Genomic DNA, 489140 nt, shown 5'->3' with positions numbered 1-489140 from the left:
AATGGGTACAGAATTCTGAAAATTACCAAATACTGACAAAATAAATCAAAGAAGCCTTCAAATCGAAGAAGTTTTCAGTAAATAATGAGACATACCATGTGCAAAAGTTGGAAGACAACATAGTAAAAGTGCCAACTCCCCAAATTGATCTATAGATTTACTGCAATTCCTATTATTCAAAATCCCTGAAAAGCTTTTTTTTTGGTAGACATAAACGAACTTATTCTAAAATTAACATGGGAACACACAAGCCCTACAATAGGTAAAACAAAACTGAAAAATAATATAGCTACAAAAATCATTCTACCCGATATTAAGTCCTATTGTGTAGATACAGTAATCAAGACAGTATGGTGTTGGCAGAGAGACAGATACATAAATATATGGAACAGAACAGAGAAACCTGAAATGCCCATAAATAGTCCCCATAAATAGTCCCAACTGATTTTTGACAAAGGTTAAAAAGCAAAGCAATGGAGAAAGGACAGCCTTTTAAACAACAACAACAAAAACCCTGAACCTTGACCTAAACCCCACACTTTATATAAAATATAATTAAAAATGTATCATAGACTTAAATGAAAAATAAAACTTTTAGAAAAAACATAGGAGAAAGTCTTCAAAAGCTAGAGCAAGACAGAGTTCTTTGGCTTGTCATCAAAAGCACAACCCATAAAAGGAAAAATTGGTAAATTGGGCCTCATCAAAATTAGCTTTTTTTGTTGTTCTGTGAAAATCCAAGAGAAGAGGCTAAAAAGACAAGCTACAGAGGAAGTACTTGCAAACCACATATCCTACAAAAGACTAGTATATAGGATATACATAAATTGTTCTTCACACCTCAAGAGTAAAATACAAACAATCCAATTCAAAAATAGGCAAAAGACATAAAGAGACAATACACCAAAGAGGGTATATACAGTGGCAAATAAGCTCTTGAAAAGGTGTCAACATCATTAGCCATTCTGTAATGCAAAGTAAAACCACAAAGAAATGTCACTATATTCTTATCAGAAAGGCTAAAATATGAAACAATGATAACATCAAATGCTGGCAATGATGCAGAGAAACTAGGCCACTCATATATTGCTGCTAAGAATGTACATGGTACAGCCACTCTGAAAAACAGTTTGACAGTTTCTTATGAAACTAAACATGTGACCCAGCATTTGTACTCATATTTATACCAAAAAAATGAAACCATATGTTCACACACACACAAAAAAAACTGTAAACATACATTCATAGAGCTTTATTTGTAATGGCCAACACTGGAATCATCCCAAACATCTTTCGGTTTGTTGAGTGGTTAAACAAACTGTCCTACAAACATATCGTGGACTATTACTTGGCAATAAAAAAGAACAACCTATTGATATGTGTACCAACTTGTATGGATCTCCAGGGAATTATGCTGGGTGGAAAAACCAATGCTAAAGAGTTACATACTGTAAAATTCCATTTACATACTATTTTTTAAAAGACAAAATTTGAAATGGAAGGTGATTATAAAACAGCAACACAAGAGATTCTTATGGTATTGGAACTATTTATTATATTAGCTGTGGTTGCCATAACAAAATACCAAATATGGGGTGTTTTAAACAATAGACATTTATTTCTCACAGTTCCAGGAGACTGGACAGTCCAAGATTAAGATTCCAGCAGATTTGTTTCCTGGTGAAGGCTCTCTTCCTGGGTTGCAGACAGCTGCCTTCTCATTGTACCTTTACATGGCCCCATGGGCATCAACTCCCTATATTTCTTGAAAAGTGCATGCACAAGTGCCAAGTGTGATCTCAGAGGCCCTCAACGCTTTAGTGTTCAGGCCAGTCACGTCTGGGCCAAGAAGAAAGAGGCTAAACATTGTCAGGTTGCATCTGTGGGAAGCTAGCCAAAGCCAAAATAAAACTGGAGCAAGAGTATATTGACTGCATTTGAGGGTGTACAAGAGAAGTCTAATACACCCACACATGTATGGATTCTTGATTTTAACAAAGGTGATTAATTCTGTTTATCTATTTTTAAATCCTTGGGTCAATACCATACTCTCTTATTATATTTTTAGAATATTTCCTGACATCTGATAGAGTATGTCCTACCATTTTATTTTTATCAAAATTGTCTTGGCTCTTCGCATTTCTACATAAATTTTAGAGTCAGCTTCTGCAGTTCCATAAAAAAACAAATAAAACCCTGCTGAAATTACTTGGATGCAATGATCAGTTTGGGAAGAATTGCCATCTTTATAATATTTAACCTTCCAACCTATAAACATGATATAGCCCTCTGTTTATTTTGGTCTCCCTTAACTCCTTTATAATTTTCTGTGCAAAGACTCTGCATGTATTTTGTTAGACTTATTCTCAAATATTCCATGCTTATTGATAGCAATGTAAATAATGTAAGTTTAAAATTTTCCTTTTCTAATTGTTTTCTGCTGAGATATAGGAATACACTTGATTTTTGTATATTGGCCTGATATCTAGCCATTTTTTAAACTCAGAGTTTATCTGTAGATTGTTGGATTTCTTACGTATACTATCATGCATTTGTGAATATGAGTTTTATTTTTCAATACCTATTTCTTTTGCTTTCCTTATTGCACTTGCTAGGACCTTTGGTACAATGTTAAATATAAGTAGTGAGAGTGGGCATCCTTGCCCTGTTCCTGATCTCAGGAGAGGAACATTTGATATTTCATCATTCAGTATATTAGCTTTGGCTTTTTTTTTAATAGATGGCATTCATCAGCTGGAGGAAGTTTCCTTCTCTTCCAAATTTAATCGGTTTGTTCAACTAATAAATAGGTGTTCAATTTTGCCAAATACTTTTCCACATTCATTGACTTGATAACGTGTTCCTTTTTTTCTATTAATATATAGCATAACATTGATTGATTTTCAATGATCAAAACAATTCTGTGCCCTGTAGTAAACTCCACTTATTCATGTGCATTATCCTTTTGAATTACCACTGAATTCAATTAGATAATATTTAGTTAAGTATTTTTGTTCATAAGAATACTGGTCTTTTCATATATATTTTCACGTTCTCGTACCAGTGTTATACTGGCCTTATAAAAAGAATGTGTTGGTTGTGTGCAGTGGCTGTCGCCTGTAATCTCAGCACTTTGGCAGGCCGAGGTGGGCATATCACGAGGTCAAGAGATGGAGACCATCCTGGCCAACATGGTGAAACCCCGTCTCTACTAAAAATACAAAAATTAGCTGGGCAAGGTGCCACGTGCCTGTAATTCCAGCTACTCAGGAGGCTGAGGCAGAAGAATTGCTTGAACTGGGAAGGTGGAGGTTGCAGTGAGCCAAGATCGCATCACTGCACTCCAGCCTGGTGACAGAGCAAGACTCTATCAAATAAATAAATAAACAAATAAATAAATAAAGTAAAACATGTTCCTTCATCTTCTATTTTCCGTAAGAATTTATGTAAAACTGGTATCATTTCTTCATCAAATGTGTGATGAACTAATCAGTGAAACCACCTGGACTTGAAGTTTTCTTTATAGGGATGTTTTTGATAAATTAATGTCTGTGATAGATATAAAGCTATTCAAATTTTTTATTTAGTTTTGTGTTTGGTAAGTTGCATTTTTCAGTGAATTTATCCATTTTTATTTAAATTGTCAGATCCATTGGCATAATATTCTGTATTATCTTTTTGATATATGTAGGATCTGCAGTGATGGCCCTTCTGTTATTACTGATATTGCTAGTTTCTGCTATCTCCCTTTTTTCTTTAGGCATTCTTACCAATTTTACTAGTAGGTTTTTAAAAAAATAAATTTTTACTTTATTATTTTTCTCTTTACTATTTCATTAATTTGGATCTTATTTTTATTATATCCTTCCTCCCACTCACTTTGGATTATTTCCTCCTTTTACTGTTTTCCTAAAGCAAAGGCTGTAATCATTGATTCTGAAACTTTCAGCTTCTCTTAAAATAGGCATTCAAAGCTGCAAATTTCCCTCTAACTAATGCTTTAGTTGCATACTATAGATTTTGGTGCTACATATTCATGATCATTCATTTCCAAATACTTATTTGCCTTATTTTTATTTTTCTCATAAGTTATTTAAAAGTGTATTATATTGTTTAATTTCCAAATATTTAAAGATTTTCTGAATTGTATTGTTATTGACCCTCATTCCATTGTGGTCAGAAAACATACTTTGTAAAATTGCAATTCTTTGGGATTATTTACGGAGACTTGTTTTCTGGTCCTGCATATGGCCTAACTTGTTAATTCTTCAATGTATACTTATAAAAATAATATATTTTGCAGTTTGGAGCTGTAATCTCCTCTAAATCTCATTTAAGTCAAGGTGGTTGATAAAAATCACTCAAGTCTTCTATATCTTTATTGTCTTTTTTTCTTGGTGTGGATGTTTTATCAATGACTTAGAGAGGAGTGCTAAATTCTTCAATTATGTTTATGAATTTTCTTTCTTTAGTTCCATCAGTTTTTGATGAATGTGTTTTTAAGCTGTTTTTAGGTATGAACACTTTCAGAATTGTCATACTTTCCTTACATATTGGTCCTTGTACATTAATGAAATCTCCCTATCTTTGAAAATTATTGTCTTGAAGACTACTTTGTCTGATATCAATATGTATATATGTACTATAGCTTTTATTATGGTTAGTTTCTGATATGGTTTTGCTGTGTCTGCACCCAAATCTCATCTTGAATTGTAGTTCCCACAACTCCCATGTGTTGCGGAAGGGACCTGGTGGGAGGTAATTGAATCATGGGGGCAGTTACCTCCATGCTGTTCTCATGATAATGAGTTATCATGAGATCTGATGGTTTTATAAGGGTTTTTCCCCCCTTTGTACTTCTCCTTGCTGCCACCATGTGAAGAGGACGTATTTACTTCCCCTTCTGCCATGACTGTAAGTTTCCTGAGGCCTCCTCAGCCTTGTGGAACTGTGAGTCAATTAAATATCTTTCTTTTATGAATTACCCAGTCCCAGGTATGTCTTTATTAGCAGAGTGAGAATGGACTAATACAGTTTCCATGGCATGTTATTTACTATCCTTTTTTAAAATTCAATTTGTGTCTTTGTATTTAAAGTGATTCTCTTGTAGACTACATGTAGTTGGATATTGCTTTTTCATCTAATTTGATAATCTCTGCCTTTTCACTGGAATGTTCAATTTACATCTAATTACTGATGTGGTTTAATTTTCATTTTTGAAAAATGTTTCTCTCATTCAAGATTGGTCCATATTTTTTGGGTGCTATTATTTCAAGTTCGGTATCAGTTTTATTCACCTTAAAAATAATGTATTTCATTTTCTAAAATGTTAGTTTTTTGAGGCAAATATAAGCTGATATCCAAGCCTGATAGAGTCACTAAAAAAAGGATTATTGTCTTTGAGGCCTGATACATTTTTTTTTTTTTTGAGACGGAGTCTCGCTCTGTCGCCCAGGCTGGAGTGCAGTGGCGCAGTCTCGGCTCACTGCAAGCTCCGCCTCCCAGGTTCACGCCATTCTCCTGCCTCAGCCTCTCCGAGTAGCTGGGACTACAGGCGCCCACCACCACGCCCGGCTAATTTTTTGTATTTTTAGTAGAGACGGGGTTTCACTGTGGTCTCGATCTCCTGACCTCGTGATCCGCCCGCCTCGGCCTCCCAAAGTGCTGGGATTACAAGCGTGAGCCACCGCGCCCGGAGGCCTGATACATTTTTGTACACTATAACTGTCTCAACCTTTTCCTAAATACAGAAACTGGTATGTTTTTGTTTTCTCCAACAAACTAGAGTGAGTTTTATCCAACAATATTTTTTCCTAGGAAATTATTCATTAATATTTTCAAATTTATTTGTGCCAAATAGAGCAGATGCATGATTTTAACAGATAGATACATTTACATCTGTGCCTTCTCTCCTTCAACCACCCCCTCCTAGTGTCTTATAATTAGGTTAGCTTCTCAGCCCTTCAGCTGCCTTTTCCACAATTCATAGATGCCATTAGGGACTCATGTTTGTGGGGTTTTTTTTCCCCTTCTAAATCCTAGCCTCTTCATTTTTCACTTTCTTGGAAATTCCTCAATGCATAAGCACAAATCTTTAATTTGTCCAGATTTTCTAGTCCTCAGTAAGAGCCTTGGTTTGAATTACACAGTCTACCATTACTGGATACAGAACCCAATCTGTCTTTTTAGGATTACAAAAAAAGAGGGAGTGAGAATCTTCACAGAAATTTTGAGTGTAAAAAACATATTCACTCTCTTCAGTGGATATTTCAAACATTTTGTAAATCAATAGTACTCTGTCTAACCTATAGGAGCCCCTTTATAAAATGGTTATTTATATAGTGAAATTTTCTAGATTTGTTTTGGGGTTAATTTCTATTGCTCCTTTCCACCACCCCTCCTATGAAAGTGAGATTGAGCATGGTTGATATGAATGTAATGCTGATTAAATTAATAGCAATTCGTATCTTTAACACAAGAGGAAGGTCTAGACTGGGGACACATGTCTGTAAATCATCATCATGGAGCTGTCAGTGGAAGAGCTCACTAGGTTGTGTATTGATGGTGGAAATGAGATTTCAGATGTCAAAAGGATAAAAAAAGATACGTGGACAGAAAGCCTGCGTAGCAGTTTGGCTTACTCTTTGAGTATAGACTCTGCTTTTACCTCCCAGGTAATTTTGACCATGGGACAGGAGTCAGAGGATCTAGTCATTTCAACATATACACATACTTATTACACAAGAATATAGAACTACATATACAGGTGCCTGTGTGTGTGTATATATATATATGTATAGTATATACACACACATATATGTATAGTATAAACACACACATATATATATACACATATACTTACATACACACATACACATATATGTTGTGATCAGCATGTCTGTTACAGGACTCCAGAACCCAATTGGATCATTTAGATTCTCACATATTCTTTCAAGCAATGGTTGTGAATGTGTGTGGGAGTATACTAGTGGAGGATGGGGTGAGGAGGATGTAATAATAACCAAACATAGGCACTAAGGAGGCTGGGAGTTGGGGAAGAGGCAAAGTTAGCATCTGAACCTCAGGAAGCACAGGGTCTGGAAAATGATTCTGAATACAAGGCTCTCAGCAGCAAGTGTTAACCCATGAGTATGCACAGGTAATTTGTTGGTATAAATAAAGTTTTACCACTTTTGAAATAATTCTCTTTCAGAGTAAAAAAAGTTCCATTTATTCCCTTGTTTTCCTACAATTCTTAGCAGTGTTCTCTTAATACAAATATAGGAAATGAATTAATCACTGCTCTAATAGAGGGAGCCTTCTTGAATCTATATTCAATTGGACAAGTCATTAAATACATATGGCTATGTACAAAACAAAGTTTAAACATTAAAATGCTTCCCCCACCATCTCCACTATTTTATAATTGTTTTTTTTCAAACCTCTTCTCTTCTACCATAAGCCAATAAATTATAGCTCTGGAGGCTCTGGAAAACTTATCTTGGCTTTCTTTCCAATGATGTCCTTATGCTGGATTGTATATTTATACACTGTTTTAAAATTTTTGTTGAAGAGTTAAAAAATCCTAATAAATACTTATGTGGGCTTCTATAATATTATTAAGTCATGTCAACATCTAGCACAGTTAAGTATATTTTGCAAGAAGGTAACAAATGTAAAAATCACCAGTGACACTGAACTTTATATTTAATAATTACATTAAGAATGTTTTGGTAGATTTTACACACACATTTTTAAAATCATGAACAAAGTCATTAATTCTGAATTCAAATAACAGTCAAAAATATTTTAATTTAAATTAAGGCACTACATACACATTTCTTTAAAGCACAATTCATGTTATTTTATTTACATACTGTTTTAAGAATTGACAATAAATACATATTTTCCATCTCCTCCTTGTCGTTCATTTATAACTTTATGTGTTAACAAGGAAGTAAAACCCTCCAAATAAAAGGAATTAAATGCAATCATCCATAAAGCTTATCAGATACGTGCACAAGAAGGAGACACCCAAGAACAATGTAAAAACACTTTAATCCTTTAATGTTCCAAGAATTTATCTATAAATTCTTATGCCAAACCTAATGGAATAATACAAAACCTATACACAAACATTGAAATATGGTTTATTCTATTGCTATTTACCAGAAGAATTGCATATAAATAACAGCAGCAGAACTGTCCCTATATTATACATGAATGTACTTATTCTGAATTCACTGACTGAATTAAAAACACTTACTCAAAACCTTTCCTATTACCTTGGGGTATTGTTTTCATAAACAAGTAAATGTTTCCTGGAGCCAAATACTTTCTACCACCCAGAAAATAGAGCAGCATATTAGTTATTTAACAAAATACACACCAAAACCTTAATGTAAAAGGCTAGTTTTACTGTAAGATTTTTCTCAGGGTACTAAAGGAGTCAATGGCTTTAACAGTGATAATTTTTTCTTAAAGATACAAATGAATTAACACATAGTTCAATATAATATATATGTTGTATTAAATAAATACTATTCTTCTTGTCCCATCAACATATACTTTTAAAATTTTTGCTTAATTTACAATTCAAGTTAACATTTTGAGAATGTAAGGAAAGACAAATAGGTAAATGTCTGGTTGAAAGGGTTAAGATACTGACAGGACATCCCTTCCTGTTCCATCCTATATAAAATCCACTCATGAGTTGGATGCCAAGTATAGATTTCTGAAACTCATAACCACCAATCACACTAACGCAATCATTAAAACTCACACCATTGCAAGGACCAAGTATAAAATATTCTGCTACTATTTTAGATACTTCAAAAACATCCACTACTTTAAATGAAAAGCTTTAAATGTGTCAATGCTATTCGTTTTTTAATGGAAATTGAAGTAGAACTTTTCTATTATTCTGTTTAGATCAACTATTAACCTTTAGGATAACTGTTTTATGTGAAAAAAATTGGAAATTTTTTTAAAGCAAAATTAGTACTATTGGTTTTTATTTCATTTATTTTACTGTTCTTAATACAGTCAACTTATGACCAACAGCGTGGATTATTTATACAGGGTTTGAAAATGCCTCTCAACAACCACAAATACAATAGGAAGCAAATACCAGGCTCAAGAAATTAGCAGTGACTCAATAGGATGCATTGTATGTTTGATGACTGGCACCACTGTTGTTCTTTACCATCACAGATAGTCAATATTTAACTGGGCTGCATATTTATTATACTTTTATATTTATAAAACAGTTACCAAGTTTATTTTATGTTGTCAAAACTTTAAAGATCATACTATTAACTGCTTGTCTCACGTACTGATGAGCCCAATTTTTCCCCTACTAAATATAATCTAGTCTGTCACAACCTAGTTTCTTCATATTAATTTTGATTACTAGAAGGTACCAGCTAGAAAAGGCAGAATGACAGCTATAAACCCTTGGCTCTGAACAAACACGTTAAATAGAGGGATTATTTCTGTGATGCAAATACTGGAGAAAAAACTGGAGGTAGCACTAAGGCTATTCTGCCACTTAATATATGAATGGTGTGAAAGACCAAAAGATACTAAATTTTGTTTAAAATTTCTTAACTATTCTATAGCCTAAAAAGTAAGGCATAAAGTCCCAAAGATAAATACAAAAATCTCCATTCCTCATTCTGTCCCAGTCAAATTGAGATTTGTATTTGGGTCATAAATTTTTCTGCAGCATTTGGATACCTCAGGTTACAACAAACATGAGTGAGTTAAACGATAAAAGTTAATGAAATTAAGTTATGATTTTAACTTGTGAGTTAGGAGAAAGTAAACAAATATGAAGTGCAAAAATAACCTTTCCTGAGATCTGTGTGCTTCAGGAATGTGGAAGCCTGGCCACAGTCCATCTCTGACCTCCTTATATAGTAAGTCACATAATGTCCACACAACCACACACAAACACACTTGCACAGGCACACACAAACAATAAGTAACTTACATAAAGGCATTAAGCATAGATAGAGAGAAAAGCACTTGTCTCTCTTTTCTTCTGAATTTTTTAACAATAATCTTTAAGACTAACAGCTTAAGACGTAATGGTGACAACTCAGGCTTTTATCAAATGGTCTTTGTTTTTTTTTCAAATAGGTTTCCTTAAAATATTTCTTCATTTGCTATATCTTTTCTGTCTGCTCCAATTTTATTTACCATCACGGAGCATTTCCTACCTCAAGAGGGTACTTGAGATACAAACTAATTAAAGGTAAATATAAAAATATAGGAAGCTTTTCCTCCCTAATATACAAAATTCACAAATTGCATAAAGATTTCTGTTGTTTTCTTTACAAATATATAAATTTATTAGAAAAACATGCCTACTAAATTTTGGTATATTTTCATTTAAAGATGTATCACATCTTCATTGCAAAATACAAGCAGAGGAAGTATTTTTCTCAAAAGCCATTTTTAGTATTTCTAGTTAGGACTGATGTTACCTAATGATTTCCTAACAGAAGATGTTACCTAATGATTTACTAACAATTTTACTATGGTCAGGGTTATCTTATTAGCAAATGCACCAAAACAAAACACAAGGAAAACAAAATAATAATTTTAACATGCTTAGTTTAAGTTCTTTGTCTTTCAAAGTATTCTTTTTCATAGTTACACTATTCTTTGGATGTATTCTTAGTTTTGTGATTAATCAAAGACACTTTGTATAAGCCCTAGCGCATGTCACCCAATTAAAGGATCATCATCATCTTCTTGTAGCTGAAGTCGAGAAAATGGACGAGGTGCAGAAAGTCTATTCTGCATGATTATTATGAGGCATGTTAGCATGGTTAACACCAAGAGTGAACCGATAACAATTGCGATGGCTTCTGGGAGATTAATGCACCACTGGTCAACTAACAAGCACTTAGTATGGCCAAAGGTCCCATTATTGGGATGTGGTTTTAATCCCAGGATGTGGCACATCATTGGATAAATATCCACAATGTTAATTGTGCTATGCTTGTAGCCTCTGTGAAATGCAGGTCCATGGGCAGCTAGAAATGGATGCATACTAGGCAAAGAATTATCATAACCATGGTCACCTACTGAAAAAGAACAAAACAACATCAGTAAATAAGATCAGACTTTTTAGGACAAAATAACTTGCTTCTAGTATATAAATATTCAATTCTTTCAGAAAGGGATTAGAAATAAAAATTTCTATTTCTTAAACTCAGCTATGTTCCCTATTTCCCTCTCTCTGTCTCTCACACATACACACACACAAACAGACACACATGCCCCTTTTCCCAACTGGTCATACCCTCAGACTTTACCACCACTTCTCAACCTGATGTACTTTTCAGCCCTAGTACAGATTACTTCACCTGTCAATCTCAGCACTGTTTGCAAAAGCTCACTGCAAACACTACCAGTTATAAAGACAGTGGTCAGGCTGAGGGTTCTGTGTAACTGGGAAGAGCAGAAGTGAGTAAAGCCAACAAATGGAGAAAAAGAAAATCTGCAGCCTAACCTATCTCAATTGTTACAGGAGGGATCTTGCATTGAATGTGTTGTCTAATCTGGTGACTCTATCCCAGTAAAAGTTAGACTTAAAGAAAAGCATGTTGATAGTCCCTAATACAACTCCAATAATAAATTCCCAATTTTTAGCTTTATTTTAACAAATGTTGCCATTTAACATACACCAGTTGTATTTAATAAGCTCCCACTTTCATATTAAGCACAGGTGACTGGGTGATGAGTATATTGATATTTGTTATATTATTCTTTGGTGGTATGTTTGAAATATTTCATCATAAAAATAACCAATATGACAAAAAGCAGAATATATAGATAGTAAGATTTCAATAATATTAAAACACACACACACACACACACACACACACACACACACACACACACACACACATATATATAAGAAAAAAGACTGGATGGGGGGAAATGCCCCCAATTAACATTGGCCTATAAATCTGTACTGAGGGATTATGGATAGTTTTTGCTCTCTTTCCTATGCTTTTCTATACTTTCAGTTTTCAACAACGAATATGCAACATAACATTGATGTAAATATACAAACTTCATTGATCCTGAGTCTGTCCTATGCTTGCCTGATACTTCTAAATTGCTATATATCAGGGAACTGTAAACTACAGCCCATAGCGAAGGTTAGCCCTCCATCCTTTTTGTAAACAGAGTTTCACTGAAGCACACCGCTTCAATTTGTTTACAGGTTGTCTATGGCTGCTTTCACACAATAAAGGTAGAGTTGAGTAGCTGAGACAGAGACCAGCTGGCCCACAAAGCCAAAACTATTTTCTATCTGGCCCTTTACTAAAAAAGTTTGCTGACCCCTACTATAGATCACAAAATTAGACTTAAAAAAAGGCATTTGAATTGAATATGAAATATGGATAAATAAGCTTCAGTTTGAGGCAAGACCTGTAACTCTCCCCTATACATTTTCTCCCCTATGCATTTTTTAGGAGAGATTTTGATGTATCTATTTTGTTCACTTGGTGGATTTTTTTTTTGGTTTGGTGACTTTCCGGTTCTTGCCCAGTGTTCTAAATAGCTGTAGCATTCAGGTAAATGATGTTGTCACTGAGGAAGACTTAGGGTTACTCAGACGAATTTTTTTTTAACACACACAAGAACAAGGATTAGCTAAACTCTCCCCTTTTACTGTTTCTTTACTTCTCTCTTTTATTTTGTATAAATCAAGAGAATGAATCTTGAAAATTACTGACAGTAATTGCAGTTTTGGAAAGAAAGTAGGACTATGCCTTCACTCTTAAATTTACTTTCTAATTTAAAGGTGAAATTGTGATTACCGTAAATTGCTATTAAATGAAGACCTGGGAATTATCTGGTTGAAAATTGAACTAATTATTCTGTGTGAACTTCTTTAAATCGAAGTACCCTCTTAACACAACAGTATCACAAGGTATGATTTATTCCTAGGATACAATAGAAATATCTCAACTAAATACTTACATTTTTGTGATGATTCATTTAGCACAATTGCCCAGCCTTCATCGGCAACCAAAATAATGGGCTGAATTCGATCATTATGTTGGTAATAAAATCTGTTAGGAATGTCTTCTTTGAGATAAACATTCATATGAGGGCTACAGTTTTTCAGTTTGTTATAAACCTCTGTTCTATCTGAGAAAAAAAGGAAACAAGTATGATTGATAAGGAAAAAATATGTCTAACTAGAATAACTGGAAGCAAATTATAGATAATGTCATCTATTAAATCACTTCTTAAAAAAACAGAGCAATAATAATGTGACGGTGTTGGGGACTGATACACACAAACACACATCTTTCTCAAACATTAACAAATCTGTTTCACTTCGTGGATTACTGTGGTGGACTTTTATAGAAAGGGGACATTTTTCAGGTGTATCTTCCTAAGTAAACATAAACTAATTACATGTTACTACTAACTACTACTTCTATGATCAGTAGAAGAAAGTATCTCACACTATCACCACTAAATATCACACACTAAAATCTAAGACATTTAAGGATAAAAATTTCCTTTTTCTAGTGCAAATAATTAGATATATCAAAAGCAAAGAAATACTTTGAAACTAAACCATAAGCCGACTGCTCTCAACTTGTAAATAAGAGGAAAAAAACATAATCCCACTGAGTACATGGTTCTAAACTACAAAAAGCTATAGCTTCATTCTTTTATACAATCCACCCCCCTCAATCAATTGCCCCATTCAAATAATAGTATCCCTCAGCTGAATGTTTACTTACTTATTTTGGGAAGTATTGCAGCAACTGGGCTCAAATCTATAAGAGTGTAGTATGAATGGTCGATGCAGAAATCCAAGTTTATCAGTCTGTCCTGAGAACACTGGGTCATCCCATGATCACTTGTAATGATCACATTAAGATTTTCCCACAGCCCTAACATCTTGAGTTTTTGGACTAAGTCACCGATAAGATCATCTATTTTTTTCAACACTCTGCTCATGTTTTCTTTATCTTCAGGTCCATATTTGTGGCCACTTGCATCTGGTTCTTCCCAATAGAGTGCTGCAAAGGTGACTGGTGGGTTCGAATTGTTTAGCCATATAGTAATATTATTTAGTCTTTCCTCAAATGACACTGAGGAGTTGTAATTCATAAAATAGGAAGAGATGGTATTGTGAATGGGCACATCAGTACCAGGCCACATAGCAGCAGCACTTGATCTGTTTTCCTGAAGCTGATTGGTCACCCAAATAGGTACTGCCTCATTCCACCAAAAAGGATCCTTGTCATTAGAGTCAGAAAAATGTTTCTTTGTGACGGCATCATACATGGAATTAGCCACAATGCCATGGCTTTCTTCATACAAGCCTGTCACAATACTGTAGTGGTTTGGAAATGTTTTTGTGATAAAAACATTTTTAACATGCTCTACCAAGACACCTTCTTTGATAAAATTCTGGAGATGAGGAAATTCATAGTTCTTCAGATAATCAGCTCTGAATCCATCAAAGGATACTAGTAGTAACTTAGGTGGCAAACTAGAGGAAGAGTCACTTCTACAACCAGTTATAAGTCCAGAAAACAAAAGTATTACTAATAACTTCATAATGAACACGTTGAAGGACAGTGATCAGGGTTCCTAAAATGTAAAAATACAATTCATAAGTAGTAATGCTATTTCATTTGGGTTAAGTTTTAGAATTTTAGCCCACAGGAGAAGAGAACCAACATTTATATGCCAGCTTTACCTATATTAACTTAAATAATACCATTTATTTAAAAATAACTAAAAGCTAAAATTGGAAAAAATAAAAATTGTCTTGTCCAATTTCCTATTTATATACATGCCCTACTCTCTTTCATATGGGCCATTTTTATACTCCACATCAATACTCCTTCTAGGCTGTCAGCTCATTTGCCGCATTAGAAATTCTTCTAAAGGCTTAATAAAAATAGATGCAGACACTAAAATGATTCTTTTGTATAACATAAAGTTAATGCCAAGCTTTCAGAGGCTCCAGAGGTGATGATTATTTTTCCAGTTTAATAAATTGTACTTTATAGTTTCTTTAACCCACAGAAATAATTGGTGGAAATTCTACCATATTGGCTTATTGCCAGTTCTTGTTGAAAATATTGCTATAAAAAAGGAGGAATAAGAAATAAATGCTATTGAGAAAAAAGCCCCCATCAGTCTGTATGTGCCCCAATAGTCACATGAAGTTGATTAACAAACATACAAAGCCTACAGGGACATGGATGCTCCAGTAACTTATGAAGAAATCCAATAGCTATTGAAATGAGTTTTATTACCACATCCCTCTTAAACTTCCTTTTTGCTATCAACAACTATTTTCACTAATACCCTAGGCTTAAAGCTATCTCTGATTTTTTGTTCTTTTTTAAAAATCATTTCACTGATGACAAAAACAGCTTTTCCCTAGTAAATTCCCTAGTAAATCTCCCTGCCTTCGGTCTCTATCTTCTTTGGTCTCTAAGAAGATAGGACATGTGATTTAGGTTAAATGATTCACTTTAGATGGACAGGATGCCTCTTCCATTGTAACAGGAGGGCAGGAGCAAAGGTAGGGGAGCTGACAGATTTGAGGGCTGGAGGTGAAGAGGGTTGCCGGAGGTAGGGTCAATTATTGAGAGGGAGTAGAATGGTAAAAGGTTCATAGGTTTGAGGAACAGAAAGAATGTCTGAAATAGTTAATGTGGAGGATGGGAGAAAGTGTGAGTAAACAGTAGAACTGGAGTCAATGTTGACAGCTGTCATGAATTTTCATAGTGACACACTTGACTGGTTTTCTCTAGCAACTCAGTAAACCTGGCACAGGCATGAACAAAACAGGCAGCTGATCCTACCTAGATTTGAAATTCTGACAGAAACTGAAGGAAGACAAAGGAAGTTGAAGATGCTAACTAAAGAGCAGCTGAAATTTGGGCTGCAGCATCTAAGCTGAAACTGACAGATGTAAGTGAGAAGTAGAGAAGTTTTTCAACTAGAGGTTCTGGTGAAGTCAAAGAACTAATTAAGATTAGTTAAGAGTAACTTTTAGTGAAAGTTACAAAGATCTGGGATTGCAGTTAGAATGCAACAAGTGAATGCATTATTTCAGATTAAGAAGACCCTGAACATGGTAATGGGTATGCATGTTGAGGTCCCAGGTATGAAGAGCAGCAAGTTAACTAATATGATTATGAAGTTCAGGAGTCATTTATTGTGTATTCTCTCAAGTAGACTGGAAATACTTTCTCTCTTTCTTTCAAACATGCCACCTGGAGGATCTGCGTACTTGTGGTCAAATACTTACTGACAGAGGCTGTGATCCTCTTAAAAAGTGACTTAAAATTAGGAAGACCAAAGGCACAGAATCTGATTTATGAGGATCTTGGGGTCTAGAAAATCTCTACTATTTTAATCTGAGACAGGTTGCCTTCTGAATGTGGTGCATGGAACATTTGCTCCTGGTGCTCCCTAATAACCAAAAATAATGTAGAGTAACAAAACCACCTCTCCAAAGGACAGAGTAACAAACCTAATGAGTGGCAGAGGAGGCATATGGATATTTCCACAGACACAGCCCTAGTCATAGCACAGCAATTTCAGTTATCAAGAATCTAGACAATGGTACTTTCCCTTTCATTCAATATTTTATGCCCCCAACACAGTGTTTATGTATGACTTAACTCCTCCTTCAGAGAGTTTTAACTGAGTTCAATCAGATGACAATATCATGTGGGTTGCTACAATTTTAGAACTTGTGTCAAGGGCATGCAGGTCTCCATGAAAGCTTGGATTGAGTAGATTCCCTGGTTTCTCTCTGGGTATAGTTCCCCATATTCAAATATTTCTTTCCAATAACAGAGTAGACTTTTAAATCAGCAAATAGGTGGCACAGTATCTTCTCACAGGGAAAACATCCTCATAAATTTACTTTTTGAAAAACACTATTTACTGCTCTGGCTCTTTCCCTGTGTAACTATTTTATATTCCCAACCAGTCCTATCCCACTGCACAGCTGTTCTGCTGCCAAATCCAATCTGATATGTGTCAGATGGAATGCATTCTCTATACCTCCAAATCTTTTCCCCCTTCCTTAGTTCCCAACCCTTTAAAACAGCTTCACCATTCTCTCAGTCACAAAGATATCTCCTGAGTATATGATCAGTTGCCAGTCTAGTCAATTCTATCTTCGTATCATCTAATACAGCACATCAGACATAAGAATCACTGAAGGGAGCTTGTTAAAAGTGCAGCTGTCAAGTCACTATAACTAGGGAGATTCTAATTCAGTCAGCCCATAGTAGAGGCCAGAAACCTGCATTTAAAACAAGCATTTTTAACAGCTACCCACTCATCCATCCCTACTACTGCTATATTTTTTTAGTCCTCGATACCTCTTGTCCAGAGCACTTTTGTCTCTTAATTCACCTTTCTTCTCAACCACCTTCCACTTTCTTACCTCACATCTGCCGCCTACTCAGTCTCTCTGGGCACAGCTCTGTTCATGTTCCCTTAATTTAAAATATAATCAAAGGTCCCCCTGCCTATACACAAAGCCCAAATGCCTCAGTCTCACATTCAAGCCCCTCCAATATCCAGGTCCAACTTGCATGCAAATTACTGTGAAATAAATACAGAAATAACTGCCAACTTGAATTTCCATTCACCATACTTCACTATCACGGTCTTTCTGAAATGTATTACAACAACATGTAAAGTATAATCATCATTCATCTTGGTGGCCTATAATAGCTCTTCAGTGTTAGTTTGCATTTCCAGAATATCCTAAAATTAGTTCCTACATATGAAGGTTGGCTCAGCAGACACCTGGGTCATTTTGTAAAAAATCATTCAACAAATATCTACTATCACTAATTCCATAACACAAAAGTATATGTATGTGCCATGTATTAGGGGACAAAGAACTTACACTTTTCAAATAAATAATAATCAAAACAGGAGCATAAATAACCACAATAATAAATCAGGCTGTCATCTGGAAAAATAAAGACAGGGTTTATACTTTAATCAATTTTGTTCTACAACACCAAATAACAGAATAGACTTAAATCAGCAAATAGGTGGCACAGTATCTTCTCACGGGGAAAAATACTCATAAGTTTATGAGTACATATTTGTAACAGTGTGTTTGAGATTCATACACCATAATGTATTATTTTTAAAGCTAAGCTGTTAGAGAAATTACTACAAATGGAATATCATAGTATGTCTAAAAATTTTCCAGTAGATTTACCTCTAAGAGTAGAGGGGTGCCAAGACAATTCAACAAATGGTAGAGGGACAACTGGATATCCACATGCAAAAGAAATTGGAGCCCTGCCTCATACCATACACAAAAATTCATTCAAAGTAGATCACAGACCTAGATTAAGAGCTAAAACTGTAAAGCTCTTAAAAGAAAATGTAGGAGTAAATGTAGGAGTAAATTTTTGTAACCCTGGGTTCAACAGAGCCTTCTTAGATACCACACCAAGAGCACAAGTGACCAAAAAAGAGAAATAAACTGGACTTCAAAATTAAAAAGTCTTGTGCTTCAAAGAATACCATCAAGAAAGTGAAAAGACAACCCAGAGAATGGAAGAAAATATTTGCAAATCATATATCTGAAGAGATTTGTATCTAGACTATATAAAGAATTGCTACAACTCAATAATAAAAAGTCAGATAATCCAGTTAAAAAATGAGCATGAGCTGAAAAAGATATTTCTCCAAAGAAGACACAGATGACAAATTAGCACATGAAAAGATGCTCAACAGCATTAGTCATCAGAGAAATGCAATCAAACTCACAGTAAGATACCACTTCACACCCAGAAGGATGAGTAAATAAAATAGATAACAAGTGTCGATAGAGAAATTGAAACATTTATAAACTGCTACTGGAAATGTGAAATGGTACAGCCACTTTGGAAAATATTCTGGCAGTCTTCAAAGGGTTAAACATAGGGCTACCATATAACCCAGCAATTCTACTATTAGGTATGTGCCCAAGAGAAATGAAAACATATGTCCACACAAAAACTTGTACACAAATGATCACAGCAGCATTATTTGTAAGAATCAAGTGGAAACATCTCAATGTGCACTAACTTATGAATGGATAAAATGTAATATATCCATATAATAAAATATTATTTGACACAAAAAGGAAGGAAGTGCTGACACATTTTATAACCTGGATAAATATGCTAAATGTAAGAATTCAGTCACAAAAAATCACTTATTGTATGATTCCACTTAGATAAAATGTCTAGAACAGGCAAATCTATACAGACTAAAAGTAACTATAGTAACTATCTAGGGCTAGGGGTTGGGGGAGAAATGGGTAGTAAATGCCAGTAGGTATAAGTTTATTTTTGGGGTTATGAAAATGTTTTCAAATTGATTGTGATGAAAGTTGCACAGCTCCATAAAGCTGTACTCTTTAAATGAGTGAATTGAATGGTGTGTGATTTATATCTCAATAAAATATTATTTTTTTAAAAAAGAGCAGAGGGAAGTGAAATTGTAACTTAAATGTCCTGCCACAAAACAGGAAACATTTTTGATCTCATTTTACCTCAAAAACAGTGAATTTTATACTCCATAATACAGACTTGAGTGTTTTAATGTGAAAGTTTTTTACCACTTCCCATGTGCAAAACAGACCAAAAACCTGTGTCCGTCCTCTCCCACAAAACACAAATCAAAATGCTTCTTCCTCAAATCTTGAGTTAAAAGGACGCTCCAGGAACACACGCTGTTAATCCTGTGGCTCAGTAATCCCTCAGCACACTGCTGGGATCCAAGCGTCCCAGTCCTTGTCCTCAGGATTAGTAGTACAGACAAAGTGGAAAGACTATAGACTGAAGTCAGAAGGGTCCCAGAACCTGAGCTCACAATTAGTAGACGGGTGATCTTGGGTAGATCCAACTTTTCTTGGCTTCTGTTTCCTTGTGTGTAAAATGGGGATGTGTAAAGGTTACAGAACAGGCCCTCAAAATTAGTTTCCCTTTATCATTCTAGTTACAAAGCTGTTGGGAAAAAAAAACAAGACTGTACTATGATAGGCAGAATATTATTGTGAAACTATAAAATACATTAGGAATAATTTAGTCTCATCTCCTTGCATATGATGACCTTGCATATGACTTTGCATATGATGAAGTTAAAGTCCAGTGATTAGCCAGGCTCAGAAAGCAATCAGTTGCTTTACTGTGTTTAATTTCATGTCCTCAATAAGTTTACAAGTCCAGTAATAGCAAGTTAACAAGTCTGGTAATAATCTCCAAACTATTAACAGAACTCTTCCTGACAGAACACCTTTTATTAGCAGTGCTGGATCCATGTCTACCACATTCTGTCTCATTCTAATAGGGAGTGTTAAGCTACAGACAAACCAACAATGAGAAGTTCTCAAGCAGTTTCCAAGGAATGAAAATAAAGTTTGCAGGGAATGAAACTGTTATATTACAAAATATTGAGAGAAATTCTGTAATTTTTCACACCAAAAAGATGTCAAAGAAGAAAAAAAGCAGACCTCTCTGGACTGCAACCAAATAACCCCACAACAACTGGAAGTATGAGTTAGTCTTCAGGCGACAAACTACCTTCTAACTTCTCTGGGAAGACGTTCTTCCCTGGATGCAATGCAGGGAACTCTCACTGGCATTCTTAGCCCATGTGAAGCCAAGAGTGTATAAACCGTTACAGGATATGGTGAAAGATATTTGTCACTATTAGCATGCCATCTGCTCTGTAATACAAGGAAACTCTCAATACACCTTTAAAAACTTTTATGTCTATAAATAAGGCAGTTAGCTTTAGATTATTATCAGTTGCCTTCTTATAGTCTAAGGAAAAAAATATACTCCCTAAAAAAATCCTTGGTCTTAAAAATTGTAGGATTCTAAATTATTCTCCAATTTTGTAAAATACACAGAAATTTCTGGCATACACAAAGTTTTCTAGCATCTTCAAAACACACTTATCTTACTTTCTACATAGTAAAATACCTCCCTCCATTACTCCTTGTCGTTTCAGCAAAATTTCTTCCAAATTATATCCTGTAACTAATTTAAGTGGAGGTGGGGGGAAGATGCACAAGTGCAGCAGGCCTCTTAATTTCCTTAAAATAGATTGAAACAATCTCTGAGGGGAAAAAAGAAGAAATAAAAGATCAAAATACTGAAACCAGCAGTTGATATTTCACAGTAGTTGGCAAATCTTCCTTCAGACTTGGGTCCACCAGATTGCCTGATTAAGCAAAGCCCTTCTGGAGTCAGATCTGGTGTAAACCTGAATCTGCCTGTCCCTAGTTGTACAATCTTGGTTGGACGCGTCCCTTCACTTCTCTGAGCCTGACTTTCGTCATCTGTAAAATGGGAATGCTATGATCTCATAGGGTGGTTGTGATAAGAAAAGGAAGCATTGTTTTTAAGTTCTTACGTGCTTTTAATCCAGCCCTTTAAAAAGGCACTTAAATGTACCTTTTATTGTTTGGTTGGCTTGTTTGCTAGGAAATTAGTTCTTAAATATCATTATCTATAATTAACATAAACTCTAATCTAATATTCAGACAGACGGATGTCGATGCCATGGGTGGTTCTCCTTTAAAACCAAAAGCCTGGCGACCCCGCCCCAGCTCCCCTCATTTTTACCCCAGACCCACCTTAGGTTCCTCCACTACCGTTCAGCTGACTTCCCTCCCTTCACACTTAACACCACAGGTTTCCTTCCCCAGCACCTGCTAAATTTTCTTTCCTCTTCCCTTCCTGGCCTCCGCCTCGGCCCGCCACCTCCTTGGCTCTTTGAGTCCCTTCGTGGACGTCCCCGCCGCACCCCAGGGGATGTGTGTGTAGTGGGGGAGAGTGGGTTAGAGGGTCTGGTCTCACCATCTCTATTTTCAAAGCCCCTAGTGGACTGGGGAGGGGGTGACATTGCCCCCAAGAACGCCAAGCGCGCGAGGCGCGTACTCACCAGCCGCCGTCGCTTCTTTCCAACGCGCGGAACTCGGCGCTCGCGGCACCTAGTACTGGTGGGAAGTTGCGGGGAAGGGGGACCTGGAGGAAGAGGGGCGAGGCCGAGCCCTTCCTGAGGCGCCTGCGCAGTGGCGGGCGCCGCGCCGCGGGGAACAGCCCCAACCTCCCTATCTGCGCCGCTCCGGGCGCTCCGAGTGTGCGCAGCTGCCGGAGCGTCTAAGGCGCCAGCTCGGGGCTGGCTGGGACCGGGCAGCAGAGTCTGAAACACGTCCTTGGATTGGATGCTAGAGCCAGGGTTGAATGTAACTTTCTTTCCGATTGGTTAGACAGGTGTTGGGCGGGGTCGAATTGGACCTAAGAGTAGAGGTTCATTCCACTCTCCCACTATGCCCTTTTCTTATCATCCTAGATCTGGATGCCCTTCAGGGAACTTAAAAACCAGCGAGTCCCGGAAAGGCCTCTGGCAATTGCCAAGCGGATGGCCTTCTGCCACTTAGTTATGTGCACCTGGCAGCTTAGGTGGCCGCGGAGAAAGCAACTTTGGCTGCACCAAGGTCCGGCACAAGTCTAGAGAAGCTTCAGCCAGTTCCAGTGAGTTGGGATAAATGAAACGTGGATATACCATAGAAGTCTGTCCGTCTTACTGGATAAGCGAGCACCTTTACCGGGGAAGTTGGGTAATAGTTTACAAGTAAGGTTAAAAGCAGCACAGTGCCTGCGGCAGGGAACCAGTAATGAGTTACAGCTGAGAAATGGGTGCTTACTTTGACAGACGCGTATGTGGGATTGTGCTCCTGCTTTTAATTGGAAGGTTATTCAATAGAATAATATAACTAAAGTTTCCAACATAAAGAGCAGTTACCAAACAGAAGTAGAATTATTCGCTAACAGTTGGGTTGTCCAGGCACACTTGGCAGTGAGAGGATAGCATTTTTTTCCCTTTTTCTCTGTAGTGCCAAACAGAACTTGGTATAGAAGTACTTACTAAATCACTATTGAATTTAATAGAACATTTAAAAGTGCACCAGATTCATTGTCCCGCATGTTAAAATGCAGGCTCCAGGAGGTATTTTCTTTCTTGTTCACTACTGTATCTCCAGCTCAAATAAAAAGTACAAATTGAAAGGGGCCGGGTGGAGACCAAACTACACTGGTCGCAATCAAGAGATCTTTATTGGAGGTATTGAGCAGCACCACGCAAGGAGAAGGAAGAGAAGAGAGAGAGGGCTGCTGGTGTGCTGGGTTTTATATCCCTTGGGCCTACGTGGATTGGGCTAGGGGCGGGCCCAAGGGAAGGCGGGAGATGCTTCTTTCTGATTGGCCCTCCTTTGGCGGGTTCAGACAGTGCCCGGTCAAGGAGGGGAGAAGAACCCGCAACCGGACTCATCTTAAGGTATGGCACCATTTTAAGGTACCCCATGTTACCTAACATTCTTCCCTTTTTGTTTTCTTAAATGGGGGAAAATGGGCGTCGTGGTTCATCTGGCTGCTTCCTGCTGAGTGGGGGCGCTGTGGGGAGGGGGCATAGGGAGAACTGTCAGGGTTGTGCATGGGGTAATGTTCCTTGTAGGTATAGATCCTCCAGTGCTGTGAGCCAGTTGAGGGGCAGGGATGGGTTGGCGATGAGCCAGCTGTCGGCACGGAGATCGTTGAGAAATTTGTGGAATCGGTTGGTGGTTGTCATGACTGGCTTGGGTTAGCAGGTTGTGAGCCTGTCTGTGGAATCTGTCCCGTCCTCGCTGGTGGCTAAAAGTTGGTTCTGAGGAGAAGCTGGTTAAATGTTTGGTTAGATATGGAAGAGAAACTTAATGAGGCAGGGGAGTAGTGCGCAGAAAGCGAGGATACCCATTAGGGGGCCTAAAAAGGGAAGGAGCCAAGCTAAGAGGGGGGTTTTGAGGGTTTCCCAAAGGGAGGGAGTAGTGCTAGCGTTCATTAGTTTACGTTTTATCTGATATAGGTTTTAATGCTAGTTTCGATTACTTGGGACTCATTAATGTAATAACAACAGTTCTCCTGTAAGAAGGTGCAAGTACTGCCTTTCTCAGCTGTGAGTAGGTCGATGGCGCAGTGGTTTTGAAGGGTGACACCAGCTAGAGATGTGATTTGTCGTTGGAGGGTGGCTAGAGACTGAGCCATTTCCTCAATGGCCATCTGCATCTGGGTTTGGAAATCTGAAAATTGGGAGATGCTGTATCCTAAAGAGGTGGCGCCTAGTCCTGTACCTATGAGAGAGGTTGTTAGAGAGATTCGTTGGGGGGTGGCAGCTGGTGTTGTCTGAGGTTGGCAAGGAGGGGGACATGGGATGTTTGCGAAGAAACAATCGGAAGTAGGGACCTGAGAGGTGTTTAATAGTAGTAATCCTTGATTGAGGAACAGAAGCCAGGAAGCCTGTATAGAGGTTGTGTCGGCCTGTGGGTGTAGCTGGGATTGTAGTTCAGTCTCTCCTTGAGAAATATGTGTGTTAATTTCGGCTAGAACCTGTTGGGAGTCAGTTTTTAGGGTACGGGTGATGGTTATAGTTTGTGCTGGATAAGCACTTGGGTATATTCCCCCTGTGGCTGCCTGGCCCCAGATTGCCTTGGCTGGGTCGGTGATGTGAATTGCTCGAGATGAGGCATTGTTTTGGTGACATAATATATGAATGGGGTCTGTCTATTTTTTTTTGGTGATTTAATTCATAACACAGCTGGTCCAGGGACACCCATAGTTTTGGGGCCCTTCAGTTTTACAGGCGCTGCGGGATTGTTGGTATAGAAAGCAAATGGCAAAGTGGAACATGTGGAAATAAGGGTAGTTTAGGGAGGGGAAGGTTTACTGAGGATGCGTTGATGGAGCATCGGGTGTACATTGGTGTGTGACCTCTGGTTAGAGTTGTAGGTTTCTTTGAGGGTGAACAGGTAGTAGGGTTGTGAAGGGGGCCTGTTGGTGGAGGAGGGTCCGTAGAAGAAGATGTAAGAGGCGGAGAGCCAGAAGAGCGGGCTCGGAGCAGGCATGAGGGCAGCAGCTTATGCCTCAGGAATAGTAGAAGGGAGGGTGTTTTAGAAATGCGAACTTTGAGAGGGTTGTGAGGTACGGGTGAGCCTGGCTTTAGAGGGGTTTGTGGGTTCGTGTTTAAGGAGAGACAGGCAGGAGGGTGGCAGGATTGAGGGGTGCACATGTTTGGAAAGTTACAGCGGAATCATGCAGGAAGGAAACTAGGAGAGACAGTACGTGGCAAAGGGGAAGGGTTTGTAGACTTTTGTAGGTCAGCAGTTCCTTGAGTTGATGGGGGGAGGTAATGACAACAGCTGCCCCAAATGTTAATTTCTTTGACTCTTGAAGTAGTAGGTAGGCTGCATCCAGGGCCCGAAGGCAGGGGGCCCACCCTCGCATGGTGGGGTCTAGTCGGCCAGCAGGGATGCAGAGCCTCCCATGGTGAGAGAGGAAGGGGTATATGTATATGGCAGCTGGCTGAACAGGGCGTCCCCTATTAGCCGATGGCTGTGTTGCGAGTCAGAACCTTCGAGCCGGTTGTCACTGAAACAAAAGAACTGATGAGCCTCTGTAAGGCCGAGAGCCGTGGGTTACCTAGTACCAGGATTTTTGAGCAATAGAAGGGAGGAAACCCAGGCCGGATGAGTGAGGAGGGAAAGGAGAAAACTCAGTTCCCTGTGGGCCGAGTTCGCTCTCAGAATTGTTTGGATAGGTATGCAACTGCCGCAAATGTGGGTCCGTGCACCCAAGGACTCCAAGAGCCAAGCCATTTTGCTCATGTACATATAGAATGAAAGGTTGTTGTAAGTCTGGAAGATGTAGGGCTGGGGCTTTGAGTAGTGCCTGTTGGAGTAACAGGAAGGGCCGCTTGACTGTGGCCTCTACAGGCTCGGATGGGGTACCTCGGGAGAGATCATATGGGGGCTTTGCTAATAAAGAGTAGTTGGGGATCCAAGTTCTAAAGTAGCCTGCCTAGATAGGTGACTTGAGTGAGGGAGAGCTGGACCTTTTGGGGGGATACTTGGTAGCCTTGGTCAGGAAGGAAGTTGAGAAGAGAGGTGGTGTCAGTTTGTGAGACAGTTAGAGAGGGACTGCATAGGAGGAGGTCATTAACGTATTGTAGGAGGGTGGACTGGGGAAAGTGTAATTTTTGTAGGTCTGAGGACCAAAGATATGAGGGCTATCTCTGAACCTTTGGGGAAGCACTGTCCACATGAGCTGTTGTGACTGTTTAGTGTCTGGGTCAGTCCAAGTGAAGGCGAACAGGTCTTGTGACTGAGGGGAGAGGGGAATGGTGAAAAAGGCATCTTTAAGATCTATGACTGAGAAATTTGTGGCACTAGGAGGAATAGAGGATAAGAGCTGAGGTCTTGGACGAGGCAGAACGTACCATTGGGTTTTTTAGGGGTGTTAAATGGAGAATGGGTTGACCTGAGGAACCCTTTTCTTAAGAGGTCTAAAATAATTGATTGTAATCCTTTCAGGCTGGAGACGGGGAGAGGATATTGGGGTTGGCTGGGGAAGTGGTGTGGGTTTTTAAGGAATATTTGTACGGGAGGACAGAATGCTAATGAGGGGGTGGTGGTGTCTCACACTGTGGGGTTGACGCTGGCTGGGAGCGAAGGCAGAGTAGGAGCAGGAGTTTGATCTATGGAACTTGCCACCAAGGCAATGAGTGAGGTGGATTGCGGGAGAGTGATTGGGTTGAAGGTGATGGAGGTTTTAAATTTAGAGAGAATGTCTCTTCTTAACAAAGGGAGTGGGCATTGTGGCATGACTAGGAATCGATGGGAAAAGATGTGGCTGGAGAAAGTGCAGGAGAGGGGAGGAGTGGCTCTTGGACATATGGTTTGGCCTCCGACCCCGACTATGGGGGATCCAAAGAGGGAAGTGGCGCCCCAAAATTCCCCTAAAACCAAGAAAGTAGCTCTGGTGTCTAGGAGAAAGGTGATGGGACATCCATCCACTGTTAAAGAGACCCTGGGCTCCTGTGTGGTGATGATTTGTGTTGGGAAGGAAGTCCCAAGGCCCCGTCAGTCTTGAATGGCCAATCCTAGAAGATCGGGAGTTGGGATGGTGGCCGGCCCGGCCCCCCTTCGGGAGCCGGGGCAGTCTACGCCCCAATGGCCAGATTGGTGGCATTTAGGACATGGCCAGTTGGGGGGCCTGGGATTTGGGCACTCTCGGACCCAGTGCCCTTCCTTTCCGTATTTGAAATAGGGCCCTGGGGGCTGACGTTGGGATGGATGGGCAGACGACAACTTATGGCCGTGTGATCGAGGGGAGGCTTGAAGGGCTTATGCCAGTAACTGGTACTTTTGCCTCTTTGCCTTCTCATCTTGATTGTGATACACCTTAAATGCCGTCGCTAAGATCTCGGTTTGAGGGGTGAGGGGGTCTTTGTACAGTTTTTTAAGTTTACCTTTGATATCAGGAAAACTCTGAGCGACAAAATGGGACATGAGGAGTTGCCTACCGTCTGGGGTTTTGGGATCTATGTTGGTGTATTGTTGGAGTGTCTGTGTAAGGCGGTCTAGAAAAGCAGACAGGTTTTCATTTTTACCGTGTATGACTTCATGAAGTTTTTCAAAGTTAACTGCCTTTTGAGCTGCCCTCTGTAGACCGGCTATGATGCAAGTAGGGAAGTGGTCTCAGGCTGATACTCTATTTTGGGTGTTATAATCCCAACTGGGCTCATGCTCAGGTACTGCCTGCGCTCCTAGCAGTAGGGCTGGGGTTGTTTGATGAACCTCATCTGCATAAGTTCGAGCTTGTTCCTAGACTCAGCTACACTCCTCGGGGAGGAGGGTGTTAGAGAGAATCATATAGATGTCATGGAAGGTAATGCTATAAGCTTGGATGAGGTATTGGAATTCTTTGATATATAAAGCAGAATTGGAAGTGTAGGAGCCTAGGCGTTTTTCTATTTGTGATAAGTCAGCCATAGAAAAGGGGACATGGACTTGGACAATACCTTCAGCTCCTGCCACCTCTCTAAGGGGGGCAAGGAGGCGGGGTGTGACTTTGAGCGAGTGGTGGGGGGGCCGAAGGCCGGGGCTGACGGGATAGGCAGTTGAGGGTGTTGGGGGGGGGGCAGTGGGAGGCTGGGTGACTTCCGGTTGGGTGGTGGCCGGAGGGTGCGGCGGAGGGTGGTAGTATGGGGGGGGTTCGTCGGCTGGGTCGAAGTCAGGGGCAGAGGGAGAGGTTGGCAGTTTAAGAGCGGCAAGGAGCTGCTGCGGTTTGCAAGGGAGACAAAGGTTAGGTCTATCCCGTAGGAGAAAGAAGCCATGGATATATGGGATCTCTACCCATTTTCCTGTTCGCTCGCAATAATTGTAGAGATCCTGGAGAATGTTAGGATCGAGAGACCCATAAGTGGGCCATTTGCTTTTGTTGTCTAGGGGATATGTGGGCCAGTTTTGCTATTTGGGGTCTACCGTGGCCTTAGGGGCTTGAGGCGAGGCGCTTTGTGGGGTCTCTTGCCTGCCTAGAGAGGTAGACCCCAGAGGGGAAGACTTACCGAGACGAGGCCGGTGTTGGGTGAACAGCTTGGTGAACAGGAGAATGAGCGAAGACTGGCCGGGGTCTGGACTGGGCCCGAAAGGGATCGGGGTCCCACCGAGGGGGATGGGGAGTCCTGATCTGAGTCACGGCACCAATGAAAGGGGCCGGGCAGAGACCAAACTACACCGGTCGCAGTCAAGAGATCTTTATTGGAGGTATCGAGCGGCACCACGCAAGGAGAAGGAAGAGAAGAGAGAGAGGGCTGCTGGTGTGCTGGGTTTTATATCCCTTGGGCCTATGTGGATTGGGCTAGGGGTGGGCCCAAGGGAAGGCGGGAGATGCTTCTTTCTGATTGGCCCTCCTTTGGTGGGTTCAGACAGTGCCTGGTCAAGGAGGGGAGAAGAACCCGGAACCGGCCCCATCTTAAGGTACAGCACCATTTTAAGTTACCCCATGTTACCTAACACAAATAAATTAAGAATATTAATCACATGTGATGTCCTCAAGTGTTAAGTATTTAATAGCTGTAAATCCAGTACCTGGATTAGTAAACTGCAGTACTGGACCTTAGATAACAAATTCTGAAGTTGGTCCCCTTGGTCTGAACTTTACAGTATAGCTATTACCAACAATCTGGAAGCAGCCATGGAGATGATTTGGCAATAGATGTATTCTGTTGATTATTAGTTTGTGCCTTGATAAATTAATTCCACTTTTAAGTCTCAGGTTGGCCTGTGCATTGGTGAATATGGGCATCTTAGATCCATGGGCTTTCAGAGCTGGAGGGGATGGTAGTGGGTATGCAGCGGAATCCCTAGAACCTGCAGACCCTAGAACCTGGTTTGAATACTCACTCTGTCACTCACCAGCAGAGCAATCATGGGCCAGTGTCTCAACCTATTTGAGCTTTCATTTCCTCATCTGCAAAATGGGTCTTGTTACAATACCAACCTGCTACTATCAAATGAATGAACTAAAGCGAGTAGAGTATTCAGCACAGTATCTGACACATGTTGTTTTGGAGATTATTATCATTATGACCAAAAAAGTACCCCAATTTGAACAGTAGTCAGGGTAAGGCCAAATTTTGGGGGAATTTAGGTAATGTCCAATGACATACAATTTAAGTTTAGCAGAACTTAAATTTTGTGGCATTTGGGGTTATTGTGCATATCCTTGTCCTGTTTGTTCATTCGGTAGGTGCATATGTATGCTTAAAGGGTGGATAAAACTGAATGCCATCTAGGTCAGATGTTTGGTGAAGATAGCAACTGGATGGGCATCAGGAGAGGACTTTCTTTATCCACTGCTACTGCCTGTGTGGCTGGGTTAAATTAGGGAGTCTCATGCCACCTGGGCTCTTGCTCTGTAAGATAAAGTGGTCAGGAACAGAGGGACAAAATGACACATAAGGCTCTAAACTTTTGTTATCCTCTATATATTTACCATTTCAACCACAACCAAAATCCTGTTATAGTAAGGATATTTATCATCTTGTGGAACATGAAGTCCAGAGGTAAGGCAGACTTCAGGACTGGTTGAGTTAGCAACTCAACGATTTCATAATGTACTCAGTTCTTTGCAGCTTTACACTTGGCTTTTAACAGAGTTGACTTCTGGTTCCTTTAGTGGTAAATATAACTACCAGCAGCAACAGGAAACATGTAATTCATTTTTCACTTCCACTAGGTGATAGAAATGACGTCTAGATTTCTTCTGTCTCTTAGAAGTCTTCAGCAACTGTCTCCTTCAATCACTTTGGACAGAATTGTGTCACATATCCAAATCTAAGCCAGGAAAGGATATGGTTACCTGTAGACCAATGCAGTCCACATCTTAAACTGAGGTCTCGCCCAAACTTTACTTTTTTTCTCAGTGGAAATGAGGTGGAATGGGTGCTGGGAAGTTGGCCACAAAGTTCACTATAGTTTCATTGTAGAAATTTAATGATAATAAAAGAAAACATAATAGTAAAATAAATTTCTTATTTACAATGTGGTTTTTAGGCATAAGTGTTGTTTTATTTAGGTAGGCAAAATAATATTCATTTTTAATGTTCTTTCAGCTCAGCTTTTGCAAAGGGAATTTTATATAAATTTTGGAAATATAGAGAGCCTTTAAACCCATTTTATGTTAGAGATTGAAATGAACTAGAGGCAATAGTCTAAACTTATTATTTACAAATGAATATACCCCACAGAGAAATGACTGAGCAAACATACAGTTAGATAGAAGAAATATATTCTAATGTTTGATAGCAGAGTAGGGTGACTATAGTTAAATGTATTTTATATTTCAAAATAGCTAGAAGACAGGACTTGAAATGTTCCCATCACATAGAAATGATAAATACTCGAGATAGTGGATACCCTAAATACCCTGACTTGATTGTTAAACGTTCAATGCATGTAACAAAATATCACATCTGCCCTATAAATGTATAGAAATATTATTTATCAATACACAAAAAGTAAGTACAACTAGAGTATTTGCCTCCATGGGGCAATGTCAGATTTGGAAGCAGCATGTCAAAGGCAGTTTCTTTTTCTCCCATGAACTACGCTCAAGACTGAACATTTATTCATTAACACAAAATATTTTAAAAATCTTATCCTGTTTTCAAAATTAAAGACATAGCTCTCTATCCAATTATTTCTCTTTTATACTCCTAATTGTGATATATAACTCATTGCTTGCCAGGAGTAGGTCAGAAGTTAGAAGTTACAGGAAAAAGGTTTCAGAGCAAAAGCCACACCCTGCCCAAAGAAAAACAATTCCCGTCCACTGCTCAGTTCTAATTAAACAACAACACAACCAAAACTAAATAATTGAATTTCAAGGAGAGTATTTAAGGTTCACTTTTTAATATAAATTAGATGTTAAAGTAAATAATACAGATTTTATCTTAAATGTAACAGTAGAAAAGGACCTTATGAATCATTGCATTTTAGTGATTTTGAAAGTTCATTTGGTGAAAACTTTTCACCTAATCCATTTTTAGTAAGATTATATTGGAATAATCTCAATCAAGTTAAGATTGTAAAATATTTTTAAGTGCTCCTTTAAAAAATGATTCTGTATTAACCACCACGAACTATTGTGTTAGACTTTTATTCTAAAGGAATTTTTTCAAATATTTAATAAAGCTGTGAAAGAATCAGTATAAATTCTTTTGAGGCTTTCCTATGTGGAGAGCAATGTGCTAATTTTTCAAAAGATACAAAAATAAGATTCATTCCCTGCCCTCAAGGTGCCTCTAATCTAGGAAAGTGAATGGAGAGGACATTACTCTGTTGCTTTTGCCTGCCCAGCATTCATTCCTCCTCCTTCTGGCGATTCCTCCAGGAGACCAACGTGCCTTCATTCTTTGACTATGGGAGTCAGATTGGGCTGACCGTAATTCCCCTCATCTGCAGGGCAGACTCCTAAGGTGCCAGCTATCTTGGTTTGTCCCGAATGGAAGAGGTTCCTGGGACATGGGATTTTTAATCCTAAGATCATAAAAGCAAAGAGCAAATTGGGGTGAGTTGGTCACCCTAACCCTGACTCAAGGTTGGCCTTTTGGAGCCAATTTTACTCCATTAACCACATGAATTAGTTCAGTGATGGGGAAATGCCTCAGGCCAGGCCATAAAGACTCAATTCTGAAACTTTTGTTGAAACAATTGGGAAAGAGTCCCTGTTTCAGCAACAATTGCTAAATAGGTAGAGTATAAGCTTACCTATTTGGCAATTTTTGATACTCTACCTATTTAGCAATCATTGAAGCTGCTGCTGGCCATCATTGTCACTGTAAAGGGAAAGTCTACCTGAGAATGAAGGCAACACAGAAGAAAGCAGAGCCAAGAGCTGGAGTCCAACATGTGATGACATTGAGCACGTGGGTCCAAGTTTCCCTGAAGCTCCATCCTTGGACTTTTCACTTTACATGACTCAGTAAATTAACTTTTTCCTTAAACTACTTCTTTTTAACTTTTTAAAAAAAAATATATATATATTTTAATTATACTTTAAGTTCTAAGGTACATGTGCACAACGTGCAGGTTTGTTACATATGTATACATGTGCCATGTTGGTGTGCTGCACCCATTAACTCATCATTTATATTGCATATATCTCCTAATGCTATCCCTCCCCTCTCCTCCCACCCCACAATAGGCCCTGGTGTGTGATGTTCCCCTTCTTGTGTCCAAGTGTTCTCATTGTTCAATTCCCACCTATGAGTGAGAACCTGCTGTGTTTGGTTTTTTGTCCTTGCGATAGTTTGCTGAGAATGATGGTTTCCAGCTTCATCCATATCCCTACAAAGGACATGAACTCATTATTTTTTATGGCTGCATAGTATTCCATGATGTATATGTGCCACATTTTCTTAATCCAGTCTATCATTGTTAGACATTTGGCTTGGTTCCAATTCTTTGCTATTGTGGGTAGTGCTGCAATAAACATACGTGTGCATGTGTCTTTATAGCAGCATGATTTATATTCCTTTGGGTATATACCCGGTAATGGGATTGCTGGGTCAAATGGTATTTCTAGTTCTAGATCCCTGAGGAATCGCCACACTGTCTTCTACAATGGTTGAACTAGTTTACTGTCCCACCAACAGTGTAAAAGTGTTTCTATTCCTCCACATCCTCTCCAGCACCTGTTGTTTCCTGACTTTTTAATGATCGCAATTCTGACTGGTGTGAGATGGTATCTCATTGTGGTTTTGATTTGCATTTATCTGATGGCCAGTGATGATGAGCATTTTTTCATGTGTCGTTGGCTGCATAAATGTCTTCTTTTGAGAAGTATCTGTTCATATCCCTTGCCAATTTTTTGATGGGGTTGTTTGCTTTTTTTCTTGTAAATTTGTTTAACTTCTTTCTACATTCTGGATGTTAGCCCTTTGTCAGATGAGTAGATTGCAAAAATTTTCTCCCATTCTGTAGGTTGCCTGTTCACTCTGATGGTAGTTTCTTTTGCTGTGCAGAAGCTCTTTAGTTTAATTAGATCCCATTTGTCAATTTTGGCTTTTGTTGCCATTGCTTTTTGTGTTTTAGACATGAAGTCCTTGCCCATGCCTATGTCCTGAATGGTATTGCCTAGGTTTTCTTCTAGGGTTTTTATGGTTTTAGGTCTAACATGTAAGTCTTTAATCCATCTTGAATTAATTTTTGTGTAAGGTGTAAGAAAGGGATCCAGTTTCAGCTTTCTACATATGGCTAGCCAGTTTTCCCAGCACCATTTGTTAAATAGGGAATCCTTTCCCCATTTCTTGTTTTTGTCAGGTTTGTCAATGATCAGATAGTTTTAGATGTGTGGTATTATTTCTGAGGGCTCTGTTCTGTTCCATTGGTCTATATCTCTGTTTTGGTACCAGCGCCATGCTGTTTTGGTTACTGTAGCCTTGTAGTATAGTTTGAAGTCAGGTAGCGTGATGCCTCCAGCTTTGTTCTTTTGGCTTAGGATTGACTTGGCAATGTGGGCTCTTTTTTGGTTCCATATGAACTTTAAAGTAGTTTTTTCCAATTCTGTAAAGAAAGTCATTGGTAGCTTGATGGGGATGGCATTGAATCTATAAATTACCTTGAGCAGTATGGCCATTTTCACAATATTGATTCTTCCTATCCATGAGCATGGAGTGTTCTTCCATTTGTTTGTGTCCTCTTTTATTTCGTTGAGCAGTGGTTTGTAGTTCTCCTTGAAGAGGTCCTTCACATCCCTTGTAAGTTGGATTCCTAGGTATTTTATTCTCTTTGAAGCAATTGTGAATGGGAGTTTAATCATGATTTGGCTGTCTGTTTGTCTATTATTGGTGTATAGGAATGCTTGTGATTTTTGCACATTGATTTTGTATCCCGAGACTGCTGAAGTTGCTTCTCAGCTTAAGGAGATTTTGGGCTGAGATGATGGGGTTTTCTAGATATACAATCATGTCATCTGCAAACAGGGACAATTTGACTTCCTCTTTTCCTCATTGAATACCCTTTATTTCTTTCTCCTGCCTGATTGCCCTGGCCAGAACTTCCAACACTATGTTGAATAGGAGTGGTAAGAGAGGTCATCCCTGTCTTGTGCCAGTTTTCAAAGGGAATGCTTCCAGTTTTTGCCCTTTCAGTATGATATTGGCTGTGGGTTTGTCATAAATAGCTCTTCTTATTTTTAGATACATGCCATCAATACCTAATTTATTGAGAGTTTTTAGCATGAAGGGCTGTTGAATTTTGTCAAAGGCCTTTTCTGCATCTATTGAGATAATCATGTGGTTTTTGTGTTTGGTTCTGTTAATATGCTGGATTACGTTTATTGATTTGTGTATGTTGAACCAGCCTTGCATCACAGGGATGAAGCCCACTTGATCATGGTGGATAAGCTTTTTGATGTGCTGCTGGATTCGGTTTGCCAGTATTTTATTGAGGATTTTTGCATTGAAGTTCATCAGGGATATTGGTCTAAAATTCTCTTTTTTTCCTGTGTGTCTTCCAGGCTTTGGTATCAGCATGATGCTGGCCTCATAAAATGAGTTAGGGAGGATTCCCTCTTATTCTATTGATTGGAATAGTTTCAGAAGGAATGGTACCAGCTCCTCCTTATACCTCTGGCAGAATTTGGCTGTGAATCCATCTGGTCCTGGACCTTTTTTTGGTTGGCAGGCTATCAGTTATTGCCTCAATTTCAGAGCCTGTTATTGGCCTATTCACAGATTCAACTTATTCCTGGTTTAGTCTTGGGAGGGTGTATGTGTTGAGGAACTTATCCATTTCTTCTAGATTTTCTAGTTTATTTGCATAGAGGTGTTTATAGTATTCTCTGATGGTAGCTTGTATTTCTATGGGATCGGTGGTGATATCCTCTTTATCATTTTTTATTGCACCTATTTGATTCTTCTCTCTTTTCTTCTTTATAAGTCTTGCTAGCAGTCTATCAATTTTGTTGATCTTTTCAGAAAACCAGCTCCTGGATTCGTTGATTTTTTGAAGGGTTTTTTTGTCTCTATCTCCTTCAGTTCTGCTCTGATCTTAGTTATTTCTTTCCTTCTGCTAGCTTTTGAATGTGTTTGCTCTTTCTTCTCTAGTTCTTTTAATTTTGATGTTAGGGTGTCAGTTTTATATCTTTCCTGTTTTCTCTTGTGAGTATTTAGTCCTATAAATTTCCCTCTACACACTGCTTTAAATGTGTCCCAGAGATCCTTTGTGTTGTGTCTTTGTTCTCGTTGGTTTCAAAGAACATCTTTACTTCTGCCTTCATTTCGTTATGTACCCAGTAGTCATTCAGGAGCAGGTTGTGCAGTTTCCATGTAGTTGAGTGGTTTTGAGTGAGTTTCTTAATCCTGAGTTCTAGTTTGATTGCACTGTGGTCTGAGAGACAGTTTGTTATAATTGCTGTTCTTTTACATTTGCTGAGGAGTGCTTTACTTCCAACTATATGGTCAGTTTTGGAATAGGTGCGGTGTGGTGCTGAGAAGAATGTATATTCTGTTGATTTGGGGTGGAGAGTTCTGTAGATGTCTCTTAGGTCCGCTTGATGCAGAGCTGAATTCAATTCCTGGATATCCTTGTTAACTTTGTCTCATTGATCTGTCTAATGTTGACAGTGGAGTGTTAAAATCTCACATTATTATTGTGTGGGAGTCTAAGTCTCTTTGTAGGTCTCTAAGGACTTGCTTTATGAATCTGGGTGCTCCTGTATTGGGTGCATATATATTTAAGATAGTTAGCTCTTGTTGTTGAATCGATCCCTTTACCATTATGTAACGGCCTTCTTTGTCTCTTTTGATCTTTGTTGGTTTAAAGTCTGTTTTATCAGAGACTAGGATTGAAACCCCTGCCTTTTTTTGTTTTCTGTTTGCTTGGTAGATCTTCCTCCATCCCTTTGAGCCTATGTGTATCTCTGCCCATGAGATGGGTTTCCTGAATACAGCACACTGATGGGTCTTGACTCTTTATCCAATTTGCTGTCTGTGTCTTTTAATTGGAGCATTTAGCCCATTTGCATTTAAGGTTAATATTGTTATGTGTGAATTTGATCCTGTCATTATGATGTTAGTTGGTTATTTTGCTCATTAGTTGATGCAGTTTCTTCCTAGCATCGATGAGCTTTACAATTTGGCATGTTTTTGCAGTGGCTGGTACCAGTTGTTCCTTTCCATGTTTAGTGCTTCCTTCAGGAGCTCTTTTAGGGCAGGCCTGGTGGTGACAAAATCTCTCAGCATTTGCTTGTCTTTAAAGTATTTTATTTCTCCTTCATTTATGAAGCTTAGTTTGGCTGGATATGAAATTCTGGGTTGAAAATTCTTTTCTGGAAGAATGTTGAATATTGGCCCTCACTCTCTTCTGGCTTGTAGAGTTTCTGCGGAGAGATCAGCTGTTATTCTGATGGGCTTCCATTGGTGGGTAACCTGACCTTTCTCTCTGGCTGCCCTTAACATTTTTTCCTTCATTTCAGCTTTGGTGAATCTGACAATGATGTGTCTTGGAGTTGCTCTTCTCGAGGAGTATCTTTGTGGCATTCTCTGTATTTCCTGAATTTGAATGTTGGCCTCCCTTGCTAGGTTGGGGAAGTTCTCCTGGATAATATCCTGCAGAGTGTTTTCCAACTTGGTTCCGTTCTCCCTGTCACTTTCAGGTAACCAATCAGACATAGATTTGGTCTTTTCACGTAGTCCCAAATTTCTTGGAGGCTTTGTTCATTTCTTTTTATTCTTTTTTCTCTAAACTTCTCTTCATGCTTCATTTCATTTGTTTGATCTTCAATCACTGATACCCTTTCTTCCAGTTGGTCAAATCGGCTACTGAAGCTTGTGCATTCGTCACATAGTTCTCATGCCATGGTTTTCAGCTCCGTCAGGTCCTTTAAGGACTTGTCCGCATTGGTTATTCTAGTTAGCTATTCGTCTAATCTTTTTTCAATGTTTTTAACTTCTTTGCGATGGGTTCATACTTCCTCCTTTAGCTCAGAGAAGTTTGATTGTCTGAAGCCGCCTTCTCTCAACTCGTCAAAGTCATTCTCCATCCAGCTTTGTTCCATTGCTGGTGAGGAGCTGCATTTCTTTGGAGGAGGAGAGGCGCTCTGATTTTTAGAATTTTCAGTTTTTCTGTTCTGTTTTTTCCCTATCTTTGTGGTTTTATCTACCTTTGGTCTTTGATGATGGTGACGTACAGATGGGGTTTTGGTGTGGATGCCTTTTCTGTCTGTTAGTTTTCCTTTTAACAGTCAGGACCCTCAGCTGCATGTCTGTTGGGGTTTGCTGGAGGTCCACTCCAGACCCTGTTTGCCTGGGTATAAGCAGCGGAGGCTGCAGAACAGCAAATATTGCTGTCTGATCGTTCCTCTGGCGGTTTCGTCTCGGAGGGCTACCCAGCCGTGTGAGGTGTCAATCTGCCCCTACTTGTGGGTGCCTCCCAGATAGGCCACTCAGGGGTCAGGGACTCACTTGAGGAGGCAGTCTCCCTGTTCTCAGATCTCAAACTCCATGCTGGGAGAACCACTACTCTCTTCAAAGCTGTCAGACAGGGACATTTAAGTCTGCAGAGGTTTCTGCTGCCTTTTGTTTGGCTATGCCCTGCCTGCAGAGGTGGAGTCTACAGAGGCAGGCAGGCCTCCTTGAGCTGTGGTGGGCTCCACCCAGTTCGAGCTTCCTGGCTGCTTTGTTTACCTACTCAAGCCTCAGCAATGGTGGGTGCCCTTCCCCCAGCCTTGCTGCCACCTTGCAGTTCCATCTCAGACTGCTGTGCTAGCAATGAGCGAGGCTCCATGGGCGTAGGACCCTCTGAGCCAGGCACGGGATATAATCTCCTGGTGTGCTATTTGCTAAGACCATTGGAAAAGTGCAGTATTAGGGTGGGAGTGGCCTGATTTTCCAGGTGCCATCTGTCACAGCTTTGCTTGACTATGAAAGGGAATTCCCTGACCCCTTGCACTTCCCCGGTGAGGTGATGCCTCACCCTGCTTTGGCTCATGCTCAGTGCGCTGCACCCACTGTCCTGCTCCCACTGTTCGACAAGCCCCAGTGAGATGAACTCAGTACCTTGGTTGGAAATGCAGAAATCACCTGTCTTCTGTGTCGCTCATGCTGGGAGCTGTAGACTGGAGCTGTTCCTATTTGGCCATGTTGGAACTGCCAACCAGTCTGCTTAAACTACTTTTAATTGGGTTTCTACTACTTGTATCTAAATAAGGGCTAAGAAGAGGGACCATGTGTTTACACTATACTATCAGGTGAGGTAATTGCTATAAAAGAGTCCCAAAAGGAGAAGAGGTTAAATCAGGCAGAGGTTAAATTCAGCTGCAAGAAGTCAGGAAATGGATTCAGGATGAGCTGGTGTTGATTAATTCTTGCAGATTAGCATGGTGTAAGTAGTTTCCTATGACTGCTCTACCACAAACTTAGTGGCTTGACCCACACAAATTTCTTACTTCCAGTTCTGGAGGTCAGAAGTTGAGAATGGGTCAACAGGGCTACATTCCTTCGGTATTTCTTGAAGAGAATTCATTTCCTTGACTTTTCCAGCCTCTAGAGGCCACCTATATTCCTTGACTTGTGGCCTCATACTCTTATCTGCAAAGCATCTTCTAATCTCTCCCTCTCTGATTCTGACTCTCCTGCCTCCTTTTTCCCTGATAAGGATTCCACATCGTGATTACACATTGGGCCTACCTAGATGATGCAAGATAATATCTCCCCTTCTCAAGACCCTTACTTAATCATGCCTGCTAGGTCCCCTTTATCACATAAGGTAACTTGTACATTCTGGGTATTAGGATGTAGACATCTTTGGGTGACTATTAATGTCTGGCTGAGGGAATAGCATTGGCAAAGGCACCAAGATAAGAGAAGTATGTTAGTTCTTGAAAATAATTTAATTTTCCTGGAAAATATTTGAGAGATCATTGGGATTGAGGCTGGAAAGTTTGGTTAAAATCATGTTGTCTTGTAGACAGGGAAGGAATCATACTTCATTTAGTACTTAATGAGGTGCAAAGCACTATACTTTTTGTATTATAGAAATAGGGATGAGTATAACATTATCTCTACCCTCAAAAAGTTTACAATGTAGTAGGGAGAAAGACGTCTATATGTAAAGTGCCCAGGATAGTCCTAGTTTATGCCTGTTGTGCCTGGTAAATATTCATTGTGCCCCCTTTCACCTTCAAAATATCTTGGTCTGGATGATGAAATATGTCATCACCCTACCTAAATGGCATCATCATCAATATTTATTGAATATTACCATGTAGGAGCCCTGTGTTAGACCCTGGGAGAAAGCAAAAGATAGAGGCAACTTTTCTGGGCTCAAGGTGTTTACCATTTAGTTTCAGAGTTCAAAGATGTTTATAACATGATAAGATAACAAATAATATTTGGTCAACAAAGCAGCAGCATAAATGCTAAGCAAGAGAAACAGAAAATAGGTGCTACAGACAGCAAGAGCTGCAAGAAGATGAGAGACATCCCTGCAGCCTGGGTGAGCTGGGCAGGCTGTGGCTAGTGAGATGCACAGTTGGCACTGGAGCTTCAAATATAGGCAGGCTTGTGGAAATAGAGACGCACAGGAGGCACCCAGGCAAGGGCATAGACCACTTGTGATGTGTCAGTAGAGATGGAGAAAATTGTCACTGTCTTGTGTTTCAGTATTTCACTGAATCCAAGATACACCCTTTGTTAAGAAATCCTATCATTTTATATACCACTAAGAAAAATTGTTGCTAATCAGCTTTAAGAAACATTCTGATTTCAGAGACATTAAAATGTGAAAAAAAATCTATTTTAGAATCAGTGAAATAAGATAATATTTCTTCTCAAATTTAAAGATTCTTGCTAAAGTGGCTCACCTCTGGACTTAATTTCTTTCAATTTTTTAAAATTGTTATTTGTTGTTTCTAATCATTGGTCATCCTATAGCTTTCCCCCAAGGATATTTATATCTCAAACTATGGTACTACAAAAATGTACGTAGAATTTAATAAACATTCTTCCTAATAGTGTGATTAAAAGAATTCTTTTTATTCACAAACCCTCCCTTGGATCCTACTTGAAATCTCCAGAACTAGTATAGCCCATTTCAGATATTAAAAGAGCTATACATTTTAATTGGGTTGAGTCCAGATAGAGTAATATATTAGTTAACCAACACATTTGCATGTATTAGTTTACTGTTTCCCAAACCTGCTGAATTACAGAATCACTTGTGGCTTTTGTTAAAAATGTCCCAAGCCCCTCCTTTGAAGATTTGGCTCTAGTAAATCTTATGTGGTGTCTGAGGACTTCTATTTCTCACAAGCACTGGTGTCTCATGATCACGCATGTTTGGGAAGTATCAGATTAGGTAGTAAGTGGTAACCTGGTATCCTGGTGTGTTACGTGGTGGAGTGCAGCTGACAGGACACCATGGGGACACTTGCATGAAGGGGAGAAGCTATTGCGTGAAACATGGGGCTCTGTGCACTAGGTAGAGAAGAGCCTCAGATTGGCCAGGGACAATTTGAGGTCACTAAATGCTTAAGTAAGGAAAGGAAGTCTGGAATAATAATTGAACTTTGAATGTGTTGAGTGCTTTGCAGCCTACAAAATGCTTTTACATTAGAGTCTTACTTGGTTTTCACAACTGGTCTGTAAATACGCAGTGCTGAGTACTTGCTTTAAAGCTTCTCATTCATTCGACAGTAACCCCAAGAGATATGTACTTAACAGGGTCCTTTTTGCAGATGAGGAAATGAAAGCTCAAATAGCTCGAGACATTGGCCCATGATTGTGCTGCTGGTGAGTGTCAGAGTGAATACTCAAATTCAGGTCTGGCAGGTTCTAGGAATTGTGCTATGTAACCTTTACCATCCCCCCAGCTTTGACAGCCCATGTTCACCAATGCACAGGCCAGCCTTGAGGCTTGAAACTGGAATTAACCTATCAAGGCACAAACTAAAAATCAGAAAAAACAGAATACATCTAGCCTCAAATTATCTCCACAGCTGCTCCCAGACTCTGTGGTCTTGCTAATGGTTATACCCTAAAGTCTTGATAATGATTCTACATCTCTTGGTAATGGCTATACCAATGGGGTCAGGGCCCCACTCTCACGTGTTCTAACAATATAGGTAATTTATAGAAGAGGATAAAAAATAGCATGAGTTTTTATAATTATATCCAAAATTTCCAGGTAATTTTACATTTGATTTGAACTTCCTTGAACTTTTTAAAGGCAGCTTCCATCCCTGAAGATACGGGTTCCCTCTTTTACGTCATGGGAAACACTGGCTGGGCCCTGCCCTATTTCTGACCTGGCATGATGCCATCTGATTTACTTAACCTAAGGCACCTGGGTGTAACTGGGTTTGTTAGACACATGTAAATATCTTTCCTGCAGATTACAGAAACCCAGGCATTATAGTCTCTTTTGACATTCATTAAAAATAAGGGTCTACCTGTTTCAGTGACATAATTTTTCAGAGATAAACAGAGGCTGCTTCTGTTGAAGTCACCTTTCATAGAAGGCATACAAAATTGGTTAACAGTACTGTAATTGTGTTAGTGCTTTCCGAAGGTAAAAACATCCAAACAAAATGGAAAGTTTTAATTAGTGTAACTCTTTATAGTAAAACCCAAAAGCTGAAAAAAGGGAAAAAATTATTATTATGAAATTATAGGACCAGAGGAAGCACAGTTTGGAGCAGCTTATCTATGTTGCCTTCTCACACCTAGGATGTGTCCTAACAGATTCTGCAGACCCAGAAACAGATTAGGGAGCAAGAAATTTGGTAAATTAAAATATTTGGTAAGATGGGAAAGTCAGAGTCTGTGCTCAGCCACAAGGTGTGGCCTCAGTGAAAAAGGAGGTGGATTTCTGACCCCTTTTCTAGGAGCTAGTAGAGTACTGGCTTCTCACTGTTTCTGTTTAGATGATAGTGGTGTCATTACTGACTGCCCATAAATAACCTCTAGGCCCAATTCCTCAAATTACTCTTAGCATCATGGTTTCCAACTGTCCTCCTAAGCTCTCAACCAGAGGTCCAGAATCTCTCCAGGGTCACCTACTGTGGTCCAGTCTCCAGGGATTCAATGGAGTTGCTAAGCTACTACTCAAATCCCCTGTCTTCTCTCTTTTCTCTCCACATAACTCATCGTCAGTGTTCAGATATCCTGGTGTCAATGAGCTGTCTTGCTATCATCCCTGGATTTTTGCTCTGGTCACCCACTGGTTTATAGAATCCCCTAGCCACCCATAACCTCCATATCACTCTCCCAAGTCCCCCATACACTCAGCCACCTCTTTCAGCTGCTTCTGTAGCCCTTAGACACATGCAGGACCTCTCAGACATTTACACAAGTTGTCCACCTCTGTTAGTTTGCTAGGACTGCCATAACAAAGTACCAGAGACTGGGAGGCTTTAAACAACAGCAATTTATTTTCTCATAATTCTGAAGGGTTGAAGAACTGTTAGAATAGGCAGATTGATGCAAGCAGGCAGGAGGACCCCTTGAAAAAAGGGAGGTCTGAAAATCTCACATGCCAGAGACCACCTGAAACATGCATGCTAGACAGGATCAGAGAGGAGGGCAAGTACCTGTACAGGAAGGAACTCCCGTTAAGATGCCCAGTAGGAGCATGCTCTGCAGTTAACCTGACAGAATGTAGCTACATACATACTGATAAGGAGGAAAGAGGGCAAAAGAGAAAGACCTAAGAGATACACAGGTGCAATAAGTATAGGTTTGACTGCTATCCCATCTTCTGGGGGTGACGGTAACAAGCAGCGCTGCCAATAGGTAAAATTTGCGGACGACACCGGGCTGCACATGCACATCAACTGACAGTAAAGGAGAATCCCACAACCCTGGTGTGGGAACTAGGTGGGGGAAAGGCAGGGACTTAAGTCAATAGCGGACAAACTAGACAAAGAAAAAAGGTAGAGACTTAAAGCAGAGGTGGGAACTTCAAGAAAGGGTTCCACATAATAAAAACTGCAATGTAGAGCTCTTGGGGCTGCTGGCCTACTCACTCTTTCAGGAGCCCATTCTGCCTCATCTTTCAGAGTGTACTGTCTCTTTAAATAAACTCTCTCCTCTCCATTTCCCTTCAATAAAGCTCTCTGCTATCTTTGAACTGTTTCTTGGCTGAAATCTTTCTCCCAAAATGACTAAAGACTGAAGATTTCCCCACTTTCTGGTAACAGAACAATATCAAGGTATCAGCAGAGTGGGTTTCCTCTGAGGGACACTCTCCTTGGCTTATGGATGGCCATCTTCTCTCCATCTTCATGTGGTTTACCCCACTGTGCATGTTTATGTCCTCATCTCTTTTGATAAGGACATTGGTCAGATTGGGGCCAACTTCTGTGGCCTCGTTTTAAATTAATTACCTCTTTAAAGGCCCTATCTCCAAATGCAGTCATATTCTGAGGTACTAGGGGTGAGGACTTCGATATATGAATTTTAAGGGGGCAGGAACACACAATTCAGCCCATACCATCTAATTAAAGAAGTGTCTGGTCCCCTTGCCAGCATGACTCACCTGTTCACAGATTTGACCGACCTGCTGGTAAGTGTTCCACACCTGCTGGCCGGTGTCATATAACTGCTCACATCGCTTACCTGCCTACTGACAGAACCTGCCTACTTGCTGGGCTGTAAGAAACCCCTGAATTCCTAATAGCCACAGCCTGATTCCTGACATCACCTCTTTGCAAAGCTGCCCCACAACTTGTGTCTTACCTCCTCCAGCAAGGCCTCAGGCCACCCCCCTTCTTCCCAAACCCTACTCTACTCACCTAGCTGTTTGCTTCCCTTCCCACTTCTTACTCTCTAGTCTTCACTCAGCAGCCAGGTGGAGCTTTTGAATTGGAAAGCCATTTCCTGTGGCTCACTTGCTCAGACACTACAAATGTTCTCTCATATTCAGAATTAATCCACGCTCCTTACTGTGGCTGATGGTGCCTCACAGCATCTGACCCCTGAGTAGTTGCATATTTCCCAGACCTCAGTTCCCTCCAACTCACAATCTCATATACATCATCCTTGACAACCTGGCCTGGCCTGCTACTTATTCTTTTTTGTTTTTTGAGACAGATTCTTGCTCTGTCGCCCAGGCTGGAATGCAGTGGCGTCATCTCAGCCCATTGCAACCTCCACCTCCTGGGTTCAAGTGATTCTCCTGCCTAGCCTCCTGAGTAGCTGGGCTTACAGGTGCCTGCCACCACGCTCGGCTAATTTTTATATTTTAAGTAGAGATGGGGTTTCACCATGTTGGCCAGGCTGGTCTCAAACTCCTGACCTCAGGTGATCTGCCCACCTTGGTCTCCCAAAGTTCTGGAATTACAGGCGTCAGCCACTGCGCCCAGCCTGCTTGTTCTTATTTCTTCTTCTCAGAGACCTTGATAAGCTCATTTATGCTTCAGAACCTTTGCTGCATCCCCACTGCCTAAATCACCCTCCACACAAAGCTTTGAATGTCTCATCCCCATACTCATTAAATCTCTGCAAGAGAAACTGTTTATTAATAAGTGTATACAATTGCTAATAACCCACAAAAGGCAGATTAATTGGAGAAAAGGCATACAAGTTTATTAACATGCATATGGGGAGCAAACAACATTGTGATTATCCCCCCCAACCCAAAGGCATTCAGAAGCCGATACACCATCTTGAGGATGCAGAAAGAATGGGGGCTTGGATTGTGGCAAGACAGATTATGGTGGTAAAACAGGTTATGAAAGGGGGAAAAGATGAGGGTAGCTAGCAAAGGTGGTCTTGTTATATGGTAAGACTCACAGGTGAAAGCTGTTAGAGAAAATAGTTGGTGAATGTTTCTTTTAGACCCTTTAAGATAATCAGACTCTCAGGTAATGTTTTCTAGGTCCAGACAGGGGAAGGCCTCAGAGAAAAGCTAGCCTGCATCTATGCAGATTACCTACTGATACAAATGCCATCCACCAAAGACGGCTTTGCAGGCTTACTTCTGTATGTTGGCTGTCTGACCAGCCATCTCAAAATACATCAAATAAGTATATTTTAGGATGAAATATTTTAGGGGGATTTCCTTCAGTCCTTATGTATTCGTTTGTTTTCACACTGCTGATAAAGACATACTTGAGACTGGTTAATTTATACTTGTGACTGGTTAATTTATAAAGAAAAAGAGGTTTTATTGACCCACAATTCCACATGGCTGGGGAGGCCTCACAATCATGGTGGAAGGCGAAAGGTTATATCTTACATAGCGGCAGACAAGAGAGAACTTGTACAGGGAAACTTCTCTTTATAAAACCATCAGATCTCATGAGACTTATTCATTATCAGGAGAACAGCACAGGAAAGACCTGCCCCCATGATTCAATTACTTCCCACCAGGTCCCTCTCACGACACATGGGAATTGTGGGAGCTACAGTTGAAGATGAGAATTGGGTGGGGACACAGCCAAACCATATCACCTTACTTTGAAACTTTAAAATGTTTTGTATATAGTTGATAACTTTGGAGAGATTCGGGTTAAAGGTTGTTAGAGAGGAAAAGGAAGGGAAAAGAAAACAAATGGTGATAAGCAAAAAAGACTAAATTTAAACATATCCCATATCTTCTTGAATCAACCTCTTTCTTAGACCTGAGAATAGATCAGGTCAATTAAATAGCTGTGTCCCATTTCAGGAGGTGGCATTGCAGATGGGCTAGGCCTCTATATATGGCAAACATCTTTAGTAAGAGGTATTTCTAAGGAAATAGAAGAAAAACAAAAGTGAATGTCTGAAGCAGTCTACACACTAGTTTTTCTAGAGACTCTAAAGCATCTTCAGATGGCAGGGGCTATCTGACAGATTTTTTTCTGGATTTCTAGTTTGAATTAGGTGTTCAAGTGAGCTTTCTGAGTAGCCCATACATCATCAGGCATGAAGGCTGTTTATCTATAAGTTGCTGTGGTGATTTCTTCTAGAGTTTAATTCAAGTTGTCTGTTTCCAAAAAAAAAAGAAAGGACAGGTTTGATTTCTAGTGATTCCAAGTGAGAGAAATAGAAGAAAAATGTGAAAACATTAGTTTGGAGACTTGTAATGAGGAAAGAATTAAGAGCTCAGCCCAAATTGTAGGAAATTGTAAAAACTAAAAAACTACCAACAAGGCTACAATCGAATAACAAGTGTACTGTAATTTTCTTCTCAAACATAATTTTTTCTCTCCCCAGTTCCCCATTTCTACCAAGCATAAAGAATAGTAGGACCAATTTATTTGCGAAATAAGTTTTAGTTTTATTGTATTTGGCTTGCTTATTTGCATAAGATGCAGCAAGCACAGTGATTGACTATGTAGGTTTTTAAGTTGGCTTTGCTGGAGAAAATCATGAAGAATCTAAGATTAGACTTTTAAAAGCCTTGAGGCTAGGAAACCAAGCCAAGAGTTTGCCAACAGACTGTGCTTGTAATATCCACATGAATTGGGTAAATTCTTTTATTCTTGAGGTCCCACAAGATCTTGAAGTTCCTGGTCCTATCAGAAAGTGACATTCTTTACCTACCTACCTACCTCTTATAAGGTCAAAGAAACCTTATAAGAGAACCATGTAGACAAGGTACCATATCAGTCTTTCCAATCTCAAAGCAGTCTGGTCATATCTGAAAATATGCCCTTCAGTAAAAACCTTGGAAAAATAACCGGTGTCTCAAATCACATTCTGTTACAAAAGAAAACAGATTCTTATTGAAATTATGCAAGTAACTATGTTGCCATAAATTAAAAATACTCACAAATAGTTTCTTGTTGGGGTGTTCAGACCTGGTGTTGACCAGGTCGTGGGGGTGACAAAGTCTGGTGGAGTCAAAGGATTGAGAAAAAGACAGTTTGAGAGAGAAGGGTAGGACACCGGGGGGCCATCGCGATCACGGAGGCTGCGAAGGCCCTGACCTCTGGGAGCCCATGCTGTTTATTGGTAATCCAACAAAGAAACAGGTGGTGAGAATGTGGAGGACAAAAGGTCAGGCATATGATCTACAGCTGTGATGGTTTAGCATTTATATGGAACATGTTCTGCTACTTGAGGTAATGGAGAGCAGGTTCTTTTAACTCAAGATACAATCGATCCTGGGAGAGCAAGGAGCAAAGAGCAAGGTGCCAGCAAGTCTAGACCCATTCCAGAGCCACTAAGCCCTGGATTCTATCCAAGCCATGAGGGATTTTATGCCCTGGGCTTAGATTATGGTAGGTGAGGGTAGCCTTCCACCCTTTAGCACAGAATTTGGTGTTCCAAAGTCCACAAGGAGTTTTAGACCCTGGACCCCGGACATGTTCCAAGACTTTTACATTACATCAGACATGCAAGCCCTGCCTCAGCTTCTCCCAACGCTCAGCTTTTCCCGACAGTTTCCAAATTCTGGAGAAATCAGGTAAAGAGTAAGATAAACCTTTCAACTTTGCTCACAAAAGTATACCTTACCCTATTGTTGTAAGCTACAAATAGCTCAAAAGAAAAAGTTTTCTTGACTCTGGAAAACAAAACATAAAAAGAATCAGCAATGTTTCAAACAAACTCATAAAAAATATTTCAGTTCTCTATTCATTCCCATGTAATTCATGCTTTCTTTGATTGATGTTGAGTTAGCAATCCTTATGAACACATCAGCTTTTTATTTTTTATTTTTATTTTTTTAGTAGAGACTGTTTCACCATTTTGGCCAGGATGGTCCCGATCTCTTGACCTCATGATGCACCCGCCTCAGCCTCCCAAAGTGCTGGGATTACAGGCGTAAGCCACTGCACCCGGCGGAACACATCAGCTTTTTAATTAGAGTGCTGGAAGTTTTTAATCTAGTCCAATGTTATGGAGTAGATCCAACTTTGATCTCCAAAGTTACCAGAAACCTGTATTCAAGAGTGTTAAATACTGGTCAGGATGCTTTCCAAAAATTTCCTTGAAGAAGAAGGAAATTTGGGACTATAGCCAATTATAAACCATTCTTTGAGAAAAATCAAAGTAAAATAATAATTGTCTATGGGTGACAAAATACTTAGAAATAGCTATAAAGACACAATTAATAAGAAAAGTTGGTTATTCCAGTGGCATACAACAATTTAATGTAATAATCATAATTATTCTGATGACATATCCTAAGACATAAGAATTTAAGGAATCTGTACAACCTTGGGACACATTAATAACATATTTATACAAGCTAAATACCATTTCTTATTTGACAATGCTTGCCATATCACTTTAACATACTACATTAGCCTAATAAGTCTCTCTTGGACTTTCAGGATCCCTAATATACAAAAAGTTAATTTTAGGCCAAAGATCAAACTTGGAATTTGAAATATGATTTTGGAAACTGCTCAAAATGGGAACACAAGTCACTGAAAAAAAAATTCATTCAATTAGCCAAAGTGATAATTCAAAACTTTCAAAAGGCAAAATCATATAGGGTGACAGGAGACTCAGCTTTTCAAACAATTAAAAGACCTGATAGGCAAGGTGTGGTGGCTCATGCCTGTAATCTCAGCACTTTTGGAGGTCGAGGCCAGTGGATCACCTTAGTCAGGAGTTCAAGACGAGCCTGGCCAACATGGTGAAGCCCTGTCTCTACTAAAAATACAAAAAAATCAGCCGAGCATGGTGGTGGGCACCTGTAATCCCAGCTACTTGGGAGGCTGAGGCAGGAGAATCACTTGAACCCAGGAGGTGGAGGTTGCAGTGAGCCAAGACCGCACCATTGCACTCCAGCCTGGGCAACAAGAATGAAACTCCGTCTCCCTCTGTCTCTCTCTCTCTCTCTCTCTCTCACACACACACAGACCTGATAAAAAGGCAAACAAAATCTGTCTCTCTCTTCCCTTTTTTTTTTTTGCAGTTTACATAAAATGTAAACAAAAAATATTTTACTCTTATGAATATTACACAAAAATCATGTTCTAAAAGAAAGTCAAATTCCACTTTTGCATCAGTGTATTATTAATGCTAACAATAATTTTAATAAAACCTTATAAGCAGATTCATGCAATCTCAATCGGCTTTGACCACACACAATAATATTTCCATAAACCCTTTTTAACATCTTATAATTTTCCCCATTTTCTTTGTTTCCAACTTTCTGTATCCATTGAGTTTTTTTTTTTTTTTTTTTTTTTTTTGATGGAGTTTCACTCTTGTTGCCCAGGCTGGAGTGCAATGGCGCGATCTCTGTTCACTGCAACCCCAGCCTCCTGGGTTCAAGCAATTCTCCTGTCTCAGCCTCCCAAGTGGCTAGGATTACAGGCATGCACCACCACGCTTGGCTAATTTTGTATTTTTAGTAGAGACAGGGTTTCGCCATGTTGGCCACACAGGTCTTGAACTCCCGACCTCAGGTGATCCGCCCACCTCGACCTCCCAAAGTGCTGGCATTACAGGCGTGAGCCACTGGACCCAGCCCCATTCAGTTTTATCTATTTATTATTTTTATTCCTTCAATTTAAGACAACTTTTAAAATCCTCTAAACTAACCAAAATTACTTATCCTTTAACAAAACCCACATTTTCCTGCCTTCTTATATAATCTTTTTTAAACCAAAAATACTTCCTAGTTTTCTTACATACTTTGTATACAAAACTGTTTATTTTATTAATATATGTAGCAATTTTAATTACACATATTAATTACAATGTTAGCTTTTATTTTGATAACCCTTATTTTGTGAAAACCCTAGGAAATAAGCAATTTTAATTATGTACCAGATGCAGATCCCAGGACAAGGGCCAGGGATGTGAAGACTATGCCTGGAGGATCCAACTCCTCCTAGCAAGGCCAGAAGGCACAACTGAGCCAGGAAGAAAGGGATTAGACCCTGTTCCCAGGCTTCACCATGGTCACTTGCCTAGACCTCAAAATCTAAAGGCTGAAATCCAAAAACATAAACTCACAGATTAAAAATGTCATAGAAGCAACAGTTTTATCACTTTAAAACATCTATTAGAGACAGTATACACCTGTCTGACCAATAGAACCAGGCAAAAAAAAAAGTCTAAATTAAATTCTGAAGACATTTATATTTTACCAATAACTTTTAAAATCACTTTATTTATGAAAGATTACTAAAATCGTGTAAATTTGATAAACTTTTGGGCTAGTTATGATCACTCATTTATTTATAAATTAAGTTGGGACAATATATAAACATAGATGTGTACCCATGTATACATAAAAATACAAACATAAGAAAAGACTTTATAGCTTTGACTTTAAAATTTTAGCCGTGAGACCAATGAAACTCACTAGTTTAAAAGGCAGTTGGATTCAAACTGTACCTTTGTAAATGCAAAAGGATAAAGTTTATCTTTCTCACATAGGTAAAGCCCTCACTGAGTTTTAGATTAAACATGGTAGCAAATTTATATCTCAAAGCACAGAGAAAGAGGATTTAGCTTTTTCAAGGAGTTTGGGTGTGTTAGAGGAAGTTTAAAAATAAATGCCAAGGTAACATAAAATCATAGGATTTCATAAGGAAACATGCAGATGGGCCTAGAGGAAATTTAGAAACCTTTTCAAAATAACCAGCTAAACACCAGAAAGTCATATTTTGGAGACCAATCTATATGAATAGGTGGCTTTTAAATTTTGTCTTCATTCTTCAACTGGACCAGTGACCTCAGGGCAAAGCTCATTAACAAATTGGGCCCCAAAAAAGCATTGCAGGTTTTATGGGGGACCTAATATTTAAATATGTGAAAAGCAGGCACAGCTGGAAAGTATAATATCTAGATCTTTAAAAATCTAGGATTCTGGCCTGGCGTGGTGACTCATGCCTATAATCCCAGCACTTTGGGAGGCTGAGGCAGGTGGATCACAAGGTCAAGATATTGAGACCATCCTGGCCAACATGGTGAAACCCTATCTCTACTAAAAATACAAAAATTAGCTGGGCATGGTGGCACGCTCCTGTAGTCCCAGCTATTCAGGAAGCTGAGGTAGGAGCCTCAATCGCTTGAACCTGGGAGGCAGAGGTTGCAGTGAGCTGAAATCACACCACTGCACTCCAGCCTGGTGACAGAGCGAGACTCTGTTCCACTTTTCCATTGAATTCCAGGTGCCAAAAAATAGGCACACATCTTGAGATGAGGGCTAGGCAAACAGTTCTTGTTAAAAAGACATTGCCCCTAAGCTGGTGGGCAACCCAGAATCATTCGACCCACTTTGACAAGCTCATCCCCCATGGGAGTCTCATCCCTCTGTGGTGAGCACTCTCATAGACTCCAAGTGTTCAAACTGCACCTTTCTCATCTAAACACAAAGAAATACATAGCCCCCTGTAGTGATAACCATTTATTGCAATCACTGTCAGAACCTCCCAAACTGTAGTTCTCGCCAGTGACCCACCAGCCATTGCACACATAGAGGTCAAGTTCTCTCTTAGAGTACAAAGTGATTCTTAGCATCCCCAAGGCCAAAGAGATCAGGCAACAGAATGTAAAAGAGAGCAGAGCTTTAGACCTGAGAGAACCTGCCTGGGACTCTTGAAACTCCACAGGGAAAACAGAAGACTTCAAAAGGGGGTGAGTGGCACCTTTTTCTGAGTTTCTTAAGGGGCCTGAGTCACTACCACTCCCTTCTAGATCTTTTCATGTGGTATCAAAGACAGTAAAGAGAAAGACAGCATAGGGAGGAGAAGTAAATAGAATAATTCTTGAGAAAGGAAAAGAACAGAGGAACCAAGCACATATTTAAAAGAGGTTTCAGTTGACTGAAAAAAATTCCCCCAAGCAGGCCTTAAAAAGCAGGAAGGCCTTTTTAGAAAAGTATATGTGTATATATAGCTTGAATATTGGCTTTTAATGAAGCTGACTTCTGACCATGGAGATCTTTTCAAAAAATCCTTTTAAATCTCTAACAGATTTTAACCAGGACAAACAACTGATATTTCTGGCTTTTAACTTTAAAAAAATATATATTCTCCCACCTCATAAGATCCAGAACCACCTCAAAGACAGCTCAAAAAAGGAGTTTTATTAGCCACAAATGTGTTACAACCCACATCTGTCCGGCTGCATTCTCTTAAGGTCTCAGCGTCTCAGCTAACCATTTTCACACAAATGCCCAAAAGCCCCATATGCCCCACTCAAAAGCTGCCCATGAAAGAGAAAAGGACCGATAAATGCCTACTCCCAAAAGCCAAAAGTCACACAAACTTCAAACCAAAAGAGATTGATTCCCTGACCAGCAATCAAACCAAGGCTGTAGGAATGAAGGCATGGAATTTTAGCTGTCACACTACAAGCTGGACTAGACTTCACTGTGAATCCTTCAGAGGGTCTAAAGCAGGCAGTTTTAATGTACAAAGGCTTTTAACTTTGTTTCGGGTCAGATTTTTGCTCCTTAGTCAAGAAAATTTCTAAGGCTAACCATAATACTATTATGTTTCTTTCAATTTGGTCTTCCTACAGGTACAAAGTCAATTATTTAGAATAAGGGATCTCCAAATTTCCTTTTCTTTTTTTAAACGTAGGAGTCTTTGCCTCTTTATGGAAAGCTCAGGGTGTATTATAATTTGCCAGGCTTAGAACAAAGTGGTGTTTCCTAGAGAAGGCATAGAAGAAGCAATCCCCCAAGTCCCCCTCCCCCAAAATTCATTACCAGGGATAGTCTCAGGTAGCAAAACACTCTTGTTGCCATAGACTAACAATCAACAAGGTTGAGACAACAAAAGTCCCATGGTGATGGGACTTGTTAAGACAAACTTGCCTGAGAACTTGACACGTTCAGAACAGAAACTGTGCTGGCCTCAAGTTCCCAGCCATTTTTAGAATGGTCACCTGTCATGACTTGAAGATCATGCCCCCCAGATGGTGGAGACAAAAAGAATGTGCTCTCACTTCATCACAAGTCAAGCTCTCATGGACATAAAACAAGACGAGAGGAAACCTTATCCAGTACCCATCTTCCTGACAGAATAACACAGAAAAACAAAGGCATAGGAAAATATTATTTCTGGAAGAAAATGGATTAAATATGAATATGCATACCAAAAAGTACACCAGAGTTGTACTTGACTACACCAAGAGAAACAAAGGCATAGGAAAAGATGATTTCTGGAAGAAAAGGGATTCAACATGAGTACACAGAGTTGTACTTGACTACACCAAGAGAAACAAAGGCATAGGAAAAGATGATATCTGGAAGAAAAGGGATTCAATATGAGTACACAGAGTTGTACTTGACTACACCAAGACTAGTCACACAAATCCTTTTCTCCTATTAATCAAAACCTTGCAGGTGAAGAAGAAACAGCGCTTTTTACCATTTGCTCCACCAGAGAGAGAGAGACAGAGGCTGGGAGCCTGATGGGTAAGAATCTCTTACCCTTCTGCTGGCTTGTCAGGTCCAGGGTTCCCTTAGCTGCAGCTTCCAGAAGAGTGGAGCTTTGGAATCCTGCTCACAGCAACAAAACAGTAGGAGCCAAAGGAAAACCTCCCGTTTGCCCTCTGAAGTTTTGCTGAAAAAATCAACTCAGATGAATTGGAGAAAAGGCTTACAAATTTGTTAATGTGCACAATAAGGAAAACCATAGAGTGACTACCCCACCCTCCAATGGAGTTAAGAAACATATGCCATCCTGAGGTTGCACAAAGAATGGCAGCTTGAATCATGGCAAAACAGATTATGGTGGCAAAATGCATTATGGAAGGGCAAGGAGAGGAGGCCTGGCTAGCAAAGGTGGTCTTGTTATATAAATAAAACTTCACAGATATCAGTCCTCAGAAAGAATAGATAGTAAGACTCTCATTAATCTTTCTTAGACAAGGAAATGCCTCAGAAAAACCTAGCTGCATCAGTGCAGATTGTCTACAGATGTAAATACCCCTACGAAAGACAGCTTTGCAGGGTTACTTCTGTTTGCAGGGTCTCTGAACAGCCACCCCACCTCGAAGTATGTCAAAGAAGTGGGGTGAAATATTTTTATTTCCTTCAGTCGCTATTTATCTTATTTTTCAAAAGCCTACATGAAAGGTTATATATAATTTTAAGAAGCCCATTTGTTTGCTTGAAGATCTTAATTATGAGTTTTGCTGCAACTAGTTACAGGACTATAGGCAAATTAGTTAATCTCTTCAAGTCTGTATTATTTTCCTTGTAAAATGGAAACACTGCTGTTTGCTATCCTCAAAAAAAAAAAAAGCTGAGTGAAACTCATGTGTGATATGATCAAATGAGATAATACTTTGAGAAAGAATTAATCAAAGAAGAAATTTTTAAACTAATCTGGATATCCCATGCTGTATTTGAATATGTGTTTCTCTACAAGGGAGAGATGGAGAGCAATATTACTGATTCTTCACAAGGCATTCTTCACTGATGTTTGTCCCAGTCTTGTGTTTCTTTCTTCTCTGATTTTTACTTTTAGTTTATGTCACCTAATCCTTTCTGGAATCAGGGGATGTTACATATAAATACATTTTAAAACAGCACTCACCCTTTGTATACTTGAGTCATGCTTTAAAAAAACAATTTAGAAATGCAACTGCCCTATGAGCTCTGTGATGTGTATTTTATTAACCCTTTCTTCCATATCTATAATTTGAAGATGGCTGGAGTCAGCTGGCAAATACAGAAGCAGGAAACATTACACTGAAGCTCAGAAAATAATATCCCCAAATGAAGGCATCAGAAATAAAAGTTCTTCTCTGACCTTCTTTCTCTGAAGGAGAGTCATAAAAACCAGAATCCCTTTTCCCCAAAGCCAGCCATAAAATCTTAGAATATTACTCTAACTTTCCCTTTGCCTTTCTGTATAAAAATTGGACATAAAGAAATTTTCTGACCTCCCTTATTTGGCTGTAGGTCATAAGACCTCCATTCCATAGAGGGTCCTGTGCCACACCCAGAAGGAAGGAACGCTGCTCAGAGAGGCCAAGAGGAGTCTAGACAGACAGGCCTTGCTGGGTTTCCCAACTCCATCTATTAGCATTAGATCATACCCTTATTGCCCAATCGTATTTCTGCATTGCTGCTCGTACTTTGTTGAACCTAAGCAAAAATTGGACAATTTTCTGTGTATTTTTGGGTCTTCATTCAGAAGATTCCTGTGTGTACATGTTAAATAATTTTTTTTTTTTTTTTTTTTTTTGAGACGGAGTCTCGCTCTGTCGCCCAGGCTGGAGTGCAGTGGTGCAATCTCGGCGCACTGCAAGCTCCGCCTCCCGGGTTCACGCTATTCTCCTGCCTCAGCCTCTCCAAGTAGCTGGGACTACAGGCGCCCGCCACCACGCCCGGCTAATTTTTTTGTATTTTTAGTAGAGACGGGGTTTCACCGTGGTCTCGATCTCCTGACCTCGTGATCCGCCCGCCTTGGCCTCCCAAAGTGCTGGGATTACAAGCATGAGCCACCGCGCCCGGCCCATGTTAAATAATTTTTTATGATTTTTCTCCAATTATTCTGCCTTGTGCGAAGTGATTTTTCCATGAAACTTCAGGGGCTCAAGGGCCCTGGCCCCTACAATTAATATAACCTAGGACATAAATTTACCCTTCTATTACCTCACTCCTCATACCACTCCCACCCCCAACACACACACTTTTTCTTTTTTTTTTTTTCTCAATATTCTAGAATGTACCTGGAATGAGCCTAAAATATTTTTTCCCCCAGGAATGGTGTAATGTATGGAGTGGTTATTTCTAGGGGTATTTAGTTTACTAATGATTAAAGAAAAAGTCAAAAAGGACTTTGGAGATTATCAAATTTAAACCTGCATTTTACATTATTAAATAAACTTCGTAGATCATTGGTTTAGATTGAGCCCCTGCACTAGGTTCAACAGACCAAACCAAAATGCAGTCACTCCTGCTGAAGTTCCATGTTACCAAGCCAAAACTAAGTTCTTTACCTGACCTTCTGAGAAATCAGGTGAGTCAGAGATAATAGCCAAATCTCCACACAAGCCAGTTTTAGCTGGCATGATAAGGAAGTCCCCTCTGTTTTAACCTTTACAAGGAAAGGAGCTTGGAAATAACCAACTTGCTTTTTGTTTTTTGATTCTGCTTTTCTCAGCCCTTTTCTGTCTACAAAACCAACCTCCTTTGCTCAGTTCATCTGAACACATTCCACTTTGTAGAATGAGATGTTGCCCAATTCTAGAATCACAAATAAAAGCCAATTAAGGTCTTTAAATTTATTGTAATTTTGTCTTTGAACAACATATATGAAGTTTTAATTACCTGCTTAGTTATAGGTAGCAAATTTGAAACACTCATTCCTTTCCCAAGGACATGATGAAGTGATCAGATTATTTTATACCCCTTTGAACAACTTTCTGAGGCATGTTTGTATAGGCTTCTTGGTTACTTTAGAAACATTCTAAGCAGCAGAGCAGTCTTACAACCTGAGTATTTTCTATCTTCGCAGATTCACGTTTGGATTTGTTGACTTAGTGGGTTGGCACAGGGTACATGCAGACCCCAGGTCAATTGAGTACTGAGATTTTTCTCTTCTATAAGATGTATTTCAACCCCCTGAAGTTTCCACGGGGAATTCTTTATTCCATGGTGGATGAGGCAAAACAGGTCGTATGTCCTGTCCCATAACTGTCCTGCCACCATCACCTGATTGTCAGCCATAACCTGTTTTTGGTCATGCTCTGAGCCCCCATTCTTTCTGTAACCTCCAGGTGGTGTATAAGCTGCTGCACCCCATTGAGGGGTTAGTGGTAATCGCTCTGTGGTTCTCTCTGTGTGCACACGAATAAATTTGTATGCCTTTTCTCCAATTAATCCTGCCTTTTGTGAGTTGATTTTTCAGCGAACCTTCAGAGGACAAAGTGGAGGTTTTCCCTTGGCCCCTATAATTCTTTCATATTGCCTTAATTTCTTACATTATGGCTGTATTTATGTATTTCTTATATAATTTAAAATAAAAGGTATATGATTAACATTAGAATACAATGATGTTCATGAATGGCACCCATCCACTTGAGCCCTAATAAATTGCTGCCCCTGTGGTCTTAGCACTAAGACCAAGGAGTGGCATTTCGGCTGGGAGGGTGTTTGCAAATCTGTAGCTAGTGTAACTCCTGCAGCTTGTGCCAATGCAGACAGCGTCATCAGCCATCCACTGACCACATCAAGGTGCAAGCAGCCCCAGGGCAAAGTCAGGGAGCTGCTTCATGACAAAGGGCAAATTCTATGACTTTTCCAATTCTCAGTTTTTTCATCTTTAAAATGGGAATAAAGGCAATGATAGCAGTCCCAGCTCACTCATAGAGTTTTAGTTTGTTTGTTTTATTTTCCTGGCAATATCCTGCTTGATGTTTCCATGCATTGCAGCTCTGACCTAGTGACTGAAGACTGAAACAAGGTAAAAGGTCAAAGGCAGATGACGAATGGCTGGAGCCAAACTGGGATGAGTTAACTAACTGATGCATATCATTGTGACCTACTTCTGCCTGGCATCTTTGCAGAACTAAAAATGGGACCTAAATAGCATTGTTTCCAGGAGAAGAAAACTGGTTGGCAATTTGTCAAAATAGTAGAAGCGAGGTCTCAGCCCCGTTTTTTTTTTTTTTTTATGGTCTTATGAATTTTAAATAACCTCAGGAAGGCATTGGAAGTTTTCCTTGGGATAGAAATCTCTCCCTGTGTCCTTTTCAAAGCCTCCATGGACAAAGTGCTATCAAAATGATCGTTATTCTGCCAGTCATGTTAATGAAGAAGTGTGCATTTTAATAATTTTTCATTCCTTTTCCCCACAGATATAGACACAGGGAATGCCAGCTCAAAGGCCAATGTATCCACACACCCACCCTTAATGAAATAGGTGGGCAAGAGTATACATTTTGCAATTTAAAAAACTATTTTACTACAGAACTAGCTTCCTATTTTTTCTGGATTTAAAGACACACATGGTCTTAGCATATGTACATACATATATAAAGTGAGTAAGGCAATCTAGAAATGTACACAAAAGAAAGTAAAATTCTTCCCCAAACTCACCACCAGGAGATACTGCAAATGACAGTTTTGTGCATGTCCATTTCTGAAAAGTATGTTTTCCTTTACCTATGTTTAAATTTTTTTCCAGTACAAATACATCAGGGAAGCCAATGGCTGTCTATTGTTTCACTTGCTCATTGTACGCTAATAATAGACAAAAATACTTTTTTCTCCCTTTCAGAAAGTCCTGCTTTCAAGGGAGGTTGGTTCTCTGTTACCACAGTTGGGGGCTACATTGATAGAATTATTCCACAGCATTCCTGAAAACTCGGTCTGGTAATTTTTCTGCCGTTTTCACTTCCTGCAGGTCAGACATCCTAAAGACCAACAAGAGTTTTGACATTTAGGCTCAACCCCTATTCTGGGGGAGTGCCTGTACACTTAGAATTCAGTGGGATAACCTCTCTACCTTCTTCCCTCAGTTTTGTGTGTTGATTGTTACTGGCCTGACTTTTTAGCCATCTTCTGTCCCTTTCTCTAATAAGATAAAACTTGGTGTGGAAACTGCCCAGTAAGTTTGGTGGTTTCTAACCATCTGTGAAGTGCCTTCTGTGCTCCCTTCTACCCCCACCCCGGCAGCCAGTGCTGGTTCCCCACACCTAGTCACTAGGCTCTGGAAGCTTCTCAGGGCCAGCCAGTTCTGTGCTGGCACCAAGCCAGTCTCAGCAAACAAAGAACAATCAGCATGTTGTTCTCAATCCAGTTCACACTTTAAAACCCTCTGGGCCAGGCACAACCTCCCTCCACTGCCCTCAGACTCTTTGACTTTCTGATTGACTGGGTGCTGACACCTGGGCTGGGGAGCAAAGCAGGAAGGAGAGAAGGCAGAAAGCAATAGTTATGCTTCCGTTGGAGAAGCACCTTCCACTCCCTGTCCAGGCTGGTGAAGATCTTCCAGGATATTAATCTTTGCAAAGGCTATGTTTCCTCCCCACCTCCCATAGGTAGAATAAGTGGAAGAAACGCCAACACAATACTGATTGTTTTTTCTTTATTCGATTTCTCTAAGGCTACTTTTGAAATATCAAATGTAAAGCTTTTTCTAAAAACATACTTTGTTGTCTGCCCTAAGCACATGCTTAGCCTGCCTATAATGTAAACCAGCTATGGTGGCCAGACATACACACATCAGAATTTGGGAAACTGGTAGCATTTTAATTTACTAGTAGCATTTTCAATTCAATTTCAATAACATTCAATAATAATTAATAATTTCTGCCAGTGAAATCTTACCACTGGAAATCCAAAACTGACGTTTGTTCTATTTAAATGTAAATGTATTGACCCATCACATTTTGGTAAGTATTTCTAAGAGGTGGAAGAAAAAGATACCTACAAAACTTAAGAAACTTTGCCCTCAGTAGCATATTTTTTAAAGTAAAACTTTATTTTCCTTGCAGTCCCTTTGAAGATGTTTTAACTTTTAGAACTCGAAGACCTAGTTACGTGACAATTATTAAAATCACCAGGAGAGGATTTTTAATGTACCAATGCCCAGGCCTCCCTCCTGCCCACTCCTCCATGCTGAGTTGCCATAGGGTGGCTGTCATTGCTATTGCTTTAAAATCTTCCCAGGTGATTCTAATATGAAGCCAGCTTTGAGACCCAGTAAGAAGAAGACAGGTGTACACCCCATCAGATGGTCCAGCAGAAATTAATGCAGTGACTAACTAGTCAGTGGTTTCTGTCTGTCTTCCATTAACAAAAATGGTTACCATTTCAGATTAACTCAGCAAAAATTTATGAATTAAATTATAACAGAAGGTACTAGAGATGTCAATATAGAGAATTGTAGATATGTCTAGTAAATTATGTCCATGTATGTTAAATCTTAACTATCAAGACATTTCATTAGGGTGCTGTGAATCATGTATGGCCTGGAATGGTGAAATTCAAGTCTTGGAGTATCTCTTTCATACTCTTAGCTACTCGAGTTGCCACTGGCAACCTTAGACCATGTTGATCTGTGTCCTTCAGGAGGCTTAAGCCTCTGTAAGTAACTGATGGTCCAGCATAGCCAGTATTTCCAGCCCTTTGCCACAATTGCTCTCAGTGTGTCTGAGCACAGCTTTTTCCCTGCTCAGGGGTTGAGCAGCAGAGATCTGCCACTGCCTCTCCAAATGTACATCAATGGCATCTATCCCAAGCTGGGGTCAGGGCTATAGATACAGGCAATAGTATCTCCTCACTGTTGTTGTTTTTTTTTTCTTTTAGACATTTTATTATGAAAAATTTCCAGCATACAGAAAAGTTGAAGAACACCCACATGCCCACTATTCAGATTCTACAATAAACATTTGCTATATTTGTTTTACCTACATATCTAGTCATCCATCCATCCACTCATATTATTTTTTAATGCACATCTTATTTTTTAATGCACTGTCAACTACAGACATCAGTACTGTTCACCTCCAAACATTTCAGCAACATATCGTTAATGATAGTCAAAAATTTGTTTAGCGTTCCTTTTGTTTTAAATAAAATTTATAAAGAATGAAATGTGTAATTCTTAAGTGTACTATTCTTTGAGTTTTCACAAATGCATAGACCTATGTAACCTAAAGTCCTATCAAGATATAGAATATCCCATCCCCCTAGGAAGTTCCCTCGTGGCCCTTCCAAATAATCTCTGCCTACTCTGGTTTTCAAGCAACCACTGTTTTGCCTTTTAAAAAACTATAGATTTGTTTTGCCTTCTATAGCTTCATATAAAAGAAATAAAATCATGTAGTAAGTACTCTCTTGAGTCTGGTTGTTTCATTCAACATGATGCTTATGAGATTCACCCATGTTGTTGTTGTTGTTGTGTATCAGTAATTCACACACTTTCATTAGAAGTCTTTGGTCCAACATTAATCAAGAAAGCCTCAAGGCAGGACCAGAAGCAGCTTGCAGCCAGCTAGGCCACAGGAGTATGCTCTGTTGGATCTCTCATATGTTGGAGGCCGGCAGCCATGTCATAAGGACACCAAGCAGCTACATGGAGAAGACTATGTGGCAAAAGTCTCAGGCCTTCTGCAAACAGCCATATGAGCAAGCCCTTTGGAAGATGAGTCTGTAATCCCAGTCAAACCGTCGGATGACTGCAGTCCTATCCTACATGACTGCAACAGCAAGAGAACCTGAGCCAGTGTTCCATGTTATAGAAGTAGTAGCCAGCATTGCATGGTGTGGATATACCACAACTTATTTATCCATTTGCTAGTCAATAGACTCCTGGGATATTCTCAGTTTGTGGCATGATATGGTTTGGATCTGTTCCCTGGCCTGGATCTCATGTCAAATTGTAATCCCCAGTGTTGGAGGTGAGGGCTGGTGGGAGGTGATTGAATCATAGGGGCAGATTTCCCACTTGGTGCTGTTCCATTGAGAGTGAGTGAGTTCTCATGGGATCTGGTCACTTAAAAGTGTGTGGCACTTCCCCCTTCTCTCTTTCTCTTGGTCCTGTTCCTGCCATGTAAGATGACTGTTCAGGCTTTGCCTTCTGCCATGAGTAAAAGCTCCCTGAGGCCTCCCCAGAAGTAGATGCCACCATGCTTCCTGTATATATTGTAGAGCAGTGAGTCAATTAAACCTTTTTCCTTTATAAGTTACCCAATGTCAGGTATTGTATTTCTTTATAATAGTACAAGAATAGACTAATACAGAAAAATGGTACCAGGGGTTGGGATAAAGATATCTGAAAATATGGAAGGAGCTTTGGAACTGAGTCGGAGGAATGTAGAAGGCTCAGAAGAAGACAGGAAGATGGGGGAAGTTTGGGACTTCCTAGAGTATTGTTAAATTGTTGTGACTAAAATGCTGATAGTAATATGTGATATGGACAATGAAGTCCAGGCTGCAGCAGTCTCAGATAGAGATGGAAAACTTATTAGGAACTGGAACAAATGTCATTTTTGTTATGCATTAGCAAAGAGGTTGGCTGCATTGTTCCCCTATCCTAGGGATCTGTGAAACTTTGAACTTGCGAATGATGATTTAGGGTATCTGGCAGAAGAAACTTGTTAGCAGCAAAATGTTCAAGATATGACCTGGCTGCTTCTAACAACTTATGTTCATATACATGAGCAAAGAAATGACCTGAAATTGGAACTTATTTTTAAAAGGGAAGCAGAGCATAAAAGTTGGAAAATTTATAGCCTGGCTATATAGTAAAAAGGAAAAACCCATTTTCAGGGGAAGAATTCAAGCAGGCTGCAGAAATTTGCATAAGAGGAGCCAAGTGCTAATATCCAAGGCAATGGAGGAAAGGCTTTGAAGGCATTTCAGAGACCTTTATGGCAGCCCCCTCCCATCCTATGCCCTGGAGGCGTAGGAGGGAAGAATGGTTTCCTGGGACAGGCCCAGGGCCCCACTGCCCTGTGCAGCCTTGGGATACTGCTCCCTGTATCCTGGCTTCTCCTGCTCCAGCCGTGGCTTAAAGGGGCCTGGGTACTGCTCAGGCTGCTGCTTCAGAGGGTGTAAGCCATAAGACTGGTGGCATCCACGTGGTGTTAAGTCTGTGGGTGCACAGAGTGCAAAAGTTGAGGCTCTACTACCTAGATTTCAAAGGATTATGGAAAAGTGTGAATGTCCAGGTAGAAGCCTGCTGCAGGGATAGAGCCCTCAGGGAGAACCTCTATTAGGGCAATGCAGAGGGAAAATGTGGGGTTGTAGCCCCCACTCAGAGTCCTCACTGGGGTACTTCCTAGTGGAGCTATGAGAGGATGGCCACTGTCCTCCAAACCCCAGAATGGTAGAGCCACCAACAGCTTGCACCATGTACCTGGAAAAGCCACAGGCACTCAATGACAGCCCATCAGAGCAGCTGTGGGAGCTGAACCCTTTAAAGCCACAAAGGTGGAGCTTCCTAAGGCTTTGGGGGCCCACCCCTTTCACCAGTGTTCCCTGGATGTGAGAAATGAAGTCAAAGAAGATTATTTTGGAGCTTTAAGATTTAATGACTTCCATGCTGGTTTTCAGACTTGCTTGGGGGCCTGTAGCCCCCCTTTTTTGGCCAATTTCTTCTTTTGGAACAGGAGTATTTACCCAATGCCTATACCCCCATTGTATCTTGCAAGTAACTAACTTGTTTTTTATTTTACAGGCTCATAGGTGGAAGGGACTAGCCTTGTCTCAGATGAGACTTTGGACATTGGGCTTTTGAGTTAGTGCTGGAATGAGTTAAAACTTTGGGCAATTGTTAGGAAGGCATGATTGTATTTTGAAATATTACAAGGATATGAGATTTCGAAGGAGCCAGGAACTGAATTATATGGTTTGGATCTGTGTCCCTGCCAAAATCTCATGTCTAATTGTAATCCCCAGTGTTGGTGATGGGGCCTGGTGGAAGATGATTGGCTCATGGGGCCAGATTTCCCATTTAGTGCTGTTCTGGTGATAGTTAGTGAGTTCTCATAAGGTCTGGTCATTTAAAAATGTCTGGCAGCTCTGCTACTCTCTCTTTTGGTACTTTTCCTGCCATGTAAGACGCCTGCTCCTGCTTTGCCTTCTGGCATGAGTAAAAGCTTCCTGAGGCCTCCCCAGAAGCAGATGCTGCTATGCTTCCCATACAGCCTGCAGAACTGTGAGCCAATTATACCTCTTTTCTTTCTAAATTACCTGGTGTCAGATATTTCTTTACAGCAGTGTGAGAACAGACTAATACAGGGGGTTTATGTGAACATTCTTGTACAAATCTTTTTGTGAACATGTGTTTTCATCTTTCTTTGATAAATATCTAGGAGAAGAACTGCTAGATCATGGGGTAAGTATATGTTAATTTTACAAAAAAACAAAATCTGATAGATCTTTTCTCCAAGTAGTCATATTGTCTTACATTCCTACCAACAGTTTATGAGAATTCAGGCACTCAGACATCCTCATCAATATCTGATGTTGTCATTCTTTAATTTTAGCCATATTAGTGGGTGTGTAGTGGGATCTCATTGTAGTTTTAATTCATATTTTGCTTTTGCTGTGTTACATGTGAGTTAACACCTACCATGTGCAAAATGTTATGCAAAATGTACCAGGACTTTCCTAGTCAGACTGTGGTCCGTGAATCAGTCATATTAGTATCCTCTGGGAGCTGGATATGCCGAGAAATGCAGAGTTCCCACCCCATCCCAGACCTGCTGAATCAAAAATCTGCATTTCAACAAGAACCCCAGATGATTCTTATGAATATTTAAAGTAAGAAATTCTGTATTGGAAATATAAAGGTAAATAAGATGTGGTTATTGACCTGAAAAAATGGGGCAAGATAGAAAAGGTGGTAAGCAGGGACCAGATATAAGTGGAGCAAAGTTATTATAATAAATATGATGCCTGACCCAACAGACATGAAAACAAAATCTGAAAGGAGATGGAGAGAACAGATGGGGCGTCATGGGGAAGACATCTCTTATGTGGGTCATGAGCAGTAGATGGGGAGGAAAAAGGAAGAAAGATATGTATTCTTAGCTGTACTGTGAAAAGCTTAGTCTGATAAAACGCAAGAATTGGATTGGGGAGGGGTAAAAGAGAAAGATAAGTTTTTGGATTAGAGTAACAATTCAAATAAGAGAAATTGAAAGTAAAGTGACTGCAAGATCCCTAATCTTGTACACTGTACACTGTAGACAGATATGTTCATTTATTCAAGGAGGCTTCTTAGTTTTTGGTTGGGACTTCAGGATATGGAAGTAATAGGGCAGAAACAGTGTGCTACGATTATTAACAATGACAGAGTAGATTTTCCTTATCAATAATAAAGAAACTGAGAACAACAAGATATAGTCAAGACACCAAAGGTGCAACAAATACTAGTAGGGAAATTGATTACAAATATAATTTCACGTGTATATATACAGATATGTATACACACACACACACAAAAGGGAACAATTCTGATTTTGGTGTGGATTATCTGGAATTTAGAGATATGCCACTACTTATTTTCTGTTTAGTTTGAATGTTAAGGATGATAGGAGGTAAGACTTGAGTTAAAGTTTTATGGATACTTTATTACTTAGGTAGAATCAGGGCAGGAATAAAACACATTTAGTTTAGTCTGTAGATTGACTCTAGAAAAATAAACATTAAAAAGAAAAAAATAATAATCATGAAGAAGACTTGAGAAGACCTGCAAAACACTTTTGTAATTGGCATTGTTTAAAAGTGCTTATCTTGTTCTTGTTTGTCTAGCAAGTCTCAGAAGACACCATTAGAATTTAATAATCATTTCCTCCAGGAAACTGAGTTATTATATTGTGAAAACGTGGGTTTTGGATTCAAATACTCTTGGATTCAGGTCTGGCTTCTCTGCTTATTGTCTGCCTGATCTTGGACAAATCTATTTACCCGAAACTCAATTTCCTCAGGCGTACAATAGAAAAATGAATTGCCTTATTGAGTAGTCATGAAGATTGAATGTTCTTCACAAGCTCCTAAGAGTTGTTATCACCTCACACCGGCTAGAATGGCTATCATCAAAAAGAGGAAAGATAACAAGTGTTGGTGAGGATGAGGAGAAAAGGGGACGCTTGCCCACCGTTGGTGGGAATGTCAGTTAGTACAGCCATATTGAGAACAGTATGGAGGTTCCTAAAAATATTAAAAATAGAACTACCATAAGGTCCAGTAATTCCTCTACTGGCTATATATCTAAAGGATATAAAATCACTATGTCAAAAACATATCTGCATTCTCATGCTTATTGCAGCATTATTCACAATACCTAAGATATGGAATTAGCCTGTGTCCAACAACAGATGAATGGATAAAGAAAATGTGACATATATACACAATGGAATTATATCTGGCCTTTTTTGGTATGAACATGGCTTACTGCAGCCTCGACCTCCTGGGCTCAAGCAATCCTCCCTCCTCAGCCTCCCAAGTAGCTGGGACCATAGGCATGCACTGCCATGTCCAGTTAATTTTTATTTTTTAATCTTTGCAGAGATGGGGTCTTGCCCTGTTGCCCAGGATGGTCTTCAACTGAGCTCAGGTAATCCTCCTGCCTTAGACTCCCAAAGTTTTGGGATCACAGGCATGAGCCACCATGCCAAGCCCTGTTTAGCCTTTAAAAAGAAGGAAATCCTGTCATTTGCAACCACATGGATGAAACTGGAGGACATTATGTTAAGTGAAATAAGCCAGGCACAGAAAAACAAATACTACCACATGATCTCACTTATATGTGGAGTGTAAAACAGTGAAACTCATAGAAACTGAGAGTAACATGGTGGTGGCCAGAGCTTGGTGGTTTAGGGGATTGGGGAGATGTTGGTCAAAGATACAAAATTTCAGTTAGACAGGAGGGATAAGTTCAAGAGACATATTGTGCCCGTCTAGTACTACAATACATGTGTTAAAATACCTTAGACAAATTAAATTCAGTAGAGCTTAATTGCTCAAAGAAGATGTGTGAATCAGGCAGCATTCCCAACCAGAATAGGTTCAGAGAAACTTCGTGCTGCCATGTGGTTGGAGAGGATTTACGGACAGAAAAAGGAAAGTGACCTCCAGAAAATGGAAGTGAGGTATCTAAACAGCTAGATTGATAACAACTTGTTGTTTGCCTTATTTGATCTCAGTTTGAAGAGTTGCCCGTCTTTGGCCAAAACTTGGTGATTGTTACAAGAGTCGGTTACAGTCTGTTTACACACCACATTAGGTTGCATTTCACTATGTACAGAGAAACCTTTAGGCTGAACCTAAAACACGTAGAAGGCAGCTTTAGGTTAAACTTAATTTAATGTATTGTGTATTTGAAAATTGCTAAAAGAATAGATTTTAAGTGTTCTCATTGCACAGGCACAAAATAAGTATGTGAGTTAATACGTATGTTAAGTGGCTTGATTTGACCATTCCACAATGTATACACATATTAAGGCATCATGTTATGCATCATAAATATATACAATTTTTACTTGTCAATCTAAACATTTTTTAAAAATTAAATGTGGGTTGTTAAATGAACTGTAAAAAAATAAGTAAAAGGCGAATTGAGCTCCCAACTAAAGTAACACATAGATCAAGTATTTTTAACATAAGTTTGGAATTTGAGGCATTTTATCTTCAAAGCAAAATAATTGGGAAATGGGGGAAAAAAAAAAACCATCAAGTTGACGAATCTATGAACTAGCTCTGACCTAGACCTAAAGAAACTCAGCTCTGAAGGCGGTGCTGGGGTCGGAGCCGAAAGCAGGCAACAGTGCCACCTGGTGGATTATACATGCAGAAAAACATTGAGAGTTTTCAAATCCTGAAGGTGATTTCACACTTGATCCCTTCTTGGATATTTCAAGTTTTTACCTTTGATATAAAACGTGTTCATTTTTATTGTATTATCTGCCATCAGCTTCAATTATAGACATCTGGTATTTTTCTAACTCTACAGACCTACTTTTTAATGGAGCATATATTTTATTTTTTGTTGTCGTTTTTAAGTAATGGAAGCAAATTTTAGTGCTAGAAGTTCAGTGTCAGCTGTTAGGGGACATGCACCCTAATCTTAATATTACGAAAAGCAGAAAGCAGCCTGGCTTACTGCATTCCTGTGCAAATCACGAAAAATACTGTCTGTTAACGTCTTTCGAAGGTGGCAATTACTGCAAAATGTAATCACCAAGATTTAGAGTAACTATCAGCATTGTTAAAAGAAAATACTTCCCAAAATGTATAATAGTAAATGGAATACAAAGCAGAACTAAGTTCCCTTAATATGCTCACATGTTGAAATTACTCATGTTACCTGTACATTATTTTTTCCCCTCCAGAATCTTCATTGTGAACTCATAAGAAAGTTGATGTGGCTTAGTTGTGGGAGAAGGGGAGGAAACAGTCACTCAACACACCTGTGTAATCTGCCAGACTTCAAGCTTTTACATATTGTATTTCATTTACTCTTTCTACCCACAGGAAAGAAAAGGATTTGTGTCACCCGATAGAATATTCTACCCCTCCCACATGGGCATGCGAGGTGTGAGTGTCTAGGCAGGGAAAATGGAGTGAATCACAGTGATAGTTAACATTTCTGAGAGTTCATGGACCCTCCTGAAATCATCTGGCCACAAACATTTTTGCATAGGGTTCTAGAATGTTCCTCAACCTCCTGAAGCATGTTACCTCCATTTTTACAAATAAGAAAATGAAGACTGGGAAAATTTACATGATTGTGCCCAAGGTCACCTGCATAAGCAAGTGATAGAGGCAGCATTTACACTGAGATCTCTTTGACACCAAAGTTTTTCTTACTCCATGTTGCATTTTGCTAAAACAATATGCAGTTCATTCTCCCTTCATCTTCATGACTTCTGTTAAACAATAAATAGTTCACTAAAACCTTCACGACTGCTTTTTCCAGTGCCATAATTCTGTAATTTGTCTTCTTTGTCCCCTACTTCTATCCACTCCCTACCCAAATGTAAACCAACACCAAAATAGAATTTAAATATGCATATACCAATTGAGTATAATATCTATTAATAGGGAAATTTAAAGGAAAATCAGACAAAATCTTAAGGCACCATGCAAAACATTAAGTGAACCCTTCCCTGCTGCAAGCATTAATTACCCTTTGTGCTTTGTAGAGTCACCATATCACAGCCTGGGAAGTGCATAGAGACAAGAATGAGAGAAGATGTTCCTATTTATTACCTGATTTGTTGGGACAATCACTTGTTCAAACAAAATCCTCTGCCTTTTAAAAAGTCATTTGGCTCAACAATAAAGAAAGATATCTTTGAATCTTCTAAATCAACAAATGAGATTAGCTAGTATTTGAGTATTTACCATTTGAAAATATTTGCTGGTCTTGTATAAATGCTTAAATTTAATGTATACACATTATATAATGTTTTCTTTCTTTTTAAAAAAAGAATGTGAAGATGTACGTGATTTCAATTTTGAAAATATAGATACTTATGGATAGAAAAGGAGTTAGAGAATGTTAACATAATTATCTTTGGGTAGTGGAAATGCAGACTATTTTTCTTATCTTTCTCTATAGTAAACATAAACTATCTTCATAATCAGAAAGAAATCTTCTTGATATAAAATACATACATCTTTGACACTACACAGGAATCCAAGAAATTCAAAATGACAGCTGTGTATATATTTCAAGCTAAGTGTGTGTTTTTTGTGCAGTACTATAAAACTGAAGTATGAAGGGACAGATAATTTGAGGCATGTGTCCCCATACCAGTGAAATTATAGGAGTCAAGTGGTATTTCCAAAGCCTGCAGCACTTTATCTTTCCTGGATGGTTCAGAGTAACAATTTTTATAATATATACTATATTGAAAAGTGTATATTATACAGAATGTCACACACACACACACACACACACACACAAAGAGAGAGAGAGCAAGAGAGAGACTACGCTGATAGAGATTGCTTTGGTTTTATAATATAGGACCAAACTTCCCAGATGTCTTTGGAGAAGAAAATCCCCAAATGATAAAATCCCAAAACCCTTCAAATCACAAAATTAAACTGTCAAAGGTAGAGAAACTTAATTAAAAAGAACCTGGGGTGAGAAAGCTCAATGGACTCAAATTGGCCAAAACAGAAAGCACGTTTCCTTTAGGCAGAATGATAGTGATGACAAATATGCAGCCCATTTATTCTTCATTAGTTATTTAGTACACTTAGCATTAACACCAGTTCCTTCAAAACTCATCAAAATGTAGCATTGTCTTTATCTGCAATACCCTGACTCAGAGGATGCCCAATCTCTCTTTCCCTCTTTGAAGTTGGCTATCTGGGCTCCTCAGTATTTGGGTATCAGGTATCAGCAGGCTCATCTGCTTTGAGTTGTTTCTCTTCTATACAGGAGGTTCTAGAGAAGTGATAGAGAGCTACTAAAGTGGTCAGAGAAGGAGGATTTGGTCATGATGGAGTCAGCAGAGAGGGGATGAAAAGGGAGGAAACTAGACCCACCCTGAATAAGGAAGGACAGGGGCCAGGTGAAGGTCATTCCTGAGAGTCACCTGCTGGGGTTGGGTCCCAGCCTAAGTAAGATGACAGTGCCAGGGCAAAGCAGTAGGGGCAGGGAGAGGATGAAGCAGGGGAAGCCCTGCCTCAAAGCTTGAGGGCATTTAGTTCATCCTATCATATTGTTTTGGTGTAATGGTGGTGTTTGGGTCCTCAATTTCTTTATTAAGTTTATTTAAATAAACTTATCAAGCAAGAGCATTTCAGTGAAGAAGATTCCATCTGTCTCAGTTTTGCAATATTTAATGTCCCCTTTTGTGTTTTCCTTCCTCATCTCCTTTAAGTAATAAAACAACATAGATGACTTTTACCCAAGCTCCTCTAGGACCTCTTCCAGATTGTGTAATCTAAAATAGACAGCACTGAGGTGAGCCAACCAATGTAATAATGAGGCAAAATATGGATAACTATGTTCAATTTGAGGAGCAAGAAAGTATGGTGAAATTTGGGGGTCATATGCAAGTAAGCATTTATGAAGAGATGTCTATGGTGAATTAGAATGGCAGAGTCAGCATTGTGAAGAATAAAATTCAGAAGATTGTTAGATGGGATAAGAGAGGGACCTAATTTGAAATATCTGTTTGATCTTGGGCCCTAAGCTTAGACAACCTCAGCCCTGGGCCTCACTGGGTCATTGTGGTGAGGACTTGACAACATGCTGTATCCATATGCACATGCTGTATACTATTCTTTGTAATAATGCAGAATGAAACAGAATCCAGTGTTAGATTATGAGCTACACACTTTATTAGTAGTAAAAGCATGAGTTGCATTGTCGAAAGCGGTAGTGTCACCCCCAAAGGGGTGAAAATTGGTTCTTGAGAAGCAAAAAGAAAAAGAAGTTACTCTTTTAATGTACAAAACGCAGATGTATATACAATATGCAAACAGATATGTAGTATATCTGCAGCATTTTTATTTCATAGAGAAAATATCTGAAAAGGCTCCTTTGGGAGCAGGGAAGGGACAGTGTGTGATCATGAAAAAAAGATTGGAAAATACTGAGTTAAGGAAGAGATTTAGTAGCAGAAAGATCACTGAGCTGGAGATTCAAAAACCACAGCTAAAGTCAGCTCCGCCATTAAGTTTTTGTGTAAACTTGGACCATTCACTTCCACTTTCTAGGTTTAAATTTTTTTCAAATGTAAAATAAAATGTTTGAATGATCTCTTAGGTTTTCACCAGCTTTAAAACTAGGAGGAAGATTTGAACTGGGATCCATTCAGTTAAAAACACCTGATTATAGAACCTATCAAAATGTGTAAGGTATTTGGACCCATTGAATGTCACTTTTCAATAAGATAAACGTCCAGTGTCAATAGCCTTTGAAGTCTCTAACCTCTTTTTCCTTACCCAGTCTTTAAGCTAGAATTCTAGAAATGCTGCTGTAATTCCCAGTAGAAGATTCCTGGATACAATATTGAAGTCTAAGAGTACAATGAAGTTTTGCCAAGAAGATGCCCATCAAATGTTCTGAAGCTTGTCAACTAGAGTTGCATTGCTTCACAGTTTTCACATGATTTCCAGACATTAACATCCCTTTACAACCTAGCTGAGTTGTCACTTCAAGGAGAAAGACGTATGTGGTGTGGTGAAGGGAAGCAGGAATTAGCAGGATAGAGTACCAGATATAAAAAAAAAAAAAAATGGGGGGCTGGGCACACATATTCACAGCATCTGTGGATGGCATAGACTGAACAGCCTTGTGCATACAATTTTTTATTGCTTATCCAGACCTGGGATTATTGCACTAAGAAAACCTTAAATAGTTTTTCCTTGGTTTTATTTTTCTCTTCTGGGCCCTCCAACTATGTGTAAAAGCCCCTTTGAAGACAGAGAATGTGTCTTCTAACGCTTTTGTTGTGCTCAATTCAGCATCCTGTATATGATAGGATTTTAGTGAATGTTTGTTGATGGTGATGATCATGCAGATTTAAGAGGGAAAAATAAAAATTAAAGCCATAAGTCTTTGAGTCCCTAATTTTGGGTGGTCTATACTGATGCGTCTATAGGCCAGAGCATTTATCTTCTTTTCCTTCTGCTGTTTAGTCACCTAGTGGTGTTTCCAGATAAGAAATGTAAATGGAATTCATTACCTAACCAGGGCATGTAATTCATTTATCATAGGGTATCAATAGGCAAATAATTGCTCTATGTGATAAATTCAGCAGTAAATAGATGACAGGCCATGGTGAAGAATTGTAGCTCTCCACTGAATTGCAGGGGTTCTTGAATGTTGTCAACATTTGGAGGCAGTTGGAGGAGGGAGCTCTATTGATGAAAAATGGCTACATATTCAAAATTTCAGTGTATACCGGGAAGATAATTCAATTCAATCTCTGGCTTACCCAAAGAATCTTGGAGTTACTGCTGATGAGGAAATCCCCAGGGTCTAATAAAAATATCTTTAGGAGTGGAGGAGTTAACTGAGTGTGTAAGCTTTATCTTCTGTCCAATGGACTTGTGGTTTGCTTATTAAAGTCTCCAGTAAATGATTGTTAGAGACCTGTCATTGATAGCAGTTGCTAGTTGCTGCCTTTTAAGAGCCCGTTGATTCCTCGGCAAGGTGGTGCAGCATCCTCTGTCCCTTCATTCATTTCAGATCTACTCAGGTCTGCCTGTAAAAGGATCTCTTGGATCAATAAGCATGAATGACGAAGACTACAGCACCATCTATGACACAATCCAAAATGAGAGGACATATGAGGTTCCAGACCAGCCAGAAGAAAATGAAAGTCCCCATTACGATGATGTCCATGAGTACTTAAGGCCAGAAAATGATTTATATGCTACTCAGCTGAATACCTATGAGTATGATTTTGTGTCAGTCTATACCATTAAAGGTGAAGAGACCAGCTTGGTCTCTGCCCAGTCAGAAGACAGAGGCTACCTCCTGCCTGATGAGATATACACTGAGCTCCAGGAGGCTCATCCAGGTGAGCCCCAGGAGGACAGGGGCATCTCAATAGAAGGGTTATATTCACCAACCCAGGACCAGCAACTCTGCCCAGAGGAGCTCCAGGAGAATGGGAGTGTGATGAAGGAAGACCTGCCTTCTCCTTCAAGCTTCACCATTCGGCACAGTAAGACCTTCTCTACCAACAAGTATTCCTCCACCTGCTATTCTGATGCTGAAGGTTTGGAAAAAAAGGAAGGAGCTCACATAAACCCTGAGATTTACCTCTTTGTGAAGGTAAGGTCTGCCTCTGACAGGCACACCCTGTGCATGCAGATATTGTGACTGGTGTTTTATTTTGCTCTGAATGACCAGGGAAAGATTCATAATGCCATGGTCCTTGGATCTCAATACATATTCAAGAGTCAGAGGGACTAAATCAGTCATTAGCGTGTACTCAGCTCTTGTCAAAATTAGAGGAATTGAAAGGTGCATTTAAAGCATGTGTTTAATCACTGACTTTTACATACCATGGGCAAAGCATTTTTCAAAAGGGTTCACATGAGTGAGCCAAAATTGCTGCCCAAATCCTTGCCGTTGTGACTGACATTAAGTACATTTTTCTGTCTGGTTAAATTCCCTTTGTCAACATGTTTAAAAGTGAAACCAAAGCTTGTGAAAGAAAGACCTTGTGCTTCTAAGATCACAGATTTGTCAGATAGGCGGTCAATAAAGGCTATCTGTCACTAGCTTGCCCCTTTGGCACCAATATAACTAAAAATCTGATGAAGTCAAATGATTTCAGTAGTAGTAAAACACTAACTACCAGTGTTAATGTTTAATGCTTATAATATCTAAACAGAACCTTGGTGATCTTTGTATTAGACAATAAAGTAATAAAGTTATGGTTATAAATACTATCAAAATGTAAAGTGTTTCAGACCTAAACAAATAATCTTTATTAATCAAGATGGCAGGCCCTTTTTCCCCAACATCTCCCCCACAATATTCATATTTATGTGATTTTTAGAAATGTTTTCACATTTATTAGTATAAATATATTAGTAAATGCTGCTCTTTCTTTCGAATAAAAATGATTATAAACCTACAAAAACCATAGTCCATACTAATTTCTCTCTTCCCCAGTTCCCAGTAACATTTCTGATGAAACACACTTTACTAATTTTGCCCTTTGTTGTCTTCTAATTTGTTCTTTTATCTAATTGTTTTATGTGTAAATCATGGATCACTTATGCTACTACAAGGTATTTTTAAAAATAATCTAGTATAGTGCTTGGTTCACACATACATAACAGACACACATTGCTTTGTACTCTGCTGAGCATTTGGGGGGAAAGGGCTGTGCAAGACAAGGCCCTTGCTCTTAAGTAATGAATAATATGGTGACAGAGACAGACTTGCACTCAATGTATTCTAATACAATATAGTAAGAGATGAAACAGAGGAGTGAGTGGAGTGTGTGGGTGTTCAGAGAAGGAGTGCTGAGATGTGTACTGAGTTTGGAGCAGCTCCATGGAGGAGGTGATGTTAGAACAGGTGCATTCACGCAGTTTTCTGACCTCCATATCCACATCATCACTGTCACACTGTGCAAACAAACTTTTTTTTTTTTTTTTTTTGAGATGGAGTCTCACTCTGTCACTCAGGCTGGAGTGCAATGGCATGATCTCAGCTCACTGCAACTTCCACCTCCCAGGTTCAAATGATTCTCCTGCTTCAGCCTCCCAAGTAGCTGGGATTACAGGCGTGTGCCACCTGGTCTGGCTAATTTTTGAATTTTCAGTAGAGATGGGTTTTCACCATGTTGGCCAGGCTGGTCTCGAACTCCTAACCTCAAGTGATCCACCCGCCTCAACCTCCCAAAGTGCTGGGATTACAGATGTGAGCCATGGCTCCTGGCCACAGACTTTTTTAAAGTGAGGACTAGATGTATTTTTTTTTTCTCATAGCAGAAGCATCCATGCAACCTGTGACAGGAAAAGTGGGTCATCACCATGATCATCATCATTGTCATCATCATCATGGACCCATCTGACATTATTTCTAAATTTGGCTAAGTGTTTGTCTCACTAGAAATTAGCCTATGGCTGGTATTGAGCAAAAACAGAAGTAGTAGGAAAAAGAAGTGTTGGTACTTCCTGGCAGTACTAGCAACAGGGAAAGTTGATTGACTATAACATGTAATTCCTACATTACTTAAAATGTCCTAAAGCAAATATTAGATTTAACTCTTTAAGTTTACATTCTTTTTAGCATAACTGTGTGAACCGAAAGGCCATAGAGTGTCCCACTGACCTCGGCTTCTATGCATAAACTCCATTTTAAGGATATTCAGTAATAAAAAGAGCGGCAGTTACAATCCCTGCTTCCCGGCTCCACACTCGGCCCTATCTTCACTGCAGTTCCTTATTCAATGTTGAATGGAAGTAGAGTATATAAAATCGAGTAAAACAGGGCCTTCTCTGCTTGAGTGAAACTGTAGGGTATGAGTGTGACCTCTCAGGCCTTTTCCTCTTCCCTGCTCTGTGGAAGGGATGTTGGTCCCTCGCACTGGAGGGAGCGTTGTGGCTCACCGTCTTCCTAGCAGGGCTTATGGCTTTTCATTTCTGGTGTTCTTCTCCTGGGCTGTTTTAGTGTGGACCACTGGGCTGCATTTCTACTTGTATGCATTTGTGTATGTTTCCACCTGTTCTAGACATGTTGGTGAGAATGTCATGCAGGTTTGTAAGTATATGTTTAACCAACATTTTATTGAGGCTTAATCATTTCAGAGTGTTGACCAACTATTTAATTAAGTAACATATGTTATTCATTTATTCATTCAACAGATCTTGTGCCAGGTGCTGGGTTTACACCAATAAAGAAAAAAAAGTCTCGTCTCCCATGCACTTTTTTTTTTTTTTTTTTTTTTTGAGACGGAGTTTCACTCTGCCACCCAGGCTGGAGTGCAGCTCACTGCAACCTCTGCCTCCCGAGTAGCTTAGATTACAGGCGTGCACCACCATGCCCAGGTAATTTTTGTATTTTTAGTAGAGACGGGTTTTCACTATGTTGTTCAGGATGGTCTCGATCTCTTAACTTCAGTGATCCACCCGCCTCAGCCTCCCAAAGTGCTGGGATTACAGGCATGAGCCCCACCGCGCCCAGCCATGTCTCCCAGGCACTTTCCATGGTAGTGGGAGAGACAACTGACAAACAAATAAATATAAAATAGGGCTAATGGTGAAAGTGCTGTAAAACAGGATATGGGTGTATTAATTTCTTATTTCTGCTCTAACAAATTACCTAAAACTTAGTGGATTAAAACAATACAAATATTCTCTTACAGTTCTGGGGGTCAGAAGTCTGAAATGAGTCTTATGGGGCTAAACTCAAGGTGTCAGCAGAGCTGTGTTCCTTCTGGAGGCTCTGGGGAGAATTTCTTTCTTTCTCTTTTCCATCTTCTAGAAGCAGATCTCATTCCTCGCTCATGGCCCACATCACGTCACCTCTTCTCTCCCAGTTTCCATCACCCCATTGCCTTCTTCCGACTCCTCTTGCATTTCTCATGTAAGGAACTTTGCGATTATATTAGACCTACACGGATAATCCAGGATAATCTCCTCATTTTAAAATTCTTAGTTGAATCACATTTGCAAGTCCGTTTGTCACATAAAGTAATCTGCAGCTTCTGGGAATTCGGAGATGGCCATATCTGGCGGATGGGGTGTGACTGTGAGTAGGCACGAGGTGGTAGTGTGGCTGCAGTGGGTGAGCCAGGGAGGCAAGGTGGGAGGAGATGAGGCTGGAGAGGTGCAGAGGCACAGACCATGATCACAGCAGCCCTTAGGGGCCACTGGGGGAACCTCGCTCACTCAGTGATAGGGGGATGCATTGGGCGATTTTGGAAGGAACAGTATGGCCACCTTTTTATAACAGGCTGTAGCTGGGAAGGGTAGACACAGTAACAGGGAAAAACAGTGAGAGGCAACTGACAAACTTTAGGCAAGAGACGAGGGTGCATTACTGTGACAGCAGTGGAGCATTGGGATTGTTTTGAAGGGAAAGCCCAAGCATTTTGCTGAAGAATTTGATGTGGGTGAAAAGAAAAATAAAGAGCCATGGTTGACTCTAGAGATTTTAGTGAGCTATGGACCCCTTCTCAGAAAATGTGTGATTGAGAAAGCTGATATTCGCTAATGTGTCTGTCTGTATGTATGTATGTATGTTAAAGAGAGAGGAAGGGTGGTGAGAGAGATGGAGAGAGAGAAAAGCATTCTAGTATTTTGTTTAATGCCAATGAAGAAAGTATTCTGATAATGGTTATTGCAAAAGAAAATGGTACAAATAAACACCATTTGTCCTATACATAATTTATGTCATTTATCATGGAAGCAGAATACATCTTAGAGCAGGTTTTTGTTTTTGTTTTTGTCTTGAGACGGGGTCTCACTCTGTTGCCCAAGCTGGAGGGCAATGGTGCTAACACAGCTCACTGCAGCCTCAATCTCCTGGGCTCAAGCCATTCTCCCGCCTCAGCCTCTAGAATAGCTGGGACCACAGGCATGCACCACCATACCAAGCTAATTAAATTTTTTGTTTGTTTGTAGAGACAGGGTCTTGCCGTGTTGCCAGGGCTGTTCTTAAACTCCTGGGCTCAAGTGATTCTCCCACCTCAGCCTGCCAAAATGCTGGAATTACAAGCAGAAGCCACTGTGCCCAGCCCCTAGAGCAGGTTTTGAAGTCTGGTTGCATGGATTTGAAACCTAGTTTAGCAGATTAATTTCTGTTAAATTATTGAGCTTTTCTCAGCCTCAATTTCCTCATTGATAAAATGGACATTATGATACCTTCCTCACAGGGTTATTATAAAGATTAAATAAGATAATGCTTATAAGTTGCTTAGTATAGTATCTGACATATGGTAAATGTCAATATATAGGAGCCTAAATTATTACTTATTGTGATAAATTGGAACCATTCAGGAAATAACGTTTTATTTTAAGCATAGTACTTTGCAGCAAGCATTCAGTAAATATCCTACTGGGTTTTTCAAACACGAGCAATACAATATTGTGGAAAGAGCAGTAGTCAGGGAATTCTAACACAACTTTGTCAATACTTTTGTATAAAATGTCCCTGGACCCAAGTTTCTTCATCCTTGAAAGGCAATCTTTCCTAGCCCTTACAGTCGTAGATTCCAAGGTGTATGGCCCCAGCTCCTGGTCAGTGTGTACATGTGTATATGGCACCACCTATTATCCACTCTAAGATACTGCTCAACACTGACTATGGTTTCTAGATTTGGCTGTGGTTTGAAAAGTTGACATAAGAACAACACTCCTGTCTACACTCAGCTCATGTGAAGCCTGTCCTTTGGAAAGTGTCTGCAGCTTCAGAGCCTATCTCTGATAGAACACTTATAGGGCCCTCATGCGGGGATGTACAGGTTGTGCACTGAACAAGTTTAGGGGGCACTATTCACAGAAAATGTAAATGTCCTGTTGAATTCAGGCAACAGAACAACTCTGGTTAATATTTTTTAGACTCATAGCCTGTAATTATTCTAAAGGAATTATTCACTATAATTTGGCTCAGCATAGTAAAGTGCTCCAGAATTGTCATAATTACTACTATTGCCATAGCAGAGGCGCCTGATGTGGTTATAGGGGTCATGGTATTCAAAATGGGGCATTCAACATAATCCATGTGGTATGAGAATACTATAATTAGAATGAAAAATAATAAGCAACATTTCTATTGAACTTTTATCTAACCATCTTAAATGTTAATATTTTATGTATTTTACAATGAGCACAGTGTACTCTTACAGTAGTCTATATATATATATATATGATTTGCAAGTGAGTAAATGTACATATATTGTGGGTAAATGTTTTATATTGATAGGGATATGCAATTTTGAAAAACATTACTGATTTGTAGGCTTTCCTTCCTTTTCTGCTATGATCTGTGGGCTGGACCTCTTTCCTTGGCCAAGAGCTGATGAGAACAGATCCCCTTACTTCCTAGGTTCTTCCTGGATGTTTTCATAAGCAACACATTTAGTCCATTTGCCTTGGAGGCAAACAAAGCTTTATCATTGCAGGTGAGAAACTTATAAAATCCCCTTGAGGAAATGAGATAAAAGAAGCTGGATCGGGATGTTGAGATGTGGCTCAAAGGACGTCCCAGGCAGTGGGCTCAGCAGAATCAAAGTCAGCCAACACTCACATGTGTATGGTGAGGTCCATTTGGTTGAGTGGGTCAGAAGGCCCACATAGGTGAAGAGCAGATGGCGAAATTGAATAACTAAGAGTGCTGCCTTTCACTGCAAACTAAGGGGTTTGAATCTTATCCTGAGAGCAACCAAGAGTAATAGAATGTTCTGAGGAGGATACCATGAGCAAAACAATGTTTAGGATAGCAAGCAAATTAAAAAGAATTTCCACCTACCAGCTAGAACAGAACCAAACAGACATCATGCTTTGTTTCAAAGATTAGTTCAAGTATTTAGATATAAATACATCATGTGTCATTAACACAGTATCTTTTCAACTGATCATCTGGATGTGTCCAAATATTTAAATCTGTGGCTTCATATAAACCAATTTTGGTGGAAAAAGCTAGCTGGTGTGATGGTGATTTATATATTATCTATCTGTGTATCCAGTTACTTTATATTTTGTGAGGGTAAGGGGGAGATATATGGATTCAGCACAAGGTTTTGATTGTTATTTTAGTATAGTTTCCAGTTTAAAAAGTGTGTTTGCATGGGGTGAGATAGCCTGGCTGGACTTCGAGTGCTGGGAACACAATCAAGGCCCAGTTTTATTCCAAATTATTTTCTAGGTGCCCATATGAACTGGTTTGCTTTGTGAATCAATGCCATTAATCAAAGAGTTGCAGAATCTTAGCACTGTGCCAAGAATGTGAAAAGTCAGAGGAGTGAACCAACCTTCCTAAGGCTGCCTGCAAATCACTGGCAAGCTAGCACATTGGGCTGTCCATCCAGGGGATTTTTCTTTATATCAGCATTCCTAGCTTGGGAATATGTTCATATGTTCATGAATATGCTTCATAAGGTTGAGGAACATTCTAGAACCCTATGCAAAAATATTTGTGCCAGATGATTTCAGGAGGGTCCATGAACTCTGAGAAATGTTAACTATCACTGTGATGCATTCCACTTTCCCTGCCTGGGTACTCACACTTTGTGTGCCCATGTGGGAGGGGTAGAATATGCTATGGGGTAACACAAATCCTTTTCTTTCCTGTGGAGTCATCCACTTGCTCTAAGCCTTTTAGCACCTTGAGGAACCATGGGAAGAAACCTTCATTAAAGAATAATAAAGAAGCATCACCAAATAATCATGTGAGAGTTATGTTAACTCTGAAAATGAAAGTGATGTGATACGCTGAAATACATATCCCCAAATTAGGGCCCATATTTTTTTCTAAAGAAAGTTTTGCAATTTTTCCCCCAAGAGAGCACAAACTCAATGTCAATGCATCCACTACTAATCCCATCATCCTGGACAACATCACCAACTGTACAAATTAAAACTTATGAATAACTTCAATTTCTGTTTCTCCTTTACTTTCAATAGTGCAATCGATTTCACCTCTGAAAATATTCTCTTCATCTTGGCCACTACTGATCAGTGTCATCTTGACTACAGCTGTTTAACTGGTCAATCTGCCTCTACAGTCATCCATCTCCCAAGGACCCCCCCACCTAGCCACAAGAATGATCCACATGTGTTTCTTTTTTTTTTCTCTTCTTTTAAGTTCAGGGGTACATTAGCAGATTTGTTATATAGGTAAATTTGTGTTATGGGGATTTGCTGTACAGATTATTTCATCCCTCAGGTATTAAGCCTAGTCCCATTAGTTATTTTCCCTGATCCTCTCCCTTCTCCCACCCTCTACCCTCCAATAGGCCCCAGTGTGTGTTGTTCCCCTCTATTTGTCTGTGTGTTCTCATCATTTAGCTCCCACTTATGAGTGAGAACATGCGGTGTTTGGTTTTCTGTTCCTGCATTAGTTTGCTAAGGATAATCGCCTCCAGCTCTACCCATGTTCCTGCAAAGAACATGATCTCATTCTTTTATGGTTGCATAGTATTCCTTGGTATATATGTACCACATTTTCTTTATCCAGTCTACCACTGTTACGCATTCAGGTTGATTCCATGTCTTTGCTATTGTGAATAGTGCTGCAAAGAACATACGCATCCATGTGTCTTTATGATAGAACAATTTATATTCCTTTGGGTATATACCCAGTAATGAGATTGCTGGGTAGTAGGGTAGTTCTGTTTTTAGGTCTCTGAGAAATCGCCACACTGCTTTCCGCAATGGTTGAACTAACTTACACTCCGATCAACAGTGTATAAGTGATCATTATTCTCTGCAACTTTGCCAGCACCTGTTATTTTTTGGCCTTTTAGTAATAGCCATTCTGACTGGTATGAGATAGTATTTCATTATGATTTCGACTTGTATTTCTCTAATAATTAGTGATAAGCTTTTTTTCATATGGTTGTTGGCCCCAGGTATGTCTTCTTTTGAAAAGTGTCTGTTCATGTCCTTTGCCCACTTTTTAATGGGATTGTTTTTTTAATTTGTTAAATTTATAAGAAAAAAATTAAGTTCCTTTTAGATGCTGGATATTAGATATTTGTCAGATACATAGTTTGCAAAATTTTTCTCCTGTTCTGTAGGTTTACACTGTTGATAGTTTCTTATGCTGTTCAGAAGCTCTTTAGTTTAATTAGATCCCATTTCTCAATTTTTGCTTTTGTTTCAACTGATTTTGGCATCTTTGTCATGAAATCTTTGCCTGTTTCTATGCCCAGAATGGTATTGCTTAGATTGTCTTCCAAGGTTTTTATAGTTCTGGGCTTTACATTTAAATCTTTAATCTATCTTGAGTTGATTTTTGTATATGAAATAAAGAAGGGGTCCAGTTTCAATCTTCTGCGTATGGCTAGACAGTTATCCCAGCACAATTTATTGAATAGGGAGTCATTTCCCCATTGCTTGTTTTTGTCAGCTTTGTCGAAGATCTGATGGTTATAGGTGTGCAGCCGTATTTTGGGGCTGTCTATTCTGTTCCATTGGTCAATGTGTCTGTTTTTGTACCAATACCATGCTATTTGGGTTACTGTAGCCTTGTGTATAGTTTGAAGTTGGGTAGCATGATGCCTCCAGCTTTGTTCTTTTTGCTTAGGGTTGCCTTGGCTATTTGGGTTCTTTTTTGGCTCCATATGAATTTTTAAATAGTTCTTTTTTTTTAGTTCTGTGTAGAATGTCATTGGTAGTTTGATAGGAATAGCACTGAATCTATAAATTGCTTTGGGAAGTATGGCCATTTTAATGATATTGATTCTCCCTGTACACAAGCATGGAATGTTTTTCCATTTGTTTGCGTCCTTTCTGATTTCTTTGAGTAGTGTTTTATAATTCTCATTGTAGAGATTTTTCATCTCTCAGGTTAGCTGTATTCCTAGGTGTTTTATTCTTTTGTGGCAATCATAAATGGGATTGCATTCCTGATTTGGCTCTCAGCTTGATTGTTGTCGGGGTATAGGAATACTAGTGATTTTTGTACATTGATTTTATATTCTGAAACTTCACTGAAGTTGCTTACTAGCTTAAGGAGCTTTCGGGCCAAGACTATGGGGTTTTCTAGATATAAAATCATGTAATCTGCAAACAGGGATAGTTTGACTTCCTCTATACCTATTTGGATGTCTTTTATTTCTTTCTCTTACCTGATTGTTCTGGCCAGAACTTCCAAAACTATGTTGAATAGGAGTGGTGACAGGGGGCTTTCTTGTCTTGTGCTGGTTTTCAAAAGTTATAGTTCCAGTTTTTGTTCATTCAGTATTGTGTTGGATCTTGGCTTGCCACAGATGGCTCTTATTATTTTGAGGCATGTTCCTTTGATACCTAGTTTATTGAGAGTTTTTAACACGAAGGGATGTTGAATTTTATCAGAAAGCCTTTTCTGCATCTATCGAGATAATAATTTTTTTTGTCTTTAGTTCTGTGTATGTGATGAGTCACATTTATTGATTTGCATATGTTGAACCAACCTTGCGTCCCAGGGATAAATCCTACTTGATCATGGTGGATAAGCTTTTTGATGTGCTGCTGAATTCAGTTTGCCAGCATTTTGTTAAAGATTTTTGCATTGATGTTCATCACAGATATCGGCCTGAAGTTTTCTTTTTTTGTTGTATCTCTGCCAGGTTTTGCTATTAGGATGATGTTGGCCTCATAGAATGAGTTAGGGAGGAGTCCCTCCTCTTCAATTTTTTGGAATAGTTTGAGTAGGAATGCTACCAGCTCTTCTTTGTACATCTGGTAGGATTCAGCTGTGAATCTGTCTGGTCATGGGCTTTTTTTTCTTTTTTTTTTTTTTTTGGCAGGCTATTTATTACCGATTCAATTTTGGAACTCATTATTGGTCTGTTCAGGGATTCGGTTTCTTCCTGGTTCAGTCTTGCGAGGGTGTATATGTCCAGGAATTTATCAATTTTCTTCTAGATATTCTCATTTGTGTGCATAGAGGTGTTCATCATATTCTCTGATAGTTATTTGTATTCCTGTGGAGTCAGTGATAATATCCCTTTTGTTGTTTCTAATTGTGTTTATTTGGATCTTCTCTCTTTCACATGTGCTTCTTTAGAGCACATCAGACCATGTCATTCCTTTGCTTCTAGTTATGCAGTAGCTTCCTATTGCTCCAGGAAAAAAGCTAGGATGGAGGGAATGCATAAAAGTTTTTCATGATACTCAGGCTTTTAGCTAAGACTACATTTCTTGCCACTCCTCATTCACCCTGTGTCTTAAAAACGTTCACTAGCCTGTACTTCCCTGCACACTTCATGGTTCTGGGCCTTTGCTCAAGCTGCCCTCTTTCAATGCTTTCCCTTCCTGTCCTTTCAAATGCAGCCTAGAAGTCACCTCTTCAGGAGGGCTTTCCTCGTCCCTCCCAAAAAGGCTGGGCTGTGTCAGCTCTGCGCTCCTTCATTGTTCTTACCTTAATGTATTAGTTTGCCAGGACTTCTGCAATTAAGTATCCCAAACTGGGTGGCTTAAACAATAGAACTTTACTTTCTCACAATACTGGAGGCTAGAAGAGCAAGATCAAGTTGTTGGCAGAGTTGGTTTCTTCTGAGTCATCTCTCCATGGCTCGTAGATCACCATCTTCTCTCTATGTCTTCACATAGTCTTCCCCCGTGCATGTCTGTGTCCTAATCTTCTGTTCTTATAAGAACACCAGTCATTTTGGATTAGGGCTCACCCTAATGACTTCATTTTAACTTAATCACCTCTTTAAAGACCCTATCTCCAAATGCAGCCACATTCTGAGGGTTTAGGATTTTAACACACAAACTTGGGGAGTGTGTGTACAATTCAGTCCATAACATTTAATGCTATGATTACTTGTTTATGTCTTTTTATCTCCCTAGCTGTGAACTCCTGAAGGAAGATCTGCCTCCATTCTCATATACTTGGTCCACTGCATACTTAAAATGATGGTTGAATGAAGGAAGGAGGGAGGAAATAAGTTACCCCCATGAATCTCCAGGGTAATGAGGGAGGAGGAAGCCTTGGGCCAGTGACTGGCAGCAGTAGTAAGAGTGGTAGTCCAAGCCCTCTGTATCAGCTTTGTAGGATTCCTGTAACAAATTACTGCAAACATGGTGGTTTAAAACAACAGAAACTTATTCTCTTACAGTTATTGAGGCCAAGAGTCTAAAGATAGGGTATTGTCAGGGCCACACTCCCTCCGAAGGCTCTAGGGGAGAGTTCTTTCTTGTACTTTTTAGCTTCTGTTGGCTTCTGGCAATCTTTGGCTTGTGGTTGCATCATGCCAATCTCTGCCTCCTTCATCACATGGCCTTCTCCCTGGTGTTCCTGTATCTGTTTCCCCTTATCTTCTCTGATAAACACTTGGGATTGGATATAGGGCCACCTTAACTCAGGATGATTTCATCTCAAGATCCTCAGCTTAAATTATATCTACGAATACGCTTTTTCCAAATAAGGTCACATTTTCAGGTTCCAAGTGGACATAACTTTTTTAAGGCCACGCTTCAACCCACTACCCTTCTGAAGGAAGAATGAGTTGGATTGAATGGGAACCCCCAGACATGGGCAGCCAGTTCCAGAATCCATATATCCCCCTTGATGCAAGGGGCTCTGTAAGAATTTAGTGGACTGTTTAGATCTTCATCTCTTTAGTTCTCAGGCACTCATTAGAATGCCTGGCACATTCCTAGCATCATTCTGAAGTTGGACAGAAAGCCAGTACTCTGAGTGCTTGTTTGATCTTTTGAGCTCTAAAGGGACATTGGAGTCAGAGGACTTGAGGATTTGCACAGCAATTGGGGTTAGACACTGCAAGGAGCAGCCTGTGGAAGCCATGTGGCTAGAGCTAATTTAATGCATCCTTGTTCCTGGGCCTGCCTTTGTATTTCTGCATTAATATGATTTACTGAACACTGTTTTGTCAACAGACAGAAGCCAAACTAGACGTGGTGATCAGGAGAAAAGGTGCAGTGTCAACCCTGCGGCAGAGAATATCAGCTGGCCAGGATGTGGCTTCCAATCAGAATATCAAGAGAGAGATAGTGTTAGACTAGTCAGTGGGGGTCGTTTTTTGAACTCCCATTTTTTAAAGGGCAATTTACCAGACTATCAGCTCCTTGAGGAAGGAATCTTGTTTCTTATCTCTGTAGCTCCATGTCCTGTGGGGCACTGAGCTTCTTGTAGTGGGGGCTCGGTAAATATTGGTCAAAGTGAACTAAACAGTTACCCCGAGACCCTCAGCTAGCCTTCATTCACCCAGTGGAGGAAAGACCATCCCTTGGAACGAAATTGCAAATTGGATACACAATTCCCCTGCTGTAAACCTTCCCTATTGCCAACATGATCAAGTTCATCTTTGAGCATCCCATTACAAAGCCTTTGCATGTTCTGCCCCTAACAACCTAATGGCTTCTCTAATTCCATCTCCCACCATGCTCTGCCTCACTCACTGTGTCCCAGGAGTACTGAGCTCTCCACAAATAGGATGCTGTTCTATTCCATCCAGCTTTGCCCATGCTGATACCTCGGCCTACAACACCTTCTCCTCTCCTTCATCTGGTCAAATCCTCATCTTTCTGGACTCATATTCCCTGGGAAGCTGATCTGAACCTTCAGATCATTCTAAGTATTCTCCCTCAGTGCCTGCCTTCATTTTAGCACCTCTTACCTCATTTTACAATTATCTGGTTAAGTGTGTATCTCTCCCAGTCTGTTACAAGACTGAAAGCTCCACAAGGAAAGCACTTTCCAGCTACATCTTATTTACCCATGTACCCCCGACAGTTAGCACAAAGTCTGGTCCATAGTCAGGGCTCATAAATATGTGTTGATTTAAACCAAATTGGTTATGGGTGGGGATAGTTCAGTTTGCTTTTGGAAGGAAAGCTTCTTGGTGTGTTCTGGGAAATTTGGTCAGTATTCAAGCAAAGATCCTTGAGTACCTGAAGCTATTGATATTTGACTTTAGGATAGAGTGGGGTGGATGGCAAGTCCTGGTGACAAACCAGCTAGTCAGGGAGAAAACAGAGAAGGAAAATTCACACTCTTAGGCATCCTGTGATATTGTAAATGGGAAAAAGGGGAAATAGTGAGTGAAAAATAGAGGTGCTCCCACATAGAAACAGGATTTTGACTCAAGTCCTGTTGAGCAGCAGCAGGTTTTGGAACCCAGCTGACATTGCCCCCCCACCCGCCCCCCTTTGAATAGGTTGATTATTTGCCTGGTTCTAAGTTTGAAAAGTACAAAAGATAGAGTTGCTCCCCAACCATACTCCTTCAGACACCTCATTTCCATTTTCAGAGGCAGTCCCTTCTACGCATTTCATTAATATGCCCCTTGAGACATTTTATGTGCATTCCAGCAAATATGTGTACAAGTTCATATATTTGGAATTCTCTCCTTTTTTTCATTTTATTTGACACAAATGCATTATACCATATGCCCTAGTACGTACCTTGTTTTATGGGGCCAACTGTATTGGGATATAATTTACATACATTAAAAGTCTGCAATTTTAAATGTGCATTTGAGGGAGTTTTGACAAATGTATACAGTCATCTAACCACCACCATAATCATGATGTGGCACATTCCCATCACCTCAAAAGGCTCTGTCTTACCTCCTTTGCTGTGAGTCCCCTCCCAGACACCTCCTGCCTCCTAGAAGGATCTTTCTATTACGATAGTTTTCTCTTTTAAAACATATTGTATAAATAGACTTAAACTCTGTGTAATCTTTTGTGTGTGGTTTCTTTCATAATGCTTTTGAACTCATCCATGTTGGTACGTAAATCAGCAGTTGGTCCCTTTTTATTACTGAGTTGTATTCCATTGTGTGAATATATTGTGCTACAATATTTTATGCATTCAGCAGTTGAGGGCACTTGGGTTCTTTTTCAGTTTTTACCTATTAATAATGAGGCTGCTATAAACATTTATGTATAAGCTTTTGTGTTGATTATGTTTTGTATTTCATTTGGGTCAATATTTAGAAGTGGAATTATTTAGATATATGGTTAGTGAATGTTTAACCTTTTTTTAAAAAAAAAAACCTTGCAAATTGTTTTCAAAGTGGCTGTCAAAATTTGTATAAGATTTCTAGCTACTGCCTTTCCAGCATTCATTATTGCCAGTTTTTTAAGTTTGAAGCATACTGATAAATATATCATGGTATTTCACTAAATTGTAGCTTTAATTTTTATTTTTCTAGTGACTAATTAGGCTGAGCATCTTTTCATGTCCTTATTAGTCATCCTTCTGTCTTCTTCGGTGAAGCACCTATTCAAATATTTTGCTTATTAGCATTTGATCTTATTATTAAATTTTAAAATCTCTTTATATAGTCAAGAAAATTTCTTTATACATGTTTTGCAAATAGTTTATAAGTATGGCCTGCCTTTTCATTTTCATGACAGTGTCTTTTGAAGAGCAGATGTTTTTTGTTTTGGTGAAGCACATTTATCAATTGTTTAATGCTATGGTTTGTGTTTTTTGTGTGCTATCTAGGAAATGTTTGTCTAACCCAAGGTCACAAAGATTTTTGTTTTCTTACAGAACTTTTATAGCTCTGGTTCTATCATACACTTCAAGTTTATTTTGTATATGGTACAACATACGGATTTATTTTCTTCCATTTCCTCCCTCCCTTCTTCCCTCTCTTCCTTCCCTTTAATGTCAAATACATCAATTAATTTTTAAATGTTAAACCAATCTTGCATTTCTGGGCTAAACTCCACTTAGTAAAGATTTATTATTATTTTATAGACTTCTAAATTTGACTTGCTACAATTTTGTTGTTGAATTTACCACAATGTTGTTGATATGTTGTTGATATGTAGAATGTTGTAGATATGTTTCTAGATTTGATTTGCTACAATTTTGTTAAATATTTTTGCATATTCATGAGAAATATTCGGTGTAGTTTTTAGTTTATTTGTCTGGATTTAATATTAGAATAATGCTCACCTAGAATGAGTTGGGAATGTGTTTCCTCTCCTATTTTCTGAAAGTGTTTTTGTGGAAGTGATACTATTTCTTCCTTAATAGTTTGGTAGAATTTACTAGTAAAACTATCTTTACTAGAGATTTATTGGTGGGAAGGTTTTTCCCCTTGCAAATTCAGTGAATTTAATAGATATAGGGATATTCAGGTTATTGCTTTCTTTGTCACTGAGTTTGATAATTTGTTTCCTTCAAATTATTTGCTGTTCAAATTGTTGAATTTATTGTCAATTCTCTCTTCATATTTTCTTCTACCTTCTTAAACATATGATGTATGTTTATATAGCAGTTTTAATGTCCTTATATACTAATTTTGATGATTTTAACCACATATGGGTTTATATTTATTGATCGATATTTTTCACGCTTGGTTATGAGTTGCATTTTCTTAGTTATTTGCATACACTAGTAATATATTTTGGCTGCCAGACATACTGAATTTTCTGTTGTTGTATACTGGATTTTGCTGTATTCCTTTAAAAAGTGTCAGGCCTCATTCTGGGATGTAGTTAAGTGACGTAGAATGAATTTAATACTTTCGAGGCGTCCTTTAAGCTTTGTAGGAGTGAGTCCAGAAACGCCCTAGTCTACAGCTCATGTGGCTTCGTTACCGAAGCAGTGGCCTGCCGAAGACTCTGCCCAATGTCCTGTGTACTAGGAGGTCTTTCCACTCTTCCTACTGGGAACACAAATTATTAACAGCCCTGTGTAAGATCCTGGGATTGTTTCTTTTGTGCATCTCTAGTTCTTTTCCCATACTTGATAGTTTTCTCACATGCACATGTAGATCAGGACTTAGTCAAAGATTTAAGGGGACCCCTCTGCAGATCTCAAGAGTGCTCTCTAAGCTCTCTCTCTGTGTTAGGAAATGCATCTCCTCTGGTATTTAGATCTGTAAATCTTATTTGCCTTGACCTTCGAAAACTCCAAACCCCATTGTCTGCTCAACTCAGAGATTGCTAGGCTGTGTTTCAGTCCTGTTTATCCTGTTCCTAATGTCTGAAAACCATCATTTCATATACTTTGTCTGCTGGTACCGTTGTATTTGTTAAGGGTAAATCTGGTTTCTTTTACTCTGTCAGGCCAGAAGTGGAGGTTGTCCCAATTGACTCTAAGATCTCCATTTATCTTGAGTTGCTTCTCTGTTCTTCTGGAATATTGCCCTTTTGGGTTCAAGAATGAGTTGGAGTTTGGCATGTAGTGATAAAGTTCAACTGGACTAAAATCCAATGATAATAATCATTAAAGTGACATTGTGAGATGACAGCTATAGCAACATATTTTGGCCTTCTGACAAAAAACTCCTTTCTGACCCTTGTTTCCATTCTCTTTAAAGATATACTGTCTTTTTCAAAGTCTTTATCTTCCACTTTAAGATAAAGATGCAAAATAAAGCCTTTGCAAAAGGCAGCATACCATTTTTCAGCAATGAGAAAACAGGGAAACAGATGTCTCAGCCAGTCGTTCACTGAAACAGCCTTAGTGCAATGTCACTTCATCTTTTAACCTCTTACCATTCAAGCCTCTGATGATTCTATGAATTTCTTTAGAAAACTCTAGAAAAAATGGAATTTATTGTTGCCAAAATGAAGTCCCATTCTCCAGCTACCTTCCATACTCAGCCCCAAGTGTTGAGAATCTATTTGTGCGTGAATTGTGATGCGTACCTAGGAAAATGCGCTGATCAGCAGCTCTGCTCCTAGGTGGGTAACACTCCCTCAGAAGTATGAGACTCTCCCTGTGCGTGAAGCATGTGTTTCAGGCATGGAACCAAGTGATTTGTGCAATCTTGTGAGGACAAAGGTTAGAAAACTGAGCTTGAAGGCATGTCCCACTTTTATGCTTTATAAGCAGTGCCCTTCTGCCTGCCTTCACGAGCCTGGGGGTCAGCAGAAGGGCACCGCCTGGCAGAGGCCGTCAGCCTCCATGCACAAGGTACCGTGGACAACAGTAACATGGCAACAGCTTAAATAAATAAGACAGTACATTGTTTAAGAAACAATTAATGTTCTGAGGTTTCAGGGATAACAACCATAAAGTAAACATGCAAGTTGGTAAGAAATAACTGGCATGAATGCCTTTTGTTAAAAGTTGAACCACAAGTGCATTTTTTTACACTCTACTGAAGTATTTTTGTTATATTCTTCTGTGGCGGCAAGAAAGGAAAGAATATGGTAAGTAATCTTTTATATTTACAATAGCAGCTCTCTGTAAACTGGCTTGGTTCTTCTAGAACTGCACTATTCAAAATGGTAGCCATTAGCACATGTGGCTCTTCAAATTTAAATGAATTACAATGAAATAAAATTAGAAATGCAGCTCCTCAGTCACACCAGCCATATCTCACACCAGCTCTACAGCTACAAGTGGCTAATGGCCACTGTGTTGGAAAAGGCAGCTTCTGTCATCACAGAACATTCTGTAGGACAGTGCTATTGCAGGGAGATCTAGGTTCAGATCTGGCTTGAAGACCAATCAGTTCTGTGGTCACAGGCTCTTCCCTGGGTCTTTATTCTTGTCTGAATATAAAAGGTGGAGTGATGGGATTTAGTGAGACAGATGAGTTTTCATGTCCACAAAATAAAGAAACCACCGGAGAAAGGTATTCACACTGATAAAGAACATCTGTGATACAAGTTAGTATGAATCTGTTGGTTTGAAATGATAACTGTTTGGCAAAGCAAACAGCCCTTATAAATCTCCATAAAGCTGTCAAAATCTAATGGCCACATCCAGGCCCATTAAGAGTCTCTCTTTGACCAAGAGGAACCATCAAAGCTGCAGAAACTTTGTGGATTGAGGATGTTGCCCCTCCAGTCTCTAAGGCCAAATGCAGCATTAAGCCTGGAACCAAGACACAGATGTCAGGACCCTACACTTGACCACCCTTCTCAGTCAAAACAACTTGTCGGCTGGGCGTGTTGGCTCACACCTGTATTCCCAGCACTTTGGCAGGCCAAGGTGGGCAGATCACAAGGTCAGGAAATCGAGACCATCCTGGCCAACATGGTGAAACCCAGTCTCTACTAAAACACACAAAAACATCAGCCAGGCGTGGTGGCACATGCCTGTAGTCCCAGCTACTTGGGAGGCTGAGGCAGGGGAATTGCTTGAACCTGGGAGGCGGAGGTTGCAGTCAGCTGAGATTGCGCTACTGCACTCCAGCCTGGTGACAGAGCAAGACTCTGTCTATACAAAAAAAAAAAAAAAAAAAAAAAAAAAAACTATAAAGATGATGGCTAAGCAATTCTCTTGTGAGTGTGGTGAGTTCTTATTCCATAATAAAAATTTTATAGCTGCAAGAATGAGCCTCTCATCTATTGCCTATTCCTTCCTATGTCTCTCTTTAATATGTCAAATCAACAGGTTGATAAATCTTTATAGAACCAGCACTCTGTACCTAATACCTAATGTGCAGATACTGCAAGAGATAGGAAAGCAGTCCAAGATGGGAGTTCGTTCTTTCTGTGGGGCTGTGACCAGTTGGTTCAGGAAGAAGGATGCGAAATATGAAGGACTTAGGAATTAATGCTAGAGTTCTGGAGGAATCAGGTTCTAGAGCATATAATGCTCAATACTGGATAACCACTGAAGGCACACAGAGACGGAACAGGACTGGATTTTTCAAGGAAGACTTCATGAAGGAAGCAGGCTTTAAACTCTGAAAAAAAATGCAGGCACCAGGGTGGCAGGTAGGATCAGGGAAGAGATTCCAGGCCTCAGCAATTACATTGTCCTACCCAATCCCGTGCTGCTTTGAGAGGAGGTTTAACATAGTGGATCAAAGCGTAGACTCTCAAGCAAGAGCATGTGGGTTCAAATTCTGGTTTTGTCATTTATTAAGTCTGTGATCTTAGGCAATCTACTTAACCTTTCACTAGATTGCTGTGAGCATTAAATGAGTTTATATATGTAAAATTCTAGGCACAAAATAAGCACCATACAACTATTAGCACCCCCACTCCCGCCCCACCCTCTTTTTTCACAGAGCTTGTTTTTACTGGTATTTACGTTGAGAATCTCTTAAAAGTAACCTCAATAATTTTACAGGTAATTTCCATAATTGTCAGTTTGATTTCTTTAATTAAAAAAATTTTTAATAAGTAAATACAACGTATTTAGGGCAAACCAACTTGCATAATCATCCTGATGGATGCCTCAGCTCTTCTTACCAAAATACTCACGTCAGCAAGGCCCTGGACAGGAGCTACTTCATCATCATATTTGAGACTCAAAGAGACTGACTGTGCCTCCTAAATTATACCACATAAACTATTTGGTTTAGAAAGATGTCTCTGTAGTGTCAGTGTTCTCCTCTTGTTTTTTTAAATTTTTTTTATTTTTAATTTTTGCTGGGAAAACAACATATCCATATGCAGAAGAATGAAACTAGACCCCTATCTCTCACCATATACAAAAATCAAATCAAAATGAATTAAAGACTTAAATCTAAGACCTCAAACTATGAAACTACTACAAGAAAACATTGAGGAAAATCTCTAGGATGTTGGTCTGACCAAACATTTATTGAGCAATATCCCACAAGCTCAGGCAATCCTATTCTTATGTGAGAGGGGTGATTATTACGTTTCCACTTCCTCACTCCCTCTGGGAGGCAGACTGGCAGCATGGGAAGGGCAGGCAGCTTAGAGTACAAATTGGCCTTAGTCTCAGTGGCTACTTGCAATCTGGGCAAACCTAGTCAGTGTCTTAACCTTATGGAGCCTCCTTTTCCTCATTTAAAATATGGGACATTAATGCCCACTTCACAGGCTTATTTGGAACACTGAAACAGAATTTTCTGACACAATACCTGGCATGCGTCCTGGCATGTGGAGGGAGCTCCCTTGAATGTCCCAACAGTTGAATTTACTATCACTCTTTTTGAGAAGCAGCCATATCACTGCCACTCAATTCTTTAGGCTATTTGTACATGAAAGAGGCAAGATTTCCTGCAGTCCAAACTGGCTCTGCCTACAGCAACAATACCAGGCTTCCCAAATAAATTTAAATACAAAATTAAAGCAAAATAATAGGAATACCATGAATACATATCTGTTGCAAACCCTAACACATACACTCAAATTCCTAATTTGTGTACAACCATACACAATGTGGCCTTGGTCTTGACAGTGCTAAGACAGGCTACACACTTGTGTGATTATCTCTCCAGAAGGATAGAGGCAAGTGGATTATTCTCCACAACAGTGTTTGCATTGGTAAGCGGACTTAGAGGCAGACAAGAGAATCCACTCTAGTAAGCTTAAGCAGAGAGGGATTTATTACAGATTTGAGAAGCTCACAGGATTTCTAGTTAGGGGTAGACACCAACTAAACTTAAGTACTGCATATCCAGGTCGAGCCTGGAGAAACACTCAACCACACTCTGGGATTGTTCTAGAGAAAACCCCACAGCTTCCTGCTGTTGGCATCTGTGATACTAGGGACTGTGCACTAGAACTTCCAACACAGGTGCAACCTGCAGAACCAAATGCCTCTGCCATGGTGTTTTCCTGTAAGATCTTACATCCCACACATGGAGCTGCTGCTGAGTGTGGCTCCTTCTCCCAACCTGTTGTCACACATTATACATTCTTTTTTGTGGAATCTGGAACACATAGACTCTAGCTGCAAGGGAATCTGGGATTTTTTTCTTCCACTGTTGAGCCTTTATAGTATAAGAAGCCATACCAGGTAGGTTTGGAAAGATTGTAGTGAGTCCCTCTGCAGTATCTGTCAGAGAACACAAGTTCACCTCCACTATGAAAGGCTTCTCTGGTCTCCAGTAACCCAGATTCAGCAGGTCACTCCAGATGGTGCCCTTGCAATTTGCACATATTCCAGACATTGTCTCCATTACATTGAATCAGCTATTTGTTCGCACAAAGGTTTTCTTTGTTAAACTGAATCATGGAGGAGTGGGAAAGGCACAAGCTTTAGAAGTACAATTGAATTCAAATCTCAAATTTGCCGTTTACTAACTCTTTAACCTTGGAGGAAATTCCTTAATATCTCTGATTATTAACATCTCTATTTATAGAATGTGGTAAGATACCTACCACAGACACTTGTCATGAAGAGTGAAGTGCTTAACTGAATCACTGATGCATTACATGTGTTCAGGAGATGGAAAATTCCCTCTAAATTTTCTTATCATTAGGAGCAAAAATAATTTTAATTTCAACTTTGTATCTCTCTGGGTAGTTAAAATTCATGTCTGCTATGTGCCAGATATTCTGCTAGGTATTGAAATTATAAAAATGAACAAGAGTCTTGCAAGTGTTCTTAATATAGGTGGGAAGAGACATATCCAGACACACACACGCACACACACACACACAATGGTTATACAAAGTGATAACGTGTGGAGAAGGAGTGACTGATCTTTCAGGGGCAGGGAGAAAGCCCAGAAAGATTTCACAACTCAACGTGTGAGTTGGGTTGTAAAGGTCATGCAGGAATTTAGGTGGAACAGGGGAGGGGGAAGCTGACCAAGCAGTAGCAGTAATGTGAGGGTATTTGAGATCAACAAGTAGTTCATAAAATAGAGTCAGTAGAGAAGGGAGTTGGAAAGATATGGGCACACCTGGCTGTCATGAGCTGGAACAAGCTGCTCTACACACCACTAATTGTGTAGGTTGCACCACATATGAGGGCACCTGGCTAGTTTGTAAGGGTGGGGATGGTTCTGGTATCCAGCCAAGTCAACCCAAGAAGACAGTTGCCTGCAAGGCTGTCTCTTGAAATCAAATTGGCACCCTGCTGTGAAAGGTTTTGTGTGCCAAATTAAGGAGTCTGAAATTTACCTTGTAGGTAATGGGGAGTCATCAAAAGTTAAGCAGAATAGACTTAAGTACACTTGTCCGTGAAAGCAACTCTGGTTCAATGAGGAGGATAGAAGCAAGCTGTATTAGTCTGTTTTCATGCTGTTGATAAACACAAACCTGAGACTGAGAAGAAAAAGAGGTTTAGTTGGACTTATAGTTCCACATGGCTGGGGAGGACTCAGAGTCATGGCAGGAAGCAAAAGGCACTTCTTAAATGGCAGTGGCAAGAGAAAATGAGGCAGAAGAAAAAGTAGAAACTCCTGATAAACCCATCAGATTTTGTGAGACTTATTCACTATCATGAGAATAGCACGGGAAAGACCAGTCCTCATGATTGAATTACCTCCCCCTGAATCCCTCCCACAACATGTGGGAATTCTAGGAGATACAATTCAAGTTGAGATTTGTGTGGGGACACAGCCAAACCATATCACAGGCAGACCAATTAGCAGGTTCAGATGAATAGAATGAAACATCATACCACTGGGGAGAGATGATAAGAGTCTGAATCAACATGAGTAGCAGTGAGAAAATGCAATGAGGATCATTTTGAAAACCATATAGAAGGTAGAACTTCTGAGACATGCATGGTACCCAGCTGGATGTGGAAGACTATGTGGATTGTGACAGTAGAAATTAGGGAGGAGGAGGTTGGTCTTTTTAGGGGGTGAGGAAGGTTTTCAACATTTTATTGTTCCCTTGAATTATATAAACTGATTTGTTCAGTAGGCAGGAAGGCATATGAGTACGAAATTTAAAAGAGAAACAAGATCAGATATAGAGAACTCATTGACTTGTAGAGATAATAGCTGTAGTCACTGATGTAAACAGGGTTACCCCAAAAGAGGTAGAGTCCCCCAATAAGGCTTTCATGTACATTGTGCATAGTGGTATGCCAGTAAATGATTAACATTTGTCTCTGTGGTGTGGGGGGACTCCTATCTTTAGCATTTACTGATTTCTGTAGTATAAGTACTCCCACCATAGCTGATTTCAAGCTACCAATATGGCATCACTGAACAGGGAGTCGGAAAGAGAAAGGCACAGCTGGCTGTCATGAGCTGGCACGAGCTGCTCAACACACCACTAATTGTGTAGTTTGTACCACATATGAGGGTACCTGGCTAGTTTGTCGGGGGTGCAGTGGTGGAGATGGTTCTGGCATCCAGCCAAGTCAACCCAAGAAGCCAGTTGCCTGCAGGGCTGCCTCTGCAAGTAGGGAAAATTTATTCTACATTATTTGTCCAGAAAGAGAACTTTTTCCCAATTCTGAACCCAGAATTCAGGAGGGCTAAGTATGAAGCCCTGGGGAACACCAACATTTAAGCAACAGGGAAAGAAGACCCCCCAAAACAAAACCATACAAAAGGGGTGGGCAGACAGGGCTCACATCTAAGCACTATCCCTTTCTAGTTTGACGATCTTAGTCAAATTACTTTCCTTCTCTGTGCCTCAGTTTTTACTATTTTTTATATTGAGGTAAAAATATACATATCATAAAATTTAACATCTGCACCATTTTTAAGTGTACAGTTCAGTGGCATCAAATGTACTCAGATTGTCGTGCTACAATCACTACCATACACCCAGAGAACTCTTGTTTCGCACAACTCAAAGGCTGTACCTATTAAACAGTCACTCCCCATTCACCTCTTCCCATAGCCCCAGCCAATAACCATTCTACTTTCTGTCTCTGTGTTTGGCTACTCTAGGTACCTCATACAAAGGGCATCACACAGTAAGTTTCACCGTGTTTTAAATGAGAAGACAACACCTTCCTTGTAAAAGTTGTAATCCTCAGATGGACTGTGAGGATTCCAGCCGAACATCTCACATCTCACACATGCCTAGCACAGACAGGCACTCAGTAAATGACAGCCACCAGCTCCCATGTGTGAGAGATGCTGTGCAAGATGCTTATGGGAGACACGAGGGGGAATAAGACACTGTTCTTGCCTTCACAGGTCTTCAGCTCAGAAAGATTTTGTATTTACAAGTAACTATTATTAAATCAAAAGTGAAATTTTTCTAAAGAAAAGTACTGATGGCCTGGTTCGGTGGCTCACGCCTGTAATCCCAGCACTTTGGGAGGCAGAGGCGGGCAGTTCACCTGAGGCCAGGAGTTCGACACCAGCCTGGCCAACATGGCAAAACCCTGTCTCTACTAAAAGTACAAAAATTAGCCAGGCTTGGTGGTTCACGCCTGTTTTCCCAGCACTTTGGGAGGCTGAGGCGGGCAGATCACCTGAGGCCTGGAATTCCAAACCAGACTGGCCAACGTGGTGAAACACCGCCTCTACTAAAAATAGAAAAATTAGCCAGGCATGTTGGTGGGCACCTGTAATTCCAGCTACTCACGAAGCTGAGGTGGGAGAATTGCTTGAACCTGGAAGGCAGAGGTTGCAGTGAGCTGAGATGGCGCCAACGCACTCCAGCCTGGGTGACAAGAGCGAGACTCCGTCAAAAAAAAAAAAAAGGAAGGAAGGAAGAAAAAGAAAGAAAGAAAGAAAGAAAGAAAGAAAAAGAAAGAAAGAAAGAAAGAACGAAAGAGAGAAAGAAAGAAAAGTACTGACAATGTTCTTTGGGAATTTAGAAGATGAGGAGATTATCAATGGCTAAGAAAATCAGACTAAAGTTTACAGAAAAGGAAACATTTCTCTGAAGGGTTTGGCCCAAATGGTAATAGCAAAAAAGGACCCTTTGTGAAGACAGACTGCATATGCCAAGACATTGCACTGGTCATCTCAGGCTGCCATGACAAAGCCACACAGACTGCATGGCTGAAGCAACAGAAACTAATTTTTCACAGTTCTGGCTAAAAGTTCACCATCAATGTGCCAGCATGATCAGTTTCTGGTGAGGACTTTGCTCCTGGCTTGCAGACAGCCACCTTCTTGCTGTATCTCCACATGGAAATGAAAGAAAAAGCTCCCTGGTTTCCTTCTTAAAAGGATAGTAAACCTATTGGATCAGGTCCCCACCCTATGGCCTCATTCAGCCTTAATTACTTCCTTAGAGGCCCCAACTCCAAATATAGCCACAATGGTGGTTAGGGATTCAACATATGAATTAGGTGTCAGGGGTGTGGGGGAGACACAAATAGTCTATAAAAGGCATGGAGGTGGGAAATCACCACTCGTTTATAGGGACCATTCAATAATATTATTTGGATGATGCATAAGGGGGTTGAAAGTGGAGGAGCTGGAGAAATAAAATTATACCCAGGGATTAGCTTGGATCACAGGAGGCCTTTGAGTAGCAGCTAAGACTTTTAGAGTGTGTTTGGTCTGTGGCAGGGAGAATCTGAGGGTTTTAAACAGGGACGTTGCAAGGTCAGAAGTGTGCTTTGGGAAGATGGTTTTGGCAGTGCTGGGTTTTATAGCCAGTCTTGTTCTTATTGCCTTGGAGCAGAGAAGGAAGGGCAAGTGCTGGCAGATTAGATACATGCCAGAATCTCCCAACCAGATCTTTTAGGTTGCTTCCCTGAATGCCAGTCAGTCCCTTGTTTGACTGGCTGTGAAGGAACACAAGCTTGTGGGGTACTCTTGTGAAAAATCATTTTGAGGCCAAACATCCCCCAGCCTACCCCCACCAGGAGCTTCCCAAGTATCAATTCCAAAGCAAAACAGGCTTCTTTATCTCAGTCAAAGATTTTGAATAGGAACTGACCAAATGAATGATCCACTGGCCAAAATAACTTTGGACAGTTTCTTGCTGCCTGCTGAGCACACAGCAAAGCTACCTGATCTTGCATTTTATGATATGGTATCTAGTTCTCAGAGGTTGTAAATGGTCAAATCTCAATTAGAGGGCTCTCCAGGGCAACACTGCAGAGTGGAATGCCTCTCCCCAGGGTAAAGTTCTCGTCAACCTCCTTAGGCAATTGGTCCCAGCGGCCACTGCGACAACAACTAAAAATAGCCATAGTATAAAACCCCAGCTCCCAGGAAAGCTGAGAGAAAATAGTTTGCTAAGAAGTACAGACTGTGATAAAGCATTGCCTGGTGTTTTCCAGCACATCATGGGATGTGATGAGTTCCCAGAAATCGTTAATACCGACCTCAATGATTAAAGTACATTTACTGGGTGGGAGGGAAGGCCACTTTCTAAATTATAAACAATTTCAGAGATCATCTAGCAGCACTGTTCAGTATAGGCTTGAGCAATATGAGGTTGTGCACATCACTCTTCCACCTACATACTTTCATCCTTTTATTCATTTAGCAAGTGTTAACTGGGCATGGCTCAATTCCTCACTCCATTCTGCTCAAACACCCTCCTCACCATCTAATATAGCACCTCTGAATTTCTGTTTCCTTATTCTCCTGTTTTCTTTATATTACTGGCATTGTGCTTTATTTGTTAGTTGTCCATCTGCCCTACCAGCCTGTCACCCAGCTCCAGGGGCAGGACTTTTTGTCTGTTTGTGGTCTGGCACGGAATGATGTTACTGAATGGATATGTGTATCAGGCCCTGCCCTCCAGTGTCTCTCCTCTTTCTGTCTCTCTCTGCAACTTTTATTAGTTGGATGTTGACCCTTCTGTATTTGGCCTCTGTCTCTCATATTTTTGTTTGCTTTTTTGCTCAGTGATCTCAGAGGCTTTCCTTATTTCCAGCTCTTCTATTAAATTTTTCATTTTTAGCAGTTATGTTCTTAATTTTTAATAACTCTGATCTTATTCTCTGATTGTTCCTTTTCCAAAGTTTCCTATACTACATCATAAGGGCTGAGTGGCAGTGGAGGCCAAGTCAATCATCCTTTCTTTGGGGTGATCAGAGAATGGATCTCCAGATGCCAGAAGGAGAAAGTCTTTCCTCTGGCACCTCCACACCGAGACTGGAAGCACAAGCTCTCCCCACACCCTCAAATGGCTGCCTGTTGAGGGAACTTTCCATGTAGAAGCCAGAGGTAAAAGGCTCCCAGTGCTCTGCACAGAGCTGGGATGTGGGAGTTGGCTGCTGTCTGGCAAAGTTGTTCTAGGATAGAATTTCACTGATTCCCTCCAATGGAGCCCCATATCATACCTCCCACCCACTGTGGGATGGGCCAACTCCAAGGTGACAGCTTCTCTAGGGTCCTGGAAAGAACAGGGCCCCCACCTCCTCTGTACCTACCTTAGAGTTTATTCTGAGCTATAATATTTTCTGTCCTCTATTATCTCTCAACATTTTCCTACCTACCTTCTCTCTTCCAGAAGTTTGTCAACATCCCTTGTCATTGGTGACCCTGTCTTATTTTCTTAACTGTTGTGAGATTGTTCCTTTTCCTACTTCTCTACTCTTATGTCAGCAGGATCTCAGGAGAATCTGCAGACAGTAATATTTCAATCATTGCGCATGAGCAAAGGGTTCTAAATATAGCTTGGGAGCCGGTGAATGTGAAGTGTGTAAATAGGGCTCTTTACTGCAAGGCTTTTCAGCACTTTAATTCGCAAACAAGAATAGGTGTTGCAAATCTCAAAGACGGGGTGTGGCATGAAGCATTTCTCAATTATTTGACCACAAGAATTTCTTTTTTTTTTTTTTTTCAGGGAAATCTTATCATTTTGTGTTCCAAGAAATATACTATGGAAAATACTAGGCTAATTTATCAGTGTCATGCTAGCCCTGGGACTGCAAAACAGTAGACATTAACAATGTTTGCTGAATGCAGGTGCAAAAGGAGTCTGAGTCAATGGGTCCTAAATACCATTCCCACCCAAGTAACAGATTTACTTTGTGGAGGTGATGGTTTAACTCAGATAGTCAGTGCAGTGGAAAGAACACCCAGGCTGAATTCAGACTAACATAATAGCTGGGTAACATTAGGCAAATTGAATTATTTAAGCCCCAATTTCCATATCTGTGATACGGGAATAATATCTGCTTTTTTTATTTTATAAAGTACTTTTGAGCATCAAAAGATAAAATATATGAGACGGTATTTTATAAAATGTAAAGCACTAAACAAATACAAGGAATTATTATTATTGTGAAACTCAGTTGCCATGTCACAGCAGTTAGAACATGAAAGGGAGAAGACATTTGAGCATTCTCTAACCATATCATATGGCTGGTTGCCCACTCATCCTAAACTTAGAGATGGCCCCAACTGCAGAATCACAGGGAAAAACACAGAAAAAAAAAAGGAGAGAAACCCTAACCCTCTTATGGATTGCACGTAGAGCTAAATCAAGACTTTATCCTTACTTTGCAAGTGAAGACTTGAGCTAGAAAAACAAGAGACTCAGCGATCTTTATCTGGAAAGGACCTTAGATGTCATTTGAACCAACTTGCTTGTTTTAGATGCATAGAAACTGGCCCAGAGAGGTTAAGTAATTTGCCCCCCATCACACTGAGATAATTGTGCTAGCAAGCAGGTCTCCAAGTTCCTGGCCAACATAACTCAACTCAACAAATGTTTATGGAGAGTGGCGTACCACTGCCCCAAGGGCCAGGGCGTACACAACTGGGAGCCTCAATTTCTATCCTGAAGGAGCTTACAAGTGCAAGAGAGGAAAGGGTGACAGCAAACACTAGAGGAGGGCTGAAAATTTAAGACTGGGTTGTTCAGTTATGTTCTAAGTGTTCAGAGATGGGGGCCACTGTTGATGACTAAGGCAGACAGAAAAATCTTTTTGTTGTTGGTATTCTCCATTTTCAGAAATTTTGATTCACACATGGTGGCTCATGCCCATAGTCCCAGCTAGTCTGGAGGCTGAGGCAGGAGGATTTCTTGAGGCTAGAAGTTTGAGAAATTCTGTCCTTTCACCTCAAAGATTCCTTAGGGAGGAATGCGCACACACACACACACACACACACATACACACACACTTTATACCTCAAATACAAGTTGAAGAACCTGCCATAAATCTCAAGGGTAGTTTCTTGACCTTAAAATCTCTAAGAAAAAAAGGGGACCAGTAGAGTCCATTCTACCTGAAAAGTATTTGCTACCACCTAAGCCGTCTCAAAAGTGTCTCAGAGCCCATGATTCTTTTGTGGCAAAGAAGACAAAACACCCATTTCCCTGGCAACAACTTTTATTTAGTATTCAAATAACATCCCTATGTTTGGAAGGCCAGTGCATCTTTTAATGTTTTAATTTCTAAAGTTTATAGAGCAGCAAATTGGTTTGGCATCTGTTAGTAACTCTGCCCTAAGATGGGATGATTCAAACTTGGCAACTAGCAGGCACTGTCTCCCATTAGTAGGAGTAATAATGAAATGATGTGGTTGAACATCTCAGGATGCCAAGTTTACTTTGTGCTTGGACAAATGGTATATTGTGTTGGTTTTCATTTCTTAAAAGACCCTTATAAAAGCCTCCCCTTTTTATTTATGTTAGAAAATTCAGTTTAACCAAATAAGCAGAACCAGAGTGCAGGGCATCAACAGCGTCAGAGACTGGGTGTACTACGTGCAGGAATCTGTCCACAGCTGCAGGTACAGTTACTTTCAACTGAACAGATTAACTTTGGTTGCTCTGCATAGGGATGTGGTCCAGGCACTTACTGGGACACAGAGAAACATGGAGAAGGATCAATGGACAAGTGAATAAACAGCCCAGTGATATTCATTGGGCTTTAAAATGGTTTGCTGCTGAGGATATATATGGGCAATTAGTGTGATGGGACCTCCCAAGGCCAGAGCTTATTTCTGAACATATATCCCACAGAGCACACATTCCTTGAGATACTCCACACAAAACAAATGGCTAAAGAAACTTGAGAAACATCCCCTACTTCTCCTCTTGCAGATTCACAGTACACATTAGCTTATAGAAGGAGCAGAGACATCAGTCAAAAAAAACCTTGAATCTTGTTTAACTCAGCATTTCCCATTTTGGAAATAGTTAACTATAACTTACCAAACATTGGAATTGCTATATCTTGAGCTTTCTGCCTGAGGCTATTTACATGGCCTGTCAAAAGCTGATGACACAGAAGTGAAAATTTTAGTCTATATGACATATCTGTTTTTGCCCCGAGTTAATTTACCCAACCCAATGTTTTGTTGCTTGTTTATGTTAGTTCTGCCTATTCCCACAGCCAGGTTGACTGCTCTTGCCTGGATCTGAAGGCAATATTGAAATGGAGACTCATACCTGGGTCTGTTGGTCTCCAAAGCCTGTATTTTTAACTATGTGATACTCTGCTTAATACTGAGGGCATTTAAATTCCCCCTTGAAGATAATTCAAAGGTTGGGTACTTTCATTGTCTCCTATATCAGTCAACTATTCCTATCTGCTAGAAATGAAAAAAGAAAAGAGAGGAAGGGGAGAAGGGAGATAGGGAGACGGATTAATTTCTTGTAGAAGCATGGGTAAAACTTAATCACAGGGATATTTTTGAGCATTTGTAACTGTATCACAAGTTCTTGTTGTTTTCACAACTTCCTGGGAGATGTTATGCTTGGAGGTAGGTTAAAAATATTATTTAAAGGATGAAATCTATTCATCTTCCCAGGATAGGGAAAGAATCCCAAAGATGATTATGAAAGAGATAGTCTAGGATTACTCCCTAAACGTTTTCCTGTGGAGCAGCCCCTAAACTGCTCTTCTCAACCTTCATTTGCAAAGCAAAACAGCATTAGTGTAATCAGTCCCCTATCTTTCCCAAATCTGCCTTACCCTAGGAGTTGCAGGGGATATTCAAACAGGAGGCCTGGAGAAAGTGCTTTTGAACAGCAAGCTCCTTTGTTTTCCTCCTTTGCCTCTGACCACTCTGGTTTTTAAATTCTCAAATTTGAATTCTCAAATTAGATTTTGTCTGACCTTTAGCATTGCTTGGCAACTATGAGGAGTCCATTTTCCCTACTGTGGCCACGGTCTGAACCATGCATTCTGATGCTAAGCCACAGCATGTGCCTGACTGACATGACACTGCAGGCTCTTGGTCCCCATTCTTCCCCCAGGAGACAAGTGGCACCTGATGGTATTGCCAACTTCTCATTGCTTAACCTATATTGAATTGTGTCCATTGCCAGCCTCAACTCCCTCCCAGGCAAGGAGGAAGGCCAGGGCTCTGATCAGGGCTGAGGTTTCAGGAGCTGGACTAGTAACGGAGCTGGGGTTGATCAGGAGGTGGGAGGTGGGGTGACTGCTGGGTGGAGCAAAGCATGCATGCAGCAGCCAAGGTGAGTTTTGAGAAAAGGAGGCCATTTACCACTGTCAAAGAGACTGGGAAGAAAGATGCCTATTGTGTGTGAGGCCAAAGAGCAAGCAGAGAGAGTGTTTGAAATGGGGAGGATGGAAAAGAGTCAAGCCTGAAAATCTTCCCATGCTAACACTGGGTTAGGAGCAGAGGCAGCCCTAGAATTTGTGAACCTGAAGCTTATGCTTTCAAGGAGCCCTCCTTCAGAAACAAAAATGAAATTCCAACTATAAAATATAATATGGGGCCAGGAACAGTGGCTCATGCCTGTAATCCCAGCACTTTGGGAGGCCAAGGTGGGTGGATTACTTGAGGTCAGGAGTTTGAGACCAACTTGGCCAACATGGCAAAACCCTGTGTCTAGTAAAAATACAAAAATTAGCTGGGCGTGGTGGCATGCACCTGTAATCCCAGCTACTCAGGAGGCTGAGGCATGAGAATCACTTGAACCGGGGAGGTAGAGGTTGCAGTGAGCCAAGATTGCATCACTGCACTCCAGCCTAGGGGACAGAGTGAGACTTTGTCTAAAAAAAAAAAAAAAAAAAAGGTAGATATGGAAGTGAATATTTATTTAGAATATGAAAAGGAATGAAAACAAATTTGCAAACTTTTAGAAAACTATTATATACCACAGATATCAAAAAATCCCAAAAAGTAACTTAATATTTTATTATGTGGATAACATATATCTACAATACTGTTTTTTCTCTAATTTTTTGAAACATACACTTTGAATGCCTCTTCATTTGCCAATGATTTTGTAATATCCTGATTTGTGGGAGAGAAGACAGATAACACAATTCTTCCACTAGGATGATCAATCAACATTGATTTTTGGTACTAATAGTTGGGATGTAAAACTGCAACTGTTTATAGAAGTACTACAGGTTTGTATGCAAATACATAAAAGTCTACTTTGGGTACTTCCCACTGAAAAATATATGGTGCATTTGTTATTGTATATGTTGCATTATTGTGTATATTCCTGACAAGAGAGAATTTCTGTTTCAACTAGGCGTCGGTGAAAACTAGATCCTCTGTTTACAATTTTACATATCTGATAACTGGGAGAACTTCCCACAGACTAGCTTCTAGCTCTATATATTTCAAATCTCAATCTTCATATCCTGCATATTTCTGGTGCTGATGCCATAGGATACATTTATATTGTGACATGACCATCTTTGGGTGATGACCTGGGTGAAGTCAGCACAATGGGCGTCAAGAGTATTACTGAAGGCCAGTTCTTCACCATGATGGTTAACAATAATGTAACTATTACCAGAAATAACTTAGGACCACACAAATATATCTCACTAAACCCAAACTAAATATATGCCTAATTTAACTTCCCACTTAGTGAAGTACCTAAGATGCTCATGGCAACTCTAATACCATCTGAGGCTAGCGGAAGTATAACAGGGGGAAAGTTGTAATGAAAAGAGGCATTGGTCTTAACCAGTTACAGCTCAAATATCTTATGCTTGCAAATTTTGCAAAAACAAATCATCATGTGAACACTACGGTAGGTCCCTTTCTGGGCGTGGGAAGGGAACAGTGCTAGTGAGGGGTCTTGGATTTTGAGTTTTATGATTGTGACAGTAAATCATCTTTGGGTTAGGTCAGAGTATTCCAAGCTTCTTCCTATACTAACCAGATAAATGGACACAGATTTTTTCCACCATCACGATTATTAAATTGTCAAATCAGTGATGGTTGAGCCATTTCGGGCACCACACTTCCTCCAGGCATGCAGTGAGGGCTGGCCATCTCTGCTGTCCTCTGTGCGTGTCTGTTAGGAACAAACACCTCCTGTGTAGTTAGACTTTGCTGACACAGGCTTCTATTTAAGGAGATGACTGTTATTAATAGAGTGCTAAAACTACTCTAAACAGAAATGGACACGGTTTCAAGTGGGCTTTATCAAAATCATCATGGTATACACCCATCTGAAAGTAAAAAACAAGTTTCACATGAGTGATGGGGTCTCTTAAGTGACCACACTGAACTGACCATACAGGCTTCTCTACGTAAAATGTCTAATCTCAGAAAAGGCAGTACCAGGTGGTCTGACGTTAAAGAGACTTTTGACCATTTCCCACTCTCTTTGCACTGTTAGTCAACAATCACTGGTTGGTTTTGGGAAATGGTATTGACACTTCATTTCGTTTCTTTCATTTCCATTGAGGTGGAATTGATGAGCTTGTTTTGCTGTTGATTTTACTGTGACTAGGAAGGTCTTTAAGTGAGGCAGATAAAATGGCAGCAGAGGCTATCAGAGGAGGAGAAAGGAACCTTAGAGATTGTCCTCATTAGATAGTGGAGGGAACTAAAGCCCTAAGAGGAAAAGTTACACATCAGTTAAAAGAAGTGTTACGCAGGGGTAAGTGAGGCAAGATTCATCCCTGGAATCGAGTCCACTTTGTTTCTGTACTTTCAATCCAAACTAATGTTTCATCAAAGTCCTAGTGGAGAAGATGGTTTGGGTAACTATGGAGTAATTCTGGCACCCTCTCCTCAGCCCCAGCTCCCCAATCCCATGCCCCAAAGTGATTGCACCCGCCTTTACACAGGTAAGGCGATTGTCAAAACTTGTATTTGAAAAATAATAATACCAAATGATTATGTTCATTGTGCATTCCTTAGCCAGTGCTTCCAATGGCTGGAACATGTTCAAAATTGCATGAATACTATTTCATAGAAGAGAATAAGATGTGGAAGATAGCTGTATTTCGGTAAATACCAATTAGTAATATGGCATAATTTGAATTTTATAAGATATAAAAAATAAAAAATATTTATAATTTGTAATAACTTACTAAATTTAAAAAATAGATATAGTTGTTTAAAGATAAAATTATCTTGAATTTGAATAATGATTAAATAAGTTCCTCTCTGGCTTACTGCTTTCTTATTCACGTGTCTTGTTTGATCAAACAGGGAGCCATAGATACACAGACACTAAGTAAACTTTCAGGAACAACCCCAAAATTGCGAGTTTTGACAGGTAGACCATCTTGTTACCTAGAAGGACAATGGTTTCTTGGCAACCAGCATCATGGAGAATGGGCCAGTGACTCTCTGCCCTCACTCTGTGACTGTTTCATGAAGTCATATACACTCTGAGTCAATCCAGGGTGAGTCATATTCCCCTGGGCAGGCAGTTCCCACATTGCAAGAGGAAGGAAGGAAAGGAAGCAAGAAAAATAATAATAACTCGGTGGTTATTGTGCTAAATAAAGTATATTTCAATATGTTGTACCAGGTGGTAATATTATAGAAGCCAATCTTTTCTGAAAATGCAAGATGCAGTATGTTGGATCAAGTGATTTAAAAAACAATGTAATTGTTTTCAAATTTGATTATCTTCTGACCTCTTGGAACTGCCTATTAAAAAGAGGAAGCTAATTCCTCTGGCAAACTTTGTGGAAACTTGACACAGAGTCTTAGGGTGGTATTAAAAATGCAACAGGGCATTTTACTCTCAGAGGAGATCATGTGTGGAGTGGGGCTGCGGCCCACTCACTGCTCCAGGTCAGCAAGCTAAGAATGATTTATTTATGGCAAGCATGCTAGATGCCAGCCGGTTCTGGAGGAGCTGAGTGTGCAAGAATGAAGTCCTCAAACACAGGAGATGAATCTCCCTTAACCTCTGATGACTTATGAGAGAGTTGTGAATTTGATTCTCATTGTCAGGTGATTGATCAAGATACATTTTGAATTTGAGCTACTGTTCTTTCACTTTCTTTGTCTTCAATAGGATATAGTTTAGATTGTAACTTTCATTAATTGTGTTATAATCCTACAAGTAGCTGAATATGCATTCTTTTACATCTTCAGTCACTCTATGGCCCCCAAATCATATAGAAAAATAGATGACTGTTTAGTTAGAGAATTAAGTTCCCAGAAGCATTTTCATGCGGGCTCACCCCAAGAAACCTACATTCCTGCCACTGACAAGCAGGTCTGCTCTCCAGATGTGAAACAAAAGATCACCAAATCTCCATTTCCATTTTACCTTTGCCCTGAAGGTTTGTAACAATACTGAAAGCAAAGAACTCAAATCCACAGTGCAAAATTTCCAAATTTATGAAAATTTCTGGACAGGCCTGGTCTTAAACCAAGTGATGATACAGGTAAAATCTCTTTCCAAAGCCACCATTTCCCTCCACTACTTCCTGTTTTTCCCTTCCTTGTTCTCCCCTCTTTGGGCATTGCTCCTGGAAAAGAGCCCGCCAAGTGCAGTCATTCCAGGGAATAAATATGATTTGAGGTGGTTATTTTTATCAAGGTATTTTCCTTTTTTATTAGTCAAAAAGCCTCAACTGGAGCAAGGAACCCTTTGTAAAACTTCAAGCCACAACAGATGGCATCTTCCAAGGAAAGAACCTTTGAAGCATTCACAGGTGACTACCACAGAGACCCTCATGGGTGACTACTGTGCTAATGGCTGCTTTTGAACTTGGGCAGCTCCGCAGGTAGATACCAGACACTATTTTGCTCCCAGCATTGTAGTTGTTCCTTTTCTCCCACAAGCATATGGAAGCAGGCAATGCATCTTATCCAACTTCGCCTACCCCACAACACACAGCAGAGGACATTGCACACAGCAGGCTGACTGGCATCCGATGAATCTGTGAACCGAAGGGTGGGCTGTCCCTCCTTTTAAGAATGCAATGATAAACTCTGCTGCCCTCTGCAAGTTAGATACAGAGAGCTCCTTGCCATACGTCAGTGTAGTGCACCACTTCCCTCCTCATTTTTCACACTGGTGAATGGAGACATAGCACAGTGCGTGAGCTGCCCTCAGGAAGTAAATGAAGCACAAGTGAAGGGATATTCCTTTCTTCCCATCTCCACAGTTCAGATTTTGTGTGTGTGTGTTGCCTGAACTGTACTCCGAAGTGGCTCCTAAACTTAGCTTCTTCTAACTGCTACAATTACCCTCTGACTTTGAAACAACTTTCTCCACCTCAATATAAAAAGTGAACCTAGTACATTAGGAGTTTGCCTTATTTGATTTGGCATCACAAAAGTTCCAAAATAAGTTGAACTGTTATACTTCCACCACCTCCAGCCTTTCTCTGTCTCACCACCAGCCCTATCATTTTTCCTATACTTTGCAGGTATTTGAGAACATGGTGGATGAGCAAATGAAGACATTAACCTGGTTTCACAATCTAGTTCCCTTCTGTGTAATTATAGGCCAGCTTCTTAAAACTTCTAATCCTCACTTTTCTCATCTACAAAATAAGAAAAGGTAGTACATGCTTTATAAGGCTATAGCAAAGAGTAAATGAACCAATGTATACAAAGTACCTAGCACAGTACATGGTACACAGAGTGTGCTCAATAACTGTACACCATTATCAGCACCGTTAATAGTCTCATCATCACTGTTGCATCTAGTAACTGCAACCAACTCTGTTGGTGCTAATGACGCAAAGTCATTAGGAGTGATTTATGGGTGGGCTATGTAGAGTCAGAAGGTAAAAATCCCTGCAAATTATACACTTCTGAAATATATCTCTGTTTTTCAGTCAGCAACCTTGCTCCTTGGAAACAAAATCACGTAAGCAAGAGAGAATGTGCACCCAGAAGCAAGTGTCTTGGCCCTCCCACTTGGTGGACGTTGTGTTTTACCTGTTGAGGGAGGCATGTAGTAGAGCACAGAAGGTCTGGGTGTCTGAGGTCTGGACTCTAGCTTTGTCTCTTGCCAATGGTTAGCAGGGTGACCCTGACTAAGTGCCCCATCTCTCTGAGGTTCTGCATCCTCACCTGGCAAACAGGAACCGAGACTCGATACTCCATGTCGTCTTGGGCTCGGGTACACGTAGTCCATGTTTTGTTTAAACACATAGTCTGTGTTTTGTTGCTGATGTGTCTACTTCCCTCGTTTTTTGTTCTTTTCATTGTCTCATTGAGAGGGCAAGGCAAGGATGAAAACAAACAGGAAAACAGCACCCTCTAGGGTTTTTCAGAGGCATGACTGTACTGAGGATGTGTGACGTGCTGGAGTATGAAGGACGCCTGGCTAAACACCCTGAGTGGCCTGGGTGCCTCCCAAGGCCTTCCTGCCCCGCCTCCTAGGTGGGCCATTCAGTGTTGTTTCTATCTTGAAGAGAATTTAAATAAATTTATTTTGAAAAAAGAAAAAACTACCCAAAACAAAAACAATAAAACCTACAGAACTTGGGGAAATTATTGAAAAAAAAAATTAAGTTCAACTTCATAAGCCATTTTCTATTTCAAAGATAAGTTTGTTATTGAATGCAGAAATACAGCCTTTTTAATGCTTTCACTGAAATAGTTAAGAAACTGTTCAGAATATTTAAGCAAGGCAAACTAGCATTTTATTAGTTCAATATTTTAATTTTAAAAAAGAGTGGTTTTGGAAGTCCATTTTAGTTTGGTTTTGGGTTTATTATTCTCCTTCCTGACATGAGACAAAAATCAATAAAAGAGAACATTATTCTCTCCTAGAAAACAGAGTCACAGCAAGTCAAAAATCACGTGGTCTAATATTCCCATTATATAAATAATGAAACTGGTAGTCCAGTGCCTTTGTCTCTAATTGAGAGCTTCTAGTGCTTTTTGGTGGAGTAGACATAATAGTGATGGCAGGGAGAAGACTCAGTACAAAACATTATAAACATTAACTTTATTATTAACAAATAATAATAAACATTAACTCTGTGTCAGGCACTCTGCCATATCTTACCTAGAGCCCCTCATTTAATCTTTGCAACCACCCAACAAGTTAGTTGCTATTGTTACTCCCATTTTACAGTTGATGAAATGTAAGCACAGAGAAGTTAGGTAACTGCTCTAAAATTCAAAACTTATCAATACTAGGGGCTTTAGGTATACAACCACAAACCTAACTCACATTCAGATGAGCAGACATGTAATTAAATTGATACCACTGGGCTTTTTCTGACCTCTAATTTTTTGGTTTTGAAACAACAACCAAAAAAACCCTGTTTTCTTTTGAAACTTCTTCCTAAGCATTGTGAGGATAAAGTGAGGAACGAAGAACTGGGATGAGCAATAAAAGGTAGGCTGTAAACAGACTCTAAGGAAAGGAGTGGGGAGGTGGCCTGTCTCAATATTAGTTAGTTAGGAGCCAGTTATTTGGACTGAGGTATAGTTTGCAATTCAACCACGACCCTGCATGAGTTAATGAGACCATTAATTATTTACAAAAGCATAATGATAGTAATGGTGTTGGTTTTTCTTGCATGCAATGCAAGGTATAGCAGTTAAACTTATTTTGGAAATATAAAGAAAAAGCTTAATTAATATGAAACCTTTATTAAACTCTATGCTCCTGCAATTATATTTTCTTCTGTTATTTGGTAAAAGCACACAAATGCACACTCTCTGAACACATAGCTTTGTGTATTCTAACACAGTTTTTCATATGCATATTTCCTCATATTTCACTTTCAATAGCTACATAATATTATTCCACCATCTTGATGTATCAACATTTCCTTAGTTATTTCCCTATTGCTGAGGCTTTTATATTGTTCCCAGTTATAAATAACACTGCTATACTATTTACAGACCATTTTTAATTTGGGGGATATTTTTTATGTATGTTCCCAAGAGCTTAACTTCTGTGTCAAAGTGTGCAACATATCATATCTTTTGGTAGATTGTTTTCTAGAAAGACTAACAAATCGCAAGACCAATAACATTGCATTTGTAGTATTCCATTTTTCTGATTTATCCATTACAACTGCCACAACTGCTATTTATAATTTCAGCTTTTTAAAAAAAACCCACAGTACTATCACCATTGCCCCCAGCACCACAACCACTACCATCACCATCTCCTTCATCAACACAAGAAACACCAACACCATTACTATCATCAGCTACCATCAACATCAACATCACTACCAACAACATCGTCATCCACCGCCACCATCATCACCTTCACGAACACCACCACCACCCCACCATCAGCATCATCACCTTTATCAATGCAACCTCTACCACATCACCATCATCATTTACCACCATCACCATCATCAAGCCCACTCCCACTACTTTCACCAGCACCACTACTTTCACCACCACCACTATTACTATGTTCCGCTACCATTACCACCACCTGTACTACTATCTATACCACCACCAAGCCTCATCCACCATCATCCCCATCACCTCCACCAATGCCATCACCATGATCAGCCATTATCACCATTATTAACACTACGAGCAACAAATCAAATACTACCAATAGTGTTGCGTTCAACAACACCACCAATAAACAACATTGTCGTCACATGCTACCGTCACCATCATTTTCACCACCACCATTACCAGCACTAGTACCATCATCATTATCTTCCACCACCACTATTGCTGCCTACCATTAACGGAAACATTCGATATGTGCCAGATACTGTACTGAATGGTTTACTTACATTAATCATTTTATCCTCACACTAATCCTTTAAGTATAATAAGTGCATGCTACTGATTAGAAAATGGATGCTAAGAGGTTGGGACCCTGAATCAAAGACACAGCTAAAAGGTGGCAAGGCAGGATCCATATCTACATCTATCTGATTCCAAACCTCATTGTCTGAATTGCCAGGGTTTACAGTTACTTAACTGATATGCTGGGTTGTTTTAAAGGTTTTTTTGTTTACATCTCTTTAGTTGCTATTGAGACTGAACATTTTTCCATGTGCTGATTTATTGTCTTCATTTCCTTATGTGTATGCCCTCCATTTATTTCCTATGATCTCATTTTGAAGAAAAGCTGAATATTGACCTTAAATAATTAGATGAATTCTCTGTTCATTTCTTAAAAGTAGAGCTTCCTCTTTAACATTTATAACATACACTTTTTTAACTTCCTTACAATCCCTTTTGTTTTTTATTCCAACATATCTGTTTTATTACTAATTATATCTTAGCAAATCAGAAATGTTTTTTCTTCTTTAATTGAAAATAATATGCTTATTTTATTCTGGTTTTCTTTTTATGTTTATTTTATGCTTGTGTTTATTTTGCTTTGACCAAAATTTATTATAATATATAATATGAGGAATGAATCCAATGCTGTCTCTGCACCATGACCTGATTGTCCTCTATATTAAATAGTGATCACTTCTTGCCTTTGTATATCTGGTTTTTTTAATGTAGTAAGTTCTTACTATGATCAAAATTTACTTTGGAAATATCTATTGTCTCCCCCCATCTTTTTCCTGCTTTTAACTGAATATCATGATGTTTTGGTAATTGTCACATATTTTAAAATCCAGAAGGTAAATACCAATCCCTTTAGAAAAAATAAATTTAGTATATTTTGCCTCTTGTTATTCTGGAAGAATCTTAAAATCAGTGTTTCAGATTTTATAGAATATATTATGGAGGTTTTAATTATTATTGTAAGAACAGAGAGTTTTGTTTTCTTCAGAATATTTGGCTTTCTATGCATGAACGACTTATAATTCTTCATTTATACATAGTATTCTTTTATTCCAATAAGACTATATCCTTTTAAAATAAGTTTCTTATTGTGAGCTAAATTCTTATGTACGCATTTATTGATATTCTTATCTCCATAGTACATAGCTATTACATCATCATAAGTTATTCATCACCTTAGTATCAGGATACAAGTAATTTTAGTGAATTTATCTTTTCCCAACTCATCTGCTTTTGCTATAACTACAACATCTAGGAAGATAAATAGTTCAGATGCTGTAGCAATTTTCTCTGTTACGTGAAAACAATATCTAAATTAGTATAAACTAGGAAATCTTCTGAAAGCCATAATGTTTTGGAAAGGCATGTCCCCAGATGAACCAATCTGGGAAAGAGAGTGCTAGAGAGAATCTCCAGACACGTGCGTTTTCATTAATGTAGATTAAGTCTGGCTGAGCCCGCTAGAACTGACTGAATTTTTCTAAAACTGTGACATGAAGTGGGGTTTTTATGCCAGTAAACTTCCCTTTCTTTAAGGTCTCTCCTTTTCTTTTTCACTCTGATTTCCATTGTTCAAGGCTCTTACATGTTGACTTTAGCAGAGTAACAGTGAAGAATGGTGTAAGCTGGAAAATCATCCAAGAAGGAGGGCCTCTGGGAAGTTAACCTAATATAGGCCTTGGTTTTCCCCGTTCTCCCAAGGACAGAGCACAACTAATGGGATCGTGGGGCATGAGGACCCACCTGGGTGGGAAGCATCTCTCTGAAAGGCAGGGCCATTCAGTCTGAAGCCTAGATTTTGTAGTTAGAGTTCAACATCCATTCATTTATACAACAAATATTATTGAGCCATGCAGTCTACTAACTGACTGGACAAAACATCTATCTGTGCTTCATTTGTTTTTCATCTATGAAAGTAAAGGGAGGAAAAAATGAAGGCATAGGATCAAGTGAGCTCCTGGGTCCCTTCTACTTGAGAATTAGTATATCTAATACTGAAGAATAGCCACCAGAGGGACTGGGCCAATGAGCTCTACCAGATAATAAACCAGTATTGGTGAGTCCTGTGAATACAAAAAGTCCCACTGAGGCCAATCCCAGGCTCTATCTGAAGGCCCAGGTCTCATCCTCTTTCCCTGAGGCTCATTGTCACTTGCCTAATCTTCTCAATATAATTGTATTATCTTCCACCCTCACAGCAAAATGTCTTTTGGTGAATCCCTACCTGTAACCAAATACGAATCCTTCCTGTCATTCTCTAGTTATTCAGCCCCCTTGTACCTTCAGTTAGCCAGCAATTACCACTTCCCTGGTGCACACCCAAGATAGGTAAGGAATGAATGTCATCCTTGGGCAAATCATTTAACTCTCCAATTCATGGTTTCCTTATCAATGAATAGTGCTACTGATACTTAATTGGAATTATTGTCTTCAGCATTAAATGACACCTGATTCAAAATAGGGTGCCCAACACATCAAAAAATTTTACCCATATTATCTTACTTCATACCCAAATAATTCTGTAAGATAATTAGGACAGGTGATATTGCCATCATCTTGGGGCAAAAGGAAATCAGGAAGTTTAAGTGACATGTATCAAGTTTCAAGGTAACTTGTTTCAGCAAACCAAGGAAGCTCTCTGACATTGGTGCCATTCTTTAGGTGGTCCATTCACTTATTTATTTATTCATTCCTTTGTTCTTCCATTAATTTATTACTGAGCACAGCCTATTGGCCCCGTCTCTCAGCCCTTTCCACCCAACAATACAACTGAAGCAATCTGCTCCTTCAAGCTGACTGAGCATGCCATTCAGTGGATAAATTGTGACAAAAGATTGTAATTTTGATTTTGGAACCACATCAAGGTTTGGACGCACATATACAAAATAACTCTTTAGCATGTTGTAAGTAAAGGGGGAAAAATGAATAATCATTCACCGGCCAGAATGACGGTGATGTCCTTCTTATGATGTCCTTCTTATGATGAAGGTCCTTGGATATGCATGATGGAAGCAAAAGAAATGACACATGGCATCTGTATGAAAAATATGAACACCTTTGGTTGAATATGGGTTGTTAAACTAAGGATGAAAAAAATGGGGGAAGGTATTTTTTTTCTTGCTTGTTCTTCTGGAAGAATCTCAAAATTAGTGTTTCAACTTTTATAAACTATACTATGGAGACTTTAATTATCTTATTTTAAATTTTTAAGTAAGGAGATAGAGAATTTGGAGGGCAGCGATTCTTTTTTTTTTTTTTCTTTAAGATGGAGTCTCGCTCTGTCGCCCAGGCTGGAGTGCAGTGGCGTGATCTCGGCTCACTGCAAGCTCCGCCTTCCGGGTTCGCTCCATTCTCCTGCCTCAGACTCCCGAGTAGCTGGGACTACAGGCACCCACCACCATGCTCAGCTAATTTTTTTGTATTTTTAGTAGAGACGGGGTTTCACCATGTTAGCCAGGATGGTCACGATCTCCTGACCTCGTGATCCGCCCACCTCGGCCTCCCAAAGTGCTGGGATTACAGGCGAGAGCCACCGCGCCCGGCTGGGCAGTGTTTCTTAAGAACAAGACTTCCCTTATTATTTTCGAAACAAACTATCACAATTCTCATACTACAAAACATGTAAAGTATGGAAACTACGAACCCTTAGGAATCTACCAGCAAAACATTTGATATTATAAAATGCCACTGAATTCACTCAATAGCTATTCATTATTCCACAAGTACTGAGCACATTTCCAGCACTATGTATACACACTGTGAAGAAATATAAAGAATGTAAGGTGTGGTCCTATTCTCAAAGACATTGCAGTCTAGGTGGGGAGACAAGACAAGAATGAAAGGAAAACTAATAATAAAACACAATTTGAGATTAAGGAAAAAGGGTAAAATAAATAAACTGCCAAATAATAAATAGTTGTCAAATGAAACAATAGGAGCGATCCTGAGTTTGAAAAATCATTAAGAGAAGGCCTCCTAGCAAGGTGGGATTTGAGCATTTGAGCCCAAGTAAGGTGCAGGGGAGGCTCTTTGGGTGGGGAGGAGTCATTAAAAACCAACTCTGGGCTGGGCATGCTTGCTCACGCCTGTAATCCCAGCACTTTGGGAGGCCAAGGCCGGCAGAGCACAAGGTGAAGAGATTGAGACCATCCTGGCCAACATGGTGAAACCCCATCTCTACTAAAAATACAAAAAAATTAGCTGGGTGTGGTGGCACGCACCTGTAGTCCCAGCTACTCAGGAGGCTGAGGCAGGAGAATCACTTGAACCCAAGAGGCAGAGGTTGCAGTGAGCCGAGATCGCACCACTGCACTCCAGCCTGGTGACAGAGCAAGAATCCATCTAAAAAAAAAAAAGAAAAGAAAAAAGAAAACACCAACTCTGGCTGCAACACAGCCCTGGGTCTGCTCAGTGTCCCTGTCAAACTATTGTCCTTTAGAGTAAGTTGAGCAATTGTACAAATCATTAATTACTCAGCCCAAATGACCAAAGTGAGAGCCCAGAGGAGATGCAGACTGTGGGCAGGTTTGATGTGAGTCTCTATTAGATTTTCAGACACTATTCTGCAAGATTGAATATCCAGAGGCAAACAAACCAAAACAATAGTAGAGATGGAGGCAGTGATAGGGAAGTTCAGGCAGAGTTATGTGTTTAAAAGGCATTGAGGCATCAGACAATAGCCAGGTAGTCATTAAACAATACATTTGTTTAAACAATACACCCTGAAACAAATGACTCACCTTGTTATTTAGTCAAAAAGCTATTCACTGAAAGAAAAATAGTTTCTGCTCTCTTAGCTTCTTTTTTCTTCCTCTAATATTATTCAGTGGTTGGAAATTTCTGCTATCTTCTAAGAAAGACAATATAAAATAGTGGCTATACAGAGGCAGGAAGCCTGAGTTCCTGGCCTGGTTTTGCCATTGATACTTTGAAACTTGAGACATGTCACTTAAACTTCCCGATGTCCTTTTTCCCCAAGATGATGGCAATATCACCTATCCTAGTTATCTTACTGAATTATTTGGATATGAAGTAAGATAATATGGGTAAAACTTTTTAATGTGTCAGGCACTTATTTTGAATCAGGTGCCATTTAATGCTGAGGACAATAATTCCAATTAAGTATTAGTAGCTCTATTTATAGATAAGGAAACTATGATTTGGAGAAGTGACTTGCCCAAGGCCATGCAGCTATTACAACCCAATTTCTCTGAACCTTAGTAGTCACCCTTCTCTTTAATGCCCAAATGACATAGTTTGAGTCCGTGCCCTACATGCCTGCTCCAGCCTCTGTCAGCTGGAGGTTCCTTTTGCTATAAGAAGTTTTGAGATATGGAGTTGAAAGAGCACAGTGCTTGAGCTGGGATGTTGCCAGTCTGTGTCAAGCTTACACGGAACTGTCCAATGAAGCTAAGGCAGAAAGAGATGGGCTGAGGGGATTTGACAGAATGCTCAAAGCTTAAGCTGCCAGTGACTATGAGTAAGGCAGAGCTTAGGTCAGCAGTTTGACTCTTTCCACCTTAATGTTGGGAGGCTTCATGAAGGGCATTAAGTCTTGTGTCCATTGATGCAGTGACTTTGCGCTGCGTTAATGGGGGATAAACGACTGAGTCTATATTCTGCTTTATTCATCCTGGGACTTAATTTTATCAGAGAGAAAAAATAACAATGATTCCGTTTATGAGGTGACAAAAGAGCAAGGTAAAAAAGAATTAATTTCAATGTACTGGAGTGAACTTCAATGCAATTTTTTTAAAGAAGCATAAAATCACTTAGCTAAAATATCAGCCTTTGGGAGAGGTTTCTCCCATCCTCCACAAGTCCTGGCCTTCTGTAGTTGCAGCCAATGAGCAAAACCAAGTGTGAGGAATTTTGAGATAAAAAATTTATATTGCAAGGGTGTCTTAGAATAACGTTTATCTTTTATACGCAGGAGTGCATTGCAAACTTTTGCAAAGTGCATCTAATTGAAGAAATTATGAATAATTACAGAGAAATACAAAAATTGTTTCTTCTAGTGAGTTTCTGCAAACTCAACATATATTCAGTGGAGCCATCATTATTGGTTATGCTGGAACTCTTTCACTGAATGAAAACTTCTGGGCAGATTTTCTCCAAAGATGTATTGAAACTACAAAGGTTGAATAATATAATTACATAGGAAAAGGTGAGAATGTGATCCCACAATGTAGACCCCATAGGGATATAATGGGGGAATTCAAGCTTGAACTTCAGCTCCTCCAGCATAAAATGCTTTGTCCCAACTAAGGGCCATCATACATGCTGTTCCCGTCTCTCTTCCCTTCAGTCTTCAGATGAACAGCTCCTTTTCATCTTTCAGGTCTGGGCTTAAATGTCATCACTTCAGAGAGGCCTTCCCAGTGGACCTCTGGTTGGGAGGCTTCCTCACCCCCTTCACTGTGATTCTCTACCCAGATTTCTTTGTTAGCTTTGATCATAATTTAATATTGTACATCTATTTGTTTGCTTATGTGTTTGTTCTGTCTCCCACAATGGATTGCAAGACCCATCAGGCACAGGATGTTCACAACTGTTTTATTCCCTAAGGTATATTCAATGTCTCTCAGAGCACCTGAGATATAAATAGGTGGTCAGTAGATAAATTCGTGTGAAAATGATAATTATGGCAATTGCCATCTCATTTGTGAGGCAGTTGGTGCTATCTCATCTTCTGGTTATCTCATCTTCTGGTTATTCAAACTTAGACAAGGAGCATCTTTTCTCAATACTGTTAGCTTTATTTCAATTGTATTTTCCTAAAAGCAAATTGTGTCTACTTAGCTGGAAATAGGGTGAGGGGTGGGAGCACCCCACATGCATTTTGAGCACTATGATCTCCTTGTGAGCAAGGCCGGGTCTTACTCATAAATTTATCCCCAGCATTGAGTACAACATCTGGTACAGAACAGCTGCCCAGGAAGTGTTTGTTGAATTTAATGAAATTGAGATATTTGAAGAACTTTCTGCCTTCTCCTTGGAAGAAGGAAATTGAAGCAATTAAAATAATGCTCTCTGATTTTCTGTCAACCAAGTTTTATGGGGGTAGGAGTAATCTTCCTTGCAGATCATAAAAGATTGCACAGTTGAGTAAAGTATACGACAAAAACAGAATCAAAGCTACCTCCCTGAATATAGATTAAAGAGAAGTACTTATTATAGTGCTATAGAAATGAATTTTCTCTGTGTCTGCCTCACTATGACCAGAAAATGTTTTATTCTAGTTCTTTGAGATTCTAAATTGGAGAGCGATGCATATACAAGGATGTATATGGAAAGAGAAAAAAGCTTAAATACAGACATGTTCCTAGAATTCTACAGGGGGACTTGGCTTCCCCCACCTTTAGGATAGATTCTTCTTAAAAAAAATAATAATAATTCAGGCTAGACCAATGCTGTTCATCTCCAAAAAAGCACTTGTAATTTTCTCAATAGTATTTTATGTCTTTCAGGAAATAATTTCTTATGTTGCTCAAAGAGCTCATGCCATGCCAGGAAGAAACAGTGAAATAAAGATGAAGGCTATATCAGTCCGTTCTCATACTGCTATAAAGAGATACCTGAGACTGGGTAATTTATAAAGAAAAGAAGTTCAATTGACTCACCATTCCACATGTCTGGGAGGCCTCAGGAAACTTACAATCATGGCAGAAGGCAGAGGGAAAGCAAAGCATGTCTTACTTGGTGGGAGGAGTGAGAGAGAACAAAGGGGGAAGTGCCACAGACTTTTAAACCATCGGATCTCATGGGAACTCACTATCATGAGAACAGCAAAGGGGAAATCCGTCCTCATGATCCAATCACCTCCCACCAGGTCTCTCCCCTGACACGTGGTGATTACAATTCGACATGAGATTTGGGTGGGGACACAGGGCCAAACCATGTTAAAGGCCATCCAGCATTCCATTCTTTACCTGGGAGCATTTCTTTTTTTGAATGATTCAGCAGCTGATCTTCAGCCTTCATTTCCAGGCTGGGCCTTTACCATTTTTATTTCTTTGGTTTACTATTCACTTAAACACATTGGTAATAAAATCATACTAGCTAGTGCTTTTTTATTGAGGTCATTATAAGCAGATACTTGGGACTCTAACAACCTGGGATTCAAATCCCCAGCTCTAGCGCTTTCTAGCTCACTCACTAATTTGTATATATCAGCTCCTTCATCTGCAAAATGAGGTAACAATAGTAGCTCCCGCATACTGAGGTCTGCAGTGAGGGATTAAGTGAGATGTTGCCTCTGAAATTCTTTGCTCAGTGACTCCCTTATACACATTTGGGGAAAAATAACTCTTTTGTTCTTTGTTTATGGGTCAGTCACTGTGTTGGGTGCATTATACATATTTATAAATAATATTAATCAAACTACACAAATTTCAGGGAAAGTATATTTATCTTTGTCTTACAGATAAAGGAACTGAAGCTCCGAGAGATTGAAAACCAGATTAGAGGGCTAGAAAGTCTTGAATTCAGAATTTCTGGATCTCAGTCTAGTGCTCTTTTTATTATACTATAAGACATTCTCTTTTGAAAAAAATCAATTAATGGAGACATTGTTTATTATTTTTTAACTTTTATTCTGTACCATGTATGATCACCTTAAAGCTACACATATAGCCTTTCTCTGGAATTCTGTCAATTCCTGAACATATTTTTACTTTTGTATCTTAGCTTAGGAGACTTGTGTTTTTATGAGGATTTGGAACTTTAATACTTTTTATTCACCTCAGGATTGGCCTCACTCTTAAAGTGCATCACTGTGTTGATGCCTCATGTCCACCTTCTAATAGTCATGAGGTCTTTTTTTCTATCATATAGACCACCTCTTGCCTACAGCCCTCTATACAGATTCTAACTGATTTAAGTATAAATAAATATCCAGTTGCAAACATTAGAAAACTCAATTCAAGATTGTCTGAGCCAAAAAAGAATTTTACTAACCATTAGGATAGGAAAATCTAGTGGTATCAAGTTTCAGGCACTAAGACATCCAAGTCAGAACTTGGGCTTCCTCTCTATATATCTTGGCTCTTGTTTTCTCTCTGTTGGCTTTACTCTCAGACAGGTTCTGTCTTAGTGGTGGTAGGATAGTTCAAAGAGCTCTAGGATCATACCCTAGTCTGTTTATAAGTCCAGCAGAAGTAAAAATGGTCTTCTAAATTTCTGAGAAAAAGTCCTAGAATTGAATCTCACTGGATCCCCGTTGATCATGTGCCCATTTTGAACCAATCACTGTGTCTAGAGATTGCAGTGCTCTGACTGGCCAACATGAGTCACCTGACCATCCTTAAGGCTTTACTTCAACCTGAGGTACTGTGAATGGAGGAAGGTAGATCCCCAAGGAAACTGGGTAACTCAAGGCAAATGGAATCTAGTTGTCTAAGATTATAACAACTGTTTATTTGTATTTTCAGAACTTTAATTTGTGTGATCATGGGTGTTTGCTCAATTCCCTCAAAATATTCCACATTCTACTCCCACCAATGTAACTGCTGGCTTCCTATTCCCCATGACCCTCACCTTGCTTTTCCCCCAACCCTTGCTCTCGTTAATGCTATTCCCTTTTTTGAGTTATTAAAGACCATTACTGGTCAATTAGCAAGATGGGCTGTTCACCAAAAGCAAATCAGATGTGTAGGTCAGAGTAATACTAGGTGACAGTTGTGGGTGGATTTTTTTTTTTTGGAATTTTGTTACATGTGTTTATCTTAGACTCTGTCCAAGGTTTTTAAAAAGTATTTGTGTAATAGTTGTATTTTTAAGGTGATCTTGCCAGAGCTAAAGTAGAAGCTTGGCCATTAAGTGAGGACAATCACCAGAGCAGTAAATCCTGCCAAAAATGCATGGTGATGCAACAGAAGATGACCTCAGATCACTTTTCTCCTGCCCTTTGGCTCCCATAACTTCCATTTCCTAGGGCTGGGTATTTTTTAATTTTTGTGTGCCATCTCTTGGGCCCTATGTTTCCTTTTTCATTTCATCCGTGGATGTGTCTTAGTTTAAGCAGAGTAAAGGAGAACTCCAGAATCCCTAACCCTAGCCATTTCTTATCCAAGACTAGTCATTTACTTATCCCACCAATTCAGTAAGCAATTTCTAAATATCTAGTAGCATCCCAACCTCCTCCAACCACATCCTGTGGTTAATAATATGGGCTTTAGCAATGGAGGGAGTCCCAGCTCTGTTGTTCATAACTATCCACATGACCTTGGATACATTACTTACCCTTTTTAAGTTTTTGCTTCTTTATTTGTGAAATGGGATGAGTAACACTACCTCATAGGGTTATTATAGAAATGAAGTGAGCTAATAAGGACTTCAGAGCTCCCAACACATGGTGAGCTCTAAGCAAACGTTAACTATTATTATTATGATGTAACTCTTTCATATGTTTCAGTTCAAATTAGAATCTTTATAAAAACTCCACACTGTAATGTCCATTTCACTGGTGGAAGGTCAAAATCCCAGATGAAGGAGACTGCAAATGGAAGTGCTGGTAATTCATTCATTGATTGATTCCATCAACAATTATTTTTTGAGCATGTGCACTATATAGGGCATATTAGCCTGTTTGTAAGTATATAGCAAGAGACCATTATATCCTGTGGGTCTTGCAAAAGAAACACAAAATTGGATTCCTGTCCTTAAGAAGCTTCCGCTCCAGTTGAAAAGCCGTAACTTAATCCCAGAAGGAATAATACAGGAACTAAGACTGCTCATCATCAGAAGGTGTTATGCACACTGTATGTTCTCAGGGGGTTCTAAAATGAGTATGAGCAGTGTCTGGCACATAGTAGACACCCCCAAAACACTGGTTGAAGGAATGAGTAATGAGTGAATCAGTGGGATGAGTGATGGTTGTTGACAAGGACTCTTGACTTCAGTCCAGCTCACTCCCAGGCCTCTGCCTTTGCTAAGTACCAATAGACAGACTGCAGTGAGAGCCAAGATCATTGATCATGTTAGCCATACCCAAGGACACCTTAGGTTATAAAGAAATAGAACTAGCAACTCACCTCAATCCCCCTCATAGCCCAATCTGTGACCTCATGAAGGTGTGATCCCTCTAGGACTCACCTCCCTTCGTCTACACCCACTTGGTCCTCCCACAAAGATATAATGTCTTTCTGAAGCTGTCATCAAAATCTTCCTGCTTAAACCTCAAGTCCTTGAGATTGTCTGGGAGATCTCCTGCAGAGAATATAAGTTGTTTAATTCCCGTGGAAATAGCTGCTACTCTGGGTATAGTGAGTGGGCTCAACTGAATACTCCTAGGTAAACAAAAGCTGGAACTTGTGACTAATAATGTGATTGCACTCCAGTAGTGGGTAGGGCAAGCATTTTCTGAAAAATCTCCCCATAAGCATCATCATTATTTTACAGTACATGTCATTTCATAACACACACACAAACACATGGTCTAAATATGTTTATTTTGTTTTGTTTGTTATTTCAATGAAAGTTTGTTTTATTTTATTGATCAGCTTAATAGCTTAATTAGAAGCACTGCATCTCATAAAATAGAAATCTCTTTTACATTTCTGAAATTAATGGTAAGATGAGGTCTGATGTTACAGATTTGAAGCAAAGACTGTGTGGGAAGTGGGTATGGCAATAGAACCTGATGGCTTTACCTTTTTGGAAATTATTTAAGCATTTTGATCATTTTTTAAATTTGCATACAGAAAATGTGTAGTTCTGTATATTTTAACACATACAGAAATGTGTGTAACCAATGACACAAACAGGATGCAAAGTAGTTCTATCAGCTGAAAGCTGCCCCTTTGTAATCAAACCCTCCTCTATCCCAGTCCCTGGCAGCCACTGATCTTCTCTCCATCCCTGTAATATTTTTATTTTCCAGAATGACATGTAAATGAAACCATACAGTAAGTAACCTTTTGAGACTGCTTTTCTTTTTCACTTAGTATGGGGCATTTGAGATTTACCTGTGTTGTGCACCAATTAATAGTTCATTCATTTTTATCGCTAAGTGATATACCGTTGCATAAATGTTATCACTTTTTTTTGTTCATTTACCCATTGAGGAACATTTGGGGATGCTTCCAGTTTGGGGCAATTATGAATAATACTTTTGTAAAAACAATTTATGTACCAAGGTTTTATGCAAACATAAGTTTTCATTTCTCTTGGATAATACCCAGAAGATGGTCCATATAGTAAGTGTACGTATGACTTTATATGAAAATGCCAAACTGCTGTCCAGAATGACTGCACAATTTTGCATTCCTACCATCAATGTATGAGAGTTCCAGTTGCTCTGCATTCTTGCTCACACATGGGGTTATCATGAATGCACATTTTAACCATTCTAATAGGTATATTGTGGTATCTCTTAATTTGCCTTGCCCTACTGAAGAATGTTGAGCATATTTTCATGTGTTTGCCATTGTTAAGTCTTCTAGGGTAAAGTGTCTGCTCAGATATTTTGCCTATTTTTTTAGCTGGGGTTTTTTTTTTTTTTTTTTTTGAGTTGTAAAAATTCTTTACAAATCCTGGATACAAGTCCTTTGCTTCCTCCTCTTCTCATTACTGGAAGAGATTGTATGGAATTGGTGTTATTCTTTCTAAAATGTTTAGTAAAATTCATTAATGAAGGTATCTGGGGCTGTAGTTTTCTTTTCTTGGAGGGCTTTCAACTATGAATTTAATATGTTTAATAAATATAGGACTATTCAGGTTATCTACTTCTCATTGAGTGAATTTTATTGGTCTGTGTCTTTTATCCATTTTATCTAAATGGTCTAATTTATGTTCAGAGAGTTGCTTGTAGTACTCCCTTATCCTTTTGTATCTGTGAAGTTCATAGTTGATATCCCATCTTTCATATCTAACATTGATAATGTATCTTCTCTCTCTAGTTTTTTGGTAAATCTAGTGAGAAATTTATCAACTTTATTGATCTTTTATAAAAACTAGCCTCTAGTATTATTGATTTTCTCTATTTTTTTATTTTTCTTCAATTTCATTAATTTCTGTTTTTATATTTATTATTTTATTATTTTTGCTTGCTTTGGTTTTAGCTGGCTATTCTTTTTTCTAGTTTCATAAGGTGGAAGCTTAGATTATAGATTTAAGAACTTTATTATTTTCTAAAATAAGTGTTTTATGTATAAATTTTCTACTAAGTACTGCTTTAGCTGCATCCCACAAATTTTGATATGTTGTATGTTCATTTGAATTCAATTCAAAATATTTTTTAATAATCCTTGAGACTTCCTTGTTGATCAATGAATTTCTTAAAGTGTGTTGCTTAATTTCCAAATAACTGGAAGTGTTTTGGATATCTTTCTGGATATTAATCTAATTGATTCCATTATGGTCAGAGAACATACTTTGTATAATTTCATTATCTTAAATGTAATGAAGTTTGTTCTGTGACCCAGAATGTGATCTGTTTTGGTGAATGTTCCATATATACCTGAAAATAGTGTATATTATGTTGTTGTTTGGGTGGGATATTCCATAAATGTTTACAAGGTCAAGGTTATTGATAGTGTTGTTTAGGTCTTCTATATTCTATATTCTTATGGCTTTTTTGTCTACTTGTGCTATAAATTACTAAGAGAGGAGAATTGAAGTCTCTAACTATAATTCTGTATTTCTCTTTCTCCTTTCAGTTCTACCAGCTATTGTTTCATCAATATTGAAGCTCTGTTATTAAGTATATACGCATTTAAGGTTGTTACATTTTCTTGGTGAGCTGGCTCTTTTATTATTATTATTATGTAATGTCTCTATTCCTGATAATTTCCTTTTTCTGAAGTCTATTTTGTCTAATAGACTTACATTAATATATGTTTATATATTATTAATAATTATATTAATTTAGAGGCTAGCTTTCTTTTGATTACTGTTTGCATGGCAGGGGCTTTCCCATCCTTTTACTTTTAATTTATCAATAACATTGTGTTTGAAGTGAATTCTGTAACAGCATATAGTTGGGTCTTCTTGTTGCTTTGTTATCCAATCCAACAGTCTTCAGCTTTTAATTTATGTGTTTCGACCATTTATATTTAGCTTAAATATTAATATGGTTATATTTAGGTGTACCATTTTATTATCAGTTTTCTATTCTCTTCCTCTTTTCTGCCTTTTAGATCATTTGAATATTTCTTGTCATTCCGTTTTAGCTTATCTGTTGGCGTTTTTGCTATATTTTTGTTTTATAACTCATATAGCTCTTTCTTTAGGGATTACAATACACATACCTAGGTTTTCTCAGGCTACTTAGAGTTTACTATATCAAGTAAAGTATAGAAACCTTACAACTGTATAAATTCCTTGCCCTTTACCCTTTATGCTGCAGTGGTCATATTATTGAATCTAAATATATTAAAAATGCTATCAGATATGTTATAGTTTTCACTTTCAACAGTCATACAAAAATATGAATGTTACACAGATTTGTGTGTCACCCTTTCAATGGGGCCATGCCAATCTTCTTTGTGTGGTTTCCATTTTAGAATATGTGCTGCCAAGTGAGCACTAAATATGTTTTTAAAGTACTTTCCTGGTAAAAATTTATTCAAAACTTGCACCACATTTGTGAAACTATGGGCTGGAATTAGACATATAGTGTTTTTCTCCAGACAAAGCTAGAATTGTCTCTAACCAATTATTCTTTAACATTAAAGGGTACAAAATAAAGTCCTTTTATCTTGAGCTAAGGCATAATATGAAATTGAAAATGGAAAATATGCACAGAAATAGTTTATGACCAAAAAGAATTTTTTTTCCAGCATTAAGCTTTATAATATCAAAACTATAAGTTATCTGCAGGGATGTCCAAATGGGAGATAATTCCTGTATAATGTTATTGAAAGGGATCTGTCCAATTTTACAATAGCAGTAGATATTTGGAGAAGATAAAATGAAAGTTAACTCTGATAGGTTTGGGATTAAGGAAAGAGAAGTCATACCACACATTGTTTAGATCATAGCCAAGGAAATGATCGGAAATACGTGTGACACATTTTTCATTAAAACAAAAAAACAAAAAACCAAAACCCTCAAAGACATTTTATGCATATAATTTTATTTGCTACTGTCACATTGCCATTAAGAATATTGCCTACACTTCAATGCAGGGATGTTTTGAGTCTGTGCATCATGAAGCGAAGGCACCATTTTCCCTCTGCAACCTTGGTCCTTCCCTAAAGTATGTAGTCATTGGCTCAGAATGTACAACTGTGAAGGTGACTGTTTCTCTAAAGGCTTTGGTGGTGAAAGCCTGAAGCCAGGCAGGAGGAAAGCAATTAAACATCACCTTGATTAAGTTATAATGTACCAAGAGGGTTGCACATTGGGCTTGGTGACTGCTTTCTTCAGGAAGGAGGAATTTGCACCAAAAGTCTGTGGGGAAACAGCCTGCCATAAAGGGTAGTGAGGACATCTTTCCCTTTTCTTTGCCTATCAGATGCCTGACCTTTCAGGAAGTTTCAGCTAAAGTGCCTTTTGCTCCATGAAGCCTATTCCTCTCCTCACCCCAACCACGGTGAATACTATCTTTACGTGACACCTTGTATAGCTCCTTCATCTTCCCAATTCATGTGGCAGCCTTAGTTTTCCTTTCATATAACTATTATTCTGAAAGGGATTTTGATCTCTGTTAAGACCGTTAAAACTATGCCTTTGTTTCCTCAAAGTGACTTCCATAGTGTGCACTAAGAAAAGCAGTTTGTAGAGCAGTTGAGAGGACAGGCTCAAGTCTGTCTGGGTTTAAATCCTGACCTCACCATTTCCTAGCTGAATGACTAGGGATAAGTTACTTAAATACCTCATGTCTCAGTTTCCCCACTTGTAAAATTGGGATCATTATACATTTGTAAATATTATACAAGTTCAGACATGTAAAGTGCTCAACATTTTTGCCTAGCACATAAGTATTATGTATTTTTTATTAGGCGATGAATTTTTTAATAAAGCTATGAAACAAATACATGTTTTTAGTAAGGAAAGACAGAGCACAAACAGGATTAATTAAAGAGAAGGCAAAGAAGACAAAGAGAATTCCACCAGACTCTGGTGCAAAAGATTCAATAATTATTTTTTAAAGAAATGAAGGGTGGGAATGTCTGTTGGTATAACCACTTTAGAAAACCTATGGCAGTGTTTACACAAGGAGAGCATTCTTATACACTACAACTCAGCAAGTCCACTCCTAAGTATATATCCAAGAGAAAAGTGTCTGTGAATCCAACCAAAAGATGTTTGACAGAGAGAATATTCGCGACAGAGTAGTCATGATAGTCAACTGCACAAATGTCCATCGACGGAAGAATGAATAAAAAAGTGTGTCTGTGAAAATGGATGATACACAACTACACATAGCACAATGGATGAATCTCACAAACATAGTAATGAACGAAAGAAGCCAGACACCAACATTCCAGGCAAAGATCCTATGCTGTTACAAGCCAGAATAATGGTTACCCTGGGACAGGGAAGAAGGGAGAAAAGATGTAGAGAGTAGAGAGCAGGAGCTTCTAGGGCTGTCGCTAACATTTTATTCTTCATCTGGCGCTGCTTACATGGGTGAGTTGGATTGTGAAAATTCATTGAGGCATACACCTAAGATATGTGCATCTTTTCTGTGTTTGCATCCTACTTCACCAAAACAACCAGAAGAGAACAAGAATGAAGCAAGATCAGAAAATAAAGAAGAAATAGAAAGAGAATGAAAGAAGGGAGAAGAAAAACAAACCCAGAAGGCTGAAGGGCATGGATCTTTCCCTAAGCCGCACCTGACCGGGTTGACTCACCCCTCTGCCCCAGGCGCCACCCTTGCCCTGCCCCTCCCCAGCACCCTACTCTCCTTTTGCTCAGCCCAAGGATGGCAAATGCCCCTTTTGGTGGGGGTTCTGAGCATCGCTAAGACAGGAAGGGCTTTCCAAGTGGGTAACGCTGGTAGTGGAGTAACTCGGAGGAGCTGACGCTTTATTAAAGAAACAGAAGACTTGAGAGCCATCTCCTCTCTCTCTTCCCCTTCCCTTTTCCCCTTCCTCTTCCCCTTCCCCTTCTCCTCGACTCTTTCTCCCTCCCCCTTATTATCCGCCCTCAGGACATCCTCTTGGCCTTGGTGGCTTTGCCGGGGCCAGCTCTGTCTCCGCCTCCTGCCCTGCGGGGTCTTGGGGCGGGGGGCCGTGGCCCGGCCCAGGCCCGAGCTCCCGGGGTGTCCCCGCCGCGTCCCCGCCCGGCTGACCCCGCCCTGCAGCCGCCGGCTATTTTGGGCGCGTTGGCGGCGGCGGGATCGCTGACAGTCGCGGATCCTGTGACACCTCCGGGCAGCCCGGCACTTGTTGCTCCCAGGACCTGTTGTCATCCCCTTCACCCGGCTTTCCCCGTGGCCCCCGCCTTCTCCCGGCTTCGCTCCTTTTCATGTGAGCACCTGGGACACTGATTTCTCAGACCCCGCTGCTCGGGCGGTAGAATAGATGGTTTTGTGAAAAATTAAACACCGCCCTGAAGAGGAGCCCCCGCTGGGCAGCGGCAAGAGCGCAGAGTGCTGGCCCGGGCGCTGCAGAGGTGGCGCCTCCCCGGCCCGGGACGGTAGCCCCGGGCACCAACGGCATGACAGACTCGGCGACAGCTAACGGGGACGACAGGGACCCCGAGATCGAGCTCTTCGTGAAGGTAGGTCGGGCTCCAGGCTGCCGCCGCACCTGCCGCGCCTCCCGCCGGACTCACGCACCAGGGCTTGGGGTGCGCTGGACTCCGGACCCTCTCAGGAGGGTGGCGCGGAGCCCTGCGCTCCCCCGTGGCCTTTCCGCGGGCCCAGCGCTCCGCTGCGAGGCTCCTGGGCGGAATGGAGGAAGGCAGGTTCCGGCAGGTGGCCGTCTTCTCGGAGAGTTGATCCGCAGTTTGTCAACCCCCGCCCCCGCCTCTGCTGTCACCGCTGCGAGTCCGAGGCCAGAGCCCTGCCCGGGCGCGATTCGGGCTGGTCCTGAAAGACGTCTCCAGGTGTCCGGATGCGGCAGAAACCTGGCTGGACCCCTGAACCTTTCCTCTAAAACAGGAGGAGGGGGAGGGATGGGAGAGAAACGTTATTGACACAATGATCTTTGGCAAAGCGAAAATGACAGTTCTTAAAATTCTCTTTCTCTCTTTCGCTCAGAGATCCTACAATAAAAGCCAAGGAGACAAAAGTGTTTTCTTGCTTGGTGACTTGCAAAGCAGAGAACAAGCACTCCATTCTCCGACGTTATTATTTTTGTCATAATCATGATTTTTCAAGGCAGTATCAAGGAAATGTTAGGCGTTTGGTAGTAGGGAGAGCCTCCCGTTCAACCTGATACAGACAGGGATGAAGGAGCACAGTGCAAATTAAATGAAGTCACCTTGCTCCCTGGATAGAAACTGCCTAATGTCAGAGCTGCTGTACTTTATTTGCAACCTGTAGGAGGAAGGATGGAGGCGAGGCTGCGGCGGCGTTTCCCGGTCCACCGGTGTAAGGAGAAAGAAACATTTGATCAGCCCTTGGTGCCGACGCTGCAGAACTAGGGAAACCTGAGGCTGCGGGAGAATAGCCTCCAGGGCTGAGCAGAAACAGTCGCCAGGACTTGGGGGAGGGGAAGTCGGGGACTGCCTGGGCGCCCAGACCTTTCACAAAGGGGGAAAACTCTCCCAGTGCAAAGTTTCCCTAGAAATAAGCAGATCGCTGAGAAGGGAAGAGTCACTGGTGCCTGTCAGGGGCCTCCTGGCAGAATTTAAAAGGCATAAATATTCCCTGGAATTGGGAAAATGTTATTTTGCCCAAAAGATCCTTCTCTACAAGCTAATTAAATAGATGTTTGCAAAAAGTATGAGATCTACATAAACCTTGATAACAATCCGTGATCTTTGGTACTTTGACTCTTAAAATGTGACTTACTTTACACTTGGTACTTGATCTGTCTCCGTTGTCCCAGCCTACCACAAAGGTTTGTTAAATTTCTTCTGCTGGGTTTTACATTCTTTGTGTTTATTTTCCAAACTTACACCTGATATTTGGTGACACTTGCTTTCTTCAGCCTGTTCTCTTCCCACTGTGGCACCTGTGCGCTCCTTTGGTTTCTGGCACTCCCCCCACCCCCACCCCAGGTAGGATTTCCAGGTCCTTTGGCAGACCCAGGTAATAAAGGAGGTCATTTCTCATTTGATGCTGGGTAGTGTTGGACCTTAGGGCAGCAAGGGGGTGTTCTGAACCCCAGCAGCCAGGCCTGGGGCCTACGGGTGAATAGGGAGAGCTTTAACAAAGCGATGAGTCTTGCCGCTCTCCTTGAAGAAAGCAATTCTAGGACTTACTCAGATTCCCTGAGAGTAGGTAGTTTCAAGGTGTCAAGTTCCTGAAAGATATTTGAAACACAAATTGGTTCTTTAGAACCAAAGGAGCCCTTTGCCCCACTCCTAGGTGCGGAGACTGATTCTACCTGCATCTTTGGAATTTTCTTGTTGGCAGTGTTGGAGAGTCTCTCCATTTATATAAAAACCTTACTGCACAATTTGCAGCATTCCCCAAAGAATTCTAAAATGACTGTGTTGTCATTTGTTTTTTCCCTAAAGGAAATCAATGAGAGCCAGGCAGGCCTTCATGGCTAGCTCAATACCCAGATTGATGGGGAGATCAAAACATCAAAACATCAGGTATGAAAGTTATTTTGACCCCTCCCTCAACCCCATCTTTTTGAGCTTCAGGTTAGCAGTTCTCATTTACAAGTAAATGGGACAAGTAAAGGCTAGAAATATTGTGAAATAAAGATGCTGGCCAGGCCTTACTTGAACTGTGTCATTTGAGGGAAGCGATGTCTTTGTTGACAGAATCACGCTTTTCCAAAGTTTGGAGTTTCTCTGAGGTACATGCTTCCCCATAAAAAGAAAGGCCTTCTTGTTGATGGTGTCAGGTAACTGAAGCTTTTTCTGCAGAGCAGGGAGAGTTGGTTTCTATGAAGACTTCCAAGAAGGATGGGTCCCACCCAGTTATAGTCATGACTTGGTCATTTTCAACACCCCCTTGGATGGACCTCCCAACCTCTTGTTTCCACTGGGTGTACCACTCTAAATCACAGTCATCCAGTGAGTTTCACAAGGACATGTAATTTTAATTGTCTCCCATGTCAATTGATAGTCATTATCTGTTACTACTACTGCTGATAATGAAAATGATAAGAAGACGGAAAGATTGCAGCATATTAGGACATAAGTATGTTCAAATACCTTATCTCATTTGATCCTCAGCAACTTTATAAGGCTTGACTCACTCATGTGAAAGATAAAGAAAACAAATAAACTGGATTCACAAGGACCTTATGAGACTCGCTGTCAGAGCACTTGATGAGCTGCAGTTTGCTCTTCTTGTAACAGCCCAGGGAACTAAGAATGATGATTCCTCCTGTTTTGTTGAACAATACATGTGCTCACAGAAAGTAGGTAAAATGCCCAAAGGTAGATAGCAGATAGCATTCAGATCCAGTCCTCAAATCCAGCAGTTTAGACTTTGAATTTGTTGCTCTTTTCCAAACACCTATATGTCAGGCCTGGTACCTTATTTTGCCAAGTTAGGCTTTCAAGTGCCATCATGATGACATTTATTTATGGTATTAATCCATTCTAATGTGTTCATAGAATGCTTCCAAGGAGACTAACCCATTTCTGCTATGCACTCCAAGTCTTTCCCTTTCGGGGAACATTCTAACAGTGACTTTTAAGAGATTATTTCCCCACATTTTTAGTTTCTACAATAAGAAATGTTAGATCACGTCAAGTCTGATTCTAATGTCCCATAATACCTGTGGATGGGGCAGGGATTTGGAGACACAGTACCTGAGTTCAAGTCTTGCCTCTGCCTCTAATTAGCTAAATGATCCTGAACAAATTATTTAACTTTCAGGATCCTCACTGGCCCCCTCTTAAAACAAGAGCATGGTTATAAATAAGGAGACCATATAATTTATTGTCCAAACCTAGACACTTTTGAGAGTGAAAGGGGATGATATCAATAATTAGGCTGGAACCACAGGTATAACCCAGGATAGTTTGGGAGCAAATCAGGACATGTGGTCACTCTGGTTATGAAAATACTGTCATTGTAGATTTGCTGTGAGGATTCCATGGGAGAATATAGGTGAAAACACTTTGTAAATTGAAAATTCCTGTAAACACATTGACTTGGATGTTATGAGTCCCATGGCAGACTGAACCTTTCTGGACCTGCACGTCCCTGATTTGCCTTGGGGAACAAAGGCCTGGCTCCTTCCTCACTTGCAGGGATATTTTGAGAGTAAATGAGATCATATGTAGCTTGGACTTTGATCATAAGAGGAGGACAACAAGCTAGAGATAATGGCAGTGAGTGTGGTTTATTGAAAGAAATAGAGCAAGGAAGTGAAAGCAAAACAGAAAGCAATGTGAAAAGACAAACACAGGATGTGCTGTGTAGGTTAGATCAAGGCATTCCACCCATTTGCATTGCTTCCTCCACTCCCAGTCTCACCCCTGGACCCCAGAAGTGACTAATGATACAGACAAACTCGCCACAAATGTCTCTTGAGCCAGGAACTGAGGTTTCAACAGAAACCAGTGGTTCTCAGCCTTCACTACCTATTCAAACCATTGAGAGAGATTTTAAAACTTCTGATGGCAGTTTGCTCCCCAAGCCGATTACATCAGTGTGTCTGTGGGTGGGACCCTGAAACAATATTTTCATATCCACTCTCAGGTGACTCCAGTGTGCAGCCCTGGTGGAGAGCCACTGAGTCATAATCAGAGGCAGGGCCAATAGCAGGCAGCTTCTGCCACCGCTGACATAGGTGGCCTTGCTAATGCCAATTAAATGTCCAGAACTTCTAACAGCCTCAGGGCATCATTGTCAGAAGTGTTGTTGATGGAAAGCTTGCATCCAATCGGTGCCCAGTTAACAGATGCTGACGAACTATTAAGCCCTATCCACAGGACTCCAGAACAATCGTGTATAGGTTTGGTCTAGTCAAAGAATCATCAGTTCAGCATGGGGGAAGTAAAACAGAGTTCTGCTAATTGTCTGATGGAAACGACTAGTCTTTCATTTATTGAGTGGCCCAAAAGTTTCTGAGTGGTGCAGGGTGCATTGCAAGTTGTGGTGACTCGTGGTGTGGTCATCTGACTTCCAGAACAGATAGGATCAGATCTCGTGGTGTCGCCTCTATGTCCCTGCACTACTGTGACTGCCTGGTCACCTTGGGCAGCTTGCCTAAGCATGAGCTCACTAGGTTTTTAAAGTTCCCTTCATCATGTTAAGCTACTGTGTTTTTCTTTCCCACTATCTTCAGGTTTTGATGTGTAGTCAATAATGCAATACACAAATTTGCCTGCCCTGCTATGGCAGTGAGTGCTTCTTCTCCTGGTAACACATCCCTGGAGAGCTAGCGTCAAGGGTTGTATGATGCATATTTGAAGTGCCATGGCAGGGTGGTGGGAGTGAGGACTGGGTCAGCAGAGGCTGACGTCCACTGCCAGTGGTGTCAGCTCCTGCATCCCTGATGACTTGTGTCGTCTCTTTGGGCATTTATTGGCCCCCTCCATGCAAGACAAATCATCGGTCAATTTAGACAGTCAGTTAGGTCAAAAACTTCTCATTCTTGGTTCCCTTTGAGTTGTCAGCTGCTGGGCCCATGTTAGTGGTGGCAAGAGATGTGGTGGACGAGTGAAACTTTGGTGTCAGGCTGTGGTTCACCAGTGTGTTGGCCAGGATGGGCTGCTTGACCTCTCTGGACCACAGATTATTATTTTTTTTAAAACCAGTGCAGTGCTAATAGCAGCAACACATCTTTCACAGAGTTGGTGTGAGAATTTCAAGCTAAGTATGGATCTGGCCCATTTTTAAGACTTTCTCTGTAGGCTCCATGTAGCACAATAAGTAAAAGTAAAGCCCTTGGGCCTCCCTCCCTTGATGTGTACAAGAAGTCAGAGGCTCAGTCCTACCAGCTGAATCTCACATCTCAGAACCAAGATACTTCTTGAAAGAAAATGTAAGTTTCCAAAGCAGGTTGTCATTCAGGGAACTGGAAGAGAAATGTTCCCGATTGTTGGAGCTGACCCCTGAGAACACAAGCAGTGTGTCTCATTGCTGCAGACCAATGGCAGCTGAAGTACGGTGCAACCACCACTGGATCTGACTGCCTCCGACTGGACTGCTGCTCCACAAGCTGGAGCCCACTAGAGCCCATGTCTGGAGTAATGTGTTTGACCTGACTGCGGGGTAACTGCAGATCCCTGACCCATTGGGTTCTTCAAACTCAAGGGAAGTTGATTCCTCCTGTCAGTTGCTCCCTCATCCAAGAAAGCTCCTACATAACTGCTTCCCCAAGGCTCCTGGTAGCCAGGTCAGGGTACAGGATCCTCTTTATTTTCAAGAGGATCCCTGGTTCTCTTTGCAGATTTTCCTGCACCCTCCTCAACAACCTTCCAGCTATGCATAGCCATAGGTGCTCTCATCAAAAATACTCACACATGCACACATATTATATATCAGGATTATGGGGAAAATGTCGTAGGCTCTCACTCTCTGGTATCTATTAAAAAACTATTACCCAGAACACATCCTGAGTTGTATCTGTTGTCAAGACTGGAGGAACTAGAGATAGTAAAGATGCAAAGTGGTTAAGCATGAGTTTCCTAAGATGTAGGTCTGTAAATGACTCTCTCTACCCAGGGTGTCTTAAATCTAACACTGCTTGTGTTCTGAGGGGTCAGCTCTCACAGTCAGGGACATTTCTCTTCCAGTTCCCTAAATGACAGCCTGCTTTGGAAACGTGTCTTTTCTTTCAAGAAGTATCTCAGTTCTGAGATGTGAAATTCTTTAAGGACAAATAAGATAAATAGCCTACTGCCTGAACTGAAATGAATTCTTCCCTGTAAAAAGAAATGGAGCTGTTAACTTCTAGAAGTTCTTTCTAGCTCTGTTGGCGTGGGAAGAGTCAAAGACTCTTGCCAGCAGCACTGGAGGTAAACCATGGGTAGGCTGGTGGTTCTCAGCCTTTGGGGCATGAAAGAGTCACTGCACTTGCCTTCTTCACTTGTACCTGCCCAGGTCTTGTCTATAGAGATTCAGATTTAGGAGGGTGGGGTGAGGCCCAGGCATCTGTATGCTTAAAAACCTACCCACTGGTGATTCTGAGGCTCATCAAAGACTGAGAACCACTGGTGCAAACCATGGGTAAATAGGGCTGAACTACTCAGTGGAGCATCAAAAGGACAAAATATGGTCCAGTTGCTACTTGAAACAAGCATTTCACAGGATGGAGGAGGCCGAGGCAATATGCTGGTTCACATGAATCACTCCAGATTGACCTCAAATAAACCAGAAAAGAGAGGAAAGGAATGCTTTTGACCTTTCTTTTGTAATTTTTCTTTTCTACCTTTGTATATTTTTTATTATGTAGGAGTGACACATAATTTTAAATGGCAATGCATGAAGGAGATAGTAAGATAAAGAATGTAGGGAGTTAGGGGATAAAAGATAATCAATCAATCAATATATGAAAATGCTTACAGACCACCTACTCTGTGCCAGGCTCTGTGAAAGCTGAAGGGGGCTGGGGGAGATCAGAGAAGAAGAAGGGCTCCAGTAGCTTGTGAGAGTGCCACTGAGGAGTGCAATGCAAACAAGCATCAGTGGCACATGAGTGACAGGAATGAAATGAGTCATGTATATGATGGGACCAGTGTGGCCCAAATGGTGTCTTCAGGCACAGTTTTGGGTAGGGTAGGACCTGAGTTGTGTCTTGAAGAATGATCAGGATTCAGAGGTGGCCAAAAGTGAGCAACCATATCAGGTCCAGCAGAGGTGTGGAGATGGGGATGCTCAGGGCTTATGGGTACACGGGGTTGTCTGAAGCAAGTGGTATATGGAAGGAGCAATTGGAAATAGGACAGCAAAAAAGCCAACAACAGTGGCAGGAGGGGGCCTTGAATGGGAGGTAAGTGGTATCTGCTCCCTTGTAAATGGTGGGAAGTAACTGGAAGTGTCTACACAAAATAGGAGATTGACTTGGGTTATGTTTAGAAAGATTCATAGCTGGACTTCGTGTTTTAGTGGGAAGATGAATGAACTCAAAGTATGATGGATACCCTAAAATTCCTGACTTGATCACTGCACAATCTATGCATGTAACAAAATTGCTCATGTACCCCATAAATTTGTGCAAATGAAAATGGGGGAAAAAAAGAAAAAGAAAAAAAAAAACAGAAAAAAAAAAAGAAAGAAAGAAGACCTGGATTCCAGGTCTGCCACACACTGGTTGCGTGTCTTGCTTTAAGGGTAAGTTTTATTTTTTTCTATAAAATGTGATCAACATTCATAAAACCATAGAATTTATTATTTGGAAAAGCTTCCAGAAGTCATCCAGTCTGACCTTCTCTGATGAGATAACTTCCCAATCTAACACTTTGGGATATACACTATGTGGGTTTAAGAAAGAGTAGTGAGATAAAATGTGAGCTGCTGCTGTTTTTGCCATTGCTATTATGGCTGCATTCACTGTGCCCATGTTGGAATAAGGAGAGCCCTGAGGCAGAAGTCAGTGAGGAGACTATTCCAGTGGTCCCATCATGAGGCCAGGTGAGTCCAAACAAGGGCCGAAAGACAGAGTGTGTTGTGGAATAGAGAAGTGAATACAAAATTAAGTGCATGCCTTGGAAGAAGCGTGTGCAAATACTGTATATTAGGGGCACCAACACCGAAGACTCAGCAGTTTCCTGGTACATTCACCCCTGGAAAGGTTAGTGTCTACATCTAGAATGGTGATATCTTTGATGGGTTTGACCATTACTGTCTAAGATATTGTAAATTGAAGAGTACAGACAAACTAATTGAGCTTTAAGTTTCCTTTTAACTCTGAAAGCCTATGTATCCTGTGAGGAAGGGAGTTGTTGTTCATTAAAATCATTTGAATTTGGAATGGTGTAATGTGAAGTGCTGGCAGGCCAGTCCCGTGCAGATGTTCCTTAGAATGCTGGAGAATCAGAGCTGAGGATCACAGGGGGTCAGGGCTAGGGATGTTTATCTGAACTTCTGCTAGAGCTACAGTTGACGGAGGAGGTTCCCCAGAGGAGGGAGCATGGAGAAGAAGTACCGAAATAAGGACTTGCTTTAAGAAATGTCTTTTGGGGCTGGGCGTGGTGGCTCATGACTGTAATCTCAGCACTTTGGGAGGCCGAGGTGGGGGGATCACGTTAGGAGATCGAGACCATCCTGGCCAACTTGGTGAAACACCATCTCTACTAAAATACAAAAAAATTAGCCGGGTGTGGTGGCACGCACCTATAGCCCCAGCTACTTAGGAGACTAAGGTAGGGGAATCGCTTGAACCCAGGAGGTGGAGGTTACAGAGAGCCGAGTTTGCACCACTGCACTCCAGCCTGGTGACAGAGTGAGACTGTCTCAAAAAAAAAAAAAAAGAAAGAAAAAGAAAAAAAGAAATGTCATTTTAGAGGGAGGAATGAGGCACTCGAGGAGTTAGCCAAGGTGATCAAGCAATAAGAGGTAGGAAATAAATGCAATGTCCTAGGCAAAGGAAATCATGTGAACAATGGCTCAGATGCAAGACAAGCCCGGATGTGTCCCAGAAAACTCAGAGCTCTGCTTGGCTGTGCTGAAGAGGGTGTGAATGGATATTAGGAAGGCAGATAAGAATATAAGTTAGGGGCCAGGCACGGTGGCTCACATCTGTAATCCCAGCACTTTGGGAGCCCGGGTTGGGCAGATCATAAGGTCAAGAGTTCGAGACCAGCCTGGCCAATATGGTGAAACCCCATCTCTACTAAAGATACAAAAAATTAGCTGGGCGTGGTGGCACATGCCTGTAATCCCAGCTACTCAGGAGGCTGAGGCAGGAGAATCACTTGAATCAGGGAGGCGGAGGCTGCAGTGGGCCAAGACTGCGCCATTGCAGTCCAGGCTGGGCAACAGGGCAAGACTCCATCTAAATATATACATATGTGTATATATATATATATATATATATATATATATATATATATATATAAAAGTTAGGGCTCTGTCCTAATCTGTTTGAGCTGCTATGACAAAATGCCATGAACTAGGTAGCTTATAAACAACACAAATACAAAAAATACAAAATCAATGTGCAAAAATCACAAGCATTCCTACACACCATTAACAGACAAACAGAGAGCCAAATCATGAGTGAACTCCCATTCACAATTGCTTCAAAGAGAATAAAATACCTAGGAATCCAACTTACAAGGGACGTGGAGGACCTCTTCAAGGAGAACTACAAACCACTGCTCAATGAAATAAAAGAGGATACAAACAAATGGAAGAACATTCCATGCTCATGGGTAGGAAGAATCAATATCGTGAAAATGGCCATACTCCCCTAGGTAATTTATAGATTCAATGCCATCCCCATCAAGCTACCAAAGACTTTATTCACAGAATTGGAAAAAACTACTTTAAAGTTCATATGGAACCAAAAAAGAGCCCACATCGCCAAGTCAATCCCAAGCCAAAAGAACAAAGCTGGAGGCATCAGGCTACCTGACTTCAAACTGTACTACAAGGCTACAGTAATGAAAACAGCATGGTACTGGTACCAAAACAGACATAGATCAATGGAAAAGAACAGAGCCCTCAGAAATAATGCCACATATCTACAACTATCTGATCTTTGACAAACCTGACAAAAACAAGCAATGGGATAAGGATTCCCTATTTAATAAATGGTGCTGGGAAAACTGGCTAGCCATATGTAGAAAGCTGAAACTGGATCCCTTCCTTACACCTTATACAAAAATTAATTCAAGATGGATTAAAGACTTAAATGTTAGACCTAAAACAATAAAAACCCTAGAAGAAAACCTAGGCAATACCATTCAGGACATAGGCATGGGGAAGGACTTCATGTCTAAAACACCAAAAGCAATGGCAACAAAAGCCAAAATTGACAAATGGGATCTAATTAAACTAAAGAGCTTCTGCACAGCAAAAGAAACTACCATCAGAGTGAACAGGCAACCTACAAAATGGGAGAAAATTTTTGCAACCTACTCATCTGACAAAGGGCTAATATTCAGAATCTACAATGAACTCAAACAAATTTACAAGAAAAAAACAAACAGCCCCATCAAAAAGTGGGTGAAGGACATGGACAGACACTTCTCAAAAGAAGACATTTATGCAGCCAAAAAACACATGAAAAAATGCTCATCATCACTGGCCATCAGAGAAATGCAAATCAAAACCACAATGAGATACCATCTCACACCAGTTAGAATGGCCATCATTAAAAAGTCAGGAAACAACAGGTGCTGGAGAGGTTGTGGAGAAATAGGAACACTTTTATACTTTTGGTGGGACTGTAAACTAGTTCAACCATTGTGGAAGTCAGTGTGGTGATTCCTCAGGGATCTAGAACTAGAAATACCATTTGACCCAGCCATCCCATTACTGGGTATATATCCAAAGGACTATAAATCATGCTGCCATAAAGACACATGCACATGTATGTTTATTGCGGCACTATTCACAATAGCAAAGACTTGGAACCAACCCAAATGTCCAACAACGATAGACTGGATTAAGAAAATGTGGCACATATACGCCATGGAATACTATGCAGCCATAAAAAATGATGAGTTCATGTCCTTTGTAGGGACATGGATGAAACTGGAAACCATCATTCTCAGTAAACTATCGCAGGGACAAAAAACCAACCACCGCATGTTCTCACTCATAGGTGGGAATTGAACAATGAGAACACATGGACACAGGAAGGGGAACATCACACTCCGGGGACTGTTGTGGGCTGGGGGGAGCGGAGAGGGACAGCATTAGGAGATATACCTAATGCTAAATGACGAGTTAATGGGTGCAGCACACCAACATGGCACATGGATACATATGTAACAAACCTGCGCATTGTGCACATGTACCTTAAAACTTAAAGTATAATAATAATAATAAAAAAAAGAAGTTTGGTGCCAGTTACCCCATATCCTATATCAACCTCTATGGACCTTGGGGTGATGGTTTATTTTCCACTTTTGTTTAACATTATTCTATGGTAAGGGGGAAAAGAAACAAGTGTCCAACTGGAGAAATAAAACAAAAGGGGAAGGAGGAGAGGATGTGCAGTGAATGGAGTCCAACTGGGAACCCATTACCTAGACTAGAGACTAAGTAAACACCTTGTCCCAGTTACTCTCTTAAACATCCAATTTGGGAGATTGTCATGGCAACAGATAGAGGTTTCTTGATCCAGCCCAAGGCTCCTCTCCTGTCAATGTCCACTTCTGCTTCCTAATGCTGCCAGTGTGCATGGGCCCCATCGACACCGAGGGTGAAGATGAGGGGCCGTCTCACCTGCCTTTTATTCATCTGCACATTTGCTCTCTGTGGCATTTTATAGTCATAGCATAAAATCTACAGACAGCACTGTCTTTAGAATTTGCCCGTGAAACCAAAGGAGCCATATGTCCGTGGCCTTTTGTCACAAATGCCTCAGGTTTTACTTGTGGAATTGAAGGTTCTGGGCAAGGCTTCCCCACAGGCTCTGGGAGAGGGGAAATGTGTGGGGAAAGTTATGTGGCCTTTCCTCATTTAGGTACTTTGTGAATATAACAGGGATCTGATCTGTGTGGCTGGATTATTATTATGAAGTCAAATAAGATAAGAAACATGAACCCCTTTTGCAAACAACAGTCTTCACTGTTCAGATGTCAGTCACTGCCTTGGTCGGTATAGGCCAACTGCTGAAACAACAACCTACCAACTTTTTCACACAGTAGCTCAATGCAGTGTTTGGTGAGTGGTCTTCCCCACTTGGACTCCCTCCACCCTGTTGTTCTGCCACCCTGCGGGACTGCCAACTCCTCTGCTGGGCTCTCTACAGCCAGCCAGCACAGGGAAGATTGAAGTTGGAGGACAGCATGGTAGGTTTGCATGGTCGAATCACTTCCACCCACTTTCCATAGTCCAGAGCTCAATCCTGTGGCTGTTCCTCTGTGCAAGGGAAGCTGGGAAGTGTCATCTAACTGTGTTCCAAGGACAGAGAGGAAACAGGTTCGGAGCTAGTCTCTACCATAGAAACTAAGTTATGTATTCTTGTTTCCTACTACCAACTGGCATCCCACCTGCAGCCTCTCTCACCTCCTGTCCACCATGCTTAATACTGTCCACTTAATCTTCCTAAAGAAGAATCTTCTCCTTTATGACATCTATTCCCCATCTGCTAGATCAACTTCAACTGCTTCCACCTGATATTGAAGCTATTCTTGCATTCCTTTTCCCAGCGTTATTTCCCATATTCTGTTAAAATGTTTCCTTGTGTGTACATACAGTTTTCTGAAGCATTTTTGGGTCTCTTATCCTTCGAGGAAGGAAGATAGTTAATCCTCTCACATACCAGGTGATTTGTCAGGGGCTGCATGATAGATTCCTCTATATAAACTTGAAACTTGGAGATCTGGACTGCAGACCTGACCACTCTCCACCAGAACAGGGTTTCCCAGGCTTGCACAGGCATAAGAACCACTTGGGGCATTTTCCAGACTCCAGCCCAAATGTGTGAATCAGAGTCTTCAGGGAAGGAGGTCCCAGATACCTGTAATTTAAGAAGTGCTGCAGGTGATTCTTGTGCCCAGTCTGGTTAAGGGAACACTGCCCTTAACCTAACCAGGCCCCATGGGAGTATCCAAAACCCACAGGGGTGAGTCTAACAGTGGAAATTTAAAGCCCTACCCTAAATGTAGGAGAGATTTGGTAGGCGAGTGGTCTTCTACTGCTCTCAGGTCACCCCAAGGTATATAACATCTCAGTCATTTTATATAGTGACCTTTAGCCTTAGGATCTGCTCCATGGCCCATGGAATTGTAAAAACAGTTGCCGCCTTGTTTATTGTTTTGTTGTTGGTGGTGTTGTTGTTTTTGCAAAGATATTTATCCCCATCCTCAAAGTATAAGGTTCTTGAAGAGGAAAATGTTGGGAAAGAGATAGCGGGGAGGGAAGAGGGAAAAGGGTAGGTGAGACAGGGGATCACTGAAGTGGCTTATGATACAGAAAAATCAGTCTTCATACCCGTCCTCTTTGGTCCCATGAGTGGTGTCTTTGCATTTTCAAAATCAGAGAATCAGTTTAGAAATTGAATAATAGCAACAGTGGCTAACTGCTATTCTCAACACCTTAGTTACGCTGATTCCTTGAATTCCATGGAGTAGGTCTTGGTACTATTCCCAATTTACAGATGAGAAAACTGAAGGTCAGACTGAGTCCCATCTGGATAAATGCACAGAGCTAGGACATTGTAGAGCCTGGCTTCAAACTTTGTCCCCTGGCATCAGAATCTGTGCTCTCTCCTGCTTCATTTTACCCAGCCCCTTGTAGCTTAATGAGGAGAAATTGCTGCGCTAAATCAGAAGGTATTTTTCCAATGGCAAGCAAGAATGAGATGACCAAGGTTTTGCCTTTCCTTAATTCTCCATAGGTGGCAATGAATAGCCCAAGTTCAAGGTCAGATCCCAACACTTAGGCAAGAAAGCAGGGCAATTACCAGATTGGGTGAGTTAGAGCAGCCTAAAGACGCACCTGTTCTCAAGTCTCCTACCCACTTCTCTGCCATAGTGACATGAACTCCCATTCTTTGATCAATCCCTTTGGCTTAAGGAATGTTTCTTAGAGGTCCTTTTTAAAATATACATATGCTACTTGTAATGGGCTACCTATGGATGCAGTAGCCCCAGCTGACACATTAGCTGGGATTACTTTATCAGGTCAGTAGGCAGAGGGAAGAGGACCAGAAGGAAGTGGGTAAGAGAGACCAGGAGTATTGTATGCCACTGGGAACAAAAAGTGTACCTGTTGTGCATTGTGGGAGTGGCCACCAAGAGCAGATTTTGTCCCCTGGCCAGTTTGCCCAAGATGTGACATTGGCCCAAGTGCCTCAGTCAGGATTCTAGAGTAAGCTTTGAAAATCATCTTTGCAAGGATGAAGCCACTGACTCGGGAGAAATCTTACATCTATTCCAGTCAGCTCTGCTTCCATTTCTAAGACCTAGACTCATTTACAGATATGTATGGCAGAGTCCCCCCCCCCACACACAAAAATTACAGACTATTCGCTAGGCACTATAAAGGTGAGATATAACAATAAATCTAAAGAAATTTACAATATTGTCCATGGAATTCGGTGGATTCCATCGAGTCCTCGCAGAATTCTAGCAGCTTCATTCCTCCTTAAGGCCCAGACAAGTTAGGCTGTTATAATGCCACATAGAAGACTGAAAGCAGAGGTGAGAATAAAGCTGCTGCTGAGTTGAGTTTACTCCCTGGCAGAATGGGGGAGGAGGGGTCCAGCCTCACTGCTAGGACTTTCTGAGTCATTCTGAGACACTTGGCATGGTCAAGGGTAGCAGGATCAGGGAAGGCATTATAATAAAAATAATTTGTACAGCATCTCTCTCCTATGCACCAGACATTGTGGTGACACCGTTTAATCCAGTATCCCTACTCCTTTAGGTATATTGTGATTGTTTTACATGCAAAATCTGGCTTCAGAAAGGTTAGGTGTTTTGCTCAAGGTCCCATGGAAAGTGGCAGAGTTGGGGTTTCTGACTAACTCCAAAACCCTTTAATGTGTGTTCATAATTAAAGACAATAAAAAATGAAGTCAAGATACTTGAAATGCACTTTTCCACGTGGCAGCTATTTACTGAAGCCTACCAGGTGCCAGGCCCTGGGTCTTGTGGGGGAAGCCAGCTGGGCCCTGGCAGAACTTGCAGCGTGGGGGTCTGGGAGAGTGGCAGCCACTGGGCATTTGGAAGGACTGTAGCCTGAAGGCAAGAATAAGGCTATGAGAGCTCCAAGCCAAGAGACCTGGTATCAGGAAGGCACTGAGCAGAGTTTTGCAGGACAGGCGAGGAAGAAGTTGGGGTTCAGTTCAAGTGTGCAACATGAGGGGAGAGGCCCAGCTAAGCTCAGGCAGAGAAGGGGGAGAAAGCCATCCACCTCTTCCCCTCTCTCCCCTGTAGACCTGTTGCCAGGGCAGATTCCAGAGCAGGTGATGGGGGACACCAGGCTCTCCCCAGGACCTTCTCTTGGTACCCACCTCCCCCAGGAGAGTAAGGACACTGCTGGAGAAAAATCATGGACTATCTCTTCTGGTTCCTTTCCCAGTTTAGGTCACCCTAAAGGATGATAAGAGGCTTATCTAGACCTAACACTCCTCAGAAAGCATTTTCCATCTGTGTGCCAAGAGTTGCTCTTACTAGGGCGAGGCACCTTTCATTCCAGAGTGGGAGAAAAATGCCTCTCAAAGGGAATGCCTTGTTGGTGAACACTGTAGAGTGAAGGAATACCCAGACTTCATTTCAAAGAGTGGTCATCAGATGCACCTAGTTGACAAGAGGTTTGTAACGTGGGGGATGGTCAATGAAGAGCTGGAAAAAGAGGCTCTGTGATATAGTTTGGCTCTGCGTCCCCACCCAAATCTCACCTTGAATTGTAATAATCCCCATGTGTCAAGGGAGAGACCTGATGGGAGGTAATTGAATCTTGGGGGTTGTTTCCCCCATGCTGTTCTCCTGATAGTGAGTGAGTCTATGAGTCTGATGGTTTTATAAGCGTCTGGCATTTCCCCTGCTGGCACTCATTCTCTCTCCTGCTGCCCTGTGAAGAGATGCCTTCTACCATGATTGTAAGTTTCCTGAGGTCTCCCCAGCCATGGGGAACCGTGAGTCAATTAAACCTCTTTTCTTTATAAATTATCCAGTCTTGGGTATTTCTTCATATCAATATGAAAACAAACCAATACACCAGGGATGAAAGACAAAGACCATCCATGTCATGGCTCTGCTCCTTCGGTTTGGTGCTGACTTCCATCAGCTGGGTTCAAATGAACAGGTGGTAACAACTGAAAACGGTGACCCTGAAGTCACAAATCAGATGGATCCTCCCCTCATGGTGGGTGTCTCCTTCAAAGGAGCATGTGCACCATCATCTTATATTACACAGACATACACAGTATGTGTGTGTATTATGTATATACAGTTAACCTCCAAACAACGTGGGGGTTAGGGACACCGACCCCTCCATACAAGTTGAAAATCCATGGTAACTTTTGACTTCCTAAAATCTTAACTACTAATAGCCTACTACTGATGGGAAGCCTTACTGATAACATAACAGTCAACACACATTTTGTAGGCTATATGCATTATATATGGTATTATTACAATACAGTAAGGAGATAACAGAAAATGTTATTTAAAAAACCATAAGGAAGAGAAAATAGATTTACTATTCATTAGGTGGAAGTGGGTCATCATAAGTCTTCATCCTCCTCATCTTCACATTGAGTAGGCCGAGGAGGAAGAGGAGGAGGAAGAGGAGGGGTTGGCCTTATTCTTTCGGGGGTGACAGAGGTGGAAGATCCACTTATACTTATCCATGTATAAGTGGATCTGTGCAGTTCAAACTTGCGTTTTGCAAGGGTCAACTGTATACACACACAATATACAGGGTACACATATAAATTTTATGTGTATATATAATATGTATACATATACTTTTCTCCTAAGATTTGAGGGTCAAAACTGAAATACCCACATCCACATAGTATTTGGCACATACCATATACCCAGCAAATGATATTCCTGTGTAAATCCATACCCATCTTTGCATTTATTTTCACCAATTGTCAAGTAGTAGAGCATTACAGTGGCGTTCAGGAAACTTGATTTTTGGTTCTGCTTTCTGCCATTCTGTTATTTTCAACTGGCAGCTTGGGTTTCTTCATCTCTAAAATAAAAGGATTGGATAAAATGATACCCGAGGTCCCTTTCAGCTCTAAAAGTTGATTCTTTGATTCTCCTGTGTACCTCACTGTGTGAGGTCCCATGGGAGGTTCCAAAAGTACTCTGCTCTCAGGGAGCTTACAATATACTTGGTGAAGGGCCTTGGAGCTCCCATAGCCTAGGTTGAGGTCAGCAAACGTACTCTGTAAAGAGTCACAGGGTGAATGTCTTAGACCTTAAAGGCTATACAGTCTCTGTTGCAGCTACCCAACTATGCCATTGTAGTATAAAAGCAGCTGTAGACAATATGTAAACAAATGGACATACCTGTGTTCTCGTAACACCTCATCTTCAAAAACAGGTGTGAGCTGACCACTGACCTAGGTACCCCACCAAGAAGGAATTGAATGAATGTGGCATGATGCCTGGAGCTGTGGGCTTGGCCTTTGCTGTAAATGGTGATGAGGTTGGAGGAGCTGCCTTCAGTGAGAGTGGCCATATTCACTTGTCACCGTCCATTCCATGAAGCGCTGAGATCTGGCCACCTCAGGGTTGAGTTGCAAAATGAAGCATTCTGAATTACTTGGAGAACATTCTGATGTGAATCCCGGTTATTAATATTCCTATCCTGCATGTGTTGAAATATTCTCAGGGGCTGAAGCTTAGGACTTTGTTGCCAGGTCCATAGAAAGATTTTTGTGGTTGCAGACTCAAGTCCTCGGGTGGGAGACCTGGATGTAGACAGAACTCATTCCCTAATTCTACCACTACACCTTCTCTCACTTCCTCTGCACTTGGGGTGCTATTCTGACAAATCATTCCCTTGATATTTACTGCTTAGCCTCCTGGCTCCTGCCAAGCCATGTGCTGCTGACACATGCTGCTCCTCTGAGCAGCGTCCTAACATCTGTGTGCTGGGACATAGCCACCTGCCTATGGGAAGGTAGCTAGGAAGTTCCCACTTCCCTAGTGGAAACTCACAGCAGGTCTTTCCAGGATGTCACCGTGTGAAAAATATAATGATTAGGTCATTTCCAAACCAATTTTGCACACCAGGTGAGTTAGCCAAGCCATTCAAACAGGAAAGCCATTCTGTGAAGCCCCAGACAACCGCTCCCAAGGACAGATTACCTGAGAAAGGAGAATACTGTCTTATGAGGTCACGCATTCCTAATGGTAAACACTCGAGGCGGTTTCTGCTCTTGACTTCCCTACACCCTTGATCAAGCCACTTGGCCTCTCTGGGGAATTTTTCAACCATGAAACAGATGGAACCACATTCCTGGGCCTGCTGGGTCCTGGCCTTAATTCAGATTGTATAAACTCATGGAATCTACTTATAGTCTCTGGCTTTGGTTAACTTACTTTGGTTAACTTTCACATTAGCCAATTTCATTGTGTGTGTGTGCATGCCTAATTTCCTCATGTTCCAGGCCTTTTTCCATAGTCTCAAATGCCATGATCTGGCAGGAAATTGGTTCTTTCTTTTGCCAGCACGTAATAATAAAGGGCACTTTTGCCCACTATTCATATGTTTGTATTTTGGGAGTATTTTTAACTGATTTTGTTATTGACGTATGTAGTAGATGTTCGTCCTACTTCATTGCTACCCAGTGCCATTTGAACACACTTCTTAGGCCCAGCATCTTCAAGGCAGAAGCCAAGAACTGGCTTTCTAACCCCATTTCTCTTTTGCTTCATTTAGCTAGAGTGAGTTCTGCAGTTTGCACCAAAAAGCCCAGATCATTATTTCTTTTATTTCTTTTTTTTTTTTAGTTCTGGGGTACATGTGCAGGGTGTGCAGGTTTGTTACATAGGTAAACATGTGCCATGGTGGTTTGCTGCACCTGTCAACCCATCACCTGGATGTGAAGCCCAGCATGCATTAGCTACTTTTCCTAATGCTCTCCTTCCCCTCACCCTAGCCCTCAACAGGCCCCAGTGTGTGTGTGTTGTTCCCCTTCCTTTGTCCATGTGTTCTGATTGTTCAGCTCCCACTCATACGTGAGAACATATGGTGTTCGGTTTTCTGTTTCTGTGTTAGTTTGCTGAGGATAATGGCTTTGAGCTTCCATGTCCCTGCAAAGGACATGATCTCATTCCTTTTTATGGCTGCATAGTATTCCACAGTGTGTATGTACCACATTTTCTTTATCCAGTCTCAGATTATTATTTCTTTAGAAAAAAAAAATAAATGGAATTTTCTTTTGACTCTTATATATCCTATGATATTAATTATAATACCTAATTTGAGTGCTTCTAAATGTCTCATTAGGATATTTAGCACCAAAGATTTATTTTACAACTTCAGTAAATTATTTGGTATGCTTTTAATAGAGAAAACAGAAATGTCAATCCGGTATTGTAGGTAGGGCTTGTATGAACACAGAATTATCTGAGTTGCTGGGCCAGCCTTGGGAGGCCTGCGTAAAGCAGATCAAACTGTGAGTTCTTTCTCCTCCCTCTCCATCCCCTCTTCTGTTACCAAAGTGAAGGTTTCTCACTGAGTGAAATCAAGTTATAAAAATTTCTGAAAACCTCCTTCAAGGGAAAAGAATAATAGTAATAACAGCTAACATTGACTAAATGCTTACTATGTGTGCTCTAATAGCTTTATGTGAATTTATTATTTAATCCCCACAACTTTATGTATTAAATACTATTATTAGGATTGTATAGATGAGGAAACTGAGGCACTAATTGTTAAGTGGCTTATTCAAGGCCACACAGCTTATACATGTTCCTAACCTGTCATCCCTCCTAAGGAGTGGCCAAAGGGGCCTGATTGGTGTCTGGAGTGAAGGAACAGTGTTCCCTGGCCACCTTGAGGTTTTTTTTTAAAAAAATTCCTTTCTTTAATTCTTTCTTCCCATCCCTTTTCCTGGATACTGTAATAGGCTTGGATATTGAGAATATACTAACAGTACCTGTTCACTATACATTTCCCAAGTTTATATGAAAATTTAAAAAGGAAAAGAGCTGTTATTTATAAATATATTAGTTCCCTTTAATTATTTTCTGGTGAGAGAGTGAATGGGTGAGGGCAAGAGCAGACATAATTGTAACCAACTGTCAAGGATAGGAAGTGTCAAGGAAGCTTCAGCAGTGGTTGGAGGGAGGTCAAAGGTGTAGGCACTGGGCACTCTCTGTAGGTCCGTGGGCACTGTACACAGTTGACTTCCTTTACTTGCCCAGATTTATCTGCTTCTTTCACCACTCATGATACATAGTGTTGGGTAATACATGCCCAATTTTTTATTTTAATTTTTATTTTTATTTTTTACTTTAAGTCCCGGGATACATGTGCAGAATGTGCAGGTTTGTTCCATAGGTATACATGTGCCATGGTGGTTTGCTGCAACTACTGACCCGTCCTCTGAATTCCCTCCCCTCACCCCTCACCCCCCAACATGCCCTGGTGTGCATTGTTCCCTTCCCTGTGTCCATGTGTTTTCATTGTTTAACTCCCACTTATGAGTGAGAGCATGCGGTGTTTCGTTTTCTGTTCCTGTGTTAGTTTGCTGAGGACAATGGCTTCCAGCTTCATCCATGTCCCTGCAAAAGACATGATCTCATTCATTTTTATGACTGCATAGTATTCCATGGTGTATATGTACCACATTTTCTTTATCCAGTCTATCATCAATGGGCAAATAAATGCCCAATTTAATACTCATGTCATTCACTACCTGAGTAACAACATGTAAGACAGTTAACTGTTATCCTTACCCTCAGCCTGTTGAATTCCCATCTGGTCAGCCTTCACTGAAGATGTAGTCTTGGTGGGGATATCTGCTGACCATGAGCCCTGCCTTTAGTCAACCACGTGGAGAAATGATTCAACTTATTTATGTCAATCTCAAGAAAAAAGCTGAGGGCTGATTTTAAGATTTTAAGTGGAGAAGCCATCTTTGGCTTAACACGTCAAAGAACTTTCTTAAAATAAAGCTTCCCCAAGAGAGCAATGGGGTATCTTGAGAAAGGTGGTGAGCTTCCCATGAACAGATGTATTTTAACAGAGGCTGAATGATTTCCGCAGGGCTTGCTATAGAAAGAATTCATGTATTTGGGCCCAACACATAGTACTAGGCACATAGTAAGTTTACATTAACCAATAGCAACTGTTAGCAAATCTGTTCCCATTCTAGTGGCCCATGTTTTTACCTTCTCCTTAGTTTACAGTTTTATTTAAAAAGGAAAGGTGAAAGTGATCAGTACCTCTGTTATGTGAAAGTTTGTCAGGGTTAGAAATGTGATTGAATGATGCTGTGTTTTTGTAGTGCTACAGTTACTCAGAGTAGCAAGAGAGGGGTTTTCTCTCCCATGTCCTGTGGTTGATGTAAATCATACAGATTTGAGGTCCTCAGATATTTATCTGGTTTATGTTGTAACAAAATTGGTTTGAAGATATTTGAAAGCAGATGCATTGATCTTTACTTCCACATTCCCTGCAAATCTTTGTATAAAGCTAAGAATTTCGAGGTGCAAATGAGATTTTCAGAGCTTGATTGATTGTTGAATAAAGTTTTGCCTACCATAGTGATCACATTTATAAAATATTAAACATGCTAATGGTTCCCTTTTGTCCAAAATGTATTTTGCTCAGTTACTTTAAAATAGATATGAGAACTTCATAGTTTGCAATGGCAATGTAGACATTAAAATGTCAGAAGTTTTCCTTTTATGAACAATTAGATGTTTTCTGCTCATATGGCCTTATAAAATCTCCCCATCTCTGAAGATTTGGAAACCAGGTCATGCCCAGTGAGCTTCAGGACCAACTGGAGTTTTCCAGTTTTCTAATTGCTAGCATCTGTTTCCTACAAGAATCACTGGACCAGAATTGCTCTCTTGGTTATTGATGGGAAACGTCTCCTCAAATATCTCAAAATGCTTTTTTCAGACCTCTGCCCAGTTAGCTTGTGTGTGTGTGTCTGTGTGTGTTTGCACACACAGGCACACATATGCACACACGCACAGATGCACATATAGACCAAGTATTCTCATATTCTCAAGGCAGGGGGGTAATTATCACCCCAAAGGGAATAAAATTGGTTAATATGGGGTAAAAAGTTATACTCTTTTTATATATAAGGCATAAATATATACATATAGCCCTTAAATAGATATACAGTGTATCTGTGGTATTAAGTCTATATAAGGGTGATTAGGGAAAACATGTTGACAAAGGTTCCTTGAGGGAGGTGATAATGAAAATAGGGTTGGGAAACACTGATACAGACTTGTAGCAGTTATACTGATGTGTAAATACACAGGTATTTCTGCATTCACACACAGGCCACCCATGCATATGATGCATATGTATCTGTAAGGCATAAACACACGCTATGTAGGTTTACCCAGGGAATTGAATTCGTAGTGGGGCAGGACTGAATTCTGTGGTCTTTCTAAAATTCTCTTCAATAAAGAATCTCTCCATGAAGGATTTGTTTTCATTTTCAGGATCCCCATTAAATTTTTTTTTTTTTTTTTAATAAACTGTCATTCTCATTTTGACTTGCAGGCACTTCAATTAACATCACACAGCTTTCAAACACAGAGAGAACACATTCACTGTCATTCTCTGGAAAGGCTGCCTGTTAGAAATGAGCTGGGTCAACAATTCATTTCACTAGACATCTGCTGAGCATCTCCTATGTGTGGGGCATCACAGTGTATCCCACAGGATGTGCATGAATGGAGGATGAGGACCCCAAGGCAGAGTCAGATTTAGAGGTGGACTTTACAGGTGTGAGCACCTGATACCATTGAAGATGGTAGGTTTGAATGGCCTGAGAGTGGGGAAGGGGCTTGCCTCACAGCCTCTGGAACTCTTGATACAACTTTCTCTTCCATCACTGCCCTTTATCAACCTTATTCTGATGCCCATCCTTCCTCTTGTTAATTATTTTTGCTATGATCATAAGTTGTTTCGATTTCGAGTGCCCCTAAAGCCTTTTAGGAAGTAGATGGTATGCACAAATCCACAACATAACAATTAAAGTCTAATTTTTAAAAAATCTTGTTAAAGATTCACACAGTTTCAACCAATAGCTGTGTTTGACAAGGCTGTCCAGTATCAGTGTTGAGCCCCTCACATTCTGTCTCATTAACCTCTCTTTCTACTATAGCAACCCTCTGCTCACACATACCCGCTCCCAGACGTGTCTGAGGAAGCTTTCTTTTCCTTCTCTCATCCCTACATTCATCAGTTCTGTAGATGAGACATGAGGAAACCCCATCTTCCTCCAATACGAGCCTGTTTCTAGGAAATGATTTCCAGAAATAGTGGTATATTAGTTTGCTATTGCTGTGTAACAACTTACCACAAATTTAGCAGTTTAAAACAAATACCTTTCTTATCTCACAATTTCTACGGGTCAGGAATCTGACAATGGCTTAGCTGGGTCCTCTGCTCCATATCTCACAGGCTACAGTCAAGGTGTCAGCTAGGACTGCATCCTTGTCTGTAGTTCTGAGTCTTCCTCCAAGCTCTGGTGGGTGTTGGTAGAATTCAGTTTCTTGCAGTTTTAGGATTGAGGCCCTCAGCCCCTAGAGGCTGCCTATGGTACAGTGCCAACTGGCCCTTTTCACAGGAAATTCACATGATAGTAGCTTGCTTTTTTAGGACTAGCAAGTATCTTTTTCTAGCAGCTTTCACCCAGTAAGGCCACCCAGGATAGCCTCTCTTTTGCTTACTTCAAAAGCAACTGATTTAGGCCTTGATTACATCTGCAGAAAATCTTTACTATATTCTGTTGGCTAGAAACAAGCCATAGATCCCATTCACACTCGAAGGGATTATATACAAGGCATGAATGCCAGAAGGCAAGGGGATCTGGGGGTCACTTTAGGGTCTGTCTGCTGCAGGTGGCTTGAGCTAATGTTCCTCCAGAATAATAACAGTAGTCAGATGCTTCATCTTATCCTCATGTGGACAGCTTGAGGAGAGACTTGACATGGGTCTATTTCACATGAAAGGAATCTGAGTTTCAGAGATCCAGTCCCTTTTCCAAGATCACAGAGCTGGTAGGAGAAGAACCCGGTCTTAAATCCAGGTTTGTCTGACATCACACCAATCAAACAACAACCTGTGTGCCACTTAAGGGAGCTGACAGTCTGAAATACTCCAAGGTTATCATTATATTGCAAACTCAAGTTTTATTTTGACCTTTCTGGATGCTCACCAACTTTGTTTAATCTTCCTAAATTTAGATTAAGAGCACATTTCTGATCTTGGACTTGGCATCAGTATATTTTGTAAGGCAGGATGAACACCCTTACTATGTAACAGGGGTCTTCAGAAGAAACTGCAGTGTGAATGTTATTATTTAAATTTTTACTGTGAGGAAACTCACCTGCAGGCAGGCTCAGAGAGCTTGTGTGATGCTACACATTTATGGTTGATGGGAGTGAGATGTGAAACCCACCATCCTTCTATCACACTTGGGCACTTGTTGGCCAAATCAAGTGGTTTCCTAAAACAAAAAGGAAAAAAAGAGTAGAAGTCGAGATGGAGGATTCTTTGTTTCGTTCAGGCAGTTATATTTTTAGCTGCCCCTGACTCACTGACCTATTGCTGGAATGGAAACTAGTGACTTAAACATGAATGGAAACCACTTTAAAAAGTAATAGGGCACTGGTGCTGCCTACAGTGAAACAAAGGGTGAGGCATTCAGATGAGTGCAAAAAGTCTACCTTGTTTTGTTTGATCTTAACAATACCTTTTGTTTGTAAAACACACAGTAGCCTAGAAAGAATACTTGAATAATTATATAATTTGATTGTCCTAACAACTCTGTTCACATGACCCAACTTTCCAGATGAGGAGAAGAGTTTCAGGGAGAAACTCCATGTCCTCCCCAAGGTTGCCTGGTTCAGAGGAAAAGCAGGGTCTTGTGCATAGGGATTCAGTTCCAAGCTCCTATTCTACACTTCCCTGTCAAGAACAAAGATGCATATATGGATGGAGATGTCGTTGGAGAGAGTGCATGGATGTGAGATGAATCCCATCATAGATACACAGAAACACCCAGGAGTTAGACCCAGAGTTTAGTCATCAATGTCCTGATGGTGAAGTTCCTCAAATTGCTAGCTGAGGGCTGGTGTTTTCACTATTGCCTCACATTCTAAAGGGCAGATATTATTTTCCCTGCCACTCTGTCCATTGGGGAATTTTGGTATCTTTAATGGGATGCCTACCTTGCCCCAGCTAATTTCTGGTAAATTTTGATATTCCCTATTTACAGAACAGAACCACTGCAGAGATTGCTATAAAGAGCAAGGTGGGCCTTTCTCATTTGACCATTCAAATTAAACCATATTACCTGACTTACATGCTTATTAACGTCATGAGTACGATGTTGTAAGGGCAGCACTGGAGATACTGGTCAAACAGTAATATCACCAGAGAAAAGTGGTGAATCTAGAAAACTACTTCCATTGATCTACATTTCAATTTGGGGATTTTTCTTAATGTTTTTACCACAATTTCAAAGCAATTCTGACTTTTCCTAGCCAAAATGATATCACCTTTTTTACAGAGATAATATCAGGAATTAGAATATTTATAGAGCTCTACAGCTTCCACAGGATGCTGAGGCTAATTGTCAGAGAAGCTGGAGAAGGGTGTCTCAGGTCTTAGTGATGACAATCAGGAAAGGAGACAATGTTCTCCTAAAACACCACCTGGAAAGCATCGGTGGGGGTGGGGAGAGTACTCAATGTCAGAGTCAATCCTGTTGTGTGTCTCTTCCTCCTCCCAACATTTTGACAAGAGTGAAACAAGATTCAAATGGATGTCAAATGCAGCCTAGAAAGGCAGACGGAATCCCACACATCAGCACTTCCAGGCTGCAGAGCAGTTCTAGCCATGGGGGCAGGAGAGTCATGCTGCTGCCTGGGAAGGGGAGAGCCTTGGATCCTGGGTACTGACCCTCTGTATGCAGAACCCAAGCCTCATAGACTGAGACTGGCCTTTAGCTTTCTCCCCAGGTCATTCCGCCTCTGCCAGTGGCTGCAGCTGCACTGAGCCTGCCAGAGATCAGAGTCTGGCGGGAACCCCGTTTGTCTTGACCTGGAAAGGATCTGCCCTCCTGTGCTCACACTTTTAGCTGGGCCAGCACCACAAAGCGCAAGGGAGGAACTTGAGAAGTCAGCAGCAGCCTTTGTTCTCAAAATGCTTATGGTGTGATTTCATACTCTTTCTAATTTTAATCTAAACTTAACCTTTGAAGGCAATTCAATAGAACCCTGCTAAAACAAGGATAATCGTTAAGCGTGGCATGAATCTCCTCAGGTTTTTTAATGGCAAGAAGCCACAGGGATTCATGCTTTGGAGAGGGGGCTGTATCAGATGATTCCTAAAGCCCCTTGTGATGGTTAATTCATGTCAACTTGATTAGGCCATGGGAGGCCCAGATGGTTGATCAAACATTATCCTGAGTGTATCTGTGAGCTTAACATTTGAATTAGTGGACTGAGAAAAAATAGATTGCCCTCCCTAACGCGGCTGAGACTTAATCAATTGAAAACCTGACTTGGCAGAGTCATGGGGGCAGAACAGCCACCCCAGCAGGCTAAGAAGAATAGGACATCAAACTAAAAAGGACTATTCTCAGGCCTTAAGATCTAATAAAATTTGCCTTGCTAGGTTTTGGACTTGCTTGGGACCCATGACCCCTCTCTTCTTTCCGATTTCTCCTTTTTGTAATGTTTATCCTATGCCTATCCCAACATTACATTTTGGAAGCATGTAATGTGTCTTACTTCACAGGTTCACAGCTGGGAAGGAATTTTGCCTCAGGATGAGTCACACCTCAGGCCTCACCCTTACCTGATGTAGATGATATTTAGATGGGACTTTGGACTTCAGACTTTAGAATTGACACTGGAATGAGTTAAGACTTTAAGGGCTGTTGGGGTGGAATAAATGCATATTGCATGTCAGAAGGACATGAACTTTGGGGGGCCAGGGACAGAATGCTGTTGACTAAATTGTGCTCACCAATTCATATGTTGAAATCCTAATCCTCAATGTGACTGTACCTGGAGATAGTGCTTTTAGGAAATAATTAAGGTTAAATGAAGTCATAAGAGTGTAGCCCTAATCCAATAGGATTGGGGGATTTATAAGAAGAGGAAGAGAGACATTCTCTCTCTCTCTGTCTCTCTCTCCCTCTCCCTCTGTCTACCAAGTGAGGACAGAGCCGGAAGTCAGCCATCTGCACACCAGGAAGAAGGCCCCCACAGCAATCAAATTAGCCGGCATCTTGATCTTGGATTTCCCAGCTTCCAGAACTGTGAAAAAGAATTCTTTTGTTGTTATTTAAGCCACCCAATCTATAGGATTTTGTTATGGCAGCCTGAACAGGCTAAGACTTTAGTGTTGTGATTATAACAACAACACAAAAATCTATCTTATAGTTCTCTCACAGGTCAACCCTGACTGTCAGCTAACAAATCAATAAACATTTTCTGGATTTCATCTGTCTATAAGGCACTGTAGAGAATGTAGACGTGTGTACAACATGTTTCTTTCTCCAATGGAGACCACAGTTTAGCAGAAGAGATAGAGCTTGGATGTGCACACCAACTGGAATCTAACTTTAAAGGGCAGCAGAAGAGAGTGCTGAATGTTGAGTTCAGAGGGAGGGGCCATAACTTCTGGCAGGACAATTATCAGGAAAGGTTTTGTAGAGTGAGAAGTGATGTTAGTAAGTGTCTCTAGGAAGCAAACATTTTGCAGAGCTTCCCACATACCAACTAAGTTAATGGGGTCAAATGCTTGGGTTAAGTCCACAGTGCCACTCATGTTGCTATTCTCAGCATCTTCCAGTGGCTGCCAGTGAAAGAATATCAGGTCTCCAGTTCCATGGGCAACACAAGAGGCACACTGACTTTCAAGTGAGACACATTGCCACTGATACATGTGAGTAGTTCATGGAAAATGACTCAGGTTAATGCTATCCTGGAATTGTGTACAAACAATATGACCCCAGGGTCTTCTGTCCCTGCACCAGACTCCTATATGTTGGGCAAGGTCACATTTACTGCCTCTTTATAATCAAAGCAATTAAGTGACCCCACAAGTGGTTTAGCTACTAGCTGCTGTACTTGTGGAATGCAGTGGAGATTGTATCCTTACCAGGTTCTCCACCCAGTGAATGAGCACAGAGGAAATCTCAGCTCTGAGAACCAAAAAGGACTTCATAACTTCACTGAGCCCAGTTGTTTTCAAATGTTTCCTGGTGGCAAGGAATTCTTTGTTATGTCAACTAAATCATGTGTGGAGCCTCACTATAGAAAAAAAAAAAAAGATTAAAGAAGGCCTTCTCTGGCTTATCCTGGCTGTGTCCTTCTTGCCCCCAAAGTGGCCCTTAAGGCACCTGCACAAAAAGCTAGAGCAAACAATTCTACCCTTTCCATTTGCAGACATCACTACCTTCTTAGGCTACAATGTCCTTTCATCAGAATGAATGCATGGCAGGATTTTTACCTGCCTGAGGTCACACAGCTAATCATTGGCCAAGCTGGGAGTAGAAGCTGGGTTTCCTGACTCCTAACCTAGTGCTCCTCACCATCTGGGTAGCTTTATTCAATGGTACCAAGGATTCTGACCACCCTGCATTCCTGTTACACCAAAGAATCCAGTGATGCTGGGGAAATCAATGATGGTGTGTCAGGATCTCAGGGCATGAGCAGGGTTAAAGGCACTGTGTTAGTCTGTTCTCACGCTGCTAATAAAGCCATACCCAAGACTGAGTAATTTATAAAGGAAAGAGGTTTAATTGACTCACAGTTCCACATGGCTAGGGAGGCCTCACAATCATGGTGGAAGGTGAATGAGGAGCAAGGTCATGTCTTACATGGTGGCAGGAAAGACAGAGCTTGTGTAGGGGAACTCCCCTCTATAAAACTATCAGATCTCCTGAGACTTACTCACTAGCATGGGAAAGACCTACCCCCATGATTCAATTACCTCCCACTGGGTCCCTCCCATGACATGTGGGAATTATGAGAGCTACAATTCAAGATGAGATTTGGGTGGGTACACAGCCAAACCACATTAGGCACCAACAAGAGATAATTGAGGCCTATACATGGGAGAACAACTACAAGGACCCTTTACTTAGATCTGATCCTTTACCCAAAAGGAGTCACTGGAAGGAGGATGACCTTTGGAAAAGGGATGCAGCCAACACAGAGTGGCCTGGTAGGGATGGGGCCAGGGCAATAAATACCCAACTTCATGTGCATTAGGACTTCTGATCCTAATGCAACCAGAGGGCAGGGAGCCCCTTGATGCCATTCCCACTGTCAGCCTCCAGGTCCCAAGCAGAGTGGTGAGGCTAGAGAGAAGGTCTGGAGGGACACACAGGCATTTCCAACCCAGCTGCTAAGAAAGGAGTCACTTCACTGTTGCACTGCGTCGAGCTTATTGAAACACAGTGTTTTGGGGATGAGCCTGCTTTTTACAGAAAGGTACCTATGGGAAGAAATTAACAAGGAGGCCAAATACACATACTTCCTGCTCTGCTGTACTAAATGGCACAGCAACTTTTAGATTCTCCCCTGAAAATTAGAATATGTGAGATTAAACCCTGAAGGTAGAATGAATTGCTTCATGATCTGCTCCCTGTTATCTCTCTGGGCCCATCTCTTACCACTCCCTACCTCACTGCCCAAGTGACAACCACACTGAACAACAGCTCAGGGCTCCCAGAGGGGCCAGGCTCTTTCTTCTCTCCCACAGGTTTCCTTCTCTATGTAGATGTTCCTTACCCCCTTTGCCAGGGCTTAGCTTCTAGAGGCCTTTCCAGGCCCTCCCTCCAGCATGACCAAGCTAATTTCAGTGTCTCTCTTGGGTGTTCCATGTCTCCCATGCACTTTTTCACTGCTCAGATCCCATTGCCTTATAAGAGTATAAGAGTGTGCCAAATGTTCTGTGTCTTCCCCGTGAGGCAGCTATGAGGTCAAGGATGGCAGTTACCGACCTTGTTTCCCTGGTATTAAGACAGTGCCAGGCATAGAGCTGCTCCATGAATGTCTTTGGAGGGAAAGAAAGATTTCTTGAGCCCCAGTAGTCTCATCTTTAAAAAGAAAGAAAACATTATGGAAACCTCAATGAATTCTTCATGAGTGATTTTGAACTGATGGCTGTAAACAAAGCTGCTCACTGAATGGCTTATGTTTTTCCTTTAAAGTCCACCATCAGAATTCCATTTTGTGGGTAACTAGCCCCAGCAAAGGCAAGAAGACCATGAAAGCCTTGCTCTGCAGTGAGCCAGAGGAGAGCATCCTGGTGACCTGTCATTTCCAAACGTCTGTATGTTGTTTCACAGTTTATGAAGCACACGTATTACATTACCTAGAACCTCAAAACAAAACTGTGAGGGTGGGGCACTTAGTACAAGTGTCATTCTCATTTTACTGGTAGAGAAATGCTGAAGCTCCCAAAGTCAACTGTCTTGTCTCAAAGCCACACAGCCAGGTAGAAGTCAATGTCAAGCTGGGCTCCGGAGCACCGTCAAGTGTCCTTTCCACCCCAGCATGGTGAGTCCAGGGATAGCACAGGTGACAGCACTGGCATTGCAGACCTGAAGACAGCAGACTCCCAGGCCAGGAGGCCTGGAAAGTACTCAAGAATTAATTCTACACATCCCTCTCATCTTGAGCACAAGGAACCAATGCACTGATGGCTCCTCTAATGTTTTATTTGCCTTTTAATCCCAAGTACTTTTTTAAATCTCTAGGGGAAAACCAATTCAATTTTTGTACTGGTTTTCTCTTTCCTTTACTATGTTCCACTAAGTGCTTTCCCACACTCTCTTTGAGTCTTTTCTTGAAGGGCCTAGGTTCTATTCATCTCTGTGATGATGTTTTCATTCAAAAAATAGTTTTTCTGAGGCCCTACTATGTGCTGGACATTGTTCTTAGTGCTGGGACTACAGCAGTGAACAAAAGAGATACGGTTCCTGACTTAAGGAGTCTTGTGTTCTAGTGGATGAAACAGAGAAGATATAAAGAAATAAGTCAAGTAATTTCAGGTGATAAAAAGTGCTATTAAGGAAATAACTGGAGGACTAATTTAAATGGGAGAAGGGTATAAAAGACTTATCTGAGAAAGGCATTATATTTAAGGCCCTAAGGCAGGTTCTTAGCCCTTACCAGGTAAGGAAATATTTGGTGATTGAATGGATGTATGCATACATTTAAATGAATGAATGAATGAACGAAGGGTTGTCTATATTCTCTGTTTACACAGGCATTCCCCCAACCTACCTTGTCCTACCTGTTGCCTACATGCCAGCCAGTCCATACCTGACTCTTCTATCTGTCTCCTCAGAGGTCCCAAGCGTCTGTAACTCCTAAGGCCATGATGTGCAGGAGTAGGGTAGCCAGAGCGGAGCTATAAGGAATGCCACAATCGCTCTTCCAGCTGATTGTTACAAAACTATTCTCAATGGTGTGTCATGTGCCAAGCACTCCTCTTCCTGTCCTGAGGGCTGTAGATTGACATCACTTAACCCAAACCCAACCCCCACTAGGTAGTAAAGGGACACTACTCATTTGATGACACTTTGGTGGCTCTGTGCATGACAGCACACACCCTGTCCTAGAATATATGCATTTTTATGGCTTTGTAGTAAGAATGCTATCAAAGTCCTCCCTGGCATTCCTCTCACCCCCACCCCCGTGCTGCTGCATGATCTTTAGATCGGGTGAGGTCAGGCAGTGAAAAAGTCCCTGGGTAGAGGTCTGAGGATTTAACAGATTTGTTGAGCATTATGGTCTCTCACTGAATGTATGTTACAAGGAAGCCCAGCTCCTTTATTTTATTGGCATTTCATTTTCTTCCATTTCTCAGAACTTGCGGCCTTTTCCCTGTGCGGCTCATAAAAGTAGGCAACAAGCCTTAGTAATTCACCTTATGCTTGAATCGTTTCTCACCTTTTACCAAGGTTTATTCCATTTCTGGATTTATCATTATTCTTTTCAGCTCTTACGAACTCCAAATTCATGTCATTTAGACTGATTCCCAGACAAGAGATAAAAGTGTCAGTCAGTACTAAGAGCGAATCATTGACTTCTTAAATGTCCCTTATTAAAACCACTCATCTATGCAGCCACGCAGTCTGAGAAAAACAGAGTTGACCCAAGTCTTTATCTCCATGTGTAAAATGTCTCATGAGTTGCAGAGTCACATACCATATAATAACGTTTCAGCCAACGACGGACCCCACAGAAGACGGTGGTCCCATAAAATTATAATACTGCATTTTTATTATGCTTTTTCTATATTTAGATACACAAACACTTACCCTTGTGTTACAGTTGCCTACAGTGTTCAGTATAGCAACATGCTGGACAGGTTTATAGCCTAGGAGCAATGGACTACACTATATAACCTAGGCGTGTAGTAGGCTGTAACTATCTAGGTTTGTGTAAGTACACTATATGATGTTTGTTCAATGACAAAATCACCTAATGATCCCTTTCTCAGAATGCATGCCTATTATTAAGCTATTCATAACTGTATAAAAAAATTTATAATATCATGAACTCATCCACTGAAAGGACTGGAAATGCCTTAGAGATGAACGAGCTTGATTCATGAGGAAACTGAGTCCCAAGCAGGAGCAGCAAGGACATGCCCCCAGTGACCCAAACTGATAAGATGGAGTCAGGACAAGAATCACAGCCCCTGCATGGTTAGGTGTCCAGGGTTTGTTCACCTTTCCAAACTACAGGTTGCATAGCTACCTCTTCTTACACAGAAACCCTCCCCTAAAGCTGAGCTCCCTCACATTTCCCGTTTCTCATATTGTCTTTGCCATCTTCCAGCATTCCAAGATCAAAACCTCAGTGCCATCCTTGACTGTCCCTTGTATTTCTTTCTTTTTTTCTTTTTTTTTGAGATGAAGTCTCCCTCTATCACCCAGGCTGGAGTACAATGGTGCAATCTCGGCTCACTGCAACCTCTGCCTCCCAGGTTCAAGAGATTCTCCTGCCTCAGCCTCCCGAGTAGCTGGGCTTACAGGCACCTGCCATCGTGCCAGGGTAATTTTTTGTATTTTGGTAGAGACGGGGTTTCATCATGTTGGCCATGCTGATCTTGAACTCCTGACCTCAGGTGATCCACCCTCCTCGGCCTCCCAAAATGCTGGGATTATTGGCATGAGCCACCACACCTGGCCTGTCCCCTGTATTTCGTCAGACATAGAGTCTTCCTCCAGAGTGGTTCCATTGGTAGATGCCCAGCAAAACTGAACAGCAATATGAAAGTGCAAGGTTTTCCTCCCACCTAGTCCTGGCCCCCACAGAGGTGGTAACTAAGGGAGTCCACATTGCATCTCATTGAGTATCAACTGCTTACAGAAAAGGAATGTAATATCCATTATGGTCTTTGATAAATATATAAATCAGACTTGCCCACTGCTTAAACTCCCTGGTTGCAAAGCACAAGCCTTGAGAAACTACATTACTTTTTCAGGTATATTTAGAAGCTAGTTGTTTAATTTTCTTGGAACTTACATATCGCTTACTTCTGGCTCCTTATTTAGTTTGTAAAAAGTTCAGGATGTTTCAAAATTTCAGAAATTATATACTATAAGTAGATACTACTCATCTAATAAGTAAACGTGTATAAAATGAAATAGCAATAAGACAGAAAATGAGGCTAGGTGCGGTGGCTCGTGCCTGTAATTCCCACACTTTGGGAGGCTGAGGTGGGCGGATTGCTTGAGCTCAGGATTTCAAGACCAGCCTGGGAAACATGGAAAAACCACATCTCTACAAGAAATACAAAAATTAGCCAGGCCTGGTGGTAAATACTTGAAGTTCTAGCTACTCAGGAGGCTGAGGTGGAAAGATCGCTTGAGCCCTGGAGGTTGAGGCTGCAGTGAGCTGAGATCACACCACTGCACTCCAGCCTGGGCTACAGAGAGAGATTTTGTCTCAAAACAAAACAAAACAGAAAATGAAAATAAGCACTAAATGAACCTGTAATAAAGGTCAATGCATGCTTCAAATAATGATCTTTGAGCTTCTAAGAAGGCAAGGAAGGAGAAAAGACACAATGAGTTATAGAATTCTCTTTTTGAGAGGGGAAGAAGAAAATTTCTTGGAGAAGATAAAATTCCCTGTCATTGAATTACTTTGAAAAATATTTTTTTCTATTTATAAAAGTAATTAGATAACTTCTGATAACGTTTTGGTTTCTTTCTAGTTTTTTTTTTTAATTATTGGAATCATACAACCGATACATTTTGCAGCATGCTGTATTCACAACATTTTATCATTAGCATTTTCCCTTAACATTAAGTATATTTTTCTTTGTGGCAATAGATTCTAAAGCCATCTCTCTCCTTTTTCAACTTTTATTTTTGTTTTGGGGGTACATGTGCTGGTTTGTTATATGGGTAAATTCCACGTCGCTGAGGTTTGGTGTATAAATGATCACCATCACCCAGGTAGTGAGCATAGTACCCAATAGGTAGTTTTCCAGTGCTCACCCCACTCCCACTCTACCCCCTCTAGTAGTCCCTAGTGTCTATTGTTCCCATCTTTATGGCCATGTGTATTCAATGTTTAGCTCCCACTTATAAGTAAGAACATGCAGTATTTGGTTTTATGTTCCTGCCTTTATTTGCTACCTGAAACAGCATGGTACCGGCGTAAAAACAGACACATAGACCAATGAAACAGGATAAAGAATCCAGAAATAAAGCCCCATGCCTAAGGCCAGATCTTCAGCAAGGTTGACAATAACAAGTAATGGAGAAAGGACTCCCTATTCAATAAATGGTGCTGGGATAACAGGCTGGCCATATGCAGAAGATTGAAACTCAACCCCTACCTTTCACCACATACAAAAATTAACTCAAGATGGATTAAAGACTTAACTGTTAGACCTAAAACTATAAAATTCCTAGAAGAAAACCTGGGAAATACCATTCTAGACATCAACCTTGGCAAAAAAAAAAAAAGTGACTAAGTCTCCAAAAGCAATTGCAACAGAAATAAAAAATTGATAAGTGGAACCTAGTTAAACTAAAAGAACCTCTGCACAGCAAAAGAAACTATCAACAGAGAGAGTAAACAGACAACCTACAGAATGGGAGAAAATATTTGCATACTACGATGCATCTCACAAAGGTCTAATGCCTAAAATCTATAAGGCCGTTTCTCATGTAGTGGTTTATAAGTAGTGTGTGGGGATCACTCAAAAATATAATGAACAATGCCATCAACATTTTTTAAATAGAAAATGCACTAGAAATTTTGGGTGATTGTTTCATCTAGTGACTGTAAAAACTGAGGCCAGGGCATTAAAATGTGATTCAAGGAGAATGATTTTTCACAGGTGCTAATCTTATGCAGTAGGAATATCTAATCTTGTCAGCCCAATGTGATTCAGGACAAGGCGGAAGGCCGGAAAAGTGGGTGGAGCCCACGTAGCCTTAGTGGACCTTCCCTAAATGTCACTTCCCAGAGACAGGCTCTTAATTCAAAGCTGCTTTAAGGTTTTGAGTTACCAGGGAATCTATTCAGCTAGTTCAGTCTTTAAGATATTGAACAATGCCTTTGTGAATGAGGAAAGAATGTGACGTGCTTGGAGGGTCTCTTGTCTATTCAAGGAGTTACTTTGGACTGGAGAAAGGAGAGGAAATGCCCCTTCTCCTGAACTTTGAAGATTGGTCTTCAGTCAGCACATATAATACATGTGTCCTGGGTCCTCATGGCACTGTGAGATATAAAGAGAAGATTCTTTTTTTTTTTTGCGTGTGTTTTCTTTTCTATTTTTTATTTTTTTATTTTTTATTATTATGCTTTAGGTTTTAGGGTACATGTGCACAATGTGCAGGTTTGTTACATATGTATCCATGTGCCATGTTGTTTTGCTGCACCCATTAACTCGTCATTTAGCATTAGGTATATCTCCTAATGCTGTCCCTCCCCCCTCCCCCCACCCCACAACAGTCCCCAGAGTGTGATGTTCCCCTTCCTGTGTCCATGAGTTCTCATTGTTCAATTCCCGCCTACGAGTGAGAACATGTGGTGTTTGATTTTTTGTCCTTGCGATAGTTTACTGAGAATGATGGTTTCCAGTTTCATCCATGTCCCTACAAAGGACATGAACTCATCATTTTTTATGGCTGCATAGTATTCCATGGTGTATATGTGCCACATTTTCTTAATCCAGTCTATCGTTGTTGGACATTTGGGTTGGTTCCAAGTCTTTGCTATTGTGAATAGTGCCGCAAATAAACATACGTATGCATGTGTCTTTATAGCAGCATGTTTATAGTCCTTTGGGTATATACCCAGTAATGGGATGGCTGGGTCAAATGGTATTTCTAGTTCTAGATCCCTGAGGAATCGCCACACTGACTTCCACAATGGTTGAACTAGTTTACAGTCCCATCAACAGTGTAAAAGTGTTCCTATTTCTCCACATCCTCTCCAGCACCTGTTGTTTCCTGACTTTTTAATGATGGCCATTCTAACTTGTGTGAGATGGTATCTCACTGTGGTTTTGATTTGCATTTCTCTGATGGCCAGTGATGATGAGCATTTTTTCATGTGTTTTTTGGCTGCATAAATGTCTTCTTTTGAGAAGTGTCTGTTCATGTCCTTCGCCCACTTTTTGATGGGGTTGTTTGTTTTTTTCTTGTAAATTTGTTTGAGTTCATTGTAGATTCTGGATATTAGCCCTTTGTCAGATGAGTAGGTTGCAAAAATTTTCTCCCATTGTGTAGGTTGCCTGTTCACTCTGATGGTAGTTTCTTTTGCTGTGCAGAAGCTCTTTAGTTTAATTAGATCCCATTTGTCAATTTTGGCTTTTGTTGCCATTGCTTTTGGTGTTTGAGACATGAAGTCCTTGCCCACGCCTATGTCCTGAATGGTATTGCCTAGCTTTTCTTGTAGGATTTTAATGGTTTTAGGTCTAACATGTAAGTCTTTAATCCATCTTGAATTAATTTTTGTATAAGGTATAAGGAAGGGATCCAGTTTCAGCTTTCTACATATGGCTAGCCAGTTTTCCCAGCACCATTTATTAAATAGGGAATCCTTTCCCCATTTCTTGTTTTTGTCAGGTTTGAGAAGATTCTTATTCTAACATTTTGAATAAGGAAAACAAAGCTCAGAGGAGGTAAATGACTTGTCCAAGCTTATATCCCAGTGAATAATGGAACCAAGGCTCCATTTAGTGTTGTGTAACCTGGTCCGTGGCTGTTGTGTATCCCACCCTGTTGTGCATTTTTTTCAAACTCTGGCTGTTGAGCTCCTTTGGAAGGCTGATCCACAGCTCTCTCATAATTATTTCCTGTTTTTTTTGTGTGTATGCTTTTTTGTTTTTTTTTTAGTTGGAGTTTCACTCTTGTTGCCCAGACTGGAGTGCAATGGTGCATTCTCGGCTCACTGCAACTTCTGCCTCCTGGGTTCAAGCCATTCTCCTACCTCAGCCTCCCAAGTAGCTGGGATTACAGGCATGTGCCACCATGCCCGGCTAATGTCTGTATTTTTAGTAGAGATGGGATTTCACTATGTGGGTCAGCTGGACTCCTGACTTCAGGTGATCCACCCGCCTCAGCCTCCCAAAGTACTGGGATTACAGGCATGAGCCACTGCGCCCAGCCTCATAATTATTTTTAATCCCAACTTCTAGTACAGATGTTCTCCAAGTGTGGACCCGACACCAGAAGCCTCAGCATCACTTAGAAAAGTATTAGAAATGCAAATTCTTGGGCCCCACCCTGGACATACTGTGTTTTAACAAGGCTTTCAAATGGTTCTGATGCATGCTAACATTGGAGAACCACTGTTCTAGAAGTTCTTAATAAATATTGTTGAATACTTCCTAGAATCCCCATAGACCTTCACTAAAATATTTAAAATATTTAAGAATTCCCACATGTATTTTTATTGGAAAGCTTACGATTCCTGCTCAGGAATCACTCACTGTTAGCCATCCCTAGTCAAAGAGAAGAGTATTTTATCACACAGTGATGAGGAAGCCCAACATTATGTTCTCGGATGTGGAAAGCACTGAGGGGAAAAAAGTCACCATGTTCAGAGGCAATACGATACATGGGTCAGACCAGATATAAGATCATAATGTGGTGCTGTTTATTAAGCACTTATTTTGCGCCACAAGCTATCCCTAAATGCTTTACATGGACAATAAATTCACACCACAACTTTTTAAGTACCACACCATATTTCTATACTGATGAGCAAACTGAAGCCAGGAAACTTTCTCGAGATTACAACCCTAGTAAGTGACAAAGCCTAGTCAGACCCAAAGCCCAGGAGCTTCCCTGCTATTGTCTTTTGTCTTCTTGCTCAGTTGCTTCCAGAGAGAAGCCCCACCACTGCAGCAAGCCACAGGGAAAGACGCTGAGTGGAAACCCACTGGGCATCCCTTGAACCTAGAACAGCACCCCACGCATTGTTGATGTTTAGTATTTGTCAAGTGAATGAATGAAATGAACTATACACAACATAATTCTAACAGGAGTAGTCTGAAGAGGCTTTCCAGGGAAGGTGGGGTCTGAGTTAGTATTTGAAATTAGAGAGAGATAATGCTGTCCAAAAGAGAGAAATGACATGAACAAAAGTGCAGACATAGCCAACCTGAGCCTAGTCAGAGGAGGTGGGCAAACCGTTTGCCTACAGGGGAGGGAAGGCAGGGGAAGAGGTCTTGAATAGGGAGAATTTATAACCCTGGAAAAAGAAAGGGTCCCTGAGAGGCAGCTCAAGGAGTTTGAATTTTATCCTATTATTAGTGCAAAGTCATTGGAGGGTTCAAGTATGGGCTCAAAAGGGCCAAAGAAATAATTTAGGATATTTTATCATATCTATTTTTTATTTTTAATTTACAAATGATGGAGGGAAGTTAGCTGGGCTCCAGATCTGGGGGGTTTGTTGAAATAGCAACTAGAAGATCATCTTTCAAAAAAAGTCACATACCATTTTGATTCATTACAATTTGAATGTAGCAAGAATAATTACAATATGTTTGTCATTAAAGTTTGCACTGGAATTTGATAAAAAATGGTTTATGGTTCACTATAAACACCTGTAATGGAGTCATAGGAAAAAGCATGCAAAATCCAAAAGGCCACAAAGTCAAAAATAAAGAATGAAAAAGTTACTATAATCCTTGTTATTCAAGGGTGAAATAAAAATAATCACCCAATCTGTTTATTTAAAATAAATATTTGTAAAAGAACAGAGATTATAACAAACTGTCTCTCAGACCACAGTGCAATCAAACTAGAACTCAGGATTAAGAAACTCAGTCAAAACCGCTCAACTACATGGAAACTGAACAACCTGCTCCTGAATGACTATTGGGTACATAATGAAATGAAGGCAGAAATAAAGATGTTCTTTGAAACCAACGAGAACAAAGACACAACATACCAGAATCTCTGGGACACGTTCAAAGCGGTGTGTAGAGGGAAATTTATAGCACTAAATGCCCACAAGAGAAAGCAGGAAAGATCCAAAATGGACACCCTAACATCACAATTAAAAGAACTAGAAAAGCAAGAGCAAACACATTCAAAAGCTAGCAGAAGGCTAGAAATAACTAAAATCAGAGCAGAAGTGAAGGAAATAGAGACACAAAAAACCCTTCAAAAAATTAATGAATCCAGGAGCTGGTTTTTTGAAAAGATCAACAAAATTGATGGACCGCTAGCAAGACTAATAAAGAAGAAAAGAGAGAAGAATCAAATAGAGGCAATAAAAAACGAAAAAGGGGATATCACCACCGATCCCACAGAAATACAATCTACCATCAGAGAATACTACAAACACCTCTATGCAAATAAACTAGAAAATCTAGAAGAAATGGATAAATTCCTCGACAAATACACCCTCCCAAGACTAAACCAGGAAGAAGTTGAATCTCTGAATAGACCAATAACAGGTTCTGAAATTGTGGCAATAATCAATAGCTTACCAACCAAAAAGAGTCCAGGACCTGATGGATTCACAGCTGAATTCTACCAGAGGTACAAGGAGGAACTGGTACCATTCCTTCTGAAACTATTCCAATCGATAGAAAAAGAGGGAATCCTCCCTAACACATTTTATGAAGCCAGCATCGTCCTGATACCAAAACCTGGCAGAGACATAACCAAAAAAGAGAATTTCAGACCAATATCCTTGATGAACATTGATGCAAAAATCCTCAATAAAATACTGGCAAACCGAATCCAGCAGCACATCAAAAAGCTTATCCACCATGATCAAGTGGGCTTCATCCCTGGGATGCAAGGCTGGTTCAACATACGCAAATCAATAAATGTAATCCAGCATATAAACAGAACCAAAGACAAAAACCACATGATTATCTCAATAGATGCAGAAAAAGCCTTTGACAAAATTCAACAACCCTTCATGCTAAAAACTCTCAATAAATTAGGTATTGATGGGACGTATCTCAAAATAATAAGAGCTATCTACAACAAACCCACAGCCAATATCATACTGAATGGGCAAAAACTGGAAGCATTCCCTCTGAAAACTGGCACAAGACAGGGATGCCCTCTCTCACCGCTCCTATTCAACATAGTGCTGGAAGTTCTGGCCAGAGCAATCAGGCAGGAGAAGGAAATAAAGGGTATTCAATTAGGAAAAGAGGAAGTCAAATTGTCCCTGTTTGCAGATGACATGATTGTATATCTAGAAAATCCCATTGTCTCAGCCCAAAATCTCCTTAAGCTGATTAGCAACTTCAGCAAAGTCTCAGGATACAAAATTAATGTACAAAAATCACAAGCATTCTTGTACACCAATAACAGACAAACAGAGAGCCAAATCATGAGTGAACTCCCATTCACAATTGCTTCAAAGAGAATAAAATACCTAGGAATCCAACTTACAAGGGATGTGAAGGACCTCTTCAAGGAGAACTACAAACCACTGCTCAATGAAATAAAAGAGGATACAAACAAATGGAAGAACATTCCATGCTCATGGGTTGGAAGAATCAATATCGTGAAAATGGCCATACTGCCCAAGGTAATTTATAGATTCAATGCCATCCCCATCAAGCTACCAATGACTTTCTTCACAGAATTGGAAAAAACTACTTTAAAGTTCATATGGAACCAAAAAAGAGCCCGCATCGCCAAGTCAATCCTAAGCCAAAAGAACAAAGCTGGAGGCATCACGCTACCTGACTTTAAACTATACTACAAGGCTACAGTAACCAAAACAGCATGGTACTGGTACCACAACAGAGACATAGATCAATGGAACAGAACAGAGCCCTCAGAAATGATGCCGCATAGCTACAACTATCTGATCTTTGACAAACCTGACAAAAACAAGAAATGGGGAAAGGATTCCCTATTTAATAAATGGTGCTGGGAAAACTGGCTAGCCATATGTAGAAAGCTGCAACTGGATCCCTTCCTTACACCTTATACAAAAATTAATTCAAGATGGATTAAAGACTTATATGTTAGACCTAAAACCATTAAAATCCTACAAGAAAACCTAGGCAATACCATTCAGGACATAGGCGTGGGCAAGGACTTCATGTCTAAAACACCAAAAGCAATGGCAACAAAAGCCAAAATCGACAAATGGGATCTCATTAAACTAAAGAGCTTCTGCACAGCAAAAGAAACTATCATCAGAGTGAACAGGCAACCTACACAATGGGAGAAAATTTTTGCAACCTACTCATCTGACAAAGGGCTAATATCCAGAATCTACAATGAACTCAAACAAATTTACAAGAAAAAAACAAACAACCCCATCAAAAAGTGGGCAGAGGATATGAACAGACACTTCTCAAAAGAAGACATTTATGCAGCCAAAAAACACATGAAGAAATGCTCCTCATCACTGGCCATCAGAGAAATGCAAATCAAAATCACAGTGAGATACCATCTCACACCAGTTAGAATGGCCATCATTAAAAAATCAGGAAACAACAGGTGCTGGAGAGGATGTGGAGAAATAGGAACACTTTTACACTGTTGGTGGGACTGTAAACTAGTTCAACCATTGTGGAAGTCAGTGTGGCGATTCCTCAGGGATCTAGAACTAGAAATACCATTTGACCCAGCCATCCCATTACTGGGTATATACCCAAAGGACTATAAATCATGCTGCTATAAAGACACATGCACACGTATGTTTATTGCGGCACTATTCACAATAACAAAGAGTTGGAACCAACCCAAATGTCCAACAACGATAGACTGGATTAAGAAAATGTGGCACATATACACCATGGAATACTATGCAGCCATAAAAAATGATGAGTTCGTGTCCTTTGTAGGGACATGGATGAAACTGGAAAACATCATTCTCAGTAAACTATCGCAAGGACAAAAAACCAAACACCGCATGTTCTCACTCATAGGTGGGAATTGAACAATGAGAACTCATGGACACAGGAAGGGGAACATCACGCTCCGGGGACTGTTGTGGGGTGGGGGGAGGGGGGAGGGACAGCATTAGGAGATACACCTAATGCTAAATGACGAGTTAATGGGTGCAGGAAATCAACATGGCACATGGATACATATGTAACAAACCTGCACATTGTGCACATGTACCCTAAAACCCTAAAGTATAAAAAAAAAAAAAAATTCTTAGATCTGGCACCCCACAACAACAACAAAAAAAAAAAAAAAAAAAAAAATCGTCAGTCATCTTGCTTAGGGTAAGTAATAATTTATGCCAAGGGAGTTGGAAGGAATGCTGATTTCATTTATTTTATCTCCTTGGAGGGAAGGTGGACTGATAAAACCCTGTGAAAGATGGTAAATTTTTAAACTTATTCGTAAGGCTAAATTAAAACAGCAGACACATTGATGATTTGTGAATATTCTTTAATCTCTCTATGTCCTCCTTTTTGGGGGAAAAAAGTTTCACATAAATACAACACCACCTCCCAATTCTCCCTCCTTTGTAATGGTTGAATTTTTTTCTAATGTTTTTTGAAGCCAGCATCTTCTCCATTTTTTTCATTAATGAATAAATAATATATGTATAGCAGATATTTGAAATTTAGATATAGTTAAGTTGAGTAAGTGCTGGTTCACCCACATATTTTCCTTCTAAAAAATAATACTGCAGCTCCACTTAGGAGAAATGAGCCCTCTCTATGTAGTTAATCATTTGTGTAAGTGCAAGGTGGGCTGGGAGATAGGATGCACATGCTTCAGGAGTCTGGAAATACTAAAAGAAAGTGCAGGCTGAGCATCATTAATTTGCATTGAGGACACAGGGTAAGCAGGATGGGCCTACGTGAAGGCATTAAAATTAACTTAGCCTTACCTTTAGAAGAGGTATGTTGAGATCATTTTTGCAATGTTAGAAATACAGTCAGTCCTCACTTAACATCATCAATAGATTATTGGAAACTGCAACTTTCAGCAATATGGTGTAATAAAACAAATTTTACGCTAGGTTAATTGAAATAAACAAAAATTAAGTTTCTATAACATATTTCTGGTCAAAAAACATCACCAAACTTTTAAATAAAGACCAAAACACTTGTAATATTAAGCATCGAAGTAAATGTGAGCTATACATACATTTAAGAAAGAAAAATAAAAACAATTAAGATCATTATTTGCCCAATTATTCCAGTTCATGGCCAAGAGTAGCAGACAGGGCCCAAGGCAGGAATCATCCTTGGAGAGGAAACCATTCCAGTGCAGTGTACACATACATACAAACACACACACACACACACACACACACACACACACTCAGGCTGAAACAATGTAGTCACACCAGTGAACCTAACGTACACAGCTTTGGGTTGTGGGAGCAAACTGGAGTAGTCAGGAAAAACCCACATGGATTTCGGAGGGTGTGCAGACTCCACACAGACAGTGGCCCCTGCCAACAATCAATTTTCTTTTCTCATTTATGTTATAACAAAGCAACATTGAATGAAATTATGTTATTTGATGACCTGCTATATAAAAATATCAATTGTGCAACAGTATCTTCTTTTTTTAAAAAAGAAAAGAGCTAAAATAAAATATTTAAATTAAGATTTAAAAATAAATAAAAAAATAAAATAAATATTTATTACAAATATTTATTATAAATCATCTATATAGTTTAAACACAACTTTTTTGCAAAAGACAGAGCCCTGAAAGGAAATAATTTATTCTTTCGATATGTGGGCAGATCTGTATGAACTACATTGCTCATTTAGCAATGAAAAGTCAACCAAACATGGGAAGACAATATGCACATTGCATACATACAGCACACATGTGATATCCAGCCCTAAAAAGAATCAGCAATTTCCCTTTTGTTGTTGTTAGTGTTATTTTCTGACAAGCTGCCTTTTGTCTACTCTAGTTAATGTTAGGAAACCTCATAGGTCTATGCCATTATAATGTCCATCACCCATTTGAACATTTAGACAGAGTCTGGAGTGATTATTAATACTGAGAATCACTACATTTGATCCAGTGAAAGACAAAACTGTCGTACGATGAACCAAAAGTACTAAGAATGGGTTATTTGACATTTTTAACTGCTTTGAATTGAATAAACTCTGTCTGTGCATGGACGTTGTATGAATGAGTTTGCCATTAAAAGTAATGGCAAAAACAGCAATTACGTTTGCACCAACCTTTATTAAATGTAAGCTTCTGTGTTTAACTATGCCTTCAAATTCTTTTCTGAAAGTAGAAATGCGTGTACATAGAGTGACCAACTCATCCCAGTTTTCCAGGGACCTTTCCAGTTTTAAATCCTGAAAGTCCTGGAATCCCCCCACTCCTAGGCAAGCTGGGATGTCTACTCACCCTACACATTTAACAAAGAAATAAACAAGCAGACAAAAAACAAATCTACCAAGGAAATAAAAATGAAAGGACACTTTTCCGATGTCCCACGCAGTAGTAAACACTGCTTCCCAAGACATGAAAAACATATTGTTGAGTCTCCTATTTACCATTTATTCCATTCTGCCCTATATATAATATAATTATTATATTAACCTTCATCATCTCTGCATAGGTGACTGGAAGCTGTAATCACTTCCACTGGTCAGAGCCCTTCTATGCACATGGCCTCATTTGACCCTTGCTTTCACTCTGAGTGATAGGCAGAGAAGGTGTCAGAGGCCCAGAGATGAGCAGCCCCCACTTCTTAGGGGAGCATCAGGACAGAAACCCAGGATTTCTGATTCCCAGCCTGGTGGTTTTTTTCCACCACTGATCATTTACATTCTCTTTATGACATTCAGGCCCTGGTCCTTTACCTATATAACATAGAGAAATAGGCTATTTATAATTTACAACATAAATTAAGCCAAAGACTTTTGAGCACTTTTTAATTATATTGTATACCTTTCAAGTGAGAGTGATGAATGGTACTGTACCCTTATTTCATAGTAAGAGAAATGAAGGCTCCAGCTAACTTGGCTCAGGTTGTACAGCAGTTGCAACTTAGAGATTGACAGGTAGCATATTGTCTTGTTCTTTGTAATCTGATATACTTGGATTTAAAGCACATTTCAAGATTTTTTTTTAAGATTAGCAACATAACTATATACATATATATTTAAAAGAAATGTCCATATTGATAGAGACCTAGACAGAAATAAGCACTTGCCTGCCCCAGTGAGAATCTGAGGGCACCACTGGTTCCTGGCAAACTGGACTGGTGATGCCATCTATACGTGTGTTGGACAGTCCCTGTTGGCCAAAGTTAAAATATGCATTTTAACTTTGACAGAAATACTCTTGTTTCAGTTACATATCGAATGACAGGAGCCACATGGGCATCACTTTAGGATCTGGTTACTCCTTGGCACCTAAGTTACTTTCTATTTCATTAAAAGTCTTTCTTTCATCTTTATTTGCCATTCTCCTGTATCTGCTACATGGCAGGCTAGTGGGCTTGAATTTGCTGAGGTCTCCAGTCCCCAGGTCAGGCCGACCCCTGTGTGTTCCTCACCAAAGCTACATCCTGCTCACTCTCCAGTTCTAAATCAGAGCCTTTGGAGGCACAAGTAAAGGGACCTAAGGGCACATCAGATGGGTTTTCCCCTTCATATATTCTTTCTTTTTTTGTCACCTCCCTTTTAGCTTACTTTATTTGTTTTAAAAATACAAGATGACTGTGACAACTCAAACCTTAAAGAAATATATAGGTCTACAATCCTTTATCTGTAATCTTGAAATTTAAAAAGCCCTGAAAACTGTAAGTTCTTTCATTAAGTTTGTGGAAATTCACTTGGAGGCAAAACTGCCTTGAACTTTAGAGATGATTTGTAGTCTGTCTTTGCCCCGCTTGGTGCTGCAGAGATGTGATTATAATAGACTTGATTACAGCAGTGTGGTGTCCCAGAGCCTGCAGGGGGTGGGGATAGGGTTACATATATATCCACACATGTTACCTTTCTACATTCCAAAATATCTTGAATTTTGAAACGTATCTGTTCCCAAGGGTTTCAAATATTTCTTTGCTCGAAACCACTTAAAGAAAATATGAAGACTCTCCTTTCACACACCCCTTGAATGCACCCACCTGAAGAAACTGATGTTATCAGTATCAGGTCCCACCCTCAACTCCTCTCTATGGCATGCCCTCTCTCTCTCTCTCTCTCTCTCTCTCTCTTTCTCTCTCTCTCTCTCTCTCTATATATATATATATATATACACACACACAGTAGTAAACACTGCTTCCCAAGACATGAAAAACATATTGTTGAGTCTCCTATTTACGATTTATTCCATTCTGCCCTATATATAAATATAATTGTTATTTATTAACTTTCATCTTTCCATAGGTGCCTGGAAGCTATAATCACTTCCACTGGTCAGAGCCCTTCTATGCACATGGTCTCATTTGACCCTTGCTGTCACTCTGAGTGATAGGCAGAGAAGGTGTCAGAGGCCCAGAGATGAGCAGCCCCCACATCTCAGGGGAGCATCAGGACAGAAACCCAGGATTTCTGATTCCCAGCCTGGTGGTTTTATATATAAAACTATATATATATATATATATATATCCTCTCTCACACACACACAATATGAACACGTACAAGATTTTGTTTTTAAATACAAAAAGGGATCACACTGTTCATATTACTTTGTCACTTGCCTTTTTCTCCTACTGTGACACTCCCTCTAGAATAATACATAAGAATCAAACTCATGCTTTTAAATAGCTGTATACTATTCTATCATATGGTTATATCACATTGTAATCAACTATTCTGCTTTTTTTCTTTCTTTTTTTTGAGATGGAGTCTTGCTCTGTCGCCAGGCTGGAGTGCAGTGGTGCCACGTTGGCTCACTGCAACCTCTGCCTCCTGGGTTCAAGTGATTCTCCTGCCTCAGCCTCCCAAGTAGCTGGGACTACAGGCATGTGCCACCACCCCCAGCTAATTTTTGTATTTTTAGTAGAGATGTGGTTTAACCATGTTGGCCAGGATGGTCTCGAACTCTTGACCTCAATATCCGCCTGCCTCTGCCTCCCAAAGCGCTGGGATTACAGGCTTGTGCCACTGTGCCCAGCCACCTATTTTGCTATTGATGAACATGTTTTCATAGTATTTTGCTTTTGAGGATCAAATATTAGTGATTATATTGTAAAAGGAATATATATCTACAGAGTTTAATTCATTTTATATATATTGGCATGTTGGTTGGCAAAAACAAACAAAAACACTCACAAAACACATTTCTCTCTATTATACAAATAGAAACCCTGAGACAAAGGGTGTTTATTCTAAAAAATGAAAAGAAAGAGTTAGCTGCAAGTGAGTTATTTTTCCTGCAACAGGCAGGCTTTCTATGAACTAGAGGTTGCACACAGGCAGACTGCTCAGCCATGGACATCAGGAGCTCTCAGGATAGCACCTTTAGAGAGCCCAGCTTACTAACCCAGCCATGTCATATTTCCATAACTTAACCCCTGGAGGGAGGGTCCGACATCTGACTGGTCCCACAGGCAAAGAGGCAGGTAACTTCAGGGGGTGCAGGATAGGGCCTGTTCGAGATGAACATGCTCAGTGACTCTAGGTTTGGTTGGCTTCTAACAGACAAGCCAAGTCATGGAATTTCAATAAATAATTTAACCTCAGCTCCAGTTTCAGCTTCAGTGTTCACTTTCAGCACCTGGCTGCCATTGTTATTTGCAAGCAGGCTCCTCCTCTGCACGAGGTATGGAAATTTGGCTGAGATTCACTGACTTTTTTAGAACCCAGTAGGGCCAGATTACTATGAACAAGAGTGGAGTTTTGTTTTTGTTTTTGTTTTTGTTTTTCCTAGCCAGGAATTATGTGAAATCTGGATGTGCAAAGATGCACTTTTTAAATGAAAAAGAAAAGCTGGCTATCACTGACCCAATGCATCGGTTATAAAGGTCTTCCAATTGTTGCTGTATGAGGCCTTTATCTTGCAAAGGTTCTGAAGACCAGCCTTCTCAAACACTAAGAGGCATAAATCACTTAGAGGTCTTATTGAAAATGCCGGTTCTGATTCAGTAAGTATGGGGCTGGCCTGAGAATCTGCATTTCTAATGAGCTCCTAGAGGATGCTGATGTTGCTGGTCTGTGGCCCTACTTTGAGCAGCAAAGCTGTAGACAATCCAGAATTTCCTCCTAACAAGAAAACTATTCCTTTTAGGGCCTTTTCTTGGAGTTCCAGGGGAGAGATAAAAAGCTCTTAATGAGACTTGATTGAGAGATAAACTTACAAGGGGACCCTGGAGCTGTAGGACATTGTGTTCTAGCTGGAATTTCAATCCACTAATGAAGAAGACTGGATACGGCAGTGGTAGGTTCCATTATTTTACGTCATCCTTTCAGAGCACCTTTGATGCTCACAGACAACTCATGAAGTAGGTGGGCAGCTGTTATTATTCCCAATTACAGACATGGAGACAGCTTCGAGGCCAATTCAAGCTATCTTTGCTTTTTAAATTATTTTCTGGTTGAAAAGATAGAGAGAAGACACATCTTGCTGAAAGCTAATCACATAATTGCAAGCGCTATACAGTAAAAGTCCTTGATACCTGTACTCTACTTATGTTAAATTTGTTTCTAAGCCTTGTTTCTGTTCTGCCCTTTGGTATGTCTCTAAGGCACTCATCTTTTCATGCAGGCTACATTTTGAACAACTAGAGTAAATGTGTCTGGCCCTGAACTGTATCATAGGACTGAGAAGAGAAAAGTAAAACAGGATCTGTTTTACAACTTAGTAGAATAAATTCATGTTACAGAAAGGTCCATAAGAGCTAACTAGGAGGACATGGGGGAAAATTACGCTTCTCATTTTAGCTTTGTTCTTATCTTTTAATTCTTCAGCAGGCCTCTTCTCTGTGTAGAAGAGTCAGCAGAATTGCATCTAAGGTTGACTTTATAAATAAAACATGTCATCACCAAATAATGCTTACATTCTGTCCTACTAATCCTAGTTGAGACCTCAGAATTTTCTATATTATGTTTCCAGCAGCCTCCTTCAATAATTGGGAGATGAAGCACAAGTTGCAATGCTTCTTTGCCGTTCCTGAGGCTTCATCAAAAAACAATTTGAAGGGGCTGATCCTAAACATTAGATAGGATCTAGAAGACTATCTGTCATTAATGCTTGAAGTTCATCACGTAACATCATCTGTTCTAAACATAGTCCAACAACAGCAGGCTTCCTTCCTTAGGTGGGTCTTGTACGTAAAGGAAAGGTTGGGACTTTGGCTCACCCTGGCTTAAGGTGGTAGAAATAGTTTGGTGGGGGTTGGGGTGGAGATGAGATGACCATTGTAAAATTTTTTAAAAAACATGTACAACAACCCTGTTTGGCACCTTCAAACTAAATAAGATACAAGTGATATGCTTTGTTGATTGTCAACGATTACATATACCTCTACTCTAGACCTATGGATGGAACAATCTCTGCTAGAACTGGAAATGCATTTTCACATATTCTATATACCAGATGGCTGATTTGAGGAATCCACTCTGTGGATAGTAGTATTAGAATGTGGTACCCAAAATATAGTTCTTTTTGTGCTTGTGAATTTGAATGCCCCAAGAGCATCATAGCAAATTCCAAGACTTACAGAAAGGATCCAGTAGAGGAAAAGAACAATTTCTGCACCTCATTTATTTTGGAGTCCACCAATGGGGCAGTTTTGTATTTTTATAATGGCCACTTTCAGTTTTTTCTCCTAGACATAAAGTGGAGAATTTACATTAGAGCTTTTCATAAGCAGGGATCACCTCTGGCTCCTTTGTGCCCAACGAACAAGTGAGCATAAAGAGAATCAGAGAATTTAGATGTAGGCATTATCTAGTTGCCCCTTCATTTCATAGGTAAGGGTGAAGAATGCCAGACCGAGACAGTGACTTGCTCAAGGGCACATTCATCTTGCAGAACAACTGGGACCAGTATGCAGGTCGTCTGACTTCCACCAGTCAAGCAGAAAAGCAGGGTGGGCAATCTGTCTCTTGTAAATGCAAAGGAACTTGTGAAAGAAAATATGGTAGGGCTTGGAAAAATTCCCTTTTTGAAAATAACCACTGACTCCTTCATCTCAGGTTGTGGCTTCCTGGGTGAGGGCCTGGACTATTGTGTGTGTGTGGTATAATTACTGGGTAGGTTTATTTTTTTATGGGAGTACAATAAAGAGAACATTTCCTGCCTTACTCTGCCATTTGAAAAAGATTTTCATTTCCCCTTTTGGCCTGGGTATTACAAAAGACAGACTCCTTTCCAATTACAGCTCGGTCTGAGCTTGAACATATAACTCAGCCAGCAGCAAGTTCAAATTGATTTTTTTTCAAGGCTGAGAAAACGAAATTGGGTCTTCTTGACACAAAAACTGACTTGGTTTTGTCTGTAACTGTGAGGCTGTTTTCAAAGCTCCCTTCTAAAGCAGAAGATATAATCATCCAGGACTAACCACAGTCTTCACTGTAAGTTCTATAGGCGCTCAAAAGAAATTAGTTGGGTGGGCCCATATGACAGGGGCACTTGGCTGGGAGAAACATTTCCCTGTTGCACAGTGGCAGAGAAGGACTTTCTCCAGACCTGTGACCTTTAATGTGCTGGCTGGGAGTGAGGAGAAGGAGGAAGGAGGAATGGGCCCAGAGGGCAGAGTGACCTTGAAGATGGCAGATGCACTGAGTGCTTTCTGCCAGGCACTGTGCCCCCATTTTACTTGTGTTATCTCCCCTAATCCTCCCAATCACCGTAGGCGAGAGAAGAAGGAACACAGTGAGGAGAGACAGCTACACAGCTTCCCTTCTATCCTTCCCCTGGGAGTTCAGGAGCTGCAGTAGGAGTGTGGGTGGCTTTCTGTCTTTACCCTAAGTGACTCCTCCATGATTTAAAAAAAAAAACAAAAAACCTTGATGTGAATCCATACCCTTCAATAACCAGGCAGGATTTTTCTTCCTCTGTCTTTAGCAGTTTACTCTTTTAAGGGAATGAAATGAAAGATAAGCAAGGCTTAGCAGGAATATCTCTCGAAGATGACTTTCCAAAGGATTCAGTTCTGTTTCTCCTATCTTCCCTGATTATGTCTAAATTACATACATTCATGATTTTGACTGAGATTTCAGCCATCTCCATTCAATAGCAAAGTCCATCCCTACCGATCATCTATGTGACCTTGGAAAAGTCATCTGAAGTCTTTGGACCTCAGCTGCCCTAGTCTGAAAGAGTTGGATAGAGCAGGAGGGGGTGGGGGTGGGGACATGGGGTGGGGACAGCCTTCCAAAAAGGGTGCTTCTTCAACTGCTTTTTAAGGTAAGGTGCTGAGAATACTATGAAAAGATGCTACAGTGAAGTTGTGAGAAGGCAGAGCCCAGAAGCAGCGAGCAAAGGTGGTCACAGGTGGCTCTTCCTTTGTGGCCTGATTTTCCTTGCAATCGATGGTGCTGGCCCCTCCCCTGCAGACCCAGCTGCCTGTTTTCAGAATAGAATGCTAGTCCACAAGCTCTTTCATCCTCTCAGCAAACGTTTATCCAGCCCGTGCTGTGAGCCACACATGGTGCTGGGAGAGAGGACTTCAGTAGCTTGTGGAGTCTCTATTCAGCCATTGGAATTTTTAGGTGCAAATAAAAGATTTAGTTATTTTCACCTTCTCCTAGCCACATTTTAGGAACAGAGTGTCTTTCAAGACCATCTTTTCTAATTTATCTACTTTAAAAATAACAAGATTAAGGCGCAGAGAGGGAAATTTACTTGCCCCAGATCACACAACTCTTTGTGCCAAAACTAGGTCTGGAACGCAGGACTCTTAATCTTCTGCTCTTTATTACATTGCCCCGAATTGCTTAAAGGGCTACCCAGGGAATTCAGTTCACCAGGGAACATCTTGCTTCTCCAAACAGTCTTGCTAACAAAGATCTTACTGCATAAGTATAGGAAGATGTCACTATTACAAATTCATAGCACTCATATTAATGGCAAAGCTAAAACATTCCTATAGTCACCCGCCTCCAATTAATTAAAAAGGAATGTGTTGTTGTTTTTGAAGTCTTGCCCTTCCAACCACCCTTGAAGTAATTTTAAATAGAGAATTTTAAATGGAAATTAAAGGAGTTTTGTGATAAGAGTGCCTGCCCTTTGGTCTGGGGCACGCATTGTGTGAGCTAGTTTTTCAGAACTGCAGAAGTAACAAGTTGGCAGGATCTCACATAGGAGATAATAGATAAAAACCTACATGTCTGGTTTCAGGACCCCCAGGAAGCTATTGTTGCCCTTCTTCCTTCTTTCCCAGTTATTTAATCACTTTCTGACAGACACCTGTAACTCTACTATTGAAGCTTCATCTCATTGCTTACATCCGGGCCATGATAAATAAAAGTACCCCAGGAGGAATAAGTGCTTAGCAGTTATCAACAATTCATACTTAAATGTGAATGCTTTCAGAGTTGGCATTGAGAGATACAAGTGGGGAGAGGCATGCTGGCCAAGGGTGGCTGAGGGGTTTAGAGATGCATGATGGTGGAGACAGCAGATCGGGAAGACACAGAGACCCCCAGAAGATGAGCATTTGACTGCCTTATGGCTTTGCCTGTGGCTAGGCTGGGGTCCTCAGAATGGAGGAAGAAAGGGAACTAGAGAAATTCTGCGTGGGTTTTCCTAATAGAGCATGAACAAGATCTGCTTGGAATTCCCTGCTCACCCGCTGATATGGTTTGAATGTGTGTCCCTGCCAAATTTCATGTTGAAATGTGATTCCCAATATTGGAGGCAGGGCCTGGTGGGAGGTGTTTGGGTCATGGGGTTGGTTCGCTCCTGACTTTGTGCCCTCCCCATGGTAATGAGTGAGTTCTCGCTCTGATAGTTCACAGGAGAGCTGTGTTTTAAAGGATCCTGGTTCCTCTCTCTCTCTCTCTCTCTTGCTCCTGCTTTTGCCATGGAAAGTGCCTGCTCCCATTTTGCTTTCCACTATGATCATAAGCTTCCTGAGGCCCTAATCAGAAGCTGAACAAATGCTGGCATGACACTTGTACAGCCTGCAGGACCATCAGCCAATTAAACCCCTTTTCAATATAAATTACCCAGTCTCAGGTATTTCTTTACAGAACGCAAAAACAGCCTAATACCCTTGCATTGTGCAATCCAGCCTCCAGGCATGTGCTTATGCCATCATTTCCGCCTGGATGGCCTTACCTACCACTTTGTATGAATAAACTCTCTTACCTTTGAGGCTCATATTAGGCATTGTTGCTGCCCCAAATCCTTCCCTGAACCCTTAGGTGGGCTCCTTCCTGTCCCCACTCCACCCGTTCTCTACCACTACTGCACTTCAGTGATAACCTGGCCATCATGTCTTTACCTTTTGCTGCCTCTGTTGTGTGATAGCTTCTCAAGAGAGGGACCATGTCTCTTTCATCACCACATCACTACATTCCCAGTCTCTGGAACCAAGTTGGCCCTTGGTGAAGATGCATATCTGGCTGTGTGGATCCACCCTGCCCAAGTGGCCAAGTGCCTGCATATGGTTGAGAGTGGAGATAAAGCTTGCTGGTACTCCACACAGCCAAGAAAGCCCAAAACAGGACCTTTTGAGGACCCTGCATTTTTTAAGAAGCCATGTTTTTCACCATGGCTGACTAGAGGAAGGTGGCTGGAGAGAACAAATGTGGTTGGATACATATGGCCTGTGGTTGACCACATAAGAACTTGAGCCCAGTGACTAGGGTTTCTGTACCCAGTTACAGCACACTCTGTCACCCTCAGGGAAGACCTACCTGGCAGAACTTAAGAGTTCTGTGTGGAGACACAACCATAAAAATACCAGTTGGCACGTGAAGTTCTTGGCATTGTTTATGGCTGCATTGACTTGAGGTTCTCCAGATGTCTTGATCCAAAATGGGCTCTCCATGCCCTGAACAACTCAAAATGGTGCACTTCTTTCAGGGCCTGTGCAGAGATGGAAGGTGAAGAAGAACAGCATAGAAATGGGGTGGGAAGTAGGAGTGGAGCCAGGATGTGAAGGAGTTTCCAGTTTAGATAAGGAAAAAGGAAACAAAACGAGGAGGGAGAAACGATGTCCTAAGTGCTACTCTAGGTGCTTGGTCCAGCCCGTCACACATGTCCTGAGCCCAGAGACTCTGATTCCGTATGTCTGCAATGGGGTCAGGGAGCTCATTTGTTTCTTTGTTTAACAAGCTCCTTTGGTGATTCTATTGGACATCTCCCACTGTGGGCACCACTAGGTCAGAAGTTGTCAGTCCTGACTGAACATTAGAATCACCTCGAGAACTTTGAGGGAAAAGAATTCTGATGTCTGAGCCCTACCCCCAGACTAATTAAATCAGAATATCTGAGAGTGGGGCCTGGGCATTCCAGTTTTTAAAATGCTTAGTGGAGTGGATTTTCAAGCTCTAAAAACATACTTTGTTGACATATTATAAACTAGTAATTTTGCAAAAATTTTTTCATAAGTTCTCAGATGTACATGACCCTAATTAATAAACCTCAGGACTCAGATTTCATTTTAGTGTCATAAGCTTTTAATTTGTTATATTTGAGTTTGGGATTCATGAGTGATTATTGAAGCCAACAGACAGCTAGGATGACAGATTTTGGGATGTCTCTAAAGTCTTTCCAGCCCAGCTTATCCTATTAAGAGTCTATATTCAAAACTCAACATTCAGACAACCAGAACAGAAGGGCAGATGAGTAATAATTGAGGAATCTCAGCTATCTCAGGATCTCAAACACCAACCTTTGTAGGAGTAGCAGAGCTCAATGTCAAGATATCCTTGTTTGGTATGAGGATTATAGGAATTGCAGGCTTATTCTTTAAATGTAGGGGGAATGGATTCATGATCAAGAGCTGCCATTAATTTCCATAGCATCTTGGATGACAAATAAGAAAAATGTCAAGAGAGGAATGCAAAGCTTTTGACAGTGGCCTCATTCAGTGGAAAACATATCTCCTGTATTAGGATGGGGATTCTCCAAGGGAGGCTTAAGTGAGGAGACCTCTTCTTCAAATTAAACCAATGTGGAAAGGAGTTCTGTTTATTTGAGGCTATAGATTTGTATTGCTCTTTGGTTTCCTGTGTTTTGGTACATTTCTGAGGTGGAAGAATTCCAGATTTCAACTTTCCTGATCCAAGCATTGAGGGCCATAATCAGGTCTAAAGAATGGGATGACAGTACCTTAAAAAGCTGTGAAAATGTTTCCGGATGTTGAGAGAACACAAAGGCTTCCAATAAACTTCAGTAGAAAACTTCCAGGAATCTGTCCCAGACCTGATCCCTCGGCTTCAACCATCTATATTCCTTGGGTTCCAGCCCTTCTCATCTTTGACTCTTGAACTACTTGAAAAAGGTGTTTGGTTGGAGGGTGTTGCTTTTCACAGAAATTCAGTGGTCTTATAGAGAACAGACATGCATGTATCTATCATTGTACCAACAGTTAACCAAACATGAGTCACTTTTCCCTCTCTCCCTTCATAGTAAATGCATGACTGACTTAGTTTAGGAACACTCTCCTCTGGCCAATGAACAATAGCTGTAGTGCTTCCTGTATTTGCTTTCTTTGTTGAATTTATTGCTTTATACACAAAACCCTGAACACTAGGTACTGTTGAACTTTTGTGCCATCAAAGAGAGGTCTATTGACTCTTCACCAAGGCATAACATTTCATAAATAGGGTGTTTAACAAGCTCTTCCTAAATGTTTGTCTTCTGTGGCCATAAAGACAGTAGCTGTAAATGTATATAAAGTATACTATATGTTTTATACATATCGTCATCCAATTATATAACTCTGCTACCAATTTGAAGATAAGGGGCCTGAGACTAAGTGTGTATGTGAGTTGCCTGCCGAGTAACAAACAAGCCCAAAACTTAGTGGTTTTAAACAATGACAAGATTTATTTTGCTCAAAAACCTGCATTGGCCCAGAGCTTGGTTATAATGGCTAATTTTACTTCACTAGATGTCATTTGGGGCAATTCAAAAGCTGGGGGCTGGAATAATCTGAAATCTCATTCATTCTCTTGTCTGGTTGTTGAGGCAATCTGTCATCTGAAAACTTAGCTGAGACTATTAGCTGGAACACTACAGAGAACCTCTTCATGTGCTCTGGGCTTCCTCACAACATGGTGACTAGGTTCCAGGGGCAAGCATCCCAAAACAGACAGACAGAGAGAGACAGGCAGAAGCTGTATCACCCTCTATTACCTAATCTCAGAAGTCACACATTGTGTCACTTCTGCCATATTCCATTCATCCAGACAACCACAAAAGCCTGCTCTATTTTAAGAAGAAGGGAAATGTGAACTCCACCTCTAGCTGGGGCTGTGGAAAGGTTATGAAGGACATACGGGATTGGAAATAGTACTGCAGACATTTTTTCTGCTGGTTGGTGTCAGGGGAGGAATTTGAACCCAGGTCTGCATGAGTCTATACAATGCCCTTAACACTGTACCACAGTATTCTGTGAAGTTGAGGACTGAAATCTGCCTCTACTGCAATGGAATTTAGCTGTTAAATATTACACCTGGGCTAGTGAGCAGAAACAGCCAAACTTGGAGGCAGAGAGTGTGGACTTTGGGCTCTCCCAAGGCACGGTGCAGGTTTATAATATTAACATATGAGAGCCATTCTGCCTTCCCAAGATTGGTGGGATCACTTGGAAGACATACTAAGGCCATCAAACTTACATTTCTTGAGTACTTACAGGTTTCTGACAGTAGACAAATAAAACAAATCACTGAGTCACATTCATGCTAATGGAGCATAGCAACTAGATTACTGGAAGGTCAGATCATTTACTTTTGAAAAATAGTAATAACAAGGCATATTGTCTGACTTCTAAGAAAACCTCAAGTATCTAGTAACTGGCAAGATATTTAATTGAAATGAGGCAAATCTTAGAATAACATATGACACTGCAGTGTGATAGGCTAGGAGGTGGAACCAACAAGGTAGACTTGAGCCAAGCAAGCCCTACAGCCTTTCAACATTTTCCCTTGTTTTCTTTCCTTCTCTGACTCTTTTTTTTTTTTTTTTAAGCTTAGGGTAAGTAGCATGTTTATAGGCCTAGAAGCCAGAGTTATTGCTGACTTGGGAAGGACAATCATGTTCTCAAGAGAAGAAAAGTTCTCCAAAGAGCACCAAGCATGGAGGGGAAGAGTGGTGAGCTGAGAGGGCAAATGCCAGAAAGAGGAGGATGTCAGCAAGAAGAATAAGGGGTCCACAGGCAGGGCCAGTGCATAATGTGCAGTGCCTACTGCCAAATGAAAATGAGGGACCTTAGCTCCAAAATTATTAAGAATTTCAGGATAGCAACAGCAGAGCATTAAACCAAGTGTGGGGCCCCATGCAACTGCACAGACTGCCTGCCTGTGAAGCTGGCTCCTGCCACCTAAGAGGCACCAAGTGGCAAGGGAGGCTGCAGATGGCTGTGCTTTAAGAAGAAAGGATAATCAAAAGTTTTAGCTATAAGACAAATGTCGGGTAGGATGAAGACACAAAGGAAAAAAAAGGAATTGATTAACCCAGAAAGAGATTGAAAGACAATTTCAGAAGTTGTTAAACAGAAGCAGGGCTGGCAAGAGGTTTAAAAGAAACCCATTTATTTATTCAAATAGTGGGACATGAAAGAATAAGAAAGAAGCCATGTGGGAGTAGAAAGAAGGGGCTGGGAGAAGGGGCAGTGGTGTTCATTTGGAAAGGGCAGTTCTTTCTCAGAGAGTGTGTGAAGCACGGGAGGGTGAACATACACTCAGTGGCAGATGGACGTAAAGCTCAAGGCAGGCTGAAGGACAGACAGCCCAACGGGCCACGAACACAGTGGCATTGTGCAACATACAAAGTTGTAGGCGGTCTTGGGCCCAAAGCCACCATCAGACCAGGCTAGTTATGCATCAAAGGCACCACTGGATCCTGCTCACTTAGAGGTGTAAACCAAGGAGCCCGCTAAGTCTGGAGCCTACAAGTTCTTTTGGGAGGGGACATGTACACAACTATATTCAATTGTTTACAAAACCATCTGGTGAGCTAAGGTGCAGATGACAGATACTGAATTAATAGGTTACCTGAATCAAGTAAAATATTTAAATATGCCAGGTGTAATGGTTAACTTTATATATAAACTTGGCTGGGCCATAGTGCCCAGATATTGACCAGACATTACTCTGGATGCTTCTGTGAAGGTGCTTTTTTTTTGTGGGGGGGGGTGACATTAACATTTAAATTGGTGAACTTTGAGTAAAGCAGATTGCCCTTTATAGTGTGGGTGGGCCTCATAGAAAAAAAGACTGACTCCCACCTCTGAAGAAGAGGGAATTCTGCCAGCAGGCTGCCTTTGGACTCGAACTGCGGCTCTTCCCCGGGGCTTCAGCCTGCTGGCCTACCCTGCAGATTCTGAACACACCAAGCCTCCACAACTGTGTGAGCCAGTTCCTTAAAACAAATCTCTCTCTCTTCACACCCCAACTGATATGTATTATATATATGTGTATACATATGTACAGACACATATATATATTGTTATTATAATGTATTCCATAAAAATAAGATGTGTATATGTTTTTGCATATATAGTAGATATAACAGGATGTGTGTGTGTGTGTGTATGTACATATGTGTGTATATATAGATAAATACACACACACACATACATATTGTGCTGGTTCTGTCTCTGGAGAACTCTGACCAATATACCTACAATTCTTCATATCAACATTGTACAGGTAGTAGTCTACATAGAGCTGATTCAGCCCATACATTAAACTTTAGATAAATGTTGAAGATCTCTGTAGCCTCAAATGTATACCTGTTACCTGTTTCTTGAATGAAAAATGCCTGGGTGACCCCAGTGAATTAGGCCTTTTGTGGCTTCTGAGAAAGGGAACGTTGATTTCTTCAAGGGTAAACCTCTCTATCCTCATGTGGACCACGTACCACCAGGTCCCATCCCTGCTAATTGAAGTCTTGCCAACCAAATTATCGGAAGGATAGACTGTTTGGTATTAAAAAAAAGTAGTCACAACTAGAAATGTTGTCTGACTTACACTAACTAATTAAAAAATGGGCAGCTGGAAATATTATTACAAAGAAAGCTTCTTTGTCTAAACAGTTTAGATGAGTTATTATGTTTAAAGAAAGTCCTCTTCATGTGGCCTTTGCCACTTTGCCACTCTTTTCTAGAGGACAACAGCCAGTGTGGTCTGCTCAGAGCTGAGAGTCAGGAGTTAGAGAGACCTGATTCTGCTATGGGAACTGGCTGTGCTACCATGGGCAATTCACTTAACCTTTCTGGGTCTATTTCTCTACCAGTAAAAAGAAAGAGCTGGCGTATAGCATTCCTGAGGTCAGTTACAGACCTATTGTTGTATAATTTTTATCTGTACACTTAAAAAAATTATTTAATCACTTGAGTCCTCAGGGACAAGTTTCATGGGCAACAGCAACAAAAAGTGGAAATGTGACGTAAATGGTGACTTAATTATCTTTTTTGAGAAAACTGAGGTTTCTTTCCTAATACTTCATCCAGGACTTAACCTTGCCAGGTTTCTAAAGAAGTCAAAGGTCATAAAAATCTTACATTTTGAAATAACAGATATTTAAGCATCTGATGTAGTCTGGGTCCAATCAGGAGTGAGAAACTACATGGTAGGTTAAACAGGAGAAATTCAACTTGAAGTATTAACTAAGATAAAAGAGTAACCATGACATATAAGGAAACTCTCTATGGTACCCTAGGGCTGAGGGAGAGGAACCGGGGAAGGACAAACTTAGACGCGGTTCGGAACCTGGCACAGAAGCTCACTGGTTTGGTCAGGCCAGAGCTGGTCTGGAGTTGCTGAGCAAGCAATAGGCCACTCCCCAGAGTTCAGGCAGGGAGCAGGCAATCAGCATCAGTACAGCGTGCAGCAGGAACCAGGTGTCAGTGGAGAAGAAGGCCTTCAGGACACGTGGGGCTTGCAAAGGGAGTGACCGAGCTGTGTGGACACCCTGGCCATAGGCCGGCTGGACATAGGCTTAATGGGGGCTTTGGTTTCTGTGTCAAGAGTGCTGCAAATGTTATTGCCAGGCTGAGGCTGTGAGGTGCCAGGGGGGTTGCATGCTGAGCCTATAGCTGGAGTGGCTCCACTGCATGCCCTCACAGCTACACTGCCCACCCCCAGCCCACACCACAGCCAGCAAGAAAGCCTCTTCCTCCTGCAGTGCCCCTCTAGTTCTCCCTGGTGAGAAAGCCTAACTTTGTGCTCACTTTAAAGGAGAAACGTTTAAAGAAATTCCCCCTATTCTCATAGAGCATGTATTCAAGGGTGCATTGGAGCTGAAAGGCAATAAATTGATAACTGACACATCTATCAAGCTTCATTGTCATCTGGTCACTTTCTATAATTCCTTCTTGGATCCTCTCTGAATGATTCCTCTCATTTCTGGACTTGGGTACCCTCGAGTGACTTTTGGCCAATTATCAGCTTCCTCTTCGTTATCTGGAGACCAAGTATTACATATCTGGTGTGTTCATGGAATGTCTTAAAACAATGGTTCTCCAATGTTGTTCATGGACTTCTGGGGTCCCTAAGAGGTTTTCAGGGGTTTTAAGAGGTCACAACTAGTTTTAGAGTTATATCAAGATGGTATGCTTCCCTCTCTGGGATTGGTATTTCGTGGGTAAGTTTACTGCTATTTCAGCACAAATCCAAGCAGTGGTATAAGTGGTACTAGCCAGTCATGCATGTGCAGGAAAAAAAAAATAGCCTCAATTATGAATGTCCTTGATGAAGCATTAAAAATGATATAATGTGATTAAATCTCAACCTTTGCATACATGTCTTCTAAACATTCTGGTTGATGAAATGGGAAATGCACATAAGCTCTTTGGCTGCATTCCAAAGTCTGATGGTTGTGGAAGGAAAAGCACTTGTATGATTGAGTTGCCAGCTGAACCAGCTGCCTCCCTCACAAAGCAGTTTTTACTTGAAAGAGCAACTGGCTGACACACCGTGCTTACTCAGACTTAATATTTGTCAGTATTTGCTTCAGCCTGGGAGGCAGAAGTTGCAGTGAGCTGAGATCGCGCCACTGCATTCCAGCCTGGATGACAGAGCAAGACTCTGTTTCAACAACAACAACAACAACAAAAGCCCCATATACCCCAACTAAATACCAAGAGATTAAATGTGGAAGCCAACTTCTATTAAGCCAGATGTTAAAGATTTTGTAAAAATGTAAAACATTGCCACTTTTACTAAATTTCTTTTGTTTTTAGAAAATATAGTTATTTTATGTTAAGATGTTGTGTATGTTAGTAGACACACTTATTATAGCATTTTTCTAAATATTTAAATGTTTTTCAACTTTAACTTACAACACGGTAAATATCAATAACTATCATCCACATAAACAAAACCTTTCTGGGACCCTCAACAATCTTTAAAAGCATAAAAGAGTTCTAAGACTAAAAAGTTTGAGAACCATGGTCTTAAATAAATCTCCATTTTCCACTTGAATTTACAAAATTGCAGGAAGTTATAGGTGCAGTGGTTGAGGCCAAGAGGAGGTAACTTACCTAAGGTCATTCACATAGTGAAGTAGAGGCAGAGATGGATCTAGAATCACAGTCTCCGGCTAGTGTGCTACATAACTCAGGCTAGCCATGTATGTATGTATGTATGTATTTAGTATGTATGCATGTATTTTAGGATGCTTTTCAGAATGCCAGTGACAGAATTTTGAGATCAAGCCACAAAAAGAGAGGGACATCACCCTCCCCTCAGCGTGCATCCATTTAAATAGGCACTGAATATGAAGCAAGTTTCAGGTGCCTGTGCTTGTTGCTGCTGAAGACAAAGTAAATAAAACTTCAACTATGTTTTGAGGGAGCCAAGCCCATCATATATAGAGAGAGATCACATGAAAGGCAATATATAATAGCATATAATATGAAGTATCCAGCATATAACATATGAAGTACAATCATATAGCCTATATAATTACATTATGCTACTACTACTGGTATCACCATACGGAATATTATACATGGCATGATATTTCATAGTAAGTTGTTATATGCACTGTATCTAGGGAACAGGAAGTACTTTAGGATTATAGCTGGCAATTGTGTTCAAAGTAGAGTCATGAGCTTGGGAAGCTTGCCATTAGCTGTTTATATATATATATATCATCATCTTTTTGACACTTCCCTGATTGCATTAGTTTCCAAGAAATTGCTATACATAGTATAGCTGATAGCAGCAAAAATGGATTCTCTCACAGTTCTGGAGGCCAGAAGTTCAAAATCAAGGTGTTGGCAGGGCCAGGCTCTCCTTGTCTCTTCTAGCTTTTGGTGTATGCCACCAATCCTTGGCGTTCGTTGGCTTGTAGATACATCACTCCAATCATTGCCTTCATCTTCACATGACTTTGTCCTCTGAATGTCTGTGCCCAAATTTCCCTCTTCTTGTAAGGACATCAGTCATGTTTAGAGCCCATTCTAGTACAATATGACCTCGTCTTAAAGTTGATTCCGCCTGCAAGGACTCTGTTTCCCCAATAAGGTCCCATACACACATTCCAAGGGGACATGAATTTGGGGGAACATGATTCAACCTAGGATGCTGCTTTTGTGCCGGTCCCTGGCCCCAAGTGCTCAAAATCTCTCTGGAACAAAGTACACCTGGGTTTTCCCTCACACTTTTCAGGGTGTGGGGCCCAACTGAGCCCCACCTGATTCTTCTCTGTTGATGTTTCAGATGGTCGTCACAGATCATCACATTTAACCCATGCGTTTAACAATTTCTTAGGGCCACAAGGCTGTTGGGGTTTGAAGAGGAATAGAGGAAGCTGAAAGAGGGATACCCAGACAGTGAAAGTAAATAGTAGCACCCTCGCATATTTCTATTGGTCTTTGACAATTTTGTTTACTAAACCTAGAATTATAGTTTAATACAAGATTAATAAGACATAATGAAAATGTAGGGAGCCTATGCTCCTGGCATAGCTGATTGCACATGGACCAGAGGATGTCCATACAATTCAACACCAGCCCTCCCAGCACCTGGGGAGGACCTGTTACCTGGCTGGACCCTCAGGCTGGCTCCAGGCATGCAGCTCAGAGCACTGGATCTCTAGCCAGACGACCTGGGTTCATCCTGGTTTCACCACGATGATAACCTTAGGCCAGTTGTTTCATCTCTCTGTGCCTCCATTTCCACATTTGTAAGAGCTGAAAATATCCCACTTCACAGGCTTCTCATGAGAAATAAACAAGTTAATAACATATGTTAATCCTTTAGAACAATGCCTGGCAATATAGATATGTTATTATTAACATTATTATTATATGAATTTTTTATGTAGTTGAGAGATCCACTATTTTGCTAGTCCCTCCTTCAATTCCCTTATCCTCCCACCACCACCATCAGAGGAAAACAGATAACAGTATATGGATCTGGCTTCTGTTTTTGTTTTTGCTTTTTTTTTCAGTTCTCCTCTTGTTACTTCCACCATAACTGGGCCTGGGGGAATTCTCCCTGTGTCGGGATGTCTTAAAGGACCGAGAACCTGGTACCTGTCAAGTGCTTCTTGAGAAGTTCCTAGGGAACGTACATCATAAACTCAAGTTAGCACCAAGCTATTATTAAATTGATAGCCACCTGTCTGAGCATGTTTTATTGGTAACTTTAGCTCCGTGGGCCGGTGTAGTGCCCACACTGTACCCTCCTACCTTTCTCATTTTATATAACGGAGTCCGTGCTTTCTCAAGACTCAGGGGTGGGTCTGTTTGCAGCACTGAGGAAAAGTGAGAACTGAATAGGGAGTGGGGCTTTTGGTGTAGTTAAGAGGGAGGTAAAATAACTGTAATTTCATAGCAATTACGTACAACCAACACTGTCAAAGGTTCCAGTTTTCCATTATAAACCTGAGCCCCTGCTGGGAGCAATTTGCAAGGTAGAAAAAAGCACACAATGAGGTTCTAATGTATGAAAGAAGGCATCCCTGCTTCCCCATCTGAATACCACAGCAAAACAAATCTCAAGGGGGAAAACAGTGTGTTCAGCTTTGGGAACGCATTTGTTTTCTGCCTTTCTTTTGAAAAAAAAAAAAAAAAAACTCAGTAAGCCCCCATTCCTGGATGTTGGTTGGATTGTTTACAGCTTTGTATGAGTCTTCAGTACCCAGGCCCACACAGGCCCTCCCTGTCAGTGGAATGCCCTGCCAGGCCACCTGCGGGGGCCATGGTTTCCAGGGCAGCCAACATCAGAGTCTGGAGCAAACGGGTTATTTCTTCCTCTAAGTATTATGTTGGGGGCCAATAAACCACCTGATGGAAATGAATTCTACAGAGACCAATTCCCCAACCTTTTTTGTTTGTTCATAGGTTTGCTTGAAATTAATTCTTTATGAAATTCAGGGATCTGCAGTCCACTCAGAAGTGCAGTAAAGATGGACTTGTTTTTCAGACCTAAAAGAGCCTACTATTTTGAGGAAGGGAAATGAAATGGCAGAAGCACAGAACACCCAATAATATATATAGTTTTGTTATTTTTACATATGTTCCTGTCTTACCCCCGAGCCCACCCTACAGAAGGCCATAAGCTCCTTGGAGGAATTCAGTTTTGAATCCGCTGGGTAATTTTCTCCAGTGCCTTGCACATAACCGATGGTCAATATGTATTTGTTGAGTAAAAGTGTAATTTAACAAATGAATGGATTATTGACAGTGAAGGCCAAGTACTAGCCAGAACTAAGTGGTGTATTGATTAAAGCCTTGAGCTTCCTGATTAGCCTCCATATAGGGAGATGCGATCAAAGTCGAGATATTTATATTCATGACATCCACGTGGACCAAGGACCAAGGGGTGGGGGAGGGTAAACTACAGAGGAACATATTTTGGCTAGGTAGCCAAAGGAAACCATTTCTAATTGTTAGAGCAATCCTCAGAATGAACTGCTTTGAGAGATATTAATACAAATGACTGGTCAGTGGAGATATTCAAGCAGAAACTAGATGATTACTTGGGGGTGTAGATGTTGGCATTCCAATATCATTTGTGTCAGGCTAAGTGATGTTGCAGGTCTAATTTTACCCCAAGGGTTCTATGATTTCATAAAGTTATGATTCTGCATAATCATCAAGTTCAATTCAAGTATTTATTGAGCCCTTACATGCTGCCAGGCATTGCCCTGCATGGACATTAAGAAGACAAAAATGAATAATATCAGGCTACTGCCCTTTGAAGTTGCTGGGACATGGTTTTAGTAAGGTCTCCTCAGACCTGCATTTGGGTGTTACAATCTTATTTTCCCCTTGCTAATTGCACCTGCCCACTCAGGACACTGGTTCTCTTCTTTCCAGGCTGGAATCGATGGGGAAAGCATCGGCAACTGTCCTTTCTCTCAGCGCCTCTTCATGATCCTCTGGCTGAAAGGAGTCGTGTTCAATGTCACCACTGTGGATCTGAAAAGGTAAAGTATGTTGCATAAATGAGGAGTATGTTTAGCTGCATGAACAGAGAAACTTCCATGAAGGAGGGCAAAAGCCTTCCATGGCTCCCAGCAGGCCCCTGCTCACACTTCATTGTCCAGAACTGTGTCTCAGGGTCCAGTCTTAGCTACAAGAGAGTCTGCAAAGGCAAGTATTTCACTTGGTGCCCAGCACTTCACTGACCCGATTAGCAAGTTTCGATTAGCAAAGAAGAAGCAAGGAATGGACATTGGCATTGCAACTAAGTGTCTGGTGCACAGATGGGCACAGACATCTAAAAACATAGGATTAGTCATTTCAGTAGTACTAAGGCCGTCATCCGTGGGACCCTAGCAGGACTTCAGGTGTGAGAGTCTGAGTCTTCAGAGAGTTGTGATCTAGACCCTTTCCCATGCTATGTTCCCAGCTTTAGAAGTCCTCAGTGTGACAGCTCTAGATTATAGGCTTGGATGAAAAGTAACTACTCTTCTGTTTTTAGAGTGCAGTTTAATGACTTACAAACACCAGGAGCCACACTCTTTTCACTCCTACAGAATGTATTCTGTTTCCTGTCTTCCACCTGTTGTTTAAATGTGGAACAGCTCAAGGCTCACCCTGTAAGTGTTCATCTTCTGCCTCTACCTTCATCCCTGGTGAGCTTGGCATATTCTCCTTGTTATCTCTATGTGAATTGTTCTACACCCAGAGCCCTGCTATCATCCAGATATTTTCACTTGGATGTTCTATTATCATATATGTCTAACATTGTATACATAAATTTGTATCCTTTTCCTCTGAGTTGAGCTCTTCTTGAACTCCTTTTTTCTTCTATTTTCTTTTTTTTCTTTTTCTTTTTTTTTTTTTTTTTGAGACAGAGCCTCACTCTGTCACCCAGGCTGGAGTGCAGTAGTACGATCTTAGCTCACTGCAACCTCTGCCTCCTGGGTTTAAGCAATTCTCTGCCTCAGCCTCCTGAGTAGCTGGGATTACAGGAACATGCCAACACGACATGCTAATTTTTGTATTTTTAGTAGAGACGGTGTTTCACCATCCTGTCCAGGCTGGTCTTGAACTTCTGACCTTGTGATCCACCCACCTCGGCCTCCCAAAGTGCTGGGATTACAGATGTGAGCCACTCCTCCTGGCCTTTCTCTTCTATTTTCTAGGCACTAAACACTTCCTGCTCCTTTCTATTGCTGCCTTCATTGTTGATCAGTAGCCAAGTCTAGAGCATTCTCCTATTGCACTCTCTCTTCCTCCAAACTCTCTTTTTCATTCTCAAAGCCTACGACTGGTTCAAGTCTCACCACTGCCACCCTGAGAGTCTCATTGTTCTTCAAACTGGTCTTCATTTTTCCAGGTTCACACATTCTCTCTTTTTCTCTCTCTCTGACCCATCCTTTATGTGATTCTAAGGTTATTCTTCCTAAAATAATGTTTTAATCAGGCCACTTTCATGCACAGGAAACTTTTGATGTTTCCCGTTGTCCATGGACTTGATGCATCCGAAGCCCCGATTTGTCTTTTCCTTCATGCTTGCCAACACTCTTTCCCAACACTTCTCACCATGACCTGTCTACTCTGTCAGGCTGGCCTGCCTTCTGCTGTTCTTCTTCCTTCGAGCCTCCATCCCTTGGCAGAGCTGCATCCTCTGTCTAAAACAGGCCATCTCTTCCTTCTTGTCCCTGGCCCCAGGCTCAGCTTCAGCCCCATCCCCTCTGTAAGGCCTTCTCATACCCATCCCACCACACTCACAAGCACATCTATCAACCCAACCTCCCTCCAGACTCACCCAGCACCTGTTGTCTGTGTTGCCTTGTGTCGTGATTTAGTGTTTCATCAAGTTCTGAGGTCTGCACCCCTAATGCTTTACAACTAGTAAATGCTTTCTCATTAAAAAAAAAAAAATCATATAATGTATAATCCTATGAAGGAGGTCTTACTTCTCTGTGTTGAGAAATAACTGAGACAGATATATTTAAATGACTCGCCCAAGATGCCAACTAGAAATTAGAGGGGCTAAACCCCATCTGCTTGGTTCGAATACTATGCTCTTCATAATACCTCAGTTATGAATTTTGTTTCGTCTTTCAAATGAGACCTTCAATCCCTCAAGGACAGACTGGGATCGTGTTTTAAGTTTCTTTGTATCCTCCATAGCAACTAGCTTTTCACAGGTCCTCAACTACTATCTGTCAAATAAATGAACTTGCATCCACTATGCAATTAATGTCTGCGATAACTAAAGACAGCAGCAGACTTCTGAAAAAGCAGCTTCCTTCAGTGGAGAATTGGAGGTGTTTGGATTACCATGTGTGAGAGAGGACTTGTATGTTTGCTGGAGAAGAGAGTGAGAGAGGGAACCACCCCTGCCCGCGTGCTTCACATGGTTTGGTTCCTCCTTCACATGATCACACCTGGTCCAGCCAACACCCCTTTGACGTAGACCAGGCATGCAGCACCACTCCGTTTTTACAGATAAGAAAACTTTCTTACTGTCCCCTCTACCCACGAACACACACATTAATTTCTAAGAAAACTGATTTATTTTCCTGGCACTACACTTTAGTGACTGAATAATGTTGAACTTTTCAGAGCCTCAGTTTCTTCATCTGTACAATGGAGACAGTGTCTTTTTAATCAATAGGATTATTGTGAGAATTTATCGAGGCAGGCCATGTAAAACATTTGCAATCAGTCCTGTACCTGACTCATAGCAAGAACTCCTTGCATGTTGGCTATTCTTAGAATTATCGTTGGGTTCATGGAGCTGGCAATCCAGTAAGGAAAAGAAGACCGATCCTCATTACATAGTTCATAAATCATACTTGGCAATACGTCATCCAATGCTAATGATATAGTCTCAACTATAAATGCTGAAGCGGGGTCAACAAAGACAGAGGGCTGCAACTCTAGCTAAGCATCGATGGCCATAGGCAGTGCTTCCCAAGGGCGTCTGACTCCAGTGGCCACAATTCTCTAGAATCCCAGGAAAAAGCCCACCACCACCACCACCACCACACATTTCTGTATCTTTAAGCCACAGAGAGGTGACTGAGAGCACACATGTTGCTGCCTTGTGTCAGCTCTAAAAAACAGGAGCAAATAAAGAATGTCCTTTCATTGTCTAAAATGAGGGACATGCACAAAGTAAACAAGGGGACTAAGTAAATTAGATTTTAAAAATACTTTCCATCTCAATTGTCTGAGTTCCAAGTGCCTCAGAATGCAGCTGGAGAGTGTGTGTGTTTGGGGAGGGACATGGGAGCAGCACAGTAATTGAAATTCTTCTCTTCCCCTCCCAAACTGATTACGCCAGGAATTTGTTTCATTACAGACTCCTCTATCCCCACTGTTTACTTTTTTACAGTTTCTGCGTTTAATGTTTTCCACTCCCAACTCCCATAAGAAATGTGGCATTCTCAGAGAGAGCATTTGGGGTGAATCCCAGCCCCGTCTTGGAAGTCGCCACCATTTTCCCTCCTCTTCCCTACATTTTTTGGTGTAACCCTCCCCTTTCCCATTTTCCCCAATCTGCCAACCCTTCTTCCCCCTCATTTTGCTCCATTCTTGCCCTTGCATTCTGACCAGGTGGTGCAGACACAGAAGCACACTCCTGGATATTAACAGGACATAGCCATGTCAAACACAAGGCCACTTTCCTTTCCACTTCACTTGGCCTTCCTTCAGGTAGTCAGTGTGCTCCCCAGTGCACGCCAGAAATGCCACTTAGCACTGCTGTGGGCTAAGTGCAGAAAGTTCAATTAATTGTTGAGTTAATTAATTGTTCATTCATTCAATTGGGACTGCGTTCCAGAATTTCACCCACTTCTCCATCATCTAGGCCTTTCTTTCAGGATAATTTAGGACTTTTGGGTCTCCTCTTTCCCAGGGGGGAGAAATGCACTGTTGCTTTGGTTATCTTGGATTTCTTTAAGTGTCTGACCCAGAAACTAACAGGCACACAAAAGAGCTTTCTGTCTTCTTAGGGACCAAATTTGCTGCCTATTACATATATATGTATGTGTTACCAAAAGATCCTACTGGGCCCAGCAAAGTTTGCTATAAAAAGAAATAACTTTCATAAATCAAGTGATCTATTTGAATCCCATCACAAAGCAGAAGTTGCATTTACTTAGAAAATAAATTGTTTTTAACTTAAGATAACATTTAAGTAACCCCATAATTTTTAAAAATAGGCACAATTTCTGACTCCTAGGAGATTTTTGATTTATGTATGTTGAACAGAATTTTTAAAATTTAAAGAAAAATAACTTCTTTCTAGTAAATCTAGTAAATGTTCTCAAAATAAGTCATATTTTGAGAACAGTAGGTGCTTGAATTAAGTTAAAATACTGTGAAAGGTAGACGATGGTGGAGCATGAATACCGTAGCAGTGGAGTTGCCTACTGGTTCTCCCCACATTTAACTGAAGCCAAAAGCCTTCATAACTGGATTGAAGTTTTTACCAATTTGAGACCAACATTTGATTTCTACTTTTGCAGCTAAAATCACTCATTTTTAAATTTAAAATGTGTGAGTTTTTATTGCTGTTGCATTTGAGACCGAGTCTCACTCTGTCCCCCAGACTGGAGTGCAGTGGTGCCATCAACGGCTCACAACTGCCTCGAACTCCTGGGCTCAAGCAATCTTCCTGCTTCAGTCTCCCAAGTAGCTGGGACTGCAAGCACATGCCTCCATGCCCAGCAAATTTTTGTGGTTATTTCTTGTAAAGATGGGGGTCTCGCTATGTTGCCTAGGCTGGTCTCGAACTCCTGGGCTCAAGCGATCCTCCCACCTCAGCCTCCCAATGTGGTGGGATTACAGGCATGAGCCACTGTAGCTGAATCAAAAATGCATGCTTTATTCATGTAGCCATTAAAAATATGTATCTACTGAGGGCCTCCTATATGCCAGGCATGGTTCTGGGTCCTTTCCCTCATGGAGCTTGAATCGTAAGCCTTTCAGGTATCTTCTTACTCACCAGTAGGAGGTTCTTGGTTCAGAATCCTTGGTAATAGCCTACCTGGTGTTTGTGGAGGAATAATCTTAGCAATAAGAAGACTTTTGAAAACGTCTTCATTTGATAGTTTTGTTTTCAATCTAATAGTTTGTTTATTTTCCTGGCTACCTAAAGGCCATATCAGGGGCTGTTTATAAGTCAAAAAAAGTATTTTGTTGAGTGTGACAAAAGGCTGACCAATGTTAGACATTAGTTATTAGATATTAAAATATAAGTTACACACAATAGAAGCATCTAACTTGAACAAATGGCCCGAACTCCCAATTTTTTGTATCTGGAGATATTTATTAGGAGAAAAGTATGATCTAGTTCATTAATTTTTAAAGTATGGAATTATGTGTAGCGCATTTTTGTTAGGCACATTGGTGAAAGAGCTTTTAAAAGCAAAACCCCACCTCTCCCCTGGGTAATTAAAGCTTGGATCTGACTTAGATAGTCACCTGGATTCTCTCCATTTTTTCAATTCTTTCATTTTTTCAACTCCTTCATCTTGACTTGTTCCTCTCTCGGTGACTCCACTGGACATACTTCCTGGGTCACACCACATTTTTTCAGAACTTTCTCCAACCTCCGCTGCCCTACACTGCATACCATAAATCTGTTTCACCTGACAGGCATGTTGGATAGCACAGGGCATCTCAGTTACAATCAATCTTAGGTTTCCCAGAACAGGAAGCACCCTGCTGTAAGCCAACACCTGAATCTTGCTCTCTCTACAGAAAGCCAGCTGACCTGCACAACCTAGCCCCCGGCACGCACCCGCCCTTCCTGACCTTCAATGGGGACGTGAAGACAGACGTCAATAAGATCGAGGAGTTCCTGGAGGAGACCTTGACCCCTGAAAAGTAAGGATCTGTTTCTTTCTGGGGCTGTTGAATGGGAAAGGTTCATGCTGGATCTATAAAGGCCTGGTGTTAACTTTGAGCAGATGTGTTTCCAAAGGAACCTCACCAGTCCAGAGAACAGGACCCTCTCTTCAAAGAGAGAGCCTACGACCTCCAAAGGGCTGCCAATCTCAAAACCACTCCACGAAATCCACTCAAGAGTAGATATGGCCTATGAACAAGAGCCAGTCACTCGTACCTACACAGAGTGATTTTAGGAGCCCTAGGATACCACGCCTCCCTCGCCCCAGTATGTCCCTTCTCTCCAGCTCACTTTGCTTGGAAGACGTTGAAGTGAGGGCAAAGTTTCCTTCATTTCAGAACCAGAGCTGAAAGGCTGACAGAATGAAAATAAGTCAGGAAAGGGTAACTCAGTGACTTAAAACAACATGCAGGGTCTTAAACCTGACCAAGTCTGGTCTGACTCCACAATTAAACAGATGAAAAAAATCAACTAAAAGCAGCAGCTCCTCTTCTGCAAACAGGTTCAGGGACAGTGTAGACCAGAGAGCTATAAGTTCTTGTTGGGTGACACGTTGCTACTGATGGAAAAGAGCAGTAAAAAGAAGACAGATGGCTTCTAAAGTTTACTCAAGCTAGACTTGTTCATTAAAGAATACTGTTATCAAGGATTAAAACAATCACAATTTTTGAAAAAACTAGAAAAATAATATTACATATAGAGTGAGGCATGAACTTTATCCTGTAGGGTATTATCCTGTAGTGAGTCCTGTGGGGTATTCTGAAAGGGATTAAGCACAGGAGGTGGGGAGTCCGTTTTAAGACCTACTTTAGAGGTTGAGGGAAGTCAGTATCCTAGAGGACCATGAAGCTGGAGATAGAGGAATTAATTCCGGGGAGCCATTGGTGACTGTCCAGGCAGGACAGAATGAAGGGCTAAGCCAAGACAGGGCAGGAGAATCGGGGGAGAAGAGTAGGAAGGGTTCGGGACATACTGAGTAAGTAAAGTTAGTGAGATTTGACTACTAAAAACCACCATCCTGCATTTATTTTAAAGTTTTATTTATTCATCAACACTTTTATAGCCTTCATTTTGTGTCAGGCACCATTCGCAACACTTAGCTAATGGGATTCATTTCATCCTTCGATCATCCTAGGTACTATCATTAACCTCATTTCACGGTCAGGACAGGGAGAGAGTAAGTCACTTACCCAAGGTCGCACATCTAGTGAATTGCTGTTAAAAAATTAAAACTGCCAGTCAAGCTCCAAATAAGCCTTAAACAATCATACATTCTTCCTTAAAAATATTCTTTGTCATCCATATTCAGACAGCTTATTTGCACACTGAGAGTGAAAAAGCCACCTCAAGCCCATTGGAAGCAGCTGAGTATAGACTTTAAATAAGTGCATTAATTAAATCAGTAGGACAGCCCCACATAGACACACACATCTCTGAACAGGACACCAGTCAGCCACTTCACTGGAAGTGCCCTGAGGGAGCCCAGACTCCATCCCCTTCCCCGGGACTCAACCTCATTGCTAGCACTAGTTTGAAATCCCATTGCTAGCACTAGTTTGAAATCCCATTGCTAGCACTAGTTTGAAATCCAAAAAAAAATGCTCTTTTCAATAACTAGAGTTTAGACTTTGCCTGGGAGACCCATAGAGGCAAGTTCATGACGCAGTTAACATTTTCCCTTTTAGAAGTAACACTGGCACTCAGGAGTGGGGGCTTCCATCATGATCATTAGGAAGTGGAAAGTGGAAGCAGTGAGGAGCAGAGGGGCCCATTTGGTCTTTTGCCAGGCAGCGGATGGAGGGGTGAGGGGCTGGGGTACAATCCTAGTCTGCTAGTGATGTGCTGTGACCTCTTGAGCCAGTCCCTTCACCTCTTGAACCAGTCCCTTCACCTCTTGAACCAGTCCCTTCTCTGCTCTAGGACTCAGTTCCCTTCTCTGTGACAGGATATCTCCCAGAGCCCTTCTTGCTCTCTGATTCTTCACATGCCCTTTAGCCAGGTTCCCTTACAACCACCACACCACCCCCAGTGCAACTGTGCCTTTCCTGGGCTGCTTCTCCAACTCAGGGGTCTCCAATCTGCAACCACAGTGGGACCACAAGGTGGGCAGAGATCACTGGAATTGTATGCCCCACGTGTCCTTGAACATTCTTCCAGAGGCGAGTCATCATCTGACTTCATCATCATTTCATCAGATTCTAAGTTTCCATGATCCAAATAGAGCTGGGCAGGGCTGGATGCGGACCCTCCCTCCACTGTCTCCTCTCCACCTACCTTCCCTGTCCTGAGCTCTGCTCCCGCTGGTCCAGGTCCTTCTCTGGACTGCAGTTGTGTATAGCAGGTTATATGAAGTGCATTCCTGCCATGTTAGTGACCTAACAATCCAGTACTCTCAGGTAGCAGAACGCTTGATGCTGTTAAAATGCATATCTCCAGAAGGCTACCAAGGTGGGGGTGCTAAGGGTGAGGCCATCAAGTATTCCAGAGCATCCCAGGATTATACCTTAGATGCCTCTGCACCCATCAGACTGAGACAGGTGCCACAATTACCTCCCAGTAAATGTTACCAAGCCAGTGCCTCAGCCCCATAGAGAACTGCTTGTCTGCCCGGAACAAACCACCAGCCTCACCAGCTTCCCCAGTGACTGAGGCTGGGAGATGGAGTGGCTGGGAGGTTGTCAGGCCTCTGAAGCAGGGCAGCCTGGCCTTCTGGTTCTCTAGGGGGCAGCAAAACCCTCATAACCATTCACCAAGCGCTGGTCGGCCATGTGTTTCTCATCATACCACTATTTGTAAAAGCTGCCAAAAGCCAACACATTATGGGAGGCTTTTTCCCCTTAGCTTTATTTTTTAAAGGAGAAAACCACATACAAACACTCCAACCATTTTTTTCAAATCACATTTGATCCCAGGGAGCATTTGGTGTCAAAATGAGGAATCAGGAAGTCTCAAGTTGTTTCTAAATGAGACTAACATCCATCCCTCTCCTTAGATTGACCTAGTGAACACTCGACAAGGAAGTGTTGTGATTAATGCTGGGATTACTGTTGAGACATTCTGGCCCTTGCCTTTCATCTCCATGGAGTGGCCAAACTTTCTAGGATTCAGCACTGAGAGTCAGGAGACCTGCCTCTGGCCACCTCTCTACGAGTGTTTGTCATATGACCTTGGGCAAGCCTCTCTCCCTCTCAGACCCTCCTTGCCTTCTCAGCTCTAAAATGAGGGGGTGAAACTACATAGTCTCCAAGATGCCTTTTGTTGCATGTTCCACAATTCCATGAGTTTCTCAAAGTACTCTTCCAGAGCTGGTTATTGTCTCAAATAATCCTAGCACATAGATGCTGTAATAAAAATTCAGGAGGGTAAACTGATACAGTCTATTTACACAGCATGTCATTTAGTCAATCATCTAGCAAGAATGATTTAACTATCAACAGGGTTCAGGACACAGACAAATAGGGGTCATGGGTCACAGTTTGCTGACTCCTGAGTTAGAAAAAATTATCATCTCTTTGATTATCATCAGATCACATCCAATGTTATTTCAAAGCTGTTTCTGTGAGTGAAACACTCTTCCTTAGCCTTTTAGAGAAACAGAATGTACTTTGTAGCCCACTTATTTGCATATTCAAATTGGAAGACAACTTGAAGTCATTATTTTAAAAAATGTATAGCGATAACTCACCACAGTAAAAAAAAAAAAAACAAGAAAGTTCTGACCCTCTGGGAGGTAGAGAAACAGCCTCCAGACCTCCCACAGGATGGCATGGTAGCTGGGGGCAGGAGGTTTGGAGTCAGAGTGACTGGGTTCAAATCCATACCACTAGGTTGTGCTATGCTGCAGTAACAAAGCAGCCATAAAATTCCAGTGGCTTAACAGAACACAGGTTTATTTCTCACTTGAGCAAATTCTGAGAGGGTAGTGTGGCCCTCTTCCATCCTGTAGTTTTTGGGATACATGCCCTCCAAGGCTCCTTCAGCAGGAAGAGAGAGAAGAAAGATCTCCCAAAGTGTTTTGCAGGGCCAGGGCTGCAAAAAAAAAATGTCATGGTGACATTACTTTCCTTCCTATGCCATTGGTCAGAATCCACACATGATCCCAACTTAGGTGAGAGAGAAGCTGGGAAATAGAATTACATGGCTATTTAGTGAGTATGCATATTCTCTGCTACAGGCAAATGACCTGAAATCTCTAGAATCTTTAATTCTCACATCTATAAAACAAGAACCATACTGTTGATCTTATAGGGCTATTGTAAAAAATAATACTAATGAGCCTAGTGCCTGATATGAAGTAACAGCTCATTAAATGGAAGCTCAAAGAGTTAGAAAGAGTGGCTAGTGCCTGTTTTTGGTCTGTCTCCCAGGTGTAATTGTACAGACAATTGGTGACCTTAGGTCTTAAATCCCCAGATCCTAGGGGACATCTTTTAATGAATAAGGCAGGCCTCTTCCACCTCCAGAGATCTTTTGCTTACACAGCAGACATGAGTCAAACAAGCACACAGTCAAGGATTAGAAAAGTCAGATGCGTTAACGTCCTTCACGTGTGAGGGGTTGATGAAGTAAGGAAGTGGGAACAATGGAGAAGGGAGAGAGAGAGGAAGTCTTTCCACTTTTCAGCTCATTAGAAAAACGAGGGAAAACACTCAAGCTGCCATCAGCAAGGCCATTCCATCAGGACCATCTTTCTTTTTCTCCAGAGTATCTATCCCCAAAACCAGTCTCAGGGCCTGGTCGTCAGTAGGTGTTTCATGCACATTGGTTTAATTGCATGGTGGATATCCTTTCGTTCAGTGTCTTGGTTGGCTGTGGCTAGTCAGTGAGAAGTCAGCTGGAACTCTAAACCAGATAGGGCACTTACCATCTGCAATGGTTTTCTCTGCTTTTTTGCTACTATTTTCTACTTTTGGAAAAAAAAAATTTTTTTTTTTTTTTTGGTGAGAAGCCAACTGTTTTACTTCCCAGAATGAAAGTTAAGTGCATGCATTTGAAATAAGATATCTTAAAAACCGGGTGGAGAGAAATTTTCATCAGTTAGATCAGGAGTTAGCAGCTGTATCTGTAAAAGGTCAGATAGTCATGTATTTTTGGCTTTGTGGGCTCTTCAGTGTCTGTCGCAATTCCACAGTGACACTGTGAAAGAAGCCATAAACTAGTATGTAAATGAATGAGCATGGCTGTTTCAATAATATTTTACTTATGAACACTGAAATTTGAATTTCATATTATTTTCACATATCACAAAACAGTATCCTCCTTTTGATTTTTTTGAAGTATTTAAAAATGTAAAAACCATTGTTAGCCTGAGAACCACAGACAAATAGGGGTCATGGGTCACAGTTTGCTGACTCCTGAGTTAGAAAAAATTATCATCTCTTTGATTATCATCAGATCACATCCAATGTTATTTCAAAGCTGTTTCTGTGAGTGAAACACTCTTCCTTAGCCTTTTAGAGAAACAGAATGTACTTTGTAGCCCACTTATTTGCATATTCAAAATATGCCATAAATATGGAGGTAAAATGAATGCACTTATCCTATATAGTATCCTCCCCCAGTGTAGTTACTGAAAGTTGCGAGATTAACATCTTAGAGACACGCTTCCCACAAGAGCAAATCTCAAATGGAACACTGCACTATACAGTAAAATCCCAATGAGTTCTAGTGCTTGGGAAACAGGATGACACTACCACAGCCCCCTGAATACACGATTCTCTGTCATCATCTTGGATTTGGTACCACACATCCCTGTTTGGCCCAACCTGATTGTGAAGAAATGATCAGATGACTGAAAGTCTGACCAATTGATGAGATACAGCAAAACAAAGCAAGAAACCCAAACAAGCTGTCCACTGAGGTGCATTTTCTAGGCCTTTCTGTCTTTACATTATCAAAGAGAAACAAAGAACACTTGGCATTTCTTAATAGCAATTTAAGTCTATTGATTCTAATAGCATGCTGGATTCTATGTGAGAAGGCCGAAATAGGAAGAGCTGACACTAAATTCCTATGTCTTGGTAGATTACCTAGTATCTTGCAGGAAGCCCTGCTGTGTGCCCCCAGCCACAGCAGATGAATGTGATGATTCTCAGTATACCCAGGAAGACATGTGTGTGGAGCATTGGTGCAAAGCGCCCCCTCCTGATGGATGGAGACAGCTCCTCCAAGGTGGGCAGCTCAGCCTTTAAGGTTCTGGGGCTTTGAGAATCAGCAGCAGAGTTTATGAGAAGCCACACAATGTGGACTTTAAAACCTAGTCTTCCACAGTGAAACTGCCTGGGTTGGGATCCTGGCTCTGCCAGGCAGCCATGTGACCTCAGGCAAATTGCTTAACCTCTCGATGCCACCGTTTCCTCATGTGGGAAATTAGTCTAATAATAGTACCAATAGAGTTGTTCTGAGGAGTAAATGGTGAATATGTGTAAAGGGACTAGAACAGTGCCTGCCTGCCGCACAGTAGGTGCTCCATGCAAATTACCTTTCACTGTTTCCAGAGAAGCAGTGGAGGGGGAAGGACACTGCTGCAGGGCCAGGAAACCAGGTTCTCATCATCCCTCCACCATTTATTAGCCATCAACATTTATCTTCTCAGGTATCCAGTTCCCTTCCATGTAAAAGGAGGACAATAATGCCTTCCTTATCTGCCTCACAGCAGAGAGCTGGACTCTTCCAATGGCAGTATCTCTGAAATTACACAGCCACCTAACACGGCCCCAAAAGGAATCCTAGCTCATGGGCCAGTTGAGGAACAAAAAAGCATTAAAGAACAACAAATATTTTTTAAAGTCTTGTTTGGTTCGAACTATCAAAAACATCAAAACAAACAAAAAAGATTTTGCTTTTTAAACATAAGGCAACCCAACAGCCCACAGTCAAAAACGATTCACCCAGAGGTCACAGAGGTGCACATTCATTGAAAACAATGGTAGCCTGGCAACTGTCTCCCATCTCTTCCCATCCCTACCTGGCCATACCCATAAAATGCTTGTGAAATAATATTTATTCGAGTTGATTTTTTTCATTTTGATGGGGCTAATGAGGCCAAGCCCTGGGTTCCCACATGAGCAAGTTTACCTCCTTCAGTCTCAAGGCCAATCGTCCTAACTCCAGCCTGCCTCTTGTATTATTCTGGCTTCACAATGAAAGGCTCTACGAAAGGTGGGGCGGGGGGGCCTGGATCATTGCAAATGTATCTCCAAATAAAATAAAATAGAACAATTGAAAACACATGTCCTTTTTTGGAGCTTGGTAGTTTCTGCATGTTATTACTGCACACAAATAATAAGCATGTGAAGGACATTTCAGAAGAGGACCGTGGGTATTCTTCCTTTGGAGAAATGGTTTAGTGCTAACATACCTGGCATCTCCTTGCTCCCAGAATTAGCTCTGTGTGGCTAGGATTATAATCACAGGACTGGCAGTAGATGGTTATTTTAGTGGGTAAGGGAAGTGTTAAGAACCCTACCGGATAGAGAGGCAAGCTCAGAGGGAACTTTGATTGGGCCGTCTCACTGGCACATCATTATTAGTGGTCCCAAGAAAAGGACACATCCTGAGCCCCCTGAATGGCATTCTGGCTCTTTGCCTAGCAGACTGTGTCACCCTAGGCAGATCTCAGCACCTCACTGGCCTCTGGTTTCTTCTATGGATGACCTAGGGCTGAGAATGCCCACCCTCCCTATAGGATGAGGATAAAGACCCCCAAAACATTTTGTAGATGCAGCTGGAAAGGGAAGTATTGCTTATCGTGATAGGGATAGGCTCACCCTTAAAGGAGCTCCAGGTCTACTGATTCACAGAACACTGCATCCTCCATTCCAGGTACCCCAAACTGGCTGCAAAACACCGGGAATCCAACACAGCGGGCATCGACATCTTTTCCAAGTTCTCTGCCTACATCAAAAACACCAAGCAGCAGAACAATGCCGGTGAGTGACTCCCTTCCACCAAGAACCCTTGGCAGTGTCTGTTTGCTGCCCAAGGCATCTTCAATTTGCCCATGGGCATGTCAAATACTCGGGCCAGAGAAGCATCTGGAACCAATACTGCTTACTATTTGCCCCCAACCCCAACCACCACCATCTGGTCCCCCTTGACACAGGGGAGGAGGTGGTGGATGCTGCTGCCTGGCTGGTGAAAGAGGACAGGCTTGGGGCTTTACTGCCAAGCTGGAGAGAGGGATGCAGTTTGTCCTCTGAGCCTGCCTTATTGCACAGCATAGTGCACTGCACAGGACAGTCCTCACTGCCCATTTGTCCCAAGTTCACAACCCTGCCTGTGGTCACATTAGAGCAACATATTCCTGCTTCCTTCTGGTCCGTGCAAGATTTCTCCAGGGATTTTTCCAGAGGCCAAGGGAGAGGCAGCACAGTCACTACTGTGGCAAATGTGGAAGGCAGACCTGGGCTGTGTTCTCCCCTTCTGCAGGACAGTGGGCCCTGGAAAGCCACTCCTCAAAGCCTGGCCCATCCTACATCAAGCTCTTCATTTCTGCCATTGGCTACAGAATTCAGGACTTGGTTCTCTTGCAGGGCCTTCTGAAAGGGAGCTGAGTCCCCCCCAGTTACGCTCATAGCACTTTCAGTCCTTCATTTGGCATTGCCTTTTAAGAATTACCTAAAGCCATTTGAATGGAACCGTCCGATTAAGCAGGCATAACAGTTGAAGAATGGTGTTAGGCCCATGAGGAACAGGCTGGCCCCTGCAGTGCCAACCTGGGGGGCTTGGATTTTTATCCTATGGGCAATGGCAGCCATTCCCTTGCCCTCAGAGTGGGATGACAAGACAGCCTCACAGGCTGGATGACTGGAGTCCAGCACAAAGCCAAGCAACGTAAGTGCTCCATGAATCTTTGTGAATGAACGAGTGACTGATGCACAATGGACCAAAACAAGGGAATAGATGCTAGATGCCCCAGAAGCTCCAAGGAGAATAGCATCTCTTTGGATCAGGGCGACCAGCATATGCAGCTATGTATGGTAAAAGAGACGAAATCTTGGCAGGAACAGAGTTGGTGTAGTGGGAAGTAAATAATTCAGGAAGCTACTCAGGACCCAGATTGTGACAAGTGCAAAACTCGATTCTGGAGGTCCAAAGAAGAAACAAACACTTCCTCAGTCTTCAATGCCTGGCAGGTGCAGAAGGACAGGCTTCAAGTCAGTTTAATCCAAGAAGGTCTGGAGAGCTGATTAACCGCAGGTAAAAGAACAAAATAATTTCTGTCGAAGGTATTCAGAAGCAGAAGCATTTACCATGGGGGTAAATGCATGAGACTCCTTTTCTGGGAGTTTCAACTGGGTCATAAAGATTAAGGAGGAAGCAGATGGCTGAGATCATTGAGAGGAAGACGTGGGGAAGTTGAGAAAAAGTCAAGGACAGAGACCAGAAAAAGTGACTGCAGCCCACAGTGCCAGCCTGGAGGGCTTGGGTTTTTATCTTGTGGGCAATGGCATCCCTTAGAGGTGTGTGTCAAGAAACTGGAAAGTGGCTTCTGGGAAATAAGAAGAAGCATGTGGAAAGTACTTTCAATCTACTTGGTGCTCTTGCTTCATTGCTGCTTGAACCCTATAGTGTGTTGAGTAGTATCCTCCCAGAATTCATGTGTAGCCTGGGCAACATAGTAAGACCCTGTCTTTACAAAAAAAAAAAAAAAAAAAAAAAACTTGTTTTTAATTAGCTGGGCAAGGTGATGTATGCCTGTAGTCCCAGCTACTCAGGAAGCCAAGACAAGAGGATTGCTTGAACCCGGCAGGTCGAGGCTGCAGTGAGCTATGATCATGCCACTGTACTCCAACCTGGGTGAAAGAGCAAGGTCCTGTCTCTAAAAAAATTTTTTTACATGTATGTCCACCTGGGATCTCAGAATGTGACCTCATTTGGAAATAGGGTCTTTGCAGCTGTAATTAGTTAAGGATTTGATGATGAGATCATCTTGGATTTAGTGTAGTCCCTAAATCCAATGACTGTTGTTCTTATAAGAATAGGAGAGGGGCCAGGTGTGGTGGTTCTCGCCTGTCATCCCAGCATTATAGGAGGCCAAGGTGGGTGGATCACCTGAGGTCAGGAGTTTGAGACCCCTGTCTCCACTAAAAATACAAAAATTAGCCAGATATGATGGCACATGCCTGTAGTCCCAGCTTCTTGGGAGGCTGAGGCAGGAGAATGACTTGAACCCAGGAGGCGAAGTTTGCGATGAGCTGAGATCATGCTGCTGCCCTCCAGCCTGGGCAACAGAGTGAGACTCCATCTCAAAAAAAAAAAAAAAAAAAAAAGAAGAGAGGAGAGGACACATACATGCAGAGGAGAGGGCCATGTGAAGACAGTCAGAGACTGGAGTGATGCTGTCACAAGCCAGGGAACTCTAAGCTTTCTGGAAGCTGGAAGAGGCAAGGAAGGACACCTACTAACACCTTGATATTGGAAGGGTAAAGGGAAAAGTCTCTGTTGTGTTAAGCCACCCAGCTTGTGGTACTTTATCATAACAGTCCTAGGAAATGAATATGGCCCCTCAGAGCCATCGTGGGAAAGAAGAGTCATTGCTGCTTTCCCGGCTGAGGACACAGAACCAAACGAGAGGACCCATGACTTGTCTACCCCCAAGACAGAGCTGGCTCTCGAACCCTCGTTTTCAGACTCCACACCCAGTATCTTTTCCTCTTGGCCACAAATATCTTCTTTCATACTTGTCAAAGTGCCCTCAGAAAGATTATCTCATTTGAGTCTTCCAGATTTTTAAAATTATAAATGGTATTTACATATTATCCATATTTACAGTTCTCCTATTCCCAAGGCCAAAGCCAGTTTCCACCAAATGCCACATATCCATTTCTTATAAACTCAGTACTCTCCAATTTTCATTGTTTCCCCTTCTTCTGTTTCACCCTGTTTTCTTCTGTAATGAGACTTGCCCTTGTGACTCCTGCTTCCCCTAACTCATTTGCACATTTCAAAGCTCCAGCGTTGCTGCTTTCCCAAAGAGCCTGTCCCCAGATGTGCTATTCCACCTTCTGTTTAACAAGACACCACACATTCCTTCCCTGGAACTATAACTTGCCCACGCCCCTCCCTTCCTCTTTACTTATCTTTTCTCCCACCCAATACCCCCGAGTTGTGGTCAACTGGGTCCAAAGTTCTTAGGCTTAGGAAGCCAGAGGTCAAGGCTCCTGTAGGGCTTGCCCTCCTGTAGAGAGCAGCATGGCTCCTGTGTTATGGTCTCAGAGCCCCACAGCCCCTGACCCAGGAGACAGTCCATCCCCTTTCTGCTCTGTGTGAGCTCCATGGCTGTGGCCTCTCCCCAAGAGCATCAGCATTCAGGCCCAGGCTTCCTTCCACATGCTGCCCTACATTACTTTGCCATTTGTTTTCCCTCTGGATATTCAGCTCCGCACCTAGTTCTCCAACTTTCTTTCTTTAGAGGGTTTCTCTTGTATTTTCATTTACTTTCTCTTGAGCAGAGCCCTCCCTCCCCTCCACCTGGTCACTAATGCCCCAGCCGCCATACACACACTGGCCCAGCTCATGGTCCTTTTCTGCCCGCTCAAAATGAAAGCATGAGAAAAGCCAACACTGTTACATGGTTCTCCATGGTGGGTCACCTCTCCACTCCTGTGGTGGCTACAGGAACCACTAAGTAAAATTTCCCTGTTGTTCCCCAAAGCCTCGTAAGTCCTCAGCTACCACAACCGAGACCCCATCATGGGAGCCATCCCAGCAGTACTGGAGTAATGGAGAGAATCATCCATTAGTTTGTACATTCAGTCATTTACTGATTCATTCAACAAACCACAGGTTATATAAAGTGTCTACAAGTCCAAGCTAATATATAAGGGCACTGCTTATGTGCCAGGTACTGTGCTAGGTTCTGGAGTTGTCAAGGCAACGAGACAAAGTCATTGCCCTCCATGAACTAACAATCTGCAGGGAGCTGTAAAACATGTAAACGTGCCATTCCTGGCCTGGGTTTGAATCCCAGCACTTCTAGCTGCACAACTTTACCCAAGAGGCTTATTCTTTCTGAGCCTCTGGCTCTGCATCTGTAAAATGGACTTTACATTCAGTTTCTTTATCTGCCAACAAGGCAATTAATAATGTCACCAAGGTTTGTAATGCAGGTTCATCTATTTTATAACTCAGTGCATGTAAAACCCTTAACGCAGTGTCTGGCCTCGTAACTGTTAAATTTGATTTTTCTGATTATTGCTATTAGCACAAAAATGGGACCAAGATGAATAATGACATCAGAAACTTCTGCTTCAGCTCTTGCTTCCCCCCCAGTTAGCTCTTCCAAATCTCTCACCCATTCAGTCTGTTTTCTAGTTTTTAAACTTTGTTGGTGCATGGTTCTCCTCTCCAAAGTGTCATCAAGTTGCGTCAGTGGCCTGGCCCAACTCTCATACCTCAGCAGCCCTGCATTTTTGTTTGCTCCCCGAGGGACGATTCTGTGCTCCGTGTTTAGGCCTATCACTGTACTCGCCCCTCCTCTGTAATTTCTAGATCCGGGTCCCCTTGGTCTGCAGTAACCAGATACTGCCTCCATGCCCCCTCCTCTCACTCTTTCCAACCTGCTCTTCACTTCACTTAAATGTAGACTGGATTTTCTCATGACTGAGTGGCAAGACCCAACATTAAGTCAGGTGCTACTTGGGGAAGTTGCTTCATTTTCTTGTGCCTTAAGATCTCTCACCCACACCCCTGGTTTTGGGGAGAAGGATAAGGACGGTGTTTCTAAACATACTGTGTTTCCCATTCAGAGAGGCAGGCGACTGTGTGTGGCTCAACTTGCAGGCTCTAAAGCCAACTGCTTTAGAGTTCAGAGTTCAGACACCAGCTTTGCTTCTTGTCCTTGTAACATGGCACAGGTTACTTCAACTCTGTAATGCCTCAGTTTCCTCATCTGTGAAATGGGGGTAATAACTGTGCATACCTCATAAGTGTGCTTGGAATAATGCCCACTACCATGTTTAAAGTCAGCTGCTGGGACCGGGCACGGTGGCTGACCCCTGTAATCCCAGCACTTTGGGACGCCAAGGCGGGCGGATGACCTGAGGTCGGGAGTTCGAGACCAGCCTGACCAACATGGTGAAACCCCGTCTCCACTAAAAATACAAAAATTAGCAGGGTATGGTGACAAGCACCTGTAATCCCAGCTACTCAGGAGGCCAAGGCAGGAGAATCACTTGAACCCGGGAGACGGAGGTTGCAGTGAGCTGAGATCACACCATTGCACTCCAGCCTGGGCAACAAGAATGAAACTCCACCTCAAAAAAAAAAAAAAAAAAAAAGTCAGCCGTTGTTCTGAGCAGTTATCTTGGGTAGACAGTTGTACCTCAGCAGAGAGTTCTGGTATAAAAATGCAGTTTGAGGGGTTACACATCTTTAGATGATTAAGACAGTGCCCAAGGATCAATCAATCACATGTATGGGATGACAGAGGGAGACGAGTCAAGGAGGAACAGAAAGAAGGACTAGTCAGGGAGGATGGAGGAAACTGGGGATAGTGGGGAGGGCATGAAGATGGGAAAGCGAGCTTTGTTGTTGTTGTTGTTTTAAAAGAGTGATCTGTGCTATAAAATGCTGCAGAGAAGGTCCTGGGAGACTTTTGCCTGCTGTGTGCAGCTCCCTGAAAGTGTCCTTGGGTATCCTTTTCTGTCTGCTTTTCTCATGTGGAATCCACCCATCACTCAGATTCTACACAACCAGAGAGAGCTCAGTCTGATGGAGGAAGCACAAACCCTGCTCCCTTAGAAAGGGGAGGACCAGTGGGTGACGGTAGGGAATTGGATCAAGAACCCACATGGGAGGAGTGCTCATGACCCTGAGAAAGGGCATCTTTGAGATGGGAGAAAGCAGCACTGCATTTACATTTGGCTGGAGGGGTTCCTACTCTGAGCCCCACATTCACTTTTTCAATCTTGCAGGGAAAAGTTATGCCCTGGGTTTAGACATGGAGGTTCATGGAGTGCTGAAGTAGAAGGCTTGAGGGAGGGCACAGTGTCTTCCATGTCCCTTTGGCACATCCTGCAGCATCCCTGTAGTTAACAAGCAATTAGCTCCGTCCTCCCCCTTAATCATGCTCTCTACCCAGCCTGCCTGGCACATGGCGGAGTTCAGCAAGGGCCTGGGCCTCCACCTTCTGCAAGCCAGTGCCTCCACCTCTAGCAAGTGTCGCTGTGAAACACCCCTCCCCTTTGGCTCCTTGGGTTTGTCTTTTCCCTAAAGGGGTTTCTTTGACACCTACTTTAACATGTCCCCCACTCTCTGTCACTCCTAAGAGGATGTGAACTTCTCCCTCCGAATATCTGTCTTACATTTTGCATTTCTTACCGTCAATCTGCCATTTGAACAGACTCTAAAAATCCCTGCAAATCTCATGGCTTTCAAGAAATTCATTTTAGTTACTTATCATAATCTAGGCAGAAAGTGCTATATTTCACTTTATTTTCCACAATCTCTCTTTCCTTATGCTTCAATCCTAGCAATACACATGATTTATTTCATGTTCTGTCCACATCGCATATGGCAGGTAATTAACAAATGGATCTAATGTGCATCTTAAACGCTCTATTCTGATGAACTAATTTGAAAAGTCTCCTCCCCCTTTTTAAAATTTCTTCCAGCTTTGTCATGTTTCCCTCAGATACAGGTAATATCCTACCAAGAATTACCATCCTTGTTTTTGGTACCAGTGTCGTATTCTCATGTGCTTTTGCCCCTTTTCTTTTTAGCTGGAGAGGAAGTAGGCATGCCTATGCCTGTAGCCTAAGACAAAAATTCAGTATTTCTCCTGCTCTATTCATGCTGACCACCTTCCATCCATCCTCCTTTTGCACAGCCCACTTCCACAGGACTCCCTTTCCCCTAGCAAGAGGTCTGAAAAGCCCCAGGTGCAATAGTATCTCATCTGTATCACATGCAGTCTTGGGGCTTAAGCTCTCTCAGGCCTCTCAGGCGACCTGCACTAAATGGTGTTTTGCCCAATCTGGATGATTTTAGTCTTTCAAGGCTTCCTTTGAATTCCCTCTTTTCTTCCCCCTTCAAGTCCACTTTTCTCTCTTATTTCCACCTCTGTATTCCTCTGTCTTGGGGAGCCTTCTTTCTGTTTTAAAATTTATACTCCACTTGTTCCAGAAAGGCTTTGTAGCTACTCACAGGGATGCATAAAGCACGGCAAACCAACAAAGGCCAAGAGGAGGTGAGAAAGAAAAACAAGGAGACTACCATCAAATGGAGCCCTGGGTGAGCTAAAACAGTCGGGGCAGCCCCGGGGCCTTCGTGCGCCACACAGAAGGTAGACCACAAAGTTGGCTCTAAACTTGTGAGGAGACAAAGCAAAACAGGGCCTCTGGTCAGCTGCAGCTCGGTCCTCCTAGAAGGTAAAAACAAACCAGCCTCCCAGAAGAATAACAAATATTCCTGCTGTGAGCCGCAGGCACGGGGGGAGCTGTGGTTTCCATTTTCTTTGGCTCTCCCCTCCTGCGACTTCTCTTTCAGGCTGCTGTAGACTCCAGGCCCTGCTGACTTCCTGCTGCTCTGACTCCTCTCCATCTTCCCCCACCTGTGGGCTCCTCCCCATCTCACAACCCCTGTGTTCTCTCTTCACCTGAAACTCACTTTCTTCCTTTCTCTCCATCTTCTCTGGAAGACTCAGGAGACCTCCCTGCAGCCTCAGGCCTGTGTCACCAACCTCCCTGCCCCTCTCTGTCCACCCAGGACATGGGACACAAAACAGCCTGTCTGGGCTTATCTATTTTCATCAAGATGAATGGGCTCCTGCACTAAGTGTGCAAAGGTGTACCCCTTTCACTCACAAGGTTGCACCTAGTTCTCTTTTTATGGAAGACTCTGAGATGTCCTAATATACTCTTCCTAAAATACTTGTCCTAATAAGGTGCTTCTAACTTCCTAAAGAAAGCCCTAAAAACCTTTCTTGGTATCTGTGACGTGCTGGGCACGTGCTCAGATTGCATTGCCCTTCATTAGTTGTAACTGCAGTGGCTGTGTTTTCCAAACTGAAAATCAGATGCCTAACAAATTGCCTTCATTTAAAATAATCAAATTATAAGAAATTGGTACTGTCCCAGGAAATCCAGGACACATGTCCCCAAATGAAAAGCACCTGGTTAGGGCTAAGCCCTCTGCTTCTCCTTTCTCTCCAATCCAAGCTCAAACGTGGTTACCAGAGGGTGAGGGAGTGTACCCTAGTTCCCACCACCTCCTGGTTCCCAATTTGTTGCTGGAACAAAAAAGTAGCCATTAGCCACACAGGTCCCTGAGCAGTCTTGGTTCTGTTTCCAAATAAAGGCCAAGCTTTCCACCTCCCTAAGGCTCACATCAGAGGCTCCTCTTTCTGGAACCTGGAAGTGGGCAGTGTGCTCCCTGGGCTTATTCTGGGAAAATTGATTGTCCCTGCTACATAGAATGGAGGAAGACTCTCGGGTTATTCTAGAAACCTCAGTGAGCTTATCTCAGAATTCGGATGATCATTCCCACTGATTGGGAATGTGATTGAAGGAGTACATTGTGGTTCTTATTAACACAATATCAATGACTGTCATTCCGCCGCTCTCATTTCCCTTTCTCATCTCCTAGAGCCCTCATAAAAGGCAGCAGGGGCAAGCCAGCCACAGGTGCATTCCTCGCTCTTTCCTTGTCTTCTTGTTCCATTCAGGCCCGAATCTTCAAATTGCTCCAGTCTTCTCCTTCTAAGAGGTGCCACCTGCAGTGGGTCATGCTCCTGGCTGATGCTGCTAGAAAAAGAACTCATCTGTATCACTGGCGGTCTTTCTTTTCCTTCCAGTGTCTCATGGTTTGTGTCCCCAAAAACCTATCCCTGTCCTCCCATCTTGCAGACTGCCTGGTGTGACCACACCAACAGACTGATTCCTGCAGCCTGCTCTGGTCCTCCCTACCCGGGGGTCACAGTGCCTCCTTCCCTTCGCTGCCTTTTAATAAAATCTTAAGACTCTTAAAGTAAACATATTAAGCAAGATCATCCTCATTTGATGTATAGAAAATTTAGGCTTACACATTTCAGCTCAACATTAGAAAGTTTACAATTAGGCTGGGCATGGTGGCTCATGCCTGTAATCCCAGCACTTTGGGAGGCGGAGGCAGGCAGATCACGAGGTCAGTAGTTTGAGACCATCCTGGCCAACATGGTGAAACCCCGTCTCTACTAAAAATACAAAAATTAGCTGGTCGTGGTGGCACGTGCCTATAATCCCATCTACTTGAGAGGTTGAGGCAGGAGAATTGCTTGAACCAGGGAGTCGGAGGTTGCAGTGAACCGAGATGGTGCCACTGCACTCCAGCCTGGTAACAGAATGAGACTCCATCTAAAAAGAAAAAAGAAAAGAAACTTTACAATTAAATCTGTAGAATGGACTACCAGCAAAAGAAGCGAGTATCCCATCAACAGAAAGGACCAAAAAGAGGCTGGATCTTTGGAGGTAGGAACTGCGTAATCTAAGGTGTCATTGATTGTATGACACTATTATTTTAAATACTGGCTGGGCACAGTGGCACACGCTTATAATCCCAGCACTTTGGGAGGCCGAGGTGGGCAGATCACTTGAGGTCAGGAGTTTGAGATCAGCCTGGCCAAATGGCAAAACCCAGTATCTAACAAAACTACGAAAATATTAGCCAAGCATGGTGGTGCACACCTGTAATTCCAGCTACTTGGGAGGCTGAGGCAGGAGAACCACTTTAACCCGGGAGGCAGAGGTCGCAATGAGCCAAGATCATGCCACTGCACTCTAGCCTGGGTGACAGAGCAAGATTCCATCTCAAAAACAAACAAACAAACAAACCTCTAAGAAACAACAACAAAAAAATGCTATCACTTAAACAAAGTGTTTTCACTTAACCTCTCATATTTTGATTGTAAGACATTGCCTGATTTCACAGATGTTAAAGAGTGAAAAAAATGTGCACCTTAGACTTGATGAGATATAATAGTGGACTTTCACAGTCCTTTCCAGATCTAACCTTTTATTACTTCCTTGAGGCTACTAAATGACATATCAGACCCTCCTTTTGCTTGACCTTGAGCTACCCTGTTGGAAAGAAAGTGAATGAAGTTCAACATTGCTTCTAAATTGCTCTGGGATAGCTGTACTAGCTCCATTTCCGGTAAATAGCAACTCTGCTCTCTGTCCCTCTTGCCTGGAAACAGGTAGCTCTTCCTCGTAAGTCAGGGCTTGGCAAACTTTCTCTGTATAGGGTCAGATAGTAAATACTTTCGGCTTTGCAAGCTACACAGCCTCTACCAGACTCTGCTCAATTCTGCTGCAGGAATCATAAAGCAGCCACAGATAATATGTAAACAAATAAATAGGGCTGTGTTCCAGTAAAACATCATTTGTGGACACTGAAATTTGAATTTCACATCATTCTCACTTGATGAAATATTATTCTTCTGACATTTTTCCAACCATGCAAAAATATAAAACACAAAACAATTCTTAGCTTGAGGGCAGCATGAAAGTAGGCAGTGAACTGGATTTAGTCCTTGGACTGTAATTTGCTGACCTCAATCTTAGGCAGTCCGTGGCTACAATAGCAAGTTCTGTTAATTTCAGTATGCCTCAGCCTCCTCAACGGTAATATGGAGATTCTAATAGCACCCTCTCTTGAAGATTTGTCATGTTAATTAGATTAATTAACGCATATAAATCACTTAGGACAGTTCCTGGCACACAGTAGGCACCAATATGTGATAGCTATTGCTGCTGCTGTTGCTGCTGCTGCTATTAATTTCACAATGCTCCCTCCACCTCCATACCTAGTGTCCACCCTTTGGACTGGGCAGCCCAGCTTTCCCTGTAATGAGGAAGCATGTGCTGCCCTCTTCTGGCAGGCAGAGGAATCGTCGCCAGAGCCAGCTGATAGAATTCATTCAAGGCCTGTGGATTCGCAAGGGTCTTTCTATACAAAGGTTCAGTTTTATCTAAGCCAAAGCTTAGAGGGTTCAAACAAGGCTAGGTCTTCTTCAAGGCTCAAAGCCACCTTCCATTATCTGTCCTCCGCACCAAGGGAAGGGCATGTCCACCAGGCCTGATGGATCTACCATAGGAAGTCCCTGGCTGCCCCTCCCAATGGCAACTGCCCCCAAATGCTTCTTTCTTCCTTTCCTCTTCTCCTTCTACAACCTCGAGTCTTTACATTTATGAACTTCCTTGACCTAAAATAAAAAAGTGCTTGAAAGGATTCAGAGCGGCCTGGGAGGGCTGTTAGCCTAGAACTAACAAGCCCCTTATTATCAAAGGCCCTGTGCCTTCCCCCAAGCGTCATGAAAGCCACTGCTGCTGGTGGCGGGGGGGGGGGTAGGTGGGGAGGAGGGTGGGGGGCAGTGAGGTGGGGCATTTTTTCCAGATTCCCAGGATGTGGTGAGCCGCGTTTAAAAGACAGTGTGTATATTTATTATTCCAAACCACTTCAATCATAAAGCGCTTCATGCCTTCTCCCCTTCCTCCGTCCCAGCCCCCAGCCCCCGTGTCACAGTGGCCCTGTCTGGAGGGCCTGGCCATCCAGGGGATGGGTGCAGCACCCCCTTCTCATTCTGCCTTGTGCTCTGCCATGGGCCTGATGAGAAAGCTAAGGCCATGTGTACAAAGCAGCAGGAAAGTGAAACCTAATTACCCGGTAGCATGCTCAGAAACAGAGTCACTTAGGTGGCCGTGGGGCTCCATGTCTACTCTGTTGGAAGCAGTTCTTTTGGAGGACAGTTGGGTCCCAGGAAGACCGCCGCAGAGGCCTGGGAGCCCCACGGTGGGCTGTTATCAGGCTATCTTGATGAAGGCTCCTGGGTGGTCACGCCGACCTCCACAGCAATGCGGATAACATGTGACCATCTCACCACTTCCTCATAAAGCAGCCATTGCTGTCTCCTTTCAAAAATGCCTCTGGTCACAAAGGGACCCTTCAGGCTGCCTTCCTTGGCAACCCCTGTGTGCAAATAGCCAACTAGGGGTATTTTGTTTGTTGGTTTGTTGGGTTAAAGTTTTGCTTTGACTAACATTCTTGCAAGGAAAAACAAATAACCTAGGCTCGGTGGGACCCACCTCGGAGGTCTGGTGGGCTCTGCACTTGCATGTCCTTGTCTCCTCCCTCACGGAGGGTCCTTGAGGCTGAGGGCAGGAGGGAGAGGAGGGGGCAAATGCTTCCTCTGGCCCTTCCCATGAGCTGCCCGAGGGATTCCTCCAGAGGGTCTTTGATTTGGTTCATTATTGATGTGGATGCTTGCAATTTATAATTTAACAAATCTTGCCCCTGAAACGAATCCTTGGGCAGTTGTAAGGAAGGCGGTTGGTGGCGGTGTGGCCTGTTGAACGGGGCAGGCATGGGGAGAAGGGGGTGGGGAGAGCTGGGCCCTGCGTGGGTGGGCGCATTCATTAGTGGAATTTTGCTGTGTGGGCTCCCGGACTGGAGCAGAGCGGAGACCACCAACACCATTCCATGTGGTGGAACTTCCCGCTGTCTGACCAGAATGAGTTCTCCTGGCCTGGCCTGGATGCAGATCAAGACCTGGGGAATAAAGGAACATTAAATAACTGATTCGCACATGAGTTAAATGCTCTTTCACCTCTTCCTACCGTTAGCTACCTCATCCTATGCAACCACACCTCTTGTCTTTGTGCAGTCTACACATAGGAACCAAATACGTTTCTCAGTCTCTCTCTCTTTCTCCACACACACACACACACACACACACTTATGCACTTCGTGTGTGTTCTGATGTTCCTATGTACTGGCAAAGGCCATCACATACCTCCTTAGACAGGCTCATTTCAATTAATCTAAAAGAAAGTGCTTACATGCAAAATTATATTCATGATGGGACACAATATAAGTCTTATAACTTTACCACTAAGCACAGGATATGCAGACCACAGAAGTACAGTAGTGTGTCCATGGGTGTGTGTGTCTACATTTCATTGTGTGTGTGTAGGTTGAAAGTATCACAGCTGGTTTATACAATTACTACATTCATAACCCCTTGTCTGTGGTTAGGACATAGCTTTGAGGAAACTTTTTCCAAGTTTCTGCTGACCTTTAGGGGAGAATAGCTCTGGGTAAGTTAACCTGTAGAATAGATTCCCTCGTTTTTGGTAGAGCTGGGGCTGAAAATGACAAGATGTGAAATCCAGGTGGTGTGCTGAACCTTCTAGCAAAAGCTTCAGCATTTCTCAGCTTTTAAAATCTTTTGCTACCAGCTAGTGTTGCAAAGACATAAGAATTAAAACCAGGGATTAAATCTAGTCTGGTATTCTGACTTTATCAGCAGTTTAGAGAGGATAATTTGTTGGGAAAAAGTTGCTACATGGGACTTTGCCTTTAAAACCCCAGACTTTCTTTCAAATCCTGCTCCAGAGCTGTCTTGCAGTAAGGCACTCCACCCCACCTCAAGCTTGTTTCCAGGCTGAGCCGCAGTAGCCTCGTGAGTTAAGACAGGCACAGTCTTAAGGCTTAAGCATAAAGCAGCACCTCTCTTCATTCCTCTTGTTAGCCAGACCATTTTCTACCTTGTGCATACATTTGAATCCCCTGGGGGTTTTAGGGGAAGAATAACCCCCATAGGTTCTTAGTTGGAAGGGACCCCTGTAACAAAAGACAGATTAACAAGAGGAAAACAAGCAGAAGTTTACTAACATGTATATTTCTATAATGAGGAGTTCTCAAAGAGGTGGCTTTGAATTCTAGTTTCACAGCACCCTCATCAAAGGACAGTAAACTTTTAGAGATGTGACAAGGGAAAAAACACTTTGCTCTAGGGGCAGCAACTTGGGGGGATAGCAAATGAATGGCAGATAAAGGCCAGTTAGCAAAGCTCGTTCAATGTAGATTCCTGCAAGGCCATCTCCAAGAGCATAAGAGTCTTAAGTTGTTTTCAGTGGTTCTCTCTGGTAGAAATGGGGAGGCAAGATACGTTTCGTCTTTGTGAATCTACGTCCTGCTTTTAGACAAACAGAGGGAGGGCTGAGAGCTTTACTGCCACTGTTTCTTCTGAACTGTCTTCATCTCAACAATCCTTCCGATTTTGGGGGTGGCATATCCTGGTTTCCCACTGGGTCTTGTTACGAAGCAGATATTGAGGTAGTGGATCTGGGGTGAGGCCTGAGAGCTCCCAGGCGATTCTGACACTGCTGGTCCAGGGCTGTGCTGTGAGAAACAGGGTTCCTTCCGAGCAGCTGTCTCTATGAGGAAGCGTGCTGGGTGTGCCTCCTTCATCGTTGTCACCCCAGACCCCAGCTCAGCGTCTGACCTAGGGCAGATGGTCCATCAATACTTGTTAAATGAGTGGAAAAAAGTATCCCAAACACTTCAACACGCCTCTACCTTGTCTGTGCCTTTGCTTGGGAGATGATGACGGGGCCTCATCAGAGCTTCAGGCACGTCCTCCAGCCACTTCCTGTCCCGGCTGTGGAACCTCACCTTTTAAATCTGTCCCCATGTTGCAGACTCCCCTATGCTCTGACTGTATTTATTTAAAACTTCCCAGTCCCCATTTAAATCCTATGATGTTCTGCGACTAGCATTGTCTTTGACGTGAGAACATACAATGCTTTTGTAGCCTCTGTTATATGATATCAAGCTTCATGGTGAATAGTCTCACTTAGAACCAATCAATAAAAGAGTGCAGGAACCTTAGCAGCTCCCCTCACTAGGATGGCCAGTGTGTGGTGGGCTTTGCTGAAGTGGAATTTTTCTTTTCACCATTATTTTTATAACCACATTCAAGGGAAATTCTATTTGGTGTTAAAGGTGATACTTCACCAAGAGCCAAAAGAGAAAACACAGAAGGCTAAATTCTAGAGTTTTTTCAGCTAGAAGCCAGAGGTCAAATTATTTTTCTAAGACCCCTGGTGGACAAAGCATTTAATGATCTGGATCACGGTAAATAAAATATGTTTCTCTGGCCGGGAGCGGTGGCTCATGCCTATAATCCCAGCACTTTGGGAAGCCGAGGGGGGCGCGGATCACAAGGTCAGGAGTTCAAGACCAGCCTGGCCAATATGGTGAAACCCCATCTCTACTAAAAATAAAAAAAATAAAAAAAAAATTTAGCCGGGCATGGTGGCAGGCGCCTGTAATCCCAGCTACTCGGGAGGCTGAGGCAGGAGAATGCCATGAACCCAGGAGGTGGAGCTTGCAGTGAGCCGAGATCACACCACTGCATTCCAGCCTGGGCGACAAAGCGAGACTCCATTTCAAAAAAACTATATAATACATATATATATATATATATGTATATGTATATATATGTGTATATGTATGTATATATATATGTGTGTGTGTGTGTATATATATATATTTGTTTCTCTGTGCTAGTGTCTAGAACCTCTTCCCTTCCGGAACATTCTGGGGAGGGAAAGGTTGAGCCACGTGATTTCTCAGACCTCCTGCACTCAGCTCTAACTCTGATGGTCTCATGCCCACTGATGTTTGCAATGATAGTTATCCATGTGCTGTTTCCATTGTGGGGACCCCAAAGATGAGTTTTACTCAACATTTTGCCCAGGTCTGAAACTGCCTCAGTTCTACCTGAGTCATTTGGCAGAGAGGTTGGTGCTAACCTATGCTTCTCTCTTGGCTCTGATAACAAAGTGGCTGGGACTCTGTGGGAGGGTATCTCAGGCCAAACTAACCCAATCCCTTCATCCATCCTCAGAAGACCAAGGGCTACTATTATACAAAGAAAGGGAACTGTTGTTCCTCTACAGATTTAAAGCTTGTTACATAAGTATATACACAGAGTCACACGATTTTAGGGTCCTTCATCTTTCCTCAAACCCCACTGAACAGCTTATTCTTTCAACAAATACTTATTCAGTACCATACGCTGTACAAGGTGCTAGAATAAAAGTGGAATAATGAGGCTGAGCATGATGGCTTATGCCTGTAATCCCAGCACTTTGGGAGGTCAAGGCAGGTGGATTACGAGGTCAGGAGTTCAAGACCAACCTGGCCAATATGGTGAAACCCAGTCTGTACTAAAAATACAAAAATTAGCCGGGCGTGGTGGCACTCACCTGTAGTCCCAGCTACTTGGGAGGCTGAGGCAGGAGAATTGCTTGAACCAGGGAGGCGGAGGTTGCAGTGAACTGAGATCGCACCACTGCATTCCAGCCTGGGTGACAGAGTGAGACTCTATTTCCAAAAAAAAAAAAGTGGAATAATGACATATTGACATATTGGCAATAGCTATGTATATTGGCAAATGTTGTGTTTGGCTGTTTGTAATAGAAGCCTGACTACAGTGGCTAAAGCAAATATGTATTTTATTAGCAAAACCTATATAGCATTTTACTATAAGCCATGCCCTGTTCTAAGCACTCTTGATAAATGTTTACTTCTTAAGAGGAATTTGCTTTTCTCACATAACAAGAAGTCCAGAGAGTAGAGAGTTCCAGGCAAATGTAGTTGCTGAAAGAAGTTGAGAATTGAGCTGCTGCTTAGAGCTCCTAATTCTCCATCTTTAGTGTGTGACTTTCATTCTTGTTTCACAGGATGGTTGCTCCTCCCCACACATCGCATCCACATTCCAGACAATGCCAGCTGCATCTATCTTATCTTTTCCGGAAGCCCATTGATTAATTTCTACCGATATCTCATTAGCCAGAACTTGGTTATTTGGCTTTCTGTAGCTGAAATTCTGGGAATCTAGGAAGATGAGTATTTTTGATAGGGCACATTGCTGCCCTGAAAATACATATATATGGACTCTGTCTTCTACTAGTAACAAATAAAAGGAGACTGAATTCTTGTATATTTAATTCTTGTATATTCACTTTCAAGTTAAGGTGATTTTTTTTCTCTCTCTGGTGAAAATACCTGTCCTAGCCATTGCCAAAAAAGGACACACTATTTTAAATTCTCCTTTGGTGTTGGAAAAATCTGAGTCATTCACCCCCTACTAGATTTCAGGAAACAGAAGTATAAAATTGCACATTTAATTTGCTACACACTTCAAACTTCAGGAGATGCAAGACTCATGTAGTAAAAGCTGTGCAACTCAAACATCCAGTGGGTAGCTTCTCCCCACAAACTGTAATTTTTGTTGGGGCACATTAGGGTATCCAGGGAACTGCTCTGAGCAAGGGGGAGGGAGGTCCAGGTGAACTTGTAGCATATCTGGGGAATTCTGTGTAAGTATCAGTCACCCCCAACCTTTAAGGTTGCCCCATTTCACATCTGTTATGATGAAGGCTTTCGGCTGGGGGACTGTGGTTCTGGCTGTAGAGTCAGAATGAAAGGAACAGCTGAATATCCCTGTTCATGTCAGCATTTCAGGGCAGAGGATGAGTCAAGCACGATGTTTACTGAGCAGGGCCAGAGGCAAGAGCCACTTTTTTCTTGCAGCTCTAAGAATTTTTTGTTGCTTTTTTTGTATGCTTTGTTTCTCATACATCAGCATCATCACACATTGCACATACACGTTGTACATAACAACTGCTGACAGCATGCCGGGCACTGTACTAAGCCCTCTGCAGGTGATGACTCAATTATTGCTCCCAGCAACCCTCTAAGGTATGCCATGTAATGATCTCCACTTTGCAGAGAAGGAAACAAGCACAGGTTAAGCAACCTGCCCAAGCTAGTATGTGTCAGAGCCGGGACCCCAGCCCAGGCAGCTGGTCCCATGATCTGTGCTCTTGACTTGCGTATATTAACATTTAATATAATCCACTATTTAATATGTATTGGTGCTGAATTAAACAAGAGTGTGTCATTTAGGAAATGGTGATCAAATCAGTTCACGATCCGATGAATACTCAATGAATGACTACCATGTGTATTTCCTTAAATATACTCAACAATTCCCACCTTCCCCATCAGGGTCCTCACCCAGCAATCCATGTGGGGAAAGGGGCACAAAGTTGGCTCACAGTGGGCACCGAATAGATGCCTGTTTAACAAATGAAAGAATGGGCAACTGGAAGAGAATTTGTAGGATATTCACAGAATCACCAAATCCAGTAATTATTTCAATCTAGCATTGCAGTGGCACAGAGGCAGTTTTTAAGTTTGTGAATGGCTCTTATGTAAAAGATGTGGCTATTTGAGGATGAAACAAGACAAAATGTGGTGAACGTATTTCAGCCTAAGTGTTCTGGGAGAGGGAGAATTGAGAAAATCTCTAGGTCTAAACGCTGGAACGGATGACTGATAAAGTTAGAATCTCTCTTAACCAGCTTATTCCAAGTTTGTGAGCATCAGCATTAAACCTAATCTATGGCCTGATACTTAAAAATAACCTGTTATAAAGTAACCATAAAAAAACTCACAGATTTCAGCCTGATTCATTTGGCCACATAAACTACAATCAGCATTAATAGCTTCCGTCAGCATTTATGCCATACTTTCTATTACCACGATGGGTTTTACAATCATTTATGAGTTTCTGGAAAGTCTAATAGAAAACACACGTACATGTTCTCTGTGGAAAATGCACAATAGATTTTTGGGGAGTTTTTTGTTTGTTTGTTTGTTTGTTTGCTCAGGGATAGGCCAGAAGGTGTCGCCACTGCCCCACGGCTAAAGGCTGGGCCGGGTTCCCTAACCAGAACTCCCCTGATGGCTCCTGAGCTCGCTAGCTCTGCAGCTTCCTCCCACATTCAGTCAGCCTCTCTCTCTCTCTCTCTCTCTCTCTCTCTCTCTCTCTCTCTCTGTCTCTCTCTCTCTTCCTCCCTTCTCTTGTTGATAAATAAACATTCAGGCAGCTTACATGCTACAGACGAGTACACAAAAGGAAACTTAATTCGAAGACCTAAGTGATAATCTTTCTCTTCAAATCTACTGTGGCTTTTAAGAGGTTTAGAAAATTATTTGGATCTGGAATCCCTACCTCCCTTCATACTTTAAGAAAATATTATACTAAAGGCATGCTAAAGTTGTCCTAAATATTTACCCTGCTGGTGTTTTAAACATAGCCAAATACTGGCCAAAGTCTCTTGCCTTTAAAAAAAAATATGCATTTTGTCATTGTACTAATACTTCTGAACATATGCCAAATATAAGGGTGATTTGTGGAGCTGTATTAAATAAAAAGATGCTTCTTTATGTGAATCCTCTATAGAGCTTGGGGAAGCAGCTATATGGAGAATCTGTGTCTTCCTTAAGAAAGTTTCTGAATTCCTTGGAAATACATCAGAAAACACCCCATTCTCCCCATCACAGAGGAGGGTGGGCAACCAACAGTGTCCTATATCCCAACCCACTATAATTGTAAGACTTAAACCCTATCTTTCAAATAAAGAATCATTTACTGGCCTCTTACTGGAAAGAACCATAGGAGCTTGTCATTTAATTCATCCTCCCCTCTGAGGCTGAAATTCTTTCTAGAACAAACAAATAATACCCGTGACACCACGTGCTGCAGTGCTGCACACTCTCTGTAGCCTGGCTGACGCCACACGAGGGAACAGTGGGGAATCTGTTGAAGTTGCCATTGCATTTTGCTTTCTCATAAACTGCTGTTTGTCTTTCCGCCTTTCCTGTTTTTAGCAGTGCCTAGAAACGGAGACCTGGGAATTGCCTCCCCTATGTGAGCCCCTGGGTTGTTCACAGCCAAGGCCCATTTGACAACATCCTCCTCTCTGGCTATGAGGCCAAGTCCAGTGTTCTTGGTCCAGTGCCAAAGGTGGACATGAACTCTCTAAACTGTCAAACTAAGAAAATGTGACACACCCATGTGGCCTGGAGAGAGCAAAGCCAAACCCAAAGAGATGCTTGCAGGCAACTTTAGATCCCTAACATGTTAGGAAAGGCAAGAGCGAGCTTCATCCTGCCAGCTCTCGAGGATTCTCCTTGGACCTAGAACATGCTAGGATGTTCAGATAAACTTCACTTCAGACACTAACTTCTGCCTTGAGCTGACCTCTTCTCTCATCTTTCTCTCGGTGTCTTCTTCCCCTTCATCCTCTCATAAACCCAAGTTCTATAGCTGTAATAATAATAATAGCAATTAACTTCAATCAAGTCGCACTCTGCACCAGACACTAGATGATGTGAACCTGTGAACAAGTATAACTGAGGATTCAAACCCATATCTCTTCTGGCAGAGTGAATGTGCCGCTCTGCTACTGTGTTTGTTATCAGAAGCCATGGCTCCCCAACATACTCGACCCAGATTCTCTGTTTCTTCCTCGATGAAACCGGTGGCATGCAAACATAGCCAGAGGGCCCAGGCACAGCAGAGAGCGTCCCATCAGACCTGATAGAAAGCCCCCTTCCCATCTTCTAAAACCTTGCTGCCATTTCTGACTTCATGTGGTCTAAGAACCTGGTGTAGACATTGTTTAAAAGACAAAGGGACCTGAAGATCAGCGCCCCCTTACCTGCCATGTGTCCTAGAAAGGTCACTGTGGATGAGAAAACCGCAGTTTCCACCTGCTTTATAATTTTGCCTTTGTGTCATTCATACTCATATAACCTAACTGTAACTGGGCCACTGTTCTCTCTCTTTAAAGACTTTGGCAACTGAGAAAAAAGCTACATGACTCATTTCTAAAACCTGAAAGATGAATGCAGATCTTTATGTAAAGTTTTCTGATGGGGAAGGGGATTGGTCACACTGCCCATCACAGAGCTGAACATCCTCAAAATTCCCTTAGAATATCTTTGTGTCTTCTCAAAATTGAGCTCGTTATAGCAGCATCTACATTTCTGCCTGCTTGGCCTGCACCTGCCCTTTTCCTCACCCTCCCAATCCTCCCGGGCCCTGCTGGGGCTCCTGCATCCTGCTTGCTCTTGGATCTTTGGGCCTAGTCCATCTGACCTGTCTCAGCGTCTCCTCCTCTTGTCCTAGCTGCCTGTGGAAAGAAAGGCTTCTTCTTCCAACAGATGAGTAAGTGGTGATATTCTTCTTATTATTATTTTTTGTTTCCATCACGTTACCATTCACGTTTTAAACTATCAAATGTCAACAAGTGTGGCCATCTTTGTATTTTCTCTTCAAAAATATGTGATGGCCAGAGAAATCTCCATCCGCCATGGTCTTCCTCAAACCACCACTGTACTTTTTTTGCACCCTTTGGTTATATCAACATGATCTCAAATGAGAAGATGAAAAGTAAAAACTTCGTTCAGTGCTCCAGGTATTTCTCAATATCTGGATATTTCTTTCCTCCTAGGAGAAATCCATTTGGATTTCTCACTTTTCGACCAGATGTTTCATTGTCACACAGCCCATGTGACAGCATTGGCCCCTAGTACAGGCAGAGTTGAAAAGTGATGTGATGGGTCACGGTTGCCCCTCTACTCAGAGAAAACTCCTTCTAGACCTCATCACGGTTGCTGAAAGTACTAAGAATTATATCTGAAATCAAGCATTGGTAGCAGAACACAAATATATTACCAAATTAATTGGAAGGTAAGGCATGGGGCAGTCATGAAGGGAGCCCCATCCTCTTTTGTCAGAGGAATGAGAACACTTTGCAGCACCTGTCAGGCCATGTGAATACCCAAGGAGTGATGGGACAGTCCTTGCACCCAGAAGTGGCCTTACAGAGTGGAAGGAGTTTACGTTTTAGCATCTAACAGCCCTGTGCTTAAATCCTGGGCTTTGCACCTAAATTATAATGGGGCTAATAGATTGAACATTTTTTTCTCTCTGCCACTCTGAGTACGTGATTCTAATCTGCCCTAGGCATTCATTGGCCTCAGAGAGATTAGGATTTCTGTAAAAGGAATTCTAAGAGAGAAAGAAGAATTCAATATTCAGCTTCTGATCTTCAAAATAGCATTTTCAACAAGACAGTAGACTTTTACCCAACCTATTGTCTTAAGATGTTCTAAACTCTTTTATTTCTCAATTTTTACCCATCAAAAACCCTGCCTGGAGGCCTCGACTCACAGAGTAGAAACAGTTGTACTGGCTATGCAGCGAGGCCACAAGGCTTTCTGCTCTATGATTGATGGGCTATTTGACCTAGGAAAACTAAAAGAAAAGCCCACCCTTCCTAGCACAGGGGAGCTGGGGATGAAGAAGAAAGGAGAGGCGGGGGTGGGTCAGGGAGCTAGAGGATGTTAAGAGCTCCATGTGGTGCTTTGCTTGGGTATCCTTCCGGATTGTGGAGGGAGGCAAGCAGCCCATCTGTAACCCCCACCCAGCATCCCCATAGTTATTCTGGAAGGAAGCAAACGGAAGAAATGCAGAACCTGTATTTGCTTTCCAAAGCCTTCCACCCATAGATTCCAGAACCCCCATCTCCCCAGTGCTGTGAGGTCACAGGGGCCTAGTCCCTGACTCCCAGCCCCCCTGACTCAGGAAGGAGAGCAAGGAGGGGCGGGTTCTCTGGGAAACTGAGCATTTCAATGCAAAAGAGACAGAATTCTCTAGAGGGACTATTTAGATTATTACATCAGACTAGGTTATAATCCAAAATGGACGAAATTAAAGTTTTTGTTGTTTTTCCACCACCCAGAGGTTAGGAGCTTGTAAGGAAGACCATAGCAGTTGAAAACAAAACAAGGCACATTTCCATTGTATATCCCAGGAGTAGTTTGAATGGTTTAAGGACCAGCTATATGTGTGCTTGCATAAGCGTATGTGCCCTGGGTAAGTCTAAGACTCAGTTTCTTCATCTGTTGAATGAGGGTGAATAATATTTTCCATCTCAATAGCCTCATTGTGTGTTTAAATGGTGGCTGCATAAACATCCCTAGCTCAGTGCAGGAATTCAGTGAGTGTATTTCCTTGCTGGTGCTAAGGTACAGAACTAGGGCAATAAAAGGAACAAGATAGGGCAGAGGCTACTCGGCCCAGGCCAGTGCCTAATAACCACAACCTCTTTCTCCATGGAGAGTTGAACAGACACCCATCTAATCTACAGACAATGGTCACAGGTGGGTTCCTGGTTTTTATTTTGCTGCAACACACATACAAGAGAAAAACCATATATGAGAAGTTGAGCGTGCAGCCACCTGGGCCCACAGAGCTGTTCTCGTTCTTTCAAAGACCACCTTTGATACCTGCTCCTCTCCATGTGAATTTGGAGCCCCAGGGGTCGGCTTTGCCTTATGCTCATCAGGATCTGTGCTGCACTGAGCTCGCCAGCAAACCAGGGCTGAGCTGTGCCTGCAAGAACTTGTTGGAGGCTGGGATAGAGTCTTGGCTCCCCAGTCCCCATTCAGCCTCCATGCCCTGGTAAGAATATATTATTTTCTTAGCTCAAATTGCTGTTTCCAAGTCATTATTTCTCTACGACGAGAAAACAATATTGGGTCTTATGTAATATCAACCTCAATGAATCTGGAAGTGATCATGGAATGGGTGGATTTTTTTTCCTCCTTAAAAAAGAGAAAAATAAATCTAAGATTGTTTGCATATGGCTCAGAATATTTATGAACTATTCCCCTTGTTTCCTCGTCACATATTTTACCCAGTGCATTTGTGTGTGGTACAGAATAAATCTTTATGGGGAGCAGAGGCGGAGAGGGGAAGAAAGCAGTTAAAACACTGGGTATCTATCAAGTCCCTGGGATGTTAGTGATCCTGCGTCTTGGGTGCCCCAACCCTAGGCTCACTTGCTGTAGTTGGAGGGATACCCCATCTAGCTACTCAGAGTAATTATTTGGAGTGAGGGTTTCAAATACAAACACAAGGAATTAACATCTTTTTGTTGCTCTAGTTTTTTTCACATCCTCCTTGTTCTTACCAGAGCAGAAAGTTCAAATAGTTTCATGACCTGAGTACCATCAGCCAAAAGAGATGATTAAATTCTATGGATGGCAGATTGAGCCAGGATCAGAGGAATGGGTTGGCAGGTAGGAGGAAAAGAATTGGTAGAGCGTATAGTGGGTACTGCCATTTGCTATCCGATAATATGGTAGTGTTTTAGCACACAGGCATGTTGTGTCTATTTTGCTATGGGTGTGCCTTTCAACACAGCTTATCACCAAGGAGCATCCCAAGGGAGTATAAGGAATAGGGCTTTGGCTGTATACTAAATAAGTAAGGGAAGCAAATCTCCACGCTATTGATTTTCCTCTCCAGGGAGTTGGCCACAAATTTGGAGATTCTTAAAATCACCCATTCTCCACTGCACCTTGGGATTTTCAGGAATATATTGGCCAAGAGTATGGGGCAAGGAACAGAGAACAGGAGGACCCCACATTTGGTAAGGCAATAGCAACAGCTACAATTAATTGATGTCCTCGTATAGGCCAGGCACTGTATTAAGTGCTTTCCCTGCATTATCTGAGTTAACCCCAGCAGTGGTCTTAACAGGGTGAAGGATCCCTAGTCCCGTTATTGAGATGAGAAAGCAGAAACTCAGTGAAGTAGAGGTACTTGTCCAAGGTCACATGTAAGTGCCAGGATCAACGACATTTGTGGGATTTATGAAGCCTTAAGGCAATACAATAAGTACCAATACGGAATTCTTGAAATCAGATCCAAGGGCTTGGAAGGGACCCAGGAAAGTAAGAGACCTTGAAGCTTAAGGCTCAGCAGCTTCCCAGTGAATCCACCCTGGGCAGTCTTGAGATTTAAACACAGGTTAGCCCCAGGCCATGCTGTCCTTTCCCTGTTGCCTTGTCTCCTCTTTCTCTACCATGGTTGTCACCAACTGCAGCCTTCACATTCCTGGTCAAAAATACACAAACCCAAGTGAGGAGACTGATACACAGAGGGTGCCTTCCAGAATGTGCTGACTTAGAAAGCTCCATGGAATGTTGCAGTTGCAACATAAATCAACAGTGATTCCGGTCACCAGACTTGATGCCTTCCATCTCAAGGAATTACCGGAGGGATATATAGAACTATCTTCCCAAGGAACTTCAATCACTGCTCTAGGTTTTTCACCAAATTTCACGATATTTTCCAGACCTGGTGACATGGGCACAGACTTGTGCAGCAGCCCACTCAGGTCTCCAGGACCATTTGAGATTAGAACCTGCAATGTCTCATCTCCTATCGTATGACTCTTTCCCTCAGATGATATTAGTTGGTCAAATTTTGACAGGCCCAGTATTTGATTCTTCCTTTCTTCATTATAATCAAGATTTTGCTGTAATCTCCAGAAATGAAAGGGGTAGAGGGATTTGAGCAAGCAAACAAATAAATCACAAGTGCTTCAGGGAGAAAAGCATAATAAGCATTGTTTAGTACCCACCCTCTGCCATTGCCTTTGAATAGCCTTGCAATCCCATCACAGTCTAGACAATTATTAAGGAATATACTGCATTTTCCCAGCCCTGCTTACTCTATTCTCCCAAACTGGAAACACAAAGCAGATGATGAAGTAGTTCAAATGCCACACCAGGGAGAAGAAAGTATTGAGAAACTATGCCCAACCTCCAGGCGGTTTTCAAACATTCCAGTAAGTGTTCAATTGATTTATCTTGGGCTGGTGTCATTCCATTGTCTCAAACAAAAGGCCTTCTATGAAAAGACAAAAAGTGGGTTATGAGAGGAGTGGCTAACAAGGCACACTTGGGAAAATCTGAACAAGAGTACAGCCCTCTTGGCTTTGCCTCCAGAAGGCAGTGTCCCCCTTGTATCTACTGGAATGAACAGCAGGATCCACTTCCATTATCTCAGTGTCAGGCTCTAAACCAGAGTCTGGAAAAACAGCTGCTGGGGATGGGGCTGATGACACAGGTGCAGTGACTGATGCCCTGGTCAGCCATCTCCTCCATGTTTGTCCTTTGAGCTCAAGTAGAAAGTTTCTATGGTAGTGTCCTCTGATTAGAATGGACTATGAGATTCTGGGCAAAATGATTTTCAGTGATGATGGCTTCCCACAGTTGTTCTTTTGGGTATTTTGTCTGCTTTTGTGTCTAAATAAATTATGTGACAGATAATTATTTGAGCACGACTTTAAAAGCCTTCTCCCATGTTATCTTCCTTTGGGTGTTCATTCTTTGAGTCATAATCATGACAGCTTTCTTGCAGCTGGGGGTTGCACATTTGTGGTGGAGCCCTTCCATTTGAGATAGCAGTGATTTTTAGAACAAGCTTCCCTAGAGTAAACCCAATTGTTCTTCCCTGGTACCCATCACTTCTCTGGGGATGACATCAAAAAGGGCTGTTCTATTCCCCCCTGTCATGTCCCCCTGAAGGCCTTGTCCCCAACTCTTCTCGGGTTAGGTTAGCTATAGTTAATGCTTCCACAATATCTGATGCATATCTCTGTCCTGGAACTTCTACATAGTTTATATTTACCCATTTAATAGCCTTTTCTTCCTAAAAATGTAATATGTAGGTTGATGTGGAATATTAGCAAATTATAGATAACCAAAACTTTTTTAAAAAATGGGTAGTATTGGCCAGGCGTGGTGGCTCACACCTGTAATCCCAGCACTTTGGGAGGCCAAGCAAGGCTGATCATGAGGTCAGGAGATCAAGACCATCTGGGCCAATATGGTGAAACTCTGTCTCTACTAAAAATACAAAAATTAGCTGGGTGCAGTGGCTCGTGCCTGTAATCCCGGCTACTTGGGAGGCTGAGGCAGGAGAATCATTTGAACCAGGGAGTTGGAGGTTGCAGTGAGCCCAGATCACGCCACTGCACTCCAGCCTAGTGACAGAGTGAGACTCTGTCTCATAAATAAATAAATAAATAAATTGGCTAGTATTATTGCACTTACTGCAACCTCTGCCTCCTGGGTTCAAGCAATTCTCCTGCCTCAGCCTACCGAGTAGCTGGGACTATAGGCGTGTGCCACCATGCCCAGCTAATTTTTGTATTTTTAGTAGAGACGGAGTTTCACCATATTGGCTAGGGTGGTTTCAGTCTCTTAATCTTGTGATCTGCCTGCCTCGGCCTCCCAAAGTGCTGGGGTTACAGGAGTGAGCCACCACACCCAGCCTATATTTCTATATTTATGTATTTTTTTCAAAGCAAAAGATTAGCTAGTGTTTATTGTTTGGTTAGGGTTTGCCTTTTCAGGCTATTTAGTACACTTCTACTGCATTGTGTTAATGGTTTCCAAGTATTCTGCAGTGCGTGGGGAGCTGGCAATGTGATGAGGGGGACAGGATTCTAGATGAGCTACTCCACTCTGAAGACCCTATGACTGTATCCACTGGCAAGAAGTTTGAATAAAGGCCCTTCTTTTACTCTTTCATGCCAGCCCTTGAAAGAGGCCTAACCAAGGCTCTAAAGAAATTGGATGACTACCTGAACACCCCTCTACCAGAGGAGATTGACGCCAACACTTGTGGGGAAGACAAGGGGTCCCGGCGCAAGTTCCTGGATGGGGATGAGCTGACCCTGGCTGACTGCAATCTGTTGCCCAAGCTCCATGTGGTCAAGGTAAGAGAGCTCTACCCACAGGGGCCTGCAAGATCCAGCTCCATCTTAGGCCCAGGTCACCTGTGTGGATGAGTCAAGGACAGTACCACCTTTTGGTCAAGAACCTGGACCCTGAAGTCAGGTAATAAGGACTCAGGGTCACCCTCTGCTGCTTGTTGGCTGTGTGGTCTCCTTGAGCTTCAGTTTTCACTTATAAATAGGCGTATATTGCTTACTTCAAGGGCTGGTGGAAGAGTAAATACAGCGTGAAAGTGCTTGGCATATTGTAGGGGCTTAATATGTGTAATAGTCGCAATTATCATTGTTGTATACAGTCATATCACTCCAAAGGCCTCTTCCTCATAGGATTTCCCTGGCCACACCCCTACAGCTCTATTAAATGTGCCCTCATCTGCATTTTTTCTTTGTGCACAGACCCACCTTCTCACTTCCTCCAGCAGCTTCCTAAGGTGAGCCCACATCATTTTCCCCATCTATCAAATGAAGAGGTGGAGGTTGCAAGAGGTGATGTCACTTTCTTGCTATCATTGCACTTACTAACCATCTGCAACATGTAGTGTCATCCTCTCCTATACAACAAACCCTGGGAATCTGAGAGTTGGAAAGGACATTTAGAGGTCATCCAAAACAATCTCCCACTTCAACCTGGACCACTTTCTGCTGTTTCTGTGACAGGCTTTTGTGAAGCTGTGACTGCAGTCTTGGAGAACGAGGAGCCCTCTGCTTAATGAGCCAGCCCTACCATGTTAGATAGCTCTGATTATTAAATCATTGTCCTTTACAACAAGCCCAAGCATCCTCCCTGCTATCCATCTGTTCTCTAGAGTAACACAGAACATCTCTGCTTGCCTTCACCTCATTTGAAGACAGTAGTTGTATCCCCCTAAGCTCTGTAAATGAGCACTTCTTCCTCCATCCTTTCCTGACCCTCGTCAGCCTACTATCAGATAGCCATACTGTGCTTTATTTTACACATGCTTATATCTTACTGTCTCAGCCAGACAGCAAGCTCTGTGAGGAAAGGACCTTTTCAAAGCATAATGGTGGGCACACGGTGGCCCTTCAATAAATACTCATTGATTGATCATTTGATCACCTGGTGTAAGTCTTTATGATATCCAGTTTATTTCTGTGCTTCACTGAGAAGACTCAGATTCAATCATCTGTCAGCTGAGTATATGCCTATTATACTTCAGCTCAAGTCCTGAGTCAAAAATGCTATCTCCTCTCCAACCAGAGCATGTATCAGCTTGAGTTGAAGTCACTCAGTTGTGTGTACACTGGTGTTTCCATGTGCCTTAGAGCTGAAGACTGAGAGGGAATCATGCATAAAAATGGAGTGGGCAAATACAACCTATTTAGAAAAAACATTTTGGATTTGGGGCCAAGCCAATAGTCACTTGTAGGTCCAGCCAATCTATGTCTCTTTGAAGTTATTAACTACTGCATGCCCCACCCATCATCCTTTATTCTTCTTCTCCTTAGGAACAAGTACCTCTGAAAGGGATGATATAATTCCAGCTCAGTCACACTGTGTCAGAGTGATACAATGCAAAGATCAGGAGACCCGAGTCCCAATCCTGTATCTTGCTGCCAACTAGCAGCATGAGCTAGGGCACATCATTTAATCTTTTTGGAATTCATTTTTCTCGTGCCTAGAAGAACAGAAGTGGATTATATTCCTTCTTGCCTTCTTTTCCTTTCTTCTTTCCCTCCTTCTTTCCTTTTCTCTTGCTCAAACATGTATTCACTACCACTCAAAAACCATTTGTTGAACAAGGCAAACAAATGGATCTCCCAAGCCTTGGGCTTCATCCTGTGATTTCCTCAATTCCCACCAGCCTTAAATGACTCAGCGAAGTCCTGTCCTTGGAGAAAATTCAGTGGGTGGTTCACCCAGAGAAGCTGGAGATCAAAAAGAAGATGGCCAATGAAAGAACAAAGGCCAGCCCTTGGCCCCTATCTCTTTGGATTTCTGCTGATCCAGCTTATCAGATCCCAGAAACCTGGCAAACCTCTAAAGTTCACAAAGAGTGAAGGGGAAGCCAAGTCAGGCCTCCAGTTTGGCTTCGGATGCCAAAACTTAATCTGGGCTGTGGGAGCTAACTGTTTTCATATGAAAGAGCAAATTCAGAACATGAGCATGGAAGTCCCTGCGAACGTCAGAGCTCCGTGTGCATCCTCACCCCCTTGCTGCTTTCATGCTCACTCTCCTCTTGCCTGGCTCGCTTTCAGGTTTATGTCCATCCCTGGAAGCAGAGTTGCTCTGGCCCAGGCTCTCCATGAGAGTTTGGCTTGAAGATTCATTGTCTGGCCCCCTCCTAGTTCTCATCTCCCAAAGTCAAGCCAATGTGTGAAGAAATGACCAGCTCAGCAGCCAAGGCCCAGGGTGCACAGGTCTTGGTTGGGAGAGGCATCTGCAGGCCTTTCCTTGCCCACTGGGATCCTTGCCTAGCATAGTGACGATGTTCAGCCCTGGAGACAAACAAGAAGGGGAACATCAACATCAATATAAGTATATATTTAGAAATTGCATTTCTGCTGTGTTGAAGCTGACAATCTGCCCTTTAAAATCCTGAAAATAAAATTTCAGTATGAAATGACTTGAGGCTACTCTATGAATCAGTGTGTCATTGTGAAAAATACTTTTGGATCCCTTTATCTTATTGTAGACCTTTTTCATCCACTCTGGTAAATTCAAGCCAGTTCCCTTGGTCAGGCCACCACTCCTGCATGAATTTGCTCTTAGCCAAGACAGCCTCTTCTCAAAGGAACTTGGCCCAACCCAAGGGATTATCATCTTTCAGTGAACAGAAAGGTACTGGGGAGATATCGTGGTGGCATCTCTCTGTGATAGCTTTATCAAAGGACTCGGACTTCATCACCCTTGCTTGTAGTTACCTAAGCCAGACAGAACAGTGTGGGGGTGGCTTCTTTGGTGCCCACACCAAACCAGTTATTTTAACAGAGAGAATTTAAGAAGTACTATGTAGTAAAGAACTGGAAAGGCAAAATATACTAGGAGGTTCTACCTTCAAGAGGCAGCTACTACTCCTAGGGCAGGAGGAACAAAGGGAAGAGGTTGGAATTATTAAAACTTACAAACTTAGGGGCTCTGTAGATGAGGGACCCTGCAGAGCTGAATGTGGGTGAAAGTGATGCTCAGCTGGTGCCAGGGTCCAAGCTCAGGTTGGCTGGGATCCAGCCTTTAAAGCAGAGTCCCTGCTATGTGCTGGCCTCTCTGCATGGGTATGATGAAGTGGTCCTGTGAGTATTAACAAAAGAGCAAACTGGGTTCAGCTGCTGCTCCCAGAAATAAATGGAGACTCTGACAGAAAGAGAAAGCTGAAAAGCAAGGGCTTCTCCCTCCCTTCTCCTCCTCCAACCTTGCTGGCTCTCTCCAGTAACTCCTCTTGGCAGAACCTAACAGGATTTACTGGCAAAGAAGAGATGTGATCTGCTCAGTCCTAGCCCCAGCATCAGCATCACAAAAAAAAGTAAATAAAAGAGTAGGTTTGGAGGTAAGCAACAATAGATTAATGGCTGGCACATGAGGGATTCTGAGTAGACCCATTGCTTTATCAGCTATGTAAGGCTGAGTAGCAAAGTAGAAAGAACGGCGGATTATAAGGCAAGGACTGTAATAAATATGAATGGTAACTCAATAGATATTGGTTAAATTAATTTCTCATGTAACATTAAGTCACATAATCTCTTGCAGCTTCAGTTTGCTCATTGCTAGGGATCTTCAGTCTTTAAAATTATTTTATTACACTTGACACTAGAGAACCTTGTCTGATGTACAGATAACTTCAGATTGTAAATTTTGAATCCCAACTTATTTAATCTCTCTTTGTCTTGCTTTTCTCATCTGTAAATGGGAATATAATAGATTCTTCCTTATAGGATTATTTAGACATTTAAGTACCTTGCAAAGTACTTAAAGCAGTCCCTGGAACAGAGCACACAGTGAATAAATGTTTGTTATTATCATTCCTCTGATCAACATCATTATTGAGATTATCAAGGAGTACAGAAGTGAAGAAGCTGTGAATGCTATCCTTACACTGCCCACAAGCTAGAAAAAAAAAGGGTACTGAAACAGTAGTCATGATTCAGAATAGATTATAGCTCAGTGTTATAATAGAAGTTCAACACTGGCCTAGGAGCATAGAGGGTAAAAAATGTTCCCAAATGTCTGTGAACATGTCTGCAGCAGTGAGTTGTTCATCCATCAAGTCATCGTCATCCTTCACTTCAGCACAACTTTCTGGGAAACTGCATATTACCAGCACCAAAATGAAGACGAAAGCCCAGAGTGACTGATCTGGGGCTTGTCTGAGTGGGAGGATCCCAGGGTCAATGGTCTAGGGCCCTCCTCTGAAAACAAAAGCAAGGTAGAGAGGTGGATGTACAGATACAAGAAATCCAGAGAACACCTGTGAGATACCATACAAAATGAACTTCACCAAGGCATACGGTCACCAAACTGTCCAAGGTCAATGCCAAAGAAAAAAGTCTTAAAGGCAGCTAGAGAAAAAGGTCAGAACACATACAAATGGAACACCATCAGGCTAACAGCAGACTTCTCAGCAGAAATATTGCAAGCCAGGAGAGATTGAGGGCCTATTTTCAGCATTCTTAAAGAAAGAAATTCCAACCAAGAGCTTCATATCCCACCAAACTAAGCTTTGTAAACAAAGGAAAAATAAAATATTTTCCAGACAAGCAAGTGCTAAGGGAATTTACTACCATTAGACCATACTTACAAAAGATCCTTAAGGGACTTCTAAACATGGAAACAAAAGAATGATACCTGCTACCACAAAAACACACTTGTAAATAGCCAACAGACCCTATAAAGCAACCACACAATAGAAACTACAAAGCAACCAGCTAACAACTTCACGAAAAGATCAAAACCTCACATATCAATATTAACCTTGAATGTAGATGATCTAAGTGCCCCACTTGAAAGGCATAGAGTGGCAATTTGGATAAAAAATAAGAGCCACTCATCTGCTGTCTTCAAGAGACCCATCTCATATGTAACAACACTAATAGGCTCAAAGTAAAGGGCTGAAGAAAGATCTGTTACACAAATGGAACACCAAAAAGAGCAGGGGTCACTATTCTTATATCAGGTAAAACATACTACAAACCAACAATAGTGGAAAAAAAAAAAAAGAACAAAGAAGGGCATTACATAATAGCAAAGGGGTGAATACAACAAGAAGACTTAACCATTCTAAATATATACACACCCAACATTGGGGCACCCAGGTTCACAAAACAAGTACTTCTAGACCTATGAAAAGACTTAGCAACAACACATAATAATAATGGGGGACTTCAACAACTCACTAACAACATTAGACAGATCTTCGAGGCAGAAAACTAACAAAGATATTCTGGACTCAATTTCAACACTTGACCAATTGGACATAATAGACATCTACTGAATACTCCACCCATCAACCATAGAATATACATTCCTCTCATCTGCACACAGAACATACTCCAAGATCAACCACATGCTCAGTCATAAAGCAAATCTCAATAAATTCGAAAAAATCGAAATTATATCAGTCATACTCTTGGACCACAGTGGAACAAAAATAGAAATCAGCACCAAGAAGATATCTCAAAACCACACAATTACATGAAATTAAACAACTCACTCCTGAATTACTTTTGGGTAAACAACAAAATTATGGCAAAAGTAAAAACATTCTTTGAAATAAATGAAAACAAAGACACAACATACCAAAATCTCTAGGATGTAGCAAAAGCAATATTACAAGGAAAGTTTATAGCACTAAGTGCCTACCTCAAAAAGTTAGAAAGATCTCAAATTGACAAAGTAACATCACACCTAGAAGAACTAGAAAAACAAGAACAAACTAACCTCAAAGGTAGTATAATAAAAGAAATAACTAAAATCAGAGCAGAACTGAATGAAATTGAGACCCAAAAATTCACACAAAGAATCAATGAAACCAAAAGTTGGTTTTTTGAAACGATAAGCAAGATCCATAAACCATTAGCTAGATTAACAACAAAAAAAAAGAAAATCCAAATAAGCACAATCAGAAATGACAAAGAAGACATTACAACTGAGCTCACAGAAATACAGAAGATCCTTAAAGACTATTATGAACACCCCTATGCAAACAAACTAGAAAATCTGGAGAAAATGGATAAATTCCTAGAAATACACTTTTCATTCGCCTTGAAAACTGGAACAAGACAAAGATGCCCACTCATCGCTCCTATTCAGCATCATAGTGGAAGTCCAGAGCAATTGGGCAAGAGAAAGAAAGAAAAGGCCCACAAGTAGGAAAAGAAGAAGTTAAATTCTCTCTTTACTGATTGTGATTCTATTTCTTGAAAACCCTACAGACTTCACCAAAACGCTCCTGGAACTGATCAAAAACTTCAGTAAAGGTTCAGTATACAAAGTCAATATTCCAAGATTGAATTGAGAAGAAATTGAAACCCTGAACAGACTAATTGAGTTATGAAGTTGAATCAGTAATTTAAAAAACCTACCAACCAATAAAAGCCCCAGACTAGATGGATTCACAGCTGAATTCTACCTGACATACAAAGAAGAACCAGTACCAATCGTACTTAAACTGTTCCAAAATATCAAGGAAGAAGGACTCATTCTATGAAGCTAGCACCACCCTGATACCAAAACCTGACAAAGACACAATGAAAAAAGAAAACTTCAAGCCAATATCCCTGATGAACATAGACACAAAAAATTCACAACAAAATACTAGCAAACCAAATCCAGCAGCACATCAAATAGTTAATTCACATTGATCAAATAGGCTTCTTCTTAGGATGCGTGGTTGGTTCAACATACACAAATCAATAAATGTTATTCGCCACATAAACAGAATTAAAAACAAAAACTAAATGATCATCTCAATAGACACAGAAAAAACTTTCAATAAAATTCAACATCCCTTCATGACAAAAACCTTCAAGAAATTAGGTATTAAAGGAACACCCCTCAAAATAACAAGAGCCATCTATCTATGACAAATCTGCAGCCAACATCTTACTGAATGGGCAAAAACTGGAATAATTCCCCTTGAAAACTGGAACAAGACAAGGATGCCCACTCTCACCACTCCTATTCAACACAGTAGTGGAAGTCCTTGCCAGAGCAATCAGGCAAGATAAAGAAATAAAAGGCATACAAATAGGAAAAGAAGAAGTCAAATTCTCTCTCTTTACTGATGATGTGATTCTATTCCTCAAAAACCCTAAAGACTTCACCAGAAGGCTTCTGGAACTGATAAACAACTTCAGTAAAGTCTCAGTATAAAAAGTCAATGTGGCCGGGCACAGTGGCTCATGCCTGTAATCCTAGCACTTTGGGAGGCTGAGGCAGGTGGATCAACTGAGGTTGGGAGTTCAAGACCAGCCTGACCAACATGGAGAAACCCTGTCTCTACTAAAAACACAAAATTAGCCGGGCATGGTGGCACATGCCTGTAATCCCAGGTACTCGGGAGGCTGAGGCAGGAGAATCGCTTGAATCCAGGAGGCAGAGGTTGCAGTGAGCTGAGATTGCACCACTGCACTCCAGCCTGGGCAACAAGAGCGAAACTCCATCTCAAAAAAAAAAAAAAAAAGTCAATGTACAAAACTCAGTAGGATTTCTGTATGCTAGCAATATTAAAGTTGAGAGCCAAATCAAGAACATAATCCCATTTATAATAGCTGCAAAAATAAAATAAAATATCTAGGACTACATCTAACCAGGGAGTTAAAATCTCTACAAGGGGAGCTATAAAACACCACTGAAGGAAATCGCAGCTGACACAAACAAATGGAAAAACATTCCATGCTCATAAATTGGAAGAATTAATATTGGTAAAATGGCCATATTGTCCAAAGCAATATGCAGATTCAGTGCCATTCCTATCAAGCTACCAATGTCATTTTTCACATAACTAGAAAAAACTATTCTAAAAATTCGTGTGGAACCAAAAATGAGCCTGAATAGCCAAAGCCACCCTAGCAAAAACAACAAAGCTGGAGGTGTCACATTACCTGACTTCGAACTGCACTATAAGGCTACAGTAACCAAAACAACATGGTACTTTTACAAAAACAGACAGATAGATGAATGGTACAGAACAGAGAACCCAGAAATAAAGCCACACACCTACAGCCATCTGATCTTCAACAAAATTGACAAAAATAAGCAACGGGGAAAGGACTTCCTATTCAACAAATGGTTTTGGAATAGCTGACTAACCCTATGCAGAAGAATGAAACTGGACCCCTACCTTTCATCATATACAAAATGTAACTCAATGTGGATTAAAGATTTACCTCAACTTGTAAGAATCCTAGAAGAAAACCAGGAAACATTCTGTACATCAGTTTTGGGAAGTAATTTATGATGAAGTTACAAAAGCAATTGCAACAAAAATAAAAATTGACAAGTGGGACTTAATTATACTAAAGAGCTTCTGCACATAGAAACTATCAACAGAGTGAACAGTTAGCCCACAGAATGGGAGGAAATATTTACAAACTATGCATCTGACAAAGGTCTAATATCCAGAATCTATAAGGAACTTAAACAATTGAATAAGCAAAAACCAAATAATACCATTAAAAAGTGGGCAAAAGACATGAACAGACACTTCTCAAAAAAAGACGTAATAAGTGGCCAACAAACATTAAAAAAAAAAAAGCTCAATATCACCCGTTACCAGAGAAATGCAAATTAAAAGCACAATGAGACACCTCCCTCACACCAGTCAGGATGGCTATTGTTAAAAAGTCAAAAAGCAACAGATGTTGGTTAGTCTGCCGAGAAACGGGAACACTTATACAGTGTTGATGGGAATGTAAATTAGTTCAGTCACTCGGGAGATTTCTCAAAGAACTAAAAGCAGGACTATCATTCGACCAAGCAATCCCATTACTGGTTGTATATCCAAAGGAAAATAAATTGTTTTACCAAAAAAACAATTCATATGCATTCATATATTTATCACAGCTCTCTTCACAATAGCAAAGACATGAAATCAACCTGGGTGCCCATCAACAGTGGACTGAATAAACAAAACGTGGTACATATACATCATGGAACACTACATAGCCATGTAAAGAAACAAAGTCACGTCCTTTGCAGCAACATGGATGCAGCTGGAGGCCATTATCCTAAGCAAACTAATGCAAGAACAGAAAACATGAAACTACATGTTCTCACTTGTAAGTAGGAGCTAAACAATAGGTACTCACGGACATGAAGATGGCAACAGTAGACACTGGGGACTACTTGGCGGAGGGATGGAGGGGGCAAGTGTAGAAAAACTATGCTCGTTACTTAGGTGACAGGACCAATCATACCCCAAACCTCAGCATCATGCGTTATACCCAGGTAACAAGCCTGCACATGTACCCCCTTGTATACCCCCAAAAAAAAGAAGGAAGGAAGGAAGAGAAGGAGAGAGTGAGAGAAAGAGAGAGAGGAAGGGAGGAAGGAAAGAAGGAAGGAAGGAAGGAGGGAAGGAGGGAGGGAGGGAAGGAAGGAGAGGGACGGAGGGAAGGAGAGAGGGAGGGAGGGAGGGAGGGACGGAAAAGAGGGAGGGAGGGGAGTTAGAAGTGATACTACTCTCCTGTTACCCCTACCCTAGCCTAGCCTGGAAGGGCTAGAGAAGGACCAACTAATGTTCAGGCCCTAGTGCACAGTGAAACCAGGGGGGCCCTGTTTAAAAATTATTAAGAATTTCCACACATTGACCCCAGAGCATTAAACCAAGAGCAGGGCTCTTCTGAGTGCAAGGTGAGACTGCACAGGTCACAGGTCCATGAAGCTGCCCCAGCTAGAGAGACCTCATTAAAGAAACCATCCTGCTCCCCCCATTAAGAAAATGCATGCAAATGGGTACAAGCTAGGTCTCAATGAATTATAATAATACTTGATGTTTATTGAGTATTTACTATGTGCCAGGCACTCCTCTAAGCATTTGATGTGTATTAACTAATCTATTACTCCAAAGTAGGTTTTATTATTATATCCATTTTAGAGATAAAGAAATTGGAGCTCAGAGAGGTTAAGTAACCTGCCCAATGTCACACAGCTGCTAAGTGGAGCCATGATTGCAAATCCAGTCAGTTGGGATCCAGAGCCCATGCTTTTAGTCACTTCGCTCTTGTTTCTCTCAACATAAATATGACTTCTCCAGAACTCTCCAGTCCACATCCCCCCCGACTGTGGCAAACCAGGGCAAGAAGAGAAATCAGTATTTGCTTACTCTTATGTCATAGTCTAAACCTACATATACATTCCAATATCTAACTTGCTTTTCATGTTTTTTTCCCTTGTATAAATAAAGATGCCTGTGTAAAACAAAGTGAATAAGAGAAAGAACAAAAGAAAAATTGTTGATAATTCTGTCAATCAGAGATAACCACTGGTAATATATAGGTATATAGACATCTAGCCATCATACATGTTTCTCCAAATGCATTATACTTGAACTTTAAATGTAATAGTCTACCTTGGAGAGTTTTCCAGATCACTAGATTTTCTCAGCAGCATCATTTTTAATGTCCCTCCACTATGCCATTTTATTTGTGTAAGATAATGCATGTATTCATGTATTGTTGGACATTGGTGCTGTGCACCATTTTTGTTATTCAAAATAGTTCTGGGATCATAATTGTGTAGCTAAATCTTTATATCCATCCATGATTATTTCTTGAGAAAAAATTCCTAGAATTTGAAACACTAGGTCAAAGGGCAAATTATATTTACTTAAGAAATTAAATTAAAACAAAACAAAAAGAAGCAGCCCTGCCACCTTGCATTTCAAACATATCACTGATGGCCCGTGGTGATGCACGGAGGTTTCTTGCAGTGCACACACACTGGGACGGCCACTAACACTTTCTAATGATTTGTTTCATGCCTTCACACCACCCCTGTCCTACCATCTCTGTTTTAGATTGTGGCCAAGAAATACCGCAACTATGATATCCCGGCTGAGATGACAGGCCTGTGGCGGTACCTCAAGAACGCCTACGCCCGTGATGAGTTCACCAACACCTGTGCAGCTGACAGTGAGATCGAGTTGGCCTACGCTGACGTCGCCAAACGCCTCAGCCGATCCTGAGCACAGCCATTTTGCCCCATCCCCACTGCAGAAGGACTTAACCACTCCCCTAAGACTCCAGCTTCATAGACACCTCTTTATCACTGCCTTGAGGTGCACTTTTTGTAATCAAGCCTCATCTTGCTGGTATCATGGGAACTCCAGCCTGCTATCTTTCACGAAGGTCAGCACCATCCCTGGCCTCCTCACATAGGAATCTAGCAGAAATGATAGACACAGTCCACCTCTCGGCCGGCCAGCCAGATCTGGGCTCAGCATGTTTGGGGTCAGTCATTGTTGGAGAGCCCACATATGGGATTGCCACTAGCTTCTTCTGCCAATATCAAAATACCTTCTCAGACGCTTTAGAAACATGCAATACCAACTCCTTTTCTACCCTCCTCTCCGTCCATACCTACAAGGTCAAGGACAAACATCATCTTCATACTTCTTAGAAAGAGATCTATTACCCCATTAGGGGAGACAGAGAGAGTGAATGCAGGAGGACGGAGCTGGCTATGGACTTGGGTGTCTGGCAAACACAGCTTCAGTCTCACTACTTCTGACACTCCGGTTATTGGGCACTAAGGGCCAGACTGGAAAGTCACTTGAGACACATTCTCAGTTTGTTGCAGTGCCAGGAATGCTGCGCTGCTGCTGCTGCGCACCTGGCCCATGCTGTCCCTGGCTTCCATGCTGTCCAGGCCCTGCCAGAAAAGGAAATTGGCATGCAATTCTAAACTGCAGTGACTGGGATGGGAGGGGAGGGGAGCAGTGTTGATGCCAAAAGGCTCATGGGGTCTACCAGCCATGGGGTTTGCTTGCTTAGGAGTAGTTGTTTCAGTGGTGATTACAGGCCTGGATTTGACTGTGCTTACCAATGAGTGGTTTTTGAGCTATGAGAAAGTGGATGGGAGTGGGAGGAGGAGGGATGGGTGAAGACAAAAGAGTTCTTTATGAGCCTCAATGTTCCCTGGTAAACTTTTAAAAAGGCCTTTTCTCATGATCTAAGTCTTGGACTGGTGGCATCATGTAACTGCTAACCTTACAGTAAAAACCCAAGAATGGGCCAAAAATGTCTTCCCAGTTTCTCCAAGCTGCTTCTGGAATGCAGGTCTGTCTGCTGGGTGCTCTCCAGCAGCTGCTCCTGCCTGATTCAAATGTAGCTTGTAATGGGTAAAAGCCACATTTAGGAGGTGGTCTGATCATGGAACACCTTAGGAAGAAAGTCCATGAGACTTTCTGACTAGGAAACCGTGTGGTTTGAACTTGAAGAAAAATGTAGACCCATCTGGGTTAATTTTCCTACAATCAGACTCAACTGCCAGGTGAAAAAAAAGGAAAAATTTTTAAGCTTATATTTCACTCTTTTGTCATTCTCCTTGAGTTTCATCTCCTAAAAAGCTTACCCAGCCCGAGCTTGGGGAACTGTGCAGAGGAAACTAAGAAAAATGCACTCATCAACTCCCTCTCCCAGTGAACGCCCAGTGAGAAAATCCATTTGCCACAGGCCCTTACCTTCAACAACCCCCCTTCTATAGTGTTTGCTGGGAAAGGGTGAGGCTCCCAAGTGCCGGAAAGCCCCTGGACTTGGCTCATTTCTCAGCAAGGGCAGGACAGCACGGGTCCTTTCCATAGAAACATCAACAAATTCTAACCCAAGCAATCCCTGGACCTACCTGCCTCCAGGGATCTCTGAAGAAAAAAAGTGACCCATTGATCAAATCAGAGGAGAGGAAGCAGGAGGTCTCCCAGAGCCCATTGAGGAAGAGGAACTTTCTCAGTAGGACACTTTATAAGCCTGAGAAAGCTTTGAAAAGGCAGAATGAGTTGATTCATTTCCACCTCTAAAGGAACCTTTCCAGGTCCCCCTGGAAACTGTGCCCTGGAGATGTTTAACAAGGAGAACTGGTGAGGAAACAGTCCTTTTTTACTGTAGGGAAAAGCCCCAAACTGGCCTCCTGGGGGATGAGGGCTGGAATGATCCCGAAGGCCTTTTAATTAGTGTGAAATCCTGTTGTACTCAGAAATCCTTCCCCGAATTTACAGCACAGGCAAGATGACCTAAGAGGTAGTTTACTTCCCTGAGACCCACAGTTGGGCTGTTCTGGAAACACATCTGTGAGTCATAGCCAATTGCCACAGAGAAAGCAGAACCAAGCCTCCGGTGAGGCGACTCCACCCCAGAGAAGTCTGCAGAATTCCACGGACTGGGATTGGATGTTCAGAATTCAGCAACTGGCAAGTCCTTAAAAACAAACAGGCCAAACCAAATCAATATTGCTGTTTCTAGATGTCCCTTCTGTGGCTAAGTTAGTTTTGCAGAGATAAATATATTAAGACAAGGAGGTGGGGGTGTTATATGATCAATTATAGCCATTTAAAAGAGAGGGAGGAGTTACAGAAGGAAGGCACTTCTGGGTACTTAATTCAGAAATTTCTTTATATTTCAGCACTGGATTATCATATAATGCAAGTGACTATGGACTAAGAGTTATGGTGTCTTATGACTAGATTTATTATGTTATATTAAAGTGATGATAATATTAATATTACCTTCCTTTTTTTTTTTTTCCAAAAGAGATCTTTCTCCAGATGCTTCAGCCTGTCTGGGCTTCTTATCATATGTGCAGCACATCATGTCTCAGCAACATGTGGTGAGGTCCTTAGGTGTCCCAAGAACAACTCAGGGAGCACGGGAGGGTCTGCAGTTGGGACCCCACACTACACAGCTATAGGGTAGGAGGCTTCCTTTTCATTGGTCCTGAATGAATACAAATCACTCAGAAAGCATTTTGGTGGCACAGAAAGGGGATGTATTTGTGTAGAGATCTTATTTTATTTTGTATTTATTTATCTTCTTTGACTTGCACAGCATTATTGGGGGTGGGGGAAGCAGGGTAGTGGGAGACGAAGGCAGAAGCAAGAGTCAAACTCAGAATGACTGAGTTGAATTCACTGTCTATTCAGCGCTGCCTGCTTCTGAGGCTGGCCCAAAGAGAAGGTATTGAGTGAGATTTTAATAACTACAAAAAGTAAGCTGGATAAGTAAAATCATGATGGATCCGGAGCACAGTTTCTTCATCTCCTGATAAAGAAAGTCAAATGCTTGATAAATTCAGAGTCACAGGTGCGAGCATGGCTATATTCTTTTAAACAAGAGGTAGAGTGACCTAGCACTAAGCAAATGAGCTGAAATGTTGGAAACACGGTCCATCAGCTTATTTGGCCACACGATCCCAAACTAGTTTTATCTTGGGAAATGGCCCTGTCCTCAGCATTCCCTTCTTGTGCTGGTGGGGCCAGCGAAGTCTTGATCTTATCAGAAAAAGGCCAAGAGTAAGGTTTCCCAGGCTGCCTTTTCAGGCCCTTATCAAATGAAACAACAGAAGCTCTTCACAGTTCTGTGCCCCATGGCCACTCCACAGACAGACAATACTAAGCATCTTAGAATTGTCATAAGATGGGTCATGCCTGAAATAGAACTTGACCATATGAGGGTCCCAGAAATCAGCAAGACCTGGACAAATAGAACTAAGAAGGAGGCAGAGGCAGGAAGATGCGGGTCTACCTTGTAAAGAGTTTAGCATCACTGTGAGTGTGTGTCTAAAATTAAATTAATCTAGAAGCAGCAGGTAGGTATTCGGTAAGTACTTCTGTGACTCGCCTCAATTCCCACTGACCAGGGGTCATCTTGACTGCAGTGAATCAAGATGCTGGTGTCATCCTCCTTGGAAAGAGGAAATGTTAACTCATGGTTAAAACTAAGTACAATGATTCCCAAGGGATCACTTTCTTATTTTTTTAAATGACATTAAGGAGAATCTTAAGAAAGCATCAGAGAAAGACGTGTGCATGTGAAGCACCCTGATTCTGATGTTAGGAAAACTTAAGCGAACAGGACCTGCTGCACACAGCCCCATTGTCTTCTATCCATTTCTCTTTATCATTCAAATCAAGCAACATGTGCCCTCCTCATCAACACATATTCTCCTTTGTCAGTATGCATCTCCCAGCTTAGTGTCAGGATACTTTCGATTCATAATTATGTATGATCCAAAGTGTGCATAATTTCATTTAACATTATTTAAAGAAATAGATCCAATTCTTCTTTTGCAACCAAAAATAAATAAAATACGTTGCCTCAATATAAGGTTGGGCTATTCTGTGTTTCTATAGAAGCAATCTGTTTTTGGTAACATGTACTTTTAAGGATCCAGTCATCTAAAGTATTTTATGTAGAGTTAGAGATTTCACAATATTGACTATACATATATTTAAAATATAAATTATCCAGCTGATGTTTGAATTTGTCTTACTTTCCTGGCCACCTCGTTGTCCTATTTTATAAGCTGGGGAGTTAACTAGCTTAACAAAAGATGCTTAGCTTTTGTAAAAGAGCAAGTGTTTCATTTTACAAAGACACTACAAATGATGGTTACTTGATTTTCACGAGACCTTTAACTGTGGTGATGAAATAATGGGACTTGCTTTCAAGCCTTAATAAATGTAAAATGCCTTTTAATGAAGATACAGCTGAGTGTTTTCCTCATGGATCTGAACCAATTACAAATTTGTGTTCCAGTCTTGATTGGTATCGACTGATTCAAATAAAGTTGGTTTATTTTCAAATATTACGAAAGTGGTCATCTAACTTCTTATTTGAGGTGGGGATTTCCTATGCTGTTTTAGATGACAAGTATAAAGTACCTTTTTTTTTCCACATAAAGGTTAATTTATTTTCCCATTATAAAGGAAAATGTTTATTCTTTTTAAAAATCAAAGCACACCTGGATAATTTTTGTATTTTAGTAGAGACGGGGTGTCACCATGTTGGCCAGGCTGGCCTCGAACTCCTGACCTCAAGTGATTCGACTGTAATCCCAGCTACTTTGGAAGCTGAGGCAGGAGAATTGCTTGGACCTGGGAGGTGGAGGTTGCAGTGAGCTGAGATTGCACCACTGCACTCCAGCCTGAGTGACACCGACAGAGCGAGACTCCCTCTCAAACAAAACAAAACAAAACAAAAAAATCAAAAACAAATGGAAAAGAGGAAGAAGAAAATGAAAAGCACAAAGTTTGTGAACCAGCCATCCTAAAACCAATTTTTTTTTTTTTTGCAAGGCTAAATAAACATTCTTTCATAATACTTGGGCTAGGTAAAAAATTATACTGATGCTCTTTCAGTGTTTCATATTTCTCATCTGCATTATCATACATGGAGGTAGATCAACAGTGACAGTCCAGGTATGATTTAAAGAATTCCTTAAAATATCATTCTTCTTGTGCCCAGAGCTCTCTGTTGGCTCTCAGTGGCTTGTGTAGCCCTGTCAGCATTCCTGGGCTGAAATCCCTACTCTCAACACCACATCACTGACTCTGGGTTCAGGTTCCCAGAGTCCTTAGTAAGCTTTACCTGAAGCCAACGTGACGTCTGATGAAGACTTCTATGAGCATTCACATTGCTAAAGGGTGCAAAATTCTCGGCTGTCTCCTGTGTCCTCTAGACTTAGTCATAACAGCACTTCATTACCTTGGAAGAGATGAAACAGCAGACTCAGGGGTGGATCTTGATGGGAGGGGAAGCCAGGGGCTCAGGGCAGGTGCAGCAGATGCAGCTGGTGGTCACCCCACCATCCTGACTCCCATCTTCCATAGGCAGAGCTCTGATTGGGTCAGGAGGCCACCACCTCCCTCCTCCCTACTCCCCCACCCTACACACACACTCCCACCCTCAGATGACTGGAGCGAGGGTGATTTCATCCCCAGTTCCAAGGGTAAAGCACAAATGGTCTGGGCCATCCTGCTGGCTGTGGTTGGTTTCAAAGTGGGCTCCTGACCAAGTTCCACCCAGTATTGTGAAGTCAGATTTGCTCAGGAACTTCTGAGAAAGATCCCCATGTTCTTAAGAAAGTGACTCCTTAAGTCACTGCTTCTGGTTGTGGGTATGAGGCCTGGAAGTGCTGCTGTCCTCTGGGGACCCTGAGAGGGTAGCAGCCTCAGGGCAAAGGCAACATGCTGCAAAACGCAGCAAGAGACAGAGACAGGACCTGAGTCCTTGATTTGACCACAGAGTTACTAAATCAACAAACCCTGAAACTGGTCCTAACTCTGGATTTCCTGTTCTGTAATTCATCCCAGATTGTTTGAGGGTGATTTTCTTTTCCCCCATGAGTGGCCCAAGGCATTCTAAGTAGTATATTAGCCAAGTTGGTTGCGGCGGTTGTTTTTTTAATAGCCAGTCAGATCATTAGACTGCTCACCCAGGAGGCGTCCCAGGCTTCCACTGTGTGAACGTAGGGCATCTGCTGTCCAGGCTGACCAAGAGCTGGGAGCATAGAAGACATCTTCTCTCTGTGTCTTGGTTTCCTTAATGGTTCTGTGAAAAAACCAAGGGGCACAAGATGGCAGTGACTGTGCCTAGCATTGAGGAAGACTAAGTCTTGTTCCAGAGAAGCTTCCAGAGAAGTGACATTGGAAATGAGAGTATCTCATTACACTCAAAGTTGTTGTGACCTTTGCTGCTTTTATTTCTTTCTTTTATTGTTATGTCTAGTAGCTAACCTACCCAGAGCCCCCAGTAAGTTTTACCTTGTGGGAAAAGGCATGGAGTATTAGACTGGAGAGGTAGGAAGTCAGGATTGAAAACAAAGAAACGAGAATTTGACTGCTAAGTCCATCATTAAATTACTATGTGACCTTGAGCAAGGCTCCTTTCTGGGCCTCAGTTTCCTGAAGGGGGTTATGAAGGCTCCTTGTCTATGAGATTATACAATCTCTGATGAAGAGTACTTTTTGGCAAAAAAGGGTTATTTTAAGTGGAATGACATTTCAACCAATTGGAACATTCAATCTATTGGAAGGTCTCTCTGTACTCTTCTTTAATGGAAAGAAGCCAATAACCAGAAAATACATGGCCATCAGGTATTTGTCTATGTGAATTTTTTCTTTTAAAGTAAATTTCAGAGTATGACTTGGAGTCGATTTACGTTATATAGGTCTCCTATCTTTCTACTTAGATTCACTGAAATCTACATCCATGTGTAATAAACATGACCCTGGGGCCCTGCAGTTGGGTTCATTCAGCTGCATTTATTTATGCAAAGAGTAAAGCACGCTCAAAATTTGGGAAGATTTTAAATTAAAAAATGTGGAAAGAGAAAAACAAGTTTCAATGTAATCCTCCTTTAAGTAGAATATCCCAATGCCCCAAACACTCTTATTTCCAAATTCATATAGGCCTTGGAGTCTAGACTGCTGAGATGCATAATGCAAATGCCATAACAGAGACCAGTTAGAACCCAGTACTATTCCATCTGTGGAGCAGTGCTTGGTTTCACACCATTTTCAGTCTGTCTAGAATTGTTTCCTGTGTGTTAGTCACTGTTACCACCCTGTCCCCAATTACAAACTAAGCTCCTTTAAGAGATAGAGTGTAGGCTATTCAATTTTTGTGCTGTGCCTCACCTTGTCTAGCACTCAGCAAATATTAGATGCTCAAAAGTATTTATTAGTGGTTCACTGGAGAGATCATGAGACACTATTGCAGACTTCTGGGTTCACCTTGGATCTCTCTTCATTTCCTTCTAGTCCCTGACACCCACTGTACTATAATTCTGAAAATAAAGTGAAAACAGAGAGCTAAGGAGAGAAATAGGTGTCTGTGTTAGTTAAATATGCTTCCAAGGTGCTTCTGAAGAATGAATCCTTCTAAAACACTGTGTACAGCATTTACCTGTCTGGCTGAAAAAATGAAAAGCTACCTAAGCTCATTTTATCACATGGTTTTGATGAGTTAATAATTTAGTCAGTTGTCCAAATTAGCCACAAACTTGTGCCTAGATTAGGTGTTATATTTAGAAACAGGTTAGAAGCTTTGAGGTGAGGGTGATTCTGGATGCTATAGTCCTAGAATTATCTGACTAAATAAGGTTTAAACAAATGCATCTTTTTTCTGCATATAGGTTCATTAGGGAAAATTTTGAAAATACAGATAAGAAATAAAAAATAAGTACATTATACTGGTAATCCTTCTGCTCACAGATAACCATCTTTGATTTGTAAATAATTATTTTCCCAGACTTTTTCTAGTGAGATAGGAATATAAATATGAATACTTTTTTTTAACAAAAAGAGAGCTAATATTGAGAACTGAACCTAATGTACCTTCCTGTCCCCATGATAAACAATTCTGGGGCAAAATATATTTTTCTGTTTCTATGCCAAACAATACCAGGACCAGACAAAAACAACTTGCTACTTTCTCCAGAAAATATTTGTTTGCTTATCAAGACCTACAGCTTGCTCGACAATAATTGTCCAAGACCTCACCTTACAGTGCCCATGGATTCAAAGCTTTTACATTATAAACTTTGCCCAATCCCAGCCCGTTTTCTGCCTTTCAAGACCCACCTTATAATCAAGACCCACCTTATAGGCCTAAATGGCCCTAAGACCCTGTAAATATCCTTCCCTTCTGATGTGCTACTAAGACTCTGTCAAGAAGGTGTTCTTCTTTGTTGAAATAAATCTGATAAACTTAGCTTTTCTTGGTCAATAAGTTTTTCTAGCTGTCTTTTTTGAGAATTATCGTTAGCCAACACTCCACACACTGTTTGTTAATGAGATTTTTTTCGTGCATACATCATGAATATCTTTCCATGCCCTTTTTCATCTATAACATTATTCTTGTGTATTACAATACATTTAACCAGTTGTCTATTATTCGGCCCTTAGGGTCACTCTAATTTTTTACTCAATTGATGCTATAATGAAGTACCAATAAGCTGGCTTCTTCATTATGTCTATTTTTCCCTTAGAATAGATTTCTGGAGGTGGAATTTCTAAGTCAAAAGGTGCACCTATTGTAAGGCTCTTGAGATAGATTGCTAAATTTACCTCCAGATTGTTCCAACTTACTCTCTCACCAGCAGAATATGAGTGCTAATTTTCTCACATCATCACCAGTATTCAGATGTATTATTTTTCAATTCTACTCAGATTGGTAAATGAAATATACCTCATGGTTGTCTCTTTATTTAAACATGTGTTGAAGATCTTTCCCAAGGACAAAATTCCACTTTCTTTACTATCTTTAGTTTCTCTCTCTCTCAGACACAAGTGTGCTAGTTTCATCCCCTGTAACTTAGCTACTTGTCCATGAGACTGCCACACCATGGGATGAATTGAGTATGAACTGGTTCTTGTGGCAGTTGTTGCTCCGTTTTGGCATATTTTTAAGTAGATGGCAAAACATAGGTTCTTTCTTTAACTAAAACAAGAAAATTAGAAAAAGAAAAAATTTCTTTTTTTGTCCACATAAGGATTACCATTTTAGGTCAAACCCAGTGTATACCCCCCCAACATAGTCTCAAGGGTACTAGGAACACATTATGGAAAGGGATGTATATGTGTTGTGGGGGTAGGGAGTTCTCTCTGACTTATAGTTTTGGAAACATTAGTATTGGATTTGTGAAGAGCTATTTTCTACCAAGAATTTCCACCAGAAATTCTCACAATTCATTGAGCTCTTGGCCTTCAGCATAAGATCAATCAGGCTGCCATTAGGGAAGATGAGTGTGGATGAGAAAAGAGAAACCTAGAGAGCTGGCAGGCCCTGCCCTGGGATTTGTGGAAGTGTGATATAGGAAAGTGAAGCAAGAGAACCTGAAATCAGAGTCTATATTTCTAGAAAAATGGTCTGCAAAGTACTGTGGCCTCAAAAATAAGACTCAAGAGATAGGCAGATCTTCAGTCTTAAATCCTAGATTAATTAATGGTGGAATGAGACTTTACATTCACCTGGAAACACGGGACTTTTGGAAAATGTTGGTCTTCAATCTTTCTTCTTGCATCCACGTTCTTATGTATCGCACAATTCTGCCTCATCACATTGACAGTGATTCTCAAAGGAATTCTAAAAAAAAAAAAAAAAAAAACCAGGATGGCACTAAATATTTGGCCCTTCATTTATCAAGTTGCCACATAACATGAAAACAAAAAACTAGGAGAAAGGTGATGAATGTGAAAGAGCATGAGACTCTTGCTGAACCACAACATAATAAAGACGACAACAGGGCCAAGTTCAACATCCGAAAGAGACATGGAGCCCAAAAGCTATCGTGTGGTTATTTAATTCTAGAAAAGGGAATTGTATAAGGGTGTTGAGGAAGATAATGAAAGGAGCAGTTAGAATGTAAACTGCCCACTGGAGACTATTTTAAAATGCTTTTTTGGAGTACCTTGCAAGGAGCTCCAAAGTCAATAATAAAAGCTCCTATAAATGCATCAAGGCAGAAAGCCAACTTGATAATCAGTAAGACCACTTGACCTAGAGCTGCACTGAGAGCTCTGAGTAGCTCTAAAATGGAAAGAATATGGAAAGGCAACTATTTTTCCTTTAACTCGTAAAGATGAAGAAAGACAACATGGACATTTTAACTTACTATTTTGAAAGACATTGTTCATAAATATGGATTCAAACATATGCCTAATGCACTGAAGGCAACAATTGACAACAGGAGGCATCCTGAGAGTGAAGCCACCAGATAAAACACATGGTTGCATCATGGAAATAAGCTCCCCTAAGAGGGGCAGTGAAATGCCTCCATACAGGCAAGAACAAGGCCCACACTGCACTCACAGGATCATGAATTCTGAACTATCACTTGTGGCTCATTCTTTGAGATACTGGTCTGAGACTACTGAGCCCAAAAAGCCAGCCAAACGCTGGGCTTCCTCTAGAACATTCTTGGCCATGACACAAAAAACTTCACCTCTCCCAGTGCAAAATCAAGGTGTGGTCACTCCTTTCTGCAGTTCTAACTGCCATATCACAAGTAGTGTTAATGGTGGTCCTCATATGGTAAGTAGTACATACTTATATTATCTCACATTCTCATAACATTCCTGTACCATAACTATTTTCTTATTTACAGATATAGTCCGAGGCCCACAACAGTTCCTTATGTTCATAAGCAATAACAGCCAGGATTTCAACCCAAACACTGCCATCAAGTCTCACAGGTGAGAAAAACAGACTGCAACAAACGATAGTCTTCCTCGGTCAGGAAGGCAGAGATGTGATATGATCAAACACAGTTGTGAAAAATGTTGTGAGATGATCTCCAGATAGAATGTAAACCAGGTAGCACACAATATGGGAAACCCTGTAGTAGCTAAAATTAAAAATAAAAATTGCTTCACAATGTATCTTGGAGACACTTCCGTATAAGTACATATAGTTTTCTCGGTTGTTTGTTTTACAGGTGTATAATCTTCATTGTACAGTTGTACATTTATTTATTTATGTTTTTTAATTCAAAAAGGAAAACACATACACAGTAAAAGAAAAGTCATGCGATTCAAAAGTCATTGCAATGAAAAGAAGGCAACTCTCCTACCCTAAACATTCTCATCCCCTTCCCAGAGCTCACCACTGTTAACAATTTATTTTATTTGCTCCCAGAAATTTTCCACGCACATATACACACTTACACGTGCATCATATGGCACATATGCATTCTTTTTTTTTTTTTTCTTTTTTTTTTTTCTGAAATGAAGTCTTGCTCTGTCACCAGGCTGGAGTGCAGTGGCATGATCTGGCCTCACTGCAACCTCTGCCTCCTGGGTTCTAGCGATTCCCCTGTCTCAGCCTCCCAGGTAGCTGGGACTACAGGCATGTGCCAACACGCCCAGCTGATTTTTGTATTTTTAGTAGAGATGGGGTTCCACCATGTTGGCCTGGATGATCTTGATCTCTTGACCTCATGATCCACCCACCTTGGCCTCCCAAAGTGTTGGAATTACTGGGGTGAGCCACTGCGCCCAGTCCACACATTCTTTTAAAATAAGAATACGGGATATGTTGGTGGGAGTATGTGCATACATCTTATTTATTTTATAAAAAATAGAAGCAGAATGTGTTTCATATGTTCTTTTTGGTAATTTCTTTATTCGTCTTATTTTATTTTTAATTGACAGATAGTAATTATAAAACAAGAAAATTAGAAAAAGAAAAAATTTCTTTTTTTGTCCACATAAGGATTACCATTTTAGGTCAAACCCAGTGTATACCCCCCAACATAGTCTCAAGCGTACTAGGAACATATTACGGAAAGGGATGTACATATATATTCCATTGTATGGAATACGATGTTATGTTTTGATACATGTGTAAATTGTGGAATGATCAAATCAGGCTAACTTGCATATCCATCACCTCAAATATTAATCATTGATTTGTGGTGAAAATGCTTAAAATCCTCTTTTTTCAGCTATTTTGAAATATACATTATTATTAACTATAATCGTTGTGCTGTGCAATAGATTGCCAACACTTATTCCTTCTATTTATCTGTAACCTTGAACCTGTTGATCAATGTCTGCCCCTTCCCTGTCCACCCACTCCTCATTCCCTCAGCCTCTGGTAACCACCATTCTACTCTATACTTCTGAGTTGTTAAGATTCCACATATTAGTGAGACCTATGTGGTATTTGTCCCTCTGTGCCTGGCTTATTTCACTTAACATAATGTCCTCTAGGCTAATCCATGTTGTCACAAATGACACCATTTCCTGTTTTGTTTTGTTTTTTTAAGGCTGAATGGTATTCCATTGTGATTATATACTACATCTTTTAAATCCATTCATTTGTCGATTCGGGTCACTTAGGTTGTTTCCGTATCTTGGCTATTGTGAATGCTGCAATGAACATGGGATTGCAGACATCTCTTCAGCACACTGATTTCAATTCCTTTGGGTATATACACAGTAGTGGGATTGCTGGATCATATAGTCATTCTATTTTTAGTTTTTGGAGGAACCACTATACTGTTTCCAAAAATGGCTGTGCTAATTTACAATACCACCATCAGTGTATAAGAGTTCCCTTTGCTCCACATTCTCATCTTTGTTATCTTTCATCTTTTTGTTAATAGCCAATCTGATAGGTCTGATGTGATATCTAATTGTGATTTGAATATTCATTTTTTTCTGATAATTAGAGATGTGGAGCGTTTTTTTCATATATCTGTTGGCCATTGGTATGTCTTCTTTTGAGAAATGAAAGCAAAAATAGACAAATGGAGTTGCATCAAAATAAAAAGCTTCTGCACAGCAAATGAAACAATAAAGTGAAGACACAAACCACAGATTAGGAGAAAATATTTGCAAATTATACATTGGATAAAGGACTAATATCCAAAATACACAAAGGAACTCAAACTACTCAGTAACAAGAAACTAATCTTATTAAAAATGGGCAAAGAACTTGAATGGACATTTCTCAAAAAAGCACAATGTTTTTTGCATTTTTTTACTTTAATGGGTCTTGGAGAGCTTTCCATATTAATACATGCTTCACATTCTTTGTAACATCTACATAGCGTTTCATTATATGAATGCAACCTAACTCACTTAACTGGTCTACTTTTAATAGATATTTAAGTGATTTCTAGTCATTTGCTGTTGAAATAATGCTGCAGCAAACATCCTTGCAGGTGTCTTTGAACATTTGTAAGAAAATATTTGTAGGCTAGGTTCCTGGAGGTGTGATTATCAGATCCCAGGGATGTACATTTAGTTAACTATTACTTCTATTTTTTATTTTAAATAGGAAATGTATTTGCATGACTCAAAAGTTAAAATGCTAGAACACAGTAAACATTGGAAATTGTCACACTCTTCCTTGTCCCTGATCATCATACTTCCTTCACCCTATCTAAATTAAGACTTTATTTGTGTCTTGTACTTTTTCCAGATTGTTCTGTATTCAGATGCAAGAAAATGCAAATATATATCCTTACTGCCCCACCTTCTTACCCGAAAGCACATAGTGTATACATTGTTCTATATCTTACATTTTCCACTTAATGTATCCTGGAGATCTGGCTATGGACTGAATGTGTTCCCTCAAAATGTATATGCTGAAACCTAATCCCCAGTATGGTGGTATTAGGAGGTGGTGCCTTTAGAAGACGATTCAGTCATGAGGGTAGAGCCCTCAGGAATAGGATTAATGCCCTTATAAAAAAAAGACATGAAAGAAGTGTTCTCTCTGCCCTCCACCATGTGAGGATACAAGGAGATAACAGCTGTCTGCAAACCAGGAATAATTTCCTCCTACCCCAGACATCACATCTGCTAGCACCTTCATCTTGGACTTTCCTGTCTCCAGAACTGAGAAAAATAAATTTCTGTTGTTCATAAGCCTCCCAGCTGATGACATTTTGTTATAGCAGCCCTAACAGACTGACAGATCTTTCATTACAGGTATATAGGGATCACCTCCCATTGCTTTTTACAACTGCATACTACTCCATAGTGTAGATATTCCTCAACTTGATTAGTCCCCTTCTGATGGACACCAAAGCCATTTTCAAATTTTTGCTACTACAAAAAATGCTGCAATTAATAAATATGTACATACCTCATTTTATACTCATATAAATAGATGTCATGCTACCACTTATAAAAAATTAAGGGAAAACAGAATTATATATCTGTGTTGGCTAGCAAATATATAATAATTCATCAGAAGTATAAACAAAGACCTAATAATAACATTCCTTGCTGGGAAGGATGGGAACTTACAGAAAGGGAACAAAGTGGGAAGTTCTCTGTATACCTTTTTACATGTTTTTATTATTTGAGTCATGTAAATATGCTACAGTACTATATAACTACTTTGAAAATTATGTAACATGTATCAAAATATGTTTATGATAGATTTAGATAAATTCACAAGGGATCATTTTCGAAAACAGGCTGTTTAAGGTATCTTTAGGCTTTTGAAGCAAAATTATAACTGGCCATGTGCTTCTCTTCCAAATTCATCCCATAGTTCCTTACCTGGCTTATAGCATAACTGTAAGCATAAATTTTCATGAATTTTTTTCCCCAGGTGGTTAATTGACCATTGCTAAGCATTATCTCTCTTTCCCTGAAACTCTAGAACACTAGAAATAATAGTTACCAGATTCTTTTTACAGAAGTAAATTAAGAAATGTAATTAATAGAAAATGCCCCACATCCCACATAGATCCAACATTAGGTAAAAAGATGACCTACGGCTATGGAGAATTCCTGGGCAGCCTTGGTTTATAGTACCCCACTCATTTGGCTCATGTGTGAAATTTAAATACACACTGCTTTGTGCTTCAAGCCTCACAGGAAATCCCCCCCACCCTAGGGAAGGGGCGGAGTGTGAAGCTGCTCTCACTTCAGTCGTCTTTTGTGGACTGCTGCTTCTGTTAACACCCAACATTCCCCCATTACTTGGACCTTCCAGAAATTTTAGGGTCATACACTATATTCTGAAGCTGCTTTGTTCATTTTTCTTTTAACTACGCTATCTCTTCAACAAGCCATCCTAGAATTGCCAGATGTTTGAAAATTTAGTCCATTAACATTCATTGATTTTTCTTCCTCCTTTTTTCTCTCTCTCTTCTAAGAGCGCTTCTTGTGACAATTAGGTCCCCAGAGGCTTCCCTGTCCTTAGGCTTACAGCCCTCTTCTATAGTTGCATTATGATTTTATTACATGTGAGTGTATTATACATTATGTTACATCATACCAGATTATCTCTTTTTAGAATTAAAGCAAAAAATTAAAAAGCCATTGTCTCTTTTAGAGGGTGAACCCTAAGCTGAGATGACAATAGATCAAAACTTCCATCACCTTCCAAGTATTCATGTGACAAATCAGGGATGGTGACTTTGTTTTTTCACATCTCCACCTTATTGGTTGAATTGTGCCCCCCCAAAAGCTATGTTTGAGATATAAAGCTCAGAATCTGTATATGGAAACAGGGATTTTGCAGATGTCATTAGGTTAAAATGAGGTCTTATATGGGCTTAGGGCTCACCTTAATCCAGTATGACTGGTGTCTTTCAAAGAGGATAAAAATTTGGATGTAGACAGAGGGAAGACAGCCATGTGAAGACAGAGGCAGAAATTGAAGTGCTGCCACCAGCCAAGGAAAACCTGGGGCTACCAGAAGGGGGAAGAGACAAGGATTCTCCCCTAGAGGCACTAGAAAAGCGTAGCCCCACCAACACCTTGATTTTGGACTTCTAGTCTCTAAAACTGCAAGAAAATAAATAGAATAAATTGATTTTCCCAAGCCACTCAGATTGTGGTACATGGTATATCAGTAGCCACAGGAAACTGATATACCATGCATTTGTTCATTTCTAAAAATGTCTAGCATGTTGTCCTTCCCTGACCTGTTTCCACTTATTCCCAGACAAAACGGAATGTCATCCAAGTATCATCAGAGAGACTGTCTGCTGCATCAAAGGTGAGATTTTAACATTCTGTGCCCTGCAGCCTGAGACCAAGTGACTGGTCCATGCCCCTTCCCTGGCATCATCTAGAAACATTCCAGATCCTCTGCACTGAGTGGACACAGGTAGCATCCCAGGAATGCTCAGGAGTTCAGAAGCCTAGCTCCCTATCATTGTTTTGCACACAATCCTCCACATTCTCAGCACTTCCCAGTCCTGCGTTGCCCTGGCTACAGGCATTTGGAAAACGTTTTCCTTTGCTCCTTGGGCTCATCACACAAGGAGGCAAACACATCAGCTTTGTCTACCCCAAAAGCCTTTGAGCTCTCCAGAGACTAAAGGCAGAAGAGACCCATTTTCAAAACCATTTGTCTGAAGAGCACCTGGAGGACTTGCTTATTTGGCAGATTCTTCCTTCAGATTTCCTTTCAGGTGATCACGGATTTGGCATTGGGGCACTTGGCTAATCCTCAAAAAGCACAAATCAAACGCCCCATTCTCCTGCCCCATAATTACGTTACCCACTTACTCCCCATGAGCTGGTGATAAAAGGAAATTTACCGAATGGGTGCTCAACAGGTGGCCTTAAAATGTTTAAATTGCCACTTGAAGGAGGGCTGATGAAAGGCGTATGCACAGGTGTGACTTAGGCGGACGAGACCTGCCGCACTTGTGCAGGGTGGGGCCGCTCAGAGTGAGCACACCCGACGGTGGAGGATTAGGCAGGCTTCTTCCTCTGTGCTTCACCTTTGGCTACCGATCCAGATGCTGAGGCAAAGCCTGGGCCAGTGTCAGGACTGGGGCTGCACCTTGGGGAGTTGTTCAAGATTTCTGCTCCTTCGCACCACGTGGTATCTTCTACCACCTGCCCTGGGACCACCGACCAACCCATTTCATGATGTATTCTGAAGTGACCCAAATAAGCCTCCTTCTTATTGGTAGAAGCCTCCTCCTTCTGGTAACCTTAGAATGGGGAAAGGTTGAGCTCATTTGGGGTTTCATCTTTCAGTTACTGCTCTAGCCAATTGGTCCCACCCTTTAGTATCCATTTTCAGTCACTTTCTGCTTTCATCCATGGAAATTTGCTAAAGAAGTTCCCGTGCAGTATCAGTTTCTCTGGATGGGGAGCTCATATTTTGATTCTGCTCTCAGGACTTGGAGGGTCTCCCATCCTTCTTAGGCTATCTCCACATTTGAAGCTTCCTGCTGTGGAATCACATTTACTTTTTCTCTGAACTTCTTGAATATATATGTTCCTAAAGTCTACTGCAGACATCCTAAAAAGCCCAGTGTTCCCTTAGCATTTGGGAGCTCCAGAATGAGAGGGCCACTTTCTCCCAAGGTCTCTATGACTTTGTTTCATCAATCAGCCTTTCCTTTCGACCGAAATGAGATTCAGAAGATGTCCAGAGAATTGATGTTCCTCATCTTTCCATCTTTTCTCTGTCAGATTTGTATCCGCAATGGGAAAGCATTGTCCACACATTTCCACTATTCAGGGGAGGTGGCTGATAACCACCCACTCTTTCAATTTGACCTATTTAAAAAAATATTTTTAATAACGATCTTCTGTTGACATTATGGGCATAACATGACTAAAATATTTAGGGGAGGTATTTAGTATGGGCTGCTATAATAAGGTACCATCGACTGGGCAGCTTATAAACAATAGAAATTTATTTCTCACAGTTCTGGAAGCTGGAGGTTCAAGATGAGGGTGCCAGCTTGGCTGGGTTCTGGTGATAACCTCTTCCAGGTAGTGGAGGGCTGACTTCTCATTGTATCCACACATGGTAGAAACAGGGCGAGAGAGCTCTGTGAGATCGCTTTTGAAAGGGTCCTAATCTCATTCAGGAGAGCTCCTCCTCCCGAAGGCCCCACTTCCTAATACCATCACATTGGACTTTGGATTTCAACATATGAGTTTGGGGCACATAAACATTCAGTCAAGTGCAGGAGGGTAATTTTTGGATTAGGTAGTGGGCGGTGGTAGGGTGGGGAATCTCTCAATTAGATCTCTCAACTGAATTGTCCTTTTTTTTTGTTTGGCCCTTGATGAAAAAGTTGTGATTTTTTTAAAAAATCTATTTCCTGAAGCATACAGCAAGTGTTATGTACTCTTGACAGTTTATCACATTTTGTTCAGTTACAAATCATTATTTTTTATTTTTTTTATTTTTTATTTTTTTTTTGAGACGGAGTCTCGCTCTGTCGCCCAGGCTGGAGTGCAGTGGCACAATCTCAGCTCACTGCAAGCTCTGCCTCCCGGGTTCACGCCATTCTCCTGCCTCAGCCTCTCCGAGTAGCTGGGACTACAGGCGCCCGCCACCACGCCCGGCTAATTTTTTGTATTTTTAGTAGAGATGGGGTTTCATCGTGGTCTCGATCTCCTGACCTCGTGATCCGCCCGCCTCAGCCTCCCAAAGTGCTGGGATTACAAGCGTGAGCCACCGCGCCCGGCCACAAATCATTATTAACCTCCGGAGAGATGAAAGAGTTGGGGGCACCGGACCCCCAATATATCCCCTCTCTCCCCAAAATTGTGCTGTCATTGTTCAGCCTTTAATCCAGTTCTCCACATGGGAGGCCACATGGTCTTCCTCAGTTATTGGGCATCGGGATCCACATGTAATAGAAAAAGTAGTCTACCTACCATGACCAGTAACTGCCCAATCTCAGTGCTTCACCAAATAAGATTAATTTCTCACTCAGGACACAGCCCAGCTTCCATGACTGAATTCTGAGTGTCTCATGGCTACTGCTGCATTCTCCTTTGCCAGAGACTCCATTTCTCAGCCTTCCTTGCACTAGGGTGGCCAAGTGACCCAGTTCCAGCCAATGAGAGAGGCGAGGCTGTAGGGCTGCCCAGGAGAATTGTCTTTCCTGATCAGTGGAAAGCACATGTTCCGCTGCCCCCTTCTTCCAAGTCCTGTTAGGGATGGTGGTGTCAGCATGCAGTACTTTTTCCCTAGACAATTTCAATAACTCCAAACTGTCTCCTGCATCTGGTTTCTCCTCTCCCACTCTTGTCTCTACATTCCTGCCAATCATCTTATAAAAACACCTATAAACAAGGCTGGCTTCTCCTGCCTGTGGGACATTTTTAGATGCCTATGCTTAAGGATAAGGCATACCGTCCATGAGAAATATGCCCGGTTCTATGGCTGTCTTCTCAGTGTGAGGCAGCAAACAGAGGATGGGAAGCCAGCATGTTGAAGAATAGCCAAGTAGAGAGACGGACGGAGCCCAGGCCCCTGGAGGCATCGCTGAGCTTCTGAACCAGTCCCAGACCCTCTCATTATGTACCTCCAGACTCCTTATTATGGAAGATAATTAAATCTTTTATTATTGTTGTTACTTGCTGAAATAAACTCTTCATGGTCTGGTCCCAACCTGACTCCTCAGCCTCAGTTTCCTCTCTTCATCACAACATATCTTGCCCGCCAGCCACTACAAGCTACTTCAACATTCTCATGCTTCTTTATCTTTATTCACGCTCCTCTCACTGCCTAGAATGCTCTCCTTCTGCTTCTGTTTCAGGCACATATATATTTATACCCCTGCTTCAAGTTTCTGATGGTTCTTCCTACAAGAAGCCTCCATGGATTTCCTCCAGGCATGTTTAGTTTCCTTGTGGCACTGTGTTTCTACCTGTGTGACAGGCCAGGTACACACTTTACTGTGTCTATTTGTTTACACCCTGGTCTTCTCCATAATTAGGAGCCACTTGAGGTCAGGGGCAGTGTTTTGCTTTTTTCTGAGGGCCCGGCAACCAGCACAGCACACTATAGGTTCTTAGTAAATGTGCCTTGATTGAACAATAGATAAAGCCTTTCCCCTCAGTGATGACACTGCCTCCCCATGCCAGGAGCCCATCACTCTGTGAGCACAGCTCAAGCCCTTCTCTTAGCCTTTCATCCTCCCATGCTCTACTTCCACCTTGTCTAATGAATTCCTAGAATGTTAGAGTTGGAAGAGACATTAGAGTTTTCCTAAAGTTTATTATCGGAATGGCTAGTGAGTAAAATGAAGGATTTCAGGAATAAATATATTCGGGAAACACTAAATTAAATAAAATTTAACAAGTCCTTCACCATAGAACTTCTCAGAACCCATTATATGCTAACATGTGGTGGGAATCTCTGATAAAAGGCAAATGGCAGGTAACGTTTCTCAGTGCTCCACCCCACCCCCACTGTGGAACTCGTTCCTGTGGAATATGCTGTAGGACACTGATCTGAAATAAGCCCTTTGTTCTACAGGTAAGAATTTACTTTCTTGAATCCCAGAGCCAAGCTGGTAATGGGGCCGCCTGCTCACCAGCTCGGAATCTCCATCCCACTCTGTGGCTCCATCTTGATCTGCTCCACCACTTTCTGACCACACCACTAATTTAGCACTTTGCATGGTTGGTCATGTATGCACTTACGTCTAGAGCTAAATTATAACTTTCTAAAAGGGAGGGGTCTTTTCAATACTCTTCTAGTCTTCTCGCTGTGCATAGTCAAGCATGTGGTCAATGATATACTTTGACTGAAGAACGAACAGTACATGAATGAATGAGGGAGTTAAACATTTACCACATTATTTTGGAGAGTGATCACATCTCTTCAGAGACTAGAACAGATATACCATTAATTTTTGTACCACTAAAGAGGAAAATGTTTTCCATCACCTCACCACAGTATTTCTTATCATCAATTATAAGGAGCATTCTAATTTTAAGGGTGCTAAAACAAAAACACATGCCTATCTTACTATTAATGGTTACAGTAAAGAAATTTACTCAAAGCAAAACTCAGTTCCACAGATCTTCTCATTCTGCTGGGAACTCATTTCAAAATTGTCCAAACCCTCAGAGTGGGAAAACAGTGGGAAGGAGGAAAGGCTTGGAGTCACAGGGTTAAAGAAGAACAGCTAAGGAAGTTCTGCCAAGGGCCACAGTTGTGAGTGCCTTGAGGTTTTCAAGGGTGGTGGCCATTGCCATTGGGCAGCCTCCAGCTGAAACCCAACAGGCAGGGCACACAAATGGCATCAATTAATCTGAGATTGGTAATGACATGTTTGTTTTGGATTGAAGGAATGCCATTGTGGCTTCCATGCAGTGATTGGGTTGCTGTGGATGAAGGGTGGGGAGATGTGTATCCTGGACACAGTCATTCCATGGCCCTTGGGAGCCATGCAAGATGGTTCCAGGGTGTTTTTGGTCATTGAGAGTCTCTGGTAAAAGCATTTTCTCCAGAAACTTCAAAGAAAAGTTGCAAGTGTGCATCGTGATCCTGTGAGGCTAACACTCACCTGTGGATGGCCATGGGGCATTTCCAGTGAGCCCTGCCTGGCTTATTGGAAGGAACTGTAATGCTCTAGAGTTGATTCACGTCACTTTTTTTTTTTTTTTTTTTAAAGGAAGGCTTCTTTCTCTGACTGTGTAAACACTGGGGCTAAGGGGAAGTCATTTCCCCATTTCCAGAATACAGTCCAAGTTCACAAGTTTGACATTTCAAACCAGACCCATGCCCTTGGTGGTCAGGTTGGTTTTCCTTTGGCCAAACACAACCTTCTGCACTTGAAGAGGGCAGCCTGGGGTGGAAGGGCACTTACAGGGCTTATTTAAAAGGGCACCAAAGTCTTCTGGGAGAGAAAATAGCTCTTTCCAGAGAGATTTTCATGATTAAGTGCAAATGAATCTGAAACACATGGATCAAATTTCCCTAAAATTACACACAGTTTTAAAAATTAAAGGGGTAAAGGGAATGGTATTTCTGGTAACCCCAAAACATATGAAGAGACACACTTAATGCAAACAAAAATAAACCAAACAATGGTGTCTGGAGCCTTCTATTGGTACAGAACCCAGCTGAGCTTTGTCCTTTCTTGGCGAGTAAGGCTGAGGCCCTCCCAACTCATCACCTAACAGGGAGAATCTGCTGCCGGAAGGCCTTCTCCAGCTGAGATGCGCTGCAATTTTTAAGAAGGAGGCAGGGCAGCCAGGGAGAAAAGCCCATTTTCTGTCAGTTAAGCCTCTCCATTAGTTACCTTTACCTTTATGAATGCTGTTAAGATTTGGGCTTTAACATACATAACTTTAAATCAGTAATATCCTTCATGCTTGCATGATTTGTTGGCTCCATATGTAACCTCTTGGCCCATTAAGTTGGCTCCAACTCAAATCCTGTTGTTTCTTTACGTTCAGCTTTCTTTTTGTTGAAAACAAGGGGGCATGGAGTAGAGGAAGAAGCAAGCAGAAGAAATGGGGAGAAGCTAGAGAAAGAAGAAAAAAATGGGATTCTTTCTACTGAAATTTCTAAATGTGGAACTCATTGTCTGTACTGGCTTTGAGGCAGAAAAAAAAAAAACACTAAGAGTTTAAATATTTGTTGAAGTCTGGATTTCTCCTTGCACCCGTCCCCCCATTCCCTCTAGTAAAATTAAAGCTGAAGCTAGCAGTTCATGTCTAGCTCTTGAAATGTCACCGGCAACACTGCTATTATTCTGATTTTCTGGGCAACGCCCGTCGGTTCCCTGCTGCAGTTCAATTAAACTAACTCTGCCTCTCTCAGATCTGGCCTGACAGCTGCATTGAATTTGGGTTCATTGGGTGATTTATCGGGCTGGGTGATGTACAGCCACATGATTTAGGAGTGCAAAAAAACTCTGGAATGCACCAAAAAAGCAATATATGCATTATTATTAATAATAATAATAAAGATAAATGTCAGCCCCAAGTGACTCTGGTGGCCCTCGCCACTCCATTTAACATTTTAACGGTGGCATGTGGCCCCTGCATGGCACTTGGTTCTGTCTGGTGCCTTCAAGGAGGCTAAGAAAAGGTTATTTGTCAAATGCTGGGTCAGAGTAAAGGGGGGATATTTTCAAAGCTCTGGGTCAGACCACTGCAGCTGCATTCCTGTCCCTGTCATTGAACAAGCTGAACTTTGTCACATTATTAAGCTGTCAGCAACGCCAGGGCGTTGTTTAGATTTCTGGTGGGAACTCCTCACACATGCTCCGGGGCTCCATGGGGACTTTATCAACACCATTGTAAAACATGCACAAATGAGCTGTGCTGCAATTGCCCTGGGAAGACCGGCTCATTCGGCCTCATCAGGCAGGAATGGAAATACCAGAGCCGGGCTCTTGTGCCACCCACAGGCAGCCTCCCTGGTGCCCTCTGCAAACACCCACCACACAGCAGGTCCCTTGCTCTTCACGCGACTTCTCCCTGGGTGTTGATGGCTGAGAGTTCTGCCTTTGCTCCAGCCAGATTGGAAGCTGAGCATCTTGGAGTTCAGATTCATGTGGAGCTGATGTGGCCCAATGAGACTTTGGTTGAAGTCCAACTTTAGCCCCTCAGCTTCTCTGTTTATCCCTCTTTCCCCACTCAGTTCAGTTCGTCCCTCACCCCTGAGATCCAAATGTTCTCATATTATTAGTCTTCCAGGCTGGGAGCTGGGAAAGCTTCAGATACAAATTAGAAAAGTTGAATCCTTAAGAATTATCGGGTGTACCTTCTCCTTAAGGAAGGTCTGCAATCAAAGGAAACTGAAAGTGAAAGCCATGCTTCAAATTTTAGCTATCAACAAGACTCCAGGGAAGGGACTCAAGATTAGGGGCCATCCAGCATCCTTCAAATCATGCCACTGCTGTCAGTAGACACTTTACCTTTGCATGGAACTTTCTGAGTGTGGGGAAAGGGGCATGGGCAAAACATGAGTTTTGATGGCAACAGGGATGCCTGCCACGTAGCTCCAGGACCCTCAGGTCTAGCACAGTAGCATTCCCAGCATGGACAGCCCGTGCCTGAAGGGAAGAAGCAAGCTTCAGGACAGCCTGGGGAACACTTGGAATCTGTTCAAACATCAGGATAGCTCTGAGCACCATGGGGGAAAAACCAACTCTGTCCCCTACTGGCTGTGTGACTTTGGGCCACAAACATCTATGCAATGGATATATAACAGTAGCATGTGGTTTGTAGGCTGAAATGAAGACCAATCAAGATAATGCAAATAACAATGCTACATATACTCCTAAACATACTAAGCAGTCAATAAATTGTAACTATTGTTACTCCCATCACAAATCAGCTCATCTAGCTGATCTTCTTTTCTCCAACATCACATACGTGAATATGGCAAGGCAAGAAACAACCTCCTCAGACTGGACCACACAGACAATCACTTTCCAAATAAGGACCTATCCTAATCTTGAGACATCTTGGAGGGATACCAGTCATACAAGCATTCTTAGAAACTACTTTTAGCGTCCCCTTCACCCATTAAAAAATTATTAGTGTTAAGAAAACAGATAGATAGATGGATGAATAAATATATGAAATATATGCGTGAATGAATAGGGAGATAGTATGTCTGAAGTACCTGTATTTATATTCTAAATATAATCTATGCATATACGTGTATACATATGGACATATGCACATAGATGACGAATGGCTGAAATATATAGCATGTATTGCGTGTATCTTAATTGTATATGTTTATCTGTTTACATGTATGAAAACATTTGTATAAAGAGAAATGTCAGATGAAGGGACAATGGACGGATGCATAGAGAGAGAGACCTGTCCCAGATGATTGTTGTCATTTGGAGTGTTACAACTCTGACCCTCTCTTTTCTAAAGAAATCAGAATCCAAGCCTGGGCACTCCTTGGCACCCCTAGCTCTTTCTACTTTGGTGTGCTGCTTCTCCAGGTTCTGGGTCTGGCTCTGCCACCAAACCAGCTGTGTGAATTTGAGAAAGTCACTCGACCCTCTGGACACAAAGGAAGGTCCATTAATGACTCAGTCCTTCTCTAACTTATATGATTCTTTTTCAACTTGCATGATCAAAAACAGAGCAAAGGAGTCAGAGCCGCTGTTCAGAATCCACAGGCCACATGGGCTGAAACAACGTAGGCAGTGACACTTACACAAATGAGCAACCCACACCTAAATAGAAACACATGGCCGCTTCCCCTCCCCATTCCAGTGCACACAAACATGTGGGTGGTCTCCACAGGGAAGTGGAAAGGAACATGTACCTGCTCAAAGGATTTTTTTCCACATAAGAAGAGCCCCACATCTTTCTTCAGACCTCCCACTGCCAACAATTTGGTCCATCACCCTGCAAAGAACTCCTCAGTGAGGGGAAACTTCACCTAACAAGGCCCCTTGTTACCACCCCTGGGGAGCTGGCTAACAACCTAATTAAATTGGGTCCATCATGACCTTTGGACGGATGCTCTGGGCACATCAGGTAGAAGCCACAAACCTCTCCTGGGACATGCAAAGCATTAAATTTCCCCTCCTTCAGTATATTTGGTGATAGATATTGTTAATAACTATCACAGATGCTACCATGTTTATTAACACGCAAAGCCAGTGAAAGGCAAATGGTCACCTTGAGACTGAGTCACCAAGATTCTGAGACAAGTCACCAACATGTCATGGCTCTGAATTGGGATTTAGATTGAGGAGACTCCAGCTACACCCTGGTTCTGCCATCAGAACCACTTCTACTCACTGCACCGCCTTCTCAATTACAGAATGAGAATTACTATGATTGCACTGCCCTACCTCCTCCTCAAAGGGGTTCTGGTGATTAAGAACAGTAAATTCCAATGAAGTTTTTAATAATACCTATTTCCAAGAGGATTAAATAAAACAATATGCATAAAGTCCTTGATACAGAGGCTGGTGTTCAGTAGTAACTCATAATCATTTGCTATTATTATCATTGTCAATGTATCTTATCTTCTAGATGTAGTTAGTGCTGGATGCTGAGCTGGACACCATAAAATATTATTTCATTGGTTCTTACAACTTGAAGGGGGAGATATTATTTTGCATTTTACAGATGAAGAAACTAAAGTGCAAGAGGATGATTTCTTCCAGATCAGGGCTGGGACTCACACCCATGCTCTCTAACTTCAAAGCTGGTGCTTTTTCATTTCTAACTAGATGAAATGGTGTGTGTGGAAGTACAATCCTGTTGATAACTCTTATTATTACTATTTCACTAAAGATCCTGGCTTCCTAAGATATTCTCTATTAGTTAGGATGTGCGTGGTTGCATGCAACAGAATGCTCAACTGCCAGTGGCCCAGATGATAAAGGCATTACATTATTTTACATGAAAACAAGAACAGGCTGAGCGTGGTGGCCCACACCTGTAATCTTAGCACTTTGGGAGGCCAAGGTGGGTGGATCACAAGGTCAAGAGATCAAGACCATCCTAGCCAACATGGTGAAACCCCATCTCTACCAAAAATACAAAAATTAGCCAGGTGTGGTGACACACACCTGTAGTTCTAGCTACTAAGGAGGCTGAGGCAGGAGAATCGCTTGAACTCAGGAGGCAGAGGTTGCAGTGAGCCAAGATCATGCCATTACACTCCAGCCTGGGCAACACAGCAAGACCCCCATCTCAAAAAAAAAAAAAAACAACAACAAAACAAAACAAACAAACAAAAAACAAGAATAGAAGGAGGTGGTTCTAGGTTTGGATCAGTAGCTCTATGAATTCAGGTATTTGAGTTAGCATTTCCATGATTCTCCAACCTTCCCCTCATGGCTGCAAGATGGCTGTCAAAGGCCTACACATCATGTCTTCACACCACAGCATCCCAAGAAGGAAGGCAGGGGTCAGAAGTGATTTACCTCAGGCATCTCTTTCTTAGTCCATTTTTGTTGCTATAACACAATACCTGTGAATGGGTGCTTTACAATGAGTAGAAATTTATTTCTTATAATTTGGGAAACTGGGAAGTCCAAGATCAAGGGTCCAACATCTTGCAGGGCCTTCTTGATGCATTACCTCACAGTGCAAGGCAAGAGGGTGAGAGAGAGAGAAAAAAAGGAGGAGGCTAAACTTGCCTTTTATAACAAACCCAATCTCACCCATGCATGAGGATGGAGACATCATGGCCTAATCACCTTTTACAGGTCCTACCTCTTAATACTGTTACAATGGCAATTAAATTTCAACATGAGTTTTGGAGTCAAACATTCAAGACATGACAATTTCTCTTTTTTTATTATAGACAAAAATCTTTTTTGGAGGCCTTTAGCAGTGCTCTACTTAAATCTTACTGGCTGAATTGAGGCATATACTCATCCCTAGGCCAATCACTGGCAAAAGGGAAGAGAATGCCTCTAATTGAACTTGAACAACCATGAGACAAGAATAATATTGGAGTTCTTCTTAGCAAGGAGGAAGGGGAAAAGGCTATTGGATAGTCAACAATTCCTCTACATGGCATTCAAGCCCCCACTCCTCTGCCACCCCATAGCCCACTCCCCTCTGCAGCCCCACCCTTCACTGCTCACCAGCTGGACCACACTCTGGCCAGCCAGTCTCCTCATCACTTGACCCATGTGTCACACTCAGGCTCCCTTCCATGTCCTCCTCTTGGTATTCCCTCTGTTTATAGTATCTTTCTCTTTATGCCTTTTGCCAATGACAATTCTACTCCACAATAAAGCTCGGTCACAACTCGTCTTCCCAGATAAGTGCAGTCCACACTGATACCACTTTTTATAAACTCAGGAACACTCATAGTTTGAAGTAGAGATGGTCTAGCACTGTAGTTAAAAGCCTGGACTCTAGAGCCACCCTGCTGGTATTTGAGTCCTGTGTATACTACCACACGCGTGACCTTGAAAAAGTCACTTGGTCTTTCTGGGCCTCTGTTTCCTCATTTGTAAAGCAGAATTAACTATGGCACCCACCTCATAGGATTGTTGTAAGGGCCAAAGGGGTTAATATAAAATAACTTTTGAGTGGTGTCTGACTACTGTCTGTGAATTCTCTTTTTACTGGTAAACTATCCCTTTCCCTATTTAACTTCCAGGACTAAAAGAGAATATCTAGATTACTCAATTTTCATGGCACTTATACAAATTGAGGTCTACAGAGGTTAATTTTTCTGACTTTTCCAATGTCATAAGCATACAATGACATCCTGTTGGCAGATCATTGAAATATAGACACTTGGTGCTCTTGGGAAAACTATGTACAAAGTTTCAGAACGTCTGGACCAGGGTGTGTGAAAGCCTAGAACTTCACTACCACCATCAGCAACCCCTGGCAACTTATTAAAAATGATCTTTCATGGTCCTTATTTTAGATCCTCTGAATTAAGTGGTAAGGCTCACATCTGATATTTGAACAAACTTCCCAGATGACTGGTGAAGCAAAGATTGGTACCCACTGCTGGAGCTGGTGGTAGGGTACCCACAGTTGCCATTTCCTTCAGACATAAGGCTCATGTAGAGAATCTCTAGGACAGGGAGACGGACATCTCTAAGGACCAAAGCAGACCTCTGTAGAGACATGAATGTAGGCTTAGACAGGGGGCACAGGGTAAAGGGTTCTCTTGGCACTAGTTCAGTCACCATCAGAGTTCTTTAGGATTCTAGAGACTAGGGAGTTTGGCCAATGCTATGAATTTCCTTGAAGGACCATGTTGAGGAATGAGACAAGATGGAAATGTGCCACTCTCTCAAGACCCAGCCTATCATTCGACTCAATTTTGGTCATTTTCCCCAGAGCTAATTCTATTTAAAATGTCATTTGGGAAGCCCGGGCAACTTGGACGACAAATGAGATAAGAGATCTTATTATTAGTCTTCTATTGTGTAATAAATCACCACAAACTTAGCAGCTTCAAACAACACAATTATCTCACAGCTTCTATGGCGAGGACTCTGTGGGAAGTTCAGCTGGATCCTCTGCTCCAAGATCCCACAAGCCTGTGCTCATGCTAGGGGTGAGAGCTTATCTAAAGGTTTGAGCAGGGAAGTATCTGATTCCAAGCTCACAAGGTTGTTAGCAGCATTCGATTTTTTTATAAGTGGTCAGATTGAAGACCTTAGTTCCTTGTTGGCTATTAGCTGAAAACTGCTCTCCGATCCTTGCCATATGGACCCCTCTGACATGGCGATTTGCCTCATCAAAGCCAGCACAGAAGTGAATTAGCAGGAAAGAAGTGACAATCTGTTGTAACCTAATCAATACTGCTGTGTTCTATTGATTAGAAGCAAATTACTCAAGGAAAAGGGATTACCCAAAGCCATGAATATCAGGACATGGGTATCATTGGGAACCATCTTAGAGACTGCTTACCATAACCCCCATATTGAAAAATTTCTCTCTCAACCAAAGGGGTTGAAGCCATTGAAAAGAACTGTCAAAGATGCAAATATGTTACATGGGCAGGATTATATTAATTCATGTACATCATCTCTCAAATTATTTTATTACGTTAGCTAGTCATCTCAATATTTATTCATGAAATGTTATTGATAACTGACCAGAGTGAGTATTTCCAGGGATACAAGATAAGTAAAAAAGGGGACTGCCCCCAAGATGCTTTTAGTCCTAAAGGAGAGAGAAATTACTGTTGCTGTTAAATTTCTATGCCCAAAATCCTTACTGTGAACTAAAGCACAGGATCTCCTAAAGGCTACTATTAAATGCAACTATATTATCCCAGTAGAGAGAACTCAAGTGATGTATTACATTTTAGCAAGATTTGGCTGCTAGTCACAGAACAGGTATAAATGGAAGCACAAACTCAGTCATGGTGGCAGGCTGGTGGGGGCAATACTGTCCTGACCTTGGAGGACTACAGAAGGGACGCCCCCTGTGAGGAGGGAGGAGGCATGGTAGAGGATGCTGGGAGGGCATAGGAAAAAGGGACATTCTTCAACAACTGTCCTGTCTCAAGTTGGTGGACTCAAGTTTCAGCCAATAAAAAGTTGGCGAAGAAAGGTGTTTGATAAAACACAGAATCCTTTAACCAACATTCATCACCTCCAAACATCGTTAATGCAAAATGAAGTAACAAAAATAGGGTCGTGAATTGCTTTTAGGCATCTAACAAATATTTATTGACTGCCTACTCTATGCAAAGTGTGTGGGCACTGTAGTTACTCCTGCGCAACTTCTTGAGGGACCAAAAGCAGGATAACTCCATGCCTGCCTTGTAATACATTGGGAGACTCATTCTACAGTTCACTCAGGAACCCTGCCAAGGAAGATAAAATATGGCCCTAATCCTCCTTTCACGGAACTCTCTGTGAAGGAACAATGAGAGAAGTCAGCCGAACATTTATAAAGTGGGAGCCTCAAGTGAAAACTGCTTCTTGGAAAGAGAGCAAGAAGGGGGGGCCCAGAGGTTTGGAAATAGCACTTGATAACAAGGCTGAAGGGGCTGCTCCTTATGGGAATTCTAACGTGTTCACTGAACTCATTGGTGTGGGAGAGACTGAGATTCAGAGATGAGCAGATCATCTACTTGAGAGAAGGCATGACGTTTGCCTCCCGGCGCCAGCCCTAGCCCAGGGACAGGACACCAGGCTCCCACTGGGCTAGGGAGATGGGAGGGAGTGTCTTTAGCTGAGGCTCCTAAGCATAGCCAGCCACTTTATCTTCTCCAAAAACACATGCTGGAAGAAGAGAGGAGAGAATGTTTGCAATGACCTACCTAATTGTTGTTATATTTGAAGCACCTACATTTCCTTATTAACACTACAGTTTTTTCGTTGCTCAAACATTCTAGTCAAAACCACACCCCCACAAACAAATCTACCCTGTCACCCCCTTAGAAGAAAAAAGTACCCAGGACTCCATCTGATAAACAGTTTTCACATGATTAGTACACTCTGCTTCAAAGTGTCCATCATCAACATGGTAAGTAGCTTTCATTCTTGTGCCTAGAATGTTTTATGCTAGCCGCTTAAATTCATCATAAGAAATTTGGTGTTTTACCATTAAATGATAATAGAATAACATGCAAAAGCAGCCATATCGATTATTCTGGGAGCTAAATGGGCAAAACTTTAGAATGAGAAGCCTCAGCTAACATGTGGGGCAAGGCCAGTTGAGTCTCTAGGAATGCATGGGCCAGAGGTAACCACTTCTCCTCCTTCCAGTCCCTCCAGGAATTGCAACTCACCTCAAAGACCCCCTGAAAATAGGCACCCCATCACCTGTCCCCCATATTTTCCCTTATGGCTGTACCTGAGGGAATTCGGTTCCATCAGATCAAAAGTGCTGATTTTGGCCAATAACCAACAAGAATTATTAGCCCAAGCTATGTGCCCAACACTGCACTAGAAAGGAAGACCTAGTCTTTACCTGTGTAGGGTAACTTTAACTTAGAGCTGGGTATAAGATTGTGCCCATGATTTTCCTTTGTCTTTTAGTTTCTAACCCTATTTTAGTATTTGTGATCTTTACACTGCCAGAGAACAAAGACATACGTAACACATGTCCCAATTCACTATGTTGAGTTTACATATAATTATGGTTTGTGTTCTTTCACATTTTTTGTTGTTATTTGTTTGTTTATTTTCTGTCACCTAGGCTGGAGTGCAGTGGCATGATCTTGGCTCACTGCAAGCTCTGCCTCCTGGGTTCACGCCATTCTCCTGCCTCAGCCTCCTGAGTAGCTGGGATTACAGGTGCTCACCACCATGCCCAGCTAATTATTTGTATTTTTAGTAGAGATGGGGTTTCACCATGTTGGTCAGGCTGGTCTCAAACTCCCGACTTCGTGATCCGCCCGCCTCAGCCTCCCAAAGTGGCATTCTTCACACTTCTAATATTTACCCCACCACCACCAAAAACAGTTTTTCTTTCAGAACACGAAGACACTACATTAAGAATTGCCAGTGTGGCATGTGATGATATATGAGTACTGGGAAGAGAGGGAAGGTTTGGACAGACAAAGGGTACACACTTACTTCATGTCGCCCTTGCCACCATGAGGCTATACTTATAACCTGGACAAAGACTACCAGATTTGCAGAAAAGTTAGAAAAGGAGGAAATGCTGAATTTTAGAATAAGAAGCAACTTGGAGATCCTATGCTACATTTCATTCATCTCAAAAACCAAACGAGGGTACATAATTTGCCCAGCTCGCAACCAACAAGGAGTACAGCTAGAACACAACACCAGGTATGTCTTGCTCCCCAGCCTGGATTCTTTCTCCATGCTGGGCTGTCCCTGGGAATCAGACATTCACATCATGGCAGGACTCAACCATCAAACACACTTGTTGTCAGGCCATTTGCAACGATTATTTTATGCTTGAGTATATATCATCTGTCTTATCCTCCAGCGAGTTCTGTGTCCTGACCTCTGGGGTGTCTCTGGTGTCCCTTCATGTGCCCAGCCATCTCCTGGGCTCTAGTAAACAGACGCATGTCCAGTTGCATTGAACTTTAGTGGTAGCGTGCTCATTCATCTTTCTGTTGTAACTTTCCTGACAGTAAACTTATAACAACTTCTTATAGACATACACACACACAGAGAGAGACACAGAGGGAGAAACTAACAATAGTTAACAATAAGAATCTGAATCTAAGGAACTGTGACAGTTTTAAAAGCAGAGAATATATTTTAACTCATGAAGTAGAGCTGATCTGGAAATAATCTGGCTTCGATATGCCTCTAGTGTAACCCTTCAAATATAAGAACTCACTATCTCTAATTTCTTTTGTTGCAATTTTCCAATAAAATCTGGCAGTGGCCCAAGTTCTCAGAGGACTAATAGGGATAAGAATGTCCCTGATTTTCCTTCAAAATGAGAAATCATTTCAACGTGAGGAGTCCAGCCACAACTGGCACAACCCCCAATGGTCTCTGGATTTCAGGAGAGGAACCTGGGCCTCTCTCTGGCCATCCCAGCAGGCTCCCAGACTTATAATTATTCAGTCAGCAGCCCAGAATTGTGGCCTACTTAGTTTTCTCTAAAAGCACTTAAGGACAGTTTAATGAAAGGAAAGAGCAGCAGAGAAAGGGGAAAAATGCTTTTTTTAGGAACTGAACAAAATATCATGTTTTCTTCTCTCTCTCTCTTTTTTTCCCTTTTTGCAATAATTCTCCTCAGAGAAAATTATAGTCTTTAGGGCCAGCAATGTGCTCTGTATGTTTTGCTTATTACAGTGGTTAAAACGAGAACCATGGGTGATGGAGTATCATTATAGCATTCCTGATATCCCTGATATATTTGTGCAAACATAGTTGTGGGCAATGCATGGACAACGATGAGCCCGTGTTGTCTGGAGAAGTTTCTCCTCGTCTTTGTTTATTTGCACAGCCTCTTGCTTTACTCTGGAATCCTCCGTTTGTATTCCTTTTTATAGTTTCTGCCTCTTTAAACTACATTTTTCTTTAGTGTATCTTCTTTTCCACCTCCCTCAAGCAGGCTTGAAATGTTTTCATGCCAAATAATTTGCAAGAGAAATGTTTCAAGTTAGAAATGGAGTGAAATGGCGGCTGTAATCACAACGGTGAATTTCTAGTCGTTACCACTTTACTCCCTTTGGTTTGTGTCCGTGTCTTTCTCTATTTTCTGTTCCTGTCAGTAGGAGCCCAGGGAGAGACTCCCTTCTCCTACACAGGGGGCCAGAGAGCCAAAAAATAAAAAATAAAATCACAATACCATTGAATAGCAATGCTGGATAGCACTGAGCCAAATGCTTTGAGACATAAAAGAGCAGCACCCTCCATTCCATTCCATGCTCTAAAATTGCTTGAAATGTACTGAAAATAAAGACATGAATTATTAATAAGGGCAGGCAGGTTAGAGGCCATGGAAGTTCAGAGAAAAGGGGTCTCTGAGGGCTAGAGAATTCTAGGAAAGCCCCATGGAGGACTGGGGCCCTGCAGGATGAATGGGGCCTTGGGAAAGCAGAAAGGAGGGAGAAACACTTTTTCAGGAAGAAGGAGCAGGTAGACCGTGATGACTGCTCAGCCAGGTCGCCAGGGTTCTCAACAACGTGCTCAACACCGGGAGGCTCACTGGACTCTCCATGAGAGAGCTTCCTAAATAGGCACGACCCCTACTCTATAGAGATTCATGTGCCCACTTTGCTGGCCTCTGGTGCTAATGATGCTTATTTTATGAGTTTGAGCCCGCTTCTTAAAATTTATTTCTGCTTGAATTCTCATTAGATTCTGTTTGCAGATAACAAAAATTCTAGGATTCTAACAAAAGTTACAGATTCTCTCCCCAGAAAAATTAACATAAATACAAAGTTTTGCTTATAATTTTAGGAACCCTCCTGATGTCCCCTCACGAAGCCCAGGTTTAAACGCCTTGACTAAACTGTCCTTGAAGACAGAGACTGATTTTTATTCATCTTAGTAGCCCAATGCCCAAAACACAGTAATTGGTCAATAAAGATTGAGTGAATGATACAAGAATGAATTCTGTCTTTCTCACTTTTCGGCCCCCAGGGACTTCCCTCAATCTGCCTGCCTTAGGCCACAGGCTAACGTTACCTACGGATCCCAGGTGCCCATGTGGAAGACTCTCATGGGACCTGCTCATATCTGTGGTTTCTGCTCCTATCCTTGTGAATTCTAATAATTTATGTTGCCTTGACATCTATTTCTGCCATTTCACTTTCTCATACGAGAAACAGGTCTCGGTCACCTTGACACAATTTCCAGTTCAACACAGCACCCAAATGGCTCAAGAACTCAGAGGCATCTCTCCCACCTGGCAGATGGAGCTCCCTACCTTCCCTTCCTTCCTTTAAAGAGAGCATTCGGGCATTTGCCCTCTAACTTGAATGACCCACACCCTACTCCTTTATCTGTGCTGTTAGTTGCAGAGCTCTCTTCTCTCTCCCTGCCTGACTCTTCACTTCTGCCTTGCATGGCCTAGGAATGGAGCACTGCCCTCCAGACTCATTGCACCCTCCCTGTCCAGATCTGTAAGTAAAAGTGTTTGAACCTGTTTCCCATTGTGGTGGGGGACTGAATTTGCGCTTTCCACCTGGAGAACCAGGGACTGCCCCAGGCTAGAATTCCCCCCCCCCCGCCCACCCTGGAATGCCTTGTGGAGGGGAACAAAGGAAAGGGATCCTAGCACCAGAGTGATGGTCAGGCAGGCGTGAACTGGACACAGCTCAGACAAGAGCCATGAGGGCATCTGCCAGTATAACAAGGTTCCCATGTGAGGGACCCTTTGATCTGGGGCAGGACAAATAGGCGTTGGGCTCTCCACTAAGTAAAAGAAACATCCCATCAAAGGCACACTGTAAATACTATGTCTAGCTCTACCTCATTTCCTATTACGGCAGGGCGGCTAGCCACCCTGTCACTCTGGTACTGGAATTCCAAATTAGCTGGGGGCTCTCAAAACACCTAAAACTTGTCCTTTTTGTGAATCCAGGTTCTCATTGCTATTTGACCATCTTGCATCTCATCTCCCAAGAGTTGAGCTGTCTGGCATCTATGATGGTAGCCAACCAGCTAAAGAAACCTATGTCAAAATGTGGAAAGAAGAGAAACACATAAGGCTTTCATTCCTCTCATTTCTTTTCTAGGTAAACCATGTGCATCTTCATGGGCGCTCTCTGAAAGCACTGCCTCGATCTTATTTTCTAACCACAAAGTGTCTCCCGTGAGGAGTATTGATGCCTACTGGAATGAGATGCGTGTCCTGGAGAGGCGGGAGATGAAGATGCTCTGTGCCAGGAGGCGGCTTGTAGCACCTCTTTGGTCATACTCCATGTTTTAAAAAGTTATCTGAAATGTGAAAAAAGCACATTTCCCTTTCAGAGTTATTCTAGAACATTGTCTAACAAGCCTTCCGAGGAGTTGTTTGATTCTGTCCTGGAGAGATATATTTTTAACTTATTTAGTGTTGATCAAGAGCCCAGATTCTGTAAAGTTAGACGCTAATCTGTAGAAGGCTGATAGGTTGTATGACAATTTTATCTGATAGCAATGCAATCAATTTCTGTCTGTTAGAAAAGGTAACCCCAAAGGTTACTGTTTTATTGTCTTGTAGTACATTAACTAGTTTTACAGTTAAAGTTTTTAATCTTATTTCAGTAATTTTTCATTCATTGACGATCTACACTGCCATCTTTTGTATTCTCTTTTAAAATAGTTTTAGCGTCCTGCAGAATCCCTGATTAATAAGTTCAACAAATGTTTGACTCGTGTTCACTCTTTACTTGTAAAGGAATTTTTATTTTAATTTCTTGAAAACTATCAACTACATTTCAGCTATGGGTAGAGGCCAGTGTCAGAGGTCTTTTAACACCCAGGGTGCTGTAGACAAGCATATCTCAGACTCTAATGTGTACCTGAGTCACCTGGAATCTAGTTATAATGCAGATTCTGATTTGCTAGTTCTGGGGTGGGGCACTTCTCATAAGCCTCCAGGTAAAGCCAGCTCTGCCGTCAATGGACAACACTTTAGTGAGTCTGTAGGATGCAAACTGTCTTCACAAACCCCCCAGGAATCTGTGTCTCTTCCCTATCCCCCACCTCCCTACAGTCACAGCTGAATCCAACAATCCTGACTACTAAAGAACTGGGCTGGTGGAGAGTTTCGGGGCACTTTGGGGTGGTTTAAGCGTGTGTAGAGGGGTGTGGGTAGGAAGGTGGGGCAACGTAAAGGAAATGAAGTGATTCATGCTCAACTGCGATTGCCTGAGCATTAAATTCAGTCAGCGGGAAACCCAATCTCCCCACTGCAAAGGGAAACGTCCAACTTGGAGTGCTGCTCTCCAGACAACACAGCCTCCACCCTCTCCTGATGAGACCCACCCAGGCTGTTCACCAAGGACCCCTCCAGAGCTCTCAAGGGCATGGGTAGTTCTCAGACTTCGTGTTTTCTATGGCTGTTGAGCTGTTTGCACCTCCTTTGGGAAGAGCAGAAGTAGGTCCCCTTTGTTTTTAGTGGGCACATTTCAACACTTTGGTGGCTGACTCTGCTCTGCTGTGTGCTTTCTTACGTCATGGTGCACTAGTATTTTAAATCCTTTACATTTCTTGGAAACAGAGATCTCAGAGACTCCAAGAAACACACAATTTGTTTAGTTCACTGCTACACAGGAGCCTCTACCAAAATGGAAAGGCATGCATTCCCACGGAGGACTGAGAGCTCTGGTCCTGGCTCTCAACAGCCAGTTCATGGAGTGGGCTGTAGTGAGAAGAAAGAGAGAGAGAGAAGACGAAAGAAAGAAGGAAAGTAAGAAAGAAAGAAAGAAAGAAAGAAAGAAAGAAAGAAAGAAAGAAAGAAAGAAAGAAGAAAGAAAGAAAGAGAAAGAAAGAGAGAGGGAGAGAGGGAGGAAGGAAGAAAGGAAGGAAGGAAGGAAAAAAGAGAAAAATAAGAAAGAAAGAAAGAAAGAAAGAAAGAAAGAAAGAAAGAAAGAAAGAAGAAAAAGAAAGAAAGAAGGGAGGAAGAGAGGGAGGGAGGAAAGGGAAACAGGAAAGAAAAGAAAGAAAGAAAGAAAGAGAGAGAGAAAGAAAGAAAGAAAGAGAAAGAAAGAAAGAGGGAGAGAGGGAGGGAGGGAGGAAGGAAGGAAGGAAGGAAAAAAGAAAGAAAAAGGAAGAAAGAAAGAATAAAAAGAAAGAAAGAAAGGAGAGAGGAAGAGAGGGAGGGAGGAAAGGGAAACGAAAGAAAGAAAGAAAGAAAGAAAGAAAGAAAGAAAGAAAGAAAGAAAGAGAAAGAAAGAAAGAAGAAAGAAAGAAAGAAAGAAAGAAAAGAAAGAAAGAAAGAAAGAAAGAAAGAAAAAAGAAAGAAAGAGGAAAGAGGTAAAAAGAGGGAGGGAAACAGAAAGAAACAGAAAAAGAAGAGAAGGGAAGGGAAAGGAGAAAGGAAGTAAGAGAGAGAAGGAAGGAAGGAGGGCCAGAGAGAGGGAGAGAATTGTTGATAGATCATAAGAATATGTTCTGCCTTTTGGGACGTGGTGTTAAATGTCTTCACTGAAATTATATTGGCTGTACCCAACAAGTGTTTGCTTTGTTTTCATTTTTGTTTTTATGTCCTATCTTCGTTCAGTAAAATAAAAAGTTGGCAATCACATGTTCATCCTCCAATTTTAGAGAAAATGTTTCTAATCTGGAAAGCCACACACCCAAGAACCACCGACCCTGGGCTCTCAGGCTACAGATGACAGCCCTGAGTAACTTAGTCCTCTCTTCCAGCTGTCTAGAAAGCCAGCACTTTATTCTGCAGTATAGAAGCAGGTAACTTTCTACCAATCACCTCCCTGGTCCTCTTCTCCCGCTCCTCTTCTCCTCCCATCACCATTCTGCCTAGAGGGAAGAAACCTTGATGAAACAGATAACAAAGCCTCTTCTGCAGTCTTTTAATGCAAAGTCTGAAGACTGGGAAGGAGCTGGAGTTTGAAGGCCTGGGATTGAGCCTTGGTCTTGCCACTTGGAAACTGCATGCACTTTTATAAGTGGTGTAATTTTTTGAAGCTGAAAATCTTTCAGAGTTGCCAAGATAATAAAATCAGAAACATATATAAAAAGCTCTGTAAAACATAATGTAAAAGAGCTGTGAAAATATAATCTATTGTTACAAACCCCCTCCATCCCTCCACATGTCTAAATATACACATGAAACGCTGTTGAGTGGAGAGCTAAGATTTCTGGTTCACTTGTACCCACTGTTGGTGTGGGGACGGTCAAATGATCTTAGAGACAAGAAATCTGATTTTCAATTATTTATTAGATTTCATTCATCTGGGGTCTGTTGGATCATCAAGAGCCATCCAGGTAACTGGAATGTGGTCAGAAAAAAAAAAAAACTGTTAACTCGGTAAGTTAACAGTTTATCGAATGTTCTGACATAATCTCATTTAAAGACAAAAGAAAAGTGAGTGTTAATGTTCCCAATCACACATGATACACAAATGTTCTAAAGATAAGTTACAGCCCAAAGTCACACCATCAGTAAGTGGCCAGGACAGGATGTGATCCCAGTTCAGGCTGATTCAGAGGCCCTGCTGTTTACCCTACACTATCCTCAGGCTATCTGAGAACCAGCACTGAGCCCTTACTCACTTGTCATGGGGAAAATTCTTGGATAGGGTACTCAAGCCTCAAATTGCCCCCAATTCTACCATTTATCAGAAGTGTAAATCTAGACATGTCCTTCCTGATAGGTCCTGTACAATTCATAGAAGAAATATAAAATTTCTAATCATTTCCATGAAAGCAGTTAAAAGCAAACATGCACAATAAAAAAAAAAAAAAAAAAAAAAAACAGAACAAAAAATTCAAGGCCTGGTGCAGTGGCTCACCCCTGTAACCCCTGCCCTTTGGGAGCCCAAGGTGGGAGCCCAAGGTCAGGGATTCGAGACCAGCCTGGCTAATATGGTGAAACCCCATCTGTATGAAAAACACAAAAATTAGCCGGGCATGGTGGCAGGCACCTGTAATTCTAGCTACTCGGGAGGCTGAGACAGGAGAATCACTTGAACCCAGGAAGCAGAGGTTGCAGTGAGCCACTGCACTCCAGCCTGGGCAACAAGTGAAGTTATGGTTCAAAAAAAAAAAAAATTCAAAAAGCAAACACAAATAAGTTATAATCAGTAGGCTTCTCTACTGAACTCATCATTATCCAGAACTTACTCTTTTTTGCTTTAAATTAAATGTCAATGATCATTTAATCATTTATCAGTCCTACTTTTCTTGGTAAGGCTGGTAAATGAAATGTCTTGTGCCTAAAGGGTTAAATAAAATATTTTTATACTATTTACACTGAACATTATCTAACTTCTTAGACTAATATTGGACATTATCTCATCAGTGTATTTTAGATGTAACATATGCATCTGTTACCAATGCTAAACATCCAACTGGGGGAGTGGAAATATAATATAATAAAGAGAATGTATACAGGAGGAAAATTGAACTCCAAAATGCTTTAAATTACAACATGATGCCTTCCACTTTATTTAATCAAGTCCTTTCTTATAACTCAGTTAAAATAAGAGAGAAGAGAAAAGAGAGAGGGAAAGTAATACTAAAATTTATTCCTAATTTTAACTCTGAAGTATACAATAATCATAGTGATTTGATGAAATAGTTTGAAGTTTCCAAAGCAAAAAAAACAATAGTTTTGTGTTTCTTCTTCAAGGCTTCTCTTCAAGAAGACAAATTCAGAAACTTTACCTTAATCATTTTAATATTCTGACCTAGGAAAATTAAGATGTTGGTAATGTGAACACGTATGCTGTAGAAATGGTTGTGGACCACAGGTGGTGGGTATGAATGACAAGGTTCAGTACCAGAAGGTTCCCTGGAGCTCTCAAAAACTTAAAGAACACATTAGATTAACTTAATATTAGTATTTCAGTCACATCTAGTGAAGTGACTCATGCTTGGACTCAAAAAGCCACATGTCTGCTCTATATGTTAGTCTATGATTGACTTAAAGATGGGAGAAAGAAACAAAATCTGTGCACTTAAAAATTCCTTGACCTTGTTCATCTCACAAGCCATCTCTCTTTTCTCCTTTAAAACCCTCCTGCTCCAAAGTCACCAAAAGATTGTGAGAGCCAGCAATGACTGCCTCAGATGGCAGCAATGGAAGCCACACACCCTCTCCATGATGGCGCTCCCATCCTCAATACAGGGAACTTTCAACTCAAGGGAGATCTACTAGAACAGGAGCCAGCCAACTACCCCTGTTTTTCTAAATAATGTTATATTGGAATATAGCTACACTACTTATTTACGTATTCTCTAGGGCTGCTTTTGCAATACAAAGGTAGAGGTGAGTGATTGCACTTGAGACCGTGTGGCCACAAAGCATGAAATATTTGCTATCTGATCCTTTACAGAAAAGGATCGTTTGCTTGCTCCTGAACTAGCAAGAGCTTCAGCTTTGGAGCACTAAGATTGGCATTTTATAAACTCCAAAGCTCTGGTTCTCAATCCTGCTGTCACCTTTGCACATCTGAGGGAAAAAAAACATATTTTCATCAGTAATTCTGTCTTACCGCTTAGTAGAAAGGCTCCCAGCACGCACATACATGAGCAAAGAATTTCTTACGAAGCTAGTGAAATGTAAACTTCAGGGTCACTCACATGCACAAGGCCTTGGGAAGGGCCCATGTGAGGTGTTCATACAGTTATCTGTTTTTGAATCATTTGAAAAAATAAGATCCGGAGACTGTTGTCTCTTTCCATTCCAGTTTTTCCCCAATGAGTCTTTTCCATGTGTTGGGTAGTGCTAGGATGCCCTTGGGAATTTCGAGGAGCCAACTGAACAGAAGTTGAGATGGGGAATTGGGGATATTTGTAGCTTGGGTGTAGTGGGATGTGGAGAAATAGACAGAGAGAAAGACATTTCACAGTCTCTTCTTTGTATGGTTAAGTTACTGCTAGTACCTCTCAAGATAGGAATGACTTGTGGGAATATTTCCATTGACCACCATGCTGACTCTTTGGTGCTACAATGCAAAAGTGCAGGCTTAGTGGTCTTAGCGCTATGTGAACATGTTCTGGGATACCCATCGCTGAAAAATGCGTGGTAGTGGAGGAGAAACAGGTTTTGAAATGTGTAAATCCAGAAGCTAGTCTGTGGAAAATTCTTCCAAGCCCTCACATTCATGTATGAAGGAAACTTGATAGATTTTCCCAAATCTGACAACAGTCTTAAAATGTTGAATGACACTATTAATGCAAGTTGTGATGCTGAAACTTTTCTACCAATGATTGTAAAAGTCTCAATCAATGATGCTAAGGTAAAGATCAAATTATCTTTCTATAGAAAACATTACAACATTGTTATTGTATGAAGATATGATCAGAGTATTCAGCCAACAAATATAACTAGTACCATAGAGTGTGTCGAACTGTTTATTAGTTAATAAAAATAGTATGTTGTTGTCTGGATTTTGTGGTCAGCTTTTTAAAACTCCTGATTTCTTGTGATTTTATTTTCACTCTAAAAAAAGTATCATAATTATATATCTTTTTTCATAAATAGGGCCCTCCAAATCACATAAGGTTTAGACCCACACAACCTGTACTACTTACATACTTGCACACGCTGGTTTCTTTCTTAGTTTTTTTTTTTTTTTTTTTTTTTTTTTTTATGCTGGCCATCATACTCACTATACGGAGGCTGTGGCCCAGTAATGGAGGGATTCACAGTTGAAAAACAGCCTTAAAGATCTGTACAATGAATTAGTAATGTAAGTGAATCCATTACTAAATGGAGCCTGTCTCACTCCAAGCTACCTTGCTACCTGGTAGATGGAAAGAACACGCATCTCAGAACCAGGTTGACCTGGGTCTGAACTTAAGCATAGCATCTAAGTTTCCCGAGCCTCGGTTTCTGCAGCTCTAAAACAGGGAAAATTGAACCAACTTCATAGGGTTGTTGTGAGGGTGAAATGTGAGGACCTGGGACCTGTGTTCAAGGCAGAGTCCAGAATCTTCATACACCAGATCTCCGACACCGGCCATTCCCTTCTTCACCATGCACGTGTCCCGGGAGCCACCAGCGGCTCAGGCACAGAGAACACAGCTGGCAAAGAGACATTCAGAGGAAAGCCTCTGTAATTAATGTCATATTCATTCAATTTCAAGTCTAGACAATATTTTTCTAAAACAATTGCTTCTGAGGGCCAATAATGAAAACAGAACAATGTCAGTCATCAGAACTCAGAAAGGGAAGGATAAATATTGCCCGACAGGTCCATTTTAACTTTGATCTGAAATTCTGCATTCTTCTGGGAGACTTGTAGTAAATGATTTCCACACTTCTCCATGGCTATTGGTCCTTGCTGTCCACCACCCTGTACTTTAGAAACAAAAGACAGGAGTGCCAGGAGAAGACAGCCTTAAAACTCTTCTTTAAAGGATTCAGTAACTGGGGTAGCAGATGTCAATTGCCCTCCAGATATCACTGTCCTAGATATAGAGTGAGCTGAGTACTCTGAAAGCTGTGGGCAGCCCCAAATCTTAGACCCAGAATATATTCCCAGTCAGCATTCCAGGGGTCTGAATTTTCCATCCTTATGCTATTTGAGGTTGATCCTAAGGGTGGCCACCTGTTACCCTGGGGTAGCTGAGAAGAAAGTGAAAGGGAATTGCAATTTTTCCTGGTATTGGGTCTGCGGAAGGGGGTCTCTACTCTTTCTCATCCCACCTCTACTCTCATCCCATCCTCATTCTTCCTCATTAGTTAAAGGCAGAGATTAGGGAAAGTACTGGCCACAGCCACCCAAGTATCACGACTTAGGCAGGGTAACATTTTGATGGAACTCTATGCAAATGGCACCCCTGGAAAGGGGCACAGTTGTAGTCCAGGTGCTGTGGCGTCTGACAAGTCTATGTCGTGCTCTTCCGGGGTGATGCTCCATCTCTGCCGCAGAATATGTAAAATGTTAAATCTCCTGTCCAGAGAAGCTTCTTCCTATCTCCCTCCATAAAGAGACTGTGACTGGAAACAGGGCAAAACACAGAGAGGCTGACAAGAGGAAAAACAGAAAAAGAAAACCAGAGGAAGACAGAAAGAGGAAGCAGCAGCTTTTGTTACAGTCCCAGGGAATAAACCAACAGCTCTTTAGTAAACAGAATTCAGCAAAGAAGCCTGCAGATGTTCCCATGAACACAGGGCACAGCACGGGGACAGACCACCCGGCGCTCAGACTCCATCAGATCCTGGCGTTTTGTCACCCAAAGGAGCTTCCCTGGTCAACAGGGTCCCTGTGAGTCATTTGTATCTGCCCCACTACCCCAGATTCCCACAGTGGAATGAGGAAAGTTCTCCCGGGATCCAACGGGAAAATCTGCATTCTCCCCTCCTTCCTAGTTCAGTAGCTAGTGATACTTAGGAGACAGCACGAAAGCGCAGCTAAATCCAAAGCAGCATGCCATCTCCTGGTATGCTCACTCACCAGGCACCCAGCAACCCATTTGAAAGTCCCCTTCCATCCCCCAAACATAAGTCTTCCTCCTGCAATTTCCCCAACCCAGTCAAAAATCCCTTTCTCTGTTGAGAGTATTCTCAGCTAGGTACAAAGGGAAATCTGATGTGACTAAATCTTACTCAAGTGTGAGTGACTGATGATCTTTTTCAACTCTCCCCAGAGATTTACATTGTAAAACGCAACAAGATAAAAACAAGGAAAGCAAGAACCATGAAGAATCTCCATTGAGTAGGGTTCCAGGTAGGGTGACAAAGGGAAGGAAAACCTCCAGGAAGGGTAGAAGAGTTTGGAAAGCTGAGCTGGTCTCCCAGAGCTCCTTAAATCCCATCATGAGGGCACCTGCTTACTCTATCTATTCATGTTGCTTCTGCTTCCAGGAAGTCACACCTCCCCATATAGAAGAAACCCAACTCAACTATTTTCTGTCATAATATCTAATAAGAGTCAGGTGCTATAACGCAGGGGTTCTCAAAGTGTGAGCCACAGGCCAGCAACGTCAGCAACAACCCAAAATTTGTTAGAGGTGCAAGTTTCCAGGCCCCTCCCTAGACCTACTGAATCAGAAACTCTGGGGATGGGACCCAGAAATCTGTTTCAACAAGCTCTCCAGGGTATGTTGATGGACAGTAAAGACTGAGAACTGCCTATATAGGGCATGATGAACTGGGAGCCTTCCTCTTCCACGAGCTTGAGCAACTCAGTTCACCTCTGTGAACCTCAGTTTCCCCAAATATAAAATATGACTGAATTTAATCAGTGTTCTATGGAAAATGGGTTTCATCAGACGCTTCGTGAAAAAATTATTTTATTATCAAGTAATCCTGGGAAATCCCTTCTTAGACATCCATAATACATGTTAGCCTATTAAAGACTCCCCAAATCCAACCATAAATAAAGAAACTTGTTTAACTGTGTTTAGCCCTGTGCTTACCAGACACTTTCGAGTATGAATTCTCTTTCTTAATCACATCCATTAACATCTGGAACAGAAGGGTTTAGGTGATTGCCAGGGTCTCTCCCTCTCCCAGCTGTAGCATCTGGCAGGTCTATGTCATGCTATTCCAGGGTGACACTCCATGTCTGCTGCATCGTATGTAAAATCAGCTCTCAGGAGCATCTCAGCTCACATAGAGGGCATCCTGTGCCCTACACCAGAGTTTATCCACATGGTGATTTATGCACATTCACTGATTTTGTTAGTGTTACATAAAATCTTACCCTTCCCTGCCACCTAGAGAAAAACCACAAGATAGAGGAGAGCATTAAACAGCTCCAGGGCAAGAAGTGAGAGGAGTGAGGAATAGAATGAGAGGTGAGGAAGTCATCCTGGGGGTGGGGGTGGGTTATCAGGACTGAATAGCCGGGCCCAGCCCGGGGCAGAATTAAAGCTATGACAGCCTTCACCTATCTGCAGAACTGTTGATATCACTTCACAGTTTCTTGTTTCTTAATCCCTGCCTTTCTTAGAGGGCAGACAAAATGAGTCACAGGCATGGAACACCCTGATCTCTGAAAGCAGATGATGCCAATAATCATAAAAATTATTAATAATCATAATAGTCTGCAATTTACAGAGTATTTCAGTATATATTCTTTCTTAATCTTTGCAACAACAAGGCTGTGAAGTAGAAATTACTTTTATCCTTATTTTGCAAATAAGAAAACAGAGGCTCATTTGGGATTTTTTTTCAATCCCACTGAACTGGGATTCTACCCCTGGCTTCTCCAGTCACCAGTTGCATAGCCACAGACGAGAAATTCAGCCTTTGTGCCATAGTTTCTAATAGCCTGTAACCAAGGGTAACTGGATTGAATACCAAGGTTCTTCTACCACAAAGGCACATATCTACTCTTGTAAATCAATTTCCATCTGAAAGTACTCCTTGGTTTGTGCAATGTTGAATTAACTTCATGCCTGGCCATTGCATCCCTGACAACAGAGAGTATACCCACTCTGTAGTAATAGGAATATGGTTTCTAGACTTGATTAAACCAGATTGAACCCAATTCCTCACACTAGTTGTGTGATTTGGGGTTTTGTGAGATTAATTGTGTAAAGTGTTTAGCACAGTGCATAGTAAGTGCTCCCTAAGTGTCAGCTACACATCCATCATTGGAAGAAGACAAATCTTAGCTGAGTTCGGGCGCCAGGAAAGATAGCAAGCACTAAAGTGATGAAAAATCACTGACTATGCCAAAACCAGGAGACAGATAATTCAAAGAACGTTGAATATGAGACTGAAGACTTTGGTTGAAATCTTCACTTTGCTGCTTAATTCCAGGTGGCCTTGCACAAACAACTAAAATGTTTGCTTTTCTCTTCTGCTTCTTGGGGGTTGTAATGCCTGACTTGCCTTCTATACAAGACTATTTGAAGGTTAGACAGGCCAGGCATGACCACTTGTAACAGACACTGTTGATTGCCTACATAAAAGCCATTCACTCCAATTTCTTGATAAACAAGCCTCAATTTTATTCAGGTATCTATCTCTTCCACATGGTCGTGAACTCTAGGAGGTGTGTTCTGGTTAGTGTAAGCTCATAATGGTGGCTCCATTTCCCTCTGCTAATGGCTGGTAGAAAGAAGGGCCTGTAATGCAATTCTGACCACTGAGATGTGAGGGGAAGTCTTTGAGGGGTTGGACAAAACATCTCCTTGCTTTTATGAGGAGGCATAAAAAGAAGTGGTATCTTCTTCCCCTGCCACAGCCATATCTAGATGGTCATACTTGTCCTGTTGCTGCAGACATTTTGCTACCGTGAGGGGACATGCTTGAGCATAATGCCACCTCTCTGAGGATGGCAGAGCAGAGAGATGGAAAGAACTTGGGTCTTTGATAATATCATTGAGCCACTTAATTAACCATCCCCGAATGTGCTGTATCTCTGGAACTGCCACATGAAATAGTAAATGTATTCTTTGCTAAAGGCAGTGAAGTCAGGATATTGTGTTGCTTGCCACTGAGAGCATCCTAATACATACACTACTGTGTGGTCTGCTGCTGTAAAGTGCCGACACATAATACATATGTGACACACATATAGTTATATATAAACTATTATTTGTATTGAATGCTCCAAACTCACTCCTTAAGTGGGAGGATATTAACAAATTACCAAGAAAAGTCAGAGTGAGTTGTAGCACTCGGGTAACAAGACATAGATCAGTGATGGGGATAGAATCAAGGTATAATATGAAGAAGCCTAACTGAGCTTCACAGTTTATTTTCGTTTAATGATATTTAGAACTATACCTCCCTCATTTTTTGTGTGTTTAACAAATGATAAACGTACCAAAGAAATTAAATATATATAATAGATATGTTATATATGTATATATGTTATATATGTTAATATACATATATGAATATTATATATGTTATATATGCATGTCATATATGTGTTATATCTACATATATGTGTGTATACATATACAACATAATATGTGTTATATATGCTATATATAGCATATATATGTGTTGTATATGTGTGTTATATATGTGTGTACATGCATATATATATATATATATATACACACATACACATAAGGAACATATAAGGAGAAAATTCTGCCACTCTACCAAATCACGTGTATTCTCCTTTGCCCTCAGGACTTCCAAAGCTCACTCACATCTATTGTGCATCAGAACATGGGCAAACCAACTGCGTGAAATAATTTGGAAGTCACAAGTCCACTGTGTCTATTTTTTTTTAAGTGAAATGGAGAGATGCTGGCTGAACGAAGTGTTCCATTTTCTAAATAGAATGCTTTATTTGGCCAGACCAGATATGACCTAATGATGAAGATTCAATTGCATCTGAAAGGAAGATAAATTAAAATATAAGTTGTAAAAGTGCATATTCTTACTAAACTGAACATGGGACAGGATTTTTTCTTCTAATAGCTCTCCACTCTTACTGTTCTCTCTGGTTTGACAGAAAGTGGTAAATGTCTTGGAAATTATTTAAAATGTTGTGGGATTGTGTTTGTTCTAAATTATGGATTGGGAAGGCAGACAACTGTTCCTGGTAGGGAATCAGGATAATGTCACAGGAACATCTTGACTGGACTTGTGACTCCCAGTAATGGGAGAGCACATGCTTGCTCCTGACACATAGTAAGTGCCCAACAAGTAAGTTTTAAAGAACTGAAGCCCAATATTCTGTTTATCCTAGGCAAAAGGCCCTGAGCATCACTGAAAGTGGCAATTTCATATTATATGGAGAAATTTGAGAGGTAAATTGTAATAAATTTGTAGAATAATGTTGTATTTGTTGGCAAAACCTATGCTTTTTCAAAAATATATGACAATGATAATTGATGTCCATGATGAGCTCCTGGATTCACATCTTCTAAGTACCTTAACTGGAAGCATTATTATAAAAAGCATGGGACTGGGAGTCCACTGAACTGGGATTCTACCTCTGGCTTCTCCACTCACTAGTTTCATGGCCACAGGCAAGAAATTCAACCTTTATGCCATGCCATAGCCTGTTTATTGGCCAAGTGAATGATGACGATAGTGCCTACCTTATAATGTTGTTGCGAGGAGTGATGGGCATAATGCATGGAAAATACTTGTCAAGTTCCCTGGTATATTAGTTCTTGTTAAAATCACCTAAAATGTCATAAGTAAATAAATAAAGTGGGCCACAGCTTTTGAATCTAGTCTATGATACTATTTAACCTAGTTCTGTATGACCAGTTCATGGATAATATACACATGGGAACTCAACTAACCAGATTCTTTGATAACCAGAGTACCTGTCTATTATTGTGCTCATCTTATTGTATCATCATTATCAGTCTGCAGATTTCTCTATAGCTAGAAAGTGAAGATCACAGTGGTATGAACGCTATGCATCATTTTTCTCTTCAATACACAGCTCAGCATTTGGCACATCGTAAGCACTTAATAAACATTGTACTTGTAAAATGAGTCAGTGAGTGAGTGAGTGAATTTTGCCTTGGGCCAGACCTGTTTTTCTGTAAAGTATTAAATGATTGACAGGGAATCCATTGGCAGTTACTAAGATAAATCAGGATGAAGTCACTACAGAGAACCCTCTCTGGAGGCTAAAAACTATAGGCTCCCATTGCTGGATCCGCTGCCAGATGAAAACCACATTGTGTGGCAATTTACATTGTGTTCTTCTAACATCGAGAGATTCAAGACAGCCTGGCTCCTGCCATCTTACGAACAATTCTGCCCCAACACACTGGCTACTGTTCTCTCTATTGAATTGCAACTTTTTCTTTTGGATATCGATAAACAGCTGCAGAGTCAAATTAGTACTGTTTACCGTCAAATTATGATGGAAACTGATCCTTTCTTTTCTTTGTTTATAACGCCTGTACTGCTTGTCCCAAACCTCCAGAGTAACTAAATGCGAGTCGACGGCTTCTGACGGTGGTTGCTATCCCAGATCAAACAGAAGGCAGATTTTGTTTGTCTTCTAAAATAAACTATCTTTTCAGGTTCACGGGCTCGGAATAACAACTATCACATTTCGCCAGCTGTTTTTTATTCCTTTGCTAATTTTACAGCTTGGTCTTTCAGAAGGAGGGCTCTGTCTTTGTTCCATTCCTATGGTGCTGGTTCAGTGCCAGGGGAACAGAATATTCATAGAAGTTTGGGAAGCCAAGAGAAAGAGGAGAGTATGTTTGTGATTTGGATGCATGGATAACAGTGTTCTGAAGGCTCATCGTGAAATAAAGTGTTTATTGTCAAAACCGAAATACTGTAGCAATCTCTAAATAATAGAGTTTTTAAAATCCTGGTTCTATTACCTAACATTTGTTTTCCTTCCAAGCTCTTCACTATTGCATATTCAATAAGCAGACCTTCGATGTATTCCTCTAAGTTCTTTTTTTAAAAGATTGAACAAGACAAAGATAAGTAGCCTGTCACTTAGAAATAATCTGCAGATTGACATGATTTCACTAATCATTACTTTGGGGACATGAATATGCAACTTGTTTTAAAACCAGTCAAACGCATTGCCCTTCTGCTTGTACTTTTCTGTCTTGTTCATCAGCTTGCTGTGAAGAAGAATCTTGCAAATTGCCTTGTTGGAATCCAGGCACTCTACTTCGGTTACATTTTCTGGATGAGTCAAACTACTCTCACAACAAAGAGCGTAATATTGTGCTGTCACAAACAGTTTTCAGGGAACCCATGCTGGCTCTTGGTGATTACTGGAAATTTATTTCATGCTTGCAAACCAATTTTTCAGCAGTTTGATCTAGAATCTCACCAAAGGGCCCTATCACATTGTTTGCTCTGCAGTTAGCATCTATCTTTTTAACCTTTTCAAAAATAGAATCAATAATTTGCAAAATTCATCTAATACTCATCCTGAAAAAGTGAATTTACATACACCAGATAATTTAATCTTCATGATGATTTTATAAGGCAAGTACCATAGCTCCACTTTATAAAAGAAACCAGCACTCAGAGGAGTTAAGCCCTACAGCAGGAGTTGGAAACCCGTTTGCCATCCCTAGTCTCAACTCTCCTGCCATTGCCCCATCCTGGCTTCTAAGTCATCTCTGATGTGACCTCACCCTTGCATTTCAAATTTCCACTCTTCTTCCATTTGAAGCTCCAGCCAAATTAGACTACTACTGAGCTTAAACATGTCTGGTACTATCTTGCTTCCATGCCCATGCCCTACCCCTTACCACATAGCTAGGTTTCAGCTAAAATATTCAGCTAGTATTAATGTGTAGATATCACTCTGGTAGCTGTTAATTGCAAGTTTAGCTTGAATTAAGGGATTTGGGGGGACCATGTAACTTAATTACTGCTAGTTTTGAAATGTCTTTGTAAGAGTAGGGTCGCCATGATGCAGCCATATGGAAGACTAGGATATGGGTCACACTTATTTGAATATTTGTTTTATACGGATTTTTATTCACTCTTCAGACACGCTACTCAAGAGTGCCCCTCAGCTGCTGAACAAGCATTTGTGGCTTGTACAACGGCAGAATGAGCCAAAAGCTTAGTGTTGTGAACTGTTTTTAAAATAAAGTATCTTGAAAAAAAAAAAATCACAACTTACACACATCTTTCCCACACGAACACACATATATACACAAGCAGAGCCATTACTATGGCTGCCCAGTTGTTTGACCATGAATAGAAAGAGCCCCTTGCTGGGAGGGCCTTGGGCATTTTGGTCTTTAAAGCCAATGAGCTCAATCTGAGGAAAGTACTTGGAGGGCCCCAGGGGCTGGGGCAGAATATCTAGGAATACCAGGCTCAGCAGACACAGAGCTTCAAATACCCTGCACTGCCTTCCTTCTCTTATTGGTGCTACACCTGGGAGCACGGACTCTTCCACATTCCTGAGTGTAGTGGAGAAAATGTTAAATCTGCACAGCCCTTGGCATGGTGGGAGCAGCTAGAATGCTCGCTGTTAACATGTGTACTTACAGTTTCCTCAATCCGTGAGAAGCTGGAGCTTCTTGTCCAACCCACCATTCATTCCATCATTTCTTCAATAAGAAAATATTAACCACCTACCATTGAAAAACACGAAGGAGAGTAAAAAGATGGATAAGAAATGGTTCCTAAGCTCTAGATTATAACTTGATGTGAAAGATAACCTCAAACATCACAAATCAAGGCAGTAGTACATAAACATACAAAAACAAAACAAAACAAAACACTTTCAAAGTTCAGAAGAAGGGAAGTTCTTTGTATGGTTTTGTTGTTGTTGTTGTTGTTTTGTTTGTTTGTTTGTTTTGAGATGGAGTCTCACTCTGTCGCCTAGGCTGGAGTGCAGTGGTGTGATCTCGGCTCACTGCAAGCTCCGCCTCCCGGGTTCACACCATTATCCTGCCTCAGCCTCCCAAGTAGCTGAGGCTACAGGTGCCTGCCACCACACCTGGCTAATTATTTGTATTTTTTAGTAGAGACAGGGTTTCACCATGTTAGCCAGGATGGTCTCAATCTCCTGACCTCGTGATCCGCCCACCTAGGCCTCCCAGAATGCTGGAATTACAGGCATAAGCCACTGCGCCTGGCCCTTTCTAATGGTTTTAGAGGCAAGCTAGAAATGGAAGAATGGGAGGGATTTTAGAAATAAAGATGGTTGCAGGGACAGATGCATGAAGGTGGAGGTATGCAAGAGGCGTTCAGGCAATGGCAAGTGGATCTTGGCTACAGCACAGGCTCCATCCATACCACGGGGACTAGTAAAGGGAAGATTGAAGACAATTGCAAACACCAGGCAGATGAATTTGCATTCTTCTGGAAAGGTGATGGAGAGCCATTGAAGACTTGTGAGCAGGGGGGTGACATGATCAACACTATGTTTAGGAAAGCTAATCTGGTAATCACGTGAAATGGAATGATGTGGAAAGAGCTACATGTGTAGCTCATACGTCACATGCTTTGACTTCACTCTGTTTGCAAATCCTTCTGAAACATCCTCTGAATCTTCTCACCTCCGCTTGTTTACTTACATTCACCACAAAACATAAGAAAGCCAGAAGTGGGATCTCAACATCTTTTTTTTCTTTTTTTTTCTTCTTTCTTTCTCTTTAAAGAACAATATATCTGTGCTTGTTCTAGTTATTTAAAAATGGCTATGGTTGAATCAGACAAGCTGTTAAATGGTGGAAGGAACTTCAAGCTGAGGGCTTGGATCTGGTATAGCACAAAGTTCATTTTCATTACATCATCACCACCTCTAGCTACTATTGAGGACTCACTCTCCACTAGATATTAACTGTAAACTCATTTAATCTTCATAATACTATAAGCTAGAGGGAAGTGGCTGACTTTTCCACTTGATCAACACAAAATTTTGCTTCTAGATTCTTTTTGGTGTATGCATAGTCCAGGCCCAGAATAGAATTTCCAATCTGCATCCTGGAAACCTGCTCAGGGCTGAAGCTGGGTGTAATCTGGTGTTCTGGTTTGGCTTTATCTTTGGACGTGATGAGTATTGAGATCTGGATTTCTTTGTTTCATTCTTTAAATATTTCTTAAGCATCTGCTATGTGCCCAGCATTTTGGTGAACAAGACAGACATGTTTCTTGCTCTCATGGATGGTTTTTCTTGGAATTCCAGAAAGGAGAAACATTTACCCCCAAACTCATGATAATGAGAAAACCTGGGTATAAGACTTGATTCAAATGCTAATTATTCTGAAACCTTAGCCAAGCCTTTAAGCCTCCCAGAGCCTGAGTTTCCTTGTGGTTAGAAAGACAGAGGTCACCTGGAAGATACCAGCTCTCTATCAGAGACTATGATTTTCAGAGTTTCAAAAAGTGAAGTCATGCTGTAGTCAGATGCCTTTCCCATCCCCCTGCCTCAGCCTTTCTGCTTTCCAGGGCTGGAAGGCTCAGGCTTCAGAGGAGTGTACTTATCACACTGCAAGCCCTTCCCCACTGGTGCTAATTGAGGTCATTCTTATGCGGGCATGTCCATGTCCCCAGAGGGCCGGATAGGTCCAGCCTGGCTGTTTGCTCAGTGTCACTCTGAATCAAAGACTGCTCCATTTAAACTTGACATTGTTTCTCTGTTTACTTTACCTAATAAGCGAATCATTTACTCCATAAAAAGCACATTTTGGAGATGGGGTGGGATTCAGGAAAGGGAGATGCTGGTCCTTCTTCCTAACCTGGTCTATGAGCTGAATTACTCAGTGAGAGGTGATGCCATTCCCTGAGACACATGCCAGAGACGTGGAGATAAATAAAGCTGCTATTCTCCTCTCATTGGAGGAGGTCATGCTGACGGAGTTATGCAGGATTCTTTGGAGAAGGGAACCCAGGAACTTGATATCAATCTCATTATATAAAGACACCACAGAGTCTCTTTGAATGTAGGACTCTGTTGACCCACAGTGTGCCATTAAATTGGAAACAGGATTGAGTAAGGCAGTTGCAAATCACAAAGCATTTAAGCCATTTTCACCTTCCTCTACTTGCTCCAATATGAGCATGCAACTTACTTTGTTCTATGACATTTGGCAGCTGCCAACCTCAAAGCCATTTTCATTTTTATTTTTCATCTCTGGTTTTAGCCATGCACCAGAAGGTTGTCTTTTCCCTTTTTCTGCAATTAAAAATTTTCATTAAAAAACAAGAAGTTGATAGGAAGATAACTTCTTACACTAGAAAGCAGAGGGGAAAGTATGATGTATGCAAAGAAGTTACTTAACACCTTGGGCCAGTCATTATGTTCTCTAAGCCTCAGTCTCTCCATTTAGAGAATGGGAATGAAAGCTGAGAAGACTTGAACAAGATATCATGGATAAAACCATAACACGGCCAGGCGCGGTGGCTCACGCTTGTAATCCCAGCACTTTGGGAGGTCGAGGAAGGCGGATCACGAGGTCAGGAGATCGAGACCACGATGAAACCCCGTCTCTACTAAAAATACAAAAAATTAGCCGGGCGTGGTGGCGGGCGCCTGTAGTCCCAGCTACTCGGAGAGGCTGAGGCAGGAGAATGGCGTGAACCCGGGAGGCGGAGCTTGCAGTGAGCCGAGATTGCGCCACTGCACTCCAGCCTGGGCGACAGAGAGAGACTCCGTCTCAAATAAATAAATAAATAAATAAATAAATACCATAACGCTCTTCCCTTCACAGATTTATTCATCCATTCAATCAGTGAGTGCCCACTCTGTTCATCACAGGAATAACTTTTAATTCCCTCAAAAATAGGAGAATGCATACCTAGCTACCAAACCTATTAAAATATACTTGAAAATTGGTTCCAGTAACTCAGTGTTTAATAATCATATCATTTGAGTAGCCCTTTTCTCTTTATCTGTCTCCCTCACCCTCCACCCACTAGTACAAACTTCAGTGTGGAGAAAAATATCTTCTCTCAATGGCCCCACCTCACCCCCCTTCTCTACAAATCTTTTACTGAGTTCAGGGAATCTGATGGAGAAAAGAGTCTTGAGAAAAAACACACATGAAAAAGAATAGATGGCCTTTGATTGATTTAGTTCCCAGTTAAAAACCCAAAGGACATCAGTTTATTCAATCCCACAAATGTCTAGCAAGGATCTATTAGACATTCTGCTGTGCAATGTGGTAGCTCAGGAAGAGCTGGGTGCTAGTCCTCTTTCTACCACTAATTGGCTCCCTGACACTGGCCAACTCCACTGCCTCTCTAGGCCTCGTTCTCTATAAAGGGGGACTGGAATGAGTGGCCCCCTTCCAGAACTAACATTTTATGATGCTAATAAGCGCAGGGGAAAGAAACTGAAAACCAGCTCCTGCAAAAATAGAATTACTTTGCCATTTCTGTTCTTTATTTGATCACAATTACTGAAATTATGTAGAACATATTTCCATGTTGAGTCTAATTACAGAATTTTCTAATTTTATTTTTTGTTGTTCCCATTTGAATCCAGCTTGTTTTTGTTCATTTTTTTGGGTGGAAACTTTTTAGCACTGAGCGCATTTTTATGAGTGTCTTTAAAAGGGAGATTTAGATGTAGTTCCTCTGCCTTGGTATGGAGTTCTCTGAAATTTACAAGAGAAAAAAAATATCTAGTCACTTTGAATTTAGGTCAAACCAAATTTTAATATCCAAAGAATTTAATCAGAAGGCTGGAGTCTACATTACTGCTTTAAGATACCAGATTTGGCATGTGTTCTATTTTGTTATGAAGGACCTTACCCATCTCAAGGCTAATGCAGTACATATTAGTATTCAAGATCTCAGGAAATCTCATTTTGCTTTAAATTTAACTCTGTATATTCTAGCATTTGTTAAGTAGAGAACTCCCTGCTTCATATGTAGTCTCATAGATCGCATCAGATTTATTTCCCTAGTTTAGAGTGATTCAGGAGTTACCAAATGGTTCAACACATTCCAAAGCAAATGTGATAACATCTCATGAATTCAGATCTCATTAATTTAGAATTTATGTATCTTGAGGGTGCATAGGCAAATCTAAGCAAATAGTAGTGTAAATGACTTTTAAGGAATGTTTAATGATCTTAAGAAGACATTGTTTTAAGTGCATTAACAATATCTTTAGCATTAAAGAAGGTGCTAAATACAAATGATTCTAATCTCCGAAGTTGATAACGTCGCCCCTCTTTGCACAATACATATTTTGCCATTATTTGTGACACTATTTATAATTAAAATTATTTTTGAAACATTTTACAATTCTAGCTTTTTCCCTTTGGAGTGTATCGGTTCCTCAATTTAATAGAAATTTGTAATATTGCTGCTATATAGTATACCACATTGAAAAACGGAACGTTTGATCACATTTGATCATAGTGCAAAATTTGTTTTATATGACTCACCGAGGGTAATGATGAAAGCACTTGTGACAAGAATATTTGAGGTGAGTCTGGGTAAACACAGAAGGAAAACGCGTCATGAAAAGATGGATCCAGTTATCTTATTACCAGACAAGTAAGGCCCAGAAAGGCAAACCGATTTGTCTAAAGCTCTGCAGTTCAGCATGAAGTGAAGCAAGAATGAGAAAGCGTGGCTTTTGACTCTTACTTCAGCCTTTTCCACTACCCTGGTCTCTACTTTACAGAAGGGGCTGACTTCCATAAAGTAGAGACCAGGGTAATGGAAGAGGGTCCCCCCAGGCCCATCTTGCACTTCTATAAATGATCTTACATCGACCCAGTGTCTTAACTTCACACACCCCCTGAATCTCTAGTTTAAGGTACACTGAGAGCCCGCCTACAAAATTGCTCAGCTTCCCCCAAAATCAGGTACTTGGCTGACCCTAAGACTTGTTTTTGTTCCAAAGCATCTGACTCCGTGGTAGTCTCATCTAGACCCAATTACTGTAGGGGGTGGGGGATATATATATCCTGCCACATTACTTAGCCTGACGCTTCTGCCCATTTCCACCTCCTGCTCACTGGTAAACCAAGGGAAAGTGGGTATTTTAGGGAAAATGCACTGGGAGGTCACCAAAGCAACCTGGATTGTCTTCAAGTTGAGCTCAAGAGCCACAGGCCGCAGTAACTTGATTCTTGAAATATTCACCACTGATCCTGGAAGCTGTTTTCTTTCTGGTTTGTGATTTTCAATCGGATTCCAAACAACCAAAGGGGGTTGGAGTGGGGGGGAAGAAGAACAAGCAAAGAGAGAAAAATCCCTAACCTTCCAAAACCAGACATTTATCACTGTTATTCACACAATGACCTCAAGGGAGGTCACTGCTACTTTACAGCTGGCGACAGTGCTGTGGTGAGCATCAAAAGGCATTTTTGGCCTAACAAACCAATTAGCTGATGATCATATCCACTTCCTTGTTCCTTCCTAAATTTCTTAAACATGTGTTTCTTGGAATCCACCACTTTTGCCACATAAGCCCAAGTGACAAATCATCACCCCCGAAGAGCCAATGCCCCACAACAAACCACCAGCATCTGTTGCAACTGCCAGAGGACGGGAGCCAGCGATAAGCCAAACTACCAAATTTGGTAAAAAGAAAAAAAAACAAACAAAAAAAAAGCTGTTTGTGCTGGCGAAGTAGTATATTCCAAAGTGCAATGATGGCACTGGCTTATTTGCAAAATGTTTTGAGATCTATTACAGTTAGGAAGCTTGGCGAGAGAGAGGACTGTCATCAGGGACAGGCTGGCTGGCTCCCAGAGAACCGGTAGCTTGACGAAGTCACCGCAGTCCACATGCTGGTCCTCAGCTGGGCAGGTCCAGCAATTAGAGTTAGTCTGCACTTATCCAGAGGGGAAAGGTCAGTTTCTTGTGGACTGGTATTTGATAGCCAAACATATAGTGGGTTGATGTATAAATCAGAGACTAGTCTATTAAGTAACAGTGGAGCTGACATCTTCAGGAGCCAGTGTGTCCCCTCTCCCCTCCGGTACCTATTTGAAATGCTCTTCCTCAAACACCTGGGGAACCATCCTAAGAATCTGAAGGTGGCTAGCCAGACAGCTTTGACTCAACAAAGGCAGAAAGATGGCCCTAAAAGAACTTTCACCCCAGCCAAAATGTCTCTTTTGTGAAGAGGCCTAGATGACCACTGCATATTTCTGTCTTTCTACAATTCCAAGCTGCCTGCCTCCCTTGTGTTCTTAGTCTTTCGTAAAGACCCTGGAGCCAGTAAGTGGTAGAGCCTGTATTTGAAGCCATCTCTGTCTCTCTGAAAAAACTGTGTACTCAGCCACTTCAAAGATGTCCTCGGTATTTTCAGATAGTCTGAATCTCCTCCATTGCTTTGATTATTTGCTTTCTAACGAAGAAAGTGAAGGGTGGGACTATTGTTAGCCATGGCAGAGAGAGGAGGGAAGAGATAGGACGGAATAAGGTCTGTACACATTTAGAGACACAGCTCTGTTACTAAACAAGAATCTTGTTCAACACCTTTGTCTCCCTCAATTCTAGAAAGACAGGCCCAGAAACTTCACCTGGTTACCTAAGTCTACATGGCCATGGTTTACAAGGATGAGAGAAAAGTGTCTCTAATCCCTTTGAGTTGATGATATTTGAAACCCCTCTGCACGTAACAAGATGCTGATGGATTAACTGCAATGCTGGAAAGGAGAGAGAATCTCAAGACCAGTTTTTTTTTTTCTGTTAAAAATAACAAAAATAACAACAACAATGAAAAAAGTCTACCTTTTAATAGTTAATCTTTCTAAAATGCTTTAATTGATTCTCTACCTCAGTAATTAAGGTCTAACAAGCATGACTGAGCCTTTCTTAGATTATTGAATAGATGAATGATGACTATAGAATATTATAGATATAGCTAGAGTTGCTATAAGATTGTTCCAGGCTGGGCGCGGTGGCTCATGCCTGTAATCCCAGCACTTGGGGAGGCCGAGGCGGGTGGATCACGAGGTCAGGAGATCAAGACCATCCTGGCTAACACAGTGAAACCCCGTCTCTACTAAAAATACAAAAAATTAGCCAGGCGTGGTGGCGGGCGCCTGTAGTCCCAGCTACTCGGGAGGCTGAGGCAGGAGAATGGCATGAACCCAGGAGGCGGAGCTTGCAGTGAGCCAAGATCGCGCCACTGCACTCCAGCCAGGGCTACAGAGGGAGACTCCATCTCAAAAAAAAAAAAAAGATTGTTCCAAACTCTGGGTTTTTTTCCCCCTGTCCCCTTTCCCTAATGCAAACCTGTTTTCTTGTGACTTTTCCTCAAAGTTAAGGTGAGTTAAATTCTAGCTATGTGACAATTACGAGTAGTTAAGCTCTGTTTAATTAGAATTGTGCAAGCACAAGGTCATAGAAAATAATAATTTATAGCTTGGGGGACTGTAGTGATCATATAATTCAACAACCTCATTTCATAAATGAAAAAATGAACACCAAGACAGAAGTGATTTGCTTAAGGCCACTCAATCAACTAGTAACAGAGTAAATATGTAAATCACATCTAACTACAGGTTGAATTTTATTTTTACCCAGTGGGAAGGAAATTAACAAATGACCTGGAAAGTTGTCCCATTGGTGTGGAGGAAGGACATGGGCATGTCCTCATGGCCCTCTATGTCTGTATGAAGAGCTCAAATGCTAAGAGGTTTCAAATATCACCAACTCAAAAGAGATTAGAGACACCTTTACCCACAAAAACCATGGCTTTGAGGCCTTAGGCAACAAGGTGAAGTTTTTGGGCCCCTCTTTCTAGAATTGAGGGAAACAAAGATGTTGAACAAGATCCTTGTTTAGTAACAGAGTCTTGTCTGTTCTGAGCACAGCTCGAGACCCTCTGTGGAGAGAATGGGGAGTAATGGAGGAAAAGATTCAACCTCACTGGTGGTCAGAGCTCCAGGAGTGAGGCTGGGAACAGAGCAATGACTGAGGCAGAGGGAAACTGGTCTCAGGATCTTATCTGTGGCTGGGCTGTAAAGCAAGGTTTGAAGCATCACAGCTAAAAGAACTAGTGAAGATTAAGAAGATCTGAGGGAAACTGGTCTCAGGATCTTATCTGTGGCTGGGCTGTAAAGCAAGGTTTGAAGCATCACAGCTAAAAGAACTAGTGAAGATTAAGAAGATCTGAGGAGAAAATGCCCAAAAGCTGTCCAGAGATGATGGGTTGCAGGAAGAGGAAGGCTTCCGAGGGCTGCCTGAGGATGAGCTTGTGGTGGATGCCAGGATGGCTGTCCTGCAGAGTCTGACAGGTGGAGGGGGAAGCCCTAGCTTGAGTTACCTCCTCTCATTCTTCCTACCCCTTCTTCCCCCACCCCGACCCCATCAGACTCAGCAGGACCTCCCTCCTTCGGGAAATAGTTTTAATTAGGCATGGGAAGAATTTTCCACAGCACAGCTTCTGGCTCCACACATTTATTCTGTCTTCCTTCCCTTCCATTACTCTCGTACTCCCCATGCCAGGTGCCCCAGGACATGGTGAAAATGATAGATGACCTTTGTCCTGCACCTTCGTACTACTACAATAGGGGACAAGTCCACCTAGTGGCTAGTAGGTGTATCCCTGCCGTTACTGCCCCAGGACAGCAATCCCATTACAGGGTATATACCCAAAGGATTATAAATCATTCTACTATAAGGACACATGCACACGTATGTTTATTGCAGCACTATTAACAATAGCAAAAACTTGGAACCAACCCAAATGCCCATCAAAGAAAATGTAGCATATATACACCATGGAATACTATGTAGCTATAAAAAAGGATGAGTTCATGTCATTTGCAGGGAGATGGATGAAACTGGAAACCATCATTCTAAGCAAACTAACACAAGAACGGCAAACCAAGCACTGCATGTTCTCACTCATAAGTGGGAGTTGAACTGTGAGAACACATGGACACAGGGAGGGGAATATCACACACTGGGGCCTGTCAGGAGGTGGGGGGCTAGGGGAGAGATAGCATTAGGAGAAATACCTAATGTAGATTACGGGTGGATGGGTGCAGCAAACCACCATGCCATGTGTATACCTATGGAACAAACCTGCACATTCTGCCCATGTATCCCAGAACTTAAAATATAATAAAAAAATTTTTTAAAACCCATACATAAAAATGATGACAAAGAACCCTAACATACTCCAAGGAACCTGAACTCACGTATGCCCAACTCTATTGCCCTTTAGCCAGATCCCCAAAATGCCCGAGGCTGCTTTAAGGTCACCTAACTGGAAGGAAGGTGTGATGGAGGAAAGGTCGGGAGAAAAAGTGATCTTAACTGGTTGAGTTAAAATGGCTTACTTTTCCAAATTTTACAAAGACATATGAGCACTATGTCCCCTCCTATACAAGGGGTGAGGGCAGGGGGAGTGAGAGGGAGATTCGAAAGCTTCAGTCTCATCAGCTTCACAGTAAATCCAGGCCTTAAATCTGGAAATGGCAGACCCGTTGATAAAGCTGAATACGTGCTTCCCCACTCCTCAGTAGGCTGGGTCACCTGACATCTGCACCATGGAGCAGATCTTCTTAAGTTTGTAGCCAGGGGATGGCAGTGGGGGTGGTCCCAAATAATCCTTAAAATGAATCCATATGTGGCTGGATTTGTCTGATGAAGTGGAGGAGGGTGAGGAACCAAGACCAGCAAATGTCTATATCCAGGGGTTGATTAGCATCACTGGGGAGGAGAGGAAAGAGTCTCATGGTGGTGTGGGAAGCTGGGAGAGGAGGGAGGAAAGTGTGGTGTTGCATACACATGTTCACACACACACACACATGTATACACATGCATATATACACACCAACCAGTTCCAAACTCAGGTCTGGGCACTGTGGAGACGGGCTACAATGTGAAGCCGGAGCAGAGGATTTCTAAAGGACCTGGGAAGTCATGGGCACTCATGTGTTTATCCAGTCGAGCCCCAGTGGGCTAAGTGTGTGACAAAGCGGGATAGTGGCCCCTCCATGTCTGAAGAGAACACAGCACGGCTCTGGCAGGGTGAAGGCTGGCAGCAGTCAGAGGACATGGCCCTGAACATAAACCACGGTATTTCTGCAGGAGGTGCTGGAGCAGGGGCAGGGAGAGGCAGCCCAGGAGGTCGTGCAGGCAGAAGACATCATCGGCGGGGCAGGGGTGGGGGAGCCAGAGTGAGAGAGGACACCACACAGTGACCTCAACTGGCACAGGTGACACATCTTTCCAGGACTCCCAAAATGGCTGGTGGGGTTCTATGGAGGACCGAGGCCACGTGTGAATAGTTGGGAAAACTTAGCGAAGACCCTATTGTTGCCATTGAGGCCAGAGAGATTCAAGGTCCAATTCATGGACATCAGCGTCTCAGCCTGCTTTATAAGAACCCCATCTGAGCCATATTATTGATCTGAGTTTGAAGGCTAAAGGATACGATGGCCAACATTTAGGGTTGAAAGGGTCAGATTAGAATGAGATTCTACTTATTCATTTATTCCTTCACTCATTAAATATTAACTGAGCTTCCACTATGTGCCAGGCACTGTTGTGGGTGAAACAGAGAGTTCCAGCTGTTAGACTGCTGAGGGAATCAGCAATCGCCGGGTAAGGAATTGGATTGCTCCACCGCACTTGCAGCTGGTGCGCAAGCTGTGGCAGGAGGCAGCACCACTTAATGGTAAAGATTCTACACCCTGGAGCCAAACTGACATAGATTTAAACTCATAGCCCCTCCTTACCAGCTGTGAGAACTTAGGGAATCCACTTAGTCTTGCTGAGCCTGTGGTGTTGTGGTCCTTACCTGTAAAGTGGGAATAATAACAAGATGTACTTCTTAGGTAAGCATGAGGATTAGAAAGTAGAATCCACATAAGTGTTTAGCACCATTCCTGGTGCACACAAGGGCTTGGTAAGTGGGAGTTATTCATATCCTATTCACATTATCATTCTCTCATGCTCCCCATTTGAAAGTTATGCTGCAGTGCAGAGCTGTGAGCCAGACCAGCGCACATATGATTGAAGGAAAGAAGACATAGTCTTCAGCAAGCATCAGCAGGAGACAGTGCTGTGGCCTCAGTGGCACCAGAGCCTGTTGACAGCAGGTGTGGGGATGTGGCAACCGGCTCCTGCACTGTAGAGAAGGAAACTGACAAATGCCACGAAGGAGCTAGAGAGCTGCACACACAAGCATGCAGATAATACCTTCCGGAGACTCTTGGGAAAACTGCGGGGGAGGGGCATTTGGAGGGTGGCTTGGGGTTCCTGTGGTCACAGTTGAGGCCAGAACCGAGAGCTGAGCTTTGTTGGCTTGTGTTTCTCCCTCCAGGTTGGAGGGTGGGAAACTGTGGGCTATCACAGAAGTACCCTCCTCTTATGAGTCCTGGGTAAGGAGGTGGCCCTGACCTCGTCGTGAAGGATGAACAGGAGTTTGTCAGGTAGGACATCAAACTGTTTAGGGAGCCACCACAGTCCTGCAAGGGAAGGAGGAGGGAAGGGAATGGGAATGAAGCTGGAAAGTTAAATTGGAGCCAAATTGGGAAAAGCCTCCTATGCCAAACTCTACTCAATTTTGCAGGTTTGGGGCCGTGGCCGGGGGGGCACTGGAATTTTATAAGCCAGAAATGGAAAGCAGATAGAGCAGTCAGGTATATGCATCTTACTAACGGTTCCCTAGGGCAGCGTGGAAAGCGGATTGTGTACGTGTTAGGGGTGGGATTTAGGGTGTGAGCAGCAATCAGAAAAAAGTCAAAGTTATCAACACTTTTGTGTGCTGAGTGCTGCCAGCTGGCACACGAGGATGTGGTTTTTTCCTCTCTCTGCAGGTTTGCTAACCTCCTTTCTTTCTCCTCCTGCAGGGAGCTCCTGGTTCCTCTGATTCCTCCTCCTAAGAACACATAGACCAGACTGGCATCTAGGTTTTCTAGAAGTCCAGAACGAGGCCACCCCTGAAACAGCTATGTCTCAGAGAATAAAAAATCATTCAAACTAAATAGAAGACAAGAACCATTCATTACCCGGAACCGTTCTAATATGCTAGATATCAGAGTCAGCTAGGTGTGAGCACCTGGGCCTAAGCCATGTATATAGGGGTAGAATGAGTAAGACACACTGATCTGAGAACCTGAGAAATGGTCCTCTATGACCAACTTGATTCTCTTTATCAAAATGGTTTTTCAATTGGGAGATAAACAAGAAGAAACTACAACCTGGGCTCTTTGACTCTTGCTTTTTATATGACCAAAACTGTCAGAAAGACATGGGGGAGTGAGCTGGGGGATGAATGCTTTTTGTTGGATGCACAGACCCTGAAGCTTCCCCACGCCTGGCTCTGTAGAGCCTGCACCCCCAGCCAGTCCCACTCCACAGCCCTTCTGCCTCCTTGTTGAGCCAAGCCATACCATGCTCCGTCTTGCTTCCCAGCTTGCCCAACACTCTCAGCCATACCCGAAATACCCTTCTTCCTCTGTCCTCCTCATCCCATCCGTCCCTCAGGTCTGAATCACTCTTTACATCTTCCATTGGTTTCTCCTAATCAGGCCAGTCCTTAACAAAAACAACAACAGCAGTGAGGACAGTTATCCATGCTGAGCCCCGCCGGCTAGACACTGAGAGTGCTTCGCTCAACCATGCACTCATTCAACACACTGTCTGGATGCCTACCAGGGCTGTGGCTGTGCACAGAACAGACGGGTCCCTAACTTCGTGGCATCCTAAAGTGCTTCCTGTCCTCACATGAGCCCTGGAAGCAGGCTGCCCTGTTCATTCTGGACACAAAATTCAGGTGTAGTGGGCCAGAGGACCATCTCCTATGCTGTACTGATAACGGCGGAGCAACCTTTAGATGCTGGTCAGTGTAACACACACTGCCAAACACTAAGACCCAGGGCCATCTCCTACTGTGTGTGTAGCTAGCATCATGTCAGACCTGAAGCACCTCCCATATTTCCTTATTGTTTGGTGTGGGATGGATTTAGCTCCTTAACTGAGGTCGTTTAAGGCCGGGCCCAATCTTGGGTGTCATTATTTCCTGTAACACCTAGAGCCATGCTGAGTCTAAAATACTTGGAGAGAGAGGCAAAGCAAGTCTTATCTGGCTTCCAAGCTCCTGTTTGCTTTTGCCCATAAATTCAGCCACAGAGGGAGGGCCAGGGGATCCCCTGGATACTGCAAAACCTGCAGGCTGCCCTGCTTGTCTCCAGCCCCCACTGTCTTCTAACCCTTTAAAGCCCTCCTAACACAGTGGGGGCACAGCTAGTTCAGTTGCTACCCAGAATCTTCTAAATGTACTATGTAATCATGCAGGTATTCTAAACATACTGTAGCATTCTCTTTTCTTCTCTCAAGTAAATAATGAATAACAAGTCAATCATATAGCACTGATCTTGTGCCAGGCATTGCTCTAAGACAGGGGTTTTCAGTCAGGCAGCATCAACATCACCTGCAGGCCTGTTAGAAACAGCAACTAAAGGGCGTTCTCTGGGGCAGGGCCCTGCGATCTGTGTTTTCACCAGCCTTCCAGGTGATTCTGTGAGCACCAAAGTTAAGAACCCACTGCTCTAAAGGCCTTTCATGTATTCACTTGTTTCATTCTCATTCCAACCCTATGAAGTAGGTTCTCATGTGAAATTCTACTAATACTTTGTAGCTGGGGGAACTAAAGTACAGAGGTTTGTCCACTGCTCAAACCAGGATTCAAACCCGGACAGATGTACTTCAAATCCCTCAGTGGGGGCAAGAGGGCTTAACCTCAGGAAATCTGGGGACCTCACATTGCATCTCTCTCACCCCTGGAAAAATATCTAGAGAAAAGAAGCTGGTGGGCACAGGACAGGCCTCTGGGAGTCTAGTTGGGCAAGGACGTGCCTGGCTTCCCGGAGGTCATGTGAGCCTGTGAACTGTGGTTGATCTCAAGGCGGGAAAGAACAATTTGACTAAGTGTCTGAAGGTGGTGCTGTGGAAAGAATAAAGCACTTTTCAAATCTTCCTCTGTCAATCCCAGGTTGTTTGATAATGTGATCCGCTCAGGATCTGACACAGTGATGGGGAGTTCGGTAGGACGCTGCCGGGGCCCCTGCCACAGAAAAGGTGGGGTTTATCTCAGACCAGGGACCTCAGTTTTCCCATCACTGTAGAACTATTTAATTTAAAGGAAAGTGGCTGAGAGGGCAGAAAGAACATCCGGGAAACACCACCTCTAGGCTCTCAGGCCCATCTGGGATTCTCCATCTGGGGTCTTTGGGGTGGAGTCGAGGATGGCCACCATGAAATGGTAACACATTCCTGCGGCTGATACCATGCAATTTTCTTTAAATGTATGCTTAAAGGTTTTACTAGCTTTGTGGATTGGGGTAGAGAAGAGGAGAGAAGAGGCAGGGAGATAGAAAAAAAAAGAAAAAAAACAAAGACAGAAATAATAAAGATTGAAACTGATTGTAGTAAACTAAGTAGAGCAGGTATAAAGAGCTTTCATCTTGCTTCTTCTGTGCTGGTCCATCTCCTTTTCTCTAAGGAAAGGGAATTAACATTGCTGAGAACCTACAATGTGCCAGTGTGCTGGGTGCTCTCCACATACCCCCTTGCTCAGTTGACATTACCACCTCCAAGGCACGTATTATCATTGTACCCAATTTGCAGAAGATAGAGGAAAGAAAACCAGTTCTCAAACGTCTTTCTGTTTATTGCCAATCCAACACTTTCAGCTACATCATGTTATCTTGAAGGTGTCTTGATTCTTTTGGCTGCAAAACAAGTCCCTAGATATAACAATAAAGGATACTTTTAAAATTCATGAAATGCCTCTTTCATTCTTCCCTTGCCCCTGCACCTCGTTCCTGTACTCTGTTCTCTGTTCTCATCTCATTGACACGTGGACTTGTCGAATTAGTCAGTCCAGATGGGAATATTCATTTATTTATAAGGACATGAAATGGCATTGTTGGTTTGGGGTAGGGAGAGGGAAGGATGCAAGGACAGGTTTTCTGGCCCCATCAAAAACTTGCCATAATGATTTAAACCATGAGGTTATATATTCATTCACTGAAGGAATAGTTATGAATTTTAAAATTTTTGAAATAAATCCTGAAGTTCAACATGGTAGTTTAGGCCTACTTTTACCTCTCCTTCCTCCCCAACCCCACTGAAATAACAATAAATAAATGCAAAAGAATAAATTCATAACCAACATGAAAGGATCCAGCTGCAATCCAGAAAATTTTACAAATACCTGGACCAAAAGAAGATGGGATCATATCGATAGATAAAGCTGAGTGGAAAAATCTACATCCCAGAACCACATGCAGGGGGAGAACTGGCCTGGAGGTGGAGCCGCCCTTCCCAGCAAAGCCCTGCAGCGGCTCCCAGATCAGAGCCTTGGGGCCACAAGCAGGGATGGACTGCGGGGAGATTAATGAAAGGCCTTTCCAAGTTTCATAACTCCCCGCCCTCCTCCTCAGAGAGCAACCGGCGGCCATGGCATTGGCCTGTGTGAAAAAAAGAGCATCCATTTGGTCTTGGCTTTGGGAACATTCCTCCCCTCACTGTTCCCTGTTCAATGATATGGATTTGGTCATACTGCTTGGTTTTGCAGCATACAAAATTTTCATAACCAGAATACTTCACATTCATGTATTGCTTTTCTGTTTTCCAAATTAACCTACAGACATAACTTGGGAGACCTAGAATATAAATTGTATACACCAGAAGTAAAGGCAGAAGGAAATGTTACAGCTCAGAAAACGGAGGTGGGAAGGTGGTGAGGGCCAGGGAGTGCGGGTGTGCTGTTTTCGGATATTCCAGCGCCTGCCTGTGTCAGGACGGTTCCAGGCCCAGTGAGGCATGGAGCAACCAAACAGATGTTCTCAGCCCTAACAGCACCTCCATTCCCATCACAAGCCAATAGATTCCTCCTAACAGTTAACAAATGCCAAAGTGAAGATTTAAGTAGGTTGTTTAATACCTATAAAAGTAGCCACAAGAATGAATGAGGATAATAGCAGTGTGTACAAAAATCCATGGAAGACATGAGACAGTGTAAAGGTGCTAAAAATCCGTGTCATAGTAGGGGGGAGTGGATACAGTTTAAATAGGACAATTTCAAGAAATAGATTATAAAGGAATTATCTAAGGTTGTGGTGGGAATTACCAGAAGTAAAAAGACATAGCCAAGGAGTGTACATCCAGGGCATGAGCTCAGAGCTGGGGCAGAGAGACGTACTCTCCAACAGCCCTTGCCGCTTTTTGTTCATGTGTATGCATTACTGTTATAAATAAATTAAGTTAAATGATTAAAAAGCAACTTCACCTACCCCAGGAGGAATGTGAGGTGGATATTATCATTCCCATTCCATTTTATATGTGAAGAAATAGTAGGCTGGGCGAGGTGGCTCACGCCTGTAATCCCAGCACTTTGGGAGGCCAAGGTGGGCGGATCACCTGAGGTTGGGAATTCAAGACCAAACTGACCAACATGGAGAAATCCCGTCTCTACTAAAAATACAAAATTAGCTGGCTGTGGTGGCACATGCCTGCAATGCCAGCTACTCAGGAGGCTGAGGCAGGAGAATCACTTGAACCCAGGAGACAGAGGTTGCGATGAGCCGAGATCATGCCATTGCACTCCAGCCTGGGCAACAAGAGCAAAACTCCATCTCAAAAGAAAAAAAAAAAAGAAAGAAATAGTAGCCCAGCCCTGTTGTGTGATTAGAAACCAAGTCTCCTGATCATTGGCTTCGAATTCCGCCTGCACAACCCAAAACCTTCTGCTTTTGGATGCAGACTGACTACGGTTGGAATGCTCAAGTGACTGCTGTGAACTTTGAGCAGCTCACTGTTCATCTTTGAAAATAGGAAGAATACAACTACTACCCCTCCCTGGGTTACGCTAATCACCTAGCACAGGGCCTGGTACAAAACAGGCCCTCAAAAATGTCAGTTTCAGCCAGGCGTAGTGCCTCATGTCTGTAATTCCAGCATGTTGAGAAGCCAAGGTGGTTTGAGCCCAGGAGCTCGAGACCAGCCTGGACAACCTGGAGAAATCCCGTCTCTACTAAAAATAGAAAAATTAGCTGGGCATAGTGGCACAGGCCTGTAGTCCCAGCTACTTGGGAGGCTGAAGTGGGTGGATGGTTTGAGTCTGGGTGATCAAGGCTGCAGTAAACAGAGATCTTGCTACTGCACTCCAGACTGGGAAACGGAGTGAGACCCTGTCTCAAAAAAACAAAACAAAAAACAAACAAAAAAATAAACTGTCAGTTTCCTCTCTTTATGTATAGTTTTAAACCCATCCAAAATTTGGAACATTAATATCATTTGTTGATCAGGTTGTCTTTCTTATTTCATGTGATGTATCACGAATTCTGACTAAATTGAAAGCAATTCACTCCTGGCCCTATCAAAGGATTTGTCACAACTTAGCAAGGTAGAAAATGTCAAGTTTAAAACATGTGGCAGGAAGATGTGATTTCATGGACACACGCAATCAATGGTCCAAGTAGGTGAGTGTTTGTGGTTGTGGGGTGAGGGATACTGGGATACTTTCAGTCCCCTGAATACCTCTTTCCCACTCACCACACTGAGAGGTCACCCTTAGAGTCACTCCTTTGCACCTGGAAGAATTGTGGATCTCCCTGGTTCCCTGTGAAAAAGTCTAAGTGTCCCCAGGCATAGAAAAAGCAGCTGTCCAGCTTAGAGAACAGTATCCTGGGACTAGACCACTGGAGAACGGCCTGGGAACAGATAGGGGAGGAGAAAGAGGGAGGAAAACAGAGAAGCACTGAAGGAGAAGGCACCAGGGACAATTGCCCCAGCTACCTGGGTTTGTTCTGCTTGTTATAAAGACACTACATCATTGGCACACAGTATATGCTAGGTTGGCACTCTACTAATGCTTCACAGGCATTTACACATTTAATCATCACAACAATCCCATCAGGTTGTCACTATCATTCTTCCCATTTTACAGATTAAGAAACTGAGACACAAAGAGGCTAAGTGTCATATCCAAGTCACACGGCTGCATGATAGAGCCTGGAAATGAGCCCAAGAAGCTTGACTCCAATGTCAAACTCTGCACCACCACATTAGAAACACACTCCGCATGCAGAAACACACACACACACACACATGCACGCACGCACATGCACGCACACACACACACGCACGCACGCACGCACGCACATACACCCTGGGAGGACTCTCAGGGAACTCCTGCTTTCACAGACTGCTAGGTGCCAAGTTCTGCTTTTTAGAGCCAGTGAGATAAGGAGAACTTGCTCTATTCCATGTAAGAAAGCTTATTGTTACTAGCATAGTAGATGTATCCTCTGTCAATCCAGAAGAAAGAACTAGACCTGAAGGGAGGAGCTTGTAGGGAGAAGACAGTAGCTCAACATAAACAGTATAAAAAGAAGGGCTGCTGTGATAGGTAATGAGCCACTAGTCAGTGGACGTGTTTTCGGTTTGGCAGCTGCAGTCTAGGAACGAGCAGATGGTCTACATCCTGGGGACGAGATTGGAAGAGATGAGAACCAAAGCCCCTCCCAGCCCTGGCAGTCAATCTGAACACACTTCTCCAGACCCTCTGTTGCAAAGCAGTGTGCCGAATCAACAGGAGATGCACGTTAAATAAAACCCAACCAAGCCTCTCAAGAGTTTACAATGCAATTCTCAGGTTTTCCAATATCATCTTCATAGAGTTCCTGGAGGAATTTAATAAAGTACAGTGAAGATTCATTCCTTTCATCTCCTAAGGGTAAGTCCGTTCCGACCTGCCCAATAACCCATTCTCTTCTCTGTCTGCTTCCGGAGAGCACTATGAGGAGTCAGTCTTATTTAAAAAAAAAAGAAAAAAAGTAAGAAAGAAAAAAAGAAAGACACATGTATGGTATGTTCTACATCTTTGCCTCTGAAGAGGAAATGCTCTGTGTTACTGTAAATAATAATTTGCAGGTCAGTGAAGGTTGTTAAATGCCCCGATGCCTTTTCTCACTTCCCTCCAGACTCTCGTAATTACTATTGCTCTGAACCCAGCGGGCAAGATGCACATTTCTCTGTCCAGGAAATGACAGCAGCAGTGTGGTACCCTCTTCTCACTTCGGGGAAAGACTGTGTATCTGCATATTAAGCCCGTCCAGAGCCCATGTCAGAGCCGGGTATGTGCCTGCCTGGAAATAGCTGCATGGAAATGCAACAAGTGGTTGCCCAAAAGACCTGAGGCTGCAGTTCATAGCCCCTGGGTTCTAAAGCTGGCTCCACCACAAGCTGTGTGACCTCAGACAAGTCACAAAATCTTCTGGGACTCTGTTTCTTCATCCGTAAAGCCAAGAACACAGCACTTACCATGACTCGTAAATACTAATATATAATGAGTACTCATTCTTTTATTCAATATCTCATTCAAACACATATGAATCATCACTAAGGACCAGGCACTGTTGTAGTCCCCGGGGGTGCAGTAGTAAACAAAACAGCGAAAGTCTCCCTCTCCCTGGAGTTCCACTGGGAGAAGCAGATAAAGAAATGAATAAACAAAACATATGGGATTTCTAAGGGCTTTGGCAAAAAGCAAAGCCTGGAAGGGGAAGGAGGAGTGCTGAGGAAAAAAAGGGGGCATCTCTAAGAGGGTATTGAGATATAGGCTCAAAGGAGGTAAGAAGGTGAGCTGAGAGATCATTGGGGAAAGAGTAATCCAGGTAGTGGAGTAGCCAGTGCAAAGGCCCTGAGGCCAGACTGGCTGAGGAAGAGCAACTGGGAGGGATGCAGACTGGATTCAGAAGGACGTGGAACTGAATAGCGTAGGCCTTGCAAGGCTTTGGGCTTCTCTGAGACAGGAGCCACTGGACAGTGTTGAGCAGAGGAGTGACATAACCTGCCTGGGGTTTTAAAAGAATCTCTCCAGCTTCTGTGTTTAAAAAAAAGAGAATCAAATAACGTATTTCCCAAGGTGTTTTGAAAAACACAAAAGTACAACATGAAAATGAAGCACAGTAAAAACTCAGTCCTCCAAGCCCCTCAGGAAAAAAGTTGTTCTGGAGACCAGGTGTGGTAGATTAAATACAGCCACAAGTTCATCGTCACTTTCCCCACTGAGAGCTCAGATTTATTTCCCCTCCCTTCATCTAGTTTGTCCTGCAGCTGCTTATCAAATATGGCCAGAGTATTGCTGTGCCAAATCCAGGCCCAGCCTTTTAGGAGACTTGCAATTTCCTCTCTTTTCCGCTTGGAATTCTCACTCTTGGGACTGCTCTTCTCAGAACCCAGCTGCTATCCATGGAGAGGCCATGTGCAGGTACTCTGGGTGCAGCCCTAGGAGGGCTCCCAGACAACAGCCAACATCAACCACTAGCCATGTGAGGAAACGCTCTCAAGATGTTCCAGTTCAGTTAAGCCCCCAGATGACTTTAGCCTCATCCAACATTCTGTGGGGCAGAAGAATCTCCCAGCTGAGCCCATTTAACCCATAGCATCATGAGACAATAAAATATTTGTTGTTATAAGCCACAATATTTTGGAGTGCTTTGTTATGCAGCAATAGATAACCAAAACTTCAGGGTATTCTAGAGTTCAGAGTCTACCCAGTAAGGTATCAAAACTTGAAAAGGAAAAATATTAACTATAATAAATGGAAAACTTTCTAAAACAGAATATACATCTTCCTTCCTTCCTAAACAGAGCTTACCCACATTGATTAATCTTTTCTTGGTGATTCAAATGTATCCATGTGAACATCATCATATGTTTGTCTTGTTTTAAATGATGCAAAGATTCCCTAAGGGTCTATTGAAATGATTGGAGCTTTTTTCCTTATACTTACTGGCCCTGCACCTGTTTTCTTCCTTAGGTATTTTTAAAATGATTCCTCCTCCTTCATTTTTCTGTTTGTGCCTGTTTATGTCAGCTTCTCCTCATGCCTTTTCTAATTTGTCATATACATTTTGAGTGGAAGAAACTTCTTTTTTTTTTTTGAGAGACGGAATCTTGCTCTGTCACCCAGGCTGGAGTGCAGTTGCGCTATCTCGGCTTGCTGCAAGCTCTGCCTCCCGAGTTCACGCCATTCTCCTGCCTCAGCCTCCCAAGTAGCTGGGACTACAGGCGCCCACCACCATGCCCGGCTAATTTTTTGTATTTTTAGTAGAGACAGGGTTTCACCATGTTCGCCAGGATGGTCTAGATCTCCTGACCTCGTGATCCGCCCACCTCGGCCTCCCAAAGTGCTGGGATTACAGGCGTGAGCCACCACGCCCAGCCGAGTGGAAGAAACTTCTTAGAGTAATCTGAAAAGTATGAATAAACAGGCTTAGAGAAAGGGCCTGATTCTACAAAAGGGCATGACTTTATGTTTGTGGATTTTGTGACAGCAGTTTTGCTTATAATCTAGTTCTTCCCAATATTCCGTATGAATAGGGCTGCTGGATAACTGAGTTTAGGATGGGGGAGAAGTTTTTGTTATTCCTGTAAATGTGTTTAGATACTAGCTCATAGAATCACAGAGCTGGAAGAAACCTTCCAGAGATGTTTACATTCCACTCCCTCAATTTACAGATGAGACCCAAAATATTTGTTTGACTTGTACAAAGTGAAAGAGTTAATAGCAGCAGAAGCAGGATTAGAGCCCAGGCCTCTACCTCACAGGGCAGTGTTCTTCTACCAGGTCCTTCTGAGCACAATTTGTCCTGTGATCTGTAAATCCCGAGTGAGGCGAGGAAGCCCAAGAAGTACATTCCTACGAGAGCTCATGAAGCATAGGAGAAAGCTCTGCTCATCTGTGCCACTTACCAGCCACATGATATTGGGCAAGCTACTCGGGCTCTCTCAGCCTAATTTGTTCAGGATAGTGAGTTCCAATATCCAGGATTGTTATGAAAAATAAATAACACAGGCCAAGTATGAAGCGTGGTGTGTGGCACTCAATTATTATTCATTTGATGATTGTCATTTTTCTGTTGTGCCTTCTATTAGTCTTAGCCCCTTAGAGCAGACAAAGTGTGAGGCTCCTCGGATTAAAAGTCTTTAATTTTAGAAAGGAGGAAACTGAGATTCGTGTCTTATCAAAATCTGGTGTTAGAGCCGTAAGAAGCTAACGCGCCTCTCCTTCTCCCCATAACCTTAACTACTTGATAGGAATAGTCCAGTCTCTAGACCCTTCCTTCTGTGGGTGGCATTGCCAAGGTTGTCTGGTGAAGGGTTCCACTAAGATATGCATAACTTGCGGAGGTAGATGAGGAGCTGTTGGGAAAGCCTAGCCCAAACAGAATCCAGGTTAGCTGATTCGCGTTTTGTTGTTGTTGTTGTTGTTGTTGTTGTTGTTGTTGTTGTTGTTGTTGTTGTTGTTTGAGACAGAGTCTCACTCTGTCACCCAGGCTGGAGTGCAGTGGCGTGATCTTGGCTCACTGCAACCTCCGCCTCCCGGGTTCAAGCCATTCTCCTGCCTCAGCCTCCCGAGAAGCTGGGACTACAGGCATTTGCCACCATGCCCAGCTGATTTTTTGTATTTTCAGTGGAGACAGGGTTTCACCATGTTGGCCAGGCTGGCCTCGAACTCCTGACCTCAAGTGATCCACCCGCCTCAGCCTCCCAAAGTTCTGGGATTACAGGCATGACCACAATGCCTGGCCTGATTCGTGTTTTGGGGTCCTACTGCTGGATTAGGTCTTGTCCCGGGATGGAGAAGAATGGTGGATCGCCAAACAGCGAATGTTTGAAGAAGGGACATGACCCTTGAAGCCAGCAACGAGATGCAAATGCCTCCCTTCCTGCACTCCTCCTCCCACCGTCAGTGCTCTGAAGACTGTGAGGCCCCCAATACTTGTTTTGGAGAGGTTTTAGTCAGTGCTCAGAGGAAAGGGGTGCGGGAGAAGAAGTCCATTAAATCAATAACAGATCTTTCTTTCCATCGGCTGGTTTGAAGTATTGAGCCAATGTCAACCAATCTAGAATTTCTAAGTTGTAAATTTAAAAATTGAATAGTAAGATTTTTATCTGAGCTGCTTCGTGAAAGCCACTATTCAGAGTCCAGTTTATCACACTCCTCACATAGTCTGAGCTAAGGTCTGGGGTCACGCCAGTCTAGGGAATTCAGTGAGAAAGTTTTCATTTCTACCTGGCTCAGGCTGTGGGGCTTGGATATGGCACTTCTACTGGATCTGTGTGATTTTCCTCCAACTTGTTTCCCTCAACAGATTTCCTGGACTGTGAACTGATCAAGCAGAAATATTCAGAGCAATGAAGGACACTGCAGGGCCCTGAACAACCTCACTGTCCAGGATTAAAGAGTCAGTCAACATCACATATTCAGCACTATACTAGGCACTGTGGAAAATAACAATGATGTCAGCAACAACAATAATAGTAATGACAATGAATGTTTATTGAGCACCTACTATATGCCAGGCACTCAACTAGATACTTTTCCTAGATTATTTCTGAGTCTTCCAAAAATTGGATAAAGTGGTTGTCATTCCCTCTGTTTTATACACAAATAAATGAAGACTTAAAGAAGTTAGAAAAGTTGCTCAAAGTTCTACAAGTAGTGAGAATAAGGAACTATATATGATAATTTCCTTGTCCTTGAAGAGTTTTAGGAAGCACCATCTCTCATCTGTTATCTAAGAATACTCTCTTGCTTCTAGTCTCACATGAACATTCATTCAGTCAATAAGTTTTTATATAGTGCTTAGTATATGTATCTGCAAATACCACCTTTGCAGATACGCCATTTGTATCTGCAAATACAACAGAGAGAAAATACACAGAACAATTATTCACTCAACCCTGGGGAATGTAATGAAAGGTCAGAGACAGAAATCAGTGTGGGCTGGAGAAGTAGGGAAAGGTTTTATGGAGGAGTGGGACTTGGGTTGGGTCTTGAAGGATAAAAGAATTATTCAAAGAGCATTCCTGGCCAGGGGAACAGGATAGGCAATAGCACTGGGGCATGAATAAGCACAACAGGGGGAAGTACCTTGGGAGGACACAGGAATGTCATAAGTGGAAGAATGAAACTATTCAGATGCCCCATGGGGATTGGACAAGAGGATGGCATTCATCTAGGAATTTATTTGGGCTATTGCAAATGATAATCCAGCGCTTCAAGTTTCTTATTACCTGAAAATATGGAGTACATAAAAATGATGAATGAAAACAAACAATATTATTTTGCAGTAACATTTAAATTACTAACTCTTCTATAAGAGAAGCAGTCTACCAAGTTAAGGAGTGGTTAGGAAGATTAGGAAAGTGTTTCTGTCCCTCACTGAGAATTAAACTTTTTTGTTTGTTTGTTTGTTTGTTTGTTTGAGATACAGTCTTGCTCTGTCTCCCAGGCTGGAGTGCAGTGGCGTGATCTCGGCTCACTGCAAGCTCCTCCTCCCGGGTTCACGCCATTCTCCTGCCTCAGTCTCCCGAGTAGCTGGGACTACAGGCGCCCGCCAACACGCCCGGCTAATTTTTTGTATTTTTAGTAGAGATGGGGTTTCACCGTGTTAGCCAGGATGGTCTCGATCTCCTGACCTTGTGATCTGCCCGCCTCAGCCTCCCAAATTGCTGGGATTACAGGCGTGAGCCACCATGCCAGGCCGAGAATTAAACTTTGTCCTCCAAAGATTCGTGTGTGTGTGTGTGTGTGTGTGTGTGTGTATTTGTTCTAACAATACCCCAGAAAACTAGAAAAATAAGAAAGTGTAACTCCTCCTCACCCTGATGTAAAAGGCTCAATGGGGACCGCATTTATCGTGCCCATACCCCTCGTGGATTACTCTAAAGGTCTTGGAAGGTCAAAGACTACCATGGCTGCTATCCTACTTTCCCCCAGTAACCTCCCAAGAGGGCAGATGATTCCACACTGAATAAATCCAATTTAGGGGAAAACTCCTGTCGGGAAAAGGATGGATCCCTATGGTAAGACAAGTTTCTATAGGTAGAGTGGCATTTCCCAGCAATGTAGATATTTACACAACAGAAGTAAAAAGAAGAAAGTACTCCTGAAAAGAGGCAGTGACTTGAGGACAAAGACAGAGGAGCAAGATTGCAAACTGGGAACACCTTCAAAGGAACCCTTCTAGGATGATTTAACTTCTTAGGTGTCCTTGCTCTAGGAAAATTAGATACAGGTTAAAATTGTTTTCTTTTGTGGCAGAGACTCTTAGCTGTCCACCTTGTGCTTCCTTTCCATTATACAAATTTCCCTCTGAGAAATGACTGCTCAACCAGGTGTCTCATTTCCAAGCCCCCTTGCATCTAAGTGGGGCCATGTGGAGTCTCGTGTGGAGTCTTCTAGGGCCCCGACTGCCATGGGCATGAAAAGGTCTTTTTCCTTCAAATCCTCCCTTGCTTCTTCGCAGGAAATCTATTCATAATAACATTTCAATCAGCAGGATAATAATAATAATTATACTAAAATTATTAACTTATAGTTTGCTCACATGCATGATCTCATATGATACCACAAACCCTGTAATGTGGCCATGGTATCACCTACTTTTATCCCCATTTTAGAAAGGAGGAAACTGAGATTCGTGTCTTATCAAAATCTGGTGTTAGAGCCGTAAGAAGCTAACGCGCCTCTGGATAGATGCTCCCTAAAAGAGAGTTGGTGGGTCTTTCCTAGGGAAATTTCTGTGCTCTGCTCTATGTCACTGCCACTGTCACGGGTACCCAGCTTCATCACCTTCTGTCCAGTTGCTCCTGTTAGACGTTGCTACCATTTTCACACCCAAATAAGCAAAAGACCAAGAAGGAGTCCTTGTTTCCAGTGGTTTAATGTAGAATTTCAAAGTGATCATTGAAAATGTAGAAAACAGTTCAAACTAAAGTCAAAATGTTGCGGTAGTGAGCTAAATCTCTTAACATAGGAATCTTTGCGCATGTTAGTTGTCCAGCTCTAAAAATGGCACAGAGTTCCATTGCCTCTAACATTACATTTATTCAATCAGTTGATAGATGGATTTAGAGCAGTGTCTCTTGATCTTTCATTATTAGACTCCTCTAAAAAGTCTTTTTAGATATTTCCCCCAATATCCCCATGAAAATTTAATGGCATAGATATACTATGCATTTATTTTTGTACTATGGCCCTTTGAAGGGTCACAAACCATTGCTTTAAGTTTTTTTCACATCCTCACCCCCTGAATTAATTTGCACCCCATAGGGGCATTGTCACCTCCTAACCCACATTGACATTGCACGGTGTAGAGCATTTGCTTTGAGTGAGGGATATAAAGTGAGGAAATTGACCAGACCATTGCCCTCAAAAGCATACACTCCAGCATGAAGTGGGCTTTGTCTTACATCATCAACAACCCTAGGAAAGGAGAGAAGCCAGAGGACCTGGGCTAATTTCTGTGTAAACCACCAAAGGTGATTTTAAAACCCTTCTCAATCCAGGAGTTTAGTAGCATTAGATTGGGTTTCAGTTCTAAGCCATCATCAGTGGGGGCTCTACATACAGAAAAATTGGCAAAGACCTGAGGTCTATGTGGAAATATGGTTGGGAGGCATTCACCACACATTTATGGCATGAAGAATAATTTTTGCTATTAAAAAACTGTTTATAATGAAACACAAGACAGAATGGAACAAATTCCTCCAAAAAATGAAAAATGTTTTTTTTTCAATCACTTCTATTGAAAAACCATTCAGCCAGATTTAAATAGCCAATCCTACTCAAGAAAATGTTTCAGTTTCTTTAACAAGGGAAAGAATTTGAAGCCGAAAAGCCAACCGCTACTTCATTACTTTAATGAAAATCCCCTCGAATGCTGTGATCTACGCAATCCTAGGCTCATAGGTTGAGTCACAAAGAAGTGGCAAATTCTAAGAAAGGGACTGAGTGGGGAGTAATTCCATTCCACGTTAGCACCTTAAAGCATTACTACTTCAGTGCTTCTGGTGGGCGTGAGGGAGAAAATTAAACATGAGCCACACTCCTTCATTCAGCAAGTATTTATTAAGTGCTACTATGTGCCAGGCACCATGTGAGGTGTTTAACAACAACAAAAAGAAGCCCATTAGGGAAAGATTTAGGACTTCTCTAGCATCCAGAGCAAGCTTAGCTTAGTACTTTACACTTGGGAGGTTCCAAATATATTATTAGAAAATTCTTACATGAAAGCAAGAGACTCAGGTCCTAGATGTACCTCTGAGTTTAGCTGTGTGGCCGTTTGTCAGTTACCTAATGTCTCTTGGACGTGATCTATTCATCTGAAAATTAGGGGACTATTCTAGATAGAGGTTCTCAACTATGGCTCTCACCCAGGGTACTTCAAGGAAATACTGATGCTTGGGGCCCTCCCATCTAAGACCTACAGACTCAGACTCTCTGGAGGTGGGGCTGGAGGACAGGTATTTTTTAAAAGCTCTCCCAGCTATACCTCCTTTGATAAAACTAAAGATAAAACCCTAGATAGAAGCACATCTGAAAACAAGATGGCAGCTCCGACTTCCTGACCATTCGGGCATTTCTCAAAGTAAGAGAAACAGGGCAAGATTTGCCTCCAGTACTTCCTGTTTTAGCATATTTATGCTTTTCTTCCTCCTTTCCCCCTTTACCATCTGTTTCCTGATTCCCTTTCTCTCTTGACCCATTCGCTATGGCTTAGCACTTAGTATGCTTTTCTTCCTCTTTTGGCAACACGTATGATAGCATTCATTTGCAGCTAAAAAAGAATTCATCTCCAGAGTTCCTCCTCTCAGGAAAGGAGACATATAACAGCAAAATGAAAGGCTCAATAACACTGAGAACATCATCACAAGCTTCAGGCAAAATAGGTTGGGACACTTCAGGAGCCATACTGAAATCAAACCATGTAGAATACTACCTTCTCTGGCTATGTGTAAGCATCATATGCACTTGACCCCTAGTGGAAAATTAGACAAAAATTCTCCAAGATTTAACCTAAAATGCTAAAAAAAATTGTGGAATGGATTAAGACGTCTTCTGGTCAAAAACTGCCACCCAGTGTTCAGATGCCCAGGCCCATCAGACAATTTTACTTGATATTTTCCAATTTGTGGATATGCCTCCTTTAAAAAATGGAAATTCCATTAAATTAAAATATCTGCTAAATTATTTCCATACATTGAAAACCCCATGTGCCTCTATAAAGTCCAGTTGTTTTAATTACCTGAAGACACGGACACAGATTTCTAACTTATATCCACAAGAACTTATATTCTTGAACATAGAAGGTATTCAACTAATGTTCCCTTCCTTTTCTTATGAAAGAAGTATATTTTACATTGCTAAAGTAAACACAGGACGTTTTTCTTCAGTGACTTTCTTTCAGCCCCCCAAACCAAAAATGCTTCAAGGGAAGACGAGGATTCCTACTCAACTTTTGATTTCTATCACTAAGCAGACTCTTTGTCACTGCAGTGAACGGATGAATTAATGAATGAATGACTCCCTCAGGGAACACTTCATAATTTTTTTATTGTATAAACCATCCTTCCTTCTTATTCCCAAACATGTACTTTTTCCCACCACAAGAAGACTTGTACTACTTCAAGATTAAGTAACCCTATGGTCATACCCAAATGTCAACCACACTATCTGCACTGTGCCCAAATGCCATCCTCCCTGCCCTTCTCAGGCACCCATGAAGCTGTCACCCATGGTGATGGTGTGGCAGCCTATGATATCATTATAAAGAGCTTTCTACTCTGGGCATCCTATCTGGCCACATGAAAGTTCCCTGTAGTCTCAGTTGAGAGAAGATTAGTAATTCACTTAGATCTCATTCACAAAGCTGTTTTTGACTTTTATTCTGAAATAATTTTATGTTCGCAGGAAGTTGTAGAAATGTACAGAGAGGTCCCACACATTCTTCACCAAATTTCCTCCAGTTCACCAAACTAGTGTGCAGTTGGCAGAATAACTTTTGCTCATGTATATTTATGTGAAGGAATGGGAAACAGGATGAACAACCATCCGTTTGCCCAGAAGTGAGGAGGCTCCCAGAAAGAATATGGGACTTTCAGTATTAAAATGAGACGGTTCCAGGCAAGCTGGAAAGAGATGGTCATACAAACACCAAGGAAACATCCATATAAACTTGCTTAGCAAGCCATATTTGCTAGGGATAGAGCTCCATTGCTCTTTTTGAGCCTCCTCTAAAACTTGCTCCCAATGGTCTCACTGTACTTCTACCTATTTAATTTCTCCTTCTGTTTGCAGGCCCTTCCCCTCAATAACTGGATCTATCTTCCCCACAGAGCCGTGTTTTAGAATTATGCTCTCATGCTTTCCTGAGCCCCTCTTTGGCTACCAAAATTTGCATTTGTCCCAGTGAAGTGAAAATAGCCCCGGACCGGGCAGAAATGACAAAGGTTCCCATCTCTCTCCTACCACCGATTGACTGAGTGACTTTGTGCAAACCATCTTCTAGCTCTGGACTTTTTACTTAGAAAATAAGGATACTGGTCTAAAACAAGCTTTCTCACCCTCGGCACTACTGACATTTGTGACCCAATAACTATTTGTTGTGCAAGCTGTCATGTGTGTTGCTTGTACAATGTGTTAGCAGCATCCTTGATTTCTGCCCACTAGATGCCAGGATCATCCCTAAGTTGTGACAAACAAACATGTCCCCAGACATTACCGAATATCACCTGTGGGGTAAAATACCCCTGGTTGAGGACTGGTCTACATTATTTTTAGTCACTTCCAGTTCTAAAAACATTTGATTAAATCAATTCCAAGTAAATTATGCATGATTAATAGTTTCCCCTCAGCTTCCCAAGAATATTTGCATTTTCCAAATAGTACCTATTTGGAAAAAAGTCTAGAAGAATCTTCGGCAAAATATTAAAAGTAGCCCTTTCTATGGTGGGGTCACAGAGGTTTAAATGTTCTTTCATTCCTCCTCCTCCTCCTTTTCATTTTTTGGTTTAATATCTACATAATTAATCCATTACTTGCGTTCTTTTTTTTTAATGGATGTTTAAAATCCAAACGAAATCAGTTTGTGCTATTCAAACCCAGCACTAAGAAACACGAGTTTAAACAGAAGAGATTACAGTGAAAACAGGGCCTTACAAAGTCACATCATTTTGAGCTATTTAAACCTTTTCACATAGTTGTATTTATTATATATTATGAAATTCTTATGATGTATTTACACAAATCAGATTGTTTCAGCAAACAATGAGTTTTGAAAATACCTTTCCTACTAAAAGCAACCCAGTTCAGGGCACCTCAGCTGGAATTAACCAAACCTCATCACCTTTCACCTCCCAGAAACAATCAACCAAAGGAGGAATCAGCCTCTGACACTCAGCCTGTCTGGCTGAGACAGTCTTAGGGGATGAATTCTTGGAAAAAACTAAAAGCACTTTCAAAAGCTTGCGAATTATTCGCTCCATACACATGCTAAATATTTAATTGAACCATATGAAATTGTCAATAGTTGACTGTTTCTAACCTACAAAAATTTAGATTTCATATGGTTTCCCCTAGTAATATTCAGTAATGGTCAAATAGGTTAAGAAACCCAACCATCCATTGCAGTTATCCTGCCAGGTGCTTTGACATAGGAAGTTGGTGGAAAGGTAGAGAGAAGGGTATGGATCCAAGTCTTGCAGGCCTAATGGTCTGACTAGACCCATGATGTCACCAAGAGGAAAAAGCTAAAACAAAATAGTGGCTCTGCCCTGTGCAATGTGCAAGCTCTTGAGGGAAGGGACCGGGTGCTATTATTCAGGTCTGTGTGTCTCACTCTGTGCTTCTCACACTGCTTTACACACAGCAAGGACCTGAGTGTTACTGTTTAATGGTTATGGGAGTAGAAACATCTAAAGCATATTGCATAATAAAATGATTTATTCTGACCTTCATTCATAGATTCCTTCTTCAAAAGTGTATCTATTACCTAGAATATGCAAAGAAGAATGCTACACAATGTGGTTGGTTCAATAATTTTGTCCCAGCTTTCACGCAATTTCTAGACTATGCAAATTGGACCTGAAGAAGTGGTTTCAACACTAGAATCCAAGCAAGACATGGTTCCACTTGAATGGCTTTATCATTGAAATAAGTGAACTGGGGAAACGCCTTTGAAGTTATGTTCATGACCCCAGTTCCTCTGACAAACTACAATGCACTGTTAAAGTGAAGAAAAAAGCCTCATTGGAAGGGAAAAATATGTTCACTTCATTAATGATTAAATCTTATGCTTAGCAACTTCTTTATGTACTCTCAAAAACCATGAATTTGGTCCTATTGTCAAAGCTGCACATTAGCAGTAAATACTCCGCAAATACTTCAATCTACTGAAGTCAAAATTGAAGCCATGAGGGAGGCAAATTATAAATTTTTTGGATTATTTTTGGGGTTCATTTTCCCTTTTGTAGCATTTATGACTTATGAACAAAATTGACTTGAATCAGGCCTTCCCACTGGTAGAGAGCCAATTAGAGTCATTCCAAATGACCAAAGCTATTAGCTTTGACTTGAGCTCAATAGAATAAATAAGTCATTTTGCAAGGCTGTGTTAGGCCATTCTGGCTGCTATATAACAAAGCCATAAACTGGGTAGCTCACAAACATCAGAAATTGATTTTTCATGGTCCCGTAGGCTGGGAAGTTCAAGATCAAGGTACTAGCAGATTTGGGGTCTGAGGTCCCACTATCTGGTTCATCAATGGCACCTTCTCCATGTGTTCTCACATGGTGGAAGGGGCAAGCAAGCTCTCTGGGGTCTCTTTTATAAGGGCACTTATCCCATTCATGAGGGCTCCACCATCATGACCTAGTCATCTTCCAAAGGCCCCATATCCTATTACCACCACCCTGAGGATTAGAATTTCAACATGGGAATTTTGGGGAGATACAAACATTCAGACCACAGCAAAGGGGAGGCTGGTCTTCCATTTTCTATAAGAATTTCACCAAAATGCTCAAAGTCTGAAAATCTCACATGTTTTGATCATTTTCTTGTTTTGCACTGACATTTGCATTGTTAATCACTTCTTCAAACATGGTTGACTGGCTTTAAGTGACTGCCAGAATTTGAGCAGGACCATTTATAAGAGGCACAACCACACACCAGCATGTGGTCCTGCTTCTTGGAACCTGCTGACTCTCATCGTTATCATGATGGAAAAACCTCTAGCTGGAGCTCGGTTCCATCCTCTCTTCCTAACAGAGCATGGCCTACCTAACTTACTTTTTAAAATTCCTCTTTAGGTATCCAAGATCTCCAGAGAAAAAGAAGACTACTGGGGGCAGTAGGAGGGTCAGGACAGAGCAAAGGTCAACAGAGCTCACAGCCCACCTTTCTGCCTCCTATGTCACCTAGGGCCAGTCATGCGCCTCCTGACCTCATCTACCAATCACAGAAACTATATTAGATAACCTGAAGTTGTTTTAAATTTTAATTTTCTGTAATTCAATAGCCAGTTATGAAAAAAGCATGCCTCTTTTTTTTTCTGCTATCCCTTCTTCCCTTCTCTCTCTCCCTCTCTCTTCTCTATACCTCTCTGTCTCCCCCTTTCTCTCTCCCCACCTCCTCCCCTCCGTCACTCTCTCTCCTCCTCTTTTTCTCTCCCCCTCTCTCTTTCCCCCTCCCTTCTCTCTTTCTCCCTCTCTCTTTCTCCTTCTCTCCTCTGTCTCTCTCTCTCTCCCCCTCTCTCTCTCCCCTTCTCTCTCTCTTCCTGTCTTCTCTCTCTCTCTCCTGGCAAATGCTTCCCAGCAGCCAAATAGAAGTCATTACCAGAAGCACCGCAGCTAAACAGAGGGAAATGTTTAGGTAAGCATTATAATGGGCATGGAAATAAAGAGACCACAATTCAAAGCATAAGTCATCATAGATGAGAATGCACATGTTTGGGGCTAGTTTTATGAGAAATGAACGGGATGATGCTGCGCTGGCGAATCCCTGGACTTGTGTTTTCTTAATGCCAGGAGTGATTTATTTTCTGGTAAACAGTTTTGCTCAAGTAGGGCATCCAATTACTACAAACCTTGTTTGGTATAAAAACTAACTGCATAGAAAAATATTGCCTTAGCAAGGTTTAACTGGTTGTTAATCCAAACATGTGGCAGAGCCCGAATTCCAGGGCTCAAAATATCCTCCCGATTCTCAGCAGCATCCGAACGTCCAGAGATCATAATCATCACTCTCAATGAGGCGTGACTCAGAGGTAGCGTATGGAAAGAGGACATTTCCAGAAAAACCATGGTATGGAAACCAAGCCTGCTGGGAGAGGCAAGGCCTCCCTTCGGTAAAAGTTCTGCTCTGCTCCTTTGAAGTGTGAGGTTGGGCTGCTTGGGGAGAATGTTAAGAAAGATGAAAAAAAAACTTTTAAAATCCTCCTTTCCACACAAATCTCTTCACATACAGCTCTGTTCCCTGGGATGTTTCATCACCTTAAGAAATATATTTAAAACAGACATAGTAAGAGTATCCTTTTGCAAGTAAAGCAAAGCACTAGACTTTTATTTTTCACACACAAAAAAATTTTAATTGCCTCCTTCAAATTTTCAGGGTTTACCTCTAGCATCCATAAGACCTAATTATCATACTTGAGATGTTTTGCTTTCAAGCAAAAAAAAAAAAAAGTTTGAAAGAACTTAAGAGAGAAAAAGAAAGGAAAATTAAAGAAAGAAGGGGAGAGAGAGAGGAATAAATCTGCTCATCAAGAAAATTTAGCTTTGTGTCAAAAATATGTCTCAAAATGAGAAAGGGAGGAGATAAATTTAATATCCAAATCTTCCTGTTTCCCACCTCTTTTTCCATGGGGTTTCCTGCTGTGCTAATAGTTTTCAGTTGTCTCTAGGAGGTATCTGGTGACCATGTATTCTGAGTACTGCAAATGCATACTTTGCCTGCATGTCCTGGAGGATTTGTTTAAAATACTTTTCCTATTTCAAGGTGGCAGTTGGCAGTCAGAAAGATCCTAAACGACTTTGGAGCCATTTGAGTCGAAAGGAACGTGAAGTGTCAGCTTACCCCAGCACACAGACGCAGCGGCCCTGCCACAGGGCAGCAGGCTTCTGGCTCTGCACACTGGATTCCCTGCCACAGGCAATACACTCAACTCAAAGAATCATGGCGCACCAGGAGACTTGGCCTATGGAATTATTGGCTCTGCCATCCCTCTGCTGGCTAGCAGGCAGATAACAAAACCATCCCACCACATTGATTCATGCAGATCACATTAATTTAAGAATTCCAAAGATGGGGATTTCATAATCCTCCTTGGTTGTTCATTCCAGTCTCGCAACCCTATCAAACAAGACCGTCTTCATCTCTCACCCTAATCTCCCCTGATGCAATTCTAGCCTCTCAGTTTTTTTCTGTCTTCACTAGAAATGAAAAACAGATGGACACCATCTTCTGCATAATAACCTGCCATAAACTGGGAGACCATTATTAAATCAACCGATCAACCGGGTCCTTGTCTTCTCCAGGTTAAACGACGCCAATGCCTTCAGATTTCCCTCATAGTTCCTGGTTTCTAACTCATTATTTTCATGACTTTGTGTCACTCAAATCGTAGAGGCATGAACTCAAAATTTTATGAGGATTTGACTAATACTAACTAAGTGCGTGAGTGTGTGAGTTTGTGTATGTTCGTGTAGGAGGGAGGTTTAGCTTACAGTTCCAACGAGTTAATTTTTTTAACTTTTTTCTTTGTGAAGGATATCAAAAAGAGTTTATATAACATACGAGCACAGTTCAAAAAAAAAACAAAATAAAATCAGGGCACATGCACCCACCACAAGTTATTTTTTCTATTAAAGCTGACCTTGCGTTTGATTTTGCTTTATTTGAGAGGAGGTGGAGGGAGATTACGTTTTAAATCACATTTACATTTGGATTTCACTGATTAAATTTTTAACCAATGATACTTTTTAAACTCTTACACACGTTTGTTATAGCCGCCTTCAAATCTGACAAAATTTAGCCGAGGCATCAAAATTTTATAAGACGGCCCATTCTAAGAAGTCCCAAACTACATCAAAAAGTCTTTAAAAGGGGAAATCTTTCCAAGGAGCCAAGTTTATTAAGAGTCTAGTTCTCTATTATTAAAATATTCATGTCTGAGCTAAAACAATGTTTTCATCAGGAAATGTCAGGAAACAGGCCATTTAATCATGTTTCTCTCAGATGATATTTGATGGTATCATTCCCATCATTCAAACAAACTGCCAAGAAGCAGATGTGCTTGGGATCCAAGCGAGTTAGAGATTCAAACCTCCCTAGAGTTATTGTCATGAATTTTCTACTTCATATCAGTCCAAAAGATACCACTTCATGAAAACATCTGAAATTACTAGCACTAACCAATCACTTTCATTTTGTATGTTTTAGGGAAAAATACGTTAATGAGGTGCCGTTATATCATTGATCCATAGCTTACCATTTATAGTCCATCTGAATCTCTGCTTGAGTCAAAAGCCAAAGAGCTTCCTGGAGATAAAGCCATAAATTTCAGTTCAAAGATTTGCAAGTGCTTGTTCTCAAGAGCCTGATATTCATACGTCTCTCATCACAGAGGGTCTATCCCATGTCTAATTGCAGAAAAGGCCTCAGTTTACCTTTGTGGTTCTAATTCCAAAGCTCTTGGTTGTCAACTTTTCATGTTGGAGAAAAGAATCGGAAGTAAAAGCTATGCTGCAACCTTCCCTGTGTCTATTTTTTTTTTCCTCTAGCAGAATGACGTTATTTCTTGCTTGTTTTTGTTTTGTTTTGATTTTGTTTTTCCATTTAACCTCCTCTGCTTGCTGATTCACTCTTGTGGCTGAGACTGCACCTAATTTGCTTCGTGTTTACAGGTGCTTCTCTCGGGACTTGATCAAGGCTTGTGAATTGGTCACAAACTTGTTTTTGTTTCTTTCAATATTCCAGACCCAAACATTGAAACCGTTTTTGAATACAGACCTCAGCTGGCTTCATCACACATTCCCAGGAAGCTGTGCCCTGTTTGCTTCCTGCATCCAGTCCCTTTATCCAATACCCACCCTTTCCCTTGGCTTCTGGGAAAATATTTTAGAAACCATCTCCATGCTTCCTGAGAATATATAAAGACTATTTGTTTCCATTTTTTTCCTAGCTAATGTCCACATTTTATTCTTATTCCCATTGCTAACACTGAGAAACACTCAGGATTTTCTTTTTTCCCTCCTTGGTAGCAACTTCCCTGTGGTCATTTCCTGCAAGAGTCTCGCTCCACCTGTCAGAACCAATGCCCGATTACTTCCCATCTTTATAATGCTCCAAGGTTAGAAACAAGGCTGGACCCACCAGCAGACTCAGCACAAGATCCAAGGTAGGGTTGTGTTGTGCTACCTATCCTGGAAAAGAAAACCTTGTCTATTAGGACCATCTGCCTGACACCATCCTGCAGTTTCAGGCTGGTCTTTTAAGAGGGAAAGGAGTGAAAAAGAGAAAAAATAATATAAAAAACTGATCTCAGCACTACCCATGGAGTCATTAATGTGGTTTCTAGCAAACTGCTCATAAAATTCATAGCAGCAGCTAATTGCTACCATGTTCTTCCTCATATACTCCCATATTAAATTTGAAAGAAAGAAAGAAAAGCCCTTTCAAAGCCATATTAATCCATGCACAGCAGTGGAAAGCATGATCTAAAGTGAGTCTTTCGTATCACCACAGCTATGTGGGCTAGCTGTCAAATGGTGGATTTCATGTCACTCACAATACAATGAACAATGCCTTTGCCTGCCACTGGCACTGCCTGGGCCCAGCTCCCTTTACCCCGGCAGCAGTAACCAGCACAGAGTGCCGTGTGAGTGCACACATTTGAATGTCAGTGTATCAGCCTCCAAGCCGTCTCCAGGGAATTCAAGCACAATCTTGGCATCTATCTTTCTGTTTCTGCCTCCATCCCATATACACATTTGCTCGCAAGTCCGCAGCGGAAGAGTTGTGGCCAGCGGCCAAACTCCAGCTGCTGCCTTACCCCCCATGAAGATATTTCACTACATAAAGCCCTGCAATGTGCTAAGACCGGCCTTGCCTCAAGAAAGCTCTTGTAAGGACTTACAGAACCACAAACTCAACAAGTCTATCATACCTTTTGAAACTCTTTCTAGTAGAAGGCTTCTTTTGGAATTAATTATTCCAAGCATTCATCTGGACTGGGCTGCTCCTCAGCTGGTCTGAGCTTATGTGGATGCATTGGTTGCTTATGCTCAGCTTCTGTTTTGATTAGACAGGCCACCGATAGCATGCTGACTGGGGGTGGCACCCATTCCATTTGATCTTGGCATCCCTCTGATTGTCCAAACTAGTGTCAAACCAATTGTTGCATATTGTTAAAATGTATTAAATGAAATAAGTCTAGTCAAGAAACCAATATGTTCAAACAACATATCAGAACAGCTAGGTAACAACTAGTCAAAGACATACTGGGGTCTGCAATGAGCATTTAATTTCAGAAGGTCCTGCTGCAGTATGAAAATCTGACTCTCTCCCAGGTATAGCAGGGATGTCATTGCAGAATCACTACAGATTACTGTTTCTTTTCTCCATCCACCCTGAGGGTTAAGCAGGTAAGCTACAAAGAACTGACGTAGGTCTTTCTAGTGGATAAAGATAGCATATAGCATCTTACTGGAGGTACTATAACTCTTTCTTCTGCCTCAGCCTCATGCCCTATAGAAGCTGAACACCCTTCATTAACACCTCAGACCCACTGTAGCCCTGAGCCAGCCCAAGCCGGGCAGTAAATTAGAAATCCTGTCCCAATCAATAGGCATGTTTGGAGTTAGTTTGGATCATCATACAAGCTGATGGCTCATAGGAATTAGGTGATCATTTTGTGTCCACCAAGTCACTAACCTTAGCCTCCTCCTCGCAATCGTTGCTACTCCATATCCCATCATTTCCATGGGGGTGAATGCCCTGCTCTGAACCACGGCCCACTGATGCAGGTCTAAACCCTAAGTGTTACTGATACCCTCACCTCTAGAAATAGTTCAAGGCTTCTCTTCTCTAAGTGGCTTCTTCAATCCCCTCATTCTCTGTCTGCTTCCAAGAGGAAAAGTTCTGAAATCATAGAGTCTCAGAACAGAGTTCAATCTCAGTCCTAAGCAGTGAAGCTTTGGATGGGAGGAGATTAAATGGGCATGAACCTGGCCAATTTCTCTTTCTCTTGGGTTCTTTTTGTGTGCATCCTCATATCAGAGTGATATGTCAAAGTGTCCTGACTTTAACCTAGGTCTTGGATTAGAGGAGAAATATGGGGTCCTTACAGTTCATACATGACCCAGCCCACTGCCATAGGGAAGACTATGGGTAACTATGGCCAGAACCTGAGTTAGAAATAAAGCATCTTCCCCTTGCCCCTCTCCCTTAGGAACCTGTAGCAATGATAAGCAGCTGGTTGAGTATTAGAAACTCATTATTTTGAAAAACACAACATTCTATCCAGGCCTATTAACATAGCCTAGGTTCAGGAGCCTATTCACCATACGCCTCCCTACTGGCTCGGGTTTTGCTGCTAACAGACAAAAGTGCCTAGACACAGAGGCACCCACCCTCCAGACGAAGAATATGCCTCTGCCCAGATCCTTTTGCTGCGGAGTTTCAGCCACCTTGTTGGTATCTTAGGATGTTTTCATCAATACACATTCAATCTCAGTTCGGCCACGTCACTATGACATTTAATCAGCCCTCCTCCTTGGAGGCCAGTCCTAGAGTTGGCTTTCTACATCCTGACATTCTCCTCTTTTCTACTGCCCTATCTTGGAGTCTTCAGATTGCCTTGCAGCCATGATAATAGAAGTGCTGGGTATATGGACAAAAGTGGAATTGGCTTGAAGTAATTTGTGAGACCTTTCTTTCCATTTGAAACCAAAGAATCACAGAGGAGACAGATAGTATAATGTCCCAAGTCTGTTGGAAATGTATACGTTTTGACCAAGACAAATACAAATCTCAAGACATTCCCTTCCTTACCTCAAGGCAATAGTCTTCTGCTTTCAGTCTCCTCCCCAAATGATATTAGAACCACCCACATCAGAAGGTGAGAGAAAGAGGCACAGGGAGGGGTGTATTAGCAGAAGGCATGGGATAAACTTGGCAATATTTGGGTCTTCTTGTGAGTGCTTGATGTCTTGTTAAGCATCGCCATAAGGCCTAGCTGGCTTGATGTTTGAGTTCCATTCCCACCTGCAGGTAAATCCTAACCACTTTGATCCTACTTTTGACTAAGAGAATGACACAAAATATCCTAAGACATTACGGGGATAACCCTACTAAAAGATAAGGAAAGCAAAACAGCTGATGTGTTGCTGGATGCAGAAAGGCAGGGGACTAAAATGCAGCCAAATCCTGGAGCAGCTTTGCTTCTACCCCCAGGATGTTTAGTGGGGAGTCCTGAGTATTCCTTCATTCAACAGAAGTCAAGTAACGTCTCTACCTGCTTTAATAAAAATAATCACTCAGTTGAATAAACCCGTATTTTTGCTCAGGAAGCTCTCAGGGGAATATTTAAAAGATATGTACAAAAGATGAACATTAAATCAAACATGAAGATATCAGTTTGGCTTAACAGGAAGGAAAGTGTCAAGGAGGGCAATATCCTCCTGACAGGGTGGCCCACCATTCCAGTTTGCCTGGGACTAAGGGGACTCTTGGGGTATGGAACTTTCAACGCTATAATTGGGAGAGTCCAAAAAAAAAAAAAAAAAGGACCGTTGGTCACCCTGATCCTGGTCCACACTGAGTGAGGCTAGTGACAATGTAAGAGTTAAAGGAGGGTGTTTTGTGGTAGGATGGGACCAACTACACAATGTGAGAGGGGTCTAAGGCTATTGTCAATGCTGCACATTTGGAGGATGACATCATGAAAGCAGAGCTCTCCAACTCCGGCTTTGCTTCTGTCCTGTCTGGAAAGAACAGTGATCTTCAGGCCAACAAGAGCAATATAAAAATTGGTGAAGGATCTCCCAAAGCTCAACAGGGATGTGTAGCCAGGATGAGCTGGTCCAGCTGCCCAAAATGAAATCAAGAGTCTTGGCCCAGAAACTTAACCTGAGAGAAGTATCAATAGAACTACCAAACCCTTGTAGACAATCTTCACAAAAGAGTCCCTAAACTTGAGTGTGCTCGATGTCTTCCTGGGAAGTTTGTTGGGAATGCAGATTCCAGGGCCCCTCCTTCAGATAGGCTTATTTGATGGGTCCAAAGGAGGGGGTCTGAATTTTTAATAAACGCACCACGCGATTCTCTTAAAGGTAGACTTTTAATGGACCACTCTTCGAGAAACATTTGAAGAATATTGGTGAAAAACCAATTGGTAAACACCTATTTGTTGGTGGACAAACAAAAAAGACTAGAAATTTAAGAGAGAGAGAGAGAGGAAAAAAATAATATATATATATGTATGTATGTGTGTGCGCCATCGTAATTTTCAAATAAGAAATTTCTAAGGTGGATTTCTCAAAATACAGCCGACTGAGCTACTTGCCAGTCCCTATCAGATGCAAGGCATGGCCTCTCACATGCTAGGACAATACGAATATTAGTGGCAAAGCCTGGTCTGCTGATGCCCAGTCTCTCTAAGAGATTTTTCCTCTGAACACACCTAAGCACTATTCTGAGCTATCTGTTTATTTGTTTGAAGTCAATGCCTTTACCCAAAAGCATGAACTTGAAGACAAAAATCAAAGATGCCTTGGCAAACTGAAGCATAATATAGATACACATATCACTTGGGTGTATATTTGGTCATCAGTGGGTTAGACAGCTGCAAGTATGCAAATCAGAGCCCTGGAAGCCACACTGTTAAAAATGCCTGGGCTGGCACCTCCCCACCACTCAGGCAGCCCACATTCTAATAATGGCATTTCCTTCCTATCTGGTTGCTAATTCTCTGAGTTGCAAACAAAGAAGCAAGGAGAAAAAGAAGTGACCTGCCAACTAGCTCCATAGAAAAATTCCTCCCAGATTTAAGATTTTTATCTCTTGTTAACTTTGGTTTCTGAAATAATAACTAACATGTGCATAGTGCTTTATTCTTTAACAAGGTTCTTTCATGTATATTATTATCTCATTTTATCCTCCCATCAGTCCCATAAAGTAGATAAGACAAATGGTTTAATGACACTGGGGCCGTACAGGCTGAGCTGGAGGCAGAGCTCAGATGATCAGAACTGGGACTCGAACTCGGTGTCCTGATCACAAATCCAAAACCAGTCCTTTGAGCCAGACAATCATCTCTTTAAATCCTTTGTGGAAAAGAAGACAGTGCAAAGTACTTAATAAGCTAATTAGTCCGTTAAATAAATGGCTCAGATAGTTGTGGCTGCTCTTCCGATCACCGTTATATTTGTGTTTGCTTTTCCTCAAGATTAACTTTATTATGTCCCTGAGTTGGCAGATGCCAACACATATCCACAGGGAATTACATTTCTGCACTGGAAGGAAGCTCCCTCTTGGATGTCTTGCAAGATCCATCAAGGAACCTGATGGAAATTGAGCCTGTCATTAATGAGACAGGGCAATTTGGCCCAAAGAAAACAAACTCCTAAAATGACTGTGCCAGCAACCTCCTTGCACTTCTCGCTGAAATAGAGCAGGAGCCAGTTCCCAGAGGGCAGGGGCCATGTAGTCAAACACTGTGCCATTGTGCCTAGCGCAGTGTCACAGGCAGAGTGGGTGTCCAGAAACATTTGTGGCATGGATGATTCAGGATGGCCACACGCTGTGTGAGACAGAAGCTGAAGAGCAATAAATCAGGGTCTGAGGGTTCTCATCCAAGCTCCAGTCTGACATAAAGCAATTTTCTCTTCTTTCTCATGGGTAAAGCACTCTAGATGAGGACAAACTAACCATCTTATTACTGGAAAATCTATACAAAATCCACCAGTGGAGGTTAGGCACTTAAACCAAAGTGGCTTAACAAGAAAGGGGGAAGTAGCCCAAATTCAAAACTCAGAACACTAACCAGGAGAAACATCAGTTTCATTCACTTGCCTTTGTAAAATGATCCTCCTCGCTAACCTGAGGTTGACTGTATGCTTAAGGGTTAAATGTATTACCAGCTGGCAAGTGACCTTCCTGAGAGAGAAAGGGGAAGCAAGAGAGGCCAATGCCTCAGAAATAACTAGTTTAATAAAAATAATCTCCCCCTCACATTTCTGACACCACCGGGCAGTCACACCATCCTGCCTCAGGTCACCAGACGCAGCTCCGTGAAGTCAGAGGAAATTATAGAAATCCATCATGGCTGAGTTTTCTGACCTGGTTATTACTTGCTGCTTTTTATCTTCCAAACAGTCCCTAAATTTAATTGCCTTGTTGTAATGGATTAACCTCTGAGGTCCACAGTAGCATTTATATTGTGTTCAAAGGGAAGGTTGATGGTTCTGAGCCAGTGTGGGGAGTGTGCTTTTATCAGACCAAAGCTGTCCTCGCTCAGTTCTGAGTAACTCCAGTAAACACTTGTCTGTGAAGGTCCCATGAATGTCTAGACAAAGAGAAACACAAAGAGACTCTCATCTGATCCGAAGGAATCAATGCACCCTCTCCAAGCTAATTTCAATACGGAGGAGAAGCAGGCAAAGGCCACAGGGACTGTGACTCTACAAATAAGTACTAAAAGCACCAGTTTTAGAGGAGGGACACATGTGGGTCTTAGTCTTTCCTGTGTCATATATCTCTCTACTTCTTCTAGATCATTCTCATCAGAAAACAGCCCCTCCTGTCTCCCATCTACTAAAAGGACCTCGATCCATATTCCCATTTCTTTGCTATTCCTTAAAATAAGTTCCTTAAAAATATTAGCTAGGCAGGCAATCTGTCACTTCCCTTCCACTCTACCTACACTTCTCTTGTCAGAGTCATCCACAACCTTTCATGATGAAGCCAGATTCCATAGACACATTTTTTAAATCCATTTCCATCACCTTTGTAGTAGCACTTGACACAAGACTGATCCCTTCTTCTTGAAACATGATTTCCTCCTAGATTCAGTGTGAAACCCATCCTCTCCTTGTTTTACTTTTCCTTTCTGGCCACTCCTTTCCCAGTTCCATTTCTCTTACTCACCTATCAATCATGTCAGTGTTCGCTCCTGGGCCCTCTTCTTGTTTCTCTCTATCCTCCTTCTCTAGACATTCTCATCTGTTCCTATGGCTCTCAATGCCATCTATATACTGATGACTCTAAAACATGCATCTCTAGTTTCTAACTTTGTGTTTGAACTTGAGACTAGCATATTCAGTTACTTGTCTGGCATCACTGATATATCCCAGAGAGATCACAAACATATGCTCAAATCTATTTCTTCAAGTATTCGTCATCCCAGTACATGGCATCACCATCCACCCAGATGCTCAAGCCAGACCCAACTGAGAGTCACTCTTGAGCCTACCCTTCTCTTACCGCCAATCTACTGCCAGTATTGTTGATTCTATCTCCAAAGTACATTTCAAACAAATCTACTTCTCTGCATCTCTTTTGACATCATCTGGTTCAAGCTGACAACTTCCCCTCTCAAACCCGCAGCCAGTGAACCCCAGTGCAGGCTCACACACTCTCTGTCAACTCCACCTTACTTGCCTGTTTTCTGTTCCTCAAGTACACCAAGTTCATTCCCACCCCAGGACCTTTGCACTTGCAATTCTCTCTGCTCTGTCTTCTGATTTTCTCATGCCTGGTTCCTTCCTGTCACTCTGATAGTAGCTTAAGTATCACCTGTTTTGAGATCTTCCTTGCCTACTCAATCTAAAAAATTATGAGAGACTTAAGTTCAAATTCTAGCTCCCTACTTTCTAACAGTAAGGAAAAAATGAAGAGTGAGAATAGGAAGCAGGAGAGTGAACAACATGTAACACCAACTGATATGGTTTGGCTCTGTGTCCCCACCCAAATCTCATCTCGTAGCTCCCATAATTCCCACATGTTGTGGAAGAGACTTGGTGGGAGATGACTGAATCATGGTGGGGGGAGGTCTTTCCCATACTGTTCTCATCATAGTGAATTGGTCTCAAGAGATTTTTAAAACAGGGGTGTCTCTACGGAAGCTCTCTCTTTGCCTGCTGCCATCCATGTAAGACGTGACTAACTCCTCCTTGCCTTCCACCATGATTGTGAAGCCTCCCCAGCCATGTGGAACTGTAAGTCCAATTAAACCTCTTTCTTTTGTAAATTGCCTAGTCTCAGGTATGTCTTTATCAGCAGTGTGAAAACAGACTAATACACGAACCATGGTCTTGGGTTCAAGATCTGGCTCCGACACTACTTGCCTTATGAGTCTTCCCACTATATTGTAGCAGGTAGAAAGACTCTAGGTAAGATGGATGGGCAATGAGCAAGAGGGAGTTTATGGTGGGATGGCTGTTAGACTTTCTGGCCAATATGTGAAGGAGGCTTCTGCCAAACAGAAATGACCACAGACAGCAATTATTGGCTGAAAGCGAGCTTTAATAAAATGGATGCAGCTTGTATATCCCCAAAACAAGCAATAAACTTCACTCAGCAGGAATATGAAGGATTTTAACTTATAATCCTTTCCTTTGAGCCCTAAAAATACACATGACAATTAAGAATACATAGATCAAATAATAATCATGACTTGCATTTGCTAATGCTCTTATGCTAGCTGGACACCCTACTCTCAATATCCTGTTCAGTCCTTCCACAACCCTGTGAGGTAGGTTTTCTGTTCTATTCCCACTTTATAGAAGAGAAAACTGAATATTACACTAAAGCTCGCACAGGTAGAAAGCTGAGATTTGAACCCAGTTGTGTATCCTCCCTGGGGCTATAATATTTCCTATAAAAAAGATGTCTTGGGCAAGATCTGATTGGGTTCTAACTCAGGAAGTTAAGCAAAGTTCATTATTTTGGGAAAAGTCCTCTTAGAGGAGCTGGAAATCATGTTCAGTCTTAGTGTATGTGTTGGAATAGGAAAGACAAAATCAAGAGAAGAGGGCATGGAGCAGATATGCCTCTACTGAGTGCACAACCTATGGACGTGAATAGTAGGGGACACATTTGGAGAGAATGGGAGGCTGCAGTGGCCACAACACAGTGTGCATATCCTGCCTTCCCTCCTTCCTTCATTCAATCATTCATTCCACAGATGTTCATACAATACCTCCTGTGTAGCACAGTCCTGGCAGCTTGGGGAATATGAGGGACAACCAAGGAGACATAGTCCCTGCCCACACATGGCTAGAGCCAAGTGGAAGAAACAGATATTAACAAATAAGCACAGATAAATGCCTTGTTTCTTTGATATAAGACATTATCAATTGTAAGAAACACAACTTCATAGTTTGTAAGATGCAGCCCAGTTTGGAAGCTTTAAACTATTGGGGAAGAGATGTAGATATAGCATGTAATTGCATAATTGTGAGAAGTGCTATGAAGAAAAAGTAGAAAGCACTATAGGAGATGCTAGTGGGGTGTGGGAAGGATTAATTTAGGCTGCAGGAATCATAGAATCCCTCTTGAAGGAAGTGAAGGATGCTGGAAGAGTAAGGCGGGTGAAGAAAGGGGCTATCATATGTGCAATCCCTCAGGCAGGACTCATACTATAGATGCAAGGACATGAGGGGCCAGTGTGGCTCCAGGAAAGCCAGTGTGTGTGTGTGAGTGGGGGCAATGTCACCAGAGTGTAGCAGTGGCCAACAGCTTCAACATGTGGGCTCTTGCAGGTTACAATAAAGACTCTGGGTTTTATTCTAAGTCCATGGAGAACCATCAGGGGTTTTTAAGCAGGAGAGTAACATGGTCCAATTCTTGTTTTTAAAGGTCACTCTGGCTACAATATGAAGAGCAGATTGTGGGAGCAATAGCAAGGGGATTAGTTAAGAGACACCAGCAGTAGTCCAGGAAGAAAGGATGGACCCTTCCTCAGGGTGTGGAGAGAAGCTGATGGATTTGAGACACATTTTGGAGGTATAATTGAGAATACTTGGTGATATCTGTATACTGAAGAGGGTGTAAGAATTAAGGATAAACTATCAGGTTTCTGACATGAGAACTTGAGTGAATGGGGATAACCTTTCCTGAGAAGAAAAAGAACAAACTTTGGAGGAGAAGCCTACGATTTCTTTTTTGGATGTAAGTTTGGGATGTTTCAGAGAATCCTAAATAGTCAATTTGGCACTTAGATGTGAGTCAATTCGGCACTTAGATGTGAGTGTGGAGTGCAGAAGAGAGGTCTGGGTATTTCCATGTCTGCAGTTGGTGTCTTTAGATTGGAAGTTTTCAGCATAAATGATGTTTAAACTCATAAGATTAGAACAGGTTGTCTAAGGAAAGAATATATTGTGAGAAAAAGACCGGGTGAAAGCTGAAGGTGCCCCAGCATTTAGAGGTGGTGTGAAAGATGGAAGTCCAACAAAAAGGATGAGCAGAAATGGCCAGAGAGAGCAGGGGAGCCAGGCACCCAAAGTGAAGGCCAAGAGAAGAGAGTTTTAAGAAGCAGGGAGTGATCAATTATGTCAAACACTGCAGAGATGGTCAGGAAAGATGTACCCTTTGGATTTTGCACTGGAGAGAACATGTATCACTTTAGCAATAGCAGGTTTTGGCTTGCGGTGAGGAGAATACAGAGTGAGATGGGCTAATGAGGAAGCGGAGGCAGACTGTGTAGGCAGTGCTTTCAGGAAGCTTGGCTAATGACGGTATATGGGAGAGGGTGGAAACTAGTGAGGGCAATGAGGTCAAGGGAGGATTTAGTTTGCTTTTGTTTGGAGAGCCATTTGCCCAAGTGGAAAGCTAACACAGTGATCCACACAACAGTGGTGGGTTGAAGATATGGGAAAGAAATGACAATATTAGAAGAGTAATATTCCTGAGCCCCCAGGGAATGTTGCATTCTAGAGCACAATGCAAGCCATACATGCAATTTTAAATATCTTTGTAAATATGTTAGCAAAAGTAAAAACAAAGAAGTGAAATTAATTTCAATAACATATTATGCCCCACGCAAAATATTCAAAATATTACCCTTTCAGCATGTAATCAATGTAAGAAATTATGAATGAGATATTTTACATTCATTTTTATCCTATTTTACACTTACAGCACATTTCCACTCAGACTGGATACATTTCAAGCGCTGAATAGCCACATGTGGCCGTTGGCTACCATATTGGACAGCCCAGGTCTAGAGCACAGGTAGAGGCATTGACCTCTGATGGAGTAAACAACATTTTCTCCCTTGAAAGATAGAAATGAAAAGCTGCAGAAAGGTTTGAAGATTTGGTGGTGGTGAATGAAGGATATTGGGAGGAATTTTCAAGATCATTTAGTACAACTACCAGGACGTTACTTAATCTTTCCATCAACATACTTCTGCCCCTTTGAAATTCCCTTTTACTTCCATAATACATTGAGAAGTCACTGGGCTTCTTGAGTGATAGAAGGTAGGCATATTTTATGTTGGAAAGCCTCCCATAGTATATTTTAAGAATCCCCTTTTAAGCACCGTAAGGGCTATTTTTATACATTGTCTTCTCATACCTTTGGAGAGACAAAGCATCTTTCAGTGGCAAAGCAAGTGTAAGTTCTCGGTCCTAAGCCCAGTCTTGCCATTCACACTTCACTATGCTGGGCAGTTCCCTTCATAGGGATGGATGGTCTGAGCAACAAGCATAAGAAAGATAAAGAGACCCTGCTAGGTATCTAAACGGCCACATGCATCATCAATAGTGATCAGAACAACAATGACAATGATACTCACAGGCCCGGCCACATCCTCCTGGTGCTGGCAGTTGATGCCCCCTCAAATCTATGTTTCACTCATCTAAGGATCAGCAAAACCCCAAGTGTGAGTCTGCCTAGGCCTTTTCCTCCTCTCCCTTCAAACCCACATGTATCTTGAGGTAAATCTAATCCACATGTTTCTGATTCATTTACACTTAACTCATCAAAATGTTGTTTTCTAACAGCTATTTGATGGCCAAAAACTCTTTCTTAAAGCTCCTTTCTTACAAATAGGATGTTGTGGTTTGCCAAGAGAAAAAAAATAAAGTTGGGCCCCAAAAGGTTTGAATCTGACTCAAAACTAAGAAATCATGAAGTTTGGACCAAATTTGGCCAGAAGCTTTCTCATTATTCCTCATAACCTTTCTTCCCCAGGTGATTTTTCAACTCGCAGTTCAGTGATAGACAAAGTGACAATGCTTAGGCCAGGCAGGGTGCTGGTCCAGGATTGCATTTGACGCTGGTTGAACGAGAAAATAAGATGCATTCGCAAGGGACATTTTTCAGTCAATTCACTTTTCCTCCCTTGAAATTCCCTTTACCTCCGTGGTTTACAGTGGGCCTCTTGTCCACTAAATGGCAGCTCCTTTACTCACCCCAGGGCGCTTTCTGCACACACAAACTGCTCCCCTCGGGTGGGGGCTATTCATGGTACTTGGAACCATGCTTCTTTCTTCATTTCCTCTTCTCAATGAAAGCTCTGTGTCAAAGGTTTCAGGAAAACAAAAATCCCAGAGCATGAAGAATTTCATGGCCCTGCAAAGAAACAGAAAATACATTAGGTCAGATATTAGGCTGATAAACTCACCAACTCCCTTTAACTTAAGACTTTAATTAAAATGACCCCTGTAAGGGGGATTAAAAATAAACACTCATTTATGGTTTCTCTCTGAAATCCTGTAAAATCGACATGAAAACACTACTTCTGGTTTATTGTAGCTTCCTAAGACACCCTGGCCAGACGGATTTTATTCCTGCCATTTGGAATTAAGACAAATCTTCAGCAGCCCTCACAGGCATAGATACTCTGATCTTCCTCCATGTTTGTTTCTCTTTGGGCAGCTTCCAGACACGGGCCATTGGATGCATGTTACACTAGCAAGATGAGTTTATGAGGTCTCTCTGCTGTAGGAGCAAACTGTGTAGTCTGGCAGTAGTAACTAGGACACAATAAATGTCCAAAAAGTATGTGTTGAATTAGTCTGTATCAACAAAACTCAGTGGGTCTACGGATCTAGAGGAATAGAGAAGAACCATATTCATGGTTTGCAAAGCAAGGGAAGAAATGAAAAGTGTGGTGGAATGAGGAGAAACGCAGAGAGAAGGTACCTAGTAAAGTCATTTTGCAAACAACTCCAACCATTGCCTCTCTTCCCAGCAAGCAATGAATGACAATTTCTAGAAAGCTTTACCAAGGTGACACTGGATAAGACAGGATAAGCCAGATTTTGTGACATATACCAATCTAGAGCTATTTTGTTATATCTTCGTGGAGCAATGGCAGAAGCCCACACTTTGGTGTATCTGAAATTCCCACTGGGAAGACAATAGGGTAATGGAAGAAATAAGGCACAGTCTTTGGACTGGGAAGGAAGATTTTCCTGTTTCTCTCAGGCCAGTAGTTCACTGGGCCCAGACCGTAAGACACGGATATCCTGGATCGATTCCAGTAGTGAGGATGAGCCGTCCCTGGGAAAGTGGCAGGAGTCAGCAGCAACAGCAATGTAGAGAGATGGCCAGTTTCTGGGCAGCCAGGACGTAGGGCAGCAGCTGTGATGCCCTACAAACTCAAGCAGTGAGGCCCATTACCAGTACCAGTACCAAACATCTGGTGTACCAGTGCCAGTAGGAAGGTCGAGAGCAATCAGCCCTGCCTGTGAACTTGAGGTGAGCAGCGCCTCACCCTGAGTCTGGAGTCAAGTCATCACCAGCCAATACCCACATGAGACAGCAGAGAGGCAGTATCAGATTATTCCATGCTCAGCCAGAAGCAAGATCAGAAGATGGAACCTGAGGGTTTGTTCCAATCACAGCCTTCTGCAAACCTCTCAGAGCATCTGAGTGACATTTTGGAGATGGTTCTGTCCAGAAAGTCTGCAGGCATGAACTCATGTTCTCACAATCTTGGACTTTAAGAAAGCATAACTTGGTTCTTTAGAAAGCCTTGGGACATACATAGGTGACATGAATAATGCCATCCTTAGGGGCCCCAGCCAACTATTTAGTTCCCTTATCTAAGACTGGCACTTTAGGATTCCCCCACATTTGACACCACCTTTCTGTCATCTTCCGCCATCATGTAGAATCTTTTCCTGACGTAAAAGGATCAGAAATGAAGGTTAATATGTATTTTTTTTTAATGTAAAGAAGAAGGCAGCCGGGTGCGATGGCTCACGCCTGTAATACCAGCACTTGGGGAGGCCAAGACGGGTGGATCACGAGGTCAGGAGATCGAGACCATCCTGGCTAACACGGTGAAACCCCGTCTCTACTAAAAACACGAAAAAATTAGCCGGGCGTAGTGGCAGGCGCCTGTAGTACCAGCTACTCAGGAGGCTGAGGCAGGAGAATGGCGTGAACGCGAGAGACAGAGCTTGCAGTGAGCCAAGTTCGTGGCACTGCACTTCTGCCTGGATAACACAGCGAGACTCCATCTCAAAAAAAAAAAAAAAAAAAAAGACAAAGCTTGTGTACCTTGAGTTATACTCCTCGATATCCACAGATTTTCCAACCTGGTGAGGTATCGACACTTCCTTGAATTAACTCCTATTCTACGTTCAAGAGGATTACAGCTATCGCACTTGGGGCCTCCCTTTGGGATGCTCCTCACATGTACCTGGTAGGCCGCTGGCCCCCGGCCCCCTATTTTCTGTCCACTCTTCATGAAGAGTGGTTGAGCTCCCCAACCTCTTCCTGTACTCTTTGGGCTAGGGAATCTTCCCACATCTCATTCAACAACATGTTAAAAATATCGCTTGCTGCTCACCAACTAATGGAGATGACAGAAAAAAAAATCTATCATTTGTCATTTCTGCTCCCACCATATCTCCTGAAAGGAGTGAATTCTGGAAACCAGAAGATCTTTTTAATAAGCTGAGCCCTGCATTAAGGTTCTCAAAATAATGGGCTTGCACAAGTTGAAGGCAATGTGATGAAAGACATTTTCCAAAAGCCTTTCACCAGGACTCACAATATGAAATACATTTTGCACTATAGTCCCCCACCAACACACACCATTTTAATTTCATTTTTTAAAATTTATTTCATTTTTAAGAAATGACAGTGTCACCCACTAAATTGATTTCACAGCTCACTATTGGTTTATGATCCAGTTTGGAAAATACGGAAGTAGATTTGGGCAGGGGTCTGCGTGTGTGTGCAAGTGTGTGTGTGTGTGTGTGTGTGACAGATTGTGTGTGTGTGTATGTGAGAGAGACAGAGAGAGAGAGAGATGGGAGAAAGAGACACAGAAGTGGGTCGGGAAGGGTCAGGAGAAAGGAAGGAAAGGTCTATAGCCTAAGGGTAACTTTGGAGTAGATGGTACATGTTTTTAATGAGGATTTTTATTAGTCTCCCCTCTTGATTTCCAGTAAAACCTACATTCCTCAGTGATGCTCCATGGAGTGGATTAGCCTGGGGGACAGGGTGTATAACAAAGAGTTATGCCTGATTCAAGGTTGGCAGGGAATGAAACCAGAGGCTGCCCAGGAGAGCAGAAGTGTGTGGATTGTGTATGTCAAACGGCCAACTCTCCAAATTTCATAGAATTCCTTGCACTGGGAAGTCAGCAGAATTTAGAGAATGGCAGGTGAATGTGATAGAAAGAGGGAAGGCTGGGAAGCCATGAGGACTGGATCTTATCTAGGGTGGCCTCTAAGAAGTCACTTTGCCATGTGGGCCTCATCATCACCTAGAAGAATGGAAGAATTTTAAGATTTGTAAGATCCTGTCTGCCTCGAACTTTCAATGATTGCTACATTGTGTTCTTTATCCTTAAGAGCTCACTTCCGCAGCACATACACCTTATCCTTTAGTTATCTACAGTCATTGAGATATCCTTCTTATGGACCAAATAAAATGTCGTTGTTTATCTCCTTTGAATTTTTTTATTATACTTTAAGTTCTAGGGTACATGTGCACAATGTATCTCCTTTGAACTTTATGCCAAATTAAGGCTCTGTCTTTGAGACATCTCCTCTGACACTTCCATACATGATGTGCTTGCCCCCTTGCCACAGATACACATACCCTCATGTACATGCATGTGAACACACAAACACAGACTGTAGATGTACTGGGTATTTGGCTGGGGGGACTGTGGGTGCACTGGTCATCTAGTTGTGGGGACTATGGATGAACTGGTCATCTAGTAGGGGAGACTGTGGATGCACTGGTGGTATGGTCGGGGAGACTGTGGATGCACTGGTCATCTGGTTGAGGGGACTGTGGAGGCACTGGTCATCTGGCTTGGGGGACTGTGGATGCACTGGTCATCTGGCTTGGGAGACTGTGGATGCACTGGTTATCTGGCTTGGGGGACTGTGGATGCACTGGTTATCTGGTTGAGGGGACTGTGGATGCACTGGTTATCTGGCTTGGGGGACTATGGATGCACTGGTCATCTGGCTTGGGGGACTGTGGATGCACTGGTTATCTGGCTTGGGAGACTGTGGATGCACTGGTTATCTGGTTGAGGGGACTGTGGATGCACTGGTCATCTGGCTTGGGGGACTGTGGATGCACTGGTTATCTGGCTTGGGAGACTGTGGATGCACTGGTCATCTGGCTTGGGAGACTGTGGATGCACTGGTCATCTGGTTGAGGGGACTGTGGATGCACTGGTCATCTGGTTGAGGGGACTGTGGATGCACTGGTCATCTGGCTGAGGGGACTGTGGATGCACTGGTCATCTGGCCGGGGGGGCTTTGGATGCACCAGCCATGTAGTTGATGGGACTGTGGATGAAGTGGTCATCTGGTTGGGGAACCGTGGATGTACTGGTCTTCTGGTTTGTGGTACTGTGGATTCACTGGTCATCTGGTTGGGGAGACTGTGAATGCACTGGTCATCTGGTTGAGGGGAGTGTGGATGCACTGGTCATCTGGTTTGTGGTACTGTGGATTCACTGGTCATCTGGTTAGGGAGAATGTGAATGCACTGGTCATCTGGTTGAGGGGAGTGTGGATGCACTGGTCATCTGGTTTGTCCCTCCATGTCCCTCTCCACCTGATCCCTGCCCTGAGGCTGATGTGAGTGTATACCCCACCAGTAGTCTCCTGGATCTTCTACTGCCCACTTGGTTAGTGAAGAGCCCTGCTGGGGTTAGGAGAAAAAAAGAAGGATGAATTCTGGGTATTTATTCTAGCTAGGTATCCTGGAAATTTCTTCCCCCACTTCCCTCCCTGTGAGTCTGCCCTGAGCTGCTCTGTCCCTCACTCTTCTTCTCAGAACTCTCTTCCTTCTGGTTCTGGCAATGTCTTCTCCTTGCCCCTCTCTCCCCTGTCAGTCTGGCAGTGGCAATGACTCTGTTGCTTCCAGCCCTTGTTCCTGCCCCCTCCCTTGTGGCTCCTCTGCATGTCCCCTGCACCTGTATAACAAATAACCTCTCACAGAATTTGGACAATTCTAATTGGAGTGCATCATCTGTCCCTGTTGACACCTTATACAGTGTAAGAGTCATAAAAGATCTCTACACTTCATCCTCGGAAGCTGGTGACAAAAAGAAGTTAATGAGATTTTGGGTGCTTTAAAGCCAATAGTTACAAATTTAAAAAAAATACATGTTTTCTTAATCCAGTCTATCGTTGTTGGACATTTGGGTTGGTACATATACACCATGGAATACTATGCAGCCATAAAAAATGATGAGTTCATGTCCTTTGTAGGGACATGGATGAAACTGGAAAACATCATTCTCAGTAAACTATTGCAAGGACAAAAAACCAAACACCACATGTTCTCACTCATAGGTGGGAATTGAACAATGAGAACTCATGGACACAGGAAGGGGAACATCACACACCGGGGACTGTTGTGGGGTGGGGGGAGGGGGGAGGGACAGCATTAGGAGATATACCTAATGCTAAATGACGAGTTAATGGGTGCAGCAAAACAACATGGCACATGGATACATATGTAACAAACCTGCACATTGTTCACATGTACCCTAAAACCTAAAGTATAATAAAAAAATACATGTTTTATAAAAAGGTAAAATTTTTCTGTTTTTTAATAATATTAATAAATGTGGATTAGGAAAATTAAATAAAGCTAAAATTGGTGATAAAGGTATTAGAGAAAATATCAGTTCTTGAAATGGCACAAAAGCTTGAATCACAAACTTATCAATAAACTCATGAATTTCGATAAATGCTTGTATCCCTTATGGTCATATGAGTCACATAGGGCACTATGTTGAGCCTCTTCTCTGTTAAAAATATACTGTGTAAATATTATATATACATACATACATTACATATGCGCACACATAAAAGCCCACCCACAATGAGGAAATACAGTGATTTATGCTATGTATCCGTTTACATGATATATCATTTTATTTGGCTAAGAGTATTAAAGAAGAAACAAATATTGAGCATCTCATTGATTACGGGCATATGTAATTTAAATCATATGTTGGGATAGTGATGATTCCATAGTTTATTTCTCAAAAGTTGTGTGACTATCTTGAACATCTTAGGAGAAAAAAGGATCTTAAGCTAAGTTCGTAAAAAGATACAGAAAACTCTGAATCCTGAATATGCAGTCGGATTATGAAAAGCATATGGCCAGGGCCCTCTGTTCACCTCTCCATTTCTTAAAAGAATTGTTCACAGCACTTAGCTCAGAGTTGTACACCTAATAGATAACTGAAGTATGGACCTGACTGTTGATCAAGTTACATTAAGCCAAGTTAAGACCTTACTATAATTCTTTCATGTACACACACACACACACACACACACATCTGCAGTCAGATTAATGCTTCATTTATCTGACATTATTTTTGTACATTTCCCAAGTAAATAAAGCTCATTCATTTAAAGTTACATTTCTTTAATTGGGATCACAAAATTTTCTAAAAGAAAATACACACTACTCTACCTTCTTAAACAGAAAATTCTCAACATGGTACAGACTGTAAACATTGACTCATGATGGTTCCAATTATGAGCATCAGTCATTTTACTTGGCCCTCACATTCCGTTGAGAATCTTTTAGCGATCGTCAGGCTATTTATTATTTTTAAGCTGCTTTCTAAACAGCGGAGGCAGTGAGGCCTCTCCCCTTCCTAACAGCCCCTTACATCTGCTGACAACTTTTGTCCCCAAAAATAGCCTGACATTTGGTCTCTGAAGAAAATATGTTTTCTGCCTGGGAAGGATCCAGGTGTAGGATTGAGCCTGAGTATTGAAACAAATCTTTTGGTAACTGTAGCCATCACCCTGATTAGATTCTTAGGGAACCAAAAAGGCAGCTCCACCCAGGAGTAAAATACACTGAAGGGCAATACTCCCAGACTACAGCCCTCCTTCTTTTGTCCCTCTAGGGTTCTCCTGGCTGCTCCATGCCCTCTTACCCATGGAGAGGCCCGTGCCCTGCCCACTTAATCAGAGCACACAGCCTGCTCCCCTATTTATGGGAGAGGTTTGTTGGGTGAACAGCCTTGTCGTACAAAAAAAACAAGGGAACCTTATGACCAAAGATCATCTCATGTTGAAGAAAAGCTGATTCCATAAAAGGATTGGATGAATAAAGACATCAGTGGTAATTCAGAGAATAGAAATGGTATTTTTTAAAAGTATAATTAGTATCCACAGAGAGTTTTAAGAAGATAATGCATTCAGAAACCTAGAACAGGCTATACAAAAAAAGAGAAGCACTCAAAGAACAAGAAAGAATAGTTGGAAACTTTAAAAATAGCAATTTTCAAAATAAAACAGCCATATCAACAATAAAACAAAAGTGCCTAAAGATGAGGGTGATGGTCTGGAATCTACAATGAAGCAAACTGCTCATAATGTAGAGCAATAAGACAATGAAATGGAAAATGTAATAAGAAAGTTAGGAAACAAAAAGGAGAAATCTACCCGATCCAGTATATGTCCAATAAAAGTTTTAGAAGGTAAGAACAGAGACAAGGGAGGGGAGAAAACAATCAAAGAAAGGAGGAATAAACTTTCCCTAGCTTGGGGAGCAATAAGAATCTGCAGATTGGAAGGGGTTCATAAGATCTCAACAAAATGCCGTAAAAGGTTCCACCCTGGGGATAGGAAATATTACAATATTTTAAAAAATAAAAAGAAAACTTTAAAAGTTTCTAAGAGAAAAAGTTTTTATAAGGGAGCTTGAATCAGACTAACATCAGACTACTTGTTGCTAACAGTAGATGCTAGAAATCAGTTAAGTAATGCAAATATACACATTTGGAGAGAAGCAAGGGACCCAGAAAATGCACCTGTGTATTGTGCAAGGAAGCTGGAGCAAGACACTGCTAGTTATTTGCCCAATATAACTATTACCTTCTTTTCCTAACAGAAACCCGGTTTCTTGGGGCAGGGCAGTGGGTAACCAAAGTACCCAGCTAGAATTATTTACATCACCAGACTCTCTTGAAGCTAAGAGTGGCCAGATAACCCAGTTGTGGCCAGTAAGTGTAAGTGGAAGTTGAGTTTGAATTGAAACTTTCCAGATGCCTTTTTCAAAAAAACAAACTTACCATCTTGTTTCATGCCTTTGCCCTTTTCCCACCTCTGTTTTAGAATGTGGACTTGACGTCTAGAGGCACACGCTGTCTTGTGAGTAAAAGCACCGAAGCCTATTGTAAGGAAGCTAATAGAAAAGGATGGAGAGAGCCTGGATCCCTGATGAAAAGCAAAATCATAAAAGTATTAAAAGAAAGGTGGGGAGATTTAAAAAATAATTTTAGAGGAAAAAAACTATTATAAGTATGACACAAAATTCAGAAGCCATAAAAAGATTTAAGGAAAATTTTAAATTTCTGTATCAGAGAAAATAGCCGCACAAAAAGTCAAATAAATACTGATGAAATGGAAAGAACATAATTGTAACTCATATCATAAAAAGATAACTTCCTCAACATATAGTGAAATTCCTAAGAACTGCTACAGAAAAAAAAAAAAAAAGGACTTAATTAGAAAAACAGGCTCAGTGGCTCACGCCCGTAATCCCAGCACTCACTTGAGCCCAGGAGTTTGAAACCAGCCTAGGTAACATAGTGACACCCTGTCTCTACAAAAAAACACACACAAAAAAAGACAAATATGCAAAACAGAAGAGCATAAGAATCATTCTTTGCCTAGCCCTAGATCCTGAAGATTTGCTTCTGTGTTTTATAAAAGTTTTATAATTTTATGTCTTATATTTAAGGCCACTAGCCATTTTGAGTTAGTTTTTGTGTGAGATATGAGACTTAGATCAAGGTTCTTTTTTATGGGGGAGCTGTTGTGGGTGCCCAATTGCTCCAGCACCATTTATTGAAAAGGCTATCCTTCCTCCAGGAAATTGCTTTTGCACTTTCATCAAAAATCTGTTAGGCATATTTGTGTGAATCTATTTCTGGGTTCTCTTATTATATTCTGCTGATGTATGTGTTTATCATGCCATCAATACCACACAGTCTGGATTACTGTAACTATAAAATAAATCTTTAAATCAGGTAGTTGATTTAAATCAGGTAGTTGATTCTTCAACACTTATTCTTTTTTATTTTTTTAAGACAGAATCTCGTTCTCTCGCCCAGGCTGGAGTGCAGTGGCGCAATCTTGGCTCACTTCAAACTCTGCCTCCAGGATTCACGTGATTCTCCTGCCTCAGCCTCCTGAGTAGTTAAGATTACAGGCACCCACCACCACGCCCAGCTAATTTTTAATGTTTTTAAGTAGAGATGGGGTTTCACTGTATGTTGGCCAGCTGGTCTCAAACTCCTGGCCTCGTGATCCACCCGCCTCAGCCTCCCAAAGTGCTGGGATTACAGGCATGACCACCGTGCCCGGCCCTTCACCACTTATTCTCATTTTTCAAAATTGTCTTAGTATTCTAGTGGGGTTTTTTGCCTTTCCATATATATTTTAGAATAATTTTGTTTATATTTACAATGAATATCTTACTTGGATGTGGTAAGGGATTGAGCTAAACCTGTATATCAATTTGGGGAGGACTGACATCTTTACTCTGCTATTGTACTATTCATGAACACAGTATGTTTCTCCATTCATTTAGATTGTCTTTAATTTCTTTCATTACCATTTTATACTTTTCAACATACAAGTCCTGAACATGTTTTGTTAGGTTTCCATGTAAGCATTTTATCTAGTTTGAGCACTTATAAATAGTATTGCATTTTGCTGTCCATGTGCTGTTTGCAAGTATATAGAAATACAACTGAGTTTTGTATGCTTATCTTACATTTTGTAATCTTTCTGAAATCATTTATTAGTTCTAGGAGGTTTTGCTTATGGATTCCTTAGGATTTTCTACGTAAACAATCATATCATCTACAAATAGGAACAGTTTTATTACTTCTTTTCTAATCTGCAAGCCCTTAATTTTGTTTTTCTGCCTTATTACACTGGCTAGATCCTTCAGCATCATATTGAATAAGAGAGGTAAGAGTAGGCATCCTTGCCTGATTCCCAATTGTAGGAGGAAAGTATTCAGTCTACTACCTTTAAGTATAATGGCAGAGGTAGGTTTTTGCAGATCATCTTTATTAAGTTAGGGAAGTTGCCTTTATCCCTATTTTTCTAAGAGTTTTTCATGAATGGGTGCTGAATTATGTCAAATGTTTTTTCTGGATAATTGATATGATCCTATGATATTTTTTCCTTTAACCTGTTTATATAATTAATTACACTGATTAATTTTCAAATATTGAAACAGCATTGCGTCCCTAGAAGGTACAAAAATCAAGGATTATTCATGTAAACTGGTTCTGGTATCTTTGCACCATCCTTTCTCTGACCTCACCACACTTCCTCATGGGCTGGAGAGGTTGCCAACGCTAGCTGTGGTGGACACTAATTCAGGCAAAGACTGCTAGGCCATGGAGCTGGCATGTGTCATGGGGCAGCCAGTGTTCCAAGCAAGGAAGTGCCATGGATGCATCAGGCTCAGGGGAGAAGTGAGATGTGCCCTCCATGCCAAGCTTGCTGCCTGCAGTGCCCAGTGAGGCACCAGCCTTCAGTTGGCCAACAATTCCTACTAGAGAACAATGTGGTTGGTTAATTCTGACTAACTATGCCTACAACCATGCAAAGCAGGAAGGAAGAATGTATCCAGCTATTATTGGAATGTAGTACTCATGCATGGAAACTCTCATGTTTGCTTACTTTGCCTTGCTACACTCTGAGAACTCACTCTGCATTTTTATTTGTGTGGAATAAATTCTCTTCAACAAATCCCAGACTTTGCCACATTTATCTAGTGCTAAGTCATAAAAATACCCATAGACCTTGAATATTGCTAACAGGTTAGGACAATGTGTCTGTGGGAGATGAAACTTGGAGGTAGTTTCTTCTAGCCCAAATTCTATATAACACTTAAGCAGCCTGGAAAAAACAGGCAATATCTGGTGTGCAAAAGATCCTTCTCTGAATCTAGGACCTCTAGAGAAGCCAGAAAACAGAGGCAAATCTCCATTCAGAAGCAGAGGCCATCTGTAAATCTAATTCTCTCACATTAGTCATCAAGAAAGGAATTCATACATGTCTAAGAAAGTGGAAAAACACTGTTCAGCATTTTAAACTGAAAGAGCTCTGTTTTCTATGTTTTTCCTCTAATTAGTGTTTCTTAAACTTTTTTCATTATGTCTCACTCTAAAGAGCCTTTTTAGACACATATTTCCTAAGTGTCTCCCTGTCTTCCCCATGAAATTTGAGTATCATAGATATACTGTAGATATTGTTGGGTAAAGTTGAGTTTGAAGAGCCACAAACCAGTGTGATATCTAATTCCCTCCCCAGTCAATCTTAGCCCCTTCAGAGCAGTATTGCCCCTGTTGAGAATGCATGTCCTAAAGGAATGAGTGCCAAATTCTTCACTAGAGCAGAAGAAAGGAATAGTCTAAAACCACCTCTAAGGTTGCACCAATATCCTGTCCTCAGAATTACAATGACAATAATTCTCCTTTATCCAAGTGCAACTATTAGTATGCATTAGTCCAGACTCAAGTAAAAACGGATTTATTTCTATTAAAGAAATGTCAGGAAAGCTGGTGTCAGGGAGTCTTAAAAGACCTGGCAAGTCATAATCAGGCAGCTACCTTCCCATCTTCAGTCTCTTCTGGGAACGTGAGATACCTTCTAACTATGTTCTAGGTGAAGGCTCTCACCTGTTCCTGCCCAGGGCTGCGCACCTCCTGCACAGGTACAAATGCCTGAGTATCTCAATCACACAATCTTCCAATGTTCCTTTGCTGTTAGATAAAAGTTATATGGAGCCATTTGTTGCAATATTTGATGGCTGGACTCCGATGCCATAGTTTAGTGGACCAGCTTAATTTAAAACATTGTAAAAATCTTGGAATTATGTTTTGGGCTCGGAGTCTAACAGACTTTTGGTAACTGAACCATGCCACATGTATCGGGGGTGGCAACTGTTGTATATTAAAGTTGTGCATCTGATTTTACTCAGATGTGCTTCTGTGACACATTTCCACTGAAAGTGGGGAGCAGTCACCATGGTGTCAGGTGGCAGGGAAACTGAAGCTTTGTGGTGGCAGCTCAGTGTGCTGGGAGCTAGGATTTTCAGGAAAGACAGTTGCTGAGTTTGAGGAAGCCTCTAACATTCTCTCTACAAACTGATTTAATGAGGAATCTTGATTCATTAGATAATAAACATAAAATGAATTCTTTTATCGAGTGTCTGTTACCAACTGGGCTCCACTGAACTACCCTTTTGCCCTGGTGGGGGCACTCTTAGCAACACCCAAGAGGACAGCATGCCTTTCCCATTTCATTTCAGTTCTCTAAGAGTCAGTGCTGTCAATATTAAATCTCCAATTCCATATTCAAGGGGTAGTGCTTCTCCTTCCACCTTCTCAGCCTCAGGGAAGACTGTGCATGGAGCTTGACTGGATTGGCCAGGGGTGTACAGTGAGACACAGTCTCTCTCACGTGCTTCCTTCCTCCTGTTCTCTCCTCTTGTGTTGGAATGGAGAGCAGAGGAAGAGAAGGTGTGTATCTAGTATGTGAATGTCACAGTGAGCTTTCAGACATCACCTTGGTTAGTAGTAACTGCTGACTTCGTTCATTATCTATGAACTCAACCTGGTCAAGTGGTAGCTCCAACAGCCATGCTGACAAAAAACTCTTCTAGGCATAGGTGGTCTCCTGGAGACTAGGCCACATCTTTCACTTGTTCTCCAGCCAATGGGTTCATCCACTTGCTCTGATGCCCTGAACTCCTTTGGTCTCTGGCAAGACTGTTGAACCAAGTCCCAATCCTTACCTTCCTAACCCCAAATCTGGGGCCCATGACGTGTACAGGATCTGTTTTCCATCCTCTCAGGAACAAGGAACCCTAGAGGGACAGTCTTTGTTGCTGCCTGGTAGCACACCATGCCATCTCTTTCTGCTGCTCTGGTAGCCCAGAAATGGGCTCTCAAGCCTGGTGACTGGATGCTACCATCAGGAAATAAAAAGCACAACTCCTTCTGCAGTTGGATTTACTTTCAAGAGTCTGCATAAAAGTGTATGAGTGGTGCTCCATCCTTTGACTTCAAAGAGAGCAGAAGCCCCCTGGGAAGGGGAAGGGAGAATGGTGTGGGGGCCACATAACACTCCCTTATATAGGCAGTTTTATTCCACTCCTGGTTGCCCTTTGATAGCTATGGGAAGAAGGGATGGGGAATAATAGAAGCCACGCTTCTCAGCAGCCCAGTGGTGATGTCTGACCCATTAATGACAAGCAAACAGGACCTCCTTCTCCCTGTTGTCTCCCTTCCAAAGACTTTGACTCCTTTGCCCCCATCATAATGACTTGCAAATATGCCTTTAGGTTGTTGTCATAACAGATCTGGCCACCGCTCCACCTGACCTCAACTCCATTGTTCAAATCCGCTTGGCTTGACCTTAGTGACTCAGTCCAAATTGTCAAGAGAGGGACTCCAATTGGCTCCGCTTTGGACAGAGGTTCATGAGGGAATCAACCCGACGTGGACATAAAAGCAGATCACCAGGGAAGAACATGTCTTCCTAGGTCTATTTATTCATCAAAGATTATGGCTGGGGTGACTGTATCATAATATTAATGAAACTTAAGCATTTTAGAGAGTGAAAGGGACACTCTTCCCCAAGGCCAACAGGCATAAGCTGGGACTTTCCTGAATAAACCAGAATGGATGTATGCCCTACACAAAGGAACTTCCAAAGAAGAAGCACAGCTAGACAAGTACACCAAGTACATTGGTGCCACAGCAAATCACATTCAGCTAGCAGCAGAGGGTGAGACCATTGTTTTATCATCATTACTGTGTTGTAAATGGGTTCATATTTGATGATTTTCTATAAAAATATGATTCATATAGCTAGAGAAATAGAAAAGATATATAAAGATTAAAAGTATCACCGTCTCCCCATCTCTCTTCCCATTTTAAAACTATACTTTTTATTTCTTTAAATTGTCATACTATAGTACAATATGTAAACACATAGCGTATCTCATTGTTGAGCCTTGTACTTATGAGTGTTCAAGTTGCTTTATCTTTTTTCTTTATATGACTATATTATTTTAATTACAATATTGGCTGAGTTATGGTGATTTCTCTGGAAGGAAATCCACACCCCCACTTTATTCTGTGGGAGAAGCTCTAATGCCAGGCATTTCCCCTCTCAGGGTGGCAGCCACCTGAATCTCAGACATAAAGCCTCAGAGTATTTAACTTGGCTTGCAAGAGTCTCCTTGCAAACTCAAACTTAATGAAGACAGGAAAATTATTACAGAGGTGTTCTTGATGGCGTTCAGAGTAAGGGAACATCTGCCATTGGTCAGTGACAACAGGGCACACCCCTCTATGTGTCTCTGCCAACCTCAGGCTCCCGGAATTTCCCTGAGGTCTTGTTGGTCAAAAACCCAATAAACAGTCCAGGTTGTTTATTGGAGAGGGGCTCTGCCTCTCACCCACCATTCACCATTGCCCTGGGTGGCCTGGCCACCCTTGCTTTCAGGTTGGGAAAATAGCAAATTCAGGTTTATGTGATGCACTAAGTTGTCACCTGTAAGAAAACAGAGAGAGAGAGAGAGAAAGCCTCAAGAAATCAGTTCATCTGGGCATGGAAAGATGAACGCATTTAGGTTACAAGGACCATAAATGGATTATAGGTTTTGTTTTGTTTTTAAAATTTCAGAATGTTTTCATGATGGTTTAAGCCCATACAAATATCATTTTTTAGACCGCAGGTTGGCAAAGTATGCCCTGTGGGCCACATCTGGCCAGCAGCCTGTTTTTGTAAATAAAGATTTATTGGAACACAGCCACACTTGCTTGTGTACATACTGTCTGTAGCTGCTTTTGTGCCACAAGGCAGAGTTGAGTAGTTGCAACAGAGAACATATGTTGGTCCACCAAGCTTAAAATATCTGCCATCCAGCCTTTTACAAAAAAATTTGCCAACTCCCGTTTTAGACCAACATTGACACAATCTCATTTTCCTCACTAATTTAACATGAGGAAGTTTATATATTAATGCAAAAATAGAACACATGGCCCTTCCTCAAAATGTACCCCCTCTCATATCTTATAAGCATGTCACTGCTTTTCTATACAAGAAGCATGTTTTAGAGTAGCAGTAAAGAACAGAGAGTTTGAGTCCTGACTCCATGCTCTCCAGCTGTGTGACTTTGGGCCAGTTCTTCAGTCTCTCATGCCTCAGTTTTTCTCATCTGTATACGGGGATTGTGATCATACCTAGTTCATCAGGTTGTAATGAAGATTAAATGAATCGATACACGTAAAGAGTCGAGAACAGTCCCTTCCCATAGTGTGGCCTCAATGAGCATTGGCTTCTAATTGTTTGCTTTGTGCTACAATTGACTTCCAGTGAAACACACATGTATCAGAAAAGGGGCAAGAAGGAGAACATGGAAAAAGAGAATAGAAATCCATTTTGCACTTTAGCAAGATCTAAGATCTACCTAGCCCAGTCAGCCTTTGCTTCCTTCTCGGAGCTGTTTCCCCAGCTTGCTACACTGATTTTTATTTATTTTTCCTAAAAACCATAAAATTTCTGAACTGGATGCATTAGAACATGGCCTGTAGAATGCCTCCTGGAACATCCGAACTAACAGCTGGAGAGAATGACAATTCTTAGTTGCATTGGAAGCTGTTGAATTCACGATTCCCCCAGATCCAGTTATTTCTATTCACTCTCAGGCTTCAGTGAGCTCATTGTTCCTTGGATGGAATCACCAGCTTGGGCTCAGCACCCAGCCCTTTTCAAAGTGCTTAATAAATTAGTGGCTCTCCACATGTACTTACCCATGTGGCACGAAGTGAGACACACAAGGTTAAAAAAAAAAGGCTGATCTGAGTTTGAAAACAGGAAGACTAATCAGGCCTTTGCTCAAAGCAGGTCGGGATAATTTGCCCCAAGCACCCAGCACTGCGTTGTCCCTTGACAGGGCTGCTGAATCAATTAGCCTAATTAAATGAGGTGGAAAATTACTCTGGCAAATAAGTTGCCATGAAAGGTAAGTCTTAATTTGGCCTAAGGGAAAGCAAACAGCTCTCCGGTGTCTTGCCAAAGTCTATGAATGGGGAATAATTGGCAATTTATGTGTATGTGTTTTTAAGGCCGTGGGACAAATATGTTTTTGTTGACAAGCAGCTGAAGCTTTCCCTGGTATAAAGACAGGGTTTCTAATTAAGGGATAGTATAATTATGTGTGTTGGCAGAAATGTCACATATGCACCATGGCTGCAAACATCGGGGGCCTGCGACCCAGCTCATCACAGGGGGTTCAGGCCAAGATGGACCTCTGGGGCAGCACCTCACATCAGGCCAGTCAGTCATTGCTTCCTCCTCGGTAATGTTTCCCCAGCTTGCTACACTGATGAGGACTCTGTCACAAGCCACTGGGAAAGATAGGCTATGAAGTTTGAACATGTGTGAAAATGCACCTTCATCTCATAGAATCCACTGCAGGCCTCAAGAATGATGTTGGAGAAGTCTACATTTTTTAGTGTAGGAAGGTGATTGAAATTACGTGATATGAAAAAAATATATATATAACGGTCTATGTCAGCATGGAGAGTGGAAAGTACGCATCTCCCTCTTCTGCAACCCAGGATCCAATCTCTGGGGCCAGCCTGCCCCAGCTCCATCCTGCAGGGGGAAATGTGAGATCCTTCATTACTGAGGTTCTAGGTTCCTGGGATATCTCAGAAAGGCACATCTCCAAACGCAGAGAAGTTCCCTCCCAGTCATGTTGACTGCCTCATGCAGGGTAACTTTGATAAGTTTTTTCACACACACACACAAAAGTCTGCTTTGTATGTATTTCTCAGAAATCTCTTTCTCAAAAGGAATGCAGTCTCGAAAGAAAGTAGGCTGTGGAGAGAAAGAAAATCCCTACAGTTCTGGGTAACTAAAAAATTAAATTATTAAAACAATCACAGCATGTGAACTTCTCCCAAAACCCTATTCCAAGCTTCCCAGTCAGACCTAGAGCAGTACTGTTCAGAGCCCAAGGGGGCAGTGCAGACAAGCAAGGCCAACACGGCCTTCTCGGCCAACTTGGCTTCCTTGGGGTTTTCCTGGCCCCTCCCATACAGTGCAGCCCTTAAGCCCCTACTGTTTACTCACTTGTCTGTGAGCCCAGCTTAGCTCCGTGCAGAGCTTCTGGAATCCTGGCCTGTGTCTTGCACTCTCCTTCGATCTAGCTGGGGAAGTGAATGATTAGTTAATGACCTAGCATGAGGCAGAACCCAGAGTTCTAAAAGATCCTTGAGAAGAGTGTCCTTGAGGTGATGGGGGAGAGGCTCAACAAGAACCATCTTTTAAATGATTGAGGACCATGGTTGTGTGCCCTGAAGGCACAAGAAAAATTAGTGCCAGCCCCTCTGTATCATGACAGGGCTCTGTGTTTGAGATGGCAAGTTTATGAGGCAGCATAGCATGGGGTTAAGAGTAGGAGTGTCTTTTGCTCTGTCAGTAGCCAGAGGGAAGGAGGGAGGATAGGAGAAAGAAGGAGGAAGGAAGCAGGCAAGGAGTGCTAATAGTAATTCCATCATCACCGTGTGCTGTGCTCTTCATAGACAGTATCTCATTTAAACCTCCCCCAAACCTATGGGATTTATCATTCAAAACACGGCATTTTAAAGTATGCCCTCTTGATTAAATAAAGCTCAAAAGTCATATAATTAAATGTTCCATTTGATCTGTAGCCCTCAGGCCATCCCTGAACTTTACCTCAACTCTGACACCCCCACCCCATCTTGAGCTTTATTCCATCCCAAACCCTCTCCATCGCTAATATGAGGCTTAGAGATGGGGTAGGAGTCAGGAATGTGTTAAGGTGTCTTCCTCAGAAGTTATTGGGGAAATTTTAGAACTGATATTTTTTAAATGGATTTTAATTTTTATTTTATTTATTTATTTATTATTTTATTTATTTAATAGATTTTATTTATTTGATAAATAGATTTTATTTATTTATTAGATCTCCTTAAAAACAAAAGTAAGCAATGAGTCTTCTAACAAATTAAATAATAAAATGATAAATGAAGAATAAGTTAATAATTCCTCTCACAAGTTCGGCTTCATGTGATAATTAATGCTAATAGCCCAGTTATTCCTCTCTGCTCTTTCAAATACAAGCGTCACAGATCTAAATCTATATATCAAAGCTGACATTTTAATGGTTTTCTTTGAGTATCATAAAATTTACTGTGAATGCCAAAAATCTCTACCAAAATGCCAAGTCAAATTGTCACATTACCACTATTTTTCCCATTTTAAAGATGAAGGAACTGAGCTCTAGAGAAATTAAATAACTGGGTCACATTCACACAGCTAGAGCCATGCTGGCTGGCTGGCTTGTGTGCTGTCTTTCTACCACACAGCACTGCCTCACGTTTCATATGGGACTTGGGGCTGAGCTGCACAGCCTAGAGGTCATCTGCTTACTCATCTTCCTACGCCACTCCCAGGCCAGGGCTTGACCTTTGAGTGTCTGGGATCATGAATCTGCCTGGACAAGTTGCTTCATACCTCATGCCTTAATTTTCCTGTTAATAGCCCAGTAGCTTACTGTGTGGGATTGGTCTGAAGAAGAGACGGAAAAAAAAAATAGTTCTTGTGAAACAAAAATATGAAGTCAGAACAAATGCTTCAAGAAAAAGCTTTCTTTTCTGACAGGTGCCATTTTTCTCAAACCCACATAGATTTAAAATGGGCCAGATGTTGCCTTTTTCAGCATTACACAAGGATCAGGTAAATGGATCCATGGGACCAGTTCCTACTCTCCATTTCCTTTTAAGGTACTTAAATAATATGGGCACGGTCAGTTGTTTAGGGAAAGAGACAAGCTCTTGAGATTGAGGTAATGAGAAGATCCATTGAGAAGAGTCCTAGAGAAGGGCCTGCACTGGACTTTGAAGGTACCCTCAGGCTGCACAATCTTCTCTGAGACTTGTCAGACTCTGAGATTCCTGCCAAAAGTCTATTTTTTTCCATTACTCTTCATCGATGAGGTTTTCATTTGAAACCTGAATGCACAAACCAAGAGTTCCTTCCATCTAAACTCAAGAAGAGAGCCACATGAGCCAGAGTTGACTCTCTGCGTTCAACTTTTTAGAAATGGTAGGGCAGGGGAGTGGCAAGGATTTTGTTTTAGTCTGTTAAGGGACAACAAGCTCCCAAGGTTCCATTTGAGGAACACACAGGAGGCTGAAAAGAACCAGTAGGCAGCTCCTTGTCCTAGCCCTGAGGTTACCCATGGATCAAATGATTCTGCTGTGTTCTCTGCCCCCTTCAAGTCTGACAAGCATTGACTGTCCCTTATTTCTTAGGGTCTGTTAAGACTTTTTTTTTCAATTTGAAACACATAGCTTAATTTGAAAACAAATGAGTTTTCTTAGAAGAAATAATACTTGTCACCTATTAAAGAGGCTTATTGCATTCCACGCTGAGAAACAAGTTGCCAGAACCAGGGGTTTAGATGGAGACGGGTGGCAATGAGCTGGCTGATGTCTCCTCTCTGGACTTAGCATTTCCAGATCCACTGTGGCCTGACTGTGACATAGCCCTGTGGGCCTTGGCCACCTTGGACCCAGACACACATCTGCCAAGGTGATGTAACAAATGCTTGTCCAGTCTGGTGATCAGCAGGACAGAGACAGGCACCCAAAAAATTATTTTTGGCTGGGTACGGTGGCTCACGCCTGTAATCCCAGCACTTTGGGAGGCCCAGGCAGGCGGATCACTTGAGCTCAGGGGTTGGAGGCCAGACTGGGCAACATAATGAAACCCAGTCTCTACAAAAATTAGCTGAGTGTGGTGGCCTGTGCCTGTAGTCCCAGCTACTCAGGAAATTGAGGTGGGATGGTTCTCTTGAGCCCAGGAGGTCAAGGCTGCAGTGAGCCATGATTGCACTACTGCTCTCCAGCCTGGGCCATATAGTGAGATCTGGTCTCAAAAACAAAGAAACAATTTTTAAGCCAGAAACCCACCCCATTCTTAAGTAAAGACAACAAGGATTCAATAACCCTATCTAGACCTTCACCACACAGCAGAGTACGTCGAGCCCCTCCAAAATTGTGCTGCCCAAAGGGGACACAACCTGCCCAGCAGCCCCTCCACAAGGCTGAGGGGGCTGTCCTCCTGTCATTCCAGGAACCCAAAGCAGGCCCCAGGAAATGAGGGCTTTTTCAAAATAGCATCCTGGGCTCCCTTTTCACCTCTCTGTCTCTGCAAAACCTACAAGGCTCTGTGGAGTTGGGTTGGAGCCAAGATAGGATTAACTGGAATTGTAGAAGTTTTCAGAATAAGCAGTTTCCTACTATTAGCAACTTCGCACCCATAGCTAAGGCTCAATCCCCCTTCCCCTTTCTTAGCCAAAAAGGATATATATAATAATTTTGCTTTGTGAGATAAAGTGTGTGGTGTGTGCATGTGTGTGTCTGTAGGTACGCATGTGCACAGTGGTCCTTGTGAGTGTATACACACCTACACACAAGGACTGCACAGCCATATCCCTACCTTCACCACACTGCAGAGATGGACATGTCCCACTTCCCAAATATATATATATATATATATATATATATACACACATTTATATATATACACACATATACATATATATACACATATATATAGTAGATACTTATATAAGTGTTTTCAGTACGTGTGTGTTTGTGTGTGTATAAACATAGATAGATATTTATCCCTTCTCCTCTTCCTCATTCTCCTCCAAAGTCTTCATCAAATCTAAAAACTGTTCTTTTCCATTTCTACCCAATCCAGACTTTCTGTTATGTCTGCTTCAAGTGTCACAAAACAGAGGTTAAATTCTGAGCCTCAGTGATTCTACCTAGAGCCACTGTTGGGCGCTTTCCTTACTGGCCTTGACCTGTCTGGGATATCGCCTACCAGCAGTCTCCAGAAACATGCCATCAGCCAGGATGCATGGCCCTGCATCTCAAGTGTTTTTTCTGGGTTATGCTATAAATTTTGGCTGAGACATCAACACATGTCAACATGTTACTTTCAGTGACATGTTTTTCTTTTCTCTGTTAGCTTTGGTTCAGGGCTGTAAATCCATTTGGGGAAGCAAAGTGTCCAAGCCTAAGCAAAAGTCATCTAATATGCTTCATGGATTGTGGGATTTCTCCATGCCTGACCCCTCCTTCCATCACTCCCCTCCCTCCTTATTTTCCTTAGAAATCGAAGTGAAAAGGATATTCAGTTGGATATCCTTTAGTGATTAAAGTGATCAAAGTGAATTCAACTGGCAGGGCATAAATGAACACAAACCAATGAGCTCCCAGTGACCTCTGTCTTTGGTTGGATCTTAATGAGATCCCTCCCCGGTACACACATTTGCTGCCTCTAGGGAATTGTAGCCAACTCTCCTTTTGTTCCATCTGAGCTCTGAATTTTCTTTTTTGTCTTTTCATTGACAACAGTGGTCTCTGTCCAGATTTTAATCCCGCTTTGTCTAGTCTCTTCTTTCCTTTTTCATTATTCAAAATATCTTTGATCTGCTTGAAATAGGGCTCTGGGCTACCTGAAACATTCCTTCCAGGCATTCTGAGAGCTCCAAAGACTCTCCTCTTGCCCCAGGGGGGCTGCTTCTCCACACTCTTCCTTTTGCCCTTGACAGAGTGAGTTCCCTTGGCTGTGCTTTCATTAACTGTAATGGAGAAGGAGGCGCCACAAGCAACTCAGCTCAAAGCTGTGGCTTATGAAAAGTGATCTAAAAGGTTTGCTATACATTCCTCAAGCTGGCTGAAGGTGGCTAGCAGAAAGTCAGTTTATAGGGAACGAAAGAAACATGGCTTTACTGCCTCTCTATTAAAATAATAAAAATAAAAAAAACTTCTCAGGTTTTGAACAAATAATATTAATGTACAGCTTGAACACACATCTTAACCATCAATCTTAAATCTAAATCAGTTTTGGCTGTTCCAAAAACCCATTTGCAAAGGATAAAGACTTACCACGATTAGGGTATCCTAAAGAATTAGTCATGGACTCTGAAGAAATTGATTGCAGGAGACAGCTTACAGCTGTGAAAAGAGCAATAAGCCAGAAATCAGCCAACCAGGATTCTAAGCCCAGAACTGTGAGCATGTTATTTAATTACTTTAGGTTTCAGTTTCCTCATCTGCAAAAGGGGAGGGGTGAACTTAAACCTCTAAATTTCCATGGGTTTCAAAAATGTTTTGAACAAGTAAGTAATATTAAAATAAGCCAGTATTCTCCCAGGGCAAATACTTTGCAGGAAAAGTATATATTTATTTGGATATACAAGTTCTAGTGTTTGTTTTAAAAAAATTTTCATTGCTTCATAGTCATACCTTGTATATTCCAGCTTCTGTTAGAAGTCTTTTATGACTCTGTCATTCATAAATTTGTCCAAACTCCTTTTTAATCCATTTACATTTCCTGTCTGTACAGCCTCTCAGGGTAATGAGTTCCATAACTTTATTACGTGCTAGGAGAAGTATTATTTCCTTATTTTCCCTAAACTTACCTCAAGCTTCTAAACTGCCTGCTTGCCCTGTATTTCAGAATCTGATGAACAAGTTCACCCATAGTCTTTGCTTTATAAAATGAGATTAAAATCATTTTAGGCTGCTACAAAAAGCAGCGGCCCACCCCACACCTTCCCCTAATTATTACAGTTACTTATACAATAAATGTGGGTATTGATGGCATAAGAAAGTCCTGGCTCCAAATGACTGAGAGTCAGGAGAGCCTCGAGGCCTAAAGTATAGCTTTAGAGTCAGACGGGCCGAGGCTCAGATTCCAGCTCTGCTGCTCGGTGGGCAGTCTCTCTGAGCCTCATTTCCTCATCTGAAAAATGGAAAACAGTATTCACCTCAGACTTTGTTGTAAGAGTTAACTAATACAATTTTTGTAATGTGACTAACACAGTGCTAGGTCCATTGTAAATATCTCCCCAAATCGAGTGGGTTTTTGTGATCATTAATGAATGTCAGGACACTAGATAGCCCTCTAGGTTCTAGAATCATTGCTCATATTGTGAACAGGGCCCAAACAACTAGTTGACAAAGAACAATCTGAGCTTCCATGCAAGAGATGATGGAAAAGTAGGGTTGGAGAGTGAAGTTTTGGACAATAGAAAGTTAGTAGACTTTAAGAAGAGATCCTTGGCAGCAGATCCACAGAAAACCTACTCTCAGCTTGAACTAAAGTGGCACGAGACATGGACAATAAATATTTACAAGGTGCTAGAAGAGATTTTAAACCAAAAGAAGGAAGGGGAAGCCAATATGCTCTTTCCAGAGCAATGGCCTATGGGTCTTGAGAGTAGAAATTCCATTTCTAATGCTTACCAATCAGCGGTGCAATCTTAAGCAAATCAATGCCTATATCTAAGTCCAGGTTTCCTTGCACATAAAATGGAATTAGTCTGGTTCACTGACTTACAAACCATGCTCCTTGGAACCGGTATTAGGGAGGAGAGGAAAGAGTTGGGGAATGAGGATAGGATGAGAGTCTTCATCCCTAATTCCATCAAGTAGCCATATTTGTAAAGTCCTAGAATTGACTCATAAAGGAAGATGGCATGGAGTCAAAATTACTCTTAAAAAACCCTAAGTCACCCAAATGTTTACTGTGGGAAGTACAAAAGAACCAAAACCAAGTGAGGAAGAGCAGCTCCCATCTCACACTTACTCTGGGGTATGCCGTCATTGAGCCAAGTTTTTCTCTCTCTCTCTCTCATACACACACACACACACACACACACACACACGTATGTATGATGAAATCTGTTCGAATGTATAACCTAATGCTACTGCAATGAGATTCCATTTAAGATTTAAAATTTGGTTTGTAAAAAGGCTTCTCCAGCTATAAAGAAAAATAATCAATACTGCTAAACTAGACACTGGGGTGCTTTCCACTCCAACAGGCTGGGATTCCAACAAGAAGAATGTAAGCTTGAAATTCAGGATTCTTATTAGAGGGGTTTGGAAAGAATCCATTCACATGAGAAGAAATTGGGACAATTTGTACACCTAATCAGACAACCAACAGGTGCAGGAAATGGAAAGAAAATAAGCCAAAATATGTAAGCATTTCTGGAAGCCTAACAACAATAATAAAAAGAAACACTTGGCATCTAGCAGATTCATAACCAACTGGCATCCCCACAATCAACTAGTTACAAGAAAGGAATTCAGGACACTCTATAGGGTATTCCCTGAAGACATCATCCCAAAGTGTAGCTAGGGCCAAAAAGGCCAATAAAATTCTATGCACATCATCAGCATGATTGCTTTTTTGAAAATATAGACAATTTATGTGATTCCTGAATAAAGGCATGGTGCAACACAACCGGAGTAATTTGCATTGTTCTCATTCCCACGCCCCCTGACCTCGACCCCCAAAAGACGTAATGAGCTGAGCAAGGCAACCCAGAAAACAAAGAGAGAAAACAGAGCAGAAGAAACAAGGACAATGGATTGAGGGAGGGATAAATGGAGGCAGACTGAAGCATATTAAAAAAAGGAAACTGAAATAATTAAAGTGATGGAAGTTTCTTTAGTGGGGAACATTTAGAAGGGATATTACTAATATCTATGAAATTACAAAGGAGAAAGCAAGGTGGTCATGGGTTTTCCCATGGCTCCCTTCCTTCCTCACACTCATAGGAGTTTAGAAAAAGTAGTTTTGGGGCTAGACTAACAAAAAGCATGCTCTATTTATTCAATAAAGCAATATATATTTAAAGGATACATCACAGGTATTGCGTGATACATCACAGGGTACATCACATTTATCCATGGGAAATATATGGAAGTTGTTATTCTGTCAAAAGAATCCAGCAGATGTTATAAATATATTCAAGAAAGGTTAGAAAAATACAGATAAATATGAGAGCTTTATTTAAAGAAAATGCATCTCTTCATATATCTTTGCCCAAAGAATAGTCAGTTTCTTAGGCAGGGGAAGTCGTCTTCTTCAACCAAAAATAAGAATCTGGACAACATTGCTTAAGGGTCTTTGCATTTCCATATTAGTCTGCTAATATCTGGAGGTAAGGATTAGGTCTTGTATTCCTTCATACCCATGTAATTATCCTGCTAACACAATGCCTTGTATCTATTCAGCGGTCATTAATGTTTGCTGAAACAAATCTAATTGCATAGATTCATTGGAAGAGCTGGTAAATATAGTCTCTCTACAAGCCCTCTTGGTACTTTCAGTGTTCCCTTTGGATACATAAGATCAATCTCTAATAATCATTACATTTTTGTCATCTGGAGAACGTTCTTTCTTTTTTAAAAAACTTCTTTGAAAAATCCAACCTATTTAGCTTCCCAAGAGTTCCATCTAATAAGCCTTTTAGAAAAGCACGCAATTTGAATAACAACAGAATAAATTCAACTTTTGCCTATTTGTGATACTAGGAAACAGGGCCAATCAATTTCAAAACAAATCTCAGGGTTAGTGCATCCAAATAAAACAGCGGTCAACCAACAATTTTCTTCAGAGCATGACTGTTGGTGCTGAGCCTGAGGAAGAAAAGGGTTATCCATGAGCTATCGGGATTTGTCATCATTTCCTTTGAGGAGCAACCAACCGAGACACAGGAGACAGAAAGTCTCAGCCTAGTTCTATCATCAATGAACTGTGTGACCTCAGGTGAATGATTTAGCCTATTGGGCCTCAGTTTCCTCATCTGTAAAATGCAAAGGTTACTGACTAAGGTCATAATACACAAATCGCAGAATTCTATTTACTTAAATCTACTGATCGAGGAAAATACTGTTTTTGGAATGAAGTTTTGATTTCTAATTTTGAGAAGGTAGATTTTCTATCTTACTCTAACTTAATGTAACAGCTCCACAAGATGTTTGGAAGGCTGGAGAAGAGTGTGTGTGTGTGTGTGTGTGTGTGTGTGTGTGTGTGTGTAATATGGGGTGGGAAAGGTGAAGAGGGTTGGATAAGGCAAGAGTTTAATAATAAGCACCCCTTAGGCTCCCCTCATTCTGGGAGAAAACAGTTTTCTCACATCATACCACATTTCCATGTTCATATTTATCAATGAGACAGCTCTCCAAGATGAAATATTTCTTCTGAGAATTTTCTCAAGGCCCACCCTTTACTCCACCATCGGATGAAAAATTCCTAGAGAATGGAGACCTTAGGCCACCATCCTGAAATGGTTCAAGAAGGAAAAAAGCAGAGTCCCATGTGAAAAGAATGGAGCTAAGAGAGTTTCAAAAGAAAGGACTGTGGAGAAATATTGCAAGTCTTGCGAGAGAAGTAAGAGTGATGTGGCTCATTCTAGACAGCTACAATCCCAAAAGAAAACATAAGGCTTCCCCCAGAAGATCCTTCAATCCTTCTAAAATTCCACATCCTCACCAGGCACATAAAACTAAAATTAGTGCATCATACACCACGCCGTGACACACCAATAGGGCATGGCAAAGAAAATGAGAACAAGAAAGGGCCTGCTCCTGGAAAGGCTCATGGACCCAGAGGGTCAGCGCCTGGCACTGGGTAAATGCTATAGAAATGTTTGTAAATAAACGAAATAAAAATTAAAACCCTTATTGTTCAAACCCCATGTGAAATACAAGCCTGCCACACACATTTTGAAATATTTTCAGCATTGTTACCTATAAGATGCTCTCCATTCATATAAATAATAGGCCTGAGCTGTGACTGTGTTGCAATAAGACCAGATGGGGAAAGGTCTTGTTCACTTGCAGCCAACTTCATATGTATTGAAGGTATGCTTTGCCCTATGGCAAAAGAAGACAGAGTAAAGTAGCATGTGTGGCCTCTGCCCAAAAGAAGATCGCAATCCAGTTGGTGAGGTAAATTATACAGGTGCCCAAAGTTGATGATCTACCCAAGAGATGCCATTAGACAATACAGAAGGAATGTATTTAATACAATAGGCAAGAAGACAGAGAATGAACTGGGCATGTTAGGAAGGGCTTCACAGAGAAAGGCTTTGAATGGTAGGCATAAAGGGCACTGTGGAGAGGAAAAGAGAGACTTCCAGAAAGTTGGAAGACTGAGTATAGGCACCCATATCAGAGGAGATTGAGCAATTCGGGCAGGCTAGCATGGAGAATCACCATTTGGCAACTTACTCTATGATGTTGCAATAACTGGGTAAATCAATTGGGTAGGCTAAGCAGCTTGGACTTCATCCTGTGAATAATAGGGAACCCTTCGGATAAACACAGCAAGATAGGCTGTTGGTCATGCAAAATTTCCTAAGCCTAAGATATTGATCATTTCTATCAGTGGTAGTCTTTGCACTGAGTAACCATGGAAACACTACACTACCCAAGGGTGCCCCCTCACATGTGGTCTTCTTCCTAAGTTAAGGGCACCCTGGCAACCTTGAACAACATCTTAGAATTAGAAGAAATATAAGAAGTTACAAAACCCTATTCCTCAAACAGTGCAGAATTTTTTTTCTACAAGATCCTCAAGAGTGGCATATTCCTTGGGCTGGCACAGTACACTGCATACAAGAGGAACTCAGTAAAGGTTTGTGAGTAAGCAAAGTAATCCAGCCATTTCTTAAACAATTCTGATAATTTAGATCTCCCTTGCAGGCTTGGGCAGCATTTAATCATTAGAAAGTTCTTTCTTTATTTGAACTTAGGTCTACCTTTCTATTTCTACTACCCATTGGTTCTAGTTCTGTCATCCAAAGAAACATAGAACAAACCTACTTATTCTTCCACGTGACCACTTTTTGAATATTTGGAGATACTCATTGGGTCTTCTTAGTCTTTTCCTCTCAAAAACATCTCCAGTTCCTTTCTAGAGCAAAGGAACCAACATGCTGTTTTCAATAGTGCTGTATTCTCCTGTCTCTCTTTAATTTACTGAGAAAGATGGGTTGCATGAAGGGTTGGATTATAGATTTTGGGAGGAGAGGGATCCCACCAGAGGCTAGATACATGAATCCCTGAACCTTTGTATCTGTGCTATGATTCTCAGTGGCATGTTTTCTGCCCCCACTTGCAGCCAAGTCTCCCGATAAGCCTGATCTTTTCTCCCCACAAGTCCCCACGCCCTCATGCTGTAGGGTCTCTGGCGGTCTGTCATCCTCCCCCACTTCCATTTTCAACAGATGGCATTTTCGCAGCTAAGAGCTTTGCCAGTGTCCCCTGGCAGCTTTTGCTGCTAGCCTCTCTGTCTACTACTCTAAATCGCAGCCATTACCATTTAAGCCCACTTCCTCCAGGATGGTCCCCAGCGCCTCAAGCAAGCAAGAGCAGCTGGTTGCTCATCCTCTACACCGTAATCCTTTAAATCCCTGAAAACCTTCATTGAATCACAGTTCCACCAATGTCACCACACCCTTCAGCTTCAGGGAATGCTCTGCCACAAACCTTCACCTTCTAAAGCAGAGGATCATAGTCAGCATTTTTAAAAAACAAAACAGAAAACATCAGAGTGCATGATAAAAAATGTAAATATTGTTTCTAGAATTTTTTATATACATTAATACTTTAGTTATATATATCCTATATCCATATACATATATATTCTTCATGCACTGTGATGAAATGTCAGTGTCTTTGTTATTGTGGGTTATGGTCAAAAGTGTTTGATGAACACAGGTTTTCCCCAGCCCAAAGCTGTGGCTGTCCCTAGTTAATGTCTGAGCCTACAGGGCTATCTGATAAAAAGAACACTAGGTCAAGGCCATTAGACTCTGGGTTCTCAAGGTAGATATCACATCTCTCTTATTCGTGAAGGCATCCCTGCATCTAGTTCAGTATCTGCACAAAATAGATATTTGCTAAATGAATGAACACCAGTCACTAACTAGGTGACCTGTGGGACTCAGTCCCCTACTTACAAAATGAGTTTTCAGCACTTTATGATGAACTCTGAGTCCCCTGAAACCCAGTCCTGAGAATCCGAGACCATCTCTGTGTCCTGGAAAACACTTTTGCAATGGCAAAGATTGGCCTGGTAACTTCTCTTTTCCCCCAAACTCACACTGTACAAATAACCACCTATGGGTAGGAAGTGTGAGGATAAGCTGGTGTTGAAAATGAGCTAAGAAAAAAATAAAGCAAATCCTGCCCAGTGTATGTCAGGTTGTGGTTTGTACTAGATTAATGAAAGCCCCACATGGCATAATTGTGTTTACAGTGAGCTTATAGGAGTTTTCCCTCAAGGTAGGGAAAGGGGATCAGGTTAAACAAATTATTTAGCTTTTCCTGACCTGACCTGGCAACAGTGATGGGGAGCAGTAGCTGAGGAATGGCCTTCTCAACGTCAGCCTTAACTATGCTCACCTCCAGCTCCTTTGAAACCAGACACTGGTCTTCCATCTGGGAAGGGGAAGACAATTCTGAGGCCTGAAACTCCAAATTGCTTCCTGTGGGCAAATTGTGTGGCCAATTGTGTGGAAGTGATTTCCAGCTACAAGACAATAGTATTATAGGAATTAAAGGTCTTGCTTTTTGGATAGCAAACTTGTAGCAAATAGCAAATCTGATTGTCTAGAACTAGAATCTATCTCTTTCTTTATTATCGTTACCACCTCTTCTTCCTGAAACAGAAACACTTTATGGAGTTATATACAGCCCACTTCCACAGGAGGGTACTATCCTGCACTTCTATTAAAAACAAAACACAAATTCTATCTGGATGCTGAATTTACACGACAAAAATCCAGTTTGAATTAACATTGACTGAATGGATTCAATGAACTACATGTTGCACTGACATGTTTGACTTTGGTCTAAAAGCAAATTAATTTTAACTACAGTTTGGGGAGCGTGGATATAATTTTGCTTTGTTTTTATGGTTGACTTTTTTTTCCAGTCAATCTATAGACACTGCCAGTTCTCTTTAGTCTCTGAAGATATTTTTAGGTATGAGACCGTACTAACAGGATGTATGTAATTTATTGGCAGAACTTTTCTGTCAACCTGTCAGTCACTTTTTATTCCAAATTACATGGGCCCAACCCAGGTCTGGGATGCATTCACATTAAATGATCGTGGATCATTTATTTCAGAAATGATAGGTTGAAGAAAATGTGCTTTGCGTATGAGAAATAAAATCCCACAGCGCATCCAGTTTCCTGCTTCCTTGAGAGCTTCATTTTTCCATTTGGCCCTTATTTAACTTTTCTTCCGTCTTACTTAAAGGTCTTCAGAGGATCCAAATTCAGACCAGGAAAACCACCCACTCCCTGGCCCTGGGTTGTGTAAGACCACATTCCCAGAGGGCAGGAAGGAAATCACAGTCACAATCGATGTTTTGTAGAACTCTTGGGAGTTCAGCAAGGGAGTGAGATGAGGTGTTATGACCCACATTTTGCAGGTCAGGAGATCTAGACAGGATCAGGTGATGTGGACAACGTCACACAGCAAGGAAATAGGGAAGCCAGAACACAAACACTACTCACCCGTCACCAAATCAGGTGTTCTCATGACACTACACTCTTTTCCCGGAAACAGTTTCCACGGTTTGTGAGTCTTTTCCTAGCTTATTTCACCAAGCACAGTACCTGTCCCAATCCAGCAAATTCTTATCATCAGGGTTCACTCAGAGAAGCATAACCTCTGGATGGCATGTGTTCTGGGATGGGCCTTCTGCAGTCATGGAAGTAAGCTACATGGATTATGTCAGTCATCTGCTTGCTATCAGGGTGGGCTGGCAGAAGGGGAAGGCGGGGAAGTAGGGGAGGCCAAAGACAAACAGGAACCCTGTGCACCTCTCACTACCTCCAATCCGGTAATGCAAGGGGCGCGTGGGTGGAGCTGCACTCGCACCTGGTCCAGGAACTGGAGAAGCTGAAGCAGGAGGTCTGTGGGAGCTGGAGCTACCCCGGGCCTGGAGGCTGCCCTGACGATGAGCAGACCAGCCGTAACACACTGACAGCAATTATACAGGGTCTACTCTATGACCATTTTCACGTACTGTTTAGATTTTATGTATTTAAGCTTTTTGTAGACGTATAAATTACATATCCTGAATCTTACATGTAACTGTGATTGACTCTGACAAATGCACATGTCCGTGTAACACACACCCTTATCAAGATGTAGCATGCTTTCATTACCCCAGAAATTTCCCTCCCAGTCAACACCCCTCCCCAACACTACCAGAAGCTACCACTGCTCTCATTTCTTTCCCAATAGATTAGCTTTATTACTAGACTAGTAGTACTAAAGATAATCTATTAGCTTTAGTACTAGTTTAGTTTAATATTAGTACTAAAGTTAATCTATTAATCTAAAGCTAATCTACTGGGAAAGAAATCTGACTAGTTCTATCAATAGATTAATACTAAAACTTTATGTAAATGGAATCATACTGTATTTACTCTTTTGCAATCTGGACTCTTTACTTAACATAAAGTATACTTTACTTAACAAGTAAAGTTGTTAAGTAACCATACTTAACAAGTAAGGTTGTCCATGTTGCCAGTATTAGTAAATCATTCCTTTTTATTGCTTAGTAGTATTTCATTATGCTAAATCTATCCATTCACCTGCTTATGGACATTTGGGTTGTTTTTATTTGGGGGCTATTATAAATACAGCTACTATAAACATTCTTGTACAAGAAATTTGGAGGAGGAATACGTGATTTCTCTAGGGTACTTAAAAATAGAATTACTGAGTCATAGGGTAAGGACATGTTCAACCTTATTACAAGCTGCCAAACTACTATTTTTCAAAGTAATAAGTTACAGGCTAATTGTGTCCCTCTAAAATTTATGTGTTAAAGTCCTAACCCCTAATATCTCAGAATATGACTGTATTTGGAGATAAGGTCTTTAAAAGAATAATTAAGTTAAAATGAGGTGGTTAGAGTGGGCCCAATCCATTATGAATGTGTCCTTTTGCAAAGAGGAGATCAGGACAGAGATACACATGGAGGGGAGGCCATGTGAAGACACAAGGAGAAGACAGCCATCTACCAGCTAAGGAGAGAAGCCTCAGAAGAACCAACCCTGCTGACACCTTGATCTTGGACTTCCAGCCTCTAGGATTGTGAGAAAGTATATTTCTATTGTTTAAGCCACCTAGTCTATGGTACCTTGTTATGGCAGAGTAATACATGGTAGTGCCATTTTTATACCTCCTAACAGCCATGTATGTGACTTCTGGATGCTCCACATCCTTGCCAAGACTTAGTGTTGACAGCATTTTTATCTTTGGCCATTCTAGTGGGTGAATAGTGCATATAATTGTGATTTTCATTTGCATTTCCCTGATAACTAGTGATGTTCAGCACTATTTTGTGTGCTACTAGCCCAGGGGTCCCCCTGCATCCTCACTGGCCTCTTTACAAACCATTTTCCACAAAAACATCTGATCCCTTTTACCACCTAAAATCTTTAAATGACTTCCTATTTTTATGAAGCTAAAACAGAACTCTTCTGATGGTTTGAAATAAGGCCCTACGTGGCTCTCCACTCCATGCACACTAGACTTCTTCCATCCTTTGTTCTCTCCTCATTTCTCCTGCCATCGGAACTTTTGTACACTGTTCCTTGTGCCTGGAAAATGATGGTTTCTTTTCCATATTCAGACAATGATGGCTTCTCTTGCTTACTGAGCCTGTAGCTCACTTCTTCAGGGAACCCTCTGTTCACCTTTCTAATTAGATCCTTTTCCTCTCTTAGTGGTAGTATCTGTCCTTTACAGCCAGCAAAAAATTGCAGGAAAGAAAAAAACCAAGGTGTTCCCCATCTTTGAAGTTTCTTCTCCCCAATTTTTGACTGACACAGTCATATTCACATTTTACTGAAGTCATATATGTGAAGTCATAATGTGAAGTCATATTCACATTTTTCTTTCTCACTGAAGCAGTCATGTTTACATTCTGTGGAAGGGAAGCTTATTAGAAGACAAATCCCAGAGCCTAGGGCACAGTGGATTAGTGGACTCTCCCTCCAGATATTGGCTGAAATTTGGGGCCTGGAAAGACAAACTGGCTTGACATTGGAGAGGGCATGATGTGGCAGCATAGGGCTAAGTTTACAGTTTTCCTTTCTTGATTTATTTTAACATGAATCCATACTTATAACAATGCTGATTTCACACTTATAACAAAGTGTTGAATAGGAACTTGGGAAGGAGGCAGGGAGGTCTAATTTAAGGCTGATGTCCCATAGTAAGACTGGTCCCAGTCTTTAACTTTTACAAGACACTTGCTGAGGATTTGTAATAAATAAACATGGGGGGAGGAACAAAACCTCAAATTCAGTACTATGACTATGTCTTTAGAGTTTGTGAACAAAGATATTGGAAGCAATGACATCAGCACTCAAACCATGGAATTCAACTTGCAATGTTGTCATCTTGGGGGAATCTATTCTGTTTCTTAAATCTCCATTCGTCCTGTGGCCCTAGGGAATAATTACTTGTCATCAAGGTGGAAGTCAATTCCCACTGTCTCCTGCCACAATCCAGTTTGTGAAGAATACAACATCTATGTGGAGTTTAATAATCTCCATTGACATTTTTGTGAAAAAAAAAACAAAAGCAAGTGAATCTAACCCAGAAACACTGCCCATTATAATGTATCTTATACAGGATTATCTTATAATCTTTATTCTGTTTAACTGGTAGGATTTTTTAGCATTTCATTATGCAGTGTTTAATTTATATTACTTACACCCATTTTAATAAATTTAGCATAGAGGGTATGGATAATATCTTCTTTGGAGGACTTTAAGTACTCTTCTTAATGGTAGATATTCTCTATGTATTATAGACTTCGGATTTTGAAGCACTGAGTTTGCAACATTGTAATGAAATAAAAGCAGTTTTAGAAAATTAATATGAGAAAATGTAAACAATTTAATGAGAGGGGATGCTGTTTTGTTAAATGCCTAGGATGTAAAACTGAAACCCTTAAGTTTGGCTTGAAGATTCCTAGCAGCCTAGGCCAAAAGGAGATCATGATGTCTTCTAATGAAATAAATTATTTCCCTTGTGCTAAAATGTGCTTGTAATATTACACACAGCCCAATATATAAAACCCCAAAATACAATTATGTCTTCAGTTTGAGTTGCAGAGAAAACACAAAAATTGTCTTCAACATAATCCTAAAATAAAATCTGAGGGTACATTATCCATCAAGATATATATCTCTTCAGGAACCTTGAGCACCAGCTTTGCTCTGATAGTGTAGGCTTGTGATAACTAAGATCCTATGATGATGCTGGGCAAAAGCCAGTTCTTCTGATGTTAGTTGCCAAGGCAATGGCAAAGGCACCAAAAGCGAAAATAAGATTTCTCCAGGAAAACATGAAACCCCCAAGTGTCATAAGTAACTGTAGAAGAGGCTCTCTATCTTGGCATAAACCTGAGCTACTTGAGGGTGACTTGTATCCTTATATGGTTAGGGATCTGGGCTTCCTTCTGCCACCAAGATGCAACTTTGCAAGTCTCAGAGTACTTGTGCCGGGAGGGAGAGGTAAGAGATTAGTGCAATCATCCAACCCAGGTAGTGGTCATAGGTGGTCATTTGACAAAATCATTGAACTAAGTGAAAGCTTTATAACTATAAATCATAATTTTCAACACATGAAAAACAAGTTCCTGCAATGAAGATTGTATCACAAAATTAAACTCAATGTTTCTAAACAAATTTGTTCCCCTCTTTTTCCTTATTTATAACACACTCCCCCAGCAACTGTCAACCAAAAAACTTCTGAATAATCACTAAGTATGTATTGTCATTGAGGTGTCATTTGTTTAATCTGACTATCTCTGTATTTTAATTGGTATGTATAGGCCATTTATATTTGATGTAATTATTAATATGGTTGGATTTAGGTCTACTATTTTATTATTTTATGTTTGTCTTTTTTTATTCTCCTCACTTTTCTGCCTTGTTTTGGATTATTTGCCTATTTATCTTTTCACTTTTTGGTTATATCTCATTGTACTTTCTTAGTGGCTATTCTACAAACTACACACCTAACCTTTCACAGACTAAATATAGTTAACATTTTACTTTGAGTAAGATGTAGAAGACTTCAAGTAAAATGTAGTTGCTTTAGCACTATATATATCTCTTTAAATATCCCCTTTTTATCATAGTTGACGTATGTATTACTTTTGTATACATTTTCCACCAACATAATTTTTGCTTTCAATAGCCATACATATTTCAGGAAACATAAGAGAAAAATAATCTTATATTACAGCCAGATATATACCATTTATTTTGCTCTTCCTTCATTCCCAAAGTATAAAGTTTTTCCCTGATACTCTCTTCCTAAAAAACTTCCTTTAGTATATCTTTTACAACAAGTCTGCTGGCAAAATTACCTTACTCTTTATTTCATCTTTATTCTTGAGAGGCTTTTAAAAAATACAGTTTGACAGTTCTGTTCTTTCAACACTTTGAGGATACTCTTCCACCATCTTTTGGCCTCTTTTGTTTCTGATGAGAATTTCACTCTCATTCAAATTTGTGTTGGCCTATATGTGGTGTTTTTCTCTGGATGCCTGAAATTTTTTTCTTTATCTCTGGTTTTCAGAAGTTTGATTTTGATATATTTGGGCTTGGTTTCCCTTGGGCTTCTATTGTTGGGGTTCACAGAGATTCTTGAATCCATATATTTGTATTTGCACTACATTTTGGAAGTGTTCAGACATTATTTCTTCAAATTTTTCATACCAATCTATTTATCTTATCCTTCTGAGACTCCACTGATATAAATGTTGTTTTGATATTGTCCCATAGGTCCCTGACAATCTATTCCCCATAGATTTTTTTCTTTTCTCTATTCTTCAGGTTGGATAATTTCTGTTAATCTATATTCAAGTTCACAAGCTTCTCTGTTATCTTCATTCTGCTATGGAGCCCATCCAATGAAATTTCTATTTCAGATATTATATATTATACTTCTAAAAATTAAACTCCATTTAATTTTTTTAGTTCATATTATTCAGTTGAGAATTTCTCTCTTTCCATTCACTTCAAAAGTGTTTGCTTTTATACTAAGGAGCATGACTCTACAAGTTGCTCTAAAGTTCTTCGTCTGATAATTCCAACATCGAAATCACCTTGGGTTTGGCAACAGTAGATTGTCTTTTCCTTTGGGAAGTGGTCCCATTTTAATGTTTTTTTTGTGTGTGTATGCCAAGTAATATTGGATTGTATCTTGGAAATTTGAATAGTATGTTGTGATCCTCTAGTTTCTGTTAAAATCTTTGAAAATTTTTCATCTATTTGTTTTATTATACAATCAACCACCGTAGGTTCAGTCTGCAGTCTTACCTTGCTTTTTGTTGATGTTGGTTTTAATGGCAGTTCATTTTCATGGCCTTTGCACTGCTGTTTGTGTTTGCACCATTCAGCTGTTAGTCTGGTAGGTGCTTGGGCAGTTTATATCTTAGCTCAGTTCTCAAATACCTTACTATACTTCTTAGTTTCTTACCCACACATGCATAGTTCAGGGACAAGCCTGACACTTATGTTAGATTATCTATGACATTTAGAGATCTTATCTTCTAGCTTTCTTCTCTTATTCATTTCCTCCAAACCTTCATCTTCTAAAGACTCCTTTAGACAGTTTTTATAGCCAGAAATATGTGTTCTTCTCAGAGCTTTAGCCTCCTATGCTGTCATGCAGTTTTGCATGACTGGGGTTGCCTCAGAGAAGAGAAAAAAGAGAGAGAAAGAAAAAGAAAAAGAAAGAAAGAAAGAAAGAAAAAAAGAAAGAAAGAAAGAAAGAAAGAAAGAAAGAAAGAAAGAAAGAAAGAGAAAGAAAGAAAAGAAAAAGGAAAGAAGGAAAGAGGAAGAAAGAAGAAAGAAAGAAAGAAAAAGAAAGAAAGAAAGAAAGAGAAAGAAAGAAAGAAAGAAAGAAAGAAAGAAAGAAAGAAAGAGAAAAGAAAGAAAGAAAGAGAAGAGGGGACGGGAGGGGAGGGGAAGGGAAGGAAAAGGAGAGGAAGGGAAGGGAAGGGAAGGGAGGGGAGGGGAGAGGAAGGGAAGGGGAAGGGGAAGGGGAAGGGGAAGGGGAAGGGGAAGGGGCTTTTTGTATTTTGTCCAGAGTTCTTAGTTGTCTTCAATGGGAAAGATGTGCTCTAGTAGGCCTAGATCTTGGCCAGTAGCAGAAGTCCTCTGCGAAGTTTATAAAAATATGAAAGACATGGAGCTCTTCAGATTTTCTAGTCCTTCCTGTGTCCTTTGGATAATTTGTATCTTTCATGTGTTCATTTAATCCTAGCTATCAAATTTGTTGGTATAGAGTTGTTCACAATATTTCTTTATTATTTTGTAATGTCTTACAGTATGTCCCGATAAATTCTCTTTCATTCCTTACTATCTGATTTGTTGTTTTTTTTTTTATTTTTCTCTCTTTACCCTGATCAATTTAAATCTAAGAGTTAAACAACTTTGGTGATCTTTTCAAGCAACTAGTATGGAGTTTTGTTGATATTCTACTTAGTTGTTCATTATTTCATTAATTTCTGCTCTTAATTTTACTATTTCTTTTATTTCACTTATTTAATATGTTCTTTTTCTAACTTCTTAAGGTTGAAACTTTAAATTATTGATTTTACACCTTTTTTTTCTTAGATATGCATTTAAAGCTATAAATTCCCTCTAAGCACCACTTTAGCTGCATCTCACAAAATCTGTTATTGTGTTTTGTTTATAAGTCAGTTCAAAATACTTTCTCACTCCCCCTGTAATTTCTTCTTTCATTCATGTATTACTTGTGTTGATTAATTTTCAAATATTTTGGAATTTTCCAGTCCTCTTTTTAAAATTTATTTCTAATTCAATTCCACGATAGTAAGAATACATACTCTATATGATTTCAGTCTTTTAATATTTACTGAAACCTGTTTTGCAGCCCAGAATAGAATCTAGCTTAATTAAAGTTTCAGATCTTGAGAAGAATTTATGCTCTGCAGTTATTTGGTAAATGTAATCCATAAGTATTAATTAGATCAATTAATCTAATTGATATCAAAACTACCAATTATTGATAGTTTTAAAGAGCCTTTGATGTCTTAACTGATTTTCTACTTGTTCTATCAATTACCGAAAGAAAGTGTCAAAAATCTCTGATTATTATTATAAATCTCTCTTTTACTTCCTTGGTTCTGTAAGTTACTTTCTTTATGTATTTTGTGGTCTGGTTATTAGGTGCATGTATATTTAGAATTATCATATATTTATTATGAATTGACCCTGCTATAATTTTGAAATGTCTCTCTTTGTCTCTGGAAATACTCCTTATTCTGAAGTCTATCTTGTCAGATACTAATAGCCATGCCAACTATTTTATAGTTAATATTTGCCTTCTGTATCTTTTTACATGTTTTTACTTTTAACCTATATGTATTTACATTGAAAGTGGGTTACTTACAGACAGCACAGTTTTGGGTCTTTCTTCTTAATTCAGTCTTAAGAATCCTATCTTTTATTTGTTTATTTATTTTTCATATTATTATTATACTTTAAGTTTTAGGGTACATGTGCACAATGTGCAGGTTTGTCACATATGTATACATGTGCCATGTTGGTTTGCTGCACCCATTAACTCGTCATTTAGCATTAGATATATCTCCTAATGCTATCCCTCCCCCTTCTTCCCACCCCACAACAGTCCCCGGAGTGTGATGTTCCCCTTCCTGTGTCCATGTGTTCTCATTGTTCAATTCCCACCTATGAGTGAGAACATGTGGTGTTTGGTTTTTTGTCCTTGTGATAGTTTGCTGAGAATGATGGTTTCCAGCTTCATCCATGTCCCTAGAAAGGACATGAACTCATCATTTTTTATGACTGCATAGTGTTCCATGGTGTATATGTGCCATATTTTCTTAATCCAGTCTATCATTGTTGGACATTTGGGCTGGTTCCAAGTCTTTGCTATTGTGAATAGTGCCTCAATAAGCATATGTGTGCATGTGTCTTTATAGCAGAGTGATTTATAATCCTTTGGGTATATACCCAGTAATGGTATTGCTGGGTCAAATGGTATTTCTAGTTCTAGATCCCTGAGGAATCGCCACACTGTCTTCCACAATGGTTGAACTAGTTTACAGTCCCACCAACAGTGTAAAAGTGTTCCTGTTCCTCCACATCCTCTCCAGCACCTGTTGTTTCCTAACTTTTTAATGATCGCCATTCTAACTGGTGTGAGATGGTATCTCATTGTGGTTTTGATTTGCATTTCTCTGATGGCCAGTGATGATGAGCATTTTTTCATGTGTTTTTTGGCTGCATAAATGTCTTCTTTTGAGAAGCATCTGTTCATATCCTTCGCCCAATTTTTGATGGGGTTGTTTGTTTTTTTCTTGTAAATTTGTTTGAGTTTATTGTAGATTCTGGATATTAGCCCTTTGTCAGATGAGTAGGTTGCAAAAATGTTCTCCCATTCTGTAGGTTGCCTGTTCACTCTGATGGTAGTTTCTTTTGCTGTGCAGAAGCTCTTTAGTTTAATTAGATCCCATTTGTCAATTTTGGCTTTTGTTGTCATTGCTTTTGGTGTTTTAGACATGAAGTCCTTGCCCACGCCTATGTCCTGAATGGTATTGCCTAGGTTTTCTTCTAGAGTTTTTACGGTTTTAGGTCTAACATGTAAGTCTTTAATCCATCTTGAATTAATTTTTGCATAAGGTGTAAGGAAGGGATCCAGTTTCAGCTTTCTACATATGGCTAGCCAGTTTTCCCAGCACCATTTATTAAATAGGGAATCCTTTCCCCATTTCTTGTTTTTCTCAGGTTTGTCAAAGATCAGATAGTTGTAGATATGTGGCATTATTTCTGAGGGCTCTGTTCTGTTCCATTGGTCTATGTCTCTGTTTTGGTAGCAGAACCATGCTGTTTTGGTTACTGTAGCCTTGTAGTATAGTTTGAAGTCAGGTAGCATGATGCCTCCAGCTTTGTTCTTTTGGGTTAGGATTGACTTGGCGATGCGGGCTCTTTTTTGGTTCCATATGAACTTTAAAGTAGTTTTTTCCAATTCTGTGAAGAAAGTCATTGGTAGTTTGATGGGGATGGCATTGAATCTATAAATTACCTTGGGCAATATGGCTATTTTCACAATATTGATTCTTCCTACTCATGAGCATGGAATGTTCTTCCATTTGTTTGTATCCTCTTTTATTTCATTGAGCAGTGGTTTGTAGTTCTCCTTGAAGAGGTCCTTCACATCCCTTGTAAGTTGGATTCCTAGGTATTTTATTCTCTTTGAAGCAATTGTGAATGGGAGTTCACTCATGATTTGGCTCTCTGTTTATCTGTTATTGGTGTATAAGAATGCTTGTGATTTTTGCACATTGATTTTGTATCCTGAGACTTTGCTGAAGTTGCTTATCAGCTTAAGGAGATTTTGGGCTGAGACTACAGGGTTTTCTAGATATACAATCATGTCATCTGCAAACAGGGACAATTTGACTTCCTCTTTTCCTAATTGAATGCCCTTTATTTCTTTCTCCTGCCTGATTGCCCTGGCCAGAATTCTAACACTATGTTGAATAGGAGTGGTGAGAGAGGGCATCCCTGTCTTGTGCCAGTTTTCAAAGGGAATGCTTCCAGTTTTTGTCCATTCAGTATGATATTGGCTGTGGGCTTGTCATAGACAGCTCTTATTATTTTGAGATACGTCCCATCAATACCTAATTTATTGAGAGTTTTTAGCATGAAGGGTTGTTGAATTTTGTCAAAGGCCTTTTCTGCATCTATTGAGATAATCATGTGATTTTTATCTTTGGTTCTGTTAATATGCTGGATTACATTTATTGATTTTCATATGTTGAACCAGCCTTGCATCCCAGGGATGAAGCCCACTTGATCATGGTGTATAAGCTTTTTGATGTGTTGCTGGATTCAGTTTGCCGGTATTTTATTGAGGATTTTTGCATCATTGTTCATCAGGGATATTGGTCTAAAATTCTCTTTTTTTTTGCTGTGTCTCTGCCAGGCTTTGGTATCAGGATGGTGCTGGCCACATAAAATGTGTTAGGGAGGATTCCCTCTTTTTTTCCATTGATTGCAATAGTTTCAGAAGGAATGGTACCAGTTCCTCCTTCTACCTCTGGTAGAATTCACCTGCGAATCCCTCTGGTCCTGGACTTTTTTTGGTTGGTAAGCTATTAATTATTGCCTCAATTTCAGAGCCTGTTATTGGTCTATTCAGAGATTCAACTTCTTCCTGGTTTAGTCTTGGGAGGGTGTATGTGTCGAGGAATTTATGCATTTCTTCTAGATTTTCTAGTTTATTTGCATAGAGGTGTTTATAGTATTCTCTGATGGTAGTTTGTATTTCTGTGGGATCAGTGGTGATATCCCCTTTGTCATTTTTATTGTGTCTATTTGATTCTTCTCTCTTTTCTTCTTTATTAGTCTTGCTAGCAGTCTATCAATTTTGTTGATCTTTTCAAAAAACCAGCTCCTGGATTCATTGATTTTTTGAAGGAATTTTTGTGTCTCTACTTCCTTCAGTTCTGCTATGATTTTAGTTATTTCTTGCCTTCTGCTAGCTTTTGAATGTGTTTGCTCTTGCTTCTCTAGTTCTTTTAATTGTGATGTTAAGGTGTCAATTTTAGATCTTTCCTGCTTTCTCTTGTGGGCATTTAGTGCTATAAATTTCCCTCTACACACTGCTTTGAACGTGTCTCAGAGATTCTGGTACGTTGTGTCTTTGTTCTCGTTGGTTTCAAAGAATATCTTTATTTCTGCCTTCATTTTGTTATTTACCCAGTAGACATTCAGGAGCAGGTTGTTCAGTTTCCATGTAGTTGAGCAGTTTTGAGTGAGTTTCTTAATCCTGAGTGCTAGTTTGATTGCACTGTGGCCTGAGAGACAGTTTGTTATAATTTCTGTTCTTTTATATTTGCTGAGGAGTGCTTTACTTCCAACTATGTGGTCAATTTTGGAATAGGTGTGGTGTGGTGCTGAAAAGAATGTATATTCTGTTGATTTGGGGTGGAGAGTTCTGTAGATGTCTGTTAGGTCCGCTTGGTGCAGAGCTGAGTTCAATTCCTGGATATCCTTGTTAACTTCCTGTCTCATTGATCTGTCTAGTGTTGACAGTGGGGTCTTAAAGTCTCCCATTATTATTGTGTGGGAATCTAAGTCTCTTTGTAGGTCACTAAAGACTTGCTTTATGCATCTGAGTGCTCCTGTATTGGGTGCATATATATTTAGAATAGTTAGTTCTTCTTGTTGAATTGATCCCTTTACCATTATGCAATGGCTTTCTTTGTCTCTTTTGATCTTTGTGGGTTTAAAGCCTGTTTTATCCAGGACTAGGATTGAAACCCCTGCCTTTTTTGGTTTTCCATTTGCTTGGTAGATCTTCCTCCATCCCTTTATTTTGAGCCTATATGTGTCTCTGCCCATGAGATGGGGTTCCTGAATACAGCACACTGATGGGTCTTGACTCTTTATCCAATTTGCCAGTCTGTGTCTTTTAATTGGAGCATTTAGCCCATTTACATTTAAGCTTACTATTACTATGTGTGAATTTGATCCTGTCATTATGAAGTTAGCTGGTTATTTTGCTCATTAGTTCATGCAGTTTCCTCATAGCCTTGATGGTCTTTACAATTTGGCATGTTTTTGCAGTGGCTGGTACTGGTTGCTGCTTTCCATGTTTAGTGCTTCCTTCAGGAGCTCTTTTAGGGCAGGCCTGGTGGTGACAAAATCTCTCAGCATTTGCTTCTCTGTAAAGTATTTTATTTCTCCTTCACTTATGAAGCTTCGTTTGGCTGGATATGAAATTCTGGGTTGAAAATTCTTTTCTTTAAGAATATTGAATATTAGCCCCCACTCTCTTCTGGCTTGTAGAATTTCTGCCGAGAAATCCGCTGTTAGTCTGATGGGCTTCCCTTTGTGGGTAACCCGACCTTTCTCTCTGGCTGCCCTTAATATTTTTTCCTTCATTTCAACTCTGGTGAATCTGACAATTATGTGTCTTGGAGTTGCTCTTCTCGAGGAGTGTCTTTGTGGCGTTCTCTGTACTTCCTGAATTTGAATGTTTGAATTTGAATGCCTTGCTAGATTGGGGAAGTTCTCCTGGATAATATCCTGCAGAGTGTTTTCCAACTTGGTTCCATTCTCCCCGTCACTTTCAGGTACACCAATCAGACGTAGATTTGGTCTTTTCACATAGTCTCATATTTCTTGGAGGCTTTGTTCATTTCTTTTTATTCTTTTTTCTCTAAACTTCTCTTCTCACTTCCTTTCATTCATTTCGTCTTCCACTGCTGATACCCATTCTTCCAGTTGACCGCATCGGCTGCTGAGGCTTGTGCATTCGTCACATAGTTCTCGTGCCATGGTTTTCTCCATCAGGTCCTTTAAGGACTTCTCTGCATTGGTTATTCTAGTTAGCCATTCGTCTAATTTTTTTCAAGGTGTTTAACTTCTTTGCCATTGGTTTGAACTTCCTCCTTTAGCTCAGAGTAGTTTGATCTTCTGAAGCCTTCTTCTCTCAAATTGTCAAAGTCATTCTCTGTCCAGCTTTGTTCTGTTGCTGTTGAGGAGCTGTGTTCCTTTGGAGGAGGAGAGGTGCTCCGATTTTTAGAGTTTCCAGTTTTTCTGCTCTGTTTTTTCCCCATCTTTGTGGTTTTATCTACCTTTGGTCTTTGACGATGGTGACGTACAGATGGGTTTTTGATGTGGATGTCCTTTCTGTTTGTTAGTTTTCCTTCTAACTAAGACCCTTCTAAGTCAGGACCCTCAGCTGCAGGTCTGTTGGAGTTTGCTGGAGGTCCACTCCAGACCCTGTTTGCCTGGGTATCAGCAGTGGTGGCTACAGGACAGTGGATATTGGTGAACCGCAAATGCTGCTGCCTGATCGTTCCTCTGGAAGTTTTGTCTCAGAGGAGTACCTGGCCATGTGAGGTGTCAGTCCGCCCCTAGTGGGGGGTGCCTCCCAGTTAGGCTACGCGGGGGTCAGGGACCCACTTGAGGAGGCAGTCTGCCCATTCTCAGATCTCCAGCTGCATGCTGGGAGAACCACTACTCTCTTCAAAGCTGTCAGACAGGAACATTTAAGTCTTCAGAGGTTATTGCTGCCTTTTGTTTGTCTGTGCCCTGCCCCCAGAGGTGGAGCCTACAGAGGCAGATAGGCCTCCTTGAGCTGTGGTGGGCTCCACCCAATTGGAGCTTCCCAGTCACTTTGTTTACCTACTCAAGCCTCAGCAATGGCGGTGCCCCTCCCCCAGCCTCACTGCTGCCTTGCAGTTTGATCTCAGACTGCTGTGCTAGCAATGAGCAAGGCTCCATGGGTGTAGGACTCTCTGAGCCAGGTGCAGGATATAATCTCCTGGTGTGCCGTTTGTTAAGCCCATTGGAAAAGCGCAGTATTATTAGGGTGGGAGTGACCCGATTTTCCAGGTTCCATCTGTCACCCCTTTCTTTGACTAGGAAAGGGAATTCCCTGAACCTTTGTGCTTCCCAGGTGAGGTGATGCCTCACCCTGTTTCGGCTCATGCACAGTGCACTGCACCCATTGTCCTGCACCCACTGTCTGGCACTCCCTAGTGAGATGAACCCAGTACCTCAGTTGGAAATGCAGAAATCCCCCTTCTCCTGCGTCGCTCATGCTGGGAGCTGTAGACTGGAGCTGTTCCTATTCGGCCATCTTGGCTCCACCAAGAATCCTATCTTTTAAATGAAGTGGTTAGTCCATTTACACTTAGTATAATCATTGGTGTGGTTAGATTTAAGTCTACCATCATTTCTATTCATTTATTTGTCCTATCTGCTGTTTTCCTGTCTTTTTTGGATTTGAGTTCATTTTGCCTTATCAGTTGGCTTTTTATCTATTCCATCTTGTGGGGTTTTTTTTGTTTGTTTGTTTTTAGTTAAGATTTACAATATGTAACTTTAACATATCACATTCTGCCAAAAAGCAAGATTGCATTGTTTCATGTATAATGTAGGAGATTTACCCACCTTTTGTGCTTTGAATACATTTTAATTCTCCATTTGTTATAAACCCCAAAACATATTGTTGCTATTTTTGCTTTAAGCAGTCTATTAATCTTTAGGGAAAACTAGGAAAAAAGAAAAAAAAAAAGTCTTTTACATTTACAATATATTTAGCATTTCCAGATCTCTTTATTACTTCTTGTAGCTCTGAGATTCTACCTAGAATCATTTTCCTTCTGACTGAAGGTCTTTAACTTTTTTTTCTAGTGCTGGTTTGGGTGGTGACAAATTCTCTGAGCTTTTGTTTATGTAAAAATGTCTTTTATTGTACCTTAATATTTGAAAGGTATTTGTGCATTTTTGTGGGATACAGAATTCTTCATTGATTTTTTTCTTTTAGTATTTTAAAGATGCTTTCTTTTGTCTTCTGGGTTGTATTGTTTCTAATGAGAATTTAGCAGTCATTTTTATGACTGTTCTCCTTTTTGTAGAATGCCTTTTTCTTTTATGAATTTCTCTTTATCTTTAGTTTTAAGCATTTTGATTATTATATGGCTAGGTTTGTCTTCATTCTGCTTAGGATTCATTAAGTTTTTATCCCATTCTTTCTATCTTTTCTTTCTAGGATTCCAATTACGCACATTAGACAACTTAATATTGTCCCACAGATCACTGATGCTCTGCTTTTTTTTTCTTGTTTCTTCTTTCTGTATGCTTCATTTTTGATAATTTATCTCCCTGTTGTCAGGCTTATTGATCTTCTGTTCTGCAGTGCCCAATCTATTGTTAAGCCTGTATATTGAATTTTTTCATACCTGACATTGTATTTTTTAATTCTAGAATTTCTGTTTGATTCTTCTTTTATGTATAATTTCCATTTCTCTATTGGGATTTCCCTTTTTTTAATATATTTCATATATTTTTAGAAATCTTTGACTATATTTAAAATAGGATTTTTTAATCCTTGTCTGCCAATTTCAACACCTCTGTCATCTGGGTTTATTTATATTGATTAATTTTTCTCCTACTTATAAATCACATTTTCCCATATTTCTCCATATTTATCAGTTTTTTTAATTGCATAGTGGACAGTGTGGCTACTACATTGTTTAAAGGCTTTTGTTGCACAAAATCCTTTAGAAAGAATATACCATATTTCATTGATTCTAAGAAACTAACTTTTCCATTTTAAGTTTTCTGAAATCAAGATGCATCCAATAATTAATGGCATGTCATAATTTAATTTTTCTTACTTACTTTTACATAAAATAATAGTAGATTTTTAAATTGGTGGCACTTAGATTTGATGAAATATGGTACTAATGTTCATTCCATCAACAACACAGGAAAGTTATTCTGAAAAAATTCATCAACATCAATAATTTTTTCCCAATATAATAGATGAAAAACATATAATTTTATTCCTATTTGCATTCCTTGATTACCATGGGGTCATTTTATAGATTAAAAAACCTGGGGATGAGGAAAGCAATTAATAACCTGATATAAGTCCTTCCTCATCCCCTCTACCCTACATACTTTGGGCTACATTTTACTAATCTGAGAAATACAAGAATCTCAGGACAGCTGCTGTTTGCTATTTTTCTCCAGGCAAAACAAAAGTAATAGTTACATACTGTGAGGGTAGATTATCAAACCAAGATGCATTAGAACATGTACACAAGTTGTTAAAATACTGACAATGTTTTCTATGCAGGTTGATAGCTAGCCACTGCCTGAAGATGCCCAAGTGTTCCAAGACATCTACAACTATCCCAACCACTCCCATGGTTCTCTAAGACCATCCAGTTATCCAGCAACTAAAGGGTTAATGCCTAGTTCAGTAGACATAGGATCCTTCAGAAACCTGCTCCAATTCTGTGACCAGTGTCTTTTTGTTTGGTTGGTGTGTGTGCCATACTAGTCACTGAATCTTTTGAATGTCACCCCTGTTGAGTATCAAAGATTAATTGATTAAACTGATCCCAGCTTATCTATTCAGGAACAATTCAGAGGAAGAGGAAAGAGAACAACTCAAAAGTGGCAGGAGAAAATGTATGAAAGAGAAGTCTGTGTGGTTACCACATTGGCATGCCTGGGATAGCCAAGAAGTATCTTGAGGCTTCAGGACCTCTAAGAAAAACATGGAAATTCAATCAATCAGACATCTGCTGAATGCCTGCTAGTGTCCTATAGAGTATTCATGGGGAGCAACAAGGGCACACATTTCCTTCATAGAGGAATTTAAGATCTAGTGGGAACAGAAGGCCACGATTGTACAAAAGGGTCCCAAAGGCAACGCTTCCCCCATTTCATATTATTGACAATGGTTAGCCCTTAAGAGAAGCTGGGTGCATAATGGGATGAGAAAGGCATTGATCTTCTGTAAATCCTCAGAGCCACCACATGCACTACCAGCTACTCTTTGACCTTGAAATATATCCACTGAGAGAAGCCAAGAAGTGGTTATCATGTTCAAAAGTGGGACAAAAAACAAGCCTAGCCTAGAATCCTAAATCTTGTCCTTAAAATCTTTCATTTCACTCTTTGAGATTTTATTTGCCTAAAAGGTAAATTCTGTTTATCCTGTTGGTCATTTGGTTAGCATTATTTATTGTCTACTTCAAGAAGGGCACAGTTTGGTTCCTGAAAAGTCATGCAGACAATAGGGCAAGGACAAAATGAGATTCAGAACAACTGAATATCTGATGTCTTTACAATAGGAAAGCATCATGAGCTTCGTGAGCATTTCTTCAAGGGAATTACATAGCGTCAAAGTAAGAAGAGATTCACATCTGAGTTAACAAACGAGAATCCCAAGACCTGAAGCATTGTCCCATTTCTGGCCCTTTAAATATACCTGGACTCCTACCAGGCAACACATCAGGCACATGAGAACCGGTTTGCATAGACCCAGCTGGTCCAGCCTCAACTGTTCCAATTCCAGACCTTCGCCTAGGACCCGTGCTTGATGTTTTTGACCTGCTGCTGCTTCTTGACCCGCTGCTGCTTCCCTGGCTCTGTACTCAAACTCTTCACACAATGCCTTTGATTAATTACTGTGATTGATTTAGGAGAAGACAGAGTCTGGCTTCTTGGATTTCCCAGCCAGACCAATATCACTCACTGAGTGCAACACTCTCCTTCCACCACGGTTCATGCACTGAGAAGAGACTTGCTAAAGACTTAGACAGAGAAAGCTGATGGTAAAACTGCACCCAGAATCAGGGCAAATCATTCTGCAAATACCGAGTTCTTCCCTTCCTCAAGACTGAAGCAACTTAGCAAAAAAAAAAAAATCTGCAAGTTAACAACTTTCCTGCTATTTGTAGGAGAAGGAAAGATCTCTCTAGTTCAGTAATGTTTTGAAATACCAGAGTTTTCAAGGTGCAAATCACTACATTTATATTTACTTACAGTGTAGAACCTACAAAAGAAAGATAAACAGCATAATACAACTCTAAGTAAACGACAACAACAGAAAAAGTCAGCTCAAATTCTATCCACCCCTATCTGCACCATTGTCACCACCACCATTCAATTAAACACTAAAGCTTTTTAAAAATCATACCTGCTCTCCAGGATATTACAATTTTACTTAAAATGATAAGTGTAAAAACTAGAGATAAACTAATTCTCATAAATTATTTTCAAGAATCACTTAATTCTTTAACCTTTTAAGCTCTTGTTAAAAGTATTAAAATTCTAATTCTTTTCAAATGAATTTGGAGCATCTAAGATCAACACACCATATTATTTTGGTCAATTTAGTCCACCAGCAAAAAAGCAAAGTAGTCAAACCACTGATTTAGAATTGTGTGGGTGCCGCCAAAAAAGTAAAGCAAACCGATTATATAAGGTTGTGTAGATGCTGCCAAAAAAGTCATCACCAAAATTGCCCACTTTTCATGATTGTACAAACACAGGCTTATTGAGAAAGTCCATCAACAATGATTAAAAAAAAAAAAAAAAAGAACTTCTGTCTCTCTCCTGCTTTGTACTGGAGGGTCGGTTACTAAGAATCTCAGATGAGTAGAGAAAGAACTATTAAAAAATTGAATTCCTGTCTACACAATGCCAAAACATCTAGTAAGTCTGGTTAAAAAAAAAATGTCAACCCAGATGTTTGGCACTGCATAGACAAAACATCCACATGACTGGCTGAACTTGTGAATAAACTGCTGAAATGCACCAGATGTTCTGGATTCTTAGGGCTTCAAGGCCTAGCAGTCCTTGGGGACATCAGGAGAAAGCAAATGTCCCCACTGGACCTTCACCACCTGCATGCCTTCCCTGGAAACTGCAGTGGGTGTGAGCAGGGTTTAAATTAAAAACGTCAACAACCACCTTAGAAAAACCAAGTGAAAAGTACAAGAAGGACATAAAGTGATATCTATCTGAAATACACGTTTTGGGAAGTCACCGAGTCACACTGATCTTGAGGCGTTGTGGTTGCACTTTTAAAGATTTTTTTGCCCCTCAAGACTTTCTCTTTCAGCCCAAGCTCTGGCCTACCCTTTTCCAACCCAGGGTGCTGTGGATTTTTTTCTAGGCAGCCATCGAAGCTGAAATGTAGAGCCTTCTCTTTCCCCATCATTTTGCCTCTTCATTGCTCCTCTCTTCATACCTCATTTTATGGCTTTCCTTTCCTACCATGTGCAAAGTAAGAAAGGGAGCATAACAATCATGCCAAGGATTCTTCTGGTACAGCTGAGAAATGGGCACCCCTGGCAGAAAAGGCTCAGTGCTGGCAATGGCAGGGCCAAGCAGGAAGGAACGGCAGGCACGGGATACAGAGATCCAGGCACAAGGAACAGAGACACTGCAGGATGCTGCCCCACCCAGAGGAAACCCGAGGGGCTGGCAGCCAACGGGGCTCAGGGCAGCACTTAGGAGGATGTTAATTGACAGGGTGGGACGGAACCACAGAACCGGGAGTCTCCTCCAGCCAATTTGTCTAAAATGGCGCTTGCAGGAAACTGAAGGCAACAGAAAAGAAAAAAATCTCAAAAAACACCATGTGATTACTAAGTTCCCAACTGTATTTAAAAAACAGCTTTGGCTTCCGGCAGAAAGTTCTGCTATGCATTTAATCTGTTATATAATTTTTGTTTTCAGAAAGGGGTTTGTTTTGTTTCTTTTTAAAAATGTCATTAAAAGATCTCCTTTGTGTCAGTATTTTCTGGGCCTTCCCTGGGACAATTTATGCTGTTTTGTAAAAAAGGAAAGAAAAGAAAAGAAAGAGAGTGAAAGAAATGAAACAAAAAGAAGAGAGAAAGAAAGGAAGGGAGGGATGAGAGGAGAGAAAGAAGGAAAATAAAAGGCAAAGACAGACTTATTAAAACAATCTTTCTACTGCCACTGGAGGGGGACTTGACTCATTAGGATATAATTAATAGGACATGGGAAGTGATGTGGGAAAGAAAATAGAAAAAGAAATAATTCCTCGTTTTCCTCATGAAGTTGGTCCCAGTGTTTGCTGGGAGGGAGCAAATCAGAATACTAACTGGAAAGTTAAAAGAACATCAGCTACACTCCCACCTCAACCCCAAGACAGAGGGGACACACCCGAGTTTCACTAATACTAAAAGATGGGAGAGACAGGCAGGAAAATTTAAATACAAAAATATAGAGTATTATTTTCCTCTTTTTGGATTAAAGAAAAAAATCCCTTCTCCTATTTCTAACCACCCCCCACCCCTGTCTTCCTTTCCCCTCCCCTTACCCTCTCTTCTCTCATGGATTGGCTTTCTTTAAAAAACTATATTTCTGCCCAGGCATTCAAAAATGCTGAGTGCCTCAAGCAAAGTAGTAGAATAAGCATGTTTCTTACTGTTTCTTGGCAACTCTGAGGCCCAAGACCTGCTTCCAATTAGAGATCATGTGGCTTCAGTTTAGTATTATCATGAAAATGAAATTACCACTTTAGAAAAGTCAAGTTATTTTGGAAGTGAAAACTGCAGGTCAGAGCCCACCAAAATTCCAAAAAATTTGCTCAAGAAACATCTTGTTGAAGGGTCAAAAAGGCCTGGCTGATAAACATCCTGGGGTTGTGACTTGCACCATTCCTCCAGTGGGCCTCCCTGGACCCTATTGCGAAGGTCAAGCTCATTGTCTTGCAAGAAAAGGCATCCTTCTGATGGTAAGTCCAAGCTCACCCTGCTTGCAGAGAGACAGCGCCAGCTTCTCAGCTCCTCTTGCCATGCTTGAGCTGCTGATCTTGACGACTCTCCTGGCTGGTACATACCTACCTTAGCTAGCTTTTTCTCTCTACTAAGGTTTGTATCTTCCCTCCCCAACAAGATTGTAAATTCCTAAGAGCAAGGCCCATGTCTTTCCTTTTTTGTAGTTACATAAATTCTTAGCATAGGAAGGAATCTCGTCCAATCACTTAATTTGAAAGATAAGGCCTATTAACTAGTTTCTGGCAGAAACATCGTGAGGACTAAGGCCTCTGGCTACATCAGGATCCTCCCTGAACCCACAGATTGCCTTACCACCAGGATGAGCTTGAGATGCTTTATTGACTAGACATGAAAAACCTTGTATACCAACACAGTGGTTAAGACCCTAGAGATTCAGAAGCACAAGGTTCAATCCCTGGGGCCTCCACTAACTACCTCTGTGACTTGAGACAAATTGCTTTGAGCCTTCATTTATTCATCTGTAAAACTGGGTAAATATAAATATCTACCTTGTTGGTTTACTGAAGATTAAACAAGAGAATGTATGGAAAGTACTTAGTCCATGTGCATACAGTTGGTAAGCACCAAATAAATGGTTATTGTTTTGTTATCATTATTATTGCTATTATTATTATTATTTGGAATGTGTTTGATAGAACCCAAACACAGGGGCATATGTGTGTGTCTGTGTGTGCGTGTTTTACAGAAAGCTCCACAGCATGTCCTATGAAAACATGGGTTTGTTTAGAGGAAATGGCCTGTGTCAGCTTTCTGGAACCATCTCTGTGTCAGCTTTCTGGAACAATCTCTGTTATTACGAAATTCCAGGAACTGGAATAAAATAGCAAGGGAGTGGGGGAGAGAGCCAATGGGTTCTTCACAATGCAGCTTGAACCAACCAGCTAGCAGGTCAATAATTTGTTGAACACACATTGTGTATCAGGCACTGTCAGATGCTTTAGGAAATTCAGGAAATCTTAAACGCAGGCTCTTCAAATGTGCACACTCTAGTTACAGATACAGGGTGAATGGAAAGAGAACTAAAATTCCAGCTATGTGTAATGTGTCTCATGGGATCTATTGACAAGTGCTGGAGAAGTTCAGAAGAAACAGAGATGGCTTCCAGGTGGTGTGGGCAAGGAAGATGTCATAGACAGGGTGAAACTTAGGTGGATCTTGAAGGACTGGGAAGACTCAACCAGGTAAAGATGAGAAAGCAGTGTTCCTCGTACTAAGGGAAAAGTCTGTGCAAAGGTCCAGATGTGGAAATTTCAAGGTGCATTTAAAAGCAGTGAGACCAGACTGGCTAAAGCTAACAGTACATCTGTAGGCTTAGGGAACATAAGAGTAGAAGAGTTTCTTGGAATTACACTGTGAAGTGCTTTGAATGCTTTGCTTTATTACAGGACCTCAGTATGGTTGTGCATAGAATGGTGCACCTTAGCATTTTGCAGTGTACAACCTAAACAACTGTACTTAGCAGTTTGGCTAACCTTTGGAATTCATCCTTCAGGTAGCCATGAGGCACTGAAGGTTTTTGAGTAAGATGTCAGGATTTGATTTTTATACAGGATGTTGGGGACCATGCACTTAACTTGGAAGAGTTTTGGAAATGAGCAAGTCAAAAATAATTCACCACCAATTTGGGTGTGGGAAAGGGGAGAAACAGTGGTGCTTTAAAGCCCTGGCTTTTGGCATTCACAGTCTGAGTACCTTTGGAGTCTACGGAATTGTGATCCAAATTAACAGAGTTTCTGAGCTGACTGGAGGCAAAAAAAAAAGAAAAGAAAAAAGAAAACAACAACAACAACAACAAACCTTTAGAGTAAAACATATCGTAGATGGAGGCTGGGCGCAGTGGCTCACGCCTGTAATCCCAGCACTTTGGGAGGCCGAGGCGGGCGGATCACGAGGTCAGGAGATCGAGACCATCCTGGCTAACACGGTGAAACCCCGTCTCCACTAAAAAAATACAAAAAAAAAAAAAAAAATTAGCCGGGCGCGGTGGCGGGTGCCTGTAGTCCCAGCTACTCGGGAGGCTGAGGCAGGAAAATGGCGTGAACCCGGGAGGCGGAGCTTGCAGTGAGCCGAGATAGCACCACTGCACTCCGGCCTGGGCAAAAGAGCGAGATTCTGTCTCAAAAAAAAAAAAAAAAAAAACATATCATAGATGACTAATCTTTATTATTGTGGGCTGTTCTAAAATTCTCCTTATCTAATGGCACAATTTCTAACGGGGCTTGGGGGAGGAGTGGCAGGCTGTGGGGCTTCAAAGAGGGCAGAAGGAACCGTGGTACTACCTAAAACTCTTCAGAGAGGCAGGAAATGAAGGAGCAGGTGGTTGAGAGGAGGATCGGGTCACAGTTACTCCATTTTCTTTTTTGCTGTCTTTGAGAACAATTGTTCTGTGGCCTACATCAAAAATAGAGACAAATCCATAATTGTGCCAAGAAAAACTCCCCTGGATATAACATAACACTGAGTCTAACATGAAGTGGTGGGGGGAAAGGCGGGAGTGTGTCACACGATGGTGTGTGGTCCTCCTCACACACGCTGGCAATTGATGAGTGACTTTTGGTTTCACAGGTTCCTGCCAGTGCAATTGAACCCTGAGCCTTTACTCAACATCCAGGGTGACCTGAGGCTCCAAGCCACACCTAGCTCCAGGGTCCACACATGTCATGGCTCCCACCAAACCCCAGGGAAGACTGAAACTCAAAGGAGACCAGAGAGTTTCTGCAAGCCAGAAAGGTGCGAAACAGATGCTGGGGTGGAGAGTGCCAGAGGATGGGGATAGACACGTGCCAGTTTCTGCCACCAACTTGCGGATTCAAGTTTGAGCCCTCATTTGCAAATGTCTGTGTAAAAGACTCCATTTCCCATGACCTCAATGGAACATGACTTGGCTGGCTGGAGAAAAGCAGCTTGCCCAGGGACGTCACAGGAAACTTACAGGAGCTCTAAATGAGCCCCACTGCTCAAAGGCAGGAGGACCATGTGGAGGGAAGGGATCCCCCAGCCACACCAAGAAAAGCCTCTTCAGACCCTGAGAAAGAAGAGATAGGAAGGGAGAGCGCAAGGTGGAGCATGGCTCTTCCACACCCTCCAGGGCAACAGGACCAGGGTCCCCACCTCACCACTCCCCAATCTACCACACTCAGACACGCCTGGGAAGTGCGAGCTGTTCCCTCAGAGAGACAGGCCCAGGCAAAGCCCCGCTGACCCTGCAGCTTTCCCTTCCCACAGCCTGCCCAGCCCAGGGCAGACCCCTAACCACCCAGCCGCAAGGTGTGCCTCGGGACAGAAACAATGACCCGGGATTGCTGACAGGCAGGCCAGCGTCAGCGACCCAGAGCGAGGTTCTGGACGGCTGGCATTCTCCTCCACAGCTACTACCTGGGACAGCAGTGGGGATTTAACAGCATTTAACTGTTTTCTTTCATTTCTTTGAAGTGCTGCTTGGCTCATTTCAACCAGGGGCTCCTGAAGGATTGCAGAGCACCGCAGAGGCACTCCGTGTGTGAAACAGCTGAACCACAAGAGGAGTTCCCTGAGACTCTTGCCGCTGGTCAGAGCTGCTCAAGTGACACACAACGCATTCCTAACTCCCTCTTTCCTTGCCTTTTTCTCATAACACAGGTGTGTGTGTAGATACAAATGTAGATATATAATATATAAAACCTTACAACACAACACAGTATAACATAGTGAGAGATAATATCATGCAGTATAATATCCTTATATACCACCATTGAGATCAAGACCCTCGATCTTAACCAGCTTTTGGACAACAGTCCGTTTTACCAACCCCAGTTCTCTGGAAGTCAGTTCAGAGCAAGATTGCCCTGAGATCTGTGCCCCTACCGTCATTCTCTGAGGAAATACCAGTTGTACTTCCCGTCAGTGTTCCAGATGTTCTTTGTGGGTAGATTTTTTTTCTCACTTCACAAAAACAGAAGCTTCCAGGTTACATGTATAGCCAATCATCAATAGGCTCCCCGGCTTGGGCAAACAGTTCATCCCAGATCACATCCCAGCCCGCAAAAGCGGGCTCACACTTGCAGATGGCGGAAGAGTCTCCTCTAAGTGCCACAGGCCCTTCCGCCTCCCTTTTTAACCCCTGTTTGCCTCCTTATCTTCTCCTGCTGCTAATGTTATAAGAATGAGCTGTTCTCAGTGAGAACACATGGACACAGGAAGGGGAACATCACACACTGGGACCTGTCAGGGGGTCAGGGGCAATGGGAGGAAGAGCATTAGGACCAATACCTAATGCATGCGGGGCTCAAAACCAAGATGACGGGTTGATAGGTGCAGCAAACCACCATGACACATGTATACTTAAAGTAAAATAAAATAAAATAAAATAAAATAAAATAAAATAAAATAAAATAAAATAAGAATGAGCTGTTCTCCCACAGTCTCACCTCCACCCATGTCTAGATGTTGATCCCTAACTCTCTTTGTATAATAAAGATGTAAAATTCTGCCAAAAGTGCTCAAATATCTCTGGGCATTCAAACCATCCATTCAGGCCACGAAATCTGAATTTGTGAATCACCCAAGCCATCACCATCACCCTTAAGTCACCCCCATCTCCTATTGCGACTACAACTCCTGATGGGCTCAATGCTACATGTGCCTGTGTCAAATTTCTTCCAGAGATCTCCCGTTTATTCATTCATTTGCAAATGTTTGTTGAACAGGCACTAAGAGCCAGGCGCTGGGCCAGGCGTGGTGGCTCACATCTGTAATCCCAGCACTTTGGGAGGCAGAAGCTGGCGGATCAATTGAGGTCAGGAGTTCGAGACCAACCTGGCCAAAGTTGTGAAACCCCATCTCTGCTAAAAGCACAAAAATTAGCCAGGGATAGTGGCAAGTGCCTGTAATCCCAGCTACTCAGGAGGCTGAGGCAGAATTGCTTGAACCTGGGAGGTGGAGGTTCCAGTGAGCTGAACTCCTGCCTGGGCAACAAGAGCAAAACTGTCAAGAAAAAAAAAAAAAAAAAGAGCCAGGCGCTGTTTGTCCTAGGCCCTGGGAATCAGGCCAGTGAGTAAAACTGGCAAAGACCCTGCCCTCCCGAATCTTACATTCTGATGGGGGAAAAAGATAATAAACAAATGCTGCGTAATAGAGGCTGATGAGTACAAAAGATAAAAATAGAACCAGTGAAGAGGACAGAGAAGGACCCAGTTGGTAGCACTTCAGATGTTGAGGGGCTGGTCAGAAAAGCCTCTCTGAAGGGGAGACCCTGGCGGGGGGTGGCAGTGCAATGTGAGAGCATGGCATGAGTGTATTGTTCACCTATGAAAACACAACTCTCAATTCTCCTTGGCAGTGGAAGGCAGTCATACAAATTAAACTCCCTTTATTATTGCAGCAGGGAATATCGATCACATGCTTTTACACCTGTCAGTGCATTTGCTTCTCACAACTCCATGGGGTATGATTCACATTTTAAAATGCTGCAACAGAAGCCTCAAGAGGGGAAAGGACTACACAAGGCCATTCAGAGAAAACCCAGTGGCAGAGCTAGATTGGAACCCAGATCTTCTCACGACCAGCCAAGCACTTCCTAGGAGAATAGATCATTTTAAACAGTCTTAACCTCGGGTATATTTTGCTTAAGACTTCCATCAGAGGTATGTGCCTCAGAACTGACAAAAGTCTGCTCAGGTATATATCACTGTCTGTGTGGCCCTCATTCCCTTCCAGCATGACCTAAAACTGCTGCATGGTTACAAATGGGCTAATGAGTTACTGAATTACCACAAGTATCCTACTCTTTGGTAAATAGGAGCTGGCTGTAGTCAATAAAAAACCCAACAGAAAGGAGATAAAGAGCAGCATATGCACACTATGTGTACTACATTTGCTAAAACTACCAGTCCTGTGTAACTTTGGACACATCTTTTTCCATCTTTGACCTTAGTTTCCTCATTTGTAAATAGAAAATTTTAAATTAGGTGATCGCTAAGTCTCTCTCCGCTTCTGGCATCCTACAATTCTATGCAAACATGTAGATTTGAGTAAGAACCATAAACAAGCCCTTTGATGATGTGTCACATTGTACCTGGCTAGAGAGACTTTCCTGGCTAGAGATACTACTGTCCATGATTCATTTTCCCAACAGAGATGCTCTTCCCAGGCTGAAACACTTTGTAAGATTTTCTGAGGTATGTTGATTTCTTCTAAATCAGTGTTCATTGTTGATTGGAAAACTGAGGCAGGGTAAAGCCTTTGGGGATGAGGATGAGAATAAAAGGGAGGAGCAGGAAGTGGGCAGAAAACAAGAAAAGGAGAAGAAAGAAAGATAAGGTAAAGAAAAGGAGATAGAAGTGGTGGTGGGTGATAGAGGGGTAGGAGCAGGGACAGGAGATGTCCTAGAAAAGTGTTTCCCAAGCTTTGTAATTTGCTTCTTGTATAAGGCACATAGGCTTCATTAATAAGAAAGTGTGTGTGTGTGTATTCTGAAGTGTGTATTAATCATACTGGTGATGAGCAGATGAAATCAATGATTCCCCCAACTTCCTCTGAAATCTACTGGAGAGACCACATATATGATATTTCCTCAAACTGGCACCAACATATTCATCCTTCGTGCAGTGGTTTCCTATTAAGGTTTCCAGGGCAGTTTCCTATTATGATCACTCCTCACTCTGGGATGCACCACCAAATTCTCTTTTCTTATCCAACCCCATCACTGGTTTTTCCTGCTCTCCTGGAGGAGCAAGTTTTGTGTCATCCCCTTAGCTAGCTTCAGCCAGGGAAAGCTTTCACGTCTCAGCTTTCACACTCTTTCTGTAAGTGTTCTCTATGAAGGAAAAAAACACTGTTTTTCCTCTGCTTTCACACTACAACATCAACACAGAAGGCTTCTGTGACCAAATGTGTCCAAGTTTTTCCCCACAAATTAAGCAAACAATCAATTCTGCAGCAGACACCAGCTGGGTTTCCTCGAATTCAATTCAATCCTGACACCATCTACCTGGAAGTAGCATCAGATCCTACCCACAAGTTGAGGGTTCAGCCACAGAAGACTGCCTCCCCCCACTTCAGACGCCAATCTCAATTAATAAGTTGTCACCTATACTTCTATCTGATCAGTTATAAATTGGGGATCCCATGACCCCCTTTTGGGATTTGATTAATTTGCTAGAGCGGCTCACAGAACTCAGAGCAACAGTTAATTACATTTACCAGTGTATCATAAAGGATATTAGAAAGAATACAATGAAGAGGTGCATAGGGCAAGGAGTGGGGGAAGGGACATGGAGCTTCCATACCCACCCTGGGTGCACTGCCCTCCAGGAACCCCCACGTGTTCAGCTATCCAGAAGCACCTGGAACTCAGTCTTTTTGGGTTTCTATGGAAGCTTCATTACAAAGGCATGATTGATTGATTACAGCATTGGCCATTGATGATCAATTCAACTTTCATCCCTTTTCTCCTTCCCAGAGGCTGGTGGGTGGGGCTGAAAGTCCCAACTCTCTAATTCTGCCTTGGTCTTTCCTGTGACTATTTCCCATCCTGAAGCTACCTAAGGACCCCTAGCCACCAGTTATCTCATTAGCATACAGAAGGACACATCATTTGGGAGAGTCCATGGATTTTAGGAGTTATATCCCAAGAAACAGGAGGAAGACCAAATACATATTTCACAATATCACATTTGTTATTCCACTTTCTTCCTTCGGTTCCTTTTCCCGCTGAAATCTTTTTACTCATTTTTCTAGGTGTACCTTTACCTATGACAGTGAAACAATGGGTCCAGAGAACAGAGATACCAGAGAAGGGAATGATTATGTTTATATAAGGTAGAAAACCCTGAGGAAGAATTACTGGAGGAGATGTTGTAGGGAAGGACAGGACTTCCCCAAACTCTCTGCACCCCAGTTTGGAGTCCTTCTTTGTCATATGCTCTCATGACACCTGCCTGCTTCATGGCCTGTACTATACTTGTAAATGCAACCCTGGAGATGAGTTGTTGAGTATCTGTGGATCTCACTAGGACATATAAGACCTAGCCATGTTGCTCACCATCACATTCCCCAGAGCCAGCATAGTGCCTGTCACAGAGCTGCACCTAGAGCATACCAATACTACAGAAATAATCTTCAGGTTGGCTGTGTGTACCTCTATGGGGAACCAAAGACTTTCCAGAGGGATACACAAATGTGAATAAATTGGGAATCATTCTCCAGATCCTTGACTCCAGAAATGCTCTTGAACTTGCTCCCCCACCAGCCTGCCATTCTGCCTCTGCACTTCCCTTTCACAGACAACATTTTCCCTACTTGACAAAATATGGCATATTTCTTGCCCACTCAGATCTTGCTTTGGAACATTACTCTGGTGAGTATAAATCTCTAGGATACCAACCAAGGGGACAATTCAATAATGCATGGTTCCTGAAAGGAACCCCTTGACAATGAAACAATGAGGTCTTTAGTAAGAATTATTGAAGGGCCGGAACCTTATTTCTTCCAAAAAAAAAAACAATTAATGGGATAGCTCTGTGCCTTTAACTGTGTGTCTATCTACCTGTCTGTGAGTTGGAAATGGATGGTTGCCATAGGGATGCACCAATTTGAGTTGAAAATTTAAGTCAGATTTTTTTTTCTGGCAAAAAAATAAAACATAAGGCTGATCGTCTGACTGTGTGAACTGCCTTTGCCAAAGTGATTTTACATGACTGGACATTTTCAAAAACTGAATGAGTTCTAAGGTTATGACAAAAAAATTTAAAGCACATACACAGTATGTCAGAAATTACAACATTTGCAACCAGTAAACTTGTAATGAAACATTTTTAGATGTTGTGATAGATTGTATTTTTGTTTCTATTTGCTGCCATCCTCATACTAAGACTATACTTGGGTCAGGTTTGGTCATATGACCTTCTTTTGCCCATTGAATATGAGCCATAGCTGCACGGAAGCTTTAAGAATGATCACATGGTTCTGGCAGAGATATTTTATCTCTTAAAAATGTATGTCCCAAACAGCAGGTGCTTCTTCCATGTGGATCCTGGAAAAAAGAATTCATGTGGAGCAAAGCCACAGCCAAAATATCAAGTAAGCAAGAAATAAGACTTTGTTGTTATGAATCTAAGATTATATTTTATATATTATATGCTTAATTTTATATATTATATGCTTAATTTATATATTATATGCTGTTATACAACAGCATAACCTAATTAAAACTGACTAATATATCTGAGAAGCTAAATACCTCTTTAAGTTTTATTTGAAGAGTATGAGGGCAAATATGTTACAGACCAACATTTTAGATCAATGACCATTTCCCATTAAATAAGCCACCTTTTATCCACCCTGGAGATGAATTGTTGAGTATCTGTGGATCTCACTAGGACATATGAGACCTAGCTATGTTGCTCACTGTCACATTCCCCAGAGCCAGCATAATGCCTGTCACAGAGATGGCACTCAATAAATATTGCCCCAGTGAGTGTATGGATCTATGGGTCCACTCTCTGCTGGAGTTTAACCCCAGTGTAGGCAACAAGAGTTGAAGCTTGAAACTGATGCTTCTACCACTCACCTTATGCTGGGCTTTGTACCCAGAGCACGAGATGAAGCCGTGTCACAGCAGCTTTCTACTCACCTGCCTGGGACAGAGGGGCCGCTAGACACAAGGACACACCATGAACTGGCAGTGCATAGAATGCTTTTACAGTCATCCCTCAACACGAGGTGAGGAAAGTCACAGGACAAGTAAATCATACCCACTCCTAACAATTCCATTTCTTATTACTCTCAGAAAAGCAATGTAAAAAAAGAGTAAGGTCTGGCTTGGCATCTTTGCACACCATAACTGCATAATGCTTTTATTGGCAAGATGTCACAACAAACTTATGCATTTGGTTTTTTAAAATCACCATTGATAGATAAGAAACCAGGAGATTTTGATATGTGTAGGGTCACATGGCAAATTAACAGTGGAACTAAGGTTCAAGCTAAAACCACAAGAGAGTCAACGTATTTATTGAATAGGCTTTGTTCAACCGTGAGCTCTTGGGTTACATCTGGTGACTTCATTCCAATTGTATGTAGACTGAGAGAAACCCCAGTCTGACAGAGGACATATTAATTAGAATGTAAGAGGATTTAGGAGGTTCTAGGGTTGATGCCAAATTCGGTGTGAGGACAGGCAGTGAGTTAAGAGGAAATGAATGGCTGAGAGGGGCAGCCTTTTTGAGAGAGAGAACAGGGGAAAGGAGAGAGTTGGTAGAACTCAGCCTGAGATGCAGGGACTGCCAAAGAGGTCCCGGTGCAGGGAGAAGTGGGTCAATGTTTGGTGCTTTTAGAAACTCAGAAGAAAAGTGGTTTAAAAATGGGGCTACTATGGGCACCTGTAGTCCCAGCTACTCGGGAGGCTGAGGCAGGAGAATGGCGTGAACCCAGGAGGCGGAGCTTGCAGTGAGCTGAGATCGTGCCACTGCACTCCAGCCTGGGTGACAGAGTGAGACTTCCTCTCAAAAAAAAAAAAAAAGAAAAAAAAAAAATTGGTGCCACTAGACTGGATTTAATCCTGACTTTAGGGCTTTCTTTCTGGGCAACCTCAGAAAAGTGACTAAATCTAGTTAACTAGCACCTACCTCGTGGAGTTATTACAAACATTAAACAGAGTAATTCAAATAAAGCAGAGATGGAACACTACAGATGCTCCTTGACTAACAATGGAGTTACCTCCCAATAAACCTACTGTAAACATCGTAAGTTGAAAATGCATCTAATACACCTAACCTACCAAATGTCACAGCTAAGCCAACCCTACCTGAAACATGCTCAGCACATTTACATTAGCTTACAGTTGGGTAAAATCACTTAATGTCAGCCTGTTTTATATTTAGGAGTTGAATAACTCAGGTAAGACTATACCATAGAGTACAGTACTGGCTGTTTACCCTCATGGTCGTGTGGCTGACTGCGAGCTGCAACTTGCTGCTGCTGCCAGGCATCACAAAAGAGCCTCATATGGCCTATTGCTAGGCCAGGAAGAGCAAGATTAAAAATTCAAAGTCTGGTTTCTAGTAAGTGTGTATTGCTTTTGCACCATTATAAAGTAGAAAAGAAATCATAAGTTGAACCATTGTAAAACGGGGATCCATCTGCACAGCCTGTGGATCAAATTGAGTCCACTCCTTGCTTTTCATAAATAAAGTTTTATTGGAACACAGCCGTGCCCATTTGTTTACGTATTTATCTATGGCTATTTTTACACTCAGTGGCAGAGTTGAGTAGCTGCAACAGAGAGCTCATGGCCTGCCAAACTGAACATATTTACTATCTGACCCTTTCCAGAAAAGTCTGTGACCCTTATTCTAAAGCAATTAATACACATTTAGTAAAATACATTAGCATGTAGCCTGGAACAAAGTAAGTGCTCAATAAACATTAGTTCTTGTTATCTAATCCCATGCTGTCAGAGGTAGGACCAGGTTAGGTAAGTGATTTGCCCAGGAATGCTAAGCTAGGTAATAGAAAAGAAACAGGGCTTAAGAAAGAGGATTAGGTGCCAAGCCTGGTCTATCAGAAGACCTAATCCAAGCAGAATGTGTGCAAAGGACACAGGAAGTTCAATTCAAGGAAATCTGCATGTCAAATCCAGTGTCTTGTGAATTGAACTGGATGTAGAAGCAAATTTTATTGTAATCAAGAATAAAAAGGCTATGGACAGAAACTTTCGTAAGATGTGTTTCCTTGATAAGAAAATCCAGGAAGAGAGGCCTGGAGAGAAAAGTGTTCAGAAAGGATGGCTGTGGCAAGTTACCCTAGAGTGATAAAAACCAGCTAGCAAATGTTCATCTAAATTAAATTTGGGAACTGTCCAGTCATTGTAGTTCATGATTTACATACCAGGAAACTAGATTTAAAACATTCTATTTAATTTGTGTTTTGTAACCCTGAAAATACAATCCAGAATATAAATAATGAAAATAAGCATAGACAGGTCAATGATACCTTTGTACAATCAAATTATCATTTAAGTGTGTCTGAGGTGGAGGCGGTTATTGTATATAAGAAGTTATATCAGGAGTTCTTGAGTAAGCATGCAATTTTAACATGAAACAGCCAAACTGGAGACAAAAATAATCTTGCTACTAGTTGTTTTTGTTTTGTTTTGCTTTTGCTCACCCAGTGGCGTCTAACATAGGGATGGCAAATACTATTCATGTAAATACTTGTTATATGTACTTCCACTTCTCTACCCAGAGTAGACATTACTAACCGTTCTTGGCGCATTTTCTCACTGATCCCAGACTGCTTCAGAAGTCTCTGGAGTGTCATGCTGTATGAATCTACTATGTAGCATTCAAGATGAAATAAAATTATCATTCCCAGATCCATGGTACATGGTAGATGCTTATGAAATTTTTATTGAATGGTGATGAATAGATAAATGGATTAATGAATGAATGAACAGGTAGGTGATTCAACTGTAGACCTCTCTAAATGCAGCAAACTGTTTTGTTTGTTCATACCATTGATCACATGAGAAACCAAGTAAGGTGGAGTTGGAGCAGGGTTGGGTCATTACTGGAGACGAACAATTCCAGCTCATGCTTGGAGCCTCGAAGTCATGGTGACAACTACATCTCTAACACCTGAATACGGGAGAAAATGGCTCTGGAACCCACTTGTTGCAATTATCCAGAAACAAGAGTTACCACAGTGAAGGCTCATTCATTTGTTTATTCGACAAATCTTCATTTCATCAGTCAGGCTCCCAGCAGGATGTGGATAATGGAGGAAACAGATAACCTCAGATGGAGTCACTTTATGAGTTTAATGAAGAGACTACTTACCAAGGATAGTGCAGTACCCTGGGGCTGGAAACGGAGGGAGCCATCACCCTCCCTGAGCCCAAGAGGAGCTGCTGTTTCAGTAGAGGGACTCAACCAACCTGTATGCAGGTTTACTCCTGGTTCCTCCAGGGGCTGCACGAAAGGGAAGTCAGGGGCAAGGGAGCCCACTGATATAGTTCATAAAAGTCAGCTTCCTGGCCTAACACAGGGAGGAAGTGTAGCAAGTGGATCTGGAAGGACAAAGTAGATCAACACAAAGCTGAGCAGTAGCATTGAGCAATACCTTGTCCTAGACACTGAGGGCTCAAGAGTGAACAAAACAAACAAGGTCCTTATTCATAGGAAGCTTAGAGTCTAATGGAGGAAGAGAAATGTTGAACTAATTGATACGTTAAAATAAGATGATTTCAAGATACTTTAGAAAACACAAAGCTAGTGGTACGTAACAATATTGTTTCTATTACATTTTCCTAAACTAAAAAATGAACCATCACCAACAGATAATGCAGATGCCAGGAGACAGCACTTGGCCTAATTGGCTGTTTATTCTTAAAAAGGAAACCAGGCACTATTTTCCTATCTTGTCTTTTGATCACATGCTTGCTTCCAAAGTCATTCTGCCTTTGATAGTTTGAGAAAACAAATTTTTGGTTTTGGAATGGGTGCCTTGTTTAATCCTGGTTTCTGCAATCTTGGTAAATCAGGGAGAAAGATATGTCCAGTGGGCAACACAAGAATGTTTTATTTGCGTAAGAAAAAGAAAATAATTTTTTTTTCTGAGTTGCAGGAATAGAGTCTTGACCATGTTTTGGTGTTTAACATCCGTTCACCTCAAGAAACTTTTTTATTTCCAATCTGTTCTTGATTCTATTCAAAGAGAACTATGACATTTCTCTCCACTAATAACATTTTAAAGCTTATTACCCTATAGGCTCTTTCTTAAAGGTTATGAAAGGAAGCTGCTTTGGCCGGAAGTTTTGGAGGTTTTCTTTGGGGGGTACCTGAAGGTTGGCAAGTGGATGGGGGTGGAATAGAGGAAGAGTGTTTATCACCAGGACACCAAGTTCTGATCCCCAAATCAACAAGCCATGCCCTAAGTTAGGAAAACGGAGAGGGGCTGGCTGGACTTCAGAAAGACATGCAAACAAATTTACCATACGATGGGTTCACGATATTAAATTAAGTATTCAGCAATCACAAATCTTATAACGCATTCCAGAACAATCGAGTGTGTGAGAGAGAATGAGACCTCAAACCAGCTGAGCCAGTATTTAAAGCCTTTTTAATTTAACAGAACCCGTTTTTTATGGTATCCAGGATATGTTTCTGGCTTTTCAAGCTGTCACATGATCTCTTGTCCAGATGTGAGGGTGTATATCTGGGACTGGACCAGCCAAAAACCGCAGCACTTTCCTTCAGCTTGTAGCTTGTTACTGTAACTCAACCGTACTCCTCTCAGCTACAGAAGCCCCACATTAATATGTGGTACAACAACAATAACACAGGAGGGGATAAAGTTAACCAAAACATTCACATGAATCTGGAAAAGAGCAGAGGCGCGGGGCGGGGCGGGGGTGGAGAGGGAAGGAGAGCCAAGTCAGATAGGTTTATTTGTCAGCTCCACACAACACTGAAAATGAAACCTCCAAGTGTGTGGTGGTCTGAAAACTTCCCTTTTTCTCACCTACTGTGAACAGCTTTTACCCAAGGACAAGACTTCCTGGAGCTTTCTTCAGGAAATTAGCAAATGCCTCTGTTTGGAACGTCAGGTTGCAGGAACCCACAGCAAGGCCAGAAAGTGCCTCAAGAACCACAGGGTGTAGAGCTCCTCCTTCAAAGAAATTTCTGGAAGCCCAGGCCTTCACCACAGAGCGGGCAGAAACAGGAGGGAGAGGGCAACCGCCTGCCTGCCTGCCTGCCTGACTTTGCACCTTTGCCAATGACCTCTGAGGGACCAGCTCATCAAGCTGCTCAGATGGCTTCTGGCAATCAATTACATTCGTCACGAGGTTTCTTTGTGTATAAAGTGGGGACAGTAATAGAATCTGCCTGGAGGGGATGTTTTTAGAAGTAGAGGAAAGCACTTAGCATCTTGCCTGCCTCAGTGAGTGCTTTCATTCATTCTTGAATCCACAAATATTGACCGAGCACCTACTATGCACCCCTGTTCTAGAGGCCTGGGCTGCCTCTCTGAACAAAACAGACGAAGATCCTGACCACAAGGAACTTACATAAGAACAGGGGGAAAAATCATATAATAAACAAGAAAACAAATTCATACCTACAAAGGCAACATGAGCTACGGCAAAAAGGGGAGAAAAAGCCCGCTCGGGAGACCAGGGCATCCGGAGAGCAGGTGCCATGTAATAAAGCGATAAGGAAGGTGGCTTTTAAATTAATTAAACAAAGCAAACGTTATTTATAATAATCTTGTCTGAATTCACAAAGGACATCTTTCACCCCACTGGGCTCTTCCACCCTATGTCTAGCCCTAACAAGTGGCTTCATTAGAACAGATGTGCACAGCCAGATAGTGCTGGGGGGCCTCAGAGGCCTCCGCCATTGAAGATCCTGCTCCCCTTTCTGCCCAGCCCACCTCGGAGGCTCACCAGGCCTAGAACTGCACCTCTGACTGGTCACATAGTTGGAACAAGTGGCCTCTCTTGAGCACACATTATGCAACTGGCTATGGCCGGCTCACCTTTAAAGCAGAGAGGGTAAGGCAAGGAGAGCTCCATGTCCCCTTTCATGCTATTCCGATTCTCCTCTAATGGGGCACGAAAGGAGAGAGCCAGCAATGTATTAAGGGGAAGCCTCGTATTCTTCTTCGCCTTAACTCCCATCCTTGCAGTGCCACAGAACGGACGCCAGAAGAGAATTCTATCCCAGGCCCTCCCACGACACACTCTACTTTCAGGACACTTTTCCTTCTTCCTTTGAGTGTCAATCCTTCCAAATCCTCTGTGCACTGCTCGGTTTGACTTCAGCTCCAGTGGTGAAAGGGAAGATTTATTTCCAAAACGTTCTGTGGAGAGTGTTTCATAGAAGGTGTATTGTTTCTAGCAAGATCTTCACCAGGGCTGAGGAAGAGGCAAGAAATCTCCCCCAGAAATAATGCCACATTTCTTGGAAATCATTGACTCTGCAAAAGAAATAAAGAAAAAACCTATAATCATTTCAGTTAAGTTGTATGCAGGTATCTATATTTTATGTTTAAATACATCTGGGTATGTGATACAATGCACATATACACATGTTAAATCATATAATCTCAGGGTCAGAAGGTGCTTACACTAGAATTTCCTCGCTTACTATAATGCACTGTGAATTATGCCTGCATTAAGTGTAACATGGGTTACAGCCAAGGAGAAATATCTACCCAGCTGCAGTGCAGCCAGCCTACTGAAATTCTGCAGATGGCACCTGACAAAGCCAGGATCTTAATTCACAGCCTAAATTATGACAATTAAATTAATTTCAAAATACTTTTATTTAGTTTAAGGTGAGTTTAAAGGCAAAGAGGTTAATAAAAGACTTACTGAGGCCGGGTGCGGTGGCTCACGCCTGTAATCCCAGCACTTTGGGAGGCCGAGGCGGGCGGATCACGAGGTCAGGAGATCGAGACCATCCTGGCTAACACGGTGAAACCCCGTCTCTACTAAAAATACAAAAAATTAGCCGGGCGAGGTGGCGGGCGCCTGTAGTCCCAGCTATGCGGGAGGCTGAGGCAGGAGAATGGCGTGAACCCCGGGGGGCGGAGCCTGCAGTGAGCCGAGATCGCGCCACTGCACTCCAGCCTGGGTGAAAGAGGGAGACTCCGTCTCAAAAAAAAAAAAAAAAAAAAAAAAAAAGACTTACTGAGTTTTAGCAGTGGTTCATATCTCTGGCTACACACTAGAATCACCTGGACTGTGGTATTTTTAATTCATACCTATAGAGAGTCTTATTCACAAAGTAGTCCAGCATGCATTATGCTAGGTTAATTTTTGCAGCAGTAAAATATTCTGCTTATAATAATGAAAATTTGTGGCAAGAAGCCTCAAGTATAATTAATATAATTTCCCCTCAATAATGTTTAAAATGAAATCAATCTCCTCTACACTCCATACCCATACTGTGATTTTTTTTTTTTTTTTGAGTTGGGGCCTAGGCTGGTGTGCATTGGTGCTGCAATCATGGCTCACTGCAGCCTCAAACTTCTAGGCCCAAGTTTCAGCCTCCCAAGTAGCTGGGACTACAGGCACACCACCACACCCAGTTAATTTTTCTACTTTTTGTGGAGATAGAGTCTCACTATGTTGGCCAGGCTGGTCTCTTACTCCTGGCCTCAACTCATCCTCCCACCTCAGCCTCCCAAAATGCTGGGGTTATAGGCATGAGCCACTATACTTGGCATGCTCTGATATTTTTTATTGGCCTTTGCAGAGGGCCTTTTGATTCATCTTACTGCAAGAAGGTAAAGTAGTTGAAAGAATCATAGTCTAGTAATCAAGAAACGTGGTCTTCCGGCAGGCGGAGCTTGCAGTGAGCCGAGATCGCGCCACTGCACTCCAGCCTGGGTGACAGAGCGAGACTCCGTCTCAAAAAAAAAAAAAAAAAAAAGAAACGTGGTCTTCTGCTCTGACGCCAATAGCTGTATGCATCTGTGTTTACCTTTCTGGCCTCAGCTTGCTCGTCCATAAAATGGGCAGATTGTCCAAGGTGACCTTAAAAACCCTTCTTTTAGAAACAGAGCATTGAGGTTGTAGAAGGAGTACGGATTTTGGAGTCAGAGAGATAAGAGTTCTATTTCCAACTCAGTCACTTCCTAAGCAGGCGACCTTGGGCTTGTCTCTGAGTTTCAGAACAGCCATTGGTAGGCATTTATTGGGAAAATGAATTGAGATGTGGAAGCACTTTTGCAAAATAGATGCAATCACATATTCTTTTTTATTCCATTTGATTCCCTTTCTCTCCTCAGACCCCCTCCTCTCACCCCCTGAATTAACAGAGGATTCAAGTAAAGTATGAGTTTCTTCCTTTTTTTTTATTGAGACGGAATGTCACTCTGTTGCCCAGGCTGGGTGCAGTGCTACGATCTCAGCTCACTGCAAGCTCCACCTTCCGGGTTCATGCCATTCTCATGACTCAGCCTCCTGAGTAGCTGGGACTACAGGCGCCCGCCACCACACCCGGCTAATTTTTTGTATTTTTTTAGTAGAGACAGGGTTTCATCATGTTAGCCAGGATGGTCTCTATCTCCTGACCTCGTGATCCACCCACCTCGGCCTCCCCAAGTGCTGGGATTACAGGCATGAGCCACCGGGCCCAGCCAAGTAGGAGTTTCTTAACCAAAGAAACCCATCCAAATGACAAAAGGAAATTTCTACCTTGCACCCCTTTCTGTCTAAGTAGAATTATTCTTAGATTCTACCCATGTGACCAAGAGAAACAGAATTGTCCATGCAATTGGCAGGCTTTCTACATTCAATTCACTTTCCAGAGTTGGTGATTCCCTTTGGTGCCTCGCAGGCAGACATTTTAGGCTATGGGAGGGACATTTTGGAGGCAAGCCTTCCGTGGAAACCTCCAAATCCCATTCTGTAGTCATCCACTGGCTTTTCCAGTGTTAGATGAATCCTACTTGTCTCAGCCACTTCCTTTAACCTCATCAAGGGCAGGCCCTCAGAGTGGCCATCTTTGGGTAAATCTATTGCTTCAGTCTTTTCAGGGGAAGGAAGAGTCTCTTGTGAGAGAGGAGAAATGAAGCTAACATATTCTTGTCATCCCCGAAAGGCCTTCCAATAGCTTGGGTGTGCTGGGAATTTGTCCAGCCCTCCGTGTGGAGGGCTTTCTACCTTGAATGAAATAATCCACTTGAATAGCCCAGTAAGTCAAATCCAGTGGGAGATAAGCCAAGAATCATTCCTTGCCGCTTTTAGCCAACTTATAAGTTTGGTGTCTGGATTATTTTGTGAACCTGGCCACTGGAAAAACATCTAAATCTGACTTGTTCCCTGAATGAATATGACTTGGGATGTGGGGGTGGAAGGGAGAAGAGAAAAATGAACCGGAGCTGTGTGAAATTTGACAGTTTCAGTTCACAGGGGTTTGAGTTAACTTCTTTCAGTTTCAGCTCATGCAGGCTTCCCTCCTTTGGAAAGAAGATTTGACTTTCAGGTTGAAAGAAGCTAAACGGAGCCAAAACCACATTATTTGACGTACTTTCAGGTTGAGTCGAGGAGAAGAAAGAAGTGGAAAGGTTGCCCCAGCCTCATTCCAATTTCTCCTACAAAAACTCGCACCTGGTTTACCTCCAGGGTTCTCTGTTTCCTGGTTGACTTTCCCCCCAGCTAGATTCAAGTTGAATTGTGAACCCAAACCCTTACATATTTGGCTTATCCTGGTGGCCCACTCCCTGAGCTCCAGAAGAGCAAAGCCAGTCTGAGGAGGGACAGGGCCGACCTTGAAAGATCCGTATACCCCCAATTGTGCCTATTGCCCTGTTGACCTTTCTAAAATCCTCCTTGGGGCCAGGGACAGTGATCAGTAAAGAATCTGGAGTTGAACCCCACTCCTGCAACTATCTGTCGGGTCTTACGTGGGTTAATCACCAGGATCTTGACACAAACCTTAAGGATTTTTTAAGTTCTAAAATTTGTCTTATTATAACACGAAAAATCACACTTTTCCCCCTTTGTGGTGAAGTCGACATATTTAGTAGAGACTCATTCGTCTGTTAGTAGCCCAGTCCCCAGAAAAGTGCTAAGGGGTTTTGGAGGAGTTAATTTCTAACATTAAGAAATGTTTAGAAGAATGGGATGCTGCTAGGCCCTTGAGGGGGGTGAGGATCCACAATTTGACCACAGACAGAAGACACCCTACTACAAATGTACAAAGCTCCCCTGAAAAACAAAAGTCCCCTCACCAGCCGCAGGGACTGCAGCAGTCCCTCCCAGTCCTACCCTTGTCTCACTGAGGCTATCATTCAGCCCAGATCACATCCGTCCACTCTGAGGTCTTGGCCTAAGGAAACGGGTCACAGAGGGACTAACACCCCTACTCCATGTTACCTGGCATTTCCAAATAGAAGGATCAAGGGAAAGGAGAGGGAGAAATATATAATCTTCCACATAGGAAGAATAACTGCTTCTAAGGTTGTTTCAATTTCCAAAAATTAATTTGCATATACACTGAGACAATTCCTGCTGCAGGTGGAACTACTTTAGGTAGTGATCACTTATTGGATGGAAAAAGAGACAGCAGATAGAATCCAGAGTAAGAAGAGGACCTCTGATGAATACAGATGGGTCCCAATCAGTAAGACTGTGGTTTACCAGATGTTTTGAGTAACCAGCATGTCCATATTACATAGTTAGAAGAGACTTAGTGAATCCTATCAGGATGGTTTTCGGGGTTTTTTTGTTTGCTTTTTCTCTAGAAGAAAAGCAGCTAAAACTCTCAAAGTCTGACCTGAACTCAGTATTGAATCAAGCTGACCTTTGATGACTTAGGTCACAAGAGCTGATTCCACAAGCCACACATGGTAGGCAGCTCTCATATCTCAGAGGACTGCAGACAGCCCAGAGGCTGAGCAGCCAAGGCACACATCCACACTGTGCTGGTGGGAAGACTCTACCCTGCTACAAGGGCCTGCTAGACCACGGCTGCAGGAAACAAGGATTTTGGGAGAAGGAGGTAGTTCTAATAAAAAAACCCTGAGGCACAAATCCAAAACGCTTCTTCGCCTGGATCAAAAGACTCCTTGTTATCAAAGCAAAGGTTGTAGGGCTGCCTTTCTCCAAATTCCGAAAATCCCTTGCAGCAGTAATTACTAATTATCCCCCAATAGCTAGCTGTGCTCTCTCTCTTCCACACGACTAAGATCCATGATTTTTTGTGTGGTGCCTGGATGCCAGATTAAAGACCATATTTCTCAACCTTGTTTGCAGTTAAGTGTGGCCATGTAACTCAGCCCTTGCCTTTGTGATTGAAGTGGTGTGTATAACTTGCTGGAAGTGGTTTAAAAAGCCAGGTTGTGCCCTTTCCTCCTGCCTTTTTCCTGCCCATTGGCTGGAATATAGATATAATGGTTAGCACTCCAGCAGCCATCTGGGACCATGAGATAACCTAGAGAAATCACACATAATGGAGGGCTAAGATTAAAGATGCCTCTACCTCCGACACCACAAAAAGCCGTTGGAACCCTGGACTCACCACCTCCAAACTTCTTGAACATAAGGTGTAAATAAACTTCTATCTTGTTTAAGCTGCTACTCACCTAAGCCTAATTGTAATTGATAAATTCGCTCAATAGGTTACATATTTTCTCCCTTTATTTCTTCTTCCAACAATTTCAATTATTCAGTTAACACAAATTAAAATGCTAGCTATCATTTATAGAGTGCTTCTTGTGGCCAAGCCACTGGTCTAAGTGCTTTATATGAATTAATTTGTCACAACAACATATGAAGTAGGTACTTTTTTCTGTCTGACAATATTTATTTTTATAAAATATTTTTTATATATTTTATATATTTTTATAAAATATTTGTATAAAAATGTATGCAATAGCAAAATATAGGAAACCTATATTGGTAGGGAAATAATTAATTGTGTGCATATGTGTGTATTAAAAGAATTATGTGGTTCTATATATATTGATATAGAAAATTATCCCAGGTGTGTAGTTAAGAAAAAAACAAGGTATCAAAATGTATTTTTTACAAATCAGAAAACTGAGGCATAGACTGCTTAAAGAACTTCCTCGAGGTTACTTGTAAAAGCTTCTTGTAAATGGTTTGGTATCTGAATCCAGTTTATCTGATTTCAATTGTGAAAAATAATAGAGAGGGAAGGTTGACCTGGGTTTTCACCCACCCAATGAGGTTCACAGGGACAAAGGAATCTATCCACTGAGCAGAAAATTGGATCAGATGACTTTTGAGATGCATTCTAGTTTTCAAAATTCCATAATTCCAGGAAAGGGCAACATTGTAAGATCCCTAGGTAACCAATAAACATTCACTTATATGCCTTACACGTCTCTTCCGGGGGGAAAAAGAGTGAACTGTTTTAGATATATTTTCAATTTAGATATACTATGTCAATGCTTTTGTTCCAAGAGGATTCTAGAGTCATCATAAAACTCAGTCAGAACTTGCATTTCTCCAAGTTTCTGGTTAATCAAGCCTTTTCCCCATCCACTCAGGATTCATTCAGTCAAGAGCAACTAAATTCTTTCATATTCAAGTCACTACACGGTCAGGGATATTTAAAGATAAAACAAAACAAAATAAAAGACATGACATTGTCCATGCCCTGCAAAAGCCTATGAACTGCTAAAAGGGTCCTGTAGAAGAGTCTTAGGCTTGAATTCAGAAGACCTTGGTTTGCCTGGACCTTAGGAAAGTCATTTTTTCTCTTTGAGTATGTTTCTTCATATTTGAGTTGGGATCGATAGGACTTAGCTCAAAAAGTTAGAAGAAAGATTAAGTAGCAAGAGTAAAACACATTGTAAATCAAAAAGTGTTATAAACACGTAATTCTTCACTGCTCTTCCTAATCTATGCACCACCTTCTCATACACTTTCTCTGCCATTAATCCCTCATTACAATGCTGCAGGATATGTAACATGGATAATACTATCCCCATACGACAATTGCCTCAGAAAGAAACCAAGATGCAGAAACATGAAGAACCTTGGCCAAGTTCACAACTGTTACATAGCAGAGTCAGCTTTTAGAGAAGACGCCAAAGCTGAAATCCTGGCTGTGCCATCTCCACAGAGTGAAGCAACAGAGAGGGAACCTGGTGATTAAGAACATGGTCTCTGCACTATTCACAATAGTGAATCAACCTAAAAGCCCATCAATGACAGATTGGATAAAGAAATGTGGTGCATATACACTATGGAACACTGTGCAGCCATAAGAAAGAATAAGATCATGTCTTTTGCAGGAACATGGATGGAGCTGGAGGCTATTATTCTTAGGAAACTAACCCAGAGACAGAAAACCAAATACCACATGTTCCCACTTATAAATGGGAGCTAAATTATGAGAACTTATGAACACAAAGAAGGAAACAACAGACACTGAGGTCCACTTGTGGGTGGAGGGTGGGAGGAGAGAGAGGAGCAGAAAAGATAACTATTGGGTACTAGGCTTAATACCTAGGTGGTGAAATACTCTGTACAACAAACCCCTGTAACATGAGTTTACCTATATAACAAACCCTCACATGTACCCTTGAACCTAAAATAACAGTTTAAAAATAAATAAAATAAAATTTAAAAAAAGAACACGGGTTCTAGAGCCAGACTACCTGACTCTGCATCCCAGATCCACCACTGCAACCCCTAGGACTCTAGGAAAGTGATTTACCCTCTCTGTGCCTTAGCTTCCTCATCTGTAAAATGGGGATGTGATAAGATCACAGGGTAATGAAGGTTAGGTGAGTCTTTGCAATGTTTTGCTCATGTATTGGAAGTTTTATTTTCAAATCTCTCCATTACAAATGGCACCTTTCCTAAAGGACCGTCCTGTGCCAGGTTCAGAGGAGCTTTGAAGTTTGTTGTCCCCTTTTGCTTATCCTTCCTTCGGTTCATGGATGTCTGGTGTCCACACCTTTAGCCATGGTCCAAAACCTCAGGAGGGAAAAGGACATTACAAGAAGCACATTGCTTCCTCAGCTGGGAAGCCAGAACCGCTGGCTGTGAGCTCACCCTCTGAGGGGAATTTCCACCTCTGAACAAGACGGAGTAGACTCCACTGAGCACCAGAAGCAAAGTAGGAAAGAGAGACCAACCCCTCACTGTCCAAGCTCGACTCTTACCATGTAAACACTCCCTGGCTGTACGCAGACACCCATGGCCACACTGGTGTATACATTTACATTAGAGCGAAGCGGGTGAATTGGCTCAATTCACTAACACTCTTGTTTTATTTGGAACCATGAGCACTGGGCTGCCAAGTGAAATGGCTGTCTTAGAAAGCGCTTGTGTATTTTAAAGAAACATTGCATGCATTTTAACCAGAGATTTCCTCTGTGTGTTTATTTCCAATAGTGTGAGTGCCAAAGGGTGGTCAGTTTGCTGCATCTCATCTGTGGTTGTTGGGGTGAGATGAGGGGCCCGCCTGAGGACACTGAAAGATGGGAGACAGGAGTAAATTGGAAGTCAGTGGGGTTCATCTATTCCTCATTGTTCAGTGGGGGGCAGGATGTTGGAAATTCTTCCAAAGTCAGGGTGCTTGTGGATGGTGTATTTTATGCAAGCCATCATTGTAATGCTTCCTGTTTGAATACTGCTTTGCGGATTAGAATTCCTTCATACACACTCTGCCAGTCACTAGGCAGCAGGAAGTCTGCTGGTCTTGTCTCTTGACATCCTGGGGTGTGTGTTGGGTGACCCTATGCTCGGATAGGGCGCACAGCCTGACAATGACAGGAGCCACACCTTTATAAAACTGCTGCCATGTCCCTAGCATGTAATCTTTGATGGGTGACTCAACCTACCTCATATTCCTATTTAAGGGCTTGCAAGGATTAAATGAATTAATGTGTATAAAGAACTTAGGACAGTACCTGACCCATGACAGTCACCTGACCCAATTGAGAATGCAATAAACATTAATGAAAATAACAATGATGAAGTTAACGGTGATGATAGCAATGGTGACAGTGATGATGTGAGGATGGCGAGGATGGTGAGGACACTTCGCTCTCCTCCTTTTTGGTAAAATAACAATAACAGACTCCAGTCACTTAAGGCCAGGAAGCCACCTGATGGGCACTTTATAACATTGTGTCTAATCTTTACAACTCCTGTCTTATAGTTGGAAAAACTGAGGTTCAGAAAGGTTAATGAACTGGCCTGGGGTCACAGCACTAGTCAAAGGCAGAGGATTTGGATCTGTCCATCTCCAATCCATGCCTTTTCTTCATGTCACACTGTGCACATCTCCCTGTCACCTTCCAGTAATTGGAGTCACCTGAATACTTCCTTTTAAAAGTTCACAGCCGGGCGCGGTGGCTCACGCCTGTAATCCCAGCACTTTGGGAGGCTGAGGCGGGTGGATCACGAGGTCAGGAGATCGAGACCACGGTGAAACCCCGTCTCTACTAAAAATACAAAAAAATTAGCCGGGCGTGGTGGCGGGCGCCTGTAGTCCCAGCTACTCAGAGAGGCCGAGGCAGGAGAATGGCGTGAACCCGGGAGGCGGAGCTTGCAGTGAGCCGAGATTGCGCCACTGCACTCCAGCCTGGGTGACAGAGCAAGACTCCGTCTCAAAAAAAAAAAAAAAGTTCACTTCTGGACCATTTACCCTTCGCCTCTGCATTTTTGTTTCACATTTATCTTTACTTTTATGTCGCCTACCAGCTTATATTCCCAGGCTTCCTTTTGATTATATCCCTCATTTGCAAAGTGTCTTGTGAAACTCCAGAGTGTGTTCTGAGGTTCCAGACTACTTCAACACCAGCTTGGAAATCCTGGGTTACTTGGACAATGTATTGATTGGAAGTGACAATGGCATAGGATCCATTTCAGCAGCCTGTAGAAATTGAGCCACTGGCATGTGCCAGGCAGAGTCCCATGTGCAGGGACAATGGCTCCATTCTCACAGGCCTACATTCTGGAGCATGATACATGCAAATCCCAACACATAGAAAAGAAATAATTATATCATCTCTACTTCACCAAAGCTGCATTCTTTATGGGGAAAACCATACATTTTAAAGTGTTCATGGTTTTGGCCCAGTCTTGAATTCAAAATAGCAGAATCCAGCCCCTGCTGGGAGAGACAAGAGTAGGGAGGCCCAGGTTCAAGTCTTGGCTCTTCTTATCTGTGACCTTAAGCAAGAATTTTCCCCTCTGATCTTCACATTATTCCTCTTCCATAAAGATAATACCTAATGTCTCCATAACAATGCTTTGCTTTTACCTAATACTTTTAGCCATCAAATATGTTTCACATCAGTATTTCATTTAATCAGGCCAAACCTGGCCACCCAGGTCATGTGAAGCATCAACTCCCTGGATCTCTCTAGAGTGCAGTAGCCAACAACCCACACACCCACCATTGAGTGGCCCTACCCCCTTGTGCAGATCAGGGCAGAGAATTCTAAGAGAAGAACCCTGACACCACCAGATACGCTGGCTGAGGATGTCTTTAAGTGTACGCACCTTAGAGTGCTGAATTCAATTCCCACCTCTTCACTTGCTAGCTGTGTGACCTTGGGAAAGTTGCTTGACTTGTCTGTATCTTGGTTTCCTTATTACTAAAGAGGAGTAATCATATTTGGGGTAGTTTTAAAGATTCAGTCAAATAATGTATGTAAAGAATTTAGGACACCAAGGAATTAAAAATTGGTATCTTGAAAATAACTAATTCTTATCAAGTAGAGTGAGGAGGAAGAAGAAAGGGGGCTCAGGAGAAATAGGAAGTGTTCAATATACGTTGAACATTGACCCTGTGAAAAGACATGGCAATGTATCCTTGTTTCAACTACCCACTAACAGATGGACACCTTCTAAACGTCTTGGGAGTGGATACAAATTGACTAATTTTACAGGTGGATAAACAAGTAATCACTCAGAAATACTAAGGTACTGACATCACACAGATAGCTAGTGAGTTTCTTAAAGATGGGAGCTACATGGATCTTACTCACCACTGTATCTCCACCCCTTCCCTGGAAGGTGGCTGTTGCTGGATATGTTTGTTGTTGCTTTGCCTGCTTCACCAGGCAGCATGTTCCTCTCAGAGGAACAGTGAATAGGAGGTGATGCATGCCCAACAAGTGCCATGCCCAAGGAAGAAAGTGTCACCACCATGCAGTTGTCCAAAAACCGTTCCTCTCATGCAAATGGCCTCCTCCCCAACCCACCAGCGGGAATGATGCCTAATGCACACCTCCAGGCTTCTACCTCCATCTCACTTTTTACTACCATCTCAACTCCCATCCAATAAGTCCCCTATGGTGGCACTTCCTTAAACCTGGAATTCCTCCTTCTCCCTTAAATCTCAGGGATTAAGACTCTGGTGGCTCCTGGCTGATGCCACTTCTTGGCCTAAACTTGCTCCACTCTGAGGCATTGCTCTCCCCTCCTCACATGCCTCCCCTTTATTCATCTCACCCTCCAAGGCCCACCCTTCCTGAGGTGAGGGAGTCCTAAAGGATGGACCTCTAAGGTGGATGTTGCAGGACTCAAGCCAAGGCCACACAGTTACCAGGGCCCTTAGGCACAGCCACAGTGGACAACAACAGAAGACAGTGAGGACTCAGGGCACAAACAGGACAGAGTTAGAGTTCACAGGAAAAACAGAAGAGATTGGAAGTTTCATGGTGAAGGGACCACATGAGCTCAGTCAAAATAGCCAGGAGGATTTTGACAGGTCCAACTGGGTATAGAAGGAGATGCCCCTCTGGGAAGGCCTGAACCAACCATTACATCTGAAAAAGGACTGGAGTACATGGGACTAGCCTGATGGTGAGACAGAGACCCAGATGCACCATAATGGGGAGTGACAGCTCCCTAAGGCACTTGGAATCTTAAAAAACATGGGTTTCAAAGCCAAACAGCCATGGGTTTTACTCCTCCCTCTGCTCTTTTAAGCTACAGCACCTACAGCAGGTCACTTAACCTGCCAAGCCTCAGTTTCCTTATCTCTAAAATGGGACTATCATTATCTCAACAGGATTGATAAGGAGATTAAATGGTAAAATGTGCATAAATCCCCAAGTCCTGACTCTGGCCTATATTCTGAGGGCATAAATGATTCTCCACTGCCTTTGGGATCAGGTGCTAACCCCTTACCCTATGACAGTAAACCTTTACACAAACACCATTAGAGTAATTTAATTTTATACTCAGAAATTTATTTTTTAAAATGATTTTCAGAATACACACTACAACATATAAAGCTCAACAAAATCTTGCTGGTAGAAATATACACAAAAATGTACAGTCCTGTTCATAGCAGGGGTCAGAATTTGGCCAGCATAAAATTGTCATGCTCCTCAGTAGAGGATAAGAGTGTATAAAGGAAAACCCTGGACTCAGGAGTTGCCTCAGGGTCCCTCTGCAAGATTCAAAGTCTCACTGGAGCAAGGCCAAGAGGAGTGGGAGACAGAATCATACACCACTGAGCCTGAAAGGGATTGAAGAACAAGTATTGTCATAAGGATTTGTCTTCCACACACATTTTGCCTAAGTCTGGCTCTGGTCCCAGGCCACACTGCAACAGGAAGAGCCATTTAAAAGGAGTGGCAGGTTTTAGAGGCTGAATTGCTTCTGTCAGCCTTGTCATAAAAGGACCTAAGAAAATGCTGGAGTTCAAATGACCATCCATATTCTAGAACATTCCAGAATCTTCCCAGGAGTTCTCAAGCCACTAGCCAAGCTGAAACATGGCACCAAATATTTAATGGGAAAAAAACTGTTGCCACCTTTTGCTTTCAGAATATCTGCCACAAATTTCAGGACCTGTCTTCCAACTGCCCTCTATCTCCCCTTCCACTGGAGCCAAGTGCGCACAGGATTCTGGCAGCTTCCTCTTCCCTCACACCAAGTTCTAGCCTTCTCAAGAACCAAGCACCTGCCACCACTGCTTCCACTGGCTGGAAGGGGCACCCTGCTCTTGGTTGGGATGTGATAACTATAGTGATTGAGAAGCAGCCAGGCCTTGGCCTTCTTTCCTCTGCCCAGAACATCCATCTCCTGTGACATCTGCCCACCTGATGGACCACAGGCCCCTTTCTGTAAGGGCAGGCTAAGGTCAGAGCCAAGACAGCTTCAGGAAGAAGCTGGACAGCTTGGGGATCACCACCTGGGCTGCCAGTGCACTTCGGTCCTGCTGATGCCTGGACCCTGGTCGGGCATCCGAGATACAGGCACTGGAGCTCAGCTGGCAGCCCCGGCCTCTGATGAAATTAAGCCCCAGTGAAATCTGAGCTCCCTGCTTCTTGGGCTGTGTTGACTCTGGGTGCACCTGTCCTATTCACATCTGTGCCTTCAAAGAAGTATGTAGGATCAGGGAAGAGATGCCTCAGGCTAGTTTGGGGAGGTGCCCAGGAAACTGTGCCAGGTGCATACAAGACACCATGCTCACAAGGCCACGTGTGGGAATACTGGGTGGCCCAGGTAGGTCATAGCCTTGATCCATGGACACGCCCTCCTCCTATCGCTAACCTGAGCCAGCCGTCTTAATAATGCCTATGTGTAGACAGCAAGGAGACTAAGTAAGAATACGGACAGTTCAGGGAAACTTGTCCCTGAAACTACAGAAAGAATCTAACCCAGCTTTAAAGAGGTAGAAACGGACGTCATCTCCTCTCATTAACTTCATTGTGATGGATTTCAGATACCTTCTCTGTCCACTCAAGGAGTAGCTAAGATGGTAAATGATTCCTGAGGGCAGATAAACGGTTTCAGCAAGAGCACTGATCCCAGACCCGAAGACAACACAGGGATTTCCCTGAGTACAAGCCTCTCCTCCCAGAGCTCCCGCTTCGGCCTCCCCCTTTGGCCCTGTGGCACCCAAGATGGCAGCCCTGCAGCAGCTTCTATGCCAAGACTGATTTGGCAGAAAAGCCCCTGCCTCTGGACTGGCCCAGGCCCAGACTTATATTAATACCTATTACATCATCACATTGACTGGCTGGGGGAAAGTGAATGCTCTTAGGATTGGTTGGCTAAGGTTCTGAGTCTTGCACGGTCTAGGTGAGGAAAGAGCTTTCTTTTTCAAATCCTGTTGAATTATGGTTTTATACAGTTTCAGCTACAACTCCTTTTTTTTTTTTTTTTTTTTGAGACAGAGTCTTGCTCTGTCACCCTGGCTGGAGTGCAGTGGTGTGATCTGGGCTCACTGCAACCTCCGCCTCCTGGGTTCAAGCAATTCTCCTACCTCGGCCTCCTGAATAACTGGGATTACAGGCGTGTGCTGCCATGCCTGGCTAATTTTTTTGTATTTTTAGTAGAGACGGAGTTTCACCATGTTGGCCAGACTGGTCTCCAACTCCTGACCTCAGGCAATCTGCCTGCCTCCGCCTCCCAAAGTGCTGGGATTACAGGCATGAGCCACCACGCCTGGCCTACAACTCTTTTCCTAATATTTATAATGCAACAGGACTAAGATCCATGTTGACTATAACCAGGAACAGCATAGAAGGCAGTGTAGTGACCCCCACCTCCACGGTGCCTACTTAAAAGACTCTAATGGCCCCTTAAAAAACTCTCTCCTGAAGACTTGTCACAATCCAAGGAATTACCATCTTTGGAGTTTCATTCCTTTGGGTAAGACAGTGTCCTCTGTCAAAATATTAAAATTTCTGGGAGGGATAGCACATTGAGTATCAGTCTCCAGCATCCAAGAATTCATTTATCACACTTTCATCACCCTCACCCAGATCATCGCTGGCTGCCCAGCACTGCTCTCCCCTCCTTCCCATTCATCTTGTCCTCTTCTGACAGCAATTGCTTTTTAAAACAGCCCACACCAGTCCCTGTTGCTTCCCTTTCTAAAATGCTTTGCTAACTCCCCTTCATTTACAAATACAACTGCAACTCCTTAGGGTCCTTAGAATTGAGGGCCTTTTGTGGTTTGGCCCCTGCAGGAAGATCATAGCCCTTCAGTTGGCACACCCCAACCCTAGCACCTTATGCTGCACAGCGGGCTCCCCAGCATTTTTCTCAATATCCAGGCCCTTTCACTCCTGTCTTCTCCCATGCGCTTCCATTGGCCTTCCTCCACTTCTCCTCCTGAAGAACTCCACCCCAGCCTTCGAGATCCGCCCGATATTTTATCTGGATTGTGCTGGATTTCCACATCCCACCTCACTCTGGGCACTGTCTCCTGCCAGTCTCTTCATCCCAAAGTTCTGGAGACCGCATTTGTGACACGGTCCCATGTTATAGGAATATAATGGGTATTACACTCCTTTATGTGTGTGTGTGTGTGAGTGTATAAAATGGGTATAACAATATTCCTTTCCCTCTTTCAACTGGGAGCTCTTCCCGGGCAAGAACTACATCTTATAAATTGTCCCGGCACCTGCTACGTAGCCAGCCTTCCACAAACATGTGTTTTCTGCCACCCCGACCGTCAGCTGGGAGATTTTTATATGAGATAAGGGAGCAATGTGGGGTGGGGGCAAGGAGTGGAGTAGGATAGAAGCAGTCAGTACATTATACATTGGCCTAAAGACCCAGGCAGCTACAGGAAGCCTGCATAAAGGAGAGGAATCCTAAAAGGCTGGGACCCAGGACAAACATCACCAACCTAGTCATGTTCTCCAGGGCCAACCAAAGCTTAACAAACAGTGCTAGTAGCTACTTAGAGCTTTTTCTTCTTCTTCTTCTTTTTTTTTTTTGAGGCAGAGTCTTGCCCTGTTGACCAAGCTGGAGTACAATGGCGTGATCTCGGCTCACTGCAACCTCCGCCTCCCAGGTTCAAACTATTCTCCTGCCTCAGCCTCCCAAGTAGCTGGGATTACAGGCACCTGCCACCACACCCAGATAATTTTTGTATTTTTAGTAACAATGGGTTTTGACCATGTTGGTCAGGCTGGTCTCAAACTCCTGACCTCGTGATCCACCCGCCTCAGCCTCCCAAAGTGCTGGGATTACAGGCATGAGCCACCATGCCCAGCCTACTTATAGCTTTTTAAAACCTCTCTGCTAAATTTTACATTATTTCTTTGATTCTCAAGTTATTTAGTAGTAAGTTCACATTTCCAAATGTGTGTGTGTGTTATCCTTTTGTCGTTAGTTGCTAACTTAATTGCATTGTAGTCAGAAAACATCGTCTATGTGTTCCTGATTTCTTTATTGCCTAAAATGTGGCCAGTTTTTATAAACATTTACACTGGGGAGAACATGCAAGCCCCAAGTGTAGGGAGCAGGACTCCCTATAGGTGCGCCACATGGATCTTGTTCATTGAATTGTTCAAAGGCTCTTCAGCTGTACTAACCTGTGATCTGATGGATCTAAAATAGATGTGTTCAACATCTCGCACAGTGATGGTGGGATTCACAGTCACTCCTTTTAGTTCATTCGACCTTTGCAAACTTATCTGTTCTCACTGGCCTCAAACAGGTGTCAGCTCCAAGGAGGAGAGGGTTTGCAAACCGCAAAGCTTCATGTACAGGGTATCACTGGTGAAACTTTTTGCAGCACCTATTATCATCTTGAGAAGAATAAAAGCCTTTTCAATAGCTGTGTAGGTCTTCCTCTCTCACCTTCATCATCATCACTCCCCATCACGGAACACATACTGTACACAGGCTCTTCTCACTTGATTCCCGGTTTTCTTTGGAGGTGCCATTAGTCACAGAGAGAAGAGCCTTGCTCAGATTCCTCATTAATAGAACTGCAAAACCTGGAGCAGAGCCCAGGTTGGCCTGCCTCCAAAACCTATGCTTTTATGATGTTTTGTTTCATTGCTTAAGTTGTTTTTCTAATAAGGAAATATTTCATATACATATGTAATAATATACATAACACTATATAGAAGGTATAAAGAATAACAAAACAAAACCCATGCCCCCACCACAAAGCCTAACACATAGCCACTATAATTGCTTCTAAATCCTCTGTGCCCTCCCCATTCTCATTCCCTTCACCTCTTCTCCAGAGTAAACACTTTCCTGAATTTTATGGGATTTTTATCACCTTGCTTTTTCTCAATAATCTTACTATCTATGTACATATACATATATGTACGATAATGTATTTTTAAGTTTTATATGATTCTGAATCTCATAGAAGTGGGTTCACATTATACATACTCTTCTGCAACTTGGGAGTTTCATCTGTGTTGATGGGCTGGAATTCATTCCTTTTCACTGCTGTATAGTATTCTACTATATGAATGTACCACTATTTATTTAGTTTTTGTTTTTTTTTTTTTACCATTGATGGACATTTAGTTTGTTCCCACTTTTTGCTACAATGATGATGCTATAAGCATTCTGATCCCTTGATGTAGACATGCAAGAGTTGCTCAAGGGTATAAATACCAGGAGTGTCTCTTAGTCAGCTTGGGCTGCCATAACTGAATACAGACTGGGTGGCTTAAACAACACAAATTTATTTTCTAACAGTCCTGGGGGCTAGAAGTCTAAAATCAAGGTGTGGGCATAGCTGGTTCCTGGTGAGGGCCCTCGTCCTAGCTGATAGGCAGCCTCCTCCTTGTCTACCTATCCTCATATGATGGAGAGAGAAACAGCAAGCTCCCTGGTGTCTCTTTTTTTTTTTTTTTTTTTTGAGATGGAGTCTTGCTCTGTTGCCTAGGCTGCAGTGCAGTGGCGAGATCTAGGCTCACTGCAACCTCTGCCTCCTGGGTTCAAGTGATTCTCATGCCTCAGTCTCCTGAGTAGCTGGGATTACAGGCATGTGCCACCACACTGAGCTAATTTTTTGTATTTTTAGTAGAGATAGGGTTTTACCATGTTGGCCAGGATGGTCTTGATCTCCTGACCTCATGATCTGCCCACCTCAGCTTCCCAAAGTGCTGGGATTACAGGCATCAGCCACCATGCCTGGCCTTTGGTGTCTCTTTTTATAAGGGTACTAATCCCATAATGAAGGCCCCACCCTCATGACCTAATCTAAACCTAATTATCTCCCAAAGGTCCCATATCCAAATACCATCATTGGTGGAGAGGTGACAGGGTGCTTCAACATATGAATATTGTGGGAGACACCATTTGGCCCACAGCAGAGTGGAGCTGCTGGGTCATGGTGCATGCATCTCTTCAGCTTTACTAGATATTGCCAAACTGTTATCTAAGGAAGTCAATTCAAAAGCTATGCTCCAGACCTACTTCTTCCTAACTCAGCCACTCACCTCCTTCAGTATGCCTGCCAGGAGCATCCTTGAGCCAGATTCAACATTTTATCTCTCTAAGAGCTTAGGAATTTTGCATGTGTCATGACCTGTTCCTCTCCCCTGCTCCCTCTCTAACTGGTTTTCTCTTCCCTCACCTTGAATGTCTCTTCTCCTGTCTTCCCAGCAATAACACCAGCTAAAACACACCCACACTCCACCTGTACTCCCTTCTGGAGAGAAGCCACACCCTCAGGAATGTGGAGTGCTTCCAGGGCAGAGCATAAAGGAGCAGTTGTCTCTCAAAGACACCAAAAGAAATGGTGTCTAAACCTTCTTATAGTTAGCCACCAGAGATGAGCCAGGCAGTTATTAATTCAGTGGGCACTGAGACTCATAGAGGTGGAGGAAGTCCAGGAATCATTATCTAGTCCAGCCCCCATCCCAGGAGGAAACAAAGGCCCAGAGGAAAGTGCTTTGCCCAGCGTCACCAGGCCAGTGAGGTGAAGCTGTCCTGGAACCCTAGATCTGTGTTGCTAAGCAGAAGTTGCCATCCAGGCAGCTTGCAGAAAGAGGGGTAACAAAATTATGCTATTTCTGGGCTTTGCATGCAAACAGCTAGGGTACACCATAGTCTAAAATTGTTTTAAAAAAAAAAGATTTGCCTGTTCAGGGAATTTCTTATTGAGGGCTAATTTTAGGCTCAGCCAAATCAAGGAATGATCAATATTTTATCACAAAGGGTTTGTTTATAGCAAGTGACGATTAATGTCTTGTTACCCACTTTTCCTTCATGCATACAGTAAGTGTTTATTGAGCAGCTGCTATGTGCCATATTCTAAGCATTGATAACATATCAGAGATAAAAATCAGGTGAAAATTCCTGTCTTTCTAAAACTTACTTTCTTGATTTTTTTTTTTTTTTTTTTTGACAAGTTCTTACTCTGTCACCCAGGCTGGAGTGCAGTGGCGCCATCTTGGCTCACTGCAATCTCCACCTCCCTGGTTTAAAGGACTCTCGTGCCTCAGCTTCCAGAGTAACTGGGACTAAAGGCATGCGTCACCAGACCCAGCTAATTTTTGTATTTTTAGTGGAGAGAGGGTTTCACCATGTTGGCCAGGCTGGTCTCAATCTCCTGACCTCAAAGTGATCCACCTGCTTCAGCCTCCCAAAGTGCTGGGATTATAGGCATGAGCTGCCACACCGAGCCTCTAGAGCTTACTTTCTAGTGGGTGATGACAGACAATAAACAAGCCAACAAACATAGAAATACGTGTGTGCGTGCCTGTTTGTGTCTCAGGTGCCAGGAAGCACTATGAAGAGGAGGAAGCAGGGTAAGAGAGGGTGGAAATGCCAGCCAGCAGAGGATGCTGTCATAGCTAAGGGCACTGCGGAGGGCCCCTGGCCTGCCCTATCAGAGCTTTGAACAGAGGGAGAGGAAGGATGCCACGCGGGAAACACACTCTAGGTTGAGGAAACTGCAAGAATAGAGGCCTGAAGCAAGAGCCCTCTTGGTGTGTGCAGGGAAAGAGCATGGAGACTCATTTGCCCCAAGCAGGGTAAACAAGAGGGGGCCTAGAAAGAGGCGAAGTCAGAGAGGTAATGGGGACTGGATCACGTAGGGCCTTGCAGGCTGTGATCAAACCTTTGGAGCTAACTTAAGTGGGATGAGAAATTCTATCAGTTTCCTAATGCTGCTGTAACAAAGCTATAAACACACACGCTTAGTGGCTGAAAACAACACAAATTTAATATCTTACAGTTCTGGAGGGGAGACGCCTAACACGGGTCTTACTGTGTTAAAATCAGGGTGTCAGCAGGGCGGTGTCCCTTGCTGGAGCCTCTAGAGAATCCCTTTCCCTGCCTTTTCCAGCTCCCAGAGGCTGACTGCATCCTTTGGATCTTGGTTCCCTTTCTCCATTTTCAAGACCAGCAATGAAGGGTCAAGACCTCCTCACTTCACAACTCTTTAATTATTCTTCCACCCCCACAACTCAACTTCTCTGACCTCAGCCTGAAAGGGGTCTCTGCTCCCAGGGACTCATGTCCCCAAGACTCGTGTCACCCTAGGTTGTGTTGGACCCACCCAAGATACTTTTTCCATCTCAAGATCTATACCCTTCGTCACATCTGCAAAAGTCCCTTTTGCCGTGTGAGATAACACACTCGCGGGCTCTGCGCATGAGGCTGTGGACATCTTTGCGAGCCTTTAATCTGCTGACCACCATCTACACTGCAGGGTTTTGGGTAGACAGAGGAGTGATGTTACATGACCTGCTTTCCAAACAGCTGCAGGGCTGGGAATGGGCCATGGGAGGCAAAGGTGGAGGCAGAGACAACAATGAAGCGGCTACAGCAGTTACTCAGATGAGAGGGGAGGGTGGCGTGGATAAGAGCAGTGGGACTGTGAGGAGCAGCCTTATGATGGGTGGATTTTAAAGGGAGAATCATTAGGATTTCCTGACAGACTGGACAGGGAGGGTGGCAGGAGGAGAAGAGTTGGGGTAATTCCATGGATTTTGTTCAGCGCATGGGAGAATGGAGTTGCTGCTCATGGGGAAGGCTCCCTACAGAGGTGGGAAGACATGACATCATATAATGATTCCACTATCCAATGTTCAGCTATGCATCCACTCTGGCCTCCCAGCCTTCAGGATCTTATACTTTAATCGGGGAAAAAAGACACACAAGATAACAGAATTGATTATCTACTGAAACATCAGAACTTATTCCTACAAATGAACACTGTCTCCAAAGCTCTCATCTTGGGAATCCATATACATTTGTTCCAAGGCTGCCGCCAAAAGATTTTTGGGATCTCTTTCTAGGAACCCAGTTGATTTACAGACCATTCAAGAAAATCGGCCTTGTCACTTCTCCCTCCAAAGGTAAGTTTATAAAAGCATTGACTTTATTCACTGGACCTCAGCTTCCAAAAATGGAAGCTATTTTCCCCAGGATGACCATCTGCTACCACAGAGGATATTCACATGTCCAGCTGTGCTGGTATCACTAGAAGTCAGCTACAATTTCCAGGCAGGACAAATTTCCTTCCACACACCAGCACCCCTTCACTGGAAGTGAGAACTACTGCCCTCCTGGAGCTCCAGTTTTTATGCTGTTAACACTGGGCAGGAGGTGAAGGGAGCGCAGATCTTTTTAACAGCCCAGCGCTCACTTGGATGTAGATTCTGGCACAATATGGTTTTTAAATTGTGTTATTCTGCGATAGTGGATCATCCACATATCTTTAAAGAGACATTTGAGCTCATCGCAATACCAGGTATATTTATGTTCTCTTAAGCTACTAGTTTGTTCTGATGTTATGGTCCCAGTAAATATGTAACTAATTGTATTTCTTGCTTTATTCTAGAGGCTAGAAAATCCTCCAGACTAAGTTTGCTCAGTTGTAAAATGTGGGTGATAACAGTATCTTCTTCATATGATAGTTTTGAAGAGGAAGTCACATATTTCACAGAAAGCACTTCACATAATGCCCAAGAAACTCTTGAGGTATCCTGGCCATGATTGTTATTCTCCATCCTCATGTGTGATCACAGTTACTAGATCCACAGCCCACCTTTTTTTTTTCCTTAGAAGAACCTACTTTTTGGCTCCAACTGATTTTGTTGCTTTCTTCTCATTCTTGCCCGATTTTCCTAAAGTTCCCTTTGAGTAACTTGACTGCCCAGTTGGGTGGGTGAGTGAGCAAGGTCTTCTTTTCCTCCATTTCCATCTCTCCTCTAACTCCCAGGACCATCCCAGAGGCAAGCAATGGTCCTGACCAAACCAGCCTCCTCTGCTTCCTTCATGACTGACAGACAGCTGGACTTCACCTGCATGGAACAATAAAGGAAATTTATAGGCTCAAGGTGGGACATGGTCTTTGCGCTATCTGGGTACTAAGGAGGAGAGGCAAGGTCTATTTATGTAAAAATCCCCTTTCTATGAAACCAACCCCCAAGTTTTCTACTAACCTGAAAAAGAAACACATGCTAATGCCAGGGGACTTTTCTTCTCCCACAGAGAATTTTAGGAACAAAAACAGAGGGCTCCTCGATTCTATGGCTCATGCTTAAAATCTGGTTCACCAGTGGCTCAATTGTTTGGAATTGTAGTCCAATGGAGGAGATAGTTTTGACCAGAAGGCCCTTTAGAAGCACTCCCCCATCCACTGAATTACAGTCACTCATTTTCTCTGGTTGAATACAGGTTAGAGTGGGCCCCGGAGCAGCTTGAGGCTCCTCTCCACCCCTTCTTTCCCTTTCTTCCCCACTCTCCCCAACCCCACTCCACTCTCAAAGAGGAATCATATACCCCAGGTGATCAGATCATCGCCCAAATTAGATGACAAAATAGATTTAAAAGTGCCTCACCTCACTCTATGCCTGGCACATCATGGGCACTTTATGAATGTCAGTTTAATTGTGTTTCCCATCTCCCACATTTGTCCACCAAAACTATAAAATTCAGACCCCAACAGACCATATGCCAACACTCCAGTGATGAAACTCCCTATCCTACGGAGCCTTCCCAGCCCATTTATTCCATCTCGGTACAGCTGCTGATGGACCAGCCATGCCTGTCTTTCTTCCTGAGGCTCCGGACTTTGTAGAAACTTCCAACCACTTGATTTGACAAATGACTTTCTGAGTGGAGGGAGGTTTTACATTTAATACATATCATAAGGGACATCAGAGCTATGCTCAGGAGATCAAATACTTTCTTCAGCTAAGAATGTAAGCATTATCCCTATTAATATCTTTCCAACAAAAGCCCTGTGCTCCCCACCCCCATTCCTCTATGATCTCAGTTTATTAATGTCACAGGCCCCTCCCCTGTCAAGCTGTCCTCACCACAGACTCTCATTCCAGCCTGATGTCTACTCTGTAGAACACACCTCCTTGGCAAGCATTTAATGCAAGAAAAAAAATCCTCCATCATCATAAATTGTAAAATCAAACAACTGAACACCATCCCCTGGGAAATAAATTCTGAAGAGTTAAGAAGGGAAAAGAGAGAGCCATGATTATTTTAATCCTATTCCAGATGCCCAGGTACTCTCCCCAAACAAAACCCAAATTAAACATGAGCCTTATTCAAAGGGATAATGACAACACAAGTGCAGAAGACAACGTTTGGCAAATAGTAGATGCTCAATTAATGTTTATTTAAAAATAAGTAAGTGCGTACATACAAAGCAACGCTGTGCACCATGCTCAGCCAAGCCCCAGCCTGACCAAACAAAGTGAGTTATTGAAACCAGAGTCCCCACACTGAGAGCATGCTCTGCTGTTCAAAAGTGCCTTCGTGCTCATTAGTTGGTATGACTAATGCAGCATATTGAAGCTTGCACCTGGCCTCGAAGGGCTGTATCTCTCGGAGGTCCCTCAAAGAATGGAATAATACAGATACCCACAAACACTGAGAAAATCCTGTTCTCACAAGATTTTTGAACCATCTAAAGACTTTAAGACCTCTATCCTCACCACAAAAATTGCTGAGATTAGGAGCACACCGATTCCTTATCAAAACTGGAGTGAATAAAGACCTCTTTTTTACCACCACCACCAACAAAAAGTGTCAGAAGGGTACTGACATTATAAGGTGGATACTTTGGATGTAGAGGTCAAAAGGACAAAAATGTACCAGCCAGAAAATTTCTTTTACTTAGCCAATCAAACCCTGTAGTCAATGTCAAAGTCATGTATCTCTCTGGGCCTCAATTTATACATCTGTAAAGTAGGAACAAGGAGGTTGGCTCCACCTACCTACAAAGGTTCTTGAGAAAATAAAATTAGATAGTGTGAAAAAGATCTTTGAAAAATCACAACCTATACACATAAACCGGCCACAATAAGGACAGAAGCTGTGAAAACCAAGGAGAGATCATTCTTGGTTTTGAGTTAAAGGAGGTGTCCTTCCCCAAGACGGTACCAGGTAATAGGAGCAACAGCGATGAGGTCATCACAGGTCATGTCCTGTCATCAGAGGCAGTGTATCACAGGGTCAGGGCATATTGCTTAGGGCCAGAGCCTCCACCATCCTGGGCGTGAATACCAGAGCTGCCATCTGCAAGCTAAATAATCTCATGCTGGTCTTTTGGCCTCTCAGGTCCTTTGCTCCCTTGCCTGTAAGGTGAACTAATATCTTCTCCCTCCTAGAAAACTACTGTATGAATCCAATGAGGTAACTGAGGCCAGAGCATGCAGAAGTGCTGCACAGATGTCAGCTCTGCCTGAAAGCACATCCTTCAAAGAGAACATTCCACTCTCACAGACCCTCTGAGGGGGAGAAGGCGCTTCCTTGCAGCCTCCTGTGTGAAGTTTTCTCAGGTTCTGCTTCATTGCTCTGGGTTTCCGCCCACCACCCTCTCTGTGGCACCTCCACAGCCTTGGAGGGTCGCATGCTGGGAGGCAAATGGCCCTTTGCCTCATGCCCTGTTCTCCACTGTTGGAGGTGGTGCCCAGAGGGAAGGAAGAACAGCCTGGTGTAGTGGCTGGCAGCTGGTGGCTGCCTGATCCGGATGCCATCTGGCCCAGATGGCTCTAACATTTTCCAGTAGCCCCCAAGCAGTGCCCTAAGCAAAAGGGTGACTCAGGTGAGATTTTCCTACATGGTTTTCCCATCTACATTTCAGTATCCTCCCCTCAGCAAGGCCCAGATTCCCCCAAAAGTGCTGTACTAGCTTGTTCACTCCTGACCACATCCTCCCATCAAATCCTCCTTGGACTCACAACTCTAAGACCCAGAAGGAAGGTAGAGATCATCTCATCTGGATCCTAACCTGGGTCCCTGAGCCCCCTAAATATCCTAGCAGGCCATAACGGGAGTCCTAGAGGTATTCTTCATATTTTTAAAACCATTCATAAGCATATGAGTGTGCTACACATGAGACCAGGCAGGCTAATTATGCCTCAGGTGCTTTGCTTTTGGATGGAATTATATCCACTCACTGTGTTCACTCTAGTTAGCTGGTGTTCACGGTTCTGATTACAAGTTTGTCATTTTAAATGTCAACAATTACTCTTTTAATAAATGTTGCTTGTGTCGTAGACAGGCTTTTTTGTCTAAAAAAGAATCAATAGAGGAAAAGTAATAAAAGGGCTCCTTTGAGGCAAAGAGGTGAAGAAACAAATCACCTCCCCATTTTACAGATGAAGACATGGAGTCCCAAGTGTTTCCCAAATTCATGTGGCTACTCTGGGGCAGAAGCAAGAGTCTAGCCTTGGTGTTTTTCCTCCTATTCCAGCGCTGCTTGTACAAGCTGTTCTGCCACATCCCAGGTTCTGTCCTCTCCTCGCAGCCCTGCCAATTATTAAGCAGCACCTAATAAGAAAACTACTGTCTCGCTGGCCAAGTGATGTACATATGTCAACAAGTCTTTCCTAGAACTGGCCTGTCCATCAAGTAGCCACTAGACACATGTAACTATTTAAATTTAAATTAATTACAATTAAATACGATTCAAAATTCAGTTCCTCAGTCACCCTAGCCACATTTCAAGGACTCAGAAGTCACATGTGGCTGGTGGCTACATATTAGACAGTGCAGGCATGGCTCATTTCCGTCATTGTGGAAATTTCTACTGGGCAGACTGCTGTAGATGCACTGACTCTAACAGGCCCCAGCCCTGTGACTGGGGGAGACATGAAAGTGCTTCTCATGGTATCAGGCTCTCTGCCTGGACTTACAGTCTATGGGTCACCAATGACCTGGGGCCAGACCATTTCTGACCCCATTCCCTGGGGTCGGTTGGAACTGTAATAAGTCCACCCAGGTCAGAGAAGGAGACCTGGCAAGAGAAACAGTCAGAAGGACCACCTTCTCCTTAGGCAAGCCCTGTGGTTTCCATGACCAGAAACCACGTTCAAGGTTCAGTCACTCTGAATATATATGTCACTCTGTCACAGGAGAAAGAGCACTAAAGGGGAGTCGGGAGAGGTGGGGTTCCAGCACAAGTGTTGCCTCTTATCAGCTGTGTGCCTCCAGCAAGGCCCCCTTCTCTGGCCCTCAATCCCCCACTAGGTAAACAACTCAGTCTTCTGGAGTCCTAAAATTCCGCACTGACCCCATCATCATTTCATTCCTCTCTCTCTGGTATGTGTCTTATCTTTTGTGGATGTGTGTGCATTTACAGAATGTTTCATCTTAATCAAGGAAATAATAGAGAGGGCAGGAGAAATTGCCTTGGCGACTCCAAAGTGTGTGTTAACATAGAGAAAGAGCTCTTAAAACCTTCTAGGGTAGCAGAGGCTGTCAGGGTGCTGTTTTCCATGCAAGAATCCAGTAGAGGGGGATATTGCATAGAGGCGAATTCCTAACAGGCTTTGCCTTCAGCTTGTCATTGTTAACACCCAAGCTCAGAGGGGAGGAAATGTCTTTTTCGTCCTTGCAGGACCTCACAGCTACTCTCTGTGTACCAGGACTCAATAAGTCTCTAAAAGCCTCTGGATGGACACAGGAAAGCCCCTGGTGTTCTTTCTGTGCATTTAACCCTAATGAATTTTCCCTTCCCATTTCCAAATTACAAAATCAAAGCTATTTTCTCAGGTGCCATATTTAGCAGCTGTCAGAAGTTGGAATCTGGCAAGATCAACAATTTTTGAACAGCTCGAAATTCGCTAAAGTCCCAGATGGGTTTTCCCCTTCTCTGCCCTCCCGCTCCCTTCTCAGAGCCAGCTTTCAGAGTCCACCTCGGGCGCCTGAGACCCGAGCAGTGTGCCTCTTTCAGTAAAGCTTGGTTTTAAGGAAATAAAAACACATTTCCCTTTCACATGCCTCATTGCCTTATTTTCCCTCTCATTTTGACAAAATGGGACTCTGCAGTCCTCCTCCTCAGATGAAGGCTGATTAGCAGCCACGGTCACTAATCTCTCACCATCTTTTTCTAAAAATGAGACTCACCCAGCCTCAGCACAACAACTAAGAGCAAAAGGTTTGTCAGAATTTCCAGCTCCTGTGATTTCTCCCTTTGGTTCTTCAGAGATAACGGTGAGAGTAAAAGATGTAGAGATGAGAGTAAGACATGCAGAGAAGCCCTGGCTATGAGCGCCCATAGTGGGGGTGGGGCAGCAGCCCTTGCAACTTCACAGTGAGATTCCACAGAAGGGCTCTTTCCCTTATAAATGTCCCACTTACGGCTTAAAGTTCAAGAAGGTAGGCCTGGATCCAGCCTCACCAGCCTCAACCTATGCCAGGCTTTCTGCAGCGCTGGGAGGAAAGGGTGGAGAATGCTGAAGACAGAGATCTCCGGCAGTCACACCTTTCGTGGAAAACAGAGACACCTGTCTTGATAGGTGAAGCGGTGGATGGTGGCTCAGCTGCTGTCTCAAAGCAATCAAAGAAAATGTCTGTGATAGGTGGAGGGAGATTTGGTTCCCCAGGGTTAGTTCTCCAAGCTGAATAGACAAAGGTGCAAGAAACAGGGAAATTTTCAAGCAAAATAAGGTGTATTTGCCGGAAAGTCTATCTGAGTGAGAATTCTCAAAATATTTTCTAAAACTCCGAACTGTTTGGAGAACGTAGCCACAGTATATACAGAAATAAATGCCCCGTTTTCATTAGGAGAGCCTGTGTGTATAAAGGGACGCATCCAGGCTTTGGGGCCAGACATTGGTTCAAATCCCAACCCTGTCACCTTCTACTCAGATAACCTCAGACAAGTCACCTAGAACCACCGAACCTCCATTTTCTCATCTCTAAAATGTAATGGCACCTACTTTTACAGACTTATTGCAAGGAATAAATAAGATAATCTATGTAAAAGCACTCAGGGGCCAGGCGCGGTGGCTCACCCATGTAATCCCAGCACTTTGGGAGGCCAAGGTCGGCGGATCACCTGAGGTCAGGAGTTCAAGACCAGCCTGGCTAACATGATGAAACCCTGTCTTTACTAAAAATACAAAAATTAGCCAGGCATGATGGTGGGTGCCTGTAATCCCAGCTACTTAGGAGCCTGAGGCGGAAAAATCACTTGAACCTGGGAGGCAGAGGCTGCAGTGAGCCAAGATCGCGCCACTGTACTCCAGCCTGGGTGACAGAACGAGACTCCATCTCAAAAAAAAAAAAAAGCAAGCACTCAGCACCATGCCTGGCATATAGTCAGCACTTGCCAGATGTTAACTGCTACCATTACATTGCTAATAAAATAATACCACAACATTCTTCTGAGTGCAGAGATACAGACATACAAGAAAACCCTCTCTTTCTACAAGAAATTTCTTCAGGATTAAAATTCTGATGGCTGTATGACTTAAGACTAACTCACAAGAAAATGTCATGGGGGACTGTGATACATACTTCCTAAAATTTGTTTCCTGTTCTACCCAACAGCCCTTGTGTTTTTGGAGTTCTAAAACTGAAGCCACGTGGTCAGTATAAATGGCAGAGTATTAATCAACTGAAAATAAATATTTCTGAGATCCAAGGGTAATAAAACCCTGTGGAAGCACCCACCCCCAACCCATTACTCAAATTCAGACACAAAGAGACTGCGTCTGTCCTCATCCTCACCATGATGACCCTGCATTTCATGCAATGGAATATTTACAGCATCATAGTGGAGCTTGGGGTACAAGTGGGGCATGGTGCCGATAGCCCTGTGTTCGGTGGGACGCTGCCCTGGTGGTGGCAACTGGTGCATGCTTCAGTTCTCCTCCTTGATCCTCAGCCACGCTCAGGTCGGTGTTTGCTGCGCAACTCAGCGTTGCTGCTGCCCCTGCTCATGAGAATTACATTGTCATGTAATAAGTACCTTCCCTGAGTCCATGAAAATAAAACATAAAAGTCTTAAAAAGAAAGGAAGAAAGATAATCATTTCCATGTTTGAGGACCTCAAGACTGGTTAGAAATTAACTATGATACCTGCCCCAAGTGGTCACGATGTTGTCCAATAATAAGTTATCACCAGGCTGGGCACGGTGGCTCATGCCTATAATCCTGAGACTTTGTGAGGCCAAGGTGGGTGGATTGCCTGAGCTCAGGAGTTGAGACTAGCCTGGGCTACACAGCAAAACCCCGTCTCTACTAAAATACAAAAAATTAGCTGGGTGTGGCAGCGTGTGCCTGTAGTCCCAGCTACTCGGAAGGCTAAGGCAGGAGAACTGCTAGAACCCAGGAGGCAGAGGCAGTGAGCCAAGATCGCGCCCCTGCACTCCAGCTTGGGAGACACAATGAAACTCCGTCTCTAAAAATAAAAATAAAAATAAAAATAAAAATAAAAAAGTTGTCACCAATCATTGAAAAGTGGGCTAGTTTATTCATTCATTTCTAATCAAGCAGATGCCACAGTGTTATTTGATAGTAATATCTGACCTTTAATACTAATATCTGACCTCTCACTTCAAAAATCGGGAAATATTTCTTCACATGGTTCCTCTGACACTGTGAGCCAATGGCCTCTTGCTGGGCACTCATAAGGTATAGTCTAACATTATTAGCCTAATAATAACAACTTTTTTTTTCCTTTTTTTTATTATTATACTTTAGGTTTTAGGGTACATGTGCACAATGTGCAGGTTTGTTACATATGTACACATGTGCCATGTTGTTTTGCTGCACCCATTAACTCGTCATTTAGCATTAGGTATATCTCTTAATGCTGTCCCTCCCCCCTCCCCCCACCCCACAACAGTCCCCAGAGTGTGATGTTCCCCTTCCTGTGTCCATGAGTTCTCATTGTTCAATTCCCACCTATGAGTGAGAACATGCGGTGTTTGGTTTTCTGTCCTTGCGATAGTTTACTGAGAATGATGTTTTCCAGTTTCATCCATGTCCCTACAAAGAACATGAACTCATCATTTTTTATGGCTGCATAGTATTCCACGGTGTATATGTGCCACATTTTCTTAATCCAGTCTATCATTGTTGGACATTTGGGTTGGTTCCAACTCTTTGCTATTGTGAATAGTGCCACAATAAACATACGTGTGCATGTGTCTTTATAGCAGCATGATTTATAGTCCTTTGGGTATATACCCAGTAATGGGATGGCTGGGTCAAATGGTATTTCTAGTTCTAGATCCCTGAGGAATCGCCAGAACCAAAAAAGAGCCTGCATCGCCAAGTCAATCCTAAGCCAAAAGAACAAAGCTGGAGGCATCATGCTACCTGACTTCAAACTATACTACAAGGCTACAGTGACCAAAACAGCATGATACTGGTACCACAACAGAGACATAGATCAATGGAGCAGAACCCAGCCCTCAGAAATAATGCCACATATCTACAACTATCTGATCTTTGACAAACCTGAGAAAAACAAGAAATGGGGAAAGGATTCCCTATTTAATAAATGGTGCTGGGAAAACTGGCTAGCCATATGTAGAAAGCTGAAACTGGATCCCTTCCTTACACCTTATACAAAAATTAATTCAAGATGGATTAAAGACTTAAATGTTAGACCTAAAACCATTAAAATCCTACAAGAAAACCTAGGCAATACCATTCAGGACATAGGCGTGGGCAAGGACTTCATGTCTAAAACACCAAAAGCAATGGCAACAAAAGCCAAAATTGACAAATGGGATCTAATTAAACTAAAGAGCTTCTGCACAGCAAAAGAAACTACCGTCAGAGTGACCAGGCAACCTACAAAATGGGAGAAAATTTTTGCAACCTACTCATCTGACAAAGGGCTAATATCCAGAATCTACAATGAACTCAAACAAATTTACAAGAAAAAAACAAACAATCCCATCAAAAAGTGGGCGAAGGACATGAACAGACACTTCTCAAAAGAAGACATTTATGCAGCCATAAAACACATGAAAAAATGCTCATCATCACTGGCCATCAGAGAAATGCAAATGAAAACCACAATGAGATACCATCTCACACCAGTTAGAATGGCCATCATTAAAAAGTCAGGAAACAACAGGTGCTGGAGAAGATGTGGAGAAATAGGAACACTTTTACACTGTTGGTGGGACTATAAACTAGTTCAACCATTGTGGAAATAATAACAACTTTTAAAAACCTAGAGAATAATAAAATGAATAAAGTGCCTCAGATACTGCACTTAATTCCATTCCCTAAGTCAACAACTACAACAATGCTGGTTTGAGTTGATTGATCCAGTTCATGGATGAACCTGAAGCCGTCTCAGCCCCACATGTAGGTAAGATCTGAGAGGCGCCAAGAAACTTACCCTTGGTGGCAGCATTCCAGCAAGTTATTCATATTTTGAGTGAAGGGACTGGGAGTTTGGAGCTTTGTTTGTTTTACCTTTTCATAAAGCAGTGGAAACCCTCTTTCAAACAAAATCTCTGAAGGCCCCTATGTAGACGATACTAGCTCATTCTTAAGTAGTATTTACTGTGTGCCAGATGTTTTAACTCATTTAGTCTAACAGTTCTACAAGGTAGATACGGTGTGCTGTTACTGTTCATACTTTACAGATGGCAAAACTAAGGCACAGAGAAGTTAAACGATCTGCCTAATGTCACACAGCTGTAGGTGCTAGAGCTGAGTTTCCATCCTGCCTGGTCTGGCTCCAGAGCCCACCCTCTCATGGATCACACTGTGTGACCCCAGTATAGAATGTTTTGAAGGAGGCATATAAAATCAGAACAGCTCTGGCTGGAGCTCTGATAGAGGGCAGAGGCTTCCAAGCTCTCTATAGTGACCCTCAGGCACATCCAAGGAAGATGAGGACTTCAGGAAGCCACTGGATTAAGACTTTATCTACCTAAGATCACCGTAAGATCGCATCTACTTCTTGAGGAGTAACAAATTGGTGCATTAGTAGGAATCTATTTCCAATTACCAGGGTCTTTAGAGAATGAAACTTAGGTTAAGTGGTGACTGCGAGACCCTGGCTACAGGGCAGGGACACAGAGGGCACACGGGCAGAGGGAGTGCTGGACTCGAGTCTGGATGGTAGAAGGGGAGGGGGCTGAGACAGGCAGTGCCTCCAGGACAACCAAGTCTCTACTTGACAGGTGAGCTGGAGGTCAGGCTAACAGCAGTGCTTGTGACGAGTATTTGAAAGGGCCTCCGGGCAGGCCACTGCCTGGGTGCTAAACACTAAACACAGGTTGGTCCCTGGCAGAGGCATAGCGTGACTAGAGCCGTGAGGGTGGGTGAGGAGAACAGTCTGACGTGAGAGTGTCAGGGCTCCCCCCATGAGGTGACACTCAGAGTTTCGGTTTTTACCTTGATAAAAATTTTGCAGTTTTCACAATTGCAGAACAAACAGAACCATGACTCATATTTCACAATTTGCCTGGCAAATTCACCATGCGATCATGTTTCTGACAAGTGCATGTTTTCCAGGGGTGAGGGGACATCAGGATAGAACATTTGGCCCGAGGGGCATGTTATAATGGGGGACAGTGAGACGCACATTGCCCCCACCTCATGTCTTAGTTTCAATACCAGAAGCCAGTGATTCATGTTGTACACAAGTCTCAGTGGACCTGGGAGTACATCACAAATTCTGAGGTATCCACGTGTATATTTTACTGTCTGATTTTTAATCATCTCTGAGCCACGTTTTCATCCTCTGGAACTTCATGGGATAAATTACTTGAGGTTCATCATTTAAAAAATTTTTTTGAAATCTGAATGGCATAAGTTTGAGTAGCAACTTTCAAGATAATGTAATTTAAGAGATGATGATATACGTGACGAAATGTGACACTTTAAAGGAACAATTAAAACACCCAGTGAAACTGAAAAACCAGAGTTTCGCCCTCTGGTTTCTAACTGAGGAATTGAGTCAGAAGTTCTGTAGCCTCCTGTGGAAGAAATAGACACGAGGGCCAACTCTGTGTCACCTGTAGATAACACCTAGTACCACATCAGCAGCATGAGATAATGAATTATTATTTGTCAAATGAATGATAAGTACATAGAAGCAAACAAATAAGCATACAGTCCACACCAGCTGAAATACAGGGCCAATCTTATTCTTAGGGACCATTTCCCTATTCAACATTCTAATAATATTTGTTCCTTTTTTTTTTTTTTTTTTTTTTTTTTGAGACAGAGTTTCGCTCTTGTCACCCAGGCTGGAGTGCAATGGCACGATCTCGGCTCACTGCAACCTCCACCTCCCAGGTTCAAGCAATTCTCCTGTCTCAGCCTCCTGAGTAGCTGAACCACCATGCCCAGCTAATTTTTTTGTATTACTAGTAGAGATGGGTTTCACCATGTTGGTCAGGCAGGTCTCAAACTCCTGACCTCAGGTGATCCATCCGCCTCAGCCTCCCAAAATGCTGGGATTATAGGCGTGGGCCACTGCTTCTGGCCATTTGTTCCTTTTTAAATAAGCATTGATTAATTTTGGAAACGAGGTTTATATAGACAGCAGAAACTTATCTTCCAATGGTTGTATCTCACATTCGTTGTGCACCTTTTACTCAGATCACTTGAAATGGTCCATATTTTTGATTCTCAGAGCACTAGTGGGCTGTTAAGCCCCAAGGTAACAGTGATGTTTTCCCATATCTCATACCATCACCTTTTGCACTCTCCCTTGGGTGCTCTTGTGGAATAGAAACCTGATTTCAACAAGAGACTTGGTTCTTATCAGAGAAAGATTCAATTGAAAAATAGTCTGAAACTAGGATTTGTTGAGTTCGTTGAGTTGGGACAGCTTTAAATCATCATGTCATGTAATCCTCCCAAACCACCCAGTGTGGCAAGTGTAATTTTGTTCCTTTTAGGAGATGAAGAATTGAGAGACATCCAAGCCACAAAACAGGAAGGGACGGAATTGAGATCCTAGGCCAGGTTGAGCCCAATGCCCGTGGTCTTTATATCAAGGGCTAATAGCCTTAGTGAAGATGGGGGTGTCTGCCTGCCCCCTCTGCAATGTCAGTACCGTGAAGGCTCATTGAACCTCAATTTTCATCATGTAGAAATTTGACCCCTTCAACTCTGCAAGGGCCTCCCAACAGGTCCCAAACCCAAGCTTATTCCCATCCAGGCTGCCCCCCACCTTCAGCCAGAGTGATTGCAAGTTTGGTCAGGTCACTCCCTTGTTGAAAACCCTTTAACACTGCCCATTACACTCAGAATAAAGGCCCAAATCCCCCCATGCCAAAAGATCCTGCCTGACCAGCCCTGTCCACCCCTTTGGACTCCCCTGCTTCTGCCCAAGCCCTCTGCTTCCCAGACATGGGAATTCACTTTCTCCTTCCTGTCACAGGGCCTTTGCATATGTTGTTCCATCTCCCAGAGGATTCTTCCCACCACAACACATTCCCCCTTTCTCTTGTCTTAGCTTAAACGTCCCTTCCTCAGAGAGGCCCTTCACGATGACCTTCTGCAGTGCATTCCAGAGCACCCAGCACCCATCTTTCATTTCACTCATCACTGTTAGATCAGGATAATGGTTTACATAATTGTTTCATGTCTGTTTCACACACTACCCAGAGGAGGAGGTATGAATTAAATAATACCTGTGAGGGCAGGAACTCTGTCAGTCCCACTTATGTCTATGTTTATTACCAGTGTCTGCTTCAGCACGGGACATGTAGGAGATGCTCAAGAGATGCTTATTCCATCCATGAGGCAATTCATCACCAAATCAGTACACTGTTCATCTAGTTTTAGGCCCAAGGTCTTGTAATCTCCAAGCATGTTTACCATCTGATATCCCTGAGTTTTATCAGAACCAATGTGTGGAAGCTGGCAGAGCTGAAGTGTAACATGCATTACAGAAAACCATTTACCACTCTGGGATCCCCTCTCCCCACTATGTTTTAATAAGCTTAATAATAGCGACAACTAACATCTATTAAGTGCTATGTTCTCACCAGTATCTTAAGAGACTTTCATACAACCTAAGTTTACATGACATGATCTGTTTAACTTAAGCCAGATCCTGTCCAAGCTCTGTTCACCTCCAGAGGCTCCATCTCACTTACAGTAAAAGCCCAAGTTCCAGGCATGGCCTGTAAGGCTCAAAGGATTTGCTCCTCTCTGACCTCATCCTCAGCACACTCTTCCCATCTCACTGGGCTCCAGCCACACCAGCAGCCTCCTTGAAGCTCCTAGACTACACCTGACAGCTCCTTCATAGGGCCTGTGTGCCTTCTGTACCCTGGGCACGAAATGCTCCTGCCCCAGATAGATGCAGTTCTAGCTCTATCACATGCTTTAAATGTCATCTTCTCCACGGACCTTCTCTGACAGCCATCCTGTACTCCCTCAGCTCCTTTCTTGCTATGTTTTTCTTTTTCTCCATTGCATACCACCATCTAATATGCCATTGCTATTACCTGTCTGCTCATTCATTGTCTGGCTGCCCTCGCTGCAATGTCAGTGCCACAAAGGCAAGGATTGTTGCCTATTTAGTTCACTGCTGTGTCCCTACTGCCTGGTGCATACAAGGAACTCAACAAATGGACGTTCCATGAATGATTGCAAAAAAAAAAAAAAGATATCAGGGGAAATTCAGCCAGATATTGGGCAAAATTCACCCCCAATATTTCACGTAGGTTCTTTTCTATTTTCCCTAAGTGTCAGCCAGTCTGAGAAATAAAGGGACACAGTACAAAAGAGAGAAATTTTAAAGCTGGGTGTCCGGGGGAGACATCACATGTCAGTAGGTTCCCTGAGCCGTAAAACCAGCAAGTTTTTATTAGTGATTTTCAAAAAGGGAGGGAGTGTACGAATAGGGTATGGGTCACAGAGATCACATGCTTCACAAGGTAATAAGATATCACAAGGCAAATGGAGGCAGGGCGAGATCACAGGACCACAGGACTGGGGCAAAATTAAAATTGCTAATGAAGTTTCGGGCACGCATTGTCATTGATAACATCTTATCAGGAGACAGGGTTTGAGAGCAGACAACCAGTCTGACCAAAATTTATTAGGCAGGAATTTCCTCATCCTAATAAGCCTGGGAGCACTACGGGAGACTGGGGCTTATTTCATCCCTACAGCTTCGACCATAAAAGATGGCCACCCCCCGAAGCAGCCATTTCAGAGGCCTACCCTCAGGGACGCATTCTCTTTCTCAGGGATGTTCCTCGCTGAGAAAAAGAATTCAGCGATATTTCTCCCATTTGCTTTTGAAAGAAGAGAAATATGGCTCTGTTCTGCCCAGCTCACCAGCGGCCAGAGTTTAACATTATCTCTCTTGTTCCCTGAACATTGCCGTTATCCTGTTCTTTTTTCAAGGTCCCCAGATTTTATATTGTTTAAACACACATGCTCTACAAACAATTTGTGCAGTTAACGCAATCATCACAGGGTCCTGGGGCGACATACATCCTCCTCAGCTTACGAAGATGATGGGATTAAGAGATTAAAGTAAAGACAGGCATAGGAAATCACAAGGGCATTGACTGGGGAAGTGATAAGTGTCCATGAAATCTTCACAATTTATTTTCAGAGATTGCAGTAAAGACAGGCATAAGAAATTATAAAAGTATTAATTTGGGGAACTAATAAATGTCCATGAAATCTTCACAATCCATGTTCTTCTGCCATGGCTTCAGCCTGTCCCTCCATTCGGGGTCCCTGACTTCCCACAACAGATGTTCTCATTTCATCCTTACATTAATCCTGAGAGATACACACATCACCCAAACACCTTCCTTGCCACCTTTTCTGCCAAGTCTACTACTGCTCCTGTACTTTGCTCACTGGTCGGGTGGCAGAAAAGAGAACCAGGAAACTCCGACCTCGAGACATTCTGGGTTCACACCCTCACCCCTACTAAGCCTGTCTGAAACAGGTGCCCTGTTTCAATTTCCCACTTCTCTAGCCTAGCCAGAAGTGAGTTTCCTTATGCATCAGTCATTCACTTGTACATTGTTTTCCCGACATTTGCCGGAGGCGGAGGCCCCAGGTGAGTGAGGTAGGCCCCACCCTTGGGGAGCTCAGAACTAAAAAGCTGCCTCCATCTCTCAATGGCCTCTTCAGATTCTTTCTGCTGCACCATTTTCCTGCTCATTTATTTTTCTAATTTCAAACATAGATTTTGTTACCTTTCAAAATATGAGGCATTTAAGAAAAGCAGTATTTTAAAATAGTGCTCATGGCTAGAACTGAGAGAGATTCTTTCACACCTCCCTGTCCCTACCTCCAGGGACAAAAGGGGTGCAGCTTGTTCTCAAATAGAAAAATTCAGCATTTTTCCAAAGCAGGCAAGGGTTGTGTTTCTGCACGTAGGACAGGTTCTGAGCCCTGGGATAGTGGTGAACTTCATCATTTTCATTTCAGATGCCATTTCTCTGGATTCTTTCCCCAGCCTTGACTGCTCAGCGTTGCTATTAATTCTTCCAAGCATTTTGCCCAATAAACACCCAAAACATGCTTTTCGCCCTTGCACCCACTTCCTGTCCTGCATCTACCTCTCCATCCCTTCCACTAGCTTCACATCTCGGTTGTTTTCAAAGTTGTCCCTTGTATTCTGGGCAACCCGTTTCTTGTTTCATCAAACCATTCTGTTCTCAAGTATCTTCCTCTCTTTAAATCCCTCTTCAACCATCAGCAAAATCTGCTGCTGCTGCCTCACAAGGAGGGCCCCTCCACCTCGACACCCTGCCCTGAGAATCTGAAGGGGAAGGAGTGATAGTAGAACTGAAATTAAATGTCAGTTTCAGCTAACCTGAGTAAGGCACACTTTCACCAGAGGGGATCACAAAAGCAAGGGATGAGGACTGCTTGTCCTCTACACTTATAGACTAGACTGTCAGGGTCAGCCCCTGCTTCTGAATGGACAGGGTATGGACTTGCTTACCCACTCAGATTAAAGGAAGTATCAGGGCACCATACACTCATTAGTTCATTAATGCAGTCCTTCACGCATGCAGCAAATAGTGATTGCAAGGTTTATTTCTTTGACTGCTGGAGATTTTTAAGGAAGAGTTTCTCAAAAGCAGGATGCATTGAGACCCAGAGGCTGAGGTTCAAGGTTAAAGGGTCCAGGCCGGGAAAGAATGACATTTAACTATCTAGTTTCCTTTTTTTGTGTTTGTTTTTTGCTTGTTTTTTGACAGGGTCTCACTCTGTCTCCCAGGCTGGAGTGCAGTGGCGCCATCTCAACTCACTGCAAGCTCTGCTTCCCAGGTTCAAGTGATTCTCCAGCCTCAATCTCCAGAGTAGCTGAGAGTACAGGTGCATGCCACCAAGCCTGGCTAATTTTTGTATTTTTACTAAAGACAGGGTTTCACCACAGCCAGGCTGGTCTTGAATGCCTGGCCTCAAGTGATCCACCCACCTCGGCCTCCCAAAGAGCTGGGATTACAGGCATGAGCCACTGCACCCAGCCTAGCTTCCTTTTAATATTGGCCTAGCAGTCAGCCAAATCCAGATGAGTCTGGTATAAAAATGAGAAGATGGCCAGGGTTGCTGGTGACCTGGTCAGGTCATGGATGTAACTTCAAATTAAGAAAGTCACCCAGGTTTTAAAATTGCCCTACCCACCTCTCCAATCATCCTCAGGCTGGCCTGGTACAGTACACCAGCTCCAGCATCCAATTCATAATTGCTCCCAGATGATAACAGAGGCAAGGGAAGAGAAGCCAGGAGCAGGCTATCATGATATAGCTCATTTTCTAACTTCATATTATTAAGACATCCCTTCTCTTTAGAATGTAAAAAACCTGGAGAATCCCAGGCCTAACCTCCAAAGATTCCTAAGGTGGAGCCCAAGAATCTGTGAGGTTAGCAAGACCCCATCCATACCAAGGGATTCTGATATTGGTGGTTCAATGACCTACCTTGACCAAAACCCTCTCCCAGAACCCCATGTCTGGCTCCACTCATGGGCCCCAAACAGGACACATGTAGTCAGGGTTGGGCAACCCGGAGATAAGCTCTGTGCTCCTGGGGTGAAAAGGCCATGGTTTTGTGGTCGTTCTTTTGGAATGCATTGCAGCAGGAGGACTAAGCATTTGTTCTTCATGCACGCAAGCTGATGACTCAATTCTGACAGCAGTCTTCTTGTAAGACGGCCTCCGACGGGCTCCATAAGCAAAAGATTTAGTCAAGTGTGTTAATTCAGGTAGGGCTATAATTAACTGACTATGGCTTCATCTAACCCTCAGAGTGTCCTTTTTAGATTGTATTATTGTTCCCGTATATTAATTCTCCTCTCTCCACTCCACCAGAGCTTCTGCCAACACAGCTTTCAAGCAATATAAGCAAGAGATAAATGTTTATTCTTTTAAACCATTGAGTTATTGAGGCTGTTTTTTACTGTAGCAAAAACTGGCTAACATAACCCTGTTTTGACAGGTACAGGAGTAAAAGACATTCTTTCACCAAACATACTTATTTTAAAGACCTACTGTGTGTCAGGGATTATTCAAGAATAAATGTTCAAACCTTACAAACACAGAATTTGACCACAACTTCCAACTCAGCTTTAGCCCCTTCTTCAATGGAAACAAATCGTGTTACTGCTCTACTTAGAACACTTTAAGCATTCTCCAGCTAACTCAAATTAAAGCTTAAGTCCTCTATAATGGCCTGCAGGGCCCTACACACAGTCTGGGTCTCATCTCCCCCATGACCTTTTTCTACTACTTCCTATGTCCACTTTTCCAGCTGCCCTGGCCTACTTGCCGTTCCTTGAATACACTGAGCATGCTCCTACCTTAGGGCCGTTGCACCTGCTGTTCTTTCTTCTTTGGCGGCTGTTCCCCACAATATGACAGGGCTCACTTCCTCACCTCCTTTAATGTCACCTATCAAATGTCACCTTCTCATTGAAGCATTCCTTGACCACCCAATTTGAATTGTAACTCTCCCCATGCCCTCCCTATACCTCTCCCCACCACATCTCTCTCCACTGCACGCATCACCATCAAAATGGTGTGTATCAGCAGTTCTCAGAGTATGCTATACAAGCCCTGAAGGTTTCCGAGACACATCAAAACAATTTTCATAATAACATGAAGCCATTACTTGTCCTTTTTCCCTTGCAGTGTATGTCCTTTTTCTCTTGCACTTGCAGTATGTCTTTTAATACTCTGAAAAATATACATAAAGGCCTTTTGCCACCTACCAAACTATGATAGTTGTCTCAAGGAAAAGTACTTGTATTATTGTTTGAGTTGCAAGCTGAACTGCCTGTTTTTTTTTATGGATTTTTCTTTTGATCTTCACAGAAACCCTTTTTAGAGATTAATTGTTTTTATTCCCATTTTATGGTTGAAGAAACCAGAGCTTAGAGAGTTTAAGCAAAATGCTTGCCTAATAAGCCCCAGAGCTAGGAGGAAAATACAGGTTTATTCATTAGGTTACATCATTAAGTTACCTTTAAAATTCTGGCTGGGTGTAGTGGCTCACGTCTATAATCCCAACACTTTGGGAAGCCTAGGTGGGTGGATCACCCGAAGTCAGAAGTTCGAGACCAGCCTGGCCAACATGGCAAAACCCTATCTCTACTAAAAAATACAAAAAAAAAAAAAAAAAAAATTAGCTGGGTGTGGTGATGGGCACCTGTAATCCCAGCTACTCAAAGGCTGAGGTACAGAGAATTGCTTGAACCCAGGAGGCAGAGCTTGCAGTGAGCAGAGATGGCGCCACTGCACTCCAGCCTGGGCGACAGAGAGAGACTCTGTCTCAAAAATAAATAAATAAATAAGTAAATAAATAAATAAATAAAATTCTTTCCATGTATAACACTCCATGACTATACCACATTGTAGAAGGTCTACGGTGATCACAGACCTCTTGTGGTTAACGGTGTTTGAACTTCAGAGTTACATAAATATAAGAAATAGAAACAAACATATTGGGCACCTTATATGCCTCATTTCTAGACAATTAATACCAGCCTCGCTTTATTCCTTCTAGAGTTCCAGTTAGATGTTTGCTGGATATTTCCATTTTATCCTCCGTGTATTTTAATCTCTTTCTCTTTTTTTGCTGGATTCTGTGTAATACCCTCAGGTTTATCTTCATTTTGCTAATTCTTTCTTCAGTTTTGTCTAATTATCTGTTCAGTGCATCCACTGACATGCTTTTAATGCATTAACCATACTTTTTATAAGTTCTATATTTTTAAGTCTGCCTATTCCTTTTCATCTTATTATATTTTCATCATTATTCATCTTGTTTCTTACATTTTTTAATTAATTTATTTATTTTTTCCATAAGTTATTGGGGTACAGGTGGCGTTTGGTTACGAGTAAGTTCTTTAGTGGAGATTTGTGAGATTTTGGTGCCCGCATCACCCGAGCAGTATACACTGAACCATAGCTGTAGTCTTTTCTTTTATTTTTGTTGAGACGGAGTCTCGCTCTGTCGCCAGGCGGGAGTGCAGTGGCGCGATCTCGGCTCACTGCAAGCTCCGCCTCACCGGTTCACGCCATTCTCCTGCCTCAGCCTCCCAAGTAGCTGGGACTACAGGCACCTGCCACCACGCCTGGCTAATTTTTCTGTATTTTTAGTAGAGACGGGGTTTCACCGTGTTAGCCAGGACGGTCTCGATCTCCTGACCTCGTGATCCGCCTGCCTCGGCCTCCCAAAGTGCTGGGATTACAGGCGTGAGCCTGCGCGCCCGGCCCATAGTTGTAGTCTTTTATCCCTCACCCCCTTCCCACTCTTTCTCCCAAGTCCCCAAAGTCCATTGTATCATTCTTATGCCTTTGAACTAGCTGTTTTCTGTATTCATCACATTTTTACTTGCAAGAATGACTACTGACAGACAAGGTATGGTTACTCAGACTTGAGTATTTGACAGGCATTTTCTGAAAAACAACAAATGCATTTGTTGCCAAGGATAAAATATAGGCTTTCTTGCAAAAATTTAAAATTTTGTGAATTTTATATCTGTCACTATTCAATACTTAAAGACTTTTCTAATGAAATTGGTGATGATATTAATAAATGTGATTTTGGGGATTGGATAATAAAATGTAGCAACATTTGAAAGATTTACATAATTGGGTGAACTTATATTTTTCAAAAGATCCATTCACAATGCATTGGTAAAACACTCATTCAAAGTGCAACATAGACCAGTGGATTTAAATAAAACAGAATGTTGTTATAGTTTCAGATTCAACATTGCAAATGACCTTTAAGAAACAACTACTTGTTGAGTTCTGGTGTAGTAGCAAAGAAAAGGACTCACAATTAAATGAAAAGGCTCCTGACATACTCCTCTCTTGTGCACCTGTATGTCTGTGTGAGGCCAGATTTTCTTCATATACTTCAGCCAAAATAGTACATCAGCACAGATTGAATGCAGATGCAGATATGAGAATCCAGCTGTCTTCTACTTGTAAATTAAAGAAATCTGCAAAAAAGACTTTTTTAAATATCACTCTTTTCTAAATTTTTGTTTGTTTGGGAAAAAACTATAATTTTTTACTAAATATATGTCATTTGTGCTAAAATATAATGGGTATCTTATTATTACTTTTAAGTATTCATATAGATGCATTTTTAATTTCTCAATTCTAATTTCTAGTGTTGTAAATATCAATAGCAATAACTTTTATACATGAAAGTTCTTTGAGGTCCTCAATAATTTTTAAGAATATAAAGGGGTTCTGGGACCCAAAATTTTAAGAACTGCTGCTGCATATAACTCACTTATTGCTGTAACTATTTTTCATCTTCCTCCATTACAATGCATGCCATAGTAAGGCAGGAGTTGTTTCCTGTCTTGTTCATCACTGAGTCCCCAGAGTTTAGAATAGTGCCGGGCAATTGTAGGTGCTCAGTAAAGATTTGTTGAGTGAATGAATGAATGCCACTCAACAGCAACCTCCACTTCTTGAGGCCTGTGTGCTGACTCTCCTATGAACCTCCCCAGGGCATAGAGTGTGAGGTTGAGCTAAGATCCCCACATCCATTTATCTGTTGTAAGATATTTTCCAACTTCCTGCCCATTCCAAATCAAACCGATCTCACCCATTCTGAACTCCCCATGCACTGGCCTTCTAACACTGAGTGCACACTATGTCCTCAATCATTCATCCTGGCCCTTAAGGCCACCACTTTGCCTTGTTTACATGCAGTTCCTTTTCTTCCCCTCAGACTGTAAGATCCTGGAGTGCTGTGTTTCACGGTTTGCCTATTTTCAGCTGTAATCACAGTGCCTAGCACTGAACAGGTATTCAATAAATGTTTCTTATATAAGTGAATAATATACAAAATGAACACTCTTTCACCTGAATATGCACATATATACACACATTGAGAATACTTATTTGTTTCCAGCAGCCAATGAAAACCTTTCTCCAATGACAGCATAGTTCCCATACTTTTATTTCCCTATAGCTAAGCCTTTCCCTTGCTCCCAAAAGTTCTCTAGCCAACCCTGCCCTCAGGCACACCAGTGCAACAGTGCAGGTGACTCGCTGTCAATGCCTCTTTGTAGGACATCCCTCAATGATCAGTGCCCCAGTATCCAGGCTTCTGCCTCATAACCACAGGTCCAGTAACCAGGCTTAGGCATTGTTCCCTTGCAAGAGTCCTGGCCTCCATGACAGTAGCATTTCTTGAGCATCCACAATGTGTCATGAGCTTGGTCATAAATATGTATAATCCCCAGGCATCTCAGCAACCTGATAGGGAAGAACCACAGAGAACATGAGATAAGGACAAAGCCTAATCAATTTGTTATATCTACATGCCCACAGTGCATGCTCAGTCAATATTTAGTGAATAAAAGGCTGAATGAATGAATCCTACAATATGGGTGTTCACATCCCATTGTACATATGAGCAAACAGCCTCATAGAGGTTATGCAGCTCATCCATCATGTTGCCAACCCCTGCATATATTTAGGGCCACCAACGGTCTACACCCAGTGGCTTGCCCCCACAAGCCTCTGTCCACTCAGGCAAACTGGTTTTCAAGTCACAGACATTCTTGGTCTTGGTGGATCCCACTGTTCATTCAGCAAAAATCTCTCAGTGTCAGCCACCTGGGACAAGTCACCTCAGCCCTTCCAACTCCCGTCATCCTTAGCAGACCAGGCAGGTGTATTTTCAAAGTACCAGTTAAACCTCTTGATTTCAGCTGGTTGGTCCAGACTAGCAACCCAGAGAGCAGGACGCCCCGTCCAAAGAAGGCCATTCTGCTCTCAACAAGTCTGCAGCTAATAGCACTTCTTTTAGTCCTCCTCAGTTTCTGTTGCTGGAGGAAGAAAGATAAAGGAGGCTGGGAAATTCAGGCCAACCTACATGCTCATATTGCACCCAGGCTCCCAGTCTGTGGCTGCAGCTTTCCCTGGAAGGTAATAGACATGTGACTTGGGCAAGGCTACACTAGCCAATGCTTTGCTTCCTAAGTGCTCCTAAGAGCTGCAGTTACCAGGGAAAATGAAGCTGGGAAGGATCACGGAATGCCAAGGTTTGCCACCTTCCCCAATACCCAGGCCCCCCATGGCCTGGCCACAAGCATCCTTTGCCCAGTTACTCCCTGACAGCACAGGAGCAAATGGCCTCTTGTGCAATCTAACAGTGCAGCCAGCTGAGGAGAGCCAGGGCCCCAGACAGAATGTGAAGGCCTGGACAGGAGCATTCTTAAGCCCTGTGAAGCACTAGCCTGGTCAAGGGACAGCACCTACTTGGCCACAGGAGTAAAAACAAGGGAGAGGTGGGCCCTTCCTCTGAAGCCTCTGCACACAGGAGGCTGCGGGGCCTTCAAAAAAAGAAGAGGAAGGAAGGAAGGGAGGAAGGAAGGAAGGGAGGAAGGAAGGAAGGAAGGGAGGAAGGAAGGAAGGGAGGGAGGGAGGGAGGAAGGAAGGAAGGAAGGAAGGAAGGAAGGAAGGAAGGAAAAAGAAGAAGAAAGAAAGAAAGAAAGAAAGAAAGAAAGAAAGAAAGAAAGAAAGAAAGAAGAAAGAAAAGAAGAAAGAAAGAAAGAAAGAAAGAAAGAAAGAAAGAAAGAAAGAAAGAAGAAAGGGAGAAAGAAAGAACGAAAGAAAGAAAGAAAGAGAAAGAAAGAAAGAGAAAGAAAGAAAGAAGAAAGAAAGAAAGAAAGAAAGAAAGAAAGAGAAAGAAAGAAAGAAAGAAAGAAAGAAAGAAAGAAAGAAAGAAAGAAAGGGAAAGAAAGATTGAAAGAGAAGGAGATGGAAAGAGAAAGGAAAGGAGAAAGAAATAAATATTGTATTACTTTGGGTTGTTTTCTATTTTAAAAAGTGATATATTTCAGTAGTAGAAAATTCAAATAATACATAGAAGCATTAAGAAACTGGGTGCAGTGGCTCATGCCTGTAATCCCAGCACTTTGCTGGGGTCAAGGCAAGAGGATTACTTGAGGCTGAGAGTTCAATACCAGCCTGGTCAACATAGCAAGACCTCATCTCTACTAAAAGTAAAAGAAAAAAAAAATGCCCAGGTGTGGTGGCACACCTGTAGTCCTGGCTACTGGTGGGGACGAGGTGGGAGGATCCCTTGAGCTCAGGAGGTCGAGGCCGCAGTGAGCTGTGATCACGCCACTCAGAGTGACAGAGTGAGACTCCATCTCTAAAATAAAAAGAAGAAGCACTAAGAAGAAAATTTAAGTTACTTGTTACCTACTTGTCATCTAGAAATGACTACTGTGGACATTTTGTACAAATCCTCCTGTCTTTCTTCTGCATGTGTCTTTATTATAATATATTGATGTCATAATGTTCCTGTTGTAAACAGACTTTCCACCAAACACTGCATGATAAGCATTTTCTCCACCATAATAAATAATATTTTGTGATTTTTAAAGCATACAGAATATTCCACCATCATCTGGAATTTCTTTAAGCATGAATTTTTTTAACTATCCCCTATTATTGAACTTCCAAGTTGTGTTCCTTTTTTTCTTTTCTAAGCAACATGCTGATTATCTTGAACATAAACTGCGCCCTTCTTCAATTACTTAATTAGAAGGGTTACTAGAAATGGAAGTATTGGGTCAAAGTGTACCTACATTTAAAAAAAATTTAAGAAGCCTTATTAAGGTATAATTAACATACAATAAATTGCACATATTTAAAGTGCACAATTTCATAACTTCTGACACATGTATATACCCATGAAACTATTGCCACAACCAAGGTGATGAACACATCCGTCACTCCCATATGTTTCTTTGTGGCCCTTTCTAATCCCTCTTTCTCTCCCCTTCCTTTCCCCATAGCAATGACTGCTCTGCTTTCTATCACTACAGACTAGGTAGAATTTTCCAGGGTTTTTTATAAATGGAGTTACCCAATACATACTCTTTTCCTCTGGTTTCTTTTCTTCAGCATAATTATTTGGAGATTCATTCATATTATTGTATCACTAGTTTATTCCTTTTTAGTGCGGAGTCTTACTCCACTATATAGTCAGGAAAGTGCACCCATTTTTAACACTTTTGATGCCTACTACTAAACGAACTGTGGGGGCTTCGTGAGGCTCTTTATCACAAAAGCATGGACATTTGGAGCTGACTGCCCCCTCCACTGAAAAGCTAGGATTGAAATTCCATTTGTTCCAAGTGTACCATTCTGTCCCCAGAACTGCATGGCCTCTGACCCTCCCTAGTTCCAACATCCATTACCAGGAAAAAGGAAAAACTCCAAGAACAAAGAAAAGACCCAAGAGAAGACGGGCCGGCGAGGGCAGCAGCAGTGTACCTCGTGCCTCAGTGCTCCAATCCCAGAAGGGACCTACTTCCTAGATGCTGCTCTGCTCCCAAAGAAGCTGGCCCTGAAGCAGTGGCCTGAGCCATCACACCGTGGACAGTCATGGGGATGATGAGCAGGGCACAGGGACAAGACAGGTTCTCAGACCACACAGACAAGTGCGTGTGAGGTCTATTTGCGCTCCCTGTAACCTGTAACCCTGCATGAACGTTGTATTGATACAAATAGAACTATAAAACAGGGAGGAAAAAAAGACTGCATTTGCTTCCCTGCTAGACCATGAAACCACTAAGAGTCGGATCTGTGGCTGACTCATCTTGCTTCATGGCTTCTTGCTCTGGTGAGTTTTCAATCCGCTTTTCTCGAAGGCTATTGACTACATTTTCTTTGAAATAGCTCAGCTCCTGCCCAGCACCACCGAGGCAGAAATCAGGTGACCACAGAGAAGACGGCAGGGGGCTGGGGCCTGCCCTACCCCCACACCAGTCTCATTAACTTCTCTGCTTCCTTCAACATGCAGCTGCATGTGTTTTCTTTAGAACCACATCCAAACTCCCCAGGTGGAGTCAGTCATGCCCTCAAGCTGCCTGTTTTCCATTGCACTGGGATTATTTGCTTAACCATTCAGCAAGCTTACTGGGGGCCCACTGCGTGCTGAGTGCTGGGCCCTTCCGCTCGTGGAGTCCAGAGTCCAGTGAAGCACCAAGGCTCAGTGGAGATGACTCCCATGCCAGGGGTCAGGAGCAAAGATGGCACTGTGCAGAGGACACCATGGGCCCACTGAGGAAAGACGCCTCTCATGGAATGGACAGAGAATCAAGAAAAACCTCCTGGAGGGATTAGGCCCTAAAACAAACCCTAAAGAACAAAAAGGGGTTATCTAGATGCAGAAGTTAGGAAAGAGGCAGGGTCCAGACTGCATGGATCAGAGAGCAAAGGCAGAGAGGCAGTGAGGTCAGGGGAGAGATGCACAGAGGGAAGAATCAAATCCCTCACCCACCAGGAGAACGGAAGGCTGGCCAGTCCAAAAGGGCTGAAGAATCTGGCTGGTGGTAGAGTAGCAACTACTTAGGGGCAAGGCAAGAGAGGCAGGTAGGAACCAGGGCACCAAGAACTTTATACTCCATGTTAAATGGGCAAAAGGGAGCCACTTGAAAATCTGAATGAGCAACTTAGTTAGAAGTGTATGTGAGGCAGATTGTGTGCTACAGTATGGGAGAGGGATTTCGGAGGGTGACACCGGATCAGACACATTAGTTATGGGGGAAGTAAAATAATCAACAGAAGAGGCATTAAAGGACTAAACTAGGGGAGTGTTGGCTGGGATGCAGAGTAGAGTATGATGGATGTTAAGAAGGTAAAATTTGTAATACTTGATGTTCGATTCCAATGTGGGGACTAAGGGTGAAAAATAAGTCGATAGTGACTCTTGAGTTTCCCAAGTGGCACACATGTGGATAGCACCTTCCCATCAATTAGGACAGACATGGCTTATTCACCACTCCATCCCCAGAGACCAGTACAGTTTCTAAGATATAGCCAGTGCTTCATAAACGTTTCTGAATGAATGAATTAGTCTAAGAACAGTCCTGCTTTACCTACTCCAAGGGGGCACCTGCACAGAGCACAGAGTGAAAGATGTCCTGGATTTGGGTAGCTGCAGACCCTGCAGAGAAACCCTCAACGTAAAGATGGTCTCCTGTCCCAATAACATGAGCTTTACAGAGGAGGATGCCAGCAGAGGACCCAGCTATATCAAGGAATGGAGGATAGCAAATAACACAAACAGACATGACTTGGATCCTTGCTCCATTCAGACCATTGACAGCTCAAGGCTGTGGAAGAAGAAACATAGGAGCTTGACCCAGAGAGAGAAAAGATTTGGAGATTTTAGTCAGCAACAGACACTGAAGGTGGGCAAGGTCAACATTTACTACGTTATGAAGAAGACCTTTAAACAAGGAGATTCCCACCATCTTCTTAGTAGGAAGTGGTTGTTGGAGGTCAATGAAATGGAAGCCACTTCCTGCAAAAGGGATTTTGCAGAACTGTGGATCCCCTTCCCTGAAAAAAAGGTAAGATAAAAAACTATGATAGATTTAAAGAAGTTTTAAATTGATTGTGGCTAACAAAATTTCCAGAGCATAAAGAGGACCCTCGGGATTTTGTAGCAAGTTCCCAGTATAGGATGGGATAACTGAGGGCTTCCACACTCCAGCCTGTCCCTTTTGGTTTTTGTCAAGAATTACCTCATGGGTTTTATGAAGCCCACTCAGAGCCCTCCTCGCTGAATATCCTTGAACATGTTTTTAAACTTCTCATTCCTCAGGTTCCTCATTGCACAGAAGGTGTGGTAATACCAACCTTGGAGGACTGTTATGGGATTGAATGAGATAATAGACACAGTCTAAAAAATGGCAAATTTTATTATCAGAGGCATCACTGTTATTATCTTACAACAAGTCAACCTTTCTGAGTTTCACCACAAAAACACATAATCAGGTTTCCTGAGAATTAAATTAGATAATGGAGAGGGATACGTTTTGTGCACTGTAAAGAATTCTGTAAAAAATAAAGTGATTATTGTTGTGTGGGTATGAGGAGGGAAAAACAGTCCCCTCATTCTCCTGGAGAGACTGAGGGTTCTCACCCAGAGCATGTGCATTTTTATCTTTAATTCAAAGCCTATGACTCAGGTTGGAGATCTGCTCACTGGACTGCTGGAAAGCTAGGCTTAGGACTCCCCTGCAGGACCACCCAGGAGTCTGAGCAGCCACAGGACGCCAGCATCTTGTTGACTTAAGAATATGAACCATTGGAATGTATTACACCTGTCTGTCCTGGCTACCTAGCCTTTTAGTCCTTCAAGGTGTTTAATTTAATCTGCAGAACTCTATACAGTGGGACCCTCATTCCCTCTGAGGTTATTGCTTGCTTTTATAACATTAAGCTAGGAAGTTATAAAATTGCAGAGTGTGGGAAAAATACCAAGTTCCTAACCTTGGTTTGACCACCTACCAAATGTGTGGTCTTGAGCAAATCATTTCACTCCTCTAAGCCTCGATTTCCTCTCCTATAAAATGGGGCTTATAATCCCAGCTTATCTCTCATAATTGTTATGAGAATCAATAAAACATTTTGTGCAGTATAAACAATTGTATAAAATAAATATACAAAAGTATTCTTACTACTTCTGCTATATCAGTTAGGCTAGGCTACATTATTCTTCAATAAATACAAGTCATTTTTTTATTCATGTAAAGTCAGGTGTAAATTGAGTGGCTCCTCAGGGCAATTCTCCTCCATGCAGTGATTCAGGGATCCAGGCTCCACCCATCTGGAGATGCCAACATCTGAACATCTGGTTTCCAGAGTCATTGTAGCAGAGGAAGAGAGGGGTGATGGTTTGCCAAGAATTTTATTAAATGTCATGCCTGAGAGTGGTTGGACATCATTCCCACCTATATTCTGTTGGAAGCACCCAATCATACAGCCCCAACATCATTACAAGCAAAAGTGAAAAATATAGGGGAGTCAATGGAACAATTGGTGAATACCAGTGTCTTTACTACACCTGCACTAATGACAAATAATTTACATGTTTAGGAAAATGCATGACAAAGAACAAAGAGCTTAAAATCAAACAAGCCTGGGCTCAAATCCAAACTTTGTTGCTTGCTACCTGTATGACTTTGAGCAGTTTGGAACCTCTTTCCTTATATTTCAAATGGGGGTATTATGGAACCTACCTTACAGTTTTGCTGTAAGGATTATATGAGATAATAAGTATAAAATGCTTTTTATCTGACATATAATAATTGCTTAATAAATGGTAACTGTTTATTTTTTTCTATTCTCTGAGCTTTGAAACTGCTGATTCACTTCCGTGAATATTCTGTGGCAACCTGAGAGAAAAAATTTAAGTGTCTGTCACACTCACCAGCTCCCACCTGAGAAATACTTTATTGCTAGTAAAACCTGAGTAAACTGAGCTTCAAAAAAGAAGCAGTCATCTGAGAGGTTATTCCTCGTCAAATAAGCCTCTTATACTCTGCTCTGGGCATCAAGGACCAGGGTTCCCGCTGTACCATAGAAGACCTGTGTGCAAATTAGAAAAAAAAGCCCTTCCTCTTGACATAGAATAATCCCATTGGCCCTACTGCTTGATAAGTGTGGATTTCACTCACTCCTTAGCCTGATACCCTTAGGCAGTGACCAACCTGCACAACTGTACCCACTGATCTGCCTGGGATATATAAACAAAAACATCTAGTCATGCTCCTGAGGAGGTCACCAGAAAGCTCTGGGGAGACAGACTTATAACCAATTGACTTCACTCCACTTTAGAGCAGAAAGGACAGAGCAGACAATTTTGTGGGCACAAAAGGCAACAAGTTACCCTTTATTCCTTTTCTCCCTTCCTATAAACAAGACTGTCCTGAACTGTGGTGACTTCCTGTCTTGGTTAGTCCATTCAGAGTTAAAAAGACTCAGTGTCTTTGGTCTCACTGAGTAAAGGCTGGTCACAGTCCAAGGTACAGAAGTTCAATCATTATAGTTAGGTCTAATTCAGACCACATCCAATCCTTCCTCAGGAATCCTGAATAACCCATTTTCAAGTCCCCCCCACCAATCTCTTTGACTAACAGTTTGTTTTACTTTGGACAACTCAGTTAAACTTTCCTTGCCTCAGTTTCCCCCAATACAGAATGGACATGGGGTATCAATCAAATGTGTATTGAGGGGAATCTATTAAGAATATTGTAAACTTTCAAAAACATAAACCAACATAAATTCATGGAAGCCATTGTTCTTTCATGTATGTGATTAATGTACTTGCATAATAATTAACAATAATATTTTCTGTGAAATATCTTTATTTGTTCTAAGCAGCTTCTTCAGATAAGGATAAAATAGGCGCTAGAGTGTGGTATTAAGAATTACAGTGGGCCAGGCATGGTGGCTCACACCTGTAATCCCAGCACTTTGGGAGGCCAAGGCAGGTGGATCACCTGAGGTCGGGAGTTTGAGACCAGCCTCACCAACATGGAGGAACTTCATCTCTACCAAAAAAACAAAATTAACCGGGTGTGGTGGCAAATGCCTGTCTGTAATCCCAGATACCCGGGAGGCTGAGACAGGAGAATCCCTTGAAACCAGGAGGCGGAGGTTGCAGTGAGCTGAGATCGCACCATTGCAATCCAGCCTGGGCATCACAGTGAGACTCTGTCTCAAATAAGAAAAAGAAAAAAATGAATTGCAATGAACTACAAGTAAAAGAAGTAAAAAAAAAAAAAAAAAAAAAAAACAAAAAAAAACCAGTGGCATAATTAGTTAAGAAGTCTTATTTTTTTCACATGTAGCTAGAAGTGAAAAAGGAGGCAGCCCATGGCTGGTACTGTAGTTGTACCATCAGAGACCCAAGCTCTTTCTGCTTTCCTCTCAATCATTCTCAGCTTGTGCTGCCTCCTTGGGGCCATAATATTTTCCAGCATCAGATTTTTATTCCAGGAAGGAAGAAGGAGAAGGGCAAAAGGACTCCCCATCCTCCTTAAAGGAACTACTCAATATTTCACTTGCTTCTCATTGGCCAAAGGAATGTCACATGACAACTCCTTTCTACAAAGGAAGCCAGAGAATGTAGGTTTTTAGCTGGGCATGCCGTTCTGGCAGTAAGAAAAATCAGGAGAGTGGATATTGGGTAGACACCTAACAATGTTCAGATGTATTTGTAACAAGTTGATTGAAATAAGGGGGGAAGGAGTGATTTAAAAAAAAAAAAAGGAAAGCACATGAGGCAGTTCCCTAAATCAGTCATCTACTTCCACAATAATGCTCCCTCGCAGTAACAAAACCTCAAGGACACGCAACAGTAAACATCTAGGGTCAGCTGGAGGTCAGCTAAGTGGCTCTGCTAATTTTGGCTGGGCTTACTCATATGTGTGAGAGTCGGCTGGCAGTTGGCTGATCTAGACTGGCCTTGACTGGAGCAACAGAGATGGCTTAGCTCTGCTGCTCAGTTTCTCTTCCTCCAGGCGGCTAGCTTGAGCGTGTTGTCATGGCAACGGCAGATGCACAAGACAGCAAAAGGAAATACATACAGTCTCTGGAGTTCTATATGTGGAACTGATACTTCCACTTTACCTTGTTGGCCAAAACAGGTCCATGATTAGGCTCAGAAACAGCATTGGACAGCAATACAGATGTGTATGGTGAAGGACATAGATACAGGAGGGATGAAGAATTAGGGTCATTTCAACACTCTGCCATATCCCCTCTCTATAGGTTCTTAGACCTAGTAGCTAAAAGAGGCATTAAGTGGTTAAAAAGGATTATCTAGAAAGCAGAGTGTATCACATTCACATTCACTCAAAGATCTGCTGTTAAAAGAGTCATGTCCCAGCAGCATGATTGCATGTTTTAAAATTATAAAAATAATATCCTAGATATTTAGAACACCAACACCACATTTTTGGGAATAACACCCTAAAGGAAGAATTTTCTTTAGATTATTAAAACTTTACAATATTGTTTCCAATTTTTTATCTTTATAAAATACACATAACTTAAAATTTAACCTCTTAATGATTTTTCAGAGTATATAGTTCCAGTGGTTTTAATACATTCATTCATAATGTTGTATAAATATCACCATCATCCATCTTCAGAACTTTTTCCATCTTGTAAAATTGGAATTATTTACCCATTAAATAATAACTCTCAATTGCCCCCATCCCCTGGCAACCACCATCTCTATTATTCTGAATGCTCTAGTAATTAGCAGATTTAGATTAGATCTAGTAATTTTATACTCAAATAATTACCTCATATAAGTGGAATCATACAGTATTTGTCTTTTTGTGACTGTCTTATTTAACTTAGCATAATGTCCTCAAGGTTCACCCGTGTTGTATCCTGTGTAAGAATTTCCTTCGTTTTTAAGGCTGAATAATTTTCCATTGAATGTATATACCATTTTATTTATTCATTCTTCTGTAGAGGAACACTTGGGTTGCATCTGCATTTTAGCTATCATGAACAATGCTGCTATGAACATAAGTGTACAAATATCTCTTTGAGATTTTTCTTTCAATTCTTTTTGGTATAGACCTACTAGGTTGGTGCAAAAGTAATCATGGATTTTGCTATTCCTTTTAATGGCAACAATCACAATTACTTTTGCACCAACCTATAGATGCAAAATTGCTGAATCCTATGGTAATTCTATTCTTAATTTTTTGAGGAATCATCATACTGTTTTCCACAGTAGCTGTACCATTTTGCATTCCCACCAACAGGGCACAAGAGTTCCAATTCCTGTGTATCCTCATTAATACTTGCTTTTTGCTATGGTGTTTTGATAGTAGCCATTCTATTTGGTGTGAGTGTTACCTCATTATGGTTTTGATTTGCGTTTCCCTAATGTTTGGTGATGTTAAGCCTCTTTTCATGTGTTTATTGGTTATTTGTATATTTTCTTAGGAGAAATGCCTTTTTTTCGTTTTTGTTTTTTTTGAGACTGAGTCTCATTCTGTCGCCCAGGCTGGAGTGCAGTGGCACGATCTCAGCTCACTACAAGCACCACCTCCCAGGTTCATGCCATTCTCCCGCCTCAGCCTCCTGAGTAGCTGGGACTATAGGTGCCCATCACCACGCCCAGCTAATTTTGTTTTTGTATTTTTAATAGAGATGGGGTTTCACCATGTTAGCCAGGATTGTCTCGATCTCCTGACCTCATGATCCACCCACCTCAGCTTCCCAAAGTGCTGGGATTACAGGTGTGAGCCACCGCACCTAGCCCAGAAAGGCCCATTTTTAAATTAGGCTCTTTGTTTTTGAATTTTAGTTCTTTATCTATGCTGGATATTAATCCCTTATCAGACACATGATTTATACGTATCTGCTCTCATTCTGAGGGTTACCTTTTTACTCTGTTGATGATCACATTATTTCTTACAGCTAATTTTGGGGGTAGATTGTCTTCCCAGAAAATGGAGAGAAATAATGTCTCAATTTTTTAAAGGTAGAAGACACAGGATGAATAAAGTTTCAGGTTTAAGATGAAAAATATAAATTCTTAAGCTATAGAAATGGCCCTTCACCTGATTTTGTACCTCACAGTAATGCAAAACTGAACCTGTTTCAAAGCCACCTTTTCTGTACAGTGCTGCTATTGTGTGGTGGGTGGTACAGATTTAGCCAACCCTACAAAATCCACTTCCCTAGACACATCCTGCAAGGTTTCTGTGACCACTAGTGGTAAAGCACCACAATGGTGCTCATTAGTCAAACATCACTGCCGGTAGTCTCATTCCTCCTGGAGGCACACACTGAAAGAGAGAACTTTTCCTCTGGGGTCCTGTGCTTGTGTGTTCATGGTCTTATAAGTCACAGCAAAGAGAGAGAAAAACACAGGAGAAAATGAAAATGTCCACAGGAAACAGCCAACTGTACAGAGACAGTGCTTTGGGAAACCCTAAATGGGACTTTATTTCTCTACAGGGGGAAAGAACAAGAATGCAGTCAGCTCAGGTTTATACCAGGATAAAGTGAAATGGGTGGAAAGATGTGTGAGTTCTACCTTAGGTAAGTTGGCACCCCTCAGTTTCCCCAAAGAGCAGGTGGAACTGGGTGAGCCTGCGGTTCCTTCCAGTCTTTGTAGTCTGTGTTTGTGGAAAACCAGGAGGCCACCAGCACAGAATATTTGTGTGGGGCCATGTGTGTGTCCTCCCCAAAGGGGAGGAGATAGCAGGCAAGCTCAGCTTTGGGGTGACCGGGAAATAGTGAGAGCCCTCAGCCCAGGAGAGCAGGCCCCTAACAACGAGCCCTTATAAGGGGCAGGTACATGTACACAGTGTGTTCCTGAAATGAGCTGTCAAAAAGAGGGGAAAGAGTACCCTGAGGGTGTGTTTTGGACAGGAGAGTGGTAGTGAAGGGGGATTCAGAAAACAAACTTTGCTTTGGAACTCCAGAGGAATAAGGACAGGGAATGCCCTCCAAGTATACATGGACAACATTCACAGCAGATACCTCAGCTCCCAGATCCAAAGAGGGTAACCACATCCAACAGGGATGACCAGGTAGCATTTCTGAACCTGATGTGCAGTTCTAAGAGGAAAATCCTTTTTTTTTTTTTTTTGAGATGAAGTCTCACTCTATCGCTCAGGCTGGAGTGCAGTGGCATGATCTCGGCTCACTGAAACCTCTGCCACCTGGGTTCAAGCAATTCTCCTGCTTCAACCTCCCGAGTAGCTGGGATTACAGGTGTCTGCCACCACGCCAGGCTAATTTTTGTATTTTTAGTAGAGATGGGGTTTCCCCATCCTGACCTGGCTGGTCTTGAACTCCTGACCTCATGATCCACCTGCCTCGGCCTCCCAAAGTGCTTGGATTATAGGTGAGAATCCATTATTATATTTAGTATTTCAATGCAGGGACTCAGAGCCCTTAAACTGATTGGACCTAAAAAAACCATTCATGGACCACTCATGACCTGACCACTCTTGTTCCCTTCCTGTCTCTGTGACACAGACAACAAATGCCATCACTTCTCGGCCACAGGTGGAGACCCTGGCCAAGGATACATGACCAAGGATACACGACAGAGCTACAGATCAGTCCTGAACAGAAATGCAACAGAACAGCCTCTTGTTTCCTCAGCCGCACTTCTAGACCGAATTTCCTGCCCTGAAATGCTGTCCACAGCCAGGCCAAGGAGCGGAAAAGAGAAGCCTTTTAAAATTAGCATACTAGCTTATGGGGCGGTGGGAGGAGGGGGATGAAAAGAAGGATCTTGGAAGAGCTCCAGCTATTTTATTCCTGCTTTTTCATTCCAGTTTTGGAGATCTGGGACACATTGATTCACAACTTTATAGTTCTTATTCAGCATTGATTTATGGGCTGACCAATCTGGGCCTAATCAGTCAGAGAAGGATTGGGGTTTTTTTGTCCAATAATGTTATATTTACGAGTCCATGAAGTGCACCGTGGCTGCAGCCCTGCCTGGAGTCAATAGAACAGAACTTCTAAGATCTCAGAGAAGGGGGTTCCCAGACCATTTTCTGCCCCCATATCATGCTTAAAGCTCCACTGTACATTAGAGGCCCCTGGTGTCATCTCACATTTAAACTCCAAACGGCTTGCCTGTAAATCTTTAACTACTGTGAACAGCTATGACAGTCTCGAATGTCCGTGGTTCTGTGCATCTGTCACTCTTATTTTCTTCTTTCCCTCTCTGACTGTGGAAGTAACTAACCCGCAGCTGGATGCTCACTGGATATTTCACAGCTGCGGAGACCAGGGCAGCGTTTGTTCACTCAGAGAAGCCCAGCCAGGGCTGTGCGGAGTTCAGCGGGTTATCATGTGCTTCCGGCTTGATTTGTGGTTATTCTGGTTCAGTGACTATAAAGAAATGAGCAGCCTGGCTAGACAGGAACTAGTTGAGAAGCCTGCCGTGGAGGGGAGGAAACAGAAATACTCAGACAGCAAGCATCTTTATGTTTTTCTTTGACGGGAAAGACATTTTCCTTGTCACACTCTTGGCAGCTGTCTGTTCTCAGCCTCCAACTCTGGTTAGCCCCAGCCGAGTCATTTATCTGCAGGACTCCTCAGGCAGCAGTGTCCCTAACTCCCTGCCCTACCGTGGGTACCAGCAGTAAATGTCCATCACCAGCCTCGACTCCCTAATTCACCTGACAAAGGATTCCACTGCTTGATTTATCCTGAGGAGAGAAAAATTCAGCAACAGCAAGAAACTTAGAAAAGCCATAGGCATCTGACAGATGAAGGAAGAAAGCTGCCAATTCTGCATTTCAGAGTCTGAACCTATGAAGCTGACCAGATCTACCTGGAAAGAGAGAGTCTTGAATGCCCTAGGAAGACTGCGAACCATTACTGCGTGAACGATCAGACAGGTCATCAAGTCAAGGATTGGCAAACTTTTTCTGGAAAGGGTCACGTGGTAAGTATTTCCAGCTTTGAGGGTCACATACAGTCACTGTCACATCTTATTTTTTCACTACAACTTAAAAATGTAGGCCGGGCACGGTGGCTCGGGACTGTAATCCCAGCACTTTGGGAGGCTGAGGCGGGCAGATCACGAGGTCAGGAGATCGAGACCATCCTGGCTAACACAGTGAAATCCCATCTCCACTAAAAATACAAAAAAAAAAAAAAAAAAATTAGCTGGGCTTGGTGGCGGGCACCTGTAATCCCAGCTACTTGGGAGGCTGAAGCAGGAGAATGGCGTGGACCTGGGAGGCAGAGCTTGCAGTGAGCCAAGATTGCGCCACTGTACTCCGGTCTGGGTGACAGAACGAGACTCCATCTCAAAAAAAAAAAAAAAAGTAAAAGTCATTTTCAGTTCACAAGCTGTACAAAAGCAAGTCACTGGTCGTAGTTTGCTGACCGCCCCTCACCCCCACCCGTGGTTTAGACAAACTAAAATTGTTTTTTATTTTAAATTTTGTATCCACTCGCGCTGTGCATACATTCATGTGCATGAGCGTGTGGCCTGACAGCTTCAGGCAGTCCCAACGCGCCACACCTCACCTTCCTAGGGTCGAAGTAACACTGGGAAACTCACTCCAGAGAGCCAAGACGCACTATAGCAGAAAGAACACAGGCTTCAGGAGACATGAGGTTTCCTCCCAGCTCAGTGCTGCATCTGTTCTGTGCCCTGAGCCAGTCGCTTGCCCTTTGTGACCTTCCGAGATCCATTTGCAGGGTGAAGGGGGTCAGGCCAGGTGATGTCCAAGCTCCCTCCCAAATGTGATATTTCCTGTAGGCATCCCAGACCCATTTAGGACCAAATGAGGATGTAAGAGAAAGGAATGGATACAAATGTCTTCTATTCGTTCACTCTAGCTCAAAGCACAGCCAATTTTGAGGTGACCACCCCCCACATCAGAGAACCCCCTTTGGGAGCAGAGTGGCTGGCACAAGCTCTGCTCAGGGAGACCTGGGAGGAATGCTTGTCATCCTGGGGGTGCCAGCCACCCCTGCCATGCTCACCATGGAAACAAGCCATGCGGCCCGCACACCAGGCCAAGAATCTGGGCAGCTCGAAGGAGCCATGCCATTGTGGGCAGACACCGAGGCTCCCAGAAAACAAGCAAAGGCGAGGCCTGGAAGCTGCAGCGGAGACAGGTCATCATGACCTTCCCTCCCGGGCCACTGCCAGACTGGCCAGCGGACAGGTCTTCATCTCCATCCAGGCAGCCCAGGCATCCCTCAGGAAGTAAGAGACGGAGCTCACCGCTGCCAGCATGGGCCCAGGGACTGCTCCCTCCATCAGCATGTATTGGGTACCAGCTACACGCCTAGATGGCGTTGGGCATTATAGGGACAGGGTGGACAGGATACAGTGCCTGCTCTGGAAGGAATGGCTGGGTTGGAGAATTAGCACCCTCCAGTGACCACATGGGCAGCAGAAACAGTACCTTGTGTGTTCTGAAAGAAGAAGCTAGAGCTGAGGGCCTTGAAAGATGTTCCTGGTGTCTCTCAGCAGGGGCTTTGCACATGTACTTTATGGAAATGGTTTGAGCCCACGGGGCATCCTGCCAGCCGTATCCATGAATGCAAAGGTTAGAGTCAGCATGCTTGAGCAAAGGAGGAGTAGGGACCTTGCTTTGTAGGAGGCTTAGTAATAATTTGGTAGCAAATGCCCTTGGACCTTGGGATACTAATACGGTCACCATAGAGACCTATAGAAATCCTTGCATTTTCTAGTTCTCATGCAGAGTTGGTTGTTGAAGTCAGATGGTCTAAGGGGATGAGAGAGGAGGGTGATAACATACAGTAACAGCCAAGTCACCTTGTACATGGAATGTGATTAATAACATTGACCTTAAAGGGCCTAGGAGCCATTGGTGCTTCAGAGCCATCAAGTTGGACAGCCCACCGGCTTCTCTCCTCCTCTTTCCTTCACCTTGTCCTCTCCTTCAGCACCTCCTTTCTCCCTCCCCACAGGACACTGATGCTGTGGCTGATGGCGGATGAGGGTATTGGTAAGGCTCCTTGTTTTCCAGCTTTCTGCTCTAGTTTCCTGGCATTTTCTCATTTTTCAGAGACCTAGTGCTTCCAGAGAGCAACTTTGCCGCCACCCGGCGGGAGACCCACTAGCCAAAGGCAGCTCAACAGTTCCAGGGCTTTGACCTACTACCAAAAGGAAGTCTAACAGGAGAGGCAGCCCCAGGTGGTGGTACAGCCAGAGCCCTGGAGACAAACAGATCCTGTCTCGTTCGGTACCAGCTATGTGACCATGGGCAAGTCACTTGACCTTTTTGTGCCTCAGTTTCCTGATCAGTGAAATGGGAGTGATAGGCCCTACCTCCTAACCCCTTGCACACAGGGTTACTGCAAGGAATAAATGAGATCCTATATGTAGAGCACATAGCACAGGGCAGGGACCTGATAGGAACCCAATAAACACTTGTGCAGATGTCCTTTTGGTAAAGGAAGACGGCCAAGGGCCAGTCCCTGGGAAGTATGTGGCTATGGTTTGAATGTCTGTGTCTCCAAAATCCATATATTGGAAGCTAAGACTCCAAGTGATAGTATTAAGAGGTGGGGCCTTCAGGGAAGTGATTAAGCCATGAGGGCTCTGCCCTTATAAAGGGCTAGAGGGAATTGGCAAGATGTTTTTCCTCATGCCCTTTCACCTTCTGCCATGTGAGGATGCAACAAGGGGTGTCATCTTGGAAGCAGAGACTAAGTCCTTACTAGACACTGAACGCACAGGTTCCTCAATCTTCCCAGCCCCCAGAACTGTGAGGAAATAAATTTCTGTTGTTTATAAATTGCCCAGTCTCGGGTATTTTGTTATAGCAGCACAAAAATACTAAGACTTATCTGCCTTATGGGCAGGCTGGCTTCCTGTCTCCCAGAATGGCAATGCACACTGGTTAGCCTGCCCTTGCCCAGGGCCTAGCAGTCCACCAAGAAGGTTCAGAAACCCCATCTGTCTGTGCTCTGCAGCAGAGCCACTTCTCTGGGCCAGTCTCCCACAGCATGTTCTCGTGGCATAGACTGAGAGCCAAGGGGCGGCGGTCACCACAGGGTTCTTCCTGTGGCTAGCTCCAGAGAGCCAAGCCCACCTCTGCAGGCGTGAGCACTGCCCATGTCACTCTCACTCTGTGGTGCCCCATCTTCAGGGCCTCTGTGGCTGCGATGCCCCTCCTCTGACTGACAGTTGCTCTCTTTAGCTATCCCACTGCTTTGACCCACGGTACTACTTGCGCTGATCATTTGCCTACTTGCTGTCAGCTGCGTTCCCAGCCTTCTTTGCTCTGCTCTAGCATAGCAGGGTGAGCCTCCACATGCTGCATTTCCCAGACGCCCTCCAACAGGCTTTCAGTGAGGTTCTGTGAAGAGGAGGCACTGCCAAAAGCCTGGATAGTTCCTCCCTGCTGGCCTCTGGTGGGGTCTCAGGCAGTTGTGACAGTGCTATTGACACCCAAGTGTGGCAGTGGCAGTGGCTGCAGTGTCAGGGGCTTTGGCCTAGCGGTGCCGCTCTTGGCTTCCTGCTGAAGCAGCTCGGTTCTACAGCCGTGGCTTGGAATCATACCGATTCTGGTTTCCAAGGAGACGTTCCCCCTTGGCTCCTCCAGCCCACAGCTGGTGGCACTTTCCTGCAGCTGCTAGTCTTCGGATAACCTTACCTGACTGCCACTGCTCCTCCAGTCCTTCCATCACCCGGTTTCTGATTCCTCAATTAGATCCCCTCAGTGTGAAAAACCAGGAGGGCTTCTGTTTCCTGACCTGACTTATACACCACTTGAGTGACCATGATTCATCTCTTCAGCATGGTTTTGCACATCTCTGTTCTGGCCTGCTGTGTGCTGATTTTAAAGTTTAATCTTCAGAAGATAGCTTTGTTTTTATTTCCCTTTTTCAAAGTTTTTAAATGGAGCCACCCCGAGACCCCAATGTTCCTCCTACCATTCATTCACTTCCCCTTTTTGAACTTTGGTGAAGCCATAACAGCACTAAAAAAAGAAGTTAGGAGTGTATGCCCTCGGACCCAGCATCACACCTCTAGGAATTTACTTACACAACATAATTACAGAAGAGTAAAAACATGTATGCTCAGATAGATTCATTATAGCATTGCATGTAATAGTGAAAAATCGGAAGCATAAATAAAAAACTGGTTAAGCAAATTTTGCTTCATATATAACATTGCTTTTTAAATGAAAGATTTCTATCACCTATTATCAAGATTAAAAAAAAAACAGGTTACAGAACAGCAGGCCTACTATGATCATAGTTAAGTAAAATTGCACACGCATAGGTATTGTATTTAGGCACAAATGCTTCAAAGAGTAGTTGCCAAAATATTAACGGTGGTTATCTCTCAAGTGTGGAGGAAACTTTGGGTGAGTTTTATATTCATAAGCTACCTAGATGGGTTCAATCACTACATCTGTATTTAGGATTTATAGGCCAGCTCCTCTTTGTTCTTGAAAGATTTCAGTCTTTTGTTGTTGTTTTTAATCTAATGCAAAAGAAGTCAGTTAAAATCAGAATGAAATACTGTTCAAATCAACAAATGAATAAAAACTTGATGCTCCCAGTTGCCGCAGTTGATGCTGGTTTTGCTGTTTCTTCAGCTAAAGGGCAGATCACAGGGCAGGACAGTCACTTTGGGCCATCAATTCTCCTCCTGAAGAAAAGAAGGGGAAAGCTCAGCTCAGAACTGAGTCTATGACCCTCACTCCACCAGAGTTGCCTCCTAATGATACAGGACTCAAGAGAGAGGATGTAACGAAACTCGATAACCATAAAAGGACATTTGGACAGCACTTTCTGGAATACCAAGCCCATCACATCCATTTCTGATTTTGATCGACTGCGGTACAGCGATGTTATCTCCATTTGATTCAGATTAGGAGACTGAGGCTCAGGGGGATTAAAGAACACTCCCAAAGTCAAACCACAGGAAGCCTGGCCTCCCTGTGAATACTAATTTCACCACACCCTGCTGCCTGTCTCCACCACCTTCAAACTGCTTACACACTGGAACTGTTGATAATCCCTCCCTGTGTGAGACACCAGGCTGGGATCCCCTGGAGGGCAGGGACCTTATCCTATTCATCTTGTGTCCCCCGAGGCACCAGCATTGTAGCACTCAGTAAATGTTTGTTGAATTAGATTGAACTTCACTGGAACATTTTTAGAAGTAGGAGGCCAGAGCTAACACACTCTGCCAAAAAAAAAAAAAAAAAAAAAAAAAACCAAAGCTTTGGTTAGAGTTGAGGAATCTACGCACTGTGGGGTACAAAGACAAGCAGAAGTTCTTGGGGAACAGTGGCAACTCAAATAAGCAGGAATTCCAGAACAGAAAACCCCTCATTACTTTCTTGCTACTCACAGTATGTCTTGGATCAGTAGCATCTGCATCTCCCCGGAGCTGTCTAGAAATGCTGAGTCTCAGGCCCCACTCCAGAGCTTCTGAATCAGAATCTGCATTTTCACTAGCTCTCCACGTAGTTCCTGCTTATCAAAGTCTGTGAGGCACTAGAGGTGCACAAACTCTACCAGCGGCAGAACGCCAGCTGTGAGCCCTACAAGTGCTCCCAGACAGGGTTTTATTTTGTGCAATGTGGTCTCAGACCCTTCGTTTGTTTGTTTGTTTCTTTCTTTCTTTTTTTTTTTTTTTTGAGACAGAGTTTTGTTCTTGTTGCCCAGGCTGGAGTGCAATGGCACGATCTCGGCTCACTGTGACCTCCAACTCCTGGGTTCAAGCCAGTCTCCTGCTCCAGCCTCCTGAGTAGCTGGGATTAGAGGCATGTGCCACCATGCCCAGTTAATTTTGTATTTTTAGTAGAGACAGAGTTTCACCATTTGGTTAGGCTGGCCTCAAACTCCTGACCTCAAGTAATCCACCTGCCTCAGCCTCCCAAAGTGCTGGGATTACAGGCGTGAGCCACCGTGCACGAATCTTTTCATTTGTTTCTGAAGACAGAGCAGCATAGCATGTTTGCTTCTAGCAAAGAAGCACACTTTATTAAAATTCTAATAGGAAGAGAAGAGCCCCACCTCACCACGGGAAGCCAGATTCTGGAGAGTGTGGGTCATCCCAAATTTTTGAAATTCTACATAGGTTAGTGGATCTCAACCAGGGCACAGTGGCGATGTCTGGAAACATTTTTTGGTTGTCTCAACTGGGGAAGCTGGTCATTCTGGCAGTGAGTAGAGGCTGGGGATGCTGTTTCCTCCATATTTATTGCCCAGTCACTCTGGAACTTGGTTTCCACTCAGTCCAAATGAGAGGAGTGGGTCTATCAAATTTATGGAGATCTGGGAGTTATGGAAAGAATCAGAAGAACCATTAAAAGCTTATTCTTGTCAGGTGCAGTGGCTCATGCTTGTAGTCCCAGCTACTCGGGAGGCTGTGGTGGGAGGATCACTTGAGCCTGGAAGGTAGAGGCTGCAGTGACCTGAGATCGCGCCTCTGCACTCCAGCCTGGGTGACAGAGTAAGACTGTCTCTTAACAAAAAATAAAGTATATTAAATTTAAAAAGAAGCTTATACTTCACAAGTATGAGAAAAGTTCAACAACTCAAGGACTACAGGAGGGCTGGGCCAAGCAACTAAGCACAGAGAGAAAGGGGCCATGCAAAGGAAGAAATGCGGTAGGGAAAGCCCAACGCCCAGAAAGTGGATATAAATTTTTTTTTATTACACAAAATACTTTCTTATTCATAAGAAAGACTTAAATACCCCCCTTTTCCCCAAATACACCAGATTTTGTTTCATTTCTCTATTTTCCAAACTTCTTGAAATGTGTTTATGAGAAAAAAAAAATTTTTCCAAAAACGACTTTAAAAACAAACAAACTTGTGAACGTCACCAGAGATGGATGCCCCACCAACGCTGAAGCTGGCCTCGCTGCTGCTTTGGTGACATGCTTTGAGCTCCTCTCCCTCCACACCACGCGGAAGTCGCAGGAATGGGATGTGAAAGAGTGTTTCTCTAAGCATCCTTCGCAGGGTGCCACCGCCGTCTCCAGGCACTTTTTCTGCTAGGAGCTCAAGACCAGAGAAGGGCATGTGAAGGGCCAGGAAGCCGGGGCAGGGGCCGCCGTGAGAGAGCCGAGGAAGAGGGTGCGAGGCGCAAACGGGTCTGTTTCACGTTGAAACGCTAGGGCAGTGCGTTCCGCTAGGCAGCTGCGCAGAGCAACCGCTCCTCCGCCGGGCGCTCTTCGCTGCTGGGGAAGGACAGGCAGGGATGCCTGGTGCAAGCGATCCCTTGGCCCCGGGGCAGCCCAGCCTCGCCGAGCTCCATTAGTTGGCATCCGGAGCATCTGGCAGCGGCTCAGGCTGGGGCCCCAGGGACGAAGCCAGTTTGGTGAGGGCCCGCGCTATGATGTCCAGGTGACCGTTCATGGTCCGCAGCTCCACCAGGATGTCCCCGACGTGGGCCTCCAAGCTCGCCGCAGCGGCGGGCCGGGCTCGGGGCGGCGGGGATATACCCGCGTCCACGGTGCCCTCCTCCCTGCCCGCGGTGCTGGGGCGCGGGGCGCGGCTCCTTTCCGGGCCCTCGGCCGGTGCCAGGACTGGCGGCGGCCGCTCCTTGTCATCCCCGCGTGTGCTGGGAGAGGTGGTCGAAGGGCAACCGGGGAGCCAGTCGACCAGACGCGGGGCGGCCTCCGGAGAGGAGGCGACGACCGAGTAGCGGCCTGTGCGCCGGGAGGCGCCGGGGCCTGGGGGCGCCGAGGCTGCGGGGAGCGGAGGCAACAGCGGGGGCAGCACTGGCGGACCTGGGGAAAAGGCCTGGGGCTCACAGGAAGAGGAGGAGGGAGATGGCAGGGCGGCAGTGGAGGGGCCTGGCTCCTCCGAGGAGAGGAACAAGGTGGTCGAAGACTGGGAGTCCAAGGTACTGGGCTCTGAATCTGTCAAGGAAGAAACGAGAAAGAGTCACTCAGGCATGCATGCTCATCAGCATTTATTGTGCGCCAACTCTATGCCCAGCTCCATGCTAGGTACTTAAATGAATGAGAAGGTGGAAATGTATTTCCTACCCCTCAGAGCTTGCAATTCAGTAAGGAAAAGTGGGTTATATGAGCAGTTAATGACGGGAGAACAACGTGAAGAGGGTGTGGTACAGAGCCTAGGTACTCAGGGGCAGAGAAGATCAGACAGTCCAAGAAGGCATCCTGACCTAGCTCTCCACTGGGTCTCGAAAGGTGGCACGGGTGTGAAGACAGAGAGGGAGGTCCAGGCAGGGGACCATGCTGCAGCTTATTTGGAGGCAATCTTGCCAAGGACAGCCCGTGAAGACTATGACAAGAAGGGCCTTCCCTGTTAAACAGATGACCCTTCACTGCCCCAGCAGAGCAAGGCTCTCAGGGTGGAGGAGAAAGTTCAGGGCCGGGAGCTAGGAGAACTTGGTGCTGATTCTTGCTCTGGCAGAAAATGCCATGGGACCTTGGGCAAGCCCCATCCCTCCTTGGAGACTTGGTTACATCCTCCCATTTATATAAGAAAGTTGGGCCCAATAGCCTCTGGGACCCTTCAGGACAGATCATTCTGCCTTCAAAAGTCTGCAGCTTGAAGCATTGATCTAAGTTCACAGTGGACTCACTTAAAAATCTGGAAGCACTTTACAGACCGACTTTTGTTAGTTCTCCCCTAATCCCTTGAGCTTCCAGGTAGAAAGCAGGTGGCAGCTCTTTGTGACTGGATATGGTAACAAGGTTTACCAACCTCAGATCAAAGGAGCCACATGAATGCGAGCTACCTTAACTGAGCTATCTCAGCCACCCTGGTCGCCGCCTTTGGGGAGATGGTCCATGCTCACCCTGGAAACAGTTCTGAGTTTTTCTGGAGCCAGGTTTGGAGGCTTCTGTCCTGGTTCCAGCTAGAACCATCTGTGCTTGGCTTTCTGCATTGTCTGTTTGGGTGCCCACCCTGTGGTGCCCCACCCTTTGGGGATTCCAAGCTTTTCAAAGGCAGAACTTGCTCAAGTACCTCAGCTTATTATCTTGGGGAGGGTGACCTGATGAAAGAGTCAGTGAGTAAACATATCCCCTGCTGCCTGTGAACATGTGTGCTCTCACCCTCGTCATGGGTGAGCTGTTCCTTCATCTGGTGTCTGGCTCAGTCTCAGAGAAGCCCTAGTCATCTGGGGAGAGGTTGGTCCCTCATCCCTCCCGACTCCAGTGTCCAATAATGTTCTCACAGAGCTCACAGGCCCCAGATGTTCAGATGTCCAGTTTGTGTGGGAACTGTGTCTGAGGGGATCAGAGAGGCAATTATTCCTCAGGTGACAGCATTTGAGGAGAAGCCAGCAATGTGCCTAAGAGCTTCTCTGATGGAAAAAGTTCATGGGGCCAGGCATGGTGGTGCTCGCCTGTAATCCCAGCACTTTGGGAAGCCAAGAGAGATAGATTGCTTGAGTCCAGGAGTTTGAGCCCAGCCTGGGCAACACGGTGAAACCCCATCTCTACAAAAAATCATGGTGGCATGTGCCCGTAGTCCCAGCTACTCAGGAAGTGAGGTGGGAGCATTACTTGAGCCTGGGAGGTTGAGGCTGCAGTGAGCCGTGATCACATGACTACGCTCCAGCCTGGGCAATAGGGTAAGACCCTGTCTCAAAAAAAAAAAAAAAAAAAAAAAAAGCTTATGGGTACTTTCTGCTGTTGACTTTCACAGAACTGCCTCTCCCCCACCAAAACTACATTTCCCCAGGTGTCTGTGATTATTTTCTTTTATAAACCAAGAATCATGGCTACTTCTAAGAACCCAACCACTATGAATTGAAAACGATAGAAAAGAAACTCCACAAACTGTTTTCTCTAGTTTTACTTGAGAAATGTTAATGAGCTTCACATATCCAATTCTCGTAGCAGACAATAAAACCTCTATATTAAACTAAATAGAAGTCTAATGTGTAAAATGAAATAGAGGCAAGCGCACAGAATATTCTAGGGTAGAAGAAACCTAGAGACCTAATGCCATCATAAAGGTAGTGATAGCAATGATGCTGAGATTTCTCTGGGCTACCAGAGGTATAAGAAAGGTGAGCTTTGCTGGTCGCGGTGGCTCATGCCTGTAATCCCAGCACTTTGGGAGGCCAAGGCAGGCAGATTATGAGGTCAGGAGTTCGAGACCAGCCTGGCCAACATGGTGAAACCCTGTCTCTACTAAAAATACAAAAATTAGCTGGGCATGGTGGCATGCACCTGTGATGCCAGCTATTCGGAGGCTGAGGCAGGAGAATCGCTTGAACCTGGCAGGCAGAGATTGCAGTGAGCTGAGATCGTGCCACTGCACTCCAGCCTGGGTAACACGGTGAGATTCCATCTGAAAAGGAAAGAAAAGAAAAGAAAGGAAAGGAAAGGAGAGGAAATGAGAAAAGAAAAGAAAGGAGAGGAAAGGAGAAAAGAAAAGAAAAGAAAAGAAGAAAAGAAAAGAAAAGAAAAGAAAAGAAAAGAAAAGAAAGAAAAGAAGACCTCTACAGCCATTCACTTAATAGGCCCCAGCAAAACCTTGAACCAAAGAGCACTGGCTCAGTGAGGGTAAACTTGTCTCAAAGAAAAATGCTTCACTGTTGTTTCAGCTAAAACTTTAAAACATGTACAAAAGTTGTCACGACTTAACCCAACCACACTGGTAAACAGAACTGAAAATCAGAATCACCTTTTTCACAACCCACATCACCTCCCAGAACTTTCTCCTGGCTCTCAGGAAAGTTGGTTGCAGCCCTAGCTCAGCTAAAATTGGCTAAATGATTTATAGGTCTCTTCCATCCAAGCAACTGCTCATTTTATCCCAAATTTGGTGCATGAGCTTTTTGAATCAATGACATTTTTATGCATCTTTGGGATTGCTACAAAATGCTATCACAGTCTTGCTGTACAAACACAGGTCTATGTGGAGGTTGGGGGCTTTCAGATGCACAGAGTTGAGTTCTTCAGCCTCCTTAACTCCCTTTCTCAGCCCTCCACATGGTCTCTGGCCCTTAGCCTGCTTTGCTAGCCTTCTGAGCATGATGACTACATGACATTTTGTGTACTTTTTTTGTTAGCTAGAATTTAAGCCCAGTGAACACAGGGACATTGCTTATTTCATTCTCTGCTGTATCACCAGGGCCTCAACAGTGCCTGGCATATAGTAGATGCTTAATAAATACTTGTCGACTGAACACCATGTAATCATCATAGTCTAGAAACACGACTCTAAATGCAATAAACAGATCCAGCTGCATGTTGTTTGGTCATTCAGCACTCCAGTTATTTATCGAGCCTATGCAATATTGGGTACATATTTATACTTTTCAAAAATGTCTTTCTTGTTTATCTGATATTCAAATTTAACTGTGCATCCTGTATTTTATCTGGTACCCTCATAGGAGGTTGACATTTTCATTCTGCCTATTTTATAGATGAAGAAACTAAAGCAAAGATAGGTTAAATGTTTTCACACAATTTCAGAGTTAGAAGGAATCTTTGCTGCCATTTTGGATTAATTGCTTAAAACGAGGAAGTACAGGCCAGTGAAAGAAAGTGACTTACTGTTTAGTGACACAGCTGAGAACAGAAGTGAGAACAGAGAGAACAGCGTCTCCTCTCTCCTAGCTATCCTTTCAGGATCCTGATCATTCAGTCACGGAACAAATACGTACTAAGAGCCTACTGTGTGCCAGGTGCTAAACTATATTCTAAGACACAGCCAAACCAGGCAGAGTCCCTACCTGAAGGAGCAGATCAGGCCGTGGGCTCTCTCTCCTCCCACAGAGTCAGTGGGAGAGCACACGGGGTGCAGATCTCACCAAATCAGACTGCCTCTCTGTGCGTATCAAAACCCAGATGGCAGATCAGATTAGGGCGGAAATCCAAAAGATCTGCACAGCAGACATCCACCAGCTATAGTTAGCACTGATTTGCTTATAAAGCTTCCACCCTCATTCACAAGAAGGTGGACTAGAGGCTGGTGGTGAGCCGTTGTCACCCAGCAGTTGAGTGCAAACTTTCCACCATAGCACTTCTTTCTCTCTGCTTTGCCACCCCCATCCCCCTCATACATATGGTTGGTTTTTGAGGGGAGAGCTGCTACTTCTTGAGGTGAAGGAAGTGGAATTTAACTAAATATCGGTTATTCTGGTTCCTTCCAAGTCTAGAAATATCTTTGCAAAGGTCACTTGAAAAAAAATGTAACTAACAAGCATTTGTTAGTATGTAACTAACAGTCTCTCTAGAAATTTTTTTAAACCTGCAAATTAGAATAATAATGAATTACTATTTCTCACTTATAAAATTGTCAAAGTATTCTTTTGCTAATGCTCATTGTGAACAAGATTGCCAAGAGAGAAGCATTCTAATATACTGGTTCTAGTTGAGTAGATCAGTACAGCCTCTCTAGAAAGCAACTTAGAAACATGTATGACACTGTTTAGTGAGACAGGGAAATTGCCAAATCACATTATTCAGATGAGTGCCACTGCTTACAGGAAAATGTGTATAATAAAGATTGGGAGAAAATACATGATGTTAGGCATGTACTGGGATTGTAATTTTCTGAATTTTCCTAAGATTTCTGCAGTGACTCTGCATGGATATGCCTTCCCTCATCACTGACCTTCTGAGCCCAAAGTGACTGCTTCCTACCCAGCCTGGTATCAAGGTCTTCTGACCACTTTCTCTTCAATCTTGTTGCTGAGTTGAGCTGAATAACTTGGCTGGTAACTATGCACCTTGAAAGTCCAGTTGTTTGGGCATTTTTTGGGGGGATGGGGTGGGGTTCAGTTAACTTTTTTTACATCCATTTGGTATTCTCCACCACTGACACCTCCCAGCCTGGGGCTTAGGCTTCCTCTGTGGAAGAGTTGAAGTGTGCACCTGGCTATGGGAACATGTGGCTCATTTGCAAATAAGACCTTCAGACCCTCTCCTTAAAAGCTGTTCCTTTCACTGTCTTCCCCTTCTCCATAAATGGCCTTCCGTGTATTCAGCCAAACACCAGGACTAATCCTTGACCCTTCTCTTTCCCTCAATTCCCACATCCAATCTGCCAGCAATTGTTGTCAGCTCTACCTTCAAAATATACCCAACATCTGACCATTTCTGTCTCTAGGCAGTGGCCCAGCTGTTGATGGCTGAGCTGAGATCAGAAAACAGGTCTGAGTTCCAGGTCAACACTTTCTCTGCCACACCTAAAGCCTACTAGATTTGGATGGACTATTTAGAATGCATCTCCCAACCCCTCTCAGCTACTCCCTATGACTTGCCCCAGGAAAATCCTTTGCCTAATTCTTGGTCCCCCTTTAATACATTTTAGGTAACATCTAAATTTATTCATTGATTCATTCAAGAAATACTTATTGAGCACCTACTGTGTGCCAGGCAGGATGCTCCATAGTGCACAAACCAAGCCTAAACTCTGTCCTCATCATGGGAGGCAGAAAATAATCATACAAAACAAATGTGTGATTGCAACAGTGATAGAATCTACATGTTATAAGCTAAACGTACAAGAGGAAGATAAAAAAAATCCCTTCTAAATAGGAGGGTCTGACCTCTGGGAAGGTTCTTCAAGGGAACTCTGCTTGAGTGGAGTTCTGAAGGATTAGTAATTAAGTAGGAGGGAGGAGAGAACACTGAAGCATGAGCAAGGGCCTATGGCAGGAGAGAGTATTGCAAATGTGTGGAACATCTGGAGAAAGCCACTATGTCAGGAGTGGAGAGAGCCAAGGGAAGTGGGCATGAGGTATAATGATGCTCAGGAGAGGAGTACTATATGATTTACACTGCCAGTTATCACTCAATATCTATGCTCCCCTTCTTCCTCCATTTTTGGTGGGCTATGGCAACTTGGAAAAAAATATTACATTTTCCAGCCTCTCTTTCAGCTACCTGTAGCCATGTGACTAAATTCTGCACAGAAGGATGCAAGTAGAAGTGCTGTGTGCAATTCCTCCTTCCTGTGAGCTGAGATTTGGTTGCAATGGCTGGCACTCAAGCAGCCCTCTTGGACTGTGAAGTGAAAACTGCATACTAAGGATGACAGAGCAGATAACTCAAGTAGTCTGAGTCCCCCATCACTTTAAGGAGTTGCTGTGCCAATCCTCGCTGGTTGAACTGCAGACTCTTCACATAGAAAAGAAAACCTTATCTATCCAAACCCCTATTAACTTGGGTTTTCTGTCACTCATAGCCAAACCAAATCTTGATATACATGACCTTGTCAGACTTGTTAGAGGTTTTGACTTTATCCCAAGAGTAATGTGAAGCTTTGAAAAAGTATTAAGCTTAAATGTGCATATGCATGTACGTGTCATGATCAGTTTTATATTTTGAAAAATTTACCTGTCTGCTGACAAGGGTAGACAGAATAGAAACAGTAGAAACAGGAGGTTGTGGCCGGGCGTGGTGGCTCACGCTTGTAATCCCAGCACTTTGGGAGGCCGAGGCGGGCGGATCACGAGGTCAGGAGATCGAGACCACGGTGAAACCCCATCTCTACTAAAAATACAAAAAACTAGCCAGGTGTGGTGGTGGGCGCCTGTAGTCCCAGCTACTCGGAGAGGCTGAGGCAGGAGAATGGCATGAACCCGGGAGGCGGAGCTTGCAGTGAGCCGAGATCGCCCCACTGCACTCCAGCCTGGGTGACAGAGCGAGACTCCGTCTCAAAAAAAAAGAAACAGGAGGTTGCAGTTGCAGGTGAGAAATTATAAAATGACAGTGGCTTTTGCTAGGGTTGTGGCTCTGGAGATGTAGAGAAGTAGATTCTAGAGATAGCTGGGATGTGGAAACAACAGGACTTACTATTGTTAGGGATATGACGGGGTGTGGGGAAAAGAAGGCCTCAGAGAAATGGGTACCCTACCTGGCTGCCACTTCAGTGCAAGGTTCCAGAAATGCTGGCTGCAGAAGGGGAACTTTCCCTTTCTTATTCTTTGGAATCTGGGTGGCCCCTTCCCAGCCCACACCCAGCCCTTGAAAATAGCTCAGCTCTGACACACCTCACCAGAGGCAGCCCTCAGAAATATTTTCCCAGGAACCTGGAGGGAGGAGAAAGTCTATAGCCTTGGGGGACTGGAGGAGAAGAGGAATGGAAAGAGGAACAGACCTGTCTGCAGGAGAAGCAACATCTCCCTGCACTGCAACCAGGCCATTGCCTTTGATGGTTCAGACTTGGCTAAGTTGCTGCCTGCTCTCTTCAGAACCACCGGCATACAAAAGGGAGGGCTGAGTGTCTGATGAACTCAGCCCAATAATATTCACTTCTTTTATTTTCCAGGAACGTCATGAGACCCACAGGGCAATCTTCTGGTTTTAAGACCTGGTGAGTCAAGTCTATGAATACCTCTGACTCAATCTGATCCCAAGTTCTCACCAGGCATCTCCTAGGAACGTGG

General features: G+C 41.9%; 3 protein-coding genes, 4 long non-coding RNA genes and 1 other non-coding gene across 18 annotated transcripts in view; 3 read left to right on the top strand and 5 right to left on the bottom strand.

Moving 5' to 3' along the window:
* Positions 1-7786: 7786 nt before the first annotated feature.
* Positions 7787-22296, bottom strand: ENPP4 (ectonucleotide pyrophosphatase/phosphodiesterase 4). 2 transcript variants are annotated; one of them, XM_055263560.2, is made up of 4 exons: positions 21997-22296; positions 13788-14646; positions 13009-13179; positions 7787-11096 (listed from the first exon to the last, which is right to left on the bottom strand). In XM_055263560.2, exons 2-4 carry the CDS (start codon positions 14611-14613, stop codon positions 10732-10734), a joined length of 1362 nt encoding a protein of 453 aa, XP_055119535.1. In that variant the 5' UTR covers positions 14614-14646; positions 21997-22296; the 3' UTR covers positions 7787-10731. The 2 variants fall into 2 exon arrangements, with proteins under 2 accessions (XP_055119535.1, XP_063488990.1); XM_063632920.1 differs by having other exon boundaries at positions 7787-11093; positions 21997-22211.
* Positions 22297-22325: 29 nt separating this feature from the next.
* On the top strand, positions 22326-251850 carry CLIC5 (chloride intracellular channel 5). Of its 9 annotated transcripts, XM_055264848.2 has the most exons (8): positions 22596-23391; positions 72963-73553; positions 196901-197010; positions 202751-202876; positions 210723-210829; positions 237984-238165; positions 238580-238614; positions 238841-240768. In XM_055264848.2, the coding sequence occupies exons 1-8, from the start codon at positions 23302-23304 to the stop codon at positions 238848-238850; spliced, it is 1251 nt and encodes a 416-aa protein (XP_055120823.2). In that variant the 5' UTR covers positions 22596-23301; the 3' UTR covers positions 238851-240768. The 9 variants fall into 9 exon arrangements, with proteins under 9 accessions (XP_063488987.1, XP_055120820.2, XP_055120823.2 ...); XM_055264845.2 differs by lacking the exons at positions 238580-238614; positions 238841-240768 and adding an exon at positions 249154-251850 and having other exon boundaries at positions 22328-23391; XM_055264847.2 differs by lacking the exon at positions 238580-238614 and having other exon boundaries at positions 240401-240768.
* Positions 127702-127807, bottom strand: LOC129473925 (U6 spliceosomal RNA). The gene has a single exon (XR_008654435.2). It is a non-coding gene; the product is annotated as a U6 spliceosomal RNA (small nuclear RNA).
* Positions 251851-436857: 185007 nt separating the features above from the next.
* Positions 436858-455891, bottom strand: LOC134735758 (uncharacterized). The gene is made up of 2 exons (XR_010119196.1): positions 455806-455891; positions 436858-438076 (listed from the first exon to the last, which is right to left on the bottom strand). It is a non-coding gene; the product is annotated as an uncharacterized lncRNA (long non-coding RNA).
* Positions 455892-458092: 2201 nt separating this feature from the next.
* On the bottom strand, positions 458093-463068 carry LOC134735786 (uncharacterized). The gene is made up of 3 exons (XR_010119269.1): positions 462770-463068; positions 461526-461639; positions 458093-459733 (listed from the first exon to the last, which is right to left on the bottom strand). It is a non-coding gene; the product is annotated as an uncharacterized lncRNA (long non-coding RNA).
* LOC134735783 (uncharacterized) lies at positions 462807-478352 on the top strand. 2 transcript variants are annotated; one of them, XR_010119264.1, is made up of 3 exons: positions 463107-464853; positions 472310-473738; positions 475748-478352. It is a non-coding gene; the product is annotated as an uncharacterized lncRNA (long non-coding RNA). The 2 variants fall into 2 exon arrangements; XR_010119265.1 differs by having other exon boundaries at positions 462807-464853; positions 472310-478352.
* Positions 478353-480447: 2095 nt separating this feature from the next.
* Positions 480448-489140, bottom strand: part of LOC129473775 (uncharacterized) — a 55519-nt gene continuing 46826 nt past the window's right edge. The window contains exon 5 of the mRNA XM_055264655.2: positions 480448-481674. Within this exon, the coding sequence (XP_055120630.2) occupies positions 481067-481674 (608 nt within the window). The 3' untranslated portion in view covers positions 480448-481066. The remainder of the gene's footprint in view (positions 481675-489140) is intronic.
* The window catches only part of LOC134735785 (uncharacterized), a 4716-nt gene continuing 1915 nt past the window's right edge, over positions 486340-489140 (top strand). The window contains exons 1-2 of the long non-coding RNA XR_010119268.1: positions 486340-486464; positions 489023-489067. This is a non-coding gene — a long non-coding RNA (uncharacterized lncRNA). The remainder of the gene's footprint in view (positions 486465-489022; positions 489068-489140) is intronic.

This window comes from Symphalangus syndactylus, chromosome 23 (genome assembly GCF_028878055.3).
Source record: "Symphalangus syndactylus isolate Jambi chromosome 23, NHGRI_mSymSyn1-v2.1_pri, whole genome shotgun sequence".
In the NCBI taxonomy this organism is placed as follows: domain Eukaryota; kingdom Metazoa; phylum Chordata; class Mammalia; order Primates; family Hylobatidae; genus Symphalangus; species Symphalangus syndactylus.
Note: the sequence above shows the minus strand (reverse complement) of the source record. Positions and strands in the feature narration are given on the sequence as shown.

Bases quoted from the DNA above. Each gene is read 5' to 3' on its own strand.
- CLIC5 (XM_055264845.2), top strand. From the start codon at position 23,302: ATGCTTCTTTCTGATTGGCCCTCCTTTGGCGGGTTCAGACAGTGCCCG. The intron at 197,011-202,750 runs GTAAAGTATGTT...CTCTCTCTACAG, and splicing joins ACCACTGTGGATCTGAAAAG to AAAGCCAGCTGACCTGCACA. The intron at 238,166-249,153 runs GTAAGAGAGCTC...TCTCTGTTTTAG, and splicing joins CCAAGCTCCATGTGGTCAAG to ATTGTGGCCAAGAAATACCG.
- ENPP4 (XM_055263560.2), bottom strand. From the start codon at position 14,613: ATGAAGTTATTAGTAATACTTTTGTTTTCTGGACTTATAACTGGTTGT. The intron at 13,180-13,787 runs GTAAGTAAACAT...TTTTTTTCTCAG, and splicing joins TGCAATACTTCCCAAAATAA to ATAGAACAGAGGTTTATAAC. The intron at 11,097-13,008 runs GTAAGTATTTAG...GTTCTTTTTCAG, and splicing joins AAATGAATCATCACAAAAAT to TAGGTGACCATGGTTATGAT.